This window comes from Rhineura floridana, chromosome 10 (assembly GCF_030035675.1).
Source record: "Rhineura floridana isolate rRhiFlo1 chromosome 10, rRhiFlo1.hap2, whole genome shotgun sequence".
In the NCBI taxonomy this organism is placed as follows: Eukaryota; Metazoa; Chordata; class Lepidosauria; order Squamata; family Rhineuridae; genus Rhineura; species Rhineura floridana.
Window position 1 is genome coordinate 14,225,303 of NC_084489.1, and position 449,698 is coordinate 14,675,000.

Below are 449,698 nucleotides of genomic sequence, written 5' to 3' on the forward strand. Positions count from 1 at the left end.
TGAAGACGGAGTCAGGATTTCCACGCAAGCTGTACTGGAAAAAAGCGAAGCGTTTTTTTTCTTCTTCTTAAAAAAAAATGTTCTTAACCAGCGAGCCTACTTCTGTCTAAATCTTATCATTTGGCTTAAATTACTACAATAAAAGGGATTTGTTTACGAATCAGCAACTGAGAAACCTGGGTGAGTCATACTTTTTCTCTTTTAAATATAATTAAGGAAGAAAGAAAATGTAAACAACTTATATACTTTTTTTACGACAAAAAGCTGGCCTGAATTTGGAGTTTTAAAGTTTAAAAACGGATGAGAGGTAATTATTATATTTTGGACTATTTTTCTCTTTGGACTATTTCTTTTTGGACGAATCTGCTGCTCGTATATGTTACTAATTGTTTGGTGTTGGCAACCAGAATTGTTTTGCATTCTTGGATGTAGATAAGAACTGTGCTGTGCTGGCTGGACTTCAATAACAGGCCTGGAATATTAACTTTTTTGTTGGTGGAGGAAAAAAAAAGAAATAGACTGCCTCTAGGTTTTGGAACAGTGATTAATATCAGAAATTAAAGGCTTTTCTTGAAAATGACAACTAAAAAAGCAACTAAGACCCAGGAGCGAAGAAGAAGTTCTACTGATCCACAGGAAGGGGTTATACCCCCAGATATGTTTCAAAAAATAATGGAAGGGATTAATGATATAAAACAGGAAATGAAAACTGAATTGACAGATATAAAAGACTATATTAAAACACAAGTGGATGAGATTAAAGGGACAATTGGGCAAATAAAGGAGGATGCAAAAAACATTAAAGAAAAGGTACAAATCTTGGAGAATAGAACAGATATATTAAATCTGGAATTAGAAAAAAACTTGGACTATATGGCTGTGATTGAAATGAAAAATAAAGAACATTGTTTGAGATTCCGTGCAATTCCTGAGGAAACAGGTGAAGACATCAGAGATAAAATTGTTAATGCTCTAGTAAAATTTCTGGATTTGAATGAAGATCGGATGGAATTTGAAATAGATAAAGTGTATAGAATTAATTCCAGATATGCAACAATGAATAAAATTCCAAGAGATGTGCTTGTTCATTTTATAAAGAAGACGACCAGAGATATGGTATTACAGCAACACTTTAAAAATACCTTTAAAATTGATGGTAAGGAAATACTGGTGATGAAAGAAATTCCTATTAGACTTTTACGTAAGAGAAAAGAATATGCTTTCCTTACAGAGAAACTTAAGCAACGCAAAATTCAATTTAGATGGGATGTTCCAGAAGGAGTGATCTTTACATTCAGACAACAGAAATATAGATTGAATACTGTTCAAAAAGCAAGGGACTTCTTGAGAAAAGCTTCAAAAGATATGGATGAAGATAAACTCAAAGATATGGATATAATTCCTGGGGAACAAAGTCAACAAAGATATGCAGAGGAAGGAAAGGAAGATGATGGATTAAAAGGAGCATCAGGCACATTTTAAAATACACGCTTAAAGATGGATTACAAATATCTAACTTGGAATATAAATGGAGCTAATACGGCGCAGAAGAGAAAGAAAGTGTTTCACTATTTGAAAAAATTAAAATTGGATATAATTTGTTTACAAGAAACTCATATTAAGAAGAAAGATTCCAAAAATTTGATTTGTAAAAATTTGGGTGAAGAATTTATTTCGGCTGGACCAAAAAAAAAAAATGGAGTTGTTCTCTACATTAACCCACAATTGCTTCCTAAATTGGTATTACTGGATGATAGTGGTAGATTTGTGGGGGTTGAAATTACTCTACAGGGTACAAACATTTTGATAGTGGGTATCTATGCCCCCAATGAAGATAAAACAAGGTTTTACACAGGACTTATGGAAAAATTGTCAGAGTTTTCATATGACCATTGGTGCGTTATGGGTGATTGGAATGGGGTAATCTCACCAAAAATTGATAGGCTTTCTGAAAAAAATATCAAAGAGACACAGGGTAAATTACCGAAGATTTGCTTTGAACTGATGGAACATTTAGAATTGGTGGATACCTGGAGATATATAAATGATAATGCAAAGGAATTTACTTATTTTTCAGAAAGACACAAAACATTCTCGAGGATTGATATGATCTGGATGTCTAAAATTTTAGCGAAGGACACTTTTAAAATGGATATATTACCAAAAACTTTTTCGGATCATAACCCTGTGATATTAACTTTAAAAAAGAAAAATCTTGGATTTAGATGGAGACTAAATGAATCTTTATTACAGAATGACAAAGTAGTACAAGAATGTAAGAAGAAATTAAAAGAGTTTTTTGAACATAATTTACATAAAGGAACAAGTGAAAATATTGTTTGGGATACAAGTAAGGCATTTATGAGGGGATATCTTATTAAATGTAACTCTGAATTAAAAAAAAAGAAACAACAGAAAATGCAATTAATTTTGGAAGAAATAAAACAAAAAGAGGAAGAACTGAAAAAGAATCCAACTAAAGTTTCTATTGTAAATCAAATCAAAATGTTACAGAAGCAAGTATCAATGCTGACAGTTAGAGAAATTGAAAGAAAACTAAATTTTGCTAAACAAAGGACTTTTGAATTTGCAAATAAACCTGGGAAATGGTTAGCATATAAATTAAGAAAAGAATGTCAAAAAAATATCATTTTAAAGATACAAGAAGGAGATGAGACGTTGACAGATAATGTAAAAATTAAAAAGATTTTTCATCAATATTATTCAACATTGTACAAATGTCAGGAAATTCCATCTGAAAAAATAGAAGAGTATATATCTAAACAGAATTTGCCTAAAATTACAGACTTTCGGAGACAAGCTATTAATGGCCCTATTACGTTAAGAGAGATATCTGAAGCTATAAACAAAATTAAATTAGGAAAGGCACCAGGACCAGATGGGTTATCTGCAATGTATTATAAATGTTTGGAGGAAGAACTCTTACTACCTTTACAGTCTACAATGAATCTTATTCTGCAAGAGGGAAAGATACCGGATAGTTGGAAAAATGCTAATATAACATTAATACCTAAAGAGGAGCAAGATTTAACTAAAACAAAAAATTATCGACCAATATCTCTATTGAATAATGACTATAAAATTTTTACAATGATCTTGGCAGAAAGATTGAAAATAATATTGCAACAATTTATTCAGGAAGATCAATCAGGGTTTTTACCTAAAAGACAATTACGTGACAACGTCAGAAATGTCTTGAATGTCTTGGAATATTTAGAACAACGAAATGATAAACAAGCAGCTTTGATTTTTTTAGATGCTGAAAAAGCATTTGATAATTTGAATTGGAAATTTATGTTTCAGGTTTTGGAGCAAATGGATTTTGGAGACAATTTTATAAAATGGATTAGATCGATTTATACATCTCAGAAGGCTCAGATAATTGTTAACGGAGATTTAACGGATTCATGTGAAATACAAAAGGGTACAAGACAGGGATGTCCTTTATCTCCTCTTTTATTTATTCTGGTCTTAGAAGTGCTGCTTAGAGATATAAGGCAAGATAAAAGAATTTCGGGATTAAAGATAAAAAAAGAAGAATATAAATTGAGAGCATTTGCTGATGATTTGATAATTGTACTAGAAAATCCTTTGGAAGGAATTAATGTATTGATGGACAAATTAAAAGAATTTGGACCGTTAGCAGGATTTAAGATCAACAATCAAAAAACAAAGATGTTGGTGAAAAATTTAACTTTAAGGGAACAGAAAGAGTTAATGGACAAGACAGATTTTACAATAGAGAAAAAGTTGAAATATTTAGGTATCATTATGACAAATAAAAATTCAAAGTTGTTTCATAATAATTATGAAAAATTATGGACAGAGATAAAGAAAGACTTGCTAAGATGGGATAAACTACAACTGTCATTAATGGGTAGAATATCTGTGATAAAAATGAATGTATTACCGAGAATGATGTTTTTGTTTCAAACAATACCTGTAATGTCCTCTGATTTACCTTTTAAACAATGGCAAAAAGATATCTCTAAATTTGTATGGCAAGGAAAAAAACCAAGAGTCAAATTTAAATTACTACAAGATGCCAAAGAAAGAGGAGGACTGGGATTACCAAATCTGAGACTTTATTTTGCTGCCTGCTGTCTAGTCTGGATAAAGGAATGGATCTTATTGAGGAATAAAAGACTATTGGATTTGGAGGGCCATAATTTGAAGTGGGGATGGCATGGATATCTATGGTATGACAAAGTAAAAGTAAATGTAGACTTTAACAATCATTTTATAAGACGTCCTCTGTTGAAAATATGGAATAGATATAAACCAAGGTTTTATTTGAAAATACCATTATGTGTCTCAAGTCAAGAAGCGTTTTATAGAAGAGAAATGGCTGGAAAAGAGAAATGGTTAACTTATCAAGAACTATTAGAAAATGTACATGGAGAATATACAATGAAAGAGAGAGAACAACTGACAAAGGAAGGATATAGTTTTCAATGGTTTGCCTATTTACAATTGTTAGAAAGATATAAAATGGACAAGAAAATGCATGGGTTTGAAATAAGTAAATCTGATTTTGAAATAGGACTGTGTACAAATGATGAAAATATAATTAAGAAAATGTATAAACTCTTATTGAAAATGGATATGGAGGAAGAACAAGTAAAAGAGTGTATGGTAAAGTGGGCAAAAAATTTTGGTTATAATATACAAATGGATCAATGGGAAAATATGTGGAAAAAAGGTTTGAAATTTACACTATGCTATAATCTTAAAGAAAATTTTTATAAAATGATGTACCATTGGTACATGACTCCAGAAAAGTTGTCAAAAATGTATAGTAATGTTTCTAATGTTTGTTGGAAATGTAAACAACAAGAAGGATCATTTTATCATATGTGGTGGTTATGTAAAAAGGCAAAATCATTTTGGGCACAGATAGGTAGGAAGATGCAAAAAATTCTAAAGATAAATATTCAGTCAAAACCAGAATTTTTTTTATTGGGTTTTATGGATAAACAAATAGAAAAGAAATATGGAAGAATAATATTATATATGATTACGGCAGCAAGATTATTATATGCACAAAAGTGGAAAATGGAATCAACACCAACAATGGAAGAATGGCTATTGAAATTAATGGACTTAGTAGAAATGGATAAATTGACATGTTTACTTAGAGAAAAATCGACGGATACATTTCTTAAGGAATGGAAGCCTCTCTTGGACTTTTTGTTGAAAGATCAAAATAAAATGATGATACTGGGATTTGACGATTAATTAAGACAGCCTATGGAGAAAAGGGATTCTGTATGTATATATTAAGGGACAGGTTTGATGTATATTATATACTTATAGCTGATCTGTGACAAATCGGAAGTCAACTATTTTATTTTCATTTTTTGTTGTTGTATTGTTATGTTTTTTTGACTTTGTTTTGTTTGTTTTTGGAAAAATTTGAATAAAAAAATTATATATATAAAAGCAAGCCTGTATGTGCAGCATCTTCACATTTTCATCTATGAGATAGAAATATGCACAGTCAGAGATGTGAGTGTGTGGTGCACCTGGGTCTCATACAGGGAGAATGTGAAACCCCATGGGGCTCTGAATGAATAGTCTATGATCCCAGTCCATTTACTGCCATCTAATAGCACACCATTTCAAGTGCCATGTTGATGGCAGAGAATGCAATACATAGTAATAGTCCCATACTCATATCATTGTGCGTTCCTGTTGAGGGTGATTGCTCTTGCTATATGAATACATCTGGTGCATTATAATGTTTCCCACTTCTTCCTAAATGGGAGTTACAGAACTTCAGTGCAGATGTGGGTTTACTAATTATAAGTAAGATGAACATAAGAATGTAAGGTCGCTGCTAGTCCAAAGGCCTTAGTTCACCATCCTGCTTTCCACAGTGACCAGCTAGATGCCTCTGGAAAGAGCATAAGTAGGACATATGCACAATAGACCTCTCCCACATGGGCACCTGCAGTCTGTATGCTGAACTGGGCTACAACAGGCTTGCCTACCCAGTGGAACAGACCCAAGGTCTCTCGCAGAGAGGTGTTAAGGTCTGCACCCTGAGCTCACGGCGCAGGCACCTTTTATAGAGAAAACTCTGGCAAAGGCACACACAGTGACGGAATGCAATCATTAGCTATATCTAACATCAAATCTGCATCTTGACAGAAGTACATAATTAATCAAGTGATATCAGTCTTAGACATCATAGCTACCCCATGCCTCACAGGCTATGGCTATCACAGTCCTTTGATCCAAGGTGTTGGAGATGCTACTCTTTCCATGGCACGTGGCCTACTGTTAATCAGCACATGCAGCCCATCCTTGGCACATGCAGCTCATTAGAGCTAACTGGACCGGTGCCAACGCTACTGTCCTTGCAGATGCATCCAACGGTGGGTTTCCCTTCCCACCAGCCTCCTATGGCATGTGCTACCGTTTCTCAGCACGTTCAGCTCGTTAGTGGCTATCTAGATGAGCTTCAAAGAGGTGTCCTCGAGACTGCATCAAAAGACCATCTCTCAGCCCACTAGCCTCTCATAGATAAGACACAGCTGAGGGACAGTGACTGTTCCGTGACCTAATCTCTACATCAAACTTGGTCTCTGGCAGGTGTCGAAGCTACAGAAGACAGCATTATGAGCTTAACTATTAAATCTTACCCTCCTAAAGGCACTTATACATATAAAAGCAGTAAGGCAGCCTTGCATAATGGTTATAGCAGTCACATACATGCCCCAGGGTATATAGTACCTTAGGCGGTGACTCTTTTCCTTGTGAAGGAGTGGATTAAATGAGTAAAATGGTGGCTCTTGTCACTAGCAGGATGATCTGGTTCAATGAAGAACAGAGGTCCTCTGTAGCAGGTTCCCTGTCCTCAATATCTGGTCCACTGACACCCATGTGGATTTTCTTATGGCAGCAGGCTTCCCCCTACACTTCAGTGGTAGGGGCAGCACTCTGTCACACACCCCTTTGTGTTCCCTCCCTTGAAGTAAACAGAGATTTCCTTTGAGCCAGAGGAGCTCCATGCGCTCATGAGGGCCCTTGTGCCTGCATCGGGATGGTTTCGAAATCCAGAATATAAGGTCTCCTTGTCCTGTTCTGATCCGAAGGAGGACTCCACATGTCACAGTGGGGTAAGGGCAGGAAGGCAGGAGCTCCTGATGCAAAATGTACTCTGACAATGTCTGGGACCAGACTAAAGCATTTCGTGCCTTGACATCCATCACCCCTTCTCCTGTTCCACCGCTCCTGGAGCCTAGCACTCCATCTCTCAATGAATTCATGCTAAATGTGTTGTCTGCATTGGCTCACAAAATCTGTGGAGTGTAAAGTCCTTAGAGATGATTATGCTGGACGCTGGGGTCAGGGATTGCAGTAAATGGTCCAGGATGAGCTTCGGTGGCATCTCAGTTCCAGGGGTCTCTGGCATCTCAGTCTTGTGGGTCTTTGGTTCAGTGGTGTTGCTCAGGCACAGTGCCTCCTCTGTTGGCACCACAGCCTCTGTATCTGGGTTGCTGTTGGACGACACTCCTGAGCCTTCTAAAGATTTGCATAGAAGGTAGAATTTCATTAGGCGTATCTTTCCCTATCAATTTTCTCTCCCTGTGAGAGAGAATTAAAGGAGTTTTCTCAGCATCTGCACCTGGGATCCCCATCACAAGGATCCTGTGATCCAAGAAATCACAGGATTAGGGGAGTTGACCAGAGTGCCAAGTTGGGACAATTGTCACCTCCTTTCCTTTAATATACATTCAGAAACTTTGTAAGGAGACCTTTAGGCAAATGAAAGGAACTTATTTATACCACTTTGACACCGGAGGGGTCTATAAACCCTTTGCCAGTTACAATCAAGAACTGTTTGGGCTGCAAATCTTCAAAGTTCCCTTGGGGGAGGCTTATACATTCTATGATTCTGAGAGTCTGCATATATCCCAGCAGCGCCTAGAGTTCCTACATAGTTCTGTGACACAGACAGTTGTTTTGCTCCGCTCAGTAGGGATACACTAATTGGTGTTGGGTTTTGGATCCCAGCATCTCTCACTTGTGGTTAAAACCTGACTAGGTATGTCAGTAACATGCTGCTGTGACAGTCTTAGGGGGTGGAGAATTACTGCTGGCTGAGTCTCTCTCTCTCTGTCTCTCTCTCAGATTCAGTGCTGTGCATTTGAAGATGTGTGAAGTCAGTTGTTGTGAGTGCTGCCAACGGGAGAGATTCAAGGGCAACTAATTGCTAGCTCAGAAAAGCTCTGATCCCACAAGGGCAGAATTGCTGCTGCTGTAGCCAGAGCTGCTGCTGCTGCTGTTCTTGCTGCTTAGAATACTTACTGGCAGGATCATCATGACAGAGCCAAGCAACAGAAAAGAAGGATTTAAAAAATGCCGGAGTGCCACTTTCAGCATTGATGGCTATAGCTTCACAATTGGTGAGCTCCTCTGTGTGGGTGTTTTTCTTTTCTTATCCTTTTGTCTCAAGTAGGAAACAGGGATGGAGGAGGCGGTTTGTCCAAGATGCCTCTTGGAAGACGGTGCCCTCCTGTAACTTTTGCTTTGCTCTGTCCCTCCTGCGGCTTTATTGACTTTATTTTATTCAGGAAATGTGCCTTGCCCTGAACCACCACGCTTTCATGATGTTTTTGGCATTGCTTCGCCAACAGATATGCAGAACTTTTGTTTCTTTGGAGCCCTTATCTCAGGAAAGCCTGTGTTTTCAGGATTACTTATTTCTAACTTGCTTGATGCATTTCCTTTCGACAAGCTTAAGAACCCAGAAGCGCTGTGTGTGCCCCCGAGTTTGTTTTTGTTGCTCCTTACATGGGAGTTTAAGTAGGCAACAAAGCTTTTAGAAACTCGTGGCCGCTAACAGTTTTTGACATGTCAAACCAAACCTTTCCTGAAACTGTCCTTTTAGTGTGTGAACAGAAATGAAACGGAAATGGAAAGCGCAAGACATAGGAACCACATCCATTCTCCTTTGTCCCTGCTGTAAACAGTGGTTCGTTTTTAAAAAGGTCTGTGTGGGCAACATGCCTTCTGCTTGCTGCTAATGCCAAAGATGTGGAGGCTGGTTGTGGTTACTCATTGTTGGGAGACACTCTCCACATGCTCAGATGAACTTTTGTCTTGGTGATCATTTTAGTGTTTTGAGAGCACTGAAAAAGGGTTCTAGAACTGGGCCCTGTCTAAATTTAAGCCTTGCAAATCTAAGGCCACTTTCTCCTACTCTGTCATTTATCTTGATTGGGTGAAAAAGAAAAGTTGCTTAGAGCAACAGGTTCCTGCCCCTTCCCCCTTTTCTTTTTTTGTATAAAGCTCGCTGTACAATGGTTAGACTCCTGGGGTGAACCAAGCAGGCTGTTCTTTTGAATTTTTACATCTGACTGAACTCCACTGTGCAAATCCCTGCATATCTTAACAAAGCAAGCCATCCTGCTGACTTAATTTTAGTTTGCAGTCTGACTGGATAATTTTTGAAGAACAAATGATCAGTGAGGCTCCACTTGTATCCTTTCTTCTACACCTTATAACCAGCTGCTGAATATGTTGCAGCTATTCATTGTTATAGTGGGTTGATGTTGGTGTAAATAACACAAGAGATTCAGCCTGGATGGAGAGTTTAATGTTTCTTGCTGATGGGATACAAGAACTTTTGCCTTGATCTTTCTGCTGTCTCGCACACTGCACTCAACAGTTGCTAAAAAACAATATCTCCTATTGGAGTCACTTGAACATTAAAACATGTGTTGCTGGGGGGAAATATGGTCACAGCTGCATGGAGTAACAGCATCTAGCTCATGCAGGAATTTGAGGATGGATATTATGTATGAATTCTGAGCTGAAGACTAAGGCTGCAATCCTAATACACACTTATCTAGGAGTAAAGACCCATTGGAAATAAAGGGACTTCTGAAGATTACAGTGCAAGTAGGGCTTATGCATCAAAGACTGAATGATTCTGATTAATTAAGTTCATTCAAATGTGATGTGTTAGGATGATCAAACAGAGTTGTTGTTTTTTAAAAAGGACCCATTGCATTATTTCGGTTTTTCTGTTTTTGAGCTGTTGAAGGCCCATTGTAGTCATGGGGCATGAATTTTGGCACATTTAGATTCCATTGATTTCGGGGGTGGGGAAGTTCAGCTTGTGATTAATTCTCATATTCGACTTAGTGAGATTCATAGCCTGGTCTGATCCAGGTTACTCAGAAAGTAAGCCCTACTTATTCCAGTGGGACTTACTGTCAAGAATATGCATTTAGGACCGCAACCTTAATAGCACAATCCTTTGCAAGTTTATTCACTGTGCTCACAATGCAGCTTACCTCCAGGAATGTGTGCATAGAATTGTAGTCTAAAGTACTTAATTTTGGCTGGATCATAGCCATAGTTAAACTTAAATTCTTAACTTTATATGTTTATATACAATTTTATAATATCCACCAGATGTAACAAGAGAATATTCATTAGAACCACACAAATAAATATAAATATAACACATATAATAATCTAAAAACATAATGCCAAATAATCGTAACACTACTTAGCATTGATATAGCACTTCTGAACATGCAAAACTGCCTTGTGTACAACAGCCCTGTAAAGTTGGACAACAATAGTGTAGTGGCAAATTCAGAAGCACAGGATTCCTTCATAAAAGTCACAGCCCCACACACATTTTTGGCTAGTGAGTTGAGAATGAGATCCTTGTTAATGTGTTCTCCCATAACAGCAGACATCCCTAGGAGCCAATCAGCATGAAAGGGGAGAATGTTAGCTGCTGAAAAGAGTCTTCTCAGTGGCAGACTCACCTCCTTTCACTCTGATCAGCTCCAATTAGCAGGAGAGGTCAAGAAAGCATATTAGAATACTATTTGCAGTGATTAACACACTCCCCTTTCATGCTGGTTGACTTGTAGGATGCTGGAAACATTAGGACCCTGCTCCCAAAAAGATAAGGGGTCTAAGACACACACCCCGAGACCCTGGATGAATACACCCCTGTTGGACAGTGTTACTATTTCCTGTATTGCACATATGCCATATGGCTGAGGTTGAGGTTCAAGCTGAGAAACAGTTACTTCCCTAAAGCTACCTAGTGAATTCATGGCTGAGGTGAGATTTTAAAATGGTTTCATAATCTGGCAAGCCTGGCAGAGAATTGTATGCATTCATAAGGTAGAATACCAAATAATAGTTATGATTCAAAATATTTCCATGTGCTATATATAGAGCTGATTAGTTCAAATGTATATCCTGCCCTTCCTCCCAGGAGGAGCCCAGGGCGGCAAACAAGAACACCAAAAGTACTTTAAAACATCTAAAAAAATAAGACTTTAAAACATGTTAAAACAAATCATCTTTAAAAACATATTAAAACAAAATATCTTAAAAACATCATTTAAAAAAAAAACTTTAGAAGCATCTTAAAAAGCAATTTCAGACTGGGATAAGGTCTCTACTTAAAAGGTTTGTTGAAAAAGGAAGGTCTTTAGTAGGTGCTGAAAAGATAACAGAGATGATGCCTGTCTAATATTTAAGGGGAGGGAATTCCAAAGTTTCGGTGCCACCACACTAAAGGTCCGCTTCCTATGTTTTGAGGAATGGATCACATGATAAGATGGTATCTTCAGGAGGCTGTCACCTGCCGAGCACAGTGATTGCCTGAGTATATAAGGGGTAAGACAATTTTTCATGTATCCTGGTCCAAGCTGCATAGGACTTTGTATATCAAAACCAGAACCCTGACCTTCCCCAGTGTTTGTGCAAATGTTTTTGAGGATGGCCTGTACCTCAGTGATAGCACATACGCTTTGCATGCAAAAGGTCCCAGGTTCAATCCCAGGTGTCACCAGGTATGGCTGGGAAAGGCTCCTGCCAGAAACTCTGGAGAGCCACTGCTGCTTAGTGCGGGCAAAACTGAGCTAGATGGACCAACCAGGGCCAGGGCCAGGTATGACTGGGCCCTTGGGCACCCGCCTGCCCCAGGCCTGCTGCACCCACCCACCTGTCCCACCTACATCTCCCATCACCGTCAATGCTGTGCAAGCTGCACGTGCATGCCTACAATCAACCAAGATGGCAGTGGGGATGTCAGCCCTTTAGGAAAGCCCCGGCTGCCATTTTAGTTGATGGTAGGCAAGCGTGCGTAGCGCATACAGCATTCACAGCGACAGAAGGTGCGCTGTGTGTGCAGGCTTATTGAAGCTCTTGCTATCTGTACGGGGTGTGTGCCTGGGAGCTCCTTCTCCTCAATCGGTGGCGAGCTCGGGAGCTGCCGCACCACAGATCACGGAATGCGAGCGCTACCCTCCTACCCTAAATGAGGGTGCCTTCAGGGGCCCTCAGCCAGGGCCCGACCTGGCCGTCCTCTGGTGCCAGCCCTGGGACCAATGGTCTGACTCGGTATAAGACAGCTTCCTGTGTTCTGTGACTAAGGTACGGTTGCAGATTCAGTTCTGTGTGCTTGAGCTCAAGGACTCCATCAGGTGCCTAACCTGAGTATGGCTGGCAATCCAAAGGAATAGACCTTGGGTTTTGATGATACTTTTACATTAGGAGAGATGCTTGATCTGTATTATGTGGCACACAAGGCTTAAATTCTTTAGGAAACCATATCCCTCATAGCATGCATGGGAATCTGGAGTATTTTGTAGTGAATTTCACAAATTTCAAGACAAAAGGAACCACTCTTGTGCCTCAGAGGCATCCCATTCTAATCATCAGTAATCTGTATCATACACAGTGATAAAAGAGGAGGCCACATCAAGAGTGAATAACCAACTGGCAACTATTTAACAGGACACTTACAGAGAAAACTCTTGCAGCTCAACTGGCTCTTAGTAACACTTGGACTGGAAATGGGAAAAACTGAATCTGAGAGTTGAATTCAGGCACTTCCTAGCATGCCAAGCTAAAAAGGTCAATACGCTACAATCCTATCGCACAGTTCAACTTTGTCTTTGGTATCACAAGTATTATAGTTTCAGTCCATGGTATATCTTTATTTTGTATAATAAGTGCAAATGATTATTTCAATATAGGTGCTAATTCTTAGCTGTATGTCCTATAAAACTCTTCTGTAAGGTCATTGAGGCCTGAGGCCTTATTAATAGCTATTGTTATTTCAAACTGAAAAGTCATTTTCTAATAATCTCTGGTGTACCTGAGAAATGATCAGAATATTAATCTTAAATTTAAAATTCAATGATAGGCAGTTTATGGTAAAGTGGAGGTGAAAGAATGTATTTTTTAAAAAGGAATTTCCTCAGTCTCCCCAAAGAACAAGCTAAGAACAGTGATTTACTAGGGACAAATGCTAAGCAAAATGGGAATTGTCGCTGGTAAACAGGAGGAGTTGACATGTAGGAAGATACTCATCACTGAGACAGGCATCCTCTGGATTTGATGAGGGCTTCTCAACCTATATATGCGAGTGGGGTTGCCAACTTTTTACTGACCCTGCTCCTGTGCATGGCTCCCTGCAACACAAATATTGAGCAGGTGAAGGTTTTCCTGGCACCAAGATAAATGGTGTGGGAAAAGACACCTGTATAATTTCTGTGTTTCTGTGTCAGGCTGCAAGAGTAAAAAGATATGGGGGAGGAGGAATAAAAAAACAAGAGATTGCAGCATAAAGCCTTAGGGATGTCGCGCTGGAACTTCTTGTAGCAGAGGTAAGCTGGGTGTTCTATTCCTCATTCTTTAAAACACACACACGGCATATTGGGTCTGTATTTGTGACTTTCAGTGAGGCTACCTGTAACACAGGGGAGAGGAAACCTCAGGCCTGGGTGCTAACTGCGCCCCTCCAGTCCTCTCTGTCTGGCCTGTGGGACTCTTCTGAGCTCACACCCCTCCCTAGTCCCACTTCGCACTGTCTTTGCTGGCTGGAATGTGCCTTGAACTCTGATAATGCCTCTTGATTCCTGGATAGAGAGGGGTGCGTGAGTGTATGTAGAAACTTACCTACTGTACAAAGGTAAAATTTACATTCATTGCTCTGGCCACTTTTGCCTCTGGCTCTGCCCATCACTGATGTGAGGTCCCCAGAAGGTTGACCAAGAGGAAATGTGGCCCTTGGTTTGAAAAAGATTCCCCATTCCTGCTCTAAAAGGATGACCACCTCAATTAGGATCAAGCTTTATTTGGGTTGAACTGTCTTTATAGCACTGGCATCTTTGCCTGCCTGCCTTTTCTCATCCCTTTCAACTTTACAGTCAGGCAGCCCTCAACAAGTTTGTCACATTCCAGTCTGAAGGAGATGTAGCTTCAGCAGATAAATTTAGCGGTTTGGAAGCAAATACAAACACAAGTGAGATATTTAAGAGAGCAAAAATCATGAAAACTCCGGACCAGACTTGCCATGCAGGTAGTTGACGTATGTGACATTGCTATCCCACCTTTTGCTCTAAAGTGTTCAAGATGGGTGTTTAATTCACAACAGCCTTGTGAGGCAGGTTTGACTGAGAAGCAGAGCGGTGACTTGGCCAAGGTCATCAACTGAGCTTCATAAGTCCAGGGCCAACACTCTAGCTGCTGTGGCTTCCAAGTTGTCAACTTCTTCATAACATCAGAGCATAACTGATTTCAGGGCCAGCCCTACCATTAGGCAGAGTGAGGCAGCTGTCTCAGGCGGTGGATGGCTGGGGAGCAGCAAGCAGCTGCTGGAGGATACACCTGCATGTAAAACATACTCTGCCTAATGCCCCCAAAGGTAGCCTACTGTCCTCAGGTGCAGCAGAGAACACTGACCCTTTGCCAATGCTGAAGTAAGATTCAACTGCTGGTCCAGTCAGCCGCTGTACATGGAACGGGGTGGTGGTGGTAGTGGAGGATGTTGTCCTTCCTCTCAAGCAGCAAAATATCCTGGGTAGGCCTTGATTGATTTGTAATACTGGAAGACATCTGGTGACCATCTAGTCCAGTGGTTTCCAAACTTTTTTCCCAACAAACCACTTGAAAACTGCTGAGGGTCTTGGTGGATCACTGAATGATTTCCCCCCTGCCTGTTGTAGCAAATACTGTGTTGGATGCTGTTTGATTTTTAATCGTATTTTTATTTCTTCTTCCATTTCTTATATTGCATTACAATTTAAATTCCATAGACTTCTACAGAATTCAAATGGTTAAGTGTTCTTCACAGGCACGCCACTGACCACCTCAATGATGCTCATGGACCACAGTTTGGGAGGCCCTGATGTAGTCAAATCTCCTGCATTGAGACAGAATTTTCCAACCACATCTTGTTTTGCTGATAGATTAACTTTGGGCTTCCCCAGAGTTTAATACCTAGGCCACAGTTTTTCATCTGGCTTGAAACTGAAGGTGTACTTGATTGTAACTCTCAAAAAGATATCGATATATATTTTCTCAGCCACCTTCCAGAACGATAGACAAGCATCCTCCCAGTGTTGCCTCCCAAAGTACTGCCTGTCTCTTTGCCCTATGACCACAGCTTATAGATGGAACTGTACTTTGTAGGCATTGGTGATGTTTCTGTGATTCCCCCATGCCTATCAATTATAGTGCAGGCTGCACTAGGGAAACGCTATATGTGCCGGAATGCCTTGTTCTGCTGTCTGCATTCATCCAGACTATGATCTTGCCACGCCAACGTGCTTGTGAGTGTTTGTCCAGCAGTGGCAATGACTGGAGTGTAGTGCCTGGCCTTTGCATGTAGGGAGGAGTGCTTCCCCTGTATGTGGGAAACACTGCTTCTTCCTGTTGAGGGTGGAGGGAGAGAAGACAGTCAGAGGAAGACAGTTTGGAGAAGACGTAGGATTCATATATGGGAGACACTTTTCAGCGGTTGTACTTTGTAGCATGTGATTCTTCCTTTCTCTGCTTACCTGCCTGAGGTACCCCTAGTTGTTGGAGTGAATGTTGAACAATTCTGTCTAGTCTCCCAAGTTGAGGTACCTGTTAAGGTTCTAGGCAGAGAAGTGTTAGCAATGTGCTCAGTTTCCCATGTGTGCTGTGAGGCCAGCCTCTTTTGTGCAAAGTGCTCTATTTGTATACAAACTAAAGTGCCTTTTCTCTTTATTTTCCACCCCCCCCCCCGATGAGCTCTAAGTGTGCACAACAGGAGACAGATACAATCCCAAGCTATACACCCATTCACTTGAGCTTTGGTCTCGTAGCTGTTTGGGGCTTAGATACTGGTGGTGGTGTGCTGTGATTTGATGCTGACTTACATAATATCCTAGGTTCTGTCATGGTGATGTGGATGGGGCAGTTGTCAATTGCAGGGGACGCTTTTACTTTCTTTTTTAAATCACCTCCCATTTAAGTCAGTGGGTGCAAAGTATCTTGCATCAGGTCTGGGGCTGGTGTAAAGTTGCATCATTGATGGGGTCATGGCAGAGTCAATTGAAGGGGTTATAGCAGCAGTAATCATGATCTGGGCGTGTTACTTTTAGCAGTGGTGGCTGGTGGGGTGGAAAGCAGGGAGGCCAACAGCAGATGGAGGCAGAGATAACGAAAGGTGGAGCCAACTCAATCTAGTTTTGTCCCCGTCCTCCTCCCTGCTGAGTTCTATAAGGGCAAAACTGAGACTGAGGAGGAAAGAGACAGTCAGGGCAACCCCCTGAAGCCCTTGTAAGTAAGAAGGCAGGCAGGTGTGGGCTGGCTCAGGGTAGACTGAGGCAGGTGGGGCACTGCTCCATTTGCCCAAATAGACCAGCCTCCACTGACTTTTAGTTAAGCACCCCAAAGAGAGATAGGTAGATAGAGCTATAAACGGAGATATAGATATAGATGTAGATATATACTCTTTGGAGTATTTACTTAAAGACACACATACAAATCATTTATTTATTTATTTGATTTATATCCCGCCCTTCCTCCCAGCAGGAGCCCATGACCAATCATGACCAATAAAAAACCATAAGATACACATAGGAAAAAGAAACAATTTCTCTTTACCTTTCTAGCCTCTAACACCTCCTGATTCTACCTGCTTAAAAGTATTTATTCTTAGATACACCACACGCATAACCCAAAACAAGGGGAGGGAGGGAAATACTAATATTACAGCTTGTTTATGAGCACCATTGTAACAGAATCTAGTCTTCCAACACTTACGGCTCCTACCCTTAATATACGATTGAAGTGTGTTTAAATTACCCCATGACAAAAACCAAAAGTTTATTCATTATCATAACAAGCCAAATCTTTTGATACTACTTTCTAACAGATTATGCTTTGCTTGCCTTTAGTAGAGTTTTTGGTAATTTTCCATGGGCATGAAGCTTGTGAAAGGGTTTTTTTTGGGGGGGGGAATTACTGTTTGTCAATTTCTGCTCTCTTTTCCCTTTTTTCACTTGTTTTTACCGGAGGTCCCCTTATGTGCCATCTTCTGCCTGTCAGCCCCTGCCAACATCCCTTTAAAAGACACTGCATCATGCCAAGAGCATTGTCTCAAAGATGGGGATGGGGGAGAGATTTCATTCAGTTCACACATAAAAGGGACCCTGTCATCCAGTCATCCTTTGAAATTAGCACTTCTCCGAATTCTGCAGTGCAGGTCTCCTGCCAGGTGATGTGTATAAACATGCATATACCAGAGAAAAGTCTGTATAAAAATGAATATAGTCATGAAAACAACCTAACATGCATTACATTAGGGGAAACTGTGCAAAAACGTGTGTTAGGTAAAATTGCACACAAAAATGTGTACATTGGGAGAAATTTGTACTAACCTGCTGATGAATTTTCATGAGGATTTTTTTTAAAATTGCAAACTGATGTGGAAATTTGGGGAATTGAATTTACAAGTGAAAAAATGAGAAACTGAGAGAAACCAAAATGGACAGAGTCGCCCATCCCTGCTCAGAGGACGTTGTGGAGGAGAAATGATGGCAACCAAGAGGAACTCTGTTGTTACCATGACTTTTGGTGTCAGCAAAGTTTAAGAATGCCAAAACATTTCCAGCCTTTTGCCCCCACCCCAGGTTGTGTCCCACCCATTTGCCCTTTGCCTCCAGATTTTGAGCTTGAAGTTGACTAAGTTGATCTTTTGCCTTAGCCCTATAAACATGCAAACTATTCTGCACCCCAAGCAGAGAAGAGAAAGAGTGAAGGCCAAGATTAAACTTGCAAAAGACTGAACTGGCAGTGACTGACCAGGAATGAGACCTTGGGGTTGTAGTGGCTAGCTCGATGAAGATGTTGACCCAGAGTACAGCAGCTGTGAAAAAGGCACATTCCGTGCTAGGGATCATTAGGAAAGGAGTAAAAATAAAACTGCCGGTATCATAATGCCGCTACATAAATCTATGGTGTAGCCACATTTGGAATTCTGGTTGCATCACCTCAAAAAGGACATTTTAGAGTTGAAAAAGGTTCAAAAAAGGGCAACCAAGATGATCAAGGGGATGGAGCAACTCTACTGTGAGGAAAGGTTGCAGTATTGGGGGCTTTTTGGTTTAGAGAAAAGGTAAGAGGTGTCATGATAGAAGTGTATAAAATTTTGCATGGCATGGAGAGAGTGGATAGAGAGTTTTCCCCCCTCTCTCATAACACTAGAACTCGTGAACATCCAATGAAGCCGAATGTTGGAAGATTCAGGACAGACAAAATAAAATACTTCTTCACACAGTGCACAGTTAAACTATGGAATTCGCTCCCACAAGAGGCAGTGATGGCCACCAACTTGGATGGATTTAAAAAAGGATTAGACAAATTCATGGAGCAAAAGGCTGTCAGTGGCTACTAGCCATGGTGGCTATGCTCTGCCTCCATAGTTGGAGGTGGTATGCTTCCAAATACCAGTTGCTGGAAACCACAGGAGGAGAGAGTGTTCTTGCACTCAGGTCCTTCTTGTGGGTCTCCTATGGGCATCTGGTTGGCCATTGTGAGAACAGGATGCTGGACTAGATGGGCTATTGGCCTGATCCACCAGGCTCTTCTTATAGTGTTATAAACAGCATGGGTAAAGAACTGACAGGAAAGTTTTATGTTCTTCCAATGTGCTTCAGACTATGTGATTCAATTGTGCCAGACATTGTTTTCTTTAGTTATGGCAAGACAGAAGGTTTCAGTGTGTCATTGAGACCTCTTATTTGCATGACACAAAAGGCTACTGGCCTCTTTGGAGGGCTTTACAATTTTAGAGCACAAATTTTAGAGACTGACTCTGAGGTCAGAGTCCCATGTGTAAGCTCTGCCAATCTAGCACATGTGTAGGAGGCAGGAGGTTTCAGCAACTCATCAACAGATGGTGTGCCATCTTTAGGCATACAGAGTGTTTTTACTATGTTCAAGCAAGGTGTATTTTCTTTTCTGTATCACTAAGGACATTTGGTTGTTGCTGTGAGACATGAAGGTGATCTTTCAAGATCATCCTCGCCAAAACCAACAACACAGGGCATAAGGCATCTCTAATGTAAGATGTTTAAATGCCTCCTCTCAACTATCTAATAATATATTAACATACATGAGAAGTGCCACCCATCTGACAAATGTGAATAGGTGTAGGCAGGTGGCTGAATTCTGCATATTTCAATTCATGGTAAATCTGTTCAGATGCTAGCTGATCAAATGCTAGGAATACAATGAGTTGCCTACAAAGAGATTTCCGTGAAATGGTAACTACACCTGGTCTAGCTTGGCATCCATCCTCCACAGGCTCCTCTCTCAGTTGTTTGCTTCCAAATGACAGCCTGCTTGTGGTGATCCCATCTGTCTCTGCAATGGGCACATAGCCCTTGATTTTCACAGGATGAACTCAGCCACCTGCCTGCACATCAATGTAAGCTGCCCTATTTTTAATTGCAACATTTCTTTCTGGAGATGTTGCTAAAGTGCTGATAGCTTCCTTTGCTTTTAATCTCTTTTGTAATGTCTTAATGTACTCAACATTGATGATTTGCTAACTAAAAAGCATTCCAGTGGTAATAATGGAAAGTGAACCTATGTAGGACCATGTCACCTTTCAGCATCTGTATGGTATGGTGCTTGTGGCAGTGAAGCCTCTGACACAATTGGTGGGATAGTTTGGAAAGTGACTGTCCATTTGGTTGGGATAAAAAACTTGACACAGGTCCTGGGAACAGGAGTCACTTTGCTGGACAGGATGACGATTGGAAAGAAATCTCCATGATTACTGGTTGTGGAATGTTTTAAGTGTTTTACTGAAGTGAGAAATGAGTGGATGGAGTGATGTGGTAGGTGCAAGAAATGCGTGGTTGTTGAGCAATTGTTTATGACAACATGGTCCCTCAGTTCTTGATTGTATTATTATACAGTATGTTAGGGCTTTTCTGCAATACTTATGCGATCTTTTAGATATATATTGTAATTATATTGCATTTTGATGCTGTATCCTGATGTATTTTGATGTTATGTTTATTACAGTATTTGCTTTTCTGGTTTTATTTTATTTATGTTATATACATTGCTTTGAGATTAAACGTTGCTTAATTTTGCTCCTTAAAACGTGGATGATGATGACGATGATAAGCAATAGTATTGAATGCATCATTTGTACTGTATGTTTTTCAATACTGAAATATATAAACCACTGAGCCATTTCTGTTGAAATATAAAGCGGTATACAAGTTCAGTAAATGAACAAAACCCTCAGAAGGAGTGGGTCACATCTTGGGGTTGTTTTTAGATCTGACTGTATGCGTGTTCAATTCAGATGTTAAAGGCTAATTGCAGTTTAAGCAGTTCCAAGTGGTTCACCAGCTGTGATATTTTCTGCAAAAATAAGATCAGGCTAGAGTTATCCAGGCCCTAATAAAACCCAGGTTAGACTATTGCAATGCACTTTATGTGGAGCTGCCTTTGTAGACTGCTTAGAAATATTAATTACAAACAGCAAGTGCAAACAGTACTGTCAATTGGTACCAATGGTAGGCAACTTATCTCACCAGCATTAAAAAGAACTTCACTGGCACAATTCAAGGTTCTGGTCGTGCTTTAATGCCCTGGGACTGCAGGTAAGTGTGAGCCCAACGGATCCCAGTCTTAATACTGATTGTGGCACTTCCTATTTCCAATTGAACATAGCTGTTTTGGTGAGACCAGAGTCAGGCAAATAAGGACCAAACTAGACAAGACAAAGGCAGACCCATTTCTTTGAAGCTGGCTCTGCCCCAAATCATGTGTAAAAGAGGAGGCAGGTTTGTCAATGATTAAATCAACAGGGTTCCATAAGTGTGTGTGTGTGCTACCCCCTCCCCATTCTGTCACGCATACACCCCCCCAGCACTTTTCCTCTTTGGCTTAGCTCTGCTGTCAGAAGTGAGCCCAGCTGAGAGAAAAGCACTGGGGAGTGGGGAGAGACTGTGGGGAGGTGAGTGCCAGGCATGAAGACAGCCCATTTCTCTCACCTCTTCTTGGCTGTAAAAATACAACTTCTCAACCCTTACATCATACTTGATTGGTTTAAACCCACAGCTCTGCTCCCATCACATCAAGCTTGGCTGTTGAGGCTGCCCCCCAGAAATATGTGGGCAGGAAAAGGCTGTAGCTCAGTGGTAGGGCATCTGCTTTGCATGCAGAAGGTCCCAGGTTCAGTCCTCAGCACTTGCAGGTAGGGCTGGGAGAGACCCCTGTCTGAAACCCTGGAGACCCTCTGCAGGTCACTGTAAACAGTACTGAGTTAGATGGACCACGGTGTCCCTATGTTCCTAAACATAGGGTAGGGCATCTAGGGTGGCTGCTTACACATTGCCAAAAAAGAGCACCCATGTAAAATGTGCATATGCTAATTTAAATGTATAGATCCACATAGAGAAATATTGAGTATAATTTAAATAGAAATGCAATACATCTTACCATAGCTGCATTGATCTCCTGGCTTCCCAACACTGCGCATTGCTGCCGGTTATGAAGAGAGAGCGCGGCAAGGCAGCAGGAAGCTTGGTGTGGTACAGGCACCATGTTGGGAGCATTGGATTGGCTCCACTGTGGTGCTGCACCATGCTGATCTCCCTGCTGCCTTGTGCCTCCCCCTCTTGGTAACCGGCAGTGACACACAAGGCAGATCTACTGGTGCAGTCCCACTGGATGCTACTGCCCAAGAGCATCTCCCCTTACCAGTGGCATGGTCTGACCACCCATCTGGAGGCTTTTAAATGGGAAGCAGAAATGATGGCTTTGGCTACCCTAGTTTTTTCTTAGGGTCTGTTTCTCCTGTACCTAGGCGACAGGATGCTGTCTTTTCTAAGGAAAATTCTTTGCTTGGTTTGTTTACTTTGCATATGGGGAAGAACTGCTACGCAGAGTGTTAGATGATGGACTCCAGCCCTTTGCAAGTAACGCTGGTGTGTCTGCCCAGCACAGTCACCTCATTATAGCATAAGCTCAGAGGAAATTGTAATAGAATCAGGATACTGAAAATCATTACAAAAACAGCATGATAAACCTAGGGCTCGAATCCTTAGAACATCCAAAGAGTTTGTAAAGGAATGGCTCAATCCATTGTTCCTGACAGTTTGTATTTAGTTCAGCCTTTGATTCTTATATAACACTAGTTTTTATATGCTTTCCTCCACATGGAAATCTAATTATTTGGAGAAATAAAAAAACTGGGGTAAATGGCTGAGTTTCTAAGAATGGCATCTGTTTCTGAGAATAACAAGAATGGGAAAACAGCAGAGATTTAATGGATAATTATTTTATGAAACGTGTTATTCTCCAGCTGCCGTGAAACTATTTTTATTTAGGGAAAAAACTTTTTGTTCTTTCATTGTGCTGTGACTGATGTCTAATACTTTTTTTCTTTCTTTTTAAATGTGTTCTAAAGGTATCTACATAACGTTCTAAGTCTGGGAGCTTTGTAAAGACAAATAAAAAAGATGTTGTGCTAAGTAGACCTCCTAGTGCAGGCACCAAATCAATCTGCAGCTAGTACAGTAACTGCCTGGATATTAGTCCTTTAATTTCGTTTTCTGATTAGTTTCCCACACCTATTGACTAGCAATAAGCCACAGTCATGAAAATAATGACTGCAATTCTGTGTTTGCAAAGTTTTATGAGCCTCCAGCAAAATTTATCTTTGCTTCCTTATGACTAATGGAGCTTTGCATCACCTGGCCTCTGTGGATTCTCTAGGCCAGAAAAGGGCACAAGTGAACTGAAGCCTACAGAAGGTCAGACTCCATCCCTGTCCCAACACAGCAAAGAGGTATGCAGCGGCCAAGGCCAGCCCTACTATTAGGCAGTTGCCTCATATGGCAGATACTTGAGAGAAGGGCAGCAGTCCTCCCCCTGAATTAGTCTGAATTATACCCCTTAAGTTAGTCTGCTGGTGTTGGCACCAATGTTGAAGTAACATTCTACTGCCAGACAAGCTGGATTCTATACATGGATTGTGAGGGTGCCTCAGGCAGCAAAATGCCTTAGACCGGATGTGGCAATGGCAATGACGGTTGTACCAGCATGGGAGTGGGGAGTAGTACTGAGAGTCCGAGCACCATCGGGAAGGTTTGTTGTCTGCAAGACCTATGTCATTGCTCCTTTCCAAAAATTCATAAATGAGAGCACTGATTTTTCAAAGGATCCCATTTAGCCTAGCCTAGTGAATGAGATTTCACTGAATGATTCTACTGTGAGCTTCAGACTTGCAGCTGGATCTTTCCTCTTGTTATTTGATCAGTACTGTAGCTGTAGCCTTGTGATTTCGCTGTTTCGTGATGAAAGGAAACTTGTAGCAATTATCGGAAAGTTGCATTTAATGAGATCTCTTCTGGATTTCTAGCAGGCACTAAGAGCAATGTACTAGAACAATATGATTACAATCACTCAAACCATTCTGTGATGTCATCACATCCTCATTTTGTTGTCTTAGCAGCTATAATTCCACTGAAATCCCTACTGGGGAAGGGAGGGACCACCTTCTTTATTTAAATTGAGATTCAGGGTATTTGGGTTCTTGCCATCTCTCCTTCTTCCTTCTGAGGCTGTTCTCCCCTGAAAATTGACACTGGGATACTAAAGAAATATGCAGTTGTTTTAAGTTGTTTAAGGGGAAGGGCCTTAGTTCAGTGATATAGCACATACTTTGCATGCAAAAGATCTAAAGTTCAATCCTTGTCATCTCCAGATAGACCAGAGAAAGATTCCTGTCTCAAACCCTGCAAAACCACTGATAGACAGGACAAGCAATACTGAGCTAGATGGACCAACAGTGTGGCATGCTATATAGAAGCTTCCTGTGCTCACATTGAGGAGCCAAACAGCTGGCTATATTGAATGATTGCATTTATTTTTGTTCTAGCTGTTTGGTTATCAGAATTCTTCCAGTGAGATACCAATGTAATGAGCAGAATCACTTTCACACATTACATTTTTAGGAAAACATCCTTAAAATTCTGATGTGTGAAAGAGAGAGATGTTTGGAAATCCATGTGCCATATCCCTATTGAATGATTAAGGTGTTGGTCATTATTTTTTAGACTAAGGTTTTTAATGGTTTTATTGAATGTATTGCTTTCCAGAGCTTGGAAAAGTTACTTTTTTGAACTACAACTCCCATCAGCCCAATCCAGTGGCCATGCTGGCTGGGGCTGATGGGAGTTGTAGTTCAAAAAAGGAACTTTTCCAAGCTCTGGCTTTAACTATATAATTTTATACACTGTTCTTGGATCCTCACAGATGGACAGTTAACAAATAAATAATAAATAGTTACTTGAGAGTCAGCCCCATTGAATTCAGTGAAACCTACTTCTCAGTGGACATGTATAGGACTGCAGTGCAAAAATTAGAAAGGAGAACATTAAACATGCCTTAGATATGGTAATTTTAAAGGAAAATGTATTAACATCAATGAACAGAGCAAACAATTGTTTGCATCACTGAAATCACTCAAGGGGCAAGCCCTCAAGCCTGCTTCACTTCAATTCCATCAGGTGCTTTCTTTTTCAAACAAATTACAAATTATTTTATTTATTTATTATTTGATTTATATCCCACCCTTCTTCCCAGCAGGAGCCCAGGGCGGCAAACAAAAGCGCTAAAAACACATCAAAACATCATAAAAGCAGACCTTAAAATACACTAAAACAAAACAACTTTAAAAACATTTTTTTAGAAAAGCTTTAAAAACATCTTGTTTAAAATAATAATAAAAAATATTAAAAGCAATTCCAACACAGACACAGACTGGGATAGCTCTCAACTTAAAAGGCTTGTTGAAAGAGGAAAGTCTTCAAAAGGCCTTGAAAAGATAACAGAGATGGTACCTGTCTAATATTTAAGGGGAGGGAATTCCACAGGGTCGGTGCCACCACTAAAGGTCCATTTCCTATGTTGTGCAGAATGGACCTCCTGATCAGATGGTATCTGCAGGAGGCTTCCACCTGCAGAGCGCAGTGATCGACTGGATATATAAGGGATAAGACGGTCTTTCAGATATCCTGGTCCCAAGCTGTATAGAGCTTTGTACATCAAAACTAGAACCTTGAACTTGGCCCGGTAGCAAATGGGCAGCCAGTGTAATTCTTTCAGCAGCAGGGTGACATGCTGGTGATACCCTGCCCCAATGAGCAGTCTCGCCGCTGCATTTTCCACTAGCTGCAGCTTCCAGACCAACCTCAAGAGCAGCCCCACATAGAGTGCATTACAGTAATCCAGCCTGGAGGTTACCAGTGCATGGACGACACTGGTCAGGCTATCCTGGTCCAGAAATGGCCGCAGCTGTCTTACCAGCCGAAGCTGGTAAAAGGCACTCCTAGCCACGGAGGTCACCTGGGCCTCTAGCGACAAAGATAGATCCAGGAGCACCCCCAGACTACGACCCTGCTCTTTCAGAGGGAGTACGACCCCATCCAAAGCAGGCAACTGACCAATTATCCGAACTCGGGAACCACCAATCCACAGTACCTCCGTCTTTCTAGGATTCAGACTCAGTTTATTGGCCCTTATCCAGCCCCCCACCGAGTCAAGGCAGCGGCTAAGGGCTTGCACGGCCTCTCCCACTTCAGATGTTATGGAGAAATAGAGTTGGGTATCGTCAGCATACTGCTGACACCTTGCCCCAAATCTCCTGATGACTGCTGTCAAGGGCTTCATATAGATGTTAAACAGCATGGGGGACAAGATGGTACCCTGTGGCACCCCACAGCAAAACTGCCAGGGGGCCGAAAGACAGTCACCTAATGCTATTCTCTGAGAGCGACCCTGGAGATAGGATCGGAACCACTGTAAAACAGTGCCTCCAATACCCATCTCACCAATTCAGCCCAGAAGGATACCATGGTTAATGGTATCAAAATTACACATTCCAACCTGAAATATTTGGGTATTATATAAGATAAGCCATTTCAATCAAGGAAAATTCTCACACATTACATCAGAAAATCTACAAAGAGTTACTATGCAAAGGTTTCCTTTCCAGAAAACCCTTCCAATGACTATGTCAAGAGCCTGATGAAGTGACTATGAAGTTTACATGAAGTGGATAACCTAAGTGGATATTTGTTAGCTTTACTGCCTGGAACCCATGCAGCTGGTTTACAGGCAAAAGTGACATCTATTTATTGAAATTCACATCCATCTTGTGGCTGTTGTGTATTGGCTAAAGCCTTGAGAGACCCTTTTGGAGCAGGTCAACAATAGTACAATATTTGTACTATTTGTACAACAATACGGGGAATTTGACAGCTATGCGGCTTCTACAATGCAGATATATGGGATTGAACTGCAATATTTCAAAAGTATTAAACCAGAGCAAGCACTACTAACAGAGGTTAAAGATAAAGCAAGGGATCATAACATCTAGCATGATATGAAGCATATCAAAGTCTTGTCTTTTACTCCACACCAATGATACATCAAAGAGGCACATAACTTGGAAAGTTATATTTGTGATCTAACATAATGTATTCTATATTTATGCCACTGAGATCTTAGACTGGGGGTAGCCAACATGGTTCCTTCCAGATGTTTTGGACCATGGCTCCCACCAGCCCTAGCTAACATGCCCAAAGGTCAGGGATGATGGGAGCTGTCCTCCAGAATATCTGGAGGGCTCCATGCTGGCTACCCCTGTTTTAGACAGTGACCCCCAAATATCAATTTATTGCTTTAAGAATCATGGAGGTGGCCTTGTAGGCCATCTAGTCCAATGCAATGCACGGAATCTAGAGATGGAGTATCCCCAGCTAATAGTTGTTAAGGCTCTGCTTGAAGATGTCCAGAGAGGGAGAATCCACCATCCCTGTTGGTAATTACTTCCACTATCGAACCACTCTTGCCATCAATATTTCTCTCCTACTGTTTTGCTGATATCTGCTCTCCTGAAACTTAAGCCTAGTAGATCTAGTCCTCCCTCTGAGGAAGCAGAGGACAAGTCTTTGCCCTTTTCTATATGTCACCCTTCAGGTATTTGAAGAGTGCTATCATATATTAAACTTACCCAGTTCCTTCAACCCTTCACCATAGGACTAGTTTTCCTTATGTATGGCCATCTTTGTTGTTCTCTTCTGAACTCTTTCCAGTTTGTCTACTTCCTTCTTGAAGTGCAGCACCTAGAACTGACTAGTGCAGAATAAGATCAGTGCAGAATAGTGCAGATAAGATCTGACTAGTGCAGAATAAATTGGAATGATTATTTCTCATTACTTGGAAACTATGTTTCTGTTAATGCCATCTGAAATCACATACCACTACCTCAGTACCTCTCGGTAGGGAGTCCCCAACCAATATTGTCCTTCTCTTCCTCTTCCTGCAGGTGATGGTTGAGTCACCTCTGTCCCTGAAAGGTTGAGAATCTTCCTTCCCACCTACTATAGCCTGCAGCAGCTGTACTCCCTCAGTTTAGTTAGAGCCACTCTCACTGGAAAGATACTGAAAGTGATTTCTTACTTCTAGTTATTGTTATTTAATGGAAAGTAGCATTTATGCACAGGATGTGGTGAAAAAGATACTATTCCTCCACGGGTCCATTACTCTTCCCTTTATTCTTTCTGATTTGAAAATCTGAGTGGGCAAGATGCAGGACAGTACAAATAAGCAGAGGATGTTAGTATATTCCCAATCAATGACAGCACATGGCCAGCTCATGGACCATCCCTGCCAACTATTACACACTCAACCAAAAAGGCCCAATCCAGCCAAAGTTAGGCACTTTTCATTCCCATTTAGTTCAATGAGAGAGAATTAAACAAGTGCTTAACTCTTCCATTGAAACAAATGAGAGTTAAGTGTGCTTAACTTAGGTTAGATCAGAGCTGGGGGGACCTTTGGCCCTCCAGATGGTGTTCCCTTTGGCCCCAGCCAGCATGGCCAATGGCCAGGGATTATGGGAGTTGTAGTCCAGCAACATCTGGAGAGCAACATGTGCTCTATCCCTGCTTTAGATTGTACCTTAATATCTTTCTGAGGGCCTTTCCACATGTTTGATGGCAGCAAACCTGGAATTGCCACTCTGTGTATATTCCAGGGGCTGCCAACCTTTTTGGACCAGAGGGCACATTTCAAATTTTGAAGGAATGTTAGGGGCACCAGTCACAAAATGGCTGCCATGGGAGGGGCTGGCATAACCCAAAATTAGAGTAGTCATGGTGAAGCTTTTCCAATAATTGTATTTCCATACTAGAAAAGACTTAATCTGTTGAATTTATGCCTGTCATATAGCTGTTAAAGGCACCAGAATGCTGTTCTTCCCTAACCCCCAACCCCAACCCAAAGCCTAGGCTGTCATCTTGTACCCACATACCTGGAATTAAGCTCCATTAAACACAAAGAAAGTTAATTCTGAGTAGGCACATGTACCATTGTACTGTAAGTTAACTATATAGCGAATTCTTAATCTCTCTCTGGTCTTTAGCTCCTGCAAAGCAGAAAACATTTCTAAGCCTTTCTGCAAAGTGTTCACATTTGCTTTGTTGGGGGAAAGAGATTCTTTAACATTCACCCGCCCATACTGTATAGTTGTAATTGCAGAAAATAACTTCTACGCACTACCTGATCTCAGGTGAACCCAGCTCAGGAAAGATGTATCCTGGTTGCTAGGGAAAAAGGAAGGGCAAACTGTGGAGATTCCAAAGACTAGGGGGGAAAAAAGAAGCAGCAGGCAAAGTGTGCTAAAAGGGAGGGCAAAACAGCAGTTCTTTAGGACCCCAGGGAATCCTATTGCTTGGTGTCCAAACAACTCACTTAACAATCACAGCTCTGACTTCACTCATTGGCTAATAACATTGACAGACAGGAGCAGCCAGGCTGGCTCTTGTCACATGAATTGCTTAGAAGGGTATCTGTTTCATAATTTTCTGTCTAGGAGTGCTGCAGACTTACTTTTTTAAAAAAAATGAAAGCTCAGACTCTGGGCCAGCTGCTGGGTGCACCACCAAAGGCCTTTGTAGGTGCCATGGCACCTGCAGGTGATGGGTTAGCGATCCTTGACATAGATCTGTCTCTAGGAGTTCATTAAATTATACATTTGCTAATTAAGGTTGAAAACATTGCAGTTACCACCTAAATGTGACCTGTCAAATGCCGTGAATCCATAGCCAAACAATCCAGTACTCTTAATCTCACGAAATGTAGTCCAATATTTCTCAGCTATCTCCTCTCCCTTCCATTCAGAGAAATGCCATTAATATGCTATTGCGGTTGCTTCTTGGATTTATCATACTTATTCCCAAGTCTACGGCTAATATAGAAGGATTAATTGTTCTTGAAGTAGGGTGTGCATAATCATTGAAAATGCCAATTACAACACCCCCGATAATGAAGATCAGCCTTCTCTTGGAAGATGTGCTTGTTCAACTGACAAAGTTGTCAGAGTAAATGTTCTTTCATTGGAGAGTCTGTTTATTCTTTAGCACCTATATTCTAGCCAGATTCTCTCTATTAATTAAAATTGTTCATGCCATTTTTTTGGGTTGCTTTTCCAGTGAAAAGTTGCCCTTGTCATTTCGGTGCATGTTGCCCTTTTGAATGCTACATTACCATTTAGTTCTAGTCTTTTAGTTTATCAGACATTTGCTTACTTTACATGCCTAATTATCTCTATCTGTCTCCACACCAATATTTAAATGAAACCTCAGGGAGATATTCCCATCTGGCAATGTATGTTTGTGTTACACTTAGTCACTTGTGTTTGAAGTCTGTTTTGTATACAGTATTTCTTTTAAAAAGACCCTCCCCCAATTCTTTAATAAAATTGTTCCCTGACAAAATTTCAGTGTAAGGAGGAGTATGCCTTAAGGCCTAAGTTCAGTAATTATTTTATTTTTCTGTAGGAGGATCTGATCATTATGTGATTTTTTTTTTTGCTTTGAGAACTGGGAAGCAGCTTTGCCAGATGTGAGAGACAGCTGTGGTTTTGTGCTATTTCCCAGGCAGGAAAGTTTATGAGCAAGAGTGTAATATCAAAAGTTAGAAGCAACAGGTTGCCCAATACAATGCTCAGAAGCTAAAGCACAGAACATTGTATGAAATGCTCATGACAAATATGGTGATGCAAAGACCTAGTTCATGCATTACCCTGGAGGCATCGGTGGCTGTTCTGTGGATCCAGAGCATGTGGGCGTTGCCCATTGTGATTAAACACTAATGTGAAATGGACCGCACATGAATTAGCGGAGAGAGAAGCTAGGTGACAAATATGGCAGTTTGCTCAGACTGAGACTAACTCATGTGGAAACTTGGGGCCAGCTCCAGATTTGATCCATCACCCCCAAATGCCCTCTGTGAGTGTCCTCCTACATCAGTTTCTGCTCCCCGGTAGGTCTACCTGATTATGATGACCAGTAGCTGTGCTGTAATCTGCACCAGGAAGTTGTGAGTTGCCTTCCACTTTAATTACCCACATTGCCCCCAGAATGTAATGCCACTCCAGGACATTCTTGGGAAGCAGTGGCCCCCAGTGAGTAATGCCATAGGGTGATGCCACATTGGGGTGCATTGGGAGTAATCAGAATGGCAGACAGCTCACAGACCTAATCACCCATCACAAGGGGGCACAGGACCAGCATCAATGGTGGGCCCTGCTGGTATGCTGATGTCCGCCTTGTGGGCACAGCTTCGCTACATGAATTGATATTAGTTCTTATTGTTATTACATAAGGAAGAACCAGAGGTATATCAGTTATTCTTGACTTAGGTGATCTTTATATGTGGTAAATAAGGTTGCAAATATGTGTTGTTCTCAGAGCTTGGAAAAGTTACTTTTTTGAACTACAACTCCCATCAGCCCCAGCCAGCATGGCCACTGGATTGGGCTGATGGGAGTTGTAGTTCAAAAAAGCAACGTCTCCAAGCTCTGGTTGTTCTAGTGCTATGACTATATTCTTTGTAGAACAAGAACTGTTTCTAGCATGTAGTGTCTTGTGGAAAAGCCTATCCCACACCAGCTTCCATACCCCCAAGCCTGCCATATGCACACTGTGGCCATCACCTGGTGGGAGGAGTGACTTTTGGCATGCCATCACTGGCTTGCATTTAGGGTGGCTTGCAACGGCCTGCCACGAAGAGGCCTCCAGGGCATAGCGATGGCTTGCCACAAGCAGTAAGCAGTGGCAAATCAGTAACATGAAGCACTTACCTATGGCTGTGACACAGCACAGTTGTGATCATAAGTCCCCTAATCTTTTTTTTAATTTTTTAAAGCAACAACTTGATAGATCTTAAAGAACATCACTCTCTGTTAGCTGCCATTGCAGATGGTACTTGTCACTTTATTGTTTTCATCACAAAATATTTCTTCATAATTTGCAGTCAACATACTGCAATTATGAAGCCAATGTAAAGGAAACAGTATGGCCAGGCGTCTGCTAGAGGAACACTCCCTCCCCTTTTGTGAGTAGTGAGCAAGCAATACATGCAGGAGTTCCAGATGGCTCTAATTCCAAGATGTACATGGGAGAGTACTGCAGTTAAAAGGGCAGGCAGTTGGCGATGGGAAATACCTCTTGCAGAGATGCTGCTAGTCAGAGAGTAGGCAGCACTGGGCTAACTGTAAATAGTCTGACCTGGGATAAGGCAGCTTCCTCTCCCATACATACAATTTTAAGGACTAATTCTGTGTTTCTTATTGCTGCTGTCCAGAGATGTGAGTTCATTCAGCCTGTACTGGATAGAAATGTACACAGTTAACTTCCAGTCTTGGGTATGGAAATGTCTTTGGGGGGGCAGTTCTTTTATTGTCAGAGGAATGTACAACCAAGGTAAATCATGCTCAGACCATCTTAATCTAGCACAGTACTGTCTACTCTGACTGGCAGTGGCCTCCTAGAATCTTTCCCAGCCCCACTCCCCATGCTCCTGTCACTGGAAATGCTGGGAACCTTCTACATGCAAAATCTCTAGACATGCTTTGGTTGGCTGGAGATGAGGAGCAACTCATATAAACTAAGACCGTATCTATTTATTTATTTGACTGTCTGTCCACCTGTCTACCTTTGTAACCTACCTGTTTATTGGTTTACACAAGGAAGTTAATAAAAATCACCAAGCAATCACCCAGAATTTATACAAAACCATGATAATCATAAAGATAAACATCTTATAATGATCTGCTAGGCTAGCTGTTGAGGTTGATGTAGGTCAGAGGCCCAGGAAGGTCGTTTTGGTTCTCTTCCTTTTGATTTCCAGAGCGGCAGCATCCTTTTGATGCATTATATCACTGCCGCTGGGACAGGGGACAAGTGGAGGGCTTGGCTTGGCTTACCTAGACCAACAACCAATTGAGCCATTCATGTCCAGTCCATTGCTACATGGGTTGTCTGATTAGATGAAACACTATGTATCTGAGTTGCAGGGGGCTACACACGATCTATTTGCTTCTATGGAGCAGCATTCCTGGTTTGTGTGTGTGTGTGTGTTTACAGTGGTCTCCATGCGGCTCCTTGTATATGTGCAGTAGGCATGTGTGGCCTTCAGCAGGATATCCTACTACATAGTAAAGCCAGAGAGGATGTTTAAAGTTTTATTACAAAGAAAGGGCGGGGTAACAGATTGTGTGTATATGGAGAGACGTTTCAGAGCACCAAGCAGAGGTTGTAGAGCAGTCTTCCCCAGACTGGGGCCTTTCAAATGTTTTGGATTTCAATCTGCCCCAGCCAGCATGCCAGTGGTCAGGGATAATGGAAGCTGCAGTGCAAAACACCTGAAGGGCACCAGGTTGGGTTATGCTGCTGTAGAGCAAAATCCTGCGATGTTGAGCCAAAGACCATCATGGATTCTCAACTGGAGGAAGACATGGCCTAAGCTACTTGATCTACCAGGACTGGCCCAAGGTATTTCAGTGTCGAGGCAGAACAGCAAATGACAGTCCCCACCTCCAAGTCAAGGTGCAGAATGCCAAAGGCTGGCCAAGTTATTTTCACACCTGAGGCAGAAAATCTCATAGAAATCTCAATAACAATTTGCTGCCCTTTCATGACACCCATAGTCAATTACCTGAGACAACCAACCTCAGTCTCCCAGACCCTTTAACTGTACTCATTCATTTTAAACCAGGCAGTTCAAAATCTGTCTTGAGCCATCTGAATTATAAAGCTGGTGTGGTTAAGAAGATGTGCCTGTTTTTGTGGCATCCCAAGGAACAATGTGGCTGTCACCTCAACTGTCCAGCTGTGATTTCCCCAGTGCAATGGATGGCCTTTATAGGTGGTTGGGCTTGAGGTGGTCATCTGATCTAGGACTGTGAAAGTTCAAACCTGACTTTCAGTACTGTGTTTAAAGGTCACTGCACCATAACTTGTTAAAAAGGACCAGTCCTCACAAAGGTACCACTTTCTGTAGTTCAAATGTTAATTTGAACTTCCTGCACTTTATTTTACAGAAGAGGAAGCAGAAAATAACTTTGGTTGCAAAGAGCATTAGTATTTGCGACTTTACAGATAAATGCAAGATGCGAGCATGACTTTTTTTGACACTTGTATTTAAATGTAACAATAAAAACAATTAAATGCTCCTTCTGCTGTTGTTTTCTGTGTTTAAATTCAACTTTAAAGTATCCTACTGCTGAGCAACAAATACTAGAACTCAATTGTCACTTCCAAATGGACAATTGCTCCAAGACATCTGAGTATATTTATTTATGTACTACTGAGAGTACATAATCTTTAGCTATGAATCAGAAACTCTGCTACCATATTGTTTAAGTGAAGCATAGTTTTCCTTCTAAGTGGTGAATTAATAAGCTGTAATGAAATGCATTTATCTCCTGTTTCTATCTTGTCTGGAGTAGTTATTTCTAATATTATTGTTATCTTGACCATTTGTCCTACCTTGTGACATTTGTTGGAGCAGTTTGTATCACTTAATATCATTCAAATGTGGCACAACAGAGCTACAGTAGAAAGTATAGAAAGATAAAGAACAACATTTGAAAGATGAGTAGATTTCTTTTATAAGGGCAACCCCCCCCAATAAAAACAGATGAGATCAGCCAGTATATTCCCTGGGCTTCATTAGGAGGCTAGTGAAAGCCCCCCTTGTTAGGCAAGAAGGGGGGCACATATTGCTAGAACTCCTGGAAGCGATGTGTGGGTAGATTTTCCAACTCTCTTGTAAGGATCAGATTTATAACTTGGGGGTACTGCTGGACAGGGGTGTTGCTAAGTTTTTAAATTACTCTGGACACAGGCTATAGCACAAATTTGCATATGCGTATTTATATGTATGCCTCTGGGCAAATGAAGATGGTGGGTGGCTGGGGCCTCATCAGCGCTGTCCTTTGCAGTGTGAAGCTGCTGAATTATAATACACCAAGAAGTTCAATGCTATCACTTGGGACTGATGGATTTTTGTCACATTGTGTGTGTTAATTGGCTTACGAATGCCAGGATGTTATGGCGTCAGCTGAACTGGATATTTGTGTGTGTGTGAAATACTGTTAAATTAAATTAATTTAAAGTAATTAAATACTGTTAAATATGTAATTATGATAGTCTGTATTTCTCTGCATTTAATTTCCTCCTGATCTCACTACAGTTCTCTCTCTCCCCCACCAGCCATGTATATATGTTCCTGCAACTCAGGATAACACTTCATGCATGTGATGAAGTAGACTGCAGTCCATCAAAGCTTATGGCATAATACATTTGTTAGTCTTTAAGCTGTCACAGGGGACTTCGTTGTGTTTTTAAGGGTATAATGCATCTCAAGAACTAGTCTCTACTCCAGCCTTCCCCAGCCTGGTAGCCTCCAGATGTTTTTGGACCCCAATCCCCATCCGCCTCAGTCAGCTGATGGCATAAACACAAATCTCCATTTATTAATAAAGTTTATAGCTCATTGTGTTGGAAACACTATAGGCATAATGGATTATTTTTCTACCTGTGGTTGAAATGCCTCATGGTCCAGGAACTTTGAAGAATGGTAAGATCAATTGTTAGAAGCCCCTAACTTAAAAAAAAAAAAATTATGGCTGCAATCCAATACTCAGTTACCTGGGACTGTTGTGCCCCAGGTGCAAGGGGAGTTAGGTCAGGGAGAGGAGTCAGATGAGGATGAGGTCCCTGGGGGCATTGAAGCAGGGGGGGGAGACTCTGCCAGCCCACAGACTTCCTTGGCCAGCACCTCCATCAAGGCAGGTCCTGCCCCGCCTGAACCATTGGGAAGCGACCCTTCGCGTGCGCGAACCCCATCCATACAGGAATCCCCACCCGGCACTTCAAACACTTCCCCGCCTACCAGCTTCTCGCTCCCTGAGGTCGTGCCATCACCTAGCGAACCCCCCTGTCAGATGGGCTGTCGGAGGCTTGCCCTCCCTTGCCTTGTGCAAGAAGGCACGAGAAGAGAGACTTTCAGAGGGTGGAACTTCGGAGGAGCCGTCATGTACGTGTGAAGACCTTCCGTACTTAAGCAGGTGCCCACCCAGGCTCTAGTGCTGAGTCAACTCTTCCCACACACTGCAGAGACTGTTTAGGTAGGCTAGTTAGAGTAGACAGGTTTATGAAGTGCACAGCTTTGGATGTAACCATCACACTAATAAAACGAGAATTAGACCAAACCTTGCCTCCATCTCATGTCTCGGACTCTGGGCAGGACAGGGACAGAGTCACATTGAACTCAACGAGTCTTACTTCGGAGTAGAGTTGCGGCACATGTTTCAGGTTATGTGCACAGGTGTTTCCTAAGGAGACTCTGGATGGCAGCAAATATGTTCACTGTGTGCGTCTGGAAACATCCTAGACATCTGGTTTGCTAAGATTTGGGAAGGAGCTGTAAATGCTCACATGTCAAGTTTGAGTTGTAAGACGGCAGGTAAAGGTTTCAACTTTTTTCCCTAGATACTCTTGACTTTTGTTTTGTAGACCAACCTCTTATTCAAGTATATTCATGTTATAATCTCATGTTGCTTTGCTTTCCCTTCCAACTGGTACGGTGTAGGCTACAAATAGGCCTCTTGGAGTTTATTCGTTGTTTTTTAAAAATGGCTGTCCTGTTTTATACACCTGGTTTTGGACATACTAGTGCCCTGCTCCCCTCCTCGTTTTCACATGGCACAGACACACTGTCTCTCAGTGCACCAGGCCATTAGGGGGAATAAGGAGGGTGTTGCGCCCACTCCAGATTTTCTGTTTCTGTTTGGTCAAAGGAACTGGAGCTTGGAGTGGAGGGGAGAGGTTCAATGGAGATCTACAGGTGTGCACAGATCACCCATTCCTTGTAGCAACCTGGCATAGTACTTCCACATACGCCCATGTAATGAACATGTACAGGTGCATGTGCAAGCACTGGATCAAGTTACTACAAGGCATGGATGATATGTGCACACCTCTATGCTCATTATGGGCTAGGCAGGAGAAGACACGGCTGTGTTATGCAGCAAGGCAGTTGTGGTGAACCTCAGGCCTGGGGCCCAAATGCAGCTCTCCGGGGCCCTTTTGCTGGCCCTTGGGACCCTCTCCAGTTCACATCCCTCGCCTCCTTGAGTATTTTTGGCTGAAATGAACTCTGATGATGCTGGCCTGAATGGAGGATAGAGGTGTGAGTGTGTGTAGAAACTAGTCTACTGTAAAAAGCTGGGCCCTTGGGCATCAGCCAGCCCCGGGCCTGCAATGCCGTACAGTCCAACACCTCCTCCCTATACAGGTAGCGAGGGGGAAATTACTTGCAAAAATGTGTATACTAGGCAAAATTGCACACAAAAATGTATGCTAAAATGCTGGTGAATTTACATGATGTCATTTTTATCATTTATTTATTTATTTATTTATTTATTTATTTTGCATCCCGCCCTTCCTCCCAGCAGGAGCCCAGGGCGGCAAACAAGGCACTAAAAACACTTTAAAACATCATAAAAACAAATCTTAAAATACATTAAGACAAAACAGCGTTAAAAACATTTAAAAAAGTTTTTAAAAGAAGGTTAATACCATTACTAAAAACATATCAAGCAAGTCTGACACAGACACAGACTGGGATAGCTCTCAACTTAAAAGGCTTGTTGAAAAAGAAAAGTCTTCAAAAGGCACTGAAAAGGTAGCAGAGATGGCGCCTGCCTAATATTCAAAGGGAGGGAGTTCCACAGGGTAGGTTCCGCCACACTGAAGGTCTGTTTCCTATATTGTACAGAACGAACCTCCTGATCAGATGGTAACTGCAGGAGGCCCTCACCTGCAGAGTGCAGTGATCGACTGGGTATGTAAGGGATAAGACGGTCTTTTAGGTAACCTGGTCCTGAGCTGTATAGGGCTTTGTACACCAAAACTAGAACCTTGAACTTGGCCCGGTAGCAAATGGGCAGCCAGTACAATTCTTTCAGCAGCAGGGTGACATGTTGGCGATACCCTGCTCCAGTGAGAAGTCTCACCGCCACATTTTGCACCAGCTGCAGCTTCCGGACCAACCTCAAGGGCAGCCCCACATAGAGCACATTACTATAATCTAGCCTGGAGGTTACCAGTGGTCAGGCTATCCCAGTCCAGAAATGGCCGCAGCTGTCTCACCAGCCGAAGCTGGTAAAAGGCATTCCTAGCCACTGAGGTCACCTGGGTCTCTAGCGACAAAGATGGATCCAGGAGCACCCCCAGGCTACAGACCTGCTCTTTCAGAGGGAATACGACCCCGTCCAAAGAAGGCAACTGACCAATTATCCGAACTCGGGAACCACCAACCCACAGCGTCTCCGTCTTGCTAGGATTCATACTGTTTATTGGCCCTCATCCAGCCCACCACCGAGTCCAGGCAGCGGTCCAGGGCTTGCATGGCCTCTCCTGAGTCCGATGTTACAGAGAAATAGAGCTGGGTATCATCAGCACAATGCTGACACCTCACCTCAAAGCTCCTGATGACTGCTCCCAAGGGCTTCATATAGATGTTAAACAACATGGGGGACAAGATGGTACCCTGTGGCACCCCACAGCACAACTGCCAGGGGGCTCAAAGACAGTCACCCAATGCTATTCTCTGAGAGCGACCCTGGAGATAGGATCGGAACCACTGTAAAACAGTGCCTCCAATACCCATCTCACCAATTCAGCCCAGAAGGATACCATGGTCAATGGTATCAAAAGCTGCTGAGAGATCAAGTAAGAATAACAGGGTCGCACTCCCCCTGTCCTTCTCCTGATAAAGGTCATCCATCAGGGCAACCAAGGCCAATTCAGTCCATAACGAAGCCTGAACCCAGACTGGGATGGGTCAAGATAATCTGTTTCATCCAAGAGTACTTGCAGTTGCTGCACCACAACCCTCTCAATCACCTTCCCTAAAAAGGAGGTATTTGCAACCGGTCGGTAGTTGTCACAAACCAATGGGTCCAGGGTGGCCTTTTCCAGGAGTGGTCAAATCACTGCCTCTTTCAAGGCAGCTGGAACCACTCCCTCCCGCAGTGATCCGGTGACCACACCCTGGACCCACTCGGTCAGACCCCCTCGGCAAGCTTTAATAAGCCAAGAAGGGCAAGGGTCGAGGAGACATGTTGCTGGCCGCATCATCGCAAGTACCTTTATTGTGAAAACAAGATGTGCTGATAATCATTGGGGGACTGGAATGCAGACGTAGGGAACAGAGAAGAAGTAGGAAATGTGTGAAAATGGGGCTTAGGAGATAGAAATGAAGCAGGAGAAAGACGTATTGAATTCTGTGAAGCCAATAATTTGTTTCTTGCAAACACATTTTTTAAGCAACCGAAAAGATGACTGTACACATGGACATCACCAAATGGTCAATATAGGAATCAAATTGATTATATAATTGGTAGCAGAAGATGGAGAAGTTCCATACTTTCTGCAAAAACAAGACCAGGAGCAGACTGTGGTACAGATCATGAACTAGCCGTATTGAAAATAGAGTAAAGCTAAAGAAGAACAGCAAAGGAATCATAATGCCAAAATACAATTTAAATAACATCCCAGAAGAATACAGTAGGGCCCCGCTTTTTGGCAGCCCGTTTTTCGGAGTTCTGCTAATATGGCGGCTAAAGTTAGAGTAAGGCCCCACTCATATGGAGCTTGTTCCGCTTTTACAGCATTTTTTTGGTGTCTCGTGCCATTTTATTGAAGGAGTTCTGCTTTTAGGCGGGTTTCGCTTTTAGGCAGGGTCTGGAACATAACCCTCCGTATGAGTGGGGCCCTACTGTATAAAGATCAAATAAGGAACAGATTTGAGGTTTTAAACTTAGTTGACACAGAATGAGAAGAACTATGGACTGAAGTCAGAGACATTATCAGGGAAGAATGCAAAAAGACAATACTTCTAGTTAAAAAGAGAGGAAGACCTCAATGGATAACTGAAGAAACTCTTAAAATGGTTAAAGAGAGAAGGAAAGCAAAAGCAAAAGGAGATAGAAGCATGGTTAGAACCCTAAATGCAACAATACAGCGACTAGTACATAGGGACAAAGAGAACTATTACAATAGTTATTGTATAGAAATAGAAGAGGACAACAAAAAGGGTAGAACAAGAGCCCTATTCCAAAAGATGAGAGAAATTAAAGGGAAATGTAAACCAAGGGTAGGAATGTTGAATAATCAACAGGGGAACACACTGACTGACCGAGATGAAATAAAAGGAAGATGGAAGCAATACACTGAAGAACTCTATAAAAGAGATGCAAGGATGACCGATTCATTCATGGAGGAACCATATGATGAAGAACCAGAAATATTAGAATGTGAGGTGAAAGCTGTTCTTAAGATACTTGGAAGAAACAAATCACCAGGAACAGATGGTATACCAATAGAGTTGCTACAAGCTACTGAGACTGAATCTGTCCAAATTTTGACAAAAAGTTGTCAAGAAATATGGAAAACTAAACAATCGCCCACAGACTGGAAGTGTTCAATATACATCCCAATTCCAAAGAAAGGGGATCCCAGGGAATGCAGTAATTATCGAACTATTGCCTTAATATCCCATGCAAGTAGTCATGCTCAAGATTCTACAACAAAGGCTCTTACCATATATGGAGCGAGAAATGCCAGACATCCAAGCTGGATTTAGAAAGGGAAGAGGCACCAGAGATCATATCACAAACATATGTTGGATAATGGAATGGACCAAAGAGTAAAGTAATGACAACAGAAGATTTATGTAACTTTAAAGTTAACAACGAGGACATTGAACTTGTCAAGGATTATCAATACCTTGGCACAGTCATTAACCAAAATGGAGACAAGAAATCAGAAGAAGGCTAGGACTGGGGAGGGCAGCTATGAGAGAACTAGAAAAGGTCCTCAGATGCAAAGATATATCACTGAACACTAAAGTCAAGATCATCAGACCATGGTATTCCCGATCTCTATGTATGGATGTGAAATTTGGTAGTGAAAAAAAGCGGATAAGAGAAAAATCAACTCATTTGAAATGTGGTGTTGGAGGAGAGCTTTGCTCATACCATGGACTGCGAAAAAGACCAATAATTGGGCCTGTACCTCAAATACCCACATAATGTCCCTATTAATTTATCTGCTGCGTTTAGGAAATCCCTGACTGAAATAGAAGTGCAAAGGAAACTACATAATTGGCCTTCATGAAAACAGTTTAGGTTGGTGCTTAGTAAATTCCTGCTGTTTGTTAATGAAGCTTCAGGGGAATTCAAGAGTCCCTGGAAATTAGCACCTCTTAGGATATGGCAGCATCTATAGAGAGCTGCTAGCACAACACCCAGGCAGGCTACACCTAGTTCATTCATTAAAATGATCTTAAAACAACAAATATTTTGTCCATTTGCAGAGGACAAAACCACAATGTGCTTCAAAAACATGCAGCTTAGGCAGTCTCTTGAGCAAACATTTTGAAGACAGAATTTCCACTGCAACAAATGTGGAATCTAGACTCTTAAAGGTTTCTTTGCATGTCATAGAAGAGGTCTTTGCTTGGCCTGATATGAAGACACATAGACACTTTAGTACATTGGGCATTTTACCTCTCAGAATGAAACATAAAAGCAGCACTTCTCTTTTCCCCAGATCAGAGAGGTGTTCTTCATTCACCCACCATAGTCCTATGGCTCAGACGGTCAGACCTCTTGCTTCCAGGTTCTGAGGGTAACATTCTAAATCGGGGCTTGTTGATTTGGATCCTCGCAAAGGCTTGAATAATATGGATAAACAGGTTTCATTCTCTCATAGAACACTTATCTGAATTTGTTGCTTGCTGCAAAAATGGTGCGCGTGAGGGACTGGAGATGTGTTTCAGTACCATCAACAAAAGAATGACCTATCAAAATTCTTGTTATTGCCAAAACAAATAAACTACCTGATCATGTCCAAAGAAGGAATACTTTTGCCAGTTTGATTGACAAACAATGGACGGCACTGATGACATATAACTTGCACTGTAATTTTGCCTCTCTTGGATACAGAAATTTTCTTGTAATTTTCTCATTTGCCAGAACGCTTCACAGACACGTAGCTAGTTAAATTTTTCATAGCCCTGCAGCTTTCTCTCTCTCACACACCCATAGTGTGCATGAAGGCTCTGCAAAAGAAATATGCTGTCTCTTCATTGCTGGAGGAAAAGGGCTGCTTCTTATTGCCTCTGCATGGGTGCTTAGGACCACCTAGTAGGGATAAATTATAGTAGCATGGAACTGAGTAAATGGGGAGCCAGGCAGCTGCTTGTTGGTTGAGGATGGTTAGCTGACTTTGCTTTGGGGGCTTTTGCTGCTAAAACATAATTTATTTGTCCAGACCAACCACTATAAGTGCACATTGCTATGGGTAAAAGAAGTAAAAGGATGGACACATTTGCCATTTGAAAAGTTTTCAAGACTTTTTTGCATTTGGAACAACAGCCTAGGTGTTTCAACAACATTGAGCCAGAGGGGAAAAAACCCTGCACCTGAGAAACCCACATGGGATCTCATTTACTAATGCTATGACATTTAAATACGAGTTCACACTCAAGAGGCCTGTGCCACATTGTGATTCACAAATCAGAAAAAACAAGGTTTGAATGAAATATACAGAGCGTCACTTCCCAATTCACAATCACTGATGGATTTCTACGTATTTAAGAAGTCACTGTTTGCAAACCCAAGATTTAATATTCGTTTAAGAGTGAATTCTCTTGACTAAACATTTCTGTTTCCTCAGATTTGAACAAAGAAAGCTAATGGAATTGGAAAGAAGAGAAAAATAAGTCTCTTTGCTTTGCCACAGTAGGTTAGAACTAGGATACCTGAAAGAGTGCCTTCTCCCATACGTACTTACTTGAACATTAAGATCCTCTTCAGAGGCCCTGCTCTGAGTAGGGATGCATGAATCTGTCCATTTTGGTTTCTCATTTTTCCAGTCTTAAATTCAGTTTGTCATACCAGTTTGCATTTTTTTAAAAAGTCTTTACAAAAATTCATTTTATTGTGCATTTCTTTGAATACACACATCCCACCCCCAACAGAATGCATTTTTATGGAGTATCACTGATACATGATGCATCTTTGTCAACTGCTTAGAGCAGTGGTGGCTGGTCGCTCCATGTCAGCGGGGCAGTGGAATTCACTTTGGGTTTAGTCAGAACTTCGTAGGAGCTGTCCAAGGACCTGGAGCAGATGCCATTGCCCCACTGACATGGAGCCACAAGCCACCATTGGCTTATAAGTGTTATCTACAATTAAGCAATACACACATCTTGTTAAATAAATAAAAATACATTTTTATGCATACTTTCCGCAATATACACATGTTTGTACTTTTATTTTGGAACTACATCTCAAAATTCAGAGAAATTTGAATTTTGGAGTATAGCTGCATTTTACTTCATTGTTTACTTCCATTGTTTTGGAAACTGCAAATGAGGTAGATTCACGCTAAAATGTTAACTGAATTGAATTTGTTCCTCATCCCAAGCTCTGAGTGCCTCCACCAAATTAAGTGTGGCTCTAGGGAGAGGGCCGTTTGAGGACATTTTCAGTCGTGGCACCCCAGTTATGGAATAGGTTCCCCAGAGGTTCACCTGATGCCATCTTTATGGCTGTTTTGGTCCAAGTGAAGACCTTTCTATTCAACGAGATCTTTTAAAGAGTCTGGCCCTCTTCTGTTTTAAGCTGAGTTTTAAAAAGTGAGTTTTAATTGTGTTCCAGTTTATAATGTTTATTGATTTATACTGTATTTTCATGTTGTATTTTATTTTTTACTTTGTGAGCTGCCCAGTAAATGTGTGTTTGTGTGTGATAAATAAATAAAGCCATTCAGGCTGCAATCCTGTACCCACTTACCTGGGACTGTGTCTCATCAAATTCCAGTGGGATTTCTGAGCAGACATGCATAGGATTGCACTGGTTATTAACAGATAGGCAAGTTACCCTCTGTCGTGAAGTGCCTTCATCTTTGTCACTCTCCACCAGCTACCCATGCACAAAGCCCAATACTCACTGGGGAATGTAACAGAAAGGGTTAACCTGTAGCCCATTTGGAAGATGCCACCAGGAAGCACCAGTCTTGTGAGTTACTTGTAGCTGAGAGCTTGGAACACTTGGCCCTGCCTCACCTCTGCTAATAATACAAGGAACATTGTCAGGCCCTTGCCCTGCCCCTGGCAGTCTAAAAGAAAATACTACAGAGCCTGGTGCAGCTTGCCTCCCCTGTTGTAAAACATGAGGGTGGAGGAGGCCAAAAAGGCTGGAGCAGTGGGTCATCCTGGGAGAGAGCAGAGTGCCCGCTTACATAACCCCAAAAGAGAGGACACAGACTTTCATCAAATGTGCATCTGCTGATTTGTGCAAGTTTAGAAATCTTAGCTAAAATCAGTCACTGTACTGGGAAAGACTGACCAGGCAATTTGTCTGCCTGCCCAATCTGCTGTCCAGGGGCCAACTGTGGACTAGGGATGTGGGAGAATATCTGCTAATCAGACTTCATACCGGATTTTGACTGAATCTGACAGTCCACTAACTTTTCGGACTGGCACTGATTTCTTGTGGCGGGCTGCGGCTGTAATCAGCACGCCTTCCCCCCCTGAATTTCCCCCCAATTTTACTCAATTATCTTCATAATTACAATTGCTACTATCCATTAACTCCCATGGATTTATATAAGCATTTATGTTAAAAATTACATAATGTTTTTTCGCCACCAAAACCAAACAGCGGATCAAGTCAGCAAGTGCAAAAGCAAGTGGAACAAAAAAACAGCGGATTGGGATTGAATGACAGATTATCGGAATGTAAGGGGATTGGAACTAGGCAGCGAAGCCCATCCCTACTGTGAACAGGCAACTTCCTGGCCCCTTGCACTTCCTTCTCATGGTTCTTCAGGTATCTGACTTGGATCAGATGGCGCTTCAAATAGAGTATTGTCCCTGCCCCCCACAGGGCCAACGGGCACTACCTGCCCTGCGGGAAGGAACAAGAAGCAAAGGAGGCAGGCAAAGACCACCTCAGGGCCTGCTCCAGTCAGGCTGTCCCTCCTCCTCCATAAGGTCAATGGACACCATCCGCTCTGTGGGCCAGGAAGAAGAAAGGGAAGGCGAAGGCAACATCTGGGCTTACTCATTCAGGCTGTGCCCTCCAGCCCCTGGGCTAACAGACACCATCTGCCCTGTGTGAGAGAAGGAGGCATGCAAACAAAGACAATATCAGGGGCTGCTCCAGTCAAATTGTATCCCTCCCCCCACCGGGCACCTTTACATTTTATATTACTTATGTGCTTTAGTATTTTAAAACTGTGAACTGCCTTGGGTGCCTTGGCAGAAAGACAGTATGTGAATGCAACCCCAATCAATGTTGAGTGGGAGAAATTTCCTGCTTGCCTCAGATCCTCTCCCCCTGTTCCATGCATTAGCATGAGGTAAAGGAAGACGGTTCTGTGGCCATGTCAAAAGGTGTCTTTTGTGACCAAACTTGAGCAATCCTGGCCTGCCATCTTTCTGCTTCCCCTTGTTGACGTTCTTCTCGCTTCCGTTTGCTCCTCATGCAAGTGATGTTTTTCTGGTCATTCCAGTTTTCACCAAAAGAGAACAATATAAATAAATACTAAGGAGACATTTTACATCAGTCTGTTCCAGATGCTTTGGTGTTAATATTCAGTCAAGAAATACAGTTGCGACTACTGAAAAACAGAATGCCTCTGAGCATCAAATGAAATCCTCAAGGAATAAGTCCACTTTATCTGCATTATGGTGCTTGCCGACATTTCCTGCTCTAGGGACTTGCTGAGCCAGTTGTTGATTTTAAAAACAAGGTACCTTAAGTGTAGGGTTATGTAACAGTGTTTGTTACATTGGAGGTGACTAATTGATGGTATTTACTCAGGCCGCTGAATGTCCGTTTACACCATCTCCTTCCCTTCCCTTGGTTTCCTGCCCACTAAGGATGCTGTAGCAAAAATCCATAACGAAAATGTCTGGGCTAAGGGACTTTAAAAGACTGTTTTGTCTAAATTATGAATGCCGTTGATTAAATGCTGGAAAAGTAAAAGAGATGGGGGGGGATCCTGTGCAGACTGTTTATGACGAGTTTAGCAGAAGAATTCAAGACCCAAAGAGAGAGGGGTACAGCCATCAAGCTGTACAGGCTCTTCATTTCTGAGACATAGTGGCACTTCTGAATCCTATCCTTGTGGCACTTGAAGAAAACAAAGGGGAAGGTAGAAAACAATACAGTGAGGAGATACCCTAATGGCTGGTTAAAATGTTCCCTAGATTTTAAAAATATATTTAGAGCATTTGCACTCTGCTGTTCAGAGCCCCCCACCCCCTCCCAGTGTGGGTTACATGCAATTATTTTAAACAAGACAGTCTCCATCTGCAAACTTACAATGTAAAGGATGTGACACAAAAGGAAAAAGGGACAGGGAGGGAAGAGGAAAAAAGCAAACCCAGGCACCAATTCATCTTGTTAAATAGAAGTTCTTAAGCACAGTGGAGAGGAGAGCCTGGCTGGGAGTCCAGAGTCTGTGAGTTCAAATCCCCACTCGTGTCTCCTGGGTGCCAAGGGGCAGCTGAAGATCACCCGCACAGTGAGTGGCTCAGGGGTGACGTGCCCTGCCACCTGTGCAGCCATGGGCAAGCTGCATAGTCCCAAGGAGACAAGTTGCCCCCCAGCTGGCAGTTGCGGACAAGGAAGGGGCTGGCTTGTGCAGCTGTGGCAAGCTGAGCAGGCCCTAGCCAGCTGGGGAGGACTAGCCTCAGAGGGAGGCAATGGTAAACCCCCTCTGAATACCGCTTAGCAAGAAAACCCTATTCATAGGGTCGCCATAAGTCAGGATCGACTTGCAGGCAGTCCATTTCCATTTGTATAATGATGACCCGCTGGAATGGAAACAGTTCAGGGACTGGAGGTGCCTGATGGAGCTGGCCTTTCAGCAGAGCTGATGGAATGAGCCCCGCTGCATCACTTTCCTGCTGAGGCAGCCTACTCATGCCCATAAATGAATCATATACATGGGCATTTTGTTGAGAGATGGCCATGTCAGAAATGTATTTTTGTCATCAGGTGAATGTATTTTTATCAACAGGGGTACACTACTAACATATAATATGTCTGACAATTCATCTGAATTGTGCCCAGGAGATGAAAAAGAATGTTATGGTGCAAGCTCTGGGGTCAAATGGGATGGGTAGCAGCCAGCCACTGAGGTGGGCCATGCAGTCCAACGCTGCTTGTGAACTTTCTTTTTGTTAGATCCAGAGTGGAATGGAGCAAACTAGTTCATGAACTAAAGAAGGTCTTCTGTGTTTAGATAGTTTGGTGCAAAAAAAGGCTAACATATCCTAGCAAACACCATACCTTTCAAGAAAATAGGCACATGTTTGTGATACCCCTATTCCCACAGATGTATTGCTGCCCAAGCTCATTTTCTTCCATTATTACACATTGTTCAGGTCTCTTGTCTGCTGGAGTTATATGCTGTATTCATTAGTGCCCTACATTAATTTAAAAGAAAAGAGGATGTTTTTGTTTTTCTAGTATTGCTTTAACCATGCTTTTCCCTTCCTCCCAAATAGCCTTCCAGTATGTTATCAACCATTTGAAACTGTGTGAAATATCAGGTTGACACCTTGGGGTTCTTCCAGATGCATTTAAATGCACTGTGCACTAGAGACAAGATGAATCTACCCCACTCAAGAGATTTTTAACCGGCAGAGAAGCTGGAGGTAAACCCTGAACTTGTATGAACATCATTTTAATGAGGGATCCCCAAATGCCAAAAATAAGTCTCTGCTACTTAAGGGCAGTGGCAGAGCACATGCTTTGTATGCAGAAGGTCCCAGATTCAGTCCCTGGCATCCCCAGGTAGGGCTGGGAAAGACTCCTATTTCGTTTTTTAATTTACATGTAAATGTATATGAATTTATATCCCACCCTTCCTCCTAGAAGGAGCCTAGGGCGGCAAACAAAAACATTTAAACCTATCTGAAACCCTGGAGAGCTCTGACCAGTCAATGTAGCCTAGGGGTGATCAGTTCAGACCTCTAGCAAGAGCAATCTGTCCCTTCTTTAGCAGCCCACGTGGCAGCGAGGAAGTGAGATACAGAGCAAGGCAGAGAGAAAAGGGAGAGTCCCATCCACCATAGGCTTTGGCCCCACTCACTGCAAATATGCCCTCCCTCCTACACATACCCAGATTACCCCCAAGGTAATGTGGCTCTTGACAAAATCACTGTAGCACTTAAACAATGAGCTGGGCCTTGTAACCTACCGTGTATGTCTGTAATTAGGTGTGCTGCCTATTTTCCTAACAGGCACTATTTTTTGAACAGCCACACAATGGGTAGAAAGTCAGCAGGTGTTGTTTTTGTCAGCACATGCATCTTTATTTTTAGTCTCTCATATTCCACTTAATGAAAGCAACATATGATGATGATCAGGGCCGGTGCCAAAGGGTGGCCAGGTCGGGCCCTGGCCAAGGGCCCCATGGCCCACAGGGCCCCCTGAAGGACCCTTCATTAGGGTGGGGGAGTAGCGCTCCCCTTCCGCAATCTGTGGCACGGTCCTGCCGTGGATCACAGGGAGGGAGCTTCCACCTACCTTTCTCTCCTGTCTTCTGCTGCTGCTGCGTGCCCAGGGCTGCCATCAACCAAGATGGTGGCAGAGGCTTCTTTAAGGGGCTGATGCACATACTGCCATCTTGGTTGATGGCAGGCATGTGTGTGTGCGTGTGTGCAGCGTACCGAGCATGTGTGCCATCAACCAATATGGTGGCAGGGGTATCAGACCCGTAGAGAAGCCTCCGCTGCCACCTTGGTTGATGGCAGCCCTGCGCGCACATCATGTGCATCTCACACAGCATGCACCATGTGCAGCAGCAGGACGCAGGAGAGAGGTTGGTGGAACAGGCAGGAGCCACGTGCCCGAGGCAGGCTGGTGCCCAGGGGCCCAGTCATGGCTGGCTACCTGTGTGCTTGCAGGTGCTGGGGCCCGGGGTAGGCTGGTGCTGGCCCTGATGATGATAATACTACAAACTCACATTGCACAGGTCCCGCAACTTCTATAGTAGGACCCAATAGGGGAAATTCATGCCAAATGGCAATACTAGCCATAGCATGGAATTACCCAAGAGAGTACCCCCCCTCAATCCCTATACCAAGCATCTTAGATGTTCTTAACTGCAAGATTAGTGCTGGAGCAAGTCCTAGTGAGCCTCTGCCACTCAGCATAGACAATATGAGGCCAGATGGACCTATGGTTTGATTCAGTATAAGGTAGCTTCCAATATTCCGAAATGTCTGGATTCTCAAGACAAAATGAATAAGTGAATGGCGTTAATAGCAGGAATAAGGGAAAATATATCCAGTCCTGAAAACACTGAAATAAGAACATAAGAACATAAGAAGAGCCTGCTGGATCAGGCCAGTGGCCCATCTAGTCCAGCATCCTGTTCTCACAGTGGCCAACCAGGTGCCTGGGGGAAGCCCGCAAGCAGGACCCGAGTGCAAGAACACTCTCCCCTCCTGAGGCTTCCAGCAACTGGTTTTCAGAAGCATGCTGCCTCTGACTAGGGTGGCAGAGCACAGCCATCATGGCTAGCAGCCATTGATAGTCCTGTCCTCCATGACTTTGTCTAATCTTCTTTTAAAGCCATCGAAGCTGGTGGCCATTACTGCATCTTGTGGGAGCAAATTCCATAGTTTAACTATGCGCTGAGTAAAGAAGTACTTCCTTTTGTCTGTCCTGAATCTTCCAACATTCAGCTTCTTTGAATGTCCACGAGTTCTAGTATTATGAGAGAGGGAGAAGAACTTTTCTCTATCCACTTTCTCAATGCCATGCATAATTTTATACACTTCTATCATGTCTCCTCTGACCCGCCTTTTCTCTAAACTAAAAAGCCCCAAATGCTGCAACCTTTCCTCGTAAGGGAGTCGCTCCATCCCCTTGATCATTCTGGTTGCCCTCTTCTGAACCTTTTCCAACTCTATAATATCCTTTTTGAGATGAGGCGACCAGAACTGTACACAGTATTCCAAATGCGGCCGCACCATAGATTTATACAACGGCATTATGATATCGGCTGTTTTATTTTCAATACCTTTCCTAATTATCGCTAGCATGGAATTTGCCTTTTTCACAGCTGCCGCACACTGGGTCGACATTTTCATCGTGCTGTCCACTACAACCCCGAGGTCTCTCTCCTGGTCGGTCACTGCCAGTTCAGACCCCATGAGCGTATATGTGAAATTAAGATTTTTTGCTCCAATATGCATAATTTTACACTTGTTTATATTGAATTGCATTTGCCATTTTTCTGCCCATTCACTCAGTTTGGAGAGGTCTTTTTGGAGCTCTTCGCAATCCCTTTTTGTTTTAACAACCCTGAACAATTTAGTGTCGTCAGCAAACTTGGCCACTTCACTGCTCACTCCTAATTCTAGGTCATTAATGAACAAGTTGAAAAGTACAGGTCCCAATACCGATCCTTGAGGGACTCCGCTTTCTACAGCCCTCCATTGGGAGAACTGTCCGTTTATTCCTACTCTCTGCTTTCTGCTTCTTAACCAATTCCTTATCCACAAGAGGACCTCTCCTCTTATTCCATGACTGCTAAGCTTCCTCAGAAGCCTTTGGTGAGGTACCTTGTCAAACGCTTTTTGAAAGTCTAAGTACACTATGTCCACTGGATCACCTCTATCTATATGCTTGTTGACACTCTCAAAGAATTCTCATAGGTTACTGAGACAGGACTTTCCCTTGCAGAAGCCATGCTGGCTCTGCTTCAGCAAGGCTTGTTCTTCTATGTGCTTAGTTAATCTAGCTTTAGTAATACTTTCTACCAGTTTTCCAGGGACAGAAGTTAAGCTAACTGGCCTGTAATTTCCGGGATCCCCTCTGGATCCCTTTTTGAAGATTGGTGTTACATTTGCCACTTTCCAGTCCTCAGGCATGGAGGAGGACCCAAGGGACAAGTTACATATTTTAGTTAGCAGATCAGCAATTTCACATTTGAGTTCTTTGAGAACTCTCGGGTGGATGCCATCTGGGCCCGGTGATTTGTCAGTTTTTATATTGTCCATTAAGCTTAGAACTTCCTCTCTCGTTACCACTATTTGTCTCAGTTCCTCAGAATCCCTTCCTGCAAATGTTAGTTCAGGTTCAGGGATCTGCCCTATATCTTCCACTGTGAAGACAGATGCAAAGAATTCATTTAGCTTCTCTGCAATCTCATCATTCTTTAGTACACCTTTGACTCCCTTATCATCCAAGGGTCCAATCGTCTCCCTAGATGGTCTCCTGCTTTGAATGTATTTATAGAATTTTTTGTTGTTGGTTTTTATGTTCTTAGCAATGTGCTCCTCAAATTCTTTTTTAGCATCCCTTATTGTCTTCTTGCATTTCTTTTGCCAGAGTTTGTGTTCTTTTTTATTTTCTTCATTCGGACAAGACTTCCATTTTCTGAAGGAAGACTTTTTGCCTCTAAGAGCTTCCTTGACTTTGCTCGTTAACCATGCTGGCATCTTCTTGGCCCTGGCGGTACCTTTTCTGATCTGCGGTATGCACTCCAGTTGAGCTTCTAATATAGTGTTTTTAAACAACTTCCAAGCATTTTCGAGTGATGTGACCCTCTGGACTTTGTTTTTCAGCTTTCTTTTTACCAATCCCCTCATTTTTGTGAAGTTTCCTCTTTTGAAGTCAAATGTGACCATGTTGGATTTTCTTGGCAATTGGCCAGTTACATGTATGTTTAATTTAATAGCACTGTGGTCACTGCTCCCAATCGGTTCAACAACACTTACATCTCGCACCAGGTCCCGGTCCCCACTGAGGATTAAGTCCAGGGTTGACGTCCCTCTGGTCGGTTCCATGACCAACTGGTCTAGGGAATAGTCATTTAGAATATCTAGAAACTTTGCTTCTTTGTCATTATTGGAACACATATGCAGCCAGTCTATGTCCGGGTAGTTGAAGTCACCGATTACTACCACATTTCCTAGTTTGGATTCTTCCTCAATTTCATATCTCATCTCAAGGTCTCCCTGAGCATTTTGATCAGGGGGATGATAGATCGTTCCCAGTATTAAGTCCCTCCTGGGGCATGGTATCACCACCCACAACGATTCTGTGGAGGAGTCCGCCTTTTTTGGCATTTCGAGCTTGCTGGATTCAATGCCTTCTTTCACGTATACAGCGACTCCGCCACCAATACGTCCTTCCCTGTCCTTCCGATATAGTTTATATCCAGGGATAACCATATCCCACTGGTTTTCTCCATTCCACCAGGTCTCCGTTATGCTCACTATATCAATGCTCTCCTCTAAGACCAAGCACTCCAGTTCTCCCATCTTGGTTCGGAGGCTCCTAGCATTAGCGTACAGGCACTTGTAAGCAATGTCTCTCTTCAAGTGTCTTTGGCACTTGTGGTTTGGCCTGTGGTAATTTTGCTCTTCTGAATTTATATCCTGTGCCCCTGCTCTCACAATGCCTACTTCTAGGCCTACCCCTTTTAAAATTTCATCATTTCTTTGGTTTTTATCCTAGGGGGGAGGTTTATTCTGAACCGGACCTTTCTCAGCTCCTGTCGGGTTTCCCCCCTCAGTCAGTTTAAAAGCTGCTCTGCTACCTTTTTAATTTTAAGTGCCAGCAGTCTGGTTCCATTCTGGTTCAAGTGGAGCCCGTCCCTTTTGTACAGGCCCGGCTTGTCCCAAAATGTTCCCCAGTGCCTAACAAATCCAAACCCTTCCACCCGACACCATCGTCTCATCCACGCATTGAGACTGCGAAGCTGGGCCTGTCTGGCTGGTCCTGCGCGTGGAACCGGTACCATTTCAGAGAAAGCCACCTTGGAGGTCCTGGCTTTCAGCATCCTACCTAGCAACCCAAATTTTGCTTCCAGGACCTCACGGCTGCATTTCCCCATGTCATTCGTGCCAACGTGCACCATGACCACTGACTCCTTCCCAGCACTGTCTACCAAACTATCTAAACGACGGGCGATATCCGCAACCTTCGCACCAGGCAGGCAAAACACCTTGCGGTCTACACGCCCATCACACACCCCACTGTCTATGTTCCTAATGATCGAATCACCCACTACAAGGATCCCTCCACCCCCTGGAGATATATCCTCGGCACGAGAGGACAGCTGCTCATCCCCCAAGGAATGGGTCCCTTCTAAGGGATCGTTTCCCTCTTCCTAAGCTGGATGCTCTCCTTCCCCGAGACCATCGTTCTCCATGATAGCAGGAGAGCTATCATCGTTGGAGTGGGACACAGCTATAACGTCCCGGAAGGCCTCCTCCACACACCTCTCTGCCTCTCTCAGCTTTTCCAGGTCCGCCACCTTGGCCTCAAGGAAATGAAGTCTTCCCGGAGAGCCAGGAGCTCATTGCACCGAGAGCACACCCACGACTTCTGTCCAACAGGCAGATCGTCGTACATGCTGCAGGCGGTGCAAAACACTGGAAAGCCCCCCCACCCCTGCTGGCTTCTTACCTGCATAGTTTTGTTTAAGGTTTATTATGTCGATGGGTTGGAGACTGCGGCTTAGTTGAGGTCAGGGAACAGACGGGCAGAGTAGGGGGCCCTGGCCTCCACGCCCTGCTGCCGAACTCGCTCTGCTGCTTAACTCGCCTTGACGTTTCGTCAGCTGGGGCTCCCTCTAGCTCGTGGAGCAGCACTGTGGTGCTGATGTGATGCTGATGCTGATGCTTTTTAAAGTTGGTGGCTGTTTTCTTTGGGAAACAAAGGAAACAACCTCACAGGATTTTTGTATTAGCAGAAAGAAAAGAAGAATTTTCCATTGTAACAACAGTTGTGTATGCAGGGATTGGATCTTCCGTAGTTTTGGGCTGTTTGAAAACCTTAGCATTAAAGCTATATTTGATTTTTTATTAATTTACAAATATTTTAGAGAGGAAATCCTATACATGTGTATGGAATCCTATATGTATCTGCTACTATACAACAGTGTAATCCTATATGTGGCTACTCACAACCCAAGCAAGTCCCACTGAGTTCAGTGGAGCTTCCCAGGTTAATGGGCCTAGGATTGCAGCCTTAGATATTAAATAATACATATTAAGAAAGGATAAGATCTGTAGATCTTTTAAGGCCTAAAGCTGCATTTCTACAGATACTTACTGTTGCACGCCTCCCCAATCTCCGAGTGGTGAGATTTCAGGGGTCCCTGAACTCATCCAGGGTTTGGTTTCCTTTGGGAAGAAGGCCAGCAGAGACTGTGGTGTCTTTATGAAATATGGTATATATATTTACTAGGGTTGTCATATTGCCTGGTTAGCTGGGTTTTACCTGGATTCTTTGCATGCCACCCGGTGCCTGTTTAGCCCCTTAGGTGGCCCGGATTCTCAGCTTTAATTTAAAAAACAAATTAAGTTTCTAGGTGGTCCCGTTCTCGAGATATACATAAAAACGTCAGCCGCCCCCTGACTGTTAAATCTTTCTTTAAACAGTACTGTATAGCACTTCGTAGCTTTAACCCCACCCGTTCGGGATTTCAGCCAATCAGTGAAGCCAGGGTTGCATTTGATTGACTGAGGCAGTGTCTAGAAAACCTCATTGCAATGCCAGAAAATGGTGGTTTCCCCCTGTTTATCTGAAAATCTCATAAATTGGGTAAGTATATACATTTCAGTTTTTTTTCCTCTTGTGTGCAGGAGTCAGATCCTGGGCAGTGTTTTGAAAACCTTCCCAATACTTGCTTTTGTAAAAGCAATGCTAATCCCATATGCCCAGAGTAAATCCCATTGAATTCAATAGGACTTACTTTTGAGTAGACATGGTTATGAATGTGCTGAAAATCAGTGGGACTTTGGAGTGAATGTAAAAAAGAATTGTGTTTGTGTTCTAACTCTTTCTGTCCCCCCTCCCCTCCCCAGTCCTATTTTAAAGCAAGTAAGCAGAGCCTACTTAGGTATTACAGTTTTTATTCTGTAGGAAACTAATACTGATTTTTCTGCAATGACCAACAGGTTTGACAATAAACTATTATATGGGCTACATGTATTTATACATCTGCAGTGTGTGTGTGCATGCGTGTATGGAATGTTTCCAACAACCCTGTGAGGTTGGGTTGGAAACCAAGGCAGCTCACAACAAGAAATAAAGCCATTTAAAATCCAATAACCATAAAAACAAGTATAAACAGTTGCAAAACAGCGTAAAGTGGCATGATTCGGAATTTTGGGTTGTGTGAATGAAGTTGCTTATCACTTGAGGTTGCATTTCTGTCCGTGTTTGAGTAAGCCCCACTGAATACACTGGGACTTGCTTCTGAATAAATAAACCTAGGATTGCACTATAAATATATTTACAGTTTGTGTAAATAATAAATATATTTGATAGTCATGCTTATATAAATATTTCTTCATTTATCATATTTTTGGTTTTTGGTTAGGAATCCTGACTGGTTGTGAGATGCTTAGTTTTCTGCCTTACTCATAGGAATCTTGTTGTGGTTGGTATGGTGTTGCATTTAAGAAATCATGGTACGAAGTGACCTGAATCAGTATAAGGCAGATTCCTTGGTTCCTAAAAGTGGGAAGAGACTCAAGGGCCACAGTGACTCCAACATTTATTTATGTATTTTTATTTACAACATTTATATACCGCTTTATTGTAAAAAAATCTCAAAGTGGTTTACAGAAAGAATTAAAACAATAAAATTATTGGCAAAAGCGTTAAGGACAGATACTTAAAAACATTCAAAATAATAAAACCAACAATGAGTTAAAAACAGATTTAAAAACACAATAGCTTCCACATGCCTGGAGAGGCTTGCCTCAAGAAAACTGATTTTAGCAGGTGCTGAAAAGAGGCGTCTGCCTAATGTCAATAGGCAAGGAGTTCCAAAGCGTAGGTGCTGCCACTTTACAGGACTGATTTCTTACAAGAGCAGAACAAGTACTGTACTATGTGGCACCCATAACATGGAAAGCACAACTTGAACTTGGCCTGGTAGCAAATCAGCAACCAATGCAGATTTCAGAGCAGAGGTGTAATGTGCTGATAGGATCTCACTCATGTCAGCAATTGTGCTGCAGCATTCTGCATTAACTGTAGTCCCCAGGTCAGGTTGTGTTGCATGGGGATTTCTGTGACCTTGGCTGACTGGCTGCTAGGATTTTTTTAGTTTGGGTTTTTGGTTATGAATCCTGACTGGTTGTGGGATGCTGAGTTTTCTGCCTTACTCATAGGAATCTTGTTGTGGTTGGTATGGTATTACATTTAGGAAAGTGTTACTGCCTTTTGTGTTGCTTTTTTCCTATTTGCATTTCACTTCTGTTTAACCTCACTCCGTTACAGCCATAGAAGCAACAGCAGCATATGCAAGATAATTAACTCCCATTAGTGATAAGAGCAAGAATTTATAATTATTATTTTAATTAAAACAAGAGGCTTATGAGTACTTTGAAGAGGACCAGATATTTATTTTCTTTCTGAGCCCAGGACTGGGTCTTTCATGATGCCCGGTGGGGGGGGGGAGCACGAGAGTACAGTAGGGCCCCGCTTATACGGTGGGTTAGGGACCAGGCCCCCGCCGTAAAGTGGAAATCGCTGTAAAGCTGAACCCATTTACTTTAATGGGTCGTGTCGTGCGAAAATGCCGCAAAATGGCAAAATCGGCTTTAAAACGGGGAATTTCCCCTGATTGAAAGCCGCTGCATCAGTGGAACGCCGTAAAGCAGGGCCCTACTGTAGTCGATAAGACAGACATCCTGGCATTGGTAATCTAATTAGCAAGGTATGTGTGGGGTTGTTGCACACTTCCAGGCCCAGTTTCGTTTTGAGTATGGAGGTGGAAACTGTGTAGATGTGGTTGATCAAAGGGAGAAGAAATTTTGAGTTAAGCAAAGCTCTGCTTTTATAAAACCTAAGAAACATACAGATACTTTGAATGTCTGAGTGCCTGCACCAGTGGAATACTGGAGGAACTTGTAAAAGTTGCTGCAACAATATTTAGAACTGAGCATGTGGTGTGAAAGACTCCTTTTCCTAACATTTTGGCTTCTTGTTTTTCTCCACCCACCACATCTCTGAAATATATCATATATGTAATGGTTAATCATACTAAAAAATGTAAATAAGTTTATTTTGGTCAATGACCAGCAAAGGTTAACCATACTGCTGCCCTGACTTACTTTATGTTTGTTGCTATTTTGTGTTTTTATTATGTTTTTATATTGATTGTGTATTGTTATTGTTTTTATTATATTTGTAAGCTGTGCTGAGCTCTGTTTTTAACAGCAGAAGGGCAGGATATAAATCCTGTTAATCAATCAATAAATATTCCGTAGTGTTGGAAACTAGAGTCTAGGCATTTAAGGCTGAAAATGTTGCTTTTAAAAAAAAGATTTCTCACATCTTTCCCCAGTTTTTGGTGGTAATTCCTAGGCACAAAAACAAAACAACTGGACAATCTAAATATATGCAAATTAACCTGCCTGGATTTGTGGAACTGGAATATGGCAACCCTAATATTTACACACATTCCAACCAGAGCTTAGGATGGAGGGATTCAAGGCATCAGCAATCAAATATCCAGCTTTTCCATCAGTATTATAGGAGGCATCCCAAAGCCATCGTGCAGAGAGCGAGCCTCTCTGCCTGCCTCCAGTTCCCAGCTGTTCTCTAGAGTCTAGACACTCTAAAAACACTCAAAGCACAAACCTCTGCTACCCGCCAGGAAGGGGGTGGGGAAAGCTCTCCTGCAGAGTTTAAAATGACAAAAGGATCTTCCTGGCTCATTCACCAGTTGCTGGGCACCTGAAAGACCCTTTAGCAACCTGGCCACGCTATTAGCTTAACAAAAGAAATTCATCTGGCCAGCAGAGCCAGCCCCAAGGCACAGGATTCCAAATTAGAGGCTGGAAGGGGATCCACAGGAATAATCCATTCCAACCCCAAACTCACAACGTTACATAGAAGTAAGCCCCATCGAGCCTAGTGGGACTTACATCTGAGTAAACGTGCATTGAATTGTGCTCCATTTCACACCAACTAATTGGGTTTAAATATGTGTATTGAAAAAAAGCGAATAGTCTAAAAACTGCCATATGTTCTTTCCCACATGACATATAATGTTTTTGGGGATTGGCACAGATTGTGTGAGGTTCATTTTTTTTTAGGCACTGTAGGATTAACACTTTTTAAAAGGTTGACCTAGATTTTTGAGGACAAATACATTTTTAACTGCAGATTTTTCTTCAAGGAAGAATTTTCAAAAGATATCTTTATCTATGTATATATCAGAGAGGGAGGGAGAAGGAATAACAGATATAATTATAGAGACATATTATATCGGCCAATGTGCCAATAAAAACAGATTTTTAGAGATACATTAACATTCACCTTGAAAATCAGACATCAATGTTTTTAATTACCAGATGGTATTGTTTTCCCTCCCAGAATGCAGTGTGATCATGCTACTCCTGTGGAGCGGTGCTTGTTTTGATGGAGAACATCTATCTGTCTCCAAGAATCCTGCCTTGTCACAGCTGCCTCCTTTGATCTGGGGCTTATGTGTGATCATGAGCAAATCGGGAAAAGCTGGGCACCAGACCACATGGAGCTGTTCGACTGAGGGGAAAACTTTGTTTATGCATTGCCACATAGCCCTCAAGAAGACTTGCTATCTTCCCAGTACTTTTAAATTGACCTTCTGTCAGAATGGTTGCTGCTTGTTTTGGAAAGAAAAGGGTTAAAGGCTATCCTAGAGATACTCAGAAGTTTCCTTGTGGCTCTTTCACTTTAGCTTATAAATGTTTAAAGTGCCATGGTGTAAACTTATCACTTGGTAAGCTGAAGTAAATTTGTTGTTTAGACTACAGTCTAAACTGAACAGGGCACATGGGTCACCTGCTCACAATCTTCCCCACTAGGATGAGATGCACTGGGTTTCTGTTTAAATGACAGTAACTATTTCTAAATGTGCCTATGTATAAATTAGCTTAGGCAATTCCATGCCCCCTTTTTTGGCAATGTATAAGTCAATGTGTAAGCCTTGACATTTTTCTGAGTAGAGTGGGGCAGGATTAGGCTGTAAATTCACTCTCTCTTTTCTGTTTCCTCCCTCCCAATTCCTTTAAGGAGCTCAGGACAGGTAGGCTAGGCTGGAAGACAATGACTGCCTCAAAGCCACACCTCATGAATGCCCTGACTGAGCTGGAATTTTACTCTGGTCACTTTGCTCCAAGTCCCACACTCTATCCACTTACACCATATGGTATGTCACGTTTCTTAGCAGAGTTTCCCTTCCCAGAATTTTTATTCGGGAGGAATGTTTACAAATGCTATTTATTAGATTGCTCAAGTCTTTGGGCAAAAAACATATGGTGACATAGCATGCTATTTCTTTTGCAAACAGAACATTTTCAAAATAAATGTGAACCCCGAAAATTTTTCTTATACATTTGATTCTAGTTCTTGCTAAGAAGATCTGCTTTTAAGTTTGTATTTCAAGAGAATGCATTTCCCAGTGAGGAAGGAGATTTTTTTTTCAGCCTGAGGGTGACATTCCCTCCTAGGGAACACCTGGGGGCTCCTTTCCAGTGATGGGTAGAGCCGCAGCAATAGTGGGTAGGTTAATGGATACCACTCTTAACTTGTACAGTTGGCTAAATTGCAGCCACACAAAAGCCAATCATTTCTTACACCCCCCTGCGCCCATCCACATGCATGCACCTCCCCACAATCCTCTCCAGCTTGCATGCAGGCAAGCAAGAAGCATTATCACAGTTCAAGGACACATACAGGCCAGGCAAAGGCGCTTAAAGAGGGTGCAGAGCAGGATGAGTAAGAGGTGTGGCCCGAGGTTGGGTGTGGCCGGATAGAGAGGCCTGAAGGGCTGCATTTGGCCCCCGGAGCCTGACGTTCTGTACTATAGGATAGCTCACAAAACTATTATAGAGGATAACACAGACCAAACAGATTTTCCTTTGTGACTGCTTCATGGTGCAGAATCTTAAAAAATATATATTGGTAGGGTATTAAGGCATTCCCACAGAGCAGAGTGTTGTAAGAGTTCCATCTACTGGCTAATGTGAAGAAAGAGACTGTCCAAAAAATGCACAAACTTTTTAATACTGAGGAAGTAGCAAGTTTAATCTTTTTTTCTTATCTCATACTGTTGCCAGCTGACCAGAATAAGCAGCCTGCCATGCTCTTCTCCCATTAACAGCTTCACGTCCACAAAACAAAAGGAGGATTTGTTTTCACAGCATTAAGCATTATTGATAGCGTCTGTAGGTTGCTAAAGGCACAGGAAAAGTGGATTGCTGAAAAGTTAGTGACTCTGTTAGATGGGCATGATCATGCTCTGGAAAAGGAGGAAGATGTTGGCATACCATTGTGATGTATCATAGGTGATGCTCATCTGACATCCATCGTTGTTTTGCCATTCTGGTGATAGAGAGATGATGTATTTTATCTAGAGCTTTGTCATCTGGAGCCTTCCTACATCGAGAACTCATGTGGGGCATAACAAATACAGATGGTTTCTTGTTGACTATCCGCGTGTTGTGTTTTTGCTATCTTATTGCTCTGAATGATACTGAAATTTGGGGTGGTTCCAGACTCTCACTATTTTCAGCTGGGATTCAGTTACATCCCAGCAAATTCAGGCTGTGTATTTAAAGCTGATTTGGAACTCTTGCAAAACAGACTTGCTTCCCCAAAAGATTCAATAGGAAAATGCACTATAAAGTGTGGGATAATCCTTGCATGGTGCAACTTCTAACCTCCCTGCAAACCAGTCAGAGTGAATGCTCATTAAATAGCTGCTGGTGCCTAATCTCTCTGTAAACATATCAGGCTGAATGTTCATAGAATAGGTTGAAGCGACCTTGGATAAAAGAGTGCTGATGGGTTAGAATGACAAGTTATATGTTCCTTAATAGTCAATGGATGTCTCTTAATGAGATCTATTGAAAATGGTTTCTTGAAATATTTCTGGAATGTTTTGAATGGAGAAAACCATTTGGGCACAGTGATACCTCCTTCAACTAAAGAAAATAGGGTTAGGTGACAGCTGATAGCATCTTGCAGGTCAGACATCTGGTGGTCTGATGAGGGGTAGCAGGTCTCCTGCCTACTAGGAGTAATTAAGCTGCTTATCTTTCTTTTTTAAATAAATAACTCATACATTATAAAACACCAAGAGTCTTCACTGATCTCGCTTTTCATAGGAAAGCTTCTCCTGGAACTTTTCACCAGTTGTGGAAGTGGCAACCATGTAACAATATTTTTTTTTGGTCTACAGGCAAACGGATCAAAATACCTCGGGGTATGTTCCTGTGAAATTGTCCAAAGCAGACCTGTCCATATATAGACCATTTAGATCATTTGAGGAGACCTTGTTGGTAGCCCCACACTCTATGGACATTCATTTGGTAGTGATTTTCTGTTGCCACCTTTGCACTTTGGAATTGTCTTCCTTCTGCCATGTGGGATGCTTTCTCTGTTATCTGTTTAACATGCCTTTTAAAGGCCTCTTTATTTACCTAGGCTTTGCCTGAGCACTAAATTTGGTTGTTGAACCTGGACCCTGTATCTGGCCATATTGACTTCTTTTTATGTTATTAAAATGATGTGGGGATTAATGATTACATATTTTTTTTATAGATTTTGCTACTTACAGATTTTTTTAAAAAAATTAAACAGGTTATAAATGTTCATAAATTAAAGCACAAAACTGAGAATAATAATGCAGCACAGATTTTGATTCCAAGAGTTGTATCCAAGAGTTGTATCCATGCAATGGGACTTCTCCTGCCTCTCCTCTCCTTGCATGCCCCCCAGGTCTGCTGCAGACGGTTTCCCAACCCCCTTGGAACAGATTTTGAGGGCACATGGGGGGCCATCGGGGAGAAGAGAGGAAGGGACTGTTCGGTTGTAAAAGCAGAAGTCTGTTGCGTGAGTGAAATGGTAGTGCTGGATACAACCTAAGGATTAAAAATGCTGCTCACCATTGGCCTCATGGGAAGCATGAGTTTCAGATGCGTGTCTTGATATTGTTTGAAATATACCAATTTTAAATAAGAGCTATATTTTGTCTTTCAGTTGCAAATGAGACGGGGGACAAGAATGCCCGGCCACTTTCAAGATTTGCCCGTAAGTATTATTCTAGCATTGTCAGTTGACTTCCTGAAATTTGCAGTTCAATTCACTAGAACTCCAGGCTTCCTAGAAACCACACTACATGCCTAGGAAGGAGATATTCCAATTTCTGGAAGCTTGAAGTAGCAAAAAAAGCAGTTTACACCCTCTTGGCCATCTTATCTGTACTCTGTCCTTCCTCCCTCCTTTCTGCGTTCATGCCAGTAGGTCCATCTGTGAAGTCTCTCCGTGGAAGATGCCTCCACTATTGGGAGAAAGCCCAGTCCTCCCTGAATACCACTTCATCCCATTCCCTGCCTGGTCCCAATTTGGCATTCCCAGCTGGAGATCAGTGAAGAATCAATAAGTATATAGTTTTAAACTATAAGAAAGGAATATTCATAGCTCTCCCCAGGACACTGTGTACTGACCTTAAGGAGGCCACCCTTAAACACAGGAGCTTCAACTCTGTTGCTAAAAGCCCACTTATTTTCCAAGGCCTTTGCTAGTCACCTTTGAACTATTTGCCATTGATCTAGAGGCTGCCATTTTTTTGAAACTGTAATTTTATTATACTTCTGTTTTGTATACTGTCTTGATATTGCATATGAACGGTGGTATATAAATATTCTAGGGAGACTGCAATTTGACACCAGTGAATTTCAATACATCAAGAGGTTCAGTGTTATCATTTGTGGTTTGAACTGGCAGATTGGATCTTACCAGTGCCAGGATGCCTGTGTTATCATTTGTGTGTGTGTGTGTGAATGGCCGCAGTTAATAAAGCATGTGTACTTTTCTGCATTTCCTTTCCTTCTGACTTTATAATCACCCTCCCAATCAAGTATGTATATACCTGCTACACAGGATAACACTTTGTGCAACTGATGAAGCTTATGCCATAACAAATTTGTTAGTCTTTAAGGCTCTCAAGTCTCTACAAGACTCTTTGCTGTTTTTGCTGCAATGGCTATCCCTTTGCAACTCGTTCAGTGAATGTCTTGGATACAATATTCCCCATGGCCACATGGTGGCAATGTAACCATATGTTGCATGCCGTGGCTTGCAATGATTCATTCCATATATGTGGTGGGGCTTTGAGGTTTTTATTTTTGAACAACACCTGTTCAAGATCCAAGGAACATTACTTCTGAAATTTGGGTGGACAAAACTATGTAGCATAAGAGTGTTCTTATAGGGAGAAAAAATATATAAAACATATAGCGATAAAGCACACCTCAAAGAGCTCTCTGGGTTCTCTCCTATTAAATTCTGTGAGCAGATAAATGATTAACATTTACTAACCACCAAAAGGGGGCAAAAAAGAGTGAACTTGTACGTTTGATAGGCAAGTAAGTGCTGATTGATCCAATCAATCATTTATTTGTCAGAATTAAAAGTCAAAATCCCAGCAGTAAATAACTTAAAATCCTTTGCTGTAGGTTCTCCTAGGGAAAATAAATTGAAAATGTGGGATTTTTTGACTATACTACTCATTTATGCTAAACCTTACTATATCACAAATGCAACATGAAAAGCAAGTGAAGGAATACCTTGTTTTGGAAGCACCAACTTTCCTATTGCCTTTCCTTATTAAGCAGGGAGCAGCCTTTTTTTCTGGCCCAGCAATGGGGTAAATCCACACTAGGAACGGAATGATCTGTTAGTTTCGGTTCTTTCAGATTCTCATTTTTCTAATCTTAAATTTGTATCTCCACATTTCTGCAGCAATTTGCGATTTTATTTTTTAAAATCCTCATGAAAATTCTTTGGCATTTTAGTGCAAATTTCTCACAATACACACATTTTTGTTCAGTTTTGACTAATGTACACATTTTTGCAAGCAATTTGTATGTATGTTATTTTCACCAGTATATTCATTTCATGCACACTTTCCCCTAATACATGCATTTTTGTAAACATTGCTTGGTTGGAGACCTGCATCACAAAATTAAATTTGGATAAGTGTGCATTTTGAAGGATGGCTGTGTTTTGTTCTCATATAGTTTTGGAAAGTGTGAATTTGCTAAATTAGGCTTTAAATACAAACTAAATTGAATTTCTCCCCCCAAACCACACCTGCCCAATGATGTGGGTGGGCACATACCAAGACCATTCCTCATTCACCTGGGCATGTGCAAGGAGGAAAAGACATGGATAACCTGACAAGAGGAGGGTTTTCAAATGTGTCTCATGTAACTACACCAACAGAATGTGAACAACAGGATTTAGAATCAATCTAGATTGAAAGCATGTTGAGGACTAAGGATGGGGAAAACATTTGATTCAGTTCACATTTAAAGCTGACTGTCAAATTCACACTTTCCAAAACAATTTGGGAACTGAAACACAGCCATCCTTTGAAATATGCACTCATCCAAATTTTTTCCATTCAGTTCTTCAACTAAACTGTGTTTACAAAAATGCATATATTAGGGGGAAATGTGCATAAAAATGAATATATTAGTGAAAATATAGAAAAATGCATTGTATTAGGATGAATTGTTTGCAAAAATATGTACATTAGTCAGAACTGCAAAAAAAAAAGTGTTTGTTAGGAGAAATTCACACTAAAATGCTGAGGAATTTTCATGAGGTTTTTAAAAATAAAAGCCACAAATTGCTGCAGAAATTTGGAGAATTGAATTTGATTTGAAAAATGACAAACAGAGAGGACTGAAATTGACACTTTCAGGTATGATATATGCCTCAGGTACTGTATGGGTACCTGCTCTACACGATGGTATAAACAGCAGCTGGGAAATGATTTTATTTGGAAAAATAGCATGAAGAGGGCCCCCTCCCATGCTGTGGCTCCTATCTGATTTTGCAAGAGATCTTGTTTGTGTGGTTCTTCTGTATCACATCTACTCTGGCTCTTGGGCAGTGATTCATAGAGGTAGTATACACAAGAGTATCTCTGTTTTTCACCTTTGAAATATTGGGCTTGAAGTTGTTAGTGGAAGAGCAACTCTGCTTCCAGACTTCTAATATTTCTCAGCTAAGTGGGCAGCTCTCCTTTTCCCCAGCATTGAATGGAGGAGGGTGGCAATTTTCACTCAGACATTGACGTGTGAGGGGGAACAGGTTAAATACTCCCAACCCTCTGCATTCCCAATCATGATTCCGCCCCTCACACACTGCAATTTAGGGAGGCCATAGAGAAGAGAAACAGATATAAGGCAATGTTATTTGGAAAGGGAGGGGTTAAAGTGATAGAGTTAATTTCTAGAGAGAAGAGGCAGACCAAAGCGAAGGAAATGGCTAGAGCACAATCTGGTTAGAGCAATTTAATTAGCCAGAATGGCAGCTCAATAAGCCATCGACACCTGGGCATTTCATTGAATGAAAAAAGATGGACTTTCTGAACTCGGGGGGGGGGGGCGGAAGTAAGCCAAACAGATAACATATGAGAGGGGGATGATTTCTTCATGACTTTGTGCAGATGCCCTGTAAACAGTGAGCGAATGAAGGATGAGTAAATTCTCGGTGTGGAAGCAGCCTCTGTTGAGTTGGGTAGAGCCCCCAAGTATTCCCTTGCTTTCATTTGGAGTATTTCCAAGTTTCAGTCGGGGGGAAAATGAAACATTCCTCAAGTAAAAAAAACCACACATCTGCCCCAGCCTACACTGCCCTCCTGCCACTCCCAAAGGCATTGCTGCCACCACCAATCCCAACTGGCCAAATGCACTCCTCCTTCCCACCCCCTCTTTCTTAACAGGAGAGGTAGCACTGTTGAGAGGCAAAAAGCAGGGTTTTCTCTCTGTCCGTCTGTCTCTCTCCCTCTTCTCCATTGTCACCCTGGCAAGCACTTTTCCTTCCTCAGGGTAAGTTCTGGAAAAACCCATTTCAGTAAAACACAAAATGGGGGGGGGGAAGCTGGCCACAGACGGTGTTGATTCTGTACCATTCACATCATCATCACCCCTTTCCCTGGCTGCAGAGCAGTTACCCTTTTGCAAGTTCTCCAAATTTTTATAAAGAAAAATGAGCTGTAAATGTTTAATGAATCAATAAGTGGATCAATCATGTTTCCATTAAAAAACCAGGATGCTGCATGAACGTATAAACAAAGGAAAAAAACCAATAATGTGGCATTTAAAAAAAAGTTGGACATCCCACCTGATGCATGGAGGAGGAGCGAGACTGAGAGCAACAGCCATCGTTTGATCCAGAGTAATGCACAGCACTGTCATGATGCCAAATAAGCCCTCTTGCCACATTATTGCATGTGAAGGGTGTCCAAGCAAATAAAGGGTGGTGGGGCCGGTCTCCAATGTTGCACCAGCTCCAACCCCCCCCCCCAAATCTCCATGCATTGAGAAAATAAGGTCTGCAGAGATGGTGGTGGCTGATCTTATTGAGGGTCCTGCATGCAATTGGGCGCCTTGTGCAATCTGGTCTACCGATCAAATTGAATGCCTCTATGAGTACAGCTGGTTTCCTCTTCAAACCTTTTCTCGATGCACAGAGGTCAGGGGTTGGAGCCAGGTGTCGGGGTGGGTTGGGGCCACACTGTTGTTGTTATGTGCCTCCAAGTCGACTGCTGGGACCCTGCTCCCAAAAAAAGTAAGGGATCTAAGACCCCCAGGACCCCGGACAACTACACCCCTTCTGGCAGACACACAAAGTGATGTTTACAACACGCACTTCCTTATGGCAATTTACTGTGGATTTGGTGCTGCTCTTGCCTGCATGCTTTGAGCAGCATCCGCACAATGCCATCCTCATCAAAAGGACGTCGTACGTTATTTTCCCACGTAATATGTTGACACCTGTTAGCTCTAGAGAGCCACCTCCAGCAGTATTTGGCACTAATTGCAAACCAACTCAGGGGCAGCCCCCAATAGAATGCACTGCAGTAATCAGCTCTTGTCGTTACCAGCGCATGGGCCACTGTGGCCAGATTATCACTGCCAGGAACAGTCACAGCTGAACATACCAGCCAAAGTCTTGAGCCTGCAGTGACAAAGATGAATCAGTGAGTCACCCAGAACAGGAAAATAGCCTATTTCCAAGTCCTAGGACCACCCACGGGGCCTCAGTCGTGCCAGGATTCAATCTCAGTTTATTGGCTCTCATCCAGCCCACCACAGCATCCAGACACCAGCTCAGGATTTATACATCGACTCCTGATTCAGATATTACAGAAAAGCAGAGCTGAGTATGGAACCCGCCTGTTAGAAATTACTCTTGTCCCATAGTCATGACATTCCATTTTCCCCTTCCTCCTACTAATAGCAGCCAATGATGCAAAGCAAAAGCAGAGTAATGAAGAATGCCATGTCAGAGCACACCAAGTAAATGTTGCAAACAATTACCAAGTGGGAAGAGTTGCTGTTTTCAGTAACAGCCTCACATTTAGCATAATGTTTAGTTGACCATGAGGCTAAGACATTGGTAAAGGATAGAAAGGAACGATCATTATCAAATGTGGGCATAGCAGGTGACCAGTCCCCAAGCCAACCCCAACATAAGAGTCAAGAATAGTGCAAGGAGGTTGATAAACCTCCTTGTTTTGTTGGCTGCCTAGGACTGCAAAAACAAGGATATTCTCAATCACCTATCAGGATCCAGCAGGAATGGATGAATCTGTCAATTTCAGTTTCTCTCATATTTTCATTTTTCCAATCTTATATTCAGTTCGCCATATTTCTGCATCACTTTGCGATTATTATTGTTACATATAAATCATATAAATTACAATAAATCATTGTTGCTGTTATGTGCCTTCAAGTCGATTACAACTTATGGCGACCCTATGACCTCCAATAGCATCTGTTATAAACCACCCTGTTCAGATCTTGTAAGTTCAGGTCTGTGGCTTCCTTTATGGAATTAGAGAGTGGCCTTCCTTGCTTTATTGCTTGGCCTTCCTCTTTTTCTACTCAATTCTGTTTTTCCTAGCATTATTATCTTTTCTAGTGAATCATGTCTTCTCACTATGTGTCCAAAGTATGATAACCTCAGTTTCATCATTTTAGCTGCTAGTGATAGTTCTGGTTAAATTTGTTCTAACACCCAATTATTGGTCTTTTTCGCAGTCCATGGTATGAGCAAAGCTCTCCTCCAACACCACATTTCAAATGAGTTGATTTTTCTCTTATCCACTTTTTTCACTAGCAAATTTCACATTCATACATAGAGATCGGGAATACCATGGTCTGAATGATCTTGACTTTAGTGTTCAGTGATATATCTTTGCATTTGAGGACCTTTTCTAGTTCTCTCATAGCTGCCCTCCCCAGTCCTAGCCTTCTTCTGATTTCTTGTCTCCATTTTGGTTAATGACTGTGCCAAGGTATTGATAATCCTTGACAAGTTCAGTGTCCTCGTTGTCAACTTTAAAGTTACATAAATCTTCTGTTGTCATTACTTTAGTCTTCTTGACGTTCAGCTGTAGCCCTGCTTTTGTGCTTTCCTCTTTAACTTTCATCAGCATTCATTTCAAATCATTACTGGTTTCTGCTAAGAGTATGGTATCGTCTGCATATCTTAAATTATTGATATTTCTCCCTCCAATTTTTACATCCCCTTCATCGTGGTCCAATCCTGCTTTCCGTATGACATGTTCTGCATATAGATTAAACAAATAGGGTGATAAAATATACCCGTTTCTCCATATTCTGTCCTAACAGTAGCCTTTTGTCCAGAGTGTAGGTTGCGCATCAGGACAATCAGATGCTGTGGCTCCCCCATTTCTTTTAAAGCATTCCATAGTTTTTCATGATCTACACAATCAAAGGCTGTAATCTATAAAGCACAGGGTGATTTTCTTCTGAAATTCTTTGGTCCATTCCATTATCCAACATATGTTTGCGATATGATCTCTGGTACCTCTTCCCTTTCTAAATCCAGCTTGGACATTTGGCATTTCTCACTCCATATATGGTCAGAGCCTTTGTTGTAGAATCTTGAGCATGACTTTACTTGCATGGGATATTAAAGCAATAGTTCAATAATTACTGCATTCTCTGGGATCCCCTTTCTTTGGAATTGGGATGTATATGGAACTCTTCCAGTGTGTGGGCCATTTTTTAGTTTTCCATATTTCTTGACAGATTTTTGTCAAAATTTGGACAGATTCAGTCTCAGTAGCTTGTAGCAACTCTATTGGTATGTAATCTATTGCTGGTGATTTGTTTCTTCCAAGTAATTTAAGAGCAGCTTTTACCTCACTTTCTAAAATTTCTGGTTCTTCATCATATGGTTCCTTCGTGAATGAATCTGTCACCCTGACATCTCCTTTATAGAGTTCTCCAGTGTATTGCTTCCATGTTCCTTTTATTTCATCTGGTTTACCATTGCCTTCCTCTGAGTTTGGATGCATCTTAGTCTGGTGTTTCAGCTTTGACCATTCCGCCTTGGGTGCCCCTGCTAGGAGTCTAGCCTCTTGGTCTAGACTCCTGACGGCATTGCTCTTAGCTTCTTCAACACTCTCAAACCCCCTCACCACGTTAATGGGGGGCATACTACTTTCATGCAATACTATGTTAAGGGGGCTACCATTTAGACTGACTGTACAGTGTCTATGTGTGTGGGGGAGGGGGATGCAATTGGGGCAGCAGACCCTACCCTTGACTTCCATGCATTCATGATCTGTTCTGCACAAGAGTCTATAGGTAGATGTACTTTGCACAAGAGTCTATAGGTAGACTTACTGTTGTGCCAGTTCCAGTGTGTCTCCAACTCTCTTTTCTGAAAATGGGGGCACATAACACTAGTCAAACTCTGCCCTTTTTTACTCTAAAACCCTGGACAGATCAGCTTGAGTGTTTTTTTGAGAACAAAAATCAGCTTCAGGCAGATTTTGCACCTGACTGGCAGATCAACCTGTTTGTTTTCCAGGTGTGGCCAATGGAAATGCTTTGCTGCACGTTCAGGCAGAGACAGTGACTGGTCCAACACTTTGTTATGGGCAGTCCTGAAAGATTTGAAGTCAGCAATGGGGAAGGGAGGTGTGGCTAGCGGAGGGCAGAGTCACTTCAAAATGCAGCCAGAAAAGCCATTCTGACTGCTTTTGAAACGACTAGGGAACCCACAGCTTATGTTTGTTCACTTTACCCTGTGCATGAATAAGTGCATGAATAGAGCTCATACCTTAAATGGCAAAGCTGGCAATAGTCTAGGTACACTGCCACCTCTTCTATTTAAATATTTCATCTGCCTTCATCCTAAGTTTATTTTTTCCTCTCTCTCACCACTCCCCTCTTCACAAGTTTGCAGCATGACATGTCTAACAGTTAAGTTATTCCAATTAAGATCTAAGTGGAAGAGTTAAAACTATATCAAAGCCGAGCATTTTCATATGTGGAAGCCAATGACAACTCTCAGCTCCTAGCAAAGTCTTTCCCATTCACTCCCATTATGAGAGGAACATTGAGCAAAAGATGCTGAACGTTAACTGAAGCAAAAAAGTATGAATGGTAATTGCAGCAGAAGGCAGTACCTCTGGAACAGCAAAGTGAAATTTGTGTTTTTCTTAAAAGAAAAATAAGCTAAAATTTCACATTTTCCAAATCTTGGGGAATTTCTAACCTGCAGTTTTCATGCCGCAAGCATTTGCTAGGTATATTTCTACAAGAAGATTGTCACATGTTCTTCATAAACTATTTTTATATATGATGGCCTTCTAAGCCACGGTTTTATTTATTATGTATAGCCATAACCCTGCATCTCCACTATAAGTAGGGAAAAATCATTGCATGAAATCACCCAAAGCCAAAGTGCTTGTGAATTTTAATTATTAAAAGGGATTCTTTCCCAGCGATCAGTAGATATATTAGAAGGACTCCATATTCATAGGTTAATGCTGCATTTGATTCTTTAATAAAAACTGTAGCAATGGATAGTAGGCAATTTCTGTTGACACTATCACAATGTCAGCAATGATAGCGTTTGCAGATTTGCAGCTTGAATATTAGATCCCATTCCCTTTCTCCAAGTTTAATACTGAGACTAACGATAAGCATGCCATGAGATTCTGCGTGGGCAAATGCAGAGGCAGAAGCAATGTCTACTGCCTTTTTTCAGTTCTCTGAAGAAATGTGTTTTCACATTCATTTGTCTTCTTTTCCATCTAGGGTCAAAATCTCAGAATTGCCTGTGGAACACTATTATTGGTGGGCTTACAGGGAATCTTAAGGAAAAACAGAAACCAACCATCATCTTTGACCCAAGGCCGCCTGAAGAAATCTTAGCGGATGAGCTGCCCCCAGTGGAGAGCCCTGAAGCACTTGTGAAAACCTCATTCAGGTTTGACAGATACAGATGTGCATTGCTTAAGCTTGATTTTTCTTAAAGGTTGGCATACTGAAGCTTGGAAGTTCAAATGGGATAACTAATACTCTCCAGTGCCCTTGTTTTAAAAAATGACAAAAAGGGTAGTGAAAATATGACTGTTGACGTGCATTTTTTTATGTTGTAACCTAGAAAGATACAAATGCTAGAAAGACGAGCAAACCAAGCACATCTTTGTGCCAAATGTGGCGTTTGAAGGATGTGGCCTGCTGCTTTCATATTGTGATAAATCTTGTTATTTTAGAAGCATGTGATTGTGTGCCTGAAAGTTCAAGAATACATTTACTGGGTGATTGTTGTAGAGAGATCTGGCATACTGTGCCGAAATGGATTGCATTCTTGAAGGCACAGAAAAGGACAATTCAATAATACAATTTAGAAAGCAGTGAGAAAGGCTGTTGAACTACTGAAGCAATAAAGAAAATCTAAGGTTAGAAATCGTATCCATTTTGTAATGATGGGTATTACATTGTCTTTCAATAACCTTTCCCCCCCCGGCTCTTAGACATATTACTTTGCTGCATGGATTTTGCTTTGGTATATGCTTTGGTTTTCTTCTTTTATTTAAAGGAAGCATACAGCTCACTTTACTGTACTGTGAAAACCAGAAGTAGGTTGTTACTCTGTCGATCTTTACAATTTTATGGAGAGTTTGAGTGAAAAGAGTATTTTAAAAATGACAATGTTACTTGTTATTACATTGAGCGACAGTGTTGAACATCATCTTCGATGTAAAAGGGTTCTGGTGGGCTAACAATGGCCCAATGCAGAGCAGACATAATATTAACCAGGATGTTATCCTCTTGCCAGTGTTGAAGTAACTGCCAATGTAGTCAGTTTCTGTGTTTGGAATTGGGAGGGAGGGCACCATCTTGTTCTGGCAGCAGGTATCTCAAGTGGCAGGTGCTGGGCAATGACAGTGGCGTGTTGGGGGACAGGTGCTGTGTGTGCTGCCTGTGCAGCCTGCCCTGTGCCCCCTAGGCTAATGTGCTGTCCTAAGATATGATGGAGGACACTGGCCCATAGCCAGTGCTGAAGAATGATTCAGGTGCCAGTCTAGTCAACCTTTGGACATGGAATGGTAGGAGGGGTGCAAGCTTGTCTTTGCTTCAGACAGCAAAATGTCTTGGGCCAGCTCAACCCGGTGCGGTTTTGTGGTACAGAAGGAGCGGGAAGGTGCCCTGGAAATGCTGATTCTCCAGCAAATTTTTATTCTGGCCTGTGAGCAGCAGTATGTTTCTGACTATTTCAGATTTGCATTTGCAGAAGAATGAAGCATTAAAGTTCCACTAGAGGGCACAAAGTAATAATGGATAATACATCCAAATTATCTCCTGGCACAGGGTGATATATGCAAGAATGAGTCAATTTTCTGTTTCTGAAGTACTTCCTGCACTACTGGGTTGGGGTACAATTTCCGCTTGAAAGCTTTAAAGTTTCACCAATGTACTTTTTTCTTTTAAATTTCACTTTCATTTTTAATTTCAACTCAAAGCTTAATAACTACACTAATGGAACTATTTTTATTTTAAATATCACTTTTATTTTTAACATTTATTACATTTATGTCCCAAGCTTCCCTCAGAGAGGTCAGGGCAATATACTCAGGGCCGGCTCCAAAAGTTGGCCAGGTGGGGCCCTGGCCAAGGGCCCCTGGGACTACAGGGGCCCCTGAGGGGCTCCTCCGCTCCCCTTCCACAAATCGCGGCAGGATCGCTTCCACAGATTGCACGGCGAGAGCTCCAGAGCCCCCGCCATTCCCTTGCTTCAACCTACCTTTCTTGGCTGTTGTGCGGTTGCACGTGCAGTGCTGCCCTTAACCAAGATGGCGGCCGAGTTTCCCTAAGGGGCTGAAGCCTCTGCCACCATCTTGGCTGATGGCACACATGCGTGCTATGCATGCACATCCCTGCCATTAACCAAGATGGCGGCAGAGGCTTCAGCCCCTTAGGGAAACCTCGGCTACCATCTTGGTTAAGGGCAGCGCTGCACGAGCAACCTCACAATAGCCAAGAAAGGTAGGTTGAAGCAAGGGAATGGTGGGGGCTCCGAAGCTCTTACCGTGCAATCTGCAGTAGTGATCCTGCCACGAATCATGGAAGGGGAGCTCTGGGGCCTGGGTCAGGCTTGTGCCCAAGGGCCCCAGCATGTCTGGGGCCGCCCCTGAACATACTGTACATAATATTCCCCCTTTTATTGCCAAAACATCCATATGATGTAGGTTACTGACCTGAGGTTAACCAGTGAAGATTTCAATCTGGGTCTCCCTAGACCAAGCCCAGCACACTAACCACTTCACCCCACACTGTTTTGAAACAGTCATTTTTTTTTTTTTTGGAAATCAAAACAGCTTTAAATTGTTGTTTTGATAATGCCTGTGAAAGGTAAGTCAAATTCTGCTCCTGTTTTCACATGAAATCACACCTTTGTACTTTCTGGTACAGTATATCTTGAACAGTCTTGATACATGTTTTGCATTTAACGATAGGCACTGGGCTAAATTCTTGGCTATGGCTGGCAAACTGATGCGGCTCTCCATAGAACTTTGTCGTCTGGTGGCATATAAATGTGGCCAATAAATAAAAAATAAGTTGATGGACCCAACTCAAGGGACTCTGTGTCTCATTTTGTGATGTGTAAGATCAGTAGCAAGATCAGAGCAAAATGTTGGCTATTAAGGAAATTCATCTGTGGCTTTAACCATCCACTTAGAAACTGTGTAATATCCTCTGCATTTCCAGGGCTCAGTCTGAGCCAGGGTTCAGCAGAACCTGTTTTCAATGCCCAGGACTATGGGATGTGTGAAACTGTATTCTAGATATAGATTACACAGATAAATAATCATGTGTGTAGTACTTTACAGGAGGCCTAACAAACAAAACAGGTTACTTCCTTAAGTGGATTAAAATCTATATTTTGATATTTGTCATTTGAGTAGGTGTGCATCTCTCTCCTGGTATCAAAGTTTGTTTCATATGGTACATTACTGGTGAAAAGCAAAAAAGAGCAACATTATCTCTGTCTGAATGGCTATATCAGGGGTAGATAAAATGGTGCCCTCTAGACCTCCCATCAGCCCCAGTCAACATGCCTAATGATCAGGGGATGATGGGAATTAGAGTCCAACAACATCTGGGGAGCACCACATTAGCTACACTTGGCCTACATGGTCCTGACTCCTGGGGCAAGGTGTTTGCAACTGATGAGGTACCCCCTGCTGCTTGGCGCCATGCAGTTCAGTAGATTCTTTCCAGTGCACCAAAAGGGCCTTTTGACCCTAACCTTCAGTGGCTCCATCATATTTATATTGACCCTCATGTAGAGTCATGACTACTGATGATTTTTGGAGTCTGCCATTTCACCCAGCTCTGAGTATTTGCCCTGATTGTGGTAGCATTGTGTGGCAGATGGACTTCCTGGACGAGACCTGAAGCTAGCTGTGGTTTGCTGAACCCTTCCTGTTCTCCAGGGGTGGCAGAAGTATGGATCCCAGCAGGGAGCTACCTTTACACATACATCTACTCTCCCAGCGCTATGTGCAGGTTGTTGCACTGCAGGATATTGTGTTGGATCCATACTAAATTAGTTACACCTACGTTCCATTGACCTCCATGGGACAAGTTAGTCATAGGCATATAGGAAGCTGCCTTACACCAAGTCCATCTAGCTCAGCATTGCTGCTTGGCAGTAGCTCTGCAGGCTTCAGTAACTACACAGTTCACATGTTGGCTTCTTATTCTTGGTTCTCCCTTTCCCTTCTTCTGTTGTGTATCCCACTGTCACAGTTTAGATGGTTTATGTTACATTGTAAAGTGCCAGGAGACTGATGGCTCAGTTCAAGGTGTTGGTGTACAAAGCCCTATGCAGCTTGGGGTCGATACCTGCAAGACTGCCTCACTGCTTATATACCCAGCGGATCCCTGCATTTTGAAGGAGAGGGCCCCCTGCAGATACCATCTCCACGGGAGATCTGTTCCTTGTGATGTAGGAATTGGGCCTTGAGCATGATGGCACTTACCCTCTGGAACTCCCTCCAGTTACATACCAAACAGGTGCCCTCTTTACTGCCTTTTCAGTGCCTGTTGAAGACCTTCTTTGTCAGCAAACCTGTTAAGTGGAGATTTTTTTTATTCCAGTTTGTATCTGTATCAGATTTGAAATTTTATATCTATATCGATCTATATCTATGTATGTTTTCATTATTAAATTGCTTTGGGATGTTTCATGGGAAGCAATGAATGAATGAAATGAATAAATAAATTGTGCTATTTAAAAATGATCGATCATCATCGTTAAGGATGCAGAAATTTCACCTCAAAGCCTAGCTGCCTCTGGTGCCTTAAAACCTGGGCCTGGCTGTTGAGGCCCAGGCTGCTGAAGGGAGCAAGAAACACTGTTGCCTACTTCTCCCATGTGCGCTGCCGTATGTAAGCCCTTGGCCACTGCCCCCTCTTCCCCCCATAGTCTCTGCTTCCTTAACTTGAAGAGGAGACTGCACCAGACTGATGGGAACAGGATCGCTCCTCTCACTGATACATTCAGATCACCATCTTCCTCTGCAGCCTGGTTCCTAGGAAAACTGTCTGGCTCCTACATTTGGCATAAAAATGGGCACTCTGGATAATAATGGCACATGCCTACTTTGCTACTCTGAACTTTGTGCAAACTCTCAGCTCTACTCTGGGCTCAGACTTGTTACTCTTGGTCTGGTCCCAGCTGCAAGTGACCCAAAACTAATTGTTCCCCCATTGCTTAATGTCACCCCCCCATACATTGAAAGCACTATCACACCACTTTAACAGTCATGGAGAGTCCTGGGAACTGTAGTTTGTGAAGGGTGCTGGGAATTGCGGCTCGGTGAGGTCAGCACCCTTCACAAATGGCAGTTCCCAGGATTCTCCAGGACTGTTCAAGTGGTATAATAGTGTTTTAAATGTTTACTGGGGAGACCTTGTAAATGTTTACCTTGGGGAGAGATTGGGGAGCCTGTTGAGAGGGTGTTTACACTTTGGATGTTTGGCAGTTTTATTTTTCCAGGTTGCTGGAAGCTTACGAGAGGGGTTATGCATGGGCTGATAATGGTATATGTGATGATGATGAGATTTTATCCTGCTAATGAAGCATTTAGTGGCACATTCTTGTATTAGTCATCATTCCCGCTATTAGGCAGGAAGAGTTCAACACATTTGCCAGAGCGCACAAACTCTTTCTAATGCAGGAGTGGTTTGCTTTCAGTCCCCGAAAGACGTGTTGCTTCTCAAATTTTTACTTGTGCACATGAGCTGCTGAAAATAAGATAGGAAATGAAATGGAACCGGTGGCCATTAGTGTTATAAGTATTGCCTGACCTCAGAGTCATGGAGCTCACCCCTGTGGTGCTCATCACTATATAAAGCTCTGTATTCGGGGTCTCAAGGGATCACTGTTTTTAATTTGTAATTTTAAAAATTACTTGACATTTTTATTTTATTTTATATGATTTACTGTGGGTGCCTTGAGAGTCCCTGGACTGAAAATAGGACAAAGTGCTTCTAATAAATAAAATAATTGGAATAGACTAACATTTGGTTTGTAATGCACCATGAATCATTTTTAAAGTAGACACAGGGCATGTGAAAAGCATTTAGGTGTGAAGGGCTCCACATGGCCCAGTGTTATGTTTAATGGGTTCTTAAACCATGCACTGGCCCATAAGGGTCCTATTTTGGTTCCTAGGTTGGGAGGGAGGAAGGAAGGTAGATCCAGCACCATGGAGAGCTCCAAGTGAGCAATTTGCTCTGACTAGTGGAGCAAATCCTTCCACAAATCGCGGCAGGATCGCTTCCACAGATTGCACCTGCATGATCATCAGTATTGGGCTCAGAGCAGGAACCTGGTTGAGCCCGTCAGCGAATGACCCTGTCACCACTCATCCCATGCCTTAGTCACTGCTCAGCTTCAGAATAGTGACAATAAGAATTCAGCAATTATACTTCAGTGTGACTTCCCTTCGAGTCCAGGCAATAGTTCACAGATGTCTGATTATTGCACCCATACTGGTATATGAGTTAAGAGACCTAGAAATGTGGTTCTGGGCTATGTGGAATTCTGCAAAAATTTAAATGCCTTATGCATGCATGTAGAATTAAATTACTCAGAAACTTGATGGCCCTTTGGGATTCTTTTGTTACATTTAGTCAAAGAAATTGACATTTTGGCTCTTCAGAATGCAGCTCCAGGAATTAATTTTGTAAAAAAAGATGTGCTGAAATTTATACCTTAGTGACTTTGTTTTCTGGAGTAAGAATAAAAGATTTCTCTCTCACAGCAACTTCAGAGTGATGGGGAGGGCGAAGAGAATGGCAGATTAACTTCAGATAAAGCTAAACTGTTCTTCGGAGAGAAACTGATAAGGCAATAGGAACAAAAAGAGTTTCTAAATATTTCTGCATCATGGTAGGTTTTGTGTAAAATCTTTTGAATGGAGAGTCTGCTTGTTATATTTTTATACTTACTGCCTTTTTTTGACCCCTTGCATATGGCAGTATTTCCACCCCCACCCCAGTCTCTTGATGTTCAGCCCTGGCAGTCATAGCTGCAATGGCATGAACTAAAGTGCATGTGGAGCAACACCTTTGCTGCTGCTAAAACAGGTATATTTTGAATGCTTCAAGTGGTCTTTAAAAAGTTGAACCACAACAGGGGGTTCCACATAAACCACCTCACACATTAAAAGAATGCATGAGGCAGTCACAGGGTCACTTGGGTTAGCCCTGTGCGTGTCAGCCATGTGTTTGACAGATGTGAAAAGCAGCATTAAGTGTATACCAACATATATGTTCAGAACTCCTACATACAAAGCAGTGATACTGATTGCTCCAGAATTGCCCCACACATTGCCTCCATGACATTGCCCGTATTGCGCATATGTTACTCAACAGGACCTTCTTACACTTGCCAAACCGACAGCCAACACATGCATCATCACTGGAATATGTCTGGTGGGCGCAACTCTGCTCTCCTCCTTCAATGTATAAGGGGTGTTTGAATCCCTCCACTGAATTTTACCTGCATGATCTAGATTCACATGACTGTCAGGACTGCCAGTTTGAATGTAATAATCACACCAGGATTATATAAATACATGGAGGATAAGGCTATCTATGTTTACTAGCTATCAATGGCTGTGTTCTGCCTCCACTGGCAGAGGCTGTATATCTCAATACCAGTTGCTGGGAATCATAAATGGGAAGAGTGCTGTTGCATTCACGTTGTACTTGTTGGCTTCCCATAAGCATCTGGTTGGCCATTGTGAGAACAGCATGCTGGGCTAGATGGGACGTTGGCCTGATCCAGCAGAGCTTTTTCTTATGTTCTTATGAAGATAAGCAGGTGCCAACTGGGAGACTGTCAGGCTAGTCATGTGGTAAACAGCTACTGTCTGTCTGGGAACAGCTCAGCTTGTCCCTAAGCAATGAGGTGGTCAGCCCAAGGAGCCAGGCCAAGGTCAGATGTTTAGAGGACCAAGTGGCCCCTTGAGTCACCCAGAGCTGGTAGCTGCAATGCAGTCCTCTTGCCATCCACCACAGTAGTGATGAAAGCACTGCAAAGGCCAAGCTAGCAGCTCTCTCCCGTGATAAACTACCACAATGGTGCAGAGAGTAAGTCATCTGGATTGGGTGCCCCTGCCTCCAGACATTATTATACAGCCACAGGAGTGGCTGTATAAAATAGCCAGCATGGAATTTGCACATTTCACAATGTTAAATTGAAAATACCCCCCATGCCACTCTGCTGCATCCCATAAGCTCATTTCAAAACAAAAACTTACAAAACCTAAGTTTCTTCAACTCAGAAACATTTGCTTAACAACCCTCTAAGTTTTCTTGGTGATGCACAAAACACTCAGGGAGAATCAAGAGTTCAAAGTGTAAAATAAGAGGGGGGGAAATCCAGACCCTTGTACTTTTTTTCTGCCAGTGGTCTCTTAATTTGTTGAAATTAATTAAAAATCAGCCATGCTCACAGAGTACCTCTGATCCATTACTGACCTTGCCCCATCTTCTGCAGTTTAAAAGTTAAAAAAAATCCCTGGCTGATTTTTAATTAATTTAAGAAATTTAACATTGAAGTCAATGATAAGCACAGGCATGCTCAGTAAGAACCAAATGTCAGTGTTCTAAAAGCCAGACTGACAGCTGTTTGGTTTGGTTAATCAGAAGGCCACACCAGACCTTTATTTCACTTCAGACAGTCATGGCTTCCCTCAAAGAATCCTGGGTAGTGTAGTTTGTGAGGGGTGCTGAGAGGAGACTCCTATTCCCCCAAATAGCTCTAGTGGCCAGAGTGGTTTAACAGTCAGCCCCTCTTCCCAGAGGATTCTGGTGACTGTAGCTCTGTGAGGGGAATGGGGCGTCTCCTAACAGCTCTCAGCACCCTTCACAAACTACACTTCCTAGGATTCTTTGGGGGAAGCCATGACTGTCTGAAGTGAAATAAATGTCTGGTGTCAATGTGATCAGGGACAGCTTTGGTTTAAATTTGGGTGGGTGACTATATGTGTCTGCTATAGAACAAAAAGGTGGGGGAAACTCCAAGAAATAATGATACTGTTAATAATGTTTTCCTTTTGGAAAGGAAAGAGGCTTTCTCTTTGCCCAGTGCCACCCACCAAATCACCTTCCCTCCCTTCCCTTCTGTCTTCCTCCCTATCCATAGCCTTCCTCCTCTTCCCTCCCCCTTCCCTCATCTTCCTCCTTCCTCCCCATGTCACTTTCACCTATGCTAAGCATGGTTGCACAGGGGTAAATTCCATTGAACTCAATAAGCATACAAATGATCAAACCTACCCTCCCTTCATTCTCCCTTCTATTCCTTCCTGTCCCCCGTCCTTCCCCCTTCTGCCCCCTAACTCCATTCCCTTCCAACCACCTCCCCATTCTCCCCCTTCTCTTCTTCCCCTCCCCTCCCTTCCTCCTCCTCCCCCTCCCCCTCTTCCCTTCCTCCTCCTCCCCATGATCAGTTTCACCCACACTAAACATGATTGCACAGGAGTAAATCCCATTGAACTCAATAAGCATGCAAATGATCAGACCTGCCTTTCCCCTCCCCTCCCCCTCTCTCCTCCCCTCTCCCCTCCTCCTCCTCCTTCCTTCTTCCTCTCCTTCCCTGTCCACTCCAGCCCTTTCTCCCTCCCCCTTCTCCTCCTTCCCATGGTCATTTCACCTATCCTAAGCATGATTGCACAGGGGTAAATCCCACTGAACATAAGCATGCAAATGATCAATCCATTGTCAGCAAACTTGCACAGTTCCCATTTCTTATCTCCCAGATTAAAAAGCAGTTTAAGAATGCACTTATAGCCCAAACATATTTTTATCAAACATTTAAAAAGAAGGGAAATTGGGCAGCTATAGTGAATGCACCAGGGAAGCAGGAGACCTGACCTCCTCTCTGAGATATTGTACTGTCCAACAAATTTGTAACAAATGCATACACAATTTGGGTTGGTCTTTTACAGTCCAATCCACTTCCTGTGTAGTTTAGAAGAATTTGGTAACGTGCCTCTGAGCATATGGTGAGTGGTGGCAACACCTGCAATCAGGACTGCATCTCCAAAGATGGAGAATTACATGTTTTCTTTGTTTGTTGGTGTTCTTCTTACTTTGCTTCTTTTCTGTGTTACTACTGTTTCTACAGATAATCTAACTTAGAAAACTATATTTCTCTCATTATTCATCCTAGAAATCTGTGTCAAATTTATATTTATTAACTTCAAAGCCTTTTTCTTGGTCAGTATCATATGATGGTGAAGACAGCCTTTTGTGTTTCAAATTCGAGGTTATATTCTATTTCTATTTTGGGTGCATTAACAGCTGAATCTGAAACTGCAATTTGATGAAAATGAGACTGATTAAAATATGTTGCTACTTAAGCAATGAATCTAGCTGTTGGGGAAAAAAACTTAGCTTGCCCAAGATGCATGTTTTCAGCCTGCTATGCTTAAACCACTCCATTTAAGGAAAGGTGGGCATGGTCAATTAAAAACATAGAGCACACCTAAAAATTTACTAAAATATATTTCACTGCCCACTGTTTTATCTTCTGCAGACTGAGACACTCCTCATGTCCACTGGAGATTATTCTGCAGAATAGTCAGTGCCATTACTTCACAACTGTTTTTTGATTTTTTTAGTGTAACTTATGCAAAGTGTTGCTGTACTTCACATATCCACAGAAAGAGAAGCAAAAGAAAATTACCACAGGAAACTTCACTAAAATTGCAAAGTAAATCAAACATTTTTAGAGTGACTATCTGAACTATATCAACTGTCTTAATATTGTTGCTTCCTCCCTGCTAAAACAAGACCAGCACTTTATGGTGGGAATTGCAGAGACGTTAAGAAGATATAAGCAATGAGATTGAAACTTGACTCTGATTTTGAACATGTCTGGGCCAATTTATGCATTCAGTTCAAATGTTAGTAATTGTTTTCTGGAGCTCTGATGCCAAGGACAACAGAAGAGGTTAATGGGGTCATACCTCTACTAATGGAGTCATGCTCCCATTGGGAGGAAGGATGGGTTATAAGTACAAAAACATAAATAACTTAATAATCTGCTGTGTGGATAAACACACAATTTTCTTTCCTCCTAACCAAATTGTAATAATAATTAACTCCTCTCTTGTTTCAAATAATTTTGTGGGTGGGGGCACTGTTTTAAATTGAGTCTCAAGAGGAAATCTTTAGAATATTGGATTCTTATTAAAGAACATCCGTTGGAGAGCTTCTCTATTTCATTAATTACATTAACAATGCTGTTAATATTATTATTTCAAATGCCAGCAATGCCTAATCAATTAGAAAGGTTATAGAAAATATCAATGAATGTTCAGTGAGCCAGTAATACATTTATATAAGACAAACTGTGTTAACTCTGTTAGAAAATTGGAATGAGGTTTGGAATCTGGCATAATATTTCATAAAATATTGCCTGCATATAAATTAATGCATAGTTTGCAACTTTAAATCTTTGATGGGTAAACTGTGATAATAAAAATGATGTCAACATAATGGGCATCATCCAGTGATGTAGATCCACTAGTACAAAGACTTTTGGCTGTGAAATGGAACTCCTCCTCCTCCCGTCCCCATGTGCCTCTGCACTCCACTAAAGCTGTTCTGGGTTTTCACTAACCTTCTGGAGCAGATATGGAGAGGTGTGGTGTGTGTGTGTGTGGAGAGGTGTCAGCTCTGCACCGAGACAGCAGTGCCGGTGGGGGCTGGAAATTCCTGGGTATTTACCAGGGCAGGAAAGTCCTTAGCTGGCAGCCTGGTCGTAAATCTGCCAGGCTAACAAGGATGAAGCGTGATAAGGGCAAGGCCCATCCTAAGCTTACGTGCCAAGCCAGAAGTCCAGAAGCGAGGTCAGTAGAGGTCCGGGTTCAATTGCCAAGGAGTCAGTCCAAGATAAGGTTCAGGGAATCTGGAAACACATGAAGCCACGCCTGACATTGTAGTCAGCAACAAGCTGAGGCCAAGGTTTGTCTTTTAAGGAGCAGGTTTGTCAGCAGGTGTGAGCCCTCAGCATTTTGGCCTTAAGTGGACAGGCCTGCCCCTCTTCTGCCTGACCTTCTGCTGTCTACGTTCTGCAGGTGAGGGGGGGTATCCTGTTCACTGGCTGCATCTGGCTGAAGGGCTTCAGCTGTGTCTGGGGTGCTCTGCAGCTGAGGGGGAGAAGGAGCTGGGTTCTCAGGAGTTTCCTCTGTTTCTCCTTCTGGGTCTGGTGCTTCTGGGTCTGCTGCTGTTACTCCCGAGTCATCCTCATCCGATGAGTCCTCCGACGGGGCCATGACAAGAGGAGAGGAAGTTCTTTTGCACAAGTGGAAATCCTTGTGCTAGTGTTGGATACCAGCCAGTGTTTGTAATATTGATGTATCTTATACTGTATATTTCAGATAATAATTCATAGCAGGGATGGGAAACCTGTGGCCCTCTAGATGTTGTTGGGTTACAACTCCCATCCTCTCTGATCATTGGCCATGCTGGCTGGGGCTAGTGGGAACTGGAGTCCAACAAGGTCTGGGAATGACACAGGTTCCCAACCCTAGGTATATGGGGACACATAAGGATCCTGCTGCTTGCCTCGAAAGAGGTTGAGGCTTTGTGATCCATCAGTGTGAATGCTTGGAGAGTGCTTGTGACGCCCTTCCCTGGCTCTCCCTGTCAGGTTCCTACCTGCTCGTGGTTACTGCCTGTCACTAGGCACCACCAGGGACTCCACCAGTCCGGACTGTCCCTTTTTATGGTTTCTCTCCTCGCTCTAGCACAGATCTCAACAGATCCCCCTGCTAGGCAGCACCACCAGTCACATCCTATAACCAGTATTTCCAGAGACTCTGCCTGAGTCTCTCTATCAGGTTACCTCTGTGACTGAGTGCTCAAGCTGTCCCACTCCCTTTGTATCAATGTAGATAATTCTGGTTTGCTCTGAATACTTGTGGTGTTATATTCTCCCCTTCACCGCTGCCACCATTTGTTACAGTTTCCCTTCAGCCTTGGTCATCACCTTACCCTCCCTTCTGGTCTGTGAAACCCCAGCCAAGGATCAGGCCTTTGGTAAACCAAATATATTTATTAAATAACAAAGATAACAAGATTTCTTCATAAAGGCACTTAAGCATATGGTTACATCTATTCCTGAGGTACTGGTCTTAGTATTAATCCGAACTCCACACTCTCCACCCAATCTCCTCTCAAAAACCCACCAAACAACCCACTTCACGCTCACCGTCCACCCAGATTTAACTGTCATCCTTCCATTTATACTGTCAGCCATTTTAAACATTCAGCCAATCATCCAGCATTCTACTGCCCATTCACTCCCCCCTTCTCTTTCATTCCACTTACCATGTATCTCCTATACAAACAGCACTTACCATATATACACTAATAGAGGAACATCACAGTGCTCACTGCCACCTCACCTTTTCCTGCCTCCAAGGGCCAAGTGACTTACTTGTGGAAGGGAAGAATAAGGCAGTAGAGGTGGTGGATGCTCTCCAGGTCCTGACTGAGTGACTTTTCCCATTGGGGATGGGACTATCTGATGGAAACGATGTGCATAACCCACAGTGGTTCTGCACATCATTTGGGGAAGGGGCCTTAGCTTATTGATAGAGCATCTACTTTCAGTCCCCCACATCTCTAGGTAGGGCTGGGAGAGACTCCTGCCTGAAACTGTGGAGAGCCGCTGACAGTCAGTGTAGACAGTTCTGAGCTAGATGGACCAGTGGGTCTGACTCGGTATAAGCCAGCTTCCTAAGTGGTACAGTCCAACAAGGGCTGTGTCCCATGATCTTTCTGTTTAAGTAGTGCAGCTGTGTGGCAACTGTGTACAACTGCTAGAGATTCTGGGACAATTCCCAGTAGAAAAAGATGCTGTACTAGACCTAAAGAGCCCCTGCCACCTCCATTGCCTTCCCTTGCCCTACACAGCCTCAGGTAGGTCACTGGGTCTTTGGGGAATGGATGAAATGGGAGGCAATGGCAGGCACTTGAACTTTTGACCATGGGCTCTTATTTTTGTGTGTGCCTTGGCTGAATGCCCCAGGATGCTCCTAACAGTTTGTACACACTAAATGAAAAGATCCCGCCTTTTGCCTTAAAGGGCTAATGGCTTTATACGGGTAATGGAAGACCATGAAAGCCACACATGTAGTAAGTAACATGGGGATTGCACTGAGTTTACAGCCTTAAAACTGCAGTGAGGAAACTTTAGCTGTTGGTTTCCGTTTTAAATTGGTAGGTATCAGGGGAAGCAGAAACTGGGGAGGTTAAAACATATGAGTTAACCAAGGACTGTGACAACCATCCCCTGAATTATTACTGGCAAAGCTGCAGTAATATTTGCACACTTGCCCCCCCCCGGATAGCAAAGTTAGAGCTCAGTCCATAGAATGAAAGGGCTAGTAATTATCTCCCTCCTTTTTTGAGAGTCAGGGTAATGGAAATCCTGCCTCTGTATAGAGTCCCCATCTCACACATTAGGGCACACATGCACTTCTCTACCATGCCATGAAGAACACGTCTGATAAGTATACAAACCACTATACTTATATCTTTCAGTTCCGCTTATGATTTTTGTTGTTCTTGTTGGTGATTCTTGACTTTTATTCCTTTCCACTTAGTTTTTGTCAAGTTATCCAACAAGGGATTTTGACACTGGGTTGGGCACAAGATGGCCTCCACTCTCTGCAAGAGCGGCTGTATGGCAAAAGTACATGATGTCAGCAAGCAGATAACTGCATAAACCAGGAGCATATGCAGCCTCTAAACTTAGGATTGATAACGCCAAATGAAAACATCACTTGTGTGAAAGCAGAGGTAATAGATAACATACCCTCTGATTGCCTTGATTCATCTGGGGGGAACTTTTTTTTTAGAGCTGAATCTTTCCAGGTAGGGTCAACAGGTGAAGAAGAGGACAGGGCTCCTGCATCTTTAACAGATGTGTTGAAAAGGGAATTTCAGCAGGTGTAGATTTCATAACAAACTTGCAGTTCCATCCAAACTGAGAATCATGGTTAACACTAACTATGGTTAATTTGAACAAGCCAGTTTCCTAAAGCACAGTTTGAAGCTTATGTTGAACTTTGATCTCCAATTTGGTTGAAATGGGAAACCACGGTTAAGTAGAAAAGAAAAGATTTCAAAAAGAAATGAAAACAAAAGCTTCTAAAAATATTCTTCTAGCCACAGGGGAGGAGACAAGTCTGTGTGAGTGTGAGTGTGAGTGTGTGTGTGTGTGTGTGTGTGTGAGAGAGAGAGAGAGAGAGAGAGAGAGAAGAGGCTAGCTCATTCATATATCACTAAGCCATGGTTTAGCATTTATGTTCAAATTATGTCTATACTAAAGTGGACACGTTTGGCCACAAATTTGTCACGTATTATTAGCCAGTCAAAACACCTAGTACAAATATCACTGGTTAAGACAGAGCAAAAACTTACAATCCGGTTCAGGTAGGTTTACATGTTTAGTTTTAGTGATAAAACATCATGTAGTATTTAGTTAGGTAGGTAGTTAGTTAATGCATCTTTACTTTTTACCTGACAAGGTTCCCAAAGTGGCTTACACAAAACAGTAGTAAGATGGTCCCTGCCCTTAGGCTTACATTCTAAAAGGCATGACACACAAGCAAAAAGGGATGCGAAGAGGAAAAAGAATCAAGTACAGGCACCAGTTCTTAAAGTTTCTGTTCTTATAGTGTCCAGCTAGGATGGAACCAGTTCAGATAGCCTGATGGAATAGCTGCTGCAGCTGGCTTCTCAGCAAAAGTGATGGAATAGCCTTGCTTCTCTGCTCTGAAGCTTGATGGAATAGCAATATAATTTCCCAGTTTGCTTCTCATGGGTAGCTAATTCACTGACCTTGCAAATGATAATGTACAGTAGGGCCCCACTCATACGGCAGGTTATGTTCCGGACCCCTGCTGTAAGCCCAAAACCGCTGTAAAGTGGAACTCATTTAATAGAATGGTGTGTGATGCCTGAAAACAGCCGTAAAAGTGGAACAAGCGCCATATGAGTGGGGCTTTAGTCTAATTGCATCTAATTGAGACCGCTGTATTAGCGAATCACTGTAAAGAGAAGCGCTGTAAAGCGGGACCCTACTGTAATAACTCATAGTAGCAGTTTGAAGTGGTAAACATACAGCCACATTGTGTCTATTCCAAAGCCAGAAAAGAAGTATATTGGCTTTTCTGGGTATGCTATCTGTGACCTTTAGGTTGCTAATTCTGAAAATAAAACCATAACCAAACCAAAGTTAATGATCAGTTAGAAAGAGATGATACCTTGTCCAGCCAGCTCTGAAGTTTCATTTGTATTTACTCATTTACAATAATTTAACCCCATTTCTCCACATTGCTTAAGCAGCTGATAAGAAAAGCATTGTAACAGCTCCTCTGTTCCCAATCCTGATTTACTGCCAGAACTCAGGGTGTTTTTCTTTTTTTGTCAGATCAGTAAAATAATGGCAGGCTGACAGCCCTAACGATACACCTTTGTTGCCCACTCTCCATTTATGCAGATGAACATATAGATAATCCACCAGTGGTAGCAGCAGCATGGCTTACTCTTCATTAAGTCATAGAACTGACACATTCTGTGGGCGTCAGATTGTGTGGAACGGCTGCAAGTGCTTTTCTGATTATTTAATCCAGATAGATATATTTTGTAGACTGGAATGAAATCAATTCATCACAATAAAAATGATTCATCTTGTGCTATTGTGTCTTCCCTCTTGAACTTTCTGTGTTAAATGTAAAATCTAATTTTGTATCAACTTTGCCATGATAAATGTTTCAGCTACATTGCGATTGGAATGGATAGTCTCCTGATTAATAGTGTTAAGTCTGAGTGAAAGTCCCCATATATTTTTGTGTCCCCAATCTTTTTCCATGTAAGAGTCAATATCTCATATTATAAAGGCTTGTTCAGCCTATTCATCTCTACTGAAGATTGAATTATGTTGCTTTCATTGTATAGGAGCATGTCAGGAGATGGCATTTTTGAGCACAAGCCAAGGCACATGCCCCTTGCCATTCCCAGGTGCTTCCTGGCCCTGTGGTTTCTCCTCCTCACTGTTTGTTCCTATTCACTTGCCCCCTTCAAGAAAGCAAGCAGTGAGAAGAGCAGCAAATGTCATACGCCTTGCCCTTGCTCTCTGGAAGGGGTGGTGTGAATTGGGCCCAGTCTAGAGGGGGGGCAAGTAAATGGACAGTGTCAATAGGGAGCAGGAGGTAGTGGTGAATACACTCAGGGAAGGGGATCCACTGCCCGAGGGCCTCTAAAACCTGGCACTGGCACTGATGGTAGAGTCGGCATGTCAGGCATGAATTGGGCCTCTGTTTGACTGGTGGTGCTACGCATGTCTCGAAAAGATTCCGGCTTTGAAAATGCAAACATGTTTACCTTGGTGAGTTCATTTTTTGGGCACAGGGACTCTTAATGAATTGATCCTAAATGTAAGCAAGTTTCTCTGAAATCTTTGAGGCCATATGTTGGTTTTCAAAAGTTTTAGCTTTAACAACTGTGCTGAAGTTTTTCTTAACTGTAATAATTTAAAATGGTTTATTCTGTCAGATCTTTAAAATTTTTATTCCATCTCTGTGGGAATAACATTTAGGAAGGAAACATCAGTATAACCCTTTCTATACAAGTTGAGTCTTACTGTGAGTTCATCTCCCTGAAGATGGGCCCATAGATTGCATTAATTTGCAGTCTAGGTTAAGTGCAACATTTGCCTCTCCAAGCAGAATTCAGCCCACCAACCATGTATTGTTGCCAGCTAGGTATTTTAAGAAAAAGCACCCAGACAATACAATTTCAGAATGCAGGTGTGGGATGTGTGAATGAACATATCCATGTAAAACAAAATCTCCCTGCCTATAGAAAATAAGCATGCCAGAGAGCCATGTGTTAGTTTTTTAAGTGCAGGATGTCCCTCCACCTGGAGCATTCAAGTATAAGATTTTCCCACTTGATTCCAAATTGAGACGTTCCCAGCATGGTTACAAGTTTCATTAATGATATCAGTAGAATAAAGTATGAATTAAGCTCTACTACAACGAATAGCTTTGGCTGGATCATGATGACCAGAAGCATTAAAAGGCATTAAATAATGCCAGGGCACAAAACCTTAAAATAGTTCTATGTGCCACGAGATTCAGAACTAAAAATAAAGTTGTAAGTGAACCTATTAACACATACCTATCCCATAAAGCAGCTGCATTATTTGTGTGCAGAGTGTTTTATCAATTATGCTGAATTATTTCTTAATTCCTGTTCTATGCTCTAAACTCCAGATAAATACAAAAATGTGGCAAGCCTTCCTGACTACTTTAATCTTTGGATTTATCACTGATGATATAGATACAATGGGTGAACCTCTTTGAAGACAGTAACAGTAAACAGTTTGCAACAAAATGGAAAACTATAAAGTATGGCTGGCTAACCCCCAGTTTGGGTGCCAGATCTACACACCCCAAGCAAACCTGTCTGCCCCTCTTCAAGACCACACCAATTTTGACTGGGGAGGGGGTTGTGTGCCTGTATGTGTGCCCTGTGTCTGTGTACATGTGAAAGTGTGTGTGTGGGGAGTGGGGGGTGCCCACTACTTTTGACCATACACACTGCTGGCACGCAACCCCAGAGGGATGCTCAGTGGTGAATTCAGCCCTTGGGCCAAAAGAGGTTAGCTGTTCCTGCTATAAAGCCTCCTATTATCCAAGGATAACATGACAAGATATGGGCAAGATCTCACATCAATTAAAAGCTCTGCCAATCACAAATTTAGTGGTGATTTTATAGAAAAATTGTGCCCAATTCAGTTGAAGGGCAGTCCAAAAATCTAATAAATGAATAGATATGTAGTAAATTATGTTAACTAGAAATACAAAATGTCATTCGGATGCTCTGCTTCACTGATTAATAAATATTTTACTGCATTTCTATACAGGTACTTGAGCAAACTTTTATTATACTTATACTATTCCTCATTATGCCAATTTCTTCTATTTAAATTTATTTGTTAATTTATTGTCTCTGTTATTCAAATGGTGTTCCATAAGACAGTGTGAGTTAGTAAAAAATGTAATGAAGTATAAAATATGTAAGAAGGATATCATCAATCATGGTATCCTTCTGGGTCATATGTCAGGACTGGGCTTATAGTCCCACTTTTTTTTGACACTTTTTCCTGTCCTTCCTGGATGGACATACCCAGAAGGTGTTGCTAGGGGATGTCTGCTCTGTCCTGTGGCTGTTGTCTTTTGGGGTTCCTCAGGGCTCTGTACTGGCCCATATGTTGTTCAACAACACCAACATGAAACTGCTGGGGGAAGTCATGTAAGGGTATGGACTGCAGTGTCACCAACATTCAGATGGCACTCTACCTTTTGTTTCCATCTTCTGATCCCAGGGAGGCTGTTGAAATGCTGAACTAATGCCTGCAGGCAGTTCTGCGATGGATAATGGCAAACAAACAAATTAAATTGGAACAGGTTGGAGGCATTGTGGGTAGTGAAATTCCTAACTTCAGAAGGAGCTTTACCACTAGCATTGGATGGAGTAGCATTCTTCCTGAAAGAGCAAGTATGTAGTTTGGGAGTGCTCCTGGATTCAGGGCTGATGGGAAAGACTGGGTCCCATCAGTTGTCAGTAGTGCCTTTTACCAGGTTTGGCTACTATGCCAACTGAAGCCCTATCTGGAGAGGTATGACCTTGCAACATTGATCCAGGCCCTGGTCATGCTCAGATTAGGCTATTGCAGTACACTGTATGTGGGGCTTCACACTTTATAAGTGCATTTCTGGGCCCAGTTTAAAGTGCTGGTTTTAATCTTTAAAGCCTTAAATGGTTTGGGCCCAAGCTATTTGTTGGACCACTGACACCTGTATAATCCTACATTGAGATCAGCATTGGAGGCTCTTTGACTATGCACATCCTAGGTTGGTGAGATGGGTAGCAGGCCACAAGGAATGGGCTTTCTTCATGGTGGCTCCATGGCTTTGGAATCCTCTCCTTTCAGATCTATGTCATATTAATGCATTGCAGGGATTTCAGACTATTGTGAAAACTCTGTGGTTGCTTTATACCAAGTCATGCCATTGTTGCATCTAGCTCAGTATTATCTACATTGACTGGCAGCAGCTTCCAGGATTTTTGAAAAGCCTTCCCCATCCATACCTGGAGATGCTAGAGATTGTACCTGGGACTTTCTGCATGCAATGCAAGTGTTCTACCATTGAGCTACAGCCCTTCTCCTGAACAGTGCTGAGAAGTGGCTCCCGGGGACAGAAGAGTGGATGCTACTTGATAAGAAATACAATACTGTGGGTTGCTCCCCTTGATAAAGACTCAGAATTAGTTTGACTCCATCATAGTTCATGAACTCAAGTTGCAAGCTTGATTTGACCTTTTGTTGTCCTGTATTAACTGAACTGAACTGAACAGCCATGGACACTGAGCAAGACTTGAATGGGATTTGGCTGGACCAGGACCAGCTGGCAGGCATCATGCAACAGATATTGGGACAAGTCACGTTTTGAAGGAGCAATAAGAGCTCGTGAGAGCTTCTAGGCAGCCCAGATATTGCTTTAAGGAAGAGAGTTTTGCTTACTGGTGTCTCTGGATGTCCTCCAAGTGCATTCACAGTCTTCTCTCCTGGGACAGTCCCAGAAGTGCCTTAGGTTGGTGAAGGGGTGAGTAAAGTTGCAGAGTTGTGGATTTAGTTTCTTGTTGTAGAAGTCTGACCCCCACCTCTGCCTCATGGGCAGAGTCAGGCATATAGCCCTCTTCTTTATGCATTTTCTCTTGGGCTGCACTGCACTTTGATCAGCTTGATGTCAGATTCTGAAGGCAGGCTCCTGTTGATTTACATCTGGAGAGACCACCTCTTCCTCAGAATCAATGTCCAAGGTCCTGCAAAATGGGATATATAAATCTTATGGGTTTATTGTAGCCCACATCTATTCTTTTATTCTTATTTATTTATTTAAAACAAAGTGATATGGAAGACGCTCTGTTGAAAATAAGCAGCTTCATGAAAAGGAGGTGCCATGAGATTGATAATTGACTAGGCAGATTGTGCTTGCCTTCTTCCACGTGACTGTCCTGGATTCTGGCAAAGAAGAAAAGGCAGAGGGGAATGTCACTGCTAGATGAAATAATAAAAGCCACCAATAACTTCCAAGCATAATATTTAGTTCCCTGTCATTTTTCACTTTTTCATTTGGTGCTTCATCACTTCTAATTATGCTGAAAACTAATTCTGAGAAGACAATATGGTGATATTTTTGGAAACTAAAATATAATTACAGAGAATGACATCAGTAAAATTTACATATTGCATTAAAGAAATTGAAATGAATATACAGCATAGATGCACACTTGTGCATATGTAATGTAATTTTTAAAGTGCAAGCATTATCAGTGGGCTTATCAGAAGGAGGTTGCTCAATATAACTAGGGTTAATATGCACTGATCTTTTACCATGTATGTTGTGCTATTTTTGTGGGAGTCTACAGCAGTCTATTATGGATGCTGGTCCCATTGAGCTTAACAGATTCAAAACAAATATTTTTAGCCCAATACATTGGTATCCCTTAGAACAGTGGTAACAAACATGGTGCCTGCCAGATGCTGTGGGCTACAACTCCCACCATCCTTGACTGTTGGCTATGCTGCTGGGATTTGGTGTCCATAACATCTGAAGGGCACCATGCTAGCTGCCTCTGTCTTAAAACATAAGAATATGAACATAAGAAGAGCTTGTTGGATCAGACCAAATACCCATCTAGTCCCACATTCTCTATCCAACTGTGGCCAGCTAGATGCTAGCAGGACATGATGAGACTAACCTTCTCCTGTTGTTGTCCCAAGCAGCTGGTATTCAGTGGCTTGCTGTCTCTGTACCTAGACATTGCATCTGGCTGCCTGAATTTTTCAGATTTTGGCAGCAATTCTGCAGGATGGATTGAAGACTAGAAGGCTATAGGAATCTTTATCTCAGAAAGAGGTAGCAGCTAACAAGAACTGTTTATTTCCTTTGAGGCTCTAAAAAGGAGGATATAGTAGGTATTATTTCAACATCAGCATCCTTCCTTCCTTCCTTCCTTCCTTCCAAGTATTTATAAGCCACTTTTTAGGGCCGAGCCTTCACAAAGCAACTATAATGGAAAAATTATGAAACTTTTTAAAAAGAATGATACCGGATAGTGGATACACTAGGCATGTCAAGTAAGCTTGTCTGCTATTACTGATGTTCTCATGAAAGAACCCCAATAAATGCCTGAGACATCTGCAGATTGCAAAGGAATCCCAATAAGCTGCTGAGGCACCCCCAGAACACAGTGTAAGACACTGATCTGAGCTTAAACGAAGTCAGTGATGTGATCATGGTGAAAGTAAGACCAATGGGCAACTCAGATGTGTTTTTTTCTAACTTGGTCTATTGTTTGTTGTTGAGAAAGAATCTATTGAACTAGTTAATTAAAATCAAACTGTATTTAATACCTCAATAGCTGCAAAAGGACATCATGAATAAAATGTAATTAAAAAGTAAATGTGTATACGGTACATGTGTTAGATGAGTTCATAGAATTTTACTTTAAATCTATGTGTCTATCCTATTTATCTAACATTCTCTGAAAGTGTGCGTGTGTGTGTGTCTATCTATATACATACCCAGAGAAACATATATCCAGACTCAGCACTCAGTCATGTACAGTGATTCTAAGTACATGCTGAAAATGTACTGTAATGAATTCCAAGTTCCTATTCTGTTTAAATGCATTAGAACAATTGCATAACTTCATTTCCCATTTGCAGGTAGGTAGTTTCTGTATGAAAATGTGGTGTGATTTTATGGCTTTGATGTGTTTTCTTCCTTATTTCACTGAAATAGTCCAAAGGGTGTTACTAGGTATGAAACCAAGGCATCCAAATTGGAGATACCTTAAAATGTTAACAAGAATGGTTACTGTAGCACACATTGACCAGATAAAGCAGCCAGCACTTTGGGATAACCTGGGATCATGGCTTGGCAAGGGGCCTACAGGTGACTGGAGGCACTGAGAACACCCACCAAGACCCTTCTTCTTTGTGTGAGTGTGTGATCAGGCATACACACAAAACTAAAAAATATTTTAGTAGAATGTATTATTATTATTATTATTATTATTATTTATTATTATTATTACTACTACTCTTTATTTTTACCCCGCCCTTTTTCCAAAACTGGAACTCAGGGCGGCTTACAAATAAAAACCACACATAGGTAAAAAACATACAAAAATATACAATTAAAATAGAATTAAACTATTCGTAACATTAAAACCATGAAACATACACTTAAAATACTAAGACAATTTAAAACATTAAGAATGTAGTGACTGTGAGGCTCTGATGTAGAGTCAGATCCAGCTTTGCAGGTTTTCTACAATGATCCATATAGCATCGCTATACAGTACTATAGGAAATTCAAATGCTTGAGGGCCCAGGGCAGATGTCAGTGCTGCCAGTGGGCCCTCCCACGGTGCATGGGCCCTAGCAGCTGCCCAATAATGCCAGGTATTGATGACCAGTCTCCTCCATGGCCTCCAGTAACTACTGGCTCCTCCAATAGGGAGCGGAGGGTGTGGAGTAATGATAGGGGTCTTTTTTAAAAAAAAAGTTAATATCAGCTTTGCCACAGCTGCCACTTGCTCCTCTGACCAGCCAGATGCACTCTCATGTAGGCAGTGGTAGTACCATTGCTGGTGGCGGTGCTGCCATGGGGAGAACAAAAGAGTTAGATGGGAAATCTACTGCAGCTGGTCTCTTTTCTGGGCCTCACAACAACCTGAAGTTGACCTTGGGTAGACTACTGTCCAATCTGTTATTTTCTAATATAGCATTGAAGAATGGAGCTACAGTCCTTCAGTTTGATGAATTGTGACAGATTCAGGCACCTGATCCCTGCATATCTGAAAGGGACATGATGAAAATGAAAATTGGAGGCAAGAGGTTGACCATAACGTCATATAAGGCAACTTATGTGAAGACATTTACTCTGAATATACAGACTGAACTTTTTAAAAAAGATTTTTTAAAGATTACATTGGCAGGGTTCACCCCAGTCTTCTCCCCACAGACTTGCTGATCAATGTAGTGAATGAGCATGCTGTCATGTGACTTTACTGTGACATGCATTTCTTTTTCATAAGTAACTGTAGACCTCTCTCTCTCCATAATAATGAAGTTTTGTCCTGGTCCAGACATTTATTAGGCTGGGGAGAATCTTTGCATGGCTGCCCCTTTGCTGCCTTGCATATAACATCATGTATGATAAGTGTGCGCTACATGAATACCTGATTGCACAGATGGCCAGGTCATGCAATTTCCTTCCCCCCCCCTTTTGAAGAGAAAACTTGTGCAAATTTGGTCTCTGTGTGATCATCCATCAGTGTGGAGTGCCTGTGTCACATGTGATATTGTCTATATGGGCAGAGAATTGCACCTGCTCTCTTTTTGAACATGTGAATATACTTGCCAGCCTATTTGAAGTGGGTCATCATTATGCACATGCCTTTATTTATTTGTTTTGCTCTGGGCTAATTTCAAGTGTCATTAAGGCAATTATGTGGTTGACTCAACTCCTCAATATACTCTTCTTCCTGCCCAGCTGAAGGAAATGAAGATGTCTGCCACATTTAGGGAGTTTAAAGTGATTGAGCTTTGTACAGATAGGCAGAGTTCTTCTGTTAGGGCATTCTAGTGCCATTGAGAACACTTCAAAGCAGCCTTCTTTCAGAAGGAATTGTTGTTTGGGAGAAGTTCTACTTTCCCTACCATTTTGGATTCTGATAGAAGTATCAAAGCCTCCTTCTGAAAAATTTAATATAGGTTTTACTCCAAAATAGTTCAGAATCTTGGTTTGTAAGAAATCATGACTCTCTGTTTTTGTCAGGACAAATTGATCGTCAGGAGTGATTAGTCTTGGAACAGTTTCATATCATTATAATTCACAACATTAAACGATAAACCATCAGAAACCATAAGTACTGTAAATGTGTCCTTTTGTTCCCCTGTACATGGCCTTGGGGCATTTGAAAAAGTGGATGAACTTCTGAATAATTCACCACAGCCATGGTGAACCAGAGTAGAGGTGAGAGAATGCATATTTGATCTTTCAGTCCAATGAAAAAATGGCAAGGGCTGGGGGAGGTATAGGGTTATGCTAGAACAATTCTGCATGACTGGTGAGGGCCAAAAATAAACATTTTTTAAAAGAAATTTACAAAAGGAAATGAACATGACATTGAGCTGAGCTATGAAAGAGAATTTGTTAGGTTCTTTCCTTTTAAATTCTGATATGTTTTTTGACCCCCAAGCAATTTTGGGTGCCTGAGAGACATTGTTTTCGTATATGTAATTTAGTAACACAATATAGCAACCTCAGTTATTTAACTCTTAGAATCTGGTTCTATCTTATCATCTATATGAATCCTCGTTATAGCTAGCTAATCAGCTGTAGTGAAGAAATGTGAATCTGATTACTAGATACCCTACCCCAAATTCCCCATTTTCTCACTAAACATATGGGCTGGATTCCCCCCCCCCCAAAAAAACAAGCACTCAGTTGTTCCAGATTTTAAGTTCATTTCTAGGTTCTGTTTGGGAAGCAATGATTTATTATGTATTTTTTCCTGTTGCATACAGATATCTCTACTAGAATTGTATTGGATAAATGGAATGTGTTGCACAAACACAGGGCCCCTCCAAGCTGGTGGCATTTTTGCAGGTGTATTCTGCATAGGGAAGAAAAGATCTGTCAATTTTGGTTCTCTCAGTTTCTCATTTTTCCAGTCTTAAATTCAGTTCTCCACATTTCTGTAGCAATTTGCAATTTTAAAAGAAAAAATTCTCAAGAAAATTCTCCAGCATTTTAATGCAAATTTCTCCTAATAAACACAATAGTTTTGACTATTGTACACATTTGAAAGCAATTTCTCACCATATATTCATATTTATGCACACTTTCCCCTAATTTATGCAATTTTGTAAATATTGTTTGGTTGGCAAACTGCTGTGCAAAATTCAAATAAGTGCGAATTTCAAAGGATGTCTGTGCTTCCATTCTTATATTGTTTTGGGAAGTGCAAATTTAATAGATTCAGCTTGCAATGCAAACTGAATTTAATTTCTCACCCATCCCTAATTCTGCATCATATCCTTGACACAATAATAGTGCATTAGTGGTGAATTTATACTGGACCATCCACATATAATTCCACTTTATTAGTTGTTCCAAAATGCTTCCCCAATATTACCACATTATTGCAATCTGGAGGGGCACTCTTGCACTATAGCACAATAAAAGCTGGACAAAAAACCCACCCCAGAACATTTGTGATAAATAAATAGTTACAAACATGGCTACCTCACTGCTCACCACCAAGTCTAGAATATTAATTAAAAAGTTAAAAAGCACAGGTCCAATACTGCTCCTTGGGGGACTCCACTTTCTACAGCCCTCCATTGGGAGAACTGTCCATTTATTCCTACTCTCTGCTTTCTGTCTCCTAGACAGTTCCTGATCCACAAGAGGCCCTCTCCTCTTATCCCATTGCTGCTAAACTTACTCAGGAGTCTTTGGTGAGGTACTTTGTCAGAATCTTTCTGAAAGTCTAAGTACACAATGTCATCTGTGTACTTCCCTCTTTCTATATGGTTGCTGACACTCTCAAAGAACACTAAAATATTAGTGAGATATAGGATTTACTCTTGCAGAAGACATACTGGTTCTGCTTCAGCAAGAGTTGTTTTTCCCTGTGCTTGGTTGTTCTATCTTTATTAATGCTTTTCACCACTTTTCCTGGAACAGATGTAAAGCTAACCAGCCTTTAATTTCCAGGATCCCCTCTGGATCCCTTTAAAAAAAATGTTGTTACATTGCCTACTTCCTAGTCCACAGGTACAGAGTGAGCATTTGTACAGAGTGCAGTGAACATCTGTGTTCAATTAATCTAAAACAATCCAACTCACGGCTCACCTCCTGCCCAAATTTCCATCACATAGTTATAGGAAAACATATATAGGCTTAGAAAAAAGAAAATGGAAGCAAGCAAGCCCACTGGAATAATAATATTTGAAGAAAACAAAAACCCCACACACCTGTCTTTTCTGTTTGTCTTTTCTTCAGTATAATAATCAACAATAAAACATTTGACTCTGGAGCCCAAAGAGTCTCATGTCTGGTTGTTTATGGTGTAATTCTCTGTACTGGAGCAGAGAAAGACATGTCAATTACTATAATTACAATTGACAGAGCAAATCTAGGAGCAAAAGAGAAAAAAGAAATTGCTAGGATTGGAAGGATATGTTACTGATGCAATAGACAAAGTTACAAAATATCATTTTAGATCTTAACTCCATTTTTAAAGACATTTGAGCTTCTAAGATTTATGTTGAAATGTAAGTAGAATGCAAATAAAGATAAAAGTTTACTAACAAGGGTCCCCTATATAAACAGGAAAGCAATGGAAAAACGACTGCTTTATATACAGTGAATCTTAACATTATTTTCAGAAATGAGTGGAGCATTTTAATACCACTTGCATTTTGTTAAAAAAAAATCATAAGGTAAGGGATGGGAAACCTTTGGCCCTCCATATGTTTGTTTGTTTATTCGATTTATATCCCACCCTTCCTCCCAGTAGGAGCCCAGGGCAGCAAATTACAATATGTTGCTAAATTACGACTCCCATCATCCCCAGCAAGCATGGCCAATGACCAGGGATGATGGGAGCTGTAGTTCAGCAACATCTGGATGACCAAAGGTCCCCTATCCTTTCATAAGATGGCATAATTTGCATTGGCTTTGATTCAGCATGTTTATGCTTTAGTGAAATCAGTGTGAAGTGTGCATTATTGTAGACTATTGACCAGATCCGTGATTCACAAGCTGGTTAAGCTGATGTACTTGGAATGAGACATATTATTTATTTATTTATATCCAACCCTTCCTCTCAGCAGGAGCCCAGGGTGGCAAACAAAAGCACTAAAAACACTTTAAAACATCATAAAAACAGACTTTAAAAAACATTAAAACAAAACATCTTTAAAAACAATTTTTAAAAAAAGCCTTGAAGACATCTTAAAAAAGAAAAAAAAAGGTTAAAACATATTTTTTAAAAGGTTTAAAAAACATATTAAAAAGCAATTCCAACACAGACAGATGGTGATGGTCATTGGGTTAGATCACTTTAACAGGACATTAGAAAATACATGGAGGCTTGGTTAATCATGGTCAATCAGCTGAAGTCATGATAGCTTCTGTTTAGGAAGCACACCACTACATAACAGAGGAGGGCACACAGTAGAGGAGTGGCTCTTACTCTGATGTCCTAGTTGTAAATACCTCGCTGGTCACTGTAGAATACAAGATGCTGGACTTGCTGGGCTTTTGGACTGATCCAGCAGGGGTCTTCATATATTCTTATGATTTGATCCAGGGCTTTTTAAGACACTAAGAGGCCCAGGGTGGAATGTTCATTTGAGGCACCTCCCTCCGCCTCCTTCTCACAGCACCTTGTGTCATTGTCATTTTTCCCTCTGCTGGAAAAAAAAGGTAAGTATGCATATAATATTTTCAAAAAGTAGCTATATTTGAGATCAGAATGTTAAGATTTTATTACTAAAGTTAAAGAATATATTTACACACAATGACAAGCTGCATTCAGAATAATATCACATCTTTTTTTTTTACTTTTCTTGCCAGCAAACTCAGCGATGAGTCTTGCTCCCATTCAAGTAAAATGCTCTATTATTGTGTGGATTGGATTGCCTGTCTATGATCCAAAATAAAAATGCAGTCCTATGAATATTTCTTTGAAAGTAAATTTCACCAAGTGAGACTTGCTCCCAAGTATGCATAGGACTGCAGGCTTTGAAAGCCCATGGCCACCACCACCACCCCTTGTATAGTCATCCTACTGTTAAGGCCATGAACAGAAATAGGAGTGGAAGGGATGGCCATATATTCAGCACATGCAAAATGCATGAATTTTTAGCACATCTTTTGCAATCATCTTTTCCCCGTCACATGAATGTCTCTGCTTGGGATATGGCAGCTTGCTGTCAGCACTAGTAGTGGCTACTATGTCAGCATGGGGAAGTAAAAGGGTGCTGCTTTACCTGTGAGCAATTCCTTTATTCAGTGAAATCACAGTGACTTGTGATAATGTGTGTTACTGAAAAGGGTTCCTTGGTAGTCTGAAATATTTAATTTTAAAGCATAGGCAACATGCTATTGTTACCACAATATTTTTTCCCCTGTCACATTGTCATAATAATGATTTAAAATGTCTGAATTAGTGGCATATTGCAAACTGTTCAGCCTCCTTTTGCGGGGGGGGGGGAGAGAGTCCCAAACCCCAAACAGATTGGCTCTCTGTTATGTGGAGTACTCTCTGTTCTCTTTGCTGCTTTGCATAGCAGAAAAACATTCATCTATCAATGCCAGATTTTCTTATTTATTTTCCTGTTTCAAACGGACTTGGTGGCAAGCAACAAACTGATTTTACACTGTGCATGGTTGTCACTGAAGGGGGAAAAGGCTTAAAGAGTGAAAGAATCAAATGAAACTAGATGCCAAACCTCTGAAAATTACAATTACCATAGATTACTGGTCAAGTTACAATTGAGCTCATCTATTAATGATTCTTAAAACACTGGCATATTGAGAATTGCTCTGTCAATTTTCTTCTTCTTTTGTCAACCATCACATTTTGTTATAGGTACCATGGATGCTTTTCTGTGGCTTTCTAGACTTCAAGTGCTCCTTCTGCACTCTGAGCAGCTGTACAGAGGAATGAAAGTGTTTCTAGGTGAAGGGTGGGGGTTGCTAAATTGGCACATTGTTACAGAGGTGTTTGTTACTCAAGATACTGCTGTTCAGGCTGATAATAGTACTAACTTAATAAGAGTCACCATGATGAAGTGGCTGTAGTGTCAGACTGGAATGTATAGACCTCTGCTCAAGTCCCCACTCAGCCATGAAGCTGACTGGGTGACCTTGGGCTAGTCACTTTCTCTCGGCCTAACCCATTTCACAGGGTTGCTTATGTCTCCTTGACCTACTTCAAGAAAAAGCAGGGTAGAAATGCAATAAAAAACAAGGTATGTCTTCATGGCATGAGCATTTGTAAACCTAGCAAAATATAAAGAGAGGATACAGGTTATTTCCCATCTGTCCGTTTTATATTGTAAGCTCATTCAAAGCAGGGACATATCTGTATTGACTCTGTGACTCTGTAAGGCATTATGAACACTAATGATGTTGAAATGATGATGATGATGATAATGATAACGCGCAGCAGCACTTAGACCACGTCCTGTGTTTGCACCCAGGCAACCTTAGCCTTTTAATTCATATATTCATATAGCTCCAAGAATCTTTTCCAGAGAGTGGATACAGTATGCTGGAGTCAGTATACTTGTGTGTATCAAGGTTTTCAAAGCTGTTTTTTTTATTTATCTCAACATCTAGAAAATGAAAGCAATTAGCATCATATGTAGTTTCAGTTTTGATAGCAGGGTGCAGAGTGCCGATAAATTTATCAAAATCTTTTAAGACTACTGTCTGTACCAGTCCAAATTATAAATGCTTTGTCTACATACCTTTTGCACACCAATATATAATGCCTGTAGGGATTGCTCTCGTGTAATATGAATGTTTTTTCTTATCCATAAAAAGGTTGGCCAGTTCTAGGGCAAAGTGGCACCTCAAAGATTTGTATAATTATAATCTGGAAGGGATACTTTCCACAGGGGCTTTGACATTGCTGTACTGCAGAAGAGCCTTAGACTGTTTTTCTTAAAATCCAAAAGTCCACAGCATCAAATTATATCAAATGTTGAGCCCAAGCTTTATTGAAGAAAAATTTGAATGACTAATTTTTTTTAGAGTATTTAAAATATTTAAAACACCCAAGGAGATGCCCTTGCCCAACCATATGATACTGAAGAAGACTTTATAAGTCAAAACCTGTCTAGCATTTTTTCTGAAACACATCTGTTATAAACAGTCTACATCTTCATTCTATAGTTTCTAACAGAGCAATCCAACTCATGGGAAGCTGGCGGAAGGGGTGCTGGTGGAGGAGGAGCAGGCAGGAAGGTCTACCTCTTTGGGACCCTCCGGACTGGCTGAACATGGGCTCAGCCAGGAGCTGCACACAGGAACTGGAAAGTAAAAGCTGGCTCTTATGAATACCCATACCAGGAAGTAAGCGCTCTCCATAGAATTCCATTGTAATTATTTTCTTAGACCGACCTTTTTCTCAGCATAGCTTCGGTGTGTATGGGGACCCGCAGCAGCGCTCCAAACAAGAGTTGGATGTTGTGTAAGTCCCTCTCCTCGATGCCTCTGACATGCCCCCAGAATGCCCCTTTTTTGGGCCTTCCACCAGCACCCCTTCCGTCAGGCTAGGCTTCTCCAGCAGACCCCCAGCTGAGCTGGCAGGGTCTTGACTCCACCACAGCTCAGCTGGGGCCCTGCTATATCCAACTTCCCCCAGCCTGGCATAAATACCAGTTGGATTGCACCCTAAACCTTTTCATATCCATGTTATAGAAATATATAATGTTCATTTAGTACCTTGACTTTATTATTTTGCAACCCAGTTTGTAAGCCATGCTTAAGCCAGTCTTTCAGTTTGGATGCTACGGGAACCAGTGGTTTAACAACCATGATATCTTTAGTGAAGCGAGGCAACACGTGTAAGGGGAGGATGGGAGGGGCAAGGAAAGAGCACATAGGAACAAGGCTTGTTCTTGGTTTGATAAAACTGTAGCTATTGGACTGAGATTGTTACATCTGAACTGGGTAATTGTGTTTGTCTTGGCTTTCGCACATGCTTCCCCTCCTCTTGTTATGGTGATCACTGCTGTGAATGAAGTGAATATTTTCCTTAATGTGTGAATGGGCCCTTAGCTGATTTTACAACCTTCAGCAGGACCTGAGGATGAAGATGGTCACATATGCGCAAGATATATTCAAAATAAATAAGAGATTGTGCCCATGTGGTTCTGGTGCTGTGGAGTCTATAGTAAACTTGCTTTTGTATTGTAATTTGTATAAGGGTGCAAGGGACAGGCTGCATTTCCTGGTCAAGCTAATGGAGTTCTTTCGAAAGTATGCTTAAAATGTAATGGTCCCTATGTCATTTTAAATGTTGTCAAATTTTTATGCATTGTTTTTGACATTAGGGCTAAAATGCTTGCTGATTAGCAGTTTATAGAGGAACTGGTTTTAATGTTTGTTCAATTGTTTGTAATGGTCGCTGGATCAATAAACTTTGCTATTATAATGTTCAAATAAAGGATAGATGATAATTAAGATGACCACTTACAAATCAGCAAAAAAGAGGGCAAAAGGGCACAGGTTTGCATAATAGTTACATGTGCTAATTTATATGTATAGATGTGAATTTAGAAATGACTATAATTTAAATAAAAAATGCAAGACTGTGGCCTGTCTCAGTCTGGTGTCCAGGTGCTAAATGTTGATGGGTCACTTCAAGGCCCCTGCTTTCCCTTCTTATGGTTTTATATCTTTAAGCTGGACTTGAATCTGACAGCTCTTCTATTAGAGCAGAGGTTCCCAATCTGTGGTCTGCAGACCACCAGTGGTCCCCAAGCTTCATTCAGGTGATCTGTGGTGTGTTTACAAAAACACAATTAAAATTATGCAGCATCTAGCACAACACATTATAATTGCTAGAACAGGCAGATAAAAATGTTAAGTGGTCAGTCAAGACCCTCAGCAATTTTCAAGTGGTCTGTGGGAAAAAAAGTTTGAGAACCACTGTGTTAGAGGATAAGTTCAAATTGAGAGCTGTCATTTGACAGTCTTTCAAATAGAGAGATATCTTCTGTGAAGAAGGACACATGGCCACCCAAATTGCCATAGAAGACTATTTCCTTTTACTAATCTATTAAACTCATGCAAACAAGTTAACCTAATAAAAAATTATGAGTATTGTGTTCTTTGCAAATGTTTGTATCAGTGAGGGGTTTTCTTGTTTTCTTTTAAAAAATCAAACACTTGACTTTGATAGGAACAGAATCATATTCTTTTTCTGTTTTGGCATGTGGAAGTCAACCCCTAGCTCTATTATGATTATGATTCCTTCCTTCAGTCATTAGCATCCATTAAAATGAGGCATTCCATGATATAGCTTGAGAGGCAGACAACTGCACTTTATAATGCTCTTGGCAAAAGTGCCAATTTAATGTAATGCAGTTGGAAATAATAATTTTAGGGGCATAAGGAATGGATTGCCAAGCACACAGTGTATCTGACAATCAGAAAGAAGGCAATGGAATACCTAGTAAATGTTGTTGGAAAGTTAAGACCCTGTGATATGGCTCTTTGGTGAATGAATGAAAGCAATGGAGCTTTAGCTATCAGTGCTGGCACATTTTTCACAAGTTGTTAATACTATCAATTTTAAAGTGTTGCTGCTGGATCCAGAATAATTTAGTCACACTTACATCCCTTTGAAGAAATGTAACTTAGCAGGATTATACTACTTGAGACTGCAGGTGGATGATGATTATGATTTATTGCATTTCTGTCCCATCCTTACTGTGTCAGAGCCCAGGACAGTTAAACAACATAATAAAAAAGTAGTCTTTACAATAGTTAAACATCTAAAACTACTCTAAAATATAAAAACATAAATTATAACAACATTCATGCCCAAAAGCCCAGGCAATAAAAAATGTATTCAGTTCATGTCTAAATGTCATCAACTTGGGGGACAAACTCACTTCCCCAGGGAAGGAGTTCCACAGCAGTGCAGGAGAGCAATTTTATTTTTTTATTAGATTTATATACTGCCCTTCCTTCCAGTAGGAGCCCAGGGTGGCAAACAAGATCACTAAAAACATGTTAAAACATAAAAACAGACTTTAAGTTATATTAAAACAAAACAACCATTAAAAATATATTAAAACAAAACATCTTTCAAAACATTTTTAAAAAGCTTTAAAAACACTTTTTAAAAAGAAAAGAAAAGAAAAGAAGGTTTAAAAACATGTTAAAAAGCAATTCTAACACAGACACAGGATAAGGTCTCTACTTAAAGGCTTGTTGAAAGAGGAAGGTCTTCAGTAGACGCCAAAAAGATAACAGAGATGGCACCTATCTAACATTTAAGGGGAGGGAATTCCAAAGGGTAGCTGCCACTACACTAACGGCTCATTTCCTATGTTGTGCAGAATGGAACTCCTGATAAGATGGTATCTGCTGGAGACCCTCACCTCCAGAGTGCAGTGATCGACTGGGTATATAAGGGAAAAGATGGTCTTTCAGGTATACTGGTCCCAAGCTGTACAGGGCTTTGTACACCAAAACTAGAACCTTGAATGTAGCCCGGTAGCTAATGGGCAGCCAGTACAATTCTTTCAGCAGTGGTGTAACATGTTGGAGATACCTTGCCCCAGTGAACAGTCTCGCCGCCACATTTTGCAGCAGCTGCAGCTTCCATACCAACCTCAAGGGCTCCACCTGCTAGCCATATTGTCACAAGCACCATGTCCACATCATCAGACTGCATCAACTGAAACTATTTTCAAGAAGTTGCAGCAGACATTGCACTGGACACCTCACTGGGGACTACAGTAGATGTGGATGAAACATCAAGATGGCTATGGAGGTGAGCAACTTTACCCTCAAAATGCCTTGCAAACAATTCACAGTGGACCTCCGATGGGTCTAAAACTCCATTTCCTGGAGTTGATGTCAACAGACCCCTGACAATACAGAAAAGCTCAGCTGGAGGCTAATTGAGGATGTGATGGTGGCCCAGAAGTGGGCCTTCTTTGCCGCCCTTACCACTGCACAGTAGCCACGGTTATGATGTTCTACTCATGCCCAATTGGCCTCACAGCATGTCTTTCACCACTTGCGCTTTAGCCATCATCCAGCCTGTTTCATTGCCCTTAACTCAGTGGTGTACAAGGTGCAAGCCGGGCTCCACAATGCCAGAGAGGGCGCTCGGGAGCAACTGTGTTAAGAGTCCGACGTGTCTTGCTGTTCTACAGCCTGACAAGGGCTTCAACAGGGTCACCTGCTCTATCTACTGGGAACTCCCCCTGGGCATTCAGGAATCCTATGGTTTCCATATTAGTCTCTGGGTTCATTTTGGAGGAGACCCAATAATGAAGCCAAAGCCTGTTTTAAGGTTTTTTATTGAGCAAAGCGCTTTATTGGAGCAAAGTACATAACTTGACTAAAATGACGGGTGGATACAGACATATATATATATATATATATATATATATATATATTCCTACATTCATCATAGCCATAGCAACAGTCTCATCCAATTATTCTATGATACTGTGATACTCTGCCCCCTGTACAAGCCACCCTCCTCTATGCATTCCTGTGATATCAGTATCCTTGGCACATGTTCAGTCTGCTACAGTAGTTCTCTTCACTATTGTCTACGTGACTCCCCTGCCAAAGGAATGGCGGCCAGAATCCTCCTCAGAGCCATAAGTCTAAACTTTATCAGGAAGTGGTCTGACTATGACAATGGGATGACATCCACCCCCCTATCTCCATACCACCCTTTCCTCCATCTGGAGCAAAAACCAAGTCTGGGGTGTGCCCTGCCCTATGCGTCGGGCTGGTGACAAGTTGAGACAGCCCCATGGTTGTCATGGAGGCCATGAAGTCCCCAGCCAGAACACAATTATATGGCAACAAACATAAAGTGCACAGAGTACAATAAATATAAAATGAAAAGGAGGACAGAGTGCTCATAGAGTGGCAAATTTGGGAATAATCAACCAATTTCTATATAAATTTTGCCAGGGTCAGCTAGGGTCCTTAATGACATATATATAAAAGCCCCCGTCCATTTCCCACCTCTCACCCAACTGTCACCTGGGGTCCCCTCATCCTGTCTCAAGATCTCATCTTTCACTCAGAAGTTATAAGCAGTTCCAGGCTCTCATTGTGGCTCAACACTTCCAAACCCCATCTCGCACACAGGTGCTATTCCCAAACAAACCTTCAAGGGGGAGGTGCCCCCACTCCCATGGCTCCCCCAAAGGAAAATTCCCCTTTGGTGACATCTCTTTGGTGTTGCCCCTGCTGGGGTCAACCTGCTCATGTCCAGCTCCAGTCTTGTGTGTTCCAACTCAACAGGCCTACAGTCACAGGATGCAGACCAGGTATCTCCATTCAGCTGCTCTGTCTCCACAGTTTATGGATGGAAAGATCTGTTCATTTTGGTTCTCTCAGTTTCTCATTTTTGCAATCTTAAATTCAGTTCTCCACATTTCTGCAGCAATTTGTGGATTTTGTTTAAGTCCTCATGAACATTCTCCAGTATGTTAGTGTGAATTTCTAATAAATACAATTTTGTAGGCAGTTTTGACTAATGTACAAGCAGTTTCTCATCATATAACACATTTTTGTATGGTATTTTCACTCATGCATTCATTTTCATGCAAACTTCCCCTTAAAGTATGCTTTTTTTTGTCAAACATTCGTTGGTGAACTGCATTGCAAATTAGTGTGTATGTGAATTTCAAATTCTCTTATTGTTTGGGAAAGTGCAAATTTGATAGTTTTGGCTTGAAATGTGAACTGAATTGCATTTCTTGCCCATCTCTGCTACAGATGTCCTTACTCCAGCACATCAGACAAAAGCAGCAGCTCCTTGGGAATGGAGGGGGCAGGTATTCCTGGCTAATGCCTCTCTTCTGTTCTTGGCAAGTCCACTGCTTCTCCTTCCACATGGTGCTTGCAGCTGGCTCCTGACCTGTGTGAAAATTCCTTTTTGGCCTGCATAAAATGTATTAAAAATATTAGTGCCTGTTTGAATGTTCCTCCATACTAAAACATCTTGCACAAAAGCAATAGTATGACAATAGGTAGTCCCACTTGTCTGTCTGGTGTAGTGGTTACAGTGCGGTTTTAGAAGGGATGGACAACATTTTTGCTTCCTGGGGACAGTGGATGGGCACTCAGGGCCACATGCCTGTGGCATGGAAACATCATGCGTGTAACACAGTTAGGGATTCCCCTGGTTCCTCAGCCTCACTTCATGTAAAACAGGCTTCTGTAACCCTTTGACTGCCACTGATTCACACAGAATACTTCTTTAACCCCTCCTAGTAGTGTGTATGGAAGGCTTTAGGCGTGAGATGACACCACCACTGAGTATCAGTATAAATCTTGAATGATATTGTAGGTTTATTAAAGGGATGTTATTTACAAAAGGGAATATGATTATTTATTATGAGACTTTATAGGTGTTTGCTGACAGGTTCTAAAGGCTCCAGAGTCACCGTTGCTGTCATCAGCCTTTCAGTGGCTCTCCTTTCAGGCCAATTTCCTAAACCTCCATCCCAGCCAATTATTTCCATAACCCAGTCCAGCTCCTGGGTCAATCTGCTTCTGTGCCCTCAAAGCTCCTCGGGTTGCACTCCTGGCTATTGTACAGTTTAACCAGTGTTATACCCCCACCTGTGTCATTTCCTTCTGGCAAGACCTTTCTTCAGGGCAGCCCCTTAGACACTCAGTCACTGGCTTCCTTCTGATTATTATTATTATTTATTAAATTTATATACCGCCCGACTAGCAATAGCTCTCTGGGCGGTGAACATAAAATAGCATAAAAATACAATGAATAACAAAATAATACTAAAATACAATCAACAATCCAATACAATAAACATTTTTAAAAGTAAATCAGTGTAACTTAAAATGCTTCAGAGAATAGGAAGGTTTTGACCTGGCGCCGGAAGGAGAGCAGAGTCGGCACCAGGCGTACTTCCTCGGGGAGACTGTTCCATAGTTCGGGGGCCACCACTGAGAAGGCCCTAGATCTTGTCATCACCCTCCGGGCCTCCCTGTGATCTTCATCAGGTCACTATTAATGACACTCTGCGTTATTATATATACGCCTCAGTCCTTCCTTCAGCCGATCTCACCAACCAACTCCAACATCAACTCTCCCCATCTCCAACATCAACTCTCCCCAATTCCAACTTCCAACTGCCTGGAACCTCCAGCTAATCAGAAAGAATTTATCTGATCAGCCCTCATCTTCTAGAATCTTAAACCAACCACGTCTCTCTCTTCTCAGAACCTGTCACCAAGCAACCCCTGCCAAGCAGCCTTGCAGCAATGTACCAAAACAAGGCCTCATGGCACTCACTGAAGTCATATAATATTTTTTAAAACACAAGCATGCACATACATAGCACACACACACAAATTTGTGGCTTTCAAACGGTCTCCCTGCTGGTGTGGAGATGTGAGGGGAAAATAATTTAGAAGTGGGGATTGTGCTGCTGACAGCCACTCCTAGTGAAATGGTGGTTTGTAAATGTAATAAATAATGTTATGTGGCTCAGTGGGGGCTTGAATCCAGATATTCTCATTCAACTCCACCTGCACTGTAGACTTTTAACAATCTGGAATAGCTATTTCATGTGTAGACATTGGTTGCACATTGCAGTGAATGTGTGAATATTTACACTTGCAGCTTTGTGCATTGCTATGAAAAAGCAGTTTAGCTATTTATAAAATTTGTAAAAAAATGAACACGTAAACTCACTCATGGTATTTTATGCGAATGGCAGGCCTAATGATTTGTTAAACTGAGCTCTTGTTGTTTTATTTCAGATTGCCTCATTGTTTGATTTGTGGTTGTTCAGGAAATAATGTGCTCTAGCATTTTATTGCCAGAGGTTCCCTGGTTTATGATTACAGTTGGGTGTAGTGATGTGCTGCAATGAAGCTATATCCTAAGGGCAAATGTTCTCCTTGCAATGGAGCTGCCTACCTTTCCTTCATATCATATAATATTAAACAGGCCAAGAAATAAAATAAAATAAAATAAATGGTTCTCCATTCTCAACATTTTTGGAATAGTGATAGATAGCTACTGTTCTTTTAGTATATATGTGGGTGAATGAGTCACACATTTAGTCTTGTAATAAATTGAAGCAACGGAAAGTAAAAGTGTAATTTAACTTTCAAATGGAAATATTGTTTTTATATTGCTAGAGGTTTCATTAAAAAAAACGTAGGAGTGTGTGACTGTGTAGAAAGGTTTTACCCACAAGAAAGTGATTGTGAAGGAGGGGCCCCTCTTTGTCTGATACTGTTCTTGAAAACAGCAGATTTAATGTTTTAGGTGGATCTACCTTTTCAATTTGTTTAGAGCAGTTGTTTCCAACCTTTTTGTTGTGGTGACCCATAAGTCCAAATTTGCTTGGTATGGTGATCCTTCGATTTATTGTCACATTCTTCCTGTGTCCCTCCCTCTTCTTTATTGGGGAAAAAAAATCAAAAGTACATAATAAATATCAAAATGTTAACATTTTATAAATGCCATTTATTACTTTGAGTTTAAAAGAATTAAAACCATAGAGGTGTGGCATAGGACAAAATGAGAGAGAGTACGGTCATTGCTACTTACACACACACACACACACACACACACACAAACACATTGTTGTTGCTTAATAACATCATGGAGCATTTCTTTATATCAGGGAAAATATACAAGGTGGCCACACAGACAATACACATGCACTCAACCTTACACATACAGACCATGCATCTCTCTGTTTCTCTTTCTCATTCATTCTCATTCACATACAACCCACATATATTTCACATATATATAACCACACATATATATCTCCCCCCTTTCTTCCCAGGTGCATCTCCTCCTCTCTTTCACACACTACACATGCACACATACCTCCCCCTTTCTTTTTCTTTCTTTCTTTCACCACACATAGATCTCTCTACCAAAGTGCTTCTCTTCCCACCAGCCCACACATACATAGACAACATGTAGATTCCTCCCTCTCTCCCCCTCACCTCTACACATCTCTCCCTCTCACACAAATCACACAAGCATATTTCTCTCTCTCTCTCTCTCTCTCTCCCCCCCTCTCTCTCCCTCTCCCTCTCCCTCTCTCTCTCTCTCTCTCTCACTCACTCACTCACTCACTCACTCACACATACACACACACGGGTTGCCAGGTGTCCAGTTTTCACCCAGAGACTCCATTTTTTTGGTTCTCTCTGAGTCTCTGGGTGAGTCACCTTAATCTCCGGACTCTTAGCTTTTTTTTTTTTTAATTAAGTTTCTAGGTGGTCTGGTTCAAAAAATATAAACCAAAATGTCAGCTGTCCACCCTGCAACTTCTGTTAGTACCGGCTGCTCTAATCCCTGCCCTTTCAGGTTTTTATCCTGTTGCACTGTTTTGCAGTGGTTTCGTTCCTTTCTCTCTGACAGGCATCAACAGGTAGCATTGGGGGATGAGGTTTCAGACCCTTGGCCCCTCACATGTGGAGTGCCACAGGGTTCTATCCTCTCTCCCATGCTATTTAACATCTATGTAAAACCGCTGGGAGCTATCATCAGGAGTTTTGGGCTGCGATGTCACCAATATGCAGATGACATGCAGCTCTATCTCTCCTTTAAATCTTTACCAGAGATGGCTGTGGAGACCTTGTCCAAGTGCCTGGAATCCGTGAGTGGGTGGATGGGAAGGAACAGACTGAAGCTCAATCCTGATAAGACCGAGGTGCTACTTGTGGGTGACAGAGGGAGGTTGGGTGCTGTTGACCTACAGTTTAATGGGGTAAGTTTACCCCTGAAAGATCAGGTCCGCAGCCTCGGGGTGGTTCTTGATTCCAAGCTGTCCATGGAGGCTCAGATTTCGGCAGTGAGCCGGGCAGCTTGGTACCAATTACATCTCATACGGAGGCTGCAACCCTACCTCCCTATTCATCAGCTCCCACTGGTGGTACACGCCTTGGTCACCTCTCGATTAGACTACTGCAATGCGCTCTACGTGGGGTTACCCTTGAAAACGGTCCGGAAACTACAACTGGTGCAGAATGCGGCGGCTCGGTTGCTTACAAACAGCCGCCGCCGTGATCACATCACGCCAGTATTATATCACCTACATTGGCTTCCAGTTGTTTTCCGGGCCCAATTCAAGGTGTTGGTATTAACCTTTAAATCCCTATACGGTCTCGGCCCAGTTTATCTGAAGGAGCGCCTCCAGTACCACAAATTAAGCCGCCCAACCAGATCAGCCACACAGGGCCTTCTCTCAGTCCCACCAACGAAAACAGCTAGGTTGGTAGGGACTAGAGAGAGGGCATTTTCAGTGCTGGCCCCCACTCTCTGGAACTCCCTCCCATTCGATCTTCGCCATGCCCCTTCCCTGGATACATTTCGCCGGGCATTAAAAACTTGGCTCTTTGGACAGGCCTTCAGGAATTCCGGGGAGGGCTAACTTTTTTGGGATATTCTATTATCTATTGACTGCCCTAACTGATCTTATGCTGCTCTGATTAATGATAGTACTGACTTTATTGTATTTTATCTGTATTGTATTGTATTTTACTGAATTTTAGTTTGTACGTCGCCTAGAGTGGCTTTGGCCAGATAGGCGACACAAAAATTAAATTTTATTATTATTATTATTATTATTATTATTATTATTATTATTATTATTATTATTATTATTATTATTATCCAGTAAGTGAAGTCAGGGTTGTGATTGATATGATTTGTTGGCCCCCAGGCAATACCTAAACCCCGTTTCAAGTTCTGGGAATAGTTTCCTTTTCCTGCGTGTCTCACATCAGGAATACAGTAAATATATAGCTTTCAGCAGCATAAAGAGTACTTTCTCTGTACAGGATTGGAACTTGCTTCTGAGTAAACATGCATAGGATTGCACTACAACAGAAGATCACAGCAGATCTTGGTGGGCATACACAGTAAACACTTTTAGTTATAATTATAATAAAAGTGTACATGCAGGGTTTTTTAAATTATTTGCAAAAAATGAGATATACATTTTATATTTGAAATAATTTTTGAACAGAAGTTTAAAAAAATGTACATGCTACAGTGTTATACTTTTCTAATTAAGGAGTCAAACAAGTTTAAATTTTACTGGACTGTTGAAGAGGGCAGTTTATTTGTCTTATTCATAACCTGTTTTGAAAACCTTCCCAATATGAAGCTTTTCTGGGAGTAAAGCTGTGGTGCTAATTCCACTTACCTGGGAGTTAACCCCAATGAATTCAATAGGACTTACTTTTGAGTAGACATGGTTAGGATTGTGCTGACAATCAGTGGGACTTTTAGTGAACATAGAAAAGGATTGTGTTGTAAATCGTTCTCTCCCTCTCCGATCCTTTTTTTTTTTTAAGCAGTTAGGCAGGGCTTACTTAGGTGTCACTGCTTTTATTTGGCAGGAAACTAATACTTGTTTAAAACTCTGCAATGACCAAATGCTTTTGACAATAAACTATTATATGGGAACTATGTATTTTTATGTGTGTGTATATGAAATATTTCCAACAACCCTGTGAGTTAGGGTTGGAAACCCAGGGAGCTCACAAGAAGAAATAAAGCCATTTAAAATCCAATAACCATAAAACAAGTATAAAACAGTTGCAAAACAGCTTAAAGTGGCATGATTCTGAATTTTGGATTGGGTAAGTGAAGTTCCTTATCACTGAATGGTAGTCCTGTGTGTGCTTCCCTTCTGAGTAAGGCCCTTGAATACATTAGGACTTGCTTCTGAGTATCTTTACAGGTTGTGTAAATAATAAACATCTTTGATGTTCATGCTTATATACATATTTCTTCATACTGTGTCTTGATATGTATGATATTTTGATATATATGAATGATTCGGAAACTACAGTTGGTCCAAAATGTAGCAGCCAGAATGTTTAACTGGAGCACGGCGCAGGGAGCCTATCACCCCTGTGCTTTATCGACTTCGCTGGCTCCCAATTTGTTTCCGAGCCCAATTCAAAGTGCTGGTTCTGACCTTTAAAGCCCTAAATGGCCTTGGACCAGTGTACCTAAAGGACCGCTTACGTCCATATGTTCCTAGCCTGGATTTAAGATCATCTACCTCTGGTCTCCTCTGCATGCCTGGAATGAAAGAAGTTAGATTGACAGGCACGCGGGAGAGAGCTTTTCAATTGTGGCTCCCAGACTTTGGAATTCCCTGCCCCAAGAAGCCTACTTTGCTCCCTACCTGATGGTCTTCCGGAAACTTGTAAAAACTATTTTGTTCTGGAGAGCCTTTGGTTGGGACTGACGGGTCAGACACTGTTTTAAGTTTTTTATCTTTTATTTTTATCTTTTAAGTTCTTTTATTCTCACTTTCTTATATGTGTATGCACATAAATACATGTATGTATGTTTGTATGTGTATGCATAATGCATTTTATGTATTTCAACGTAAGTATGTTATGCATTTTAATTTACTGTAATGTTTTGTGTTTTTATTGTGTACATTCTTATAAATATGTGCAATTTTATTGTAGCCGCCCTGAGTGCCCTATTGTAGGGTAGAAGGGCGGGATAGAAATATTTTAAATAAATAAATAAAATAAATAAATATGTATCTGATCTCACACTATGGTTGTAAATTATTATTTACAAATTATTATTTCCTCTATATTTTTAGTGTGCCCTTCTTCCTTGGGATGGTCATGGTCCCCCTCTGTTGTTTTCACCCTGAGGGGCAAATTAAACTGAGAGGTGGTATGTAACCCATGGTCACCCAGTAGCTTATTTCCATTTAAAAAATTAATTAAAACAATTTATATACAGGCAAAGTTTATGAAACAATTCAGCTCCGCATAATACATTTAAAGTATATCCAACTTGCATTTAAAGCACATGACTTCCCTCAAAGAATCCTGGGAAGTGTAGTTTCCCCCTCACAGTTATAGTTCCCACCACCCTTAACTAACTATAGTTCCCTTGATTCTGTGGTGAGATTCATGTGCTTCAAATGTATGTTGAATGTGCTTTAAATGCATGGTGTGGATCTGCCCTAGTATGCTGTGCATTCATTAGTGAATTGAAAATAACAATTTTAAAAGATACTTTTAAAAACAGGGCTGTATTTCAGTGGTAGGGCACATGCTTTACAGGCAAAGGTCCAAAATTCAACCTCTGGAAGAGACTACTTCCTGGAATCCTGGAGAGCCAATGTTAGTCCATGTCATCAGTATTTAGCTAGATAGTACCAAATGGTCTGACTCGGTGTAAAAGGGGAAAGAGACCAAAGGGCCATAGTGACTCTGAAATTTATTTATGTATTTTATTTACAACATTTATATACCGCTTTATTGTAAAAAAATCTCAAAGCAGTTTATAGAAGGAATTAAAACAATAAAATCATTGTCAAAAACAGTTAAAGACAGGTATTTTAAAACATTCAAAATAATAAAACCAACAATGAGTTAAAAACAGATTAAAAACATAATAGCTTCTACATGCCTGGGTAGACTTGCCTAAACAAAAATGTTTTTTGTAGGTGCCAAAATGAGTACAATGAAGCGCCTGCCTAATGTAAAAAGGCAGGGAGTTCCAAAGTGTAGGTACTGCCATGCTAAAGGATCGATTTCTTACAAGAACAGAACAATAACTATGTGGCACCTGTAACATGGACAGCATACCTTGAACTTGGTGGGAAATCGGTAACCAGTGCAGGTTTCAGAGCTGAGGTATTATGTGCTGATATGGTCTCATTCATGTCAGCAATCGTGCTGCAGCATTCTGTACTAACTGCAGCCCCCGGTTCAGGTTGTGCTGCAAGGGGATTTCTGTGACCTTGGTGACTGGCTGCCAGGATTATTATTTTTTTTTAGTTTTGGTTAGGTTGTGGGATACTGATTTTTCTGTCTTATAGGAATCTTCTTGTAATTGGAATGGTGTTGCATTTAGGAAATCATCACTGTATTTTGTTTTCTTTGTCTATTTGCCTTTCAGTTACCTCTGCCCTTACTCCCTTACATCCATAGAAGCAACAACAGTGGTTCCATGTGGTCAGCTCAACCCCCTTAAACCCACTGATGATGCACCTTGTTATTTGCATGATGGTTTGTTTCTTGCCCAATAGTGGTAAAAGAGAATTCACATATTGGGAAGTGTGGCTTCAGTTGCTGTTGTTCCCAATCTACTGGCTGTGAAGGTAGACCAAACCATGTGAGTTTTCTCTCTGTGAATTATTACTCACTGGAACTGAGTTGGCTGTCAAAGTGAGTTTATAGCAGCCCACGGAGTAGGCAGGAAAGAGTAGAGAATTTTCTTAACTCATTTCTCAATTCTCTTTCTGCAGTAAAGGGTCAAGTCTGTAAAGAAGTTTGGAGCAACAATGTTAAAAGGCAGAGGCAGGGGGTTCCAGGCAGGGGGTTCCCAACCCTGTTTTGATATGGATATCTTTGCAGAGGATCCCTATTCAAACCTCACCAACAGCACAGTTCTAACCATATCTAGTCAGAAGAAAGTCCTTTTGAGTTGCATGGGACTTAGCCCCTTTGTAAGTGTGTTTAGAATTGCAGCCTTCAGGGGCACACACACAAAAGTTCATTTTTTCAAATTTTAAATGCAATAGCATTTAAATGCAAAAGCTTTTTTCATGGGGCAAAGGAAGCACACACCATCAGCTCCACCTGACTGGGAGCAACAGCAGCCTGAGCATGTGGGGATTCCTCCGCTGCTCGTTCCTTCTCTCCCCACCTTTTTTTATATAAAGAAAACTAAGTAGCTGGCAGGCAATAGTGGTGGGGAAAAAGATGCCAGTACTCCTTACTGGAGTGTTCTGACATGTGTGTATGGGGGAGAAGCACTGAAGCCTGCGACCCATTTGCACAGGCTTCACAACCCACTTGCAGTTGTGACCTGCAGGTTGGGAAATGATGGTTTAGATAATCAGTGGTTGTGTAAACAGTAATAATAAAAAATAATAAAACAATAAAACTATTTCCAGTAGATCATACTTGCATTGTGAGTTGTATTTTGTTAAGCTAGGGCTGTTAAGCCCTCTAAATGTTATAGGACTACAACTCCCACCATCCCTGCCCATTGGCCATGTTGGCTGGAGATGATGAGAGTGTTCAGCAATGGCTGGAGGGCGCCATGTCTGCTGTGCTTTGGGCTTTAAATTTTTATTTATTTAATTAATTTTTATCCTGCCCTTCCTCCTAGAAGGAGCCCAGGGCAGCAAACAAAAACATTAAAAACATTCTAAAACATATTACAAACAAAAGACTTTATAACTACATTAAAACAAAACATCTCTAAACACTTCTTTTTAAAAGCTTTAAAAACATCTTTTAAAACCATGTAAATTGTTTGGGAATGTTATCCATGTATTCTATAACCTCAAATGGCCTGCCTTCGAGTCAATTCTGACTTATGACGACCCTATGAATAGGGTTTTCGTGGTAATCGGTGTTCAGAGGTGGTTTACCATTGCCTTCCTCTGAGGCTGAGAGGCAGTGACTGGCCCAGTGAGCTTCATGGCTGTGTGGAGATTCGAACCCTGGTCTCCCAGGTTGTAGTCCAACACTCTAACCCAGCCTTTCCCAACCAGTGTGCCTCCGGATGTTGTTGGACCACAACTCCCATCTTTCCTGACCATTGGCAATGCTGGCTGAGGCTGATGGGAGTTGTGGTCCAAAAACATTTGGAGGCACACTGGTTGGGAAAGGCTGCTCTAACCACTATGCCACACTGGCTCTCCTCTATAACCTCAAACCACAGTCGAATTCTTTCTATTATAGGTTTGTCAGATGCCAGGCTGTGGAACTGGTGAACTTCATGTGCATGCATGGAGTTGAGCATGTTTGGTAGGGCTTCTTAGTTTGTTAAACTCAGCCCCCACCCACCCACACCTCATTGCAAACTGCATTTAAGAACTGTAATGTGAATTGGTCACTTTTTGCACTTCTCTGGATTATTGCTGAAGGTTTTTTTAAAATTCTTAATAGCCTTATGCCAGAGATGATTTCAGGAATGCATAATACAGTCTAAGTAATAGATCTTGTCAGTGAACATTGGCAGTATTTATCTTTTAAATATCAAGCACTAAATGCATTATTTTTTAATTTACAAGCTTTATAGGCTTCCCTATGACAACAAGTTATCAGGGTGGTTCACAAAATAAACACAACTGATTAAAAATACAAAGCATTAAGAGAAAACATGAAATTAAAACATCAAAGAATAGAGAGCAGAGAATTAAAAAGAATAGCTACAACAGTACTAAATGCTACAAAATAGTAAAGTTATTTGACTGGCACTGAAAAGTCAGTCAGATTTCTCTGGACAGAACATTCCACAACTGGGATGCCATCACTAAATAGGGGCTTTCACATGTATCCATTCACTGCACCTCTCTTGGTGGAGGCATATAGCCTCAGATGAAGATCTCATTGTTTGGGTAGATGAAAAGACACAATCCTTCATTGGCTAAGCCCCAAGCCATGAAGGGCCTTAAAGATAAAAAGCAACACTTTGAATTGTGCCCCTGGATGTATTTGTCTCTAATTTGACAGCTTTCATACCTGCAGCTTTTTTTCTGAAATTTGGTAGATACCATCCTTTCAGAAGGAGCTACTTTGCCTGCAAATTTCATCCAGTTCTGCCAAAAAAAGTTTTTAAAAAACTTAAACTTTAGAAGTGACCAGTACAAAACCCCCTGGACCTATCCATACATATAATATTTTTCTTCTGCTGCCATCACATTGACAACAGCCTTCTAAATGCTGTGGGGTCATAGCAGCAATGGTGGCAGGCTGGCAAGTGGGAAGGCATGGGACGGAGGTCTGCAGGTGAGGTGAGGAGGCAGTGGAAATTGGCTGAAGCATGGCAGTGGCAGAGGACTGGGCTAGGCTAGGTTAGACGATGGGGTCTAGGTGAGGTGGCAGAGGGCTGGGTGAGGTGGCAGGGGGACTAGGTGAAGTGGGGTAGCAACAAGGTGTCAGGGCAGCTGTGGAAGTGGTGGCGGCGAGGAATGTGAGTGGGCCAGTGGCTACTGCTGTATGCCAGTGCCTGGAAGCACTGTGGATTTGGGAGGTGCCTGCAGGTAGGTGCTGGGTTTGGTGCATGAAGTGCACAGGGGTGGAAGCCCCTACTTTGTTTATAATTTGGCAGGCTGTATCTACTCAGGAGGGACCATTGTAAATTTCATCATATTCTGTAAAAATGAACAAAATATAGTCAGTTTTTTAAATCCCCATGTTATTGAATGGGGGAGGTTTGAAGCTCCCCCCCCCATCAGGATTCAGGTTTGGACCACAAGGTAAATCAGATAGCCTTTGAATTCATTCAGATCAAATTGGGCTGTTTTCTGATGCATCACTGCAATCTAAACTGAATTCTGTAGTTGGTACACACCCTATATTTAATAATTAGTCATTCTAACACAATTTCTACATCACATAAATATGAATGAAATCAACATCTCTCAATTCAAGTTACATCAAACCTGTTGAATTTAAAGGCTTCTTCTATTTTGTAAAAACACTGCTTTTGTACAACACAGCAGGAACTGTTGAGAAATGTCAACTGTTCAAAGGGAAACCAAAATAAATGAACTTTCATCCATAGAGAGGCTTTTGCACTCCCAGACATAATGAAGGTTAATTGTCATGCTAATAACACCAGAAAAACAATCATTTCGTGTGGATTTTACATGGTTGTTTGCTCTAAGAGGGGAATGTAAATGAATGCATGTCAATAAAGAGAATTAGCTACAAAGATTGGAAAGCAAAACTGAGAGGATGGGGCAAAAAAAAAATCAGGATTGTCCAGATGTATTTTCTCACCTTAACTTCAAAGAAAATGTTTCTGGATTATAACAATGCAGCTGCTTTTAAGAGTTGTAGGCTGTGATGTTGAGTTTCTTAAACTGTATCTATGAGAAGATGCAACTCTTTCATGAACTGAAGTGGGAATTTTTGCCAGCTATGTGGGAAGCCAACCCGTAGATGGCCAAATTAAAGCTTAAAAGAAGACTTTCAGTGTGATATTTGTTTCCTCAAGTTAGACTTGATGTGGCGTGAGAAGCAATAAATCCTATTTGTTGGGGTTGGGCTTTTTTTTTTTGGTTTAGTGCCCAGATAATGTGAAGGAAAAAGCTGGACCAAGGAAAGTTTACAAGGCAGATTTTAATTCATTTGTATGCAGGGAGTGAAGAACAAATAATAATGAAGTACAAGGAAAGACTTAGGAATGCCTTCCACTAGCAAACCAAATTGTCACTCAGTGTATCTGTTCAGGAAAGAGGTCATTTAAACATGTCAGGGCTTTTAACTACATAGAGTCTAGTTAAATTACCAGATCCATCATTCTGAGAAATGGACTCCTTCTAGGAGGAAAGGCGGGATATAAACTGAAAAAATAAATAAAATAAGGAAAAAGGCAGTAACTTGGGTATCTAAAGTTGACGTTGTTTAGGAATATATAGGTCAAAAGCAGTGCCGAATTTAGGCATAAGCTAAACAAGCTACAGCTTAGGGCCTCACAATACGCAGGGGCTTCAAAAATTTTCAAAAGTTTTTTGGGGGCTTTTAAAATTTTATGTGTACTGAATATATATATATATATATATATATATATATATATATATATATATATATATATATATATGGTGTAATTTTTTAACAAAGGGCCTCCAAGCTTAATATAGTTTAGGGCCTCACCAAGTCTAAATCCGGTCAAAAGCTACTCCTGGAAGATATAGCTTGATGCAGATGTTTGGATTCTATATGTGTGAGGACGTCATGATCAGGCTGACTGGCCATATTCCTTCAGCATACCTGATTTGCGTTCATTAGATGTCATGTTTGTATAGGGGACCATGGGCACCAACCCCAGTCTACATAGCCTTGCAAAAGTCAAGGGTGCAAATCATATGATTCAAGTCCACATGGACTGGACTGTATGTGAAAAGTTTCTGTGAAATGTGATGTTGAATAAATTGAAACTGAGTGTGCCCAAGAGACTGGAATAACCAACACCATTTTGATCTCCAGATTAGGGATGGGCAAGAATTCTGTTCAATCTGGATTTAGCATCGGATTTTTCAATGGTCCGCATATTCTCCATCTTTGTGGAGCGATCCTGTTTGCTGCAAACTTCAGTAGCTTTCTCCTGACACTGGATCCCCCCCCCCGAATCAAATATATTGTTCTTTTATCTATTTTACTCACAGCACAGAAGTACAGCTCCCCCCCCCTCTCTCTTTCTGTGCCACCCCCTCCACTCGAATAATCCAAGCTCCAAGTGGAATGAGGCAAGCCAAGTCTTGCCTATGTTAAGCACTGAGGAGGATGTGGGGAGGGACTGAAAGGTGCTTTTCTCCTTTCCTTTCCAAAAGGAACTGACCAGCCTCAGTCACAGTGGAGGAGGAGGAGGCAGCAGAACCATTTTCCTTTATCAATATTTTATTTCAAAATATCTATATTAAAAAAATAATTTCTATCACAGTATTAATATTTGTTTCCTTTATCAATATTTCCTTTCAAAATATTTTTTCCAAAATATCGATTTCTTCAAAAATATTGATATTTTCTTTCACAAATATTAATATTTCATTTGTAAATATTTCCTTTCAAAAGATTGACATTTTTAAAGGAAGTATCAATATTTTGAAAGAAATTGATATTACTATAAATATTTTTGAGAAGGGAAAAATCGGATTGTAAAAGCAGAGGATAGTGGACAACGAATGAACTTGAATTGATACTGCTTGTTAAGTCAAAGGAAAGCTTTCAACATGACACTGGCCAATGGATCCCATCTCTACTCTAGATACATAGAACACTAATGTCTAAGACAGTGGTTCCCAAACTTTTCCTTCCACAGACCACTTGAAAAATGCTAAGGGGTGGTCTGTGGAGGCGGACCACTTAATGATTTTTCTGCCTGTTGTAGCAATTGTAATGCACTGTGCTAGATGCTGTGCGATTTTTAACTGGATTTTTATTGCTTCTTTTATTTCTTATATATTGGGGAGGGGAGGAAGAGTAGGATAGGGAAAGGGGAGAGGGGAGGAGGTTGGGTAGGTGGACACTGGGCAGAGGGAAAGCCCCTTTCCTTTCCAAAAGGAAAACATTGTGAACAGTATAGTTTCCTGTACCTTTTTATTCTACAACAGACACGTAGTCTCCCACCCAAATTTAAACTAAAGCTGTCCCTGGCCACATCCATACCAGACATTTATTCCACTCATAAGAACATAAGAACATAAGAAGAGCCTGCTGGATCAGGCCAGTGGCCCATCTAGTCCAGCATCCTGTTCTCACAGTGGCCAACCAGGTGCCTGGGGGAAGCCCGCAAGCAGGACCCGAGTGCAAGAACACTCTCCCCTCCTGAGGCTTCCGGCAACTGGTTTTCAGAAGCATGCTGCCTCTGACTAGGGTGGCACAGCACAGCCATCACTCTAAACAGTCATGGCTTCCCTCAAAGAATCCTGGGAAGTGTAGTTTGTGAAGGATGCTGAGAGTTGCTAGGAGATGCCTTATTCCCCTCACAGAGCTCCAATGTCAGAATTCTACTGGAAAAGGGGCTGTTAAACCAATCTGGCCACTAGAGCTCTGTCAGTGGAACAGGAGTCTCCTAACAACTTTCAGCAGCCTTCACAAAATACACTTTCCAGGATTTTTTGGGAAAAGCCATGACTGTTTAAAATGGAATCAATGTCTGGCGTGGGGTGTGGCCCCTGATTAGCCAAGCCAAACAGATGTCAATCTGGCTTTTAGAACACTGACAGTTGGTTCTTACTGAGCATGTGTGCTATAATAGACTTCAATGTTAAATTTCTTAAATTAATTAAAAATCAGCCAGGATTTTTTTTAACTTTTAAACTGGAGAAGGTGAAGGTCAGAGTATGGGGCAAGGTCAGTAATAGGGTTACAGGTACTCTGTGAACATGGCTGAGTTTTAATTAATTTCAACAAATTATGAGAACTCTGACAGAAAAAAGTCCAACAGGGTTCTGAATTCCCCCCCTCTTGTTTTAGACTTTGAACTCTGGATTCTCTCTGAGTGTTTTGTGTATTGCCACAAGAACTTAGAGGGTTGTTAAGCAAGTGTTTCTACGTTAAAGACTATAAATTCTGTAAGATTTTGTTTTGAAACAAGCTTATGGGAAGCAGCAGAATGGCATGGGGAGGTATTTTCAGTTTAACATGGCGGAATGTGAAAAATCCATGCTGGCTATAGTATACAGGTTGTAAAATAAACCTAAAGTTATCTTTAAAAAATCACTTCCTGAAATCCTGCAGAAGAAAAACACAGATCACAACCTGGAATGTTGACAAAACAGATGTGCTTTTCCACAAGGCCTGCTCTACTCTTTTTACTGGTGTCCACGGGGAAAAGAGCTATTACCAATTTCTGTGAGACGGACTCTTCTCTTCTAATGTTCCAGGGGAATTGCTGTTTCCTTTCAGTTGAGCTGCATGTTCTACTTCCTTGCTGTTGTTCCTCTGGCAACCCTATCAAGCACCTTTGCATTCTGAGAGAGTGCATTGTTCTTCCCCTTCCTCCTTTTGATGACAGTTCCTTTTTCTCATCTGCTGCTAGACAATTAGCATTTACCTGATATTCCATTTATGGAACCACACAAACATTTTAAATATGGGTACAGATGGTTGAAACTGACATATGGAAAAATAAAAAATTCTTGCTAGATCAATAGTTCAGTATATGGATTTTTACGAAATGCTGTATTCTTACGAAATGCTGAATCACTAGTTCCCAGGATTCTTTGGGGGAAGCCATGACTGTTTAAAGTGGCATAATAGTGCTTTAAATATATCGTGCAGATGGGGCCTAGCCCTTGTGTCCCAGAAACTGGCAGCGATGTCCCCCTGTCCATCCTTTTACTTGACTCTATATAAACAAAAGATTTCTATTACTTATTGTTTATTTATTTAAAGCATTTATAAAGCTTTTCAGGCTGACCTCATAAAGCAGTTTACATAAGATTATTACAACAATACGTATTATTTTTTTTAAAGCAAAATTACTTTTTAGTAATTTTAGAAAAGATGGCTTGTATGTTTAAGCAGAAGCTATTACTGCTTCTTCTCACTCCCTTCAGGGCAAGATGGTTCTGCTGCGGATGCCCTTGAGGTGACAGGATGAAGGAAAGGGCCACTATGGCAGCTGGATGGTGACAGTTCGCCAGCTTCTTTTTTTCTCCTCTCCCCTCAGGGCAAGATGGTTCTGCCTCATATGCCCCTGTAGTGACAGCTGTGGGGCTGCTTCCTATGAGGGACAGTAAAGCATTTGACTTGGGGTCTTGCTGTTGGTGGCCTCATGACTATGGAACTCCTTTTGTCGGGTGTGTAATATGGCTCCTTCTTTGCAGGCCATCAGGAGGGCATTGAAGACTCATAAAGGCCCTATTAGATTTTAATTGGCTACAACATATGTAAAGCTCTTGGCTGGCTTTAAATGGTATTATACTGGTTTGATATTGTGTTTATTATTATTACTATTTTTATGGTGGTAATTGATTTGTATAGTTGATGGTCTTTGTAAGACATTTGCTGTTTTTCTTTTTCTTTTCTTTTTTACCTTAACTCTGTATGGAAGCTCCCTTATGAGGGTAGCTACCCTAAAATATGAGAGGAGAAACTTGTGGCCTTCCACATGTTGCTGAACTACAACTCCCATCAACCCCGGCTGCCATGGGCAATGGTCAGGATCGGGGCCGGCGTTAAAGGGTGGCCACGTCAGGCCCTGGTCGAGGGTACCTGAGGGCCCTCTCGATAGGGTGGAGGAGGAGTAGCTCTCCTCTTCTGTGATCCGTGGCAGAGTTCTGCCATGGATTGCAGGGAGAGAGCTTCCCAGACGCCTGTACGTTTGCTGGCTCCACCTAACTGTCTCTCTGTCTTTTGCAGCTATGCAGGCTGCGCATGCAGGGCTGCCATCAACCAAGAAGGCAGCCGAGGTTTTCCTAAGGTGCTGATGCCCCTGCCACCATCTTGGTTGCTGGCAGGGATGAATGCACATAGCATGCCCCTTAGGGAAACCTTGACCGCCATCTTGGTTAATGGCAGCCCAGCGTGCACAGCCGCAAAAGACAGGAGAGAGTGGTAGGTGGGGCACAAGTGTGTGCATGCCGGGATCCAGGGCAAGCTGGTGCCCAAGGGCCCTGGCATGCCTGGTGCAAACCCTGATCAGGATGATGGGAGGGCCAAAGGTTATTCACCTCTGTCATGCCCTCAGGATCCCCTAGGGGCAAATTGGTAGAGACTGCATGGAAAACATAGTCCAGCCCCCGGTAGATACTTGATGTATACTTGTGATTTATGGGGGACAGGCCATTCCTTTGCTGATACTCAACCCAAAGTAATGGAAGGTATTTTTATTGTACATTTTGTTGATGCTTTTATTAACCTTATTGTAATTTTGTTTCCTGTATACCACCGTGCTCTATTTTTATGAAAGTGCAGTACATAAATATTTAAATAAATGAATAAATAAATGCATTTTGTTAGTATCATTTTTAAAAAGGAAACAGACCAATGGAATTTGTGATATATGTGTACACACACACACACACTTATACATATATATTCACTTAGTGAAGGAGCGCTTAGTGTATTTTTTCTTTGTACAAATGACTGTACAACTTAATTTAAGGCTGTGTAGACAGATAGGATAGATAATATTGCCCTATAAGATTCTAACTAGTACCAATAAAAGCCTGCCATGAAAACATTTAAAGAAAAAATATTTTTTCTATTAGCAGTATTTATAAAGTAATTTAACTAGACTATTTCATGATGTTAAGATCACTTTCCTATCAGTATGACACAATACAGTGTTTCAGATATTTCCCAGGCATATTTTCTATTGTTTCTCAAAATTTGCAAGCAAAGTATGTCAATCATTCCATTTTATGTCAACAGGCAGAATTTCTTAACGGCTTTTGAAATGTTAGCCTTCTGCAGTTTTCTTTCTAATAACACACATTAAAGCAGGCAAGAGTAAATGCTCTCCTGTACTTTAGAATAGTCAGTGAGTACGCATGAAGCTGCAATAGTTCTGTAGTTGTTAAAATTAATAAAATTAATTTTAATTAATAAAATAAATAAAGCTTTCCCAACATTTCTCCAAGTGCACTAATTTTCTATGTAACAAATGGAAAAATTGTGGTATCTTTTCCAGATATGGTAGGAATTTCATATACCCATGGGCTAACATTTGTGTCTTGTGTTGAAATTGATTTATTCTTAGGAATAAAGCCCCAATGCGTGTTGCAAATAACCTGAACCAATGGGGGGTGATAGATAGAAAGGCAATCTATTTTCCCCTCTATTTCCTCCTCTAAAGTGTTCGTTGTTTTTGCTGGCTTTGCTCCTCCCCTTCCTCCTGTTTCTTCATACCTTTGTTCTCAGTTAGTTAGTAATGGCTTCCTGAGTGCAGGCTGCATGAGTGCTTCAGCATGTATGACTTAACCTCTTTACAGTAGTAAACAGTACGTTTCTTTATTCTTCCAACTACCAGTCTTAACAGGCCAGTTATTCTGTACTCTGCTGTAATATATATCTACCAAAACCTCTAACATTTCTACTTGATAGATTTAGCAGGACAAGAATGCCCTGTTTGAGTGTGCATGAATTCTTTTATCTGTGCTACAAAAGCAGATTAGTTTTATTTCACTAATTTTCACACCTTCCAAAGAATCCCTAGAATTGTAGTTTCATGGGGTACTGATAACTCTCTCTTAGAGGTACTTTGGCCCCTTCCCAGGGTTCCTTGAGGAGAAGGAAATAATATTAAACCAGCTTAAGTCTGTGATGTAGATATGCTCTTGTTCTTTCTGTTGGTGTTTCTAGTCAGGGTTATGAAATAGTCTGAACTATCTCTTTCTAATGTATGCACAGGATCTAGGGTTCGTACATACTCTCCTTGTCCATATCTACACATACAACTTATATAACAAACGTGGCCACCTGTCGTGAGCCAAGCAGGGAGGGGGTGGATAGATGAGGCGAAACAGAGGATAAGGACTTGGACTGGGAACCTGGGGAGGGGGCAATAGTGGGATGGACTCACAGGGTGCCCCAGCCCCCATCTTGGACAGCTCAGGCCCCTTAACTCCTGACCCCCCTGTGGAAGCACCACCGCCACCAGAGAATCAACCTTGCACATCAGATGTTTCCCAGCTGAGCGCTGCCCAGCTTCCCCCACCAGAACTGTCAGTTAGCAGCCCCCCTCTGTCAGAGATGGAAGCTGAGAGTGCGACCCAAGCCTACTTAAGGGGACTCGGGGGGGACCCCAGTTGCTGAGTCAATGTCTTAGTGCCATGTTAGCATGCTTAGTCAGTGTTAGCTTAGGGCCAACGTTCCTAGCAAGCGTAGTTAGGTTAATGAGGTGCACTGCTTTTGATGTATCTATAACTTTAATAAAAAGAGAAAAAACCACAGATGCGTCTGCGACTGAGTCCTTTGATGATGGGCAGGACATCACCTGAGCTTCCATGGGTTTTGCCAGCAGTTAGGTCCGTCTAGGCAAACCACGGTTGGAGGTCCCACCATAGAACATCGTAAGGTTTAGGGACATATCAGCTAAAGAAATGGAATCTCCACAGTGGAATAACTAATACTATTTATTTATTCTTCATACAGTTACAAAAATGAATGACCTTATACATAATTAACATAATATAGTAATTATGTTACATAAGAAAATATAAGTCTAGACATCTTGAACATATTTCCATCAGGTGGTGGTGGTATTTAGAATAGTCTAAATCCTGGCAAGCGTAAATATCCACATAAAACAAAAAGAATGAATATTCCTCACCCATGCAGTCTCAAGGCAAGTGTAAGCCTTGAATGCTACACACACAGCAAAGGTAAGGTGAATGACTAAGTCCATAAGACTGGTGAGAAATAGGGGCTTAAGCACCCTTTAATATGACACGTTCACCCTGGGAACTTCCCACGATAAATTCTCATGCCTTGCTCACAGCAGGTTTCAGCCTTATTCCGTATACAGGCTGTGTGTGTGTGTGGCTGGCAGAAGCTGTTATCAGTATGCACTGGTCATTAGTGCACTGGTCTGTTGGCTGCCAGCCCAGACTTAGGACGGAAGAAAAAATAAATAAAAGTCCTTCAGTTAAATTGAGGAAGGATAAAAGAGAAACAAGGTCTTTTGGAATTCAAAGCCTCTATACATTGCACTGTGGGACTCTGGGGGGAAAATCAAACCATCCATATGGGCTGAGAGCCTACAACAATTGAGTTCAGTACTTGGCATTCTCAATAAGCTGTCAGGCCCCTAGCACCTTGACAAGGATCACTGTTGAGACATTTTACAGCCCAATTTTACAGTCCAAGCAATGTCAGGCCACTGGATCTGGCCACAATTTACATTTTTCATTCTTTACATTTCAATTTACATTTCACCCTGTCACTCCAGGGTATTCTGGAAACTTACAGTGCCAGCTAGACTCAGCCTCCTGGCATTGCTTTGAATGCTGCTTCCTGCTGCTGCTGCCGCCACTGCCACCACCACCACCACCACCAGACAAGCTCACCATGGTCCACTGATAGAGACGATGGCCTTCAAGAGGGAACTTTGCCCAGGGCGGCTTCAGATTGGCAGCTGGTCCTATTTCTTCCTTACTAGTTTAAAACTGGTCTGATTAGAGCTTTTTGTCCGCTTGATTATACTTCATTGCTAGAATCAGACCTTTTTTGTCTGTCTCCTCTGCAAAGATGTTAGTTCATGCTTTAGTTATTTCTCGCCTTGACAATTGCAGTCTTTTGACTGGTCTTCCATGAACGTGTATCAATCACTTGGCTTCTGTTCAACACTCCACTGCCGACGTCATTTATTTGGCCTGTCGTTTTTACCATGTTGCTTCACTTTTGAGGTCCCTTCATTTGTGCCCTATTTATTTCAGCTTTCAGCACAAGCTTTTTGTTTTAACTTTTAAAGCTTTATGCGATCTGGCTCCTCCTTATCTCTCATTTCTCATTGCTCATTATAGCCCTGTTCGGGATCTCCGCTCCTCAAACTCTGTGCTTCTTACCTGTCCCAGGGTTGTTTGTTCTTTAGCTCAACTTTGTCCATTTTCTCTTGCTGCTCTGTATTGTTGGAATTATCTTCCAGAGCACTTGCGGACTTCTCCCTCCATTTTGGTTTTTAAGTCTTATCTAAAAACTTCCTTTTTTCCCAAAGCTTTAGGAATTTAGATTATACACCTTTTTGGCAGGGACTGGTTTTTATTGTTTTATGTACAGTGCCATGTGCATTTGATGGCACTATATAAATGGAGGATGATGATGATAATAATTCATTGATTTTCAGAACGCATGAATTAACAAGGAAGTAACAGAGAAAGTAAAAATAATGAAAACAATAACAGTAATAATATGCTTAGAGTTTTAAAACTCAACCTCATTATTAGTCAAAAATTTTATTTGCATTGCTTTGAATGAATTCTAGCATTCAAATGAACCTGGGTTTTTTCTCCATGGACAGCAAGCCTGCAGAAAAGACAGATACATGAAAGTATGTATGTGTCCCTATGGGTCAGAGAATAATATAGCCCCAGGACAGGGTTCAGAGTAGGATCCTAGGTGATTCAGTGACGCATTTTCTATAAATGGGCATCTTCACAGCAGAAGAAAGTGGGTTTTGTTTAAATACATTCATTAATTGCTTGGGCAAAGAGCTGCTATGGGGACATTAGATGAGAAACCCAATTCAGGTCTTAGCAAAGTTCATTTATTTATTACATTTATATGCTGCCTTTCCTCCCAGTAGGAGCCCAGGGCGGCAATTCCAGGTACAGCCGCATGTCAGAACTGGATTGCGCGGTTGCACAGCTGCTTCTATGATGAGCGCTTTGGCCTCGTGAGGATCCACCCACCCTCGGTTTGAGAGCCTCCACTTAGGCTTTACGCAGCTGGTTGTCAGTTGACAGGGCCAGAAAGGAATTTTGGCACCCAATTGTGTTTTTTGCTTCTCTCTTAGTAAATAGCTACATTTTGTTTCTTACTTTAATTTGCCATAACTCTTGCAGAAAGGGTGCAAATGGCATTGGGTGGGATCCCCGACCCATATGGGGTCAGGGAGTGGCATTCAGAGTCTGGCCTGAGCTTGGGAGGGTGGAGCTGAAGCTCCATGGCTCAGGTTGCCAGCGGAACACCAGATGCTTGGCACATACCACACTGGGTCCTTTTGTGCTGGCCAGCTCCCAACTCCCTCCTCAGCAAGTCTGCTCAATAGGCATGTTATTAGAAAGGATTTTGATCTGGTGCCTAATGCCATGCCAGCCCCACCTACCTGTTGTAATCAATAAAGTTGTGGCGTGTTTCAATCCACACCTGGTTTCTGGTCTGTTAATTCTTGTACTTTGTCACGAGGGGCAGCACAATGTGCCTATAACCACAATTGCATGTAGAATATTTTGGATAGATGTTCACATCCTTTTTCAACAGTCTTATGGCCTAAATTCCATACTTGAAGTTGCTCAGTTAGGTTCCACCCCTAGAAAGGAGTTGTCTTGATCAGTGATTTGTATAAGACTCTGAGACTTAACAGAAGTGCTTCTGAATGGCAATTGGGAGGAGTCTTGAGTGAACAATAGAAAAAGAGATTAATTTAGGATTAATCCTAAATGCCTTAAAGCAGATTCCATAGGTTTAGAACAAGGGCTAAATCCTTCAGTTCACATGCAGGGGCATTTTCCTACCCTGCAGCATAGCATACCCAATTTTCAGAATGTTCTCTGTGTTTTATGGTCCCAGGCTATGGTCTGAAGGCACATGAGGGCAGCATCCTGCTGAAGCTAAGCAGGGTCAGGTCTGGTCAGTGCCTGGATAGGAGAGTGCCTGAGAACCATATGTAAGCCGCCTTGGGTTTCTATCATGAAAAGAAAGGCGGGGCATAAATGTAATAATAAATAAATAATAATGATAGACTATAACGTAATATATATTGTTATTTCGATAAATGATGGTCTGTTCATTTATTGCACTTGCCCTCGTGGGGTAAATGATGCATTGTTTTTCCTGAATTTGGAGCTGTAGCTAGTGGAACAGAGGTCAGTTCCCTGGAGCATATCACACCTGTTTTCCATGGTTCATTCTGCCTCTGTAAAGCTTAGTGGGCATAATTTAAGTTGCTTGTTTTGGCCAGTAAGGCCCTCAATAATTTGGATTTGCATGTGGCCAATTCATTTGTAGTTGGTACACAAGGAAAGTAGTTGGTTACTACTTTCCTTGTGGCTCAGTCTCATAACACTGACTGTGCTAACATTTGGATCTGATTAGGTTCATGCCCATGGCATCATCATCAACCCCCCTTTCCCCCAGCAGTCTGTCTAATGGCATAGCACCATGTGACTCCAACAATCCTATGCCATTCAGGCCACATTCACACCATACATTTATTCCACTATTATTCTACTTGAAACAGTCATAGCTTCCCCCAAAGTGTCTTGGGAAGTATAGTTTGTGAAGGGTGCTGAGAGCTGTTAGGAAACTCCGATTCTCCTCAGAGAGCTATAATTCCCCACGTGGTTTAACTATCAATCCCATTTCCCAGGGATCTCTGGGAATTGCAGGTCTGTGATGTGAACAGGGGTCTCCTAACAGCTCTCAGCACCCTTCACAAACTACACTTCCCAGGATTCTTTGGGTGAAGCCATGATTGTTTCAAGTGGAATAATAGTGGAATAAATGTACAGTGTGAGTGCAGCCTCAGTCAACCAAATTTTATTAGAACAGCCTGCATCCAACCACAGGAAAGAGACAAGTATGTCATCTAGAGAATGTATGAGCCAGACCAAAGATACTCTATTGGTGCATCATCATAGAATGAATTCAGGTTATTGATTCAGATTGTACAGGACTTGGTCTAAATATAGTTCATGACATATTTTGTCTAGTTATGGGAATAGGCTATGTATTTGTAGATCTGGAATGTGGACAATCTGTTAATATGTCTCCTCTAGCAGCAGTATGATTATTTTTATAACCCAGTTTTTGAACGGCAGTCTTGAATATATCATCAAAAAGTATCTTTTAGAATATCCTAATATTATACCATTGAATGGCTGGCTGATTTTGCTGCCTGTGCATCTAAAATCTGTTAAGAATTACAGCAGAAAAAAACGGTTAGCTGCAATGGGGATGTTTTTTGTATTTGATTACATAAATTGTATTGATGATTTATTTCCCCCCCTTTTTCATTGGGGAAAAGTACTTGTTATCAGTGCATTTTAATATTACATACTTCCTCATATTTCAATTTTATGATAACTCAAATAGCCCAGATTATAAAACTGAGCTGAACCTGTTCTGTTTATCCTATCTTCCTTTATGTTAAGAGGATTTTTTTGTCCTGATGATAAGGTTATGTCAATGAGAGCTGTTTTTTTTATAGTTGCATGCTTCAAATAGTGCTCATAGTAGTTGTGTCATTACACCGTCTGTTTCCCCTCCTTCCCAATTTAAGGCAAGATCAATGTTTTTATTTTATTTTTATTTTTCAGTACAATATGGCCTTTTCCAATTAGGAAGAGCACTAGATGGGCTACTATGTCTCAGCACTGCAAAATATACAGTAGGGCCCCACTCATATGGTTACGTTCCAGACCCCCGCTGTAAAGAGAAAACCGCTGTAAAGCGGAACCCATTGAATAGAATGGTGTGCGATGCCCAAAAACCACCATAAAAGCGGAACAAGTGCCGTATGAGTTGGGCTTTAGTTTAATTGCATCTAATTGAGACTGCTGTATTAGTGAATCACTGTAAAGCGAAGTGCCGTAAAGCAGGGCCCTACTGTATAGCATTTTATGAAAGAAATAAAGATGATGTTGACATAATGTAATGCTCCTCTTTTCATTTCCAGCTGTCTTGTCTCAAAAGTTTAACTTCAACAGTGGTACAGAGTTACTAAGTCCTGGTGAATGGAGGGAATTAAGTGATTAAACTGAGCCAAGCGTGAGCCAAAGGGGTAAAGATGGAATAATTATAATAATTAAATGCCTATAGTAACTGGGTGCTCTCCAGAAAGATTTTTTTTAAAAAAACCACAGCCCCTACACCCAAAGCTTGCAATCTAATTAAAAAGAAGTAATAAAGTGACTTCAGCAATACTGGCTTGTGGCATCAATATTATTGAGAGTTAATGAAGCAACATGCTATCTGAAAGATGCACCCAGATCTCTTTATAATGCTCCACACACTCTATGACAGGGATCGCCAATGTGGTGCCTTCCAGATGTTTTGGTCTACAACACCCATCAGGCCTGGCCAGCATGGCCAAAGGGATGATGGGAATTGTAGCACCAATATTTGGAGGGCACCATGGTAGCTACCTCTACTCTGAGAGTTGAACTGGGATCCTCTGAGACATTGCAGAGGATCCTGAGGGGAAGCTTATGGGTAGCATAGTTTTATAAATATATTTGTATTCTGCCTTTTGGTCTTCAAAAATTACAACATTGAAAGTAAAACCAGAGAACATTAAAACCAGAGGAAGAGAACAAGTAGCCTACAGATAAAAGGCAGAATAAAGATGGTTTAACAGTCTGCTTAAAAGTCAGCAGTGAGGAGGCCAAGAGGGCCTCTCTCAGAAGGGAGTCCCAGATTCGGGCCACTACAACTGTGGAGGCTTTGCCCCACTCCCTGCAAACTATATTTCTGCTGGTGTAGCACACAGAACAAATCCACAGGTGATGAGCAGTTCAAGGGATAACCAGGTTCATGTGAGAGGAGCGGGGTCCTTCATATATCCTGCTCCCAAACTGTTGGATGAGTTTCCGTCTATAACTTATTTAATTATCAAAACCCCTGTCCATTTAAGGGGAGAGTTAAGGCTATTTCATGTTGGCTTGTGCTCCACAAAACCAGGAAATTGGAAGCTAAGGCTGATGCCTTAACAGACATGCTCCTTGATCAGTAATTATATTGCACAGTGTCACAAGTGGTGCTTGCTCGCAACTTACCCTCCATACACCCACACTTTCCCATGGTGTTTCAGGCCCAAATCCAGATGAGGAGGAAGAAGTGGGGAGATTGGGTGGTATAGTGCTGCATTTGAAAAGCATTGATAAGTGGAAGGGTTTATCACCTTCTTCCTGCTTCAGATTGCAGTGTCCCAACGCTACGTTACAGAATAGCATTATTACCAATGTCTGCATTGCATTATTTCATCAATAGTTGCTGCCATAGGTTTTAATAGGGTAGGAAAACCATAACAACATTTGAACAGCTTTTCAGACCTTCACCAAACCAACTAAAGCATGTCTTCCTCGATAAACTTCCTCAACAAGTCTGAATAAAATACCTCAGTAATTTGAAAGTGCATGATATCCCTGTATAAAAATTGCAGTAAAAGGGATCAATGTGTCAATTTTTAGCAATTATCTGTGGCAATTTCCTGTGGCATTTTTTTTCAGATCAGTTTGAAATGTCTAGACCTCACCAGATAGATCATGTGTGTCAAATTCCAAATTATTAACAGGTGTCATTTTTATAAGCTATAGACTTTTGAGGCTTATAATGGAACCTCCCCCCCATTTGACTTAACAAAGGGGGAACTCCCATGCCCCTTTAATTTCTTTATATACCAATTTCTGTTCTGCCTTTCTAGTGCCCATGTATTAAGGGCTCAGGGTGACTTACAACAATTTAAAATCAAATTAATTAAACATATAAAATACAACAATAAACATACAAAAAACTCCCAACAACAAATAAAATACATAACATTAAATTATATTTAAAATGAACCATGGCAGTGATCACAGATAAAAATAACCTTAGCAGGCAAAAGCTGGAATAAGAATGTCTTTGCTAGCTACCAGTGAAAGACAACCAGCGTTGGGTCATCCGCACTTCATGCAGTGGGGTATTCCATAAAGTGGGTGCAACCACTGAAAAAGCCTTTAAAAGATGGGCGCTTTGGGGGCATTCGAAAGAATGTGTGAGGGCTCGAACTAGATAAAGAGTACAGATGCTGGCCCTGATGTCTCCCTTCATGCTCCCTCCTGTCTCACCCTTCATGCATTGAGTGTGAAGATCTTCCGGGAGATTCTAAATTCACCCGAGAATTGTTAGAATCCTCCTACAGGTGTTTGCACATCAGGAAAAGAGAGGTCAGATCCAGTGTGCATGGGCACATTGGGGGTGCGGCCAGTTCACACATGCCCAAACCCCTATCCTAACAACTCAGGAGAGCTATAAGCTCAGGCTAGAATAATTTTAATAATGTGTAAAGGGATTGGGTGAAATTAACTGAAATGTGCTGAAACCACTTAAATGTTGTCAGAAAATTCATGGCTGTATTTACCATTGGTCATCCATAGAGTAGGAAATTAATGGCAATTACTAACTTTTTCTATTAATAAGTCTGCTCTAAATCAATCTTAGTTGAAATTGGTTACTGTTAGTGAAGTTTCTTATTTTTCTCTGGCAGAGAAAATGTGTATTTACTTTTAAATGTGTATTTATGTGTATTAGTAGTACTGCATTCCTCAGCTTTTGCTGAACATCCAATGTTTGCCTGCTATCACAGAGAGTGATCTGGATCTGAGCAGTCAATTGAGAGGAAGCTTTTACCATATGTTAATCGCCACATAATGTGGCTTGTGAACATACACTGAGAGGTAACCTAAGAATGAGTGAAACGTGTCAGATTTATACAATCATCACCATGGGGAGCTTATTTCCATACCCTGTCATTTTGAGAACACACAATACTTGAGTGACTCCTCAAGAGTGAAGGACACATGTCTACAGTTGTGTGCAGTCCAATTTAAAATACATATAAGCAGAAGCTTGATCTGAGCCTCTACGCATGGATGTGTTTTAAAATGGGACATGGTGAAAAATAAATATGTGTGTGCTTTTCATACTTGGGGAGGCATGTGTGCATTCTGCCCTTGGTAATCTATATCTGAGTACAGAATACCAAGTGAGAATTGGCCCTGGTCTGTAAGAAAAAGACTTTGGCTTGATAGGGTGCTAAGAACAAACTATACAGATAGACCCTGAAATGCCTCAATAATAACACTTATTTTACCAGAGTGATAGATCTGGATTAGTCTGTTTCAGCAAACCAACAAAAAGCATTTTGGCATCTTGGACTGCCTTCAAGTCGATTCCGACTTATGGTGACCCTATGAATAGGGTTTTCATGGTAAGTGGTATTCAGAGGGGGTTTACCATTGCCTTCCTCTGAGGCTGAGAGGCATGACTGGCCCAAGGTCACCCAGTGAGCTTCATGGCTGTGTGGGTATTCGAACCCTGGTCTCCCAGGTCATAGTCCAACACTCTAACCACTACACCACACTGGCTCTTAAAGACTAGCAAATTGATTATTGCATAAATTTTCATGGACAAGTCCACTTCATTAGATGCTTGCAGTATTATCCTCAACCCATGTGTGCTGAGGAAAACAATGTAAGCAGTTTGTAATAACAATACTGCAGATTTGGGGGTCTTTTAATTCATTATTAAAATAATCCCATAGAACATGATCTGCACCCGTTAATAACATGTAGACAAATGCTATTTCAGAAAGTCACTTAGATCACTCAGTGGAAGCTTTTACTCAGTGTCCCTGTACCTAAATCATACCTGACAGATGCTTGACATACTTCCAGTGAGTGGAGATTAAGCAACTTTTTTCTTCGGTGGTCATCTGTGTTTAATAGTTATACCTTTTGTCAGTACTGTCCAAGAATGCTTAATTTGTTTGTGATTAGCCATCCTTTTCACGGTTACTTGGTCGCTAGTTGATTTTTTTTACCTTTTTCTTTTAAAAAAAATCTAAAGCAATTCCACACAGTGGCTTCTCTCTTGTGCCTTGCTCACTCGCATAGGCAGGCTGACTGCACTCAAGCAGATTTTCTCGGAGGTGCATTAGTGCAATTGCTTTACTCGGTTCCATTTTAATTGAAGCCAACCTTTCCCCTTTTTGGAATACCCTCTCTCAGCCTCTCCCCTTTTTGGATTATCCTCTCTCTCTGTACTACTATAGTTTTGAGTGCTTTTGCGTATGAAGGAAAAAAGAATGAGAGACAGAGAGAAAGACGTTGGCCAGGCTTGTGCTGACAGATGACTTTTCCTCAGTTGTCGGTTTTCTTGCCTGTTAGCAAAGCAGCTGGTAAGTGGAAGAACCTGAGAAGGGGAGGGCATTTGTGGGTGTGTGTAGGAGAGAGAGAGAGAGAGAGAGAGAGAGAGAGAGAGAGATTCAGCATTGAAAGGAATGAGGGCTGCCTTTCATAGCACAGAGGAAAGACGCAGAGTCCAGCAAATGGCAAGGCAGATAATTGGAGGCTGTACATCTGCCAGTACTTTAAGGCCTCCCATTCAGACAGCTTAATTGTCAGGAAGGGTTGCCCATCCACCTCTTTTGCCCCGATAAAGATCATTCAACTGGTATTACTGATTGTATCCTTGGCTTATTGTGTAAAAATAAAAAATAAAAATCTGTGGGTTGCATTCAATCTGGAGATCAGCCTCTAATCCCTTCCATCACTCTGAGGAGCATGGCATGCCACCACAGCTACCCCCAGTGTACACCTGGAATTTTTGCTGGCTGCACACACTCCTTCTGATCAAAGTGTGCAACACGGGGGGTGGAGAGCATTTGAAGGCAGAAAAAATGTTTGCTGCTCCTGGTCAGCGTTAAAAAAAAATAAATTGGAGCGTGTGCATGTTTTGGGGGACGCATCCATTCTCTCTAAGCTTTAACCAAAGTGAAAACTTAGAGCTATGGAGTCTCCAACGAAGGAAATTGAAGAATTTGAGAGCAACTCTTTGAAATACCTACAACCGGAACAAATAGAGAAAATATGGCTTCGTCTCAGAGGATTGTAAGTAATACTTTATTTTTTCTATTCCCCTCCCTCCCTCCCTCCCTCCCTCCCTCCCTCCCTCTCTCTCTAGGTTCTGTGGCATTGTTTTAGACTTCTATTCTTGTTCATATACTTTTTAATACAGTCCAATGACATCCACACCTGCTTACTGTATATCCACTAACTTCCAGTCACTTTCAGGGGTAAAACAAACCCAGTACCCATTCTTGAATATGCTGAAATTGCATGTTACAGTGAAGAAATGTCATTTGTGGCAGCACAAATGCAATGATGTTTTAATATGCAAGTGTGCATGAAAAGCAGTCACACCTCTGCCATATTAAAACTAAGAATAAACACAGTTCTGTTTACCTCAGTATTTGTTTGTGCATTCCTCCCTCCCTCTCTCAAAAGCAGCCTGAACAAATGTGGAGGAACATGAAAAACAGTTGAAATTCACTTTTAATGGCAGGAAACTCAAATTTATTTTTATTAATACTTAAGCCTTTGAGTCAGCTTGCATTTGTTTATTTGGACTTTTGGAACAGGCATAATTTGTGCCATATTGAAGGTACTCCTAGTCCTAGCAGTGTGACAGAGGAAAGGTGAGGTACCTGAATAAAAGTGTTATTCTATATTTTGGAAGGTTTGATGTTCTCTTTTGTATAACTGGGTATCTTGTTTCTGAGTGTGTATGTGTATGTGTGTGTCTATGGCAAGGAAATGATTATTTGAAGCATTCTGTAATCTTATACACATAAGTCCCACTGAACTCAATAGGGGTTACTTCTGAGTAGACATGTATGGATTGTGCTATAAATCTGTTTAATGGGAGCACAGAACTTGTTTTATTCCTTTTCTGATCAATCTTAAATAGAGTGTAAGTGTGCTAAGCTGCATCTGTCCAGATGTTCAGATTTTTCTCTCTCCCCCTTCACCTTAACATAGCGGACTGTGATTTCACTGGAGAGATGCTGGGCATGAGGGGAATACATAGCAAAAAGTAACCTTAGTCCTGCCACCCAATAATCCCAATTTATAACTTGAAGCATTCTTTCAGCATATGTTGGTTTGTTGCTTTTTAGCCCAATGATAGCACATTTTATAAGGAATGCTGAATTATTCTGGAAGCACTGTGATTACCTAAGACCAGAAATGAATATGTATCACTGTGAGGGTCTATTCAAAAAAGTCTGCTTTGTGAAGAAATGTAATCAAGCCCAATGGCAGCTGCTCCGTAGCAATTCCAAACAGAACAGCTCTACGAAACAAAAAGAAGCCTTGTTTTTTAAATATCTCTGCTGGATATTATAAACCTGTGATTGTCTAAAACATATTGTGCAATTTTAGAATATGCCTGATGGTCAGCTATGCATATGTGTCTTCTACTTGGTCAATAATATCATGACAATCCATTCTGTAACATGGGTCTGTAATCACAGGGCCAATCCTGCCAGGTCTTAGGGAGCAAAACTAATGCAGAAGTACCATATTGTATTCCGTTCAGTGGTATCATCTTGCAAAGTGATGTTGCAGCCAGAACCCCCTTGTGGGGTCTCTGCAGTATGTGTGTTATTAGTGCTGTTCCTCTGTAGGTAGTATCTGTCAGGCTTAGGTGGGCAACACAGCCACTGTATCAGCACTGATACACAAGCTAAAACGCTACTGGACTCTACTGGTTATACTGGTAAATTGGTGCTGCACTCTACAGTATCAGGTTGCATGTACAAATGCAAAACAGAGCACACACAAAAAGTACCTTTTCCCTTTTGAGTTTTATGGGACCTTTCTTTAAGAAGCAGTGTGACTGAAAGGTAATTTTTCCTATTCTGCTGTTTTTTGATGGACTTGACACTTTGCAAACATAGTCTGCTGGGCTGCTGAGCTTTGGGCAATATTATTAAATTTATATCCCATCCTTCCTCCCAGTAGCAGCCCAGGGTGGCAATAAGTAGTTCCCAGCTGATGTTTCTATTTAACTTTTTCTTCTGATCTTCTATGAGTAATTTGAAAGCAAAAGATTTCAATATTTTTAAATAGATACATTTATATAAAGACTTGTATGTTAAAAGATCTGGCAGGATACATACTAGTTCTGTGTACATAAATTTACTACCCATTGGCAGGATGGAAATAATTTCATCATCACACTGTACTTCTGCAAAGCAATTGCACAGGAAGTGAAACAGAATAGTATACCAAAATACAGTGGCAAAGGGAGAATAGCTTAGTAGTAGTAGTTGTAGTTATTGCAAGCTTAGGAAACAATAGTTGTCCTGCTTTAATAGATATTATTTCCAGTCTGCTTCTAACACTACCTGTTCTTCGTCATGAACTTGTATGTACATCCTGTCAACTTAGTGTAAAATACCTGTATGTATATCCTAAGGATTTAGTGCTGTCGTGTTAGGTCTTGAGGCTGTGCTGATAAAGATAATGAAGAGTTGCAGATTGTTTAGGTTTGAGTATCATCAGAAAGACAGTGGCCAGGATCCAAAGGTCTATATGTAGAGTTCCACACACAATGGCCCTCTTTTATGACCCTGTTTCTCAGGGTTGCTCATCACTACCCTGTAAAGTTGCTGTTGAAGTTCAGGGATTCTCCAGAGCAGAATTTAATATGCTATGAAGAGCTGCATTTGTAAAGAAAAACTGGCAACTTCTCCCTTGCAAGCAGATGTTTTCTAAACTCCAAGGAGCTCTTTGCTCCTGGCCAGTACGTTTGGTGTCATCTGCCCTTTACAGCTCTGCTGTGGGAGTCACACGGATTCATCCCATAGTCTGGCTCCAACCATGTGGATAGGGCCAATTGTGTATAGCGTTCCCACAGTATTGGCAGGCTGTCTACATGGAGGGCAACAATCCCCAAACTACATGATTGGCCCTTTCCACATTGCTGCAAGCTAGAGCCATTCAACAGAATGATGGAAACATAAAAATGTAAGAAGAGCCCAGCAAAATCAGACCAAAAACCTGTCTAGTACAACACACTGTTCCCACAGTGGCCAACCAGATGCCTATGGGAAACCCATAAGCAGGACATGAGCTAATAATGGCTCTCATGGTGAGGCAGTAACATGTAAAGGGGACTTGTGTCAAGCACTTTCAAAGAATTGATTCTAATACATTTTCCCTCCACAGGGGAATAAGCATAGTTAGATGAAAAACAAATCAATTTAGATTTTGTGAGAAAGATATGTCTGTTCCTGCTTACATTTTCTTCTTGGAAAATCATACTTTTTTCATCCCTGGCATAACATTTTACATTCATGTGTGTACTTCTGCAAAGAAAAATGTTATGTCAGACTCAGCACTTAGTGATGAGAGCCATAGCCATCTTATAAGGTGAGTGAACATAAGAGAGGACAGGGTGCCTGTAAGCTGTATAAAAGAAGAGCTTTCAGCAGCTTTAGCTGTTCTGGCCCAAGAATATGGAAAGCTGCAAATGTCAAGAAAATTATCTCTTCCACATAAGCCTTAACTGTAGAGGTGCCCTGGCCTGGACAGGTGCCCTGGCCTGTACTGCACTCAGTCATGTAACTAGCCAGCCAATCAATATGCAGTAACAGTGGTGGTGGCTACCACTGGTTGATTCTGTCACCTAGTGAACTAGTTAAAAGAAGGGGTTTCTGATGCCATGTGGTTGATCCCCCAGGTCACTCAGGGGCAAAACAGAGCCTGTCCATGTATCAGAGGCCACTGGGGGCTTAACGGATGGAGGGGGAGGCAAAAGGATGAACAGTCTGTTCCTCTGCCACACTGACTCCATCCACCACAACTTATTGCAGTCCTATATATATTATACAGCCACAAGAGTGGCTGTATACTATAACCAGATTCTGCAATGTTAAATTGAAAATAACCCTGCATGCCATTCTGATGCTTCCCATAAACTCATTTCAAAATAAAACCTTACCAAACTTACAGTCCTGAATTCAGAAACGCTTGCTTAACAACCCTTTCAATTTTCACGGCGATACAAAAAACAGTCAGAGAGAACAGACAGTTCAAAGTCTAAAAAGAGAGAAAAAAAACCCCAGAGCCCTTTTGGACTTTTTTCTCTCAGAGTTCTCATAATCTGTTGAAATTCATTAAAAATCAGCCATGTTCACAGAGTACCTGTAATCCTAATACTGACCTTGCCCCATACTCTGACCTTAAAAGTTAAAAAAATGCCTGGCTGATTTTTAATTAATTTAAGAAATTTTGGCTTGAAGCCAATGATAACGCTGGGCATGCTCAGGAAGAACCAACTGTCAGTGTTCTAAAAGCCAGACTCACAGCTGCTGGGCTTGGCTAATCAGGGGGCCACACCCACACCAGACTTTGATTTCACTTGAGACAGTCATGGCTTCCCTCAAAGAAGCCTGGGAAGTGTAGTTTGTGAAGGGTGCTGAAAGGAGACTCCTATTCCCCTGACAGAGCTCCAGTGGCCAGACTGGTTTAACAGTAAGCCACTCTGATTGAAGGTCTGTGAGGGGAACAGGGCATCTCCTAGCAACTCTCAGCACCCTTCACTAACTACCTTTCCCAGGATACTTTGACAGAAGCCATGATTTTCCAAAGTGTAATAGAGGCCTCCTTCCCCTTTCCTCTCCCTTGCTCCTCCCCTCCCCTCTTCCTTCTTCCTCCTCCCCTGCCCACTTCAGCCCTCCTTCCCTCCCTCCCCCTGGTCAGTTTTACCTATTCTAAGCATGATTGCATGGGAGTAAATCGCACTGAACTCAATAAACATGCAAATGATCAAATCTGTCCTTTTTCTCCCCTCCCCCTCCTGCCTGCTCCCATCCCAGTCGTCCTCTCTGCCTTTCGTCCCCTCCCTCCTCCTCCTCCTCCCTTCCCCATCCCCTGTGATCAGTTTCACCTATCCTAAGCATGATTGCAGGGGAGTAAATCGCATTGAACTCAGTAAGCATGCAAATGATCAATCCATTCTCAGCAAACTTGGACAGGATCCCATTTCTTACCTCCCGGATTAAAAAGCAGGAAAATTCACTAAGAGGCAAAAAAACCCTTGCGGTTTAAGAACATACCCCATAGATATTTCTATCAAACATGTTACCCAATTCTTCCAAGCTACACAGGAAGTGGATTGAACTGTGAAAGACCAACCCAAATTGTGTTTGCATTTTGACAAATTTGTAGGGCAGTACAATATCTCAGAGAGGAGGTCAGGTCTCCTGCTCCCCTGGTGCATTCACTATAGTTGCCCAATTTCCCTGCTTTTTAAAGTTTGATAGAAATATCTATGGGCTATAGGTACATTCTTAAACCGCAAGGGTTTTTGCCTATTAGTGAATATATATATATTCTACCCTGCAATAGGGCACTCAGGGTGGCTCACAATAAAATCATATACAATAAAATCACCTTTTATCAGGTGGTTGAGACAGCTCACACAGATGACCATACTAAGCATGGGGAATTAGTTTTAAGCAGGATTTTTCAGCACATGGCATGCAAATTTGTGGTATAATATGTGTTAAAAGTATGTATGAGCTCTCTGTGTCATCCTGCAGCCACACATCTGCCCCGATCAGAACTTTTGGGAAAGAAAGTGGTATTATTTTCCGCACTACTTTGAAGGATAAGGAGGTCCCGTTTCACAAGCTCCCCAGCCCTAATGGAATGGGGATGAAATTCTCCACCCCAAGCCATCTTCTGACATTAGACAACTTCATTCTGTTGTCAAACCTCTATCATTATTAGTGGGGCATAAGTGGAGAACAGGAAGCAAAAGCAGCAGCAAGGCCATACGTGCCTGGAGGACAAAGAGCAAATTGAGTCAGGCATTCCCTGATGACTCAAGCAACAAGCCATTTAAATGAATGAGCAGGCATAGCTCCTCTTTTATACCATCCTTGCTCAGTAAAGATCTGCTGTGAGAGACGCAGTGTTTGCTGATTTTAAAAAATGTATAGATCACCTTCCTGTCAATGTGCTCAAGGCAACAGGGGTGTGTGTGTAGTGCAGCATGATGCAGTATATGGGGAAGGAAAGGTAATCTACTGCAGGAACATAGGAAACTACTTTATGCCAACTGAGATCTATTGGTCCATCTAGCTCAGTACTGTCTACACTGAGGGCTTATCCACACAGGAGCCTAACTTCAAACTAAAGAAGCTGCTTTTACCATTGCAATAGCTTTTCAAGGTCCACACTTCTTGCCCAATGGTAGCTCCCAATCCTCTGTTTTTCTTTCACACAAATAGGCATCCCTCTGGAAAGGTTTAGTATCACTGTTCCTTGTGGCCCTGCCCCCAATTTTACATGTTTACTCCCTCCAGAGTATTGATATTGCTAATGGAGAAGGGGAGGGCTTTTTATCAATTGCATGCCTCTCCCAGCTGAAGCCCTGAGAGCCTTGGGGTGCAATTGACACGAAACTATATGAAACTGATTAGAGGGGGGATTGAGTGAAAGGCAAAGTAGGCAGTGGCTGCCACAGATTTTGCAGGCGGCAGAGAGAGGGAGCCAGCAATGGGGCATAAGACTGGCTGTGGTTCCCTAGGCTCTCAGATAGGAGCCTTTCCCAGCCCTATTGGAAGTGCCAGGGATTGAACCTGGGACCTTTTGAACTGACTGTAAATCCTTTGGAAATAGCATCCATGAAGGGACTGGGGCACTAAAGAAACCTTTCTGAAACAATGCTGCCCTTTCCAGTAAGTTTCCATTTTCAGCCCCCCTCCCAGTATCCAGGCTATAGATAGGACAAGACCACTGACAACTTTTACAAGTGATATACAGTAGACATATAGTAATGGCTTCTGGGTGTGTGTGTGTGTGTGTGTGTGTGTGTGCTAATCAGCAGAATATTAACGTGGTAATTAACTGTTCCTTCCTGAAAATTAACATAATGTTATAAAATTTCAGCAGTGCTAGAACAAAACTGCCTTGTGAGAATTCTATAATTCATCTTGTGTTGCAAAGCATCCAGGCATCTCATAGATATATATAGTGATAATGTGTGAACATTTTACCACTTCCCTAGATGGATATTCATTGGATTGATTTTTGCAGCTCAGAAAGACACTGTGTGGCACACTGGGGCACAACAAAATAGTTTTTAAAAGCCTCTGGCTCCTGGCTGCTAAACAATTGCATCAGCATGTTGGCTTATAATGCCAGAGTTACGTTACTTTTTAATATTGGTAAAGCAGCTAGCTTGTCTGTTAGAGTCTGCTTGATAAGAGCACCACACCTGGGAGCTCCATGAAGGTAATACGATTGATTTCCACTTTAGGAAAGCAAATTGGTTTTTCCAAGGAATCGCAAATGCGGATTTGTGAGCGCAAAAATCCACAACACCTTGCAACTTTGTATGGACCATGGAGAATTAATCACTACACAAAGCAATCGCATTGTAGATTATACAGTCATTTGGACAGGCCCTAAGTCTTTGTTTTATAGCAGAGTGAGGACTGTGACGTCCTTCCCTGGTTCTCCCTGTCAGGTTCCCACCTGCTTGTGGCTACTGCCTTTCACTAGGCACCACCAGGGATACCACCAGTCCGGACCGTCCTTTATATGGTTTCTCACTCCGCTCTAGCACAGATCTCACTAGATACCCCTGCTAGGCAGCACCACCAGTCACGTCCTATAACCAATACTTCCAGAGACTTTGCCTGAGTCTCTCTCTAGCTGGTTACTTTTGTGACTGCATGCTTATGCTGTTCCCAACCCCCTTGTATCTTTATAGATAACGCATACAACTCTGGGTTGCTCTGGATACTTGTTATTAATCCTCCCTTCACCGCTGCCACCATTAGATACTGTTTCTGTTCAGCCTTGGTTCAACCTTGCCCTCCCTTCTGGTATGTATATCCCCCAGCCAAGGATCAGGCCTTTGGTAAACCAAATAAGTATTTATTAAATATCAGAAATAACAAGATTAGTTTTAGAATGTTTCACAAGCGTATGGTTTCATCTATTCCTGTTTTGTACTTGACTTATTATTAATCAGAACTCCAACTCCCTCTTTCTCCACACTCCTGACCTCCACCCTCAAACACCTCTTTCTCCACACTCCCAACATCCACCACCAAACACCTTCTTCTCCACCCTACTAACATCCACCACCAAACACCTTCTTCTCCACCCTACTAACATCCACCTCGATTCAACTGTCATTCTTCCATTTATACTCCCAGCCATTCAAACGCTCAGCCAATCATCCAGCATTCTACTGCTCATGTACTCACAAGGACATCATCTTCCAGAGTGCCAGGGTAATTGACGGACTCTCCTGGCAGTGAATGAGGTAATAATCACGCTGTCAAGTTTATAACAATTAGCAAAGAGGAAGTCAGAGAAGAAATAAAATAATCAGATTGATGTAGGATACTTCTTATCATTGATGGGGTTCTTGCTTCACACTAGAGTTTAAAATGGTAACACTTCTTTGCATTTCTAATTAAAAGCTCAAGATTGCATTTCAGCTGGTTGAAGTTCTTTTGTAAATGCATTGTGTGTTTTACAAGTTTTGTTTTGTGTTTTGTTGTTCACCGCCCAGAGAGCTAATACTAGTCGGGTGGTATATAAATCTAATAAAATAAAATAAAAATAAATAAATAAAATAAGTTCAGCCTATGCAGCCAGAAGTAAGCTTCGCTGAGTTCACAGGAACTCAGCCCCAGGAAACTGCAGTCATGCTGAAATTAATAAATAGGATTTTAAGCGATGTACTTGGTGTGTGTGAATGTAATAGATCAATACTCCTTGGTGTATGTGTATGTAATAGATCAATACAGCTACCTGCATTTTTGGACTCTCCTTGAGGGCATGGTTATTTCTAAACCTGAATCTAGACATACAAATTAGTTTATGCAAACCCTGATGCAAATCAGCACTCTATTTTGTCCTCTTTCCTGGAGATGAGTAAGTGGCCACCATACAGCCGCGGGTGGTAGTAGTAGTGATTATCATGGGGAAGAGAACTTTTGGCACCAGTTGAGACTTTTTTTTAACTAAGCCTCATAGCCATGCAGGGATATGTGTAATTTTCAGGGTGGTGGGGTCACAGCTGGGGAGGGAAGTGATAACTTCCCTGTGCACTGCAATCAAAATACCAATTAGGCCTCCTAGCAACTGTAATAAGTCAAAATAAGACAATTTTATGCTGCATGCTATGCATTCAGTATAACATATAACATGTAGTTTGACCCTGAGGTTACAGCTTTAAAACTTTATTACTGTGCATACCCCTGAACAAGAGTTTTTTCAAATTTTCACTCTCTGCTTTGGGCCTCCAGAAGTTACATCTCTGAGTGGGAGATGGCTGCACCTTGATCCCAGTGTACATCTCACATTGCCTAGTGCCACTGCCAAGTGAGGATATCTGTCTGGCCTTCTCCCTATGGTTGGGTCTTCTAGGCATCAGAGAAGGTGACTGTACCCCTAAAAATGTGTTCTTCAGGATATTTTTCTGGCTTCATTTCCTAGCAATTTATGCTTTGAAGACTCCCTTTCCACCAACTTTGCTTAGCTGTGGGTAATGAATGGCAGGTGAAAGAAGAGCAAGTGGGTGGATAGAAATCCCATGACGTAGCCACAGGGTTAGGTGTAGGTTTCTAAACATCTTATTCACAAGACAATCACTGCTTCTGTGATGCTGTGGCCTTGTGAGTAGTTATGGGATTTCATTCTTGCCAATATGCTTATGTAAACAGCAGGAGGAGAGAAGGCTGGAAGCAGAACAAACTGAGCCCACACAGGTTGACCATTCTCATCCTCTAGAGGAACTTTGTCATTTGAGTCATCCGCCCAGTCAAGGAGGAGATTTTTACTAATGCCAATGTGTGGTAGAAAAAGCAGTAAAATGGTTTCGTATGGGCTGAAAATACAGTAGGGCCCCACTCATATGGTGGGTTATGTTCCGGACCCACACAGTAAAGCGAAAACTGCTGTAAAGCAGAACTCGTTGAATAGAATGGTGCGCGATGCCTGAAAACTGCCGTAAAAGCAGAACAAGCGCTGTATGAGTGGGGCTTTAGTCTAATTGCGTCTAATTGAGACTACTGTATTAGTGAATCGCTGTAAAGCGAAGTGCTGTAAAGCGGGGGCCTACTGTAGTAAGGGAACACATATTGGGTAATGTGCCAAAGACATGCAATAATTAAACTGTAAATACAAAAAAAATTAAAATGCAAGAATAAAAATGTAGTGAACTAACAAATTCTCAGTATTTCATTGTCCCCATAAACTGGGTCTGTTGGTCACAGCCACTGAATTGGTGATTTCATCTTGTTTCAGAGCAGAATTGTTTTAAAATTGTTTTGAGATGTTTTAATTTTTAAAATTTTAAATGGTACTGTTTTAACATTTTTATGTTTGCTACCCTGGGCTACTTCAGGAGGAAGGGAGAGATACTACTACTACCACTACTGTTATTATTATTATTGTTATTAATAATAATTATTAGTGTGTGCATGGTAAAATGTTGGTTATTTATTTATTTATGATTTTATTTTTATCCCGCCCTTCCTCCCAGCAGGAGCCCAGGGTGGCAAACAAAAACACTAAAAACACTTTAAAACATCATAAAAACAGACTTTAAAATACATTAAAACGAAACATCTTTAAAAACATTTTTTCAAAAAGCTTTGAAGACATCTTAAAAAAGAAAAAAGGTTAAAAACATACTGTTTTTTAAAAAAGGTTTAAAAACATGTTATATTATATTATATTATATATCATAACCATATATAATGGTTATCTAATGCAAGACTAGCCGCTACTTGGGCAGCTTCCAGAGTGACCGGATCCACTACTAGTTCCTCCCTGCGACATTCCCACTTCTCTTGGCCCGGTGAATTTAGCAGTGGCAGGTAACTGGGCTTGGCCACCACCTGAATTTTTGCAATGCTCCAGAGTATCGCCACTTTGGGGGCATTGTGGAAAATGAGTGGCTCGGCCCAGATGTATGGTGCCCCAGGACCCATTGACTGAAGAGAGGGACCCTGAATCTAGATACTGGATTGGGGTGTGTGTCAAGTGCTGTATAGGGCTATAAAATCTAGACCAGTTGTAACACCTCTGAAATGTTTTAAGGCAGTTTTAAAGGTGCTTAAAGCACAGGATTTGCAATCCTTGTTTAATATGAGCAGGCATTTACTGAACTTGGCTTTGCCCCCACTCTACTCAATTTTCGTTGTAAGGGTTTAATGCGAAACAAATGAAGTATTCATAAGAAGACTGTGTTGTTTGATCATTTCAGAGTGCCATTCCTTCACCATGGTCACCAAATAAGTGAAACTAGTCCTTCCCCACCCAATACATAAGACTAGGGGATTGGTTTGAGGGCATTACTTGAAAGCAGGCTTGAGTCCCAGTACCTCTAGCTTTGGAAATGATATATTACTTACCTGGTAGTCTTGGTGGAAGCTAATTATTTAGATCGGGGTGGGAAACCTCTGGCCCATGGGCCTAATTAGGCCCACTAGGTCTCCACATTTGGCCTGTAAGGCCATTCTGTCCAAGCCATGCCCACTTGCCCTACACCTGATATCATTTATGATGTCATACATAGCCTCAGGTGTTGGGCAGGTAAGGGCAGGGCTTGGCCAAAAGGGTGCTGCTTGCAGACATCACGGATCAAATGATCCCTTGCAAATCCCCTTTCAAAGTGCAGGGCAAGACAGCGCCTCTCTCAAACTATTATCTAGCCCTCTGCTTTGAATATGGCTTCTGAAGAATTGACAACATGCTGATTCTTGGATCTTCAGAAGCCCAGTTCAAAGTGGTGCGCAAACTTGTACTTTGAGAGAGGTTTCAGAAGATTCCTGCATTCAAAAAAATGTCATCTGACAGCATTATGATATTAGGTGATTGATAGGTGATTGATAGATGGGTGTCTCCACCTACCTGTCAAACTTGGTCCCTGAGGGTTGGGAGAATAACATTCTGGCTCTCCTGAGCTAGAAAGGTCACTCACCCCAGATTTAAATGCATTTCAATCAGGTTTTGAGCCTGACTGTGGGATGAAAACAGCCTTGGTCATCCCCTGGTAGACAACTTACATCGGTCAATAGATGTGGGAGAAAGTGTGGGTTCGCCTGAATCTCTCAGCCACTTTCAATACTATTTTTACTTTATTTATTTTGCAAGATTTATATACCACTTATTCAAAAAATCTCTAACTGGTTTACATACAATGGTATAAAATACTCATTTAAAAATAGCAATAAAATTGACTTTAAAAATAGTAAACATAATAGAATTATCAATATATATATAAAATCAACAGTTTTACAAACAAATGTACTGGGTGTGTTTTAAAGAAAGCATAAGTTAATGCAGAAACAGGATGGAACAGGCATGTGGGTGAATACATGCAACAGTGACACTGAAGTGAAATAAACTGATTCATCTATCCCTACACACTATGTGCTCACAACACAAATAGATCCAGATGACTACATCACCAAGAACATATAAATTAAACCGTGGCTGCCATAGCTTTAGAAACCAGTAAAATCTACGTTTAAGGGCAATATATCAGGAATCATCCAGATATTGATGACAGATCCTTGTGATTACACCTATTTTTCAGTTTTGCCTTCTCATACAGTTTGCTGGAGGCAATGGTGTAGTGGACAAGGAACACAGAGGAACACAATTCTGGGAATTTCTTTTAGAGCAGAACTGATGACATCATGTGCCAGAGCACCAGGGTAATTACTGGACCTTTCTTTCTCTGTTTCTACTATCCTTCTGTGTTGTCTCGTTAGGCTGAGCTTGTTGGTAGTGACTGGCTTCAGTCCTTCTTGACAGTTTCTACATGAAACTGCTGGGGGAAATCACCTAGAGGTTTGGATTGCGGATGACACACATCTCTACCTCACGTTTCCACCTACTAATCCCAGGGAGGCTGTGGAACTCCTGAAGAGGTGTCTGGAGGCAGTTTTGACATGAGTGAGGGGGAACAAACTGAAACTTAATCCAGAGAAGATGGATTTACTGTGGGTGGGAAGGCTGTCTGTTCTGGATAGAGGGCTTCAACTGATTTTGGATGGGGTTACATTCTCTCTGGAAGACCAAGTTTGCAACTTGGGGATCCTTCTGGACTTGAGGGGAAAGCACGAGTGGTGGCGGCAGCTAGGAATGCCTTTTACCAGTTTATTTGCTACCCTGTCTGGTTATAGCAGATCTTCCCCCAGTGACTCATTTCTGAGGTACTTCCAGTCTAAAATATTGCAAAATGTAGGGCTGAACATTTGGGCCACATTACATGAATTTTGCATCAGCTGCATTGGCTACCTATTTCCTTCTAGGTGCAATTGCTGGAATTGACTTTTTAAAGCCTTTAATAGTTATGTAAAGTTTCTTGAGGATTGCTATACTAATATAAAACCATAACTGCATTAAGATCAGCTATAGCAGCTCTGCTTGTATGTCTACCAAGAAGGGAGGATAGGCTGGTGCACACAAGAGACAGGACTTTTTCAGTGGTGGCTCCACATTTATGGAACTCCTTCCATCAGGAAATTCAATTGATTCCCTCTTTGTTGTCTTTTAGGCAAGCCTTTTTATTTCACATTGCTTTTAATGGAGGAGGTGGATTGGGCTGTTCTTAGTGGCCCTATTTTAGTCTTTTAGAAATGGCTAGCTGAAATAAGTAGCATCATTGGGGTTTCTCCTAATATGATTGCATTGTTTATTATTTTAATATTGTGTATGTTTTAAACTGATTTTATCAGTTCCTGAATGCTGTTGTGGGAAAATACTGTATTTTGAAAGGTGCCTTATCTGTTCCTTCACCATTGCCCCCCTCAAAAAACATTGCTGTTGGAAGAAGCTGCCATGGCCTGTCCTAACTGTGTTTCCACAGTTCATCAGTCCACTGCTGCCCCACCTTGCCCACTTATTGGCTGACTAACCTCCTGCCTGCCTGCATAGGCTACCGCTGCCTTGCCTGATTGCCAAGGTGGGGAGCTGAAGCATTCATGCTGTAGTTTGTAGCACCACCTGTCTGTGGCAAAGCAAACTGCAGCATGATGCTTACATTTTTATGTCTATAGAAAGGAAGAAAGTAATGGATTCATAAATATTACACACACATTGTTTTTCTGGCACTTTATGCCTATTTAGGTGAGCTAAACACCTTTGTCCTCCAAAGTGTGTGTAAGAATAGTTTTCCTGCTTGGATATAACAAATCCTTTCTGTACATACAGTATTTAACCAGCATTGCCAGTCTCCCCTCTCCCCATTATTGCAGCGGAGGAGGAAAGAAACAGGCTTTAATCTTCTTGCCTGCCTGTGGGATTAGAGTGCTAAATTGCTTGATTCATAATGACTCTTACTTCATCCCTAACATACTCTCTAATACAGCTGAAAAGGAAATGGCAAATGGGGTGTCTTGAATGAAAAAAATGACTACCCTCCTCTTCTACCCATATTATTTTTAAAGCTTTACACAGCTTTTTCCTTTTTCACAAAGTGGATGAGCAAAAATAATATATACTACCGACAGTGGTGGCTACTGAAATATTGGCATGTACTGTATATGCTCAAGTGAAATCTTAAGTCCTCTTAAAGCATTTCTTCTGATTTCCTTTACTTACACAAGGAAGTACCTTAAATTCTGCAAATATTTAAGTTTTCCACTGCAAATGCTTATTTTCGTAGAAATAAGAGTCTGGCTCTTAACTGCTTTTTGCAAAGAAAAACCAGTCCTTGCCTGAAGTTAATTTGCTGAGTTCCCCACTGCAGTGTCTGATAAAAGCAAGAATTTGTGAGTTCCACAGTCCACTGTCTTCTTTCAAAACAAGACATATTGCAAATATTGGCAGTCTCAGCATCCTCTTTTCCAGTGATCTATCGTGACATGATGAGGAAAAGAACTCCCTGAAAGGTTGATTACACAGTGGGCCTTGTCCCCTAGGTTTTTAGCTGGCACCAGGAAGTGGAAGTTTTCAAAGGCCCTCAGAAAGCACTACTTTGTTCAGAAATCTGTAAATTATTCAGATTTTAAGTTTAAAAAGTCTAAATATGCTAATTCTTTTACAGAGGTGTGAGAGTTGCTACTGCTTTCTCTGTTGCTACTCTGTGTCTTTCTAAATCTCTCTGGAGAATTTTGGCTATATAACAGTGTCATTGTGTGAATGGTTCCAGTTCCGGCTATTTTAACTAGCTCCGAAGGATCACATCTATGATCTGAATGAATGGAGCAAAGGATATTTTGCCTGTGAATTCAATTATAAAAGACTCTACTTGACTGCGGCCAGTGTGACTTGCGCATTTCAATCTATCTCTCAGATACACAAAGGAATGAAGCTCTTGCAATAGAGCTAATTAATCTTAAGGCCATTTTGTATGTTGTTTGCTCAAGAAAAACAGTGTGTCTCTTAACAACAAGCACACAGAGTTATGGCTTCACATTCAAGCTGGCAAACTTCATTCATACAAATAGTTTAAAAGCAACATCTGTAATAATCTGTAGCCTGATCCTATGCAGATTTAGTAAGCAGTAGAACCCACTGAGTTTAGTCACACTTATTCCCAAGTAAATGTATATCGGATAGTAGCTGGGCAGAGCATCCAAATGCTAGGGAGCCGCGGAAGGGGGGCTGGTAGAGGAGGAGCCAGCAGAAAGCCCTGCGGGATCCTCCTGCTTGGGAGCCGCCAGCCCAGCTGAATGTTGGCTCTGTCGGGAGCCGCGTGCACAAGCTGACCAGGAAGCGCCAGCTCCCACAGACAGGCCTCCCAGGGAGTAAGCAGTCCCTGTAGGCCTCCATGGTAATGTTTTTTTTTACTGTGCTGGCCTTTTGATCGGCAGAGTTTCCCAGCAGATTGGGACCTGGGGGAGGGGTCTGAATGTAAGGAGGATCTTGCACGAGTCCCCCCTGCGGCTATACCCCTGCCACGACCCGGAAAACCCCCATTTTCAGGGCTTCTGCTGGCCCTCCGTCCACTGCTCTGGCTGTCCTGGTGGACCCCCAGCAGAGCCTCCAGGCTCCTAGTGGCACTGCTGCTCAGCCGTGATGGAGCCCAGGGGAGCCCAGCAGCATTGGGAGCCTGCCAGCACAGCCAGCCCGGTGGAAGGGTCAGTTGGAGCTCTTACAGCCTGATCCTTTGCATGTTTATATATGGAAATAAATTCAACTAAGTTCAACGAGACTTATAAATGATTATGCATAGGATTTCAACCTAATTAATTACTTAATTGGTAGACTCCACTGAAATTAGTGAACATGTTTTGGATTGGGATATAAGTTAAATTCATTCAGTAGTTTATTTATTAAGGAGTATTTATAATCTGTACTTTATCACACTAGATTCCATGGCAGATCCCAGGCTCCATGAAAATCTGAGCATTCTCAGAAAAAAACAAACAGGATCTAGGCCTTTAGGGTGAAGCCAGGAAACGACTTTAAGTAGGCTGGCCACATTACCAAAAGAGGAAATGCATTGCCAAAAAGAGGAGAGGATACAGATTTGTGTAAAAATTGCATATGCATATCTATAGCTTTACAAATAATTACTATTATTTAAGAAGAAATGTAATATAACTCACTATGGTGGGTAATCACAGTCTGCTGTCCAGGTGCTAGCTATTAATGTGTGACTTCAAGGCTCCTGTTCTCCTTTCTTTATAGTTCTTTTATCTTTAAACCGGTCTTGGACTGGACAGCCCTTCAAATGGAAGACTCATTCAGATGATTGTAAAGTGAAGCACATGTCTACCCTAGCTGTAAGCCATGAGTGGCTAAAGGGAGCACATGTGCCTGCAGAAGCCTTCCCTGGCATGCATGGGGTCCCGCTCCCACACTCCTTTCCCCTTAAATTAGGCTTAAAAGAAGGCTTGTATTGTAGCCAACAGAAGCCTTTTTTCAAGTCTAATTGCTGGCGGGGGGGAGTGAGTATGCATGGTATTGTGTGTGTACATTTAGGCATGGTTGTAGTGTGTGCATGGTGCTCACAACAGTTTCTCTGCTTTGCATATGTGCCCATGGGCCCCAAAAGGTTGGCAATCCACACTGTCTGCTCTGCAAACTAGCCCTCCCTGCAGGTGCTCCTTTTTGCCTGACGATGTTTAGGAAATTGAGGTTTGGTGGCAGGAAGTGTGGGGTCACAACTGGGCAGTCATGATTGAAGCCCAATGGGTTTGGGTTGAGCTCCAGATTTACTCACCATTTTCCAAACTTGAGAAGTTTATTTCAACTCCTCTTTCTGGTGTAGGCAGATGGGAGATGTATCCTTATGTTTATATTTCCTTTTAAACATGGATACGATAACTTCAGTGGGCATGGATCCAGGGGCCAGTGACTATAACCATCAGTTGAAAAAGCAGTGGAGAAAGTAGGAAGTATTCTTTATGAATCGATCAAAGTGGTGACGTGTCAGACAAAGTTAATTACAGATGAAGCAAGATACTGGAAGGTGAAACAATGATAAACTTCACCTCAGTCCATCATGCAGTATATTATTCAGTCATGTCATTTTATGTAAGCTTAAATCAATGCTGGCAAAAAAACACAAAGATGAAGCTGAACAGTCTTATTCCACATTTAAATGTTGCCTAGAAAATAACAGACATCATATTTTGAAAACCCATGCTAATAAAAATTGCCTAACCCCTATGCTGGTGGTAAACATGAATCGTATTCACAGTCTATCCAGCAGCTATTATGTATTTTGCACATTTAAGAGGCAACATGCTTCTTGAATAAGGTTCTTTTTATCTGCATGCCATCCAATAAATATTAATATATGAACGGCGGCATATACAGAGATAAAACAAATAAAATAGCAATATTAAAGAAAACAAGATTGACCATAATCCCAAATGAGCCTAAGCAAAGCATTAGACTCACATGCTCCCCATCCACTTTCCTCCTCTTACACGGTTGAGGGGAGCAGTTTAACGTCACTTTTTCAGAATACTGGCTTGCTGTTTCATGACAAGACACCTTCAAACCGTAGGCTATGAAGCCGGCTTATTAAACTAACCAAAGTTCGTTTTAAACCAGGACCCCTGGTTCAAACATATCAACATACTATAATTCTCCCCCTCTCATAACTCTAGAAGTCAGGACTATCCAATGAAGCTGAAGATTCAGGACAACCCAAAAAGTCTTTCCTTATACAGTGCATACACTGTGGAATTTGCTCCCACAAGGTGTAGCGATGGCGACCAACTTGGATGGCTTTAAAAGGGGATGACACAAATTCATGGAGGATAAGGCTACTAGACATGATGGCTGTGTTCTGCCTCCGCTGTCAGAGGCTGTATAACTCTGCATGCAGGTTGCTGGGAGTCACACTGTTGCACTCATGTCTGGCTTGCTGACTTTCCATAGGCATCTGGTTGGCCACTGTAAGAGCAGGGCACTGAACTAGATGGGCCATTAGCCTGAGGTAGCAGGGCCCTTCCTAAGTTCTTAAAAGTGAAATTAAGCCCTGCCCAAGTCCTTCCCCTGGCTGCATGGGGAGGGGGGAGTGCATAAGCGCCTTGCTTTGCTTGGGCTCATTGAGGCTTGTCCATGTAGTGCTAAACCATGGTTTACCATTATGTGTAAATGTGGCCATGTGGGCATTACGTCTGTCCAGAATTACTGCTTCCCGTCCTCACCTCTTCAACTTATGAATATAGTCACACACACTTGTCCCATCAATAAAGAGTTACCCACACATGTATGGTGTTTTGACGTATTTTGTTTTTCTTCAGGAGACTTCATGTGGGGGGGGGGGGAAGAGAACCATGTATAAGGATTGTTGATGGGTCAGTTCTGAGTCCTGGCCTCTCTAAACTGCCATATAAGCATATGACAAGCTATTATCTCCCACACTTTCACCATCCAATTCTAATGACTGAGAGAAGATGGAAGTCTCCACTTACTTTCCCAGGCTATTTTAGTGGCCAGGAACAAGCTGAATAGTATATTTCTATGCAAGTAAAATGTATGGTCACTGTCGATCAATGCAATGCGTATATTTCAGAGCTTGGAAAAGTTACTTTTTTAAACTACAACTCCCATCAGCCCCAGCCAGCGCTGGTTGGGGCTGATGGGAGTTGTAGTTCAAAAAAGTAACTTTTCCAAGCTCTGGTATGTTTTGACATAATTGCACATTGCAGGATTCCTGTGCATTTTGCCAATACCATGTCCCAGAATTTTGGGGCATTTGCACACACCCTTGACATGTGGGAGAATGTGGGACTTTCCCTCTCTGCATCCTCCTCTCGGGGTGGAGGCACCCTCTAAGCTGAACGTGACATTTGAGACACAGTATCTAACACCTGCCAGACTACACAAATCATATTTGCAAAACGGTCCAAAGCGTTGGAAACAGTGTGAGCAAGTTGACATATTCTATACATTTTCCAAGGTCAGTGAAGCTAAAATATTGCAGAACCTACCAGCCTTTGATGTATTACATATGTATTAAGACCAATATTGGTATATTCAAGCCCTATATTAAGACCAATTTCTCCCCTGCAAAAGTTCTTAGGGCACCATTCAACCAAATTGAAGCACTTTTATTTATTTATTTTTATTTATTTATAATTTTATCTATATCCCTTCCTTCCTTCCAACAGGAGCTCAGGGTGGCAGACAGAAACACCAAAACAGTTTAAAACATCATAAAAAGACCTTAAAATACATTAAAACAAAACAACGTTAAAAACATTAAAAAAAACTTTAAAAACATCTTTTTTTAAAAAAGGGTTAAAGATATTAAAAGACATATTAAAAGCAATTCTAACACAGCGCAGACTGGGATAGGTCTCAACTTAAAAGGTTTGTTGGAAGAGGGAAGTCCCATTGATTTCAATGGGAAAGATAAGCACATTTCTCCTACTGAAATCCATGGGATTCAAAAGTGCTTTTCTTTGGTTAGATTGTGCCATATAGTGAACTTTTGACTTTCCAGTCTCTTCTGCTACTTACTAAAATTTTGCATTCAGTGCCAAGTATTTAATAATAAAATGATTTTCTATTTATAAATCATGGGTGACTCAGTAAACACAGACATTAACATGCAACAGATTGTGTGAGAATGAAAGCCGGATTTTGTATTTGCATGCACATTGGAAAGTGCACCCAGTGACAGATTTTAACATTTTAAAAAAAAGTAGAAAAGGATCTCTGCGTCTTTGCTCTCTCTGTGTGTGTGGCCCCTGTTTAGGCTTGTTGAACAGTAATTTTAGTGTTTCAACCTATATTCCAGAGTTAAGAAAGGGCCTGGCACAAACATGAGATTTATAATTCTGCGTCATGCCAGCTGTCTAGTAGCAGACAGGCAGGGGGTGGTGGTAGTGGGGGGGGGGGCAGGTGGGTGAAACAATAACAAACGATCTGATAGGTTTACTAGGGCTTAAAGCAAGATGCAGATTTGCTTCTGTGATTTTGAAAGCAGCTGTGGTCTGGCCTGATACAATTCAAATCCTTGGTTCTTTTCTCAATATTTAATCTGACTTTTGACTTTTCCTCCTTCTCTTCTTTTGTAGCTAACACCCCAAATAAATTGAAATTGGGCAACCGTCCATGGGACTCCACAGGAGTTTCCATGCATTCATGAATGCCACATAGGGACTCTGATTGAGCAACAAAACCCACACCCTTTCATTTCCTCCTCCCAAAGTGCATTAATAGCCTTGTTCTTTAAGCTGGAGCAGGATGAAAGCAAAAGATGCTTTCTTGGCTTTGAGCGAACAACATGTGCTGTCACTGTTCGTTCTGCTTATTGTCCTTATTCCCAAATAAGGGATGAGACTGTGCTGGGGTCATCAAGGGGCAAGCATTTCCACCTGCCTTGCCCCACCCCTCTGCCTGGGCCTTATCAGGAGGAGCTGCAGGCTGAGTCGTGCTGCTGCAGGGATGAGACTGTGCTGGGACCTCAAGGGGCAAGCATTTCCACCTGCCTTGCCCCACCCCTCTGCCTGGGCCTTATCAGGAGGAGCTGCAGGCTGAGTCGTGCTGCTGCAGGGATGAGACTGTGCTGGGACCTCAAGGGGCAAGCATTTCCACCTGCCTTGCCCCACCCCTCTGCCTGGGCCTTATCAGGAGGAGCTGCAGGCTGAGTCATGTTGCTGCAGGGATGAGACTGTGCTGGGACCATCAAGGGGCAAGCATTTCCACCTGCCTTGCCCAGAGCTTGGAAGATTACTTTTAAAAAGTAATAAATTACAGTTACAATTACTTGGCCCAAAAAAGTAGTAATTACCATTAAATTACAATTGCCCTGAAAGTAACTGATTACTTTACTTTTTCTCAAAAGTAATCACTACAATTACATTTCAGTTACTTTAAAAAAAAAAACTCCTACAAGGTGCTGGCCTTGGCTGCTGCACATCTAAGAAGCCTAAAACAATATTAAAAATAAACACACACACACAGGGGGTAGTAGAATAAAAAAAATTATCCGTAAGATTAACATAATGGCATAACAGAATCTCACATCCCCCCAAGCAATGAAGATACCCCAACTCTTGAAATCAAATTTTGCACTTGAAATGCTTTTATAATAAGTTTCTGTTATGTCTCAAAAGAACAAGATGCTCAAAGAGCATGTCAGACAAGGAATGTCTTTTTACAGTCATTACGTTGCCACCAGTACTGAACAGGCGTTCTACTGCGGTGCTTGAAGGCATGCCTGTGTTGTGCTGCAAAAAACACCGCAGCACACGTGGAAAGCCATGGAGTGATGACACTTCCCTGCTGGGAGACCTCAGGTACCTCACCAGTTCCTCCTCAGCAGTGTCCACTGCTGACTTCTTGCCCTGGGGCAGAAAGTTAAAGAAGTCATCTTCTAAGTCATCTCCTTCCTGGTCTTTATCTGAAGACTGATCACTGTCCTCATTAAGTACACCCATCTTTATTTCAGCTTTCAACAAGGCTTCCATTGTGTATCTAAGAAAGAGAGAGGATATGTTAACACATATATGTTAGGAAACCATCATCTGCTCTTCATTTCCTGATTGTCATGTTCCCTGGTTCAGGGTCCAGCCTGAGCCTGTGGATGATGACATGGAAGGTAGGAAGGTGACCAAGTCACCACACTCATGGGGCAGCACAGCAGACCCTTAAGGATTACCTGCAGCAACCCAAGGTTGTGATGAGGAGCCCCAGGAAGAAAAGGCCCAGCCCCTGCCTACCACCTTAAGCCCTCTGATGCCTCCCTTGAGACAACATTTCCCTTGGAGTAATCCACCCAAAGGGCTTCCCTAATGTTCTTACTTGTTGGTATGGGTGGTGGCCTGACACGATTCCAGCCAATCTAGTTTGAAGCGAGGGTGTAGGCAGGCTGCCAGAAGAAGCTTCTTGTCCTCCCAGATAGCTGCAAACCGCTTTCTTAGGCCTTCACGCACACCTCTCAGCAGCTGAAAACAGTATGTGTACCTCTCAGGTTTGTTTTCCAGTCCTTCTAACTTGCGGTCCAGATTGCAGAGCGTTGGTAGCAAATACCCCATGAACATGCCGTTCTCCCGTTGCAGGATATCTAGGGACTGGGCTAGTGGCTCCATAATCTCTGTGTATTCCTGTACCACTTCAATCTCAGCAGCTGTGATCCTGAACAAGGAGCAGCGGTCCATTATGGCATGCATTTTTAGTGGCACAGTTGACAGGAGCTCATGTAGTTGCTTCAACACATCAAAGGTGGAATTCCACCTGGTCTTATTCGGTACCTTCAGATACACACCACATTGAGCATGGATATACTCAGCAATCTGGGCTGACTGGTTCTGCTTGGACCACAACTTGCTGCACTTTCCCATCAAGGAACGAAACTGTTTCTTGAAAGGACCAAGAAGACTACTTTTGGAGGAGTCAGAAAGCATGGCCTCTATGTCTTGTGTTGCCACAAGGTTGAGGGTGTGGCTAGCACATCTCTGGTGTGGTGGTAAAACAAAATCCTCTCCTGAGTCTGCAGCTTCTTCCTCTGCCTCAGGTCCTGTGTCCAGGATCTCACAGATAGGCACAAACTCCACCTCAGCCTCCTCCTCCTCCTGGTTATCACCATCATCGTCACTGGTGCCTGCAGCTTCCACTGGTTCTTTGGCCATGAAAACTCTGAACGCTTTCACAAAGTTGGAGCCATTGTCTGTAGTAGTGCACATAACTTTGTTGTGGATCCTGTACTGCACATGTACATCATGCAGTGCTTTTGAAAGGACATCGTACGTATGGCGCCCCTTCAGACGCTTACAAGCCAAGGCCCCGACCTCACGTTTGAGGGTAGTTGGGTTGATCCAGTGGGCTGTTACCCCAAAGTAACTCTTCTTGCCATTGGTCCAACAATCTGCAGTGGTTGCTATATATGCCACAGCACCCATTCGGTTTGCAAGAGTTTCTCTCATGTGGCATGCTCTCTTCTCAATTCTGTCTCTCAGAGTCTTGGCACATATGATGGTGAGATCTTTGGGGAGTCCAATGCAAACCAGATTAATGAATGATGGTTTGTCCACAGTCTGAAGTGGTAATGTCTCCTCTACAATGAAATCAATGATTCTCCTGTCGAGATTGCTCTGGGTGACAGGCTCCCTGCCAGATCCCCACCTCTCAAGGGTTGTCTGCTGCTGCTTCAGCATTTTGGGAGGAGGGGTGTCATGCATTGGTTCAGGAAGGCCACGTCTCCTTGCCTTTATTGCTTCTTCAATTGCTCTCAGCTTCTCAGGGTGTGCCCTCTGAGGAAGAAGAACAAAGCATGAATCCAAGAAAAAATGGAAGAGGAACTTCACAATTTAAACATAAATAGACAATGGACACTCTTTGAGGACCAGCATGACAAAGGCTTACCTCAAAATGTTTCTTCACATTGGATGAGGAGGAAACAGCTGATCTCAGATTTTTGATCCTTGGAAGGCAGTAATTGCATCGTACAACAACATTTTTCCCACTCTGGCTCACAAATGTACAAGCTTTCTCAAAGCCAAACCATGGTACTTGCTGTTCTGCAGATGTGGCTGTGGGCAACTGGCACTGCTTCATGCCCTCCTCCTCCTCGTGCACAGGGCCTCCTTTCTGAACCTCACTTTCTAGTTTTGCCTCCTCAGGATCAAGAAGCAGTGACTCAAGTGGCCGCACTAACTGACTGCTGCTCTCAGCAGCAAAACCTGCAACAGGCGTCTCTGTAATAAACAAGAGATAATGCTCCTATATGGGTGAACTTCAGCTGTGATGTGCCCCCATCTCTTCCCCATGCTGCAAGATCCCCCAGTCAGAGTGGAAGTAAGCAGGTCGATAGCACAATTAAAAGAGATCCTATTTGCATCATTTTTGCTCACTGAATAACCCTGCCTGGGCCAGTCTAACCTACTATCTCACAGGGTTGTTGTGAGAACAAAATGAGACTAGGGTTCAAATCCCCACATAGCCATGAAGCTCACTGGGTGACCTTGGGCCAGTCACTGCCTCTCAGCCTCATGAAAACCCTATTCATAGGGTCACCATAAGTTGGAATCAACTTGAAGGCGGTACATATATTTTTTATTTTGAATATGATGATTATGATAATAAATATGCAGCATTTCAAATTAATTCTGTATGAGAAGCATTCCATGCCAAGCTTGGAAAACCAAGGATGAGGTATAAAATGTAGACAAAAATACTTTTGACAAAATGCCGTTTATCTTTTATATCTATATCTATAATTAGCAATACAGCTGAATGATGTATGTAAAGTATTTTTTCTTTCCCTTTTCTTTTTTATTAATATTTTAGTACTACTGCTAAAGTTCTGATGAAAGAATAAAGCATTCATTATCCAAATTCAAATGAATTGAACACATCACATAAATTCCACTGAAGTTGGAGTTTTTGCCATAGAAAATGAAAAAAAATATAACCTATGATAGCCCAATAGACAATCAGAACTAATATAAAACCCTATTGCTTCTCATTTGCAAATCTTGCAAGATCTAAGGTAACTCTAGATCATGTGAGTTCAGGTGATGCATGTTATGTACATTTGTATAGATATTAGCAGAGATTGTCAACAGTCTATCTCTCTCTGGGACTGGGAATCTCTCTCTCACAGAACATGAGTTTGAGAGCTGGGGGACTGAGAGGAGGAGCTGCAAGGACCCTACTTCTCACCTCATCTCTGCCAAGAACAAAAAAATCAGCCTTAATCCATTTATTATACGCCTAATGATTTTTTATTTTTATTATTATTATTATTATTACTTAGACAGTTTTTGTCCCACATACAATTCAGTCTTGTGATTAAACAGGACAAAAATACAAATAAAAAGAAAGATGGAGTTCAAATAAATATACAATAAAAAGCTAGCCGGCATTTTAAAAGGCAGGAGTGCTCTGTCTGGATAAATACAGCACACAGCTATGCATGGGAACAAGGGGGAGAGTTCAAAAAGAGAGGGAAGGAAGAGAAGTAGGCCAGAGCTTGGAAAAGTTACTTTTTTGAAATACAGCTCCCATCAGCCTAATCCAGTGGCCATGTTGCCTAGGGCTGATGGGAGTTGTAGTTCAAAAAAGTAACTTTTCCAAGCTCCAATAGGCCGAAGTTTCAGAAGTGCCTTGTGATTGATGGAGGGGGCGGCAATGAGGCAAGGAGAGGCAGTGGGGGGGGCAGAACAGGCCGTGGGGGGGCGGGGGCAAAAATGCCATGGGGGGGCAGAAGGGGCTGCGGGGGCGCGCACGCGCGTGCACACACACACACACACACAAATCATCGTCACTCACCTCCACAGCTCTTCGCCATTCTGCTGCTGCCTTCTCCTCCGTTGTCCTTGTCCTGGCTTTTTCCTCCGGCGTCCATTTTTTCCTCTCAGACGCTAGCAGGCCCTGCCTATTCACCTCTTCCCTCGTGCCTCCTAACACAGATCACGAGGGAAGAGAGAGTCTGCGCAGAGGTCCAATCAGTGTGAGGCACATATCTTGTGTTAACCAATCACAGCCAGGAGCTGACTTCCCCTTGTTCCCGCCCCCAAGTAACGTCCAACCTAACATGGAAACGTTAAAGTTGCAGCTGAAAAGTAGGGAAATTACTAGTCGTTCCGTTACTTGCCAAATGTAATGGAATTACCCAATCGTTATTTAAAATTGTAACGAATTACAAGTAACTCGTTAAAAATAACGAGTTACTTCCAAGCTCTGGCCTTGCCCCCCACCCCTGCTCTTAGTGACATTTTTCTGGGGACTGCCCTTTACCAGGAAGATGAATGCTTTTGGTTTGCTGTTCCTGTTTTTTTAGAGATGTTAGGACTTCGTTAGTTTGATTTTTTTTTTTTGTAAATTGTTTTGTTTTTATTTGTATTTTGTATTTGTATTTTTGTGTGTGTGTAAGCCGCCTTGGGGGCCTATTTGGCCAAAAGGCGGCCTAGAAATAAAACATTACATTACATTACATTACAAATGAGAGGCGAGGCAATTTGCCCTTCTCTTCAGCGACTTGAGTTGTTTTTGTAGGTTTGGTTTTCCTAGGCAGGTTGGCAGGATGCAACTAAACAATGTAAAGGAAACTCATATACACTCTCTGTGCTAAAAATGTAGTACAAGCAAGCAAGCTGCTTCATACCAATGGCAGATTTTTGATCTTGCTATGCAATGTACAGGCGGGCCCCGCTTATACACCAGGTTCCGTTCCGGACTGCCGCCATAAAGCAGAAATCGCCGTAAAGTGGAACCCATTGATGATAATGGGGTGCATTGCGCGAAAATGACATCAAAATGGTGCGTGATGGGAAAAAAACACCATAAAAGCAGAACAAGCACCTTAATGCGGGGACTTTCCCTAATTGAAAGCCGCCGCATTAGTGAATCGCTGTAAAGCGAAGTGCTGTAAAGTGAAGTGCTGTAAAGCAGGGCCCTACTGTATAGCACATTTGTTGGGATTGAACGAGGAGAAAGTGTGGGGAAAAGTCATTTTCATCTCTCTGTTCATTACGTAAAGAAGCTTTGTAGTCTGCCTATAGAAGAAGCTGTAATTATAGTGTGCACAAAGGGTGAGGATCTTTAGGGTGAGGATGGCACCACATGTTCCATCTAACAGACAGCCACTTGGAAGGATTTTGGATCAATGTTTGAACAAATATGTTTTCAATAGCAATTTGTGTAAAATAGTGGCATCGGGTGAGAGTCTCTTTGTGTCGGTTAGAAAACATGATGAAGAACTATTGCAGTGTCCTCAGGTTTTGTTATTTTATTTTTTTAACAAGCAACATCGTAGCAATTTGATTAAGTGTGTGTGTGTGTGTAATAACACAAATATGTATCAAATATCAATAAACACAAGAAGTTATGTGTAACATTCACTTCTCCTCATTTTGCAGACTTCTCTCATTTAATGCTTGCTTAGCACATCCCTTTAGAAGCCTTTTCACTTCTAAGATCCCAAGTTCTAAAAATGTACTCAAAACTTGTCTATTCAATTTTGCCGGAAGCCACAAATGTTGTGTTTCTGAAAACAAACTTTTAGGTAGCTGCGAATTAGGTCTTATTTACTTAGTGGTATGAGAAAGATACTCTGTGCATATTCTAGCATACTCTTTCACCTAACCAGCCTATATGAGCAGAGAGGAGTCCTAGCCAAATGTGATATAGTTCTGATACCAAATAATACTGGTTTCTGTGTAACAAACACCCAACTGTGATTATTCCTTGAGAAATGCAGTGTTAGGAGTGTGGAATTTGGGGCACAAAAACATTGCTGGGGCAGGGTGTGTATGTGGAGGAGAGTCCCAGGAGATGCTTAACCCTTGCCTTGCCCACCACAGGGGAAAGCAGCTTGTGGAGAGTCTTGGTAGGGAGATCCTTGGTGGGGGACAGTGTTAAGCACTTCTCCCCTCCAGGAAGGACGCTTGGAATAGAAGTAGGGGGAAGTTTAACCTTCTCTCCATTTCTTGATTGCAAATTCCCTCCTGCTCTTGCTTTTTCTAGGTAAAAGCTTTCAGGATTTTGATACATGTATTTGCATGTAATGTGTATTTTGGCCCCATGCAATCCTAACCCTATTTGTAAAAGTGACCTGGGTATACCCAAATGGAGAATCTACTTGTCTATATTTGACTATTTCCCCAGAAAAGAAGTACCAATGGCTGTGGAACAGGTGCTATCAAGGGTTGGAACAATATTTTGCTTTTTAAGCAGAAGTTATAAATGTATATGCAATATCCACATGTAATCTGAAGTGGTATGCTCCCCAAACAAGTTTAAAATATCATTTGCTGTTTGTGTGAACTTTTCTTATGCTCTACTGCAAGATGTTCAGAACTTTAGATCTTTGGCAAGTCTTTGAGATGCTGTGAGAATCTAGTATGTAGATAGACATCGTTGGGCATCTATTAAGAGGTAGAAATTTAAATGCTGACAGATATTCCTAGACAGACGGTCCCACACTATGGTCTGAAGGCCCATTAGGCGAGCTCACTACTGAAGCTAAGCAGTGTCAGGTCTGGTCAGTGCCTGGATGGGAGACTGCCTGGGAACCATGTATAAGCTGCCTTGGGTTTTATGAAAAGTAATGTAATAAATAAATAAATAAATAATATTCTAAACTGGAAATTATAAATGACATAAAAAGATGCATAATTAATTCCTAAAGAATTAACCTTATTTTAAGTGCTCTGGTTCCACTGATCTCATTTGATCTGTATGTTCCTTGAGAATGAACAGCTAAAAGAAGGGTTAAACATATGAAGTTTTCCAGGTCATGTGCCACCAACAGGCATTTAGCCAAGGCTAGGGATGGAGGAGAATTTTGGTTCAGTTTGCATTTAAAGGTAAACCTAGCTAATTTGCACTTTTTGAGACAATACACAGCCATCTTTCTACATTTGCACTTCTCTGGATTTTGCAATGCAGTGCTCCAGCCAAGTAATGTGTACAAAAATACATATACTAGGGTAAAGTATACATATTACTGAAAATATTGAAAATACATTATCATAAGGGAAATTGCTTTGCAAAAGTATGCATATTAGGCAAAATTTCATACAAGCGTGTATATTAGGAGAAATTCACTGATTACTTTTCATGTGGACTTAAACAAATTGACAAATCGATGTGGAAATGTGGAGAACTGAATTTAAGATTGAAAAAAAATGAGAAACTGAGCAAAACAGAAATTGACAGTTCACCCATTCCTAGCCAAAGCACACAACTCCAAAGGATCCAGCTTTGACATGAGTTACAATTACATTCTAGAAGACTGTATGTGCGTAAGTTTGCAGTCTCTATTCTCATGAGTCACCAAATTTTAAAAACTAGTGATAAGTATAAGAATTAACTTTTAACATGACAGGTTCAAAGTGGAGCTTGCTTGGCTGGAAAACAAAAAAGGTATTCTCACTTGCAAATCTGCTCAATTGACTTAAGAAACCTCTGCTACAATAAATAGAGAGATGTGCAATGTCAATTACTGAAGAATTATCTAGAGTTGAACTTAACTTAAAGCAATTCAGATTATTTTTAAATCCTGAGTAGGAGTGAAGAAGCAATTCGTTTGACTGATATGAAATAATGTGATAAAGTGGAAGGGGGATTATTCTGTTGAGGAATCTACTTTCCCTCACCCCCTGTTATTTTCTGTGAAGAAGAATCTTTCCACTTTCCCCACATCCTTCCACTTTGTACGGTCAGTTGAAATGGTCTGCTGCATAACACATGAACCAATGCAAATCTCATGAGGTATTTCTGTAGGACTCAGACTGAGTAATCAAAGCCACACCATTCCTATTTGCACACAGCCTGTTTAACAGCTTCCCCCCCACTGTTCTGCTGTCATAATTAGTTACAAGGCCTTACTCAAACTGTTCTGTCTCTACACTGGATGAAACTGCCATAGGCAGCTGCTTCCTAGAGAAGTATGTGTGAATTGTCTTGAAGATCCAAATACCACAATCTGATTACAGAAATTAGCAGATCACAGATATTGGCCAATCCCACTCTTGGGAACATTGATGAATCTTTGGCAAATTTTCATGAATATTTGTTTTACCTCTGAATGCCAGTTGCTGGGAATCTCAAGGGCAGAGAGTGCTCTTGAGCACAGGTCCTGTTGGGGGGCTTCCCATAGGAATCTGGCTGCCCATTGTGAGAACAGGATGCTGGACTAGGTGGGTTTGTGGCCTGAACACATGAACTTATGTTCTTGTTACCTTTTTCTCTTAATTTCCGTGTACCTCTTGCACCTACTTATAGCAGGTCCCCACTCTTGGCATGAATGCTAATTGATATGCCTCTGTAAATTCTGACGTTCTAAGAATTTGGATATTCCCAGTCAGCTCATGTTTATTGCTGACTGTTATGGTGTCCCATGGCAATCTATTTCAAAGACCAGTCACTAAAAGAATGTGTGAACAAAGAGGGTATGTTAAAGAGGTGTTCTCAGTGGTTAGTTTCTTAGCTTCCTTATTGAGGAAAATTGTTTAAATCTCGTCTTGAGCATCTTTCTGACCCAGGTTTGGTTGGTATGGAGTCCCTTGTACTGGGAGGAAAGGGAGGGATATAAATTGAATAATAAAATAAATAAAAAAGTATTCATTTAAGGCATTTATTCCCCACCTTTTAGCTAAAAAGGCTCTCAGACCAGCATACAGATATTAGTACTCAGTCAGTCCCTGCTCTCGGGCTTACAATTTGCAAAGATATGACACACAGGGAAACAGAATAGGAGGGAAAAATAAGCTCAACCTCAACTTCAAGTTCTTCAAGTTACACTGGAGAACTTTCAGGTGTCAGGCATTATAGCCTACAGTTTTTCATAGTTACAGGATCAGGACAAGTATTTGGAAATAGAAATAAAGCACATAGTGGCTAACTGGGGTTCAGGAGCCATTTACTTTAGAAATAAGAAGTAAAGAGGAGATCAAGGATGGGATGAGATTAGGGTCCTCAGAATCCATTCAGAACCAAGAGGCAAGCTAAGATATGTAACCAAACAGTCAATGTACACAAGCAATGGGGAAACTGTGGCCCTCCAGAAAGCAGTGGACAGCATGGTGGTGCTGCACCGCTCAACTGACCTCTGTCCAGCTGAGTCACTGCAGCATACCAGGGAGGGGCATGGTGGAGGCAAGGTTGGCACAGTGCAAACATGCCAGTGGAGCCAATCCAGTAGTCCTGCTGGTGCATTTGCATTACGCCAACTTTGCTGCTGCTGCACATCTCCCCTTCTCTGTCCCAGTATGCTGCTGTGACTCAGCTGGATAGAGGTCAGCTGAGAGGCACAGCTCCACGCTGTCTGCTGTTGCTTCTAGAAGTTGCTGGACTACGACTCCCATCATCCCTGACTATTGGTCATGCTGTCTGGGCTGATGGGAGTTGAAATCCAACAACATCTGGAGGGCCACAGGTTCCCCACCAATGATCTAGAGGCTGAATGAGAAGAATAAGGAACAGGACTCATGCATGAAGGAAGAATGGACTAGAGTGGGTGCAGGAGAACAAATAACAGCTGGCATGATTGTGCAAATGCTTGAAAGGAAAGTGGAAGGCTGAAGGAGAAGTTAAGGCAAAATGTTTGCAGGGCTCAAAAACCCGGCAAAAGGGTTGACAGAATCAATGCTGGAGCTATTTAAACAATATGTATGAATGTTTTTTTGCAGACATATCTTATTTATTTTTATGTCCAATATTTTATTGTAATATTTTCAAACGAATGCTTTAGGTCAGGGATGGTCAAGTACTAGCTCAGCCCTTGGCAATTTTTATTTGACCTCTGTCAACCAAATTTTAATCAAGGCATGGTACTCAGTGAAGAGATAAAAGTTTCCATCTGAGAGCTTTCACTTTGAATGGGAGAGGAGATTGAGAGGATTAAATGGGTAAAACATTTGCCATTTGGGCAAGGGCAGTGGCAAGAGGGCAAAATTGGGGAAGAGAATGGGCAAGACTCACTAGCATCACATGTATGTGCAATCATCACTTGATGCCTGTCACGTCAAGTGACAATGTGTGTATCTGTCAGGGCAGATCAAATACCTATACTGGGTCAGACCAATGGTTTATCTCAATCTCCCCAACCACATCTGGGGCTGATGGGAGTTGTAGTCCTAAACATATGAAGGGCACCAGGTTGGGGAAGGATGGTTAATCTCATAGCCCAGTGTTGTTTACTCTGACTGGTAGGGGTGTTCTTGACTCTCAGGCATGGCTCTTCCCTAGTAGTGCTTACCAACAACCCATTAGGTGTAGATACTAGGAATCAAACTAGGAACTTCATGTGCTTTTCTGCAAAGGTATGGCCCCTCCCCAGATCAGCTAAGGATCATTGAGTGATGAGATACTGAATCATGTATGTTCATGTACATACATGTGCATGTATATGTGCATGTACAGCCCTAAAAAAGTTCTCAAGAGAGGGGTAAATTGTCCTAATTTAATCCTCCTGTCTTTCTCTTTGTGGCAGAATCATAAATAGGTGATCTGTTCAGTACTGAAATGCCTCTTGTAAGACAGTACTGTCCCCACTTTATAGAACTCCATCTCCATTAGGGATGGAAAGATCTGTTTCGGTTCTCTCACTTTCTCATTTTTCCGATGTTAAACTCAGTTCTCTATATTTCTAAAGCAATCTGCGATTTTTTTAAAATCCTCATGAAAATTCTCCACCATATTAGTGCACATTTTTCCAAATAAACACATTTTTGTAGGCAGTTTGGACAAAGGTACACATTTTTGCAAGCCATTTATCATCATTTCATGCCTTTTTGCATGTTAATTTCATTCATGTATTCATTTTTATGCACAGTTTCCACTAATATGTGCATTTTTGTAAATGTTATTTAGTTGGCGAACTGCATCCCAAAATTCTAATAAATGTGAATTTTGAAGGATGGCTGTGTTTCGGTTCTCATGTTGTTTTGGAAATTGTGAATTTGATAAATTCTGCTTGGAATGCAAACTGAATCAAAATTATCACCCATCCCTAATCCCCATGTACATAAAACAGGCACCAAAGTTGTATATATTTCAGCATCTTCTAAAAACTTGCTTTTTTAACCCAGATCTTACCTGATTTAAGGCTCAACTATATTTTTACCTCTTCACACATTCTTCTTGATATTATATATCCATATCTGTTGCTGTAACTGGGATTTGTGATTTAACTTGTTTGGTATTTTATGTATTGTTTTTACTGTACATTACTTAGATACATCAGTTTAAAGTGTTTTTTTCATTAATTAATGTTCAGGTGAATTTTAAACCATTCTTCAGGACTGCTTCTTAGAGGCTGCTTCTGAAAACTTCAACAGCCAAATTCTTTGTGCAACATTGATGATTAAGCAGCAACAGACTTTTTAGGGGTTATTCTGAAAATACAACCAAATGAATGCTAACTGGAAATGAGAAATCATTGCTGCTATATAAACCAAAGTGAGAGCATCTAAGAGGCAACTGCTCTTGTACATGTATTATTTTCAACTGTAACATGCAAATGGAAGATTTATGAAACCAGGGATTGATATTGCCAATTTATGGTGACTGGAGTGGATATAAGCATGTTGTGGAAATGGCTATCAGATGCCATCTGGTCCCCAGCTGCTAAAGCCCCACTGAAAGCAATTGGGTTTGAGTTAGTTATCGTGACTAACTTTAACTGGCTTGGGACTGTTGTCAGACACTTTCACCAGTATTATTTCTTTTTAATTTCCTTTAAAAGAAACTAATGCAATTTAATTTTTCTGAATGGAATAAATTATCTCAGAAAGAAAATGGAACTAAGAAAATCTTAGAGATTTTCAGCAAATGATTAGAAATGTGAAATGTTGTGTCACAGTGAAAATGAATATACCACCATGCCTGCCAAAGAGAGAACGTACTTCAGTAACCAAGATATATTGGCGAGAACACTGAGGGGCAAATCACAAGATGGTTAGTGAGGCATAAACATTGCTATTACATCACTTTTCTCAATTTTAATATAGGGATGGTTAAAGAACTGGATCTTTCCAAGTTCCTTTAATGAAATGACCTGATCTGCACCTCTTGGACTAATGTACAAATTAGAGCTTAGCTATCCAGTAGATTTTTCACTTTTCCCCATGTTGTGATGCAGTTTTTGGCAGTTTAAGGCTGCAGTCCTAACCCCATTTATCTGGGAGTAAGTCCCATTAGATTCAGTAGAATTTACTTCTGAGTTCACATGGTTAAATGAGTCAAAATGTGCACTAAAACACTTATTTTGAGACAAAATACACATTAGATATTCAAGTACGTACATAAAATGTGTTTTGATGTAGTTTAATTTGGAAATGAACAGAATGGAGTTAGAGATAAAAGTGTGAAAGTAACACAGATTAGAAATAGATTAGCCCCTATTTTAATACAGCTAAGTAGCCTTGTAAAAATATCACTTTTGTTCTAACACGGGGTGGAAAACCTTTTTGGCTCTGTGAGCCAGATCCTAATCAGGATCTAGCCTCATGGGCTAAATTTGATGGGTGACTGAGGCATATCTACACCCCAGGTAACTATATCTGGAAATATATGGGGTTTTTTCCCCTGAACATGTCAATTTGTTGAGCACTAAGAGAGCTATCACAGAGAAGATGTTTCTATCTTCTTCCATGTGATAGTGGTGACTTGGATACTAATCCTAAGAAGATGGACCTTACACTTCTTGAGCTACATTAGCCATTAATAAGGAAAGAAGCATAAACTTTTCTTATACACTTCCATAGCTGGAGTTTTCCAACACTGGGAGACACACAATACACACAATACACTGTAGTAAATGGGCCTTTATCTTAGTGAGGTATCATTTGACTGCAAGGAATTACCCGGTCTGGAATTTTCTCATAAAACAAGCTTATTGTCACTTGGATGTAATGCTAAAGCTCAGTCTCTTCATTTTATTTAAAACACTGATCCACTTATCATCTCCATCCACATTCCAGGTTGGCCCTACCCATTCCTCATGTTTATCTGTGTTCTTTTTCTGCAGGAGAAAATATAAGAAAACATCACAGAGGTAAGAATAGATCACCAAAGAATTCAAAGGTGTTTTTTTTTTGTGGGGGAGAGAGGGAGTCAGCTCAATATGATTCTGAAATTATTTATTGTTTTCATATTGGTAAGCCCATGCAAAGAATCCATCCCACCAAAGCTTTCCTCCCCCTAATATCTCACCACAACTCTCCCATGGACTAGTTGCTAGAAAAAAACATGGCAGGCTGGCAAAGTCTACTTCTGATATTGGTAGGGTGGAATTAGGTCTGTATTTCAACAAACACCGTATTAATTCAGTGGTGTCTCTGACTAAGTAAGAAACGTAGGATTTGACCTTGATATATAGATCTTAATAAACCAACACCCACTTTCTTCTGAGAAATCTGTCTATTTTATTTTTTTATTGTGCTTTATAATAGAAATCAGTGCTGGCCTTGTAAATATCAGATGACTCTGCCTTACATCAGGAAATGCTTGAAATCATGCCATGCTCTATCAATAAGAATTATGCAGCCTAATCATCTATATTATCACTCAGAAATGAGTCCCACTGAGTCCAATAGGACTTGCTCCTATAATCATGGATAAGATGTCAGCATTTGTCAGCCTGTGCATATTTTCTTGGGACTGGAAGTAAATCCTTTTAAACACAGTGGGATAGGTCTTAAGTAAGCATTCTGAGTGAACATGCATAGGATGTTAATTATCCCTGTACCTTTGCTATGGGAAACTGTAACTAGAGGTCTGATTGATTATGATCCTGATTTTGTTATTTCTGAAGCTTGCTTATTATTACATTTCTTTGTTTTCAGTTAGTATGAATTTGAACTGACAGCAGTAAGCTTCTTGTTAAGTGCCACACCATATTTTCTCTTTTGTTTGATTCAGAAGTTAATGGGAAAAGGTACATCCAAATGATCATGTTTTTCACAGGGTGCTTGCAATTTTCATATGGCTGCCTAATGTTTTAAAATTTTGGTTGGCCATTGGCCATGCTTATGGCAACTTTCCCCACCAATGGAGATGTTATTAAGAGGTTCAAAACATTCCTGCAAATTGCTGAGGACTGTCAGTTCTTACTAGCCCCTGTGAGATCTGAAGGTATTCAGAACTGAAGAAAGAGCCCTCAAGGTACTACTGAATATGTTCTTCTATGTGACTAGTGGGCTATTCTGCTGAGTCCTTGATGCTGGTTTGTGGATCTCTCTGCTGAATTGTGCAGCAGAAGAACTTCTCTCTATATTCCAGCATTCATTATAATTGGCATAACAGATTTTTTTCTCACCAGTGGGATGAGGGCATAGTATAACATTTACATACCCACATATTTTCAATCCTTTTGTAATAAACCAGGCCTATTTTTCTCACTATAGTGTAATAATTATATAGCTTTACACTTCCTGATACTCCTTCACTACTATTCGGAACTGTCATTGTTTTGGACCTCAAGGTATTCAGGAAGGTCAAGAGGCACTGGTTGCACTCACAAAATAACTGAGTAATGAAATATTTTTTTCAAGGAATCTCTTTTCCTAGCCTAGACAGTTTAAGGAGATTGGATAAATAGTTGTCAGGATGGAAGGATTAAACTTAAGTAATGAATTACCAACTTTTGTATTCTTCAGGGCCGCACTGTTGTCCAGAGTGTGGCCACAAGTATATTTTGCTACACAAGATTGTCCCTCATAGCTGGTTAGGGTCTATATTTTAGAATCTATCCTATTCTCTTGATTCGAATATTGTATTTTTAGCTTGTTGTAACCTGACCTGGGATCCCATGGTAAAGGATGGGTAACAACAACAATAATAGACTACCATCTTGCAGTCAGAGAGTCACAAATTTGGAAATAAGGAATTTAGAATACTTGGGCTACTGCTTACACCTTTCAGTGAAATGTAATTTTCAAGTGTGAAATGTCTTCATCTCTGAACAGCTTTTAAATTTTTCCTCATTAAACTTTGAGCAGACTTTCTACATATCTTGATTAAAATTTGGTTTGGCTAGCTGGGGCCATATGCAATTACACTGGAGCCAGATTCTGCCCACAGGCTGGCAGTTGACCCTCTCAGGTTTAGGCCTACACAAACGAAGAAAGTTTGAAGAAAGTGTTGGAGTAGGTGAGGTTCTTTTCTGTCCTGCAGTTAGCACTTTAATCAGCAATACCATGTGCTCCTACAGTGTTGTCTTAACGCTTTTGAAAACAACTGTAGGCTCAGAACATTTTCATCATAAACATAGACATGGAGATTTCACAGTTCTCTAGGCAAACTCCAACTTAATTAGTCTCCAGTTCAAAAGGGCACTTGATCAGCAAGCTATAATGCCAAGCAATCACTTCAATGCCAAGAAACACAGTGTGTTTAATTAGCATTGCTCATTTTTCACATCCAGGTTACCTTAGTTAAGAGAAAGCCAGCTAGCTATTTAGATAATTAGTACTTCGAGGTTTATTCTATAGAGTAGGGTGATCACTGGAGAGAAGAGAGAAAGGTTATCTAGAACTGTCTAGTGTCAAGCTGTCTGGCATAATTCTGTTCTATTAATGGGGAATCTGAACATTTAGGAAAATAAGTTCATTCTACAGAGCACTCTGCTTAAATTAACATCAAGCACATGACAAGGCTGACCTGCTGAAAACGCTGGTTTAATGATCCTCTGATGAGTGAATGGAAATCAGTGGTGGTGATTAGTACATTGAACTTCTTTGCATGCACAGTCTGCCCTTTTAAAATGATTCCATAGTATAAATCTGCACAAGGCATGGGCACTACTTTGTTCACACAGCTTCTTGCAAAACATGTGGTGTGTAATAATGTGTTAGGCATATGCCAGTCACTCCTGATCTTTAGTTAAAAAATACATACTAAAAATGAGTGAATCACACATTGGTTTAATATTGCAGCAAATATAAGACTACTCTAATGTAGGACTACTATGAACAGATCGACTGGTGAAATTCTGTAAGGGTGTACACTACTGCACCTTTTCTGGCAATTTATCAAGTAATATTGGGGCTATGACTGAGAAGGTCCTGCTCCTTTCCTGCTTGATCTCCAGCTGTTTTCTGTTAGTTTGCAGAGGAGTTTTTTGAGTAGAATCCTGAAGGACTCACATTTAATAATACTTTTTACTGCTGGTTTTTTTATCACTGTGACTGAACCAGTAATGCAATAATATTCAGAGCCAAACAGGACATTTAGCAGAAAGCTGGGAACTCAGGTCTCTACAAAATATCTAAAAAGCAGTAGGAGAAAAGGCCTGATGTGCATGGGAGCAGTAGCAGGTAGGTAGGGCTCTTAATCTTCTTTCTCCCCACTGTGCCTCCCCTAGCCACAGTAAGGAGAGAAAAAACCAATTGAGGAAAAGTGCTGAGAGAGGGAAGCACTCTTCACCTGCTCAACAGGGACTTGGGTTCCCAAATCTGGCTCTGAATGTCTGGTTTTATAGATGTCTACACTGCTTTCTATGCAATAATTCAGAGAGCTAACATAGGAAAACCATTAAAAAATATAAATACATGCAGGATTTAAATCTACACCTACGGTATAAAAACTTACGGAATCTAGCCATTGCTGAAAAAATAACTCATAACCTGAAAGTATGCATTGGAATGGAAGATCCAGAACACTTCTATGCCATTTGATGAGAGTTTATTTCATACATAACTACCAATAATACATAACTCCTTACCTGTACTGATGTGTTAAATTTGGATGTTGTGATATTTTATGTAGTCTGTCATGGCTTAAGTTTACATTTTTGTGTACTACTCTGGAGGTTGGGGGTTTGTTTATCTTGGATGTTTTGGTTGATTTTGTTTTGTATAGATATATGAACAATAAATACATAAACTAAAAAAAATGTAGACTATAACAAAGTACAACAAAAGCCTTTATTTAAGAGGGCAGCACCAGCAACAAACTCTTAAAATGCATAAACAGAAAATGCCCACATAGATGAAACCATCTTCACTGTCCGAGGGAAAGCAAGCAGCAACAGAGCCAGGTGGACTTGTATAGAGAGATTGTTCCAGATTCTCTGTTCTACAACCAAGAAGCACCTGTCTCTCATGTCTACCCACTGTTCTTCCAGTGGCAGGAAGACCCAGATGGAGAAGGGCTATTAAAGTAGAATACGGTGCTTGAGCAAGCTCATATATGGGGAAGTGTTTCTTTTAAAAACATTTATAATAATTCTTCATATATAACAATATATAATACAAAAACAACAATCAAGAAACATTGACACATAAAGAGAATCAACTTATACAAATTTAATCAATATATTTTCTCTTAAGCATCTAGCACTACCTAATTCTGCTTATAATATTTTAAAGCCCAGGCTATAGTTTGAAGGAACATGAGACCACCATCTTGCTGAAGCTAAGCAGGTTCTGGGTCTGGGCAGTGCCTGAATGGGAGACCATATATATATATGCTGCCTTGGGTTCTATGATGAAGCAAAGGTGGGATATAAATGTAATAAATAATAATAAAATCTTAAAATTTCAATACACCAAAAAAGTGAGGGGGGAGTTCTAGGAATACTAAAGCTTGTTTGTGAACATCCTCATAAGGAAATCTAGCTTTCCAATACTTTATAAATGGAGTGCAACTTCTATTTGGAGTTCATTTAAATTGTTGTTGTTGTTATTACGTGCCTTCAAGTCGATTGCGACTTATGGCGACCCTATGAATCAGTGACCTCCAAGAGCATCTGTCATGAACCACCCTGTTCAGATCTTGTAAGTTCAGGTCTGTGGCTTCGTTTATGGAATCAATCCATCTCTTGTTTGGCCTTCCTCTTTTTCTACTCCCGTCTGTATTTCCCAGCATTATTGTCTTTTCTAATTGCTCATGTGATAATAGGTCCTGGTTTAATTTTTTTCATAATTATAGCAAACCAAATGTTCTGATGTCATTCCCTCACAGAATTTGCTTGTTTAGGGGAAATGATTATTGGTTGTCCCTTCTTTTTGAATGTGAGAACATACAATGCACCTCAATAACAAGCACACAAGGCCACTGGGGGGAAAAGACAAGCATGTTTGATTATGAGCCATGAGTTAGGGAGAGTTTCCATACCCATTAAGCACATGGTGGCTACTTGAAAAGTGCTGGGAAAAGCTTGGTGTATTGGTTCTTTGCTTTTACAGCCACCACCACAGTCACAGAATTCAGCTTTTGGCTTGCAACCACAAGCGTAATTTTTCAAATGAATGCCATTATGTGCCAATTTGCCAAAAAAATGAAAGGTCCATGTGGCAGTGGTGGCAACCGGTTGACTCAGCAAAGCTAGCAAACCAACTTTCATTTGGCCTTTCAAGTGGTGGTCACCATGTGTCCAGATACACAAATGGTTCTTATTCACCTACTTATTTAAGATTTCCAAAATAGCATGTGCTACAGCTTGGTGGAGGCTTTACTGCAACTGTTTAAGTATCTCAAATACAAGCTTGCGCATGTATGGTCTACTCATTTGAGTAGTACAGTGTCAGAAAAGTGAGTTCTTTTGAGAGTGCCCTTTCCCTTCCAGGAACAGGAAAACTACAAGTTATTATTTTCCTAGAAGAGGAGCTGTGATCTTGGCAAAAGTGCTGGCTCTTCCAGCTGCTAGCATGTGTTATACTGATACTTTCAGTTAATTCACATCGTTAATGACACTGAAGTTCTGAATAATTAGCAAGAGCAGAAGAAGTTGATTGCAAAATCCACATAATTCTCAACAGAAGAAGCAGTGATGGTTGTCATTAGGAGAATTTGGAGAAAAGGGGCATGGGGGGATCTATATTGTACCAGTCATGCCGTAGCATCCAGCACTATGTGTCATTTTAAAATAAGCCTCAGTTCATTCTTCCTTAACTCTGACTTAATTTATTTTTCACTTCTTATTTATTGACCTCACAGAGTTATCTTAACTATCTAATTCTTTAAACTCCTCCAAGTAATTATAATGATGCTCAGCTCAAATGAAGCAATTTTGGATTAAAAAAAAAAAGCTTTATCTACTAAGATGACTTAACAGCAATGCATATACTATATACATACTATGTAAAAAGAATTGCTACAGTACTGAATGATCACTTTGATTTGTATTAAGATATGGTGGGGTTTAAAATGTTGTTTAATTAGTTAAATAATAATAGGAAAACCTGTATCCATTTTAAATATCTCATTTGGCAAGAAACTGTAGTCTTTGAAAAGTTGTTAGCTATCCTCAGTATTTAGTGGTGTATTGGACTGACAGCATTTAACAACTTCCTGTATTCTAAGCACAGGGGCACAGAAATCTCGCCAAATTTTGCAAAGTTTCTGTAGTTCATACCTTAAACAGATATGTGCATATTTTGTAAGTGACTTATGTAGGCCAGAATTTATCATCATATTTAGTGGGTTGATTACTTTCATCCTTATGTAGCATATCCAATTTCATATGGATTATATTTCTATATTTGAAACTGATCTTGAAAGTTCTTGGTATTTCTGCCAAAATAGTCAGAGGCTGAAACTTCATGCATAATGTTAATTTGCAAGCTACAAACTAAAGCATGTTTTTATCTTTGGTCATTTCAGTTCATGGAAAGTGGCCTGTTAGTCTGCTAGTCTGCTATGTACAGCAAAAAGAGGAGATGAACAGTACAAACCTATGCATGAATGCACAGAAGTAACCCCTGGTGAGTTCAGTGGGAGTTACTCTCAGATAAAAGTTCAATGTTCTAGTTTTGGTGTACAAAGCCCTATGTAGCTTGGGACCAGGATACCTGAAAGATCGTCTTACCCCTTATATACCCAGTCGGTCACTGTGCTCTGCAGGTGACAGCCTCCTGAAGATACCATCTTATGAGGAGGTGCATTCTGCATAACATAGGAAGCAGACTTTTAGTGTTGTAGCTAGCTAGATCTTTATGGGATCTGCCCTTGTAGATTTGTTTTGACCAACTGTTGTTAAAAAAAATTACCCTTAGATTCTTGTTAGCTAACATGAAGATGGCTGCAATCTGGGATAATTTAAAGCTGTTTGTTATTCATCAGTGTTAAATTTAAATAGGCACCAGGGAGTTCTAGTTATGAAGCCAAAATTTAATATATTTGCAGGATGTAAATATACTCAAAAATGTTAGCTGTAAAATAAATTTGCTGGTTATCAACCTTACAACATATGTAAAGATGATTTTGGATGCTTTGATTAAAAATGGCCTTTGCTCATGTTCTATATCTATACATCAGCAACACCAGTTTAAAGCCACAGATATAGGCCTGGATTTGTTTGTTTTACAAAGAAACAAATTAATAGAGCATAACTTCCAGCACTGAAAAAAAATATAGAAATTCACTTCCGGGTTGTTTGTCCTAACATCAGAATGAAAGCTCCATGTTCATATGCATTATACATAGGAATAAGGATAATGTTTTACATATTTCTGTGCTCCCTGGCCTTCAGCCTCATGCTCCCTGTACCATTGGACTAGGGAGGTACTACTTCAGTTTGGAGGGCACTCAGTTTCTCAGGTCCATGAAGGTCCCAGCTTGGTGTCTATGGCATCTGGTCCTGCCAGCCTCAGATTTAGTGCCCCCCACACACAGTCACTAGCCTCAGACTCAAAGTCATGGTCTAGTTCCTTAGCCAATGTCTCTGTCTCTTGGTCACTTCTGGACTCTGGGATCATGACAGATGCACATGTGAAGCCACCACAAAACTTGTAAATAACACTTGTATTAGCACTTGTAGTATTAGTACTGATGCTGCTGCTACTACTACTACTACCACTGCTGCTGCTGCTTGTAAATTATACAATGCTTGTAAATGTATATATAATAATACCATCCCTTTTAAACAACAACAAACTTTGGCACTGAAACAATTACTTGGAGGATCCAGTAGGGTTTGGGGAATTGTTGATTAATCTCAATAGCTTGCTTTATCAACATTCCAAATGTCATTCTGTATTCTGTATTCGTTGCACCCACTTGAGTCTGTCATGTCATTTTGTGGATAAGATTCTTAGAAAACATTTTAATGTGTTGAATATGATAATAAACGGCAGCTAAAGGAACTATATAAACCAGTTCTGGATATTTTAAGGGGCAGGAAATTGTTCAACCCTTGCTTCAGTTCCTTCTGGATTGTCTTGACATTTAGTCTTTATTCTAAGCAAGACTCCTTGTGCTTAAAACAAGCTAGGAAAAACCTTTGGGGTTTCAGAGAATAGCACTATTATCAGCCTTTATGATGCTTCAGTTCATGTCACACAATAAATCCCTACTCTGGATAAGGGACCTGGAGTGCCAACACAGCCCATTCCATCCTATGGCCTTTCATCTCATAGAAGTGATAATGGGCCGAGGAAAAAGTGCGGCATTGCACTACTTTTCTGTACAATAGGAGTGCTGGGCAGAGAGCTGTTCAAAACACATAATGGCTCAGAAGAACGAGTATCTAATTCACCTCGGTATTGCTTGCAATTCCTATCTAACTCCATTGCCTGGCATCATTCTTCCATTTCTACCCTCTGCATATGTCAGATAAAAATAGGTACTCCTGTTTTATATTACATGGCAGAGTTCCTCCTTGGAGATAGCACAAAGAGCAAGTGTGTGGAATGAAAAATATGCTTTCATGGGCACTTGCCGGCAATGAAAGAATTTGAGGCAGCTTGGCTTTTAAAAGGAAGTTCCTGCTGCGTTGCATTATATGTACTAACAGTAGCGAACCCAGTCTTTTGAGTGTCTATCCTTATGTAGCCAAAATAGCATGATCCACACAGAAGAGGGAGGTATCAGCAACCTTGGGGAAAATGCTAAACTGTGCAGAAGTGCAGGAAAAACACACACTCTAACTGGAAGTGGGGGGGACTGAATGACTACTCTATGGCCGTGGAATGCTGGCTGATGGAGGGGGTGAGATAGAAAACAGGGGGACAGAGTATGGGAGAGGCACAGCTGCCTGTCCCATTCACAGCTCCTGAACAGGAGCACTTTACACTAAAAAGCTTTGCTGCAGGCCCCACTTTTTATTATTTATTGCACTTATACCCTTAACTTTCTCCAAAAAACTCAGAGCAGCTCACACAGGGGTCTGGCAGTTTATAGGGCTAGACTTGCTTAGCTTCAGCACTTGAGCTGTGTTACCAAAAACGTAACTGGGTATTTACTTACAACGCTATTTTCTTCTGGTGCCATGACATCTAGCTTCTAAATATTATGATGCTTAAACTTCAAAAGCTCATTATATTTGTAAACTTCATAGATCTCATACCAAAGTGAGAAATCTGGTATTCGTTCAGATTCATAAGTTAGGAGGCTATGCTCCAGTATTTGGTTGAATGTTGGTGCCCATCAATGGGGAAAAAAATACCATAATTGTGTCTGTTAGTTGGGTTAGTCAGATAAAGGGTGTGGACAAAAACTGCTATGTTGTCTTTCTCGTAACTGAGCATACCACACACATAAGAACTCAAGTCACCCCATGAAATTGATTGGCAGTACATTCAGGACAGAGAAAAGAAAGTGCTTTTTCATATAATGCATAATCAATTTGTGCAGTTCACTGCTATAGGATGGGGTGAAGGCCACTGGATTTGCTGACATTAAAAAGGGATTAGAAAACTCTAGGAAGGATGGCTGCTGCTATTCATAACAAGTGGGACCTGCAACAAAATGTTCCTGCTCAGAATTTCAAGCACTCCAGTCCATTCCCCCCACCTGGGGTTTCTGATTGCCCCTCCCTCCCAATTGTCAGTCAGCATTCTGTGCTCAATGAGCATGCTTAGTCCTCACTGGACTTTTTTTTGGGGGGGGGTCCTCCCTTAAGGATCCTCCCATTTTTTTCATTTTTTTTATTTCTGCAAACCTTGAGGTTCCCTTGAGCAACACCCCTTGCACTGTGGTTCCAAAACTTAACAATTTCCTTTTGTGTGGTTCATATCTAATCTATAGGAATCAAGTCTATCATTATATCCCTTCCCTTTCCAGATAGCATTGCCTTTGTATTTGTTCCTTCTGTCTAAATTGTGTGTGTCTGTACCATTATCTGGAGTAAAGTGAAGGGGTAGGGAAATGTGCATCAAAATAGGTCCTGAGGTATATCTTCCTGTGACATACAGAAATGTTATATCTGTATTGAAGCTTTGCTCTAATGAGCCCTTATTCAAATTAAGGTTTGAGTTGCTTCATATTTAGTTTCATGATGAATTCTGTATTATTTTAATGCAGTCCTTTTCATGTTTTTGCAGCTACTGATGTATGGAAGAAAGTGATTAATAGACTGCCCAGCAGATATTAGTACCATAAATTCACTACTTTATCAAAAGGCCAGTTGTTTAATGTACATGACTGGGGCTAGCTTCAGGTAGGAAAGGAAAACAACAAGTTCACTGACAAATAATACTTATATGTAAAGCAAAATAGAATGCTTCTGTAATGCACATTGAAATTTGCTGTTGGCTTTAACAACAGAATTGCTTCAAGAGAGAAAAAAAAGATTAAAAAGCTGGTGACTATGCTCATGCTTTGCATAGTAATGTCATCTTTTAGATATAAATCTTTGTCAAGGCTAGATCCCAGGATACTATGCTTTTTATCGTGCATTTGTAAAAATGCCATAGTTTAGGAACAAAGGAATGAAATTGCTGCTAACAATTGCTAAGCTGTTTTATTACAAAAGCCTTCTTTGTGTAAGTGTTGCACAAAATGTATGCATGCTGAAGGTTGTTGAAAGATTCTGGACATCTGATTTTTTCTGGGCATACTTTTAAGGAACCACAGATTTTCAGAATAATTATAATTATCACTTCAATTAGAGTAGTTTATTATATTTGTATTATCACATTATTTGGAATAGTTTATTATATTTGTATGCTGTTAGCTGGTTGAAAGTATTAGATTTTGGATTACAATTACATCCCAAGTGATACGATAGAAAAGGCTATCCTGCACTGAGCTCTTGTGTACCATATGTTATTATTACACAGAAGGCTGCCTTCATAATACTGAGGGTAGCTAGAAATGAAATGGAGTAATATGGTAGAATATGATGAGCCAATCAGCATTCACATCTTGCAAATATAAGGAGCAATATTTTTTATATGTCTACATTTTTAATTTGTGAAATAATTGTAATCTTTTTCCAGTGTAGTGATGAGAGAACATAATGAGAGAGTAATCACATTATTAATCGCGAAAGGGGCACATTTTAATGATGGAGGACCTCATCAATACAAAGAAACCATTTTGTTTCTTATGTTGCATCTCCCATTCATTGATTTGATTCATCTCTTAGTGGAGCCTTTCCACTGGTCTCTGTGGAATATGGATGACCCCTAAAGTATCCTTATTATTGCACTTTTTCTGTAAGTGATAAAAGTGTAGGAATGGGCACCTTTACTCAGTTAAGTCTGATCTTAACGTTAGCAGAAATAATTTGCCATTTATTTTGTGAACTCTATGGCTGCCTCTAGTAGGTGGGTTGTTATAAGAATGGTGTGTATCTTGTAGAAATGTAGACTAATAAAATTCTCTAATAGAGATTCCTTTAAAGGAACGCCATTCCTTAAAAGGGGGCTTTTTGTTTTATTGTGAACAGAATAAAAAATGAAATCCAAGAAAGAAGTCATCGCTCAGTGAAAAAGCACAAGGTCCCAGACTCAATTCTTGGCCTCTCCAGTAAGAAGGATCATGTAGCAGGTGATAATTTAGCTGCTGCCAGTCAAAGTAGACAGTACCGGGCTAAATGGACAAATATTCTGACCTGGCTTTAGGCAGCTTCCTAGCATCCTTTTAAAACTTTTTTTTTTTTTTACTAAACATGCCATGAAACCAGATGCTTAACTCCTTGTTGCTTCTGACATTCCCTTCCTAAGTACTGCAATTATTTGTTTCTTAACTTGAACAGTGAAGAATATTTAATCTTCAAGTGGGTGCAAAATGACTTCTGGTTTTTTTACAAGTATTTTCCTGAAGAAATAGCACAGTAAACTTGACCATGACCTACTCGCTGTTACAAGATCTGTTTCTAATATTAAACTGTTGCTTTCAGTCAGCAGCAATTGGTAAATTTACTTTACTATACAACCCTGTGCATCACTTACATAAGTGTAAGTTCTGTTGTGTTCAGTGGGGCTTACTCCCTAGTAACTGAGTGTAGGAGTGCAGCCTAATCACCAAACAAAATATGCCGTTATATGACTGAGTGGGTGGTTGATTGCTTGTATTTCTATGCATATGTACAAACATCACAGTTATCACACAAAGCATCACAATTAGAATCAGAGCTTGGAAAAGTTACTTTTTTGAACTACAATTCCCATCAGCCCAATACAGTGGCCATGCTGGCTGAGGCTGATGGGAGTTGTAGTTCAAAAAAGTAACTTTTCCAAGCTGTGATTAGAATGCCTGGACCATTGAGAGCTGACCTTTCTGGTGATATAATATCATTAAGAAATTCACAATAAAACAATTATAAGCAATATAAGTAATGGATGGACTCATCGAAGTATGGTATGCCCCAGTTCTGCATGGGGAAGGAGCTAAGTCCATTCCAACCTCTTTCTGGATGGATTTTTAACATCCAAGTGGAAAGTGAAAACACACTATTTTTTTTTAAAAAAGCACTTACTCTGAGGGTTGCAGTACTGCCTGTGTTCCTCTAAACATCTTTTTTTTCTCTTACATTTTTAAAAATTTGTCACCTGGCCACCCACAGCCTGGAGTGGCTAGTGTGCGGGGCTCCTTGTGCTTTAAACATAAATGCAGCAAATCTCCCTAGGAGTGAAGAGACTTGATGATGTGCTGTTACCATAGGGAATTGTATAGAAAAAAAACATGGCTGCTCCAGGAGGACATATTAGTATTATGGCCATTGCTATTTGATTTATATACCACTTATATGCAAAAATGGCTTCTTACTGTATTTGCAATTAAAGCATGTGGTGGCAAGGAGCTCCACATGCTAGGCACTCCAGGCTGTGGTTGGTGGAATGACCTATTTTTACAAGCTTAAAATATTTTTAGAGGAATGGTACCAGGGCTGCAATCCTTGGAGACCTACAGGTTCTGCAGAACTACAGGTTCTGAAGTGGAGCCATGATCTGGTCATGATTGGCCTGGATCGAATCAGGTGAGTCTGCTAAGGTATCTGTCTGGCAGATTCCTCCCCCATCCCTACCCACAACCTCAATATCATTCACTCTGTTCAACTCATTACCATTCATTGCCCAACACACAAGATGATACTGATCCAATAGAAATGCCTACAAGCAGAACCACACTATAAAAAACATACAGTTGCATAGATGTGTATTCCCACCCTGCTGTCCCCCGAACTCAACCTGTCACCAAGAGATTGGGATAAACTTCACATCCCTTTCTTTGGACTCAGCTCTCTAGCTGAGGAATAGCCAACATTTGACCCTGCATAAAAACAGTAGGAACAAACCGTTGTCTCAGAAACAAGCAACGGCAGTGATCTCCTTATCTATAGGCTGGATGTCCAGCAATAGGTAGCAGGCACAACTCATCAATTTTCCTGACAGTTCTGCTACTGGTCAAAACAACCCCAGCTGGTAGAGCTGCCAGGAAATGGGGTGGGCAGATGTATGGTTGTATGTTTTAAGAGTTTCTGGTTACTCTTTCCCTGCCCAAAGAAAAGAAAGGTCTAATGGTTTACCCTGGTGGGAAAACCCCAGTGTTCTACTTCTACAAATGGTTGTATGTGCATTCAAAAGGTCTATAATATTTGTTTTGTATTATACAAATAAGACAGTGAACATAGATTCTTCTGGTAAGAATGAAATCCTGTATTATGTTAGAACCCATATAACGTGAACAAATCTAGCAATTATACAGATGTTTTCATTTTAGTAATGCCTGCCTACAATTTTATTAAAAAAGGATATATATATATATATATTCCAATATGGTATTGAGGAGCTGTCTTTTCCTACAGAATATTGCTGATGTTCTACATAAAGTACTCTTGAGTGAAGCATGTCTTGATAAAGAAAATGCAAAAGTAAAACATCATTTGGAAGTTTAAAAGCAGAGATACAAGCTGAGTTGAATGCGATAAATGCATCCCACATGTGAAATTAACAGAGATCTAGGTAAAACATCTATCCATATTGAGTATACTGGCTGCCTCTTCAGTCATTCGTGTACATTTGCAACCTGCTGCTCTTTTATAAAAGTGTTAATTAAATGTGAAGGCAGATGGCAAATCTGAAATGGAACATATTAGGCTAAGCGCAGCACCTTGGTGTAATGTAAATTACCTAGCCAAGACCAAGTACCTGACTAACATAAATAGGTGCTTCTGTTCTTAGACTAGTGGTAGGATGGTAGCTGCAGGGAGGAGGCTACAGGGGCCGGCCTTCTGAGGAGTATTTCAGGCCTCTCCCTAAATGTTCAGTTTTTATTAAAAAGAAAATAAAGGCCTCCTTATTCAGGGAGATATACAGAAAAGTGTGCAAGTAGCATTCTGCCCAATAAGAAGTAAAGTTGCTTTACCTTCTCATTTTCTGGCTAATGAGTGCAAAGACATAAGCACAAGGCTGTTATATTTAAGCTTTATTAAGTTAAATGTTATTTTAGTAATAGAAGCATTGGTGATTGAACCTGCGGCCCATCTGCTTATAAAGTGTGAACTCTGTAGGGGATGGGAACCATTGGCTGGTGCCATTTCAAAAGTGTTCCATCAATCTAACAGACTTAGATTTGAGCTTGTTCTTTGACCAATCCTTTTTTTTCTTCGCCACAAGTATTTATATTGACATCGATAATTTTAAAGGAAATATTGATATTCTGAAAGGAAATATTGGTAACTGAATGGAAATATTGATCAAATTATCATTCTTAATATCGATATTTTAGAGACAGATTTTTTTTTAAAAAAACAGTTCTTGAAAACAGCTGCAGAAAATCGCTGCATAAACATCTGATCCACAACAATAGAGAATAAACAAATTAATGGAAAATTTGGTACCAAATCTGAATTGGGCAGAATTCTAGCACATCCCTATCTCTGTACTATGATCCTCTCTGTAATAATAGGCCCTAATTAAATAACAATAACAATTTATTATTATTATTATTATTATTATTATACTCCTATCCCGCCTTTCCTCCCAGAAGGAGCCCAGAGCAACAAACAAAGAACAAAACAAAACACTAAAATCATCTTAACACATCTCAAAAAACAAAACATCTTTAAAACATTTTAAAAATAAAACATCTTAACAATATATTTTAAATTTTAAACAGTTTTTAAAAATTAATAATAACAACAACAACAACAACAACAACAACAATAATAAAGCAATTCCAGCACAGACGCAGACAGGGATAAGGTCTCTACTTAAAAGGCTTGTTGAAAGAGGAAGGTCCTCAGTAGGAGCCAAAAAGATAACAGAGATGGTGCTTATCTAATATTTAAGGGGAGGGAATTCCAAAGGGTAGATGACACACACTAAAGGTCTAATTACTATGTTGTGCAGAATGGACCTTCTGATAATATTGCAGAATGCAGTGATCGACTGGGTATATAAAGGCTAAGACGATCTTTCAGGTATCCTGGTCCCATGTTGTATAGGACTTGGTACACCAAAGCCAGCATCTTGAACATGGCCTAGCAGCTAATAACATTAAACACAGTATGCTATGTTTACAAAAACAAGAGCATAGTTCTGCCTGTTCTGCAGTGATCCCCTCCCCCGTAGGCAAGCTCACCCCAACATTTCTAGCTGTGGACAGACTTGTTTAGTGGAGCTCTGCTCACTTATTTGATTCAAAATGTTCACTGTAAAAGAGCTTACAATATGGTGTCATAATGGTAGGTCAAATATCTGTAAAGAGGAAGAAGGCTGTGTGTTCTATGAGGCTTCAGAAACAACACCTGTAGGCACCACGAACCAGCAAGGTTTGTGCTTGGGGTTCATCTGAGAGGGGAGGACATACCCACAGCTTTCTTGATTCCCCCTTGTCAATGAAGGATGCATAACAGGCCACAACAGGACAGCTGCAGGAACAGAAAACAGCACAGTACTACTTTGAGAAAGAAGAGGACCCTCATCAGTCTTTTGTCCAGTGTATGTTATCCCAGTGATTTGAGGCTGTACATCATAGAGAAGATTGGCAGATTGTTGATAACAGTGTCGACAGCATTAGAAAAGCAAATGTGAGCAGCTTTTAGACCACTGCTAAGTGTAACAATTAACTATTCTGCTTTCTTTTTTTCTTTTTCTTTTTGTACAGAATGTAGAACTTATAGGCTTCTTCTGATCTAATGGCTGAAAAGCACAATCAGTACAATTTTATGGAAGCATCCTTCTTGGGCTGTACCACTTTACAGTGCAAGTGGAAGGCTCCATTTTTTAATATTCTTCCATATTAAAAGGACCCACTGTGTTTAGAAAAAATAGCATATCACTAGAAACTTCCTTCTGGATAGGGGTGGAAAGATCTGTCAATTTTGGATCTCTCAATTTCTCATTCTTCCAATCTTAAATTCATTTCTCCATATTTCTGCAGCAATCTGTGATTTAAAAAAAAATTCTCATGAAAATTTCCAGCAATTTGTGATTTTAAAAAATCCTCATGAAAATTCATCAGCATTTTAGTGTGAATTTTTCCTAATACATACATTTTTGTATGAGTTTTAACTAATATACACATTTTGGCAAGCAATTTCTCCTAATACATTTTTGTATGTTGTTTTCACTAAAATATTCATTTCTGTGCACACTTTCTCCAAATCTATGCATTTATGTAAACACTGGTTAGAGAACTGCATTGCAAAAATTGGGTAAGGGCAATTTTGAAGGATAGTGGTGTTTCAGTTTTCCTATTGCTTCAGAAATTGTGAATTTAATAGATTTGGCTTTAAATGTGAATCACATTCCTCCCCCATCCCTACTGCTGGACATACTAGTTCTCTTTTTTACTTCCAACTTGCAGTCTACAGTATTATGGATCCTTCCAGGACTTGTTATCAAGTGGCTTGGTTTAGCTGGAACTCTGTACTGTGAGTGTGATTTGGTTTTGCTTTGAGGAATGAGAGCATTGCTGTGGCAATCACTGTGGTATTAGCCAGCACTAATGTCAGTATGTGCCAGCCATAAGCAGAGGGCTGTCCCTTGTCCCAATTAACTCTGGAATCCATTGCTATATCTCACACAAGCAATACCTATAATTCTGTTATTAATTTCACCTTGAGAGTGAATAGTTCCCAGCTGATGAGCATATTGTGGCTTTATACAACCCAAGTTCCTTTTTGCATTTATTATGAGACCCAAGCCTAACCCTCTTTTCAGTGACAACAAGAACATCTTGTTAAAAATATACTGAATGGGCGGAGACACCAGTGGTGGCTGGCAACTGTTGATTTGGTAGGGCTGCAGTTTTTAACCTTGCTGTTTTTCTCACAATAGAAGTTGTACAGCACTTATTTAGGAAAGTGTGCCATTACACATGTGCAATTGTTTCTCAACTGAAAAATATCAATTATTCTGTGCATGTCTGTGGATAGGGCAAGAGCTTGCATGTAAGAGGGTCCAAGGATTACTTCCAGGCAAGACTGACTCCATACCTCTCATTTCCAAATTAAGCCACGTACCACTTTACGTATGTTTTTGAATTCATATATTATTTACAGAAACACCTACAAATCCATTGCCAAAACACTAAGCAAACATGCCATACTTTTTAAAATGTGAGGGACACTTGCAGTCTTCCTCCCGGCAAAAATCAATTTAACTTTTTGTTAGCCAAACTACTTCTTTCTCTAAATTGCAAGGACAAAGTATTCCAGCCAATAGATAAAAAGATTTGAGGCAAGGACACAGAAGAGCACAGCAGAATAACATATTAGCAGTTCATGGCCCAGTTCTGAAAATGTGAAGCAATAGTCTCTGCTCGTGTGCAGAGTACATCACACTGGTGAGTAATAATAATCAGACTCTGTTATTGCTGAAATTGGGAAAAATATCTTTTGGGTTTGGGGTAGGATAGGTAGTTGATAGGTGTGACATCTAGGCAGGCTTAGATCCCAAACTTTTTGTTTCAAAAACCCACTGACATAAGCACAAAAAAGCAAGGCAATAAAAAACAAGTTATCAAGTCATGAAAATTGGAAATTGACTGCCTTCAAGTCGATTCTGACTTATGGCGACCCTATGGATAGGGTTTTCATGGTAAGTGGTATTCAGAGGGAGTTTACCATTGCCTTCCTCTGAGGCTGAGTGGCAATGACTGGCCCAAGGTCACCCAGTGAGCTTCATGGCTGTGTGGGGGTTCGAATCCTGGTCTCCCAGGTCGTAGTCCAACACCTTAACCACTACCCCACACTGGATCATAATCAGGAACAAATCCAAACTGAATTGTACCATGCTCTACCTCACATTCCTGAGATTATTCTAAAACATGATCGCCTGACCTCCCGGTCCCTCCAAAGAAACTCAGTGGATTGTGGTTATCTCCCTTCCCAGGACACTCACTGAGATTTAAATAACATAGTCCAATGAAAGGCTCCAGTGGAGTTTTGGCTTTAGAAAAGTTCTCACCTTTGCAGATCTGCTCTTTTTAGCCACACAGGACCATTTCTTCACCACCACCACCCAGTTCCTCCCTTCAGTCAAGCCATCTAGAAGCAACAGCAAGAGCATTTTCCTCTGTTCAGAATTCAGGATGTTATTAGTCAGGATTAAAAACACACATCTCTAGTCCAAATGCCATCAGAGCCCTGAACACAGCAGAGCCCAGAAGCTCCTGCTATAGATTGCCACAGCAAGATCAGCAAGGAAGAGGGAAAGTGTGCCATTACACATGTGCAATTGTTTCTCAACTGAAATGGTTAATACAAGGTTTGTATTAACCCTGGCAGGCAGATAGATAGATAGATAGATAGATAGATAGATAGATAGATAGATAGATAGATAGATAGATAGATAGATAGATAGATAGATAGATAGATAGATAGATAGATAGATAGATAGATAGATAGATAGATAGATAGATTAGATAGATAGATAGATAGATAGATAGATAGATAGATAGATAGATAGATGGATGGGTGGGTGGGTGGGTGGGTGGGTGGTTGGTTGGTTGGTTGGTTGGTTGGTTGGTTGGTGGGGTGACCTTGCCCTCTCTTGCTCACTGATCTCAACTGTCTCCTCCCTGCTCAGATCAGTCAGTCACTGCAGGATTCTCTGTCTTTCTGAATGCCTGGGAAGCCAGAGTAAGGAGTCTCTAAAATAAGGACTCTCTTAATCTCTAGCACATTGTTATTGACACAGTGCTACTTACTCCCTCAGTAATCTGCCAGCAACTGAAAGTGGCTGCTCTGCTCTCTGACCATCTCCCCACTTGACTGTAGTCACTCCTGCTCTCAAATCTTCTCTTATGCTGGGTGCACTGGGCAAGCACTGGTAGGCAATGGGATTAACTGGGGATGTCCATAGAAAACACGTCGAATTCTGTGTGTGTTCATTTGCTTTGCCTAAGATAATCACAGTGATTCTAGGCAATAAGCCAGAACATTCTTCTCTATTGCTCTATGTCAGAGACTCAGTTACACCAAGGGACAAGGCTTTTTTCTTTCTTTCTGGAGTATGCACAGAGGAAGAGGTAAAACCGCAGACAGAGAGATCTGAGATGCATCTGCAGCAGCTAGTAGGAGGCAAAAGCAGATAATGGACTTGAAGCAGCATAATGCAAATGACTTCACTGACCGACTTGGACATTGTAGTTAGGGTTTGGGGCATAGATGGGAGAGAGAGTGTGAGGGAGAGTATGGGAGGGAGGACAGTGCCCCATTTAGTGCTGCTGATGAGATTCCAGTGGGAGACACACTAATAGCTGGGCTTTGTACAATGTAAAATAGAGGGAGCTAATATAGTAAGTTAGAAGCCTCAGTATTTCCCAGCAGCGACCAATGGTTAATGGCTTTTGACCAATATAAGAAGCTGTCCATAGCAAGCATTTATTACCAAGCTGCTGTGTGTTGAATTTATTTACCTTTCTTTGCTTGACATTGGAGATGTGAATCAAACACTTGCTATTTGCTTTCTATTGCACCAGCAATTTCCTGGGTTTACTGATCATCAAACAACACATCTTTACAAATTGAGTGTACACTATTCTGCAATTGATTTAAATAACAATGAAAAACTAAAGCCCATCTCTTTTTATGTAGTGTCATATTTATGGTGCTCTTGTACCATGAACATTTCTTCATAAAAGAAAAAAAATAAGAATAATATTGGATTGCAATAAAAACCCCTCTGTTTTAGCAGCCGTGTTTTAAGTAGAAGAGACTGTAACTAATACCCTTTACTTAATAGAAGAAGAAAAATACAGCAGGGGCACAACAGAGTGAAGAACTTTTAGGCTGCAATCCTATAACCATTTTCATAGAAGTGAGCCCTACTGAACTCAGTGAAACTTACTTCTGTGTAGACATGTCTAGGATTGCACTGTTAAGGACTTAAGAGAAGAGTTAAACAAATGGGCCCATGTCCCGTGATTGACGCTGAGACCCACTGAAATGGGCAATCTAATGATGACGATCTTTCATCCCGTTGCAGCCATGACTAACTTTAGCTGAACCTGAGGATTGCTCTCTGCTGTTGAAATCAATGCGACCTAAAAGTGCATAACTGTGGCTGGATAGGTGCCCATATGTTTAAAGTTAGACAATTTCAGTGCACATAACGAGAGATGCTCAGATAAAAGCAATTTGGAACACATGACATGCATCAAGCTGACAGAATTCATAATATGGTTGGGCTTTGAATGAACTTCAGATGAATTTGGTAGTCTGATCTCAGGTGTATGTTTGAATCCTGAAAAATTGATTCAATTATTTAGGCTTGATGCCAGGAATTTCTACTCTAGGGATGTTGTATTTCTCTACCATTTCATAGACAATATTTTTTATTGCAATGACTTGTCTTCATCAACAGTCATAGGGCATCAGAAACTTGATTAAAACAACTCTTCCTTCTAACTAGTTGCAACATCTAAAATGTGGGTTCTTTGCTTTTTCCCCCCAGCAGAAAAAAAGAAAGAAATGGACTTGTCCAGAGCTACTGTTCTGCCCAGAGCCTGAGGCACGAGACAGAGGCAAGGCTTGGTTTAATTCTCGCTTTATGAGGGTGATGCTTACATCCAAAGCAGTGCGCTTCATAAACCTGTCTACTCCAGCTCACTACTTTCCCTAGCTAAACTACCTAAACAGTCTCTGCAGTGTGTGGGGAGAGCTGAATCAGCATTAGAGCCTGGGCAGGCACCTGCTTAAGTAGGGGAGGTCTTCGCCCATAAACGACGGCTCCTCCAAAGTTCCACCCTCTCAAGGTCCCTTTTCTCGTGCTGTCTCCCGTGGGGTGAGGGTGGGTAAGTCTCCAACGGTCCATCTGACAGCAGGGCTTCACTAGGTGATGGCTTGGCTTCAGAGAGCGGGAAGCTGGTTGGCGGAGAAGCGTTTGAAGTGCCAGGTGGGGATTCTTGCGGGGGCATAGTTGGCGCGCACGAGGGGTTGCTTCCCGACGGCTCAGGCGAGGGGCTCTCAGGCAGAGCGGGAACTGCCTCGATGGGCGGGCTGGCCAAAGGAGTCTGCAGGCCAACTGCACTCCCCCTTCCTTCAACGCTCCCAGGGACCTCGTCCTCATCTGACTCCTTTCCCTGAGCTAACTCCTCTTGCGCCTGGGGCACAACAGCTACCTACTTTTCCCATTATTAAGCTGGGTGCTGCAACACTATATTTTTGGAGTATGCATGCTTTCTTACAATATAGGCATCAAATGTGCCTGCATAACTTGTGACCCAACCCAAATGCAGTCCACCAGCCATAAACTGTGGTGTATCAACTGTTTCTTTTTTGAGCAAAAACATGTTTAGTGGGCTAATTTCAACATGTTTAGTGGTTTTGGTGTACAAAGCCCTGTACAGCTTGGGACCAGGATACCTGAAAGATTGTCTTGCCCCTTATATATGCAGTCAATCACTGAGCTCCACAGGTGAAGGCCTCCTGCAGATACCAATTTATCAGGAAGTCTGTTCTGCACAACATAGGAAACAGACCTTTAGTGTAGTGGCACCTACCCTGTGGAATTCCCTCCCCTTAAATATTAGGCAGGTGCCATCTCTGCTATCTTTTCTGCGCCTACTGAAGATTTTCCTCTTTCAACAAGCCTTTAAAATAGAGACCTTATCCCAGTCTGCGTTGGTGTTGGAATTGCTTTTTAATATGTTTTTAAACCTTTCCCCCCTTTTTATTTAAGATGTTTTTAAAGCTGTTTTGTTTTAATATGTTTTTAAGGATATTTTAATATACTTTAATGTCTGTTTTTATGATGTTTTAGAGTGTTTTTAGTGTTTTTGTTGCCACCCTGGGCTCCTACTGGGAAAAAGGGTGGGATATAATAATAATAATAATAATAATAATAATAATAATAATAATAATAATAATAATAATAATAATAATAATAATAATAATAATAATAATAGTGAGCTCATAGTAGTAGTAGGTCATTTGGTATGAAGGATGAAGCATGCACACATGTCTGGCCATTGAGGGATCCCATAGACCAAGCAGTGCTTTCTATTAAGTTTGTCAATTTGTTGTTACTGTGGTTGCCAGTATCAACATCTGACTTTCCAAACTGGTCCTATATCTTTAGTAGTAACAAAGAGAGAGATTTGGCTGGTGCAGTCTCTTCCATCATTGTGGTAGGAGAAGGCATAGCTGCTGGACTTCTTTCTGCCATTGATTCACAATTTGAAAACAGCAACCCAGACTGTTCCTATTGGCTTTCTATCAAGGGTCCTTCCGCCCTGTGAAACAGCTCCATGATGATGTAGATCTTTGGAGTATATGTAGGGAGTGAAAGAATGAATGAACGAATGAGAGCAGGATTACTGGCAGGAACAGGGAAAGCTTCTTTGTCAGGAGATTCAGTACCTAAAATATGGATACGAGGATGTGGTTGTGCTAATCCTGGCAGTGATCTGGATTAATTTTTTTCAAAAAGGAAAAGGAAAATGCTGCTACTACTGTACAAGGCTGCTTTTTGATGTAGGTTGCTTAGAAGGCTCGACCTGTTTGTTTTCTTTTTAACTGCACATTATCTTTAGAGTGCTGCTGCTTATATAACAGATAGTCTTAACATTTTTTTGGGTTTTGGCTTCTGCCTTAGCTGTTAACAAAGGCTGGTGCTAAACTGGCAGTTGTAACAAAGCTGATAAAAATATAAAGCAACAAGAAAAAAAAAGACCCTAAAGGCAACAGAGAAAACAATAAAAACCAGACAAAACCGAAAAAAGCATCCAAAACAGTGAAAAGCAAAGATTTCTCAGACGCTATTAAAAGCTACTAAAGGCACAAGATAAAGGAAATGGCAAGTGCCATGGAGAGAGCTCTACAATTTGGTGCCACCCTTGAAAAGGCTCTTTCTCTAGTAGCTCCTTGTCTAAATTCAGAAAGCAGGATAAAGCAGATCTCAGCTAGTGGGTAGATTCACGTGTTGGATTTAATTCTATAAAACCTTTTCAAAATAACTGAACTCTCATCTTATTCAGGTGAAAGACCTGGATTTGGGCTTTTTGCAGAATTTCAGCTGCTTTGAGTTTCAGTGGACCTGTAAAAATAGTATGGTGTTCCATTTTAAACTATGTAGGCCTGAAATTGGAATATCCATAGCCATGAAAGTTACCAGTGGTTTTCAGCAAAACACTGCTGTAATGTTAAGGAGATCTAGTCCTTAACAGCGTTGTAATGCTAAAGAAATTCAGGTTTATTTGTTCCAGTTCACCGGAGCCTGAAACGATTCCAATCCAGGTTTTATGAAAAGCTCAGGAGCACTAGGCCCTGGGACAGTTGAAAAGCGTCATGTTTGGTGGGCTTTTCTCATGCCTAATATGCATTATAGTTTGTTGTAAATCAAGTGGTTTGGTCACCATCCTTTGTATAAAAAATACATCTTAACAATGCAACAAGAAAACTATGAACTCACACTGAGCACTGTGAATTTCTGGACACTGGCTGAGGCCTACCTCACAGACCAAAGCCTTTCTATAATGGCTGCTCTCAACCTAATCAACATCAGAGGATTGTTATTATGTTACATTGCATTTTTGCAATCCTTGTACGTGAGAAAACTATAATGTCCGTTTTTGATAAAACACTACTTTCTAAAGCTTGGGTGAAGTGTATTATATGACCGTTACAAAAGTTCTGAAGCCCACACTAGAATCATCATGGAGGTAGCAAATTAGCATTTATCATTCATCATGAATATGAACCACATGCCATAAATTGCTATCCTTTATCAGACATTCTAATTTGATTGTCTAAGTGCAACAATTACTGTTTCCTCTTGAGTTCAGTCTTCAGAATAAATTAGGATAAATAGACATTTTAAAGCATGAGCCATTAATCTTTTTGGAATAAATAGTGGATGGTCATCTATCAAAAGTCATGATTCAACTGACAGAAATGTATTAGCTTGCATCTGAAATCACCTTCACTGTGTTCAGCAGAGTATATAGAGACTGAGATGAATCTTAAGTAAAGAAATAATGAAAAGTTTGTGACAAACTTGTGAGCTAGAGAATGGAACAATGGATTTAGAAGGAGAGCTGCATCAAAATCCTGATTCTTTTTCTTATTACCTGTACATCTCCCTTATTTGTGTCTGTAGTGGTAGTTAAGAAACACTCTTCCAATCTTCAATCTCTTCCAGTTCAATTCTAATTTTTAATACTCGTGTACTCAGTATGGATACGTATAACCAATACTTTTTCTGTTCTTCTGGTCACTTTTGTAGTAAGTAATTGTACTTTGGCATCTAGGTGGAACCGAATTGTCTGAATGATTTTAATGTCTCGGTGACTGGCAACCAACCCAGCATTTTACCATGTAGTCATTTTGCTTGCCAAAAGCATTCTGGCCAATGGAACCTACTATATATTGGAGTTCTTCAGACTATTCTACTTCTGCAGTGATCTTTCATCATGGGGGAAAAAAAACACAGAATCCATTCTTAATCCACTCAGAAGAAGCTTATCGTTCTGAGGCATTTAATCTGTCACACCAGTTTGTCTTTCATCTTCGATATGATCCACATATTCAAGTATCTGATGAATAGTATTCTGTGGTCATATGACTTCAGCCTCTTGGGGCAAGGGCAGTGGTAGTAACTGAGCCCTGTCTGTGGGTAAGCATGAACCACCCTCTCATTGAATCCAGACCTTTCAGTTAGACTGAAGTCCTATACCCTCTTAATTGGTAGTAAGCTCCATTTAACTAAATGGAAAAAGGCAGGGGGGGTGTGACACTGCTGATTCTCCTTGATCTCTCTCGACTCTTAATAGCATCAACCATGATATCCTTCTGGAGCTGCTATCCAGGTTGGGGTTGGTCTGTACTGATTCGCAGTGTTTCCAGTGCTACCTGGATGGTCATCTTCAGAAGGTGGTGCTGGGGAATTATTGTTTGCCCCTGAAGATCCTTCCATGTGGGGTCCCACATGGATTGATTTTATCCTCCATACCAATTAACATCTACATGAAACTGCTGACTGGGATCATCCGGAGTATTGGAGTGTATTGTCATCAGTATGCTGATGACATGCCACTCTGTTTCTTCTTTTCTTCACAAGCAGGTGGGGCAATGGATGTGCCGAATTGGTGCCTGGCTGTGATAATGGATATATAAAAGGAGAGGGGTTGCTCATGTGTATAACAGGTGAGGAACTAAAACAAGGCCTTGTTCATTGCAGCCATGTGAAAGACATTTGCGCGAAATGCCGGTATATCAGCTGAAAAAGCTACTGTTCCTTAATGCAACAGGTAGTGCTGTGTGAAAGGAATTTTAGAAATCGGGACAGAAGTGCTACCATTTTAATCCATTAAACTAACACAATAAACCCCATGTTTGAAAGCAGCCAGAGAGACTGTTGATGAGTGGTTCCTCAGTCCAGATGAGTGATGCTTTATCTGTTCTGGATGAAGTTGTACTCCCTCTGAAAGGGTAGGCTTGTAGTCTGTGCTCCTGGATGCATAACTCTCATTGGAGGCCAAAGTGACCTCTTGGCGTGAAGTGCCTTTTACCAGATCCAGCTGGTGGCCCAACTATGCCCTATCTGGATTGAGATAGCCCCACTGCAGTTATCTATGCTTTAGTAGCCTTGTATTTGGATTACTGTAATGCATTATACACAGGGCTGCTTTTGAAGACATTTCATAAATTTCAGCTGGTGAAACATTTGGCAGCCAGGATTTATAATTGGGATAATGAGATCATATAACACAGGTGCTGGGCTGTTTGCCCTGGGTTCCAGTTGTCTTCCAGGCCAAATTTAAAGTGCTGGTTTTAACTTATAAAGCTTTAAGACCCTATTACCTTCTGGAGTGTCTTTTCCCAGATGTACTTGCCCAACCCCTGAGGTTACCTGCAGAGACCCTTCTTTGAGTACCCCCTCCAAGGGAGGTGTGTGTGTGTGTGTGTAGGTAGCCACACAAGAAGGCCTTTTCTGCAGTGGCTCCCTATCTTGGGGACATTCTCCGCAGGGAGCTGTGCCTTGCTCCAAGTGTAATATACAGTCGTTTCAGCACTATGCTAACACTTTTTAATACACTTAAGTATTTGAATATTGATATCTATCTCACTCCCCCAGTGAATGGCTTTTAGCTTCTTGCTGTTTTATTGTGATAGCTTATCATAATTTTATTGTAGGAAATGTATACTTGGGGGCATGTTTAGTGTGATCACTTTTAGTTGTTATTATTGTATGTTTTAAAACATTTATTCGTTTGCTATGTAAGTCACCTTGAGATCTTTGGATATAAGGCAACACATAAACAATAGCAGCAGCACCACCACTTATTTTTAATAGATAAGAATAGACATGTATAGGATTGTACTGTTAAGGTCTCAACCTGAACATGTGCCTTGGTTTCTAGAAACTGGTGTAGTGTAATGTCTAAGAAACTGAGATACAAAACAGAATCTTACTTCTGTCAGGAACTCACTAAGTGGCCTTAGGCAAACTACTCTTCCTCTCTCATCTTCAGTCTCCTCCCATCTGAAATATGGGGGATAATAATACTGATTATTATCCCCCATATAATAAAAATGCATGTGAAATTTCAAACACTTCAAAAGCATCATCACCATCTTTATCACCATAAAAGTAAAGATAGAATTTTATGCATTGAAGTACTGGATTTCTAAGTTTCTACCTTCAGTGTAGGCTTTCCACTGCAAAGGATTCCTTGCACATGATTTAACAAAGCATCTGGCATTCTGTAGCAACCTGGCATTTAACACAGAACCTGGCATTCCCTGGTCATGTTCTAGAGCACATTCAAAACAGGCTTATTGGATCTTGTTGCTGCCTCACTTCAGAACTGTGACCTATCATATACCCAACACTTGCTGAGAGCTATATATACTTTCCAGGGGAAAATTAGCAATTTTAGGCAACTACCTTTCAAGGAAAACTTTTCTGTCACTACTGATCGTCTCATTGAGGAATTCCTGATACGCTTCCAAGAAATCCAAGGACTCCCCATATGTGATCTGAAAGGTACTGCCTTTAAGTATCAGACTTTATTCTTGCTTATCACCATTTTTATGTTTTGGCTCAGAATTTCTATTGCACTGAATAAAATGCAAGTTGCCTAGACATTTGGTCCTTGGTTTCTAAACCTCTCAGTGGAGTCAACATTGAATCAAATCATTCCATACCTTTTAGGTTATTCTGTTGCAGGAAGTGTATTTTTCTTTAAGTTCACTCAGCTTTCTTTCTGTAATTTACAAGAGAGCTTTACTACCTACATTCTCATAGCAATCTATTCCTTCAACAGTTTCATAAAAGTGTCTAGCCACCATTATGGGGGCTTTTAGTAACAGTCAGCTATTGATTTGGCAATTTCTTTCTCTCTTATTAACCAAGCTGTTAGCTACCTTCTGTCAGCCATCATGCCGCCCATAAATCTTTTGCTTCAGAAATGAATTGCAATGCTTTGGCTCTCTTTACTTTAATATGATTGCCTAGTAAGAGATTCTGGCTATTAGTTGCATATTGATTTTTCCCTAATTTAATTATCTCTTTTTTCTCCAACTTTTTCCTTTACAACATGTTTCCATTTCCCCCTCAATGTTATTAAGTTACGTCTCCTGAGAGCTCTTCGTAATGAGGAGATATGTTAAGTGAATCTATGAAAACTTCATTTTCGTTTTACCAAATGTATTCCTTGTAAAGGCCTTGCGTATCAGTTTGTCAGTGAAGATAACATGAAGGAAACGGTCAGATCTGCAAGATCAGTTTGGTTTACCTTTGATGAATTTTGCTCTTTTTGCCCTTAGCACAGGAGTGGGGAATTGGATCTGGCCAGTCGGCCAAATTCTTATCTTCTCCACCTCTCATGGTGGGCCGAATTAGGCCCACACACTGGAGGTTTCCCACAACTGCCTTAGCAGATGGAGCTGATATCACCAAAAGCAAGGAAATTGCCATCAGGCCTATCTGGATGCACTGGAGCTGACAAAGAGCATGTGACAACTTTTTGTACCAGGTCCCGAACTATCTCTGGCACAATGAGAGAATTCAATATTCATTTGGCAAAGCTCACAGAATTGATGTTTATTTCTACTTCTGTTCTCTTTATATTCTATAAAAACTTCAATACCAGCTGGTGGGATGCTCCAGGTTCTTGATGTATCCTCAAACAGAGGCTCTCTTGCTTGATGGTTTTATTATGTGGTGTGTGAGGGGTTTTTTGGTGTGCTCTTTTTATGGGCCATTATATAGTTGTTGCATAAAATATACCCTGTGAGAGTCATGATAGTTTGCACCACAAATAGAGACCAAAGTCACAACTAAATAGTACCTGTATTATACTAATATATTTTCAGCTATATAAAACAACAAAAAAATACAATGGATCACTGACTTAAAAAATCAATTTTAGCAAATAGGCTTTTTCAGCTTGTTTCTTCAGATGAATAACTTCTAATTCCTGGGGTTGGGGGAGTTTTTACCAGTTACCTGTAGTATTTGTTGTACTTTTTGTATAAGGTTAGTACAACTCAGGTAGAATTTGGGTATAATTTCATTCTCTTTATTTCTTGTGCAGATTTAGGACAAAAATACATCTATTTGCCTTCTTGCTCAGCAGGGACAATGCTATAAGGGTGCCCCTGTGGGTCTGGCCTTTTGTGGCAGGATCCAGATATCCTGCCCTCCCCCATCCTTTTAAAACTTTTTTTTTAAAAAAAAACTTTGCTTATACGGCAGCTTGGTATAGTGCCACCAATAATCTTAATCATATTAGTTAGCATATGCACACTTGTCTCATGGGCCTGTGCTTCAAGGCTTTTAAGTGCCAGGCAACACTTGTTGCTCAGGATCTAACTCATAATATCAGTATTTGAGAAGGCATCATCTCCTAAGAGTGTAATCCTCCTGGTAGTTATGTCAGACTGGGGGGCTTCAGGATGCAGTGTAGCTGCAGCAGAAAGGGAAGAGTGTTGGCAGCGCTGGGCTCTGTTGGCAGAGGTTCCCCCCCTTCCAGGCTCAGCCATGGAACAGCCAGTGAACTCCACTTGCACCCGGACACTGTTGGGGCCCAGCCGGCTCAGCCGAGACCGCCACATCTGGAGCTGGCAGAAGGCCCAAAGAGAGGTTTTCTGGGAGGTGTCAGGGGCGGAACTGAGGTGAGGGGGACTTATGCTGCATCCTGAGCCTATTCAGCTTGCTCCTGTGATGCACCGGGAAAACACGTGATGGAAGGAAACATGCATTTTGTTTCCATCTGCCAAGCCCTGTCCTCCCTTCCCAGCAGCTCTTGAGAGAGGTTGGATGTGGCAGCCCCTTCCTCCGGCTCCACTTCCGCCAGCCTCCAATGAGTTTGATTGTGCCCACAGTCTCTTTGGTGACTTGGTGACTTGCTTCTCATCATTTGCTATATTGCTGAATGGGAAGAGTGGGCATCTGGAACGCTCAGAGGTGCAATCCAGCTCACTAGGGTTGGACAAATATGTCAGTTTTGTTTTTTCTCAGTTTCTCACTTTTCTAATATTAAATTCAGTTCTCCACATTTCGACATCAGTTTGTAAAGTTATTACAAAATGTTTTAATGAAAATTCATCAGCATTTTTCTGCAAATTTCTGTACACATTTTATATGCAGTTTTCCCTAATATACACAATTTTGCAAAGCACTTGTCCTTAATATCATGCATTTTGTATGCTATTTTCACTAATATATGCATTTATAAACACACTGTACTTTGATATATCTGTTTTTGTACACATTACTTTGCTTATTTGTCTGGATAACTGCACTGTAAATTTTGGATAAGTGCAAATTGTGGACAGATGTGGTTCAGTGTGTTTTAATGTGTTTGCAAGTGCTTGTACTTGAATTTTTGCCTGACACATAAAGATCCAAGAGCTCTACCAGAAAGGAGCATGGGAATAAACAGTTGTTAAATAAAAGGGAGCTGACTTTTCTGGGCAAAAATAAGTATGGACAAAAATAAGTAAAATTATTACTTATTTACTGGTATAATCAGTATGAGCTTATAAGTATTGACAGGGACTGTCTTGCAGTGGAAAGTTTTGCTCAATGATTTAGTATTATCAAAATATTATTTTTCAAGTTGCCACTTGCAAGTGGTAGCAGGGTTAGTCTATCAAGTGTTTACAGCAGCCACATAGCTGCATGCTGTTTAATTGCCCCATAGCATATTAAACAACATTGACCTTGCATTCCAAATGGGAGTATCGGCTTGAAATTAGAATTATCTGCAGATACATTATAAGAAAAAGAATAATTTGTTATTATTCAGACCTCTGATCTAGAATTTGTTAGAGTGAAAAAAGTGAATGGTGTTTGTAGGTTTGTACATATTACAAGGACATACCAGTTCATGTACAGAGATATGGCAAGCATTTATGTTAGATATTGGTCTTTTGGTTGATTCTTTGGGGTTTGTTGACATTTATTCATGCATACTTATATCAAAAGCTCTTAAAATATTTTAGGAATGGGGTAGTATAAAGTTGTCTTGAAGTGATGGAGGTGTCTCATAAATATGTCATGTGTTTTTTTATTGTGATGAAGTGCATAAGAAGCATGTATCTTTTGTAAGAGAAATTCCTGAGTGTACAGTTTTAAGCGACAATGTAGGTATTTTGTCTTGTTTTATCTGTGATAATGATGTTGTCCTTAAATGATGGAGAGTTCTCCAAAAAGCATTGATCTTAACAAACAGCCCATTACTAGTAGCACCAGAGTCTATCTCCTGTTTGTTTCCTTCTAAAATGCTTTTGTTTTCCTTTTTGCATCTTGTGACAAGAGAACAGCATTTGTAGTGGCCACACCCAACCTGGGTGGGCTAGGCCAACTAGTCCTAAAGAAGATGCCTGCAGACAAAGACTTGTGGCAGGACTTTGATCTGGAGCTTGGGGCAGGAGATGAAGTGGACAGAGTTAAAGACTTTTCCCAGGGCAGAGAGTGGGAGAAAAATGGCTACAGTCTGCTGTGTGCTAATGAAAAAACAGATGTGTTCCTGGAGATGCATCCCAAGACGGTCCCTGCAGGCAGCGGCAGGGAACAGCTTGGACTGGGAGCTCCATGAAGCCCCAAGACAAAGGACCATGAAGGTGGGGGTTGTGCTTATGGGACTGTGGACTGATTTGCTGTAGGAATTCTTCCTGATGGTTTTAGTATTGTCTTTTGGAATGCTTTTGATTTGTGCTTTTTGCATGCTTATGGGGATATGACCTGTTTAATGATTTTTTTTAGGAATTATGCTGATAGGTTTTTGCAGTAAGGTTTTCATGTTTAAGTTTTACTATACAATACCTGTTAGATTTTGTTTGTGTGTGCAACTGTTTGGGGGAGAAAGGGGGAAATGTGTGTGTGTTTGAGGGCTGCTGTGCTGCAGTGGCACAAGGCAGGACAAAGGAGCTCCAGTACTGAGGCTGTAATCTGGCTTAAACATGTCAGTAACTCATTATTTTGGGCACTGCCAAGTATGAAGACTGGATGCAGAACTGTGACTGGGAGCTCCAAGAAAGAAGAGGAAGCCTAAAGAGAGAGCAGTTAATGGAAAACTTGCTGTAAAGAACTGACTGTTTTTGTACCTGTGTAGGTTATGCAACTGTACTATGACTTTACTTTTGATGATGTATATTTCAATGATTTACTAACCTGTATCTGTTATTTCTTTATGGGAAAAGCTGTTATTTTGTTGTTTGTTTACAGGTCTGAGACAGACCTTTGTCAGGGAAGGGAAGTGTTATGGGTTTGGGGTTTGAGATAGATGATTTCTAGGAGTCCTCTTCTAGTCTCTGAATTGGGACCCTGCACCTGGAGGTGGGCTGTGCAGCAGAGAAACCTGCTCTGCTGGTCAGATGAGTCCCTTTTGTTAATCTAACAGAGTGGCCAGGTGGGCTAATGGGTCTATCAAGTGCCCATTAACTGGTGAATGGGCCAGGGAGATCCTGTTGTCATTGAAACTCTTCAGGAGAGCCCCCCCTCCTGGGGCCGAAAGAGAGGCTTGTGTTTTTAGTTGAGTCTGAGGAAAGGCTGGGAACTGGAGGTGGCAGAGAGGCTGGCTCCCTGCACCATGGCTTTAGGATGTCTCCTATAAGCCTGATGGAAAGCAAGATCTATTGGACTGCTGATGCTTTGAACCCCTCCATCTTAAGCTCAGGTTGGAATGTATGTAAATAAACAAACCATATTTCATAAAGACACCATAGACTCCGCTAACCTTCTTTCCAAGGAAACCAAAACCTGGGCAAGTGTAGGGAGCCCTGGAGATCTCTCACTGCTCAGAGACTGGGGTGGCACACAACAATACTTATCTTTTGACGATTCAAATAATTTGGAATGTACTGTCTTAATTATTTATAATTATAGCTACCTTGAGACACCAAAATACAGAATTTGCAATATGAAGTTACAAATTATTAGTATTCTTTATTTTGCCAAAAGCAGTGCTCGAGAAGGCTGGTTCAGACACACAAACAACCTCTATGCAGTTCCTTCTGGATCAGATCACCACAGAGGAATCACATGTAGAACTGCACTGTGTTAAGCGGCGCCGTATAAATACACAACAGTTTCTGTGGCCACAGTTTCCAGAGGGATAACCATGTTGGTCTTTTCAGCAAAAAGAACAGAGAGTCTTGTGTCACCTTAAAGACTAACAAATTTATTATAGTGTAAGCTTTCGTGGACAATAGTCCACTTTGTCAGATGGAGGAAGCGCTGTCCTGAGTTAAGGTATTTATAGCTATTGTGGAGGGGATTGTAAACTGAGGTCAGAGGGAGATTAAGACAGTGATAATTTGGCGGATAATTTGGGAGGAAGGGCAGGATATAAATCTAATAAATAAATAATAAATAAATAATTTACAAAACAGTTATTGATAACACAATTATAGTGGGAATCCACTATAACATATTAAAAATCCTTGGTTCATTTCACAAGTGCTAGCACTGAGCCTCTTGATGTATTGAAATACAGTAATTTCACATTGTAACCTCTCTTTGAAGTTCCTTCGTTACAGGATGGCCACTCTAAGGTCACTTACAGAGTGTCCTGGGAGGCTGAAATGTTTTCCCACATTGGCATTTTTTATGCCAGATTATTGCCATTTTTTTATGCCAGATTTGTGTCCTCTTATTCTGTTTTATTCTGTTTTGTAGAGATTGGTGTCTTGGTCCTAGTAGAATACCAACGGATATTGCTGACAAATAATGGCATGGATCATTTTGGAAGATGAACAGTGAATTATGTTGTAATGCATTATTAGGTCATGTAATAATGTTGCCTGAGTAGATGTGGAACAGAGTTGGCGTTTGGATCTGCTTCAGGGACCAGTCTAGGTGTCCTTATCTCTGTTATGTGACCTGATGTTACTGGTGTCTGTTTTAGGTGTGTGTGTGTGTGTGTGTGTGTGTGTGTATGTTTGTAAGCAAGCATAGGCCTGCCACCCAAGACCTGTGAAAGGGAAGAGTCAGCATCCAGGATGGTCTGTAGAACATTAATGATACATCTGGGTGTTGGAGTTGGGAACTCTGTATGACAAGAAGTGATGGCTTGTCATTTTATGTTCTAGGTCTCTCCTATAGTTCCTGATATCAGTCTAGACTTGTTTCTTCACTTCCTTGGGGGGGTATTGCAGACTGAGGAATGCCTGATGTAAATGACAAATGATATCGCAATCATGGAAAATGCAGAAGGATTATATTTCAGCACGTGTTGGTCCATAAAATATCATTCTCCGTGCAGTCTTTGACTCCCTGTCAGTGGTGTAGTCATGCCAGGTCACGCTGGGTCGTCGTCCCCATACTTTTTTGCCAGCTGTGCCCCAATATCTCCAGTGTCCTGTGAGCCAATCACCATGAAAGGGGAGCATGTTAGCCACTGATAACAGCTTTCTCACTTGTCTCCTCCTTTCTTGCTAATTGGAGCCAATCAGGGGAGTGAATCAATGTTTTTAATGTTTTTAGTTACTGTAAACTGCCCAGAGAGCTTCGGCTATGGGGCGGTATACAAATACAATAAATAAATAAATAAATAAATCAGCCAGTGAGAAGGCCAGACACCTCCCCTTTCATGCTGAGTGGCTCCTAGAAAATGTCTGTTGAGAGAGAACAAAGGCACAAGTGACAAGGGAGTGGGAATATGAGGGGGGAGGGAGGACTCAGCTGCATAACAGCATTTTGTTTCTCAGTACCTGATGACCTTTATTGGGAGAGATTGGGGAGTGCAACCCTGTTGGTGCTCCTTGATCTCTCAGTGAATGCTATTGACCATGGTGTCCTTCTGGAGTGACTCAGGGAGGTGGGAATTGAAGGCAGTGTGTTACGGTGGTTCTGCTCCTCCCTGCAGGGTCACTTCCAGAAAGTAGCACTACTTTCTGCTACTGTGTTCAGCCCTGTGGCTTTTGAGTTGTGGGATCCTGCAAGGGTCCATTCTGCCTCCTATGCTATACTGCATCTACATGAGAGTTGTCACCTGGGATATAGAGCATGGTGCTGTCAGTATACATACAGTTCTGTCTCTCAGTTCCATCACAATCAGGAGAAACTGTGAAGATGTTGGACAGGTGTCTGGAAGCAATGATGGGCTGAATAAACTGAGGCTGAATCCTGATAAAACAGATGGTGTGAGTGGGTGATTCCCAAGTTTGGCAGTTAGGTGTACCATAGAGCTGTGCTCCATATTCCGCCAAAGCCTGAGGCCTGAGCCAAATTGGGCCTCTTTGGAGGCTTTTGGGTCTTGGCTGAGTCGGATTCAGATGCCCCTGGATCACTATGGGTCAGTCACAGAGGCCCAGAGTGATCCCGGGCTATCAGGGAGCAGACATACAGCAGGAAGAAGATAACTTGTAGTGCATGCAGGACATGGTGGTGGTGCTGGCAGTGGAGGGAACGTGAGAGCAAGGTGAGGGGCTGAGAATGGAGCTAGGCTTCAGCATAGATGGGGGAATGCTGGTGGGTTGAAAGAGAGAGAAAAAAAGGGGCGGGTGGGGGTGTCATCCCATGAAGAGGTGGCTGCAGTGGCGGCTGTGCTTCTTCCTCGACTTGGTCCTCCTTGGCTCTCTTTCACCTGCCTTATCTCATTTGGGGGGTGGGGAGAAGATCTAATGTCTACTTCTTCACTTTGCTCCTGACTATACTTTTAATTTTAAAAAATCCCTTAACTCTGCTCCCTGAATTACTTCATGGACAGATCCGTGGCTGGGTGGGTGGCTTCATCTTTGGGACAGGGGGATTGGCCCTCCTCAGGGCCCACAGATTGGGGCCATGGGGTGGATTGAGAGGGCTTTGCACAGCCCTAGTGTACAACCTATTATCAGACGGGTTGCACTCCCCCTAAAAAAGCAGGTTCAAAGGCTGGGAGTACTCCTGGATTCCAACTTGTCACTGGTGTCTCAAGTAGCTTCTGTGGCTAGAGTGCTTAGGCCCATCTTAGGCTGGCTTTCCAGTTACAGCCATTCCTGGACTGGGATACCCTGATCTCAGTTGTCCATGCTGTGGTGACCTCCTGCCTCGACTACTGTAATGCACTTCATATGGGGCTGCCCCTGAAGGCAATCTGGAAGCTGCAGCTAATGCATAATGCAGCTGGTAGGTTGATAAGTGGGACATCCCAATGGGACCAGGTGTCACTAGTCCATAGAGTACTGCACTGGCTGCTAGTGAGCTACCAGGCCCAATCTATTAGTGAAAAATGAAATGGCCTGCCTTCAAGTCGATTCCAATGTATGGGCGACCCTATGAATAGGGTTTTCATGGTAAGCGGTATTCAGAGGGGGTTTACCATTGCCTTCCTCTGAGGCTGAGAGGCAGTGACTGGCCCAAAGTCACCCAGTGAGCTCCATGGCTGTGTGGGGATTTGAACCCTGGTCTCCCAGGTTGTAGTCCAACACCTTAACCACTACACCACACTGGCTCTCAATGTATTAGCTCTAGCATATAAAGTCCTGAATGGCTTGGGACCCAAGTACCCAAAGAAGTACATTCCCCAATATCAGTCTTGGGCTCTACAATCAGCAGGAGAGGTCCTGTTGGTGGTGCCACCACTAGGGGTTACCTGGTTGGTGGTGACTTGTAACAGGGCCTTCTTGGTGGTGGTTTCCTGTTTATGGAAAGCCCTCCCTAATGAGATGCTTCAGTTACCCTCATTATTAACTTCTAGGAAAAATTCTTGTTTACCCAAACATTTCATATCTGAAAGGTCTGTCCCTGGACACCCTAATGACAGTAGGTGATTGCTTTTAGGAACTTTTGGCTATTCTTAGGAGATTGTTTTTAACTGTTTTTAGAAGTTTTACTTGTATTGTTTTTGTTTTGACATGTTTGTGACCCTGGGCTCCTTTGGAGAAAGGGCAGGATATAAATTTCATAAATATTAATAACATAGATATTTAAATTATCACATGCAAATGTTATGGAAATACGTGTCCTCTTTTGTCATCTTTTTGGCAGTTGGTTGATGACTACCCTACCCCTACTGACAATCCTTATATGAAACTGAGGGGATTTTCACAAGGACTTTGTGATGGAGCATACAACTTTACATGTCAAAGACAAAAGTGAAAAATCCCACTGGACATGCTCAAGCCCTGGGGGAAATTCCGGGTGTGAATTTTATGTACACTGTTGAGACACTTGGATAATTCAAGTGGTATATAAATGCCTTAAATATAATGTATTAGTTACTTGATTTATTTAATGCATTTTGATCTTGGCCTTGGTATCTGAAGGAGCTCTTTGGATCCCAGCCTTTTCAAACATGCTGAAATAAAATAATTTCAAAATAGTGAAGTGCAAATACTCGGACTCAGCTATGTTTTCAGTATGGCTGATTTGCAAAACTTCCGTTGACATAAGTGAGATAATAGCAGCCCTGTTTGAGCTCATTCTAAGGATATAATGGCTGACTACTGCCTACAGGTTGCCAACCCATTCACTGCAATGGCAGGATTACTTTTTAAAATGCGTTCGTTATGAATAATGCAGAATGGACATCAAAGCCTGTTTTTCTTAAATTACAGCACCTTCCTCTAAATTAGAGCTCCTAGGACTGATGCTTCAAGAACACATTATTTAGATTTCTTTTCTTCTGAGCTGAGTCCAGGTGAGGGTAGTGTCCCAGGAATTCAATGTTTTATATTTAACCCCTTCCCCCCATTTTCTTGTGCAGTTAGCAGCTGCTCTAAACTTAAGGTAAAGTAGTAGATCCGTTGTGGGGTAGTGGTGAAGATTGTTGAACTAGGACCTGGGAGGCAGGGTTCAAATTCCCACTCAGCCACGATGAGGCTCACTGGGAGATGTTGGCCAGCCTCTCCTGCTCAGCCTAATGTACTTCACAGGGTTGTTGTGAGGGTAAAATGATGTTGGGTAAAAGGAGTTGCACTGGCTACCGGTTGTTTACCGGGCCCAATTCAAGGTGTTGGTTTTGACCTTTAAAACCCTATACGGTTTTAGCCCAGTCTATCTGAAGGAGCGCCTCCAGCACCGTCAGGGATGCCGCTCAACAAGATCAGCCTCAGAAGACCTTCTCTCGATCCCACCGGTTAAAACAGCTAGACTGGTGAGGATTAGAGAGAGGGCTTTTTCAATAGTGGCCCCCACCCTGTGGAACTCAGTCCCAAATGATCTCCACCATGCCCCTTCTATGATAAGCTTCCGCCGGGCCTTGAAGACCTGGCTCTTCAGGCAGGCTTTTGGGGTGGGTTAGGTTTCTTACTGTTATGGTTTTAAATTTTAATGTTTTAATGTATTGTTTTATCTTGTACGTTGCCCAGAGTGGCTGGACAACCAGCCAGATGGGCGACTAATAAATTAAATAAATAAATAATAATTAATAATAATAATAATAATAATAATGTCAGGGAGAACCATGTATGCCACTTTGAGCTCCTTGGAGGAAGGGCAGGTTATAAATGAAAATATCTAAATAAATAGTATTTAGTGACAACCTCTAGAGATAGTTTCCTTTCCAGTCAATGGTTTCTTGTTAGCGTCCATTACAGAATGGATATAGGTACTCTATATCATTAGGGATATCAAATTATTGAGACAAATGCTTGCCTTACTTCAGGAAACATACATAGGAAAGAATAGTCTGCCATGTTTAGCTGCTGATTAAAAATGAAACAAATATGATCGGCTCTCTGATTTGAGTTGGAGTCCTTCAGCTAGAAAGCCCTTCTACAAAGATACATTGGTATGCTAGCACTGGTTTGATTTAAGCCCAGTGCACTTAAAATGATTGCCATGTTGAGGTTGCTTTCCTTTCCTTTTCCTGTCTCAACACAACAAGCTGTCATATATCGTCTTGTCATAAGGACTGGGAACTTTTCTCAAGGCCATTGAAAAATCTTCTTGGTAGTGTGGAGAAAATCATGTGGATCCAGCCACTGCAGGGAACATCCTTCCATGTTTTGGTTGTTTTGTGCCCACCAGCTCGCACTTGTACATTTTGGTTGTGATCCTAAATAACTGTGTTTGTGAATAAGAAGTGTACTTGGAAGTGAGCCATTTTGAAACAAATGCAACCTGGAGTTAAAACAAGTGAGAGAAGCCCCAAGGGATGTATTCTGCTCAACTATACCATATCGGACCCAATGCTCTCTGCAAAACAAAACATGTCAAGGCAAAGGTTATATAGCCTAGTTTTCCCAGACATTCAGCTGTCCCACTTGCAGTCTAAAAAGGTCTAGTAATACCAGGCAGGGCCATTGTTCATCTGTTTTAGTTCTTGCTTATAACTGCATTTAGGATGATGAAGTTTGTGTGTTATGGATGTTTCTCCCCTCTAGTGTACTCTTGTGCTCAGTATTGGTATCATTTGATAAAATTTGACTTTTGTCTTCGCTGTCCTCTGATCATTGTTCCCAGTTGTATTTTAGTAGCCAAATGCAGTGGAATGTACACTTGGAGTTATCTTTGCTACAATCACTCCACAGGCTATAATTTCACATAGAGGATAGGACAGGGGAGGGAAGTTGACCTTTTCCACGCATTGTATGTTCTTGCAAATGATGCTATTGAAAGGTAACACTGAAACCTAGTTTTTCAAAATTAGAATAGTTCCATCTAGTAATCCCTATGTAATCTGCCCATCTGAATGTGATAAAATTGCTGTTTGAAAAGAGGACTTCTGCTTTACAAGATAATACAAGTCCCTGTATTTTCTTTCCTTTTTTAGATCAACTTTATTTTAGCATCCGTCTCTTTGTGTTTGTATATGTGTGTGTGTGTTTGAACTAACAGGTGAAACAATTTCAGTAGTCCCAGACCCAGTATGTACATAGCTGTTTCAATGCCACACATTGTTTCTTAGCAACCCACCCCACAGGGTTGGATCCTCCCTAATAGTAATAGTAGCAAGGTAGTCTCCAAAACATGTTACTTACTTGGGGTTGGTATTTGCTGGAAGTAGGGATGGGGAGAATATCCACTAAATCGGACTTAGTACCAGATTTTGACTGAATCTGACAGTCCACTGTCTTTTTGGACCAGCACTGATTTCTTGAGGTTGGTTGTGGCTGTCATCTGCATGGATTTTTTTAAAAAAAAATGCATACTGAATTTTATGTTGTTATCTTCATACTTGGCTGTCCTCTAAGTTGATGCATGTTTAACAGCTATCTAGGTAATAACAATCATCATTTGCATCCATTAACCTCCCTCCCATTTTTTCTTTGTTTTGTTAATTCTCAGATTTCTTTAGGATCTTGTAAGGAATCAAAGAAATAAAAGGACAAGGTATTGGTGGCACTGCTGCTGATAAAGTAATTCAAGAGGTCACACAAGCGTGACATTTGCAGGGTTAAAATTTATTATTTAAATACACACTTTTAATTAAAGAAAAAAGTTATTTTCAAATATTAAATAATAGTGACAAAATCATAGCAGTAGCAATATTTCTTTCTGCTTTTGAAACATATAATCCTTACAATTTCTATTATATAAAAACATAGAATAATTAAAATCCAATTTCTGGTAAAAAAATTGTTACCTTAATTTTAATAAAAATAAGCAGTGGTGGACTTGGAGGCACGTAACAACAACAAAAAATCAAAAGTACTACAAAACAACAAGAGTAGTGAAAGGGGGGAATCATTAAGCAGCATATCAGTTAGCCTGAGGCAAGAGACAGAGTCAACAGGCTCAACTGATATGTAAATAGGAAAAAGCGTGGAATATCATAAGCATTTTTATGAGCATTTTCGTTAAAAATATGTTATATTTTTGCTCTAAAAAATCAGTAGATCGGCAATTGCAAAAGCAAACAGGAACAAAAAGGGTAGATGGGGAAGGAAAGCTGGACTCTCGGAGTCCAAGTGGATTGGAACTAGGCAGAAAACCCCTTCCCTAGTTGGAGCCCTTCCTGCTTGCTCTCTCAGGTACACCTTGTTCCAAGACATTAATTTCAGCTTATTTGTAGTGGGGTCATAGGTAGGTAGGGACTTGGGAGGCAGGTATATTGAAGTTTATAGCACAATGGCACCTAGGCCATATTGCTCTAGTAGTGCTATAGACAGCTGTCAATAGAGGAGGAGAGCAAATGGCATCAATCCTGTTCTATTAAGTCTTTACTTTTTAAATCTATTTTTCATCCTGTAAATATATTCAAGAAGGTGAGCTGTGGGGCTGTATGTATGGCTCTACTGTCAATTTTATTTTACATGAATATTTTCTTCTTATTTATAGTTGGATGAAACTATTTATTTATTTATTTATTACATTTATATATCGCCCCATAGCTGAAGCTCTCTGGGCAGTTTACAAACTATGTGCAATGAATGCATAGAGGGGAAGGGAAGCAGGATGGCATCCGATGTTCCTGCCTTCAGCTTACAAACGTTCATCTGCTCTGTGTGCTCATTCAAGGTGTACACATATAGAATCACTCCACGGGGCTGGATCCTGCCTTTGGCAACTTGCACATGTGTAGGCTCTATGCACATTGAGCTGATAAATGTTTACAGACTGGGAATGAGGACATCTAGGATGAACCAGCCCTCCCTTTCCCCACCATGTAATCATTGTGTGAAAAGAGCTTCTACCCGTATGCATAGCTACCTGACAACTTCAGGCAATGCTTAATACACTGGTTTTTGGGAGTCTGAACTGCAATAAATCCATGCATCTTTCCTGTTCCCCTCTCATGGTTTTCTCCCCAGATCTGGTTTGTGGCAGTTTGAGGAAAGGCAATCAAATGCAATTGAACTGCTAGCCTGTCCGCTTGTGATGAAACACAATCGAGGCTTTTCAGGGAGATTTGATTTTAATCAAAACGTTCCTGTTTGCAGGTTCTGGAGATGCTTTTGCTTCCTTTTCAGCCTTAGCGAGTGATGAATTGCCCCTTAAATGCCTTATTAGGCATCTTTTGTTCTTCACAACATGTTTGTCTGTGTGTGCTTTAATTACTAGTTTTCTTCAATTTTTATTTAATTTTTTATGGACAAATAGCACTACTTTATCGTAAAAGAAACATAAATGAAGGAAGCCAGTAATACTGTGGTGGAGAAGAGAAATTGTCTAATACGGGACAATTAAAGGGCAAATGAAAGCAACATTGGAAAGGACCTTTGCTAAGTGGGGCTTCCTCATGAGTAAATATTGTAGAAGAATCTTGGCCAAGGGGAAGGCCATTGTAGCACAGTATGAAGTGCTATGCGGAACTTCCACTTTAATTCCAGTTTCAATGAACTGTAGAAAACCGATGCCAAGGGGCTCAGTGAGGAAGTAACCTAACACTGTCACCACCCCTCTAGAATTTTTCAGTGAGGAAAAAGGTTATTGTGAAATTCCTAAACTCATTCCCAGGGCCTTGTGACAGAACTGGAGTCTTAATCTCATTCCTTTGCCTCTAAGTAGAGTACATTGCTGAATGTTTTGCTGTTCATGGAGGGGGCATGCAGGGTTGTTGGGTAATAGATGGTAGCTACAGATTATATTGCTAGGGAGTTAAGCATTTCATATAGAAATCGCATTGGTGGTCCTTACTGTGAAAAGAAGAAGCAACCCATGTTCCTAACTTAACTTATTTAGTAAGTAGGGATGGGGGAGAAATTTGATTCAGTTTACACTTAAAGGCAAACCTAATTTGCACTTTCCGAAACAATACAGAAACTGAAACATAGCCATCTTTCAAAATGTGCACTTCTCCAAATTTTGCAGGGCAGTTCTTCAGCCAAATAATGTGTATGCAAATGCATATAGACGCACCTATGAATGAAAATTACAAAATGCGTTATATTAGGGGATATTGCTTTGTAAAAATAGATATTTAAGCAAAATTGCAAATTGTGTATATTAGGAGAAATATGCAGTAAAATGATGATGAATTTTTATGATAACTTTTTTTAAAAAAAAATAGCACACTGATGTGAAGAACTGAACTTAAGACTGGAAAAATGAGAAACAGAGAAATCAAAATTGACTGATCCACCCATCCCTACTACAACAACTTACTGTTATTACCTGTGAACTTCTCCTCTCCCTAGCCATTTGTATAGCTGAAGTGATGTCAGGGAATGTTCACAAATGCTCTCAAATTTTTGAGAGAGGACGTTTTAGTCATAACATGTTAATCAGCAGTACAACTTTTGTGAGAGAAACTGAAAGGCACTTTAGCTAAGAGAAAAGCCACATGATATAGGGATGGGAGGAGGGAGAGATTGGCAGAAAAGGACCGACAAAGGGGTAGGCAGACTAAACTGAAAACTGCCATGCTAAATGGGAAGAAGTCCCAGGAGTTAGGAGAGCTGAGACACAGCTAGTCCAGAAGCAGGGAGGACTGAAGAAAAACAGAAAGAGAGCTGAAATGCCAAGAACTGAAGGAAAGAGATGGAGAGAATGAGGAATAAATGCAGGGAGTTGAGGAAAAGAAAAACCAGTGAGAAAGGTCAGCTAGGGATTAGGAAATTGTGCTTTTGACAAGAAGCGCTGGTACAGATGTAGTGAGACTGATTGAAGGAAGCTAAATGGCCATGGACCCAGGAACAAGGTGGCTGTAAGAGGGAAGGCAGAGAGGTACTAGGCTGAGAGGAAGGAAGGAAGGAAGGAAGGAAGGAAGGAAGGAAGGAAGGAAGGAAGGAAGGACGGACAGTGGAGGCAAAGGGTTGGGGGGTAAAGGGACAAAAGGAGTTGAGCAGAAGAGAACTAAAAGAGAAAGTAGTTCTATGGCAAGGGTAGGAAACTTTTTCAGACTGAGGGCTGCATTCTGGAGGCTGCATGCCAATGGTTGGTGGGGTCAGAGGCAAAAGTGCGCAGAGTGACAGATGCGACTGTTGTCTTTATATAGCAGGATACCTTCCAGGCGTGCAAAAGGCACCAGCCTGTCATGATCTGGTCAGGTGCTGGAGGCCACAGGCAAAACAGGCCAGGCGTTGCACAACTATGGATAGCTCCAAGTGAGCAACTTGCTCCACAGGCTACCTCTCCCAAGCTCCACCCCTTCTGAATAACTTTAGGATTCTTATAGGGAAGGTGGGGGGACCCTGCGGCCCTCCAGATGTTGCTGAACTATAACTCCCATCATCCTTGGTCATCAGTCATGCTTGCTGGGGTTGATGGGAGTTGTAGCTCAGCAGCACTCAGAGAGCCAAAGGTTCCCTACAGCTGTTATAGGGCCAAGCACCTGGCCTGAAGAAGGACACTCCTCCCTCCTCTCTGGTGTGCTCCCTGCGCTGCTGGGTCAGTGCTGTGTGAGACCTTTGGTTTCTCAGTCTCAGCAGAAGATGAGCATGAGATTCCGTAGCTTCTAACTCAGAATTTTGATTGCTACTGGACTTTGGGGTCATGACACAGCCATATCTCTTCATCCTTCATCCAGGCAAGCAAGAGACATTATCACAGTAGAGCAGGGTGGGTGTGGCCTTAGGAGAAGGTGTGGCCTGGGCAGAGTCTTAACAGCCAAATATAGAGGCTTGGAGGACTGCATTTGGGCTCCAGGCTTGTGGCTCCCAAACCTTGCTCTAGGGAAAAATCTTGGAGCTGGAGAACAGAGTCTGTAGGCTATTAGGAGGAAAGGAGTGGGAAGGCAATTGAACTATGAAAGCTGTGGAAATGTGGAAGGCAAGATAGCAAAGAAATCGCACCACTGGGATTATATTACCTCAGCACATTTGAAGCTGCCTTATACCAAATCAAACCACTGGTCCAGATCCTAGACCATTAATGAAGACATTGAGGACTTGTATAACCCATGATTTCCCAGTGGAGAAAAATATTTTCTTAGTCATTTGCTGCTAACTGGGCAGCCCATTGGCAGCTCCCAGGCTTTAGGGCAGAGTGGGTAACCTGTGTCCCTCCAGATGTTCTTAGACTACAACCTTTGGTATGCTGGCTAAGGATGAGTCACCTGTATCATTTTTGGCAGAGAGGGCATCAGAGAAGGGGGTTCCTCTCCCTCCTGTTGATTGTCCCTCCCACTTTTGCTTGCAAGGAGAGATGGGAGGGCTTACAAACATTACAGATTTGTAAGCATGCCCACTGAGCATACATAAAACACCATGAGGATTTTATAAGGCTGTAGGTGGCAATGGAGCATAATAATAACAATTTCTTTTTTTTGGTGGTGGTGGGGAGGTGATGCTTCCGGACTGAAATAGATGTCCTAGTTGTGAATAAAGACACTTCTTCATATTCTATGGATGCCCTTAGTACATGGCAGGCTCACACAACTAGCAACCCTTCAAGTTGAACGCAGCTGTATATTAATTAATTAATTAATTAAATTTGTTAGTTGTCTAACTCAGGGCAGTTTCTAGGCAACTTTCAGTCAAGTCTGAAAAGAGACAAAATTATTAAAAACAATGGCCATCAAAATTTAACAACAAATCAATACATAAAACATGGCAGTTCATGTTGCCTAAATTAAATATTGTGCCTGCTCAAGTACAAATTTTAGGGGTTGCCTTGCAGAATATATGTCTGGTAATGAAGGTTTGGATTCTTAGGCACAAGTCATGCTGTAACATGTTTAAGAACCTTGGTCTTATTAGAAGGATTGCCTAGAGACATTTATAGGACTGAACCAATGGCCAGCTTTCAGATATGTTGGATATCTGCTGAAAATGAATTTATTGTTGTGAGTGACATATAGAATGTGAAGACAATATTGTCTGGCAGTTCTGATGTTAGCAGTATCCAAAGTTCTTCTCAATCCCTGTGATGTGTTTTGTACATATTGTAACATTTTAATTGTTAACTGCCCTCATTTGTTGTGCTGTGTAAATTTTTATTATTATTAATGGAGTATTAAATGGAAGACAAGATCCCACACATCACAGTTTTTGTTTCTATGGAGATTTCATTTGAATGTCATTTGAAAAAAGACATCAGCATGGAAATATAATGAAAACGAATAAGCAAAAAAAGTCTCGTTAGTTTGATATACTTAAAACAATAACACAGATGTCATCCCTATCACATTTATTCAGTGTGATTACACTGAGTACTTGAGATCTGAAGCTTCTGTTACGGTTTTATTCATAACAACAAAACAAACTGACGGTTTCTGCTGCAGGATTGTGCCCTGGAGAGTGACAATCCAGAGTCAAAGGCTGCAAGCCTTATGCACAGGTACTTGGGAATAAGCCCTGTTGAACACAGTGGAACTTTCTTCTGAGTAAGCAGTTACAATCAAGTAAAAGCAGAACCAAAGGAGAAGGCAGATTTCCAAGAACAGAACTTGGCCACTGATGTATCACACCAGTCCCTATTCTAGAGTTGGGATTCCAGGCAACTGATCTGTCCAGCATTTTCTATTGATCTGCCATCTGGCCACCTGTTGTTTAACTGCAGTCAAATGTTAGAGAAGGGGGTGTTGCTTAGTGATAGAGCAGTTTCTTTGCATGCATAAGGTCCCAGGTTCAATCCCTTGAATCTTCCCATTGAATCCCTTGACATTGCCCATTGAAAAAGCAATAGGGGGCAGTAACAATTGCAGGAAAAAAAATCTTACGAAGGCTCTAGAACAGCCTTTCCCAACCGGTGTGACTCCAGATGTTGTTGGACCACAACTCCCATCAGCCTCAGCCATTGGCTGGCTGAGGCTGATGGGAGTTGTGGTCCAACAACATCTGGAGGCACACTGGTTGGGAAAGGCTGCTCTAGAAGCACAAATGTATGTTTACTGAGACAAACACATGTCAAATAGAAATTCTTCTTCAGGGGCTCTCTTAGGTACAACCAGTCTGGGTCCTCTGCCCGCAGAGTGACACTAGCATCACTCCATCGGTGCAAAACTATCCATTTCACCCACCAAACATACAGGTAGACAGAGGTGCTGCTGGCAGGGCATTCTGGGGGCTAGGAGGGGCTGAGCAAGCCTAGAATCCACTGCCATGATGTAATGCTGTTGGCTGCGACATGCCGGCTGCGTTTTGGATTGCCGCCTTAGCCTCCAATTCTGCTGCATAAAGATTCTAAAAGTTGTATTCCCAAATAGTGTTGGACTTGATAAACACATTTCTGTCCTCTCTTTTCCAGCATTTGACCATTGTCCAACTTTTCTTTGATCATTTAAATGTGAACCCTGTTCCATCTTGGATTAGTAATCATCTACCTCACAGGGGGAAAAGCCTCTGTAATTTAGGCATCTTTGACGTGCTTATGAGAGGATAATGTCATGCTTCAGAAAAAGACATGTTCTGAACAGTGCACCTCAAAGCTTAGGGCACCTCAAAGCTAAAGGCATTGTAGCAGCAGGAGGGGGGGAATGAGGCAGAGGTCTCCTGAAGCGGTAGAATGTATTGTACTCCTTCAGACTGCAGGTGGTGGATCGCATTTTTGAATGCTGTTCTACTTAAAACAACAACAACAACCTCCTGTTCTCTTGGGAGCTTTATGTGCATACTGTAATACCTCATGAAGTGACTGACTAGAGACTGTTTTGTGTTGTTCTAATAAAGGAACATGTGAAGTATGTGCTCTGGTCAGATGAAGTAAAAGTCCACTCTCAGTATAACAATCATGTAAGTCAGACAGTCCATTGCAGATTTTGCATTCTGAAAGGATGCCTGCTTCAAAAAAGTTTGCCTGCATTTCTCAAGTCAAATATTGAGAATTTGGTAACTAACTTTTAAAAATGATGGATTGTAGCCAGTGCCAACACTCCCAGAAGGATGTGTGCACAAAGGTAATCACCTGCCCTTTCCTTCCCACAGGAGCGCCTTGCACCTCCCCAACACCTCTTCTGAGGAAAAGCCTGGATGGGGGTGGGAGGGGCTGCAGTGGGAAAGGAAATCAGAAGGGAAATGGGTTGAAGTAGCTTACACACCTGTGAAATTACAAGGCTGTATTAAAACATTTTTATCTTTCATTTACTTGAGTTAAATATGATATTCTACATTCTACAGCAATCTGAAAGATTTTTCAAATTTAAGTCTGGCTGCATTCACATGCATTGCCAAAGTCTTCGGTTCATGCTCTATCTTCCTCTTGCCTGCAATAATTTCCTAACTGACTTATGGTTTCATGGAAAGCTGTAGTTGTATGTGAATATGGCAGATTATAGTTTGTTCAAGCCCTCATTTGTTCATAAACTAGCATAACAAACCAGGAGCAAACATTTGTCATTGGATACAAATGCAGTTTCTTTGTACAAGCATGAAAGATGTTGCAGGACCATCATACCAACAAAGGACTCCATGAACTTACAGTGTTTATTAGGCTTTAGGATTTTGTAGAATTATGTAGTATGCCAGTAATTTCCTTCTAATGTTTGCAGCTATGTTATTTTGAGAAAAAATGAGAGGTTGTTCAAATTGTGTGTGTGTGTGTGTGTGTGTGTTTGCTAAACCTCAAAATGTGTTGCTTCTTGTTTTGATTATTTAATCTAAGAGCTCCTTCCCCCTCAAGATCTCTTTGCTATATTCAGACTGGGCTGCTGTGGCCCCTTTGAGTGTAACAAGACCAGCGATAGCAGTGGAGATGTCTTGGCTTTTTTTTTTTTTTTACTATTAATTTGTATCCTGTTTTAGTATTTGATTGTATCATTCACTGTAATATTGAATCTGGCTTGTTTCTCTGGCCTTGAATCTGTTCGATGTGTTTTGTGCGTATTTTGATATTTATCTTGAGCCATTTTGGGCATGGCCCACTGTGGAAAAGCAGCATACAAATTAAACTAAGAATTTAAGACGTTTACCACTTCCTTCCACTGTATGTATAAGGCCAGGCATCTGAGGTGGAAACCTGAAGTCCATGTTATCGTGTAAGACAGATCAAATTCCTCTTTGATAGTGAAGAAAATCACAAGGTTTACATTGGGAATGATTTTTCCCTTCAGTGCTAGGAAAACTTTGAATTCTGGTGGACAATGTATGTGCTCCATTTTTTTCCCCAGTGGATTAAATCATCATCTGAGTGAAACATGTATCTGAGTTCTTAACAAGTTTATTATTATGTTGGATTTTTAAAATACCAAATAGTGAAATACGCATAAGGAACAACATAATAAATTCCAAATCGGTAAAAGAAGAGATAGAATCAACATATTTTAAAATTGCTAACATTTAAAAGGGCAAACAAATATGCATGTAATGACTCCTCTGTACTAGTTCATGATTGCTATTCTGTTCATACCCATTCCTTGATTGATTGCTGTAACTGTGAGAGGAGAAAAAATTGGTCTATTAAACTGGTGCCTGACAAATAAGCTCTGTACATAATTGCTTGTGATTTGCAAAATGATCTGCTATTGTAATACAGAAATTGATTTTTCACACTTAAAACAGACAAGGACAAGGAGCAATTTTCAGAAGAGCCTGTTGAAGCAGCATCTGGAGGCTAATGCCAGGTTATATTTTATTGTTGAGAAGTGTGTCAAGTTTGGGTTGCTACACACTAGGGAAAAACCCTCTTTCTTTTCACAGTGATATTTATAGAAACATAGTTGTACTATGATGGCTTTTAGCTGACAGCCCATTGATCTTTTTCATTGTGCGTGAGAGGCCTTGTTTTTCCTTTGCTATTTAAATGATAAACTTGCCCTTTTCGGCTGTTAGGAGTTAGCCTCCAAGTATATATAAAAGGCTTTTAATAGTGCCAAAAGGTAATGTTTAAGGGAGGGCAACCAGCATAGAAGGGAGGGCCACATTTTATCATAAACCAGGGAGCTGCTTCTAATGTTTATATTTCAACTATGAAACATGAAGGTGGCTTAGTGCAATTGCTAAGCATGTGAGCTGAGAGCCAGGAAGCTCCTGATTCAAATCTTACCTCATAGGCACTGACTGATGAGTCGGAGCTCACTGAAAAGTTTGAAGATTGCTGCCTTAGACTGATTGCAGAGTGGCTGGTCTACCTTGTAGGGCTGATGCAAGATATACTGAAATTATGTGTGCGATGTTCTTTACACTCAGCAGATGTACTCAATAAATGGAACACCATTATATTTTGTTTATACAAAATCTGTTCTTTCTGATAGGCAATTGTTCTTTACAAATTCTGATATGAGCTGACCTGGTCCACCAGCTTTTACACTTCCCAATTGTTCCAATGTCGTTCTTTGATTAAAAAAGAAAAGCAAAATACATTTCAAAATGTGTGCTTTGAGAGAATTTTTTTAAAAATAGGGTTGTATCCAACTGAGTTCTACTCAGAGGAGATCCATTAAAATTAATGTACCTGTTAATCATGTCCCTTAATTTCAATGGGTCTACTCAGAGGAGAACTAACAAAGTTACACCCCATACTGCAAACTTCCATACTTATTTTAAAATAAAAATGTGTAAAATGCAGAAATGGAACAGACTTATGAGTGAATATATGTGAAAGTGACATGGATCAGAAATAGTGATTCACCCATCCCTAGTATTTACTGTTACACTGGCAGCAGAATCACATATGTGTTTATTTGGACTATTGTACTGAATGGGACTTACTCCCAAGTAAGTTTGCTGAGAATTGCAGACTGCCATGCAATCTTACACATGTAAATCCCATTGAGTTCAACAATGGAACTTAGTGCCAGGGAAGTGTGTACAGGACTGGAGCCTTAGTTTCTCATTGCCAAAGGGTACAGCTATTCCCAGGAATATTTGGAGCTTGGAAAAGTTACTTTTTTGAACTACAACTCCCATCAGTCCAATCCAGTAGACATGCTGGCTGGGGCTGATGGGAGTTGTAGTTCAAAAAAGTAACTTTTCCAAGCTCTGGAATATTTAAAACATTTTTCTTTTCTGTTTTTTTGTGGGTGTGAGGTAAGGGAAGAAAAATTATCCACCGTCTAGGAAGGTAAGAATGTAAGAGTGTACTTTTCATTTTTGTATTTTATTTGAATTAAATGGCCATAAATACTTATCCACCCCTTGTTTGAAGCTATTTAGAAAACAGCTTTTCAGCAGGGAATATATAAAAAGCTAATTTTTAGAAACCTGGTATGGAGAAACGTAGAATGAGAAAAACCACCTAACTTGTTGCTATATATCAAAATCATTTTGCAGATTTCCTTTTAAGGCACGAATCAGTTATTGGCAGAGTAAATATATAATTCTGCAGAGAAATTCAGTAAATACAGAAGCTGAAAAGAATCTGCTACAGCTCTGGTAGCTTTTCTGTTTTTATTAAAAAAAACTTATATTAACTTGCCCTTGACAAGGAACCTTTAGATAGATCAATATATACTCTTTGTTGTTTTGAGCTGACTTGTGAAGTCTAGCACCTTTTCTAGTGCATTTCCCCTGCAAAAATCCCTACAGATATCCTAAAGATAATAATAGTGAAGTCAGGATGTCATCCAAATGTTTTTAATTGTTATAACATGCATAATGAATAACATCAAAATGAATGTTTTGTTTGGATTTTTATATTGTGGTCGAGTGGACACTGGATAGTTATTACAATGTTGTATTGATATGCATTTTTCTTAATGTGTTGTGAGGTGCTTTGAGTTCATTTGTGCAGAAAAGCGGCATACAAATTAAATTAAATTAAAATTAAAAGTTAAATTAATTTTACACAGCTGAGAACTAGGGATGGGGGAGAAATTTAATATATGCATTTTTGTAAACATTGTTTGGCTGGAGAATGGCATCCCAAAAGTGCAAATTTTGAAGGATAGCTGTGTTGTGGTTCTCCAATTGTTTCAGAAAGTGCAAATTTGATAGACTTGACTTTAAATGCAAATAGAATTGAAGGAACATGCACTTAAAAATGAACATATTAGAGGAAAAACATAAAAAATGCTTTATATTAGGAGAAATTGCTTGCAAAAAGTGTAGATTAGTCAAAACTTCATACAAAAGTGATATTAGGAGAAATTTGCACTACAATGCAGCAGAATTTTCATGAAGATTTTTTAAAATAACAAATTCCTGCCAAAATGTGGAGAACTGAATTTAAGACTGGAAAATTGAGAAACAGAGAGAACTACAACTGACAGAGCCTTCCATCTCTACTGAGAACAGATCAGGTTTATTGTGGGATAGAAGAGCTCATGTGAAAGAAATTAGGAGTCACTTCAAACATGTTTTGGCAATTTTGCTGGTACCCAGAGGTGATAATATATTTAAGCATTTTGTTTCCTAGAGATATTTCTCAGATGAGTAAATTGAAATTAAACAGATTGATGACAGAGGGAGGATTTTGAAGATGGCGTCCTAGTAGGAAGCTAAGTTTGGAGCTCTGCTTTCTACCAGTTTTTAGAGTTTCTATTTCAAAATTAACCAACCTTTTTGCACCAGCTGAGGATTTATACCATCTACATCTCTTCCGAGACCTGGAAGGCAGTTTTCTTTGTGTTTTCTTTCCTCCCTCATCATTAATTATTGAGAGCCTTGGCAGGACGCCGTCGGTTTTTTCCCAGCTGGGTGGAGGTAAAGATAGCTTTCTTTTTTCTTCCAACTAGATAAAAATATCCGAATCTTCCTAAAAATTAAGCAAATGCATTATAACTGCTAACTTGAACTTCCCTACTAATCCTGTGATAAGGGAATGGAATTATAACTTCTTGACATATGTTTTTTATATTGATTATCTGAACTATACCAATTCTACAATGCTTCTGGGAGTTGACCCAAAAGATTAACTCAATTGGAAGATTAATGAGGCCTTATCTCCAAGCTAAATGATTAAAGAGGCTCATTATCTGGCTTGTGAATTATAGAGAATCCTAGGAATCTTAAAAGCCTACTTGCTATATTAAAGGACTTGCTCTATAGATTCCCTAAACAAAGGGTGCTCCCAGTGTTGTTTAAAGTTGAAAAAACGCTTAACTGATAACATGGTACTAACAAGAAAAAAAATCTAAAGACTTGGGTATTATGTTGAACACTGAAGATTTGATACTTCCTACTAGAAGAAAACAAGCTAAAATAACACAATACTATTATTCAAATACAAGCCGTGAAAACAACACAAAGAAAAGCTCTGAGGAAGAGAGCAAAGTCTTATTGCACTGCGAAAGCACTATGAACAGCTGGACTTTGACCAACTTTTCCCACTGGCATATAAATAACGAAGAGTCTGCTTTACCAAATTTAGCTCAAGAATTGGAAGAAACAGAGGAGGACTTAGTCCCACAACAGCCTATATTTGAACTCAATAATACAACAATGAATACAGCTAGTTCAATGCCACCACTGGAGTCTTCTGACTCATATGAGATGACTAGACACAGCTCCCTGTTATACCCTATATTCCCAAAGGAACCATGACCTTTTGAGACATTCAATCCTGATGTATCACCAACGAACGGAAACTGCTATCATGAGACATTTAACTCACTAACTCATAATCTCAGTTTTATGATCGATTCGAACAGGCTTCCTACAACAACCCCTAATGCACAACATGGTGAGACGGCTTCTTCTACAAAAAAATTATCTCCATTTAACGAAACTTGGAGTCAGGCAGTAACTCAATCATTATCCCTGATTTCAAGATTTGTTGCCGAATCAAATTCTCTTATAACAACATTAGTGCAGTTGCTTGTCAAAGACCTTAACATAGCAGGAACTGGGAAAATACCAAAGCTAGTGACTCAGGCAACTCAGATAACTCGTAAGGATCAATGCTATTTAATGGAGAGAATGAAGAAGAAAAGAAACTCGAATCCCAATTTCACTTCTAACCAGACCAAGAAATCTAAAAATTTGAAATCTTCTAAAAATCAATCTAAAAACCATATGAACTTTAAAAGACTGCTTAATTTAGCAGATCCTCCAAAACAAAAAAGTAAAGGTTTGAAGAACAAGAGGAAGAAGAAGGAGAAGAAGAAAAAGGAAAAGAAACAGGAAAAAATGAACAAAAGACTCAAGACGACTAATGACACTCATCAATTAGCTGTAGATCACATTTCTATGACAGACCAGGACTCTAATGATGAAAATAAAGTAGATTATATTTACTCAGAAATCATAACTCAAAACGATGACATGAAACATGATGATGTGAAACCAGAAATTACTAAGCTCCAAGCAAATCAAAATTGCAAATTCTGGAAGTTGGTTTTTAATACAATCAAAATCGTGATAATGAATTTTCCGAAACCAAAAGGTCTGCTAACACAACAAAAGCGAAGAACCCACTTCTGGCACATAATGGAAAATATAATGCCTGGTATATTCAAGATAGAGGATGTGACTTGGATACAGTACCTCTTCTATAACTATACTAAGGCTAGGGCTATAATAACGTTTCAAAACAAAGATATTGTAAAAACGTTATATGATAATAGACAGATGCTCTTACAATACGATCTATGGATATCAAGAGTTTTTGAGAATACTGCTCCTCCTTCGAGCCTCATTTTAACCCAATCTAAACCAAAGATTGTGCCCTCTTCAAATCTGTTGGAACCTCCTACTTTACGACAAGAGACCGTCTTGACATTTGCTAACGAAACAAAAAACCCTTCTACAAACTCTCAAGATACTTATATTAGGCAACATCAAGAGATAGAAACCAATTGCACGGATCGTGATTTTATACCAGAAGAACACCATCTTCTGGATACATTTACGCAGCTATCGATGGAGACCCAACTGGAAATTATTAATAGATTTGAAAATCTGCTGACTGAGTTAAGAAAGAAGACAAAGATCTCAGTAACTAATGATCCAATACTGGATATGACAATTAGCGATAAACCTTGGGACATATCCAATCCCTTAATACTTGACTCATATAAAATAGACATTGATACTCTACCCAAAAGTCAGCCAAATAAATTTTCCTATCAATCATTTCCAGCTTCCACACAACCTATAAATGACTCTCCTTCGACATGTCCCTTTTATTCATCACAACAGATTAAGGACTTTGACCCCCTAAATTGTTCAGGAGAAACTAAAGTAACCAACCATCAGCATATTTCGACTATTTGACAAGGAACGGTACCCTACTCTTCCCAACTGACGATCACCTCCTGGAATGTGGCAGGCTGGAATACTAAAATTAACGATACTAATATCAAATTTTTTTTAGCTCAATTCGATATTTTCTTACAGGAAACTTGGATGACAGGCGGCTTAATCCTAGATGGTTACTCAGCATATCACATGGATGCTACCCCAAGTATTAGGGGTGGTAGATCAAAGGGGGGTATTTGTACATTTATAACAACAAAAATTAAGGCGTTAACTATTAATTTGACACCGCTCGACGAGTTGGCAATTGCCTTAATTTTAAAGTTTGTACATTTTTCAATACTATTGGTTAATGTCTATCTACCCCCTACCCGTGATAACAATAACGCTACAAAAAAAAATCAAGCTACTTGAAACTTACTTAACCAATCTATCATTGTCCTACCCTGATTCTCTGATTGTACTTGCAGGTGATTTTAATGCGAGAGTAGGTTCATCAGATGAATCCCTATATAACAAATATCAAATGATGGCATGTCCTCCAGATCCTATTCCCAACATTCCCTTCAGACAATCTCAAGATGTAGGTATGAATTACGCAGGCCTTTCCCTAATTCAACTGGCAACCAAACTAAACCTAATATTATTAAATGGACACACCAAGGGCGATTTGGAAGGAGAATTTACCTTCCTATCGCCCAGGGGAGCGTCTATGGTTGATTTAACATTCGTTTCCCATGAATTATTCTATTTGATCTCAACTTTTAAAGTTATAAACCGTTTAGACAGTGACCACTTACCGACAGCTATGGTACTCTGCTATGATGAACGTTCTTTACATTTAAGAAAACAAACTTCTATGGCAAAAGAAATGATTATACGACCAAGTAGAATTAAATGGATTCCTAAATTGGAAAAAGATATAGCAGCCAAATTAAATTCAAATGTATTTAAAACAATTAAAGAGCAAATTATACTATCTTCCCAAATAGGTGTGCTTTTCCAGCTTTTTCAACAATTAATCTCTATGCTTCAAATAACTCTCTTGCCTAATTCTAAACAAAGACCAATTAGACCAGTTTATAAATCTAAATCCTGGTTCGATCATGAGTGTGTTGCTAACAAAAAACAACTTATTGCAATACACCAGACATATAAATTAAAGAGATCTCCAGTTTCCTTGCAGAATTATTGTACTGCGAGAAAACAATTCAAACAATTAATAAGAAAGAAAAAGAAACTTGAACAACAAGCCATTTGGCAACAGTTGTTGCAGGGCTCCAAATTGAAAAATTCCTCAACTTTCTGGCATTTAACAGCACACCATTGGCCAAAGCCCTACACCAAACCAGATTGTCTTATTTCCACAACTGGATGGGAAAATTACTTTGGGAATTTATATCAAGCTGGAAAATATTCAAAGGATATGTATTTTGACCCGGCAAATGAAATCCCAAATTGGCCTCCTGTCTCTACTGAAGAAATTTCTGAACTTATAGCAATGCTAAAAATAAATAAAGCACCTGGGCCCGACAATATCACTTCAGAAATATTTAAATCAAATGCTACATGGTGGGCCCCAATACTAGCAACTCTTTTTTCACGCATTGACGCTTCAATGCAGATCCCTAACGATTGGAAAACTGCAATTATCATTCCCATTCACAAAAAAGGTTCCTATACAGATCCAGCTAATTACAGGCCCATTAGCTTACTCAATATAACCAGCAAGCTTTATGCGGCCCATCTACATAAGAAACTTATCAAATGGATTGAACAAAATGACATATTAGCCCAAGAGCAAGCTGGTTTCCGTAATGGGCGTTCTACAATGGACCACGCTCTTGTACTGCACCATTTGATAACTAAATATTCTACCAGAAAAGGCACGGCCTTATATGTTGCGTTTATAGATCTAAGGATGGCGTTTGATTCTATATCTAGAACTAGACTCTGGGAGAAACTTTATAATTTGGGCATAGATAAAAGATTGTTAGCACTAATAAAGGCCCTTTATGATAAAACATCCCTTCAAGTCAGATGTACTAATAAGGGACATTTATCAAACCCTATTTACACCTTTAAAGGAGTTAAACAAGGATGCCCTTTAGCGCCCCTCTTATTCAACATCTATATTAATGATGTGGTGACTAAGTTAGCTCCCATTATGTCTCATCCTCCTAGACTCGCAGGTGTCCCACGTTTTCTACTCTTATATGTGGATGACATAGCTTTAATGTCAAGGACTCCCATTGGTCTAAAACACTTATTGGCTGCATTAGCTGACTTCTGTGCATTAGAATCCTTAACTATAAACTACTCGAAAACCAAAGTTGTAGTTTTTTCTAAAAATAGAACTAAACATTTGTGGCGCATTAATGGTCAGTTAATAGAACAGGTAAATAACTTTAAGTACTTGGGTCTAACTTTTCAGACTTCAGGATCTTTTCAGTTACAAACCAATGCTGTGGCCCTAAATGCAAAAAGAACAATGAAGGCTCTAATGACTTTTTTCTATCAGCGGGGTGGTCAATCCTTTCCACCAGTTATTAAAATATTCATGGCAAAAATCATCCCGCAGCTATTATATGGAGTTCAAATTACTATTTCCGAGAAAATTACGATATTAGAATCTATTCAAAATACTTTTATGAGAGCTGTTTTAGCCGTTTCCACCTGCATACCCAGTTTCATCCTGAGGTTAGAAACAGGACTCCAATCTATTGAATCCCATATTTGGATTCTTAAAATTAATGCATGGCTAAAATTGATTTTTGACCCGAAAGGTCTTTCCCCTCTTATTTTAGCTGACGATTTTAAATCAATATGGGCAAAGCAAATTGTAAATAAAATAGCTGAATTGGGCTTCTCTGTACCAATAATCTTAGAAATGGGCTTCAATGTAGCTCGAAAGACCATTTCTCAACGTGTCAAGGACATCGATTTCCAACACCATCTGATGCTTGTAAGGAAGCATAGATACAATCCCAGATATTTCTCTCCTATACCCTACTTAATGGATTTAACATTACCTAAACACCGAAGAGCTTTTACTTTGGTAAGAATGAATATTCTCCCTTCTGCCTTCTTGGAGGGCAAGTTTAACAAAGTTCCACATATTGAAAGAAATTGTCCTTGTGAAATGGGTGAAATAGAAACTAATGTCCATGTTTTATTGAGATGTCCTTTTTATCATGATATAAGACAACAATTAATTTTCCCTATTTTAAATCTGCTTCCTGGTAGATCCGAGTATTTTTATGTTGATTCCTGACTTGGAGATTACTTCCCTCAGGTCACGTTTAAGGTTGCTAAATACATTGCTGCTACTATCTCCTGTAGGAAAATACAGGTCAAAAACCTGTAAACATTATATATATTAAACACTATATATTCTATAAACCTGTAAACACTATATATTAATTTTAATTATGTAATCCTGGAATTTGACATATTTTACTGGTTTTGTAATTTTATGTATCTGGTCTATGACCGAAATAAACTTGATGATGATGATGATGATGACAGAGATATCTCTCAATTTGGAAAGATGGGCGCTACTTAGAGTGGTATTCCATTTAAGTTAACAGACATGACTACCTAAGGTGCAATCCAACTGTTATTTACATTGGTTGAGGGGAGTTGAATGGTGGATCCCCAGCTAACCTGGCTGGGTCCTAGTTCAGCCATGTTATGCTGGGCTGTTCTGGCAGAAGCCCCTCATCGTGGCTCAACCGTGGCAGAGCTGGGACCCAGCTGGCTCCTGGGGAGGTGGTGGAAGCCAACAGAAAGTCTGAAAAAGGGGCCTTCTAGGGGCATGTCAGAGGAGAAGTTGTGGGGGACTTAGGCCACATCCAACTCATGTTTGGAGCACTCCTGCAGGTCCCAATCCAGGCAAAAGTTATGCTGGGAAAAAGATCGGTCTAACAAAATAAGTGCAGTGGAAGTCAATGGAGAGGGCTTACTCACTGGTAAGAGTATTTGGGAGAGGAGAGTTTTCCTTTCTGGTCCCTTTGTGCAGCTCCTGGCTGAGCAACCCAGAAGCTCTTGGACAGCAACTGGATGTGGCAGACCTTTCTGTTGGCTCCTCTTGCACTGGCTCCACTTACGCTGGCTTCCCCTGAGTAGGATTGCTGTGTTAGGTTCATTAATTTCAATAGGTCTGTTCTGAGTAAGACTTAGTTGAATATAACCCTTAGTATTTGCTGTAAGGTTAATACATTTATGAAGAATATAATAATGAAACAGATCATATATGTGCTTTGTGGTATTCCTTTATATATTCCTCCAGCGTATTTTCAAAAATTCAGTGTGGCATTTCAGAATTTTATTTGGAGGATTTCTCCACTTGATTTTTCGCTTTAAAAGTGCAGTTGTCAATACTGGAAGGAGGATTTAATTTTCCAGATCTTAGTTTATACCATAAGGCCATATCTTTTAGCTTGTAGCTCACTGGTGCCTACTGGCAAGTTTCTTCTTCTGCAAATACCCCTGCATGGACAATCTTAGAGATTATGTACTCGGCACCCCTTTATGGATGGATAACATTGGGGTCTATGAAAAGGAAAGGACTATTTCCACCTGCAGGTTTGGTAGTTAGAGATGTGTGATGTATAATGTCTTGTCAGTTACATTTTGACCCATATGTTCATGCTAAATTAACTCTATGGGGGTAACCTGGATTGAAGATAAAGAGGCAATCATTTTTGTGGAAGAAATGGGTAGAACATTAGATCAGCTAATAGGATCAGATGGAGAATTGTTATCATTTTCAATACTTTCATTTAGTTACCATCCACCTGCAAGTGCTGAATTACAATGGGCCCATCCATTTGACTGTATAATCTGCAGTGTTATAGCTTTGTGTCCTCATTACTTCACCATCATCCATATGATGTTGCAAGCTAGTACAGATTTTCACATTCACAAATCCACATTAGAAATACCACCGGAAACCCGGTTTACTTTCCTAAACTGATAATCAATCACATTAACATCCTTGCACTCAGATGCAATGCCACAGACTTTTCTTCATAGGCAGTCCAAGGGCGTTCCTCCATCATATGCCAAGCCCCTTGTCTCCTTCCCACCCAATAGCACATCCACAAACCTGCGTATGCATGGGAATAAAAAAAAGATATACATTTCTGCGCTGTTCCAAAAAAGTGTGCGAAAAGCAAACAACCATTATGAACCAATTACTGAAAAGGAGTGGCCAATGCTAAACAATTTTGACTAAAAAAAGCCACATGTATGAATATTTGATAATCAGGTTTTCACAACAATCTGACCACAAACAGGACACGTATGGCTCTTGAGGCCACCAACCAAATATGGAAAATGCGGTATTAGGTATGTATGGGTCCAATATCTTCAATTACAGCACCTTTTGGTGTCTTTTTTTTTTTTAGTTGTGTTGATGATCGCATGTGAGTGCTTCAGTATTTCCTGTATTTCTGGAGGGAATAGTTGGATCTTTACAGAAAGCCAAACCCATAATGGTTGATTATAAATGTTTATTGAAATGTTGTAGAGTAGATGTCCAGGATCTTAGAAATGAATGGAATAGGGAGTTAGAGAGTTCCATACAGCCGAGTCAATGGTTGCTTTAGAATCTATATGTAATGTTTTTTTAGATTTTAAAAAAGAGGCTGATTCAACAAAAATGGTTGTTGCAGGTATAATGGATTTTACAGCATCTTTATAGGAAGATATTGTTTTGAACTACAACTCCCATCAGCCCAATCCTGTGGCCATGCTGCCTGGGGCTGATGGGAGTTGTAGTTTAAAAAAGTAACTTTGCCAAGTTCTGGGAAGAAATTGGCTAGTTCAGACAGATGCTGGTGAAGTAATGCATATGATGACCTATTGAGGCATATGATGTGGGTATGTCCCTTTAGGTCAGAAATTGTATTAACTTTGCTTTTGAAAAATCCTAAACTGTACTTGCGTAATGTGGGGACTAACAGAAAGATAACAAAATTGGACTCTGCAAGCCCTTATGGTTGGAAAGAGACATATTTCAAATTGGAAGGACAAATACCTACCGTCCATTACTCAGTGGACTGAAGATCTTACTGCTCTTTCTGTATTTGAATGTATATCTTTTTGGACATATGAACAGCTTATATCAATGTAAATGTTTACATTTGGATTGATGGATTGTTCTAAGTTTTAATGGATTATTCTTATTGTAAATGGGAATTGATGTTTCCCTAATCTTTTCTTTTGTTATATTAACAATAAATGTGTTTTTAAAAAATCAAGGAAAAATATTTTGGAATCACATGGTTGTGAATGCCCACATCTTCTTGACAAAACCTAGACCCTTCTCCCATTCAGTTCAGGACCCCAATGTAAGGGAGGTGTTTTAACCCTACCTCATGCTGTCTTTTCTCTGAAAATGAAATATCTGCCCAAGGCTACTGTTCATGCTGATTTTAAATTTTAAGCAAAGCCCCGATTTCTGAAATGTTCTTCCTGGGCTAAGCTCCCGCCCTGACAAGTCCTGGAATGTGTATCGTGTTTCGTTGCCTATGAGTCAAATGTAGTTCAGTGATGGGAAACACTAAACTACTACTACTACTACTACTACTACTACTACTACTACTACTTCTTCTTCTTCTTCTTCTTCTTCTTCTTCTTCTTCTTCTTCTTCTTCTTCTTCTTCTGCTTTTAAAAACATATTTAGTCCTTAGAGCCATTTAGCATCAGGAAAGCAACTTGTTAAAAATATAAGGCACATCTAATCCTGTGAGCTGATCAGAGGCTAAAAGAGAAACTTTTTCCCTATAGCATGATTAAGTCACATCTGGGGAAATGAACTCCGACATGGGTGTGATGACCAGGCAAGCCAGGCATTTTATCCTAGGCTGCTCATACTGATAGCTTAGGTTGCAGTCCTTCATCTTAATACTTCTGTTATCCATACAGAATAGCACTAGATTTTCCCTCAGTCATTTTGCAATTTCCAGATCATTATGGAACTGGGGATAATTGGGGACATTTTTCACCCTCCTCAAAGTAAATAACTGGCAAAATGTGGACTCATTTATCTATCTTTGTTAAGACTATAACTGCACTGTAATAAAATGTACTCTTTCAAATAACATTAGTTGTGTGTGAAAGAAGCTACTGATAGTTGTGGTAATTTTCTCTCCTACCTGCTTGCTAGCAATATATGAGTACCTGAAAGTACGTTAGATACAACCTAGGGAGTTTGTGATAAATATCAGGGCTGGCTCCAGGAATGCCAGGGCCCTTGGGCATCAGCTTGCCCTGGGCCCCAGCGTGTGTGTGCATGTGCATGTGCGTGTGCGCGCACATGCACGCATGTGCCCCTATGCCCCCCATGCCCCCCACCTACCTGTCTGCTGTCTTTTACCATTGCCCTTAACGAAGATGGCGGCCGTGGTTTCCCTAAGGGGATGATGCCTCTGCCGCCATCTTTGTTGATGGCACATGTGCGTGCTATGTGCACACATCTCTGCCATCAACTAAGATGGTGGCAGGGGCTTCAGTACCTTAAGGAAACCGCGGCCACCATCTTCGTTAAGGGCAATGGTAAAAGACAGCAGACAGGTAGGTGGGAGGTGTGGGGGGGCCTGCGGATCGTGGAAGGGGAGCGGAGGGGTGGCTGAGGGGCCCCCTGTAGCTCCAGGGGCCATTGGGCCAGTGCCCCACCTGGCCACCCTTTAGAACCAGCCCTGATAAATATCCACGTTCTCTTGCTTATTTATACAGTTCACTACTAACAGCCAGTTCACACATGCATGTACATAACTTGATTTAATGGCATGTCTGGTTTGGCCCTTTGAGACAACATGGAGATGCATTGAGATGTTCTACTGAAGCATGTGGTATGTCTCATGTAAAGTGGAGGAACTGCAAGAATCTTCTATGACAAGATGTGTATTTTGCCATTCTCGGAGGATATATCCTGCGGCCCTTGAGATATTGTTTCCCATCAACCAGCAAAAGTCCATCAGCATTTGGATGGCCATGGGTTCTTCATCTCAGTTTTAGAGGGAACACATTCCCTCGTGTCAGTCTCCATAATGCTGCAGGTTCAATTGATGAATGTTTATACGCAGCCTAAGCTGTAGCCACTGTACCTTCATTTATAAGTCAATATATTTTCATTTTGATAGCTCCTAATGAGGGGCACATATTTTAAAGGTAGCCCAGGGCCTATCAAGAAAGCCTTGAATGTCCCAGTTGACCATATAGAGATTTGGTGTTGGTATCGCATATAACAACAGGTCTTTGGGGCCTGCAATATTAACATACCAAAATCCATAAATTCCTGGGTCATGGATCCCAGTCATACTAATGTTGTACATACAGGCAGCAGTGACCAGATTTATACCTGACCCATAGTGTATGAAACCTCACAGGCATCTTTTTAAAAAACAACCCTGCCATTTAAAGTAGGCATGTGTCACTTTTCTGTAGTTTTAGAGCAGTTCCAACATTGTTCCAAGAAGCTGATAATATTTTGTATTCTGCTTTGTTTGCCAGCAACTGCTTGAGGGATGCATTCCCACCTCAACAACAAGCAAGAATCTTGATAGAATCAGAGTTCACATTAATGAGTATTCTATTTTGCCTTACAGAGAAAATGTTAAATAGTGTAGTCTGCTAAAACTAGTTATTAGCAAAGGCTTGATGCAATTACTAATTTAATCAGATGTGCTTATGTCTTCATTTGTCCAGTCATAGACAATCTGGCCAGAAAATCAATTAGGGAGCATTCATTTCATTAGTAAAGAAGACTTTTCCATTTTGTTTTCAAAGAATTAAGGTCAATTAGTATCAAACCCATTTTTAAAGTATTGTAGTGATAATGCTATCTAGTATTTAAAGGAAAAGCCTAGGAAAGCTGTGTCAGTTACTTGCACTGTGGCCTTGAGCTATTTTGTTTCCATAGGACAGCCTTTCCCAACCAGTGTGCCTCCAGATGTTGTTGGACCATTGCCAATGGTCAGGAAGATGGGAGTTGTAGTCCAACAACATCTGGAGGCACACTGGTTGGGAAAGGCTGCCATAGGACAATGGTGGAAAACCTGTGGTTCTCCAGATGTTGTTATTGCTGAACTCCAGCTCTTATTAGCCCCAGCCACCATGGTCAGGGATGATGGAAACTGTAGTCCATCAACATCTAGAGGACAACAGGTCCCCCATCCTGCTGTGGTAAAACCATTAATTTTTGTACGAAATGAAGGAAAGTAACAAAAGAATAGTTCACAATCCTACATTCTAAGTTATCCATAAATGATCAGCAGGACAAATTAATTCTCTGTACAATATTGTTTTATTCTCTACATGGTTCTGTTGTCACAATTTAGCTCTCCATGACTTTTAGTATTTAGAAGAGAAGTAGGCATATACATTTTACTTCCTCACTTGTTTTCTGCAAGTACACACACACACACACACACACACACACACACACACACCACACCACACCACACCACACCACACCACACCACACCACACAAAACAATCTAATTATCAAACACCAAAAGGTTTTTTTCAAGGCTAGTCCTTATAGTTCAATAGTGGCTACTGATGGGCACTAACCTCTTAATTTTAACAAGTACTAGCTGTTACCCAAGCTACTAAATGTGTTGCCCAACTGTGAAGTTTGGAGTATTTATTATTATTATTTTGTTGGTGAAGTGAAAAGGTTTAGTGGAGTACATTTCAATCTTTATTGATACAGTCATAGACCAAAAGACATTTATAAATAAAACTACATACGTTTATAATAAAAGGTTACAAAGTTGCAGTCATGTTAAAACAGTAAAACAATAAAACAACAAGGAAAACAGTTACAGTTGGGTGGCGGAAGCTTCTGAAAGGATAGATGCCTTCCGAATTGATTGAGCCGCAAAAATAAATTTAGCAACTGACAGGATAGTATCCTTATTAGCTGCTGACAAAAGATGTAAAAGTAAACAGTTAAGCGGTTTGTAGGCGTATTTATTTATGATGGGGGTTATGAATTTGGAGCGAATATCGTCATATAGGGTGCACTCAAAGATGACATGAGAGAGAGTTTCTATGGCGCTGACACCACAAAGGCATAATCGGTTTGCATACGGGATACGTTTAAATCTCCCTTCAAGTAAGGCAGAGATAAGACAGTTAAATCTAGCCTTTGTAAAGGCTAGATGATATTTGGGGATCGTAAGAGTTTCCAGATAAGGGGCACTGAGCATAGGCACAAAGCTCAGACCAAAGTGAATAGGAGAGCAGGTCGAGGTGGCTGCAGTTATGGAGCGTTGGAAGTCCATATCGTTGATACGAGTCCGGATAGAATGTTTAACTGTCTCTGGAGCGAGGGACATCAGATGTTCAATTGAGAGGCCAATACTTGCAAGGTAATTTGTAAACGTACGGGCCCATTTCGAGGTAAAAGAGTCTTCCCAGAGTAAAGGGAGATAGCCAGTAGATTTTTCATAAGACATTTTAAACCAGAAATTTAGGGCGGCCAACCACGCTTGAGACTCAAGTGAGACTAGGCCAGATTCTAACCTAAGGACCGCCACAGGAACGCACCTGGGAACGCCAAAAATTTGTCTGAGAAACAAGGAGAGAACTGCCTCCGCAGAAGAGTTGAAGGCGCCAATCCATAAAGGTACCCCGTAGAGAAGTTGAGAAATAGTTTTGGATCTAAAAACCTTTAGGGCTGCCGGAATGTATTGTCCTCCTTTAGTGAAGAAGAACCTTCGAATACCACTGGCTGAGTTGCGAGCAGTAGAAATAGCCCCTCGGATATGGGGATTCCAGGACAGAGAGGAATGAAAAAGTATACCAAGGTATTTGAAATGAGAAACCTGTTCTATTTTATGGGTATTAATTGTCCGTGCGTGAGCAGGAGAGTGCTTGGCAAAAGCTAAGATCTTAGTTTTGGAAAAGTTTATAGATAGTTTGTTATCATGACAGAAACTCATAAAAGCTTTAGTTAGGCGTTTGAGTCCAACTTTAGAAACAGAAAGGAGAACAGCGTCATCTGCATACAATAACAAGGGACAATGCAGGTTTGCTAACTTAGGGGGGTGGAAGTCCGGGGATTGACAATAAAGGGACAGATCATTCATGAAAAAATTAAATAAAAGTGGGGCTAGTGCAGCCTTGTCTAACTCCTTTTGTTGTAGTAATGGGGTTTGTGAGATGACCTTCACGACTACATCTAACACGAAAGGATGTGTGGTGGTGCAGACGGCTAATTAAGAAGAGGAGTCTCTTGTCGATCGTAGATTTTGCGAGTTTCGCCCATAGTATCTCCCTAGGGATGGAATCAAAAGCCGATTTCAAGTCGACAAAGGCAACAAACAGGCCGTTACCCCAGCGGTTCTTGTATTTTTCAGCTAAGTGATTTAAAATCACACAGTGTTCTATCCCAGACCTACCTTTCCGGAAAGCTGCCTGCTCCCTCCCAAGGATATTATCCTCCTCCAACCAAGATGAGAGTCTCTCTTTTAAGTAGCAGGCATATAGTTTGCCAATAATGGAAAGGAGGCTAATTGGGCGGTAATTTGCTGGGTCCTCTTTGTTCCCTTTTTTAAATATAGGGATAACTATGGATTCAAGCCAAGACTCAGGGAAGCATCCGGAATTATTGATCAGAGTAAAGAAATTTGCTAGAAGAGGGGCCCACCAAGCTTGGTGCGCCTTCAACATTTCAGAAAGTATGTTATCAGGTCCAGGAGCTTTGCCGGATTTCAAGCTAGCAATCAAATCAATAATTTCTTTTTGGGTTACAGGTGGCCAAGTGGGAAGATTTGTTAAATTATCAATAAAGGAAACAGCATTTACAGTCTCGTTGTTTGCAGAAAAATATTTCTCCCAGAGGTATGGGGAAATGTGGCAAGGGGCCGGATTTAGTGGGCTCATAGAACCAGAAATCAGCTCCCAAAAACACTTCGAATTATTTGATCTGGAGGCTTGAATTAAGGCTTCCCAATCTTCGTGCATCACCTGCCTTTTTTTGATGACTATCATATGCTTGTAGTATTTTTTGATAATAAAATACTGAGGGGGGAGGGTGGTTAAATTTTGGTGTCGATATTGAAGGTATAGCCGTCTCAGCTGTTTCTTAGCATCAAGACAGTCCTTATCAAACCATCTGGGAAAACCAGTGGTAGGAGGAGCCCTGAAGGAAGAAGATGGTGGGATAATAGAGGCTTTAAGTTTGATAATTAAGGAGTTATACGCTATTGACGCTAAATATGAATCAGAAGCATGCATGATCTCCCTCTGTAAGGACAGGGCAGAGGGGGAAGTGAGAAATAAGGCCACATTAGAGGCTACTGTGGGAGTCCAAAATGTCCTTTTATGGGTAGGGTGGATTAGATTTGCCATTGGTTTATGGGTAAGGAGCAAGTGACCGCGTTCTGGTAGATAAAAGGAAAAGGTAAGGGGAAGGTGATCACTATCCTGTCTGGAGCCGACAGAAAAGTCCAAAATAAACCTGAACAGGGAATGCGAGATCAAGGCGTAATCGATGACACTGCACCTGAGGCCAGAGATGTAGGTAAATTCCGCACATGAATCTATCTGCTTATGACCGTTCAACATTATTAGGCTGTGTCTAGCAAGGAATCGGTATAAACATATTCCACCATAATTTATCTTGGGGTCCTTGGAAGTCCTAGCATAGCCTGGGAGGTATGGGGCAGTGTCCTCGCCCCCCCAGAGGTTTGAAGCAAATAGTGCATCATTGTGGGGGCCAGACCTGGCGTTGAAATCACCCATAACAATGAGAGGCGCTTTGGGGAATTTAGCCTCGAGTGATGTTAGATAATTGGTAAGAACGTCCCAGTCACAGTCAATTTGTGCCCGAGAGGCATGAGGGGGAATATAAACATTTACTAACAGAAGAGAAAATGTGCTAAAAGATAATAAAACAGCCTGTGCAATGTTTTTACAAGGGGTTAAACTTATAGAGCGAGCTGTTACAGAAGTAGAGATGAGTATGGCTAGGCCTCCTTTGGGTCTGCCTTTGGAACTGGGTTGGGAATAGGTCGCTGGTAAACATGAACAAGAGAAACCATCCACTATTAATTTAAGGGTACACCACGTCTCCTGTAAGAAAATTAAGTCAAATTTGTTCAGAAAAGTAATAAAGTCAGGAATTTTTTGTTTGGCATTCCACCCTGCAATGTTCCAGGAGAGAAGGTGGAATGTAAAATTAGGTGAGAGAACAGAAACCTGGCATGCATTAATAATTGGATTCGTAGGATGAGAAATTTCCTTTGCTGTATAAGATTTGCATAGTGAGTGCTGTGATGTCCTGAAATGAGGGTTTACCATTTTTTCAGGAGATTCACAGGATAGAATCGGGTTTTTAGAATTTAATAAGGGTTGTCAAGTCAGTTCAGGAACCTCATGTACAATCACATCACATATTGTGCTAGGTCTACAAACATTTGAGTAACAATGTGGCAGTACCTTTAAGGGAACTTTCAGAGGAGAAACTTGAATGCTGGATGGTGAGTTCAGTTCATAGTCCTCCAAGTATCTGGAACATGTCCTTTTTGCCCTTAGATTGTTTAACAGATTCTGCATTTTGTTTATGACCTCACTTTGTTCATTCTCAGTGAATGTATGGAAACTATTTAATAGTTCCTCCTCTCCCTCACAAGCAAAGTCAAATGCAAGATCTTGATTTTCCTTACTGTTTACCAGAGAAGGAGGTGACTGTAACGGAACGAAAATGGGAGCTGGTGGTGGGGAGGAGCTTACTTCATCCAAAATAATAAGATCAGAGTTTATGGAGTTAAGTGTTTCAAGGTTTAATGTTTCTTGTGCTGGGGGAGTCAAAGGGGATAAATTCTTTTCCAGCATAGTTGGTCCTAATGATAGAGAAGAGCAGTTCATGTTTAATGTGCTTTTAAGAGGAAGCTGTTCCAGGAATGGATCCAAGTTTCCAGAGTTTGATATATTTTTGCTGCTGTTCGAGGAAAACTTCCTCCTCTCATGTGAAGAGATAAGGTTTGTTGTTGGAGTTCTCTTTGTGAACAAGGAAATTGGACTGGCCAGGTTTGTGAAATGTCTCTGAACGGATATTCCATGGTAGCTGAGAAGGGATTTATTTGCAATTATCCGTGCTGTTGTCTCAGCCGATTTAAAGGTAAGTAAAGCAGACGTTTTTGTTGAGGGGTTGTAAAGGAATTCCACATACGAGATATCGTCAGGCCGTAAATCCATTACACCTAACGACTGGAGGGCGTAACACACTCTTTGCTTCCTGATGTTTACTTTTTCTTTGATGTTAAGAAGAGGAAGATTCAGCAGTGCAAGTTTGTTTGAATTATATTTGAGAAGCCAATTCCTATTTGTATTCTCTCGTCGTGAAATCTTGTTATTGGTAGAGCATATTCCGCTATAGGACCTCGGGTTGGGGTGAGTAAGTAGCTCTGGGAGATTTGGACTTTTTTTGCTTTCTGGTAAGGCTTTGCAATAAGATCTAGGGGGTGTTCTCGCTGTAGATGAAGCAGATAAATTCTTTGTTTGCGAAGCTGTTTGCTGTTGAGCTTTAAGTACTTTAAAAAGTTTCTGAAAGTTCATCTTCTTACTCCTTGGCGGTTTGTAATTTTTTATGTTTTTGGATTTTTTCTCCTTAGGTGCAATACGAGGTTTCTTTATGTTTGCACACTTCAGTGTTGTTATTGTTTTGTGGGGGGGAAGAGTGTAGTTTAGGCTCAAATATAGTTTGGATAGTTCTTCCATAAATGATTTTAGAAGGTTGTTTGTTTCTTCCAAAAAAGCTTTGATGTTTTCAGTCTCTTTTGCCACAATGGCTAATTGTAACTGCAGACATTTTTGGCCAGTTAGAAGTAGTTTTTGGCCAATTTGTGCCAGTTCCGTGGTTTCAGTAACTTCTGTAGAGCAGGCAGAAGAAGGCTGTGATTGAGTAAAAACGGGAGTCTGGCTGTCGATGTCTGTAGCATGCACAGTAGACAGAATGTCTAAGGGGGAATGTAAGTCAGTGTCCTTGTACAGAGAGGAAGATGGCGTCTCCTTGCTTTCAGGTACCTGCGGCAGAGAGTTGATCAGACTAGGTGTATGCGTCTGCCCAAAAAGGGGATCTGTGGATGTTCCATACACCAGGCTTTGTATAATTTCTGGGTCATCCCTTGCCTGGAATTCCTCACTCAAGCAGGTACAGAATTGTTCTGTTTCGATTTGGGAAGGGGTTTTCTCAATAGATCGTGACGCATTTCTCTTTGTCTTATCCGCTTTGGTTGGTAAAAAGAAGTTTGTAATTTTAAGCTGTTGATCCCCATTCCCAGATTCTTCCAAAACCTGGTCTGATTTATGGTCATGTTCATAACATCTTTTCCTTGTTTGAACCATTTTAAAAACTATAAGGTTTGCCTTTTAAACTCTAAGATGAACGGAGGTATAATTATAGATTGTCGACTCCAAGGCTAAGTAGTTTTATCTTAGGAATCCTTAGATTTTGTTATGGTAAATTATATTCCTTGAGTTAGTAATGCGAAGCAGAGTTGTGACTCACCGGCTGATAAAGAGTCTGTTTTCTTGCTGATAAAATGGTTCCATAGCCTTCAAAAAATAGGTGTTGTTGATGCTGTTAGGTTCCAGAATAAAAATTTCCAAAGAATATCTCTAAAGATAGCAAAAAAAGAGGCGAGGTGGGTATGAGCTCCAGAGCTCGCTAGTGGACCAGCCTGCCAGCAGCCATCTTCCCCCCTAATCTGGCACATTTGAAACACCGTTTAGTGGAGTAAAATAACCTGTGTGAGGAGAAGACGGAGGGGAGATATGATAGCACTCTTCAAGTATTTGAAAGGTTGTCGCACAGAGGAGGCCTGGGTTCTCTTCTGATCATTGCAGAGTGCAGGAGCCGGAATAATGGGCTCAAGGTAAGGGAAGCCAGATTTGGCTTCTAAACTGTTATTGCAGTACAACAATAGAACCAACTACCTAGGGAGGTGATGGGCTCTCCAACACTGGAGGCATTCAAGAGGCAGCTGGAGAGCCACCTTTGGGGAATGTTTTAACTTGGATACCTGCACTGAGCAGGAGGCTGGACTCGATGGCCTCATAGGCACCTTCCACTGCTACTGTTCTATGATTCTATGATATTATTCTATGAAATTGTTCTGGACGAGTTGAATCATTCATAAAACAAATAAATTTTTCAACTTTCCTTTTGGAAGGATTCCTAATTAAATCTGCAGTCTTAAGCACACTCTATAGAGAGTGAGTCCTACTGAACTCACTGGGATATACTGTACATCTGAGTAAACATAATTAGGAATGCACTGTCAGAGTCTGATCCCAGCACATACCTGTAAGTAATCAAAGCAAGCTGGTGAACAGCAAAGGCTGGAAAGAGGCCTAGGAGGGGCAGAACAGGACTTAAATAACAGCACCCTGCCCCACCTCTAGTGGAGCACTACTGTGTGGCCACACTCTTAAGGGAATTGAAGTCATGCCAGGACTTCCTTGATGCTGCTGCTGGAGTCCTGCATGCTTTCCTACCCCTCTGGTTCTACTGGTCTCTGTGTGAAGGAGGCTGAACTGCTATAATATTCTGAGAGCAGCCAACCTCCTTAGAGAAAGCTACAAATGGAGCATGCTCCTAGCAACTAGCAGTAAGAATAGAAGGGAGGAGCCAGACCGTTGTCTGGTGTTTGAAGGCATAGTTGTATTCTGTGTGACTGAAGGCAGGATAGGGAACATTGCATAGGGGATCCACTCTGCTCACCCCGTATGGGCAGGGGGCTAGAAAAGGTGCCCCAAACATAGTCTGCCTCATCTCTCTCCCTGACTGGATCACCACGTCCAGTGGGGTCACCACTTAGCAGTCGCAAAAGACTAATGAACTTTGGAACATGGAATATATGGACATTGCTGGACAATACAGATAGTGAATGTCCTGAACACAGGACTGCCATCATTGTGAGGGAGTTGAGGTGTTTTAATATTAACATAGCAGCACTCCAAGAAACTCGAAGAGCAGGAGAGGGACAACTGAAGGAAGAAAAAGGAGGTTACACCTTCTTCTGGAAAGGACTGCCTGAACAAGAACGACGATTACATGGAGTAGGCTTTGCTATTTAAAATGACCTTGTGAAGCTCTTGTCAGAAGTTCCTACTGGCATTAATGAACGACTCTCAACTCTCCTATTAAAACTTGCCAAAAACCAGCAGGCAACTATTCTGAGTGCTTATGCACCAACATTAGATGCTGATGAAGACATCAAGCATAAGCTGGACACCATCTTATCAGAGATACCTAGGCGATTTCAATGCAAGAGTTGGGCGTGATTTTGATTTATGGCCAGAAACCATTGGGAAAGAAGGAATTGGCAATAGCAACCTGAATGGCATTCTACTTCTGACTAAATGTGCAGAGCATAATCTTGCTATTACAAATGCACTCTTTCGCCAGAAAGATAAATTTAAAACTTCATGGAAGCACCCTCGGTCGAAGCACTGGCATCTCCTGGATTACATAATTGTCCGTGCCAGAGATCGTCATGATGTACTCCTCAACAGGGCCATGACGAGTGCCGATGACTGCTGGACAGATCACCAATTAATTCGATCCACTATGGCCATTCATATTGTTCCTCAACATAGGCTCCAAGGAAGAAAACCAAGGTGTAAAATGAACATCCACGCCCTTCAAGATCCTATTAAGTGAGCTTGCTTTCAAACAACTCTCAAGAACCATCTACCTACGGAACTCCCTGAAAATGTTGAGGAACACTGGATTAAACTGAAGACTTCCATTATTGCAGCATGTGAACAAGCTATTGGATACCAAACTAAGAAACATCAGGACTTGTTTGATGAGAATGATAGTGAGATTTAACATATCATTGACAAGAAAAGGAAAGCCTTCCAGATATGGCAAAAAGACATTAACTGTGCTGCTAAGAAAAAAATCTATGCCAGTGAAAAGGCTGAGGTCCAAAGAAGAACTGGAGAACTTAAGAACACCTGGTGGATAAAGAAAGCTCAAGAAATCCAGCATTTTGCAGATGCTCATGATGCACTGGGCTTTTTAATGCCACAAAGGCCATCTACGGACCAACAGATTATGGTACAAATCCCTTACGCTCAATAGATGGTACCAAACTTCTAAAGGACAAAGAGTCCATTGTACTGCATTGGAAAGAGCATTACCATGACCTCCTTAATCGTAACTCTATTGTGGCTGATGAGGTCTTCTCACAATTCCCACAACAACAAATTAGAGATGAGCTTGCAGTATGCCCTAATTTGGATGAAGTCAGTAAAGCCATTAATCAAATGAAGAATAACAAAGCTAGTGGACCTGATGGGATTCCTGCTGAAGTCTTTAAAGAAGGTGGGCCTGAATTTACACAACAATTTCATAAACTCATCGAAAAAATCTGGATGAAGAAGGAGATCCCGGAAGACTTTAGGGATGCCATAATTATCACTCTTTTCAAGAAGGGTGATAGAACAGATTGTGGGAACTACCAAGGCATTCCTCTTCTAGCTACCACAGGTAAAATCCTTGCAAGGATCCTTGCAAATTGCCTCCTACCTATCTCAGAAGACATCCTCCCTGAATCCCAAAATGGTTTCCGCCCTTCCAGGGGGATAGTGGACATGATCTTCACTGCATGACAGCTTCAAGAAAAATGCAGGGAGCAAAACCGACCTCTGTATATGGCATTTATTGATCTGACTAAGGCGTTTGATACTGTAAATCGAACTGCTCTCTAGACCATCCTTCTGAAAATTGGATGCCCTGATAAATTTGTGAATATTTTGCGACTCCTCCATGACAACTTGATGGCAAGAATTTTGGATAACAATGGCTCTCAAAGTGATCCATTCAAAGTGGGATCAGGCATCAAACAGGGATGTGTCATTGCTCCAACCTGATTTGCTATTTTCATCGCCATGATTCTACACCTTGTTGAGGGGAAACTTCCCACTGGTGTGGAAATTACATATTGAACAGATGGAAAGCTTTTTAACCTCAGTAGGCTGAAAGCAAAAAGTAAGGTAATTACAACCTCTGTCATAGAACTTCAATACGCTGATGATAATGTAGTCTCCACACATTCAGAGGAAGATCTTCAAACTATCCTAAATGTCTTTGCAGAAGCATATGAAAAGCTTGGCCTCTCGCTTAACATCAAAAAACCCAAAGTGCTTCATCAGCAAGTGTGAACCAATCCCTCTGTAGCACCATCAATCCAGCTTAATGGTGCGACGCTGGAGAATGTCGATCACTTTTCTTATCTTGGCAGCCATCTCTCTGTAAAAACTGACATTGATGCTGAAATTCAGCATTGTCTGAGCTCTGCGAGTGCCACATTCTCCCGAATGAAGCATAGAGTGTTCGAGGATCGGGATATTCGCAGGGAGACCAAAATGCTTATTTACAAAGCCATTGTACTACCGACCTTATTGTACGCCTGTGAAACATGGACCATCTATAAACGCCACTCCCAACTTCTTGAAAGATTCCAATGCTGTCTCTGGAAAATCCTGCAAATTACATGGGAAGATAGGGAGACTAATGTTAGCATATTGGAAGAAGCAAAGACCACCAGTGTTGAAACAATAACCCTCCAGCATCAACTTCACTGGACTGGCCATGTTGTTTGAATGCCTGATTACCGTCTTCCAAAGCAGCTACTTTACTCCCAACTTAAGGATGGAAAATGGAATATCGGTAGACAGCAAAAGAGGTTTAAAGATGTTCTCAAAGCTAATCTAAAAAAAGTAACATAAGCATTGAGAACTGGGAAGCCTTGGCCCATGAGCGTCCCAATTGGAGGCCAGCCATTATCAGAGGTGCTATGAACTTTGAAGAAGCACGAGTACAGGGCGAAAGGGACAAACGAGCTAAGCGGAAGGCACGTCAAGCAAATCCTCATCGTGACCATCTCCTATCTGGAAACCTATGTCCCCACTGTGGGAGGTTGTGTGGATCCAGAGTTGGCCTCCACAGTCACTTACCTTACCCTGGAAGTCAATCTTACTCGGCCACGAGTGATCACCAGTGAAATGATAGCTGGATGTAAGTCTGACTTGATTCAGGAACCACAAGTCGGCAATCTTGACAAAAAAAGGGGAGCAACCAGTTGCAAACCATTTTAACATCGAGGGTCACAGCCTGTTGGACTTTTCCATAACAGCGATAGAGATTCCAGCAGATCCAGCAGCATTGACCAAAAGGGAGAACTTTTGGATTTACTCCCTGGACACATTGGCACCACATGGCCTGAACCTGGAGGACAGTACCACCACTACTTAGCTTCTGCCAATGAAGCCCCTCTGAGCATTCCATCCTCAAAGCTCTATAACTGCCACCTTGGTAACAGCATTTGTATGTTGGCAGCTGATGAAGGCGGAAGCTGAAACGTTTTGTTAATATAATAAAAACCTCTGTTTGGTTAATTACAATTACGTTCATATATATATTTAGGTGATTAACGGAATCCTTATAGGGATCCAGAGCAAGCTTGAGTGAAGTTCTGTTTGTTGCTTTCAAAACTGTCTTATATATATATATATAATCAGTTTCTCCTAATGTAATGCACCTTTGCATGTTATTTTCACTAATATATGCATTTTTATGCACAGCTTTGTACATTGCTTAGCTCGAGATCTGCATTGTAAAATTCAGAAAACTGAATTTTGAAAGGTGGGTTCAGTTTGCATATTGTTTTGGAAAATGCAAATTAGGTAGATTCACTTTAAATGCAAACTGGATTGAGTTCCCCCCATCCCTATCTAGACATTACCTGTGTCTTAGTCACTCCCTCTTTATGAGTTCCATCTTCTTCACTTTAACATCCACAAAGTTCAGACAGACATCCCACAATGCAGGTGTGTTACACAATGACTTTCTGTCCCTGAATGACTTTCTGTCCTTGATTCCACATCAATGAGAGCTCCTAGTTGTGATGTGCTGCCTCACATTGTTATTATGTGTGTTTTTATTACACCTGAGAGGTGAAAACTGGATGTGGAGTAGGTAAAGCAATGTGTAGGTCATCTCATCGTCTCTTGAAGGAATTTCTCACTGCAGCTTCTTGTACGACTTTCTGTCCCTGGAACTGTAAAGCAAGGCCCCTGTTCCCTGAGCTGACATAAAACAAGAAATAAAAGTGTCATGAATTATGGAGGCTTTAAATTGGGTGGGTAATAAATCTATAAAATCAATTTCTTGTCTGTCCTGAAGAATAAACCACTTCTTTTCCTCTGGCATAGCCAAATAGAACATATATCTCCAAATGAGATATTGCTCTTAATTAGCCAGCACCAATGTAATTGGGTATCACAATGGATAAAAGAGATGGCAAAATCTAGGGGTGTGCAAATATTTAGAGAATATCTAATCTTCAGTTCAGTGTTGGACACTTGGAGGTTTTTCAGTTTAACTGCTTACATGCAGCAGCAGCCAGTATCTGAAAGGGTCTGTCCTGCAGTAGCCAGTATTTGATAGTACTTGCTGATTAAAGAGGCTGGATCTGGACTAAGTTAGTTGCACTTAAGTTCCATTGAAATTAATGAACATCCCATTGTTTTCAATGGAAACTAAGTGCAATGAACACAGCACATTTTTACATGTAATTATTTTGTGGCAGAAAGCAGTATCTATACCCAGAAGCAGGTCTCACTGAATTCAGTGGGGCTTACTCCCAGGTAAGTGGGTATATACAGACTTACAATGGAATAAATTGCATTGATTCAAGTTGAACTAAGTAGAGATGCACAGTGTTGCACTATTAGTCTAGATCCAACCCAGGGTAATAATTTCACTTCTTCTGATGGTAGATGTTATGGTGTTTCCATATTCATTTTTCCTGTTTTGGCTTTGTGTTAATTTTTGTCTCTACTTTGTTTTAATTTATCTCATTACATATGCTTTTATCTTTTTTTTGGTAAGTCATCATTAATAATTCATGCATTCATTCATTCACCTGAGGGGTGAATTTGCACATGAAGGGTGGGGTTTAAATAAACAATAAACATATAAGTAAAAAAAGGCATGCAGTAGATAGTATCAGGCATGTGGCAATCAATATTTAACTGTATCTGACACCTACATAAAGTACCAATCACAATTTCACAGTATTTGAGAACTGATTTGCAGTAGACTGGGTTAATAGATTTTATATGGGCTTGCTTCATATTGGACAGTCAAAACACCTGAATTTTCTCATATCTGAAAATTCACAGTTTTGTAAAATTTCATTTCAGCTCTAATAAATGTTATAAGGAAGAGAATATAGCTTCAAGTCAGGAAAATTAATTAAAGTAGGCAGCTCTGCAGACATGCCAACTTTTGCCTTTTATTTTGTAAAGAGATTGGCCACATTCCAGAGCAGATTAAAGCATGCTTAAGGCAGCTGATATCAATGGGTTTAAATGCTCTTAACGTTGTTTGAGTTGTGGCCAGTATCTTAAAAAAAACAGCTGTAACTTGATGCCATAGTTGTAAAGTAGGGATTAAAATAATGCACTGAAATGTTAAAATATTGATTTTAATAATGCATGTTTTCTAGAAAAGAATATGGATTATATGTGTATAGGTACTATATATGTGTACACAAAATAATAAGATAGCTGAATGAAATTTTTTCTTGCATGCAGTTATCCTTAAGAGAACTCGGTGCTGTGAAAAGCAGGCAGAAGGTTTATTTGTCCTAGTCTTTAATTTCACTTTGTAGGGTCAATCCTAAAAGACCATGACAAACATAGGGATTAGCAGAAGATTTCCCTTGGCACGCAGTTATATTAGATTACTCTCCACCCACATAGGTATTTTCCCCTATTGCCCTGCAAATATGTTTTCTCTGTAAGACTTAATTGTTGCCCTGTCATACTGTCTGTACGATTTAAAGACATGGCCCTTCTCCCATTTGAAAAAGAAACAAGCATGAATTCAACCAAATGTCATCCAAGGGACTATACTTATGTTTACTTCTGCTAGTAGTAAAAACAACAAAGCAGGGTTTAGAAGTGAGAACCTACGAGGCTTATTGGTAAGAATAATGGATTAAGACCAGAGAGACTAGGGTTGCCAGGCTGAGGGCCTGAGACTGATCCTGTATCTTTAGGAGAAGAGAAAGTCAGCGAAGTGCAGGCGTTCTTGCAACGCTGTAATGGGAAAAACCACAAGGTAGAATTCTCCCTTCCCCCTGCAGAACTTTTAAAGATACAGAAGAGCTCTTGATTGCCAGGCCTGGCCTCCCAGAGGTCTTCTGTATCTTTAAAAATTGTGCAGGGGGAAGGGAGAATTCCACCTTGTGGTTTTTCCCATTACAGTGTTGCCAGAACACCTGCACTTGGCTGACTTTCTCTTCTCCTAAAGATACAGGATCAGTCTCAGGCCCTGAACCTGGCAACCCTAAGAGAGACCCAGCTTCAAATTGTCCCTCAGCCCCAATTCAGTTCCTTGGAGAAAAACTGGAATATAAAGTAAGTAAATAAATAAGAATATAATTTGTGTTAGTATAATCAATAAACATTATTTTATTTATTTATTTGAGCTATTTCTATGCTGCTTAATCACAGTAATTTCTAAGCATGTACATAAACATTTCAAAAACATTCAATGGCTAAAATAAATGAAAATTAATAATAAAAAAGAGAATGTCCTGAAAATGTGCTAGAATAGAACAATCTTTGTTAATGAGTTGAGTGCCTTAAAATTCTTATCTTCATCCTCCTTATCTCTTTACAGGTCTAGGTTTGAGGCTACATTTATGGCTTAGCTGGAATTTGAACCTGTATAGTTTCCATTTTTAGCACTTTATTCACTGGTTTATGTTGGGGTCCCCCACCTTTTCCAACATTGTCAGCTATTGGTGCTTGCTACTGCTACAGGCATAGACTGAGAGCCCACTTTCCAGCCCCCTCTACTTCCAGAAGAATCTGCACTGCCAGAGGATGGCTCTGGGAGCATGAAAGGCAGCTTTCCATGGGTGCCTGTTGAGAGCCAACAACTGTTACAAGTACCCACAGGCCTTTGAAGTGAAGGTGGTTTGTTCAGAAGCTGCAGTATGAACCAGTGTTGAATCTCAGTTTCATTAGGCAGGGTTGGATAAGTGGGAAAGAATTTCAGTGGGCTTCAGATTTTATGTTCCTTCCACTTTCCTCCATCTCCATCTGAAGTGTATGATAAGTGAAGCTGAAGCTCAGCATCCAAAGTTCCTCAGACAGAGCAGGTTGAGAGCTAAGCCACTCTCTTTCTTCCCTCTGCTGGGGGAGCAGGTGCCAAGTCTCCATTTTTCATTGCACATAGGAGGATGGATGTTAAGGCTCTACCACTGCCTCTCTTGGGTGATTTATCATGGCTATCCACTTATGCACATATATTTTTATTTGTCAGATGCGTAGGGGGCTATGCTGCACTGTAGTCTGATCTAACAGAGCTCTGGTAACATGCAATGCACTACATGGCAGATATATATCAAAAAGGCCAACTGATACCTTCTTGGTGAGAGCAAATTAGTGAGTTAGCACTGTCATTTTCTGGTTTTTGGCACTACTTACAAATGCGTCTGCACAGGGTTTTGGGGGAAAATGATTCAGTAAGGCCAGATGTAATTGATGAAGTCCAGCTGTTGTATTGATATGATTTCAAAATTGTTATATTTTATGCTCTGGGATCTCCATAGAAATGGAAATGATAAACAACAAGAACCATAATAATAATTGTTCTGGCAACTGAGTCAGAAAGATGTCAGAACCTTGTATTATTTTATGTACTAGCATTTCTTCACATGGCAACTATATTTCATCTATGTGGAGTCTATGTGTCCTTCATTTCAATTGCTGAAAATAGGAAAAGTACAGCATTAAATTTCTTTGGTAGATTCCCCATCCTTCTTCCACAATTAAGCAAGTCCTTGGATAATTTCCATGTCAGATATGCTACCAGGGCAAATGTAATTCACACATCTCTTAATGTGGCCTTACCTTCCTCTGCAAATAGGCAAATACCATCTTATTTGATAATAACTCTTATTTATTCAGGCTTATTTAATATACTTGGCCACCAATACTACCAACAATTTATCTTGTTGAATCTTTGTGGGCCAAACAGAGAGTAATGTTTTTGTGTGCGGGGTCATTTTTTTTTTACTGAGTATTAGGAAATGTGTTAATACAATATTTGGTTGTAAATCTCCCTGATGGAATGTTTCTCCTTAGCGGGTAGGATTCTCCTAGCAAAAGATCTGGCCTGGGGCAAGCAGGTTAAGAGAGGGATCACTTTACATGTTTGTGTGCTCCCCCTTCTCCATGTTCCTTCTTTCACATCAGGCTGTTTTGCTTCTTTTCCTCACTTCTCTCTTCCATTTTCAGAACTAGTCAAGATGAAGCATTTGTCTGCTCTGTAGTTAAGAGTAATCCCTAGTGAGCTCTAAGCCACAGCTTGCAAATCCACTTTCTAAACTTGGTTGTGAAGTATAGCTTAGAGCTAACCATAGTTAGTACACTAATAGGCAAAAAACCTTGCAGTTTAAGAACGTACCTATAGCCCACAGATATTTCTATCAAATTTTAAAAAGCAGGGAAATTGGGCAGCTATAGTGAATGCACCAGGGGAGCAGGAGACCTGACCTCCTCTCTGAGATATCATACTGCCCTACAAATTTGTCAAAATGCAAACACAATTTGGGTTGGTCTTTCACAGTCCACAATTTGGGTTGGTCTTTCACAGGGATGGGGAGGGAGGGGCAAAGGAAGGGGATAGGAGGGAGGAGAAGGGAGGGTGGATTTGATAATTTGCATACTTTTTGAGTTCAATGGGATTTATTTCTGTGCAATCACGTTTGAAAATGGAAATGGACTGCCTTTTTTTTTTTTTTCAATAATTTTTATTCAGATTTTCATAAAACATACAAGACAAAATCATAAAACATTCAAAGACAAAAAACAAAATCAAAAATAGTTAAACAAAAAGAAAAAAAGAAAGAAAAAAACAAAAATAAAAAATAAAGAGTAAAATATTGACTTCCCATTTGTCAAAGATCAAATCAGTTATAAGTCTATAATATATAACAATCCTGTCTCTTAAGTCATATTATAAAATCACTTTCCTCCAGTAGTTATCTTACTTAATCATCAAATCTCATAAACATTACTTTATTCTTTCCACAAAAAGTCAAAGAGAGGTTTCAATTCTTTAAGAAATATATCTATCAATTTTTTTTTCCAGATAAGCATATTGATTAATCCATCTCATTACTAATTATGATAATCTTATTGTCATAACCATAGTCAAAATAAACATTTCAATTAATCCATCACATCAGAATCTGTTAGGTTCAATAATTTCAGTAGCCATTGTTCTATTATCTCTATTAGTTCCATTTTCCATCTTCCATCTTCAGTAGTCTTGTTAAGTCCAGTAATTTCAATATCCAATCTTCCATTATCAGTATTCCATAATAATCTTGCTGTCAAAGCCATAGTCATATAGTAAGAGTCTGATGGGGATTACCTCTATCCCAAATATTTTCTTGCCATCCATTCTGAATAGGTTGCTGAAATACTGCTGTAAAATCATATCTCTGTTCTTTTTTTCAAAATACACTGGGTCATCTCTTAAAAGTTTTTCCATTGTCACATGGCTGCAGTTAATTCCATAGATTTTCTCTATATTGGGCTCCATCACATCATTCCAGTCCAGAAGATTATCCATGCCATTGATAACTTTATCTCTAGAATCTTCATTCATTTCTTCAGAGATAACATTGAGTTCCAAACAATAGATTTTATTTCTAAAGTCCATAGACTCCAAATCTTGTTCCTGTTCCACGTTGGTTCCAATCTCCGGGATCTCCTCTCTCACAGGGACCCCTATTCCAGTCTCCAGGGTCACCTCTCTCACAGGGACCCCTGTTCCAATCTCCGGGGTCTCCTCTCTCACAGGGACCCCTTCCAGGGTCACCTCTCTCACAGGGACCCTTATATCTTTAATCTCCTGCTTCATTTTACTCAATTCAATTTTCATTATCTCAATCTCATCCATTATTTTCTGAAACATAGTTATTTCCAGATTTTCAGCCACTTTCTTAATTGCCATTTTAAAAGAAAAATATAGGAAAACCACTTCTTATTTCAGCAACAATTGGGTTAATACTCCAAACTTGGTGACATCACAGTATAAACAGAGCAGACAGCCTTATCTCTCCAATAGTTAAGTAAACAAAATGCAGTTCCCAGGATCGAAACAATTAATGGCAATCGTCAAGAAACAGATTCGTCAAAATAAAATAGACCAAAAAGAGAGTAGTCTCAAAACAGTATAATATTTTTCAAAATAAAAATCTGGAATAGAAATCCCTCTTCTGTGTATATCTTTAGAATGCAAATCCAGGACAGCTTTTTGCAACAAAAACAGAGATAAGCTATTAATTAGTGCGTAGCAGAGAGAAGTTATGGCTCCCCAGTGAGATGTCAAAAACTGATCAATCTGGCAAATCTCTTTTAAACAGCAACAATTTAAGTCAAGTAAAAGAAAAATATAGAAAGAAGGGTGCTTGCCTGTTAGTGCGTTCTCTCTTAGAAGATAAGGTGAACGTTCGCTTTATCAGATAGAGCTTGCTGTTAAAAATCCGTCCCACCTTCGTCGGCTGGACCTCGTCCCATAAATTAATGAGATCTGGTCGTCCCAACAAAAATAGGCTTTGAGGTTAATCTCTTCGTTTCTCCCTACCCGGGAGAAGTTTAATCAGTCAAAAAAAAAAGAAAAAACTGACTGATATATCTGAATAAGCTTCTTTTGAGGCAGGAGCCCGTCTCAAAAGCAGGCACAGGCTAAGTCACCCTTCCCGGAAGTCGGAAATGGACTGCCTTCAAGTCAACCGGACTTATGGCGACCCTTTGAATAGGGTTTTCATGGTAAATGGTATTCAGAGGTGGGTTTAGTATTGCCTTCCTCTGAGGCTGAGAGGCAGTGACTGGCCCAAGGTCACCCAGTCAGCTTCATGGCTGTGTGGGGATTTGAACCTGGGTCTCCCAGGTCATAGTCCAACACTGACCCGGAGGGGGGAGGGGGAGGGGAGGAGGATGGGCTCTGGGCAGAAGGGAAAACCCTTTCCTTTCCAAAAGGAAAACATTGTGAACAGTATCATTGCTTGCCAACCCCCCACCTCTGCACCCTTGCCACCATCCAACCCCCTTCCAACCCTTAGGAACCCCACTCACCTCACCAACTTGCTTGCCTCACCTGTTCTTCCACTGCTACTGCCCTGCCCTGGAAAAACAGTGCTGCCACACAGAGCACCCAAGCCACATACCAGACCCCCACCCACCCATCCAGGCTGTGATGCTGCAAACTGCACAGTTAGACACTTAATTTGTATGCATATAGAAAGTAAAGTAATACTTTAATGGTTGCTATAGTTTATTGAAGTTTTTTGAGAAATCACACTACCAATGTAAGCAGAGGATGTAAAATCCTAATTCCCAACATAATTTTTAAATTTCTGTGGTGGTTTTAAAAATGTTGCTCAAAATTACTCTTGAACTCATCTAATGTTTGTGCTACATTTATGGTAATTAGTAATGCCCCATTAAACTTGTACTTGGCTGACAGCTGTTTTGAGCCTGCAAACGTCTCTGTATTAAAATTCATTGAAACAGGCTTCAACATATATATCACACTAATTATAACATTCTTATAAATGAAGCAAAACCTTGAAGTAATATAAATTATTTGCACTTTGCCAAACTGACCTAAATTAGATGCTCCAGATGCTTTGCTCAAACCAAACACCCAAACTTGGGCATGCTCACTTTGGGTACTAGTTACTCACTCACCCTTCTGTAATGAGCCAGTTTCACAAAATAACCATCTCAGGCAGCTCCTACCAACCTCTTTAATAACATCTCATTCTGTGGTATCAGGAACTTCTTTGCACTAAGCCCCAGATGTAAGATAAGCTCTATCATCAGTAACCCCAGTCCTTTAGTACCAGGGTTCCCAAACTCTGTGAACTTCATTCAGGTGGTCTGCAACTTGTGTGTGCATTTGTGGTTGAAGACAGGAGATGACACATCCATTGCAAATATTCGTACTGATTTTTAATTGTATTTCTATTGCCTCTTTTATTTCGTAGATTGTATTTTATAGTACTACAATTTGAATTCTGTGGAATACAATAAAATGCAATGTATAAGAAATGAAAGAAGCAATAAAGCATTTAGGCAAGCCCCCTCTAGCTGCTTTAAGCACTCCTGGAGGAGAAGCTGATTTATGGCTCCGATATCGTAAATACAAATCAGGCCCAATCTGGTATGGGCAGTTTCGGATCCAATCCAACCCAGTTTGGATTCATATTGCAATCTGGACATTTTACAAATCCAGTGTCCTTTAAGTTGGGAAATCATCTATTTGGACTACAATCCAGTACAATTCACTAAAATCAAGCATGAATTTGGTGTACACCGGCCTTTGTGTCCTCATAGTAATATATTAGAATTAAATAGACAAATGACCATAGCTGGTCAAAATTGGACGTAGCCCAGTCCTGTCTTTGCAGTGCCAGAGGTCTTTGCGGTTCACTTATTCACCTCTTTTTCTTTCTCGTAAAGCATTCGTTACCATCCTTAGGTTCGTCTACCATATCTGTCTCATCTAATTTCAGTTAGGTGAAAATATTTTTAGAGTTTTTGTACATTCAGTCAGTGAATACATACTTGACTGATACATATTGCTGAGTACGTTCTATTATTCTGACAAATAATAAACAATTGCCTAGCTGTTATTCAATCTGTTGCATTTCTGCCTGGCTTTTTTTAAATTCTAGCATAATTGTTTAACATGGCATATTTATGCATTTTATTTTCTATGGCAAGCATTTCCTATACACGCCTGTATCTAGCATTGAGGGTTTTGGCTATCAGAATTTTGACTAATATGCATTTATATATATTTTAATGAAGAAAGTTATCAAAATATATATGACTGAGGAAAGTTATTTTTTTAAAAACCAATACTTCTGGGTTTTCAAGGGCTGGGAATTTTGATGTGCAAACAAAGTTATGTGAAATTATGATGCTGAGATTAAGGTATCAAAATTCTGAGGGGGTGAAAGTGCTAGGCCACATACTTCTCTTTTTACTGATTAAGGTTTTCCTGGTGTTTTCAGCACTTTACTTAAATTATCTTCTCCCTCTCTTTCTGAACAAATTTGGTATTTTTTCTTTAAGAGAAAAGAGATTGTGTTTTTCCCGCTAACTACTTTTTTGACCACATTCCTAAGGCTGAATGGCTATAGGTTTTGCATAGTGCCAGGGCCTGGATATCTACTGTGTAGAAGCAAGTTTTCTTAGACCCAAAGGCTTCATCCAAATATCATTCCCTGTGAAGAGTCCGTTTATCACTCTAACTGGTTGGCTTAAAACTGGTTGGTTTACATGAGAGAGCAATATGTGTTTTCTTTGATTCCTCTGTTAAAACTTTATTTGCTTATTAAAATTTTCTAGACTGCCTTATTAGATAACGTCGTCTCCAAGCATCTTGCAAACATAAATACATTTTGGTTTTTATTTAGGCAGCTAAGTGTCTTGCGTTGCTTTGTTTTTGTTTTGGCTTTTAATAGAAACAAAAAATGGCACAGTAGCACCTGTGGCAAACCCAAAGTAATAGATCCAATTTCCATCAAAGCCATATTGAAATTTCATTGCTGGTAATGGACTCTGGGTGAAACCCAAATTCAAGACTCCAAAGGATTATTCAACTGTCCTTGAGACAAGAGAGCTGGCCCATAATGTGGGGGGTGTGGTTAGAGTGTTGTACTAGAACCAAGAAGAGCAGAATTCAAATCCCACCCCCACACCCCATCCATGAAGCTCACTGAGTGACCTTGGGTCAGTCACTGTCTTTCAGGCTAGTCTACTTCACAGAGCTGCTGTGAATTTCAAATGGAGAAAACACGGGGGGATCATATATATCCCATTGAGCTCTATGGGGAAAAGGCAGGATAAAAAGCGGCAACTTTTTCGGTGGCTGCCTCGCAGGTGCACAGAGAAGTGGCAACAGCTGCCTCCAGTACACGTTCCTGCTTCTACGCCACTATGGCTGGGACTGATAGGCTCCCTCCTCCTCCTCTGGATACAGCTGGGTGCTGGTGGTGCCTCGGTGCTGCTGAGCTTGGGCGGAGATGCCTGCCGCTTCTCTTGCTTTCTCTGTTATTTCTGCTTTGGGCAAGCGCTGCCACTCAAGGAGAGGAGCTACACACCTGCAAAGAGATCCAGCAAAGGCACTTGGGGCTGTTTCACACATACTTGTACATCTCTGGATGACTTGGAGCTGAACATACAAACTAAATCCATTAAGAATTGCGTCTGAGACAATATGACATTTGTCACTGTATTGTTATTCACTAATAGGCAAAAAACCTTGCGGTTTAAGAACGTACCTATAGCCCACAGATATTTCTATCAAACTTTAAAAAGCAGGGAAATTGGGCAGCTATAGTGAATGCACCAGGGGAGCAGGAGACCTGACCGCCTCTCTGAGATATTGTACTGCCCTACAAATTTGTCAAAATGCAAACACAATATGGGTTCATCTTTCACGGTCCAATCCACTTCCTGTGTAGCTTGGAAGAATTTGGTAACAATTTGGTAACATTTGAGTTCAATGGGATTTATTTCTGTTCAGTCATGTTTGAAAATGGAAATGGACTGCCTTCAAGTCAACCAAACTTATGGCAACGCTTTGAATAGCGTTTTCATGGGAAATGGTATTCAGAGGTGGTTTTACCATTGCCTTCCTCTGAGACTGAGAGGCAGTGACTGGCCCAAGGTCGCCCAGTGAGCTTCATGGATGTGTGGGGATTCAAACCCTGGTCTCACAGGTCCTAGTCCATCACTGACCCAGGGGAGCGGAGGGGAGGAGATTGGGTGGGTGGGGACTGGGCAGAAGGGAAAACCCTTTCCTTTCCAAAAGGAAAACATTGTGAACAGTATCGCTTTTCAACGTTTCCCTCACCTTTTTTATTCTACAGCAGGCACATGTAGCCTCCCACCCAAATTTAAACCAAAGCTGTCCCTGGCCACATCCACACCAGCCCTTTATTTCACTTTAGACAGTCATGGCTTCTCTCAAAGAATCCTGGGAAGTGGAGCTAGTGAAGGGTGCTGAGAGTTGCTAGGAGATGCCCTGTTCCCCTCACAGACCTTTGATCAGAGTGGCTGACTGTTTTAAACCACTCTGGCCACTGGAGCTCTGTCAGTGGAATAGGAGTCTTCTCTCAGCACCCTTCACAAACCACACTTCCCAGGATTCTCTGAGGGAAGCCATGACTGTCTCACGTGAAATCAAAGTCTGGTGTGGGTGTGATTAGGCAAGCCCAGCAGCTGTGAGTCTGGCTTCTAGAACTCTGACAGTTGGTTCTTACTGAGCATGCCCAACATAATTGGGTTCAAGCCAAAATTTCTTAAATTAATTAAAAATCAGCGAGGCATTTTTTAAACTTTTAAACTGCAGAAGATGAAGGTCAGAGTATGGGGCAAGGTCAGTATTAGGATTAAGGTACTCTGTGAACATGGCTGATTTTTAATGAATTTCAACAAATTATGAGAACTCTGACAGAAAAAAGTCCAAAAGGGCTCTGGGTTTTTTCTCTCTCTTTTTAGACTTTGAACTCTCGATTCTCTCTGACTGTTTTGTGTATCACCATGAAAATTGAGAGGGTTGTTAAGCAAGCATTTCTGAGTTCAGGGCTATAAGTTTTGTAAGGTTTTGTTTTGAAATGAGTTTATGGGAAGCATCAGAATGGCATGGGGGTATTTTCAATTTAACATTGTGGAATGTGAAAAATCCACGCTGGCTATAGTATACAGCCACTCTTATGGCTGTATAATTGAAAGATGTTGCTGTTGCTTTTTTAACAATATTAATATTTTCATTTAATTTTTTGTAAACTGTATTGTTCGTTTCTGATGTTTATTTTTTATTTGTGGTTATTTTTTGTTAGCCGCCTTGAGGGCCTTTTTGGCCAAAAGTTGGCATAGAAATAAACTGTAACATAACATAACTTACCAAGGAGAAAATCGTATTGACGTCAATGTGGCTTATTTTTGCATGGATGTGTAAAGTATTGTACTGTAAATTTAACAAATAAATGAAATAACTGCCATGAAATAAAACAACTGTCCTATTATTATAATAGCATTATCATTTATATGGCACTCTTTGTGTATTCAAATTACCTCATATACATAGAGTCAGTGTGAAATAGTGGTTTGTCTTTCAGACTTTGGTTCAAATTTCCAATGAGCTATAAAGTTCACTGGGTGATCTGGGGACAGTCACTATTTCTAGGAACATAGGAAGAAGTCTTATGCCCAAGTCAGACCTTTGGTACATCTAGCTCAGTAATGTGTACACCAGCCTTTCCCAATCTTTGGGTCCTCAGATGTTGCTGGACTACAACTCCCATCAGCCCCAGTCAGCATGGTCAATGCAGTATTGTAGCGGCAAATTCAGAAGTGTGACTTCATGATAGTCACATCATGCCCCCTCACAACCATGTCCCCAGGATCGACCCTTTCTTCTGCAATTACCGAATTATAGAACCAGAATAAAACTACTGTGTGCATAGGCTTCCCCCTGCTCAATCTCTCTCTGAGGGGTAAATGTTGCTGGAAGTATTTTGATTTTAAGAATTCTGAAATGAAGCCAAGTGTGGGACTAGGATTGGAACCAAGGTGTTTTGCCATGAAGGCCACTTCTTACTTACCTTAGAAGCCAATCAGCACGAAAGGAGAGGCATGTGTTAGCTACTGAGAAGAGTCTTCTCACTGGCTCACCTCCTTGCACTGAGTGGTTCCAATCAGCACAAAAGGACAAGGAAGCATGTGGTTAACCAAGTGAGAGAAGTCTTCTCAGTGACTAACACACTCTCCTTTCATGCTGATTGGCTCATACAAAGGGACCCTGCTGGGACCCTTCTTCCACAAAAGTAACAGTTTTACGACCCCCCCATGACCTCAGAAAACTACACCTCTGGGCCAATGGTTGGGAATTATGGGAATTGTAGTTCAGCAACATCTGGGGACTCAAAGGTTGGGAAAATCTGGTCTACACTGACTGGCAGTGGCTCTCCAGGATTCCAAGCAGATAACATTTCCACCATTACATGGAGATGCCAGGGATTGAACCTGGGACTTTCTGCATGCAAGGCAGATGCTATACTGAGCTATGGACCTTCCCCTTCTCAGCCTAACCTACCTCACCAGTTTGGTAATGAGGATAAAATGGAGGGGAGAGAATAATGTATGATGGCTTGAGCTCCTGGAAAGGTGGGATATAAATGTTGTGATTAAATAACTAAATAAATCAGTTATCCTCACAACAATACTATAAAGTTACTGTTATTTTTTCCATATTGCAAATAATAATACTTCATATTATTATCCCAATATTGCAGACTGGAGGGGATGCTGAGAATGAGCTACCAATGTCTTGTCTCGGGGTTATACTGAATTCCTTAGAGAAATGCTTCTCACAGGAATTCATCTCTGATGTCATCATCGCTTGGAGAAGATGAATGGAGCACTGCAAGGAATGGAGAATTATTTCTTCCCAGCCTTGTCAGAACCTGAGAGGACAGGAGACCTCCATTTCAATTTTGCTGGCTTGTGGAGTGTTGTGGAGTATATGCATCTCCATCCCTTTGTGTTCATTAGCACAGTTTTGCATATTGATTATCAAAGAGCTGTCAACTATACTAGTATGGGAAAGGGCCATAGGACAGTGGCTAGAGCACATGTTTTGCATGCAAAAAGTGCCAGGTTCCCTTCTTGGCATCTCTAGGTAGGACTGGGGAAGACTCTTCTCTGAAACTCTGCCGGTTAGAGTAGATAGTATTCAGCTAGATAGACCAGTGGTCTGACTCAGCTTGCTATGTTTCTATATGCAATTAATAGAATGATCTCTTCTTACCATAAGAGATGCCACAGATATAGGGATTAAAATGCTAGTAAACCACTAGACTTCCAGAATGCTTGGTTAAACAGCAGAATTTTGGTAGTGGAAGTGATCAGCTTGCCTGAATTTCTGGCTGAATAGCTGTGAGGCACATGCATTAGTGTTACAATCAGGAGTGCTGCCAGAGTTCAAGACTACAGCTGGCTCTCTGTCCCTGGGTCTATGGGATATTAATTAGCTTGTATGCTATCATGCAAGTGCTAGCAAAAAAAAAAAAAGGCCTACAAGAAGTGTTTCTTATTCATGAATAGCAGACCGTGTCAAGATTGTCTGCCATGAGGGATTGTAGATAACATCTTGCTACTGGAATACAGACTGTTGGGTAAAATCTTCTGCTGAGAACCAGTCGTTCTCACTAGCTGAGCCATAAGCTCATAGTTGAAGACACCTGTGTTATCTGTTGTAGACTGGTACTCAAGGTCACCAGCCTCAGCTAGTTATGAGAGTGCACGTCCTAGAAGGCATGACAACTGCCTGGAATATTCCACCTTACAGGAGACCCCCCCACCCTTAGCTGTTGCTATGCCTTACCCTTTAAGAGTGAGAACTTTTTCTGTCTAGTTGCCCCACATCTTAGCCTGACACTTCACCTTGGGTAGGGTTGCCATATTGTCCGGTTAGCCGGGCTTTACCCGGATTCTATGCATGCCACCCGGCGCCCGGCTAGCCCTTTAGGTGGCCCGGATTCTCAGCTTTAATTTAAAAAAAAATTAAGTTTCTAGGTGGTCCAGTTCTCGAGATATACATAAAAACGTCAGCCGCCCCCCGACTGTTAAATCTTTCTTTAAACAGTACTGTATAGCACTTCATAGATTTAACCCCGCCCGTTCAGGATTACAGCCAATCAGGGATTGTGTTTCAGTTTCATTGACCTTAGGCAGTGTCTAGAAAACAAAATGGTGGTTTCACCCCCTGTTTATCTGAAAATCTCATAAATTGGGTAAGTATATACATTTCAGTTTTTTTCCCTCTTGTGTGCAGGAGTCAGATCTTGGGCAGTGTTTTGAAAACCTTCCCAATGCTTGCTTTTTGTAAAAGCAATGCTAATCCCATATGCCCAGAGTAAATCCCATTTAATTCAATAGGATTTACTTTTGAGTAGACATGGTTATCAATGTGCTGAAAATCAGTGGGACTTTGGAGTGAATGTAAAAAAGAATTGTGTTTGTGCCCTCCAGTCCTATTTTAAAGCAAGTAGGCAGGGCTTACTTAGGTATTACAGTTTTTATTCTGTAGGAAAGTAATACTGATTTTTTAAAAACTAATACTGATTTTTCTGCAATGACCAACTGGTTTGACAATAAACTATTATATGGGCTGTATGTATTTATACATCTGCAGTGTGTGCATGTATGGAGTCTTTCCAACACCCCTGTGAGGTAGGGCTGGAAACCAAGGCAGCTCACAACAAGAAATAAAGCCATTTAAAATCCAATAACCATAAAAACTAGTATAAACAGTTGCAAAACAGCGTAAAGTGGCATGATTTGGAATTTTGGGTTGTGTGAATGAAGTTGCTTATCACTTGAAGTTGCATTTCTGTCCCTGTTTGAGTAAGCCCCACTGAATACGCTGGGACTTGCTTCTGAATAAATAAACCTAGGATTGCACTATAAATATCTTTACAGTTTGTGTAAATAATAAATATATTTGATAGTCATGCTTTTATATAAATATTTCTTCATTTATCTTATTTTTGGTTGTGAGATGCTTAGTTTTCTGCCTTACTCATAGGAATCTTGTTGTGGTTGGTATGGTATTACATTTAGGAAAGTGTTACTGCCTTTTGTGTTGTTTTTTTCCTATTTGCATTTCACTTATCTTTAACCTCACTCCGTTACAGCCATAGAAGCAACAGCAGCATATGCAAGATAATTAACTCCCATTAGTGATAAGAACAAGAATTTATAATTATTATTTCAATTAAAACAAGAGGCTTATCAATACTTTGAAGTGGACCAGATATTTATTTTCTTTCTGAGCCCAGGACTGGGTCTTTCATGATGCCCGGGGGGGGGGAGCAGGAGAGTAGTCGATAAGACAGACATCCTGGCATTGGTAATCTAATTAGCAAGGTATGTGTGGGGTTGTTGCACACTTCCAGGCCCAGTTTCATTTTGAGTATGGAGGTGGAACCTGTGTAGATGTGGTTGATCAAAGGGAGAAGAAATTTTGAGTTAAGCAAAGCTCTGCTTTTATAAAACCTAAGAAACATACAGATACTTTGAATGTCTGAGTGCCTGCACCAGTGGAATACTGGAGGAACTTGTAAAGCTTGCTGCAACAGTATTTAGAACTGAGCATGTGGTGTGAAAGACTCCTTTTCCTAACATTTTGGCTTCTTGTTTTTCTCCACCCACCACATCTTTGAAATATATCGTATATGGTTAACCGTACTGTTGCCCTGACTTACTTTATGTTTGTTGCTATTTTGTGTTTTTATTATGTTTTTATATTGATTGTGTATTTTTATTGTTTTTATTATATTTGTAAGCTGTGCTGAGCTCTGTTTTTAACAGCAAAAGGGCAGGATATAAATTCTCTTAATCAATCAATAAATACTCCATAGTGTTGGAAACTAGAGTCTAGGCATTTAAGGCTAAAAATGTTGCTTTTTAAAAAAAGATTTCTCACATCTTTCCCCAGTTTTTAGTGGTAATTCCTAGGCACAAAAACAAAACAACTGGACAATCCAAATATTAATATGCAAATATTTGCATAATATGCAAATAATATGCAAATATTTGCATAATATTCAAATAGTTTACATAATATGCAAATTAACCTGCCCAGATTTGTGGAACTGGAATATGGCAACCCTAACCTTGCGTGGTGTTCTGGTGTTCCTGGTGGGTTCAGCTATCTTTGCTATCCTAAGCTTTGTTGGTATGTTTAGAGTTAGGAATAGTTACATTTGTTATTTTATTATGTGGTTTAATTCTCAACTATTTTTTTTGATGTTTATTGGTGATTTGTACCTATGCCTTATGGGTGTTCTGGATTTAAGGATTTTTATGCTGCTATTTTTATGCACTTTCCCCCCCATAAAGCTACCTCATACGTACTTTTGTCTGTGTTCTTCTTGGTAAACCTTGGTATTAAGTCCAGCACCTAGATCTCTTTGGCTACTTGCTACTGAATAGTCTGTTTGGCTTGAGGTTCCAGGAAGCAGAGAGTCTGGCTCTTAGCTCTTGCCTCTCTGGAAGCCTAGGGATGTCCATTTAATTTAAGGTTTGGATTTCCCCTGGCTCAAGCTGATGGACAGAAGGGGGTGGTGGTAGGATCTACCTTAAAGTGTTGGCTTTGGTTGTTTTCCAGCCATGATAAGGTTAGTAACTGAGGGTGCCTTACAAGAGCTGTGATCTCCAGGGCTTTGGGGTCCAGTGATTCTGACAGATCGGGGTAGGTCATTTGACAAAGCCTGGGCACCTATAAAAGCTTCTGCTTCTTTCTTGAACAATGGTCTCTGCAAGACTTTTTGAACAAACCTAAATCACGCAGAGAAAATGTAGACAGTAATGAGCCACAAATATAGTTGCATTTTTCTATTTCTTTTTCCCCACCCTCCATAAATAATTTATGGCGGTCTGAAATGCCAGGCAGTTGAAACACTCATTGCTGTTGTCAGTTTATGGGAAGAAACAAGATCAACGCTTGATGCAGAGATTTTGTTTCCCTTTGCAAATGAAACGTTACAAACTAAGAAAAGATAAGAGGAAGAATCTATGGGAAATGCCTCATACATGTGTCATCTTTTTACTCCTCACAAGACGTAATCACATTAATATTCTACTTAATTAAGACTGCTAGCAGGCTTTCATTAAAGTTATTAAAATCTTGTGTACACCTGCCAATATTTGAAATTCTGAAAGTCCTAGATTCCATATTTTCTACCTTCCTTTGGACTAAGAAGTAAGAAGAGCTGTTCTGGACCTGACCAAAGGCCCATCTAGCGCAGCATTCTGTTCTCACAGTGGCAATTCAAACCATTTGGAAAGTGCATAGGCAGAATATAAGCATGATAGTTCTCACCCGCTCATGATCCCTAGCTACTGGGATTCAGAGGGAATTTTCCAAGATTCAGCTTCATTGGATGACCCCTGGTTTTAATATTATGGGAGAGGGAGAAAATCTCTATCTACTCTCTCAGCATCACGATTAAGATATCGTCACCACAATCCAGACTTCAAGTGAAATAATAGCTTAAGCACTTTCATATACATTATTTCCAATTGCTGTCAGGTTTTGAGAAAAGTTAAAGCTTTGATTTTGTTCTAATTGCAAATTAATAGGCTTCTGACTGAATTCTGCCAAAGGAGATTAATTGGGATCGTTATCCTGAGAGGCCAGAATGTAATTCATACTCTTTTGACATACTCATATGACAGAAGTGTTCATGGACTAGAGCCCATCTCATTAAATGTATGATGTACAGAGGGGGGAAATGTAAACAGTGGGGACAAATGGCAATAAATTCAAAAAGTATGATCTTTGACAAATGCACAGAGAATACTAAAAAAAGTAAGAGATTTTGTGAGTCCACTTAAGAAGTTTTCTAATCATTCCTTGGGAGTACTCACAAAACCCCTTATGGCATAGATGGGGAATCTTTCTCAGCTGAAGGACCACATTTCTTCATGGGGAACCTTCTGGGGGCTAAGGATGGAAAGATCGGTCAGTTTTGGTTCTCTGAGTTTCTCATTTTTCCAGTCTTAAATTTAGTTCTCCACATTCTGCTGCAATTTGTGTGTGTGTGTTTTTTAAAAAGTTCTCCAGCATTTTAGTGTACATTTCTCTGACTAAACAAATTTTTGTATGCAGTTTTGACTAATATGCACATTTTAGCAAGCAGTTTCTCCTAATATAATGCATTTTTAAATGTTATTTTCACTAATATGCTCATTTTTATGCATGCCTTCCCCTATTATATGCATTTTTGTAAACATTGCTTGCTTGGAGAGCTGCATTGCAAAATTCGGATAAGTATTTTGGTCATATTGTTTTGGAAAGTGCAAATTGATAGCTTCTGTTTGAAATGCAAACTAAATTAAATTTCTCCCCCATCCTTAGTGGGACTAGAGGCAAAAATGGAGAGATCAATGGATATAAGCCTTACAGTAGGCTACATTTCAGCCACACAAAAGTCAGAGGTTTCTATATCCGCACCCACATCATCTCTCCATTACCTATCTAGGCAAACAAGAAACATTATCACATTTCAAGGACAATTCCAGGCAGGCAAAAGCACTCAAGGAGAGTACGGTGTAGAGCTGCTGAGGGGTGTGGCTTAGGAGAGGACCAGGGATCAGATAAAGATATTTGCCCCCCAGGCCTGAGTTCCTCAGACCAGCCTTATGGAATCCCCCTCTTCACAAGCAATCTCTCTCACCTTTGTGAAGGGGTGGGAGCAAATAGCAAGAGGGAGTGCTGTCTCCCAGAGGGGCAGGCAAGCTGTGTGTGTGTGGGGGGAACTAGCAGTGGGTGTTTGGGATGGGGATGTGTTTTGCAAGGATGTAGAAATTGATAGATTTGTTTTTCTGTAGAATGTTGCTGTTTCTGTACAATTCTTGTTTTCTCTACAATTCAAAAACATACTGCACAAGTGCCATACTGCTGATACATGCGTATCTTGGCTTAATAGAAAACTGTTGGGCTTAAGCAGCCAGATAGATGGAAACTGGTTTTGGCAAGTCATGACAGATTGCTGTTCCAAGGCTCTTATGTTGAAGGTGCTGCTTAAAGGGGGCATCTTCAAAATCTGCTGAAAAAAAATTTAAATATGTCACAAGGAAAGTCTTGGCCAGGTGTGGGGAATAGACATCTTAACAGGGCTAGTGAGTACGTGTAAAGTTTTCCCCTTATCACAGTCTCCCCACAAACTTCTAGGGCTAGTGAGGCAGAGCTTCTAGGTAAGAAAGTATGCCTTCCAGATAGGAGTGAGCATTGACACCTCTCTTTTTAGAGATTAGTCAATTGTCCCATTACCATACATAGACATGCAATGCAGTCCTTAAGCATGTTTGCATGAAAGTAAACCCTTACAAGTTAAGTGGGACTTGTTCTCTAGTATGTTTAGGTTTGGAGCCTGGCAGAATTTTATTCATAGAAGAACTTGGTTGATAATTTAGTCTCTCCTCACTGCTTTCAGAAAAGGCACAACATGTCTAAAACATTCCTGGAGTGGAGAAATTTCAAGGAGAGGAGACTTCAGTTTTATTATTTTCTTTAGCTTCTTTGGTTCCTTCTGTTTATTTAATGCTTGACAGTGTTTTTTGTGTCTCCTGCTTCTACGATTTATTTATTATTTGGGTAAAACTAGCAAGGAAGGCAAAGCTGGCACAATCATGTGGGAAGCTGCCATTTTTGGGAAGCTGTTTTTTGGGTGAATGTGTGTGGTGCACTGGGCCTTAACTCTGGCTTTTGTGGTGATGCAGGGTGAAAGCACCTGCAAGATGTCGCTACACATAGATTCAGGTTGCTCATGGGTGGCACCATCGTAAATGTGCTTCTCCCTCCCATCACTGGTCCTTTAATCTGATATTATTTATTTATGAAACAAATAAATTGCAAATGTTGGCCTACAAATGTCAATGATAAGCCTTTAGGCTTACAATCTAAAAAACACAACGCATAAGGAAAAGGAATTGGGATAGAGGAGGAAAAAAGAAAACTCCGGTACTGTTTGTGGAGTTCCTATAATGATCACCTGGAGTGGAGAAATTTCAAGGAGAGGAGACTTCAGTTTTATTATTTTCTTTAGCTTCTTTGGTTCCTTCTGTTTATTTAATGCTTGACAGTGTTTTTTGTGTCTCCTAACTTGCACAGTAGGAATCTGGTGTAGATTTTTGATAATTCTTTGGTTTGGTTCAGACATAACAGGAAACTAGTGAGTGAGCCATGGTGAGTCCCTGGCTCATGCACTTCCCCTATCCCTCCTCATTCGTGGCTGCGAGGAGGAGACTGGAATTCAGAAGCATCCACTTTCACTTTTAAACAAACCACATTTCCGTTTGATGTTCACACATAGCAAATTGTAGTTTGTATGTTCTTTAGTTAGTGAAAACAAGGCAGAATCAAATTATGGTTTGAGATTTCTTTCTGTTTTTTTCTTCATCTGTACTGGGATTCTTTATCACTTTCATTGCTGGTGTTGCGTTGAAGAGGCCTGGGACTCTTAGAAATAAGATTATTGATGCAGGCTAAGCTTAATAGAAGTAAAGTTTAGTTTTATGGTTTGTATGTTTATATGTGAGATTGTAAACTTCATATCAAAGCACAGTGAGTTCTTCTGGGTCCTAAACTCAAATACTGCAAGGTGCATAAATGTCTTCTGCTTTCACCTCAATATTTTTGTGAAATTTGAAGAATGCAGAATATTTTTGTGATTTATTTATTTATTGCACTTGTATACCGCCCCATAGCCGAAGCTCTCTGGGTGGTTTACAGCAATCAAAAACATTAAAAACAAATACACAATTTAAAACACATATTTTAAAAACGATTTAAAACACAATTTTAAAATTTAAAACAATATAAAAACAATTCTTATATTTGTGGATAGAGTTGAATCATTCATCACATGTGAAGGATTCATTAGGCATTCACTTCTGGATTGCCAGATTCACTAGGGAACTGGCTTCTTATAACTGTGGTACAAAAATGCAAAATGCAGGCATCTTGTCCTCTGCCAACATTGGCAAATCCATGTAGTCTATCCCGTTAAGTCTTGTTCCTTATAGTCTTCACTCATTGATCTCTCACATCCACTCACAAGGGAAAGAGAGAAGAAAAGAGATTTGGGCAAAATCCAGCTGGACTGCAAAAATACATAATAGATCTGCCAACTGCTTGAGTCTTACTGTTAGCAGACAAGCCCAACATTTGGCAATCCGAGATACAGGCAGCAGCAAAGTGGTTCCTATTAAAAACTGGAAAGCCTAGTCCATGCCTCCCTGTTCAGGATAAAATCTAAATCCAGTTGTCATATCCTTCTGAGTTAACATATGTTCTTATTCACACAAATGAGCTCCGCAGCCTATTTGTTGCTTGAACCTGGAAGTATAAACTATAAGTCACATTAATTAAAAATAAGAGGACTAGGGTGGCTGCTGGATCTGGTGGGGCATCATTTCCCCTTATCTCCTCCAATCCATTTACATTTAATTTTTTAGATGATTCATGAACATCATTTTTTTCTGGATCCTGTCATATTTCAATACTGGCAAATTTCTGTCAAAATTCATTAGGTCGAACACATCAAATCACTTATGATAGAGTAATGTTCCCTAATGCCCAGGCTATCAAACTCTTGTCTCTGTCAGATTTATTTCCTCCCCCACTTCCTGCATGTGGTGTGAGAGTGGGCACACCTAAATAGTGTTGTTGGTATAATGTTCATTGATGTCCAGGCCATCAGATTTTTGTTTCTGTCAAATTCATTACACCAGCCACTCTCCAGAACATGTGGTCAACCTGCACATACCTAAAGAGTTTTTATAGGGTAGTGTTTCTTGATGACACACACACACATGTGCATGCATGTGTGCATGCAAACACACATACCTATTTTGGGGGGCTGGACTAGATAAGCTTTTGACCTTATCCAGTAGGGCTCTTCATATGTTCTCATTTCTAAACTTATTTATGAAAGGCCTTCAGTATACCTGATTCGGAAGGAAGCAGGTGGTGCATACTATTAACAGGTGTGCCCCAGAATGACTGATTAAATTTGTTTTTCCTTTTTTCCTTTGAGTAACAGACCCTCATGCCATATCTCAAATTGTTTGAAAATACCCCTCACAAGTAGCTTGCTGTGCAATGGGGGGGCTGCTATTCAAGAAACACGTGTTGTTTTGTCAGTGGTAGAGCACATGGCTTGTATGCTGAAGGTTCCAGGGTGTTCCATGTTAAAAGGATATGGGAAAGACCTTGAAAAGCCATTGCTAGTCAGAGTAAACAATAACTGGATAAGAGGAACCATTGGCCATAAGGTGCTCCATCTGTTTGTGAGGCAATTCAGTGAATTCAGTAGGGCTTCCTCTCAAGTAAACAGGCTGATGAATTAGAGGAATGTTTTGGTGAAAGTTGACAATTTCAACAACAACAACAAACCTTTATTGCAGGGCCATAGGCCAACACAGGTATACAATATTCAATACAAATATATAAAAAGAAAAAAAGGGAAAAAAAGAAACATATAAAATCTACAGGAATAACTTTTAAAATTGTTCTAAAACAGCAGGCATGTGTATTAGAAGAAATTGCTTTACCATAAGATCATAAAATAGTTTACTCAATTTTTTTTTTTTTTTTTAAACATGGTTCTGAGATAAATTTAGTTCTCAGTTTCTGGGCTGTTAGAGCAAACGCAGCTACCTTAGAAGTTACTTGGGAATTTTGATCTGACATTAGGAAAATTACCTTATCAGCATCGGTTAACATCCCATCTAGATCAAGCCACTTCTGCAGAAAGTGTAACCTAAGACTTTGATAGATAGGGCAATGTAACAGAACATGCGGAAGATCTTCCTCTACATTGGAATTACAAACACATTTTCGCTGAGTCTTGGGGACATTGGACATTCTGCCCAATCTATCAGCATTAGGGATCGTAAAAAAGCGAATCGCAGTAAAAGCATGTCTTAAGTTAATATGCAATGACTGTAAAAGATAATGGGCACAAGTAGAGTCGGTTTTAAATCTCCAAAACCATGGGGCTACACGGGTGTTAAGTAAGATAAGTCGATCTAAGTATTTACAATGGTTGAAAATTGCTTCTCTAAGCATTTTGTTTGTCCCCATATTATAAAATTGTTGAGTAGTGAGATGATAACGTTGTAATAGTTCATCTATTCTACTAACCCAAATTTTATTTGAGAAGGGATGGTCTAAACAGGAGTTTAGTAGTTCCTTGCCTTGTGTAGGTGTAAAATTCTTCACAAATCTCAAGAGGGCTAAATGAATGTGAGCACATAGCGGAGTAGCTCCAGTTTCCACCCAAAGCATGGCTGCAGGAGTCCCAGGGGGAAGAAATAGCAAACGCCTAAGGAAGTTTGTCTGGATGGTCTCTAAAGCTGAGATTGTTGTAGCTTCCCACCCCCAGATCGGTGCCGCATATAAGACCTGCGAGATTACTTTCGCTTCAAAGATTTTTAGGGCTGGTAAGATCAGATTGCCCCCCTCAGTGCGATAAAATTTTAGAATAGCCCCCACCGTTTTAGTCGCTGATTGTTTTATAAATTGGGTGTGACATTTCCAAGAAAGGGTGTCCGAAAAGGTCACCCCCAGATATTTAAATAATCTACATTGTTCCAATTGATGATTATCCACCGACCAACGATGATATACAGGTCTTTTACCAAAGACCATTATCTTTGTTTTCCTATAGTTTATGTTCAATCTATCTGCATCGCAGAGTACCTGCAGTCTTTTTAGCATCTTTCTCAGGCCAATAGGGGCCAGGGAGAGTAAAACCATGTCATCTGCATAAAATAATGTAGACACTTTCCTTTGTCCAAATGATGGAGGAAAATATTGGTGATTGGATAGTTCTAGAATTATTTTGTTTACAAAGAGATTAAATAAAAGGGGAGCTAGCGGGCATCCCTGCTTAACCCCCCTCTCTACCGCTATCGGAGGCGTCATGGTACCCTGTAGATTTACCTTGACCTGAGCAATGTTATCTGTGTAGAGAGCCTTTATAAGGAATAGTAGACGTCGATCAATTCCCAGATTGTATAATTTGGACCATAGAATGTTTCGGTCCACTGAGTCAAAAGCTGTGGCCAAATCGACAGACGCCGCGTAAAGATGTCTTATAGGTCCTGTTATATTCATTTTAGCCAAAAAATATAACGTTAAGCAATGATCTGTCGAAGATGACCCTTTTCGAAACCCTATCTGTTCAGGGGAAATCAACTGATTTGCCTCCACCCATTGTTCTAGCTTTTGACAAAGAAATTTGCTATATAACTTGGCTACTACATCAATTAAACTAATAGGACGGTAGTTTGTCGGATCAGCAGAATCATTTTTCTTATATATTGGAACTATAATGGTACGTCTCCAACCATCTGGGATGACACCAGTAGCATTGATTCTAGAAAATAAACGTGCCAATAAAGGAGCCCACCAATCTGGACTTAATTTAAATATTTCAGGGGGCAAAAAATCTTTGCCTGGGGCCTTCCCATTCTTCAACGCTTGAATTAACGATTTTATATCTTCGGTGGAAACCGGAGGCCACTGCTGCAAATTTTCAATCTCCATTTCCAGGTTGTTAGTCTGGAGAGATGGTAAAAGAAAATAGAGATTGTGGAAGTGATTATACCAAGTCAGGCTCGGGATTTGTTGTGCTTTTTTGGGGGTGGAAAAGCCCATCCCCTGTTTAACTAAATCCCAAAATGAGCACTCATCATTCGCATGGACCACTTTGGCTAGCTTCTGCCAGCGATATACAATAAAGTCCAGTTTCTTTTGGCGCAAAAGTTTTTTATATGCAGCCTTCATTGATTTAAATAAACTGGTATATTTTTCATCTTTATCATGTCTGAAAGTTGACCTTAATTGTGATCTAAGATTTCTTTTAGCTGTTCTACATTCACAGTCAAACCATGAGGGAGGGCCATATCTCCTATTTGTTGCCACTGCCTTCTGAGTCAATAGAGGTTTGAGCAATAGAACAATATTTTGAAAGGCCACAATCGGTTCCAAAATACCTTCTAGTATTCGTTGCCGAATAGATTCAAGAAAGTTGTTCCTTAAAGTAGCTGCTATCTGTTCCCCCTTTCTTTCAGACCAGCAAACTCTTTTCAGAGTTCTAGCATGCGTCTGTTGTGGATTTGAGTATATTTTGGGCAAAAGGGGCATAAAACTTAATTGCAGTGGGAAATGGTCACTCTCTGATCTGCATGTTACTTTAAATTCAATTGTGGTCAAAAATAAAGATCTAGAAACAATTATATAATCAATTATACTTGCACCAAAAGAGGACCAATAAGTGAAGGAACCAGCCGAAGCGTCAACTATTGAACCATTTAAAATTTCTAGAGAGTGTGATGCCACTAATTCACGAAGTAGAAGGCCCTGTTTGTTTGTAGTGGGGTCTTTTAAGTTCCAATTGTCACATTCATGTTGATAAGAAGGAGCCCAGTTAGTAGAATTTATATCTTGTAACCAAGGGTTCCCGATCCTGGCATTGAAATCGCCGCACACGAGCAACATCATTTGGGAATTGCTTCTCAAAATAGGTAAGCAGCTCATCCAACACTTCCCATATTTTTTTAGCGTCCAGATCTGATGTTCGAAAGGGGGGAATGTAAATATTTATACAAATTAAAGCCTGGACATCTATACCGTTTATCCTGAGTGCCAAGATTGATTGGGGAAGAGGAGTTGGTAAGTTATTAACCACTAGTGAGCAGTTAATTGAGATCAGAGTTAAAAGGCCCCCTTTAGGGCAACTGCCTGCTGATTTTATTGCTGGGCTTGAAAAGGAGCGGTAACCAGTTAAATTCACTTTCTTTGTGGAGGTAATCCACGTTTCTTGTAAGCAAATAATATGAAATTTACTTAGAAATATTAAAAAATCGGGATCCTCACATTTACTAGTCCATCCATTGATATTCCATGACAGCAAGGATGTCTGTCACGTAAATGTGATCTCGTAAAATGAGGCTATGTTTGCTATGCAACCATTAAAAGTTGGATTGTTTCGTTTTGGTTGCCTGGGGGAATTCTCATGATTAATCAATTGATTGGCTGTAGCTTCATTCAACTGTTTGACTTGAAGAGTTTTTAATTCCTTATATCCTGGGCTGTTAAATGGCGTCCCTAATTCCTCTTTCTCCAATTTGCGCATTCGTTCCCAGCGCCCTGGTGTATCAATTTTTGCATATTTAGCTAATTCATAGCATGGGGAATTTCCCCATTGATTATATTCTTCTAATAGGAGATATGGAGTTTCAACCTTGCCTTTCTCCAAACTCATCTGGTTGTAATTAATCTGAACATCTATCTCTTTGTGTGAACCGTTTTGCGTTCCCCTCAAACCAGATATCCCTCTAGAATTTATATGGTTCGGCCTCTGTGGGAGTGGATCTAAAAGTAATACAGGATTTGCCCTTTCTAGTTGAATGGAATCTAAATTTCGCTCCCGTATTGTGTGCAAATGATTTTTTAGACTATCCAATCTTTGTAGTATCTCATTCTGGGCAGTTTCTGATAATGTTCCAAAAGTATCTAATAATGCCATTTCTTCAGGAGTAAAGATGATATTATTATCCTTGGGCAATTGAGGTGGAACAGAAATTTGTGTGTGGTCCCTCGGTTCTATATCAATGACTATGAGGGGATGACTAGTCAGCGACTCCCTGGGAGATTGTTTTAGTGTTTCAGGGTTCGGAGTTTTTGTTATTAATGACGTCGGTAGCGCTTTGTTAACAAAATGTCTGTTTACATAAATATTTAGATTAGAGAGAGCAGATCTATCTGAAAGCAATTTTTGGACAGCCGAGAAAGAAGAAAAGTAGACTATTGCCTGGGCATTACAACCATTAAAATACAAGTATTGTACTTGAACAACATCAGAAAGACAGCATTACCATCGGGTTTAAAAGATTACAAAGGTGTAAGATACGGTCATATTGGCTTAAAAGACCCGTCGGTTTTGGGTAATTTTCTAGTACTAAGTGTAGAGGTTCCAAAACTATTGACCAATTACTATTATTAGAAGGTGGTTGCACAGGTTGTTTCTGCAAGATTTCTGACCATGGATCTTGAAAGTTATCCAAGGCTTCTTGAGCACCATTCTGAAAGGTCAGGGATATATCAAAAGAATCCTTATGCGGAGAGTTCAACAAACTCGCTGTTGTATCTGGAATCCCAGCGGGTTTTTTTTTATGTCTTCTCAATTGTATGTTGATTTTCCTCTTTTTCCCGGGGAGATTTTCTTACCCTTTTTTGTAATCCAGAGTGCTTATTAGCCGATGGATCTTGATCTAGCAGATTAAATAATTTCTTAAAGTTCATTTTTTCTCTTTGGTGATTTTTGCAGTTTTTCAAATTACTAGATTTTTTTGGGATTGGTTTTTTATCAGCCGCGTTCCTTTTTGTTGTCTTTTTTACCATGGTAGATTTCTTTATTAAGGGGTTGGTCTTCATTGGATTGGTTTCCTTCAGAGTTATGTCTGAGTGGCGTAATATAGACGCAGAAGAGGAATTTTGGTTGGTTGGAGAAAACTGACCTTTAGTATCCAATATACTTAGAACCGATGTTAATAGATGATTGGTTTCAATTAATGACGATTTCATAGAGTCCAAATCGAAGGCTAGCATAAAGAGCCAACCAGTAATTGTTGGGCTTATTGCATCTGTTTTCCACTCTGTTTCTGTTTGGGTATAAATATGGTGGACTTCTAGTTGCAAATTGTTTTTAAGTGCATCATTACTGATCATCCCTTGGTGAATAGAGGACTCCTTGAGCAGGATTGCAGGCTCAGGCTGTTGTTCTAGCATCAAACCGTCTGTGGTTGAGCCATTTTCCTTTTGTTCTCGAGAGATATTTATACAATTTGAAGAGCCAGTTGCATTGGGTGTAGAAGGTAAAGTCTTCACAAGATGATCAGGCCCATATTCAGCAGGATTGGTGTTTATATTTGCTGTCCCTAAAGATGTATTCTCACAGTGTGAAATCGAATTTGGTTGACAATTTCATGAAACCACCTCGCCTCAAATTAATGGGTCAGTTTCATGAATTTTTGGACAAATCACTGTTTCTTGCCAGGTCTAGTCTTAACCTGGGCAGAATTCAATTATGCAAGTTTTAAAATGTGTAAATCAGAAGGAAAAAAAATCAAAAGGAGTTGCCATTTGCAACATTCCTGTGGCTGCTTTCACACATGGGGCTGATTGCGTTAGTTTAACGGATTAAAAAGGTAGGGCTTCTGTCCCGATTTCTAAAAGTCCTTTCACACTGCAGTACCTTTTGTGTTAAGGAAGAGCAGCTTTTTCAGCCAGTCTACCCGCATTTTGCGCTACTGTCTTTGACACGGCTTGTTTTTGTTCCTCACCCATTATACACATGCACGCTGTGCTCCACTGTGTAGGAGATCTAAGATCTTGTCCCATCGCCATGCAAGCTCTCTGACTTTTTAAATTGTTTTAGCTATATCAACACAGGGGTGTGTGTGGGAAATGCTGCTGCTATCTGCGCCGATGCGGAATACGGTACAATTTTTGTCACACAAAAAACCTCCTGTGCAACTAAAGGGTGGGGACGCACTGCATACTGGGATGCCTGTCACGTGAACAGCTGCAGCTAGCAAAAAACTACCGTGATCTTCCAGATTCCCAGCCTTGCTAATGGATTATTTCTGGCATAATTTATCACGGACATTTGCGCCAAACTTGCACTGCATTCCACTAGAATTCTGGAGCTAGCTTATGTGTCATGTGAAAGATCAAATATAATGCACAAACTATCAGGAAAGAAATTGTCAGAATAATGGAATAAAGTGCAGTGTGAAAGCAGCCTGTGTCACAAATAGTTACTCAAATTCTGGGCTTTTTAACATGCAGTGGGGAGGGAATAAAATGCACAAAGAGTTGCTTAATTTAACTATCTGGTACCTAGCAGAGCTGTGATTAAATTTGGAAAGCTAGAATGTCATTAGAGAACCAAAAAGCCAGTGAGCACTGAATCATGAACATAAGCAGAAAGATGAGGTCCAGGTCACTCCAGATCAAAATAGGAGTTAGAAGATAGTAGATGGGTCTTCTAGCCAAATCAGATGACCCTTTACACGGCCAAACCAGTTTTATTCCTCTTGGACCCTTAAAGGAACTGGGATAGCCAGTGAGAAAGGAAGAAAAACGAGGCTCAGTCAAGATACTGAGAACTGAAAGGAGTCATAGGCAAGTGAAAAACAATACCTGATGGAACACATCTCCCGACACGAACCCACCTGTACACTAAAATTATACCTATCTACCACTACTCTCAACATCCAAGGCCCTCCTCCGGGTGCCTACTCCATGGGAAGCTGGGAGTCTGGCAACAAGGGAGAGGGCTTTCTCAGTGGTGGCCCCCAAATTATGGAATGATATCTCTGACGAGGTGCGCCTAGCGCTAACATGCTCCAGGTCAAGACTTTCCTCTTCTTCCAGGCGTTTTAGCATGTGTTTTTAAATTGCTTTTTAAAAATGTGTTTTTAAATCTGTATATTTGTTTTTAATGTTTTTAATTGTTATAAACCGCCCAGAGAGCTTCAGCTATGGGGCGGTATACAAATGCAATCAATCAATCAATCAATCAACCACTCAATCAATCAATCAATGTGATGCCCTCCAGATACTGGGGATGGGCAAATCTTTCAATTTTGGTTTCTCTTGGTTTCTCATTTTTATGCTCTAGTGATTAGTTCTCCACTTTAATGTACGCAATGGGACCGGAGAGTGTACTTTAAGTGAAAATGTACTTAAAGTGAAGCAATTATCTTTGCTTGTACTGCACGCAATCACCGCTAGATGGCAGCGGCGTCATGCCAATAAAGTGTACGTTATCCCAAAGCATGCGTACTTTAAGCGGGGTATGGTGGAGTATGGAGCATGTACTTTATAGCGAGGCTACTTTAAGTGAAGCTACTTTAAGCGGGGTATGCCTGTATATACATTTATGCTAGGCAACATTCTTTATTATAATGCATTTTTGTATACAATTCTCTGCAAACTTTACCCTTGTATATGCATTTTTGAATATATCATTTGGCTGGAGAACTGCATTGAAAAATTCAGAGAAGTGCAAATTTTGACTGATGTGGTGGAGTTTTGATTTGCCCCTTGTTTCAGAAGTTTGAATTAGGGATGCTAACCTTTCAGTGTGAACTGAATCAAATTTCTTCCTCATCCCTAGTTGGACTATAACTCCGATCATCCCTGACTATTTGCCGTGCTGGCTGAGGGGATGGGAATTGATGTCCAACAATATCTGAACAGCATCATGTTGCCTATGTCCAGCAAAGAACAAATACTCTTATGTACTGATGGTAGAAAAACTTTTGGTCTCTTTGATAACCCCACAGTCATAAAGCTTCTGTCACTTGTATCGTCATCAGTTCTTCCCTTCAGCCTACTAGAATAAGAAAGACAAAATTATGGTTGCATTAAAAAAAACACCTGTAGAGCTGTTACAGGCAGAAGGGTTGATGGCATAATTAACCTGCCAATTTGCAGTGGCCGTCTGGCTCAAGATATACAGATTATTGTAACAATTTGAAAGGAAGTGTAGGCTATAAATTTAATAAACAAACAAACAACATAACACTGAACAAATCCCCTGCCCTTGCACATGCTATTTATGTAAAGAGAAAATATAGAAAAGTTTGAGGAAAACATTGTTTCCCCAAGACTGTCAATCGGAAATTTGGGGAGGGAAAATTGAAAAGAAAAATCTTATTAAATATTTCCCAAATGCACACTTCAGAAGGACCCATGAAATGAGAATGGCTTAACTGGAGCTGGTTACAGGGACCATACAACTCCCCTGTTACAACAGCTCCATTGGCTGCCAATTTGTTTCCGGTCACAATTCAAAGTGCTCGTTTTGACTTACAAAGCCCTATACAGCTCAGGTCCAGACTATTTGACAGATCGTATCTCCCTACATGAACCTGCCCGGGACTTGAGATCTTTAGGTGAGGCCCTTCTTGTGCTCCCTACACCTTCGCAAGCATATTTGACGCGGACACGAGATAGGGCCTTTTCGGTGGTCGCCCCTAGGTTATGGAACTCCCTCCCGAGTGAGGTACGATCAGCTCCCTCCTTGCCGTCTTTTCGGCGACAAGTAAAGACTGTTTTATTTCAGCGGGCATTTGGGACAGAGAACGACCAGGATTAATGTCTTATAGGCTTGGTGATCATATTATATGGTTTTATTATTTTAAATTGTTCGCTGTTTTAACCTATATTTTGTAGTTTTTAACTTTCCCTGATAGTTTAATTATTTTTTAATAATATATTCTGTATGTTTTAACGATGTTGTTTTTAGTTGTAAGACGCTCTGAGTCCTATTGGAAAAGGGCGGGGTAAAAATAAAGTTATTATTATTATTATTATTATTATTATTATTATTATTATTATTATTATTATTATTATTAACAAAATATGGTATGTGAAAATTTGTAAACTTACAGAAACAGTACAATTAATGGTAGGGAGACAAAGGTATGAACTTTTTGAAAGTTTATGGTCCTTCATTAGTTATATGAGGAAAAAATAATTTAGAGTCCATTTTCATTACAAAATAGTATGATGTGACGTAATATTGATATGCTATTTATGGAATACAGTATAGACTAATTTTATTATATCTGGTAATTTTTTGTATATTTTGGTATTTAGTGTATGTTTGTATGTTATACAATGATTTTAATAATAAATATTTTCTACTTCAGAATAAGATGTGAAATAGTTTTTTTAAAGTAAGGTTTTAAAATAATAATCGTTACACAGCCAATTTGTACTGCTGCAAAACACTCTTAGGACTTGGTGGAAAAGCATTTCTAGGTTTTTTTTAAAAAAATTGTGAGGTATTTTGTGACAAAATGCAGTCTGGGAATCTGCCAGGCATCGTACTCCTGCAACACGATGGCAAAGGGCTGTTTTCCATGTTGGACCTAAGTTAGTCATTAATTTCAATGGATCGTCTCTGAATATGTCTAATGTTTGATATAGTTCAATGTATCTTTGGCACATGCTAGAATTCCTTGACATGTTTAGGCATGTTTTGCCTGAGCATTAAATGCTTTGCTTATCACTGCCTCTTACATTTTAAAAGAAACCTGTCTTTATAACACTGTCTGTAAGTATATTTAGCAAAGGAATATAAATGACCTGCCATCACATGGGCCTCTACAGACCTTTAATCAGTAGTGAGCCTGAATTTCTACATAACTAGAGCAAGCCTTTGTCCATGTGCTTGTCATCAAACTGCGCTGAAATTCCGTAGACATTTACAATCATTTGGAAGATCTGCTGCCATGAAAATCTATCATTTATTCAGAACAGCTTCACTCATGCTTTACAATCATTGTTCACATAAGAGATAATGACTACAGGATCTCTTTCACTGAAGACATGTGGCCACTGCCTCTGCTAAATAAATCATAGCGGTGTTTATAGATAGCAAAGGGAGAGAGAGGGCAACTCCACTTTTTTGTGCATGTGAAACACACTGTTCTGATTCCAAAACCCCTGTTTTTCTTTTGACAAATGATGGATGTTCTGTGTGCCACTGCCACATCTAATCTTGTATGATGGATGCTAATGCTACGGTGTTATAGCTCTTCATTCTGCCTGAATGGTATATGAATGTTGAACACTCTGCTGAACAAACCTGCAGGGTGATGTTTAGCCAACTAAATAAAAGGCATGCCATGCAAAAGTAAGAGTCTCTACTGTCGCTTCAGTTCCCCCGTGCTGTGTGTTGTGTTTATTACATACAGGGAATTCATTATTAAGTAATATGAATATAAGGCAGGATCCACAGAGCTGTGTGAAGAGGTTTCACATTTACACCAGGAACTCTGAGGACCCTGTTTCCACTACAACTTTCACACACATACCATATATGCTCCCAAAAGCTGTGGGATGTGTGAGATGTGCTCAATACTAGCCAATGGGTGAAGAATAGGAAATGGTTTACACATGATTTGACAAACCTGGAGAGAGCAGTGTGATGTTCCTATATTAATGTATATATGGTAAGTGTTGTTGTTTAGAAGATACATGGTAAGTGGAGTGAAAGAGGAGGGGGAGTGAATGGGCAGTAGAATGCTAGATGATTGGCTGAGTGTTTAAAATGGCTGAACATATAAAAGGAAGAGTGAGAGTGGAATCTGGGGGGAGAAGAGAAAGAGTGGGTTGTTTGGTGGGTTTGAGAGAGTGGTTTGCCAGGAGAGAGTGGAGAAGGAGGGGGGTGGAGTTCGGATTAGTATTGAGTAAAACCATATGCTTATGTGCCTTAAGAAGAAATCTTGTTAATCTTGTTAGCTTTGTTATCTTTAATAAATACTTAATTTGGTTTACCAAAGGCCTGATCCTTGGCTGGGGTTTCACAGACCAGAAGGGAGGGTAAGGTAATGACCAAGGCTGAAGGGAAACTGTAACAAATGGTGGCAGCGGTGAAGAGAATAACAATACCAGTATTCAGAGTCTCTGGGAATATTAGTATTAGGACGTGACTGGTGGTTGCCTAGCAGGGGGATCTGTTGAGATCTGTGCTAGAGCGGGGAGAGAAACCATATAAAAGGACAGTCCAGACTGGTGGAGTCCCTGGTGGTGCCTAGTGACAGGCAGTAGCCACGCGCAGGTAGGAACCTGACAGGGAGAGCCAGGGAAGGACGCCTCACATGTGGTGGCAGTAGCGGTGGGATACGAACCAAAGAGAATCCCAAAGACACGTGGTGACAAAGGAGACTATGTCACAGGTGTTGGCTGTAGCAGTGAGATACGAATACTAGAGAATCCCTAACAGTGGTGTGGCAAACAGAAATAACAAAACAAGATTTCTTGTGAGAGTGACTGGCAAAGAGTGTGTGGCAAAGAGTGAGTGAACTCAAACACCATGGCTGAATACATAAAAATGAAAAGAGAGGAGCTGGTGGAGAAGTGCATAACATTCAATTTACCTCACGAGGGTAAAGGGGTAGATGAATTGAGGGTAGCACTTATAGGATTTGCAACTGCCCAGCAAAAACAACCTGTCAGGGAAGAGACCCCAGAAGTATATTTAAGCAATCCCGCTTATATAGAGTACTTGAGAGAGAAGTTAAGATGGGAGGCTGAGGAAAAAGACAAGCAGAGGGAGTTGGAAGCTGAGAGATTGAGGATGGAAGCTGATGGGAAAGACAAGCAGAGGGAGTTGGAAACTGAAAGATTGCGGATGGAAACTGAGAGAATGAGAGTGGATGCGGAATTACAGGCAGAAAAGTTAAAATTTGAAAGAGAGAAGTTTCATTCTGATGAGACAAGGAAAGACAGAGATGGAGCAAAAATAAAAATTACTCCAAAGGACTTTGCTGTCTATGAGCCTGGTCAAGATCCTCAAATTTATCTCACAACCTTTGAAAAGGCAGCTCAGTTGTGGGGGCTACCTGAAGATAAATACATGCAGTATTTATCAAATCTGATTAAAGGGGAATTGGCTGAGGCATACCAATATTTCCCCTCAGACAGGCCCGTCACCTATGCTGAATTCAAAGAAGCAGTGTTTAAAAGATTCAGACTGGGGCCTGATTATTTTAGAAAGCTTTTCAGAAACTGCCAGATACAGACAGGGAGGTCTTTCATGGAGCTGGGGGCAAAACTGATGGACATATTTGGGAAATGGCTGACAAGTGCAAAAGCTCAGTCTGTGGAGGAGGTGAAAAACCTCATGATACTGGATCAATTATACCATCAGTTACCACCAGAAATAAGGCTCCTGGTCAAAGACTGTTCCCCTACATCGGTGCAGGAGGCCGCAGAGATGGCGGATCACTTCGCCTCCAATAGAACTGGCTGGGTGGGGAAAACATCAAGAGATTTTAAACCCAGACCATATAATGCTGGCAGAAGGGATGTGGTACCACACCGAGTCCTCCAGTAAAATCTGAAGGGTACAGGACACCCCAGAGTGGATCTGTGTACCCTAAAAGTGAGGAGAAATTATGCTACAAATGTGGTAGACCGGGGCACCTACGTTTTCAATGTGAGGTTGCCAACCCCATTAGTAATCCTGCTCAGACAAGGGCAGTGAAAACAGAGCCCAAGGCTTTAGAAACAGCGAAAAAGGTTCAGTTCTGCCAGATAAACTGGACAGAAGTAACAGACTTTGATTCAAGTCTGAGAGAGGAAGTGAGTGTACAAGGGGCAAATTATTGGGCATTGCTTGATACTGGTGTTGCTCAGACATTACTGAGGCCAGATTTAATAAAATCTGAGGTAATATTACCTCAGGAAACTGTGACTATCCAAGGAGTGAGGGGTCAACCAGAAAGTTTGCCTGTGGCCCTGGTGGAAATGACTTGGAGAGGCCGAGAGGGCCGATATAAAGTAGGCATTAATGCCCAGCAACAAGAACCAGTAATACTGGGAAGAGATGTAATGGGAGCCCAAGGAAAGAGCTATGTAGTGACCAGACAGCAAATTGGCAGAGAAAAAGAAGCCATATTAAGGGGGGGCTGAAACAAACAGGGTGGAATCTGTAAACCAGCCTCAAGTCACCATAGCAACCACTAGCAGGCCTGCTGAAGGAGACAAACTGTATCAAGTGGTCTCTGATAAGAAAGAAGCAGAGCAATTCAGGGAAGAGCTGCATAAAGATATAAGTTTGAAGCAGATAAAGGAACAAGCTCTGACCCAACAGATTCCTTTCACTGACAAACTGAGGAATCAAGTTGTGTGTGAGAATGGGATTTTATATAGACTGTGGATGCCCGCTGAGAGAAAGGATGAATGTGAACCAGTGAAGCAATTGATAGTACCTAGCAAATACAGAACCAGATTGCTAGAGGTAGCCCACGATGTCCCATGTGCAGGACATCTGGGAATAAAAAAGACCAAGAGGAGATTGGCGGCACACTATTATTGGCCAAACATCTCCAAAGATGTAAAACAACATTGTCTATCTTGTGGAATATGCCAAAAGGTGGGAAAAAGTGGAGTAAAGACTAAGGCACCCTTAAAGCCCCTTCCTATAATTGGACAACCCTTTTATAGAGTGGGAATAGATTTGGTGGGCCTTTTTTCCAAACCCACAAGGCATGGCAAGAAATATCTAGTGGTGGCGGTGGATTTTGCCACCAGGTACCCAGACGCAGAAGCACTAAGATCTGTAGAAGCCCCTGTAGTGGCAGAGGCTTTATTAAAAATCTTTATGAGGCTGGGTTTCCCTCATGAAGTGCTGACGGATCAAGGCAGTGTATTCATGGGAGAAGTGATGCAATATATGTGGAAATGTTGTGGTCTAAAACATCTAAAGACCACTACTTACCATCCCGCCACTAATGGGTTAACAGAGAGATTCAATGGCGTTTTGAAGGGCATGATCAGAAGCTATGTTCAAGATCACCCACAAGACTGGGATGAACGGTTGGGATGCTTCTTATTTGCATACAGAGAAGTCCCTCAGGAGTCAACAGGCTTCTCACCCTTTGAACTCATGTTCACTAGAAAAGTGAGGGGACCTTTGGAACTATTAAAAAATTCATGGGAAGGAACCCTGGGAGAGTACAAAACATCTGTAGTAGATTTTGTATTGGAATTCCACAATAAATTAACATCAATGATGGAGGTGGTGGAAAAGAATTTGAGTCAAGCACAGGAGAAGCAACGTTACTGGTATGACAGAACAGCCAGAGAACGTGTGTATGATGTGGGACATATGGTTATGGCGTTCATACCCAGGAAACATGACAAATTACAGGCTAACTGGGAAGGACCATATACCATCAGAGAAAGGCTTGACACAGCGACGTATGTAATCACCACAGACCAATTAAACAAAAGCAAAGTGGTTCATGTAAATATGTTGAAGCCTTACCATACCAGGGATGTACAGGTGTTGCAAGTTACCTTATTCCCTGAGGGAAGTGGGCCTGAACTTCCGGATTTGGTACAGGAAAGCAAAGACAAAGGAGAGGTAGATCAAGTGGAATGGTCAGAGGAGGTGAAGGAGGAAGTAAAAGAAGAGATTCTGAGAGTTTTGAAAACCTATAGGAATCTCTTTAGCAACAAACCTGGCCGAACCAGTATAGTTATACATTCCATTGATACTGGAGATCATGCCCCAATCAGATCTGTTCCGTACTGTGTGAATGGGAAAGTTTTGAATGAGATCAAAAAGGAGGTGGAAGATATGCTGGAATTAGGAGTGATCAGGGAATCCATCAGTCCCTGGGCCTCAAGTATTGTCCTGGTTCCGAAAAAAGATGGAACGACAAGGTTTTGCATTGATTATCGGCTAATCAATAAAATTACTGTCCCAGATGCGTATCCTATGCCTAGGGTAGACGCAATGTTAGAGTTATTGGGGGCAGCAACCATTATCTCTACACTAGATCTCTGTAAAGGATTTTGGCAAATGGAACTAGACGAGCAATCCAGAGCCAAAACTGCCTTCAGTACACCAGATGGGTTATATGAGTTTGTGACCTTACCCATGGGACTAAGGAACTCACCAAGTTCATTTCAGAGGCTAATCAATACTGTGTTGCGAGGCATGTCAGATTTTGCAGTGGCCTATATCGATGACGTGGCCATTTTTAGCAAGTCGGTGCCTGAGCATGTCCAACACCTGACAACAGTATTGGAGGCCTTAAGAAAAGCAGGCCTCACAATAAAAGCTAAGAAATGCCAGTTTGGACTAAAGGAAGTAATCTATTTAGGACATAAGGTGGGGAGTGGGAAAATCACCCCCTTATGGAGCAAGGTGGAGGCAATACAAGCGTGGCCAATCCCCTTAACCAAAAAACAAGTAAGGGCATTTCTGGGTGTGGCTGGATTTTATAGGAAGTTTGTGAGAAATTTTGGGGAAATAGCAACCCCCTTGCATGAATTAACAAAGAAGAAGTGTTCTGAGCGTGTGGTATGGACGGATGAATGTCAGAAGGCTTTTGATCTACTGAAGCAAGCCTTGTGCCAAGGACCCATATTAATAGCACCAGACTATGAGAAACCATTCATCATGGCTACAGATGCGTCGGACCTGGCGCTGGGAGTCGTCTTGCTACAGGAGAGAGAAGGCACCAGACATCCAGTGGCGTACCTGAGTCGCAAGCTGACGCCGAGGGAGAAAAACTATTTGTCGGTCCAGAAGGAGTGCCTAGCGGTCGTGTGGGGACTTAACAAGTTGCGCCCATACGTGTGGGGATGAAGATTCACAGTGACTATGGATCATCGGGCCTTGTTATGGTTGCAGACTATGAAAAACCATAACACTATGCTGCAGAGGTGGTCCTGGGCCCTACAGGACTATCAAGTGGACTTCCAGTTCATAAAAGGCAAGGACAATGTACTGGCCGATGGACTTTCCAGGCAAGTGGCTGGGACTGCAGTGACGTGACCAGACTGAGGAACAAAGAAAGACATTTTCCCCATAGAGACTTTTATTTGTTAACGCGACGTATAAATCCTGGAACAGGAATAATACTCTGCCGTTGTTTTAAGGGGGGGGGAATGTGATGTTCCTATATTAATGTATATATGGTAAGTGTTGTTGTTTAGAAGATACATGGTAAGTGGAGTGAAAGAGGAGGGGGAGTGAATGGGCAGTAGAATGCTAGATGATTGGCTGAGTGTTTAAAATGGCTGAACGTATCAAAGGAAGAGTGAGAGTGGAATCTGGGGGGAGAAGAGAAAGAGTGGGTTGTTTGGTGGGTTTGAGAGAGTGGTTTGCCAGGAGAGAGTGGAGAAGGAGGGGGGTGGAGTTCGGATTAGTATTGAGTAAAACCATATGCTTATGTGCCTTAAGAAGAAATCTTGTTAATCTTGTTAGCTTTGTTATCTTTAATAAATACTTAATTTGGTTTACCAAAGGCCTGATCCTTGGCTGGGGTTTCACAGACCAGAAGGGAGGGTAAGGTAATGACCAAGGCTGAAGGGAAACTGTAACAAATGGTGGCAGCGGTGAAGAGAATAACAATACCAGTATTCAGAGTCTCTGGGAATACTAGTATTAGGACGTAACTGGTGGTTGCCTAGCAGGGGGATCTGTTGAGATCTGTGCTAGAGCGGGGAGAGAAACAATAAAAAAGGACAGTCCGGACTGGTGGAGTCCCTGGTGGTGCCTAGTGACAGGCAGTAGCCACGCGCAGGTAGGAACCTGACAGGGAGAGCCAGGGAAGGACGCCTCACAAGCAGCTTTTTATGATTAATCTTTATGACTAGTTAACGTTATAAATGCTGAACAGAATTGTCTGTTTAATGCATCCTTTGCTAGGGAATGAATTCCACTGGAGTACTGAGCTGGTTTCAGTTATTCTATAACTGATAGAGTAGTTTTTCCTGAAGAAAGAGCATGGATGTTCACTTTGGTAAATCTGATAAAGAAGGTCTTAACAAATCTTCTTCCACCTATTGGCTTCAGTAGTTTTATAAGCAATGTTATACCTCTTTAGCTTTTGATATCAGCTATTATCCCTCAGCTTAGGGGATAGAGAGCAGAACCTGTATATATAATTATTCTATCTAATCTATAAAAAAGAGTGAATAGAGGAAAATCAAATGCAGTGGAGGCTGGTCCACTGGGGCAAATGGCCCCCACCTGCTTGCCTGTACTTGTAACCAGTGGCCCTGGCTCTTAGCTTCCTCCTCCTTAGTCTCAGTGTTGGTCCTTGTAGAACTCAGCAGGGAGGAGGCTGGGGGTAAAACTAGTATGAGTTGGCTGTGCCTCTCATTGGCTCGGGGTCCACCTCTGTTTAGGCTCCTTCCATTCTGCCCTACCAGTCTCAGTGGACACCAGCCACCACTGATCAAAGGAATGGAGGAAGGTCTGTACTATCAGTCCTTTTTGGGGGGGAAACTTATGTTAAAAGTGCAGTTGGTGCCAGCACAAGATGGTTGCCATGAGCAACAAAAAGAAGAAGAAGAGGTGCCAATACTCTGTACTGGTTAGTACTATCGCAACAAAAGCACTGTGTACTATCAACCACATTTAAACATCACTACACATACAAACCTACTTAGTTCTCTCTGCTAGGGATATGTTGCAGAATTGCAGTATGTTGATTCAGCTGCCCCTTTCCTTGAGGCATTTAGAAACTAAGCAAATATGGTTGTGTTTCTGTTCCTTGTTCAGATCAGATGATAAACTCAATGCTACTGAATGGGCACTTTTGTATTATATTAGTAAGATTATCTGTGAGCTAGGGATGGGCAAGAAATTCAGTTTAGTTCTCATTTCAAGCTGAATCTATCAAACTTTCTGAAACAATATGAGAACCAAAACAGTCATTCTTCAAAATTCACACTTATTCAAATTTTGTAATTCAGTTTGCCAACCAACCAATTTTTACAAAAATGTATATATTAGGGGAGAGTGTGTATAAAATGAATATGTGTGTGAAAATAGCATATAAAAATGCATTATATGATGAGAAACTGCATGCAAAAATTTGTACGTTATTTATTTATTTATTTATTAAATTTATATACCGCCCCATAGCCGAAGCTCCCTGGGCGGTTCACAACAGACAACAGACATTAGTCAAAACCTGCTACGGAAATGTGTTTATTAGGAGAAATTCACACAAAAATGCTGAAGCATTTTCATGAATTTAAAAAAAAATCACAAATTGCTGCAGAAATGTGAAGAACTGAATTTAAGATTGGAAAAATGAGAAACCGAGAGAACCGGAATTGATAGATCTTTCAGCCTCCAGGTTACTTAACTTGGAATCTTCCTTTCCTTTCCTTCTCCTACTTTTGGTATTTTAACTCTGTTGTAGGGTACAAAACACATAAGAACATAGGAAGAGCCTGCTGGATCAGGCTAGCAGCCCCTCTAGTGTAGCACCCTGCTCACACAGTGGCCAACCAGATGCCCAAGGGAAGTCTGCAAGCAGGACCTGAGTGCAAGAGCACTCTGCCCTCTGTGGTTCCCAGCACATGGTATTCAGAAGTATACTGCCTCCAACTATGGAGGCAGAGGATAGCCATCATGGCTAATAGCCATTGATAACTTTAGCCTCTATGAATTTGTCCAATCCTCTTTTAAAGCCATCCAAGTTGGTTGCCATCACTGCCTCTTGTGGGAGTGAATTCCATTCTATGCACATGTTAAATGTTAGATGCCTACACATTTTAGATTTAGATTTTTTGGTGCCTGCACATTTTAGAGACAAAAAATGCCAACTTAGGGGAATGGAAAATCTTTTATGAAAGGCAACCCTCTACCAGGTTGTATAAGGTTGTAGATAGGAAAGCAGGTTGTATAAGGTTGTAGATAGGAAAGCAGGTTGTATAAGGTTGTAGATTAATCCAAGCTATCCACTGTGTATGCTGCAGTTGCCTGCATAACACCCTTTATGGATTGTGACCATCATATACTTGCAGCTTTCATATCATATTAATATGACAGTGCAAATAAGTTAAGGATTTTTGTGGAGGACATTATCATTTGGAATTCCAGATATGGATTTGCACTAATCATATTCTTGTTGTCTTCTCATAGGTTGCGATCTTTGATAAAGCAGCTAGAGAGAGGAGAGGCTTCTGTTGTTGACTTAAAAAAGAACTTGGAATATGCAGCTACTGTACTTGAATCTGTGTACATTGATGAAACCAGGTAAGACAACTGTTTCAGTATATTAATATCTCATCCTATTTATTGGATTTAGGGTGAGTCAAAGAAATATTTTCAATTTTACTTCTAATAAAAGGGAGGGAGAGAGGGATCAATGTTGTGAGGCAGGTGCAAGATGTGTCACCCCATAAGCAACTGGAATAAAACAGCCAACACTGGGGGATATTGGTTAAAACAGGCCACAACTTTATTGATTACAGCATGTAAGTGCAGTTGGCATGGCAGAAGGACAAAGATCTGTTTTTCCCCAACAGCTCTTTCTGAGGGAATGTTGTGTCAGCCCAACACCAATTAGGAATCATCCTTGATTGAGATGAAAAAGTCCTTTCTGGCCCAGTCAACCAACAACCCTGTTAGGAACAGCTCGGTAATGCACTAAAAACAAGGGAGGGCTGGTAGGGAAGCCGCTACATGAAGAAAGAGGCCGGCAGCTGGAAGGTTGAGGCCTCTTATAGACCTGAGCCTGTCCTCACCCTTTCTAGAGTTCTCACGAGATCACTCAGAGTCCCACGAGAGCTAGAGCATGGGATGAAAATATGAAATACACTCCACCCATTGCTGCCTAGGGCTGTGCACCAACCCACTATAGCACCCTGTGCATAGGGCACAAGCCTAGTTTTCCTGAAAATATAATATAATAAGCAAAATGTGTTAAAAATGAAAAAAAATGCTATTTCCTATGACATTATGTTAATGTCCCTAAGCACTTTCTCCCATCTAAGGGAGCCACAACCTCTAGTAGCTGATATGGTGGGGCAGAGCCATCGAATTGTCTTCCTGACATGATATTATTGCTACACGTTAGCTGTATAGGGCAGGGACTGAGGCAGGGCAGTGGTGACGTTGGGACTGCACAAATGCATTGCCAGGTTGGTTCCACTGGTGCATCCAGGCAGCCTTGACCTTGCTGTCCATCACCATGCTCCAGTCCCAGCCATGTAAGCATTGCCAGGGTCAGGAGGGCACTCCGTCCACCACACAGGTTGTTTACTGGCCATAGCCATCCCAACTTCCCCCCAGTTCATGCATTTCTTCCATGTAAATCAGTTGTCCCAAAATGATATGATAATTTATATATTCTCCTGAAAGCTCATCTGTCCAGCCTCGTGAAGATTACAATATGGCTGCATAAATGGAATTTCTTCCATAGTTTTCTTAGGGGGAGGCATTTATAGCTAACAGTACAAAGATGAGTTTCATTATACTGTTTTTATCTATTTCTTATATGTAGCATCCCTTCCTTCCCATTTTGTGGAAATATTTTTAACTTGTACTCATCCTGAGCCTTTGAGATGATGTTGGATAGGCACATCAGTGGAATGGGCACCAGTCATCCATTCATTGGCTGTTCATTTACTTTGAGGGGAGAGGTGATAATGCTTAGAAACTTATCATATACAGAATCCTAATCTTTGTGTTTTGAAAACATACCAACGAAGTAAGAATGCAAAATTGTGTCCTTGGAATGTTGCACACTTAATTATGAATAATCCTGCAATGATAACGCTTCATTGTTTTCACTCTCCAGAAGTGAGCTACTCTGTTGAGACTACTATTGTCCATAGAAATAACTGCATGTCAATAGTGTGTTTCATTAAATTCAATGCCATCTCTTAGGAAACCTTTATTTACCATGTTTCCCCCCATCTTCCAACAGGCGCCTGTTGGATACAGAAGATGAACTCAGTGATATCCAGTCAGATTCCGTGCCCTCAGAGGTACGGGATTGGCTGGCTTCTACTTTCACACGGCAAATGGGGATGATGCTCAGAAGGACAGAGGAAAAGCCAAGATTCAGAAGCATTGTCCATGCAGTTCAAGCTGGGATATTTGTGGAGAGGTAATAGAAGATCTAATTGTTCTACACCAAAGAGTGGACAGACATTGCCACTTGTGTCTTTAATGATACATTAAGAGTATTTGACCATTTTAGTGTGTTTTAAAGAAGCTAAACTAGCAATGGAAATCTGTGAATAAAGAAGACTGTGTCCATTTTTGGCAAAAGAAACTCCAGTTTCTCCATCTCTTTATCCAAAAATGGGGATCCCGTCTTTTAATCACAATAATTGGCCAACACTAATACCAGAGCACTCTGAATCATTTCATTTAACAGATGTTAACATTTGCTTTGGACTCCAGTGTGAAATGGATTGTGACCTGACCTAATGGTGTCTGAGATGAAACAGAATACTTGGGTGACTGGCAAGGCTGCCATTTGGATAATACAGAATGGTGTATTTTACCTTTATATTGTGCAAACAGACACATACACACACACCACCACCCCCAAAAAAGGTAGCAACATTGTTGTATTAAGAGAAATTTCTGCCACCTAAATAACAACCTAAATAACAACACACATTCACTTAGGAATAAGTCTAACTAATGTCAGCATTTCCAAGTAAGCATCCTTGAGCATCCTGATCTAGTGATCCTCTTTCACATTTGGTTGGGATATTTTACATGTGCACCAGCTGTTTTGTATGCGCAATGTCCTGTTGAATCTTGTTGTATGTGGAGAGCAAGGACAGAGCCAGTGATCTTCTTTCTGAGCATGAAAACTTCATGGGAACCTTCTGTGCACTCACAATAAAGGAAACTTGTGCAGATTGACAGAAGGATTCTGCACATTCAAACCAATGTGTGCAAGGTGTGAAATGATTACAATGGTGAGACAGCACAGATAGCCCGTCTGCCCTCTGATACTGGCTATAAGCAACTTCAGTGAATGTTTGTCTTCATCAAAGTACAACAGTGACAGTGGTAATGTGGTGTTCTTTTGTATGAAACTATATCTGGATAGAGCAGTTGGTATGAATGGAAAAATTTGTCATAGAAATTAAAGCCTGAGGGAAGAAAGGAAGAAATGTAATTTGTTTTGCTTGGATAAACTGTGCATTCTGAAAAGGACTCTTGTCATATTTTGTTTTTTTCTTAAAGAAAATTATAGACTCAAGCATTTATTTTATCTTGACAGAATGTACAGGCGAACATCCAATATGGTTGGACTTAGCTACCCGCCAGCTGTAATTGGAGTGTTAAAGGTAATGCCAGTGATGGCTTTCTCTTACAAAACACTGGAATGACATGGTGATCTTATGCAGCATTCTATATGTGTTCTGCTTTTCACTGTGTCTGAAGTTTAATTTAACTCACACATATTCATCTCTGAATAGTTTAAAGGGAAAAATACACATGAGAACAACAGTTCAGGAGTCACCTGAAGATCTTTCACTCTTTTCTACTATTACTTGATGGCCTGATAGGCTCCTTCCAATTCTGTGATTCTATGAAAATACCATCAGTGGAGTAAGGTCTCATCTCTGTTGCAGGTAAACAAGGAATAGAAAATGGAGACTTGAACAAGACCCAGGAGTTTTTTAAGCAGTACATTTAAATAATAGCTTTACTTGGCTATTACCTTTGAATATAGGAATTCAACATGTATGTTATGCAACAAGGTTGTTACCATAATATATATATATATATATACACACACACACATACATATTGATTTGAGTGTAAGCCCTAGTTCAGACATCTGCCAGTGGTGGTGGCAGCATGTTTTGTGTAGCAGAGGAGTGGTGCAGGTACCTTTCCACTCTATCACACACCTAAATAAATGGGTGGTGTGAGCGTTCCATGCAGCCTCACCACTCCGTTGATTCCGCCCCCACCCATTCGCACCCTGGCCTCAAAAGGAGCAGGAAAGATTGCATATATGGGCTGCCTCTGCTTGTAGGCATCATACATTACTTATGAATAGTGGACAGCAGGAATAGCAGATCAGGGCCAAGTCTCTCTATTTTCAGTACATTCTTTGCTTAAGATATGACACACCATTCCGAAGGCCAGTATCAGTGCCAGACATCTTCAGGCAGCTTTCAGGATCCCAACACCCAGGCTGGGTTCACAGCTTTCTTACCCCCCCATCCTTGGTGCAGAAGCTTACTAGCTACAATTTCCTACAGTGCCCTGGAGCACCCAGTGTAGCACCATGTTAGGGCATTGTGGAAAACGTGGAATAGCCTGGTTGCCTGGTGCTGATCACAAGGATCTTGTATCTGTTTAAACACATTTTGGGGGGAGGCTTGGGCACAGAGGGGGACAGTGGAGCTATCATGTGAAGGCCCCCACAAATCCTGGAGCTGGCCCTGACCACTGCAAGAAACCACACTGAAAGACTCAGTTAAGTATAGGTTCCATACTAGTTGGCTATTATATGGATGAGTAAAGTTAGATCTTTGTCTTTATTATACTCTGGATCTGGAGCTGATTCTAATATTACCAGACTGGTGTGGCAACTGCCAAAAAAATTATTCATGGCTGCAGTAATATCTCCAACTGCCTACCAACATGCCAGTGCTTCTTAGTATAATTATTGTCAATATAGTTATACCCATAGGATTGGATCCAAAGGTTTCTTTCCTCTGGTGAAAGGTCTCCTTCCATTGGAAAAAGCTTCTTCCCCTGGAGGAAGGGAAACTTTGGATTCAACCTATAGTTTCTTTATTAACCTTTTCCTCAGATCCCCTGATCTGGCTTAGTTAGAATGGAGCACAGAAGTATTACATCATCATCATCATTGCCCATCCTTTACCTTGAGATCCTGGGATGGATAACAACAATTCAAAAATACAATATTAATATTAGTTAAAACAAATCATAGTGAAGAGAATAGGGTGGATCCTAAAATATCTTTCTCAGATGTCACAGGTGTCAAGAGGTACGTCTTCAATATATGATGACAGCTACATGCTGAAGGTGTCAGGTTTAGAGACTTCTGCAGCTTAGGGGCTGCCATAGAGAATTCCCTCTCCTGGGCTGCCACCTCTTGAACTTCTGTAGCAGTGGAACTACCAAGAGGGTCCCCTCTGCCAATCTTAAGACCTGACAGGGTCTGTAAGGAAGGAGGTAGTCTTTCAGATACTATCCCAGGCCCCCTAAGATTGTATCACTTCTGGATGCATAGGTGGGAATTGCAGGCCACTAACCTTGAGGCATAATACTGCCTGCCAAACATAGGAGCTGATGTTGCACACCCTGTTCCCTTTCACATGTGTGCATGTTCTGTGGTAGCTCACTGGGCCCTAGCCTCACATCCTGTGTTTCTTCATTTCAGCACTGGAATCCCTGCAGCCCAAAAGTTTTTTTTAAAAAAAAATGTTTATTCCAGGCTTTAGTTCTGGAGGGAAGTGCCAGTCAGATCATTCTCATTTGACTTTAGCTTAAGTAGATTTCATTGTTTACATGTGTAAAATTCCTTTTCCTTTTGCATCGTGAGCCAAATCAGCCAAACATGTGCGTGTATGAAATTCAGTCATCTTTCTTTTTCAGTTAGAATGCATTGTGGAATTTGGAACTAATGTGCAACTGAATGGCAGAAAACCTCCAGTTTAAAGATTTAATGCATTATTAAGGGAATGTAACCTCACTATGGGCAAATATGCTTGTGCAAAGTAAATTAGCAAATACCGAAATAGTCACAGATAATTCCCAAAGATGTTCTTCTAGTATGCCTCTGGACTTTTTGCCTGCCCAGGAGATGAAGGGCAACAACAGGCCACATGAAGATACTTTTAAAGCTTAGGGTCAAGCAGCATGTTATGCTTCATGTGTAGCATGCAGCTATGTCTCAGGCTTTTCTTTAATTACTTGCAGGCACCTAGGAGATTGTTTTCTGGACTGCAGGTAGGCATGGAAGGATCTGTTCATTCTGCTTCTCTTAGCTTCTCATTTTCCAATCTTAAATTTGGCTCTCCACATTTCTATAGCAATTTGCATTTTTAAAAAAACAATCTTCATGAACATTCTTCAGCATTTTAATACAAATTTCTCCTAATAAACACATTTAGACACATAAACACATTGACAATTTTGACTAATGTACACATTTTTGCAAGCTTTTTTTGTAATATAATGCATTTTTTACGTTATTTCCACAAATATTTTCATTTTTATGCACACTTTCCCTTAATATATGCATTTTTGTAAACACTGGTTGGTTGGAGAACTGCATTGCGAAATTCAGATAAGAGTAAATTTCAAAGGATGACTGTGTTTCAGTTGTCATATTTGATAGATTGGGCTTTAAATGGAATCGGAATTGAATTTCTCCCCCATCCCTAACTGCAATTGAGGTTGATTCCTCCCCACAGCCACAACTGGGATGAAAATCACCCAATGTAGCTAGGAGGCTTTTTTGAAAATCCATTATTTATTATTATTACTCTTTATTTTTACCCCACCCTTTTTCCAAAACTGGAACTCAGGGCGGCTTACAAATAAAAACCACACATAGGTAAAAAACATACAAAAATATACAATTAAAATAGAATTAAACTATTCGTAACATTAAAACCATGAAACATACACTTAAAAACTAAGACAATTTAAAACATTAAGAATAGGACCATAACAATACAACAGACCTTATGAGGTCCTATCTTAAACAGCTTCTAGTCCAAAAGCCTGTCGGAATAAAAAAGTCTTTGCCTGCCGACGGAAGGATAGCAAGGAAGGGGCCGTTCGTGCTTCCCTAGGAAGAGAGTTCCAGAACCTGGGGGCAGCCATCAAGAAGGCCCTATCTCGCGTCCCCACCAATCTTGTTTGCAAAGGTGTTGGGACTGAGAGAAGGGCCTCTCCTGAGGATCTCAACACCCGGGCAGGCTCATATGGGGAGATACGGTCTGACAAATAGCCTGGACCTAGGCCATATAGAGCTTTATAGGTCAAAACCAGCACTTTGAATTGTGACCGGAAACAAACTGGCAGCCAGTGGAGCTGTCGCAACAAGGGGGTTGTATGGTCCCTGTAACCAGCTCCAGTTAGCACTCTGGCTGCAGCTCTTTGTACCAGTTTAAGTTTCCGAACAGTCTTCAAAGGCAGCCCCACGTAGAGCGCATTACAGTAATCTAAACGGGATGTAACCAAGGCATGCATCACTGTAGTCAAATCAGGCGTCTCCAGCAACGGGCGCAGCTGGCGCACCAGTCTTAGCTGGGCAAAAGCACTCCTGGCCGCTGCAGAGACCTGGGCCTCCATGTTCAAAGCTGAGTCCAGGAGCACACCCAAACTGCGAACCTGTGCCTTCAGGGGGAGTGTAACCCCATCCAGCACAGGCTGAATCCCTATTCCCTGATTTGCCTTTCGACTAACCAGGAGCACCTCTGTCTTGTCTGGATTTAATTTCAATTTGTTCGCCCTCATCCAGCCCATCACTGATGCCAGGCACCGGTTCAGGACCAGGAAAGCTTCCTTGGCTTTAGGTGGAAAGGAAAAATAGAGTTGGGTGTCATCCACATACTGATGACACCGAACCCCAAACCCCCGGACAACCTCACCCAGTGGTTTCATGTAGATGTTAAATAACATGGGGGACAAAACTGAGCCCTGAGGGACTAATGGGAACTTTTTCTGAAGATTCCTAGCCATGCCAATGCATGGGGTGGGGATTTTTATCCCGATCATCACTGTAAATAAACCTCTATTCCCCATGTTTTGTGTTCTGGATATCAGCCAGGCGCTCTACACCTATAATTCATTAAAGAAAATATAATGTATTACATGTAGTGTTACATGTAGTTTAACTGTTGTTAAACATAACTAAGGGTCAAATCAGTTTTTAAACATGTGCTCTGCAGTTCAGCTAGGAAGCAGAGGATGTGGTGTTAGCTTTGAATATTAAAAGGATCAGATGAGGGAGACCCTATTTATCCTACCAGCTTAACCTACCTCCCAAAGTTGTTGTGAATATAAAATAGGATGAGGAAAAGCCATATATGCTCCCTAGCTCCTTTGAGGAAAGGCAAGACAAAAAAGTGATAAATATGAATGCACCTCCATATTTAATATTCCTTACCCTTGTATATTAGGGAGAAGGACTCAACCAACCCTTTTGCCTAAAAGGATTCCTTTTTGCCTTTAGGGATTTTATTTTTAATGAATGGAGATTAATGTTCAATTCCACACTTTCAGTTTGAAGTGGAATCACATGATATGCTAATTATGTAGAGCAGATCACATGGGAAGGCCCATAGCTTAGTTGTACAGTGTCTATGCTTTGCACGTATAAAGTCACAGGTTCAATCCCCAGCAACTGTGATTGAAAAAAAAGGACTTCTTCCCCAAACCTCCAAGAGCTAGTACAGTAGTTGATACAACTCTTAAATGTTAGCACTGTTGAGCCCCCAACCACTGGGGCTGACTCCCCTGTTGGGCCATTGGCTTCAGGTTATCTGGTGACAGCAGCAGTGAGCAGTCATTGTGGGGAGTTTAAATGGCTGCATGCCACTGACCCTATGAGGGGCTCACTGATGTAGGTGAGGGCCCATCAGGAGCCATTTTGCCAAGGGGATCCTTGAGCCGGGAGCTGTCCCTGTATAGAAAATGTATTAAATTATAGATCATTATTGAAATAAATGAACCTTGCACAGTAGCAGTGCTTGGTAGATTGCAGCCTAAGTGCTATCTGAGATGCCAGACAGGAAGCCTGTTGTGCAGCTGATCTGAACATGGATTAGGAAGATTCTAACTTATCATTTTATTTGTTGGGCCATCATACTTCCCCCTGTTAGCATCACAGAGAATCAAATGTTACAATTTCAGAACACTGCAGTATCTTTTCTTTCTTTTTTAATCTGGCACCTTTCCCTCTTGTTTTGCAAGTTGGGGGCAACAACATAGAGAAAGTTCAGTTCACATCGAAGCCGTATTCTTCTGTTTTCAAAATGTTGCTTTCACATCAGGCAATAGATGCAGTGTCAGTGTGTGTCATTCCCACTGTGTTGCCTTTCTGGTTGCTTAAAGAAAATTCACTTAGTCTGAAAACACACTGAGGAAAATTACAGCCAAATTGCATTTAGGATATTCATGTTATAATCAAATGTATAATGTATGAGTAGTGTTAACTGAAATTGCCTTGTAAGTCTGATTTGCAGCGTGATTGGGTGTCTCTTTTTTCTGCCACTGTCCATTACATTTGTACACTTGAATGTACGTTGATTAAAAACTGCAATGAACATTCCCATAAAAGTCCTTTGGCAGTGTCATGGTTAGGTAGACCTGTAATAATATATCAAATGGCCATTGAGTACCTTTCACTACTGTTATACAGTGAACAATATAACAGTGAAGGGACTGAGTATGTGATTTTTGACGGAGTCATTTAAAATAATTCCTTGTGGCAGCTACCACTACACTGAAGATCAACTCTGTGCAGTTGGAGTCACCAGATATATTGGGTCATTTTCTTGACATGATAGCAAACATCCCAAAAGAAAGATGCATAAAAAAAGCTTTCCCATTCCCGCAAATTAGAGATGCATAGGGGATGATGTTCATGTTATGGATGCCACATAGGGCCTGCTACACGTAGTCATTGCCTACACAGTAAGCTATTTGTGCCCCATGCAGATTGGGTCTTCTCTATACCACTGCATTCCTTGTCTTTGAAAGTACATGGCAGCATGGAGAAAACTGCCCAATCTAAGAAGTGTGATTTTCACTACACATGGTTGCCTATCTGTGTGGTGTCCAGTGGCTGCTTCTGTACTGCTGGGTCATACTTGAGCTCAAAAAACTAGCTAAGCAGCAACAGAATTGGACCTCAGGAGTTGAGTCCATGGCTGTCAGTTCCAGAAGCAAGCTATTTTTGTTCTAAAGCTGAACTAGTTTAAAAATGCAAAAGTAGGGATGGGTGAACTACCCTGGCTTCTACTCAGAATGACTCAGAAATGGCTCAATTTGTTTTTTAAAAACAAACAAAACTAACCAGAAGCAAACTGATCCATTTCCTGAGCCAATCCACAAGGGTTGGGAAATGGGCACCTTGCTTCCTAGCAGCCTGCCGTTCCCCAACCACATCGTGCTCACCCTCTCCTTTACTCCCCTGCAGATAGACACTGGGCAAGCAGTGGCATCAGCAGGTTTTCCCTGTCCCCCCTCCCTCTGTCATCCTGCATTGTGTTAGGATTTAAAGAGTGATAGCACTTGGGAATGGAAATTTTCTCATGTTTTCCTACCAGCACCCCTACTCTTTACACTGCAGAGCATGTCAGGGTGGTAGAGAGGAAAGAGGAAGAAAAAACTTTCCTTTCCCTGCCTCTGCTACTGCTGCCACAATCTTCCCCATTCTCCACTTCCAGGTGAGAAAAGGAGAGAGCAAAGAGGATGAGTTGGGAGCTGGTGGTCATCGGGGGGGGAGAGCAGAGAGCACTTTTCCAGCATGGAAGTTGATCTCAGCTTGAAGTGGGTTCCAGAGGTTCTTAGGCGCTGACCCCTCTTTTCTGGTGTCCCTTAAAAACTCTGCAAGTTCATTTCCCAGCTAAACTTGGGCAAACATATTCTATATCTCTGTGCAAAAGGTCTCGTTACCTAGTGTTTTATCATGGGAGATTGTGGGGGAAACTTTACAAGGGAATGTACAGCAGCAAGAAAAACATGAGCACAATCATTTTATTACTACTTTAATTGTTCTGTTCTTGAAAAAAGTTGCCAGAGTATGATTTTGAAGGCACGTGATACAGCAACCTTGCTGAAGCCAAGCAGGTCTGGGTGCCTGGATGAGGGACTAGCTAGCAATCCTAGGTACACCACTTTTTCTTCCATGACACAAGAAAGCCAGGAAACAAAAAGAAAGAAAGAAAGAAAGAAAGAAAGAAAGAAAGAAAGAAAGAAAGAAGGTATTTCCAAGCAGCAAATGCTTTAATCAAAAGAGATGGCTCTCTGATATTTCTCAAATTCAGAACTGGATAACACTTGTTGCTTGTACGTAGCACAATATTGAAAAATAGACAATAAACTGTAACTCAGCTGGTTATCAGCATTTTAATATGACAAGCAGGATCAGCCCAAAAGTGCATTCAGTACTTTATATTAAAGCATTCAAAAATATGTGATAAATTTTACGCTTTGTGTTTCAAAACAATGTTTTCCTTTCGTAGCCAATGAAGAAAACATGCACTAATGCTGTCTTTTCCCTCACAGAATGTAGACAAGTGGTCCTTTGACGTATTTGCACTAAATGATGCTAGTGGGGATCATGCACTGAAATTCATTTTCTACGAATTGCTCACACGCTACGATTTGATCAGCCGCTTCAAGGTCAGTAATTGTGCAGTGCCCTTCCTCTTGGCTCTCCTGTAGTTTATTGAAAGGAGAAATATCACTAGCCTTGTATTTCTGTTGTGTGTGTGCTGTTGACTGTGTGTATGTTGTTAGGCAACCCTGACTGTAACATATTTATCTCCTGATTTAACTAGGATGTTCTTATTATTGTGATGAATAGGACCGTATTACTTCAGCTTTTCAGGAATCCAAGGCTCCATTTTATGTTCCCTTTGGCATAAAATTGGTTATATGTATTGATTTCACTGATGGAAGGGTTCAGTGCTGTATTCAGTAGTGATCCTATCATAGAAGTTCTTGATGTGATGGCCCAGTTACATTATCGTCCCTGGCTTTGTGACATGCTCTGGCTTGCCAGGGCTTTCTTCATCCTTCAATCCTGTGTACCTTCTACCAACAACCCACTGTTGGGATCTGTGGCTTTTCTGTTCTCCTTCCAGTCTCTGGGCTCTACCTGCTGGTCCTGATGAGCTCCTTATTTTTCATCGAGCATGGCTTTATATGGAGGGGGGAGGGAGCAGGAAGTGTGAATATCTTGTGCTTCCTGTCTCTACATCATTGTTTCATCCCTAGTAAAATGATTATGTCTTCCCCAGAGGAAAGAGGCAGAAGATGTCCTCACATCAGAAGTTTGCTCCAGACTGTTTATCTTCTCCCTATATCCCTATCACTGGGATCCATTGTCTGCTATGGCTGCCTCCTTAACTCTAAAGCATTTTGCCTGTTGCCTTTTCTTTCTCATCTGCTGTACCTGAGCACTTAAAGCATATGTGCCATCAAGACAGATACCTCTCTGGACAAGATAAATTGTGCATATAAATCACATGTTAAAAGAGGAGCTAACTGAAACTATCAGTTATTTCCCAAAGACGAAGATATTCAATATTTGGTGTGTGTATGTGTTTTGTTTTCTTCTTCTAATTTCTCATGCACATGATGTCTGCCAGTAGTCCAATTATAGTATGTAAAAAGAGATGTCTCTATGTTTTCAAGCAGAAATGCATTCTAGAGCAATGATAGGGAACCTCAGGCCTGGGGAACAAATGCAACCCTCCAGGCCTTGCTATCTGGCCCTTGGAACACTCCCCAGCCATACTCTCATTGAGTGATTTTGTCTGGCTAGATTATGTCCTTGAACCCCGATAATGACTCTTGCTTGCCTGGATGGAGGATAAAGAGGTGTGTGTGTAGAAACTAGCTTAATACAAAGATTATTTTCATTTGCTCCATCCCCTTTTGCCTCTGGGCCCACCCACCACTGGCATGTTGTCCCTGAAAGGTTGCTCAGAAGGAAATGTGGCCCTTGAAATGAAAAAGGTTCCCCATACCTGCTCTACAGAATGTGCTATGAAGAGAAGGTGTACATCAGTATATTACACATTTTATGAGCTCTTTTGAAACATTTATCCAGACAGATCACTCAAGCAGTGCACCTCTTGTTTTTCACTAGGCACACATTTGTGAACTGACACAAAGAGTTATACTATTTTATATGCCAGTGATTATTTTATTTATTTATTTATTTATTGTATTTGTATACCGCCCCATAGCCGAAGCTCTCTGGGCGGTTTACAGTAACTAAAAACATTACTGATTAGGATAAAATAAGACAACATGAAGCACAATCAATGTATAAAAAGTTTTCTAAGGTCTGCTCACCTGATTTTTTAAAAAATAGGGAAAGAAGCCATATTTGGATGCTGGAGCATTGATGCTTAAAATCTCAATATGGTTTGCCAAATGTATTTCCCTTCTTGTGTTTATGTATAGATTCCAATATCTGCTCTCGTCTCCTTTGTGGAAGCCCTGGAAGTTGGCTACAGCAAGCATAAAAATCCATATCACAACCTAATGCATGCAGCAGATGTCACACAGACTGTTCATTACCTCCTTTTTAAGACGGGTGTAGCAGTAAGTAGATGAATCACTTTTCTTAAGAGACCAAAACAATGTTGTGCATAATGGGTAGATTTTACTGCAAGCCCTGCTCTCCTGGCCTATGCCATTGATCTGTACGATATAGCAGACAGGATTTCATGGAATTTAAATTATGACAAACCCCAAGATTTAAGAGCGCTGATGTGGGTCTCCTTCCCAAACACATTTCCCTCATTTGGTTTAGACTCTTTGGAATGCAGTCTTTTGCTTAGATCTGTGTTAGAAATGTGGATGGTTTCTTCTCCAATGTTTAGAGAATCTTTTTGACTTTTGGGTTGTGGGATTCTGAAATTAATCAAAAGGTGAGGCAGATGAAGATTACAATGTAAAGTAAAACAGTGGTGACCAGCATTTCTGGCAATGGTGCCACAAATGAAGTCCAAAGTATATAGTGACACTCCAGTGCATGCTGTAGAACATGTAAAGCCTCTGAGGTTCAGTATGGTTTTAGCTCTAGTCTTCTAAGCTGCAGAGCAGGCAGTGCTGCAGTGCAGGATAGACAAATAGGAGTGTAGGCCCGAACTACAAGCTCTCCTCTTCTCCAAGAGATGCACAGACTCCTGCAGCCTGTGCCACTTGTGACACCCATGCCACAAGTTAGCCATCTTGTGAGCCAAAATATGCGGCTCTGCATCTTACGATGAAAACCCTGTGTACTCTAATACTGAATATCCGTATGTTGGTGCTCAAGATAAGCAAGCCATTTTCAGTGTGGGATACTATATGCTTAAGTTCATGGATGGTGACATATGGCACGGGCAGCAGGAGTTTTTTTCACACTTGAGCAGGAGGACTCATGAACCTGTTTCTGGTGAAGATCCAGGTTTACATCCATGTCTGGCATTTCTGATCAAGTCAGAAACTGTTGGCCAGAATGTAGATGTTGCTGTCTTAGTTTCTACTGACTTGGCAAATGCACCTTAAATCCATGAAGTAACAAACTCCTTTGGGATTCAAGACAAAACCTTTGTTTTCTACTGAAAATGTACTGACTACTACTGCATGACAAAAAAGCATAATAAAAATGCTTTTTTTAAAAAATGTGCAAAATGTAGGGATAAAAAAATGAAATTAAATACAAAATAATAACAATCATACTGAGTTAACTAGAGCGTGTTATGTTTTTTTCTAAAATTATTTACATCCTTTGCATTTAAGAAGACACTAAATTATAGTTTTGCAGACATGTTCCTGGAAATCATGCACAGGCAAAAATATAAGAAAATATGTTATTAAGTGTTGTGTTCTCCTGCTTAGGAAGCTCTTTAAACGTTTCAGAGTTGATTAATACAAAGCATAATATTTAATTGGGCAAGAAAGATTCCAAGTGTGAATGATTCACGCCAGCCAATTTCTGGCAGTACTCCTTGGTTGATGTTCGGCAAAACATTTTGCCTCAAAGCTGAGTCTAGATGACCCTACTCTGCAAAACAGCCATCAGGGGCACTGTAGTTAAGAACTTGAAGGTCTACTCCTATTCTGGTAGCAGTCACTTTACCTTTACCTTACTCATTTTATAAACATGACAAATAATCAGTTTCTGAGAGACCAAGAGGTTTAAAGCTACATCAGTGAGTAACATTATTTCAGTGAGTAACATTATTGGTGAGTAAGACCATTTCTGATTGCCTGTCATTGTCTTCTGTATACCCACTACCCTGGGAGTAGCTCCCATTGAACTTAATGGGGCTTTCTTCTAAATATACATGTATAGCATTGCACTGTAAAAGTCTGAAAACACTACTGTTTAATTTTAGAGGGAGTTTGAAATAGTTTTGCTACCAATAATCTATCTAGACTTAACAAGAGACACAAATCTGCTGCCATTTTGTGGCCTCATTTGGGCATAATGCTAAACTATGGTTAAGCATTACATGAATGAGCATCAGGCTCTTGTGTTCTCCTCTCCTCCTCCAGCATGGCTGTAAAGAGATTAGAAGCTTTTGCTTCCATTTTTAACTAATTGCACTCTAGAACTTTGTCCAAATCTGGAAAAACTGTGGCTACTATTAACTATGGTTTATTGAAACAATCCAACTTTCAGTCCATGAGTTATGAAGCTGGCTTGTTACAATAAACCAGAGTAAAGTTTAACCACAGTTAATGGTTCAGCTGAACTGTGTTTAATTAACCATGAAACTGAACAAGGCCTGTGTCTCTTAGGTCACATCTACACCATTCATTTAAATCACATTTATTCCACTTTAACAATCATGACTTCCCTCAAAGAATCATGGGAACTGTAGTTTACCCCTCACAGAGATACAGTTCCCAGCACTGTTAACAAATGACAGTTCCCAGAATTCTTTGGGGGAAGCCATCTGCTTTAAATGTATGATGTGGTTGTGGCCTCACTCTGTTCTTGGTAACATCCAGTTTTATTTATCACATGACTTAGCATAAGTGAGCTCTTTGTTTCCCTCTGTCTGCTGCCAATAGCCAGTTATCTAAGGTGGAAGTGAAGAAATGCACAGCATGATAACTCTGTATCATGTGTTGTATAAATATAGACATTACTTGGAAGAGAGGGAAGGAAATACAGTATTGGTGGCTTCATGCCTTTTGCAATGTCCAGTTAGACTTATGCAGCCAGATTTTATATATGTTTAATTAATAGTGAGTTCCTAGTAAGCGTGCGTAAGATTGCAGTTGCATCCTTAGTGATGTGATAAAGAAATGCACATTCTAGGCTAGGATCTGTGGATTTGGTTGCATAAAATCCCGATTAATGTTAGTTAATAGAAAAGCCAAAAAACATGATTCATGTGTGAAAAAAACCCAGGGCTCATTCACACTGGAGTTGAACTCCATTTTAAAGACAAAGCGTTTTCCATCACAATGGGAGTTTAAAGATCACACTTACTACCTTCCAATCGCTGTTTCCATTAATACTAAAGGGAAAGAGTCAATCATGCGGCTTCCTAATGACCACACCCTCTTAAAGTCAAACTATCACTTCCTCTGATTACCTTGGCAACTGAGCATGGTCAGTTTGTTCCATACTAAGTTGCATTAAAAAAAGAAAAAATCCTCCAGTTTGATTATTTGTATTTTCAGAATTCAGCAGAAATACAAATATTTGTTTGAGCAATGTTATGCTTTTTTGTACAAGTTAGGGGGGAAAGAAAAAAAAGCACCGTTTGCGCCAGGCTTGCAGAACGGGAGCCAGCAGGAAATGACATTTATTTATTTATTTATTGCATTTGTATACCGCCCCATAGCCGAAGCTCTCTGGGCGGTTTACAACAATTAAAAACATTAAAAACAAATATACAAATTTTAAAACACATTTTTAAAAAGCAATTTAAAAACACATGCTAAAATGCCTGGGAGAAGAGAAAAGTCTTGATCTGGCGCCAAAAAGACAACAGTGTTGGCCCCAGGCGCACCTCATAAAGGAGATCTTTCCATAATTTGGGGGGCACCACTGAGAAGGCCCTCTCCCTCTCTATTGTGATCATGGCACTGTTTGAAATGGTATTTGGCCTGACACACAGAACAGGGCATACTCAACTTGGTTTTTGTCCCAAGTGGGGGGGTGGTGGTCTGGAAGTAGGTGGAGTGAATATCACCCCATTCTCATGACCTGACCACTTCCTGGTGAAGTTTAGTCTTGTATTAACTACTCCTGTCTGTAAAATTGGGGGATCAATTCAGATGGTCTGCCCTTGGAGGCTGATGGATCTGATAGATTTCTGATGGCTCTGGAGGATTTTCCAGTGGATCAAGCAAGTGATCCTTTTGAGGTCTTGTTTTACTGTGGCACAGCAAGATGGGTCTTCTCTGGTGCCATGGAGAGCACATTGCAACCTGATGTTCTAAGGACCTGCAGTTGTTGAAGCAGGCTGGATGAAGACAAGAGCACAAGTGGCAGAAATCTTGCTTTGAAGCTGACCCGAAAGGTGTTAGGAAACATAATATCTTACCATGTGGTAGTGAAGGCAGTGAAGAAGTCATACATTGCTGCATCCATTGCATCTTCAAAGAGTCAGCTGGCAGTGTTTTTCCATATGATCTGGAGATTAATTACCCTGGATTGGGGGGGCAGGCCTCTGGGACACACAGCGACTAGCTGCAGGTGGCTTGCAAGGTAAGGACAAAGCCACTGAACTTAATAGACTATTTTGTCCCCAGTGCTATTTTACATCTATACGTAGCCATTGGGACCAGTCATTAGGAGTTTTGTAGCATAGTGCCATCAGTATGCTGATGACACAGAGCTCTACTTCTCTATAACATCTGAATCAGGAGAGGCTGTGCAAGCTCTGGGCCAGTGTCTTAATGCAGTGGTGGACTAGATGAGGATCAATAAACTGAGTCTGAATCCTGGGGAGACAATCTCTGTGAATAGGTGATATCCATGTCTGGAATATAGACCAGTTGCCTGTTCTAGATGGGGTTGCACTCCCTTTAAAGGAGCAGGTGCATGGCTTGGATACATCTTTGTGAGGCCCAAGTGATCCCTGTGGCTAGAAGTGCCTTTTACCAGCTTTATCTGGTATGCTAGCTGTGGCCGTATCTGGATCAGAATAACTTGGCCACTGTAGTCCATGCATTGGTAACCTCAAGGCTGGATTACTGCAGTATGCTCTATGTAGGGCTGCCCTTGGGTCTGGTCCAGAAGCTCCACTGGTGCAGAATGCAGTGACAAGACTGCTGAAGGGGACAAATGGCCAACTGCATGTGTCACCTTTGCTAAAACATCTGCACTAACACCCCATATGCTACAGGCCATGTTCAAGGTTCTTGTTGATATGCAAACCCCTGAACAATGTGGGTCCAGGATACTTTAAGGATCACCTGAGCTCTTACATCCCAGCCTGATCACTGAGGGTCATTCAGATGAGTACTGTTAGTTTCCCCCTACGTTACAGAGGCCTAACGGGCCTTAACCAGAAGTCAAGTATTTAGCATTGCCAGTCCCGTACTCTTCCAGTAGAGATTCAGCAGGTATCCTCACTTTTGACTTTCAAGCATCTCTTGAAGAATTGGTTTGCTTTATTTATCGAAAGTTTTCTTGTAGCCAGTCATTTTATGATGGTTCTATATTGTTTTAAAGGTTTTTTAAGTTATAGTACACTACCCTGATGTTTTGAGAGAGGGCACTATATAAATACTTTAATTAAAAAAAAATAAGAAGAGAGAACAGGGGCCCTGAAGTTTCTCATCAACAGTTTGCACCTGGATAGCAGACTGAGTAGGCAGATAAATCACCTGATCATAGTCTTCCCCACTATGGGGAGATGTTTTACAGTTTAAATTACCACATGCAAACTTCTGCCCTCTTTTTTGTGTGCAGTGCCTAAGTGGGAACTGTAGCACTGGGAGGCCCAGTAGTTCATTGGTAGAGCATATGCCAAAGATTCCAGTTTCAGTCTCCAGTGTTTCCAGTTAAAATAATGTCAAGCCTCAGAATCAGCAAAGACATCTGCCTCAGATTTTGGAAAGCCATTGCCAATCAGAGTAGACAATTATAGGCTGATAGGACTAATGGCTTACTTTGTTCTACTAATCTATACTTGAGCTAGAATAATGACAGTGAAAAGACATCAGAGTGTAGCATTCTTGGCTAACAGCAGGGCCAGATTATCCATTAGGCTTAGTAGGCTGAAGCCTAGGGGCCCGGAGCTCTTGGGGGCCCATGGGGCACTGGCCCATGGGCCCCTGAAGCTACAGGGGGCCCTCCGCTCTCCTTCCGTGATCTGCGGAAGCATCCGCGGATCACCATCCCCCCACTATCCCCCCGCTTTACCTACCTTTCCGTTGTTTTTTGCGGCGCGCAGATTTGCCATCAATAAAGATGGCGGCCGAAGTTTCCTTAAGGGGCTGAAGCCTCTGCCACCATCTTGGCTGATGGCATGCATGCGTGCTACACATGAGCATTGCTGCCATCAACAAAGTTGGTGGCAGAGGCTTCAGCTCCTTAGGGAAACCTCTGCCGCCATCTTGATTGATGGCAAACCTGCGTGTGCCGCAAAAAACAACGGAAAGGTAGGTGAAGCTTGGGGATAGGGGCCCCCAAACACCAATCAGCCTAGGGGCCCTCCTCAGCTTAATCTGGCCCTGGCTAATAGATAGAGCCTTTCTTACAAAACAAAGTTTGAAAAAGGTTGCATATTATCTGACTGCTGTTAAATCTTTTCTTCTCTTTCTTGTCAGCACTGGTTGACAGAGCTGGAAATCTTTGCTATGATCTTTGCAGCTGCCATCCATGATTATGAGCACACTGGTACCACCAACAACTTCCATATTCAAACACGGTGAGTTCATTCAGAATCTCCAGTAAAGGGACAAAAAATTATGGAGGAAAGAACAGGAAGAAAAATTAGCAAATGAAAATAAGGCGCCTAATATAGGTGCTAATATCAAATGGAACTGGAACAAAATTGATCTGGAGTTTGCAAACACGTGTATTTTGCTTTAATCCTTTTTAGTTATTGTTGCAAAAGTTGAGGTAAGACCGACACTATTTGTCATTAAATTATGGAGCTAAATTTTACGAAAGGAGTTTTGCTTATCACAACCTGAATATAGCCAATTTTCATGTTTATTTTGAACATTTCAAATGTTGGGTGCCTTTAGTGAATGTTGGTTTACTTCTGCCAGATATTTAATTTCATAGCGTAGACAATTTTGGACTTTGTCATGCCAACTATCTTGCTTTGGATTAGGTTTTTAAAAATCACTACAAGCTTATGTTATTATATATATGTGACTGCCACCAAAATTGCACCCTCGTGCCTACTTCCCTAATCTCTCTCCATACTGTCTAATATAATATTTTCATTTCCTGACATGACACGATTTCACTTTTCCCCACCCCTTCCCAGTGGCAACCAATGTTGTAAAGTGTGGTGATGAGAGGGTTCCCCCCAACTGTTCTTTTATTGTTTCTTTAATTGACTCTGGTCTGTATTTCACACTTTCTGAATTCTGATTTAACTAGAAAAATTACTAAAGCAAAAAATTAATCTAGAATTGGAGTATGCTCAGTTTGCTGCAGCTTGCAGTTCTTTTCAGTTAATCTGCACCTTTTCCCTCTCTACTAAAGTGCATGCATGTGTTGATGAACCCTACAGAGAAGAAACACTGATGTGGTTGTATCTACGATGGTCTCTTGTGCAGTGCTAAGATTATTCTTGTACAGTGTTTTACTGATGCACACATGGACCTCTGCACCAATGTAAAGCACTGCACAAAAGAGCTAAGTTCAAACATATGTACAATCACCTGCATAATGTTTTTTTGAAATATTTCATCACACGTATGCACATTACAGATACAGAGGAGGCAGAACCACACGAATAAATGAAAGGAAACATGACAAATTATACATGTGTCATGCTTTGTGCAAAATTCAAAATAAAAAAAAATGAATAATGAAAAAGATTACCAATGCTAATTGGGAAACAAGACCAGCTGGCTTGGAATTCCAAAATCTAAATTTGGACGAGGAGAATTTCAGAAGCACCTAGGAGCAGGGACAGAGACATGCAAAACATTGTAATGTCAGGACACAAGCAGTTTGTACTAGATGTTGTGAAAGGGCAATGAGGAAGGAACATGCCATGGAACTTCTGGTTTTGATGGCCGCTGCAGAGTGAGTGAGTGCATGAGAGGGACACACACACACACACACACACACACACAGATGGGGTAGTTTTGAACTGAACTATTGCTAAATAAGACATGGACAAGTGGGATTATTTGGGACCTCTGTAGATTAGTGTAACATTATGTTGTGAATCAAAGCTCATAGTTTGTTTAGATTGTGGAAACCTCTGTGTGTGTGTGTTTAAATCAGTCTTTAAATCAGAAGGAATCGAAAGAAGTTCAGTTTGAGGCAGTTAATCACTTTGGAGCTAATAATGAGAAAAATAATCTTCCATAATTTTAGTTCAAGATTTTGAGTATTTCAGTAAGTGGCGTGAATTGATTAAGAGCTGAATAACAGCCTCATGATTTCACCCTAATTAGTGTTTGTACAGCACTTCCCACCCTCTTATCTGGCAACAGCTGTTTAAGTGGGGCTTAAACAATTGGATATCCTTGGTGTAAACCATATGCTCTAAGGTGATTTTTATCAGTAATAAAAATACTCCTTACAATTGACTTAAAATTAACAAATGAATTTAAATCATACTAAAAAGGAAGAGACTATGTGTTTCAGATGGGTTTGTGAACAAATGGGCTCCACTTATTAATTAATGGAATATAGTACTGTGAAGAAATAATTCCAGAAAGACATATGATATAATTCTTTTTAGTGGAAGACATTAACCACAACAATAATAGTCTTGAAAGTATTGTTCAAAACTCCCTATAAGGATGTGTGCTTCCTGACAGCCCACCCTGTTCTCTTCTACTTTTCTGTGATCTGTTCTAGTGTTCTACAATCTTGGTCCCCAGATATTGTTAGAGTACAACTCCCAGCATCCTTGACCATTGGCTAGGCTGGCCAAGGATGATGGGAGTTGTAGTCCAACAACATCTGGGTACCCAAGGTACTGCTCAGTTTAGCTGCTGCTTCTCCTTTGCCACCTCAACTCCTGTCAAAACCTATAAGCTGCTAGTCCTCTCCACTCAACTAAGCATGACAAGAGTTGCAGAGACAGACTAAGGCCTAGAGTGTTGGTAAAATAGAAGAAACGGGTGTAGGATTGTTTGCAGCCAAGATAAAAGATAACAGCCAGTAAAAAAAGGCACAAATGTAAATACACAGGATAGTGGGGAGACAAGGGGCAACAGAATATATACCCTACCAACTTAGTACTCTGTAAATTATAGACAGAGCTAAAAAAGATCAAGGGACAGAGCATTTGGAGGAAAGTGTGTGTGTGTTAGGATCAGATAAAACTTTGCCCTTCCGAAAAAGAGGCCAAAAATGTTTTTACCCATTGTTATTGGAATGAATATGTAATTGGAATACCATTTTTTAGCAGCCTTCCATGGATAGATTAACATTTGAACCTGCCTGTAGACTAACTGGTGATTGATGATCCGCTAATTGGTCTGACTGGATGAGTGTGAGTGAGTGTACTGGATGATTGTGTGAACGCTTTTTATTAAGGATAAGGACAAAGAGGATGAAAACTACAGTTCTGCTTTTTGAGAGCTTGCATTGGAACCATTACACTCCCTTACTGGAGTGTGCTGCTGACACAGCTATAGTTTTGCACTCAGGTAGGGAAAAGCTGATTTGAAAGCCTTGTTCAATCTTGAAGATCACTCAGTGGCCTTGGTCAAGTTATTCTCTCACAAATTAACCCCCAGTGCAATGTGATAATGACTTCAGGCTAAAAAGAGGTTGCGGGAGACAAATTAGGGGTGTATAAGAATATTTTTTTGTTTTCTTACCCCATTCATGTTTGTTATTAAACCTTCCTTTTGTGTTTTGTTCTTGATCTGCTCAAATTGGATTCATTTGGTAAATTCTTTGTCATACTCAAATTTTTTATGCCCCTTGCAGTGGCAGTGATGGCAGAAATAATTTCTGCAGTCATTTCTGGAAGAATATATTTTATTTACCCATAATGCCCCAGGAATTAAATCTTTCCACAATATTCTGGGGGAAAGTGGTATCTTCATAAAAATGGAAGCCTCCCCAGTGACGGCCATCATATTTTCCTGAAATGTCCCAGAATGGCACAACATTTGAAACATTCTGGGAACATAAAATGGCGGTCACCAAGAACCATTAGTGAAATGAGCTCTACTGCTCCTTGAGCAATGTAATCTATTTCCCATCTCTGACTAGCAAGAATGGGTGTCCCATTTGTATCCATTTGTTCTTTTGTTCATTCATTTTGGAACAAATGAGAATTGAACTGAATGGATCCTTCAGCTCAGTTTTTCATTTGTGCTACCACTAACACAATTGTAGGCAATGAATGGATGCTAAACTGTGAGGCAAAAGTATTTCCTTCATCAGGAGTAAGAAAAAAACTCCAAACTATGTTTTTAGATATGGGGTCTTTTGTTTTATAGGTCAGATACAGCCATTCTTTACAATGATCGGTCTGTGCTTGAAAATCATCACCTCAGTGCAGCGTTTCGCCTTCTTCAAGATGATGAGGAGATGAACATTCTATCTAACTTCTCAAAGGATGATTGGAGGTAAGAATGCCCACTGACCTTGATGGTTGTCAACATGATTGCTCCAAGTGTACTCCTCAAGTGTACTCAGTGGGAGTCTTGGATGACCAACAAAGGATGAAGTCTGGTAGCAGATAATGAGAGAAGTGGCACTCAATTTGTACTGAAGCCATATGCCAAAGTTGCAACATAAATCATTTAAAAATATATAACATTTGTACCCAGACCCACCCAAAATGATGAGGCAGACACAGCATATGGGTTAAGAATGGGCAACAATTATTAAGGCCAATTAACGAATTAAACCACATTAGACTAATTAAAGCAAATGATAGAAAATGAAAACTGGATTAAGCCAATCCTCGAGATTGAGATCTGCGGAGGGGGCCTGGATAGTTTTTTTTTTTATCATTAATTTTTATTCAAATTTTCAAAGACGAAAAAACAAAACAAAACAAAAACAATTAAACAATAAAATAAAATGTTGACTTCTGATTTGTCGCAGATCAGTTATAGGTCTAGAATATATAACAATCCTATCTCTAAAATTATATTATAAAATCACTTTCCTCCAGTAATTATCTTAATTAATCATCAAATCTCATAAACATTATTTTATTTTTTCCACAAAAAGTCAAAGAGAGGTTTCAATTTCTTGAAAGATATATCTTTCAATTTTTCTCCAAATAAACATGTCGCTTAATCCATCTAATTCAAATCTGTTAGGCCCAATAATTTCAATAGCCATTCTTCCGTTATCTATATTAACTCCATCTTCCATCTTCAATAATCCTGTTAAGTCCAGTAATTTCAGTAGCCATTCTTCCGTTATCAATATCCCATAATAATCTTGTTGTCATAGCCATAGTCCAAGTAAACATATCAATTAATCCATCTCGTCAAATCTGTTAAGTCCAACAATTTCCATAACCATTCTTCCATTATCAATATTAATTCCATCTTCCATCTTCAATAGTCCTGTTAAATCCAGTGGTTTCAGTATCCATTCATCCATTATCAGTATCCCATGATGATCTTGCTGTCATAGCCATAGTCATATAACAAGAGTCTGATGGGAATTTCCCCCATCACAAATACGTCTTTGCCATCAATTCTGAATATGTTGTTGAAATATTGTTGTAAAGTCACATCTCTGTTCTGGGTGCATCTCTGCTCTGTCACATATCTGTAGTTAATTCCATAAATTTTTTCCATGTCAGGGGCCTGGATAGTTTTAAAAGATCAGTGCGGGCCCCTATAAATCTGAGTGCTATGGAACTTAATTCCAGCAGCTCAGATTCTTGAGCAAGCAACCTTGGCTCTAGACTGCAGAGTAGTGAACTCACTACTCCTGGCCTTTCATTGCTGGCACATTATCTGTGCCTAGGGAATCATGTCCATCTCACCCCCGACTCCAGCCTTGAGGCATTGAGTCTGTGATCTGAGCAGTCCTCAAGGAGGGCTCCTGTCCCCAGTCTGAGAAAGCCCCCTTTCACCTTCTAGAAGGTGCCTCAAGGTTCTCACCGAATTATTTCCACTTACCCCTTTTCCCCTAATCTGCACTGACCCTGCCAAACCTATTTAAAATCACTCCAACCCATCATTGATCCCCAGTGTGACACAGGCAAAACAACCTCCCTGTCAAAAGGATGTCTGGAAGAAAAAAATTCCTGTGCGCCCCCCTAGTGGCAACCAGCAAAGCCCACACTAAAGACAAATGGGTGGGTAGGTGCTGACAAACTCCACAATGAGCGGGAGAAAGGGAAAGGTGCGAAAGCCAACCAACCAGGTGGCTTTGCGCACAGTCCCCGGCAGACTAACCATCTGCACCCAGCACCAGGGATCGTGCCCCATAAAGGCTGGGCTGGGTGCAAAAAGCGATACACCCCCCCAACAGCGAAGGTGGGGGAGGGGACCAGGATCACCATTTTCTTTGGTGCTGCCTTCAGGATGCTGACTAGTAGACCTGTTCTACCTATAAAGAGTACCAAGAAATGATAGAAAACAAAACAAAAATAGTAGAATGTGGGTTCTAGTTAAAAAATGTACCAAAACATTGGATTCACACAAACAATAGGTTGATTCTCAAAAGTTCATTCAGTCATGTTTCAAATACATTCACCAATATGATACGTATTTTGACTGGTGTCTTCTTCAATAACCATTGTTGAAAAGCAACAAAATCCCCAACTGAAAATTGTGTGGCTCCTTAATATGCTATACACCTATAGAATTTTTTTTTATATATGCTGGAATCAAGAATGCCCACACATTACATCAGTGTACTCTCTGAAAACTGTCTGATCATCCTTTATTACCATTTTATTATTTATTTATTTAAGACATTTACATGCTGCTTAATCATTAACATTTCTAAGTGGCGTTCATGTATGTATGTACATCTCTATTTATTTATATATATTTTTATTAATATCTGTTTCCAACCTTCTTTTCATCAGACAATCCCAGGGCAGGGTACAATACAAATTAAAGCACTAAAATAAATTCACATACAGTTTATAAAAGAACAGGTAAAAATGTAACACCATCCTTCAAATCACAAACTCATGAAAATCTCAGGTAGCTCCAAATAATCTACATCAAAAAGCTCTGCTCTGTGACCTTCACACACTGTTTGTAGGTTTCCCAGAAGCATCCAGCTGGGCCACTGCTGGAAACAGGAGGCAAGACTAGACAGAACCTTGGTATGATCCAGTGGGGCTCCTCATATGATCTTCTATCTTACATTGCCAAAATATGCCATTTTCAGATTAGGTTTTTGTTACTTTTAAACTATAGATACTGAAGAAGACAGGAGTCAAAAATATGTGTTTAGCCCCTTTATTCATGAATGTTTTTGAAATGATTATTTCATCAGAAGCATCTTCATCAAGAGGTAACAGATAAAACTAGGAGGATCACAGACATCACACAAAGATAACTACCAGATTATCTTCAGTTCACATTGTCTCAAAATACAACCATATTCCTAACAATGAACACTGAAATGTGTAAGATATTTGTTAATAAAATTGTTAATGTTATTGTTTGGGTAGATCAAACCTTTTCTGGCTAATGAATGGCTCAGTAAATCTGTATCTACTCAGATATTGTTATCCTGTGCAACTATGACAGCTTTACTAGCTACTTCAAAGAGTGAATCATCCATCCCCAATTCAACATGGATTTAGTCAATTTTACTACACAGTCAATAGTTTGAGGCTTGGAATGTGCAATCTTGTCTCTCAGTTTGGCCATTTGATCAATACACTGACAAATGCAAATGATGTGCCTGGAGGTTTATAGGCAATAGATTTTGAATTCAACCCATGCCTGTTCTGTGATAATCAATAGCTACATCTGTGAGTATCAATCTGCAGATTTTTTTAAACAATCTTTTCAAAGCACTCTAAATAAATTCTCCAGTGTGCTACACAGGCCCTGTGCGGGTCCCGGGGCAAAAGCATAGTTGGGGGCCTCCCACATTAGAGTTGCCATATTCCAGTTCCACACATCCAGGCAAGCTAATTTGCATATTATGCAAATATTTGCATATTAATATTTAGATTGTCCAGTTGTTTTGTTTTTGTGCCTAGGAATTACCACCAAAAACTGGGGAAAGATATGAGAAATCTTTTTTTATAAAAACAACATTTTCAGCCTTAAATGCCTAGACTCTAGTTTCCAACACTATGGAATGTTGATTGATTGATTAAGAGGATTTATATCCTGCCCTTCTGCTGTTAAAAACAGAGCTCAGCACAGCTTACAAATATAATAAAAACAATAAAAATACACAATCAATATAAAAACATAATAAAAACACAAAATAGCAACAAACATAAAGTAAGTCAGGGCAGCAGTACAGTTAACCATATACGATATATTTCAAAGATGTGGTGCGTGGAGAAAAACAAGAAGCCAAAATGTTAGGAAAAGGAGTCTTTCACACCACATGCTCAGTTCTAAATACTGTTGCAGCAAGTTTTACAAGTTCATCCAGTATTCCACTGATGCAGGCACTCAGACATTCAAAGTATCTGTATGTTTCTTAGGTTTTATAAAAGCAGAGCTTTGCTTAACTCAAAGTTTCTTCTCCCTTTGATCAACCACATCTACACAGGTTCCACCTCCATACTCAAAATGAAACTGGGCCTGGAAGTGTGCAACAACCTCACACATACCTTGCTACTTAGATTACCAATGCCAGGATGTCTGTCTTATCGACTATTCTCCTGTCCCCCCCCCCACCGGGCATCATGAAAGACCCAGTCCTGGGCTCAGAAAGAAAATAAATATCTGGTCCTCTTCAAAGTATTGATAAGCCTCTTGTTTTAATTAAAATAATAATTATAAGTTCTTGCTCTTATCACTAATGGGAGTTAATTATCTTGCATATGCTGCTGTTGCTTCTATGGCTGTAACGGAGTGAGGTTAAAGATAAGTGAAATGCAAATAGGAAAAAAACAACACAAAAGGCAGTAACACTTTCCTAAATGTAATACCATACCAACCACAAAAGCTCCACCCCTATTAATATTTGTATTGTACACCCAGATCTCTAGGAGTGGGACTAGTTGGCAATCATAATATAGAATAGGGTTTCTTTAATAACTGTACATGGGCTCAAATAATCAGATACTAATTTAACCTGGTATATAATGTGGAAATTGTGCCATGATGTGCAACACTTATTTGTTCACTTCATTTTCATAACATTTGCAGTGAAACAAGCCATTTTGAACTTTTGTTGATGTGGCTGGTTGCTAATTTTGATCTCATTGATGTGAAGCTTCTGTGTATGCTGAGTTGGAACTCCAGATGCTTTACTAAATTGAGACTCCTGTGAACACTGAACTTCTCATTAAGGGGTTCAAGCATATTTTTAATAGAACGTTAAAAGACAGATGGATTCAATATGGTTTCAGCGTTTCAGTTTTGAAAGGTACTTTCAAGGATGAAGAAGTGAATTGAAATTGGAATCTCCAATTTGTATCTCTTTTGTGAGGTTTGTGAATATGTAAGGGGGGTAGGCTCATTGGGAAAAGAATGCTGAGACCAAATGAGATAGATACAATGGATGTTCTCCCTTCCTCGAAATCTACAGCTTTTTCCAATTAGCTCAATTGTGCATGATTGGTGCATAGATCACAAATGAAAAAGTACTGACAAAGAAGAACCTCACTGAAGTTAAAAAAAGCAGATAACAGGTACCTATCAAGATGCATGGCTGTTTCTCCTAGAATCGTCCGTTGTTTTTTATCTTAAGTTCTATGTAGTATGCTGAAATGAGGATAAAGTGTAGCACAAGGCTTAATCAGCAAATGCAAGCTTGGAAAGGAAAAGCTGACTTTTAAAGCTTTATTTGATGGACATGTACCAATTCTGATGGATGGGGTTTTTTTTGTAGTTTGTTGTAATATAAGAACAAGGTCTTATAAGAACTAGGAACCATGTGTCTTGGCACCCAGGGCAAACAACATGAAATGAACCCCTAAGCCAACCCCATATTTTATGTAATATATATATATATATGTATGTATGTATGTATGTATAGTTGTAATAAAATGATAAACATTGACAATTTTGTTTTGTTTTGATATCAGGGCTTGAATGCCTTTGTACACAGTAGACATATTTGTTCCATTATCAGATTCTTGGCCTTGGGCATTTTTAATATTGATGCCATCTGGTTTTAATTTGTTCATGATTTCGCCTGCTAACCACTGCCTGCTTTCTGCTTTGTTTCCATGAACTCTACAAAGTTTTTCTCAATGTGGACATACCTGATCTTTTGATACAAGAAATATCTGAAGTATAATAAAATAGTGAATAATACTTTGCTTTTTTAATCCTTTAAATTATTTTACTATGGATATTTCCCCCTAATAATTCAAGGAATTCATTTGGTATTTTATGTGATAAATAATTTACAGTCTATTTCTTAGAACAACTAATGGTTTTTAACTTCACTATTATAATGGCTATTCAATTCAATGGTATTTAGAAAATTTTCCATGTAGGACTGCCAATAATCTCTGTAGTGCCTCTAAGAGCAAGATTATTTTTTGCACAAAACAGAGTAACATCCAAAATAACCTTCAAAATCTGTCGCTATTTCTCTCTTTTGGGCTAAATTTCCATTATCAACAAGTCTGCCACTTTTTATTTTATTTTCTAAGCTCTTCTGTTTTAAAAAATTATCTTGATGGTCCGATGTGTTTTCACAAACAAGAATTATATTCCAATGGTTCCAGTTTTTGAAAACCTTTGATTTACTGCAAATGTTTGAATATGCTTCAGGGACATTATTTGCAAAAAAGGAAAGCAAAATAATGCCTTTGATTTTTTCAAATACAGTAGACAGTTATGATCAATATCTTTGCCATTAGAAAGTTTTAAAATAAAAAACAATTACCAAAAAATGTGCAGCCATTTCTTGATACAGACTTCTGAAAATCAGTATATTTACCTTGGTTGGGTCCATGTTTGATTATTAACAATCTTATTTTGTCCATATTGAATTGACAGGCAAGAACCAAATCAAGTTTGTATGAATGTATGACTATGGCACTATGCATTTACTGGAAAAAATGCATGAATATGCAAATGTATGTTGCATTGGATGTGCTTTGTTGCAAACATCTTTGCCACACATGTATACTGAGAACAGAGAAGGGGTAATGACGACTGCACCATGTACTTCCTACCAAGCTCCCGAAACATTTCTCCAGTTGCTGCCAACCTGACTTTATGCATTATTTTTGTTGCAACTGTGTCTCACCCCCACCCCCAATAACATTCGGTACTACCCATTACCAATAATCTCGCCCAACTCATTATTAAAATAAATAAATGTTATGTTATATATATATGATTTGTAGGGCCCTTTAATCAGGCGACCAGGACAAAGGCCCCATTTTCCCCACCCTAATTCTACCCCTGGGAGCTGGTGTCAGCAGACCTGTTAGGTTTGTAATTTCTCATGGAGGAACACAACAATAATGTTTTGTTTAGAAGAGTGCTGTCGTGCTCAAGCTATGCTTGTGGGCTGACCATGAGCATCCGGTTGGACACTATGAGAACAGAGCACTGGACTAAAGGGGCCTTTGCCTCATCCAGCAGGCTCTTCTTATGTTCTTAAATTATGTTCTTGTCCCTTCCTTTTCTGAGAGCCCCATAATATTAAACATTGGCCTGATTTAAACATGATACCAGGCAGGCTAAAATTGTTTATCTGTTCTCACATTTGGCTTTATGTTTGAATTGAGCTATAGTACTAACATGCCAATACGCTGTTAGGTGGGGCTGTAGATCACTAACTGACAGGGTAAAATTGCACATGTAGCAACCACGGGTCCAATTAACTTGTGAAGCTGTGTGAAATGCTATATGAGTACAGTGCCTGAGCATCAGTTGCCATCAACATGTAACACAGGCCCCTTCTCCCCAGAAAGAGGGGAAAGGGAGAATGGGTCTCATAGATCGGACAAGATCTGGTCGCTCAATCTGGATACAGGGAAATAATAAGGGCAGATCTACAACATACATTTAAGGCATACTCAACATACATTTAAAGCACATTGCTTCTTCCAAAGAATCCTGGGAATTGTGGTTTCCCCCTTACAGAGCTGCAGCTGCCCAGGACCCTTAACAAACTTTAAAGCTTTTTTAAAAAAAATATGTTTTAAAGTTTTTTAAAAATATATTTTAAAGATTTTTAAAAAAAAATGTTTTTAGAGATGTTTTGTTTTAATATGTTTTTAAGGATGTTTTGTTTTAATATATTTTAAAGTTTGTTTTTATGATGTTTTAGAGTGTTTTTAGTGCTTTTGTTTGCCGCCCTGGGCTCCTACTGGGAGGAAGGGCGGGTTATAAATCTAATAAATAAATAGATAAATAATAATAAACAAACTACAGTTCTGATGATCCTTTGAGGGGAAGTCATGTGCTTTAAATGCACATTTGATGTGCTTTAAATGTATGGTGTGGATAAAGTCCCTCTAGTATGATCTACAATTTAGCCTCCATTTTTAATCTGGGCTTACCAGATAAAGAACCCCCCTTTCTTTTCCTTGGGCCCAGTGTAGATAAGTAATTTTAGTCTGCTCAGCATAATATTTAAAATGGGGCTTGAACTTTGCTTTAGAAAGAAAATAGAGTGCCCCGATGTCCATTGCTGAAAAGCAGTAGATTATCACTTAGCAAACAAGACTACATCATCTGACTAACTTGCTACTTCAATTCTGGTATTTGCAACAGATATTCCTCCCAGCCGTTAAGCTCCAGTTAAAAGATAATGTGAAGTACTCAGTGACGCACATGAGAGTGTAGAGTGAGAATGTCATTTGTAGATAGAGGGGAAAAATTGTTTCTTACATGTTTCTCTCTCTCTCTCTCTTCCTCCCCACCTCTTTTTGATTGGATATATATATCCAAAAGGGAATTCAGGGCTCTGGTGGTTGAGATGGTGTTGGCTACAGATATGTCTTGTCACTTCCAGCAAATCAAAGCCATGAAGAATGCATTGCAGCAGCCAGAAGGGTGAGTCACCTTGTGACACTTTGCAGAGGGAAGGGCTGTGTTACAGCTGGTACTTTGCCACTTCATTAAACAAGCTTCAAAAGCATTTCTCGGAGGAGGGGGGGGTCAGCATCCTTTGATGTTTGCCTATTTCTTTTCACAGTGAGTGAATTCACACACATACTCATTCCAGAAAAGCAGGGATTAAAATGGAGCTTGGATAAAAGAAATCCATATCTTTGTTGTGTCTTTAGTATCTTCACAAATAAAGTCTGCTACCTAATTAGAGGAAGCCTGAGGCAGGCAAAACATTTCTTCCACAATGTGGAGATGGTAGAGAGGAGGCACTAAAAGAAGTGGAATCTGGTCCATTAGGGCAAATGGGACACTCCCCCACCATCCTCACCCTGCCCTCAGCCAGTCTCCACCTGCCCATCTTCTTACTAAAAACCATCTGTCAGCTTCTTCCTCCTTAGTCTCAGTGTTGCCCTTGTAGAACTCAGCAGGGAAGAAGATGTGGATGAAATGAATTAGTTGGCTCTGCCTGTCATTGGCTCTGGCTCCTCCTACTGTTGGTCTCCCTAATAACAACAACAAAAACAACAGTCCCAATGGGCACCTGCCACCACTGACTAAAGCTTGTGTTCCTTTCCACTGTTGAAAGCATGCTTTCAGCTCTGGATTAGAGCTAGGAGCTTCTTGATGGAAGAGAAGGCCTTTTGTCTTTCTTTCCTTCCAGGAACTCAGCATTCCTCCTGTTAGTGGTTGCAAGTGGTTGTTGGGGAAATGGAGGGCCCTGTGTTGCGAAAGGATCAATAATGGCAAGCAGTCACACTTTTTTAAGGAGTTGCAGCATCCATGTTAAGGTCACTGAAGCAGATTGTTTGTGTTGGGACTGATGACAGTTTAAAGGGGTGGGCTCTGGGGCACATTGCCTCCATGCCTCTGAAAACCAGTTGCTGGAAGCCTCAGGAGGGGAGAGTGTTCTTGCACTCGGGTCCTGTTTGCGGGCATCCCCCAGGCACCTGGTTGGCCACTGTGAGAACAGGATGCTGGACTAGATGGGCCACTGGCCTGATCCAGCAGGCTCTTCTTATGTTCTTAACTGCAAAAGCTGCTGCTGCTACTGCTGAAGGGGCCAGGGACCATTTTGCTGCTAGTCCAAAAATACTTGCTGCTCAGGATATCTAACCTTCACCTAGTCTTATGCAATCCATTTGGACCTGAGGTGCACTTTTCATTGTGTAATTTACACATAAGTAGACCTACATGGGTGTCCTCCTAGGACATTGTCTCAAATTGTAACCCCTACAACGTCCCCAAATTTCAGCCACTTACCATTTTCCTTCTGGACACAAAAAAACACTGAGATCCAAAATATACCCTAGCAAAAAGCCCTGGGAGCAAATTTCTGCCTTTTGTTGTGCATAGGAGTTCTTTTTGAGGTTAAGATTTAATTTTAGAGATGTATTATTTTTTCTACTGGGATTTTTATTGTTAGACCTTACTATGAATATGTAGGCATTGCTTAATTTTATTGTATATTTATTGAGATGTTTTCATTAAGTTATGGTTTATCACTATTTACATTTTGTTATATATTTGTAATGGTTAAGAGTAAATTATGTAAAAAAAGAGTGATGTTATAAGCCACCTTGAGCATGGTTTAACTATGAAAAAGCAGCATACAAATTAATGATGATGATGAAAAATATCTCTTTATTCCACCTCGGGGGAGCATCCCGGTGTCACAGGAAGTGTTACCCAGGTGGGACAGAAGACAGAGTATTAGTATCAGAATCTCAAAGCATGTGATGAGTAATGATGACACAGAAAGCAATCTAGACTCGTCAGGATTTTATAAACTCACTTGTAGCTATCCAACTTCCCTTATTCTTTCCATGTTACACCCAGAGATTTTGTGTTATGAATTGAAACTCCTGCTTCTTAACTTCACAAGGGAAAGGTCAAAACTTCCAGAGCTCACCAGATGCCTTCAGATAACATGGCTGCTAGCTATTACTCACTCAGAGACAAAGGGTTTGTTAGTGTTCTTATGGACCTGAGGCTAGAAAATTATTTTGCATCCCACTTAAGCTACAGATATGGATTCATGAGTGATTTCACCTTGTAAGTTCCTTAATAATTTAGAACCTAGGTTCTGAAACCCAGTCTATTGAACCAAATATTGCTATAAGTGAATGGTACTGGTGATACTGGATGGTGCAAAAATTGCTTATACAGTGATGAATTTGCTACATGTAAGAAGGCACAGATTACTGCCCCACAGTAAATCAGTGGTGTGAAAGCCACTGGAGTGTGGCTCCTTACTGTGCCATTGAGGAGGCATTAGAAAGTCCAGACCCTGTTGGAGCAGTTTGTGACACTGTTCTTTTCCATGCTACTAGGCCACTGTTTGAAAAGGCCCATTGATAACAGGCAGCTGCCATAGCTGTGCATCAGCGGAAATGGTATGCTATTTGTGCAATAAATCATTTGGGTTCCCTACTGTCAAATTCAGTTAATTGCTTATGCTACAAACTTGGACTAGTTTAACTAAGGAATAGTGCTGTGCACTGGATTCAGCCACAGTCTGAGGCCCAAGCCAAATCAGGCTATTCGGAGGTGCTTGGGCTTCAGACGAGTCAGGTTCAGATAGCCACGGATTACTGTGGGTTGTGTTGGATGACCCAGAGCAATCCGTGGCTTGTCAGGGGGTGGGGCATCATGCAAGAAGAACACTGTGAGAAGTGCAAGAGCTTCTGGGAGATGATAGGCCCAGCTTCCTGCCTACCTGACACCTCCCCCACACCACGATTGATTCCTCAGTGATTCTGCATGGTGTGGGTGATCCTCTGCCTTTCCTTTAGGAGCCCAGGAAGAGGTCAGGTTCATTCTCATAATACTAAGCCATGGTTTAGCATTACATCCGAAGTAACACATCCATTGGGTCAAATCAGCATGTGGCTCCTTATGTAACCTAAATGGCACTTATGTAACATAAATGACTGAATTTCTCCCATCACTGTAGGAAAGGCCTGTTTTGGAAAAGTTAGATAATCATTTCAAAATTGTCAACCTCTGTAAACAAAGTCAGTCAGCCAAAGGTTAGAATAACCTCATTTCTTTGCTTAGCGGTCTGTTTTCCTGTCCAATGATGCAGACAATTTATACTACTGTTTGCATTTGCAGAATTGACAAACCGAAAGCCTTATCACTGATGTTGCATACAGCTGACATCAGTCATCCCGCCAAGGCATGGGACCTCCATCATCGCTGGACCATGTCATTGCTAGAGGAGTTTTTCAGACAGGTAACTTGGAGGACTTCAATTACTTTGGATGTTTAGTGACATAATGATGAGAAGTTGGAGAAAGTAGAGCTGGAGTGCCAATAGGCTGTTTCAGAATAATTTTATTAACTTCTTTGTAGACATAAGACAGACTATAAGGGAAAAAATTAATGTAATTTGAGCGTGCATATTTTTTCTTTCCTTCCATGGTATTTGGGCAATACTCTTCTGTATCAATGTTTCTGGTAGCATCTGATTACTATCTTCATTGGCATGGTGATTATCTAAAGTATTTGGGGTGATGTCTACTTTCCTTTAGAAATATATGGATGGAAGAGTTTCACTCCATCTTTTCTTAGCACTTACCTGGGAACATTGAACCCAATGGGACTTACTTTGGAGCAGACATATATAGGACTGCATTGTTAACGGTACTTTTCTAATATGACATATATGAATTTCCTATGGATATTTCAAACACATTTTCAGTCTGCAAAACTCATCAGTGTCTGCTTAACTCCTTCTTAAGGACTGTTGTTTTCCCAGTTATCCTGGGCTCACAACCACTAGACTCATTTATTCAACATCACTGGCATGTTCATGAGTTTTCAAAGTGAGTTGGCTCTTGAATGATCCCTCTCGTCCCATGATAATCAACCTGTATCACTGCAGGTTGTGCCCAGTTAATTTAATTTAATTCAATTTAATTTAATTTAATTAACGTGTCAGTCCCCTTCCTGGTAAGAGCATTCAAGACAGTGTGCTAAAAAAAATCTAAATCACACAATAAAAGCAACAATAACAACAAAAACTGAAGGCAGCAGAACAGATAAAATGCAAAATTAAAATGCACAGGGAAAGAGGACAAATTTGTAGTCTGTGCCTAAATGTGAAGAAGGGGGTGGATCTGCCTGGGAAGCTGGTTTCAAATCTGCAACACCACTGCAGAGAAAACCCTGCCCTGAGGCTTGTAGGTTTTCACTTTAGATAAAGAAGTAACTGAGAGAGAGGCTCCTCTGGGAAAGTTTGTATATCTGTGAAGAGGTGTTCCTTCCAGTTTGCTGGGTCAATGATGTTTAGGGCTTGTTGTAACTAACACTTTGAGCTGTGCCCAGTAGCAAACAGGCAGCCCCTGCAAGAAGGCCAGCCTACATGCAATATATTTTGTATAGTGAGCCCTGTCAGTAAATGGACTGACTCATTCTGTACTATCTGCAGCCTTCAGACCAAATAAAGGGCATTATAGCAGTTGACACTGGTAGCGTAGTCTGGAATGTAATTGATACAGGAAGTGTAGATTGGAATGTGATTATTCAGATATTTTATTTTCTGAATTTTGCAATGCAGGTCTCAGCTCAAAAAATGTACCAAAATGCATTTTAAAATCCATATTTATATTATAATACCTTTAGAAATGTATACATTTAGATAAAATATGTTTACAAATGCATATTTTGTGAGAATATACTTGTGAGAATTTTTGTATGGATTATTTTTAACAAAACAAAACACTGATCCATCTATCCCTAGTGGCCAGGTCCCCATCCTTCAGAGTACCATGGACAAATTTAAATACTAGAGAGGCAACCCAAGTTAATCAGCAAAAGGATGTGGCAGAAGACTGAAGGAATGTTTTGTTTGTGTAGAAATGGCTTATCATCTCAAGGCAACAATCCCTAAAACTCAGTGAGATAAACAGCCCATTGCTAACCCAAGCCCATTATTCAGAACATAAGACACCAGTATGTAGATGAAAATATACATTCAGTTATGCAGATCTGTATGGCTGATAATTTGTATATAACCTGACTGAACATCAACTGTCATGCAGATGGGGTTTCCCTCCACCCCATGTATATTAAGTGCTTGGCATTGCTCCTGCTCAATGCTAGCATGTTTTAAAATGAGGCCCCTTGTCTATCGGGAGTGCCAGTCAGCTAAACTATAGCTCTTTCAGGTTTTAATTCATTATTTTAGTAGATAGATGCTTTAAACCACCTTCCGTTATTCACTTTAGATGGTGCATACCGAGGGACCTCTGGATTGCTTTTGCAAACATATATACACAGGCTAAAAATAATTTAAATGTTATCAAACTAAAATGCAATAGGTCAAACAACATTCACAATTCCCCCCCTCTTGTTACATTATGGAGGTACAGCCGTGCAAACACTTAAACTGAAATCTGTAGTTCTAGTAACATAACATAAAACAGTTCAGATGCAACAACAAGGTATGGCTTGTTGTTTTGAGTTGCCATGAGCGTGAGCAGGCACGGGCTTTGGGCAGCTTAGCCTTTTCTCCCTTCTACCCCTCAGGCTTTATGGCAATCTGTTTTGGAAACTCAAGGCTGTTTTTAAAGCACTTTTTGGTATGACATTGGGATGAGGGAGGAACAAAGTCAGAAATTGCACTGAATATGTCTCTCTTTAGGTTGTGGCCTACATGAGCAAACCTAGGAAATTATAGGCAGTCTTGCAGCCAGTTTCTCTTTTTTGCACTCAGTGTCACTCAATATGGCTAAGATCACAGTGCATCAGGAGTTTCTTATTTTATTATTTATTTATTTATTTTGTTTCATTTATAAGCCGCCCATAGCTAATAGCTCTCTGGGCGGTGTACAAAACAGGATAAAATACAGGAATATTACAATAAAATCAGATAACAAATAATTAACACAATCAACAAAATACAACAGAATATAAACATTAACACATTAAAACATTAAAATGCCTGGGAGCATAACCAGGTCTTAACCTGGCGCCTAAAAGAAAGCAGCGTAGGCGCCAGGCGTATCTCTTCAGGGAGGCTATTCCACAATTCGGGGGCCACCACAGAAAAGGACCTAGATCTAGTAACGGTCCTCCGGGCTTCACAATAAGTTGGTACCCGGAGGAGGGCCTTATTTACTGAGCGAAGTGTACGGGTAGGTTCATAGCGGGAGAGGCGTTCCACAAGATATTGCGGTCCCACACCGTGTAAGGCTTTGTAGGTCAAAACCAGCACCTTGAATCTAGCTTGGAAACGGATAGGAAGCCAGTGCAAATGAGCCAGCACAGGTGTTATATGCGCGGACCGGCTGGTCCTCGTCAACATCCCGGCCGCTGCATTTTGCACTAGCTGAAGTTTCCGAACTGTCTTCAAGGGCAGCCCTACGTAGAGCGCATTACAGTAATCCAGTCTAGAAGTTATCAGAGCATGAACAACTGAGGCGAGGTCATCTCTGTCCAGATAGGGACGTAGTTGGGCTACCAACCGAAGATGGTAAAATGCATTCCGTGCCACCGAGGCCACTTGAGCCTCAAGCGACAGGGAAGGATCTTCTGTGCAAGTCCCATTCAAATGACCAGAAAGTGTACAATTTCATGGCTTATGCCTCTTCCATTCTTGATTTTGTACTAACCTTTTTGTTCTTTCTCTTTATTCCTCAGGGTGACAAAGAAGCAGAACTAGGGCTTCCTTTTTCCCCTTTGTGTGATCGTAAATCCACCATGGTTCCTCAGTCTCAAGTAGGTAGGTATATCCAGTAATGCTTAACTTCCAAAGTGGAGAGGAGGGAGAAAGTGTTTCCTGGCAGGAATACAATTGCTCACGACTTGTTATTTGTATATTTTGATAATTGGTCAGTTGCCTGCTTTGGTTGGGGTCGAACTGCCTCTGAAAGAGCAGGTCCATAGTCTGGGGGTGCTCCTGGATCCATCTTTGTTGCTAGAGGGCCAGGTGACCTCAGTGGCTAGGAATGCCTTTTACCAGCTTTTTATCCATAAAAAGCCTTGCAGAGCTATGCACATGCTTTTATGTCCAGCTGGTACCACAAGGGGCAGGGGCAGACCACAGCAACAGTCCTCTTTGTGCCAGGTCGAGCTGCACCTGGTTAGCATGTTCTGTTTGTGGACTTCCCATAGACATCAAGTTGACCACTGTGGGAAGCAAGACACTGAACTAGATAGGCCTTTGTTCTGATCCTGCACATGTCTTCTTATGTTATTGTGTTAACACAGGTTCAGCCATAAGCCATTTTTGTTGTTGTTTAACCACTGTGTTGTTTCCCAAATGGGTCCATTGCCCGGTGCGCAGTACAGCCAAATGACCACACCCAGGTTGAAGGGTCCAACAAGCTTTATTTCGTTCTGGCCAGAAAGAGGTGCAAGGCGATAATTCGCAAAACAACCACACCCCTTATGAGGGTGCTACACTTTTATACATTGCAAGCAAAAATTCATGGCACATTCTAATTGGCCCCTTAGTGCCAACCTGTCACCTTTCCATTGGCCGATCTTCTGACTATGCCCACCATCTCTTATGCACACGGCACATTAGTTTCTCCACCCATATCTGCATTCCAAGTTAGCCATTACGACAGCAGCTTCCAAGCACGTATTTTACTGATAAGCTTCAGAAAGCATGTAACTTCTCTAGGCCTTATAAAATTCAGTTTCTTTTTTGTTTCTTTCTTAAAAAACGCTGGCCCTGAGTCATCAACTGTATTTACTTCTGATGATTCTAGCCTAAACTGTATCCTGGCTCTACATTACTTCTGATGATTCTAGCCTAAACTGTATCCTGGCTCTACATTTTTCTCAGGTTGCTTTGTGTGGATTTAACTTCTGCAGTTACTCATGCAGTGAACAGTTAGAGAATGGTGGTGGTGGTCTGTATTCTTCTACCCTCCCAAAGCATTTCTTCATCTGGTAATATAAGGGGAACTCCCAATTTTGTATGAAAAGAAGAAGGAAAACTAATTCTGATGACCCAATCAGAGGTGAACTAATTCTGTAAAAGAAGCGGGGACAAAAAACCAAGTTATTTCAAAAGTATATCTCTTTGCCATATGGGGACAAAAGCAACACAGATGGTTCTGATTTTAAGCACCTGAATATTAATTCTCAGCTCCTAATATAAATAAAGCTATGGAATAATTGTAATTTCCACAGGATCCAAAACAAACAAAAAATAATTTCCAGGCATTTGAAGCACATTATATATGAACGAGCCTAGTAGAATGTGATGTGTATTTGTATAGGTATCATGGTAGGAGGTGTCTCAGTAGTGGAACATGGAAGGAAGGCTGCAGAGGCTGAATGTCCATTTCAGTCGGGTTTCAGGCCTGGTTTTGGCACGGAAACAGCCTTGGTCGTCTTTGTCGGGAGAGAGACAGGGGGAGTGTGACTCTGTTGACTCTTCTTGATTTGTCAGCAGCTTTCGATTCCATCGACCATGGTATCCTTCTGGGGAGACTGGCTGAGTTGGGAGTGGGAGGGACTGCATGGCGGTGGTTCCGCTCCTACTTGGCAGGTTGGCTCCAGAAGGTGGTGCTTGGGGAACATTGCTCGGCACCCTGGACTCTCCAATATGGGGTTCCGCAGGGGTCAGTTCTGTCCCCCATGCTGTTCAACATCTACATGAAACCATTGGGTGCGGTCACCCAGAGCTTTGGAGTGCATTGCCATCAGTACGCTGATGACGCGCAGCTCTATTTCTCCTTTTTATCTTCTTCAGGTGAGGCTGTCAATGTGCTGAACTGGTGCCTGGCTGCGACAATGGACTGGATGAGGGCTAATAAACTGAGGCTCAATCCAGACAAGACTGAGATGCTGCTAGTGGGTGGTTCTTCTGACCAGATGGTGGATGTCCAACCTGTCCTGCATGGGGTTGCAGTCCCCCTGAAGGAGCAGGTTCGTAGCTTGGGGGTTCTCCTAGAACCATCTGTGTCACTTGAGGCTCAGGTAGCCTTTGTGGCACGGACTGCCTTCTACCAACTTCGGTTTGTGGCCCAGCTGCGCCCCTATCTGGACAGGGATAACCTGGCTTCAGTTGTCCATGCTCTGGTAACCTTCAAGTTAGATTATTGCAATATACTCTACATGGGGCTGCCTTTGAAGACGGTTCAGAAACTGCAGCTTGTGCAAAATGCAGCGGCCAGATTGCTAACAGGGACCAGATGGTCCGAACAATAAAACCAATTCTGGCCCACTTTCATTGGCTGCCTGTATGTTTCTGAGCTCAATTCAAGGTGCTGGTTTTAACCTATAAAGCCTTACACGTCTTGGGACCACAATACCTGATGGAACGCCTGTCCTGATACGAACCCACCCGTACACTACGCTCAACATCTAAGGCCCTCCTCCGGGTGCCTACTCCGAGGGAAGCTCGGAGGGTGGCAACAAGGGAGAGGGCCTTCTCAGTGGTGGCCCCCAAATTATAGAATGATGCCTCTGACGAGGTGCACCTGGCGCCATCACTGTTATCTTTTCGGTGCAAGGTCAAGACTTTCCTCTTCTCCCAGGCATTTTAGCATGTGTTTTTAAATTTTTTAAATTGTGTTTTAAGTTGTTTTTAAAAGATGTGTTTTAAATTTGTATATTTGTTTTTAATGTTTTTAGTTACTGTAAACCGGCCAGAGAGCTTCGGCTATGGGGCGGTATACAAATACAATCAATCAATCAATCAATCAGTACATAAATAAATAAATAAATAAATAAATGTCCCCATGCATCTTAGCTGTAGGAATCAAAAGACATGAAGTGCCTCTCTCTGACACATCCATGAAATTAGGGCTTTCTGAGCAACTAGGGAAGGGGGAGAAATTCAGTTCCATATTTAAAGGCAAGCCTACCTAATTGGAACCAAAACACAGCCGTCCTTTGACATGTGCGTTTCTCCCAATTTTGCAATGCAGTTCTCCGGCCAAGCAATAGGTATAAAAATGCATATATTGGGGTAAAGTGTGTATAGAAATGCACATAAATATTAGTGAAAATAATATACAAAGATGAACTATATTATGGAAAATTGATTTGGAAAATGTGTATATTAGGCAGAATTGCATGCAAAAATATTGAAGAACTCAATGTTGAGAAGAGAAAATAAGAAGGGAGAAAAAGGATATTGCCTCAAACCCAATATTATGTTCTTGCTTGGGTGAAACATCCAAGGAATTTTGATGGAAGCCTGGTCGTATTTGATATTAGGCTACAGTACAGGGAAGTGCCTTGTTTTGCATAGTAAGGTCCCAGTTAATTCCCTGGCACCTGTAATTAAAAGGATCTCATGTCTTGAGACCTTGGAGAATTATTATCAGTATAGCAGGTAATGTGCAAGTTGGCTGTAATGCCTTTATATAAGACAGCTCCTTATATCAGTGAAGGAGAGAAGCTTATCCGTTGGTCTCATTTTTTTGCACAAGCTTCTGACAGCATTTGTCCTTTAATAAAAAGGCCCATATCCATTGCAGAAATCATTGGAGAATTAATGGTGAATTACGTTGTTAGCAAAGGCAATTATAGTAAACGATTCAAGCGCTCAGTCAATACTGGAGGCTGATTTATACAGTTCTGTTCTGTTTACCATTTATTTAATTTGTGGCACTTTACTACAGCTAACTGGCATTAATAATCACATTCTCTGTGTAAATCTCATGCTATAAGGTTTTAAAATTTTCATTTCTCAGTCTGCTGCTCAGTGGGCAATTGCTTAATTATTCCATGTAGTGAATGTAATTAAACCAAGAACTGTCATATTTCCCCCCTTCTATCACGGATGCAAGGTTTTTTCTCAAAGCTGAGGTCAGAAGTGAATCAAAGAATGTTAATGTTCTTAAGTGATCGATAGCAGTTTTCCAATGAAGAGTAGCTGATTTTATTTTTCTTACAAGAAGTACCATACAACCATACATCTTGGGCTGTGGGAGGCTGGGCCATCAGGGCAAATGAGGCACTGCCCCACCAACCTTAGTCTACCCCCAACAGCCTGCACCTGCCTGCCTTCTTACTTATAATTAGTCCAGGGGATGATGGCACTACCTGTCACCTTCCTCTTCCTTAGTCTCAGTGTTGCTCTTATAGAACTCAATGGGGGGAGGAGAAAGATGGGGATAAAGGTAGAATTAGTCGGCTCTGTCTGTCATTGGCCCTGGCTCCACTTACTGTTGGGGCTCCCTGCCTTCTGCCACACCAGTCTCAGTGGACGTCACCACCACTGAATGGTAAGGAGGGAAAGGGGGAAAGGAGAGGTGAAAAAGAGGTTTGTACTGTGGGGGAACATCAGTGAGTGCACCGGAATGGCCTGATTGACTGCTCATGGAGCCGAGAGAACTTTGGAGACACAAATTGGGGGTGGTGTGGGGCACAATCTTCAGAAATTCAGCAATATGCTAGAACTCATAAAGATTAAATGTTGAAGTCACAAAGGTAAATCTTGATTTAAATTTTGCTTGGGTTGCAGGAGTGGTACATAATATTTCTTGTCTTAACCATTAGTTCCCTCCAGGTTCTCCCAAGTCACCATCTGTGTCCTGAGAAATGTCTTCACAGGTTTAGGATCCAGGGACGTTCTGTTGCACTTTGAACATACTGACACATTTTTAAAAACACCAACAGTGGAGCCTGGTTTTTTAAAACAATGATGCAAAGTTTTCTGTGAAGGGGAGTAATAATTCTTTAGTGTGTTGTATTCGTGGTGAAATGAAGCAATTCAACTGTGTTTATTTTCTATGGACAGTATTTCACTGTGAGACCAGGGCTCCTGTCTGAAATTCGGTCTGCTTTCTCAGCAGTGATGCCAAACTGCTATAGAATGCCAAGCCAATAATTTTCTAGTGCTCAACAGGAAGCTTACAAGATGTGAACACTTTTCCTTCTATCTGAGGCTGTAGGACGCTTGTTTGATTGGAGACTTTGCTCCTTGTTGTCATCTGCTAATTAGTGTAGTGACATTTTTTCAGTTTTGCCCTTTGCCTGGCAAGGAGAAAATCCATAGTTTCAGAACATACTGGGCAAACACTGATGATCACTTGGAGCTTATTCCACTTGGAGATATCTGAACCCACTATGCATTAATTAACAGGCCCCTGGACTTTTTTGAATGTTGGACAGAAATAAAAGGTCTATCTGAGTTGATTCCAAAACCACACTACTGGCTACCCATGGTGTTTAATGGATCATTATATGCTCCCCACTCTCAGCTTTCACATTTCTGGCTGCTGATGACAGCAGTGGCCTCCCCCCATTATTCATGCCTTTGAATAGTTGTGTTTGTTCCCACTCAGGAATGAAGAGATGGGTGGATTGCTCTGTTTGAGACTCATTGATTCAGGAAGGCAGAAGCGAATTGCTGGATGGGATAGAACTGCTCTGCTAGCTTTTCAGCGGATGGGTTGCTGCTGCTTACCAGAAGGGAAAGGGGAGGGGAGGAGACAGTGAGGTTGGTGCAGTGCAAATGCACTCCCAGGAGTGATGAATTGGCTGTAACTCCAACCAACATCCCCACTGCTTCAACCCTCCCTTTTCCCCTCCTGGTAGGCAACAGTGACCCACTTGCAAGGAAGCTAGTGTAGTGACTGCATTTCACCTGGTGAGCTGCTTCTGCAGGAATGTAAATACTAAGACAGGGAAAAATTTCCACATAAGCACTTTGTAACAAAATCAGGCAAACCATTTGTAGATCATGTACTGTGCTTTTCTAGGTTGTTACTGCTTTGGTGTGTATCTCCACCCCACCTCTTCAGCCTCTCCCGAGTCAGCTTGGTTTCATTTCCCTAGTCAGCTTGGTTTCACTTTTTAAAAAATGCAACATTCTGGTGGCACCTGAATCCACAGAGCGCATCCCTAATTAGACTCAGAGCTTGGAAAAGTTGCTTTTTTGAACTACAACTCCCATCAGCCCAATCCAGTGGCCATGCTGGCTGGGGGTGATGGGAGTTGTAGTTTAAAAAATTAACTTTTCCAAGCTCTGCTCAAGATGCTATGTTCATGGTGGAATCTGACTCAAGCATGTGAAAACCTCAACTGAATCACCTCTACTTGCTTTGTAATTTCACCTGCACAATGAGTCAATGCATACCTCTACCCTTTTACCAGTTTTGGCTTCTTCACCAGTTACAGCCTTTCCAGAGAAGGTGCTAACTCCAGGATGGACTATTGCAATGGCCTGCCTTTAAAAACAGCTCAGAAACTACAGGTAGTCTAAAATGCATCTCCTAGGGCCCAATGATTGAAATATCTCTCTCCAATCTTGTTCCAACTACCCTGGCTACTTACTTGTTTGTAGGCTCAATCTAAAGTGCTGGTGTTAACTTTAAAGGCTTTAACATCCTACTGCCAGGTTATTTCAGGACCCACCATCTCTCATATGAACTTGCCTATGTATTACGATCACTTTATGAGGCTCTGCTCTCTGTCCTGTTGTCTCATCAGCCTAGATGGATGGATAAAAGAAAGAGAGCCTTTTTGGTGATGGTGCCAAATCCTTGGAATGGCTTCCCTGTAGAGCTTCCCAGAGATTCTTTTTTTTTGGGGGGGGGGAGTTAAACATGTGTTGAGTTTTTTTTTTAATTCAATGAGCTTTTAATGTCTAATGATCTGCTGCTTTTAAGATTTGCTTTACTTTTACCTGATATATCATCTTATTGTTCCTATTTTATTTTATTTTATTAGGGCTATTTTGGTAGTTTTATTGTGTACTTTGACTCTGTTTTTATAAGCCGCTTTACAAAATGCAGCCTGCTTCTGAAAACCAGGTGCCAGTAGCAACAGGAGGGGAGAGTGCTGTTGCGTTCAGGTTGTTCATGCGGACTTCCCATGGGCATCTGGCTGGCCACTGTGAGAACAGAATGCTGGACTAGTTGGGTCACTGGCTCTTCTTATGTTCTTATCTTTTGTAACAGAAAGGTTTGTTGTTGTAGGAGTACAGGGCTTCCTCTTCTCTTTTTGAGTACCCCAAGGCAGGTAGTCCTATATTCCTATTACAGCTGCCATGTAGGTAGTTAAGTTTCTGTTTGTCTTTGTTCATTGCACTGCTCATGGAAGTCCAATCCATGTGCGTTGTGCAGTGCAGTCTTGTACATGTTTACTTAGAAGTAAGTTCCAGTATGCTCAATAAGGCTTATTCCCAAATAACTGTATGCACAGAATTGCAGTCATGGGAACATTTCACACATTAAGTAGCAGCAAATCTAGACTTTCCATTTGTTGTACAATTGTCAGGCTTCTTTCTCCTTGCTTTCTCCTAAGTATGCCTGTCGGTTGCACATGTTTCCAAATATGTGGTTATTTCATTCAGTATTCTTCTGAATCCCAGTTGCTGGGAATCACAGGTGGGGAGAGCACTTTTGCACTCAGGTCCTGTTTGCAGGCTTCCCATGGGCATCTGGCTGGGCATTATAAGAACAGGATGCTGGACTAGAAGGACTGCTGGCTTGATCCAGCAGGCTGTTCTTAGGCAGAGCTTGAAACATTACTGCTAAAATGGAATAGATTACAGTTACTATTACATGATCCCCAAAAGGAATAAATTACCATTACAATTACAAGTGTTCTGAAAGGAATTGATTACTTTACCATTACTCAAAAAGAATCACTACAATTACTGTTAAGTTACTTTAAAAACCTAGAGTGCCTACAAGGTGCTGGCCTTGGTTGCTTCACACCTAAGCAGCCTAAAACAATAATAAAAATAAACACATACACAAAGGTAGTAGGATAATTATTTTTATCCATAAGATAGCAGTGGTGGTCTCTGCGCTGGTAAGGGAGGTGGGGAGGGAGGCAGAGGCCACTGCTCAGATCTTTGCACATCAAACCAAGTGCTGCCACACACACACCCCGCACACACACACACTCAGCCAGAAAGCATAATCTCTTTCACTCAACCACAGCCCTGCCACCAGCTAAGGCACAACCACCCAAGCAAACATTTTCCCATGGGGTGCAAAAAAATTAAAACACTGCAAATGCAGCAAAATAGCCAGGGAGTGTGGTGGAGGTTGCTTTGTGCACCAAGTGCAAACATAGTATTCACACACACACACACACACATTCACACACGCACGCACACACACACACACACATTGACGTTGTCTCTGACCCGCACAGTTCTTTATCTCCATTCCACTGCTGCCTCCTTCTCCTTCATCCACACCCTTGCCCTCTGGCTCCTTTCTCCCTTCACTCCATTTTTCTCTACCACCGTCCATTTTTTTAAAAAATTGTTTCCTCCTCTTCACCCCGTCTCACTCTCCATCTCCTCCCTCCTCGTCATCTCCTAAACACCCACAGAGCATGAGGGAAGAGTGATGCTATGCAGAAGCCCAGTTTGAGCCACATAATTTGCATCTACAAAGCAGAGGAGCAGACTTCCCCTGCTCCCCGCTCCCCAGTAACGCCCAAAAGTAATGTTGGAAACATTACAATTACACCTCAAAAGTAATAAAACTACTCTTCATTCTGGTACAATCAAAATGTAAAAAAATTACCCACTCGTTCCTCAAAAAAGTAATAAATTACAAGGAATTCATTTTGTGTATCTAATTACTTCAAAGCTCTGTTCTTAGTTTTAAAAAGCATAAGTGCATCCATAAAAATGTAATGTGTGAAACAGCTCTTAATGTCTGCCGAATGAGTACTTCTGCAGATGCATGATCATCCTTTGAGGTTGTTTGGGGAAAGGAAGTGAGCAAAATGGGACTGCCAGTGCAGACTTTATTTCACAGATGATCAGTGATACATGGAACATGATTTAGGAACCACTGGTGAGTCTAAATGGTTGTTCTGATTACTTTCATTTCCTGATATAAAAGCAAAGATATAATGAATCCTAGCTGATGGAAAATGGGTTCTGTATCCCATGCAAACCAAATTAAATAACTGGATTACGGGAAATTATAATTACATTTGACATTAGTGGTCATATTTTTAACAAGGATATTGTTTCTCTAGACATTTCTGTAACATAGAACCCAATGCGTTTAATTCGCTCTACAAATGGTGAATAATACATAAACCCTGCTTTCCAATTTTACAGCTCTGAAATACTCACCCTATACCACAACATACTTACTTTTGATATTAAGCATTTTTAAGTAGCCAATTTATGTTATTATATTATTCATTCCAAACGACTTAATAACTGAACATCAGATTTGATTTACAGAAAATACATGAAATTACATCTGACGACTCTGGCTGGTAAATCAGATGCAAAGTTTCGAGTAAGAAAGTACAAGGGAAACTATGTGCCAGTTCTCCTTGTGCAGTCATGACTGTGAAGCGTTACTAGCTTTGTTATTAGACTGTTGCTTCCATAGATTCCATCCTCCAAGCTGGGTCAGACTCATCACCAGCTGTACTAGGAATTTGACTCATATTCCCACAAAACCCACACAAAACAAGCTCAGTCCCATCTGTCAAATTGCAACACTTTATTTTCACCATTTAAAGAATAACCTTACAATTAGATGCTGATGCCTGTTGTGAGGATGTGTATTCTCTATGCACTTTTTAAATACTTGCTGCAGGTATTTGTTTATACATCTTGACAAATATGTTGACATCCATGTAGCTGATCCTCTTGCATTTGGTTCCACTCTGTGTACCTTTTCCAGGTTTTATTGATTTCATTGTGGAGCCCACTTTCACTGTGCTGACTGACATGACAGAGAAGATTGTAACACCTCTCATTGAGGAAGCCTCCCGCTCTGGCATGACAGGGTATAGGCGTTCCAGGTCAGTATCTATATTAATTTTGCAATGAGAGCTCAGCTCCTAATGTAGACAGAGTTCTCTGTTTTGTACTTCTTGGCTATAATTTGAAGTCCCATTCGGGACCAGCACAAAATATTTTGCTACCTTAGGCAGAGCAGCAAATGGTGTCCCCTGCCCACATCAAGTCAAGGTGCATAGTCCCCAAGGTCAAGCAAGCTATTTTGGCATCTGAAGCACAAAAATCCCACCTCTCCTTAGTGGTAAACCTAGAATAATAAGAAATTAAATTAAATGAACAATTTCATGACACTGAAAAGTGGTTGCCTAAGACAGCACCAGCCTTACTATGCCTAATGGTATGGCTGGCCCCTGCCTCATGTGCACAGGAGTTTCTAAGCTACAAGATAGGAATGCAGAATGCTCATGCCATATCCCAAAATTTCTCTTCTCATAGAAGACATATGTGGGAGAACCTTTTCATTTACAGTCAATATGGTTAGCAATCTATATCTAATTATCTTTATAGATAAAGTGGGAAGAATAGCACAATGCTTGATAGGCTGTGAAATGTAGTCAATTATTGTCTGATGGTGATTCCCTAGTCATTACTGGAGTAACTCCAGGAGTTAAATTAAAAGAAGCTCATATAGCTTATGTCCCAATGAATAGATAGGTAATATGTACTTTATGAAAACTTCATAATGGTAGGGCTGGATAAAGATTAAATGATACATTAAGGTCCTCTAGGATTTATCCAGCTGTTGTATACAATGGTCAAATCATGTTTTATGAAGTGATCAGGAAATATCCAAATTGACAGGTATAATATGAACATTACAAGAATAACATTAACAAGAAAAGAAATGCTATAGTCAGATTATGATAAACTCGTCGGGATAGTTTTCCACACGATCATTCACTTTAATTGAATTATTGTATGCAGGCTTTAGATTTAGAATAATGGCTAATGCATTTGACCTTCCTGCTGTGCATAGAAGTGGCATGGCAAATCCAGAGTGCTGTTGCTCTGAATGAAATAGTTTTCTGAGTTCTTCATTATAGGTACCCATTACTGTAGTCTGTTTTCTATATCCGACCCAAGTTGGCTCTGGCTTGGATGTTGTCCGACAGCGAGGACAGACTCAGGACAAAAGCAGACCTGATGCTTTGAAGGGTTTAGGTTTTTCTCTGAGAGACAAGCACCTTCATAACCAGTCCAAGCCAGGCTGGAATTTAGGTAAAACAGTCCAGACTGGAGGGATGTATAAGAAAGCTCAATGGCAGAAATGTAAAAAGGAGCAAGTTAGAGGTGAAGAAAATGGGCATTTTACTCCTAAAATCTCCTAAATGTCTATGTTCTGGGTCTACCTGAATAAACTGCTGTTACATTTTGCTCTCCCAGTCTGAATAGCATTAGCCCCTCAGAAGTTAAAAGATCAAGTGTCAAGAGCACTGGATCAGAAGGAAGTGCCTCACTCAACTGTTCCATACTCACTGTGGACTTCAAATGTTTTAAAGCCACCTGGACTGAGGTGGTGCAACAAAACCGAGAGAAGTGGAAAGTACAAGCAACCAAAGGTAACAACAAGTGAGCTCATTAGAAAGTAACTAGCAAAATGCCCATTATTACGATGGATGGTCTGTATGTCTGTGTCTGTGTGTATAGAGAGAGACAGCTTCTATATTGCGGAGGCCCTTAGTGGTTCAGTGCATCTCTTCTTTGCGTTTTGCACAAAGAGACATTTGCACCCCACTGAGGAACCCTACTCAGGTGAGGCCAGGCCAGTAAGCCAGTGCCAGGGTGGGCAGAAAGTTTTGATTTCAATGCAGACGCAAATGCAGTACTTTAATTTCCCCATGTAAGTGAATTGCTGCCATTCAGTTAAAAAGGTACACTGAGGGAGATTATCCCATCTACTGTTTTCCCACAATGCATAGTTTTACATGATTTTTTAAAAAATATTTTTTTCATATATGTGAAATGCACATATCAGGACAGGAGATACTTAGGAAAGTGTGTGTGCACTGCTGTTAATACCAGTGGAAGAGATTACAGTTGTCTAGCTGGACCCATTACAAGAAGGGATGGAGGAGAAACAGCCTCAGTGTTTACAATTTGTAAAGTGGATAAATATATCCTAGCATGTTTTCTAAATGCTTTCTAGAATATCGTCTCCATTTCTTAATAGTGTATGGCGCATATATATGTGATCTGATATGCAGTCTGTTGTTGGATTCTCCTGCTCGAGTTAATATGTGTTTAGTTCTTGTTCTTTGGATGTTCCAAGATGGGGCAGGAGTTAATGTACTCATGGTTCTTCTTTTGTGCCTGTGAGCCAACTGGAATCTGAATTGTATTAGCTAGACCTGTGCTGGCCTGGTGTCATGTATTGCTTGGTGCTAGGAGACTTGTAAGCACTTGAAATAGCTGCACACCTTGGATGCTCTTTTCTGTAGCCTCCATCATCATAATCATCCACCCTAAACATCCTGAGCACCAGACTATGCCTCTTCACCCTTCTGGGCTCCACTGCCAGGACACCATCGACATATCCGCATGTTGTCTTTTGATAGTGACTCTAGCTGTAAGTTGCTGGCAGGATGGGAATAGAGAGAAAAGCATGGTTTCAACCATTGAGGAAGTCAGACAGGGTGAGGAAATACACAGGCCAAGACTGGGCCTCATCTTGCCACTCTCTCTGCTGATTCTGGCTCACAAATTGGCCAATATAGTGGCTTTCGGCCTCTATAAGCTAAAGTTATTGGTTCTCCAGATAAATCATTAGATGTTTCTAAAGTCATACATTCCCTCACTCATTTTAAACTGTTTGGTGAGTTAACATCTAGTAGGTCCTTAAGACTGCTGATTGTACATGAAATTATGACAGTCACCGTTAATGGGTTGGCAAGTATCAACACACTGTAACCTTTTGACAGCAGATCCAGACGAACGTTATGACAGCTGGTTGGGACCCGAAATGTTTCCACTGAAGGTACCCTGCCCATTTAGAACACAGTCCTTTCCTCCTTTTAAGATAACACAATTAGAAAGTTGTGTAGATTGTTTTGTACTTAAATGTCTTCTGATATGTGATTAAAACTAGCAAACTCCTTCTGCTGAAATTATCACTATGAAATAGATGCAAATTAGAAACCACAATTAATGTGTGGCCCAAAGGACAAAACATACACAACCCCCCAAAAACTTAAAATAAGCTCAGTATTAATTTTGACAATAACAAGCCAGTTCGATTTCTGGCTGTAATACATGTACAGTTCTGTGTTGATTAGAGCTAGAAAATGGGTGGAAATTGTAAAAAAGCAGATTTCCTAACAGTAAGGGCTGTTCAACAGTGGAAGAGACTGCTTCAGGAGGGGATAGGCTCTCTTTCACCAGCAGTATTTAAGTTGAGGATGGACTAATGTAAAGGATGCTGCAGTTGCAAGGTTCCTGCATTGAGCAGCGTTGGTTTGTTGACTAGATTTCCAAGATCCCTTCGATTCTCTGATCTAAATCATCCTTAGGATTGTGCTATGAATCACTTAATGGGTTTGGGCAAGGGTGGGGAACCTGTGGCCCTCCAGATGTTGCTGAACTGCATCTTCTATCCTTCACTGGCTAGGTACGCTGGGACTGATGAGGGTTGCCATTCTGTCAGATCTGCTAACTGTTTTTTTCCTCTCTTCCCATTCATTTTGTCCTTGCCTTTGCTGAGAATGCAGAAGAAAAAGCAAAGAAAGAAGCAGAGGATAATTCTCATCAAGGAACAGATGACAAGAAAACAGAAGAAAATGAAGGGAAAAAGGCACCTGAGGAAACCACTGCCACCAAGTCAGAGAGTACTAAAGAAGGGAATTCAGGAGAGAGTAAGAGCACAGAAGCCAGTAAGAGTAATGTGAATGGGACTCGCCAAACTGGTGGTAGCAAACACGAAGCATCTCAAGGAAAAACTGTAACCCGAGTGGAAAAGGAGACAGAGTCCAATCCAAAAGCAGGAGAACAGAAACGACTTGTACAGAATGGTAAGTGTTTTGGCCCATGTGGAGGGGAATGTACTTTTTATTTGTAAGCCACATTGACCAACTCCTTTGTGGAGGGGAAAAGTGGGATATTTTTTTAAAATAATAAACAAACAAATACATAATTTACTGCCAAGCTCATATCTTTGTCGGATAGACCTGGAGCTGGTGACTGATGCACATGTTAGGCACTTATACCCACTGTGCCAATCTTGCTTTCCTGTACTCTAATGAGAGTCCTGGAATTAATGGATGAAAAATTATTTGTGTGTACACCATGCATATACATACACATATATGCATACATACAAACATAATGCATACACACACACACACACACACAGAGGTTAAAGGTGTCCTTTTTAAAAATCTGTTTGTTGCTTTTGTAATTTCAAAACATAACGGCTCCTAATACAAATGAGTTAATGAGAGAATCTAATGAGATATCACATTCAGCTGGATATTGGTGTTAAGTGCACTTTTGCTGCCACTGCTAGGTCATTTCTGCCGGGTCATTCCGTAGGACACTAGTTTAGCGGTCTGCACAACTTTAGAAGAAGGGAATTTTAATGTAATGATACACGACATTAATCTCCTTGGATGCATTAGAACGCTTTCCTTTCCTGGATTTCTCCTATGTAATTCTGGGGGATTGTTCCTGTTATCTGGGGGTAGTTTCATCATCGCTTTCCAGAGTTCATTATATTCACCATTCTACCATGCAGCTAGCAACTCCAGAAGAACAGCTATTATGAGTCCCTTAAGCTACTCTATTCATTAAGAAATTCAATTCTGTGAATGTTCATAGTCTCTTCGCTTTTGTCTGAAATATGTTTTAGCAAACGGCTCTGTGTCTTTTCAAAGAAGACACTATGTGAATTAAATATTCCTATGGATATTCCTGGTCCTCGCCCTCTTGCAGCCTTTTGTCTTTGGTTGCTGAAGGAAATTACTACTATCTCATTAATGTTGGCCCTTCAGATTAAACAAAAACCATCAAGGAAATGCTGAGCTGTAGCTGGTAAATGATCTCTGGCAGTTTTGCAAGTTGATATTCACTGAAGCCTGGGGACTATTTGCTCTTCAGAGAATAGTATGGCATTTTCATCTCGGTCCCATTCAAAGTCATTTCAGGACAGGGATGCAAATGAAGATAATTTCAAGTCCTAAGCACCAGTCTTTGAACAATATAAAATTAATATTTTGGAGAGCTGAAGTATGTGAATTTGACACTTCCATTCTACCAGGTTCCAACTTCTTTTGGTTTGTCTCCACTCTGTGGTAACAAGTAAGGCAGTGCTGCACATTTTTCCATGTCACTGCTCAGGGCAAAAGTTGTGCTTTTGGGAGAGGGGCAAAAAGTTTCCTTTAAAAAAAAAACCCACACAATCCAAACTTACTGCACATTCACCTTATTTGCTGCACCCCCCTCCCCCAGTGTGCTGTGGTTTCATCACCCTTTTCTGGGCAATAATAATATGGGCCTCCCCAGCCAATCAGAGTTCACAAGTGAATGTGATGACATCACAATACTACATATTTACAAAAGCAAATTTAGCTATATGAAAATGCTCAACCCCTGTTGTCCCCAGTTTGTGTGTGTGTATCATAGAATAGTAGAGTTGGAAGGGGCCTATAAGGCCATGAGCCCAACCCCCTGCTTTATGCAGGAATCCATCTTAAAGCATACCAGGTGGCTGTCCAGTTGCCTCTTGAATGCTTCCAGTGTTGGAGAACCCACCACCTCCCTCGGTAATTGGTTCCATTGTCATTCCACTTTAACAGTTAGGAAGTTTTTCCTAATGTTAAGTCAAAATTTGACTTCCTGTAACTTGAGCCCATTATTCCAAGTCCTGCCCTCTGGGACAATTGAGAAGATATCCTGGCCCTCCTCTGTGACAACCTTTTAAGTACTTGAAGAATGCTATCATATCTCCCCTCAGTCTCCTCTTCTCAAAGCTAAACATGCCCAGTTCTTTCAGTCTCTCCTCATAGGACTTTGTTTCCAGTCCCCTGATCATCCTCGTTGCCCTCCTCTAAACCTGTTCCAGTTTGTCTGCATCCTTCTTGAAGTGTGGTGTCCAAAACTGGACACAGTACTCAAGATGAGGCCTAACCAGTGCCGACTAGAGGCGAACTAGTACTTCACGTGATTTGGAAACTATACTTTTGTTAATGCTGCCTAAAATAGCATTTGCCTTTTTTTGCAACTACATAGCCCTGTTGGCTCATATTCAGCATGTGATCAACAACAATTCCACGATCCTGTTCACATGTAGTATTGCTGAGCCAAGTACCTCCCATCTTATAACTGTGCATTTGGTTTCTTTTTCCTAGGTGTTGACCTTTGCACATATCCCTGTTAAATTTCATTCTGTTATTTTCAGCCCAATGCTCTAGCCTATCAAGACCACTTTAATTTTGTTTATAGGATGGCATTCTACAGCATCCCACAGCACAGCTGCCAGGGGGCCAAGAGATGATCACCCAATGCTGTTCTCTGAAACCAAACACAGACATAGGACTGAAACCACCATAAAACAGTGACCTCAGTGCCAATCTCACAGAGCTTGTTCAGGAGTATAACCTGTCCTTCTCTCAATAACAGGCATCTAAGGCTCTGATTCAGTCCCATAATCAGGCCTAAACCTAGATTGGAATTGGTCAATATAATTGTCTTCATCCAAGAGTGTTGTTGTGCCACAACCATCTCAATGACCTTTCCTAAAAAGAGGGTATTTGTGATTGGGCAGTAGTTGTCACAAACCAATAGGTCCAGGGTGGGCTATTTCAGGAGTAGTTGGATTACCAACTCTTATAAGGTGGCTGGGTCCACTCCCTCCCACAAGGCTGTGTTGATCACACTCTGGATCCACCCAGTCATACCCCCTCAGCAAGCTTTAATAAGCCAAGAGGGGCAAGAGTTAAGGGAACATGTTGATCACATTGTCACAAGCATCTTATATATCATTAGGCTGCAAGAACTAAAATTGATCCAGTGATGTTGCAGCAGACATTGAGCTGGACATCTCATTGGAGACTTCAGTGAATGTGAATGTGGTGTCAATATTGCTAGCCCCTCCATCCAAAGCTGCTTATTATATCAATTTATCAATTTTTGTGAATGCTAAATTTGGGAAAGCCTGAATTTTTGAAGCCTAGGCTTTGGAAATCTAGTTTTTGGAAGGACAGCCAACATTTTGCCTATTTTCAAATAGCTCAGGAGAAACCGTAAAAGCTCTAATTTGCCTTAAAGATGTGTTAGAAATAAACTTTAGTTGCCCTTCCATGTGTTATTAATAGTTAAAATATGTATTAATCACTGATGGAATGGCTGGCTGTGCACTGTATTGTGTCCTAGTGTTCATGTGCATGCATTGACATGCATGCACATGAAAGCTACAGAGGCATCCAGTCCCAACTTAGAGATTTAAAGACCCCAGGAGCAGGCTAAACTCTAAAGACTGACAACTTGAGAAACTCATACAGTAGGGCCCCACTCATACAGTGGATTACATTCCGGACCTCTGCTGTACAGTGAAAACCAATGTAAAGCGGAACTCATTGAATAGAATGGTGCGTGATGCCCGAAAACCACCGTAAAAGTGGAACAAGCACTGTATGAGTGGGGCTTTAGTCTAATTGCGTCTAATTGAGACCGCTGTATTAGCGAATCGCTGTAAAGTGAAGCACCGTAAAGCGGAGCCCTACTGTACTAACGAAATTTTAATGAGACATCTCCCAAAGGCAGGGACAGTGCTTTACTAGGAATGGGTACTAGAAAACAGGGACTGCCCTGATAAACAGAGACAGCTGGAGTGTATAGAATGATATAGTATAAGCCAATCTGGAAAAAAATAGCATTTCCCAGTTGCTATCTGTATTTCCCCCATACTGTACTTTAATTGTAAGAGAGATTTTGCAGCCACCTCAAATACTGAAGATTCTTCTCCTTTGTATGATTTCTGACTTCCAGGTGAATTAAAGGATGATAATAAGAAGTCAGACAAGAAAGATCAGGGAAATGAATTAAAGAAACCAGAGGGTAAGGAACCTGTTTTGTCTTGTGTGTCTTTATCACGTGTGTGGCCTAGGCAGTTACTACCTGGCATATGAAATGTTCTACATGAGCCAGCCAGGAACAAAAACAAAGATCACTGTTATGTAAATCCAAGGGCCGCTTCTGCAGAACATCTCTTGTAAGTTTCTCCCCCATTGAAATTGTCAAGGACATGCAAACCATGTGAAAACTGAAGCTATTTCTATTTTTCATCTGAGTCCTGAATTCAGAGTAGTGCTTCAGGGAGCTGATTTAGAAACACCAAATGATGCCCTAGAATAGAAAGGGAGGTGGGGGCGACAAACCTTTTGAGCTTTGTACAGTGTTTTGTGTTCTGGACTTGGATGAAAAACATATTCTGGTAAATTACGTTTATTTCAATAATAAAACATCCAAAACGACACAGATAATCCAAGTCAGTTCTAGCTACTCCCCTCCCCCCACCCTTTTTAATAATGTCAGCACTCTTATCAATGTCTTGACATTTGTGGAACTTGGGAAGTGTAACACATGGATACATATTTGGGAGAAACAGTGAAACATCTAAGCCTGATTCCATAGCTTTGCTCTGTACACAGATGCTCTCAGAAAATAAAACATGTGCTACCCTTTCTGTGCAAGCACCTTCTTTTAAACGTAACATGTCAAGTGGCCACCAATAAAATAAAATGATCTCATTTTACAAATTATATCCCTGGGAATTAATTGTAGTGCTTTTCATAATTTTAATTTTATAGATAGATAGATAGTTTATTACGACCATATGGTCAGCAAAGAAACATTATAAAACAACATATTTTAACAACAACATAGTCCAATAATATTGGGTACAAAGTTTAGTAGATTATACATATACAATTTTAATTTTAAAATAGTTAGCTTCTTCAGTACAATATTTCATTAGACATTAAGTTCCACGCCACTGATTTCAAATTCAGTCCATTTACCAGTATCTCATATTCTGTACCATTGACCACACATTGGTTGATATGAAATAGTAAAATCCAATGTAGTGGTTATGCACTGAAGCTGGATATATGGATGAACTCTCTAAGTTGGGAATAGGGGACACCTATGATCAGATACTCTGTGATAATGGATTAGCACTGGTAGTATTTATGCTTCTTTTTCATTCAAAAAACATCGAAGAGCTCATTCACAGAACCATATGAGATTGTGAAAGCTGTAGGTTTTTAAACCAGCTTTTAGCCACTCTGATGTGATGTGGGCTGTGCCAGTTGTGTGCGAGCTGCTTGCTGCTGCCATGAGCTGGGCTGAGCCTCAGTCAGTGACTGCATGGGCGCAAACGGTTATGTGGATTAACCCCAGAGGGTATCCTTGGAGTGTGGTATATCATATGCAAGTGGGGGGAAAGGACGTGCAAGTGATTTGCACTCCCCATTTTGCACTTTCAGTCTAAAGCAGAAATTCACACATCTTCCCAATGGTGAGATATTGTACATGAGCACTGCCCTCTTCTGCATATCACTGTGAGATGAGTGAGTTCCTTTTTTTATAGGTAGGGAAAATAGGAAGCATAAATCCATCATGCATCATCTCTCCTGCAGCTTCTTTGTAATGTACTATCCATAGCAGCAGTTGCTCTTGCTTTTGTTGTGTGTATTTTACAAGGCCAAACTAGATGTGACACCTTTTACTCAATTGATAAAAGCAGGAGCATGGTGGGGATCTGGATCAGGAGGGTGACTTTAACCATTTGTCTTTGTTGCACTCCCAATCTGCATCATCCCCCTTGGGATTACTATTTGGATAGCTCCCATTGGAGCCATAGGAACTTTCCTCTCAGTGCAGTCATGGAGGCTCCCAATATGGATTGAGACCATAGGCAACACAGTGTTAAATCCACCCTCCCTCCGCCAGGGTCCTGATCCATCACCCCATCTGTGTTTTTTTAAAATAAATAATCATCCAATTGCTAATTTTGTGAATGGCATCATGTCTAGTATGACCCTTAGTTTCACAAGAGAGTAACTATTTTAGACGTACTACAGTATGCCATGGTATATCTGTGGAATAATACTGGTTGTAAATAAACTCCACGGGAGTGCCAATGTGTGCTATGTGTATGCTATGCTACATCTGCAGCATTTGAATGTCTTTAAGCATAGGAGGAGAAGGGATTGAAACCCAGTCTGCTAAAGGGTTGATTTGGAACTTTCTATCTGGCCCATAGTGCTCTTGCTGCAGGGCAGATGTTTGTGGCCACTCTTGCTAACTGTGAGTAGCCCTTACAATTAAGGAACCAACCAAGTGGATCTAGGATGTCTTCCTTGCTTCCAAGTAAAGTTGTGGTCTATGTTGTGATCCATTTAGTATGTTATGCATGTGATTACTTTATTAGGAATTTTAATAAATATTTATTGCACATAAAATAACTGCTAACTAGGGATGGAAAGATCCGTCAATTTCTGTTCTCCCAGTTTCTTATTGTTGTAGTCTTAAATCCAGAGCTTGGAAAATTTACTTTTTTGAACTACAACTCCCATCAGCCTCAGCCAGCATGGCCATTGGATTGGGCTGATGGGAGTTGTAGTTCAAAAAAGTAAATTTTCCAAGCTCTGCTTAAATCTAGTTCTCCACATTTCTGCAGCAATTTGCAGTTTAAACCTCATGAAAATTCTCTAGCATTTTAGTGCAAATTTCTCCTAATTAACACATTTTGTGTGCAGTTTTGACTAATGACTAATGCAAACGGCTTTTCCTGATATAATGCATTTTTTTTTGTAATTTACACGAATATATTCATTTTTATGCACATCTTGTCGCAATATATGCATTTTTGTAAACATTGGTTGGAGAATTGCATAGCAAAATTCAGACCAGTGTGAATTTCAGAGAATGGCTGTATTTTGGTTTTGATGTTGCTTCTGGCGGTGTGAGTTTGATAGATTTGGCTTTAAATGCAAACTGAATCAAATCTCCCCCATCCCTACTGCTAACTATTGAGTATCCTCTACTCAGGAAAATAAATAGGCATTAAATATTTGTAAAAACCTCCTGTTTCTGTTCCATATGCAGGGCTGGCGCCAGACTGCAGCTGGCCCTCGAACGCAGTGGCAGTGGCAAAGTGGCAGCACTGTTGCTGCTGCCGGGCACTTAAACAGGCCCAGCCACATTAGCACTCTGTGCGCACATGCTTGCCATCACCCAAGATGGTGGTGGGAACATGTTGACGCCCCTGCTGCCATCTTGGGTGATGTTACGCATGTGTGTGCATTGCACTGACACAGTGATGTGGAAAGTGATGCAGCCAGCTGGCACCAGCCGTGGGGCAGGTGTTGGCTAGGAAGGGGGCTCCTGCTCTGCAATCTGCACCAGCACTGGGTCAGGGCACACACTCTGCAAACCAATGCTAGCCACCCAGTCCCATCTGCAGGAGCCTCTGTCAGCCACAGGGGCCCTTGGCCAGTGCACAGCCTGGCTGCCTGCTGGCCTCTCTATGTGCTTTGTTGCAGTTGTAGACTTAAGGTTTTTTTGCTGCTGTTGAATTAGTATCCAAGGCAGGATTACTAAAGTAAAAAATGAGAATGATAACATTTACACCTTTTGAAACACTGGAGATGAGTTCTTTAATCTCTGGTTCATTTTAATGAATTCCACAGTTAATACAGTGGACAATAGCAATGTTGTGAATTGCCTGTCACTGTAATTACCAACAGTACCTGGACTCATCACTCCAAGTCATGGTGGTCAATTTAAAGTGTCAGCTGCCCAGTAACTGTGGGCTCTGGGAAATGTTCCAGAGCAGGGTGTTAGCACTGGTGGGCCTTGCCAAGATGTTGGGACTTCAGCAGTTCAGAGTATTCTGTACTGTATGATGTATGGAATTGTAGTTATGTGCTCATGGATGACAAAGAAGTTAACAGGGAGTAGTAACAAAGATAAGGAGGCAGAAGAGAAAATATCCTCTTAAAGGTTTCCAATTACATATGTGTAAACAGAAGTTTCAGTGGTTCATTATTGGAATGAAAGCACAATTGGCTTTCAACCGGGGGTCGCCAGCATTGACTCAGAGAGGATTAACCTTCTAGTCCTCAGTGTCCAGATTAGGTAATTTCCCAATTCCCATGTTCTGGAGCAACAAAACACAGCAACTGGAACACATGAATATCATAAGTAAGCAATGCTCCCATCTAGTGGCCAAAACGTATTTTACAAACTAGATTTGTGCCTTGATTCTTCATTGCAAAAGTGGAATCTGAACCTTCTGGGCTTTACCAGTTCCTCTCTTTTCCATGCACTTCCAAACACCTATAGTATCAGCAAAAGGTCACTGACTCACCACCTTTTAGTCTTGCATGCCTCTGCTAGTCCTTCGTTGGTATGTAAAAGCTGTAGGCCAAATAATAATTATTTTTTGTTTGTGCAGAACATATTTCTCAAGAGAGCTTTTCATGCACTTGCTGATGCAACATTGTTAAGAAGTATATTAATACATTCTATTTTAACAGAGATTCCAGCAGCGAGGTTAATAAAAAGTTCTTTTTTCCTATAATTAAAAAAAAAGGATTTCCATGGGTGTTTCAAGATTGCAATTATATGAAAATAATTAAAAGAAAAACAGGTCAAGAGCAATTTACATATGCACTCTGTGTATGAGCAGATACTGTGCATCATTTTCTCTAGTAATGGTACATCCCATTCAGAGTATTCTGTACTGTATGATGTATGGAAGGGAAAATAAAGGGAAGGTTTTATGCCTGGTGCCTCCAGAAAGTGATGATGCTAAAATTCCTGTCCTCTCTGCCAAGCCATTCCCACCACAACTTCCTGCAGTTCTGCCTACCCAAAGCTTCTGATGCTGCACCACATGTCATTCCCTCTTCTAAACAGCTATCAAAAGGTACAGGAACCCTGTCCTCTTTTGCGTTGGGCCACCCTACAGAAGAAGGATGGAGGGCTCCAGCTTTCTCTGCCAGCCCTCTCATTAGCCTGCATGCAATTTCTTGTTGCCTACAGCTACCAGGCTAGTGCTTAAATATAAGACTGATGTATCACGCTAAAATAAAGATCCCATCAAGGAATTCTTAAAATTCAAATAAGTGACCTTCTGTTCTTGTGGCAGTTCAGTCCATTTCAGCACGTGAGGAAGTTAATTCTAGTCTACAAGTTCCCTCACTTAAAATAATCGAACTGCTCTCTGGACCATCCTTCTGAAAATTGGATGCCCTGATAAATTTGTGAAGATTTTGCGACTCCTCCATGGCAACATGACGGCAACAATTTTGGATAACAATGGCTCTCAAAGTGATCCATTCAAAGAGGGATCAGACGTCAAAACAGGGATGTGTCATTGCTCCGACCTTATTTGCTATTTTCATCACCATGATTCTACACCTTGTTGAGGGGAAACTTCCCACTGGCGTGGAAATTACATATCGAACAGATGGAAAAGTTTTTAACCTCAGTAGGCTGAAAGCAAAAAGTAAGGTAATTACAACCTCTGTCATAGAACTTCAATATGCCGATGATAATGTAGTCTCCGCACATTCAGAGGAAGATCTTCAAATTATCCTAAATGTCTTTGCAGAAGCATATGAAAAGCTTAGCCTCTCGCTTAAAATCAAAAAACCCAAAGTGCTTCATCAGCAAGTGTGAACCAATCCCTCTGTAGCACCATCAATCCAGCTTAATGGTGCGACGTTGGAGAATGTCGATCACTTTTCTTATCTTGGCAGCCATCTCTCTGTAAAAGCTGACATAGACGCTGAATTTCAGCATCGTCTGAGCTCTGCGAGTGCCACATTCTCCCGAATGAAGCGTAGACTGTACGAGGATCGGGATATTCACAGGGAGACCAAAATGCTTATTTACAAAGCCATTGTACTACCGACCTTACTGTACGCCTGTGAAACATTGACCATCTATAAATGCCACTCCCAACTTCTTGAAAGATTCCACCAATGCTGCCTCCGGAAAATTCTGCAAATTACTTGGGAAGATAGGCAGACTAATGTTAGTGTATAGGAAGAAGCAAAGACCACCAGTGTTGAAACAATGATCCTCCAACATCAACTTCGCTGGACTGGCCATGTTATTCCAATGCCTGATCACCGTCTTCCAAAGCAGCTACTTTACTTAAGGATGGAAAATGGAATATTGGTGGACAGCAAAAGAGGTTTAAAGATGTTCTCAAAGCTAATCTAAAAAAATGTAACATGAGCATCGAGAACTGGGAAGCCTTGGCCCGTGAGCATCCCGATTGGAGGTCTGCCATTATCAAAGGTGCTATGGACTTTGAAGAAGCACGAGTACTGGGCGAAAGGGACAAACGAGCTAAGCGGAAGGCATGTCTCCAGGCTGTCTTGCCAAAAGGACATCCCATTGTATTGCCTGAGGAAGTGGCAGGCCCTGAAAATCTTGGAGCTTTCACTTGGATTTGCCAGCATCTCCTGCAAGACGTTTTGCAGGTTAGCTAGCTTGTCAGGGGGGAGACTAGAGGTGGCTGCGATGGAGTCCAGCTGAATGCCTATGTGAGTATGGATTTGGGCCCTTCTGTTTTGTCAGGAGCCAGGGGGACCCCGAGGTGATCAGCCAGCCTCTGGAACATACCCGGTAGTTCATAGCACTCCTCAGTACCTGAAGACCCTGCAAATAGAAAATCATCCAGGTGGTGGGTGACCTGGCAGCTCCCTGATTCCTGGAAAACAACCCATTCCAGGAAAGTGCTGAAGAATTCAAATGTTGCACAGGCAATGGAACAATCCATGGTCATAGCCTTGTCTACATACCAGCATTCACCAAACTAGAACCCAAGGAAGCTAATATCCTGGGGGTGTACCAGAAGGAAGCATCTGGAAGCCGCCTTGAGTTCCAGTTTGGAAAAAGGGCGGGGTATTATTATTATTATTATTAATAATATTAATAATAATAATAAGGAGGAGGAGGAGGAGGAGGAGGAGGCCAATTGAATATCATACTTGGCCATGAGTGCCCCAGGCCTGCATTCCCTCAGCATCTGCACTGCCTGGTCAAAAGATGCATAGCATACTGAACGTAACTCAGGTGGAATTGACTCATGGGCTGAGGCATCCCTCAGGAAAAACAGATTATGGATGAGTCGGAAATCCCCTTGTGTCGTCTTGGGGACCACACTCCATGGGGAGACTTGGAGGTCCTCTAAAGGAGGTGAAGTGAAGGGGCCTGCCACTCTACCTACTGCACATTCCTTTGTGATTTTGTTGGCCATGATTTTGGGAATTTGAGGACAGATTTATGATTGGGAGCCATAGTAGCACCCTGGAAACCAGAGGCTGGAATGTGGAAACCTTGTGTAAATCCCTCCCGGATGTCACATGCCACCTCACGATCTGGGTAACTCTCAAGGTAGGGACGGAGAGCTGAGGGGCAAACGGGGGTAGTGGCCAAAGCCAAGGAGCCAATCCCCTGGTTCAGTTATCCATTACTTGGAAGGGGGAAGTGTGGGGTTGGAGGTGACCCTCTTATTCCCGGCAGCGGGTTGGTGAAAGCTATGAAAGGGGCCCTGTTCTGCCACAGGGCTGGGGCATGATATCCTGGCATGTGGCCCCGAGCAGGATTTGCAGTCATGAGCATAACTGCATCTGGACCTGTTGCATCTGCCCTGGCTGAATTCCCAACATCTTTTCTTGGACCATTCCCTTCGGGGAAGTCAGGGACCTTTCTTAGCTTCACTTGAGTTAGGCCTCCCCCTGCTAACCTCCTGTATCCATAGTTTGATGTAAATCAAATCCCATCACATGCTCTTATTGCTGGCTACTTTGCGACAGAATTTCTTATCGTAGGTGATCACCGGCCTTAGCCCTGGCCATATAAACAGAACTCATATGGTTGGATAGGTGCCAGCCTCACACAGCGTAGGCTGCCTGTACAACCCCCATGAAAATTAGGTGTCCCTGTGCCCAAGTGTTGAAAGTTCTCTCAACATGTATCCTATGTCCCCTTTTGTGCTTGGAGTCAGAGTGATCCTCCTCCTCAGAACTAAGGAGGGGGGAAACATCCACAGAGTGGCCGTCCAGGATCTTTTTCCTGACTCTGCGGGAAGATGTTCACCTGGGGGGGTTGTCCCCATCCTTAACTGGTGGACAATGCATCCCTTGGGATGGAGTGTCCACATTATTTATTTATATATTATTTAATTTATATCCCTCCCTTCCAGAAGGAGCCCAGGGTGGCAAACAAAGCGCTAAAAACACTTTAAAATATCATAAAAACAGATCTCAAAATACATTAAAACAAAACAGCGTCAAAAACATTTTTTTTAAAAAAAAAACCCAACAACTTTAAAACCTTCCCTGGGGAGGCTGTTGTTCTAGTCAGTTTCTTACATCTGCTCCATGCCCACTCCGGGAGCCCTGGGATAGAACCTCTGGATTTCTAGTATATAAGTCCCTTGTGTGGTGCATCCTCACCCAAGAAGTCGACTCACCTGATGATCCCTCAGTGTCAGATTCTGACCTGTCCCTGTAGCCTCTCCTATAGCAATGGGGACTGGATTGGGATGAGGATCTGCGCTGTCCTGGCTCCTTCAGAGTTGACCCTGGTGTTTCTGAGATATGGGGGGGTGGCTGACGCCTGCTGCCCTGCCCTGGTCACCCCATTGGATTCCCCACCCCCTCTGGGAGGTGGCTGATGTTGACAGCTCTTCGCCTGCAACTGCATCGCTACCTCCCTCATCCTCCGCATAGCCTGCCAGAGGGCTGCACTGTCTAGCATGCCATCTGGTGCCTACCACTCCTGCCCCCAACACCCTTCTTACGCAGAGGTGAGAGGGAAGGCTTGCGGGCTGCAGTGGCGTATTTATTGGGGGGGGGCATGGCAGCTGAAAGAGAACTGCAGGACTAAGATGTTAATTCAGGGCAAGAGCTGAGATACCTGGCGCTCTGAGGCAGCACTCGGCTTTAGTACTGACATTAGCCCAGCGCTCATGATATTGTGAATAGACACAGAGTTGGGAGGGGTCTTTACAGCCAGTGAATCCAACCCCCTGCTCAGTGCAGGAATCCATGTAAAGTTATACCAATACATGTAATAGGGCATTTTCTATTGTGGCCCCCACCCTCTGGAATTCCCTTCCTTTTGATCTCCGACATGCCCCCTCCCTGATGGGTTTTCGCCAAGCCTTAAAAACCTGGCTATTCAGGCGGGCCTATGGGATTGGGGAGGATTAATTTTATAAGGTTTTAAATAGAAATTGGTTTTAAATTGATTATGATTGTGTTTGCTTGTATATTATATTGTGTATTATGTATTGCTCTCTATTATTGTAAGTCGCCTAGAGTGTCCACTAACCTGGACAGATAGGCGACCAACAAATAAAATTTATTATTATTATTATTATAGCATCATCATCATCATAGCAGCCATGTTGCTGTAGCTCAGGACAGAGGAAACTACCAGTGCCTTCCCGTGTATGATGATGATGATGAGATACTGATAAAAATAATGTGGCTCAGGACCCCAGTACCTAGAATTCTTAGTGCTACCACCCTTCTGATAACAATCACAGCCACAACCACCATAACAACAACAAAATTACCAATAGTAGTAGTGGTAGTAATTTTAGTAGTTGTTGTAAGGCACTTTATCTGTCTTGCACAAAGTTAGCCCAAAATGGAGAAACCCTGCAAGGTCTGTCCTGTGCAGGCTGGTGGCTAGCGTGTGGCCGAAGAAGGAGAGGTCCTGACCACTTAAAGTGGCTCTTTTTTATTACTATTGTTATTGTATTTTTGAATGGGCCATTGCCTACCCATATGCTCAAGGGGGAAGCCCTCTCTTCTCTGCCTGAAGAGCGTTTTGGAACCTTCCGCATGTAAAGGATGCTCCAGGTAAAGCTCAAGGGGGAGGCGAGGGTAGCTGCCTAAAAGGAGGGGGGATTAGGTGCTGGATCGCTGCTTCCCCCCCCCCGTGCTCCAAGGAAAGAGAGGGGTGATAGCAGCCCAATCCCCAGGTTCGGGATGAAGTTCCATAGCGACCCCCACCTTGCCTACAAATGGGATAAGCCAGCCATTCCCTAGCTCTTCCCCTGGGTGCCAGCTCCTGGAGGGAAGGACCCATGGAGCGACTTTAACCCTTTACCGTACTGACCTTGCTCTCCACATGACTCTCCAACAGTCTGGTCCAGCAATGTCCTTCCCCTAAAGCCGGCTCTCAGCAGACTGGGGCCTTTAAAGATCTGGGCCTGGCTCTGCCCTTTGGCTGCTTTTGCGAGACTGCCCAGGATTGCGGGTGATCTTGCAAAAACTGGGCCATGGATGGGAGGATACTAACTTCTCCCTCCCGTCGCTGCCTGGGGCGCACTCCACCCCACAATTAGCACCCCATGCCAATGCTCGAGGCTTGACTTCATTCAGAAGTGATTCAATCAGAAATCTGCAGTTTAATCAGAAGATAGTTGAAATCAATGCTGATTGATTGATATTGCACTTTTTCAATCAGAAGAGAAAGTGACCCACCAGCAGCACCCCAGCCCTATCAGCAGGATGCTGGCAGCAGTGGGGGGCTCAGCCAGTATAGAACCAGTGCTCCAAGATTCAGCGGGGCACCATGGAGTGCCCAACTTGGCAGCTGCTACTGGCAGTGGGAGCTTAAATGGCAGCTCTGATTGGGAAGGGGCATAATTGTTCCAGGGGTTTGAGTGCCAGGGGCTCTAGCAAGCAGCAGGAGGAGGCAGGACATTCATTCCATTGCTCTTCCCAATCCTCTGCCTGAACAAGTATCTCATTGTGGCTCATTGCAGGGCCAGACTTGCTCATCTGTCAGCAGAATTACCCACATGATTAACAATGAAATCCTATGCACAATCCTATGCATATTTGCTCAGAGTGAAGTAAGTCCCACGGCACTCAGTGGGGTTTCATAAGGAAATCGTCATGTGGGAATTTTTCATGAATAGCCTCAACTTGATAATGACAAGCAAACAAGCAACTTGTCGTTTTGTCACATTGGAGTGCCTTCACACAACTATTTTATTACATGAAAATATAGAGACTTGCAGTCCAAGGCTCACCCTGTCATTCGGCATACTGAGGCAGCTGTTTCATGATACAGATTTTGGGCAGCAGGTTGTACAATATTTATTGTACCTTTACTGTGGATTTTCTACTTCAGACTCCGCTATTTCTTCCTCCTCAGATATAGGGCCCATCCATACCTCCGCGGTTCCATATTTGGTTGGTGGCCTCAAGATCCATACATGTCCTATTTGTGGTCAGATTATTGTGAAAACCCGATTATCAAACCTTCATATCAAACCTTTTGTCAAGATTGCTTTAGCATTGGCCACTCCCCTAAGTCCACCCCTTTTCAGTGATTGGTTGTCTGCTTTTCGTGCACTTTTTTGGAAGAGTGCAGAAACGTATACCTTGTTTTTAAATTCCCAAAGATGTGCAGGTTTGTGAATGTGCTATTGGGTGGGAAGGAGACAAGGGGCTTGGCATATGATGGAGAAATGCCCATGGACTTTCTGTTGCAGAAAAGTCCATGGCGTTGAGTCCGAGCACGTGGACGTTAATGCAATTGATTATCGGCTTAGGAAAGCATATCGGTTTTTTAGATTTCTAATGCAAATTTGTAAACATGAAAATCCTTAGTAGCTTGCAACGTCATATGGGTGATGGTGAATTAATGAGGACACGAAGCTATAACATTGCAGATTATACAGCTATACAGACGGGCCCATAATTATGTTTCTCAGGCCTTCACAATTGTCTAGAGCAAGATTTTGCTTGACTTTCATTATTTTAGTACTGGGTAGCACCTAAGGTTTCTTCTTCTTCCAATTAAACTCCTGCAGATTGCTGATTATGATAGAGACATTCTGTCTCTTTAATAAACACAGCTTATTACTGTGCTGATGTGTAGATGATTAATCAGTTTTTAAGTATCCTTCGTTGATAGGTAACTGGAACAATAAACCATGTCTTATTAAGCTGCAATGCATGTTGGCACAGACACATCTTGTTTGGCAAGAGATCTTGCTGACCGACTATAGCTTTGAATATGCACAAGTATCAGTGGTGGACAAATTCCTCTCAGCTTGATTTGGAAACAGCTCAGTAATTACTGGAAATGTTGCCAAGACTTTTATTGTCAAGATTGGAAATATGAGTCTTGGGGGCTTGAAATGCTTGCCTTGAGTACAAGGTGGGCATTACAACCCCTGAATTCATCTCTGTTTGGATTTTAATGTGAGAGACTAAAGAGGTCTACTCCCATTTTACAGTTGTTTACATGAGGCTAAAATACAGATGACTTACCAGATGGCCGTACAGATAACATGTGACTTGGTCAGTGTTTGAATCTAGGTCTCCCCAGTTCAGGTCAAGCAGTTACTTTGCTGGATCACTCTAGTGTGCTCTTGCTATTTCAGATTAACACATTTTAAGGCATGTTAATGTTTGTGAAAGGGTTTTTAGACATGAGTCCATCTTGAAGCAGGAATGATGTCTGGCATAAAGTAGGAATGATGTCTGGCATGATGATAAATGCCCAAAGCTTGGAAGTAACTAGTTACAAGTAACAAATTACTTGTAATTCATTACTTTTTTGAGTAACGAGTGGGTAATTCCTTTACATTCTGATTGTAATAGAACTAGGAGTAATTTTACTACTTTTATGGCGTAATTGTAACGTTTCCAGAATTACTTTTGGGCATTACTTGGGGGGGGAGCAGGGGAAGTCTTCTGCTCCTCTGATTTGGGGATGAAAATCATGTGCCTCAAACTGGGCTTCTGTGCAGTGTCGCTCTTTCCTCATGCTCTGTGGATGGGTAGGAGGCGACGAGGGAAGAGGTGGAGAGTGAGATGGGGTGGAGTGGAGAAAACAATTATTTAAAAAAACAGACAGTGGTGGTGAAGAATGGAGTGGAGGGGAAAAGATCCGGAGGTCAAGAACATGGATAAAGGAGGAGAAGGAGGCAGCAGCAGAATGGAGAAAAAGAACTGTGGAGATGGAAGATGACAGTGTGTGTGTGTGTGTGTGTGTGTGTGTGTGTGTGTGTGTGTGTGTGTGTGTGTGTGTGTGTGTGAGAGAGAGAGAGAGAGAGAGAGAGAGAGAGAGAGAGAGAGAGAGAATACTGTGTTTGCACTTGGCACACAAAGTGGCCTCCACCACCCTGTCTGGCTACTGTGCTGCATTTGCAGTATTTTAACTTTTTTGCATCTGAGGGGAAAATGTTTGCTTGAGTGAGTGTCCCTTAGTTGGTGGCAGGGCAGGGTCTGGGAGGTGGTTAAGTGAGAGAGATTATGCTGGCTGGCTGAGTGGAGGGGGTTGCACTTGGTTTGGCATGCAAAGATCTGAGCAGTGGCCTCAGCCTCCCTCCCCACCACCCTTACCAGCGGAGAGACCACCATTGCTATCTTATGGATAAAAATAATTATTCTACTACCTCTGTATGTGTTTGTTTATTTTTAATGTTGTTTTAGGCTACTTAGATGTGTAGCAGCCAAGGCCAGCACCTTGTAGGTGTTTTTTTTAAAGTAACTGAAATGTAATTGTAGTGATTACTTTGGAGGAAAAGTAAAGTAATCAGCTACTTTCAGAGCAATTGTAATTGTAACGGTAATTACTACTTTTTTGGGCCATGTAACTGTAACTGTAATTTATTACTTTTTAAAAGTAATCTTCCAAGCTCTGTAAATGCCCAGTTAGTGCGGAAGGAGGACAAGCTTATTTCTTCCATGTATTCTGCACCATAGTGGTTTTCAATGGTGAGGAATTATGTATCCCCACATCTAGTAGCTATGGAGGACAAGTGAGACTCTCAACTGAGCATTGCATTGATGGAATGCTCTTAGTGGGAAATAATTCAAAGTCTCTCTTTATATGTTTAGTGTTAGGTTCCCAGCAGATGTTGTCAGTCATTCGCATTTTGTAGTGTTTCCTGCATGCAGATTTCCTTTCTGATCCCCACTGGGATACTGACTGGAATACATCCAAGAACTTGCTTATATCAGTAAGCAAAGTTAGGTGGACTGAACATGCCAATAAATAAAAGAAATGTGAATGCACCGAATAGAGAGAATTGCCCAATGCACATATACAAGTAATCACATGTATTTAATCTGAAAGCTGCCCTGAGGACACTTTGAGGCCTGAGAAGTGCAGCAGAAATTTTATGAAACATGTATGAGCATTTCATATAGCAGCTGAACAGGGCTTTTTTGTCAAGCCCTTTTGCAAATCCATTTATATTCCTGGCCATTATATTGTAACATCCAGTTACAATATATTCTAAGTTTTGTGTGTGTGTGTGTGTGCGCAACGTTTTATTAGTGCTAAATAAAAATAACCCCCCTCCCTTCGCTACAAATTTGGTGCAAACAATTTTGGGTTGTTAGGAGAGAGGGGAGAGCGAAGTTCCTGTCCCCCAACTGATGTTGAAAATTCTCACTTGAGAAACTTTGGCTGAAGACTCCTTTGAATCTATTTTGTTTTGCCATTTGTGTGTTAATTTCTTTTTAGTGCTTTTTATTGTACAGATATTTCTAGGGAGTTGGCTTCTAGGATGTAAGTAGAATCAAGGGTATTTTTTTTTTCAGTCAAGCAAGTAGCATTTCAGAAGAGGATCAGATCAGATATTGTTTGTTCCCGAAGTGCCAAGGCTGGCTGGAATCCCTGTGCTTAACTAATGGGACTGTCCACATTTTCAGAGCTCCTCACATTGTATCTGATGCAGCTTTGAAGAGTGTTTATTTTTTTTATTTTTTTTGCAAAAGCATAGGGTACTTCTGTGTGAGGGAAGAGTCAGACTGAAGTCCACAGCTAGCCCTTTGAATCCTGTGCCAGTTGTTTGGTGCCAAGGACCAGAACAAATGTAGCTTCCATTATTTCAGTCTTAGCGTAACAGTAGCCAATGGTGCTAGGAGAGGGGGACATTGTAACTCTTTCCCCTCCTGCTATTTACCTGATTCTTTAGGGAGGGAGCCATAGCTGAGTGGCTGAGCACATGCTTTGCATGAAGAAAGTCCCACATCTAATCCTTGGCATCTCAAGGTAGGACTAGGAAAGACTCCTGTTTGAAACCCCAGAGAGCTGCTGCTAGATAATGTCAAGGAAACTGAACTAAACAGGCTAAATAGTCTGAATCAGAATAAGGCAACTTCTTATGCCCCAATGTAAATGCCATCCCCTGGCAATTGTTACTCCACAGCAGAATACATACAGGCCCCGAGTGGCTTCAAATTAGTGGCAAAAATATCCGTTTATATTTTTTTTGTCAAAAGTTGTACACATCATAGACCTTGAAAAACTAAGAGACAGTGGGACTCGCAACAACCAGTTGTGGTGTGTAGCTCTTGTTCAGAGTTCCAGCCATAAACCTTTTCCTGGATACTCCATTCCATTCCCTCCTTCCCTGGTTTCCTGCCCCCTACAACAGACCATCTGCATTCTATGCTCACTGTACATGCTCATTCCTCATCAGCCTGGTTTCGGGTACCCTCCCGTTTAGGGTTTTTTTTCTAAAGCCTTTTTTGTACTTTTGCAAACCTTGGGGTTCCCACAAGCCTTCTGATACCTCCTTTTTGCACATTGATAGTGCCATTTTAGCAATGTAAGCAATGGCCCTTGAAGAATTTCCCTGTTAGAATACAGGATAGCGTGATATTGATATAGAATATTTTTTCCTTCCATTTTTTGCCACGTCTTGGTCAGTGGGGAGGAACATTGACAACTTTTTCTCTCTCTCTTTTTCTTCCAGATTCAGAAGAGTAAAAAAAAAAATCAAAATGACAGATATTGTAATCAAAAAGAGACTGCAAATTTCTTTCATCATGTTAGCTGATCTTCATTATTCTTCTCCTCCTCCTCCTCCTTCCACAAAGACCAGTTTCTGGGGAGGGTGTTATGCAGCTTTTCAAGCCACTGCTTTTTCCCCTCCTCTTATGGGCTGCTACATCACAGTTAAGGACTCTGCTGGGGACTTTCACTTTGGGATTTTTTGTGGGTTTTTTTCCATTTAACTGAAGGGTTTTTGGTTTTATTTTTTAAATGAAGCTTCCCTTTAGCAAAATGACTCTTTCTTCAGGACTTGCAGATCAAGCAAATGTGAGACCTTTGAGTCCCTGCTTGTGAAAAAGATTCTGACATGGTAAAGCAGAGAATTTGACACATCTGTGGAAAGAGGCTTGAAAAACCTGGTTGTTTCCATGGGTTATTTTAATGCACAACAAGAAAAGAAGAAGAAGTGTTTAATTGTCTATTTGAAGCCATGATTTAGAGCATTGGGTTTCTGAGGATATTTTTTTTTTAACAAAAAGAAATCTGGCTATTTTACAGATAAGCAAATTGCTGAATTCCTAGAGAGCTTTATAGTATTTTTCAAGAAACAAAGCAAAACAAATACATTTGATGGATTTATTTGCTGGATGTCTCTTTCATTTGTGTATCTTTGATTGTCCTCCATTTGATCCATCATTTTGTTGGCTTGGTATTGTAGCAAGAATGTCACTCAACCTCTGGATGAATGGGCCATTTCTGTTGTCTTTTGTAACAAGCACATATTTTTTAAAAAGGTGGATTTGCCCCTTAATTACTTATTGCTTCGTCTTTCGACCCTAATAACACTGTAGGGAAACATATCATTTTTTCCTTTGGAGCTTTATTGTTGAATGGACTGAAAAAAATTAATTGGCCAATATAGGCAAACAGGGTACAGTACAATGCAAATGCATTCCCATCAGTCTTATCTTGTGTTGCTTACCTGCATATCTGCCTACCAGTGAATAATAAGAGGGGCTGGTAATCTCAGCACTGTAAGGCTTGCAGGTGATACTGTCCCAATACTAAACTGCAGTACTAAATATCACTGCAGGGCCCACCATCCACCTGAGGCAATTGCTCTTTTCTCCTCCCTCCCCACCATGGTGCATGGTAAATGCCGTCAGACCTAAATCACCACCACTAGAATGCATATAGGCTGAAGCTATTCATTGTGATTGATAGCCTGGTACTATGCACGCTTCCTTAGAAATAAATCAAATCCTGATGAGTTCAATGAAACCTAGGATTGGTTTATCCAAAGTGTGGGGTACATGAAAAGCACTGAACCTCATTGACACTGAAATCCTATACCTATTTACCTGTAAGTAAGCTAAACTGAAGTCAGTGTGTACTCCTGAGTAGACTTGTATAGGACCGTGCTGTTCAAGGGTTCTTAACCCAAGCACCAGCCTTCTTCTCTGTAGTATTTGTATGCCAAAGTGACTTTCCTCTGGCCTATCCTTCACTGGCATATGATCGATGCACATGGAAGGAAGAGCACACTGGTTAAGAACTTTTAATATGAGATGTTGGACCACATGGAATTAAACACAAGTTAGTGATTTTTGCCTGCCCTACATCTCACATAAATTAGCCTTTATTCCAAAGTAAATGTGCATAGGATTGCAAGATTATTTCCCTTTCAGATTGCCTGGTTTAACTGTCAAGTCTTTCCCCAAGGAACACTGGTAACTGCAGTTTTGCCATAAGACTAGGCATCCTTGAGTCTGAGCACATTCACAAACTGTTCATGTTAAACCAGTTTAAAATGTGTTTATGTCTGTTGTGTAGACTTGCAGTTATATATACACCTACTCAGTACGTCTCAGGTGGAAAGTAACATTTCCTTTCTCTTCCTTGATACTATTTTGGAAAATATGGAAGTTGAGAATTAAAAAATTGAGAGTTGCTCAAGACCATCTGAGTCCTCAACTCTGCAGGGGTTATGAAGCCAAATGTTCCAAAGACTAAATAATTTTTAGGAAGGAATAATTTTAAATACTTTGCTGAACAGAATTTTTAGGAAGAAATAATTGTAAATACTTTATAGAACAGGAATGGACTTTCTGATCCTTTGTATGTTTACTCAGAAGTAAGTCTCACTGATTTTAGTGTTGCTTATTCGCAAGTAAATATGCATTGGGGCCTGCAGCCTTATTCTTTTTCTAGAAATGGGTTTTAGAAAGGATGGTTCTGTTCTAGGATAGCATCCATATATAAACCCAACACCTTTGTATTTGTCCTGTATTTTGAGCAGAGAAATTGTAGTTTTGGAAACTTCATCTATGTCTTCATTTTCATATATAAAAATGCTGGTTGTTTCCTCTTTTCAATATCTGAAAGGTTGCTCTGCCCCATTCCCAAAGGTCAGCAAAAAATAAACTCATATTATTTGCTAACCTTCAAAAACCTTTGAACCTCCTCACAATTAGGGTGCCCAAAAGGTCATGAATAAGGGATTTCTGCCATGGGCTCTTGATTAGACAAGTCATTGTCTCAGTTCCCATCTGTAAATTGAACTAAATAATAAGCCATAGTGTGTATGTGTGTGTGTGTGTGTACGTGTGTACATACTGAAGCATTGTCTGCCAGGGACTCTCTGTGTAGCCTTGGACACATCACTCTCAGGCTCAAATCCTCTGTCTATATGGAAAGAAGTTTGTGGTGATATCTGATGGGTTTTTGAGGACAAGCATGGCAAAAGTTGGAGAGAGCAATGTTGGCTTGTAAGTGCCTAATCTAATTTTACCTTTCCTGGGAGAGAAAGGGAAGCAGGGAAAAAAGTTGAAATAGTTGAGAATGTTGAGGTAAAGCTAGCAGTTGCCTGGGCACACCAGCTGTGGCCCTATTTCTCCTTCTGCTAAACCAAGAATACAATATTTTTCTTTTAAGTAGAATACAGAAATCCACGGTATGCTGAGAATGCCATCAGGTCAAGGTTCATTCTTCATTTAGAATAGCTAGTGTGGTGTAGTGGTTATGGTGCTGGACTATGACCTGGGCGACCAGGGTTCAAATCCCCACACAGCCATGAAGCTCACTGGGTGACTTTGGGCCAGTCACTGCCTCTCAGCCTCAGAGGACGGCAATGGTAAACCCCCTCTGAATACCGCTTACCACAAAAACCTTATTCATAGGGTCGCCATAAGTCGGGATCGACTTGAAGGCAGTCCATTTCCATTTTACTACCCCATTGTTTCTATACTCTCAGTTACAAACAATGTTAGAGAAATGGGCAATGCACACACCCCTGTTTAGCAGCCCAATGCTATACATGTTTACACAGAAATAAGTTCCACTGAGTTCAGTTAGGCATATTGCCAGGTAGCTGGATAGAAGACTGCAGCCTCAGGGTGGACTGACTGATATAATGTGAGCAAGCTTCATGCCTACACAGAAAATTTCAATTTGTTTTCATACCCAACCTTGCTATAACCACTTGACTGCCACAGTTCTGTGTGTATTCTTTACTATTCTGAAAACTGACAAGAAGTATCTGTCTGCTTTCTCTCTCCTGTCTCTGAGTGATAATTTGCAGTTTGGATATTGTTTCTTGTATAAGGCAACCTGCTTGAGCAGAGGTGGGGTACTCTGCCGTATGGGACAGATGCAGTCCATGGCCACTTTTCATCTAGCTCTCTGGGTCTACTCCCAGGCATCAGTTGTTGAGCAGAGAGCAGCTAAGATGCTTTCTGCCTTTTCAGAAGACAGCTGCTGGCCTCTAGCGGTTCCTTTTATAGTGCTCCTTCTGCATTTACATAAGAACAGAGGAGCCTTGCTGGATCAGACCCGAGGCCCATCGAGTCCTGCATCCTGTTCTCACAGGGACCAAGCAGATGCCTATGAGAAGCCTGCAAGCAGGACATGTGCAATAGTGCTCTTCTCACAGGTGCTCCCCAGCAACCGCTATCCAGAGTGTCCTCTGATACTGGAGGTAGCACACAACCATCATGGCTAGTAGCTATTGATAGCCTTATCCTAGATGACACCTGACATCCACAAAGAGTTTGCACCAGGCAGGTAAGTCACTATGTGGTCTGCGCACCTGTCACAAACCCAGCTATTGAGGTCCCTAATGTTCAAATTGCTCACTAACAGGAATTTCCTGCCCCCCAGAGGAGGGTATCTGCTCATCCTAAGGATTTTTAGGATTTGAAATTGTTGAGATTGCCTATATTTATGGGGACTACTTCTGTGGATTTTCTGACATATCGTTAGGTATGCTCTGTTTCTGGTATCTGGGTAAACACTTTGATCATTTCCACTGAAAAGTATAGTTCAAAAAGCATTTTTAATATATCTTTGCATGCATTTACAAAATAGTCTAGAACAGGGGTTCCCAAACTGGCCCATGAGCTTCTTTTAGGTGGTCCATGGCATGTCTATATTAAACATTCATACTGATTTTTTTTTAAAAAAAATGCTTCTTTTGTTTCATATATTGTATTGCATTGTTTTATACTTTGAATTCTGTGGAGTGCAGATTGTAATACAATGCAATACAATAAAGGAAACAATAAAATGCAGTTAAAATCACACAATACTGCAAATTACAGTTGCTATAACAGGCAGAAAAATAATTAAGTGGTCCATAAAAATCATCAGCAGTTGTCAAGTGGTCCCTGGGGGAAAACGTTTGGGAACCACTGGTCTAGATGGTAGCAGAGCTTGGAAAAGTTACTTTTTTGAACTACAACTCCCGTCAGCCCAATCCAGTGGCCATGCTGCCTGGGGCTGATGGGAGTTGTAGTTCAAAAAAGTAACTTTTCCAAGCTCTGGATGGTAGTGTGGGAAGATGTGGGGTTAGACAGGTTTAGAGTGCCTTAGGTAGAACAGAAAATAGTGCTTTAGGCACTACTGCTGGGGATCACAAACAATCCCTGTACAAAAGATGCAAAATGCCACCAGTAATAATCATAGAAATCTTGCCACATGTAATCAAACATAATGTTTTGTTGATGATTTTAGGCAGAGGGTGTTTAGCACTCTCTAAATTGTTACTTTTCCATTTATTTTGCATTTGGAATGGCAACAGGACATTTACACTAGTGCAGTCCTCCCCATGCACTTTCAGTTGGGTTCTGCCCACACTGTGGGCATGAGTCTCCACTCCTTTTTTCTAAACCCTCACAGTGGCTTAATCATTTTCAAGTTGTTCCCTTCTCCTCCCAACATGAGACAGGAAAAAAAAAAAAGTGCAGAGTGATTTTCCCTCTGGCAGAATTCTCAGTGCGAAAAAAGGTGTGTGTGTTTGTCTGTGTGTCAAATTCTGCCCATTCTATGAAACTGGAATTCCTTTCTTTCTCTCTTTGCAGCAAGAGTATTTAAACATGCATGCGCGCACACACATACACAACACGCACATTACACATACACTCATTGGGCAACAGGAACTCTCTAATTAGGGTCCAATCTAATTAGCAGCATGGAAAGAGGAAGCCAGCAGACAGAAGCTTCAAAAAAGAAAGGAAAATAGCTACAAATCTACACACCTGTGGCGTTTCCACTGTTGCGCCATTCTTTGTTTCAAAGGTCAGTTTTCTATGGTTGGCGAAAACATGGGGCAACTTCAGGCTGATTACGCACGGATGGCAACATCATCTGGACTTCCCTGTAAAATGCGAGTGAACCAGACAGCACCATTTTGCATTAAATGCCTAGAAGAGCTCTATATAAGCTGTGAGGCATCTGAGAAAGTGCCCCCTTTTCTTACAAAGAAGCCTGAAATACTTGCCTCCAGGCTTTTTATTCTAGGATGGTCAAAGACACTACCTTTGCATATTGTGGGTTCAATATCCTGTTCTTCTGTCAAGCCTGAAAGCGTGAGGCTGTTTGAATGTAGGGATCCGGATTGATTTGACTTTTTTTTTGGTAGCAATATCACTTAGACAAAGAATAAAAATGGTTGCTCTTACTTAGCAAATAGAGACATTAGATGGTCCCTGGCATTTAGAAAGAGCCCCCATAAAGAAAATGACATCAGAATATAATATTCTATTTCCTTAACACCTAATTTTATAACTGTTCTTGCCTCAGGAGAAGAACAATATGTATTGTACCTACCGCATCTGTGTAGTCTTTATCTAACTCCTTAAACTGGCATTTGTCAGAGTTACGCAACATCATTAACAACATTCTGTGCTTTCAGTGCTGACATAGTACAGAAACCCACAAAAAAGTTGGAAGTCAGTGGCTGTTTAATGTGTGCTAAACCTAAGCCAACACCCCCCCCATTTTAAATAAAATAATTATTTGTTCCTTATGTGTGAGGGCCAGAAACACAGTTTAGACTATCCAACGAGGAAGGAATTCTTGTTTGCACCTATCCCCTTTTATTGCCACAAAGAATTCCTGTTAGACTCTTCTAGCAGAAGAGGCTGGGGAAAACATATAAAAATGTCAACGTAACATGCTTGGATGATTCCACATCAACAATGAGAGTGGACTGATAAATGAAAGCACTTCTTCACATGACATGTTGTTATAATTAAGTTACAGAATTTGCTGCCACATGATGTGATGATGGCCCCCTGTTTGGATGCCTTTACAGGGAAATTAGACAAACTCATGGAGGATAAGACTGTAAATGGCTCCTAGTCATGATGGCTATATGGAACCTCAGGTATCCAACGGTTATTGGGGAGCAACATTAGGAAATAGCTGTTGTTTTCACACCCTGCTTCTGGGCTTCTCAGAGGCATCTGGTTGGTTACGGTGCGAAGAAAAGAGGATCCTGGAATAAATGGAGCATTGATTTGATCCAGCAGGGCTCTTATGTTGTAGATGCCAGCATTTGCTTCCCCCTTCCCATGTTGTTTAAAGTATGCCTCACTCCTTAGCACAGAATCATAGAATAGTAGAGTTGGAGGGGTCCTATAAGGCCATTGAGTACAACCCCCTGCTCTATGCAGGAATCGAGCTTAAAGCATACCCTGCACTCTGGGACAAGAGAGAAGAGATCCTGGCCCTCCTCTGTTTGACAGCCTTTCAAGTACTTGAAGATATGCTATCATATCTCCCTTCAGTCTTCTCTCCTCAAAGATAAATATTCCCAGTTCTTTCTGTCTCTGCTCATAGGGCTTTGTCTCCAGTCCCCTGATCAACCTTGTTGCCCTCCTCTGAACCTATTCCAGTTTGTCTGCATCCTTCTTGAAGTGTGGTGTCCAGAACTGGACGCAGTACTCAAGATGAGGCCTAACCATTGCTGAATAGAGGGGAACTAGTACTTCATGCGATCTGGAAACTATACTTTCGATAGTACATTAGTAGAATTGTGGTAAAAGGCACAATATAATGTTTACCACACTCAGACTAACCATTGTCTTTTTTTTACCTGTATCACTTGATCAACTTGCTCTAAACTTTCATTGATAGCATAGAGTCCCAATGGACTTAGTTGAGCTTTTGTCAGGGCAGGAAAATGAATCAAATCTAAGTACTTTGGTTTTGTAATTTTTTTTCTAAGTTGGCCTCATGCAAGTATCTAAATATATTATTTTGTTGTCTTAGCCAGAACTTATAATGGAGATGTCTGAACTGAAACTAAGGAACATTTCACAGGTTTCCTCCCTTAGGAGAAAGCTTAGTGCACCTGTATGATGCACACATTTGCAAATCTGTTTGCCACATTCACAATTAGGTGTACTCATAAAATACCTTAGTTGTACACCTAAACATGGAATGTGTGAAGAGGCCTTAGGAAATTATGTAAATTATGTAGCCAACATCTATTATACAAAGGTTTTGGGGGGGTCATTAACATGTTGCACTGTCCATTAGAAAACGGCCATTCTAATTAATTGCTAAAGCAAGAAGGACATTGGAAAAAAACATACTGAGATTGTTTCAGCTTAGAATACAAAATGTAAGTGATGTGGGTATACAGTGCTGACTATTCTCAACTGTTCTGGAAATTATTTTAAAGAAAATGTGTTTATTATAATTTTTTATTGGGATGAAGAGGCATGTCGTCTCTAAATGTATAAAACAATTTTCCAGCATTTCAGTTTTCTGTAAATGAGTTCCTGTATGTTCACCTTATTACCAAATAAAAGCAATGAGATCTCTGCTTGGTATGGATTCCAGTTCTGTGCAAAGGTGGATTTGCTCATCTAATGGAGTAATGGAGCTGGCTGAGAGTGTTCATCACCATTATTGTCTTTGCAGGGCATTATAACTATTCATATACAAAACACACTTCTTCCTTTCCATAAAACTGGAGATTAAAGAATCCTTCCACCGTTACCTTTAGCAGTGTGGAAGCTGCTATAGTATGGCTCCTTACCACACTATTCAATAACATCAGAAATCTGGGAAAGAGCCCTTGTTGTAGCTACTTCCCATTGCTAGCATTACTTGGCTTCCTGTAATACTCTGTATTACACTATATGGAAAAGGCGTCGTGAAATTCTCCACCCTTGTTTGTGGACAGAGAAAATGGGGGGGTCACCACATTTCTCCAGAAGGAGGATCAATTCCACAACAGTTTCTTCGGTCTGGGGCTCATCACGATTAGCAGTCACAGTAGCATGGCTTCTTTCTATTTTCCTAAGGCCCGCCCCCACCCATTGCCACTGCCACTGCGAGTGGCAGTAGCATCCACTATTGGTCACCATTTTGCATCTTCCACAATAGCCTTGACTAAGTGTCGTTCCAGAATATATATATATAAATAGTGGCGAGTGGGTAAAATTCTGCAATATGGCCTTCTTTTTCTAGCAGGGTGAGAGATATAAAAATCTCCTAAATTTTCTCGGGGGGGGGAGGCTTTTGAGAAATTTTAGCTGTGCTGTGCTTGGAACCACTTTGTTTCTCTACTTACTTTTTTTAATGAGTTTATCTGAGTTTTAGCCTGGCCTTCTGTAGGGCTGTAGCAAAGGGCTAGAAAGGGGCGTTCAGGAATTTTTAGAAGGAAGTGGAAGAAAGCGATATGATTCTGCCCACTTGTCTTGCTTAATCTGCTTTAGCTATCGCATAACAAATCTGTTTCATACCAAGTACTATACTCCAGGTTCCATAGATTTTTTTTAAAAAAATGTTGAGGTGTATCCCCTGATTGGACTCACTTTTAAGTGACTCAGAAATGCTGTGAAATGGCCTGCATTCACTAATAAAAAGGCAGGTTGAAAACAAAGGTGCTTACAAGGAAACTCAGGTTTTAACATTACTATATCAATTTGTGCTAATACCCTGATCCTGTTGATCAGAACTGTGTAATCAATAATATGTACTGTGTGGCCACCCAGACTGACAACTTCTTTGTTTGTGGAGCCACAAACATGAGACTGCAATCAACTTGGTGGGAGACATGATGTGCAGATGTGGTCCTTGTAACTCACAGCGTGGAGTATGGCACCACTACTTGTGAGGGACATAGACATATTCATGCCAGTCACACTCTCATTATAACTTCTTTTGAAATACCCGACCTAGAGGTCTGCAACATAGCTATAATGGTAGCACAACATCCTGGTTTGACTCACATTGCCAACAATGCTGCAAGCTGGCTGCTTTCAGACATAACAGCAAACCATGGTTTGGCCTTACAAGAATGTAGGAAGCTGCCTTAAGCTGAGTCTGATCATTGGTCTATCTAGCTCAGGATTGTCTGTACTGACCAGCAGCGGCTCTCCAGACTTTCAGACAGGAGTCTCTCCCACCCTTATGTGAAGATACATGGGGTTGAACCTGGAGCCTTCTGCATGCAAAGTATGTGCTCTGTCATTGGCTTCCCCAGCAGACACAAATCTTCACCAGGCATATGTGCTTGCTCCTCCCTTTCTTTCCCCTTTTCTCTGCATGCAAGGGAAGATGATTATAAGCTTCCAAAATCCTAGGTTGCAGTAAACCACATTTGCTGTTTTGCCCTAACCCAGCCTGTTGTGCAAACTATAATTTACATATGAATGGGTTGCAAAACACAGTTTGATCCTGGTTTGCTGCAACCAGGATCGGACATTTCTAATTCTCTTGTACGGGGGGGGGGGGGGAGCTTACAAGCCGAAGGTCTGTGCCTGCTCAGTTTCTAAGCACCAAACCATGATTTAGTGTTATGTCTGAAACTGGGATCACTGTGACTGCAGAAATGGAGTTTTTTCAGCAAGTCCTGCCCAGTTATCTCCTGTTGCAATAGTAGACAGGAATCTAATACAATCAAATAAGTCATCACATGAGGAACATGACTATTGGTGGAAGGAAATATACTTTAATGAAAGATGCTGCTAGAATTCATTCTATTTTTATTTTCTAAGGTTCAAAGCAACTTATGAAAGCTGCACCAGTACCAGAATCCACAAATCGGCTCACGTTGCCAGGTTAGTGAGTGTTGGAATGCTTGTTTAGGTATATAATCTCAAATCTATCTGATTATTCTTCTGTTGTGAGAACTGACTCCATCTATTTTTATATCTGCTCACCAGTGTCACACTTAATGGTTAATATGAAATTGCTTCTGTATCTAACGTGAATAAGAGGTCAAATAATTCAATTCTTTTATGCGTATCTTGTTTTCCGTTGTGTCATCTATCTGTAACCTAAGATTTTGTAAAATATACCTATGATTTGTTTTGCTGCGTGGTGCTGAATGATACAAGCAGAAAAATTTGGGTTATAGTCAACAGTAATTGGGAAAGGTGTTGTACCACATGGAGTAACAAAGGAGTGGTCTCATCTATACATACTCTCTACCAGAGCTTGGAAAAGTTATTTTTTTAAACTACAACTCCCATCAGCCCAACCCAGTAGCCATAGTGGCTGGGACTGATGGGAGTTGTAGTTTAAAAAAGTAACTTTTCCAAGCTCTGCTCTCTACTTAGGAAACAGCAATTACTAGGTCATTATGTTTGTTAGTTTTGTCTTCTCTGCTGTTTTTGTCTTTTGGGACAAAAGCAGATTCTTTTAATCCTTTTCTCATATATATATTGAATAGCATTGCCAACTTTTTTTTTACTGATCCAGTGCCTGCACTTTTTTTATGTCAGCCCAACATAGAATAATTAATGAGCAGGGCCAGTCAAAATACTTGGCAACCTTAATAAGATTTTAGCTGTCCATTGGTCTTCACACATCTCCAAATGCTGCAATACTTCTTCCTTCTTGGCAATATAAGTGTATCAAAATACACATTTAAATAAATAATTTGAGAGAGGATATACATTTAAGTAGTATTTTGAGATGATTTTTTTTGTTTAAAAAAAGACATCAAAGCAGAACCAGAACTAAATGGAATTATGGGTAGAAACATGTGGAAGTGATGTGGACCAGGAACAGATCAATTTGTCCATCCCTAGTTCTCAGTAGAACAATATCTTATCACTTCCAGTCCAAGAGAAGAAAGTAGTCACTTCCCAGCTTTCCTTTTTAATTTGGTTTCTTATCTCATGTCTTGTTCAGAAGGACCACATTTAGTACATTTGCACTGTTTTTGCTTGTTTTTTCTATCTGCAGTTTTATTATTTCTTAGATAACTGTAAAACCTTTTTCTTACTTAAACATATGACTACCAATCACCATATCAGTGTTGAAAATTTCCATGTCAAGCCCAAGAAATGTATTTTGTCATTTTGGTTTCAAAGCGTGACTGGCTCCAAAGCTGCATTAATTCTAACTTCATACTGAAATGTGAGCAAGCCTTGAGTTTCGTATCACATGAACTTTAGCTGTGAACCCATCCAGTGCCCATTATGAAGCAAAGTCAATTATGACAGGTCCTGTAGGCCTAGGGATCCTGGGAGGTTGTCCCAGGGTGATAGGATGCATCAGAACTCCCTCTCTGAAGGCGGAAAAGGAAAGCCGATGCTGGATTTCCTCTACCTACTACCATGACAGTTTTTGTGGTCTTTGCCCTACTGACATCAGAGTCCAGAGAGGGATGCTGGTGGCCAGTTTGAGTGTATGCCAGGGGCACACCAGATTCACAGCCTTCTGATTCCCCAACTACATGCCCTACCTAGGGAATAAACTACAACAACTTTCAGCAGGTATCGTTTCTTCCATGTTGTTTCTTTCTCATTTTCCCAATGGGAGGGAAACTGATTTAAAAAAAAAAAATACTAGAATTTGAAGAGCAATTCCCCACTCTAACTTCTACCCTGCTGTTAAGGGCCCAAGAGAGTGCTGGATAAAGTGAATGAACCACCTTTGGTTTTTACCCCCCACAGGCCTTAGGATTGCAGCCTATGAGCAATGTGCAAATGGTCTCTTTCAATTCTCCATCTGATTTGTGGGCAGAGAATTTCTCATGGGAGGAGACATTTCCCAACTGTTTCTTGAGGGTGAGGCTCACCAATAGTTATGGCAGTAGCACAGTTTCTTTCTCTTTCCCTTCAGCTTTTGGGTTGTGTCTGGCTGCTGCAGCAAGCAATAGCAGAGGCAACTTCTTGGGCCGCCACTCTGCATTCTTCACAATGCCGCAGATCTAGGGTCAGTCTGGGATGCTGCAGCCAGTGAGGGGCGGGGGAATGGCAGCTGCCTCCAAAAAATGCTGGAACATATTTGGGGGAAATTCTGCAAAGTGACGTACTTTTTCAGGGGTGTGTGTGGGTAACTAGAGGGTTTTCTCTGCAAAATGTCTTCTGAGAAATTAGCTCTCATCCTACTTACACCAAGTAAGTTCCAATGAGTTCAATGAGACTTACTTTTAGTAGACAAATGTCAGCTATGCTAATAAGTGCAGTACAACTCTGTACGTGTCTGATAAAACACTCGATACTGTCATAACTTTGTCATAGCTGAGTTATAGCCATAGTGGCACAAAGAAGTTTGCTAAGGTAACATAAAGTCCAGCAGATATTTCTTCCAGACATTCCAGCAAGCCAGCCATAATGAACCTTGGATATTTTCCCCTCTGACACTTTGAATCATCACACACTATAATATCATCAGATACACGTGGACAGTGACAGAAAATAAAAACTCTGGCACCCTATCACGGTGCATCTTGTGAAAGATCATTGTTATGCCATTTGCCTGAGGCTATTCATAAACAAAGGTACTGTACAGTCAATAACATGCAAGTATTCTGCCCAAGCACTAACTCCCTCTAGCTGCATTGCCTAGTGTACCTTGTAGAATTAGATGCAGATAACTTCCGCTTCAGTAAGTTTAGTGTTATCAATTTTGTCTTCATGTGTTTCCATCGAGGATGATGTTCTTTTGAGTATGTTATTCTGTCTTTCAGAAAACTAAGAGATTCTTCAGGAAAGAGCATTACCATATCAATATGCCAGCATCCCTATTGCTTGGAGGCGTTTTTAAGAAAAGCATGCACTCCCCCCCCCCCAAATGTTCAGGTTAGTATAAGCAATGTGTCTAAATCGACATCTCATGTACATAGTATGGTTGACATGCAAAGGTCTAAGCTTAAACAAGTTCTGAGCTCAGAACTTAGAAGTACATAAGAAAGCGCCTGCTGAGCGTCTTGTTGTCACAGTGGCCAACCAGATGCTTATGGGAAGCCTGCAAGCGCAACCTGAATGCAGTAGCACTCTCCTAAATCCTGCTTGAGCTGAGCTTACTGACATAGTGGTTTTAATGAGCAGCTGCCCAAGTCCAGCCTGGGGCCCTAGGTACATGGATGCAAACTTTCACACCCATATGGCTAGTTGTAAGGGCAAACTGCTGCTTTTCAGGACACAGATTATGAATGAGGGCTGAGTGGAAAATGGAGGATCATTGTGGCACTGATTGGATGGCTGCTACACACCCACCCTCATTACAGCACCTTTGCTGTCACACCTTTTTAACTTTGAGGCAACATGTTAGGAGAAAATATGGTAGTGTAAGTGGAGAAGACTGAAGAGACAGGCCTGTGTGAAATTTTTATTTTGGGGGGGGGCAGAGGTGGAAACTAGATTATATAGGGACAAAAGAAAAAATTCTGCAGGGACAAAATCTGACGACCATTGGAGGTTGCCTCAAATCCTCAGATTTTACTCTGCAGTGATTTTTCTTCTGTCCCAATGGGATTTCCCCCTCTGATTTGCTCCATTAGGCTTCATGAGGGCAGCAGCCCTTGGGAGAGCTACATCTCCCATGGTCTCCTAGTCTATTAGCTAGGACTTAGGGACAATGCAGAGGAAAGGGGGGGAAGCTTCCTCTGGTTGTCTCGCTGCTCATTACCACAGCTGCTAATTACAGGTAAGGCAAGAGGGGAGTGTGTTTGATTAGTGCAAGAACACTTTTGAGGGATAAGGAGATCATTTTTCCAAGCTCTCAGACTGACTCAGAAAGAAACTACCTGAGATTTTCTGAGTTTTATGTGTCGAAGATCTTGGGGAATTTCCAAGTTAATCCAAAACAAGCTTTGGAAAGCATGCCCATCTCTGTCAGGAGCTAATTCTCCATTACTTATGTTAGTCCTCTGACTTGAGAAATGAAGATAATAGTAATAATAATAATAATAAAATAAAATTTTATTTTTAGGCCGCCTATCTGGCTGAATAAACAGCCACTCTAGGCTGCGTACATAATTAAGTACTTGCCCACTTCTAAATTGTCTAATGCACAATATTTAAAAGCAACATACTGAATAGGCCTAGTAATAAGAGAGCACTATATTACCATTTCAGACATCTTTCAGTTACGTATGTAGTGCCATGCCTTATACTATGCAGCCAACAACACTAAGCTGATGCAGGAAAAAAACATGAATTAAGCATTTGTTACTCTTCTGTAGCATCAATGATTTCTAAGTACACCAGTTAATATTTACATTTCTCCCTTAGATTGCCTGAACTTGACAACCAGCAACAATGACCATCCACCTCAAGGAATCGGAGGCAACAATTTCTAAAGCAACTTTCCTGGCGGAAAATGTCTTTCTTTCTTTCTTTCTTTCTTTCTTTCTTTCTTTCTTTCTTTCTTTCTTTCTTTCTTTCTTTCTTTCTTTCTTTCTTTCTTTCTTTCTTTCTTTCTTCCTTTCTTCCTTCCTTCCTTCCTTCCTTCCTTCCTTCCTTCCTTTCTTTCTTTCTTTCTTTCTTTTCTTTCTTTCTTCTTTCTTTCTTTCTTTCTTTCTTTCTTTCTTTCTTTCTTTCTTTCTTTCTTTCTTTCTTTCTTTCCTTCCTTCCTTCCTTCCTTCCTTCCTACCTACCTACCTACCTACCTACCTACCTACCTACCTACCTACCTACCTACCTACCTACCTACCTAAAAAACTTTTAACCTCTTGGCTTTTAGCATTATGCTCTGTGCAGCACAACACTGGAATAATCCTACGTTCACAATGCTACCTTGTTATACTCATTTCAAGAATTATATACAGAGACATTTGGAATGGAATTTATACAGCCAACTGTACTGTATTGCTTTCTTTAATAAAATTCTGCCACACAAACGTGTATATCGACACTAACATGCTTGCAAAAGGAGTTTTCTCTCTGTGTGTATTTGATGTGCAAATTTCTGCATAATTTTCATGCTTAAATACGGAGGTCAGTGTGTAACATGGTTTGCCTGCTTATTTGCATAGAGTTGGGCACTCACTCCAATCCAGGTTAGATGCTTCTTGGCAGGCACATAAGCAGGCTCCAGCAATCGAAACCCTTCTGTGATTAGCAACCGTGTCCGTGAGCAGGTGTAGCAAACACTGTGTCAGCAACTGTTCCAGCAGCTGTGGTTGTGTGCCCTTATCCCTGGTAAAAACATTAGTAATAGTGCATTCAGCTGTTCTGGAGCAGGAGCACAGGAGGAAATGTTTCACACTCTCCTTCTCCTTCCAAGCAGCTTATCAGCTTCCAGACAGCTATCACCAGTTATCTGACAGGTTCTGTGCATGTATGTGTAGCTTGATCAAGGTAAGTGTTGTTGTTTTACATCTCCAAATCTTAATGTAAGTATACATAGAAAAAAAGTACAATCAAAATGATGAGCAACCCCCTTCTTAGATAAGTTCGTGTGTTTATTGTTTTAAAAAATCATTCATCAGCTGCTTCCCACGAAACATCCCAAAGTGATTTAACAATAAAAACATCCACAATATAAGCAATAAATATATCCGGAATCAAAACATACGTAAATACAGTATTGAACGTTCTAGTATTGGGCTTTCTAGTGAAAGAAAAGGTGAGATGGAGAGGGGGGGGGGTAAATGATAGCGGTTTATAAAATGATGCTAAGTGTGAAGGAAGGAGATAGTGAAGTTTTTCTTCCTGTCATGAAATGAGAACCTAGGATCTTCCTATGAAGCTGAGTGATGAGAGATTCAGAATGAACAAGCAGAAGTACTCCTTCATACAGGGCATAGTTCACCTATAGAATTTGCTGCCACAAGATGTGGTGGTGGCCACCATCTTAGATGGTCTTAAAAGGGACTTAGGCTATCAATGGCTACTAGTTATGATAGTTATATTCTACCTCCTGGATCAGAGGTGGTACACAGTAGTTGTTGCTGGAAAACATCAATGGGAGATAATATTGTCTTCCTGTCTCTTGTGTGTGTGTTATGTGCCTTCAAGTCGATTACGACTTATGGCGACCCTATGAATCAGCAACCTCCAATAGCATTTGTTATAACCTTGTAAGTTCAGGTCTGTGGCTTCCTTTATGGTTTGGGCTTCCTCTTTTTCTACTCCCTCCTGTTTTTCCCAGCATTATTGTTTTTTCTAGTGAATCGTGTCTTCTTATAATGTGTCCAGAGTATGATAACCTCAGTTTCATCATTTTAGCTTCTAGTAATAGTTCTGGTTTAATTTGTTCTAACATCCAATTATTTGTCTTTTTCACGGTCCATGGTATCTGCAAAGCTCTCCTTCTCCAGTACCACATTTCAAATGAGTTGATTTTTCTTTTATCCACTTTTTTCACTGTCCAACTTTCACATCCATACATAGAGATCAGGAATACCATAGTCTGAATGATCCTGACTTTAGTGTTCAGTGATACATCTTTGCATTTGAGGACCTTTTCTACTTCTCACATAGCTACCCTCCCCAGTCCTAGCCACCTTCTGATTTCTTGACTATTTTCTCCATTTTGGTTAATGACTGTGCCAAGGTACTGATAATCCTTGACAAGTTCAATGTCCTCATTGTCGACTTAAAGTTACATAAATCTTCTCTTGTCATTACTTTAGTCTTTTTGACATTCAGCTGTAGTCCTGCTTTTGTGCTTTCTGCTTTAACTTTCATCAGCATTCGTTTCAAATCATTACTGGTTGCTGCTAGTAGTCTCTTGTAGGCATCCCATAAGCACCCAGCTGGCCACTGTATGAAAAAGGATGCTGGACTAGATAATCCTTCTGATCCAGCAAGGTATTTTTTTAATGTTTCAGAGAGTTGTTAGACATCATTTTGAAATACTAAATGACATTCCATTTATGTTCTAAGAAATTTGTGATTATTGAAATCAACTGATGATGTGATCAGCTTACAGACAAACCATCCAATATAGCTAACCATGTCTCTATCCAAAACCCATTAAGTTTTTGAAAAGATGAATATTATTATTTCAAATTAGCTGGCATATGTTCTGTAATTACTCTTAAAGAGACAACTTCCCACATATGACCTATTAAATTGAATGAATGGAAACTGCCTTCAAGTCGATCCCGACTTATGGCGACCCTATGAATAGGGTTTTCATGGTAAGCAGTATTCAGAGGGGGTTTACCATTGCCTTCCTCTGAGGCTGAGAGGCAGTGACTGGCCCAAGGTCACCCAGTGAGCTTCATGGCAGTGTGGGGATTTGAACCCTGGTCTCCCAGGTTGTAGTCCAACACCTTAACCACTACACCACACAAAATTAGAGGAACCAATTATGGAGGGATTTCAATCTCTACTTTGAGTAAACATGCTGAATTGTTACTCCAAACCTTCCAGAAACTGTCTAGGAAAAAAATCGGGGGGAGGGGGCTAGGGATGGAAGAATCTATCCATTTTGGTTCTCTTAGTTTCTCAGTTTTTCCAATTTTAAAATGAGCTCTCCACATTTCTGTAGCAATCTGCATTTAAAAAAAAAATCCTCATGAAAATACTTAAGGATTTTAGTGTGAATTTCTCCTAATAAACACATTTTATATGCAGTTTTGACAAAGGTACACATTTTCAAGCAATTTCTCCTAATTTAATACATTTTTGTAAGTTATTTTCACTTATATTCATTTTTATGCACATTTCCCCTAATTTATCCATTTTTGTAGATATTGGTTGGAGAAATGTGTTACAAAGTTCATATAAGTGTGAATTTTGAAGGAAATTTTGGAAAGTGTGAATTTGATAGATCTGGCTTTAAATGTGAACTGAATTAAATTTCTCCCCAATGCTTGGATACCACTGTGAGACCTTGAGAACCTGAGTTCTCATAATTTGTTGAAATTAATTAAAAATCAGGCATTTTTACAGAGTACCTGTAACCCTACTACTGACCTTGCCCCATACTCTGACTTTCATCTTCTGCAGTTTAAAAGTGAAAAAAATGCCTGGCTGATTTAAGAAATTTAGCATTGAACTCAATGATAACGCTGGGCATGCTCAGTAAGAACCAACTGTCAGTGTTCTAAAAGCCAGACTCACAGCTGCTTGGCTTGCCTAATCAGGGTGCTCAGAGGAGACTCCTATTTCCCCGACAGCTCCAGTGGTCAGAGTGGTTTAAGAGTCATCCACTCTGACTGAAGCTCTGTAAGGGGAACAGGGCATCTCCTAGCAGCCCTCAGCACCCTTCACTAACTACACTGGTGTGGATGTGGCCAGGGACAGCTTTGGTTTAAATTTGGGTGGGAGGCTACATGAGCCTGCTGTAGAATAAAAAGGTGGGGAAAACCCTGAAACAGAATGATAGTGTTCACAATGTTTTCCTTTTGGAAAGGAAAGGGGCTTTCCCTCTGCCCAATGCCCACCCATCCAATATCTTCCACTTCTTCCTCCCCCTCCCCTTCCTGCCCTCCTCCTCCCCTCCCTGTCCCTCCACCAGGTCAGTTTCACCTATCCTAAACATGATTGCACAGGAGTAATTCCCACTGAACTAGGAAAGCATGCAAATGATCAAACCCTGCCTCACCTCCTCCTCCCTCTTATCCCCTCCCTCTTACCCCTTCCCTCTCCCTTCCTTCACCCCTTCCCCACCCACATCTCCTCCTTCCCCCTCATCCTCCTCCCTTTCCTTCCCCTCCATCCAATACCCTCCCCTTCTCCCCCTCCGTCCTTCCCCCATGGTCTGTTTTACCTATCCTAACCATGATTGCATGGGAGTAAATCCCACTGAACTCAATAAGCATGCAAATGATCAGAACTGCCTTTCCTCTCCTTCCCCTCTCCTTTCGTCCTCCCTTCTTCTCCTCCTCGCCTCTTCCTTCTTCATCCTCCCCTGCCCACTCCAGGCCTTCCTCCCCATGGTCAGTTTCACCTATCCTAAGCATGATTGCATGGATGTAAATCCCACTGAAAGCAATAAGCATGCAAATGATCAAACCTGCCCTCCTCCTGCCTGCTCCCCTCCTCCCCATCCCTTGTGGTCAGTTTCACCTATCCTAAGCATGATTGCATTGGAGTAAATCCCACTGAATGCATGCAAATGATCAATCCATTCTCAGCAGACTTGCACAGGATCCCATTTCTTACCTCCTGGATTAAAAAGCAAACAAATTCACTAATAGGCAAAACCCCTTGCAGTTTAAGAACATACTTATAGCCGACAGATATTTCTATCAAACTTTAAAAAGCAGGGAAATTGGGCAGCTATAGTGAATGCACCAGGAAACCTCAATATCTCTGAGATATTGTGTTGCCCTACAAATTTGTAAAAATGCAAACACAATTTGGGTTCGTCTTTTGCAGTCCAATCCTCTTCTTGTGTAGCTTGGAAGAAATGGGTAACATGTGCCCCTGAGCATATGGTGAGTGAATTTTGCTAGAATATATTTCACCTCCCACTGTTTTATCTTGCACGCACCTCCCACTGTTTTATCTTGTGCAAACTGAGATGCTCCTCATGTCCATTGGAAACTATTCTGCAGAACAGTCAGTGCCGTTATTCCACAATTGTTTTTGGAGCTTTTTTTTAGTGTTGCAAAGTGTTGCTGTACTTCACATATTCACAGAAATAGAAGCAAAAGAAAATGATTTACTATAGGAAACTTCACTAAAATTGAAAAAGTCAATCAAACCTATTTAAAGTGATTATCTGAACTATATAAACTGTTTTAATATTGTTGCTTCCTGCCTGCTAAAACAAGATCAGCACAGCACATGTCTTGTTTCTCTTATTTGGACTGATTGCAGGTGTTGCTTTCCCTGCTTTTTAAAGTTTGATAGAAATATCTGTTGGTTATAGGTACGTTCTTAAACCACAAGGCTTTTTTGCCTATTAGTGAATATTTTATTTAAACTTAATAATCATTCTTATTATCTACTCCCAAGATGTTACTTCAGTAAAAATGCTAACAGCTTTGCACAAATGTGTCTATATTTTTATGATTTAGAATATGTACTTGCCACTTTTCACTTGTATGACAAACTATCAAAGCAGTTTACATAATACAATTTAATTAATACATTTCAGTATTAAAACCAAATCAAAATGGCAGGGGAAAAAATATAATATCAGTACCAGAATAGCACAAAATGGTCAGAATAATGCCTTCTGGCGGAAGCCATCCATCATTGGTGCCTGTCTGATCTCTGCCAGAAGACCATTCCACAAAGTCTCCATGAGTTGTCCTTTCCTATTTTAGTCATCCTTGGTTGCTGTGACGTTTGCTGAAGTTGATGGTTCCTTGGACTTCACAGAGCGCAGAAGGGGGAAGGGGAGTTCGTTAGCCCCAGAGGAAGTGAGGCTTGTCCCGTGTCTTGCTAATCCATAGCTCAGCTTATCCTAGTAGTTTTGGGGGATGCACATTCCACTGAGCCAATGGCTGTTGAAGATTTGAATCTCGGTTCTACTTCCTCTCTCACATACTAGAACCCAGGGTCATCCAATGAAGCAGAATGTTGGAAGATACAGGAGAGACAGTTAAACTTCACACAGTGCATAGTTAAATTGTGGCTTTCGCCCCCACAAGATGTAGTGATGGCCCCCAGCTTGGATGGGCTTCCAGTGTGAATTAGACATGGAGAACAATGGTATCAATGACTACTAGCCATTATGACTACCTCTACTGTCAGAGGCAGTATGCATCCGAATACCAATTTGATGGGAATCACAAGTGGTTGGCCATTGTGAGAAAAGGATGCTGGATTAGATGGGGTTTTGGTCTGGCTGAGATCTGTTGTTATCATTTGTATTTTATACTTCCTCCAAGGCATATGCAGAATTATCCCATTTTATCCCTGCAACAACCCTGTGAGTTAGGTAAAGTGAGCTGACAAAGTGAATTGTATGACTGAAGAGGAATTTGGACCGAGGTTCTAACCTAAGCCCAATACTTGATTTATCACACCACACTGAACTTTGCTACTTTGGAAACTTTTTCAAATCTGAGGTCTCTGATGTAGGTGCTCATTGCTCTCCTGGTGATTTCTGGCTGGGGAAAGTCAATAAAGATTGAATAGAAAAAGGTTGAGGCTGCCATGCTCTAGCCACTTACCTGGGAGTAATCTCTACTGAACTCAGTGGGTCTTTGGGTCTGAGTAGACATGCTTAGGATTGCACTATAAAGCTGTGCCTTTCCTAGGAACTATTTGTGTCTCCTAGGACAAACGTTGAGAACAATTGGAATGGGGTAAATCAGATGCTGAAGTCAGGAGCGAGGAATGTATATTTTTCAAGGGCTGCTGAGATAATTTGTCAGAGGCCACATGCTAGCAGTGGGGAGGATCAAAGCCAGTGATGGGTGGGGGCAAAAGCCAGATGTGGGTAGATCTGCCCCTTTGCGCTCTTGCTCTCCCTGCCCCTCCCCTCTTCCATCTCCCTTGCTTTCTGTCTGTTTCATGCTCACCGGGTTGTCAGGGGAGGGACAGATTACCCTTCCCAGAAGTTCAAACTGATCATTTGCCAAAGGCCAAGGGCCACATGAAATTAGACTGAGGGCCACATATGGTTCTAAAGCCTTCCCCTTAAGTCTTGCATTTGGTGAGACTGAAACTGGGAAGGAATCTGAGATAAATCACTATCATGTGTCTATGCATTTGATTGCAAAGTTAATGTTGCTCTTTCTTGTACATATTTAGATTTCTGTGTGGCTGTGGAATGACAGGGTAGAAATCCACAGACCCCAGCAATTGGTTAGTCTGCATTCATTTTGTTTTTATTCTTGTTTCCCTCCAGCCATCAAACCTCCAATACGTCATCCCAAAAATCCCAATGTTGCCTCAACAAGCACCGCCTTCCCACCCTTCCAGAAGAAAACTGAGGACTACTTGGTGAAATATAAACTGCTGGACCAGAGGGGCAGAATGAAGAAGATTCAACATATTTCCCAGCACTGGAATAGGAAATAAAAGGGGAAAGGAAAGTTCTCCTTTCCCCACCGAATCCTCTGATCTCCAGTTACAAATGGAGGGCATGTTGGAACCAGAGCAAAAAACACTGCCCAAATGATTGAAAACAAGGATACAATGTAACAAATGCAATGAAGGCATTCTCTAGACCAGTGTTTCTCAACCGGTGTGTCTCCAGATGTTGTTGGACCACAACTCCCATCAGCCTCAGCCAGCATTGCCACTGGTCAGGAAAGATGGGAATTGTGGTTGAACAACATCTGGAGGCACACCGATTGAGAAACACTGCTCTAGACATACTCACCCTGATTCACTAAAGATATAGTATCTTTAGTATCTGGATATAGTAGCACCAAATCCCATGATCCACGTGCATCTGCATTCAGGGCTGTGTGCTGAGTGAGTGTTTCTGGACTGTATTTGCACACATATCCCATAAGAGATGACTGGCATGGTCAGCTGTGACAGTCCATTACCTTTTGGGGGAGGAAGCCTGAATCCAATTTTACAGAGAGGTTTTGTATGTGTGTGTGTGTGTGTGTGTGTGTGTGTGTGTGTGTGTGGGTTGCTTTAAGCATCGAACAACATTTCTGTCTTCAGCTATGCATACTGTGGGGGGGGGGAGTGACAGCAGCACTAGGTATGTTTTTCTGGGGCAATACTCCAGGATGCAGCCCTGTTACTTTTTTTTGCAGCTGGCCCCCTGCTGGAGTCCCTCTGTCTCTACAGCCAAACAAGCCACTGTAATTCCCAAATGCCAAATGTAAGCTTGCATTTAAAGCTATGCCCTTTCCTCTTGCCTTAGGAGAGCTGGAGAATCCAGCAAGGTCAGGAGTCACTACAGCTAATCGGCAGTCAGTATGAATCTCCTTGCATGGTAATTGGCTCCCGCCATCTATTGTTGTGGGGAGGAGAGAAACACGAGGAGGCAGAGAGTTGACAGGAGTTAAGAGAGGGAAGTTTACTGAGAAGAGGAGGGACAGCCCAGGGGCGTCACTACCGGGGTGTGGAGGGTGTGGCCCACACCCGGGTGTCACCATGACGTGGGTGACACCCAGAGCTACCCCGCCCCGCTGCCCAGCAAGGCTGCTCCAACTCCTCCTCGGAGGCGGGCAGGCGAGACCGGGAGCAGCGTCGGCGGGGCGAGGGAGGCCCGCCGGTGTTTCCAGGCCTTCTCTGGCTGGGTGCCCCTCCGGCGCATGCCCTTCCAGGGGCATGGATGGGGTGGCTGGCCTCGAGTGCGTGCACATGCTCGTGCGCACGCAAGCCCAGCCACCTCGTCCATGCCCCTGGGAGGGCGCACACTGGAGGTCCGCACCCTCCCCCTGCACTCCCGCTAGTGACGCCGCTGGGACAGCCAAGCCTGATTTAAGAGGGGGGTTGCATCAGAATCTTACTAAAATGAACAGTCACATGCAGACCCATAGCAGCCAATGCAGAGGATGGGTGAAGACAGTCACACTGGGAGGGGGAAGGAGGATGGAGCCAAGAGTGAGGCAAAGCAGCATTTTCTCACAAAGAAGGGGGATGAAGGAAGGAAGGCTGAAAGAAGGAAGGCTGATTGTAAAATGCAAGGTGCGTTCCTTTTAAAGCATTTTTTCTCCCACAATGGCGCTTTTTGCAGATTGTATGGAAGAAAGTGGAGGATGGGGGGAGGGAGACAAAGGGCTAAGAAGAGTGAGGGTATTTTACAGACATCACTGCATGAGACAGAGCTCCTTCTCACAGCTGATCTACAAAAAACAGGTTTCTTCCCCTTGTAAAACACAGACAGCCTCATTCTTCTTAACCCTTTCCTCTTTCTCCCCCCCCCCCCCGCTTTCTCACAGACAACATTCAAGAAACAAAATTGAGGGGAAAAGGACCGCCTTACAAGCAATTCCCTTGTATTTTACTGGCAGTCTTTCTTCACCCTTCCTTTGTACGCTTCTTTGTGAGGAAATGCCACCTCACCTCCCTCTCCACCCACTTTTCTTAACCCTCTTTGTCTCTCTCCCTGCACACCCTCTGTTTTGGCTACATTGAGTCTGTGCAAGGAGGAAAAAAAAACACTTCTCAAGCAATGCCCCTTGTATTTTATAGGCATCCTGTGCGCAAGAGAAGTCCTTCTCTCAGCTGATATGCAAAATGCAGGGGGAAGAAACCTGCTTTTTGCAGAGCAGCTGTGAGAGGGACCTGTATTGTAGGTAGCAATGCCTGTTAAATACCAGCTTCTTTGTCCCCACGCCCATGGGGAGGGGAGAAACAACTGCTTTGCTAGCTCTATGTTCGGTGCTTTGGGAAGCTCCGAGCACAGGGCTAGCAACACCCCATGTGCAGCAATTTCCTAGCACCTGATTGCCAGAAGGATGTTGTGGCTTGGGGACCCCCTGCAAGAGGTTTTGATAAGTGGGTTGGGCAATGATGTCATATGATTGACAGGTGGGTGCCCCCAATCACCTGTCAAATTTGACCTGTGAGGCCAATCCTGATGACTCATGAAGAGACCCTGGACTTCTAAATTTGCCACTAAACTACTGAGCGGGACAAGGACCCTCCCAGCAAATAGCTTGCCCCCCCATTCCTTTATCCCTGCAGTTGCATGAAGGAAAGACACATTTCACTTGCTTCCCCTCCCCACACACACACTTTGCCTCTTCTGAGGCCGCATTATACCTTTTTCCCCCTGGTCCCACCACTGTATATAGAGAGATTAGGAAACAGATGGAAAGCCAAGCATAGAAAACAAGAATCAAGCATCTCTGTCTCTAAGCCTGTGTCACCAGAACATTACGCCACTGGACGTTACACATAATGGGATTGTTACATAGCAAGGGGAAATAGTTCACAGTGGCATCTGTCTCCAATTCAGTTTAATTTCCCCTGCTCTTGATTTAGAGATAACCAAGGCTTTCTTCCTGGAATTAACAATAGAAAGGTGATTGTGTCGAAACATAATTTCTCTCTGTATAGGCAAGTGCACATCCACCAAGAACAATGCATTCCTATATGATGATACATATCCTAGGTCAGAGTGGTGGGGGGTATCTCAGGAGTCAAGTGTGGCCCTCCATACCTCTCTATCTAGTCCTTGGGACTCTCCCCAAGCCATGGCCCTGCACTGGCCCTGCCTTATGCCCCCCTTGAGTGCTTTTTCCTGGCTAAAAAGTGCAACTGTGATGACGCTTCTCCCTTGCCTGGATGGAGAGAAAATCTCTGACTTCTGCGTGGCTGGAATGTAGCCTACTCTACAAATGCAAGAGTCACCTCCTTTGCTTCTCTCAGTTTTGCCTCTGGCTCTGCACACCACTGGCAATTGGCCCCCAGAAGGTTGCCTAGGAGAAATGCAGCCCATCCTACATGAAGAAGACTAGGGGTGGTGTGGGAGTTGCTGGCTTCTTGGAGTGATTCAGAAAACGATCCGCTTGTCAGAACTCCGGAAGTAGGGGAGGGGATTATAAGCATTACATTTCAGATGAGAAGAACGGAAGGGCATTCCTTATCCAGCCTAGTCAATTCCACTGTTGGTTTCTCTCCCTGCCTTCACAACAAAGGGATTTTAATAAATGGACAGACAGCAAGATGTGGACACCACAAAACTGGAATTGACAAGGTAAAGATAACAACTGCATGTAGCTGTCGAAAGCAGGTGTGGGGCCTCCAGATGTTGCTGAACTACAACTCCCATAATCCCTGGCCATTTATCACGTTTGCTGAGGCTGATGGGAAGTGTAGTTCAGCAACATCTGGAGACCCAAAGATTCCCCACCTTTGGTCTAACGATTTCTCCTGAAAATGTATGAGTTCTAGGCCTCAAACACCATACTACAAGTGGACAGTATATTCTCAAACACAAGAAGTGGACAGTTAAAATGACAACACACCATACAACAAATGGACAGTTAAAATGACAACCCTGCCCAATCCTTTGTAGCAGTTCAGAACTGTATTTTCTCCTTATGCCTGGTTTCCTACTTTGCTGATTCAACTCTTTTTCACCCCAGCTTCTTTAACTGGAGGGGGGGGGTCCAATCCTGTCACACAAAGCCTAAGAGTGAGAGGGGGAAATGTGATTTATCTCTTGGAATTTTATGACTAAATGGAAAATATTTTTTGAGAACAGATTGCTTGTAAAATGTCATTAGATTATCTGTATACAAGGTTGTATAAAATGCAATGTTTTATTCTTCCAAATGAGCCCTGTGTGTTTGTGGGTTTGTGAGCATAAAGGCCTCCTTTTCCCTACTCATATCCAGATGATAACACTTTTATCAGGATGGTGTATTGTCTATCTAGACCTTGGGAAGCTGTGGCTTTATATTATAATGTGGGACAATTGTTTTATTTTAGGTAGCCAAACTCAGTTGCCACTTGTGAGTAGATCTGCTGTGATCTTACTGATGCAACGCTGCCATCTTGTGGCCATACAATAGGGTGCAAAATGTGCAGCTTTATTTGCTCAAGTAGCTCTAATATCTATTATGGTTTATTTCACACAAGTCACCGCATTGAAATAATACCCAATGCTCATTTAAAATACTTTGAACTTCCCATATATAAAATTTATTAAATATGAACATGGACACACATTGCCGCCCTGGGCTCCTACTAGGAGAAAGGGTGGGATATAAATCTAATAATAATATAAGAAGAAGAAGAATCTCGCTGAACTTAAACGAGACTTGAGGAGAAATTCACATTAATCTTCCAAAGAAGCCGAGCAGTAAAACCTAAAAGTCATGCAGAAACACGGCTTTCCTGAACCACAGAGCTATTAAATTAAACATACATGTAACTGGCCAATTGCCAAGAAAATCCAACACGGTCACATTTGACTTCAAAAGAGGAAACTTCACAAAAATGAGGGGATTGGTAAAAAGAAAGCTGAAAAACTAAGTCCAGAGGGTCACATCACTCAAAAATGCTTAGTGTTTAAAAACACTATATTAGAAGCTCAACTGGAGTGCATACCGCAGATCAGAAAAGGTACCGCCAGGGCCAAGAAGATGCCAGCATGGTTAACGAGCAAAGTCAAGGAAGCTCTTAGAGGCAAAAAGTCTTCCTTCAGAAAATGGAAGTCTTGTCCGAATGAAGAAAATAAAAAAGAACACAAACTCTGGCAAAAGAAATGCAAGAAGACAATAAGGGATGCTAAAACAGAATTTGAGGAGCACATTGCTAAGAACATAAAAACCAACAACAAAAAATTCTATAAATACATTCAAAGCAGGAGACCATCTAGGGAGACAATTGGACCCTTGGATGATAAGGGAGTCAAAGGTGTACTAAAGAACGATAAGGAGATTGCAGAGAAGCTAAATGAATTCTTTGCATCTGTCTTCACAGTGGAAGATATAGGGCAGATCCCTGAACCTGAACTAACATTTGCAGGAAGGGATTCTGAGGAACTGAGACAAATAGTGGTAACGAGAGAGGAAGTTCTAAGCTTAATGGACAATATAAAAACTGACAAATCACCGGGCCCGGATGGCATCCACCCGAGAGCTCTCAAAGAACTCAAAGGTGAAATTGCTGATCTGCTAACTAAAATATGTAACTTGTCCCTTGGGTCCTCCTCCGTGCCTGAGGACTGGAAAGTGGCAAATGTAACGCCAATCTTCAAAAAGGGATCCAGAGGGGATCCCGGAAATTACAGGCCAGTTAGCTTAACTTCTGTCCCTGGAAAACTGGTAGAAAGTATGATTAAAGCTAGATTAACTAAGCACATAGAAGAACAAGCCTTGCTGAAGCAGAGCCAGCATGGCTTCTGCATGGGAAAGTCCTGTCTCAGTAACCTATTAGAATTCTTTGAGAGTGTCAACAAGCATATAGATAGAGGTGATCCAGTGGACATAGTGTACTTAGACTTTCAAAAAGCGTTTGACAAGGTACCTCACCAAAGACTTCTGAGGAAGCTTAGCAGTCATGGAATAAGAGGAGAGGTCCTCTTGTGGATAAGGAATTGGTTAAGAAGCAGAAAGCAGAGAGTAGGAATAAACGGACAGTTCTCCAAATGGAGGGCTGTAGAAAGTGGAGTCCCTCAAGGATCGGTATTGGGACCTGTACTTTTCAACTTGTTCATTAATGACCTAGAATTAGGAGTGAGCAGTGAAGTGGCCAAGTTTGCTGACGACACTAAATTGTTCAGGGTTGTTAAAACAAAAAGGGATTGCGAAGAGCTCCAAAAAGACCTCTCCAAACTGAGTGAATGGGCGGAAAAATGGCAAATGCAATTCAATAGAAACAAGTGTAAAATTATGCATATTGGAGCAAACAATCTTAATTTCACATATACGCTCATGGGGTCTGAACTGGCGGTGACCGACCAGGAGAGAGACCTCGGGGTTGTAGTGGACAGCACGATGAAAATGTCGACCCAGTGTGCGGCAGCTGTGAAAAAGGCAAATTCCATGCTAGCAATAATTAGGAAAGGTATTGAAAATAAAACAGCCGATATCATAATGCCGTTGTATAAATCTATGGTGCGGCCGCATTTGGAATACTGTGTACAGTTCTGGTCGCCTCATCTCAAAAAGGATATTATAGAGTTGGAAATGGTTCAGAAGAGGGCAACCAGAATGATCAAGGGGATGGAGCGACTCCCTTACGAGGAAAGGTTGCAGCATTTGGGGCTTTTTAGTTTAGAGAAAAGGCGGGTCAGAGGAGACATGATAGAAGTGTATAAAATTATGCATGGCATTGAGAAAGTGGATAGAGAAAAGTTCTTCTCCCTCTCTCATAATACTAGAACTCGTGGACATTCAAAGAAGCTGAATGTTGGAAGATTCAGGACAGACAAAAGGAAGTACTTCTTTACTCAGCGCATAGTTAAACTATGGAATTTGCTCCCACAAGATGCAGTAATGGCCACCAGCTTGGATGGCTTTAAAAGAAGATGAGACAAATTCATGGAGGACGGGGCTATCAATGGCTACTAGCCATGATGGCTGTGCTCGGCCACCCTAGTCAGAGGCAGCATGCTTCTGAAAACCAGTTGCTGGAAGCCTCAGGAGGGGAGAGTGTTCTTGCACTCGGGTCCTGCTTGCGGGCTTCCCCCAGGCACCTGGTTGGCCACTGTGAGGACAGGATGCTGGACTAGATGGGCCACTGGCCTGATCCAGCAGGCTCTTCTTATGTTCTTATGTTCTTATGTTCTTAACATACACAGCTTGTTTGCTTGATTTTTTATTTATTTCCTGCCCTTCCTCCTAGAAAGAACTCTTGTGTTAACTTTTTCTAACTTTGTTTCTTGCAATTATGTTTTTGCCTTGCTACTTGAAATTTCAAATGTATTATTTATTTATTACATTTATACCTGCCCTTCTTTTCATGATAGAAACCCAAGGCGGCTTACATATGGTTCCCAGGTGGTCTTCCATCCAGGCACTGCCCAGACCTGACCCTCCTTAGCTTCAGTAGGGTGCTGGCCTAATGTGCCTTCAGACCATAGCCTGGGACCATTTATGATTTCATTTATCTTTATTCACTTATGCCAGGTTATGATTTAACAGTCTTTGGCTGCATTCAGCCATAATAACAAACCATGATTTGGTGTTATGTCTGAATGTGTGCCAAAGTACTAACAATGCTTCGGTGGAGTGCTGCCTTAGGCTAAGTCAGGCCATTTGTCCATCTAACTCAATGTTGTCTACACTGACTGGCAGCAGCTCTGCAGGATTTCAGAAAGGGTTTTCTTCCAGCCCTAACTAAAGATGCTTGGGACATTCTGCATGCAAAGAAGCTGGTTTGCAAACCACACTTTCTTCTAACTGTGGTTTGTTATTATGTCTAAATTCACAAACCACTGACAAACCACAGGTAGGGCTACTGCTCCATCTCAAAAAACTGTTGCCCCATGGAGATAGGGGTGAACTTTTGAAGAAAATGGAAAATGAAAGCAGCCAGGCAACTCTCAAACAGGGTATGCCGGTGGTACATTTGGCAGTTTCAAATCATGGTTTGGCTTTTTGACTCTTTGTAGCACAGACCATGACTTGATATGATGTCTGAATTAAGCCATTTCCTTTGGAAAATAATGAGTGATGGGGACACCTATAGAAAATGAGGATAGGAGAGCAACGGAGAGTTGAAAGGATCTGGTAGCACTGTGTGCCTAGCCAGCTGCTTAACTATTCTGCTAAAAATATGCTTGATCTGTGCATTTTAACCAGCCTACATGAAACAATGACCAGCGTCTCTACTAAATTCAAGACATTTATTATAACGTACATGTAATTCTTGTTAAAGTCTTCTAGATTAACTGCTCTAGATATTGGAATTCTAAGCATAATATGAGCCTGGGTACTGTATACATTCCCTACATCTCTTTTCCAGCATTCTTCAGGTTTCTTGAAGAATCCAACTTGAAGAACAAAAGCCCAAATAAGCACAGCAATTAGCAAACTCTTTGCTGGACTACCAGGGGAGAAACAACTGGCAGATTACAGAGAGAAGGAAAGCTGATTGAGAGAAGCTAGAAGCTCTTTTAACAACAAACACAACAAATTATTTAGAGTAGAGTATCTGAGGTGCAAAGGGTACAAACAGCAAAATACCTTCATAAACTGGAGTTCTAGAAATCTACAAGGCCAAGTTTATGTTGTACATTGTGAAAGTTAGCAGCTTTATAGAATTGAGAGAATTTAGCCATTAACTTCATTCCAAAATCATGTTCCTAGCCCTCAATGTTGCAGAGAAACTTTGAAACATGCATTCTATTTCCAGGGTAGGCCTCAACAACCTAGAAAGGATATTAATGGGCTTTCCAGTACTTAGACAAGCAGGATTTCTTCATTGCTAATGTCCCCTCCCCCTTTACATTGCAATCATCCCTTGTCAGCCAATATATCTGAGGGTTCCCATGCCTATTTCTTCTCTTTCATCCCCGTGACAACTTTTTTATCTAGTTACAAAATTATTGTTATATTGCTTGTGGGGTGGCATTTTACAGCATGGAAATCAGCTAAATCACTTCATTATATTCTGTCTCTTTATTTTAAATATAGTTACACCTTCCAATGACAAATAAATCTAAAAATATGTACATATCTTTTAGAAGGGTGGGGGATAGGGATGCAATAAAAATTATGCTGCTTTATTTTTCTTTCAAAGCTTCCTCTTTTGGTAGGACAAAATAATTGGGATTATTTTTCTACTTTTAAAAGAAAACTTAGATTTGAGATGGCCTGCATATTCTAGGGGAGAGAGGGGGAGAGAGAGAGAGAGCAAGCTGCCAAGGTAAATGTTTTTGCTATGGTCAGAATGGCTTTCTATGTCTTTGCAAAATAAGATCACATGGGTCTAATCAACCAATCAGATAAAGGTAAAGGTGTCCCCGCACTTGTAGTATGAGTCGTTTCCGACTCTTAGGGTGACGTCTTGCGACGTTTACTAGGCAGACCGTATATATGGGGTGGGATTGCCAGTTCCATCCCCGGCCTTACTGGACCTTTGGTCTGATGTTTTTATGTATGGAATGAATAAAATGCATTATGCTGCAGCATCTCTGCAGTTCAGGTAATAAAGCCACATGTCAATGCAATCATCACAGTGCATAAGATCACGACACTGGAAGATCTCACAGTGCAAGCCATCCATGAAAATAAATGAGGGTTTTGAGAGGGGCACTAAACATATGCTGAAAAAGGAAATGTAAAAACACACCAACAGGTTATGTTCAACCAAAAAAGGACAAAGATTAAAAGAATCATCTACCCAGATACTTCATATTCTACAATCTCCTCATCAGTTTACATTGTATATAGTACTACACACACTACAGACACTTCACTTCTGGACAGTTGGTTTACAGGGGGCACTGCATTTTCTAATCTGAAGGTTGCAAAGATGGATTGCTCTCATCACATTCTAATTCAGAGTGCTACATTAAATCTACATTTAGTAATGAGGAAAATGCAACCAAATCACTTGTACAAACGAAGATAATAAGCAAACATTATCTTACAACTGGAATACTTGGTTTAACATTAACAACTGTGGACTTGTTTCTCCACTCATTATCAGCAGTTTTAAAATGGCATAACATCCTTACTGAGTTGTATGGAGTGTGTTGACATATCAGTCCCTAGGTTGTTTGCCATTCATAAGCAGAGCTTGGAAAAGTTACTTTTTTGAACTACAACTCCCATCAGTCCCAGCCAGTATGGCCACTGGATTGGGCTGATGGGAGTTGTAGTTCAAAAAAGTAACTTTTCCAAGCTCTGTCTCATAAGTGATACCTGCTGATGAGACTGATGTGAAACAGCTGATTCAGAATTGCATTTGTGTTGAAAAATGAAATGGACTGCCTTCAGGTCGATTCTGACTTATGGAGACCCTATGAATATGGTGTTCGTGGTAAGTGGTATTCAGAGGTGGTTTATCATTGCTGTCCTCTGAGGCTGAGAGGCAGTGACTGGCCCAAGGTCACCCAGTGAGCTTCATGGCTGTGTGGGGATTCAAACCCTGGTCTCCCAGGTCATACGTCCAGCACCTTTGTCCAATTGATTTGGATCCAAAATAAATCAGGAATCAGGATGCTTCTTTTTTAAAAAGGAGATAAATGAGGCAAAGGCTGAAACCAAAGTAATTGGAAAATTAAACTATATTTGCATTTTAGAAGCTGTGTTTTACCCTGCCTATGTGTAACTATTTCCAAATGATTCTGGAGCCTTTTACTTGTAAGGAAGGCACCAGGAAGTGGTGAAGGTGACTCAGAGCAAGCCAGTACAGTAATCCACCGGCCTATCTGACAATGGAATCATGCCTATCATTGTCTGCAGACTTGCAGTTCAGCTCCAGTTAATTGGCCCTACTTTTTTCATGCCCTGTTCTGCTTACAGTTAAGTAGGGTTGCCAGGTTCAATCCTGAGACTGATCCTGTATCTTTAGGAGAAGAGAAAGTCAGCCAAGTGCAGGTGTTCTAAAACCACAAGGTGGAATTCTCCCTTCCCCCTGCACAACTTTTAAAGATACAGAAGAACTCTTGGTTGCCAGGCCCAGCCTCCAAGAGGTCTTCTGTATCTTTAAAAGTTGTGCAGGGGGGAGGGAGAATTCCACCTTGTGGTTTTTCCCATTACAGGGTTGCAAGAACACCTGCACTTGGCTGACTTTCTCTTCTCCTGAAGATACAGGGTCAGTCTCAGGCCCTGAACCTGGCAACCCTACAGTTAAGTGATTAACTTAACAGTTAAGTGATTATCCTTTAAGGGATACTGTTTTTGATGTATAGTGGATAACTCCTGAACCCCTGCGCATATCTAGGTAAAATTTTGTTGGGATCCTACCAAAGAGCACCTCTACATTCCTTGTGAGTTTCATGCAAATACACGATTGAAAAAAAGGCAGCAGGGCAACAGGGACTTCCTAAAATGCTCCAAAGGTGCCTGGTACATAAACCCCTGGATCTATTTGTCTGAAAATTTGGCAGACTTCATCCACTCAGAAGTAGCTACCATACCTGAAAATATCACCTATCAAAAGTGTAAATTCAGAGGTGCCATGTGATTTTTCCATTTAAATCAATGAGAAACACAAACTAAAATGAGCATATGAAGTAGGAACAAAATGAAACAACACATGCCCATAAACCAACAACATGAAGCAGCTTCCCAAATGAACCCACAAATCCAAAACTTTTTTTTTTTTGGCACTATCCCAATTCTTACACATTCATGAATTGCAAGTACATTGCAATATATGAGATATCCAAGAATTAATTCAGGATAACTCAAAATTCACTGTTATTTAGAAAATAAGCATATCCCCCCCTCCGCCATGCACTGTTGACTGAAACCAAGCATTGGTTTGAACAGAAGAGACAGTCGCAACAGAATATTGATAAACATCTGTGGATGAAGTGAAAGGGCTGTGATGAATCTCATGAATGGCATGATGGGAGGGTCTGCACACTACTGATAGAAAGATGAGTAGAGGGTGGTGTTGTACCTGTGTCTGAAAGCAGGAAAAGGCCTGGGGAAAAGATGTCACATGGATGTGAGACAGAATATGCAGTGGGGTGTTCATGAAGGTCATTCTATATTGATGGGCAGATGTGATGGATATTGGGCCTCAATTTTGCCAGGTCTCTGCAAGAGTCAGTGTCTACCCCTGACTTCACTAGCTAGAATTTAAGCCTGTTGTGTTAGACTTCTATTTCACCAGTTTGTTTTTTGGGTGACCACTGGGAAGTGGTTATTCTGGCCGTTATTGAATTTGAATGGAAGCACAAAGCACTCTGGATCCACAAAGGATATGGTTACTGAAAAATGCTAACTGAAAGTTACTGTCTGTTTGAAAATAAAAAATGTCATTAAAAATTAAAATAAAAAGTCTGTATTTACCCCATCACAGCACAACTCTCAACCACAACAAAACTCTATGCAAAAGGACTGTGTGTCTATAAAGGACTAAACAGGAGGAGCTGATACTGATATATTTCATGGGATGTTCCAGCAGTATCCAGAGAGACAATACTCATCAGAAGAGTGTCACTGGCTTGGCTTTGATTAGTTGCAGCAGCTATTTAAATCAATGAAAATAAACCTTGTTTCTTTAGTGCTTTGTAATATAGAAGGAATACAATTCATATGATCTATATTTAATTAAACACATCTGAGCAGCAATATATGCCATATATGAAAGCAGCATGGGTTATATTTCTGATTTTTTTAAAAACTGACTTTGGAAAAATAGCACTACCACAAGGGATGGGAACCATTGGCCGATACTGCTTCAAAAGCATCCGTTGACCTAACAGGCTGGTATCGAATCAAGTTTGTTCTTTGTCCACTGTCTGCTCCTTTTACTGATCCAGGTTTTTTTCCTCCCCAAAATCATTGATATTAATATTGATGATTTGAAAGGAAATATCAGTACATGAAAGGAAATATCAATAAAAGTATCATTCTTAATATCAACATTTTAGAGGCAGATTTTTCTTTTTTTAAAAAAAATCCATTTTTGAAAATAGCCCTGGAAAATCACTATATAGAGATTCAATAAAGAATAAGTGAATTAATAGAAAATTCAGTACCAAATCTGAATTGGGTGTAATTCTAGCACATCCCTAACTACCACTCAATTACACAGAATTATTTACAAAAAATATGACAAGACTCTAAAGAGCTTAAGTTTCTGCCTCCTTTTCTTCATCTTCCACAATCACGGTTTGTTTATCTTCTTTCAGTAGTTTAATACCTAAAGCAAGGGAAAAGAAGCAGATTAGAGTAATTCAAACAAACAAACATCTCTTTGGACTGTTAAACTTGTCAGGTTGCCAATAGTGACTGGCTGAGATTTTGCAGCTAGTGACAGAGATGTGTCCAGAAAATTCACTTAAATCAGATTTGCGGCTTCAGAGCTTTCTGGGCCAAGCGAGATGTAACATAAGTTATTTGTTTTTCTCAATCCAGAATTGACCATCCTCAACATGCTGCTTTCAGTATGGATCTAGTTGAGTCTACATCATGCTGTCCACAAGGGTGGGTTACTTGATACACATCTGAAAACTAACTCCTTGATAAAGTTATCCACACCTTTTCCTCCCTGCACATGTGCAGGTGAATGAAGAAGGAAATGGTGATGTGCCCACTCATAATGTCACGGAACAGGGGTAGATACATCCCCCTTCCCATTGCTGTGACTGCCTACTTCCATCTCTGTCACCAGCAAACCACTCTGTCTTGGAGCTGGCTGTGAGGGCCTGCACCTGGTGTCAGGCCAAGGAGACAGTGAACGAGGGTTGCTGCTGGTGTACCATCCACCCTGCTGCCCGGCAGCTTCTGTGACTGAGCTTGCAGAGGCCATCTCACATATAGTATTGGAGGAGCCCAGAACGATAGTCCTGAGTGATTTCAATGTCCACGCTGAGGCTGCCTTTAGTGTTGTGGCTTGGGACTTCATGGCCTCCATGATGATCATGGGTCTGTCTCAAGTTGTCACCGGCCCAACACATAGGGCAGGGTACACCCTTGACTTGGTTTTTGCTCCAGATGGTGGTCTGGAGATAGGAGGGGTGGATGTTACCCCATTGTCATGGTCAGACCACTTCCTAGTAAATTTTAGACTTATGGCTCTGATCCTTCCCTGCAGGGGTGGTGGACAGATTGAGATAGTCCACCCCCGGAGACTAATGGAATCCACTGGATTCCTGAATTCCCTGGGGGAGTTCCTAGTAGATAGAGCAGGTGACCCTGTTGAAGCCCTTGTCAAGCTATGGAGCAGCGAGGCATGTCAGGCTCTTGACATGGTTGCCCCCGAGCGGCCTCTCTGGCATTGTGGAGCCAGGTTTGCACCTTGGTACCCCAGTGAGTTAAGGTCAATGAAACAGGCAGAACAACAGCTGGAGCACAAGTGGCAAAAGATGTGCTGTGAGGCTGCTCAGGCACAAGTAAAACATCATAACCATGCCTACTGTGTGGCAGTGAGGGCAGGGAAGAAGGCTCACTTCTCTGCCTCCATCGCATCCTCAAGTAGCCATCCAGTGGAGCTTTTCCGTATTGTTAGGGGTGTGTTGACATCAACTCCAGGAAATAGAGTTTTAGACCCATCGAAGGCCCACTGTGAATTGTTTGCAAGGCACTTTGAGGGTAAGGTTGCTCGCCTTTGTAACAGTCTTGATACCCCATCCACATCTACTGTAGTCCCCAATGAGGTGTCCAGTGCAACATCTGCTGCAACTTCTTGGGAATGGTTTCAGTTCATGCGGCCTGATGATGTAGACAAGGTGTTTGCAATGATGTGGCCAGCAATATGTCCTCTTAACCCTTGCCCTTCTTGGCTTATTAAAGCTTGCCAAGTGGGGTTGACCAAGTGGATCCAGGGTGTGGTCAATACATCATTGCAGGAGGGAGTGTTTCCAGCCGCCTTGAAAGAGGTGGTGATCCAACCACTCCTGAAAAAGCCTGCCCTGGATCCATTGCTCTGTGACAATTACCAACCGGTCGCAAATATCCCCTTCTTAGGGAAGGTGATTGAGAGGGTTGTGGCGCAGCAATTGCAAATACTCTTGAATGAAACAGATTATCTTGGCCCATTCCAGTCTGGGTTCAGGCCTGGTTATGGGACTGAATCAGCCTTGGTCACCCTGATGGATGACCTTTATCGGGAGAAATACAGGGTGAGTGTGACCCTATTGCTTGATCTTTCAGCGGCTTTTGATACCACTGACCATGTTATCCTTCTGGGCCAACTTGGTGAGGTGGGTATTGAAGGCACTGTTTTACAGTGGTTCCAATCCTATCTTCTAGGTAGATTGGGTGATTGGCTTTTGACCCCCTGGCAGTTGGGCTGTGGGGTGCCACAGGGTACCATCTTGTCCCCCATACTGTTTAACATCAATATGAAGCCCTTGGGAGTGGTCATCAGGAGATTTGGGGCGAGGTGTCAGCAATATGCTGACAATACCCAGCTCTATTTCTCCTTAACATCTGAATCAGGAAAGGCCGTGCAAGCCCTGGACTGCTGCCTGGACTCGGTGGTGGGCTGGATGAGGGCCAATAAACTGACTCTGAATTCTAGCAAGATGGAGGCACTGTGGGTTGGTGGTTCCCGAGTTCAGATAATTGGTCAGTTGCCTGCTTTGGATGGGGTTGTACTTCCTCTGAAAGAGCAGGTCTGTAGTCTGAGGGTGCTCCTGGATCCATCTTTGTCGCTAGAGGCCAGGTGACCTTAGCGGCTAGGAGTGCCTTTTACCAGCTGTGTCTGGTAAGACAGCTGCAGCCGTTTCTGGACCAGGATAGCCTGACCACTGTTGTCCATGCACTGGTAAACTCTAGGCTGGATTACTGTAATGTGGTCTTTGTGGGGCTGCCCTTAAGGTTGGTCCAGAAGCTGCAGCTGGTGCAAAATACAGCGGCAAGACTGCTCACTGGGGCAGGGTATCACCAACATGTCAATCAGCTGCTGAAAGAATTGCACTGGCTGCCCATTTGCTACCTGGCCAAGTTCAAGGTTCTAGTCTTGGTGTACAAAGCCCTATACATCTTGGGACCAGGATACCTGAAAGACCGTTTTACCCCTTATATACCCAGCCGATAGATCTAGATTGTGTGTGAACTAGGTGGAAAAAACAAGAACTCAGCTTCCACTGATTCTAGAATAAAATCTTAAGTGTATGAAAAGGGTGATTGAAGCTGAACTTCTCTCTCTTCCCTTATAGCAAGGGAAAGGAAGCAGTGTTTCCATTAGAGAATGGTCCGTAGTCTGACAATGCAGTCCTATGCATGTTTATTCAGTAGCAAGTCCCATTGTACTCAACAGGACTTATGTTCAGTTAAGCAGGCATAGGATTCTTTAGTGAAGAAAGTTGGAGCAAGTGGAGGGAGAAGAACGCTTAATTTTGAAATTAAGGCATATTTTTGAACAGTTTTTGTATAATTGGCATTACAGAACTGCTCTAAACCTCCTTTTGCTCTGTGAAGAGTGTACGAAATTCAAATGAACAAAACAACTATGCTTTTGAAACTCTTACATTTTTGCTAAGCCTCAGAAATAGTTACCCACTTCAGCTGATTTGATTAAACAAAGGCACGAAAAACTTAGCTAAGAAAGCAAGGCTTATATTTGGCATTACCTCATTTCTCCACTTGTGAATAGATGTTCATAACACTGGTTTCTTCCCCATCTTTGTCTATTTAGAATTACAGTTCTTTGAGACTGTAACATTAGACATCTTTCTGCTTGTGGATTTCCTCCCCAGAGATTGGGGTTCTAACATACTTGGATGGCAAAGCCCTGCTATTCTGAAGGATGTCCCTTGGTGGTCTGAGCCCTGGAAACCTCACCCAAGCCATGTGGCTCAGTCTAGAAACCTCTAGAATGTCCCCCCTGCATCCTGGTTTGACCTCTTAACAACATAGAAGGTGTATACAGATCCCTCCGTAAATATCTTCAGGTTTCTCACAGAATCTGAAAATTGTATCTATGCACTTGCAGGCTAGAATTAAAATTTTCCATGAAATGTTTTGGAACTTATCTTGATCTTCTCGTGGTTGGATGCACCCAATAATGTTTTAACACAAACACAGTGAAATTTATGGCTCAGCAGTAGGGATATGGGAGAAATTTGATTCAATTCACATTTAAAGCCAAATTGATCAAATCTGTACTTTCTGAAACAATATGAGAACCAAAACACAGCCATCCTTTGAAATGTGCACTTATCCAAATTTTGCAATGCAGGTTCTCCAACCAAGCAATGTTTACAAAAATGCAGGTATTAGGGGAAGGTATGCACAAAATGAATATATTTGTGAAAATAACATACAAAAATGCATTAAAGGTAAAGGTGTCCCCGCACTTGTAGTGCGAGTCGTTTCCGACTGTTAGGGTGACGTCTTGCGACGTTTACTAGGCAGACTGTATATATGGGGTGGGATTGCCAGTTCCTTCCCCGGCCTTTCTTTACCCCCAAGCATATGCCGGGTACTCATTCTACCAACCACGGATGGATGGAAGGCTGAGTGGACCTCGACCCCTTTTACCGGAGATTCGACATCCTCCCTTCATTGGAATCGAACTCCGGCCGTGAGCAGAGCTTTGGCTGCTTTACCGCTGCTTACCACTCTGCGCCATGGATAAATTAGGATAAATTGCTTGCACAAATGTGTACATTAGTCAAAGATGCATACAAAAATGTATTTATCTATTTGCACTAGCATGCTGAAGAATTTTCATGAGGACTTATTTTTTAAAAAAATTCAAATTGCTGCAGAAATGTGGAGAGTCAAATTTAAGATGAGAAAAATGAGAAACTGAGAGAACCAAAAGCCAACGGTTATTTCATTCCTACTCAGCAGCTAATTATAACAAAGGTGAAAACATTCATTTCTTCATGAAAGCCGCTTCCCAGTGTTCACCTGGGGGCAGCTGTGTTTTTTCCATACACTGACTCCCAGGAGCAGCCATGCATCATTAAGCCCCATCACTCCCAGAATGACTTGCGCTATGTTCATGTAAAGCACACAGTGGCCAGGAGTCCTGTGAGCTAGCTGCTCAGGCTGTGGACACACTATTTCAAAACTTTTAAGGGGAAAGAATGGAGGAGGCTTACAAAGGCAGCACACAACTCTTAGACCGCCTTGTTATTTTTTAAATGTATGTTTGCAAGTGTGTTTTTAAGGACTTTCCTTTAAAATGGGAATGGGAAGGGACAGACTTAGGACAGATCGATACAATATGTTTAAAACACATCCAGTACACATTTAAATCACATGACTCCCCCCCCAAAGAATCCTGGGAACTGTAGTTTTCCCCACACAGAGCTATACATTCTCACCACCCTTAACAAACTACAGTTCCCATTATTCTTTGGGGAGAGTCGTGTGCTTTAAATGCGTGTCGGATGTGCCTTAAATGTATGGCATGGACCTGCCCTTAATCCCGTCTTTTCTGAGAATGGATAGACTGGCCTTTAATGGGTCCATCCATCCCCAGCTGCCACCCTCCCAACAGTGGTGCTTACTAGGATGGATGCGGGGGGGGGCAGGAAGGTGGCAAGGTTGGGGCTGTGTGGGCACACCAGTGGGATCCCTGAATTGGGTCCATTGGGGTGCCCACATAGCCCTTATCTTGTTGCTTGAGACTCATACAGCAGAAGGCAGTCCTTCAGGGAACCTGATCTCAAGCTGGTCAGGGCTTTGTAGTTCACAACCCACACTTTGAAACTAAACTGGGAACTAGTCTTGTCAGTGTAAACGTGGGAGTCACATGATGCCTGTAAATTGACCTCCTGTCTAGATATATATTGGTTTCAATCCCTTGCATCATTTGTATTCTTTTTTATATTATTGTATATTATCTCATGAAGGTACCTCAGCCACCCACCCACCCAAAAAAAGAATAGAGGGCTGATCTTGAATGGGAATACTCCACTGTGGTCTGCCATTTTCAGCTCCTTTGGAGGAAAACCATTTGGGCAAACAGTTGTGTTCACAGAACTATTAATTAAGTGCTGCACCAACGGAAATAATTGGTGTGAGCTTGACTCTGGGATGCTGCCTGCTTCCCATGCCTTTGGCAGCTGCTTGGCAGGAAGAAAAGAAGCAGTAAATACTGAGTGAGTGCAAATAAGAACAGAATCATTAAGTATGTCCATTTGGTTAGCACTCCACACAGGAGCAAAAAAAAAGAAACCAGGAACTGAAAAGACATTTTTATTTGCTGCCAATAACCATGCTGAGGCTTCTGGGGGGGCAGGGAATGGAGAGCTGTGATTTGATCTGGCAAAGCATTCGGCAAGAGCTCATTGACTCATTCTCTCCCGCAAGCTCACCAGTGCCCCGCATGGTAGTCAACCAAGCATCAAGGAAGCTTCATACTGTTGTAGTTCAGAGTTGATTACATACTCCTTTTGAGGTGGTCATGCCACCATGACCTCCACATTTTGGGACAGTAACTGGACCTGTAAATGCTTTAACTTGTGTTATGATGGTAGCTTTGGTTCATTGCGCCAGGCTCAATTTACTTTTCAAGATTATTTTCTGGATGTGGTGATCGTGAAATGTTTCCAGTCGCTCAGAAGACAAGTCACCGGGCCATAAAATGGTTGGCTTATGATGGGTTCACCCAGTGGCACCTGGTGACAGTTGGGACTGGTAGGGTGGAAGGCAGGGAGCCCAACGGTAGGTGCAGCCAAGGCCAATGAGCGGCACAGCCAATTAATTCTATTTTTGTCCCTACCTTCCTCCTCCTTGCTGAATCCTACAAAGACAACACTGGAGAAAGCTGACAGCCAGGGCCATTCCTTGGACTGGCTGTAAGTAAGAAGGCAGGCAGGTGATGGGTGACTGAGGGCAGACTGAGTTTGGTGGGCAGTGCCGCACTTGCCCTAATGGATCAGCCTCCACTGGCTTCACCATCTCACCTTTAATTCAAAATGATCATTTACGGGTTTCTTCATGACCAACAAGCGTAGGTTTTAGTAGGTGATAGATTCATATACCAATCATCATTCTACGCTACTGAAAGGAAAGAAATATGGCTTCTCGGGGTTGCCAGGTTCAGGGCCTGAGACTGATCCTGTATCTTTAGGAGAAGAGAAAGTCAGCCAAGTGCAGGTGTTCTGGCAACACTGAAATGGGAAAAACCACAAGGTGGAATTCTCCCTTCCCCCTGCACAACTTTTAAAGATGCAGAAGACCTCTTGGAGGCTGGGCCTGGCAACCAAGAGGTCTTCTGTATCTTTAAAAGTTGTGCAGGGTTACTATTAGTAAAGTCCTCTCCCCAGGAGGAGGCACTCTTGACTTACTCCTAGGTAACTGTGTATACAAGGAATATTGAAAGAAGTGCCCTCAAAATATTGTTGGACTCCAACACCCATCAACCCCAGTCAGCTTTGCCAATGATCAGGGATGATCGGAGTTGTAGTCCACAACATCTGGAGGGCACCATGTTGGCTACCCTAGGTGTGCTAGCAGCATGAGGGGCCTGTGGCCCTTCAGATGTTGGACTTCAACTCCCATCATCCACAGCCAGCATGATAAATAGTCAGGGATGATCGGAGTTATACCCCTTCAAAATCTTGGAAGGCAACAGGCTCCCCAATCCAGGTGTATATTAACCTTCTTCTGGTTTGAAGTCCATTAACAAGTCATACCTTAGTTAGCTACATAGTGGGTTGAGCACTGCAAGGAACATATAGACATAGTGGAAGTATGCTGAGGGGGAGGACTGACTATGGGTTTAGAAAGAGTGGAAAAGAGAGAAAGAAGTATAATGTGTGTGTCTTATCTCACAGTTAGAGGGCTGCATTTTCTACAGCCTCACATTTAAGTACCTGCAGTTACATACTCTGCATGGAGATGTGCACCTACTTTTTTTTTAAAAAAAAATTGACATCTAAATACAGAGGCTATCAATGCGACACGCCCTGTTCAAGAGCCATGCCATAATGCCTTCAGTGCTTTTGCTAGTCTCTTTCACATTTCCCTTACCTGCAAGTAGAGGTGGTGTATTTATTGCAGGTGTGTTTTTTCTTCTGGGCTTTTTCTGTTCTTCTGTCTTTTGAAATGCTAGATAGGCGTTGCTCTTCGGTGGTTTCTCAGAGATGTCACACCTCCTAATTAAGTGGTCTGAAAGAATGCCTACAGAAATGCCATAAGAAGCGGAAGTTAGCCTTTAGGAGCCATGCTGATTTTTTTTCTGTACTCATCAGCGTGAGGTGATGCAGTTGCAAGCAAATCCCCTGCCCAAGAAATAAGGCCCCCTACACAGCATCAGTCCTTGCAATTGGCAAGCAGTTTGAAGACTCTGGATTGAATGGGCCTGGTATAAATACTAGGAGCCTCATCAATGAAGCAGTAAGGGCCAGCCCTATCGTTAGGCAGAACAAGACAGCTGGCGCAGGGAACTGATTTGGTGTATATTGAAAGGGGTGCAAGTTGTGAGTTAATTGTGGCTACAATCCTAATTCCAGCCAGGAACAGTGGAGCTGAACAGAGAAGCGGAGCCACTATTGCACCCACAGCTCTGCTCACACTGGCCAATGTGGAACACGAGAGCAGGGGCAGTAAAAGGGCTAATATTTGCTCCACCAGCCCCAAATTAGCCCAACAGAGAGGCTTAGATTGGGCCCATCACTGGTAGCTGGACTAGTTTAGGATCCTGCAGTTTTTTGGCCGATCCAGTTCCATCCTCTTCCCTCCCCCAAAATACATCATTAGCGGAGTTTACACTGGCTATCACTGGCAGGGACAATTTTTACCCATCTGTGCTTTCAGGAGACACAGTGGGGAACATAAACAATGGCAGAGACCTCCGACCACTAAAGTCCAGTGGAGCTGAGCAGAGCCAGGCAAAGGGAGACTTTTGCCACAGCCCAACCCCCTCCAGCATGGTTTGATCAGGGGTTAGGAATGCTCTGTAATTTACTAATGGGCTGGTGGAGATTTTCTTCCTCGTGCCAAATTAACATGGCTGGTCTTGGGTATTACGCACCTTGATGTGGGTGGGGCATCATTTGCTGCTCTGGGCCAGCCTTGGGAGTTTTTGTCTATTGCATCCTGCATATTATAGCACTGCAGCCACGATGGGGAACTTGTGGCCCCCTAGATTTTCTGTGACTACAACTCCCAAACTCCCTGACTATTTGTTATGCAACTAGGGATGATGGGATTTGGAATCCACCAGCAGCTGAAAGGCCAGAGGTTCCATCATCCCTGAAGTACGGCGAAGTCATAGAAGCACTAGCAAAAGACATATTATTATTATTCAGTTATTATTATTATCCATGCAGGTACCAGTGGATTCCATCAGTGGTTTAGCAGTAGCTAAAGAGATAATATCCATGGTGCTCACCTACTATTGGTGGTGGGGTGTGTATTGCTGGCGTATCTTTTCTCTTTGGTTTTTTCTGTTCATGCTCACTTTTCTGAGAGACTTGAAGAGGTTTCCCCTTTCTTGGTATCTTTTTGAGTTCACAGCTTTTAAGCAACTGCTCAGAAAGGTTATCTGCATTAAAAAAAATAGAGTACACAACTATTATCAAAACAACCACACGAAGTTCAGCCTTAAACAGCGCTTCCCTGAAACGATAGCTTCAGTGCAAAATAGCCAAAGATCACGAGAAGACCCAGAAAGGTTGCATGGGGGATGAGATAAGTAATTTAATTCAGAACCCTAGCAAATACAGTGGTTTTGCTATGATGAGAACCCTTCTTATTCCATGAGTGTAGGTGAACATGAAGGGCATTAGCTCAGTGGTAGCACATCTGTAAGGTCTCAGGTTCAACCCCCAGCGTCTCCAGGCAAGGCTGGGAAAAGACTCCTGCCTGAAACTCTGCAGAGCCACTGCCAGGTGATACTGAGGGCTCATCCAGATGACCATATAATGTGTGACATGATCGCTTTGTGTATTCATTATTTTTTGGTCGTCCATATGACGTAGCGTGCTTTTGTGCATTTTCGTGCAGTTAAATCCGCTGTTGCATTACCGCAAAAAATGCTGTTTGCTTTTTTAAATCGGGAATCATCCGCTGTGCCTTCAGGCCCTTGGATGGAATACCGCGGACTTAACAGCTGTGGGTGTGTGATGGGCGGTTCTTGGGCTTTTCCCTATACCCCCTCATTCTCAGCTAATCACGTATTTCCACTTTTGCACATGTGCGCGAATGTCCAGGGAAAGCCTGGGAAAACGGAACAAATCAGAGCAATGGTGTGGTGTTGCAACTTCTACTGAACAGATGCAAAAATCTGCAGTTGCGCAGAAGCAGCAAGAGCAGTTTATTCTTAGCCAGCCTGCGAACTGGGCGGCCGCTCTGGGTGAGATCTGCAATTGTGGTTGTGTGTAAAGCCCCTCTTTTCCTGGCTGCTCTAACTCAAGTGCGGCTGGTTGGTGCAGGGAGCTCGCTTTGCTCTTTCCGCTTCACTCGGAGACAGAAAGACATGCACAGGCACACACAAAGGGAAGAAAGGAGAGCCTGGTGCTTTGCAAAGGGCCACGGGAAGGAAAGGGAGAAGGAGGGGTGGGTGAAGGCAATGGAGCATCAAGTTTTGCCCAAAGTGGTTGGGAAGCTGCTGGGAAGCCTCTGCCACCTAAGCAGAGAGAGAGAGGCAGGCAGAGCAAGAAAGAGAGTGTGGAGGAGCTGGGAGCCGCTGCCGAGCGCTGCACTCTAGAAAAGGTCCTAGACATGACACATCGTTACCTGCGTTTCTGGAGAAATAAGTGGAATTGCCAGCCGTGTGTATCTCCAGAAACATTAATATGCATAAAGTAGAAAAGCATACAGTCGTTTTTGCGAAATATTCTGGGGCATAATTGCGCTTTGTTGCAAAGGGGCTCCCTCCCTCGCAGACCTTCTGAAACTGACATGCTGCCAGCGGCTTGAGGAGATGGGGCGACAGGCTGCCCCTCATGCCCCGCAGGGCTCCCCTTTCCCTCCTGCCACCTCTCCAAGGTTTCCCCCCCAGCAGGTTACTTCGGAGAGGCTCGGGAAGGGGGCCTCCCCCCTTCTCCATCTCTCCCTGGACCGACTCAGTGCGGGTAGCAGCCGCAAACAGGGTGTTCAGCAACCTTATTTGCTGTTTGGAGCACACTGCTTTCACGAGCCGCTCCCCTTTGGCACCCCCTTGCCTTGGGTGGCTTCCCCCATCATCCTCGGCACCCCCACGCCCCTCAAACACTGCCCCATGGAGGCCTCCCCTTCCTCCATAGGCTCCTCCGTGATCTTGTCAATTTCACCACCGTGATCTTGTCAATTTCACCGCCGACCAGCTGGCTTTGCTGGCCGGCTGCAGCTGCCCTGCGGCTGCCTCCAAACAACGCTCCGGGGGGGGGGGTTCGCTCAGACAGAGAGGAGAGGGGGGAGAGGCTCTTCTGCCATTTTCACCGTTTGCTGCACGAGGGGGCTTAATCTCAGCGAGTGGCTCCCTCGCCCCCCTCTCTTCCCCTGTCCCTAGAAGAAGCATTTACAATCGGAAGTGATGGGGTACTGGGTGGGAATCCACCCACAGCGCTGCCCACTTCCTTCCTACATATGACACACAGTTCTGGAGAAATAAGTAGAATTGCCAGCTGTGTATCTCCAGAATGTTTGCATAATATCGCAGATACAAGCAAACAAAAATACAGGAATTATTGGCATATAAGCACCTGGAGACACACACACCCCGCCGGCCCTGCTCCAGAGTGGCCAGCGGCAAGGAACTCCATTACAGCCACAGGAAATTCAAACTTTCATGCTCTTACGTTCAAGCGTATGCGCGTTATTGTGCTTTGTTGCAAAGGGGGAGAGGAGCAAACGTCATATCAAAAGATGGCAGCGGCATAGGAGGATGCTACGGTGAAAGCTCCACCGCCGCTGCCCTTACATTTTTACATCTTTTAACATCTTGTGGGGCTTGAGGAAAAGAGCGTAAGTAAGCGCCTTCCCCCCCTTCTTATTCTGGTTGGCTACCTCTTTTTACCTCTTGTGACTGGCAACTAGTGAGGTGGAGAGGGAAATACTGACAATATCTTTGCCGTCTCCCGCCGGGCCCGTTGCTGTTGGATCCGGCTCGGGTTTCCTTCGTTGCTGCCGCCCCCTGCTGCGGCTTGTGCCTCTTGCCGCCGTTGTTGGAGCCTGCCTGTGCCATCGCGGCCCGTGTTTCCTTGCCGCTGTTGCTCTCTCTCGCTGTGGCCTGCGCTCCCGCCATGGCTCGGGCATTGCCACTGCCGCAGCTGTCATCACCGCTGTCATTCGTGTTTTGCCATTGCCTATGCCTCTCTGCTGCCGCTGCTGTGATCTGCGCTATCCTGTGCCTTCCCCCACCGCCGCTGCTCGTCGTGGCCTGTGCCTTTTCATCGCTGCTGTGGCCTATGTTCCTGTCGCTGTTGGGTTGCTGAGTGCTATTTGGGGGATGGCGTCCCCTTGAGCATCGGGCGTCTCTCGCTGGCGGGGGAGCGGCTGGTGGTGGGTGTGGCGTGGTGGAGCTGAGTCGGGATTCGGGTGTGTCCGCATTCCTGTGTTGCCTTTGGCGCTTCCATCTGTGATGGTGTAGCGCGGTACGCCCTCTATCGGCTGCAGCGGCGAATAAGATCGTGAGGGAAAATCAGGACCTGTGAGGGGTGCAGAAGGCGAGGCGCCTGGCTGTTTGATCTCGACTGAGGACAGAGCTACTGGTCGTGGTGGAGAGACGGTGGGGACTGGAGACACCGGTTGTACAGACGAGGAAAATCATTGTGAAGATCCGGGAATAACGACAGGAGGTGTTTGGTGCTTGGTGTGGATGAATGTGTGGATGTGTATATATGTGTATGTTTGATAGTGAATGGTGCGTAAGCTGATATATATAGATTTTTACTATGTGCCTAGGAAGGGGGCTTTTTCAACAAACGGGAGGACTTGAGGGGGCCCCAATTAGCGTAGTGACGGGCAGAAGGAGGTATGGCGTTGTGAGAAGGACATGCCAGGTAAGGGGAACGCGGCCCAGACCAGTTGTGGCTGTGCCTTGTTCCGGTCCTACTCACACCTGCAGGATTGTTGGTTGTCCTCTCAGCCAACTCTCGGATCTCCAGTTGCTGCTTTTAAATGCCAGATTGGTACATAATAAAATCTCCCTCGTCCATGATTTGATTATGGATGAGGCGGCCGATCTGGCATGTATAACTGAGACCTGGGTGGGTGAGCAGGGAGGGGCTAGCCTCTCCCAGCTCTGCCCACCGGGGTATTTGGTCCAGCATCATGGTAGATCTGAGGGTCGGGGAGGGGGGGTTGCTGTGGTCTATAAGAGTTCCATCTCACTTATCAAGCACCATGTCCATACAATAACTGGTCTGGAGTGTTTGCACCTTGTGTTGGGTCAGAGGGACAGACTGGGAATCTTGTTGGTGTACCGCCCACCCTGCTGCTCAATGGCTTCCCTAACTGAGCTGACGGAAGTGGTCTCGGAGGTATTGCTGACATCCCCCAGACTTTTAGTACTGGGGGATGTCAACATCCATGCTGAGGCTACTTTGTCTGGGGCGGCTCAGGACTTCATGGCCTCCATGACAGCCATGGGGCTGTCCCAGTATGTTAATGGCCCAACACATGTGGCGGGACATACCCTAGACCTTATTTTTGCTACTGGACATGGAGGTGGTGATCTGGATGTGGGGAATTTTACATCTCTTCCTTTGTCATGGACAGATCACCGCTTGTTGAAGTTTAGACTCACAAAGGCTTTTCCCCTCTGCAAGGGTGGGGGACCGATTAAATTGGTCCGCCCCCGGAGACTAATGAATCCTGAGGGGTTTCAAAAGGCTCTGGGGGATTTTCCGGCTGGAAAGACTGGCGCTCCTGTCAAAGCCCTAGTTGAACTGTGGAATACGGAGATGGCTTGGGCTGTTGACATGATCGCTCCTGCGCGCCCTCTCCTGTGTAGAGCTCATACAGCTCCTTGGTATACTCCAGAGCTGAGAGTGATGAAACAAGATAGGAGGCGGCTTGAGCGGAGATGGAGACGAACTCCCAACGGATGCAATTATGCACTGGTAAGTGCCTCTACAAAACTATATTTAGAAGCAGTGAGGGTGGCGAAAAAACAATATTTTGCTGCCACCATTAAGTCATCTCTTTCCCGCCCAGTGGAGCTTTTTAGAGTTGTCCGAGGGCTACTTCATTCTGGCCCTAAGGACACGATAGTACCATCGGTGGCCCGCTGTAATGAGTTTGCTGGGCACTTCCAGAACAAGATCTCATGCATTCGTCGGGACTTAGACTCCCAGTTTGTAGCAGTTGATCCAAGTGAGGTGTCCGGAGCACAGTCTTGTCATGTTTTGTTGGATGAGTTTCAGTTGGTTCAGCTCGAGGACGTGGACAAGGTGCTTGGACAGGTACGTGCAACCACTTCTGTACTGGATCCTTGCCCCTCTTGGCTTATAAAAACCAGCAGGGATGGAACAGCCAACTGGGCCAGGGAAGTGATAAATGCCTCTTTACGAGAGGGAGTGGTCTCTGGCTGTCTGAAAGAGGCAGTAGTGAGACCACTCCTGAAAAAACCTTCCTTGGACCCAGAAAATCTTGATAGCTACAGACCAGTAGCGAATGTTCCATTCCTGGGCAAGATCTTGGAACGAGTGGTTGCTGGCCAGCTCCAGGTGCTATTGGATGAAACCGATTATCTAGATCCATTTCAATCGGGTTTTAGGCCCGGTTTCGGCACTGAGACAGCCTTGGTCACCCTGTATGATGACCTGTGTCAGGAGAGGGACGGAGGGAGTGTAACTCTGTTGATTCTCCTTGATCTTTCCGCAGCTTTTGATACCATCGACCATGGTATCCTTCTGGAGAGACTTGTGGAGTTGGAGGTACTGCTTTGCAGTGGTTCTGCTCCTACTTGGCGGGTCATCTCCAGAGGGTAGTGCTTGGGGAACATTGCTCGACACCGTGGGTTCTCCAATATGGAGTCCCGCAGGGGTCAGTTCTGTCCCCCATGCTTTTTAACATCTACATGAAGCCGCTTGGTGCGGTCATCAGGAGCTTTCGAGTGCGTTGTCATCAGAATGCTGATGACACGCAGCTCTACTTCTCCTTTTCATCTTCTTCAGGTGAGGCTGTCAATGTGCTGAACCGTTGCCTGGCTGCGATAATGGACTGGATGAGAGCTAATAAACTGAGGCTCAATCCAGACAAGACTGAGATGCTGTTGGTGGGTGGTTTCTCTGATCAGATGGTGGATATTCATCCTGTTCTAGATGGAGTTACACTCCCCCTGAAAGAGCAGGTTCGTAGTCTGGGAATACTTTTAGATCCTTTTCTGTCACTTGAGGCTCAAGTAGCCTCGGTGGCACGAAATGCCTTCTACCAACTTCGGTTGGTAGCCCAGCTATGTCCCTATTTGGACAGAGAGGATCTCACCTCAGTTGTTCACGCTCTGGTAACCTCCCAATTGGACTACTGCAATGTGCTCTACGTGGGGCTGCCTTTGAAGACGGTCCGGAAGCTACAGCTGGTGCAAAATGCAGCGGCCAGACTAATAAGAAGGACCAGGTGGTCCAAACACATAACACCTGTTCTGGCCCGCTTGCACTGGCTACCTATATGCTTCCGGGCCAGATTCAAAGTGCTGGTTTTAACTTATAAAGCCTTATATGGCGCAGGACCACAATACATATTGGAACGCCTCTCCCAATATGAACCTGCTTGTACACTGCGCTCAACATTGAAGGCCCTCCTCCGGGCTCCGACCCATAGGGAAGCTTGGAGGATGGTAACAAGAACTAGGGCCTTCTCAGTGGTGGCCCCCAAACTGTGGAACAGTCTTCCCGAAGAGATACGAATGGCACCGACGCTGCTATCTTTCTGGCACCAAGTTAAAACCTTCCTATTTTATCAGGCATTTTTATTTTTTCTATATATGTTTTTAATCTGGTTTTAGATTGTGGATTTCTATATATATCTGTTTTGTATTGTTTATGTGATTTTATTGTATTCATTCATGTTTGTTGTGCACCGCCCAGAGAGCTATGCTAGTGGGGCGGTATAAAAATTCAATAAATAAATAAATAAATAAAAATATTTTGCGGACCAATTGGCTGATAGGGGGTTGTTTTACAGGCGGGGCTGGGAAACAGCGAAAAGAATGTACGGATCTTCCCACTGCGTGTGCAGGCGCAAAAAAAGCATTTTTTTTAATCGGGAAAGAGCGAACAAACAGGCATTGTGAGGACTGTCAGATGACAAACTGAATATGGAAAACATGGATTATCTGTCTCCGTTGGATGAGCCCTGAGATGGATGAGCCAATGGTCTGACTTAGGACTGTGTCCTAACCTATACCTTTAATCAGAGCTTGGAAAAGTTACTTTTTTGAACTACAACTCCCATCAGCCCAATCCAGTGGCCATGCTGGCTGGGGCTGATGGGAGTTGTAGTTTACAAAAGTAACTTTTCCGAGCTCTGCCTTTAGTGGTGCATAGAATCTCAGGATTCTTTGGGGGGAAATCTCATAACCATTTTACCTGTCACAAGCTGATTTTTATTCTCTGCAAAAGGACAAAAGCAGTGTGGAAAAAGCCTAATGTACGTTTGAAAAACAGGGCAGAATGAGTTCGATCAACATGGTATTTGACAACTGCGGAAACAGTGTTGCTTTTCACTACCTTATTGGTCATAAGAGCATATTGTGTTTGGTTCAGTAAAGTCACAGCACTAGACAAAGCTGATGTGAAATATGGGTTCTGTAATAGGAGCAAGTATGAGGAATGAGAAGTGAGCACAGTCAAAACATCTCTTGGTGAAGCAGAAGAAAGTGTGCTGCTGGTACAGGGATGGGTCAATCTGTCGATTTCAGTTTCTCCAGTTGTTTATTTTTCCCAGTTGTTTATTTCTCCACCCATCAGTCTGCGAATTTTTAAAAAAGCCCTCATGGAAATATATTGGCATTTTAGTGCAGACCTCTCCCAATACCCACATTTTTGCATGCAGCTTTCCCTAATATGCACATTTTGGCAAAGCAATTTACCCTAGTATCATGCATTTTTGTATATTATTTTCAGCAACAGATGCCTTTATATGCACACTTTACACTAGTAGATTCATTTTTGTGCAAATTACCTGGCTGGAGAACTTGCAATGCAAAATTTGGGAAGATATGAATTTGGATGGATGGCTGTTTACATATTAAGAAGGCTTGCCTTTAAATGCACACCGTATCCAATTTCTTCCCTATTCCTCTGCAGCTGTCTATGGCAATATTTTCAAAAGATGACAAAAGATTTGCAGTAAAGTCTCTAACTCTCTAGGCATGAAATCTTGCTGTGGCAAGCTTGCTTTTGTGGAAGATGAGTCTAGCAATATTAAAGGAGAAAATCTGAACGCTTCTGTGTTCTTCCTCTCCTTTCTTCTTTGGCTAATATTTATATGCTGAGCCCAGCAGAAAGAAGACGATGAAAGAACATGACAAAACAGCCCAGCCCACCCGTTGCCACTCCATCTGGCATCAGATGCATCACCAGAAGGCACAGTCTATCAGGTTTCAAGAGCAGCAGTTGTTCCACTGAGGGGGTGGGGGATGGGATGGCAATGGACAGGGCTTAATGATGCAAAGTAGACCTTTTCGCTACACAACAGGCGCTGACATCACCTCTAGAAGACTGACCTAAGTGGTTACAGTGAGGATCTCGCCCATCCAATCTGTCTTCTGAGATATCATGTGATGCCTGCACATATTCAGTTGACATCACTGAAGAAGCTTTTCTTTAGAAGCTATAAAGGGAAACAATAACAGTACAGGGTACATAAACAGTTATGCTATGCTGTGTCATATGCGAACGTACAAAATTTTTTCTGTGTCAGTTTTGGATATGTTGGTTTTTTTCCTTCCGAATTTAATTTTTAATTTTTATTTTTAAGTTAACACAACCATAAAACAGAATCCCATACAAAAATATCTCTCTTTGTCAACAACAAACAATAATGTCAACATAAGGAACATTTCCATAATGTTTGGGACGCTTGGGCAATGTAAGGAATGTTTCAGGAACCACTGACTTTTTCAAGTATTTAAAGACATTCTCTGACATCGGTTTATGGAGCACAGTGTGTGGCCTCGTAAAGTAAACACAGCCAACAAGTCATGTTTTACGGTCTGCAAGGTTGTTAGCAATTCTTCTGTTGGCAAGCCCAAGCAGGCTGAGAAACAGGAGGTCTATCCAGTCTCTCATGGGCTGCCATCCATGATGGGTGGACTCTATTTGGCTTAATGGGTCATGGGCCATACATACCTGCCCTGCATATTGAACCTCATTTTGCCTTCCTCTGTCTCTCTCTTTCCTTGCCTTAATATGTCTCCCAGAAATCCAGTCATCCAATATTTGTTACTTTTTGTTCCTTCTGTTTACTACAAGAATACCCTGAAGACTGTCAACTGGTGGGTGTTTTCCTCTCCACCCCATGATGGCTGTGTACTTGTGCCCATAATTTGATCTGAGCCCTTGTCTAGAAGAGATCCTTTTTCTTTAAGAGCTAAATGACGAAGTGTGATATCTCAATCCCATCTCAGTCACTTCCAGATGACCTATTTGTTGGGCCTTCATCCTGATTTGTCTGGACAACGTTTGCAGGGAGGTTAGACAGCAGTCAGTTATTTATGGAATATTCATTTTGATTTGTTTACAGAGAGGTTGTACAAAGTTGCATCAACAAAGTGCTACCCTACACTTTCCAGTGCATTTTCCTGTCACTTTCCTTATCACAAAAAGTTTGAATTTTCAGGGAAACAGATTTGTTGTGCAAGAGCCCCAAGTCAGTTTTAATTGTGCAACCTGAATTTGCCAGTATGTGATTGAATCCAACCCAAAAATAGTGACAGTCTGGAAGCACCCCTGCTGTTTACTCTGCACCCATGGATGAATACGAGCAGAGGGTTTCAGACTTGCACATTTAGTTTACCATATTATATTTTACCTCATTTCTTTATTAAATAAACATATTTCCCACTGCAGTGAATAGTTAGACCCATGAACCTTGCCATGCAAATAGTTCCACAAGGGGAATTTTTAGGTATGATCGCTATCTGCTACAAAAGACAAGTCTGGAAAAGCCGTTTGTGTGTGGACTTTTAGACTTTGGCATAGCTTAAGACTTGGTGTCATTATTCATTTACAAGCAAACGCTTAATGAAATAAACGTTAATAGCTTAATAATATCAATTGAAACACTAAAACAAAGTCCAACAGATCAAAGTGTTGCTTACAACCAGGGTTTCTCAAAGATCAGGACTATAATAGGCTTCCTGAAGTCTCTCCCATTTTTATTAACCTTTTCAAAGAAATGTAACACTGCAACCTTAACACAGGTCTGTCAGATATACAATATAGGCATATGTACTCATATGGCTTTAATAGCTGCTTAGAAGTTAGTTGTGTATGTTGCCTTGATCTCTTTGGAGGAAAGGTGGCATATGATCATATTAAATAAATACATTCTCTCACCGTATTGAATCCAAATATACTTTCCTTTTCAGGGTAGAACTCTAGGGGGAAAAAAACCAAAGGTTTTGCAAGTGTACAATAGAAGCAGAGCTTGGAAAAGTTACTTTTTTAAACTACAGCTCCCATCAGCCCCAGCAAGCTCTGAATAGAAGCCAATGCTTCACAGCACTGATAGGCTAGTACCCATGCTGTCATCAAGAATCTCCCCTCCTCCAATCTTCAGGGCAGTTTTGCATTAAAAAAGATGTTTATATATATGCAACATGGACAAATCAACAGATGAGCATTACTTGTGTTATTATATTCATACATGGCAGACTGAATTCTTGGCAATCTCGGTTTTCTGTCACTAAAATAGGATTATAAACTCCTTTGTTGTCAATGATTGATACAGAAATTAATAGTACAAATTGCAAGGGCTCTATGGGCATGTATATGACTATGAGGATCACCTCCTTTCTGCTGCTGATGTGCCATAGCTCTGTAAATGGCACTATGCATATTTTATAGAGTTCATGGCCTGCTGTACATATGCACAAGCTAAAATCAGGCTTATAATCTTATGGCCGTCTAGGGGAAAAGGGAGCAGGAGGGTGTGTCTAGAGCACGGCAATGGGCAGACTATGATTCCTGGAATTACAGTCATATTTCAAGAGAGACATCAGTCACGCTTGCTAACACTGGCTATTTCTTCCTTGATGTGCTCAACAACTGTTAGGGACAAAAATTCCACCAGAGTCTCTAGTCTCTTAGAGAAGAAAATGATGTGTTCTCCCATCCCACATATCCTAGGAATATAGGAATCTGCCTTATACTGAGTCAGACCCACCGGTCCGCCCAGCTCAGTACTGTCTACACTCGTCGTGATTCTACGGGGATCCAGGCAGGGATTCTCTCCCAGTCCTGCCTGGAGATGCTGGAGATTGAACTTGGGTCCTTCTATGCACAATGCAGATGCTCTACCACTGAGCTATGGCCCTTCCCCTTTTCAGCGTAGTGATATGACTCTTCTGTGGATCCCTGTTCTTTTCACAGCCTTCAGTAATGGGCTGAGTATGTGTGTGATGATAAAACCCATCAAGGTCTATTGCAGTCTATTCTACTCCATTGATGCAGTAAATCCATTCTAGCAGGGAGAGCTGATGGGGTGCTCTCCAGATATCCAGATACAGTGCTCTTCAGTGACCACCGGCCATGCTGGCTAGGGGTAATCGACATTGGAGTCCAACAACATCTGGAAAGCATCATGTTGGCTCTCTCTGCATTAATGAAAAGCAGTGTTGAATGGGCAGCTCCATCATACCCATGTTTGCTAACCAAAATACTATCATTGTCAACTACTCCTAAACCAACCACTAACAACATGCAGGGAAGGGCAGTCTGGCTCTCATTCAACCCTTTGAAGGATAGTGATCTGTGAAAGTTCTAAACTACAAGCTTCTACATTTTAGATCACACAGAAGCATCCCCATCTCACTGATTATTCTTCTCAAAATTGTTACGTGCTATTGTTTCATACAGTGAAGATCTCATGATCTAGATACACAAAATGAGTGTCTACCTAACATGAACACTTGTATCTCAAGCCTAGATAAGCAAGGTAGTTCACATTAGCAGGTGATCTCTAAATTAGACTAGCTAAGAAGATGACAACTTATGTATCCTGAGATGCTGTTCTGTGCCACTACAGATACAACTTTCACCCTGATGCTAAAGAGGTTTATCCCTGATTTCACTGGAACTTACTTCCTTGTAATGCATTTAAGACGGGGATGTAACTTTTTCTTTTTGGTTTAAGCTCAGACAATATTTTTCTAGAGAGGAATGTTCATGCATGGAAAATACAAATACATACTAATAGTACGTTCGTAAGAAGAAATGGAAATATCTAGGGTTTAGCTACAGTCATCTGATGTCATTGTAACAACATTTCTAGAACAAATTTTAGAAACTTTTAAATCATATGAGGTAGTCATTCTCAAAAGTTTCCCTAAAAGCAATATTCTTTATCCCTCTTTTTAAAAAGCCTGAACTCTACAAGCTGTCTTAAAACTAAAGTGCACATGTTGTCTCACTCTATGTGGAGGAAGTAGGGATAGAGGAGAAATTCAGTTCGGTTTTCATTTAAAGCTAAATCTGTCAAATTCTCACTTCTGAAGCGATATAAGAACCGAAACGCAGCCGTCCTTTGAAACGGAATTTTGTGATGCGGTTCTCCAACCCAGAAAAAGTTTACAAAAATGCATATAATAGGGGAGTGTGGATTAAAATAAACATCTTACTGAAATAACATACAAAATGCCTTCTATTAGGAGAAATTACTTTCAAAAATATGCACATTAGTCAAAATTGCATACAAATTCATACTAAAATGCTGAAATATTTTCATGAGGAATTTAAAAAAAAAACCACACAAATTGCTGCAGAAATGTGGAGAATTCAAGACTGGAAAAATGCAATACTAAGACAACCAAAACTGACAGATCCTTTCATCCCTAGGAAGATTTTTTGTGTGTGGAAGATATGGAATACAGATATCTGTTTTCCAGATCACAGACAGAAAAATGAGTTGTCCACATGGGGGGGGGGGAACAGATTTGAAAACTTTTATAAAAGAAACATTTTCTGTAAGTGATTTGAAGTATACCGACTTCAAAAAGCAACGAAAAATCTGAAGCCACCTTAGTAAATAAGCTTCAGCTTAGTCTATATGAAATAACCACACAGCAGGAGCACACGTGATTATTTTCTCTTCCCCACCCCTCCAATATCAAACAAAAGCTTCTGTACTTGGAAGTTGTACTAAATGGTGGTGAACACCTGAATCGTAACCTAGTTATAATGACATTCTTAGCGTTAAACTGATTTAGTCCCATAGATTTTCATCTCAAACAGCACCCCAAAGCTAACACATTTAAAATGAATATGATGGATTGTATTATAAATCTACATCTATCAGAATACATTCAGCTTAACTGAGTTATGGATCACACTCTCCTACTTTTAGGAGCAAAATCCGACAACAGCTAATTATAGATGCAAGTGAAACAACACATTAGTTTAAGCTATTTACACAGCTAGATCTTAAACATAATTACTCTGAAGTAAGTTTCACTGATTTCAATTAGACTTGCTCCCAGGTAAGTGAGTATACAGTACAATTGCAGTCTGTGATTCTATGTATACCGACCTAGAATTAAGCCCCAATGAACTCTGTAGGACTTACTTCCAAGCAAACATGCATAGGATCATACCGGTGAATCCAAGTATACTTGGAAATCTATCCCATTTAAATGCTTGAGACTGAGCGGCACATAAATGTGCTTAGGACTGAGTTGAACAGTCCAAAGTCCAAATACCCTGGCATCATAGATTAAATATATTTTAACATTTCCCCTTCTTTTTCTGATGTATATGGCATCAGCCTCTCTCTCAATTCCCATCCTTTCCTATCTCATTCAACTCTTCTCAGATAGAATCATCTGTTAGCTGGCTTTAAATCTACCTGGCAGAGGAACTGATCTGTGACTCTTTATTACTATCTCATCACAGGCAGATTTCCCCCCCTGTTTCCTTTGGGAAAAGAGCTCTTCCACTCACCCCAGCAAAAGTGCCGAAGAACTTACCAACCAGGGAAGCTGGGATAGGTGCGATAGGGAGTCAGTGTTCACTGGAGCAGGAACTTTCTTCTCTGCTAGCATGGAGTGCTCCTGCACGCCCTTATCTAGGGAGCAGCAGTCGCAGTTGCTATGACAATGCTTTGTTTCCAGAGTACCCCAGGAAGGAAAGACGAGTAACCTTTAGCCTGTGCACTAGCAGATTTTAATGAAGTGGTGCTTGCCGCTTTTCAAATTAGTTTTGCAAAGAAGCGAGAAAGAGCAAAGATAAAACTTCTAAAGAAAGATGTGCCTAACAAAACAATGAGCTTCAGAGACTTTCTGCCACTGTCTGATGGCAGAAACTGCCCAGCGATGTCAGTGTGTGAAGAAAAGAAGTGATGTGCACGGGTAGAGTGGAGACAGCAAAACTTTTTTTAAAAACTGAAAACTCTAAAATGCCAATGCCCAACAGATCCAAACTGTGTCTTTCCCAGAGGCTAACAGGCTAGATGGTTGCTGATCAAAGCAGAGCGATGAGGGGAAGCAGAGAACTAGTCTGGACGGGGCACATAAACACTCAGGGCAAGGTACGCCGTGTCTAGGAATGAGGTTTCACTGACGACTGTGGTGGTTGCATGTGTTTATGGATGGGTCGGTTACACAAACGTGGCACACTGGTGCCATTTAGGGACCCGGGCGGGGAGTCTTCTGTGGTTACTGTGTACATGCCAGTAGTGACCAGAATTGGCTATTTTAGCCCATCGCTTTAGAGAGGGGTTTTGTTTGGATTGGGAGAAAGACATACAAACACACTGGGCCTCTGGAAAGCAAGAGGAAACTTTCTGCCCATTTTGCAGTGTTATGAATTGGAACCCTTTAACCATTCACAAGGAAAGGGCTTCGCCTGGGCCATTTCCTTTCAGACCTTTAGCAGAACCAGAATTGCTGGCAGCTCATTGTTCCTGCCTCTGTGCTCTTTCTATTTGATTGCCGCAGACAGTCTCACAGAGCCATAGCATCTTGCATTTCTAAATATAGAAGGCCCACATTGTGCAAACTCTGAGGTCTATCTGGAGCTGGGATAGCCAACGTGGCGCACCCCAGATGTTGCTGGACAACAACTCCCATCAGCCCTGACCACTGGATGTGCTGGCTGAGGCTGATGGGAGTTGGAGTCCAAGAACATCTGGAGGACACTCACTGTCTCTCCATCAAGCTCTCATAGCTTGGTCATCTCCACCTTCTCTAGATATTTATCTCATTTAATAAGATTTATATACGGCTTGATTGTAATAAAATATAGTCACTAAATATATGGAATCTGCATATCTAACCATCCAAATGGCCCAGCGTATTTTATGCTTGCTTGGTTGTGCTCTACACGCTGAGATGCTAGACTTGAATTCTAGCATGAGCTCTTACAAGGAAATGCTACGTTCCTCACATCAGCTAACACACAATTCAGTTCTGCAAAAGGTAGACAAGTAGTTCTTCTATTTTCTGATCTTACTGAAATCAGCAAGAGTTGCTACCCTATAGAATTGATGGCCGTTGGAATAATAACAGATGCATTGGACTCTTGACACAGTCACTCCCAAGTGCCCTTTCTGACACTGCACAGCCCATTTTGCAACTTGCTATGCCAGAGACCAACAGGTGATGAAACAGTCAGGATGATGGCTAGAGCCCAAGTGGAGAAAGACATGCTGAAAAGCCGACCCAACATGAGTGAGAACACATAATCATGCCCACTGCATAGCTGTTTGGGCAGCAAAGACCACTTCAGTGCCTCCATTGCATCCGCAAAGAACAGTCAAGCAGTACTTTTTTGTATTGCCAGAGGTGGTTGCATCTACTCCAGTCAGTGAAGGTTTAGACCCTTCAGAAGCTTGCTGTGATTTTTTTGCAAGGCACTTTGAGAGAAAGGTCACTCTCCTCCATAGCAATCTTGATGCCATATCCGCATTCACTGCAGTCTGCAACACCAGAGATCAGTTTCAGTTGATGTGGCCTAATGACATAGATAAGGTCCTTATGACAGTGTGACCAGTCACATGTTCACTTGGCCCCATCTTGGCCTTCTGCCCCCATCCCCCCCCGCTATGCCCCTACAATTCACTGAAAAATGTTCATGGTGCCATGGACAGCATTACTGGGATCCTTGCTCTAAGCAGCAATCTAACAGACTCGGTCCTTATGTTACTGCTCAGTGACTGCAGTGACTGCTGCTGTGGGCTCCTACTGGGAGGAAGGGCAGGATATAAATGTAAACAACAACAACAACAACAACAACAACAACAATAATAATAATATGCTGGGGTGAACAGTGCATGCATGAAAAGCCTTGCTCATTCATTACACCTTAACAGTTCCCACTGCTGAAGAGACCAGCCATTTTAAAACTGAAAAGCACCTTGGCTTTTTGGCAATGGAGATTGCTGTGGCAATAAGTGCAAGCAAGACTCTTGCAGCATGCATGGTTTTATCCACTGTGTACATGACTTTCTTTTAGATCCAGGTCCCTTAGGGCAATGTTGGTCTGGGCCATTTAATGCCCTTGTTCTCACATCTTTCAAATACCAGCATTTTTCCATTCCTTACCCCTTTCCCCTACAAGCCACCCCCTCTTCTTGAAGCTCCTTGCTTGTGAGCATAATTTTCATGGAAAATGGTCATTTTACAGACAGGAAAACTGAGGCTGATTGATTGGCAGTGGCTTGCTTAATGAGACATGGTTGGGATTTGAATCACATGTCTCCCAAAAGAAGGTCTACAGGATTATATTGATCCATAAATTAAATCAGCCTTTGTCTAAACAGTTCCAGTCTAAGGGCAGAAGTGGCTCACACCAGATTTGGCAGCTTACTTCACCCTTTCTTGGACCAGACATTTCTGGAGTAACTTCTCAATACCCAATGAGAGAGGGCTTCCCTCATGAAGCCAAGCCAAGCAGTGAGAAAGGTATGCGCTTCCATGGCTGCTTAACTTTCCAAAGAGTGGCCACTGTGATCATCATAAATGTCCTGTGTGACACCCACTAGGACTTGTTTTTTATCCCTAAAAAGTTTGCTTTCTCCTACAAACAGCTGCTTAATCCATTTGAGGAGGGCCTTTCCCCAAGGCCAACCAGCTCAGACTTTTTCCACAATGCACAGTGTACCTAGTCTTGCTAGAACTGAACACAGAGCCATTCAAAAGAGGTTTAGATTTTTTTTAAAATAGGCTTATTTTTGCTCTTTGGGATTAAGGGCCAAACTAGATGGGACATCAGGCAAATGGTTTCTGAAAAGACGAATAGCAAGCGTGGAGACCCCAATCCAGGCTGGATCCTGGCAGGCATGAATAAGGGGGCTTTAACCCTTTGCCATCTGCTGAAGTCTTGATCTGGACTATTCACTTTGAAAAGTTCTGTCACTCATTTATGGTGTCACATCTAGTTAGCTCAGGGGTGGGGAACCTGCGGCCCTCCAGAAGTTTACAGACTCCAGTTCACGTCAGCCCCAGCTAGATTGGCCAACAGACAGAGATGGTGGGATCTGCAGTCCAACAACACCTTGAGGGCCACAGGTTCTCCACTCCTGCATTAGCTGTGCGCTAGGAGAAAAGTAATCTGCACCATTGTTGTGTTTGGGTTATATTTTAGCTGGATATGTTACATTTTTAAACTATTTTGCTCTGCATCCAGTCTTTCGGGTGGATGAATACGAATGAATGAAATCTGTTCAGTTCCAGAGATGTGAATTTCAAAAGCCACAGCAATCTCAGCTGTGTGTGAGCTATTCAGGCAGGATAAAGCGAATTTTGTGGAGAGGGATGCAGATGTATTTCATGAAAGTTCGAGGTTAAATTGCCGTTATAGTATTTCAAGAAGTCTCCTAAATTGTGTCCCTACCTCGAGAGCCTCTCTTGTCTGTGGTTTTAATTAAATGTATACACATCGACACATTGAGAAGCAAGGGAGAGAACAATAGTTACGATTGCATATCAATAGGTTTCACAAAGGCCTTTGAAAGCCAGCATTTTGCATGGTAACATTCGAAAAACAATTTAAAAAAAAATCAGAGTAGGCTGTCAAATACTGGGATTTTTTCCTGTTGTTCCACAGTACCACATCTTGGCAAGTGGCTGTCAAAACGTAAGTAATAAAGAGTTCTATTATCATTACATAACAATCTGACAGAGCCAGATGAGCTTAATTAAAACTCCATATAGAGACAGGATACCTGATCACCAGGTGGAGGCCAGCAACAAGAGATGGCTATCTCCACTTTGCTCTGCTTGTTGAGTACCTTGGGGGTATATTGTTGGTTGCTGAAAGAAAAAGAGTGCTGAACTAGATATGATCCAGCTTCAACAGTTCTTTAAGGGCTCTGACTTAGCAGAACCTAACTGAAAAATTGTATGACTGGTCCAGATTAATTCACAAACCCTTTGTGCAGTCTAGGAGCAATGTAGCCTAACAGCAGTCTGCTATATAAAAGTGCCCTTTGCAGAATCAGTGGAGCTTTTGCAAATGGGCCATGCCTGCTCTCCATGGCAGTACGATTGCTTCCAGCTTTTGTTAGGTCAGAGATGGGGAGCCTGTTGCTCTCCAGATGTTGTTAGATATCTATTTATTTATTTATTTATTTTTATTTTATTAAATTTATATACCGCCCCATAGCCGAAGCTCTCTGGGCGGTTCACAACAGTCATACATCAAATACAATAAACCACATATTTAGACAATTTAAAACAACTTTAAAATTTTTAAATTCTTAAAAAAGTTAAAAAACAATTTTAACACATACTAAAATGCCTGGGAGAAGAGGAGAGTTTTGACCTGGCGCCGAAAAGATAATAATGTTGGCGCCAGGCGCACCTCATCAGGAAGATTGTTCCATAACTCAGGGGCCACCACTGAAAAGGCCCTTTTTCTTGTTGATACCCTCCGAGCTTCCCTATAAGTAGGCACCCGGAGGAGGGTCTTCAATGTTGAGCGTAGTGTACGGGTAGGTTCATATCAGGAGAGGTGTTCCATCAGGTATTGTGGTCCTGAACCGTATAAGGCTTTATAGATTACACCAGCACTTTGAACCGGGCCCGGAAACATATAGGCAGCCAATGCAAGTGGGCCAGAATCAGTGTTATATGTTTGGACCGCCGGGTCCCTGTTATCAATCTGGCCGCTGCATTTTGCACGAGCTGCAGTTTCTGAACCGTCTTCAAAGGCAGCCCCACGTAGAGCGCATTGCAGTAATCTAATTTAGAGGTTACCAGAGGATGAACAACTGAAGCGAGGTTCTCTCTGTCCAGATAGGGGCGCAGCTGGGCCACCATCTGAAGTTGATAAAAAGCACTCCGTGCCAATCAGCCAATCTAATCAGCCCCAGCCAGCAATGCTAATGGTTAGGGATAATGGGAGCTGTAGTTCAACAGCAATCACAGAGCCACAGGTTTCCCAACCTGTGTTAGTGTGCAAATGGTCTGAGTGGCATGGGAGTACAGCATACAAGCTGCATCCAGGGCTGCTGCGCTGTTGACAACACAAATCCACTATGTTCCCTTTTCCTCTTTATTATTATTCTTGTTGTTGTTGCATTTATATACCACCCCATAGCTGAAGCTCTCTGGGTGGTTTACAACAATTAAAAACATTAAAAACAAATATACAAATTTAAAAACATTTTTAAAGGCGCCAGGAGCATCTCATCACATATATCATTCCATAATTTAGGAGCCACCACTGAGAAGGCTCTCTGCCTTGTTGCCAGCCTCCCAGCTTCCCCCGGAGTAGGCACCCAGAGGAGGGCCTTGGATGTTGAGCATAGTGTATGGGTGGGTTCTTGTTGGGAGAGGCATTCCATCAGATATTGTGGTCCCAAGCTGTGTAAGGCTTTATAGGTTAAACTAGCACCTTGAATCGAGCTCGGAAACATACAGGCAGCCAATGCAAGCGGGCCAGAATCGGTTTTATATGTTCGAACCGTCTGGTCCCTGTTACCAATCTGGCCGCTGCATTTTGTTTTTTTTTTACAATAATTTTTATTCAGATTTTCATAAAACATACAAAACAAAATCATAAAACATTCAAAGACAAAAAACAAAACAAAACAAAAATGATTAAACAAAAAAATAAAATGTTGACTTCCCATTTGTCGCAGATCAAATCAGTTATATATCTACAATATATAACAATCCTGTCTCTTAAATTATATTATAAAATCACTTTCCTCTAGTAGTTATCTTAATTAATCATCAAATCTCATAAACATTACTTTATTCTTTCCACAAAAAGTCAGAGAGGTTTCAATTCTTTAAGAAATATATCTATCAATTTTTCTCCAAATAAACATGTCAATTAATCCATCTCGTTAATAATAATAATAATAATCTTATTGTCATAACCATAGTCCAAATAAACATATCGATTAATCCATCTCATCAAAATCTGTTAGGTCCAATAATTTCAATAGCCATTATTCCATTATCCCTATTAATTCCATCTTCCATCTTCAATAGTCCTGTTAAGTCCAGTAATTTCAGTGTCCAATCTTCCATTATCAGTATTCCATAATAATCTTGCTGTCATAGCCATAGTCATATAATAAGAGTCTGATGGGAATTTCCTCTATCCCAAATATTTTCTTGCCATCAATTCTGAATAAGTTGCTGAAATATTGTTGTAAAGTCATATCTCTGTTCTTCTTTTTTACAAAATGCACTGGCTCATCTCTTGAGAGTTTTTCCATTGTCACATGGCTGCAGTTAATTCCATAGATTTTCTCTATATCAAGCTCCATCACGTCATTCCAGTCCAGAAGATTATCCAAGCCATTGATAACTTTATCTCTAATATCTTCATTAATTTCTTCAGAGATAACGTTAAATTCCAAACAGTAGATTTTATTTCTAATATCCATAAACTCCAGATCTTTTTCCAATTCCACATTTGTTCCAATCTCCAGGGCTTGTATCTTCCCTTTATTTTTTCTTTTCGCATCTCTAATCTCATTCTCGTCTCTCACAGGATCCCCTATTTCTTTAAGCTCCTGCGTCATTTTGCTCAGTTCAGTTTTCAGCTCCTTACTGCCCTGTTGCAGGGTTTGTTTCATTATCTCAATCTCATCTATTATTTTCTGAAACATAATTACTTCCAGATTCTCAGCCACTTTCTTGATTGCCATTTTTAAAACCACGAAAACAAAACAAAACAAAAATAAAGAAGAACCACTTCTTATTTCAGCAACAATTGGGTTAATATTCCAGGCTTGATGACATCACAGTATAAACAGAGCAGCCTGCCTTATCTCTCTATGTTCAAGAACACAAAACAAATTTAGTTCCCAGCATCAAAACAGTTAGTGGCGTCGTGAAGAAGCAGATTCGTCAAAATAAAATAGACCAAAAAGAGAATAGTCCCAGACAATATAATGTTCCTCGGAATAGAAATCCCTCTTCTGTTTATATCTTTAGAATGCACTTCCAGGACAGCTTTTTGCAATAGAAACAGAGATAAGCTGTTAATTTCGTGAATAACAGAGAAGAGTTATAGCTCACCCAGAAGTTCTTTAAAGCTGATTCATTTGACAAATCTCTTTTTGCTGCAACAATTTAAACGAAGTAAAAAAAATAATAGAAAGAAGGGTGCTTGCCTGTTAGTCCGTTTTCTCTTTGAAGAAAAGATAAACGTATCGCATTAATCAGATAGAGGTTGTTCGGAAGTCCGTCCGGCATTGCTGGCTGGACCTTTTCTCATAAATTAATGAAATCCAGTCCTCCCAACAAAAACAGGCTTTTGAGGTTGATCTCTACGTTTCTCCCTACCCGGGAGAAATTTCATCAGTAAAAAAAAAATGTTCTGACTGATTTATATCTGAATAAGCTTCTTTTGAGGCGGGAGCCCGTCTCAAAAGCAGGCACAAGCGAAGTCACCCTTCCCGGAAGTCCTCTGGCCGCTGCATTTTGCACAAGCTGCAGTTTCCGAACCTTCTTCAAAGGAAGCCCCATGTAGAGCTCATTGCAGTAATCTAACTTGGAGGTTACCAGAGCATGGACAACTGAAGCCAGGTTATCCTTGTCCAGATAGGGGCCTAGCTGGGCCACCAACCCAAGTCGGTAGAAGGCACTCCGTGCCACAAAGGCTACCTGAGCCTCAATTTACAGAGATGGTTCTAGAAGAACCCCCAAGCTATGAACCTTCTCCTTCAGGGGGAGTGCAACCCCATCCAAGACAGGTTGGACATCCACCATCTGGTCAGAAGAACCACTCACGAACAGCATCTCGGTCTTGTCTGGATTGAGCCTCAGTTTATTAGCCCTCATCCAGTCCATTGTCGCAGGCAGGCACTGGTTCAGCACATTGACATCCTCACCTGAAGAAGATGAAAAGGAGAAATAGAGCTGCGTGTCATCAGCATGCTGATGGCAATGCACTCCAAAACTCTGGATGACAGCACCCAAAGGTTTTATGAAGATGTTGAACAGAATGGGGGACAGAACTGACCCCTGTGGAACCCCATACTGGAGAGTCCAGGGTGCCAAGCAATGTTCCCCAAGCACCACCTTCTGGAGGCGACCCACCAAGTAGGAGTGGAACCACCGCCATGCAGTCCCTCCCACTCCCAACTCAGCCAGTCTTCCCAGAAGGATACCATGATTGATGGTATTGAAAGCTGCTGAGAGATCAAGAAGAATCAACAAAGTCACACTCCCCATCTCTCTCCCGACAAAGGTCATCATACAGGGCAACCAAGGCTGTTTCCATGCCAAAAGCAGACCTGAAACCCGACTGAAATGGATCCAGATAATTGGTTTCATCCAAGAGATTCTGGAGCTGGCCTGCCACCACTCATTCAAGGACCTTGCCCAGGAATGGAACATTTGCCACCTGCCTAAAGTTATTATGATTTTCTGGGTCCAGGGAGGGTCTCTTCCTCCCTTGCTTTTTGTAGGTCTCATCTTCCTATGTAATATTTTTGTAAGCATCATGTTACATGCAAGGTGCCTGGTCGTGGTGGCTGTGGCAGCATGTGATGCACCGGGTAGTGGTGGTGGCACCCGTGGCAAGCAGTGAACAAGCAAGAGGGGCAGTGGCCCAGGCGAGCAAGGTGCCCAGCAGTAGCTGGGCCTGGTGGGCCTGGCCCTTGGTGGGTTGGTTGGTTGGGGGGATGGGGACCCATGGGGGAGGGAAGGAGGGGGACCTGTGCGGGGAGACTCATGGGGAAGGGAAACCTGTGTGGGGAGGGAGGGCTGGTGACCCATAGAGAAAGAGGAACACTGATGACCCATGGAGTGAGGGAGGGTTGGCTGGTGACCTATGGTGAGAAGGAGGGGAGTGCTTGTGGCCCATGGGGGAGGGAAGGAGAGTTCTGGTGACCCTTGGGGTGAAGGGGCAAGGCACAGCTGGTGACCCTTGCGGGAAGGAGTGCTGGTGACCTGTGTACAGGGAGAGGGAGGGAGAGTGCTGGTGACCCATAGGGGCATGCACTGGCAGCAGCAGGCAGGGTTAGCAAGCGAAGCGAGCAGGGGCATATTTTGGGAGACCATTGTCTCTTAGGGTACAGTCCTAACCATGCTGGGCCTTACTTCTGAATCATCGTACATAGGATTTCACTTATTATCTATGCAATGATGAAAAAGGAGTCATTTTGAATACTCTTGCTTCCAATCCTGAATTCACTGTGGGCCCCAATGTACACACAGAGAAGTTTTACTCATGTGACACATTCACATACACTAAATCCATGGAGGGGGGGAATGAAACCTCATCTTTTCAGCCTAATCTTTGAACAGAACTTCTTGTGTGTACAACTTGTTCCCATGTAGGCACAAGGACAGAGCTAGCAGGCAATAGTCTGCTCACCCATCCTTGCATTCAGATATGTCACATGAATATGGCTCTAGCTCCTGCTACAGTGCTTCCATTTTCAATAAATGGGACAATTGTTTGTGTGCATCCCTTTAAGCTCAACTAATCCTTCCTTTGCAGAAAGCGGGGAAGTGTTGGAAAGCACAAGAGTTTGTTATGTGATCTGGAGCTACCACACTCATGCCAAACAGGAGGCTTCTGATGAGTACAGGCCAAACTAGATGTGATGTTAAATTGTGTGAATGATGTGCTTTTTAAAAAAAATTAAATTGCACACACTAATGGCACCAATGGAAACTGCAAATAACCGTTTCAGAAGGACAGCTTTGGTCAGGACCACAACAGAGTTGAGGAAAGAGTTAAACTTTCCTTCCCAACCCATGTGGTCCTGCTTCTGCTCAGGCGTCTCTGCACCTGCCATTTACATTTTTAAAAATGTGCCTCTTAATTCCATTCACACAGTTAATGTCACATCTCTGTTAGCCCTAGATCTGCTACGTTGCACTAGTATGAAATTCATTTCTCAGTACACATTGAAAAAATATACTGTGGCTCCATTAACAAAGAACATTAAAAATGTGGCTTGGGGGCATGCAAACTAGCAGGTGCACATGTGCACTCCACACATAGAGTAGGATGCTGAGGTTGCAATGCCCTCAAGACCACTATGGCGAATGATATCTGACAGAGTAACCCCTCGGGAAAGGCAGCTTTAGAAAATGACTCAGTGATCAGTATTAATGTTTCCCACTATGAAGTGTCCAGATGCTGTTCCTTTAAAGTTCAGCTGCTAATCTAAGATAAAATAGTGTTTTCCTCATCCTCTGCAAAATAATCACCAATGAGACCTGGCAGGCCAATATGATGCCCTTGGGGTTTGGTTTCCATTCCATAGGCTTTACATCACACACTTCAGAGGACCTCTGCGTGTGGGCCTGTTTTTGTTTTTGTTTTTGGCTTTAGCTATCCTTTTGGGTTGTTTCTTTTTATCTATTTCCAGGATTGCAATTTTAATCAGCTTAACCAGTAGAGTTATCAACTAAAGCTTTAGCATAACAGAGCTGGATGGTACCTAACAGTATGTTCAGTCTAAGTGCGCATGCACGCACACACACATATAATCCAAGGTCATGGTATTTTATCTAGTACAAGAGGGTAGCCCCTGTCCTGGATACCTTACAGTCTAAAATTCAACATAGTGGAGACAACAGAGGATGTGGATGGCGATGGACACAGGGGTAAACATGGAAAGAATATGTATTTGTTTCAGTGACATGTACTAGGGCTTAGTTCCTGTAAGGAAGGGCTGGGGAACTAGTGGCCCTCCAGATATTGCCGCCCTCCAACTCTCATTAGCCCTAGTCAGCATGGCCAACAACTGGGGGTGATGGGACTTGTAGTCTAGCACTATCTGGAGGGCCACTGGTTCCCCTTTTCTGCTATAAGGTATATAACAGAATATTGCAATCAATGGTGAAAACAGACCAATGTCAGGAGAAGACCAGGAAGAACACTGAATGGGAAAATGAATCTTATTTCAAATTCCTGGAATTTTCCTCTCTGTTCTCCACATCTTATCAGAATATCTAAACTGGAATAGTAATAATATGGGCAAACATGAACTGTTTCTATTTTGCATTTCTCAGTCTCTAATCATAATATGAGGATGCAATTTAACATCCTCTTGATGTTTACTTGGTGACAGCATGAGGAGGTTATTGATTTTTCACTTCCTTGGAGCTTTTCATATCTGTCCTTCACAATGGCCACCGCGCAGATGTTATACACAGCTCACTTCTCATGATGTTTAATTTAATCAGTGGTTGCACACCTGTTTTATTTGTTTTAACAAAATATGATCTACAACATAACATACATGAAGTGATATTAAATATACGCTATCCCTGTGTGTCTTTCAAGTTAGTCTAATAAAAACGGAAGGCTAGTAAAAACACAAGCTGCGGATAAGACAGAGGGCTTATGCCTTGAAGTCATTAGGAGAAGTGGACATTGCCCTTCTTCAAAGAGAGCACACAGCATTGAGTAAAACAGGTTATTGTTATCTAACTGGGTTTTTAAAAGCAACAACAGGTAGAGGACTTTAAGAGCATGGCTAGATTTTTTGAGATTCCCATCTGCCTATCCTGCAGGCTGCAAAGTTATCTTTTGCTGCTTGAGGTAAAGGATAAAATGGTGGCTCCCCCCCCCCATTCCACATACAGAAACGGACTGGAGTGGCAGGTGAATCTTACTTCCATACTGGTGATGGAGCATCACCCTCCACCACAATTGAGGGCTGCAAGTTAACAAGGCAGGCTACATAGCATACACAACTTTGTCCTCCAATACCTCACTGCTACCCATCAGCATTCTCTACATTGCCTAATGGTAGGGCCAGGTCTGATACAAGTTGCCAGTTTTCCTTTCTGGCAGGACTTCTGTGCCTTTCAACATCTTTTCTAGAATGGAAGTACAGTGATGGGGAAAACATTCATTCAGTTATGAAGCAGGCCAAGGGAGGAAATGTTGGCTATTCTGTTACTTAGCACTAACATTTGCAACTGTTACTCTTTGCAATTTACTCTTTGCTGTGACAATGATTTCAGCTAGAAGCATTAAAAGTATGGTTGTGTTGAATAACAATCCCATCACTCTGTTCTTCTCCCCATCGGCATTGCTGGGCTAGGAAGCCATGCACTGCCTTCACATGGGGGCTGGCCTTGTGTGAGCACGTCTTATGTTAAGACTGAATGGCCTGTAAACTAGTGATGGGGCACATTTTGAAATGGATCAGACATCAGATTTAGCCATCCTGATCAATTTCAGATCCCAGAGTCCAGAGTCCTGGCTGATCCATAATGGATCATCTTGCCTGCAGCATTCCCAGGCTGCAGCTGTACTCCTCACTGTGTACTCCCCCCCTCCCAACTACATCATCAACTTCTCAAAGGCAAGGAAGAACACCCTGGAGGGTTTCAAGGATGCTACAATAGAAATAGAAGCCTTGGCTCCTCTGACATGTTTGCTATAGTGTACGAGGACTCTAGGGGCCACAAAACATGTTATTTTCATTGTTTCCTGCATCCCTGGATGTGGCAGTGAGCATACGCAACAGCATTCGTGGTACAATGTGAACTATATTTCCCGTAAATCTCAGTGTTAACTGTCTTAGTCCCAGACGCTTCCCCACTATCTGCAGAAGGCCAGGTAGCTGCATTGTCTCTCAAGCTTTTCCCCAGCTAACACACTGGTTAGTGGTGATATGCCAAAAATGAAATCTGTACTGGATTCAGCCCATGGCATCCTATGAATGTGACTAGCTTGACATACAACAGCTAAGGCAATGTTGGGAGGGTTTTTCTGGCCTTTATTAGGAGTGCGTATCAGCTCTGTGTGTGGGCTGAATAACAAGGCAAATGGAGTTTATTTAGGGATCTCCCTTCCTGGGAATGTCATAGAATTTCAATAAAAACAAAAATGGGAGAAGAAATTGCTGATGGCTGCATATTTGTGCCATGTCTGGAGCAGAAACCAATCCCATGAACACGACTGGTATTCACTGTTTTTGCTTTCAGTCCACAAACAATATGCAAATTATGTCCCCCCCCCATTTGCATTGAACTTCCTTTGCATTGAAGTGAATGCAGTGGAATAACATAATGTCAATGTAACTTACTTAATTTATGTAATTAATTGCATAAATTATGCAAGATGTGTAATTTTGCCATAGCCTATATACTATCTCTATGTTTATAGCTCCCCACTCCTCCAATAAGATACATTTTAACACAGTTTAATCAGGAATGTATTTATTCTTCCAAGCCTCTCACAAACAAAGAAGGTGACGGTGTTGCATGGCCTTCAGGATCTATCAAATTCAGTGCCACAAGATCTGTGTTTGACTGTTAAGTGTTAAACTCTTTTTTTTAATTATTGTGAGGGAAATTTACTATACAACATGTCAGTTTTAGGCCAGAATTAGCTACCATGCAACTATGAGAGGTTGTTTTTTGGATGGTTGGTTTTGGGGGGATTAACAGCCTAATCATCCCTTCCAGTGACAGATATCTGGCACAGAAACAGTTTTCTGCACAGAAATCTGCTGTCATGGGGGTGGGGGTCTGATGCTGCAATAGGCTCAGGTGGATGTATGTGTGTGTGTGTGTGTGTAAGAGAGAGAAAGACAATTTTAGCACAATTTTGTTATAATAATTTATTATTATCAGAAACATTTATTAGTGAAAATCTGAGAGTAGACGACCCTAGACTTAATCCTCAGTGGCAACCAGGCGTAACAGATGTGTGGTTTTACCAACTGGGGACAGTGACCCCACTGCTGTCTATAAGGATGGAGAGGAATCCAACAAGCTGCGATTCCAAAGCAGACACATCTGATCCAATGTGCCTGGACCACTGCAGGGACTGGAGTGGGGGTTTGATCTGGAATCTGAGCATTGCCGGATTCCTCCTCTCTTACAGATTTGCGTATGAGATGGTTTGAGGGCTGCCCATCTGTCTTTTTTAAAAATTAATTTCAGCGGGCTGAGAGTGGCTAACTAGTGTGCAGGCTCCTGCTGTTATGCATGTTGAAATCAATGTACTCCTGCTGGGAATGATGGGTTCAGCTAGCCACTCTTCGGCAGCCAGAATTACTTTTTAAAAACAATAAAACGCAGACAGGCAGATGAGCTCCAATGAACTCATAAGCAGTCACAACTTGGATCACCTGTAAGTGTTTTTTACTTAATTTTTACATCAACAATCTGTGCAGATATTTAAGGCTATATGTGGTTTTGTCTTTAAAAACCCACCCAGAAATGTGACAAATTGGCTTGGCACAGATTTTGTTCTTGGAACCATCCCTTGCTGTGTAGTTCAACATACATGCAACTGGAAAATTGCCAAGAGAGTTCAACATGTTTGTTTTCAAAGGAGGAAACTTTTATAAAATGAGGGGATTCGTCAAAAGGGAGACTCAACCTCCCTTGAGAAAGGAGACCTTGTATTAGTTTCAAGATAAAGCACAAAGAGCTTTGGGGAAGTCACCAGAACACTTTTCTTTTCTTTTTAACTTTGCTTGATTACAAGGACAGTAAACCTCCAAAATGTTAAAGTAAAAAATGCCAAATCTGTACATTTTTTTCTGAAGAATCCACACAACACATTCCTGAAGTAAAACAAACGTTAACATTCAGTGCACAGGGAACCACCAAATATAGCGATAATGGCCCTCACTAAGAGCCAGGTTTCTGGTGCCACAGCTGGGACAGTCTGCTATATTAAATTCCTACAAGAAGTTTGTGCCTAACAGCAGGCCAAAGAGGACCTCCTTTTTGGAGAAGGCCACATAACGGCTAGTTATCCAGGTTCCTTTTATTTTGGGAACCAGTCCTATAAGTAATAGGGTTAAGGAATTCCATCGACACCTGGTTGGGCACTATGAGAACTGGATGCTGGAGTAGGTGGGCCTTTGGTCTGAACCAGCAAGGTCCCTATTGAAGACCACAAAATCTTCACTAACAAAATTACGATCTAGATATTGCCTTCTGTGAAGGTCATCTCTTAAGATGGCTTGTTCAGTACACACCTCTTGACTCTTGTCCATAATACTTCTGTAATCTAAAACTTTCCTCAGGCTTTCCCCAGTATAACTCTCTTTTCGATATACTCCCTCATAAGAGCAGTTTTAACATTTATAGGAAATCATCTTGGATTCTGTGAGGTGCTTCAAGAGATCGTCCTGTAGGAAAGAATCACTGTGAGAGAAATGCCTTCCATCAGTCTTTTCCTTCTGCTGCGTCATTACTGAAAGAATTTCGGAAAGATTTCTTCAGCTGATAAAGAGAGAGAAATATAAAGAGTTAGAAGTTAAGAGCAAACTAATCAGATTAATGGACATAAAAATATAGCCAACACACTGAGATGTGTGTAACATCATGAAGACCAGATGGGTTAAGAAAGGTGGCCAAAAAAATGATGAGCTGAAGCTCCTGCTAAACTTATCAGAGTCTACTAAAGTTCTCCTATGAATCACTAAGACTTTCTGGAAAACATAGTGCCCGGCCGTTTTCTAGATTCCTAAGTGAGCCCCCCCCCACTTCCCTGCACTCCTCCCAATCAGAAAATGGAAAGTTGTCTGTAATCGTGGTCTTCTTGAGCACAAAGGTTAACAGCTCACAATACTAAGGTTAAGTAATATACGGAGTCTGCAATGCATCTGTTTCTTGCGTTGTTGGTTTGCAATACATACACCTGTGGTGCAATGAGGGCTAATTTAAATTGACTTGGTGCCCTTTTATGTGAAAAAAAATGATGCACACAGTGGTGTGCTCAAATGGATTGTGTTGCACACCACAGCAAACTCATATTAAGTTCACAATAGCACACAGTCAGATTCTCTAACTGGCAATGGTTTCACATTAACGGTCCAAAAGATGTTAGAAGCTATTTCATGAATAATTTTTAAATGGCTACCATATGGCCTATATTAATATCTATTGGCCCACTGTGGACCACAACAACCAAACTGGTAAAACCTTGTGGTTTAGTGTCACAGCAGCTTGTGAAAGAATAGAATCCCCAGCCGTTTTGTGTTGTTTTTGGTTGTAAAAGTGGGTTGTAAAATGGTTGCTTTTTGCTTTCATGGTTCTTGCACACAGAAGCATTTGACATAAACAGTGTATATTTTGCTCAGGAAGTTTTGTACAAGATATTTGAGCTAATAAAAGTTTGAGACTGCAAAATGAGATATTTTCAAAACCAGTTTTCTTTAAAAACTGATTAACATTGCCTTACTAAATTCTTAAGTAAAATCATAATTTGTTTTGGAAAAAATTGGTCTGAGGCCTTGTGATTTATTCCCATGCCTAGCTGCCATACCTGTCTACCCAGTATTGGGAGTAGGCTGGAACACTTAAAGTCCAGAGGGTTAAAGACCTATTTAGGGGCAGCAGCTAGAGAAAAATAAAGACATCCACTTGGTGGCAGCAGTGAACTTAACAACAAGAAGGGGTTGGTTTGGCTGGTTTGCTTGAGTCTTTTCCCTCTCATGATGCAGGCTTCAACCCATGCTGTCACACAGATAGGACTTTGGGAAACTCTTCCTGTATTGTACACAAACAAGAAATCACTGAAGAGAAAAAGAACCTTGCCATGAGTTCCTAGAGAACAAGTCTAAAAAACAAGGACACTTTAAAAAAAAAAAAAAAATGGGCAAGTCTTAAACAATTGCATTGTGGTTGTATGCGCTAATTTATACAAGTAGCTTGCAATTATTTTATGCATTCTTGGAATAACCCTTGTACTTTAGAGTCCAACCTGAAAGAAAGAAATTTCCACCCTTGAAAATCTGTCATAGAAGTTAATTAGCAGCACAAGACAACGTGTCGCCTAAGGAAAACCAACCAAGTCATGCCCTCTCCTCACAGACTGTAAGGTAAGGCAGATAACCATAAATTTAATAATCGAATATTTGCCACCTTCTAATGGTGCTGATGATTTGTCAATGGAACATCTTCCTTAATATCTGCTATCCCACAGTTTGTGTCTGTGGGAGAGCCCCTGTTGGTAGTGCAATGACTCATGACAAAGCCTTCCCTTGGTGGCTTCCCATCTGTGGAACTCTCTTCCCAAAGCGATGCATCTGTTCCCCACAATGATGGTGTTTTGGTGCACATTAAAAATGTACTGGTCTAGAACATGGACAGGCAACTGGTGGCCTGCGGAGTGGATTTAACTCCAAAGCAATTTACTGAGTCCCTGGCCCCCCCACCAAATTTTAAATCAAAGTGTGGTAAAAAGTTTGGCCACAGTTTCCCCCATGAAGAAAACTGAAATGTTTTCAAGCTGTAAGAAACAGAAATATTTCATTGTCATGTTACAACTCTCTCTTCGATGTAGCATGTATTCAACTGTGCGTACTTGTATGCAGTGTTACAACTGAGTATGTAAACTGAATAGTTGCAGACTCTAGCTGCTACATGGCACCCACTTGATATGGAATGTGACCACTTTCCTCTCCCCAGCCTCCAATAGGTGTCCAAGGAGTCCTGAGAACAGAGGTTCCATCCCTGATTTAGGAACCAGCTACAAATTTATTCTTACATTCTGAATAAAGGCTTTGAAGTCTATTTTTGGCTGAGAAGGACCTTTGACTTCTTTTTTACTGGTGTGAAGTTCCTTGGGGTCTGATCCCAAATTGGTCTCACTGGTTGCTGGAGTTGAAGCCTTCAGCTCAGTTTGTCTGAGTAAGGATTCTGAGGAGCTTGATGGGACTCTTGCACTCTTGCTTGGATGCCTGTGGCAGATACCCTTTGAACACCCAGCTCTGGAAAAGAAAGCAGCATCAGCATCTGGAAGAGTGTTGGAAGGGCCTCCATTTTTAGCCTCTGTTTCTTCCATCCAATCAGAAATTCCAAGCTCGGAGCACAGTTTAGACTGCTCGCCTAACAGCTGATTCAGCTGCTGCAAAGAAAACAGAGATATGCGCCATTATAATGAAAACATATATTTTAAAAAAACAGAGATGGATCAGTCAGTAGTATACAATAATGGGCATATTCAGATGTAACAGTAAACCATGGGTTAGCACTACATGAACAAGCTGCAGGCTTACTTAATTCCTCCTCCTCCTCCTCCTCCTCCTCCTCCTCCTGTTTTGTCTGAACTGCAGGTAATGATTTAACACTAACTGTGGAATTTCAAAATAAGTGAACTGCAAGCCATAGGTTATAAATCTGGCTTGTTTAAACCAACATAGTTGGAGCAAATAAAAATTCCCTGGTTTGTACAAAATGGGGAGCTATCATTTACTAAAACCAAAAGTAAAAAAATAAACGTTTCCAAAGCCACATAGCCAGAGAAGAAGGGAGGGGAGAGTGAGTAAGCCCAAAGTTTGCTGTGACTTACTCACATAGCATTAAGCTATAGTTTAACATTATGTATAAACACAGCCATTGTACCCCAATGGTGCTTTAGGCTACTCTTCAGATACATCTGTTGTCTTGTTAAAAAAAGAAATAATGCCACCATCAAATGTTCATCTTTTTATCATGTTTTTGATCCTTTCTGCCTATATTGTTTGATTATGGTTACAGAAGAGCTGAACTAAATTTTCAAAAAAATTAATTTTTGTGTGGAAACTTATAAATTTGATGATCAAATAGCTGAGTGAGTCACATTAAGATTATTTTTCACCTTTTCTCCATGCTGTGGACACTAACTGCAGCTCAGAGAGTGATATGCAAAAGTGATATTCAAAAGCCCCAAAGTCCCATTTTTGATGCTCCACAGTACTATGTGGTGCTTGAGCTTGCCTGTCAAGGCTTAGGAAACTGCCTGACCTGGATGAACTAAAGTGAACACAGTTCCTCTCTGTAAGCCCTTCCCCTAGCCTAGCCTTTCCCAACTAGTGGGCCACCAGATGTTGTTGGACCGCAATTCCCATCTTTCCTGACCATTAGCAATGCTGGCTGATGGGAGTTGTGGTCCAACAACATCTGGTGGATGGTTCAACAGTCTAGCCCTGCCTAAAGTAGCACTGGCTTGGGGAGAGCTTACAGGGAATGCTTAAAGGAACACTGCCTCAGATTGGGTAGCCTTCCCAAGTTTGGGTAGCCCAGCTGATGAATGGGCCAGCCTCTTGGCTTCCAAGGGACAGGATCCTCTCAGAGCTATATGTGAGGCGTCCTTCCCTGGCTCTCCCTGTCAGGTTCCTACCTGCTCGTGGTTACCGCCTGTCTCTAGGCACCACCAGGGACTCCACCAGTCCGGACCGCTCTCTCTTATGATTTCTCTCCCCGCTCTAGCACAGATCTCAACAGATCCCCCTGCTAGGCAACCACCAGTAACGTCCCAATACTAGTATTCCCAGAGACTCTGAATACTGGTATTGTTATTCTCTTCACCGCTGCCACCATTTGTTACAGTTCCCCTTCAGCCTTGGTCATTACCTTACCCTCCCTTCTGGTCTGTGAAACCCCAGCCAAGGATCAGGCCTTTGGTAAACCAAATTAAGTATTTATTACAGATAACAAAGCTAACAAGATTAACAAGATTTCTTCTTAAGGCACATAAGCATATGGTTTTACTCAATACTAATCCGAACTCCACCTCCCTCCTGGTAAACAACTCTCTAAACCCCACCAAGCAATCCACTCTTTCTCTTCTCCCCCCTATTCCACAATTTACCACCTCACATTCACCCAGATTTACCTGTCATCCTTTCATTTATACTGTCAGCCATTTTAAACATTCAGCCAATCATCAAGCATTCTATTGCCCATTCACTCCCCCTCCTCTTTCACTACTTACCATGTATACTCTAAACAACCAGCACTTACCATATATACACTAATATATAGGAACATCACACTATACCCTGAGGGCAAGCTCTGGGACAGCATTCTTACAAATCAGCCTTTTGGGGCTTTTGCATAGTTCTTTGCAATATCCGGAACATGGATGGAAAGGAGATGGACCATTGTGAAAGCAAACCCCAAACTAAAGTTTCAAAAACGTCATTTGCAAGTCTATTGATTACAGTCATTGCCATGATTGCTGGCCTGGGCACCTGCTGGGAGGAAGGGCAGGATATAAATAAATAAATAAATAAATAAATAAATAAATAAATAAATAAAATGATTGTCTCACATATATGCTCTCAGCTGCTCTCTTCAATCAGGCTATCTGGATGACTGTTCAGTTTATCACTCTCCTCACATCAAAGCAAGAGGATGAGGAAGAAACAACCCCAGGAGAAACTGGAAGATGAGCTGCCACCAGGGCATTCTGACTTTTCTGAATTCATCATATCATTGATCTTCTCTGGATTTGGATTAGCCTCTATCCATTGTTCTAACCTGTTCCTGGCTGTTCTATTCCAGTTGTGAATGATAGAGAAGGACTTCTGGTTCAGGTTTCGACCTGTCAGAGGCTCTTGGGCATTGCTGCTGATAAGCCCTACTGCTCCTGTTGTATGCCTTCTGACCTTGACTAGGTGAGACGGACTGTGTCCTGGCCTGCTCTGATAACTTGCAGCATCTATGAACTGGTCACAGAATAGGTGTGGTGGAGCTGCCCTGCAGTGTCACTGGGGCGAGAGGAGCAGTGAGGTTGGGGCTCAGCAGATGCGCCAGATGGAGCATCAGGTTGGCTCTGCTGGTGTCTTTGTGTAGCCCTGTACTCGGCACCATCCTGCCTAGGTAGACTGCAGCAATGCCTGTCGAGAGGGTGGCTCCACCCCACCTCATTGGCTTCTACTGACTGCTTAGGTCTTGCTGCCTTGCTCTACCATGTCCACGTGTTGTGCTCCTAACGGGAAAAATCCCCGTTGCCCTCCTGCAACAGTCTTTCATGAGACCTAGTGGGTTGCTAGTCAGTGGAGACTGGTGGCTCCAGTGTCAGTGGGGCATTACATCCGCTCTGGGTTTTAGTCCGAACTTTCAAGGAGCTATCCAAGTTCAGACTAAAACCTGGAGCAGATTCACTGCCCACTGACATCGGAGCCACCAGTCTCCGCTATTGCTAGTACCTTGCCTGTTCAAAGAACTTGGCCTCTATGTTATGTTGACTCGAGTCATTTAGAACAGAAGGTGCCAGGAAGCCAGTGCAGATGCTGAAGTATCCTGGTGGTAGTAACTGGCTGCATCCCCCAAAGGGTACTCAGAGGCAGCCCCATGCAGACCACAATGTCATTAATCAGAAGACCATCTGTTCACACAACGTACCATTAGAATTCCTTCCCTAACCTGGCGAGCACGATCCTGGAGCTGGCCTTCCAGTTCAGCAACCTCTCGACGAACAGCTTGCCGCAAGACCTGCAACTGTCTCTTTTCCTCTCTGTGGTAGAAGACAGAGAAACGAGACAAAAGACAGAAAGGCAACCCTCAGTGAGGTCTCTGGCACTCTTAATATCCTCAAAATGTATTTCAAAGGATAAAGATAATTGTGTCAAAGATGAATTAAGTTCACATGTAAATGCCCAGACACAATTCAGTTCCTCTATTTGAATTCAGTAGGATTGAATTAGAGCTGGAACATGCTTATTTTAATAAAATAAATTATGTTCATAGATAATGTTAACTCTTGGATTCAGATTTTTTTTATTTAAAAACCTAGGACATCTGCACTAGGCATTTAACCACTTGAAAAAGTCATGGCTTCCCTGAAAGTATCATTGTTAAGGGTGCTGAGAGGAGACACTTATTCCTCTCACAGAGCTACAATTTTCAGAGTTCCCTGGGAAGAGGGATTGGTTGTTAAACCACTCTAGGAATAGTAGCTCTGTGATAGCAATAGAGGGTCTCCTACCAACTCTCAGTACCCTTAACTATCTGCAGTGACCAGGATCCTTAGGGGAAAGCCATGACTGTTTAAAGAGGTATAATGCTGCTTTAAATATTTAATGCAGATGGGGCCACACTTTGGTGGTCTTTTAAGATCAAGCCATTGCATTAATTCTTATTCATGTACTGACCATGCTTATTATGCCCCAGCCAATAATATTTGCCAGGTACCAAGGCTAACTGTTGGATTTTTCCCACCCTGCCCTAATGTAGATGTTGCAAAGCTTTAGGACAGTGTTCTTCAACCTTGCATCCCCAGATGTTGTTGGACTACAACTTCTGTGATCCCTTGACCAGTGGCTAAAGCTGTCTGAGTTGTAGTCAAAGAACATTTGGGGACCCAAGGCTGAACGCCAGCGTGGTAGGGAAAGTGTTGGAAGGTTTGTCATAAATCAGGTGGGCTCCTACTGGGATGAAGGGCGGATATAAACCTAACAGATAAATAAAAAGAAAATAGCACAACAAATGTAATTGTCGTAACTATTTTGTTTGGAGATCACTCTATTCTGAATGCTGAAATTTAAACTCCATGTATCATATTTAAGAGAAGCCTTTCAACGTATAATATATTGCATTGTCTGTGTGCTTTTTGTCGTGCACATTAGGGTGCAGCAAATGCAGTGCTGTGGTATGTCAGCTACATGCACATGTGATGCCCTTACCGTCCTTCACTTGACATAGCACTGGAAAAGAGAGCCTCTTGCTCCACCAGGTGCTGTTCAATCTCATCCAGTCGTTCTCGAAACCTCTGGCAGGAACTCCTCATAACTTCAATTTCATGGACTGTACACTAAACAAGATCAAGAACAGGCAACTGTTCACTATGTATTCATACCTGTAGCAGGTAGGCAGGCGGATCTGTTTAGAAGTCCCTTCCTTCCAAGAAGCTCCACACTCTTGGGCAGGAGCAACCTGAGGACTTCAAAGTGGTAAATGGAGCCTACTGAAACCTATGGCTATGTGTGCATACGCACATTCTCACTTCTGCACATATACATGCAGCCATGTATAAACCCAAATAGACACATAGTCCTACACGAGGGTCTTACTCTGGTTGTCACTATCTCTTCATAGCCATTCTTCAATAGCCGAGGGAGGACAGTCTTTTCCCATACTATGTCCCACATGTCAAGGGTTACACATGTCAAGGGTTCTCTGATAACATATGATCCAAAGATCACATGCTCACATCTTAAAGCTAGGAACATATTTACATACTTCCTGCTTTTGTTGTTTAAGCCATGTACACTAGTGGCTTAGGAGAAAGAAGAGTGAAAAGGGTGCAAACCATGTGATTTCATCTGATTTGTTTCTTTCACTCCAAATGTAGATCTTGGCTCAATGCTATGTTGTCAAGCTACTGCATTGCCTTTTAAGTTTACTGGGGGAAACTGTATATCCCCTCTCCATCAGTCTTCATAAGATGAAAAAACATACCTCCAGCTATGCAGTTTGAAAGGGCTTGGTCAGTTGTGAGTGATTTATAAAATATTGCCATCTAGTGGACACTTTCAAGTGTCAGACTATTTAAGAAAAATCATGATGTCGCAAAAAGCATCCCAATGTTGTGAATCCCATTTTCTTCTGTTGATAACTATACTGTTCACATTCAAACAAAGGCCTCCTCAGCTATAATGTTGTGTTCCAAATACAGAGAAACCAGTGCAAACCAGATATTTATCCCCTCCTTGAAGCATGATCACATGTGATATGAAATCTGGAACAGGCACCCCTGGAAAAATGCCTTGTACACTGGCCTCTTTTCTTTATGTAGACATGCATGTATTTTATGAGGAAACTAAACATGTCTTAAGTTCCCTTAACACACTGGCCCTGTGCAGATGATTATTCTGTCTTTATTGAATGTATATAAAGGGGAGCAGCATCACATGCACTAGCCACCTCTGTGCATTCAGCCAAATCTCTGAAAATAACTTACATCCACACAACTTGTATGCACACAGGCTCTGTATATGCAGTTTGGAACCCTACAAAAAGTAAGGGTTTTTTCTGTAGAGAGAACCGGTCTCCATACATTCAGTGTATACTGAATCCTTGTTTGAACAGGGTTAAGGCCTCCTCTTCACCCATGCATTTCATGGTGCCTGGGAAGGCCTTCTTTGGAGCTTCTCAGAGGAACCATAACCCCCATTCAAATCTTTCATTATTAAAAAAAAATACGTTTCTAGCATTTTTAGAACCTGCGATATGATGCAAAATGTACACATACAATTCTTCTCAATTTTTGTGAGAAATGAGCCTGTTCTACCCTTTCATTGTTTTACTTTGGAGGTAAATCCCACCCACCCCCGAAAAATCCCTGTGGACACCCATGTGAGAGAGGGAGAGATGTACATCTGAACTGATGTGTGTGAGAGAGAGAAGGAGGCAGGAAGGGCGTATTATACAGCCGCATGGATTTTTCGCTTTCCGCAATGTTAAATTGAAAATACCTCACATGCCATTCTGCTGCTTCCCATAAGCTCATTTCAAAGCAAAACCTTACAAAATGTATAGTCCTGAACTCAGAATCACTTGCTTAACAACACTCTAAGTTTTCATGGTGATATACAAAACACTCAGAGAAAATCGAGAGTTCAAAGTGTAAAGCAAAAGAAAAAAATTGAGGCCCTTTTTGGACTTTTTTTCTGTCAGTGTGGTCTCATAATTTGTTGCAATTAATTAAAAATCAGCCATGTTCACAGAGTACCTGTAATCCTATTACTGACCATGCCCCATACTCTGACCTTCATCTTCTGCAGTTTAAAAGTTAAAAAAAATGGATGGCTGATTTTTAATTAATTTAAGAAATTTTGGGTTGAACTCAATGATAATGTCGGGCATGCTCAGTAAGAACCGTCAGTGTCTCAAAAGCCAGACTGACAGCTGCTTGGCTTGGCTAATCAGAGGGCCACATCCACACCAGACATTTATGTCATTTTGGACAGTTATGACTTCCCCCAAAGAATGCTGGGAAGTGTAGTTTGTGAAGGGTGCTGAGAGGAGACTCTTATTCCATTGACAGAGCTTCAGTGGCCAGAGTGGTTTAACAGTCAACCCCTCTTCTGGGGATCGTAGCTCTGTGAGGGGAATAGCGCCTCTCCTAGCAACTCTCAGCACCCTTCACAAACTACACTTCCCAGGATTCTTTGGGGAAGCCATGACTGTCTAAAGTGAAATAAAGGTCTGCTGTGGATGTGGCAAGAAACAACTTTGCTTTAAATTTGGGTGGGAGACTACATGTGCCTGCTGTAGAATAAAAAAGTGGGGGAAACCCTGAAAAACTCTACCCAGTGCCCACACAACCAATCTCCTCCCATTCCCCTCCCTCTCCCCTCCACCTTCCTTCCTACCCCTCCCCTTCCTCCCCTTCTCTCCCCCTTCCCCTTCTTCCCCTCCCTGCCCCTCTCCCCAGTCACTTTCACCTACCCTAAGCAAGATTGCATAGGAGTAAATCCCACTGAACTCAAAAAGCACACAAATGATCAAACCTATCCTACCCTCCTCCTCCCTCCTATCCCCTCCCTTTTGCCCCTCCCCTCCCCCTTCCTTTGTCCCTCCCTCCCCATCCCCATCCCCTTCCAATCCCCTCCCCTCCTTCCCTCTCCCCTTCCTCACCCTCCCTTCCTCCTTCCCTCTCCTGTCCCCTCCCCCTCCTCCTTTCTCCATCATCAGTTTTACCTATTCTAAAAATGATTGCATGGGAGAAAATGCCATTGGACTACAAAGCATGCATATGATCAGACCTGCATTTCCCCCCTCCCCTTCCCTCCTGTCCTTCCCCCTCTCTCCTTCCCCTGTCCTCCTTTCCCTCTCCTCTCCCTTCTTCCTCCCCTCCCCTATTCCTTCTTCCTCCTCTCCTGCCCACTTCAGCCCTCCCTCTTCTCCCCCCATGGTCAGTTTCACATATCCTAAGCATGATTGCATGGGAGTAAATCCCACTGAACTAAATAAGCATCCTCCTCCCCTCTTGCCTGCTCCCCTCCTCCTCCCCCTCCCCTCTGCCACTTCTTCTCCTCCTGTACCCCGTCCTTCCTCCCCCCCATGGTCAGGTTCACCTATCCTAAGCATGATTGCAAAGGAGGAAATCCCACTGAACTCAAGAAGCATGCAAATGATCAATCCATTCTCAGCAAACTTGCATAGGATCCCATTTCTTATTGCCCAGATTAAAAAGCAGAGAAATTAACTAATAGGTAAAAACCCTTGTGATTTAAGAACATAAGATTTTACGCAGAAGTACAGGAGGAAATTGATCACACACCAAAACAAGATGTGCTGATAATCATGGGGGACTGGAATGCAAAAGTAAGGAACAGAGAAGAACTAGGAATTGTGGGAAAATGGGGCTTAGGAGACAGAAATGAAGCAGGAGAAAGACTTATTGAATTCTGTGAAGCCAATAATTTGTTTCTTGCGAACACATTTTTTGAACAACCAAAAAGAAGACTGTACATGTGGACATCACCAAATGGTCAATATAGGAATCAAATTGATTATATAATTGGTAGCAGAAGATGGAGAAGTTCCATACTTTCTGCGAAAACAAGTCCAGGAGCAGACTGCAGTACAGATCATGAACTAGTTGTATCGAAAATCAAAGTGAAGCTAAAGAAGAACAACAAAGCAATCATAATGCCAAAATACAATTTAAATAACATCCCAGAAGAATATAAAGATCAAATAAGGAACAGAATTGATGCTTTAAACTTAGTTGACAAAGAACCAGAAGAACTATGGAGTGAAGCAAGAGACATTATCAGGGAAGAATGCAAAAAGACAATACCTCTAGTTAAAAAGAGAGAAAGACCTCAATGGATGACTGAAGAAACACTTGAAATGGTTAAAGAGAGAAGGTGATAGAAACACAGTCAGAACCCTAAATACAACAATACAGTGACTAGTACGTAGGGACAAAGAGAATTATTACAATTGTATGAAAAAGAAGAGGATAACAAAAAGGGAAGAACAAGAGCCCTATTACAAAAGATCAGAGAAATGAAAGGGAAATTTAAACCATGAGTTTATTATGTTGAATAATCAACAGAGGAACACATTGACTGACCGAGATGAAATAAAAGGAAGATGGAAGCCATACACTGAAGAACTCTATAAAAGAGATGCCAGGATGACAGATTCATTCATGGAGGAACCATATGATGAAGAACCAGAAATTTTAGAATGTGAGGTAAAAGCAGCTCTTAAAATACTTGGAAGAAACAAATCACCAGGAACAGATGGCATACCAATAGAGTTGCTACGAGCTACTGAGACTGAATCTGTCCAAATTTTGACAAAAATTTGTCAAGAAATATGGAAAACTAAACAATGGCCCACAGACTGGCAGCATTTCATATCATAGAATCATAGAATAGTAGAGTTGGAAGGGGCCTATAAGGCCATCAAGTCCAATCCCCTGCTCAATGCAGGAATCCAAATCAAAGCATTCCTGACAGATGGCTGTCCAGCTGTCTCTTGAATGTCTCCAGTGTCAGAGACCCCACTACCTCTCTAGGTAATTGGTTCCATTGTCGTATGGCTCTAACAGTTAGGAAGCTTTTCCTGATGTCCAGTCGAAATCTGGCGTCCTGCAACTTGAGCCCATTATTCCATGTACTGCACTCTGGGACGATCGAGAAGAGATCCTGGCCCTCCTCTGCGTGGCAACCTTTCATGTACTTGAAGAGTGCTATCATATCTCCCCTCAGTCTTCTCTTCTCCAGGCTAAACATGCCCAGTTCTTTCAGTCTCTTCTCATAGGGCTTGGTTTCCAGTCCCCTGATCATCGTTGTTGCCCTCCTCTGAACCTGTTACAATTTGTCTGCATCCTTCTTGAAGTGCAGAGACCAGAACTGGATGCAATATTCAAGTTGAGGCCTAACCAGTGCTGAATAGAGGGGAACTAATACTTCATGCAATTTGGAAGCTATCCTTCTGTTAATGCAGCCTAATATAGCATTTGCCTTTTTTGCAGCCACATCACACTGTTGGCTCATATTCAGCTTGTGATCAACGACAATTCCAAGATCTTTCTCACATGTCGAATTGCTGAGCCAAGTATCCCCACCTTATGATTGTGCATTTGGTTTCTTTTTCCTAAGTGTAGAACTTTGCATTTATGCCTGTTGGATTTCATTCTGTTGTTTTCAGCCCAATGCTCCAGCCTATCAAAGTCCCTTTGAATTTTGTTTCTGTCTTCCACAGTATTAGCTGTGCCCCCCAATTTTGTATCATCTGCAAATTTGATAAGCATGCTCTGTACCTCCTCATCCAAGTTGTTAATAAAAATGTTGAAGAGCACTGGACCCAGGACCGAGCCCTGTGACACCCCACTTGTTACTTCCACCCAGTTTGAGAAGGAACCATTGATAAGCACTCTTTGGGTACAATTCTGGAGCCAACTGT

The 449,698-nt window shown here is 41.4% G+C and overlaps 3 protein-coding genes across 7 annotated transcripts in view; 1 reads left to right on the forward strand and 2 right to left on the reverse strand.

Annotated features, from left to right (window-relative positions):
* Window positions 1-8,239: 8,239 nt before the first annotated feature.
* Window positions 8,240-385,129, forward strand: PDE1C (phosphodiesterase 1C). Of its 4 annotated transcripts, XM_061586900.1 has the most exons (20): window positions 8,240-8,435; window positions 61,817-61,867; window positions 70,936-71,107; window positions 290,336-290,449; window positions 292,125-292,307; window positions 293,445-293,511; window positions 301,454-301,570; window positions 303,365-303,505; window positions 309,692-309,792; window positions 313,520-313,648; window positions 322,070-322,171; window positions 325,343-325,463; window positions 328,874-328,955; window positions 338,821-338,941; window positions 340,323-340,498; window positions 342,644-342,943; window positions 346,917-346,985; window positions 373,013-373,075; window positions 375,940-376,051; window positions 377,486-377,701. In XM_061586900.1, exons 1-19 carry the CDS (start codon window positions 8,351-8,353, stop codon window positions 375,945-375,947), a joined length of 2,202 nt encoding a protein of 733 aa, XP_061442884.1. In that variant the 5' UTR covers window positions 8,240-8,350; the 3' UTR covers window positions 375,948-376,051; window positions 377,486-377,701. The 4 variants fall into 4 exon arrangements, with proteins under 4 accessions (XP_061442884.1, XP_061442888.1, XP_061442885.1 ...); XM_061586904.1 differs by lacking the exons at window positions 346,917-346,985; window positions 375,940-376,051; window positions 377,486-377,701 and adding an exon at window positions 384,957-385,129; XM_061586901.1 differs by lacking the exons at window positions 373,013-373,075; window positions 375,940-376,051; window positions 377,486-377,701 and adding an exon at window positions 362,701-363,344.
* Window positions 385,130-398,177: 13,048 nt separating this feature from the next.
* Window positions 398,178-421,171, reverse strand: PPP1R17 (protein phosphatase 1 regulatory subunit 17). The gene is made up of 5 exons (XM_061587404.1): window positions 421,127-421,171; window positions 415,667-415,773; window positions 407,405-407,557; window positions 406,042-406,191; window positions 398,178-398,305 (listed from the first exon to the last, which is right to left on the reverse strand). Exons 2-5 carry the CDS (start codon window positions 415,746-415,748, stop codon window positions 398,235-398,237), a joined length of 456 nt encoding a protein of 151 aa, XP_061443388.1. The 5' UTR covers window positions 415,749-415,773; window positions 421,127-421,171; the 3' UTR covers window positions 398,178-398,234.
* A 14,070-nt stretch (window positions 421,172-435,241) lies between these two features.
* The window catches only part of ITPRID1 (ITPR interacting domain containing 1), an 88,666-nt gene continuing 74,209 nt past the window's right edge, over window positions 435,242-449,698 (reverse strand). For both annotated transcript variants that reach the window (XM_061586126.1, XM_061586128.1), the window contains 4 exons: window positions 443,956-444,083; window positions 442,676-442,787; window positions 439,053-439,412; window positions 435,242-436,783 (listed from right to left, as the gene is read on the reverse strand). In XM_061586126.1, the coding sequence (XP_061442110.1) occupies window positions 436,727-436,783; window positions 439,053-439,412; window positions 442,676-442,787; window positions 443,956-444,083 (657 nt within the window). In that variant the 3' untranslated portion in view covers window positions 435,242-436,726. The remainder of the gene's footprint in view (window positions 436,784-439,052; window positions 439,413-442,675; window positions 442,788-443,955; window positions 444,084-449,698) is intronic.

Excerpts from the sequence above, each read along its gene's own strand:
- PPP1R17 (XM_061587404.1), bottom strand. The coding sequence starts at position 415,748 with ATGTCAACTGAATATGTGCAGGCATCACATGATATCTCAGAAGACAGA. Across the intron at positions 406,192-407,404 it reads CACCCCACCACCAATAGTAG|GCATTCTTTCAGACCACTTA; the intron begins GTGAGCACCATG and ends GCATTTCTGTAG. Across the intron at positions 398,306-406,041 it reads TACACCACCTCTACTTGCAG|GTATTAAACTACTGAAAGAA; the intron begins GTAAGGGAAATG and ends CCCTTGCTTTAG.
- PDE1C (XM_061586904.1), top strand. The coding sequence starts at position 8,351 with ATGACAGAGCCAAGCAACAGAAAAGAAGGATTTAAAAAATGCCGGAGT. Across the intron at positions 293,512-301,453 it reads CTGTAATTGGAGTGTTAAAG|AATGTAGACAAGTGGTCCTT; the intron begins GTAATGCCAGTG and ends TTTCCCTCACAG. Across the intron at positions 301,571-303,364 it reads ATTTGATCAGCCGCTTCAAG|ATTCCAATATCTGCTCTCGT; the intron begins GTCAGTAATTGT and ends GTTTATGTATAG.